Source organism: Equus asinus, chromosome 12 (assembly GCF_041296235.1).
Source record: "Equus asinus isolate D_3611 breed Donkey chromosome 12, EquAss-T2T_v2, whole genome shotgun sequence".
NCBI lineage: Eukaryota > Metazoa > Chordata > Mammalia > Perissodactyla > Equidae > Equus > Equus asinus.
Genome location: NC_091801.1, coordinates 28,519,550 through 29,070,889, shown reverse-complemented (window position 1 = coordinate 29,070,889; position 551,340 = coordinate 28,519,550). Strand labels below are relative to the sequence as shown.

Below are 551,340 nucleotides of genomic sequence, written 5' to 3'. Positions count from 1 at the left end.
GATCCTGTGGAGAAAAGAAGAAAATATTCTGCCTGAGCTGAATCTTTGAAAATCTTCCTCATGTAACAAAAGCGATCTAGAGGGAACCCGGTGTCCTTGCCCCTGTAGCCCGTACACATTGGGTGTGGTGTGCCAGCAAGGTCCTTATGGGGAATCAGGGAGGAGTTGCTGATGGAGGAAGTTGTTGCTGGGCCCCATGGAGCCCTTGTGTTCAAGGAAGGAAAACCATGAACTGGAGAATACAATAACCCAGCTCCTACTGGCGGTGTGCAGTACAGTACCAGGGAACCACCAGAAAGCAGGCCAGGTGAAAATGAGGGCCTAGAGCATTTTCGACACTTTGAGCCACTTTGTTTTCTTTTGTCTTCAATTCAGACATTTGTTCATCACCTCCCTTAAAAGATGAGTGTTCAAGATGCAGTTTCCATGTTTGTTGTTGGAAAGGCATAGCTTACACTTACATGAAGAATATTCTCTTATTAGAGCCCCCATTGTCAGATAGGGAGAATATTTAAAGTGATTTTAGAATACTTTTCCAGAAAATATTCTGGGCTGTACCTGCATTGATGGATGGCAAGCAGAGGGGTCCCCACAAACCCATCTTGTGACTGGTGAGAGGTGACCTTCCATTTTTGGGCAGCATGTGTCTAGAAGGGCCTTCCGTGTTTCCCTGTGGCTCTAGTGGAGCTCCAAAATGGGGAATGTGAATACATGCAAAGAGAAGTGCTTTGAGTATCAGCAGTGCCTGAAGGTCAGCACTGGGAGAAAAGGCCTCGACATTTATCTGCAAAGTCAGTGGATCAAATTAGATAAACTCCGCTGCCTTATCAGCTCTCTGATTCTAGTCAGTTTGGTTGATCCAGGCTGGGCCAGCATAAGAGCCAAACCCAAACCTGTTTTTTGGAGATTTTTATCCCTTTTCGTTTCTCTTGTATATTTGCCTTGTCCACTAACCTGTGAGCTTTTGGAGAGAAAGGATCATGTCTCTTCATCTTTGAAGCCCCTGGAAACTGCACAGTTCGTGGTAAAAAATACATGCTCAAGAAGTGTTCCTTGAATTTCAATTTTTCAAAAGATGATGAACTATGATTGGTTACATCTTCCAATTAGACACCAGACCCACAGAGTCAACTGTCTCTACCTATAATGTCCCCAGGCATCCCATCCCCACAGATGAGAGACCGAACTCATCACTGTCTCTCTCTAACCTGGCTTATTTTCTGATTTTACTTCAGGTGCCCCGAGCTGAATTATGATTAGCACCTTAGCGCCTCTGGCTCCTTCATCCTTTATTACCCCATTATCCCACCATCCCATATCCTACTGACTCAGTCCCTAAAGTCCCTGTTGTTTGCTACTGGATTCTTAGTGCCGAGTAGGACAGTGCCTGACACAGTAGGTACTCAGTGACTATTAGTTGAATAAAAGAATAACAATATTTTGGGTATTTGTGGAATCTCATATGCTGATCATCCTCAATAGTTTCACGAATTATCACCTGTTTGAAATGGTCTAAGTCTACGGCAGAAAGTAGGGAGGATGCATGACATAATTCTGCATATTTCTTTCCAGTCCTTGATTTGATTCCCAGTCCGTGTTTCTCTCAAGGTGTATGAAGACCGTCCAGGAGATGCTCAGCATGGATGGTTCCAGGGAAGCCATTTCCTATCTCAGTGTGCATATACGCTCTGACCTAAAGGTGCTCAACGTCCTTTCCCATCTCTGCCTTCGCTCGAACCCTGACCCCAATTGACAAGAGAATGGCATTCCACTATGATACGTTGTCTGGAGTTACAATAATCTCCTAGGCATCAAAAAAAGAAACCATTTGAAATACTGTCTCCTTTAACCAAGTTAACATCTCCACCTCTATATTTCCTGAAGAGATACTTCCAACAAAGTTTTATCTTCATATTTAATAATTATTTATCAAAATTGAGAAATGTGTTCTTAGGCTCAATTATACTAGCAGAAATTACATTGATTATTCCATCCAGGACACATTTTTAAACACTTAGAGCCAATTGGTTACAAGAAATATTGAGAATGTTAGGTTTTAATTTATGTGCATATTTTTTCCAGGAACATATGATGGACGATCAGTAAAATAAATTCTCAATCTTATAATGTATTACATTAGAATAAATTCTGAAAGGGATGTCAAATGGAAATATGGCTTTTGAGGAGAAAATAGATTGATGTCAAATTTCTGAAAATCTTATTCTAGGATTTTAAACAGATAATGGCAGTTAACAAATGACTGTGCTACTGGTATTGCACTGGATGCATTCGAGAATGAGATAAAGAGTTTGATTTACAAATTTAAACATTTCCAGTATACTGGAAGTCACATCCTTTGCAGCTATTTAAATTTAAGATAAAAAATTTTGGATGGCAATGCATCAATATGCAAGGGCAGGAGGGAATTTTTCAGAATTCTTGAAGGGGATGGGTGTTTTAATCACTTTATAGAATAAAACATAATATTAACTAAAGGAAATATTCCTGGCATTCAGTTTAACACAAAACTGTAGAAGGTTAGCATTGAAGAACTGAAAATAGAAGTGACCCTGCACTTCACATTGCCATAGCATAGGTGCTATTTAGAGCCAGGAAAAGTGAAGTTCGGTTGCCATACAAAAGACCTCCCCAATTGTGTATTGCTTATTTCCTCACATTGTGGGCCTCCAGGATCTGCTGGCAAATGTGGGGGTGAGTCAGGCCTGAGTGGCTGATTCCAGGGCCTAGATAAGGCATCTGGAAATCTCTCCATGAGCCCGAAGAAACGGTAAGGCAGCCACCCATTTTATCAAGGTTGCTTAGGGTGGTGCCAAGGGCGTGATCCCACCCGGTCCTGTGGTGCCTAAGTGAAAGCAGGTTTGGGCCATGCTACTGTGAATTTGCACAGTCTGAGACCCAGGCCACGTGCTGCAGGATGAAAGAACTCAGCCTCAGGAAGGAGATTCTATCCACAGAGGGAAAAACCCAGGGCAGTGCCCGGCACTTACAAGGAACCAATAAATTCTTCTGTGTATGATTCCTTCAAAGCAGCCTTAGAGATACATCCCCAAAGGTTACAACCCAGACAACATTTTAATAGCCTACTATTTCCCCTAGAAATTTGCAAGTAGTAGATAAACGGACTAAGCACCTCGCGTGCCTGTGCTATGAGTCTGTTGCCCGACTGATTCAGCCTGACTTCTCTGTGAATTCCTCCTTCCCAGGAGTTCTCCTCACCTGAGGGCCAGGCGATGGTGTCCAAGTGCCTGCTGGAGATTCAACTGGAATGTTCACAGGCACCTTCAAATCCACGTGTCCCAACAAACTCCTGCATCTCAGCTATTCTCCTGACCTCTCTTCAGCCATCTCCCATTTATTCAAGTCCAAAATGCAAAACCATCTTCCATCTCTCACTTTTCTCTGTCCCATATCTGATAGTTTATTTATGTATTTGTGTATTTTTATTGTGGTAAAATCTACGTAAAATAAAATTTACTAATTTAACCATTTTCTCTTTATTTAATTAAGGTTTAATTGGTTTAACACATGGTATAGATTTCAGGTGTACATCCTTATAATTTGACTTCTGTATATAGTATATTGTGTTCACCATCAAAATTGTAGTTTTCATTTCTCACTACACACGTGTGCCCCTTTGCCCCTTTTGCCCTCCTCTCACCCCCCTTCCCCTCTGGTAACCACCAGTCTGTTCTCATCTATGTGTTTGTTGATGTTGTTCTTTATCTTCAACATATAAGTGAAATCATACAGTATTCATCTTTCTTCATCTGACTTATTTCACTTAGCATGATACCCTCAAGGTCCATCCATGTTGCTGCAAAAGGCAAGATTTCATCTTTTCATGGCTGAGTAGTATTCCACTGTGTATATACCACATCTTCTTTGTTCATTCATCCTTCAATAGGCACTTATGTTGTTTCCATGTCTTGGCTATTGTAAATAATGCTGCAATGGACATTGGTCTGCATATAATTTTATGCATTCATGTTTTCACGTTCTTTGTATAAATACTCAGAAGTGGAATAGCTGGATCATAGGGTAGTTCTACTCTTAATTTTTTGAGGAATCTCCATAGTGTTTTCCATAGTGGCTGCACCAATTTACATTCCAACCAGCAGTGTAGATGAGTTTCATTCTCTCTGCATCCTTGCCAAAACTTGTTATTCATCTTTTTAATAATAGCTATTCTGACAGGCATGAGGTGATATCTCATTGTGGTTTTGATTTGCATTTCCCTAATAATTAGTGATAGTGAACATATTTTCATGTGCCTATTGGCCATCTTTCTATCTTCTTTGGAAAAATGTTCAGATCCTCTCTTCATTTTTAATCATGATTTTTGTTGTTGTTGCAATTTAACCATTTTATGTGTACAGATCTGTGGTATTAAGTAAATTCATATTATTGTGTAAACACAGCCACTATCCATCTCCAGAACTCTTTCTTTACCCCAAAAAGAAACTGTACCCATTAACAATAACTCCTCATTTCTCCCAAGTCCCTCCAGCCCCTGGCAATTTCTATTCCACTTTCTGTGTTTGTGAATATGGCTACTCTAGGTATCTCACATAAGCTGAATCACACAGTATTTGTCTTTTTGTTTCTGATTTATTTCACTTAGCAGAATGTCTTCCAGGTTCATCCATGTTGTAGCCTGTGTCAGAGTTTGCTTTTTTTTTTTACGGCTGAATACTACTATATAGTATGTATATGCAATATTTGTTCATCCGCTCATCTATTGATGGACATTTCTAATAGTTTATTAACCTTATTTGTTACATTTTATCATTACTCCTTACTCTAGTTGACACAAAAGTTCCTTAATTCCTAGTTTGTCTCTTTGTTTTAAAATTCTTCTCTTTCCAATCCATCCCGTGCAGCATCTGAATAATTTATCTAAAATTTCTAATAAGTGCTCTATTCTCCTATGTATCCCAGATCCTTGCCCCTCAATGGTCTGTGCTCAATTAGCCCTTCTTACCTCATCTCACTACTTTCACTAGTAGTCCCCATAGTCACTCTATTTATCAGGTCAAGAAACATTGGTTGGATGAGTATGTGTTTGGATGAGTACTGTGTTCACACAGGAGAAGAGAAAGTCAGGAAAGGCTCCAATGGACAAGTCCGCCCTGGAAAGCTGGAACATGATTTGAGAACTCTTCACCTCCGCCTCACCACACCCTTATCGTGACTGTACACCCACCACTTGCTCTCTGGACTATTCTTCACCCCCCACTCTCATGGCACGTCTCCCAGTGGGATTCTCACCTTGTTGGTGAAGAGATCGTACATGGTTCTAAGCATGGATTCTGGAGCTAGACAGCCTGTCCTCAGACCCCTGCTTTGCCACTCTCTAGCTTATGCCCTGGGACAACTAACTCCTTTGTGGGTTATGCTTTTAGTTCCACAACAGTAAATGGAGCTCATAGTCATTGTGCCCCTCATTGGGTTGTTGCGAGGATTAGTACAGTACTGTTTGCAATAACTTATAACAGGACCATGCTGTGTAGTTATTAGTGCACTGTTACTTTTTGTGATTACCCTCAACTGTAAATTTTAGCTCTTTCACTAAGTTTCCACTCTCTCTTAAATATTTTCAAATGCCTAGTTATGTGCTAGGCACAAGGAGTACACTGGTAACAGAAAGACATTGCCTCTGCTCTTCACGAGCTCACAGGATGTTTTTATGCTTCTATCTAGAGCCCCATGGTGATGGCATAGTGCATACTCTTCCTTTCTCCCTTCTTCCTTCCCTTTCATCTTTCCTTCTCTCCCTCCTTCCTTCCTTCTAACGAATATATTTTGAGTGCCTGCCTTCTGCTGGATATTGCCCCAAATGCTGGGGAACCTGCAACAGTCCCTCTTTCATGGAGCGCACCAACTACTGGAGAAGACAAATAGTAAGCGAATAAGTGAGTAAATAATACGATTCAAGAGAGAATACATACTCTGGAAAAATCAAGAAGTATGACAGGAATGGTGTATGCTGCTTGATGTAGCTCTGTCAGGGGCCGACTCTCTGAAGAGATGTGACCTGAGCAATACCCGAAGGAAGGGAAGGTGTTGGTCCTGCCCAGAATACAGGGAGTGCGGTCCAGGCAGAGGGAATAGACAAGACCCACAATCAGGACTTGGTTTTGGTGTGTTTGGGTGAAGTGAGCCAGAGTGGGTGGGGGAGGGGCGGCAGGAAGCAAAATTAGAAAGGTGGGCAGAAGGAGATGGTGGTCTTGTTGCTTCTCAAAGATGTCGTTAGAGGCTTGGATTTTTATCCCAAGTATGATAGGAAGCCACTTAGAGGACAAGTGACATGATTAACTTAGCATGTGACATGATTCAACGTGTACTTACAAACACCTCCTCTGCCTTCAAGAAGCACATGGAGAAACGTAAGAGAAAAGCTGGAGGACCAGGTGGGCAGCGCTGCAGAGCATGCAGATCAGGTATCACTAGATACGTGCTGGGCGGCACTGCCTGGTGCCCACTGGAACGGCAGCCGCTGGGTGTCTCCTCTAGCTTATACCTTTTAATTTTTTTAAGTAAAATAAGAGCTAAGTAGATACTGTGATCAGATGTCCAAAATTTTAATCTTCTACTAGTTAGAAAAGTGAATTTATTAAATTTCTAAGTTCCATAGGAAAATATGTTAAAAAAAAATTTAAAACATTTCCCACATGAAATTTTATATACCAGAGATGGAAGAGACAAGTTCAGTCCTTTCATGTCTATCTGATACAATATAAGTGTTGATGTAATTTTAAATGTCTCCTGGAGTGTTTTTATTGTTTCTTAAAGGCAATTGTTTTCATATTTCAAACATCCTTCCATTAAGAATTTAAATTGTAACTTTTTTTCTATTTTAAACTAACAAAGAGCCAGTGAGTGTATATTCAATATAAGAAGTAATAAAAGAGAGTGGACTCGGGGGCGAGGGACAAAAGGTTATGACATAAATACTTTTTGAATTAAATTCTTAGATCCATTCAATTATGTTGGCCAATTTGAAAGAAATTCCTGTCTTTCCTGTAAAATTATTTATTTCAGGTATTTGTGGGTTACTAATCTTAATCCTTTACTCATCTCCTGTCCCCTAATCCATGTCAAAAAGGAAAAAAGAATCATTGATGAGCCAAGCCAGACATCAAAGGAGTGATCTTCCCCATTAATCAATCCCTCCATTCTCTTAATTGCTTTGTTGATTTCTCCCAAACTTCCCCATTTATCTATTGAACTACTCATTCCTAAAGCCTTAGGTTTGTTGTCAGAAGTTCTTCCCTTTTATGTTTTTCTGCTACAAGTTATTGTCCAACTAGTGATGCTTGGAAAATTGAGTAATGCTGGCCCTGAGAACAACACAGAAAATATAATCTCAAAAACACGGCAGCATCTTCTCTTGGATGTTAAATTGGCTAAAACCCAAGACATTCCGTTCCTCACTTTTTTAGAAAGCACATTCATTTCCCAAAGAACCCGATGGTAATCGGTTTGCTTTTGTCGTTGTCTTCTTTTTAAGAAGTGAAATTAATGTGACGATAACCTCCTTCTCACCAGACCTGAGTATTGATTTCTGTCTGCTTCATTTTCTGCCCCACATTCCACGTTCCGAAGACACTACCAAAGGGGGATATTGATCAGTAGGCTGCCTGTCGCTTCCTTGGATGCAAAGGACACAAGCCCTGTCACCTCCATGCCCCAGAATAGACCTAAAGGTAAAGGGTCAGAGATGAAAGGCTTCTGATTAGTTCTTCTTTGTAATCAGCCTCCCAGGAAGCGCTGAGCCTCTGTTTACACCTGTCTTTGGAGTTTAAGATGGAAAACTTTTACTCCCCGGTCCCTGCATGGATGTAGGTGAAGCAGAACCCTTATCTTTCTGAGTTTCTTATTGGGAGAGATGGATTGTTTGTTGTTAAGCCAGTTTGTCTTTTTAGGTAAAAAGCTTTTGCTTCCTGGGTCTTTCATTTATTGCCTGCACTGCTGGGACTTCATCTGTTACAGGAATCTCAGTGCTTTTAGGCATTGACTAAAGAACACCCAAATTCATTTCCTCTGAGAAAAAGAACATGCAGACCCTGAGGGACTCCTTTTTCTTTCCTCAAGTTGCAGCAATGCCATCGATTTCATTGTTACATCAGAGCAGAGAGGGTCAAGGGAGTTTCACGAAGCTAAGAGAAAGAATGCAAGAAAAAAGTCACTACTTATCCACGTCAACAGAAAGCCCGATCAAATTCAGGAAGGCAACTCTGAACCGTCACCTGGAGAACAGAAGGTTTCTAAAGTGGCCTTGGCTTAACCCATCCCCCTGACGGTTACCTCAATGACTAACCTTTAAAAAACGAGGTCGGGTGATGAAATTCTGGTAATCTTTTGTGAGTATTTCATATATATTTTCTCCTTTCCAGTCCTAGATTATTGCATTTCTTATTTGAATTTCACCAACATTCTCCTTTACTCTTCCTGCTTGTGGTCATGCCCTAGTCACTTCTATTCTCACTGATCAAATAAAGGAAGTTATTTCCATGCATATCTCTAAGTTCTGTCTAGTTTCTAGAGCTTTGAACATATGACTAGGCGCTATGTTCAATGAGCTATCAAGAAGGAAGAAATGTGCAGTTTACTTTACTAATGAAAGCAACTCTTCGTGCTTCATGTAATTGTTGTGGTGCAGCGTGGCAGGTGGGCATGATGCCTCTGAGATCTGGGCAAAGAGCAGCCCTCTTCGCTTCTCCTTGAGCCCCGTCTCTGCCCTCCTCCCTGTGAGGAGGCAGAAGGAGAGGCATGTTTCTCTGGTCTCAGAGAAGCAGCTTTCAGTCGCCTTCTCTTTCCAGAACCTGAAAAGCTGTCTCTCAGATGGGCCCAATCTACTTCCTGACCCCATGAGGAGCTTCCTTTTCTTGTCCTCACACGTTCCAGCACAGAAGCCAGGGAGCAGATGTCTTCAGGGCTGTGTGTAGCCTTGCTTGCACCCAATTTAGTAGGGGAACGTTTTCTGCATTGCTTTGTACCCCAGTTAGAAGCCTGTGTGCAGGAAATATAGTTGGAAATTATTTCCACAACCAGCTGAGTATAACTAACTATAACTCCAAGGCTCCCCTTTTTGTCAAGGCTCAGATGTGATCAACTCTATGGACTAAGGTGTCCATCATCCAGCCCTGGTGGGGAATGAGAAGCACATTCGCTGTTTCCCTAAAAATATGAGTTCTTGTGTACATCCAACTTTCCTGAATATTGCAAACATTAATAAAATGTGACTCAGTGTTTTGAAAAGTCCATATAGAAAAATTGATTCTGTTTGTCCATATTTTAGATCATGACAATCAAACTTAGCCTAACATAGGGACAGCAAAAGTCCAAGGACACATGACTCACAGAGGCAATGTTTCCTTCTCTCTACTACTCCAGTGTCAATTTAACCCTATCATGAAAGAATTAGGGTCACTTTCAGGGCCTATCTGCAAATGCTAATCTTATTGTGATAAGCAAGAAATCTAAGTGCTGTTTGTTTTAGAGTATTTTCCATCAACATCAAGCCCAGTTGGTAACTCAACTTGTGTCATAAAACAATTCACATAGATACTGGGATTAGTAGACCTTTGAAGACAGTGTCAATCAAGATATGGTCACTTTGTACTCTACTTCTCCCAAATTCTGCTGAAGGTTGGCTCCTCCAAGTTGTCCGACAGCTCTAGATCACTAATTAACAACACTTGAGCATGTGAATGCTGCTTGCCCAATGAGTATATGATGAAATTTAAACTCACGCCCCTAAATCATGTCACCAGTCTGTAAAAGGTGCCCTTCAGAATCAACCTGCTGTGGTTGGGTTAAGTCAACGCAGTGTTTATTGTTTGCTTGTTTAATTCTTGTTTGATCTTCACTATGGATGAGATTTGGGCAGTTCCTTATGATTGTGTGACTAAGAACTGGAAACCCAGTGAGGACGACATCCTTGAGAAACTGAAGCAAGAAATAAAGAAACAGGTTTTAGAAGACATTGAAAGAAGATCACTTCCCACCTCCAATAACAATTTAGAGATAGTCCTACTCTCTCACTATTTATGTACCATAGACAAGTAGACTCCCTGGGCATGTTTACCTTCTTATATAATGGTGAGATTGAACTAGATATATTATTTAGGTCTCTTCCATTAATTAATCAGTACACTAATCAACTGGCCTCCTATCTGTTCCTCCAGCCTCCAGGCTGGTTCCTGCCCAGTAATACTGCATGTTCCATTCTCCCAGGCTGGCTGCTCACCCTAGCTCTTCCCACAGCTGGTTCTTTTCACCAGAGATTCATTCGAGATTTGCTCCAATGACATTGCTTCCCAGAGGTCTTCCCAACAGCCCAGCCCCTGCAAAGAGTCCTCCTCTGCTCATTCCAGATAGCACACAGCACCCTATGAACCCAGACTGTATGACATTGCAGATCTTGTAGATTTGTATTCATCTCTCCCTTTCTCCTGTGTTCACAGCCACGTCTCCAGCAACAGAGAAGCATCTGGCTCAGTAATTATTGGTTGAATAAATGTCCAAAGAACAAAGGTGTCACTTCTGTGTCATTCAGATTGTTTACCTGTGCTATGACTAGCTATCTAGCTGTCTTTGTTGTTTTTCAAAATCTGTGGGTGTGCTTTTTCTGAAGCATAGGCTTTTTTTTAAAAACTTTTTATTGCAAAATAATGTCAAACTTACAGAATATTTCTAAATATATATAGTACAAAGAACTCTTGTATATCCTTACCCAAATTCATCAAAAGTCATGTACTATAAGCTAACATTGTGATACCCTGAAAAGCATCATATGCCTGAAATGGGTGAGTACTGCCCTCTGATGTGCTGTAACTTCAGTTTGTAACTTACATTTGTATTTTGAGACTCTATTCACCCAAAAAGAAAGGGATAGTGGAACAGACATCTGGGTAGTTAACCAAGGAAACAGCACTGGTGTCCTTTTCCTTCAGTAGCAGATTCTCCCCTCCACCCCCATCTCAGACATACAATTTGGGGCCAGTTTCCTAAGCTTTGCATTGTACACTTCCAGCATTTGCCAGCAGTCTATCCTGCTTCTTCCTGAGCATATTCGCTTCTTTGTCCACTCATCTGAGCATATCTTCTCTCCCACCTCCTTTCTCTGCTTTTAGTAGAGAGTTATGAAACGGAGGTAACAAGACTCAGAATAACAGAAAGTAATCGACACATGTAATTCTTAAGCCCTTTGGGGACAATCGAACTGTCCCTGCAGTGAGCTCTAAGTTGAGCTCCTCTATGGGCAGAGGGCAGCATAATGAAGTAAAGAGCTGACTTACAGAGCAGAGAGCAGCCTGCTCTGAGCTGGTGGCTCCGAAAGGTGCTGGGATCGAGTCTGGAGGTCATGGCCATCAGTAGCTCCCTTCTCTGAACCTGAGAGATAGAGTGTCATCGTTGCACATCGCCATTGTTTGTTTCACACTATTGACACAGAGAGATGAGCTGCCTCATCACCTACCCTGTGCAGAAACCGCCATTTCCTCTCTCCTGCACAGGCAAATATTTACCGGCTCTGTGGACACCCAGGTGTGTCAGCATTAAGGAGGCAAACGTCGACATGCAGCCAAGTCAGCCCGGGGTCAGACACCAAGGGGGCACAGGGGCTGGGCTTCTCCTGCTGCAGTGGTGACAGTAGCAGAAAGGGACAGAAGGTTTAACTCTTTGGGATTCCAATTTTACGCAAAGCGGCATTGAAATACCATTGTCATTTTACTCCCTCTTCCCTCCCATAATCAGTCCTGAAAATAATCTTGGTCTCAGGTACAAATTTGTAGTCTCAGTGAATTTCCTCATTGTCAACATCAAGGCCTAGGAATGAGAAAAGAAGAAAAAAAGAAAAAAAAAAGAAAAAAAAAAAGAGGAAGAAAGGACATGAAGAATGTAGAGAGAATGGGAAGGCAGGTCCTCGCAGCGGACTGGCCGAGCGATGACGCACTTCCTCTCACTAATGTCCCGGGCTCAAGGCTGTGGCTTGTTTTCCCGATCCAAACTCAAATATGGAAATGACAGGGTCCCAGGGAGAGAATCAAACACCTAACAGAGTGAATTATGAGTCTGTTTTTGGAAGCATAAACATACTTTTCAATAAGGATCTAGGACCCAGATAAAGCCCAGAGCTGAAAAGAGTGTGAGATCAAAAGTTAAGAAGGAATAAAACACTTCTTGAACCACGCATCATAGCAGTCCCTGGTTTTTAACCCTCATCGTAATCAGGAAAGGATGGTATTTTGATCCCCTTTGGATAAGAGAATCTATCTCAGTCAGAAAGGGTCAGTGACCCACCTATGTCCACACAAGTAAATGACAGGGCCAGGCGTCCATTATTGTTCTGACTCCAAATCCTACCCCTCATTTCTCCACAGAATCTTTACTGCCACTTACACCCAGCAAACAACAGACACGGGCTGGAAACAGATCTGAAAGCAAACAGCACCAGGTGAGCCCACCTCGAGGAGAAGCAGCCCCAGCTGGCAGGTGGTTAAGGAGAAGGGACCTGGAACTGGCAAAGCCGTGGAGGAAGCCAGCCTGGGCCCTCACAGACTCCCGGCTCCCACGCATCCAGCCCCCGTCCTGGGAGCAGATGGTGGCACACGTTTCCTCAGACTTCACATCCATTGTTCTGCCTTTATTGCACGCTCTCACTGTCTATCACAGACGGAAATGAAATTCGTCTGGAATGTTTTCCTCTTCCCACAGTCTTCTTGGTTGTGTACTGATAGATGACTTTTAAAAATAATATCCTTACAGACGTGAAAATTAAGCTGATCTATTCACTTAATGGCCAGAACTATCAGGGATTTGTTTCCCGTTTTAACACGAGAGACAATACACTTGCCTTTTTCAGTCCTCTGAGATTTCTTTATCATCCTATAGTCTAAAAAAGTGCCTTAATTTCCCTGGGTCATCCGACAGTGTCAGGTGAAGACATGTAGCGTCAATGCTCAGCGATGTCGGAGCTTACCTTGCTCCCCCGTCCTGGGCCTTGGGCCAGGCGACCACAGGTTACAAAGGTGGGTGAGGAGGAGCAGGGCCGACTTTCCCCACACAAGCGCTTGCCTGCTGTGCCCTGCAGTTTCACCTGCTCATGCTGGTTTTCTACAATCTACGCATCTTCTCCCTGCTACTGTCTGTGTCTCCCAGGAGGCCCGTCTCCTTTTATGTTTTAGTTTTTTGATCACGACTTGGCAATCACATGCTATTTCTTTCTGTTTTCTTTATCTGCAGTCTGATGGGTCTTTCAGGCCCTGGACAGAGCCAGGCTGATCTTTCTGTCAGAATACATATCTGTCAGATGTGTATATATATATATATATATATATATATATACTGATATATCTGTCAGTATAATTAGTTATTTCTGTGGCCCTATAATTGTCTGGTAAAAGTTCATTCCATCTTCCTTGCAAAATTTTATCCCTAAGATTTTCTTTTCATCAGATTTTTTCTGCTCATCTCCAAAGTGTATTGAAATAAGCTTTCCCGATGCTCATGCTGACAATGCTTATTTTCCTTAACGTCACAAATACTATTATCTGGAGGACAGTTATTTTCACTAATGTTTATGGAGGAACTTTTAGAAGCACTTCTTACCCTAACATGCATTATCTCAATTAATGTCAAATAACCATGAGGTAGATGCTATGATCATCGTCCAGGTTATAGATGAGGAAATTGGGTCTTAGACACGCCAAAGAACTTGCTCTCTTCCCAAGGCCCGCAGCTGGCAGCGCTGGGATTGGAGCTGAGCCTGTCTCACTGTGGGGCCAGGCCACGGCCTGTGAGGGCTCTGCTTGGGCTGGTAGAACCTTTGAGAGTGAACTGACCCGAGTGACGCAGAAAAGTCCGCCATTGATGTCGTGTCCTCATTCCCACCTTGAGAACTGCTGATTTCATGGATAAATTCTGCCACTTTTTAATTTGCTTCCATCATTAAATATAATTCCTTTCCTTTTGTAAAAATTAAATTAAGAAGCCAACCCACCCGAAATGATTATATCACCTTCTATACTATGAAATCATTTAGAAAAATTATTGGACTGAAAGGTTATATTTGCTTCTTAAAAGGCTGCTCTGTCTTGCCCTGAAGCACCTTTTCACTAGAAGAGTCTGGCAACCTATGTCATATTTGGAATATTTGAATTGGAACAGAATTTTTACACTGTTTATCATCTGGTGAGGGTTTTAAGGGGAAAGTGTCAACATAAATTTGGAATTTCCTGACTTCTGCAGATTTGAGTTATAATCTTGACATGACTAGAAAGGAAATCTTAAAAAAATATTTTAGAGTGTTTTATTGTGGAAACGTCCCCAAACATTTTCATCCCATTTTCCCAGAGAAACCTGACAGCATGGGGAGGGGGGTGTGGGGTGGGGAAGAACAAAACCCAACGCCACATCCTTGAACTCTTTTGTGTGTCTAGAACAATGTCCAGTTAAAATCAAACAATATTGCTGCTAAATACGTCTAAAATAGTCCTTGGTGAGTGCTCTTGCCTGATGGAAGATGCTGAGGGAAGGGCGGTTTGTACGAGTGATGAGAGCCAGCGCCTCTCTGAAGAGCGAGGACCCAAGGCTGACCGCCGAGGTGCTAGGCAGGGCAAGATACACTATCTTTCCAATAACCCTGTCATCAGCTCTTTACCGCCTGGGACTTTAAATCCCCAACTGAGTGCAGAGTGAATACCACCACTGCACCCAAGTGGAAAACAAAAGCCCGGGCAAGGGCTGGGGGTGGGTAAGGCTCATAAAGGAGAAGTCATGAAGTCTGGCTTTCTGGCCAGATTTCCTCTGGAAGGTGAGGTGTGGCCGGCACTGTGTGTGTGGAGCGCCTGGGAGGGGACGCACACCCTGCCTTCAGACGGCAGGACCTCAGCCTGGCCTGCAGCCAAGGAGCCAGACGCCAGGCCCCGGCTCTCAGCAGTGGGAGCGGTCGCTGCTCCTGGTTATACAATGGTATTATCTCAAACCAACCACGGCTGCAGAAACTCGCAATGCTTCCTGTCCTTGCATTGCAGCACAAACTGTCCGATTTCCAACTGCTTTCGGACACACTCACTGGCACTTGGTCGCCAAGCTCGGTATATAAATGTCTAAAGCCACCTCTTCCTTGGGAATTGCAGACGCTGCCATGCTGTAATCCATTGTATTTTTATCCCCTCTGGAAGGACCTGCACGATCATGAGTCACATGGGGAAAGGGATTAACTCACAAAACGGTTTATGTAATGTGGGCGAATGCCTGGAGCTTCTTATAGCAGGGAAAACAGAAAAGTCTTTAAAGTAATGCTAACAGCACATACAACCCAATTTATTCGCGCTGGCCCATCATCTCATTCTTTTTCCTGAGTTTGAATCCCTGGGCTCTTTCTGTACAAGGAAAGCAAGTACACTGGGACAGAAGAGGAAAATCTGGGTGAACGTGATGGAGAGAGCTCGCTTTTAATATCGAGCCATTACTTTCAATATATTTTCACTGAGTTTGATCTAAACTATTATGATACTCTCAAATACAACCCATGGATTAAATTAAAAGTTTAAAAAGCCATTAAACCCTGATTTAATCAATGGGTTAGAAAGGACAAGAAAAACTAGGTTCTTTTTTTAAAATTTGGCGTTCTTGCCTTTGGAATATTGTGATTAGGTAATTAAACATCTGACTAAGTATTTCAAACTATGCGCCTATGCCAGAAAGTTTAAAACTTTTAGCAATCTGCTCCCAGAAATCAGGAGTTAAATCCAACAGTTACCAGAAATGCTCTTAAACCTTCTGCTTCCGGGTCAGGAAGTTTTTGGCAGGCCGTGGACTTAGCTGCAGGCCGTGCTACTGAAGGAGCGTTGGACCAGGCTGTTCCGAGCCCCCTTTGTGAATAACAGCAATCCCTGCTATTGCAGTGCCACTCAATCTCAGCAGAACAGGACAACAATGGTTCCAGATCATCTGGCTCTTGGTTTACCTCTAACATCCTAGATGGATTTTCTCCCTCATCATTATGCGTGCAGATCCCTCTGCTCCTTGCTTTTGTGGAAATGGGCAGGCTTTTTTGGCCTGGACTCAGCAGCATGCTGGCAACTGTTTAACAACCAGCAACAAAGAGCCTGATCAGAGGCATTTGTCATGACCTTTAATGAGACGGGCCTAGAAATGTAGAACTTTTTAAACTATGAAATGTTCAAGCACACAGAAAAATATGGGGAATCAGACAATAAATGTGTGTGTCCTCACCAACCAACTTTGATGAAATATGCACATTCTGTGATGTTTACTTCAGAGTTTTCTTTTAAAGAGGCAGTTGAGGACCGCTGGGTCTCCTCTCCACCCGCCTCCCCTCTGCCCCTGCCCAGAGCTGATTGTTCTCTGAACTTTGGGTCTATCTTTGCTGGGCCTGCCTGCGGGATGGATGTTCTTCAGGTCAGGCCGCCACTGCCGTGTGAAGGCTGGCATCTACTCTGATGAGTCATTTCGAGCTTTTCAATAATTTGAATTCCACCCTTGCCGCCATGTTTCCAAACATGTGTTTGTTTGTATGTACAATATGTAACATCGTTTTGCATGTTTTTAGATTTGAATGTTGTATTATAATGCACATAACCTTTTCAATAAGTTTTATTGAGATATAGTTCACATACTGCACAATTCATCTATTTAAAGTATACAATTTAATCATTTTTAATATATTCACAGAATTGTACAACCATTATTACAATTAATTTTATAAGATTTTCATTATCTGCTTCTAAAAAAACCCTGTTCCAATTAGCAGTCATTCCTCTCCCCCCTCCCACCCCCAACCTCCCAGACCCAGGAACCACTAACCTGCTTTCGATCTCCATGGATTTACCTGTTCTGGTCATTTTATATAAATGGAATCATACGATATGTGACCTTTTGTGGCTGGCTTCTTTCACTTAACATAGCCTTTTTATGGTTTATCCATGTTGTAGAGTGTATTGATACTTCATTCCTTTTTATTGATATTCGGTTGTATGAAAGTATCACTTTTTATTTATTTAATGGATATTTGATTGTTTCCACTTTTTAGCAAGTATGAATAATGCTGCTATGAACATTTCTGTACAAGTTTTTGTATGAAGACACATTTCTATTTTCGGAGGTATATACCAAGAGTGGAATTGCTGGGTCACATGGTAAATCTGTGTTCAATCTTTTGAGGAGCTGCTGGACTGTTTTCCAAAGAAGCTGCACCACATACGTTCCCACCAACAGTATGTGACAGTTCCCATTTTTCCACATCCTCGCCAACACTTGTTATTGTCTGCCTTTTTTGTAGACATTCTAGTAGGTGTGAACTGGTATCTCATTGTGGTTTTGATTTGCGTTTCCCTAATGCCCAAAGATGTTGAGCACATTTTCATGTGCTTGTTGGCTATTTTATATCTTTTTTGGAGAAATGTCTATTCAGATCTTTTGTCTATTTTTAAAATTGAGTTACTTGTCTTTTTATCATTGAGGTATAAGAACTCTTTATATATTCTAAATCTAAGTCCTTTATCAGATATATGATTTGCAAATATTTTCCTCTATTCTGTGGGCTGTCTTTGCACTTTTTTGATGGTGTTCTTTGCTGTACATAACCTTCTGAAACTTTTTAACTTAATAAACTTGGACCAAAGAATTATTCAATTAGAAATATGGAACACTAGTATATTAATTTTACCCTGTTTCAACCTCTGTTTAGTACTCAAAAGTATGAGTATTGTGGATTAACTTATTGATCCATTCTCTTGTCAATGGAAATTTGGGCCATTTCCAATATTTGGCTGTGACAAATGATCCCCACATGAACGTTCTTGTCCACATCTCCTGAGGCACGTTTTCAAGCATTTGCTGGGTAAATACCTAGGAGAGGAATCCCTAGGTCTTTCTCAGGTATTCCTGGGGTCTGAACTTATATCTTCAGGTTTATTGATATTGTCAAGTTATTTTTCTTTCCTACCAGCAATGTATTAGGGACCTCAATGTGTGACATCTTTGCTAACATTTGGGACTGTTTGATATTTAAGTTGTAGCTGTTTAGATGGGTATGAAATTGAATCTCCTCTCTGTTTTAAAATGCAGCCTGATCGACTGTCAAACTATGGCAGCCTATGAAGGACAGATAAGCTGCTGGGGCTGTTTTGTGATTTGTAACACACAGTTAAGAAATTGTAACAATAATATGTCCTTGTGTATTGATAGCTCTGGAGATCCTCATATAAATAGAACAATATGAATAACTGTATATAATGTTTCATGGTTCTTCTGCATAGTCTTAGTCGGCTGTGTTGACTATATTTAGTGTGGAGCATATTTTAAATCTGCAGTATGAACTTTTTGCTATTGATTGGCATAAAGTTCTAGGAATTTATTAGTATAAGAGGTTTGCAAATTCTTTAGCCCCTGGAAGTCCTGTAAAGCAGAATACATCCCCAGTCTTGATCCTAATCTTTACTTAGTCTTGTAGCTGATAATTCCAATTCCTTCAGCATTTTGTCATATAGTTAAACTCAACTCTTTGGCCTTTTAAAAGTTAATGGTATTAAAACATCATGGTACTACACATGTAATATATGTATAACTTTGTTGTAAAGCTTTCAAAATTAATCCCATTGTCAAGGCAAAGATTAAATAATTGAGACCACTATGGTGTTTTTGTTTTGACATTTTTAGTGGAGTGAAATTCACCAGACAGCCTGTATTCTAGATATCTCATTAAAGTCACACTTAAATCAATATAATATGTATGCAAAGAAGAAACTTTTAATGGTAAATAAGGGTTTCTTTTTTCCTGACTAGAATTTGTTTCAAAAGGATAGCAAGAAGTTTCTATCTGAATTGTGGAGTCTCTAAAATTTGAACAAAGTTTCTCAGCTGATGTTCTTGTATGAGTGTTGATCTGTTGTTTTAATATGGAGAGACAGAACCTACAGTGTAAAACAAGCACACAGAGAACTAATCACGGAGTCGGGATTCTAATGGGGGAAGCTTGGTAAATGCATTCCTTAACTTACATGAAATGCTTTTTTACGGCGATTTTTAATAGAAGATTCTCTTACAGAAAGTTTAGGGTCGCACTGTGCTCAGCCTTTCACATATAGTCATTACATCATTTACTCCTCACCAAAAACCTGGGAGGCAGGCACTACCTCACTTAGCCTGGCTTTCGTTATTTGCCAGAATCTTCCACAGATTTAGATGGTGATATTAGCTTAGGCTCTGGAAATAAACTAAGCTTTAGGGTCTGGATATTTTCCTCCAAAAAGTTTTCAAAAGCCAAGAAAAGTCAAAAATTAGTTAACAATGGTTGGTCCTTTTAGCTGTACCACGGAGCATTCTCCTTCAGAGTAAAGGGTACAGTCAGGAAATGCTGAAAGTTCTGTCTAAACTCTACTTTACTGAAGTGAACTGGTGAAAGATGAAAGTTCAGCTTCAAAAGTTATTTTTTGCTGAAAATTGGATAGATTCCAGGTTGCACCAGATTTTCTTGGCCAGACTCTCTCACGTCTCTGGGCGGAGCTCAGGGCTCTCTGTGCTGTTGGTGGGACCTTGCCCATGGAAACTCCTCAAACAGAGAGCTGTAAGGTGTGGAGAGGAGAAGTTCTGACCTCTGTCCCAAAGCCAGTGACCATCCAGTGGTTTCTGGGGGTTTGTATCAAAATGACTGTGGAGGTGCTGTTGACCAGACATGTCACACCACCCAGGAACGGGTTTAGAGTTGACTAAGTGTAAAAATGTCCTGCTTCGCAGGTCCTGCAGGTGTTCCACCTCAGCTGGTGTTGTCTGCCTCTTAAATGGCTATTACGAAATTACAGAGAGACCCGGATTAGATCTGGTGTATCATTTTAGCTTTGTCACACATTAGCTCTGTGTTACTTCTCTGTCCTTTGGTTCCCTCATCTGTAAATTGGGGATAATAATAGTGCTACCCCACAGGACTAACGTGAGGATTAAGTGAGATTATAAACACAAAGTGCAGGAATAGTGCCTGGAAAATAGGAAATGCTCAATAAATGTTAGACACATTATTAATGACACATCCAATGAAGTCAGGGGAAAATAAATTAATTCTAGATGTATTGGCTAAATACAATTGTTTGACTAAACCCATAAACTTTTTAGAGACCATTCAGGCACCTTCAATTAGGTGTAGAATCAGTGTGAGTCTTCTCAATGCATGGTCAAATTCAACTTAAAGAAGAGTAATTTCACATGCCATGTAAAAATGTAGCGTTAGCAGATGGTTTTGTAAATCTGAATTGTTTTTATGGTTTCAGGACTTACATGACACAGAAATAGTTGGTGAATTCATTTAAGATTAGAAATCAGAAAGCACATATGCTACTATATTAACATGGCAAATACTTTAAAATATCATAAAAATTAAGTTTGAAATAAAAAGACCCCAAAAATATTATTTTACTGAAAACATACTACAAAGGAGTTAATCTTTAAAAAGTCTGGATTTTTAATTTCCTGGCTATTTTTTGACTTAATTAAGAAATATGCAAGTCAATAGTTAAGTAAATAGGGTTTTAAACAGCTTACAATTAAATTTTTTTTCTATTTTTTATCAAGAAAGAGAATTAAGAACACACACACACAATCCTCTCAAATTAAAATCTGTTTGGATAGTACCATTTCAGATCATAATTGCAGCAAATCTAAATTTTATCTAGATAAATAATTCTCTATAATTAGAGTAACTGTTACATCATTATGAACCTTCAGCAAAACTTACATTGTTCAAGAGCAAGTCATTTTTCTTTTCAAGAAGAAGTGTCTCACGAATGTTTTCTTAAGTAAATTATGATAAATCAGCAGTAATATCTTAAATAAATATCTTCTAACATTTTCCCTTGATTTCCAGGCCCAAAGTGAACAATTTATTTCAGGAGGATTATTTCTGCTGACAGGGAAGTTAAAAAAAATCATTCAGCTGTGGAAGGTTTCCTGATAATTATGGAATCTTTGAAAGCTTGGCCCTGGCCATCACTAGATGCTGGTCTAACCCCAGGGTCCCCTCACTGAGAGGAAACCCGGGTGAGAACTGAGTCTCTTCATTACTGGAGGGCATGCCTGCCAGCACAGACCATTTTGGAAGAGAGAAATCTAAACAGAAGCATAAATAGCCACCGACAAATTTCAGGAAATAGCAGGGGGAGTTACCAAGGTTGTCAACTCTTGGGTTTTTTGATTTGGGAGGTGAGATGAAAAAGCAGGAACTATTCTGTAGTCCTTCATGAAATAGAAATATTTGCTAGTCCAACTAATGGAAAAACACCATGCACCAAAAATTTCCAGAGAGCAATGATGAAAACTATGATTTGGTTAGATTTTTAAAAAACTTTTACATTTAGAAAAGTGTACAAATCAGAAATATACAGTTTGTTAAATTTTCCTATGATAAAATTGTGATGAAAGTATACATAGCCCAGAATCTACCGTTTTTGGGTGTATATACTTCAATAGCATTGAGTACACTCGAGTTGTTATGCAACCACTACCACCATCCACCTCCAGAAGTTTTTCATCTTCCCAAAATGGAACCCCATACACATTAAACACTAATTCCCTATTCCACCACCCCTGAGGCCTGGGCAGCCGCCATTCTACTTTCCGTCTCTCTGAATTTGGCTGCTCTAGGCATAAGTCATTTAAATGGAATCATGCTTTTGTCCTTCTGTGCCTGGCTTATTTCACTCAGCATAACATCTTCTAGGTGCAGCTTGAACAATTTTATCAAATTGAACATACCTGTGTAACCAGCGCCCCAATCAAGAAACACAGCATTGCCAGCACCAAATAAGCCCCTTGTGCCCCCCTTCCCATCAGTATCCACTCCCCTTGTGTGATCACGAGGGTAAACATGTCCTTAGTCAACGAGAGGAGGGAGGCAGAAGAGGAAAGCCCGAGGTTTCTGTCTCTCTCCTCCCCAGTAGAAGAAACTGCACATTTGGTCTGTTTTATACACTAAACTTTAGCCTACCCACCAAGGAAAAGTTTGGAAACTGTGGGTTTAGGAAATGCTCACATCGCACTCCCAGATTGTCTGGATAAGTGCCTTGAGTCTGCTACTCTACTCACTCCCGTTTTTGTGACTGTTCAGGCAGCAGCTCCAAAAAGGAAGCCTTCTCTAAGTGCTCTTGGTACCTTCACGCCAAATTGTAGTCTAGCCACACCCTAGAATATTATGCAGCCTTTAGAAAAAGAGAAATTCTGTCACAGGCTACAGCATGGATGAATCTTGAGGACATTATGCCAGGTGAAGTAAGCCAGTCACAGAAGGGCAAATACTGTATGATTCCACTTGTACGAGGCATCTAAAGTAGTCAAACTCACAGAAACAAAAAGTTGCGTGGTGGTTGCCAGGGGCTGTGGGGCGGGGAAATGAGCATTTGTTGTTTAATGGGTATAGAGTTTCAGTTTTGCCAAATGAAAATATTCTAGAGATCTGTTGCACAACAATGTGGATATACTTAACACTACTGAGCTGTGCACTTAAAAATGGTTGAGATGATAACTTTTATATTATATGTTTTTTACTACAATAAAAAAAGTTTAAAAAAATGTTATACTTTCTAATTCTGGAACTGTTTGCCCCTGCAGAGCTCCTTTAACTTCTCTCCTTGGGACTCTGGTAAAATAAAGGAAGTGTCAATATTTACTTGCCTGAAAGAGTTCCTATAAATAAATGCCTAAGTAACTCTCCATCCAGTCTGACACAGAAGTGTCAGACTGTCATCATAAGAGTTAGTGTGCACCCTTTATCATTCACCTGAGACAGATGATTTGGAAATCTCTCACTTTCATAAAATCACATTTCCTGATCTAGATACAAAAGATCTCATAGTTTAATTAGACAAAAATATATATATATAATATTAGATGAAGCTTTACAAGGAAACCAGTCAATGGTTTTTTTCTTTTTAAAGCAAGAATAAGTAATAATAGGTAAAATTATATTTTTTTTATTCCTAACATGTCTGGCTTTTACTTGCATGCCATTCTCTGGCTTGTGAGGACTTAGTTACATGTTTTTTTCAGTCTAGGCTGCAAGGAAATCTTGAAACACAGAAGCCAGTAGTAGGTAGAGTCAGAAGAACTCCTTTGCTAATTCCCCAAACATCTAGATGTAGGTAATTCTTGGAGAGCGTCCTCATATCTAATGAAGTGAACATCTTTCACCCAGGAGCCACCCACACAGCCAAGGGAAGACCCCAGATCTGCCTTTTCTTTAACTTCAGATTGAGAATCAACAGAAAAGATATCAACTCAGGTAAATAGGCAAAAATACTGAACAGTCTATTCATAACTATACTCACAGCCACCATATAAATCAAAGAAATTCACAATTTGAGTAACATAATTAGATAGCTTTTTGAGGCCTATGAAATCACAAAATATTTTAAAGTTTAATTAGAATTATGAGTGTTTTTTGTTTTCCCATTTGTATTCGTCAGATTTTTTAAAAAACTAAATATGTGCTATTTTTATAACCACTCCACACTATTCGAGAGAATGCTATAAACAAATGAACCCAGTTCATTTTATTCACGTGCAGGAAGCTCAAGTCAAGCCAGTGGAAACAGCGGTGAGCCGGCTGTGCAGGGTTTTATTGGCACCTGCTTTCTACTTTGTAGATACCAGGGGGTGAGCAGGCATAACTCTTATTTTCTCGGATACAGGAAAACTGGGAAATGACACAGACTCACCTGGCTTCTAGGAAGTGACCAAACGCTGTGGTGAAAGGCAAATATAGGAGGGAAAACAAAAATAGCAACCAACAGATCAACATTCAAATCTGATCTTCACCACGTCTGAGGGCGGAGGAGAACAACAGTGGAGTGGATTACGGGTGGGAGGATTGTAGTTCCACACAGAGTGGCCGGTTCCAGAAAGGCACCTCACCCAGGCTAAGCTTGGAAAAGGGGAATAGAGAAATTTCGCTGGAAAAGGAGATCCCAATCTGAATGGAGAAAGGTGTTCTGGGTAGAGGAAACAGCACGTGAAATTCCCACAGGTAAGAGGGAGCAAGTTCAGGGAGTCAAGTCGTCCAGTATGACTGGAGGTGAGAATAGGGAGTGAGCTAAGTGGAAACATCCGAGATGAGAAGGATGATTATGGACATTGTCTACTGTGGTCAGGAGTCGGACTTTATCCCAAGGCTATAGAGAGTCCTTGAAACGCGTTAAGCAGAGAGAACATGCTCAGGACAACATTTAGAAAGAGCATCCTGGCGGTGATGAGGACAGAGGACCATGAGGCGGCATGTCCAGCAGAAGAGAAGCCAGTCAGAAGTCGGGTCATCCCCAGGAAATCAATCCTGATGAACTGTGCAACAGAGATGGATGCTCGCACCTTGCGGGGCAACCTCAAGGACATTGGACAACACTTCTCCAAGTTGCTCTTCCAAGGGGTGGCTGAGGCACCACCCCCCAACCTGGGAAGGAGTAGGTCTGGAGGGGCAGAATGTTGGGTCTGGTTTGCGTGTGTTGAATTCGATGTGTCGGTGGCGTGTCTGGCCACAGGAGAGATGGTCTAAAACCCCTGAGGAGGCTTTGAGAGGGAAAACAAAAATGGAGAAGCCCAAGCTGTGGGCAGTAAGGGAAACCCTGGCAGAGAAGGAGATCACTCAGAAATAGGCCATCAAGTGCGGAGTTAGCTGAGGACAGGACTCTTAGGAACAAGTGACATCGAAGGAGTGAGCTGAGGTGAAGTCGGGGCATGAAGCTGAGACAGAAAGCTCCTGTCCAAGAAGCAGGCGAACAAGGAGACAGTAGGGTCAAGGATGGCTGTGGGCGAGGAGCTTCCAGCCCTTCCCTGCCGTGCCATCTCTGGAACACGGGTTTGCACAAGCCTGGGCAGGGGCGAGGGAGTCCTGGGAGGGTGAGAGCTGTGGTCCAGAGGCCGGCAGCACACCCGCCTTTGAAGCCTGGTGCTGCCCACCTGCGGGAGCGAGGTTCACTGCTTGGTGCCTGCTGGAGGCTGGCTGGGAGGCTGCCAGGCCTTAATCCCTGCTTAGAGCAGGGCTGGCAGGCCACGCCTATTCAGGAAGCCGTAGCTGGCAATACTGATAGCACACAGGGTTCTGCTTGAGGAGAGTGCTTTGTAACATTGGGCCGGTAGTATAAACTCCTCATTCTATTTGGCTCTGAAAGTAATTACAATGCTTTATATTAGTTTATGAAACTGTATTAAAATTCAACAGGGAAATTCACAATCTATTTTCTTCTCAAACATCAGAGTTTGGTTTTTAAATTAAGAAATATGTCCATTTTTTAAAGTACCATAGACTTCTTTTACTCTGCTGTTCAGAAGTGAGAATCTAATCACCTCTTGTTTGACCAAGTGAAGTGAGAACATGTCCTATCAAGGTTATATTAAAATTCAGGGATTCTGAACTGAATAACTAAATTTTCTTCTTTTAGTGATTATATGATATCTTCTTTTCTGAGCAAGATAACTACTGAACTTTAAAATTAGCCACAGATACAATCCTATTTCTAAATAACACAGCACAGAATACAAGAGCTACCTCATTTTAAAGAAATGGACCATAAAATAACTTGGGAAATATCATTGTTATACACATATTGCCATTGTCACAGCATCTCTTTTAGCAGTCTGACCTAGAGAGATGCGTCTGCTATTAAAATAAGATTTAAAAAAATGAAAAGGATTAGTACCCCTGAAGTGACGACCAGTGACATATTTCCTCCAAGTTAACTTTTCCAGCAGTGTGAGGCGCTGATGGCTTTGGCAGAATTTGGGAGAGTCATCCTTCTTATATCACTGGACTCTCAGATGGCTCTATTGACAAAAAGTAGTTTTGTGTTTTCTTTTTCCTGAATGAATTAATAATGAAGACCCTTAGGCAGAACTAGATTCTTACACATGTAAGTAGGGAGGAGAAAAATCCAGATGTCTATAAGAGCCACGGCAGGAGACTGACAAAGTGTCAGCCCAGATGCACAACACCTTCCATTTCCACATGAAATCTGAGCTAAGAAAAACGTCAGGCGGATAATGAAGACAGACTGGGAGGAACTGTAATACAGGGGAGTCGAGCCTCCCTGAAGAGATTCCATAGGAGGGGAGAGATTGGCGGGCAGGGCAGTGGGAGGGACAAGTTTTATTGAGCCGCTTCTATGTCCTGTGCTGTGCTCGTGCATTACATCTATTGCCTCATGTCATCCCTACAAGGGCACTGAGCAGAGCTTTTCCATTGGAAAGAGGGCCGTAATCCAGCAGCTGATTAACAGATATCAACATACAACAAAACGTGGCGTTAAAATTATTTTCAGAAGATATCGTAAGACTGCTTTTCTTTGTCTCAGATTATCAGCAGGACCTTGAAGTTTAATGACTGAGGCCCGGATGCCTCATTTGTCCAGTTCGGTCCTGTGCCTGACTCACGGGACAGCCTTAGTGAAATCATTTTCCATCTGTGAGTGTGTTTCCTTGCTAACATGAAACTAAAAATACGTATTATCTTCATGAGTTATGGTAAGGACTAGCTGAGTAATCTTTGCTAAGAAATTGCAACGTTTCCAAGTAAAAAGGAGAGAAAAAGATGTATTTCATCATAGAGGAAATCTGTTTGGGAGTAACTTGATCTTAAAGTGATATAATATAAAATAAAAAGCTTTTCAAACTCCTCCTTTAGACCACAGGACAAAAACTGGCTTAATTCCAGTGCTGTTTGATGCTAGCCAAGAAATGGTACAGTTGCAATGAGCAGCTTAATCACTGAAGCCAGCTTCCAGAAGGTACCATGTGCTCAGGAGAGAGCAGTCTGTGCTTCTCTGTGCTGCTGTTCACACCATGCTGTGGTTCCCCAAGGAGCTGGGCCACTTGGGCCAGAGTCTGTCAACTCCCCGTGCTCCCAAAGCTCCCTCTTCCAGGGCTAAGTCCTTCATCAATTTTTCTTTGGAATTTATGTGACTCCAGTTTTTGGCTTCATGCAAATGTAGTTTTATAGGCAGTGGATTTTCTAATTTTAAACAGGAAAATTCTGGCCCACTTGCGTTATTTTTTTATAATTTTATTCCTCTCTTTAATTTGAGTGACCAATTCTCATAGCTAGGAAGGTGTCAAGGGGCAGCTCAGAATAGTAGAAGGGGCCTCAATGTGGAAGGCAAGCGATGAATCCGGGATTTGCTACTAACTCTCTTATAGCCTTGGACATGTTACTTACCTCTTTGGGCTTCAGAGTCTTTGACTGTACAAGGGGGAGAATGATATTAACCTCATAAGGTTGTTGTAAGAATTGGAGATCTTTTATTTATTCATTTCACAAAAGAAACATATGTTGAGTGCCAAGTTCCTTACCCGGTGATATGGCTGCAAACAAGGCCGACATCCTGCTCTTAAGGAGCAAATGCTCCAGTGGGGAGCTGCACCTAAGGTTCTTGGGTCTAGAACTTGTGTTAGACAGGTCAACAATCCATAGGCACAGTGGGCACCTCTTTACTGGCTGTTGATGAGCTCTTCCTTTAACGTCCAAGCACAGGATAAAGGAACGTTTTCAGGGCTCACTTGGTCTCATACTGCTTCCATTTTCACTAGTTATTCCAACAACAGTTACTGAACAGCTGGTTCCCATGTGCAGGGATTTATGCCAGGTACCAGGAATGAATGGGATGCCTTGTCCTCAAGGCTGACAGTCACGGGAAGAGACAGACACTTAGAGAATTACACTTCAGTGTACTGAGTACTATGGGGATCTTAGGGGGAACACTTCAGAGCTGGCTCTAGGAAACTGAATCCTGAAAGATGAAGAGAATTTTGTAAAACAAGGCAGGGGGTGACACGGTAAAAGGAAAAGGTGTTCAAGACAGAGAGGACCGAGGCACAGGCTTGGAGGGGACAGTCTTTGCTGTGTAAAAAAGCTCACTATGAAGTATGAAGTTTGGAGGGTGGGAGCGACAGATAAGAGGTGAGAGTGAAAACTGGGTAAGTGAGGAGGGGTCAACCTTGTATGAGTGCTAAGGAATTTAAAGCCTCTTAGGTGGGGGCCTGAGATTTGTGTTTTAGAGAGAACAACGATGGAGAAGAAGGCAGATGAGAGACTCAGAGTGAGAGACACTGGAGACTGGAGCAGGGCTGGTAACAGGAACAGTCAGGGAGCCATGTCTGAGGGAGGTGGACAAGACAGTGGTAACTGTTTGGGCTGAGGATCAGGAGAGGAAGAGAAGTTGAGGATGGGGCCTAGGTGCCCTGGGGAGGATGGTGCTGCCATTTCCTGGGAGGAGGGGCAGGCAGTACATTCTCTGGGCACAAATGCCCCCTCCAGCTCTTGCCAGCCCCATGACCCCAGGGAAAATTGCTTAACTCTCTATGCCTCAGGTTCCCCATCTAAAAATGAGGATGATAATAATATGACCTCACAGAGCATAGCTTTACTGTGTGGATTAAATAAAATAACACATGTAAAGCACTCGGAACAGTGCCTGGAGCATCCCAATCCCCAATAAAGGCTAGCTACTCTTAGAGAACGGAAGAAGAGGCAGTCTTGGAGGAGAAAGAAGGCTTACAAGGAGCAGAAGGTCTAATTCTGTTTCAAATTACAAGAGGCTGCCTCAAGACTAAGAACGCCACCTTTGTGAAAGAAGGTGAACATTGATGGAGTGTTACCTCACTGTCTACTGGCTCTGCAAATACAGAGGAACTCTCTTCTGAACAGATTTATGATATCTGGGACATGTAGGAGTGGGGACTCCACATTTGCTTTAGGCCTGGGGCAAGAGAAATGTGAATGAAAATGTTAATGCATCGATCTCTCTAGATTTTTCAGTCTATGATGTCAGAGACAAGGCTGGATGCCGATGAGACCGTGAAGTGGGTGCCATTTATTTCACTATGATGTTTTTATAAAGATACATTCCTTCTAAGTCTTTTCATGGCACCAATAAATAATAAACTTTTAGTGGATAATTTTAAAATCTATATGCACCCTAATAGGAAAACTGAGACCAAGGCATTTCAAGGTCAGGCTGCATCTCCTCTCACTCACCCAGCAACGGAGCTGTTAAAGTTAGAACAACAGAGAGCTTTGCTGAGGCCTCTCCTGGACACTCACCACCGTTCATTAAAGACTCTGGCACCTGATTCTTCCTCTTTCTCCTTACATTTGCCTTCATTCTGGACACATCCGATGCTGTGACCTCTTAGCTCTTTGACCCAATGACCTTATTCTCTGCTGGGCCACCGCTTCCCGTTCTCACGGTGCAGAATGTGAAGTCTGAACCATGTTATCTCTTGAAACTGCTCCACCTCCAAAATCGCAAATTCAAACATCCTCCTTGCTGGCCATAAACCCTGTCACTGCAGCTTCTTGCGCAAGGATTCCTACCTCGACCATCCTTCTACCTCTGGATGACTTCCACACCTCCCTACTTTTTCCCCGTTCATAGGCCCCTCCTCTATTAACCTTCTCAATATTTGAGTTGGAGTCTAGAGCCCACGAAGCCAGCCACTTTCTTGCAAGCTCTCTAAGCTCAGTGCCCTCCTTTTGTTGCACATACCTGGCAAACTCAAGCCTGAATGAACTCAAGTGTATTCACTACCTGTCCTTGCACCAGGCAGCTGAGCACCACTGAGCACTGCTGAGGAAAGCTGCCCAGCCAGGCAGATTGGTATCACTATGCACCCTGGATCGCCAACCACAGGAGAGGCTCCCTTTTCCTGGCAATCTCACTACGCCTCTCTGAGCCACTTATTCTCTTGCCTTCTGAAAAAACTTCCCAAACATTTTCTCTCTGCTTCAACCTCAAATATATCCGACCTCTCCCTCATTTACTTTGCCTCGTATTTTATAAAAAATAGAAATACAAGACAAGACTTCGCTCAGCTTTGTGCCACCCTATCTATATACCTCACTTGCATCCGCGCTGGTTTTCCTCTCCTCTGGATACAACGGAGTGACCGTTCCCCTCTAAACAAGATTTATTTCCCATCGTGCTCTGGACCTGAAGATACTGAGAAGAGGTTTATGGTTGCAGCACCGAATAAAAGCCATACTGAGGTGAGATGAGAAGGAACTAGAAGGTGAAGAAAGCAACAAGACAGCTTAGACAATTCATTTGAGAAATGTGATCACAAAGGTAGGCAATTCCTGCTGTCTCCCAAACCTTAGGCTATCAGTTATCACTTTCATCTTTGCCTTCTTCCTCTCTACCCCTTCCCTTATGCCCTTAAATATACAAAAACCTCTGTCAAACAAGAAACAAAAACTACCCTTCAACCTTGCAGCCCTCAGCTATTGGCCTATTACTTGCTTCCTTCATAATCAGATTTCTCCAAAGGGTTCTCCACAGCTGTCTTGTTGCTTTTTCCATCTTCCAGTTCCTTCAAATTTCACTTCATTATGGCTTTTATTAGAGTCATCAGTGACTTCCAGATTGCTGGAACTCAAAACCACTTCTCAGTCTCCTGAGGCATCTCCCTGAGGCGTCCTCTAGCAGAGTCCTGCAGGTTTGGGAAAGTAACTTCCAAAGACAATATAATCAGTTTAACAAATCAGCTCCACCTTTACTGACTCCATACTCTGCATGAGGCACTGGGTGAGGTAATGGGACTTCCCAGTTGCAAAAGACACAGCTCTGTTCTCAGGGGCCTATAGGCTGGCAGTGTAAAAAAGCAATGATGATACACTGAGTTACAGGCAGCAAGTGAAGCAGATGGAGCCCAGAGAGCACAAAGGAAGAAGGAAGGATAAACCTTCTCTGCACTTGCCAGGAAAGGTGATGCCTAAGCTGGAGTTTGAAAGGTGGCCTGGAGTAGGTGCACAGTGTGGGAGCACGGTCCAGGCAGAGAACAGGTGCGGCAGCGGGGATCAGATCGCAGCAGTGACATGCAGGGAACCTCATGTCATGTGGGACTGCAAAAACTTGGGCTGAAGTGGTGGTGGAGAGGGGTGGGCTGGGGGGGTCTGGATAGACAGTGATCTCTGACCAGGAACGCACAGGAGCTCGCACTGGGGATGCTGGCCTCTAGCCTATTTCTCCAGGAAAATGACATTAGAACCACTATATTTAATCTAGATACAGTCCTACGTGTTAGCAGGTGCTGAATAAATGAAGAATGATAGAATATTTTAGCTCATGAAACTTGCTACATTATTTGTGTTGTTTAAATCAAAAGTGCTAATACATCTAAACCGCTCAGAACCAGAGAGGCAGTGGAGCACAATGGTTAGGGCACCACCATATGGCCTAGATACCCAAGATTTATGTCCTGGCTTCACTACATACCATGACCTTAGCTGAGTTACTTAGCCTCTTTGTGTCATCTGTACATTGGGAATTCTGATAGTACCTAATTCACGAGGTTATCGTGGGGGTTAAATGAGTTTATTCGTGTAAGGCACCTAACCCAACGCTTTGTAACAATTCATGATAGTTGTTCATAATTACCATTAATAGTATGATTAACAATTATTTTTAGTAATTTAAATTGTGATTAAATGATTATTGACTGTTAGGATCAAATCCCCCCGAGCCCTGATTCCTGAACCCACCCTCACCACTGTATTCTTTTCCTAGCATATCAGTATCTTCTGCTAACTCAGGAGTCAGATCACTCATCAGGTGTACCTCTCAGCTGATGGAAGGGATGTACACGCTAGACACCAGCATGGGAAATTGGTAGCAACCATCCATAGACCTAAGTAAACATCAAGATATTCCAAAGTCAAGACAGCCCGTCTTCATCATTCAAAGCATGATTGAATAACTCATGTAAAAACCAGTATATCTGCATGGAATTATGCTCTAGAAGGCTAAAGAAAGAAAGAACTGCTCCAGGTGTGCACTCTGGAGTGTTCCCATTACATTCGCCCTAGATTTTTTGTTTATTGTCATGTCAGCTTTCAAATTTACTGTTCAACTAATCCAGAGAGCACGTGTTTTTATATTCTGAAAAACTTATCAAGCAACAGCGTAGAACAACAGAAACCAATCGCAAAGCTTTCACTTTTAAACAGTTTCCAAGCACCCTGCCCTTTTCCTAAAGGACTCTTTTCCCTTTTATGGATGAGCACCAGGCTCCAAGACAGTGTAAATAGAGCTTCCTGTTCCAGGGAAGTGCTGGCTCCTGCAGGAGCCCAGGGGTCCTTTGGGAAAAGTTGATAGGAACTATGAGCTGTATGTGACCTGAGGCCCAGGAGTCAGCTGAGCCAGCAGGGAGGGAAACACATTTAACAGCCCCTTTGTGCAGACTGAGGTCCCAGAAGCTCTTCTGGGAAAGTAAGTCTGGTGCCATACACACAGAATTCGCGAAGAATGGCAGGGAAGCTGGCCGAGCTGGAGAAGGACATTCCCAGATTAGACGCCCAAATGTTGGACCTAGCTACTTTGAAGAACCAAGAGATGTCTGGAATTCCCACAATTTGGGGATCCTGTGCTTCACAAGAGTGGAGATTTAAAAGTCAGAAAAAAGCAAATTGATTCTGCACAACTTAACTCCAGTCCAACAGCCAATATTTTTCAGAGTGCTTAGTGGTTACACACTAAGGACATGAAAATTAAAATCTTTTTTCCTTCTCTCTTGACCTTAATATTTTCCCATACTTTTAAATGATAGTAACAAAAACCTTATTTATTTGTGGTTGACTTGATGTGTCATTCATTCTGATAATTTTGATCTTTGACTTTCGTGTGCTTCATAATCTCATCAATGGTGGCAAGAAAATAAACCAAAAAAGTATAACTAATCCTTTTAAACTTACCCATAATGATATTATGACAATTACAAATATTGTTTTGACAATAGCTAATATTTACTGAACACTTACTATGTGTTAAGCAGTGAATTAAGCCAATAATATCCATCAGTAAGAAATTGTTGAAGCATGAACCAACAAATTGTGTTTGCTAATTTAACATAAAGTATGCAAATATATCACCACACTATTATATTATGTACACTTAGAAAGCATAAACAAAAATACAAATTAAAGGAGTGACATGAATAAATAAATAGAAGTTATATTTCCTTTTTGCATAATGGTGGTTTGTTTACTAATGGAGTATAGGCACCCCAGTTTGGATACCACTCTGCAAACTCTTTATAAACTATTATTATTTACACTTTAAAGATGAGAAAAACTGAGGCAAACAAGGGTGAAGCCTGTGCCCAAGGTCACCGGGGTATCATGGTGGGACAGGTTATTGGCTGCTGTGCCCTCCCTGTGACCTCTTGACCTCTCTCATTACTGTAGCTACTCAAGCTGCACTTCCAGGAAGCTGCAGCATCATGCTAGTGTGTTCATATTTCTGCCCTTTCTTAATCTAAATGTTAAATGCATGTACTTAAACAGGATGTCCAAATGTGTTCTAGTCTTATCGTCTGAGATCTTTAAAACAGATTGAATCAAATGTATAACTTTATCCTTGGGTCAAATGCAAGAATTTCAGAATGAATTGAGATTTCTCCATCTGAAGCTTTCTTTCTTAATCAAGAAATGAAGCCTAGATGTTAGGCTTGCTGTGGTTAAGAGTAAGTATGGAACCGAAAATGGAATTAAGAAAATGATTCCATTTAGAATAGCCTCAAAAAAGAATAAAATGTTTAGGAATAATGAAAGCAGGGCAAAACTTGTACTCTAAAAACTACAAAAGATTGTTGAAAGAAATTTTAAAAGTTTTAAATAAATGAAAAGATATCCCATGCTCGTGAATTGAAAGATTTACTATTGCTAAGATAGCAATACTCCTCACATTGATCTACAGATCCAACTCAATTCTTATCAAATCCCAGCAGGCTTATTAGAAGAAATTTACAAGCTGATCCTAAAATCACCTGGAAATTCAAAGGACCAAGAGCAGCCAAAACAATCTTAGTAAAGAAGAATGAAATCGGAGGAGTCACATTTCCCAATTTCCAAACTTACTACAGAACAAGGGTAATCAAGACAGTATGGTACTGGCATAAGGTTAGACATATAGATCAATAGAATAGAACTGAGAGTCCAGAAATAAGCCCTCACATTTATAGTCAATTGCTTTTTGACAAGGGTGCCAAGACAATTCAATAGGGAAAGTATAGTATTTTCAACAAATGGTGCTAGGACAACTGGATAATCACATGCCAAAGAATGAAGTTGGAGTTCTTACCTCATGCCATATAAAAAAATAATTCAAAATTGATAAAAGCCTAAACGTAAGAACTAAGACTATAAACACTTAGAAGAAAACGTAGATGTAAATCTTCATGACCTTGGATCATGCAATAGTTCTTATATATGGCACCAAAAGCACAAGCAACCAATGAAAAAAAGTATAAATTAGACTTCATAAAAATTAAAAACTTTTGTACTTTGAAGGGCACTATTGAGAGTAAAAAGGCAACCCAGAGAATGGAAGAAAATTTTTGCAAGTCACATATCTGAGAAGGAGCTTGACTCTAGAATATTTAAAGAACTCTTATAACTCAATAATAAAAAGACAACTCAACAACAAAAAACCCAAACAATCCAATTTAGAAAATGGACAAAGGATTTGAATAGACATTTCTCCAAACAAGACACACGAATGGCCAACAAGCACATGAAAAGGTGCTCACCATCACTAATCATTGGGGAAATGCAAATCAACACTACAATGACATGTCAATTCATACTCATCAGGATGACTATTATAAATCACAAGCAAGGGGGCCGGCCCGGTGGCGCAGTGGTTAAGTTTGCACGTTCTGCTTCTCAGAGGCCTGGCGTTTGCCGGTTCAGATCCCAGGTGCGGACATGGCACCACTTGCACGCCATGCTGTGGTAGGCATCCCACAGATAAAGTAGAGGAAGATGGGCACGGATGTGAACTCAGGGCCAGTCTTCCTCAACAAAAAGAGGAGGACTGGCAGTAGTTAGCTCAGGGCTAATCTTCCTCAAAAAAACCCCCAAAAAACCCGGGGCTGGCCCCGTGGCCGAGTGGTTAAGTTCGCGCACTCCGCTGCAGGAGGCCCAGTGTTTCGTTGGTTCGAATCCTGGGCGCGGACATGGCACTGCTCATCAAGCCACGCTGAGGCGGCGTCCCACATGCCACAACTAGAAGAACACACGACAAAGAATATACAACTATGTACCGGGGGGCTTTGGGGAGAAAAAGGAAAAAAATAAAATCTTTAAAAAAAAAAAAATCCACAAAATAAAACCAGAAAATAACAAGTGTTGGTGAGAACATGGAGAAATTGGAAGCTTTGTGCATTGTTGGTGGGAATATTAAGTCGTGCAGCCACTGTGGAAAATGGCATAGTGATTCCTCAAAAAATTAAACAAAGAATTACAATATGATCCTGCAAGTCTACTTCTGGGTATATTCCCCAAAGAAGTGAAAGCAGGGACACGAACAGCAGCCACATTCGTAGCAGCATTTTTCACAATAGCCAAAAGGTGGAAGCAACCCAAGTGTTCATCAATAGATTAGCGGATAAACAAAATGTGGTATACGCATATAATGGAATACTATTCAGCCTGAAAAAGAAAATTCTGGCACATGCTTCAACACGGATGAACCTTAAAGAAATATACTAAGTGAAATAAGCCAGTCACAAAAGGTCAAATACTGTAACATTCCACTTATATGAGGTAATTAGAGTAGTCAAATTCATAACAACATTATGTAGAATTGTGTTTCCCAGGGGCTGGTGAAGGGGCGAATGGGGAGTTATGGTATGATGGGTACAGAGTTTCAGTTGGGGAAGATGAAAAAGTTGTGGGATGGATAGGGGTGATGATTTACAATACTTTAAGCGTACTTAATACCACATAACTCTACACTTAAAATGGTAAATTTTATATTACATGTATTATACTACAAGTAAAAGAATAAATTTTAAAAAATAATAAAAAGACAACCCAATAAAAATGCGAGCAAAGAATTTGAATAGAAATTTCTCCAAAGAAGATATACAAATGACCAACAAGTACATAAAAAGACGTTTAGTAGCGTTAGTCATTAGGGAAATGCAAATCAAAACCACAATGAGCTACTGCTGCCTATCGCAGCCACGAGGATGGCCATAATCAAGAAGACAGAAGAGTTGAGGAGGACTGGAGAAACCGAAATCCTCATACACTGCTGGTGGGAATGTAAAATGGTGCAGCCACTTTAAAACACAGTTTGCAAGTTCCTCAAAGAGTTAAACATAGAGTTATTATATGATCCTGCAATGCCACTCCTAGGTATATATACCCAAGAAACAAAATGAAAACATACATCCACACAAAACTTGTGCATGAATGTTCATAGCAGCATTGTAACAGCCAAAAAGTGGAAACAACCCAAATGTCCATCAACTGATGAATGAATAAATAAAATATGGTATACAAAGAATGGAATATTATTTTGCAATAAAAAGAAATAAAGTACTAATATATGCTAAATCATGGATGAAACTTTGAAAACATTATGGTAACGGAAAAAAGTCAGCCACAAAGGACTACTTATTGTATGATTTCATTTATGTGAAATGTCTAGAATAAGCAAATCTGTGGAGACAGATAACAGATTAGTGGTTGCCTAGAGCTAGGGCTTGGGGTGGGGAAGAATAGGTCACTATACACCTACTATAATGGCTAAAATCAAATGGATTGACGCTACCAGGTGTTGACAAGGATGTGGAGAAACTGGCACCACCAGCTATGTATGAAGGAAATGCAAAATGGTATGGCCACTTTGGGAAACAGTTGATGGTTTTTTAAAAAGTTGAGCACATGCAGACCTGTAACCTAGCAATCCAACCCAAGAGAAATGAGAAACATACATCCATCCAGACTTGTACACAAATGTTCAGAGCAGTTTTATTCATAATAACCAAAAACTAGAAACACTGCAAATGCCCATCTACTAATGAATCAATAAATGAAATGTGTATATTCATTCAATGAAATATTACTCAGCAATTAAAATGAAAGAACTATTAATATATGTAACAACATGGATGAATCTCAAAAACGTTATGCTAAGTGAAAGAAGACAGACTCAAAATATCATATTGTATGGTAACATTTATAAGAAATTTTTTTAAAAGTAGAAGTATGGAGTCAAAAAGTAGATAAGTAGGTTTGGGGTAGGAGTAAGAATTGACTGCAAATGGGCACCAGTGAACATTTTGGGGTGATGAAAATGTTCTAAAACTGAATTGTAAGGTTTGGACCATTCTATAAAATTCTGAAAAACTGTTGAATTGTAGGCTTAAAATGGATGAATTTTATGGTATGTAAATCATACCTCAATGAACTTGTTTTTAAAAAGAGAGGGAAAAGGGTAATAAAATCCTAAACTATCATTTTATTTGTTCAGGAAAAGTAGGAAATCTCTCTTTTCCAAGTGGCCCACAATTAACCCCAAAGAGAAGTCTCAATTTTTTTGTTTGTATTTTTTGTTTATTTGAGAAGAGTGTAAGATTAGTAATTAATTTTACTAAAATTATTCCCAGTAAGCATTTACAACTTGGTACTTTAATCATCCCGTAAATGCATACTAAGCACCTTGTACTTACTATTTTGGTTTTTTTAACTATTTTATTGAAATATAATTCACATGCCGTGCAATTCACCCATTTGAAGTGCACAATTCAGTAGTCTTTAGTATATTCACAAAGTTGTGTTCATTACCACAATCCTTCTTAGTACCTCTTTGTTAACCACAAAAAAAACTCCTATGTTTTGGAAAACATAGTTATTTTTCACACACACAAAAAACTCTGGTATTTATGTTGCCTATAATAGGTTTGTTATTTTTAATGAATTAATAACTATTTCTCAATTTCTCAATTTTAATTTCTAATATGGTTACTCTTGGTAGATATAACCCACATAAACAAAAACTTTTTCCGGTTCTCAATAATTATAGAATGTAAAGGGTTCTCAAGACCAAAGGGTTTGAGAAATGCTGGTCTATACACCCATTATCTTGACTTCCTCAAGTCCCACACTTTCTCAGCCCTCTGGCAATACTGTATTGCTTTCTTCTTCTGCTACTTTTCTGAAGCTCTTCATGGCAAGATTACCTATAAATTCTGAATTTCAAAATCCAGTTCAATTTTCATTCCTTATCTTATTTGACAACTCTTAAGCCTCTGACATTGTTCTCCTTTCCCATCTTAAAAATCTTTCTCTCCTTGATGCTTGCGAGACCGACCCTTTCACTATCTCTCCCTACCTTTCTGTCTTTCGACTCCCTTTTGCTTGCTCCTTACCCTTACAGAGTGGTTATTCTCAGGGTTCCAACCTACACTATTTCTCTCACTGTTCTATGTATTTTCCCTGGGATGTCTCATTCAAATCTTTGGCTTCAGTTGCTGCTGCTGCATCAACGATTTCCAAATCTGCTTTGCTTTCTTGGGCTTGATGCCCTATTTCCAAATGCATATTAATGTCCCACGAGCATCTCAAAGTGAACATGTCCTACTGAAACTCATGAACTTCCCTTTCCCAAACTCATTCTTTTCTTTGGGTTAATATTATTATCCATTTATTTGAAAACAATAAAAAAGAAAACTCAAAACAATAATTTAAAAAACTATGAAGTTATCTTTGAGTCCTTCTCTTCTTAACACCCCCACCATATGCAGTAGATCCCCGAGTTCGATTCTAGCTCCAAAACAGCTCTAACGTCTATTCCTTGCTTTTCCTCCTCTTCATTCATGCTCCCATCATCCTTTTCCTGAACTACTGCGATTGTCCTATTGATCAATCTGCCCTGTCTTTCAAAGTAATCTTTCAAGCATGCACATGTGTCCATTGTCACTTTTGGTTTTAAAATTTCTTCCATGTTTCCTCATCACCTGTAGGATAATTTCATGCTCCTTAACCAGGACGTGGTACACGAACTCCTTCCTTATTTGGCCCTACTGACCTTTCCAGCTGTGTCTCTTGCCAGTCCCAGTTTATACCCTATTTCCTAGCCATGCCTTATGGTGCAACTGCGCCTCTGCTCAGGTGGTGCTTTCTGTCTAGAGTGTCCATACTCTCTCTGTTAGCAGAACTCAACCTGTGGATCTCTTATTCTTTGCTGTGTTTTCCAAGTCTCTTCTTAAAGGTCGTGTCCTCTCTGATCTTCCCTCTCTTTCAGCTCATGACACATTTGCTTACTTATCTTGCAAAGTCAGAAATCCATTTGAATCAGCCCTTATCATATCTCACTGCATTGTAGATATTTGTTTATATCTCTGTTTCCCCACTAGACTGTGAGTGTGGGGCAGCGGCTCCTCCTCACCTCGCAGCAGTCCCAGCTCACTAAGAGCTGGGCAGCTGGACTAGTTGGGCAGAGGGACATCAGAACAGTGCTCCCTTGCTGTCCTACTGAACCAACAGCAGAGAAATCCACTTTTCTTCATGGCTAAATCAAGATGTGAATATTGAATTGCTTCATCATGGAGAAACATAGGCGCAAAATAAATAAATCTGGTGATACAGATGAAATAAGTTACCCTCTCGCTGAGGGATCAGGATCATACCCTGTAGTTTTGTTGTTTGCTTCCTCCCATAGATTAGCAACGTGGAAAAGGGTTTAGAGAGAAAAGGAGATGCTGGGATGAAAGAACTCATGGGGAAAGAGAAGGAAAACCAGGTGAGTTACTTGGAAAAAAAGAGACTGAAAGGAGGATGAAGGAGATAGAAAAATAAAAAGAGAAAGCATTGTGGGAAAGAATGTACAGAAACAGTACTAAAGAATAGTCAATTCACTGCCAATAAGGAGCTACAGGGAAAAGAAATACAGGAATGAGAGGAAACTCTGACAGGATGCAGCTTCACAATTCTTTTCAGAGCTCAGGCTCATGCCGGCTTCTTTATATTGTCTCCGCAGTGTGTGTCCCCCCCCCAACTCTAACATCCATTTAGGTTTTCTCTGAAATGCACTTCTGGGTCAAAAGTCCAGAGCCCCCACATTAGAATAGGAAACTGTCTTTTCTGGATACATGTACCATTGTAGGAACAAAACCAGCTGACACTTCAACCATTTGAGAAAGTAGTTCCAAGGCTTGTGAGTTTTGTTTAAGATATTGATGAGCTGTCTATAGAACTTCGATTGTTATATTCAATTTCTTCCATCTGGTGTGTTTACATAGGATTTTAATAAGATCCTATGCCAAATTTTAATACTCTTTGATGTCAAGAATCAGAAATAACTCTTGTTCAGAAAACATATATGAGATCAAAGCTACAATAAGTAATTGCTTCAATTAAACAGCAATAGAGCTATAAATTTAATCATAATTTTAAAATTGGTAGTAGAACATAAGGGTTGAGCTTACATATCTCTTATTTTCTAAAATGAAGGTTTTCTCCAGAATTGGAACTTTTATTTGTTTAGTAATAAGCTACATATTGAATGAAATAGATCCAAAAATTGAGAAAAAGGTTATGTGATGACATTTTAAAAGTAAAATACACTTTCTTTATTAAAGCTACTAGCAATACTTGCCTAGTTTTGAAAGACAATACCATATCTAATTATTTTAAAGTCAGCAGAATATACAAGAAACTAAATGTTTTGCAAAGATATGAATTATAACAAGCTTCATTTTCAAAGCGCTCTCCCACTATTATTCAGGCCTCTAGAGAAATCTCCTTCATGTATATATCCTCAACTCAGAATTATTAGTCTCCATTTGTCTTTTTAGTCCTCTTCAAATACAAAACTATTAGCTAAGCATTTAGTATTTTCACAAATTCTATCACTCAAATAAGATTTCATCAATTCTGCGCAGTGATTGTCCATCAGAGGGGAGACGGATTTGTGGGCAGAAACACAATACTTCTGTCAAATTTAGTGTTTAGGTTAACATTCTTCATTCTTCCTTAACTGCCATCTGCTTTCTTTAACACTTTTTCTAAATCTCTCAAACCTTTTACCATGGAATTATAGAGTGTTTGAGCTGAAGGGAGTGGAGAGTTGGGCCAGCACCTCATTTGATGGACCAGGAAATTGAAGGCCAGAGAGGGGCAGCAACTCCCCTATGATCACTCAGCTGGTCTGAAGAAGAGCCAAGATTGGAACTTAGGTTTCCCAGCTCAAGCACACTCTCTGCCAGATCACGTCACCTCTTCTTGTGCTTCTCTGCCCACTGAAAAGCTACCTGTGGCATTTCCCAATGTCCAGGACATATTTTCAGATCCATGAGCCAATCTAGTTTAAAAGAATTGGTGTTGGCTTCCCATGATAGAATAGACTGCTCAACCATCTTTTGTGTATGTTTATAGATAATGAAAGAGAAGGAAGAAGGAAGATGGACGTAGAGGAGGACAGCGTAACACAGAAGCAGTTTAGCTTAGCGCTTAGAAGCAAAGGCTGGTCTCACACTGCCTCGGTTCCTCCTCCAGCTATGCCATTCACTAACTTCTGTGTGACCTGGGACCAGCTGTTGGGTCTCTTTGGCCTCTGTCCTAGGGCTTCTGTGAGGATTAAGCAAGCCAAAGCACTTACAACTAGGACAATCAGGCCTGGCACATGGTGAGCACTCCATGTGTCAGCTTTATAGGAAGTGCTAGATGGAGCTCCTTTTTATTTAGAGGAGCCCAAAACAATTTGGTGGCGTCTATCTTGTATAGTCATGTGGAGTCACTCATCTGCAAAGATACATGATCTTCTCCAAAGTTCTTCCCTCAATGGGGTTCTACTAAGCTGCCCACGTATAAGACCCCAGCTAGGCCACTCACGTGCTGCTCAGCTGTGTTTTTCAGTGTGATCCTAAAGAGATCCATGTAGGAGTAATATCTATGATCTTTTTAGGGCTGTAAACAAGCCAGCTCATCTAACCCACAGACTCTCTCCAGGGTAAGACATCATTATTCTCTAAAAAGCCAGAGGTCAGCTCATTCCTCATTTCACCTCATTCTAATTGGTATTTCACACGTTCATTAGTTGAACCTGAGAAGGAGATCCCAATCTTCAGATCAGTTTGAGACAGAATGACTCCAAAGTCAAGAAGAAAAACTCCCTAAATCATTCAAAGATCTTCCCTTTCTCTCCATTCCCTGGCGACAACACTTCAGGTTTATTAGACAGTTTGTCTGTTAACATTATTCATCTGAAACAAAACCTTGGGTGTGTGCTTTTGGAGAGCCACGTAAATCAACAAAGCTATACATAGAACAGAGCGATTTGCTTAGCAGTCAGGAGCTCCCCACAGATAGCAGTTACACAGATCTTGCCGAAGAAAGGAAGTGCTGCGCTTCCTTATTTTTCTAGCACTCTAGGCGTACAAGTCAATACACATCCTCCATACAGTTGACTATTCAAATATATATTGACAAACCATACTGATTATTACAGGGGCTTAGATTTGTATAATTTCAATATTGGTAATGGTGGAGCTCTTTTCTTTGAATTATCAATATCTACTTTTTTAGTCTTAATTTTAGAGGCAATTTAGAAATGGGATATTTAAGAGGAATCACATACTTTAATAGTGAATTAGTAAAAGTAAAATATCATGAATGCATACTTTCAAAAATTATACACGCAACTGTGGTTTAGTCCATTTGAATGACTCTCAAAAACAGACAGAATAGCAGGCATTTGTGCAATCCTAATGGCTTTCTCACATTTCCTTAATGATGTTATAATCACCTGTGGAAATACAGAAGCCATTTCCCATCTGCCCAACACAAACACGTTGCCTCCTGTTGTGCATTTCCTCCCAGTGACATGCAGCACTTCTCTGGTTTTCCGGACAGCTTTCAGTCCTCAAGGAAAAGATGTTTTGTTATTTCTCCTTAGGTTGCGTTAAGGAGCTCCTCATCAATCCCAAATGGCAGCTCTCTGGAGACTGAACACAACAAGGATTAACATGCGGCTCTGGAGCTAACTCGGTGCTCTGTGTACCTTTTCTAACCTCAGGCCTTTTCTAACGCCGTCCCGAGAGGCTCCTGCCAACGTGCTTCCACTGAGTCCTGACACCCGCTTGGCCTCCCTTCTCCACTGCTAATCAGGGAGCAGCTTTCGGATTTACTGATATCTCTTCCCTAGTCTTTATGGGAAAATCTGAGAAGAGAAAGCAGGGTTTACCTCCTAAGTGAGCCTCAGTGATGGCTCCTGTTTCAGAGTCTTTGGTCATACAAGCCCTTTTATCCAGAGATGTCCAGCGGCCTATTCCTAGAAGGGAGATGTCAGAGCATTTTCTGGCTCTTTAAGCAGAATTGGTAAAAACATGGCATTCACGAAGCCAAAACTTTCAGATATCACTGCCGCAAACTACGTTCCTAGCTGCAGTCTCCTCCGTGGCCTAGGACATCACAGCTCTGCATGGCTAGTCCTGTTTCCTGCCACCTATGAGAAAGGCCAGCTGCCAGTTAGACTTATTTTTATATAAAGGCCAATTTAATAGGGAAAATGAGGATTTCCATTATGACCTACCAAGTTAATTTATTCTCAGTCTCATCATCTCCTGAAGTATTTTGCCTCTGCCTAATCCTCAAGCTTTCATCCTGAGGAAACCCTTCCCTGGTTCCTGAGGTCGCTCCAAGGAGGGCAGGGAGTGTCTTGTGTGCATCCACACTCTGGCACTGTGGCTTCCTATCATTTGTGTAGACAGCCCTTGTCCTTCCTGACTCATGAGCTCCTTCAGAGCTGGAAATAGGTCTTCTTTCCCATTCCATCTCCTTGCTTAGCAGGGCTCCATCCTGAATGAATGCGTAGAAAGGGAGCTGCCCACACCCTGGGTCCTCCCTGAGCCTCAGGCTAGGAACTCTAGGTACCTACTAAGCCGCTGCACTTGGCTATTACACAGGGACACTAAAATCACTGAATTCACCCTCCCCTACCCCAGAGTTGCTTCACTTCTGGGCCCCTAGTCAACGGTCACTGTTCACTTAGTTGCCCAAGCCTTAAACCTGGGAGTCACACTCAGCTCCCGCCTCTCTCACTAGAACCTCCCACCCACAGAGCTTCCTCCTTTAGTCAGTTATCTTGTCATTCAAATTTGTCAAGTAGTCTTTGTTCGTAGTGACATTATCTTAATTTTAGCAACAATAAGGTATCCTGAATTATTACAACTGCTTCCAAGTCAGTGTCCTTGCCCTCAGCGCTGCTGCCTTCCATCATTGTCTCCACTTGGAATCATCTCTTGCACATAGTTCAGTGGCCCCATTGCCCATTGGAAGGAGCCTAGCAGCCTTAGGATGGTTCCACGGGCTGCTGCTGTTTTGCCCTGTCTCTCATCCATTCCTCCTGCCTCTGGTCACAGTGCCTGACTTTCCTTGGGGAACCCTCTCCACAACACTCCCGGCCCTGTGCTTTGATCCCAGGCCATTCCTCTCACCTCCTCCTGGTAAGCCAGCTCCAGGGCTTAGAGACAAGGGAATGTGGTCCCTCTGGCCTGGTGATTGATTCAGGTTTGGCCATTTGTGTCCATTAGCCCAGTGAAAAATCAACCTTTGTAACCATTGTTCAGGAAGAGCTTCTTCTGCTGGGTTTGCATCCCATGGAATCTGAGCCTCGAACTGCTGGTGGCCATCTCCACATGGGCTTTAGGCTTGCCAACAGAGATGGGCCAACAGAGCAGAGACTGAGTCACACAGACCTCCGATATGTCCGAGCACCCAGATTCAGTCTTGCTCAAACCACTTTACTCCCAGTCTTTTCAGTGACACAGGCCCTTTTTTGTTTAAATCCATCTGAGTTGATATTTTTCTTTTTCACAAAACAGGCTTGACTACCACACACAGCCATGTAAGACCCTTGGTGATAGACTTCTCCCTGTCTTTTGAAGACTCCATAAGGTCCACACTTTCTCTTGCCTCCAGAGTTTTGTACAAAGTACCTTCTTTTCTGGAATTTCATTTCCGTTTCTTTGCTTGAGTAATTCCTATTCATCCTCCAAGAATCAGCCAAGACTTCCCCACTCCTGAGAGGCCTCTCTTGACTGCCCCAAGTCCCCAGTCAAGGCCCTCTCACAGCACTTACCATATTACAGCCTAATTGCCTAATTTTGGGGGGATATAGTTTTGGGGCCTCCCTCTAGACCACAAGGTCCCTAAGGCTGGGATCACATCTTCTCACTGTTGTATCTCTAGAATCACAGTCACTCACAAATATGTCATTACTCACAAGAAAGCAAAATTAGAGCCTCAAAGGGAGATAAAAGAGAAATTATCATCTTGGTTTAATTTAAAATGTGATCATGTATACAGGCATATCTTGTTTCATTGTGCTTCTCTTTACTATGCTTCACAGATACCGTGTTTTTCACGAGATCCTCCACAAGCAAAAAGATTACAACTCACTGAAGGCTCAGATGATGGTTAGAATTTTTTAGTAAGCTATTTTTTAATTAAAGTACGTACATTATTTTTTTAGACATAATGCTATTGCACAGCTAATAGACTACAGCATAGTGTATCTATCATATATATGTAATACATATATTATATATGTATAAAAACTGTACAACTTTTATATGCACTGTAAAACCAAAAAATTCATGTGACTCACTTTATTGCAATGCTCACTTTATTGTAATACTCGCTTTATTGCCATGGTCTGGAACTAAATCTGCAATATCTCTGAGGTATGCCTGTCTTGGAAAGATCACTCCTTTTGGCTAAATCAAGAGAATGAACTAGGTAAGGGCAAGATTGGAGGCATGGAGAACAGCTGCAGCCATTAGGCAAGAATGATGGCATTATGAGTCATGATAGTGCGAATGGGAGTGCAAAGGATGTGATAGATTCAAGATATTCAAAAGATGTACAGTAGCCCCGCCTTATCTGCAGAGGATATATTCCAAGACCCCCAGTGGATGCCTGAAACCAAGGATAGTAACGAACCCTACATATACTATGTTTTTTCCTATACATACATACCTATGATAAAGTTTAGTTTATAAAGTAGTCACAATAAGAGATTAACAACAATAAATAATAATAAAATAGAACAATTATAACAATGTACTATAATAAAAGTTACCGTAGATCTTAGCACCTCAGCATATGATTATTTTTCTTTCCTTATTAAGTCGAGAACTCATACCTTCTCACTTAAAGGAAGCACTTTCTGGCTTCTCTTTGGCATATTCGAATTGCCAGCGTCACTACTCTTGGGCTTCGGAGCCATTATTGTAAGATAAAGGTTACTTGAATACAAGCTCTGCGATACCATGACAGTACACAACCGAGATAGTTACTAAGTGACCAGCTGGCGGGCAGCGTATGCTGGACAAACAGATGATTCATGGCCCTGGCAGGAGGGAGCAGAACGGCGTGAGATTTCATCATGCTACTAAGAATGGTGTACAATTTAAAACTTATACAGTGTTTATTTCTGGAATTTTCCATTTAATATTTTCGGACCAAGGTTGACTTCAGGTAATTGAAACCATGGAAAGCAAAATGGCAAATGAGGGGGGACTACCGTAAAGGCCAAAGGTTGAGGGGATGTGGTGTAAAGAGAAGAAAAAAGTCCAGATGATGAAAGGTTTCTTGAGACAGGGAAACACACAAGGAGAAGAGTTTTGGAGTCAGTAAAGTTAATTGTTCTTTCTTTTTTGAATTTTTAAATACCATAATATTCACCCTTTTAAAATATACAATTCAGTGCCTTTTAGTATATTCAAAAAGTTTTCTCACCATCGCCATTATCTAATTCCAGAACATCATCATTTCTCCAAAAAAAACCCTATCTCATTAATAGTCATTCTCCATTGCCCCATCCCTTTAGGCTCTAGCAATTATTAATCTACTTTCTATCTCTATATATTTGCCTATTCTGGATATTTCATATAAATAGATTCATATTTTCTACGGCCTTTTGTGTCTCACTTCTTTCACTTAGCATGTTTTCAAGGCTCATCTATGTTGTGACATTTATCAGTAGTTCATGCCTTTTTATGGCTGAATAATATTCCACTGTATGGATATACCACAATTTGCTTAACTATTCATTAGTTGATAGGCACATCAGTTGATGGATTAGGGTTCATCTAATGAATAGATGGACACTGGGTTGTTTCCACCTTTTGGCTATTGTGAATACTGCTCTTATGAACATAGTTTTTGTGTAGACATATATTTTCAATTCTCTTGGGTATATACCTAGGAGGGGAATTGTTGGATTACACAGTAACTTCATGTTTAACTTTTGCGTTTTTTGCAGGGAAAGATTCCCCCTGACTTAACATCTGTTGCCAATCTTCCTCTTTTTTTGCCCCCAAAGCCCCAGTACATGGTTGAATATGCTAGTTGTAAGTCACTCTAGTTATTCTATGTGAGCCACCACCACAGCACAGCAACTGACAGACAGGTGGTGTGGTTCTGCAACCAGGAAGTTAACCCAGGCTGTGGATGCGGTGAACACTGAACTTTAATGACTAGACTATCAGGGCTGGCTTGATGTTTAACTTTTTAGGGAACTGCCAGGCTGCATCATTTTAGATTTCTACCAGTAACATAGAAATGTTCCACTTTCTCCACATTCTCATCAACACTTGTTATTGCCCATCATTTTGATTATAGCCATCCTAGTAGTGTAAACTGGTATCTCATTGTGGTTTTGACTTGCATCTTCCTAATGACGAATGACATTGAGCATATTTTCACATGCTTTTTGGCCATTTGTATATCTTCTTTAGAGAAATATCTACTCAGGTAATATATCCATTTTATCTTTTTTAGATAGAGAACAAAATTTTATTCTAAAAACAGATTTCAGTAACAACAAAATATCAAGAGCTGGTAATTATAATAAAAGGGAGGGGAAGTTAAGAAGAATTTGCTTAAAATGTTTTTCTCAAATATACAAAATTGTCACTGTAATATACTGCCAACTGTCCTTTGTCAGTATTTGAATTATTCACTTTATAAATTAGCCAAGGTAATTTTAAAATTACAGGTTGGTTACTGCCCAATATTTAGTCATACATATGGATTGCTTTTAAGTTAAAGGAAATTCATTCTCAAGGAATACAAGCAAATTTAAACCCTCATATGCTTATTTTAAATGGGATTATTCGTCTTTTCGTTATTGAGTTGTAAAGTCTTTATATATTCTAGATACTAGACCCTTAACAGATATGTGATTTGCAAATATTTTCTCCCATTCTGTGGGTTGCCTATTTACTTTCTTTATAGTCTCCTTTCAAGCATAAAAGTTATTAATTTTGATGAAATTCAATTTAGCTATTTTTCTTTTGTTGTTTGTGCCTTTGGTGTCACGTCAAAGGAACCATTGCTTAATCCAAGATCATGAAGATTTAAGTCTATGTTTTGCCTAAGAGTTTTATAGATTTAGCTTTTACATTTAGGTTTTTGATCCATTTTGATTTAATTTTTATGTATGGTGTGAGGAAGAAGTTCAACTTCATTCTTCGGCACGTGTATGTTCACCACCATTTGCTGAAAAAAACTATTCTTTCCTCCACTGAATTGTCTAGCCATCCTTACCCAAATCAATTGACCACAAATATATGGTTTCATTTCTGGACTCTCAATTTTATTCTGTTGATCCATATATCTATGCTCATGCCAGTATCACATAGTCTTATTTACTGTAGCTTTTTAGAAAGTTTTGCAATTGGGAAGTGTTGAGTCTCCAACTTTGTTCATCTTTTCCAAGATTGCTTTGGCTATCTGGATTCCTCGAATTTCCATCTGAGTTTTATAATCAGCTTGGAAATTTGTGCAAATAAATCAGCTGGGATCTTGAGAGGGATTGTGTTGAATTTGTAGATCAGTTTGGAGAGTATTGTCATTTTAATAATATTAAGCTTTTCAATCCATGAACATGAAATATCTGTCCATTTGTTTAATTAATTTCCTTCAATAATGTTTTGTAGTTTTCAGTGTACTTGCACTTATTTTGTTAAATTTATTCCCAAATGTCTTATTATTATTGACGATATTGTAAATGGAATAGTTTTCTTAATTTCTCTTTGAGATTATTCATTACTATTGTATAAAAATACAACTGAGTTTTAAAAAAATTGACCGTGAAGGGCCAGCCCGGTGGCACAGAGGTTAAGTTTGCACATTCCGCTTCAGCGACCCAGGGTTCACCAATTCGGATCCAGGGTGCAGACCTACACACTGCTTATCAAGCCATGCTGTGATAGGCATCCCACATATAAAGTAGAGGAAGATGGGCATGGATGTTAGCTCAGGGCCAGTCTTCCTCAGCAACAAAAGAAAAAAAAAAGAGGTGGCTTTGTGGCAGATGTTAGCTCAGGGTTAATCTTCCCACCCCCCCCCCCCAAAAAAAAAATTGACCTTGATTGGGCCAGCCTCGGTGGCCTAGTGGTTAAGTTCTGCATGCTCCACTTTGGCAGCCCAGGTTTGGTTCCTGGGCACGGCCCTATGCTGCTCCTCTGTCAGTGGCAATGTTGTCATGGTGGCTCACATACAAAAAAAGAAGATTGGCAACAGATGAATCTTTCTCAGCAAAAAGTAAATAAATAAAAAATTGACCTTATATCCTACAATCTTGATGAACTTGTTTATTAGTTCTAGTAAATTTTGTGTGTGCATTAATTCTGTTTTCGAAATGGTAAGTGTCTCGAATGCTGTTGAACACAATGGTCCAGGGCTCAGGAAAGGATCTGCGATGGATGTGGGAGTTCCCAGTACTCAGGTGGGTCGATGAGATGGAGCAGGGAGGTTGTGTAGACTAGGAAGAGAAGTCTGTGACAGACCCTCAGGAAACACAAACAGGCAGAGAAAGAGAACTCTGAAAAGCAAAACACTAGTTTTATTCTCATCTAACAATTGCTAGAAATTTAAGGGTTTTTTTCTCAGAAGTATTTTTGTATATTTCTCTGAATTCTAGTGAATTCAGATGAAGAGCCCTTATAAGGACTTTTATCTCAACACTTCCTTTTTCAAATAACATACAAAAATATTTAGATAAATACTGCTCAACATTTTGGAAATTGACTTTACTTCCTCACAATATCATTCATCATTGATGGTTACTATGGACATTCTAGGCCAAACTTGAGGGTTGAGGTCATATAGCTATTGATCTATTTAAATATCCATAACCAGATTTTTGTTTAAGGGAAGAGAAAACTAAAAATACCACCTTAGAACTGCTTTTGAGGACAAATTTTTAAAAATTAACCTAGTTAATGGCATATTTACAAGAGGGAGAAGAATTTGGAAGTTTCTGTCTCCATTTCCTCTTCATTTTTTTCATACTTGACATTCCTTTTCCCCCCGCAGAGCAGGCTCACATCTGCTGTGTGTTGCTGTTATTGATATGGATACTCCAAAATCAACAGGTGTTTTCTGATGTCAGAAGTCTCTCGTGTTTCCTTTGGATGCGTTCCAATGCTGGATAAAGACATGTTTGGCTTATCTCTTTCATAGCACCAACTGGCTAGAAGATGTTTGAGATCCTGTTGTCAGGGAATTCTCCACCAGAGTTTGTCCATACACTTCACCAAACTTCCAGGTCTGAGTTCCAGGTAGTGTGTGTTGTATGATGTACACTGTGGCCGCATCTACGTGGAAACTAACTGAAACATTTTGATTCAAAACTTTGGTCTCTAGCAATGTCTAAGAATTATTTTTAAAAGGAAATAGGTATAGCACATGGTGGCCCTTCTTCCTTGATTTCTTACTAAATTTTTGGTCAAGAGATCCACTGAGAATTTGAAGTTTGAATATATATTGCTATGTTTAAGCACATACTACAAAGCATGATATTTAGGTAGCTCATACTAGAAAGAGCCATCTTGCAGGCCAGCCAATTTATTTGTTTTTACTATGAGCCAGCCATATTAAAAGAAAAAAATCTTAGATCCATCATAAAAATAAATAATTAAATAACTTAACTGTAGGGCTGGCCCCCGGGGCCAAGTGGTTAAGTTCGAGCACTCAGCTTTGGCAGCCCAGGATTCATTGGTTCGGATCATGGGCGCAGACCTATGCACGGCTCATCAAGCCATGCTGTGGCAGCATCCCACATAGAAGAACTAGAATGACCTACAGTTAAGAGATATGTGTATTGGGGCTTTAGGGAGAAAAAAAAAAAAAGGAAGATTGGCAACAGATGTTAGCTCAGAGCCAATGTCCCAAAAAAAGAAAAACAAAACTTAACCGTATTAAGACCTGCATGTTCACTGAAATTTCATGTGCTTAATTATCTATCTATTTTAAAAACTTGTTTGGATCTTCACTAGATAAAGCTTAATTGCTCTAAATTTTTAATTTAAGTTGTCGATCATATTATTCTCCTTCACCAAAGTCATTAAAGAGGATCTTTCCAAAGCAGGAAAAGATTTTGGTATATTGTTAAAAGTAAAATATAGTCTAGCCACAAAACTGATTTGGGGAATTTAAGCATTTTTCTCATGCTGTAAGTGGCTGTTCCCTCTCAAGCTCAGAACCTTAAACTCCCCTTTTTCACATCAGAAATTATTTTATTGAATTACTCAATGACAATCAAATGGGTTTTCCTTTCATAAATAAAATCCAAGTCTTACACTATTATAATAAATATCAAAATTAGAATGTACTTAAAGGCCTACTTTCATAAACTCTGGCCAAGAGCTCTCCTGAGAGAGTGAAGAGAACTGGGCCCTTTTCTCAGGATATTTCAGCCAAACTGAGGTGGGTACACACACACATGTGAATTAGGGAGAACAAAACTAAGCAATTCAGGACATTAACACAGAGTGTGCACAGACCAAATCAAAGGACATTTATCAGGATAAGAGGTGACATAATTAATCTACAGAACAATTTGAAGAAAAGGAAATGCTCTCAGTTGGTTAGATTACCCTTATGAGAGAGTTTTAGTAATTTAGGATGCGTTTCAGCAAGAGGCAGGCCGTGCTTCCAGAGCTCTGGTTTATTTCTAGCTGTGCTCAGTATCCTTGTTTAGGACTGTCCCTGCCTGGGCTGCCTTTAGAACAAATCAGCAGAGAGAGAAAGCAGTCCCCATGCTCAGTGCTGCCCTCGGTGACCCGCCTCCTTCTCGTCTCACCTGGCTCTTCCTGAGCCATAGCACAGCCCACTCAACTCTGCATGTTTCCCTGCTCCCAGCTCATCTGCTCTCACCCCCACCCAACATTATCATCTCCCTACAGTGGGGCAGGCCAGCCCCTCTGGGGGGTATCCTTCCCCCCAAGGAATGTCAGGACTGTAGCCTCATCCACGGTCCCTCCAGCTCCCTCCCTCCCTGCCTGTGGCACCTACAACAGTCCTGTGGCCTTTTAAATGGAGTCTGGGCCTGTCATCTCTCGGTCTTAGTGACCTGCCCTGTCACCACCCGTGCCAAAGTCTGGCAGTTTATACCTCTTGGACCTTTAAACATTCCTCAGATTTACTTTGATTGTTCAGAAAAGGTCTGTTTTAGCTAATCTCTTATCATCCTATGGGGGATGAATAGTGCAATTTGGCTGGATTAGGTTGGGGATTATCTCTGATTGCTTATTTTAGAGAAAGTGGATCACAAAGTAGTAGAGAAACCCATCCTGTGGGGTAGAAGTTGACATGCTCAGATCCCACAGCTACCCCTAAATTCTTGTATGAAAACTGAAGGCTTTACCACTGAAAATAGTAAATACCATGATGAGGTTGCCAGTGTTCCTTAAGTATAACACAACTCCCGACCAGGGATATCTTTCTAGCACATTCACATCTCAGATCTCCATTCCGTGTTTTTAATTCACAGCCGTGGGCCAGCAGGCACATTCCGCACTTCTTCTCTGACCCTTCCAGGGTTAGGAAGCCCCACTGCCCTGTTCCACTCTATTTTCTGCACTCAGAACAGGAGATACTCTCATCTCCACAAGATCAGACAAAGTCAGGCAAGGAGAAAATGCAATCGGATTGTTCATCCATCCTCGGACACCTGGCAGGCAATGGGGACACTGGGAAGCAGAAGGAATTGCTGTTCTTTGAGAATTAAGCACTTTGCGACCACATTTACTTCCTTTCTTCTTCCAAACTCTTTTATCCACCAAACTTATCACATTTGATACTCTATAACTCCTGATTTGTATTGCCTTTTGAGAAATAAGAAAAGACTCTGGAGAGTCTACTGAGAAACTACTGGACTGAATCTCCTTATAGATAATTCTTATCAGTTCAAACACACCACTGCTCTTCTGATAGAATTTGCATGTTTTCAGAACATGCCTTTTCTTTTTCGTCTTGTGGTGCAGTGTTTTTTGTTGTCATTTTCTAATATATAAAAGCAGATTTTTAAATATAGTTCTTCTTTCCAGATTGTTTTATTTTAGTGAAATGATTAAATAACATTCAAAGGGAGGGAATCAATTAGCATTATTTTAAAATAAATCTGACACATATTTCTAAGCCCAAGTGTGCCCAGCATTGGTGAGCCAGCCCAGCATTTGTAAGTGGTATGAACTAAAAGAATGAAGGAAGGAAGGAAAAAAAATGAAATCTAACTGTGCCCTCAGCGAGCCTCTTGGTGACACTTTAACCAGTCCCTGTTGTAGACCCCTCCCTGGGAGCGGCTTTGATGTGGACCTATTCATTCTCCTGGTTGCTGTATTTACCTTTGTGAACGGCCTTCCCTCCCAGAGGGTATCTAAGGACACAGTGGAATGACTTGAAGATTTACCTGTTTGGTTTGAAATCTGCCACTGAGAACACTAGAGTTAGTCTAAGTGCAGAGAAAGTTCCAACACTGGTAAGCATGAGAAGGGCCTCACTTTGTTCCAAGCATTCTGCAACCACCATCAGACTGAATCTCACCACAACTCTGTGAAGCAAGCACCAGTATTACCTGTTTTAAAGATGAGAGGCTCAGAGCAATTTGCTCAACGTCACACACAATAAGCGCAGGGCCAAGATTTGAAATCAGACTTTTAAACATTATGTTACATAAATATGTATTCCTCTCTCACTGGCTCCTTTCCGCCTGAGTTTACAATGCATTATTGATTGAGAGTGGGAAGCACAGGAACTCAGTTGCTAGTTACAGGACATGGTCTTGGTACAGGAATTACGGGTAGAAAGATGGAAACCATCCCATCTCCACCTACAGTCTGGGTGCCGGCACCCCGTGGGGTGGGCAGCTGAAATCTGGTGTAGCTTTGCTCCTGCAGAGCCCCCATCTTGACTGGAATGAAAAACAAAGGGAATAACAGGAGCCAGTTCTCCCACACTAACCACTAACCGGCTTCCTTGGCTCCTCCAGCTCCCGTCCTTCCTGACGGTTCAGCTTGGCCTTCAGGTTTTTTCAGTCACCCACATTCCTCCAATCCATTCCCTTTTTGCTTAAATTAGCCAGATTTGACTGCTGTAGCTAGCACGCAAAGAACTCCCATCTTTGGAATACTTATAAAATTCATGGCATTGTGCATGACATCAGCTGGTTTAATGCTCTGGATAAAGCATTCCTCAATTTATAAATTACTATCTTGAGGCACCAACAAGTGACTCTCTCAAAATCACATAATTAACAAGTGGTAGAACCTATACAAGTCCATCATTCTTTATGCACAATTCTGTGATCCACGCAGCTCGAAAAACTACTGACAACACCTGGTCTGAATTGATGCGTGGTTACTTACAGTCTTTATATCACTTAACATAACATTGAACTTGATGTGACTGCAAAACTCATGCTCCTCCCCGCTTTAATGGGTTTGAAGGCTTCACCCCTTTGTGAAGAGCCTACTGACCTACACCCATATGGTTGTCCACCATTTGATGGCTCCTTTTAGCGAATGTTAGGAGCTTCCAATGATTGGCAGTAGTTGGGAGCTATACAGTCTCTCTCATGCAAACTTGCAAATCTGGGGCCAAATCCTGCCAAATGCATAAACATTTAGCAAGCAAATTTTTTAAAAATCATACTTTCTGGTGTTTTATGCCCAGAGAAACTGTCCCTCTCTGTTCTGAGTCACTCCAAGGAGCACTCTCATGACGGTTCGCTCTGTAGGGGGAGCAACTGTATTCTAATGTGAGGACCACCGGGCTGGATGGACCCTTCTGCTGGTTCATAGTCTCTCATCTGAAATTCTAAGATTAAAAAAAAACACACACAAAATCGAAATTATTTTTACAATTTATTTGGCAGAAAAAAATCAAATGTTGAGGGTTCCAGAAAATTTCATTTATCCACTAAATATGAATATTCACATGTTTTATGCCAAAATTTTAATGTTTGCTTATAGGGTGCTGTCCCAGATCTCTCCGGGTTATTAATTAATATAGGCATATATATTGTACTCCCTTTCTACTTGGCCCCAAAGGCTTTGAAGAAGGGATTAAAATCCTGTAACTTGTTCATGCAAGAGCAAAGGGCCCATGTGATCCTAGTCACTACATATCTTGAGCACCACAAATTTCACCAGTAAAAAATTATTTGGCAAGCACGCTTTATTCTAATTAGTGAATGTAGTTTTGGTATGGACATTAGTAATATACTGCCTGCTAGTTATTTCTACAGTGAAGTTTCTGATTCGAGTACTAGAAATGCTAGCTAACCACACCTGCTTTGTACATGAAATATAATTTGCATAATCCTCATACAGACACTATAATGTTGTAAATACTGAAATTTTAAGAAATGTCAATTATTTGATATGGAATTACTTTAAAATTTATTATAAACCTGCCCATATTTTAAAATGGAACTTTCAAACAATCTAAGCCTTATCTAAACATCATTTAAATTTTATTTGAAAATCTAAAGGAGGGTGATTTCAACTAGCAAAAAAGTGTTACTAATAGGGCGCTCCAACCTGCACCTTAGTTTCTTTTGCTCCTAATTATTCAAATGGTATTCTTTGGTGCAACTGTGTGTAAATACAAATCCAGGCCTGAGCACTGAAACTGAAATTGAATGTCAGTGATGGGTTATGAGGTGGTTATCCTCACAAACTAGGGGGGGAAATATACATATATAGTTGTTATTGCTCATTATATATAAATATTATAAACCAATGAAAAAACCAAAACTATAAATTGTGTAGAAAATCCATAGTTCCCCAAGAATGTCTGAGGTTTCCTAAGGCCCATAAACCCTACTCTGAAAAACACTAGATAATTCCTCTGCCACTGTTTGTGAAATCCAAAAGGAGAATGGAAGACTCAAGCTGATCCCACAACACCATAGCACCTCAAAGTTATCCAAGCATTCGAATTTATTCGGTCTACCTACAGCTCTCCTGCCTTCAAGTAGCTCCCGGGATACGATAAAAATACAGTATACTGGGCATCCAATGAAGTCCTGCCAGAAAGGGCAATAGTTTCTTATAAATGCTAAATAAATGAACAAGCCTAAATCCTAAAGATGACTGGAAGTCAACTTGACCCAATAAAATTTTTAAATGAACCAATAAAACCTCAGTGTATTTGAGGAATTGAATTCACTTGAAATTTTAAATACCTAGCTTTTACTGCTGGAAGGACAAAATCTGTGAAGAAACTTCATGTACTGCATTATTTGGAACTGTTAAAAAATATTTGGCTCATCTGTCCGTATATTTCCACTTAGTGGTAGTAAACATAGTGGATACTTTCTATTGCAGGATGATATGCCTGATATTATTCCAAATGGGCTGAGGCGGGAGGCAGGAATCTAGCTTGGTAATTAAGCTGCACTTCAGGAAAGACAAAATAAAGAATGCAGGAGTTTTTACCCTCATCAAGGATGCTGAAAAATAGATGAAGAAAGTTTGCTCTTTTTCAGCGAAGCCTAGAAAAGTTTAACCTTGTACTAGGTCATCTACAAAGCTAGACTAATCTAGGACTAGGGTGAGGTTCTAGGACTAAAGGTCACAGGCTCTTTAAATTCAGCATTTGGTTCAGGACTCTGGGACAATTCCCATATTATCCCAAATTTACCCAAAGCCAAAAAATCTACAAAAAGAGTTGAAAGCACTCTAGGGATGAGTTGGAGAGTACAGAGTGATCTGTTTTGTGGCTTTATCTTCCATGTTATATTTCTGTTTCCAAGGGTATATTAAATGGTAGAATGAAGCTTACTTGTTTAAAAAAAAGTACAATCCCTCAATGGCATAAGGCATCACAAACCAAAATGATCTAAAATACTACACTCAATATATAACATTGTTGTAATATATAGGTTTTAGATGTAAAAGGTCAGTTTTCAAATTGTTTCTATTTTTTAATATTAATGTTAACAGCAATCAATAAGGTATGTGTGATTGTGTATATATAGACATAGACATAGATATATGATATTAATCTACCAGCAATCAAATTGATAACTGTCGCAGTAATATAGGAAATGCGTACAAATGACTGAATTCTCTCCTGTTTTCAATCATTGGTTTGTTTGGTTCTTCAACAATCTACCTAGAGCCAAGTGTAGATCTTCTCTGCTATGATTGCATTTTTTCTCTCAAGATGTAAGAAATAAAGAAAAACACCTCCAAAGTCTTCCTGGCTACTTCTCGGTAGATTTCAGATGGCCTGATTGCATCTTTGACCTCAAGGGCCACCTGAACAGTAGTAAGAAAAACTTTTCTTACTAGATGTTGGGGCAATTCAAATCTGTAAACATGTCTCTGGTGCTATCAGTTTAATTGAAAGCTTCCTTAACTTATTGTCAATTTGAATGTGACTATGAGGAGGAGAACCCATTTCCTCTCAACGATTTTATATCTCCTCTAGAGATTTTCTTTTTTCCGGTGGGAGACTTTACAGTTGTGTATATTATGGGCAATGCAAAAATGAATGAAACCCTGACTAAATGTCTAGCGCCACCTATTGGTAGTCAAGTATACATTGATTCCTGGTGACTCGCATTCCCACTGAGGAAGCAGAAGTGATTTTGACCATTCTATTTTTCAATATATATGTCCATATGCACACTTTATGATGACTATTATATTTAAATATTGATGGTGATAATGATAATAAATATAGAATTCTTCTAAGTTACGGTTTGTATTATTCAATTTCACAATTCTGTTAAAGCAGCACACACAGTGACAGTCTCCTTTTCTTTTGTTCTTTTTTGTTGTTGTTGTTAAGATGAAGATGAGGGGGTGGTTAAATATGCCAGGCCCAGGGAAGAACCTGAGCAGGTGACTTGAGAAGGAAGACACAGAGGACCCTCTCTCCCCTCTCCCTCCTGTCTACCCCAATACTCCTTGGTTCCTCTGCCTGCTCAGGCATCCCTCTCCTTGCCAACACAATTTCAGCTCTTATCAGCTGGGCTCTTCTGGACTCTGCTTGGCAGGCTGCATCAGTATCGCCCACACCTGCCACTCAGCCCCAAGAGCTGGGGACACACTGTGTGCGAGGCACTACGGACAGCAGCATTACGGCAGAGCATGCCTCCCCACAAGAAGTTCAGAGACCCAGGGTCTCCCAGGACAGTCTCCTTTTCAACAGTAAAATGAAAAAGGTAGGAAGATTCTAGATACAAGGCACAAACAGTAAAATTACATCTTCACATTTTGTTTGTTAATCCTTGTCTCGAAATACACATCGTCAGCCACAACACAAGGTGTCCTGATTATGCACCACACCTTTTGAAACAGCCTTTGGATTTTTCCCTGACATTTAAGAGTTTGAAATGATAAAGTTATTTAAATTCAATTACTTATCTGTGCTAAGAATAAACGGGCCACAAATGATGGTGACACAACTGGATTTCCACATGCAAAAGAATAAAATTGAATTCTACTTCACACCATAAGCAACAGTAATCAACTCAAAATGGATCAAACACCCGTAAACAAAACGTGGGATATACATACAATAGAAAACTACTCAGCTTTAAAAAGGAAGGAAATTCTGACACATGTTACAACATGGATGAACCTTAAGAGCATTATGCTAAGTGAAATCAGCCAGCTAGAAAAAGACAAATATTCTACTTTAGGAGGTAGTCAAACTCATAGAACAGAAAGAGGAATGATGGTTGCCAGAGGCTGGGGTGTCGCGGGGGTGGGGTGGGGCGAGAGCTGTTTAATTGCTATGGAGTTTCAGTTCTGCAAGATGAAAAAAGTCCTGGATATTAGTTGCACAAAAATTTGAATGTACTTAAAACTACTGAACTGTACACTTAAAAATGGTTAAAATGGTAAATTTTATGTTATGTGTATTCTATTGCAATTTAAAAAAATAAAGTTCTAAGAAATGGATCAATCATACATGTAACAGCTAAAATTATAAAATGCATAAAATAAAACATAGGCATAAATCTCCATGATCTTGGATTAGGCAACAGTTTCTTAGATATAACACCAGAAGCACAAGCAACAAATGAAAAAATAGACAAAATGGACTTCATCGAAATTAACAACTTTTTGCTCCCAAGGACTCCATCAAGAGAGTAAAAAGGCAACCTGGGAGAAACTTGCAAATCATGTATCTGGTAAGAGACTTGTATCTAGAATATAAAAGGAACTCTTACTATTCAATAATAAAAAGACAAATAACCCAATTTCAAAATGAGCTCAAGAATCTGAATAGACATTTCTCTAAGGAGGATTTACGAGTCACCAATAAGCACATAAAATGATTCTCCATGTCATTAGTCATTAGGGAAATGCAACTCAAAACCACAACAGAGACACTGATTCATACCCACTAGGGTGGCCATAATCAAATAGACTGATAACAAGTATCGGTGAGGAGTAGAGAAGTTGGAACCCTCATATATTGCTGGTAGGATTTTAAAATGGTGCAGCCACTTTGGAAAACAGTCTGGCAGTTCCTCAAATGGTTAAAGATAAAGTTACCACGTGGTCCGGCAAATCCCCCCCAAGAGTACTGAAAACATGGGTCTGCACAAAAACTTGTATACAAATGTTCATAACAGTATTAGGAATAATAACCAAAAAGCAGAAAAAATCCACATGTCTATTAGCTGACGAAAGGATAAGTAAAATATGGCACATCCATGCAATGGAATACTATTCAGGCAGAGACAAGAATGAAGGACTGATACATGTCACAACACGGATGAGCCTTGAAAACATCTTGCTGAGTTAGAGAAGCCAGTCACAAAAGACCACATAATGTATGATCCCATTTCTATGCAATGTCCAAAATAGGTAAAACTATAGAGATGGAAAGTAGGTTAGTGATTTCCTAGGGTTAGGGAGGTTTGAGGGGAAATGAGGAGTGACGAAAACTTTAAAATTGATTGTGGTGATGGTTGCAGATATTTGAATGTACCAAAAGTCACTGAATTGTACATTTAAAAATGGTGAATTGTATGATATGTGAAATATATCTCAAAAAGAGCTGTTATTTCAGAAAAACAACAGAGTGGACAGGCCAATACTAGATTCACCATCATTAAATTTATGACACTGATTTTTAAAAACATTTAGAATGGGCAAGACCAGAAAGAGAAATGCTGAACATCCCTAATGGTATTAAGGCATATCAAATGATTAGAGTTTAGATTTAATGAATGTGAGGTTATTACAGTGCTTTATAGTTTGAATATTTATTTTGTTACAATAAGTAATTTCCACTAAAATTGAAAATAGAGACATTGTTCTTATCATTCTTTATCTTCCATACTCTTCTTTCCAGAAAGCAACATGAACAAGTGGCTTTAATCTAGAAATTGTCCTCCAGCTACGACTACTGCCCCTCTTCCTGGGATTATCTTTTATATATGTTAATTTCCTAAATTCAGAAGCAGTTATTTTCATTCAGAATGTTAAAGATACCCCTAGGTAAACTCGTTGAAAAAGTATTGATTTTCACCGCCTTCCTCTGCATTAGAAGCTTCAAGAATCCCTAGGGGCTAGGCTTCCCTAAACCTGGTCTTAAGAACCATCCGGGTGAGAATTTCCTCAGCTGCTTGGTAAAAAATGCAGATTCACAGAAGTTACTGCAAACCTACTACACCCTCAGGTGATTTTTATGCATACTAGAATGTGTAGGTTTAGAAATATTCTACTTCCTTACTCATCAGAGAGGTAGGAGTTTTGAAATCTCATTGCCATATGAAGAATTATGGAATCCTAGAATGTTAAAACTGAGAGGCCCCTGAGAGTCGTCTCGTGCAACCCTCTCATTTTATGTAAGAAAAAACCAGATGATTAGCCCAAAGTCACATAGCTAGTTAGGGGCCCAGCCGGGACAAGATGGTGCTTGGACCTTCTGATGTCCAGAGCGTCCTGGCTCAGGTGGGTTGGAATGAGGTTGACTGGGCATGACTGGAGTACCTGCTACATCCATCTACCGTTAGGTGGAACCTTGAAGCTGAGCTCTAAATCTAAACAGGAAAGAGGAGAGAAATAGCATGAGAAAGGGTTCACTGGAGAGATGGCATTTTTTATTTTTTTCTACTGCAGCTCTTTTATATTCACTGACATAAATTTACAGTTTAATATTTAGTCCCCAGAAAGCATTTCATACTCTCTTAAAATATTATGTAGCTATGGGGCTGGCCCTGTGGCCGAGTGGTTAAGTTCGCGCGCTCCACTGCAGGCGGCCCAGTGTTTCGTTGGTTCGAATCCTGGGCGCGGACATGACACTGCTCATCAAACCACGCTGAGGCAGCGTCCCACATGCCACAACTAGAAGGACCCACAACGAAGAATATACAACTATGTCCTGGGGGGCTTTGGGGAGAAAAAGGAAAAAATAAAATCTTAAAAAAAAAAAATATTATGTAGCTATGGAAGTAAGAAAGTGTACTTATGTATTTGTAGAGCTGACTATTTCCACTTTTCTTGTTGGGCACTTGTGACTCCCTATTAAGAATTTTCTAAATGTTTCGATTCTTCAACAAAACGATTTCGCAAAATAGTTTCATCTCCCTCTCCCTCTCTTTCTCCCTCTCTCTGTCTTTCCTTCCTTCCTCTGGTCCTGGAAATTGGCCAAGAAGATTATTTATGGCTCTTAGTTCGCATCACACCTTAATAATAAACAGGAGCAGTTTTCCTTTGTTTTCAAATTTCAACAGTACGGTAGTTAAAAATTGGCTCCCATCAGAAAACTCTTTCTCCAAGTCTAATGTGCTATGCTGGGTATATACATGATTAACCAGTACAATACGTACAGCAAAGAAACCAGGTGAGAGATTTATTGATTCTGGCTGAAACAAATTGAAAAGTAACCTTGAACACTTTGTGAAGTCCATAATGAGTTCCACAAATCAACTTTTGGAGCCAGTTGAGCATGTCCATTTAGTTGAGGCAAAGAGCCTGTGTTTGATCTAACTTAATAACGTAATTCCAGAGTAAAAAGTAGGTCAAAATGATGACATTCTAAAATTCAAAGTTGTTTTTTTTTTTTACTAAGAGAAATGCATTTATTTCAAATAGAATTAATGATATTTGGTAAAGGATGACATTTTGTTAGATAGTTTGGGGGTTCCTTCTACTAATGAATACTTGGTGACAGATATTCGGGAAGAATGAGTGTCCCCAAGTTCAGAGCTGATTCCAAGTAAAACTCAATGACTTGGCCCTTCTAGAAAATTTCCCTGACTCTGAGGAATCAAACTTCAAATTGAGATTATAAACTATAACATAAAATTATTTAGTATAGTCAATAATATAGAACAGAATTCTGTTCTACTGATATTCACCCTATTTGAGTTAAATATGTTATCTGACAGCATTAAGAGGCTATGTTTTCTGAAATTCAGTGTAAGCTTTAAAAAAAATTTGACTAATCAGGACAGTATAGAGCGCAATAATTATTAAGCCCTCAACAATTAACTTTCTGAAATCAGAAACGGAAAGACTGTGTCTACATGCTCACACATGAATAATTAGGATAGTAGAGACACAATTTCAAACTCAATTTCTTTGCTTTTTCGTTGTTGTTGTTATTAGTTTGTTTTTTTGGGGAACCATAAAAGGAATCTATCTTTCCATTGATATTAAATTTTATTAATAATGTTTTTCTTTTTATATGAGGAACTATCTGGTTCTATGGAAGTAGAGAATTCCATTTTTATGGGAAATCAGGAGTAAGTTACAGTGGGGAAAGGTACCGCATCCATTTGATTATCGAGAAATCTCATCCTTTTTTTCTAGGGCTGCAGCCCTTTTTTTCTGGCCAAAAACTAAAGAACTAAGTTCCCCAAAGTATAGGGTAATAAAAGAACCAAAAATGAGTAAAACTTCTTCCTTCTGACTATTTATTTTGGTAGGAAAAAAATAGATTTCAAAACTGGATAGCAAGCCCTTGGTTTATTGTTTACCAGTAGAAGAACTCATATTCTCTTCTAATAAATGTTTCCAAACAGATTACTTACCTCAGTCAATTTTAGGAAAACTATTTCTCTTTGAGGCAGGAAGGACAAATATGATGTTTCAAGAGCAGCTGGTAAAATAAAAGCATTTGCCACCCCTCGCTGTGGTAGAAAGATGCCGACACTAACCCACACCCGTGATCTCTCGCTTTACAATGAAATGGCAGTGTTCTCGTACCCAGGTAGAATTCTCCAGCAATTTCCACATTTTGGCATATTGCCACAGACACTCATGCTTAAATCTGAAAACACTGGTTAGCATAGCATTCAATTTATGGAGAAATAACTATTCTCTTGTCATTTTGAGTGCTCAGGCACCTAAAGGAAGCATTTTCATACAAAACATGGTGACAAGCCTTTTAAATCCATTTGTAAGATTATTTCGCTTCTTTTGTAAAAAGATGAAATAATGACTGCTGTTGAAAATTTCCTCCTAGACAAATATTTTCCAAGCTCATTCCACCCTCAACTTTACTTAGTATCACTAAATATTATGCCACATTTTTCTGGAACATTTCATCAAGTCCCAAAGGGAACAAGTGAGAGAAAACCTGGTAAAGTACACTAACGAACACATATCAGAGAAACAAAGGAGGGCTCTGTGTTAAGAAGATTTTCTTCCCATTCCTACAATCACTCGTCTCATTTTTAACTTGATTAACTTAAGGTAACTTATCTTTTTTCCTTTTTTTTTTTTCAGTTCTTCAGTATTCCAGCCACAAACCTTAATTGCCATTTAATGTTAATAAGCCTGAGAAAGAGAGGGTGAAAACTCATTTTACCCATTCGAGGCAGGAAGGTGGGAAGGGAGAAAAGATCACAATTAGGATTCCGAAGTAGATTTGCTTAATGTTTTAAGCAAAAGTGCTTTCAAAAGTTATCCATGAATTTAAGTTGAAAATAGGACATAAAATAGTAGATAAAGCTTAAACTCACACTTGTCAGATGTTAAAACTATCTTATGACTAATCATAAATCAATTAGTTTATGTACTAGAGTATTTTTCTATTAACTACCCTGGGGGAGAAGATAATCCATTTACTGCTAATGTGGAAATGTGCTTGCCTGGGGGCGGGTAAGAGGGCAGGAACAATATCCTGATTGGTGTTATCTAAAGTGGATGCATCTTTCAACTAGTTTTCAATTTCTAACAAAACTTTTAATATCTATGTCTTTTCCATATTGTCTTCGATTTCTAATTTTTTAAATAACAGCATCATTGAAATATAATTCACATACTATATAATTGGCCCATTTAAAGTATACAATTCAGTGGGTTTTAGTAAATTCAGAGTTGTGCAATCATCCTCACAATCAAGTGTATCAATTTTCATCACCCCATACAGAAACCCCATACATTTCATATAAATGGAATCATGCAATATGTGGTCCTTTGTGACTGACTTCTCTCACTTAGCATAATGTGTTTTCAAAGATTAATGTCTAATTAAAATCTTTTTTTAATTGGGAATAATTTCAAACTTACAAAAGAGTTACTAAAATAAAAATTGTACAAAAAAATCTATATATCCCTTATCCAGATTCATCTATTGTTAATCAAACATCTAAAGGTTTTTAATGTTTTGGTTACTGCAGCAATAAAACATTTTTTAAAAAATTATGTTATATTTATGTAATTAATGGTCTGCAGTAGCTTATAAATAATTTGGATTACCATTTTGAACCTTTCTCAAAATTACTCTGAAACCCAAGGGCTAATTCAGAGGCAGATGTGTACCTGATACAGTCCAATGGATTTTTTTGCACGTGCTCAGCAATACTTGAAAGTCACTGAAATGAACACACAGGAAACAGGATTTAAGAAGGCCAAGGGGAGACCAAGTCCTTTTCTACCGTTCTTATCAAATTGGAATTATGATCAACCAATATTGATTAAACACCTTACTTTGTGTCCCAAACTGCTATGAAGAGGTATAAAGAGGAGTAAGACAGGTGGTTAATTTTAACAAAAATAACCAACTGCGGTATACTGTGACCTGAACTCTGCTGGCAAAACTATGAAAAATGGCTATGGAAGGCATAAATACTTCATCTTTTCTGGGAGGAAGACACTACTGAAGTCATAGAAGGGGATGTACCTCAACAAAGCTTTGGGTAATAATTTCCCTTTGAGAAAAGTCATTAAAGATGACCCAGGCTACATGTGTTACGGAAAAAGTGATAAGATGAAATTAAGAAGATCCTTTCCTCTGAAGTTTTATTACTTTACAAACAATCGGGGGCTAAGAATCTAAGGTAGTTTTTCTTGTTTGTTGTTTAGAAATAATAGTACTCAGGATGCCCTAAGACTTAGCATACGTTATATAGTTTTCATCTATAATCTCACAATCCTATTGAATATCATTAAAAGTTTACTACTTTTAATATATGAGAGCAGTGTTTCCCAGCCTTGGAAACACAACCACTAGGGTACTTGTAAAGTAGACTCCGGGGGCCTCTCCAGAGGCGTAGAGTCTGGGGAACTGTTTGGAGTATGCTTCCCTAGGAGTTTATGAGGATAGGCTAAATTTAGGATACCACGTTACCATATCAGTTATTGACGCTTCGTCCATGGACATAGAAAGTATCACTGCAGAAATATTGAATAAAAAGTGTGTTGTCCTAAGTTTCCAAGCCAGACCAGAGGGCTCACAGTACAGTGATCTAAGAGAACTGAGTCCTTCAAGCAGTGCAGGAGCAATACAGCGGCTAAGGGAAGATACCTGGAAGATGGTAGGATTGGCCTTTTTGCATGTGTGAAGCTATGTTAACATTGTGGAACAGTAGAAAAAGCATTAACTATGGAATCAAAGGATCCAGTCCTTCCTAGATTTGTGATTCTGAGTGAGTCATTTTCTCTCTCTGAACTTCATTTTCCTTTTATGAAAAACAAATTGGAAGCAGTATGAATATCTAACTGGTAGGGTTGTTTTGAAGATTAAATTGAAGCATGTATATAAAAATTCTTTGCAAAGTACTGTATAAGTATTATTATATTTTGCAAAACTACAAATCCCTTTTCCACATTCATGTCCTTTAAAAAGCAACACCAACTTTTTAAAAAATAAAGTAACATATCATTTTAAATGTATTACACAAGTCCATTATATCTGAAAATAAATCTACAAAAGGAACCATTTTTTTTTCCTTTGTGTATTACTCCATGTTGTAGCAATTTTGATAGTGTCACAATTTTAGATCTCTTGCTTACAGGAAGTTCTTGCTCTGAAAGACTAGAAGACATTTGCTGATGTCCAGCTGAGAGAAAACCTACAGAAATGTGAAAAAGTAAAATAAGATACTTTCAAGATCATTTGAATTCAAGAAAGCTACTTGTAAAGAAATTTAAAACTGAGGGAATATGGCTGGGCAATTTAAGTACCTTTGAGAGTAGAGTTAATTGTAATTTAGAATGAAAGGAATGCAGGTAAACAGTTCAAGTGTCTGCCTGGAAAATATAATTTACATCAATTAACAATTTAAAACCCTCTGTCTGAATAAAGGCCTTTGTATGGTAATAAGATATAAGAGATAACAAAAAAATCAATATTTTATTATAGGGAAATATTTTCCATATATGGAAACTTGCGACCAGCTCTTTGTTGATGGCGATGGGAACAAATGGAAGACGGGAACTTGAAGGGATCTGCGACAGCCAGAACTCCAAGTATACTTATAAAATTAGAAGTTAGAATGAGTTGGGGGATGGTGTGAGGAGAGTTGGCCAAAAAGCCTAATCCCATGAGAAAGACCACGGGCGCCTCAGAAGTCGTGGAGCGAGCCTACACCAGCCGCAGGAGCAGCATGCTTAGGCAGGAGTGTTGTCAGAGCTCTCGCTTTAGGTAAAGGAACACATCCCTTAGCTTTAGCTTCTGGTACCAGATCCCCAAATTAACTATCAGAGACTTCACTTCCGTTTCTTCATCAGTAAAACAGAAAAAAAATTATTTTTATATATATGATGTATAGGAGTAGCTATGATTAATAATATACATTTACATATTTGGCAGCAGAAGAAAGAATTCAAATCTGTGACTTAGAAGCAGGTCACTGGGAGGTTAAGTTAACCTAAAAGGTCCGATTCCCACTCTCCTCTTGGCCACAGTCTGCTTCCCACTCCTCAAACTCCTCCTGCACCCACACGAAATCCCAGCAGAGAAGCTGAAAGCATTCACGTCTCCACTCGCCCCACGGAGGCCCTAGGATTGGACTGGCAAATGACCCTTTACGTCAACCCATAGCTTATTATTGATGTCGTGCTTATTACCGACAGAAATTTTCATCTAATATCACTTTCATAATCAGTTTGATATCTCCTTTAAAAAAAATCATAAGGCTGAGACAGCTAATATTGCAAAATGACAAAGGGGCTGCCGTTTTAAGGCCCCAGTCTTCCTGAGAGAGGCTGAGGCCCGGGGTCTGTGGGGTAGGACGGTGAACGGTCGGTGCCAGCCTGCAGGGGTAGTAGAGAAACTGCACGTAAGCAACTGGAACTTTGGTAGCAATTTGAGTGTAATTTGATGTCTGATGAAACTTACAACAAAAAGTGTGTTTGTATTTTGCATGACTTTGTTTTTTATTTTTCTAGCAATTGTCTTTTTATTATACTTTAAAAGTATCAATGTGTGATAGATTAGAAATAAAGGAAAACCCTGAAGCTTCTCCACAGATAGTTTGAGAAGGCTTGCTTTAAGGAACATTTCATTTTGATCAGTATTTCAACTATCTGGTCATTTTCTCCCTAGAACAGTGACCTGGGCACAGAGAGAGGGTGGGAAGGGGCGCCTGTCCTCAGATCTCCCTGTTGTTTGCCATGGGCGTAGGGGTCTTTCTTAGTCAACCTGCAGGTGGCTGGGCCAAGATTCCTTCTTCCCAGCTCCTGGCTCCAGGTGATAGCTGCGGTCTCATCCCCTGAGCAAACACCTTCAAAGAGCTCGCTGCAGATACAGAGTGGGCAGGGAGATTGGCTTTCTCCAAACATGGGGAGATTGTGGAGGGGGAGTAGGTGAAAATCATATTCTTAATCAAGAACAAACACAATTAACTGGCAACTGGATTAAGATACCTAATCAGTCAAAATTATTTAGAGGCTCTTATAACCATCACCCTTCTTTTGAAAGTTCTTAGTTACTCTGTGAGATAATACTCTGTTAATGAAATACATGTCTGTAGGGAACACTCCTCCTCTTAAAGTGACATAATGAGGCTTCTGTAAAAGCTCTGAAGGGGAAGAGTGTTTTAAGGAAAAAGACAAGACGTGAAAATGCAGAGTAAAACTAACCGCCAGTCAAATGCATCCCTGGTTTCAGTCCAACTGAGGGCATAGGGAAATCCTTTAATGAGCTTAGCCTCAGGCCATCTTTTATTCATTCAACCAATCTTGTTGCGTTCCCATGATGCACCAATTGCCAACTGTTCTGGACACGGGATACAGCAATGCACATCACAGGTAATGTCTCAGGGAGCTAGCATTTTAATGGGAGAGGGATAGACAATAAACAAATCAATATAAAATATGATGCCTGCTAATATTAAGTACTTTAAGAAATTATAATGCAGGTGAGAGAAAAGAGTGTGACAAGTTTGTGGGGGAGGTGGCAGATATTGGCTATTTTAGGAGCAGGTGTCATTGAATGAGGGAGGTAGCCATGGGAAAATATTGGGGACCTTGGTTCTAGCCAGAGGCAAGAGAACATAGGCTTTGAGGAAGAAAGAGTTCGGCATGTTTTAGGCACAGCCAGAGGCCACTTGGTTAGAAAAGAGCGATGGAGGCAGACAGTAGTGAGCAAGAAGGCAGTAGAGAGATAAGAAAGAACTAGTTCATGTGGGACCACATAGACTATCATAATGGAGAGGATATTTACATATGATTGAACTGAAATTGGTGATTATATGTTATGCATAAGCATCAGAGATGTTCGCTATTAAAATGTACCCCAATCAAACGCTAGGCAAAGTGTTGGAAGTATTTACATTCCTTTTATAAATATGCTATTATAATGCATTTGTTAAACAGAAGAAAATAAGTATTGGCAAAATCACATTAGCATGGGCCCTTCAACTAGAGAAGACTTAACCTGCTCAAGAATTAAAGCTTTAATTTGAACAACCAGGCTAAAACTGAACTGGTCTATTAGATCTGTTTTGTAAGTCTTGCTAACTACTATGACCAAACCAGTTAATACGTATATGTGTGATTAATGTTTGTTAAATCATTCATGCTTATAGTCTTTGCTTAACCAGAGGCTGCCCCTTTTAGCTCCGGGATGTTTTATCATCACCTTTTCTGTAGAAATGACCCGGTAAGATGTTCCTCGTTCAGTGTTGGAAAGGGAGAGAAGATTTGCCAAGGAGAGAGGAGCCTGTTCTGTGCCTTGGGTGTCCGCGGAAGCTGAACTTGCACCTGCTCACGGCCAGGGCTACAGGGGCTGCCGGGAGTGCAGCTCCTCAGCTACGCTGAGAGGAGGCAGCCCAGCCGTGGAAGACGCAGTTTAGGGAGGGGCTGAGCCTGATTTGGAGGCTCAGTACTTGGTCTTCATTTTAATATAGTTCCACTGAACTTTCTCTCTCACGCTGAAGATGGCAATGACTCACGAGAATTCAACCATGCATAGAAGCAGTGTAAATTAGATTGGCCAACCTCTGCACTTTGGGTAAGCCATGAAATTTGACTTGTTATGTATTAGTTTTTTCACTGAAGATCATGGAGAGTAATATGGATGGGGTTGCGGCTTACAGAGGGGAGAGGCAACATATTTATGAAGTATTTCCTCAAAACTTCTACAAATCCTATTAACACTTCTGGAAAACATTATTTAAGGCTTATTCCTCTTTCTTATAGTTTTTAGTAAAAGAAACCCTACTACGTCAAGCCCATTTCTGGTTTTGCTTTAGCCATGGCTGAAAGCCCAAGGAAGATATTTTGGTTTTAAAAGTACAGTCTTGTAGTTTCAAGAGTACAGGTGACTCCATTGAAAACAAACAAAAATAATGCCTTGTCATTTCGTTTTTAATTTATTCCTGAGGAATTTGCCAGAAAGTAACGGTAGTGAAGAAGTAAACTTTGATATTATAAGTTATGTGCCCATTTTATAATTAAAACAATTTTAAAATAAATTTAAACAAGTAATTATTTGTTCCCCTTGCTTCAGAGCATGTAAGAAGTGGAGTGCTAGGAGGATCAAGTGCTAGCCTGCCTGAAAGCCAAGAAAAGGGGGCCAAGAGCAGGCGGGCAGAGTAGTTGAGAGACTGACTACAGTGAGCAAATAGGCAGATATATGGAGGGTATTGGGAGGCAGGCTTCTCACTATCAGAAAAGGGATTTCTAAATATGAAACGGTACAGGCTAGCAAGAACTCTGAATGTAGGATGGAATTGGAGGTGTCCTCAACTAACTCATGGTTTTAATAGTTTTTTGAGGTAGATATAGAAATAGTTATAGCTCTATGTGTGTGTATATGTAAATGCACACATGTATGCATATGTTTCCTAGCTCTGTGTGCTGAAGGTGTCTAGAAGCAATGACACTCTAATATCGATGAGAACCCAGATCTTGGTTTCTAAATGACACCCTCAACTAAGAGATGCTCTTGACTCCTTGGAGAAATGACTGAATCAGGGCTGAGGAAAGAAAAGTATAAGATGAGCCTGGAATGTCTTGTTACATCAAAAAGAAAGGAAATGGTCAAAGAATGATAGGGACATATCAAAAGGATACAGGAGGCACCTTGAAACATGCCCTGATGGCCAAATCTGAGACAACTTGAGCACCCAAACAAATAATATTAGTTAAGGATAAGTCATTGAATAAAGAAGGAATCCATGAGTCCATACTGATATAAATAAATAAACAACTAAATAAAAGAAGGAGAAACTTCCTTACAGTAGAAGGAAAAAATAGAGAAGGAATGATGGGAATAGAAAACCACCAACTGTCACCCCCCTAAGTGGATGCTAGGCAGGTAAGTGGAGGTTTCATGAGGAGTGGGACATTAGCATAACGGCAGAGCTTCCCCTTCAAAAAATACTCATCAATGGCACTAGGAAAAATGGTGACTTGAAGATAGAGAAATTGGACAGATACTAACCTGATCAAGTCATCAAGGTTGATTCACTGGTAATGATACGGGCTGACATCTAGCCTCCCTTGTCCTGCCCTGAGAAGAGCACATCACCATTCTGCAGTTTCCCTGCCAAGAATGCCTAAGCCCATATCAGACAGACATACAAGAGACAGGGAAAGACTGAGGCACTGTTCCAGATGGAATCTGAAGAGACATGATAACGAAATGCAATGTGTGATCCTGGATTGAATATTGGATCAGAAAGTAAAAAGAGACTTTGTTGGAGCAGTTTGCCAAATTTGAATCGGGCATGTGCCTTAGATGGTAGTGAGGTATGGTGGTAATGTTAACCTACTGATTTGATTGGCTATTTGTTGGTTATAGGGGAAGAGTGTCCTATGGAGAATTAGAATTTAGAGTGAGCAAGACATCGTGTCACAGCTTGCTCTCAAATGGTTCAGAAAAAGGCTAATGACATACATACATATATATATATATATATATATGCTTTAATATGTGAGTACATATTAAATATGTAAAGATTACATATATTGATGTATTACATATTTACGTAGTATCTATAATGTATAGGTATATGTTAACATATTATATGATCATTAACATATGTATTATATATTAATGTATTATGTATTTATATTGTTTTATACATTTATATATTTTTAGAAATGGAGAGTGAGAGCAAATGTGGGGAAATGTTTTTGTTTATTTAGATAGAGATGGAGCATAGGAGATAAAATGCTAACAAATCAGAGAGTCTCAGTGAAGGTGATACAGTTCTATATGCTATTCTTGCAACTTCTTTGTAACTCTGAAATTATTTCAAAATAAATGATTTTAAAAGAACACCTGCATATTTATATAGCCATATATGTACAGGTGCTTTCATATATTAGTGAAATATGTGATTATTTCCTGTGTAAGACATTTCCATGTTTCCAAACTCTCTCTAGGATAAATTTCTAGAACTTGGAAAGCAGGGGAGGGGTCATGGAGTCCTTTTCAGCCCTAGGATTCCATAAATGTCAGGTCAGTTTCCGGGAAAATGTTACATAATAAGAAAGTGTCAAAAAGAAAGAGTTGTCCATTTGACTCCAAATTCCAGTTTTAAATTAGCCACTGAAAGAATCTGTTAGCTTTACTGAAATAGTGATTTTCCAGTAAATCCATAGTCTTAGTTCATAAAAATAGAATCTACTTTGCCCTAGATCAAAGATGGGACCCTCTGTGCAGTAATTAGTTAAAAAAAGAAAAAAAGCTTTTACTCTAAAGATAGCAGCATTCTATTATAATCCAAAGCAGTACAATATTCTAATATTCTTTACAATCTGTACTTCCATTTTATCTCAACTTGCTACTTTTCTCTGTACAAAAAACCTTCTCTAAATGCATGTACACCCAGACATCCACACATGCACATACTTACATGCACACACAATAGCATAATTTTTAATTTGCAAAAGTCTCTGTGATTATTTGTTCACTTCTGTATCTGGGAAAGTTGGGAAGAGATCAGGTATTTTCCCCTTCCTTTTTTCAGGAAATTGAGGATGAGGCAGGTTAAATGACCCACAGTTTGCCGGATTGTAAGTTATTGAACAACCAAGACTAGAATTTAGAATCTTTTCGTTATACTACACTGCAAGATCTAGGCAAGGCTTGTACATTTTTGGGTTATTCTTCCTTTAAATACATGTGTATCAGGCACAGTTATCAAAATTGAACTTACTCTCTATGCCTTTAGGAGAAGAATCTCATCCTACCCAAGTAAATGCTGATTATAAGGTGTCTATTTGCATTTCAAAGATTTTCTGATGGAATATTGAATGTTTTTTAATGCCATGTATTTTTTCCTTGCAGAGTTTTAGAAGGTTGACATACACAAAACAAGGATTTTTTTTTCCACCAAAGTAAAAATATTCACATTCAAATATAATTAGAAAATGCATGATAGCTTATAGACTTCTCTAAAACCTTTTGCCAATGTAATAAGACAATTGTGATTAAAGCATGACAGCATTAGTTATTATCAGTTATAATAGATGTTACAACACTATGAACTTCCACTATTTTTTTTAAACACTTGCTTAGTTGTTGCAGTGTATTTACCTTCATTACTATGGTAGCTTTTTATTGTTTATTCTCCCAGCATGTCTTCATATGCTAACATGCATTAATCCACATTTCATTTTACTATTAAACCCCTGTGCAGTACTTGGTACATGCCATGTCCTGTTCTAAGCAGTTTATGAACAGTTAACTCATTTCATCCTCATAAAACTCTCTGAAGTCATTACTATAATTATCCTCTACTTCACAGAGGAGGTACAGAGAGGTTAAATAATATGTCCAAGGACACACAGGTGGTAGACTGTAGAACTAGGATTCAATCCCAAGCAGTTCAACTCCCAAATTTGTGCTCATAGCAAATGCACCATGCTGCACGGACTTTCAGATGTACAGGTGCTGGATAAGTACTCATTGATTAAATTAATAGGTTCTTCTCTTGTCTCTTAGACTGATTTGGAAGCACTAAGCAAATTACCCAATTGCTCTGTGCCTTAATTTTCCACTTCGTAAAACAGAATTAGTATGTGCCTTCCATTTCTCTCCCAAACAACAAGAATGGAGAGAATTCGCCTTGCCTAGCTGCTTTGTGTATGTTTTTATGCCTTAAAGACTTAGCAGTAGGTTTAGAGGAGATCAATAGAATAGACCTTAAACATGCGGGGAGATCACAACAATTCAGTATAATTAACCAAGTCTCTCTCAGCGTGAATGAGCGTGAAGGACAGGGGCAGAGCTTCAGAGACCTCAGCTTTATATTTAAATTTATCCTCATATAACTTAGAACTGTTTGCATTTTTTCAGCTGAATTAGAATTTGTTTGTAGGAAATAATACTCAAATGAGCTATCATCTAGGGCTTTAACTATGTGATCTAATAAAAATACCCAATTATAGATCTTCCAAATGAAAATGCTTTCTTGTTACAGCCTTGTATCTCTGATATTAAAAAAGTACCATGCCCTAGTTAGGGACAAGACTCCAAGTTTCTGCACCAAGACTCCTCAATCCATCTCTACTTATCCACTGTCTTCATTTAGTCCCTACAAATCCCATCAGATCCTTCATTGGTAACAGACATGGCACAGAAAGAAATTCAAAACAAGATCCTATCCTTTCTCAGTCTCAACTTCCTCTTCTGAAAAATGGGCATAACAAAGACTTCCTACCTTCAGGGCTATTGTGAGAATCAGATGAAACCGCTTTGTAAACTATACTCTGCAAATATGAAGAAATTAATACTAAAGGTTTTGGTTTTGAAAAATCCCCAAAAGATAGAAATTTGCTTATGCATTATATCCACATGCAAAATTTTCCAGGTACATTCTTGACCTGCACTTCCATGTCAAATGAGTTCAGAAAAGCAATAGGACTTGAGTTAAACCTCAGAACAGATGGGATTTCAGGTGCTTAATGACTGGAGACTGAACTGCTAGTGGAGGAGAGAGTGAGAGAGAATAGTGCAGGCCTGAAGTCAAATGACCACATGGTCTACACAGGTGTGTCTGAGATGAGAACCGAGTCTTTGTTGAGGTTCATAGAGATAATTCTTAGTGCCTTGCCTTGAAGGGAGATGACCCCAAGACTGGATTAGGAAGGATGACTGTTATTGTATCCATAAGCATTTATTAAATACCAACGGACTGTGTGCTCTGAGGATATAAAGATGAATTGAACCAAAGATCCTGGTTGTAATTATAAAGTATTGACAAAGTTGTTGGCAAGGTCCAAGAAATGGACAGAGAAGAAAATTCAGGTGACAGAGGTCAACTGAATACTGCAAGAAAATCAAACCCCTAATATTTTCTCTTCTGTTGAGAAGCTTTGGAAGCCAACTCAGGTACCATTTCAAAATCTGATCTGCTATGGCTAAAGTTGCACAGAAGAGAGGATAATGAGTGTTGTCAGGAGTGGCCTGTCTTATGACCTATTTAACTTTGATCACTTCCATGATCACACAACTCACACCTTGCCCAAACCAACTACCTGGCAAAATCCAGCCTTGCTGACTAGGGAATCTTGGCAAGCCAGAGTTTTCAGGTTAGAAAGGCAACCTATTACCTCTACTAGAAAAAATACCTCAAAGCGCTTGGCGTACTGATGTCAGCACCACCTTACATGCCAGGAACAAATTATTACAGTAGAACAGGCCTAGAACACCCAGCTGGAAGTTAATAAATCAAAGAGGAAGACTAATGGTACTGCATTGTACATTCCTCGGAGGCAGGGGCCGTGTCCGCTCTCCTTCGGGTGGGAGTGCAAGTGTTCTTTCTGCTCACGGTGGACACGCCGCTGATAAGACTGTCTGGTCAGTTAAGGATATGACTCTACGAGGAACGCCCCGGCCTCTTCTAGGGTGTGAGCAAGGTGGGAGGAGGAGGTCAGCAGAAGTCGGTGCATAGAAGCAATGCCGCTATTGAAATTCCCTTTAAAATTGCGAGGCAGAGATGAAGGAGACAGCAAGACAGGGTGTGTACGTAATTTGTCCTGGCAAAGGCGCTGGGTTCTCTCTCCCTCACCCCCGACGCCGCCTCCCCCGGAGTCTCAGGTTCCCCACGCCAGGAATAAAGGGAAGGAGCCCACGCTTCAAGCCGGGACCACAGCTGGGGCTGGGGGGATCTAAGAAACACCCCCGGGGACGAGTTTCTGAGCAGGGAAGTGGACCGGGAACAGCGCATTTCCTGCTTCGCCAGTGCAAACCCCAGGCGGGGCCAAGCGGGAACAGGGTTACGGTCGAGGAGTCTCCCGCTGCTAAGGCGGGGTTCGGGGGCGGCCTCAAGGGGTCGCGGACTAGGGAGGAATGCGGGCAGAGGGAGGGGGAGAGGGCGTGAAAGCATAACGCACGCCTCCCATCCTTGTGCGGAACGAGTCCCCAAAGCCCTTCTGGCCGTCGCCCTTTTTCGGCCCCGGCGGGAGAGGCCTGCGCAGCCGAGGGCCAGAGTCGGGCTCCAGGTGCCGGGTCCGAACAGCTCCTACCGTGCGGGGGCCTCCCGGGCCGAGGGCGGGGTGAGGGGGTGCGGCGGAGGGCCGCTATCTTCTCTGTCACCCCTTCCTCCCCATCTCTCCTCTCCCGCTTACAACCTTCGACCTAGCATCCCGGACCTACGGGGGACTGGCCCGGGGACAGGGAGGAGACGCGAAAGGTATCAAGAGGCGCGGCGACACCGCCCAGTCGGCGCCGGGGCGCACGGTGCGAATCGGTGGCGTCGGGCTGCGGCCCTACCTGGAGGTGCGGAGCCCCGGCCGCGCTCCGCCGCCGCACGCCGCCTCCCGCTCGGCTCCCGGGGGCCGTCCGGGCGCGCGATTTATAAATGCAAAGGCCTTATTGTTGTTCTTTGTCCCAGGGATACCATTGTCTATTTGCCGCCAGGCCGCCCGGCCTTTTCCCTGGGCTTGCGGCGCGCACTCCCCTCCCCGCCCCCACGGACTTGGTCTCCAGAGCAAACCCGGATCTGTCACTGTCTGGGTGCCCACGGCCTTCCTCATCGACTTGAGTGTCCTTCGTCCGGCTCCCGCTTCCCGAGCATCGAAAACACAAAAGCCTGCAGGAAATCGCCAGACTTTGCCTGGTCATTCAGGGGCCTGGGGAAAAGCGAGGCTCTGACTCCTCCAGGCCTAAATCACATTTCGTCACCTACCCGGGTTAATTTCTGCGCCCGCTGGCCGAAAACCCCGAGTGGTAACAGGCACAGCTTCTTGCTGCGCTAGTCGCCTCCTCGCCCAGCCTTTCGAGCCTCGGGTCTGGCCTGGGAACCGCGAATGCAATTTGTAGCCAGGAGCCCAGAAATCCTGGACTGTGCAATGCGAATGCACGCGGCCGGCTACACGAGCGGGTGTACAAGGCTCTTACTCGCGAAACTTGTTAGGGCCCCCACCGCCCCCCCGCGCGTAAATCTCTCGTGTTGAGAAAAGCAAGGCTTGCAGGAAGTCACTCCGGATGTTTGCTGCTTTTCATCTGGCATTTGTGGCTGGCTCTGATAACGTCCTGATCTCGACTTCCAACACGGCGTTTAGTAAAGAGACCGAAATAGAAGAGTCCACACACTTCTATTGTATGTGGTCCCCAACACCCTCCCCCCAAAATATATGACAAGTGAATGATCAGAAGAAATTACATGTAGGTAATGGTATATAAAAGGGACTAGTCTTGGAAAGCCACAATAATTCCTTCCTGGTAAATATAAGTTAACTGCTACTTTATAACTCCCAGGGAGGGTGTTATGAGAAGCAGGAGGAGGGCAAATCTGAACCTCCAACTCCATCCTATGGATGCTGTGTTCTCACTTTATTTCTCAGTAATCATAACCAGCAAAGATCAGTCGTTAGTCTCCAGGAACAAGTGCAAATAATAATGGGGAACCTCAAGCTTTTCTTCTCCATCCGTTTCTAGACCCTCTTGGCACCTCTTCCTGTAATGAGGTGGTCAAGGAGGAACATGAGGATGAGGAAAGTGTACAAGGCTAAATCCATGCGTATACGTTTTTTGGACTCACACCTGGATTGCATTTCCTATATTTTATTTTTTATGGAATTAGTCAAATAGATTAATCTAGATAGACAAAATGGATTCTAGAATGGGCATCGTTCTTGTTTAGTTTTCAATCTCTAGTCTAAGAAAACTCCTATTAGTTCATAAAAACGTTTCCCCTAATAGAAAATTCTGCTTTGAGATCTTTGAAAATATATTTATTACTATTCGGAAAAGTTAGAGAAGATCGCCAAGGAAACATAGTGGAGCAAGGTGCTTCTGGATTAATTTGTTCTCCACACGCCTATAGTTTCCTTACTTATATAACCATTTGGAATGCAATTATGCTTAATTTTAAAGCCCATTTTTTTTTCAGAAAAAAATAAAGCTTAAAGGAAAAGTACATAGTTAAATTTGTTTAAGATCAACTGCTTCAAAACCAATTAAAAATAACACCTCTCTCTGATTTCCGATAGCAGATTAAGTTTTTTTTTCTTGTCTGCACTGCAGAGACCCAGGAACTAGAACTACTTTCTTAGTTTGTCCCAGTGTGTAAAGACTGGCCGCTAAAGGTGAGGGAGGGCAGCCAGTGTGCCACAGTCCCACAGAATTAAAGTTGGCTGAAAACTAGTGCGTGAGAGTTCTTTGGAGAAATAGCAATGCCAGAGAAACTGAAGGCCAGGGCTTTCCAAAGGCTCTGTGTTTCTTTGTCTTCATGGATGCCACGAATATGCAGACTTGATAGATTACTTTGTCGCTGCAATGTCACCCAAAACCCTGCAGCATTTACCTCCCAGATCCCGGGTGTAAGCCTGGTTTTTCATCACCCCTTCACTGTAAACAACGAAAATTGGTTCTGGAGATTGATGTAGCGATTTCTTTGCAAAGTTATCTAATTATGTAGAAATTGTGTTAGTTACCCTAGAAAACAACACAAATACACAAACACAATAGTTTGGTTTTGGCAGCTCCAAGCCCGAAAGCAGACAACTGGAGATGAATTCCACTCCCCAACGCTGTGATCTCGGTGAGTTCCTTAACCTCTCTGTGCCTGTTTCCTCTCCTGTAAGATAGAATAGTGTCCACCTCACAGGGCTACAAGAATAAACTAGTTTGCTAAGGTTTGGAGAGCTCTAAGAACAGTGTGTGGCGTGCTGTGCCATAAATAAGTGCAATATAAGGGCTTATTTAAAAATCCCACTGAAAAGGTTTCCCAGATTTAAATACAAGTTTAACAGTCACTCAGATTTTCATTCCAAACTAGAGAAATGTATAGGAATCCCCTATCTGTGAGGGTAATTATCCGCCCAGGAGATAGCGGGGCCTCGGCCCCTCTCGCTCCCCACCCCGTCGGAGAGGCGGCGTGGCCGGTGGAGGGGCGCGGGGCAGGGCTGGGTCGCCTTGAGCAGCCCGGAGGCGGGATACGCCGGTGAAGACCAGAGCCAGACCCACTTTAAACTGACCCTAAGACCTACAGTTATTTTGCTGCTCAAAAGGATTGCTCTCTTTCCTCCAACAGACGGGCATTTAGATAAATATTGCTGCTGTTTTTGCTACCTTTTAAAAGTAAAAACTGTTTTGCGTCTTTTAATGAATACATAGGAGAAAATTTTGTAATGTTTATTATTGACTTCATGTACGAAGTTTCAAGGGTTAGTTCATCCTTATGAATAAAGGCTTTAAATTCTTCAGGATGACAAGATATTGGTTACAGAAAATCATTTCGTATTTAATCATTTTAGAAATTAGAATTTACCCCCGTCACAGCAGTTTGAATATAATACAAGTAAGTTGAGTCCTCGGGGAAATAATTATTTTTTATTGATTATCAACAGCGTCTACTGCATTCGATGAAATGCATTTGAAGAAGACCCCCGTGGGGTTCCTTGGAAGAAAGCTAGGCCACCCACCACTGAAACAGCCTTAGCTTCTGTAATAAAGAGTGGAAGCTTAGTGTGTTGATCGAACCATCGTGGACAAATACTTCTATCCTTCGGTACAAGCAGCACGCCAGGTTTTTCAGGGGTCCCCCTTCTCCAGTCGGAGAGGACGTGGCGCCAGAGCCTGGCTCCAGCCAGTTTTCCCGGGGGCAAGTGTAGTTCTGGGCTTGGGGCCGGGGGAGGGGAAAAGGGCAGGCGTGGGGTTGCAGCCGGGACTTGGGACTCCGGCGGGTGGCTGGGCGTGGACCTCAGGACGCCCTCCCGGCCCGCCCCCGCCGCTCCATTGGCCACGTCGGTGCAGAAAAGGCCCAGCGGCCAGGGGGTGCCCGCAGTGTCACAGAGCCGGTGGGGCGCGCGCAGTGTGCCGGGGACTGGGGACTGGCCGGGGACACCAGCGGCGGGTTCGGGCCCGAGAGACTCGAGCAGCCCCCGGCCTCGGCCGCCCTCGCTCCCCGCCCCCTCCCCCACCCCCGTGTCGGGGGAGGCGGCGTGTCCGGCGGAGGGTTGTGGGGCGCGGGGCAGGGCTGGAGCGCCATGAGCAGCCCGGATGCGGGATACGCCAGTGACGACCAGAGCCAGACCCGGAGCGCGCTGCCCGCGGTGATGGCCGGGCTGGGCCCTTGCCCCTGGGCCGAGTCGCTGAGCCCCCTCGGGGACATGAAGGTGAAGGGCGAGGCGGCGGCGAGCAGCGGGGCGCCCGCCGGGGCCGCGGGTCGAGCCAAGGGCGAGTCTCGCATCCGGCGGCCGATGAATGCCTTCATGGTGTGGGCTAAGGACGAGCGCAAGCGCCTGGCGCAGCAGAACCCAGACCTGCACAACGCTGAGTTGAGCAAGATGCTGGGTGAGTCCGAGCTCGCGACCCAGGGTAGTGCGAATCGCGTTGCCGCTTCTTTAAGCGCAAAAGGGTGGGGGCCTCGCGTCCGAGGCCAGGGGTGTGCTGCCGCGACGTCTTTCCCTGGGGCCCTAGGTTCCTCTTCTGCCCTCCGCTCTCCTTACTCTGCAAAGGGGCTTTCGGCCTCAGTCATCGGTGCCCGGATTACTTTGGTGACCGGGGACACGGGCACAAGGGTTCTGGGGAGGCGGCTTCCTAGCGCGGCTGAGGGGCGGCGAGGGGCATCCCTGGCGCCGAGCTGGGTTGGTGGTGCCAGCTCCCTGACTCCTTTCCCGGATAGAGAGCGTTTTCATTTATTCAAACGACCCGGAGTGGGTGAGCGGGAAAGCCGCTTCCAGGTGGCTAAGAGAAGGTAGGGATGCCCTTAGAGGACCCTAGATCTCTTGTGTTGCCCCAGTGTTCGGACTCCCCCTAGGCCTCCGGAGTCCCATACTTTCACTCTTTAACTTGACCCCTTCCCCCATCTAGTTGCACAATTGAAGGTCGGAGGGGAGAGGTGTGGTCAGGTGTGGCCTGGGAGCTAGAGCTCAGATAGTAAGCCCCGCGCCCTTCTCCCCCTTCCCACGCCCACGCAGGCAAGTCGTGGAAAGCGCTGACCCTGGCGGAGAAGCGGCCCTTCGTGGAGGAGGCCGAGCGGCTGCGCGTGCAGCACATGCAGGACCATCCCAACTACAAATACCGGCCGCGGCGGCGCAAGCAGGTGAAGCGGCTGAAGCGGGTGGAGGGCGGATTCCTGCACGGCCTCGCCGAGCCGCAGGCGGCTGCGCTGGGCCCCGAGGGCGGCCGCGTGGCCATGGACGGCCTGGGCCTGCCCTTCCCGGAGCAGGGCTTCCCCGCGGGCCCGCCGTTGCTGCCCCCGCACATGGGCGGCCACTACCGTGACTGCCAGGGCCTGGGCGCACCCCCGCTCGACGGCTACCCTCTGCCCACGCCCGACACCTCCCCTCTGGACGGCGTGGAGCCGGATCCGGCCTTCTTCGCCGCGCCGCTGCCCGGGGACTGTCCAGCGGCCGGCCCCTACAGCTATGCGCAGGCCTCGGACTACGGGGTGCCCCCGGAGCCACCCGCCGGCCCCATGCACCCCCGGCTCGGCCCCGAGACGGCGGGCTCTGCAATGCCGGGCCTCCTGGCGCCCCCCAGCGCTCTGCACATGTACTATGGCGCGATGGGCTCGCCGGCGGCGGGGGGCGGGCGCAGCTTCCAGATGCAGCCGCAGCAGCACCCGCCGGGCCCGGGGCAGCCGTCGCCCCCTCCTGAGGCGCTGCCCTGCCGGGATGGCGCGGACCCGAGCCAGCCCGCTGAGCTCCTCGGGGAGGTGGACCGCACGGAATTTGAACAGTATCTGCACTTCGTGTGCAAGCCCGAGATGGGTCTCCCCTACCAAGGACATGACTCTAGTGTGAATCTCCCCGACAGCCACGGGGCCATTTCCTCGGTGGTGTCGGATGCCAGCTCTGCGGTATATTACTGCAACTATCCTGACGTTTGACAAGTCCCCGATAGACCAAGCCTGCAGGCCAGAAGCACAGTGTTACACACTTCCTGGAGGAGCTAAGGAAATCCTCAGCCTCATGTTGTTTTGTTTTTAAATTGCCTTGGCATATAATTTATGGTAATTTATTTTGTCTGCCACTTGAACAGTTGGGGGGAGAAAAATGTGAGGTTGTGTTTTAAGATTTGTTCAGATACTTGTTTTCCACTGTTGCATGTTAAACTCCGTTTCCAACTTCAAGTTTACCAGTTTTGAATGTGTCCCAGAACAACTTGCTCCATTTCCTGAAAGTTTATTAATCAAAGAAATCTTGTCCTGGGTGTGTTTTTTCACTCTAAAAAAATAAAATCTGGAATCTTTTTCAGTCTGTTAGTGCCTCTGTCACGCAACCAGTTTTTGAGATCAATGTTAAGTATTAATAGAATTAGGAATATTTTAATGGCGACGTTTAATATAGTTACTGTAAATTTCTCATTCTCTTGTAATAGCAGGCCTAAATGACTTTGAGGAGAAGCCCTAAAAATGAACATTAAGATATCCAAGTTTGATGTAATTTTTTTTTTCTGGGAAAAAAACCCCTCATGAAATGAGCCTATGTTATACATTTCAAGTGATATTAGTCTGTGAAAAGTAATAGTTAATTTTGACAGTCTAAATATTTTCAGTTTTAGTATATGACTTTCACCAGAGGGGAACATGTAAGTAGTTTTGGCTTTCCAGTTGTGAATCTTGAGACCTGCCTGAAGAGGCTTTTGGATTTTTTTTTTTTTGTCTGTATTTCACAAAGACTCTTTACACTCTCTCTCAACACTGAACTTCCCAATTCTCACATATCTACACCTTGGGCAGTTGTGTTGCTGGGTTAAAAATAATTTGAAGAAGTCACATAAATAAAATGTGCATTGTGACCTTAACTTTTAATCCATAATTTCAATAGGATGTTTTGCCATAAGTTGCATACATGACCCATTGCATTTCCTGACACCTGCACATCTTAAACTCTGGAGGGATTCAGGGATGATTTTTATGTGGTGTGCTTGCTTTATAAATGCAAAGAAAAAAAATAGACATAAGTTGGTACAGATGACCTGTAATGGGCATTTCTTGGGCCACGTGTTTTCGTCAATGCTATTTTGTCCCGAGTTTGAGCCTGATCAAGCCTACGAGCTTAGGTGCCATTGTCCCCATTTTGCAAGTGAGGAACGGAGGTACCGAGCCCTCCTGGCACATAGTATATATATGGTGAAAGCTTGGTGTGCACAAGTTCTTACAACATATTTGTTCACTGTTCTCTTTTGTGCCAGGATGTATCCATGGGCACTGGGAGAGCTTGCATCCCAGAGGTGAGGAACTACATAATTCTCCATAGCTGATAAATGCTGTTGAGAAAAGGGAGGGGAAGCTTAAAGCATTTCTCTTGAGGAGGGATGTCTGAACTGGAATGGTTTTTTGGATTCTCTTGAGAAATGGCAGGGTGTATGTTTTTTAGATGTATGTTTCCTGGATGCTAGGAATGTTCAGGATAGAGAGTTTCAGTGAGGAAAGGTAAGTACTTTGTTAAACATAACAGGTTACCTTAAAAACTTGAAATTATGAAGTTCATACCATCAAATCCAATTTATTTGCATCTACTGCTTTACCCTTTTCCACATTCTTTCATTCTCTGACCCCAGACAGTTTCTGCTTCCAGCCTGAGTTCCTTCCCCAGGATGTGCCAAGCCTTCCTAGTAGATAAAATGAGCAGAGGGGCCTCGCTGGCTCAGGTTCAAGGCTGTGCGGCCAGTTCAGATCAACAGGCATTTTAGTGCCTACTTGGTTGACCCAAGGAGACTCAGTTGTACACTCAGCTGCTGCCTCTTAACAAAATTAAGGAGATAAATAGGGCAAAGAGGAAAGGAGAGAAGAAAATGGCATACTTATGGGGAAGAATTGAAAGTCCTGTTGAGTTACATTCTTAACCACTCACCTGGTACAGGCGGGAAAATAATAAGAGCTAAGATTTAGGCATTTCTAATGCCTTTAACTCCACTGGAGGGTAATTAGTCCTCACAGTAATTCTTGGGGATGGAGGCATCTAGTCCATTCCTTCTCTTTCCTTCAGCAGATTCAGATGAAGTGACCTCAGGTACCAGCTAGTGATGGCTTTTTTGTTTTATTTGGAAACAGATAAAAGATACATTGCTTTCCCCCCATCCTGCTTCTGAGGTACTTCAGAAGTGCCTCAGGAGGTGAAAATCCAGGGCATCGCTCACTGAGTTCAAAGCCCTTTTAGATGTCTCTTGCTTGTTTGAGTTTACTTTAGATGAGTCTAAGGAAAGCTAGGAATCCCCTCCCGGGAACATGCACATATGCACAAGCATAATAATTTTGGTATAATTTTAGGCAATTTGTGACCTCTTATAACCCATCCAAAGGTTGTAGGAATCTGAAGCCCTCCGATTTAGAAGTCTTGCTGGTGAAGAAGTTCTGTTTGGGGGCTGGCCCCGTGGCCGAGTGGTTAAGTTCGCGCGCTCCGCTGCAGGCAGCCCAGTGTTTCGTCAGTTCGAATCCTGGGCGCTGACATGGCACTGCTCGTCAGACCACGCTGAGGCAGCGTCCCACATGCCACAACTAGAGGAACCCACAACGAAGAATACACAACTATGTACCGGGGGGCTTTGGGGAGAAAAAGGAAAAAATAAAATCTTTAAAAAAAAAAAAAAGAAAATTAAAAAAAAAAAAAAAAGAAGTTCTGTTGGGAAGCATGGCACCCAAGCATCAAAGCAGAGAGGCACTTTCCCCTATATTTGAAAACAGAGGGACATCTCAAGAACTCTCATGTTACTGATTTTGCCTTCTTATGACATGTGAATCAAGGAACACGGGAAGTAGTACGTCCCTCTGTCAAGGTGTAAAGGAACCCCATGATGCCCTGCTGAGATGAATGCATGATCTTTTCCTTTGTGCAGTTGTGGTGGTGGTGGTAGATGGTCTCCCAGGTTGGCCCTGTGAACCACACCTTGGGTGAGTACATCCTTGTATAAACTCCTCCCACATTTGACCTGGGTTGGACTTGCTACTCTAAGCCAATAGAATGAAGTAGAAGTGATGCTGTGCCAGCTCCAGGACCAACCCTTCAGAAGGCTTGGCAGATTCTGTTTCTTGTACTCCTGGGAACCCTGAGCTACTGTGTAGAAAGTCCAGTTACCAAGGTGGTGACACTGTGTGGAGAGACCATGTGAGGAGGAGAGGCCCTGTGACTCCTGGCAGAGGGAGAGGCTCAACCTTCCCTCCTGCTGATTCCTGCCTGCCCTCTTGCCACCATCTGCCTGGAACTGAAGAGAGGCCAGAAGAAGAAACGCCCAGATGAGCTCAGGCAATCCACAGGTGAGAGAGATTTTTAAAAAAAGGATGGTTGTTAAAAGCCACTAAGTTTTGGGAAGCTTTGTTACAGAGCAACAGATTATGGAAACAAGCGTTATCCTTAAATAACTCTACTTTTAAGCGTAGAAATGTGGGCTGTGGTGAAAAAAATCAGGAAAAGAGCTTTGGGGCCTGTCAGAGATACAAATACAGTTTTCAAGTGAAGGCCAGAATGTAAAACTTGGACTCAGGTTGGATGACTCTGCGATATCACCAGATGCATAGACCCTTGTTTTCTCAAGCAGACTCTGATGAAGTGACCACAGGTACCAGCTAGTGATTGTTTTTCTAAAAATATTAAATTTGTCTCAAAATTTTACAGTCTTATTTTGGAAACAAATATATAAGGGATACATTGCTCCCACCTGTACCCAACAAGTCTACTTCTGAGGTACTTTAGAAGTGTGTCAGGAGGTAGGAATCCAGCCCATTTCTGGGCTGAGACATCCTGACTCGATGCCAGCATAAAGGCTACACCCCTTTGTAGAACCCAGAATAAGAAATAAAAGGGTATTTTCTTCCCCACTGTGACGGTGACTACATCATTAAAGCTCCCAGAGTTGGCCTGATTAATTACAAGCAAACTTGTAAGTTACTTACACAACCAGCTAAGAGATGCTATCACAATGAAAGGATTTCTTTTACTTATTCTTATCTCAGAAGATTGTTGTACATTTAATTTGAATCACACTGCAAAAGACAACAGCTTGATCTTTAAATTTGTGCTGATGTCAGGAAAAGCACATACAAACTAAAGGAATTGAGAGAAAACGGAATGGGGTACTATGAACCAAAAGATATCATCGGTGTGTAACATTTTTAAATGTCGTATTTCACTTTGTTTTTAATACTTAGAACTGTGCCTGTCACAAAATAGCTGTTCAACATTCCCTTCCTCTCCCAGTCCTCTTTGGTTTGTTTTGACAATACCGGACAGGGAGAGAAATCTTATATCCATTATTTCAGCACAGATTTATTCTTCCTGCTTACAAGGTGCTTCCTTCTGAGTCCAGAATATTCATCTGAAGAAAAGTGGTATTGCTGTCCCTCCGGGTCCCCGTCTGGAGTAGGAAGAGAAGTGTTCCGCTCCTGTTCCTCCATGTGATGAGCCTGTGGCTGACAACATTTCTTCAGGTCTTCGGGCCTGGGATCCAGGGGCATCTCTTCCTTAATTTTTCACTATAGCACCCATCCCTACTTTCCTTTTAGTGAGAAAGTTGCCATGTGCTTTCTTCTGAATTATTAGGACGCTTTATGTGAATCAACAAGTCAGTTTGCACTGCCTCCCTTACACAAACACTGAACCCTCAGGACCGGCAATTCTCCAAGCTTTATTCCAGCTACTGGATGGTAAAAATTCTTAGTGCAGTACAAAATAGTATTTAAATAGTAAAATAGTGTTTCTTAGTGCAATATAAAATTTCTTAGCAAAGTATGCTGTAAGTGCTAAATAAGTTGTTGCTATGATAACAATGATTTTCTCAAATGTAAACTTTCTCTACAGCCTGGGTCCAAACAGTTTGGCTGAATAAAAGAAAATAAAATTTAAATTGCTGAAGACATTTTAGCTTTGAGGCTTTTGTTTCCACTTTAGTCAGTCTTAAACCCTTTGCCAAAGTCAAATTCATTACAAGTATTCCCCAAAGTGATGTTACTCAAAAACCTGATTTGTGAAGTTACACTCTGTGTGGAGATTGGGAAGAGCAGACGTAAACAGCAGAAGATGTGTGGTGGACCTGGTTTTTTCTAGGATCATGGCCAAGGCCCACTCGGCTGGCAGTCAGCGCCCTGCCATATACCTGATCTCTTGTTAGTCAAGGAAAAGAATTGTGGCAAGCTTGCAGCCAGCTGAGCAGTTTTCCGGTCTGTCTGATTCCTCTGGTTACGAGAAGAGCTCCCAGGGCAGGTGCTGTCTGCTTTCGCTTTGTATCTGCCCTGGCACCTCTTAAGTACTGGGAAAATTGACTGAGTAATTTGCTTGGTAGTTGGTATATCCCTCAGTTTTCCACTGGGGATTCCCAAAGGAATCGGGAGTTCCTGCTTTGTATCTCTTCTAGTCGACAATCACCAGTGGCTACAATCCCTCTCTCCGGAATAATGTGTCAGAACATAAAACTTAACAACACAAGAGAATAAACGATTGGAGCAAAGAGTAGAGAATGGCTGAATAACACCACAAGTGGCCGTGTTCCAAAAGAAGAAAAACCTGTATTTTGAGTCATAAGTTCCTCTAGCTCAGCAACTTAGATTTGTAAGTTTGGAGATGGCACTAATCTTTTTCTGAACTCCAGTCTGCTCATCTGTAAAAAGTAGGGATAATGATCCAAGCCCTGTCTCCAAATGAGCTTGTGCTTAAAGGACTCTTTCAGGGCCACAGAAAATGCTGTCTCCTGTGCCCCCCTTCTCTACCTTTTGAATCTCTGTCCATCCCAGCAGACGTGGGGGATGTGATTTTGTTAGTCCCTTGCTGAAGAGAAGACAGCAGTAACTGACTTTCCCTGGTGCTTTGATGAGTGGACTGAGAATTTTATAGCCATTGAGATTGACCATATCTGCTGGAAACAAAGATCATTCCTGTTTTACTCTGACCTTTGGACAGCTCAGCTTCTTTGACTAGAAAATTAGAATAGAAATAATTGTCACTTGAAGAACTTCATATAGAATGCCTCAATTCCTATGAACTCCCATTTTGCACGCAAATCTCAAAGCCTTTAAAAGAGACGGTTAATTGGGACACGTTGAACGCACCATCAAGTCTTCCAACACTCACCTTTCAGGCCAGCCCTTCCACCAATCATAGTTTCTCAAGTCCTCAATCATATTTCCATGTCACTTATGTTTTTAGGACTGAACAGAGTTGGAATTCTTGAGGCCGAATAAACAGAGTGGAATGAAGGAGGACAGCAAATTAAGAAATAAATTCCAGCTTCCAGTAGTTTCAAGTAATGTTGAAACTTGACAGTTGGTTTTTTGAATCATTCAGTCCTCAGAAGTTACTTCTTTCTCCTGGTAATGGTGGATGGGATGAAGAGAAGAAAATTGACAGTGGCAAAATGAAGGAACAATTTTATAGTTGTTTCCTATATAGTGGACTCTTGTGCTTATTTTAATAACTCTATCTGGACATTTGAAAACAATAGTAGGGGTTGCAAGTGCAAACACACACCAAAAATATTAAACTGAAAAGGGCTTTAGTGAGGTTACAGAAGGGAGAAATAAGAAAGTAAAAATTCAAGTTTGTAGTTTCAGTAAAGAGATTGTGGGTAAGGAAAACATACAGTGTTTGTTTATTCGTTTAACAATTATAAAAAATTTTAAATGATCTAGCTGCTTACAAAAAAAGCAACATTACAGGTGAGCTTGTGATATAAACTAAGAGTTGTAGGAAGATTCCATCCCCCTCAGCCTCAGTTCCACGTGTCAGTCAGTCCTTTTTGTTTTGGTTCTATTGGGCGTTATCTACATTAGTAACTGTCCTTCTGGTGGTTAATTAATTAATACGCCCGTGCTGCTAATTCTGTTTATCAGTTTTGGACACTGACTTCCTGCTATAATAGCTAAGCACTTCCTCCACTCCTCTATCCACCGAAAGTAGTTATATCCTTATTCTCATTTTTTCTATTGATTACCATTGCCTTTTAGAGTACTAGGATTACACACCCTTTTTCTTGTTCCATCACAAAGGCGCAAAGTCTTTACTCCCCGCTGGGAAACGTAAAAATATTGGTGCTCCCAGACTTCCCGGCGGTCTTGGGTGCCGCACTCTCTTCTGCGAAGGTGGATTTTTTTAAAGAATTTTTTGGGAGGTGGGGAGCAAAAGGAATATTGATGCACGCGTTATATGGAAAGGTAATCCAGTTTTATAGTATTTAAATCAATCCTAGACAATCGCGGCTGCTTACCTCCATCGCTGTGACTTTACATTGACTCACTTCTGAGACCCACCAGGAAGCAGAAGTGGCCTCTCTAAAGCTTTACCCAGAGAAATAATAAAATCATGTAAAGGGGCAACACTATGCTCGGTGGTCAGCTTCCACTCCCACTCCCCTCCTGCCCCGTGCCCTTCCAAGCCTGGGGGAGGCTGCGGCAATCCCCTCCCGCGCGCCTCCGAGCAGCAGAGGTGCTGCAAGCCCAGCGCGCCGCGCTCGCCTCGCCAGGAATCGGCACTCCGGCTCCATTAATTCAGAGGAACATTTTGACAGGACTCTGCAATGACTTTAACTTACAAAGTGAAAGATCATAGGTTTGGTGTAAAGAAAAGAGCCCCGGAGTGTGAGTCAAGGAGAGCACGGCCACTCCGGTACCGAGGAGAGGAGGAAGACCGCGACGTCGTGCGCCTGCTCAGAGGCGTTTGGAGTCCCGGTGCCGGCTCAGCGCGGGTATACAGGCCTGAAACGAATCGGACTCGTGGGTTAGAATAGGGCTGTTCAGGAGCCTGCCTGCCGCGCCAAGACTTCAGAAGGTCCAAACGTGACATCCGGGACTGACTTTCCTCGGAGGAGAGGAGGGGATTGATGTCGGCGCGTTATTTTCTGTTGAGGGGAAAATTAAGCACAACGACCCTCGGCTGTGCTTTAGTGAGCGAGCGGCTGCGCGTCGCGGTGCTTGGCGCCCGAGTTCTTGGCCGCACGAGTGGAGCTGGGCGGCTGGAGCAGGGCTTCTCTCTGGGCCACGTCGGTGCAGAAAAGGCCCGGCGGCCCCAGGGTGTCCCCCGGGGCCGGCGAGGACGCGCGCTGCGCCGGGGGCTGGGATTGGCCCCTGAGACTGGAGCAGCAGCGCGGCCTCGGCCGCCCTGGCTCCCCGCCCCCTCCGCCTCCGCCTCCCCCTCCCCCACCCCACCCCCATCCCCGTCCCGGCGTCGGGGGAGGCGGCGTGTCCGGCGGAGGGTTGTGGGGCGCGGGGCAGGGCTGGAGCGCCATGAGTAGCCCGGATGCGGGATACGCCATTGACGACCAGACCCATACCCGGAGCGCGCTGCCCGCGGTGATGGCCGGGCTGGGCCCTGGCCCCCGGGCCCAGTCGCTGAGGCCCCTCGGGGACATGAAGGTGAAGGGCGAGGCGGCGGCGAGCAGCGGGCGACTTCAAGGTGTGGCTAAGGCCGAGCACCAGCGGCTGGCGCGGGGACCCCTGTCCCGCAGGACGCGGAGCTGCGCCCGCCGCCTGGGGAGCGGAGCGCAGCGGGGAGAGGCGCTGAGAACCGAGGACAAGGGAGGAGTGGGCATCTGCAGTGGAGGACGCCGGGCTCCGGGAAAATCCGCCTTGGCGGGTCAATGGCTCTACCTCTGAGAACTCGCTGGCATAGTGAGTTTTACCTCTGGGAGAAACAATTGACTGGCAGGTGCAGAATCGTCTTGTGGGCGGGAGGTAAAATTAAAAAGGATCAGGGCCAAATTGTTAACCATCTCCAAGTGTAAATGATAAAGAACACGAAATTTTGCTGTCTTGGAAAAGGTTTTGAAGGTGTCCTCTAATCAGGCAAAGCTCTCTAAAAAAGAAAACTCGAATGCTCTTTTTCCAGGTTTTAAAAAAGAGCTTCATTTGTCAAGCAAGAAATTGAGACACTCAATACAGATAAAACTGCCTGTCATTAATGGAACTGGAAATGCATTCAACAGCACCTTTCAGAAACATGTGCAAAGCTTTAGAATTTCAAGCGAGATAGGTTGCAGTTTTGAGCTGTTTTTTTGATGCTGAAGTTTGTTAGAAAAGCCGAGGCTGTGGCCTTTAGTTGCGAAGAGTTCGAGCTCATTTTGCTTTCAGTTTTTTTAAGTTGAGGGAGAGCTGTTTTTTTTTTTAAAGAAGGAATAAAATGGCCAGACTATATTCGTCTTTCCAATGTCATTTTTCTTCGTAAATAGCTTTATTTAAAATATTTAAATTCCTGTTTTTTCCCCAAAAAACTGTAAGCAGCACACCAAGGGAAAACTAAGTTATCCTTGCCCCAGTCCGAACTTAGGAGCTGATGACTGCTTTCCTGTTTTCCCTAGCACACTTTCTCTGCATCTACACTTATATAAATATGTAGGATTTTCTCTCTCTTCTTTCCCCCGCATTAATGGGATCCGTTTTCCCTACTATTCTGCAGCTTACCTTTTCAGTTAACGGTACATATCTGGCGATCCTCTATTCCTAGAAGCTGAACCTCTACCTGGTTAGGGGTCCTCTCCTCTCTTCCATTTGTTCTGTCTCTGGTCCAATATAAGTTTGTATCCTGACTTAATCCTTTTTTTGTGTACATGAACGGAGAGTACCTGCACTTAAGATACAGGGGACTCAGTGGGCGGGCACATTTCACCCTAAAAGAAAAGGGGCAGAAGCTTCATGCCCTCAGTGCGATCTTTTACAGGACCGGTTCCTTCTGTGTCGGATCTCAGGGGTGTCGGCAGCCAAGCGGTGGATAGGAAACTCCGCTGGCAGTACTCGTTCCTGGAGATTGTCCCTCTGTTAGCAGCCTTTTCAGGGCAGGTGTTGGCCTGTCAGGCTGCCGCGTTGGCACTTCCAGGCTGAGACGGCGTCCCAGGGAGCTGATTCGGTCGAGGTGGTGAAGTCTGCCCTAATAATTATTGGCTGATGGGGTGCCTAGTGTTCCTTTTGTGGCACAATGGTTAATATTAACCTCCACTATTGGATTGTCTTGGTTTAGATGATAAAGTGGGGCGCCAATTTGCGGGCTGCCCGCCGGCTTATTAGATGTCCTTACTCTGCGAGTTGGGAAGCGACTCGGTCCCGAACAAGGCGGGCACGCGCGGAGGACTGGCCTTCCTGGGGGAGATGGCGCTGCGCTGGGGCCCTGTAGGACCAGCCGGGCGACCAGGACAGGCCCCCGCCGCCTTAGGCGGCCTCGTGACCATGGACGACCAGGGCTGGCCCAGCCCGGAGCAGGGCTTCCCAGCCGGCCCGCCGATGCCGCCCCTGTACATGGGCGGCCACTACCGCGACTACCAGCGCCTGGGCGCACCCCCGCTCGACGGCTACACCCGACACGTCCCCCCTGGACGGTGTACACCCAATCTGATCTTCTTCGCCGCGCCGCTGCCGGGGACTGTCCGGCGGCAAGCCCCTATACCCCTCGGACTACACGGAACCTCCGGAACCACTCGCTAGCCCTGTGCACCCCAACCTGGCCCCAGCCTGCGGGCCCCGCAATCCGGGCCTCCCAGCGCCCCCAGCGCCCCGCACGTGTACTACGGCGGCCTAGCGGGCGGCGGGGGCGGGAGCGGCTTCCAGGTGCAGTCGCAGCAGCACCTGCTGGGCGGGCATCCGTCGCCTGTCCCGAGGCGCTGCCCCGCTGGAATGGCGCGGACCGAGCCAGCCCGCTGAGCTTCTCTGGGCCCACTCAGCTGGGAGTGCTGGCTTGAACTCTTCTGCTCTGTCCTCTTGAGTTCCGTTGCCAGTATACTGTGTATTACTACAACGTCACGGTATTTGAACCTTTCCAGTCTTTCTTAGAACGAACATTCCAGTAAGAACAGCATTTAACATTGTTAACATCTGAAAGGTGGCAATGCAAAAATGTGCTTTGCTTAGATATATGTAAAGTCCATCTTTTTCCATTTTCTGTATGTGCACGTTATTTTTAAGTTAGATTATTTTTATAAAGTGGAAAATTAATGGACCATGGTAGAAAGCACTTTTCTCTGCAAAAATTATTTCGTTCCAGCTAGTTTTAAACATTTAACTAAGATTTATTGTGTATTGTCTACATTTCAAATCTATTTCTCAAGTTCTTGGTTATTGACATTTTTGTAAATTTGGAAATAAAGCTTGTAAAAAAAAAATCTGTGCATATGGAGATTTTATATTCTGTGAAATTAAGTGAGTTGTGTCTGTGTCAGTCAGGGTTTCCCGGGAAACAGATGGCATACTTAAAATGGGTGAATGAAGAAACATCAAGGGACAAACAGACTGTTTACCTGAGGGAACCTGTGGAGGGACTGGAAGCATCCTAAGTTGGGCAATAGCTCAGAGCATCATCCATTAGCGACCACTGGGAAAGGGGAGAGGCAGGCGTTTCCTGGGACCCAAGGTAATGATAGCTTTAGGGGTCCTGCCAGCCAGAGGTTGTGGCCTTGGGAAGAGGAATGAAGCTATGGCCAAGTGTCGCCCAGGAGGATGGGCCTAGAAAATAGATCCTGGAAATCCTGTTGCTCTCCTGACTTCCTGACAGTGCCTCTCATTGGCCAGAGCTAACCACAAAACTAGAGGACAAGGAGTCTGTGGATGCTGCCACATGAAGGAGGGTGGAGAGTGCATCTATTGGGGTAGAAAAAGTCCAGGCTTTTTTTTTAACAGCTCCGCGGAAGGGAGTTCAGCACAGCACTTAAAATTAATTGAGTAAAATTGACTACAATACTATGTGTGTGAAACATAACAGATGATAGGAAGGAAGCTTAGGTGCTGCTCTTCTCAACCTCAGAGATTTTATCAAGAGAGGAGAGCCTGGAGGACACCAGTAGAGCGTGGGCATGAAGCCGTGGTGGTGGGACATAGAGCAGGGGCACAGAGAACCTGGACTCCAGGTGACAGTATCTGAGTCCGTGAATCAAGGCTCCCAGCAGGGGAGGCACGCCTCTGAACTCCAGTTATGTGAGCAAATGCAAGTCATTTACTGTTTAAACCCCTTTGAGGTGGTTTTGTTCTCATTTGAAACACAGGGATTGATAAGAGAGAACTAAGGATAGAGCAGATTGTAGACATGACTGCTAATTCCTTTGGTATCAGAGGGAAATACCAAATGTGGGGTATCCTTGGACCAGCAGCCTTTGCATTGCTTGCGAGATTGTTAGAAACACTGAATCTCAGGCCGCTTGAGCATCAAATTCTGGTCTGGAACGGTGCTTCTCAAACTTGAATGTGCATGTGAGTCATCTGGGGATTCTCCTAAAATGCAAATTCTGATTGAGCAGGGCCAAGATTCTGCATTTCTAACAAATTCCCAGTTGAGGCCGATGGGCCACACTTTGAGTGCCAGACCCTAGATCCCTTATCCACACTGAACTCTTAGGGACTGTTCTTGACCTAAAACATGCCAAGTTCAGAAACAAACACCACAGAGTCATTTCAGAACTACTAGACTAGACGGTTTGGGGTCATTTTTGCCTGCTGGCCATGTCTGCCCTGCTTTCCCCCACCCTCACCCCCCACAGCCTGCCCTCCTAAGTCACTGGTTATCTTCCTTTTCGTCAAAGTCCTATAAATGCTCAAGTTAGAACCACAGGTGTGATAGCACTGGGAAATTATGGTGCCTGCTGAGAGGAAGAACCAGGGAGATGAACAGCAAGTATCTAGACCTCCAAAGCCGAGAACCTGATGGCCTTGAGCTGCCACAGCCCCAGTGTTGGTGCCAGGGAGAAGCCCATGGCCCCTACCCTCCACCCACTGGGCATTTTCACTGACCTGACCTCTCCCCAAGGTTTGGCCTGCAGTCAGGGCGGTTCAAATTTTAAAAGCTCTTGAGGTGATTCTAATTGCAGCCATTAAATAGATGAACATATTAATATCACAGAGCTACCTAAGAAGTCAGTTATTTATGTATTTATTTCATCAAATAGTTATCGAGCATCTATTATATGCCAGACACTATATGGTTTCCAAAGATAAACAAGGCACATTCCCCGTTCTCAAGGAGCTTGTGGTTGAACAGGATGGAAAGTCATGTAGATAAATAATCTTATTGTGTGATCAGGGCAATAAAGTAAAGCACAAAAGTTATTGTTCTGGCAGAAAGCAGAGCGATGGATTCCGTGTGAAGAGGGGTGGGACAAGAATAATAATAGCTGACATTTATTGACCAATTCATTATGGATCGAGAAGGCCCCGGGGAAATGTTGATGCTTACCTGAGTCTTTGAAGGAGGGGAGAGCCAAGTTGGGAAGGTGTGGGGGATATGGGGTGAGGGGGTGAGGAAACTGACGGAAGTCACTTCTGTTTCCTTTGTAAAATCAGAGTGGAGTCAGGACCAGAGAGGGGATGGTGGGTGGTGGGTGGTGGGTGGTGGTAGGGTTGGGGGCTAGGCAGGGGTGGAGCAGGGGACTTGAGAAGACTAGCTCCAGGCAGGAAGCCCAGAAGAAACTGGATTTCATAGATCGCTTTCCATCTTCAGGGTTGCAAGCTCAGCAGCTCCAGTGTAGAAATAGAGAGATGGCACTGCAGGATTTGTTCAAAGCCGGGCTTTTAGGAGTGGTGGGGAAGACAGACAGGAGGGCCAGGGAGTTGTTGGTGTGATTTTGGTTTGAGAATTTAATGGAGATGGGTATGGAGGTAATGAGGTCTGGAGAGAGCTGCTAGGCTTGGAAAAAAGGGAGGGAGAAAGCGAATGAAAGGACAATGCATCAAAGGGGGATTGCAGAGATGAAGTGGGATGTGCAGGGCATGGCCAAGGCGGGGCTGCTGAAGGGCGTGAAGGTGAAGGTCGCTAGCGTTGTGCAGCTAGAGGCCATGTGCATACGGAAAGCCCCACTGTGGGAGGAGCGGGGGGGAAGACGGTAATCCTCCCTGTGCGTATTTCCTGAGACACCCGACCAGTGGGAGCAGATTCAATCAAGTCATTTAGGATGTAAGGAGGGGCAGGTAGAAGAGAAAGCAAGAGAGCTCCCATTGAAATGCAAAGTAGAGCACTGGGGAAACAGGACAATCCACTCAGAGAGGAAAACATTCAGGAAGAAGTGGCAGAAATGCTTAGTGATGAAAGGAAGTTTTACACATCCTTCTGCAAACCTGGACATGGATTTTTTTTAGCTCAGGGGTAGAAGATCTAGAATTCAGAAATTTTGCTGGCTGCAAGAGAAGCTCAAGGCCAAGTAAGAGAGTCTCTTTTATCAACTTTGTAACCAGTGGTAGGGTTTACAGATAAGGGTTATTAGCAATGTCCTGCTTCTGAGAACTTCCTGTTTGAATTAATTGTTCTTGATCGCTAGGTGCTAAACTTTAAAAATCATTATTAAAAAACATTTTTTCCTTAAAGCAGCTCAATATTGATACCTTGAGGCAAAGCCCCATTCACCTGGCATGAGTTAGGGTCCTGTTCCACCTGGAAGGGTGCCTGACTCCCACAGTTGACCTTTTCCCCTCCCCTAGATCTAGAGAGCTCCTTTTATCCTGAGATTGAACAATACTGACCAGGCTCCTTATCAGGCTCAAGGACAACACCCTATGTCAAGAGGACACTATCTGACCCGAGGTAGAGCCGGAACTCCACAGGGTGACTGGCTTCCTCAGAATTTCCCACGAGGGGAGGAAAGCTGCTCCTGGACCTGGAAACGTGGGTGCTGGAGTCCTTCCGGGATCCTCCTTCTCCAGAGAAGTCTAACATCTCCCAAAGTATAACTCTAGAGACCCTGCAAGGTGCGCCCCCTACGGAGAGTGACAGAGCCATCTAAAGACCTTCAAAGACGGAAGCCATGTTTCATAAAGCCATGGACCCCGAGCATCCCCAAACCCTGCCGCGGGCGCCAGTGTGAAGGCAGGAGTACTCACTTAGGAGTTCATGACAGACGGCTGAGATGGCCCTGTTTGCAGCGGAAGGGAGGCCTTCCTCTTCCCAAGTGGGCCCTACATCCTGTTCCACTAACCGCTCAGGAGAATCAAGAAAGGAGAAGATGGAGTTCTCGGCTTTTCCCCGGCCGTCCTCTAGGCTGTATCACTGGGTGGGTTGCCCACCAATCGCCCCTAAGATTATTGAGGGGCACATGGACTCTTTTCCCTGGGAGGGAGACTCCTGGTCCGGCTATATATAGTGAGGTCCCGCACACCCTCTCTCATTACTCATTTAGTTTGGCCCGGGTTTAAAGCATGAACAATCTCTTCCAGGCACTCCCTGTTTTCACTTCCCTCTGACCAGAGGGCCTCTCCGTCTGACCCGTGGGGGTCAACATCCTTTCTAGCTGATCCGCCCCACTTCCTCCCTCAGGCTGAGCTCCAGGCTGTTTTTCAGCTTCAGGGGTTCCTGGAGAAGTATTTCCTCTGCCCCCCTCCATTATCACATCAAACATACTGAAATCAGGGTCTTGGGTTATTGGAGATTTGAAAGCAGAAAGATCAGTGTGAACCGTGGGAAGAAACCTTACTGGAGAGGCGGACTTGAAAATCCATCTATGAAGGTGCGCAAAGGGGGGCGCCAAATGTAGGGAGCCAGACTGGATCTCTCTGTGTCCTGGGTGCGGTGGAGAGCCCAGCCCGAGGGGTTTTGGAGGGGTTTCTGAGAGGCTCCGAGGAGAGGGAGTTAAGCAAGCAGCATGCTGTGGTGAGCAGGCTGTGGGCCTCACAGGCAGAAAGACCTGAGTTCACATTCCAGAGAGATCACTAGCAGGCTCTGGGATCTTGGGTCGTCCATTACCCAACCATTCAGAACGTCTGTTTTCTCGTCTGTAAAGTGTGGGTAATAATAACTACCTGCAGAGTCATTGCAAGGATTAAAAATATTTGTACAGTGCCCAGCTGAGTGATGGTGTTGGGGGGAATCTCTGTTCCTTGGACCTGTATTCCACAGGTTGGTGTGGGAGGCAGAGCCCCTCCTCCACCAACCCCGTTCTGTTCTGACACTGCAGTCTGGGCTGGTAGAGTATGCGGGTTACTGAGCAGTCTTAATTCACCGGGACATAAACAGAATGGTCTTGTGTTTCTGAGTGTGGCTTTAACTATGCTGTCTTAAATCTCTCTGTGTTGCTCTTTAATGAACACTTGGGAAGAGTTTATTACGTTCTAGTTACTTTCAGTTGTTAAAATCTAACTCATTTTATTTATTTTGAAAACTAAGAATGTAAAAAGTCAAGTCACTGTAAAGCCTCAATCTTAGTTTAAATCTTACCGCTTCCATTCTCCTCCCTGAAGGCTTAAGCAGGGCCCCTGTTCACTGGTCCAGGAGGAGGAGGCCGCCGCTTTTCTGACAGCTCTCCCCTCTCCCCTGCCTCCTTAAGGCCAGCTTGCTGTGTGCTTGGGGGTCGGCGGTGTGGAGCAAGGGGAGGGAAAGGGACAAATGGCTTTTGACTTACCTGGCCACTGTTGTAGTTCTATCTCAGGGCCACCTCTGGAAATCATTTACTGGCTTAAAAGCCCCTATGTGATAGGGTCTGACTCTCTTGTGGGCCACATGTGGGTGCCTAAGAGGGCGCTGTGGGGCCGCCACACTGCCTCCTTCCCTGAGTGGGAGAAGGATTGTGGCTGGACTCGTCCACATCCACTTCTCCTCTCAACAACCCCCCCACCCCCTCCCTGTACACCCCCACCCCTCTCTGGGCAGTAAATTCGCTGTGGCTGTGCTGGGGTGCCCGTGCCTGGAAGGCAGCTTTCTTTGCGGTGCATCAGCAAGATGGCTGAGGCCTGGCTGCTTTGTGTGGTGTCCACTTGGCCCCAGGGAAATTCATGCATCCACAGAGGTAGTGAGATTACCCTGGACTGTCCCCTGCTGCCCCCTCTCCCAGCCCTGCCACTTCCCCTCAAATTCTCTCTCTCTGTTTAGGTAAGATCATCAAGTCTGATTCTAAGCCAGATCTCAAACTAGGGACCAGAATTCAACTCTCTTTTATTGTGTCCCTTGTAACCTCTGTCTTCCTTTTTAAAATGTATTTCACTTAAAATTATTTATTATCTAATATGTAAGACATTCAAAATTGCCTAATATAATAGCTTACATCAGATAACAGACACTTGTTCACCACCATGCATCATAAGAAACAAAACAAGACAAGTCGGTGCTTTTTGAACCTGTACTTGCATAACACTGGACATCACTTTGCTCAGTTCAAAAACAATTGGAATTCAAATTGGAATTATAGTACATTTGTATGTTACTCTTGGGAAGATTTATATTTTTGTGATATACTTCCATCCATATTGCCCAAATTGATCTACAGATTCAATGTAATCGCTATCAGAATTCCAACTTTCTTGCAGAAATGGACGACTTGATCTTAAAATTCATATAGAAGTGCAAAGGTTCTCAAATAGCCAATGCAATCTTGAAAAAGAAAAACAAAGTTGGATGAAGTACATTTTCTGACTTCAAAACTTACTACAAGGCTACAGTCTGGCACTGGTATAAGGATAGACCTATGGATCGATGGAATAGAATTGGAAGTCTAGAGATAAACCCCTACATCTATTGTCAGTTGATTTTTGACAAGAGTGCCAAGACTACTCAATGAGGAAAGAATAGTCTCTTCAGTACATGGTGCCAGGACAGGAGGTTATCTACATGCAAAAGAATGAAGTTGGCCCTTACACCATTGTTTCAAAATGGACTAAAAGTATAAAACTTTTAAAAGGAAATATAGGTGTAAGTCTGTACGACCTTAGAATAGGTAATAGTTTCTTAGATATGACATGAAAAGCACAGCAACAAAGAAAAAATAGATAAATTGGCCTTTATCAAAATTAAAAACTTTTGCTCATCAAAACACACCATCCAGAAAGTGAAAAGAGAATCTGGGACAAAATATTTGCAAATCATATATCTGATAAGGGTCTACCATAAAAAATATATAAAGGACTCTTAGAACTCAGTAATAAAAAGACAACCCAGTTTAAAAATGGGCCAAGCATTTGGAGAGACATATTTGAATATCTGAATAGACTTTTTTTTTTGTATTGCCTTTGTCTGGTTTTGGTATCAGAGTAATACTTGTTTCATGAAATGAATTGGAAAGCCTTCTCTCCTCTTCTATTTTCTGGAAGAGGTGTAAAATTGCTGTTAATTCTCTTTAATTATTTGGGAGAATTTTCTAGGGAAACCATCGGTGCTTGGAAATTTCTTTTTTGGGGGAGGTTTTTAATTATAAGTTCAATTTCTTCAACAGTTATAGGGCTATTCAAATCATCTGTTTCATATGGGGTGACAGTATGTTTTTTGAGAAAGTGATCCGTTTAATTTAAATTGTCAAATTTATATGTAAAAAGTTGTTCCTAGTATTCCCTCATTATCCTTTTGATATCTGCAGGGTCTGTAGTGATATCTCAGTTTTTTTTCCCCAAAGATTGGCACCTAGGCTAACAACTGTTGCCAATCTTCTTTTTTTTCTTTTTAAGGATTGGCACCTGGGCTAACAACTGTTGCCAATGTTTTTTTTTTTTTTTTCTGCTTTATCTCCCCAACCCCCCCCTGTACACAGTTGTATATCTTAGTTGCAGGTCCTTCTAGTTGTGGGATGTGGGACACCACCTCAACGTGGCCTGACGAGTGGTGCCATGTCCACGCCCAGGATCTGAACCCTGGGCCACCGCAGTGGAGCTCGAGAACTTAAACACTCGGCCACGGAGCCGGCACCTGATATCTCATTTTTGATATTGCTAATTTGTGTCTTCTTTCTTTCTTTGTCAGTCTTGCTACAAGCTTGTTAATTTTATTGATCTTTCAAAGAACCAGCTCTTTGCTTCATTGATTTTCTTTATTGTTTTTCTGGTTTCAATTTCTTTGATTTCTTGTTTTTTCCCTGTCAGTAAGGTATTATTTTTCTCTGCTTTCTAGAGTTTTTCTTTGTCTTAGTTATTTTTTTAATTACAATGTGTCTTGGCTTGAATTTCTTTGAGTTTATCCTGTTTTGGATTTTCCCAGCTTTTTTAATCTGTAGATTTATGTTCTTGACAAATTCGGGAAGTTTCAGTTACTATTTCTTCAAGTTATTTTTCAGCACTGTTTTCCATCTTTCTGGGACTCTCTTTATATGAATGTTAGCTCTTATCTTATAGTCCCACATGTCCCTAAGACTCTGATCATTTTATTTTTTTTAGTCTATTTTCTCTCTGTTGTTCAGATTGGGTAATTTCTGTTTTTCTATTTTCCAGTTAGTGATTATTTCCTCTATCCTTCCATTCTGCTGTTGACCCTGTTTTGTTATTGTATTATTCGGTTCAAAATCTCCCTTTGGTTCTTCTTTATATTTTCTATTTCTTTGCAGCAACTATTTACTTATTTTCTGAGGCTTTATATTTTTTCATTTGTTTCAAGCATGTTTGTATGGAGATTAACCCTTTGTCGGATAAGTGGCTTGTAAATATTTTTTCCCCAATTAGTGAGCTGTTTTTTTGTTTCAATCCTGTTTTCCCTTGCCTTGAAGAAGCTCTTTAGTCTGATGAAGTCCCATTTGTTTATTCTTTCTATTATTTCCCTCAACTGAGGAGTTATAGTGTCCGAAAAGATTCTTTTGAAACTGATGTCAAAGAGTGTACTGCCTATATTCTCTTCCAAAAGACTTATTGTCTCAGGCCTAATCTTTAGGTCTTTGATCCATTTTGAGTTTATTTTGGTGTGTGGTGAAAAAGAATGGTCAATTTTCAATCTTTTGCATGTGGCTGTCCAGTTTTCCCAGCACCATTCGTTGAAGAGACTTTCTTTTCTCCATTGTAGGCCCTCTGCTCCTTTGTCGAAGATTAGCTGTCCATAGATGTGTGGTTTTATCTCTGGGCTTTCAATTCTGTTCCATTGATCTGTGGACCTGTTTTTGTACCAGTACCATGCTGTTTTGATCACTGTAGCTTTGTAGTATGTTTTGAAATCGGGGATTGTGATTCCGCCGGCTTTGTTTTTCTTGCTCAGGATTGCTTTAGCAATTCGCTGTCTTTTGTTGCCCCATATAAATTTCAGGATTGTTTGTTCAATTTCTGTGAAGAATGTTCTTGGGATTCTGATTGGGATAGCATTGAATCTGTATATTGCTTTAGGTAGTATGGACATTTTAACTATGTTTATTCTTCCAATCCATGTGCATGGAATGTCTTTCCATCTCTTTATGTCATCGTCAATTTCTTTCAAGAAAGTCTTGTAGTTTTCATTGTATAGATCCTTCACTTCCTTGGTTAAGTTTATCCCAAGGTATTTTATTCTTTTCGTTGCGATTGTCAATGGGATTGAGTTCTTTTTCTGTTAGTTCATTGTTAGTATATAGAAATGCTACTGATTTATGCACGTTAATTTTATACCCTGCTACTTTGCTGTAGTTGTTGATTATTTCTAATAGTTTTTCTATGGATTCTTTGGGGTTTTCTATATATAAGATCATGTCGTCTGCAAACAGCAAGAGTTTTACTTCTTCGTTACCTATTTGGATTCCTTTTATTTCTTTTTCCTGCCGAATTGCTCTGGCCAGCACCTCCAGTACTATGTTGAATAGGAGTGGTGAAAGTGGGCACCCTTGTCTTGTTCCTGTCCTCAGAGGGATGGCTTTCAGTTTTTGTCCATTGAGTATGATGTTGGCTGTGGGAAAATACAGTTGCTTTTAACAAATTAATCTTGTATCTTTTGATTTTGCCAACTCACTTATTAGTTCTAGTAGGTTTTTTTGGTAAATTATTTGAAATTTCTTCATAGACAGTTATGTCCTCTGTGAATAAAGACAGATTTATTTCTTCTTTTCAAATTTGTATGGCTTTTGTTTCTTTTTCTTGCCTTATTGGACTGTTTAGAACTTTCTGTACAATGCTGAAAAAGGAATTGAGTCTTTCTTGAGTCTCCTGAGTCTCCTGAGTCTTTCTTCTTTCTTTTGTGACATGTCTCTTTGGCAAGTCACCTCCCAAGAGGGTAAATGGACATTTTGTGTTTCTAGGATCTGCAACCATAACAGCCTACTTTTAAAGATTTTATTTTTTCTTGTTCTCCCAAAGACCCCCAGTACATAGTTGTGTATTTTTAGTTGTGAGTCTTTCTAGTTGTGGCATGTGGGATGCCACCTCATAATGGCTTGATGAGCGATGCCATGGCCATGCCCAGGATTAGAACCAGCGAAATCTGGGCCGCCGAAGCGAAGCGAACGAACTTAACCTCTCAGCCACTGGGCCGGCCCCATTATGGCCTAGTTTTAGAGGCAATCAAACATCTTAGTTTCAGAAGGGAGTAGAATGAATTTTGGTGGTTTGGGAGCTGAAAAGGAGAGTGACTCAACAATTGTGGCAGCTCTTCACCCTGAAATGGACTTCCAGTCATTATGGGTCCCTAATAGGTAGACCCTAAACATGCCTTTGGACCAGCTGGGCTCAGAAGAGAATGACCATTGTGGTAACTATGAGGACTGAATGCTTAGGCTGTAACGTGGTAAACGCAGTAGGAAACTCTTTGAATCAAGTGTGGCTTTGAGGAAATGGAGGCATGCCGGGGCAGCATTTACCTTCACAAGTTTCTGCCAGCTTGGGCTAGGAAATACTGGAAGTCAGCCTTTGCTTGAGAGGGAGGACAGCATTTGAGGCCAGTCTTAGGTGGCAGAGATATGACAAACCCAGTGGCAGTGGTCTAACAGACCCTAGGCTCTTGTCAACTTGATAGTGGATGTCTAAGGGATCTTCTTTTTGGGACTGTGTAAGAGCCTGAAGTTCTTGAATGATCTAGAAAAGGATCAGAGAGAGCTCCTAAGAGGGTGAAATTGTACTTCCTGCAACTTACACACTGAGGGAGTTAAGTCAGTTTTAATTTAATTGTGGAAATAAGATAAATGAAAATTACCTAGATTCCGAGTGTTAAGGGTTTGTTTATATTGATTACAATAAGTTGAGGTCAGATTATAGAAGCTTTTGAAAATCAGGCTGAAGTGTTTGAACTTTGATTCTATAGCCAAGGCAGAATCATTAAATGTTTTTGAGAAAGGAAACAATGGACACATAAAATACCCCATGAGCAACTGGTGGTATAGTATTCTTATAGGTAAGGAGCTTATAGTGAATGCAGAGGCATGGAGGCTAAAGCAGGTAAGTCCAATGCTGGAATGACAGGTCAATTCACCTGTGTGGAGTGGAAGAGAATGTAGGATATAAAGCACTGGGAAAGAAAAAGCCCTGAGTGACACTTGTTAAAAAGAACTTTCCCATAATGAGTTAAAAACAATTCAAAGATGTGAACATATTTCCACTCTTTTTCTTATCAGGCTAAAATGCATTTCAGTGGATATTTCTTGGAGTTATCAAGGGAATAGACTTATTGTTCATGTACAGGGTGGCAGCACCATTTACCAGGGAGAACCTATTTAAGAACCCACAGTCTTGGGCTCTTTCCAAGGCATTGTAAAATTACTTTACAGTGTCTGATTTACTTTAAAGCTTCTTGTTATTGCAGTTTAGAAACAAAATTTATCCTGCACACATCCTGTTTAAAACAGAATTTTCTCCTCTGTTAAGCATAGATAAAGAATGCAAGAGTATGCATTTCACAGCGTTAGTTCCCCTTTATATTAGATGAAAATGGGACCTGGCACTTTTAATGATCAGATTCACGGAAGAACGGGGCACAAATCAAATATACATTTGAAACTGTAATTTGGTTATGTCTTGAATAATTTAATAAGCGTGATAATCAGTTCTCAAAAACATAAAGTGGAGGAAAGTCCATTTCTTTTCCTCCTCTTCCCCCTTCACCATCTCCTTCTTCTTCTTTAGACTTGCTGTACATACAAGTATTTGTGTATAACATCATGGCACTACTTAGACATTTGGAAACTGTTTTCCCTCAGAAGACACACGTTCACTCCTCAGGCTGCACGCGCGTATTGGGGATGGCACCCTTCCCTGTCCGGCATAGAGACATCAGCAGGTAGATCAGTGTCTGCCTTGAGGAGCAGCTCAGGTGCGATTGGGAGCTTCATGGGCAGCACAAGCTTTTCTTTCGCCAACCTGCAGCAGATTTACCTCTTTCTGAAAAAATGCATACACAACATGCACTCGTGAGGCCCTTCATGAGCTTTGTACGTGTTACCATGATGTTATGAGAAGACCCAGGCAGGAGGGTTACTGCGCTGTGCGTGGCCGTCTCTCTGCCAGGGCCCGGGGCATTTGGCCCCCACCTTTACAGTTCCCAGACAGCTTGTGGCATAGGAGTCAGCTTTTCCAGTTAATGGCCTCGGAGAGAAGCCTATTCATATATGCTCACTTTGGAGATGGAGCTAGTTAACAGTGGTTAACATTGACAAAAAGTAAAAAACCTAAGGGAATATATTTTATTGGGAATCTCAAGGAGTTTTAACATAGCCTTGGCTACTAAAGCGTAATGGGAACTAGACTTGCTTGCTTTTCAGGTCCTTCCCTGATGTTCTTTCTTAGATAACCCTGAGGGCAATTCTAATCTTGTGGTGAGAATCAGCATATTTCTCCGTCTGGGAATAGGACTTCTGCATGAGAGAGTGACACCGATTTCTCCCTGGTGTTTTATGAGGTCTCTTCCTAAACTCACTCTCATCCCTTCACTTCTCTGGGAGGTCTCTATGACTTTGACCTGGGAGTGTCTTTCCTCCGCCCTGTGCGTTTGCCTACACCAGTCATCCTAAACACTGGTCAGTTGTTAAAAAATGTTCTATTCTTAAGGAAACCTTGGAACTGGTCTTGTTTTGTGCTAACTGTGGTTTCAAGACAGAGGCTGCCTGTCCCACATCAGTTTCCTTTAAAACCATCAACCAGAATTGTGTCACTTGCTGTTTCAAAGTTAATGCTCCTTGTGGGACCTATGACTAAGTTTTGGTCTGGATGCTTCTATACTCAGATAATTTGTAAAGCAAGATCATTGACACGCTTTACTGATCAAGTCTTCCTAGGCAGACCATGGTCCTGCTCATCTTCTCGACTCTGACTCATTTCCTTCATCAGTCAACCACTCTTCTTCCCTTCTTCTTTATCACCCCCGACCTCCACCACCCCAGCTATGATCTTCTACAGTATTTAAATGTTCTAATTTATACTTTGGTGACGCTTCTTGTTCCCCATAACATAAAACCCATCCTAAATTTGCCTAAGTAACAGTGATATTATTGACTCAAACAACTAGTATGTTTAGGAGTAAGACTTGTTTTAGGCATGGCTGGATCTGGGGACCCAACAGTGTTCTCAGGAACAAATTTTTCTCCTTCAATTTTTTTGGAGGGAGGGGCTGCATTTCCATGGAGATGGACCTATGTTTAGATTCCACATGGAGGCAAAATCACGGAGGCAGCTCCAGTACCTCCACTGTCTGAGGTACTTACAAGTCCAGGAGAAAGACAACCTACCTTTCTCCTTGAGGCCCCAGTAAAGTTCTTAATGCATTTTATGGACTCTGTTTGGGTCACATGCTGGCCACTGAACCAAACACTGAGCTGGAAAATGGTTTCTCTGTTCAAGTGTGAGTCTCATGGAGAAGAACATGGACTGATAATTGGAAGAGAAGACGGTCTTCCTGAGAGAAATCAATACAATCACCAGAAGAAGAGTGAATGAATATTGGGTGATGCTATAGACTGAATGTTTGTGTTCCCCCAAAATTCATATGTTGAAACCTAATTCCCAATGTGATGGTATTTGGAAGTTGAGCTTTCAGGAGGTGATTAGGTCATGAGGTGGAGCCCTCATAAATGAGATTAGTGTCCTTACAAAGAGACCCCAGAGAGCTCCCTCATCCCTTCCCCCTTCTGTCATGTGAGGGCACAGCAAGATGATGGCCGTTGGTCACTGAAGCAGAAAGCAAGTCCTCACCAGAAACAGAATCTGCCAGAGGCTTTATCTTGGAATTTCCAGGCTCCAGAAATATGAGAAATAAATTTATGTTGTTTATAAGCCACCAAGTCTATAGTAGTTTGTTACAGCAGCCTGAATGGACTAAGAAGGTGGAAAAACAAGAAAATAAGAAAAAAAACAAAACAGACATTCACTTGAAAGACATAATTTCCAAGAAGAGAGGTTAAGTTTTAATAATGAAGTTCTAAATAGAGAAATTTTAATAGCGAAGTTTTAATAGTATAATTTAAATGTCACACAGTAAGTGTGTGAGCTGGGACTTGACATCTGTTCTATTCTGGATCTGATGTATTTACAAACTACACTATGCTGCCTTCCCTGTAGACTGATAAGAGATAGAAAGGATAGATGTACAGGCTCTAACTCAGTGTTTGGCACATTATAGGCACTCAATGCTTTTATCATTTTTATGTGTCCTCATCTGTATAAATGGGGAAAATAGTATCTACCTTAGGGTTGATAGGAGATTAAATGTGGTAACAGAGATAAAATAGTATGGTATCCAAAACATAAAAATCTTATGTGTTAGGTACTGTATTACTTGCTATAGGTATTATTATCTGAGTTATATAGATGAGGAAAGCAACGCTCAAGTAATAAATGGTAGATCCACAATCAGAACTGAACTCTGTCCAACTACAAAACCTCCCTTTATTCAATTTACCATTCCATGGCCATTACTGTATATTATCCAGAAATTACAACTGAAAAGATATGTAAGCTCACGCTAATGAAAACCTTTGGTATTTATTGTTAGTTAAAGTTGTCTAAATCTTGACAAACTCTGTGTGGAGAAATACCGAGACTTAGCGACTGTATTTCAATGTGGATTCTTCTTCCTAAAATTTTTCTGAATCTTAGAAAGTGATCTTTACATGATTTGATGCAGTATTGTAGAATATAACGGAATCCTTGGTTATCCTCAATAATTCCTTTCACTCCTATGGTTACCAGGTAAAGTATCAGTATTAACTTTCAAACTTCTTGGTAAATGAATTTTCTAAATTGGAATTTTGGTTTTATGTCCAATAGCCCTAGAACTCTTCCACAAATCCATGGTCATTTCACTGCTTAACATTTTAAGTCTTATAACTCTTCTTCATTTCTCTGGAACAGATTTACCATTTCACAGCTCACACCACTCAGTTATGTAGAAATGTAATGTTTGTTTCTCCATGACTGAACTTAACTCTTATAGTCCCTGTTTCCTCTGCTGACATCTTCATGACTTAGTTGCTTCTTGTGTAAAACCCCAGTCTCTTGGGTAAATATGGTCAGCTCGAGCTTTCCTCCTCCTCTTCTCCCTGAGGGCTCTGGACGTCATGGTCCATTGTGGGAAGGGTGGTTTCTCTGCTGGCACCTTTATGGGATTCTCTCCCCATTACAGTTTCTGCTAAAGCATTTGTCCCCCTTTCTGCTCTCCAGAGGATGTCTGTGTTCTTTTTGTCCCAACTTCATGGTGCTTACCATGTCCCCTCACCCTCATTCAGTTACTTTTATCCTCTTCTCTGCAGCACAAGAAATTTTGGTCATCCTGCTGTAATCTCTGGAGACTGTCTGAGACTTTTTTAAAAAAAATTATTTTATTGAGGTAAAATTGGTTTATAACATTATGTAAATTTCAGGTGTACATTATTATATTTCAGCTTCTGTATAGACTGCATTATATTCACCACCAAAAGTCTAGATTCCATCCGGCACCATACATACGTGCCCCTTTAACCCTTTTGCCCTCCCATTACCCTCTCTGGTAACCAACACTCTGTTCTCCTTATCTACGTGTTTGTGTGTTTGTTTATCTTCCACATATGATTGACATCATATGTATTTGTCCTTCTCTTTCTGACTTATTTCGCTTAGCCTAATACCCTCAACGTCCAACCATGTTGTTACAAATGGCATGATTTTGTCTTTTTTTGGGCTGAGTAGAATTCCATTGTGAATATATACCACATCTTCTTTATCCATTCATCCATTGATGGGCATTTGGGTTGCTTCCAAGTCTTGGCTATTGTGAATAATGCTGCGATGAACATAAGGGTGCATATATCTTTTTGAATTAGTGTTTCCACATTCTTTGGATAAGTACTCAGAAGTGGAATAGCTGGATCATACAGCATTTCTATTGTTAATTTTTTGAGAAATCTCCATACTGTTTTCCATAGAGGTTGCACCAGTTTGCAATCCCACCAGCAGTATATGAGGGTTCCCTTCTCTCCACATCCTCGCCAACACTTGTTATTTCTTGTCTTTTTAATAATTGCCATTCTGACGAGTGTGAGATATCACATTGTAGTTTTTATTCGCATTTCCCTAATAATTAGTGATGTTGAACATCTTTTCATGTGCCTTTGGCTAGCTGTATTTTTTGACTATCTGTATATCTTCTTTGGAAAAATGTTCATATCCTCTGTCCATTTTTTGATCAGGTTGTTCATTTTTTGTTGTTGAGTTGTATGATTCTTTTATATATTTTGAAAATTAACCCCTTGTCAGATATATGGTTTGCAAATCTTTTCTCTCAGTTGGTGTGTTTTTTCATTTTGTTGATGGTTTCCTTTGCTGTGCAGAAGCTTTTTAGTCTGATGTAGTCCCATTTGTTTATTTTTTCTTTTATTTCCCTTGCCTGAGTAGACATGGTATTCAAAAAGATACTGGTAAAACCAATCAAAGTCAAAGAATGTACAGCTTATGTTTTCTTCTAGGAGGTTTGAACTATTAGAAAGAGATATCAAGAATACAATCCTATTTACAATTGCAAAAAAAGAATAAAATACCTAGGAATAAATTTCACCAAGGAGGTGAAAGACTTATACACTGAAAAGTATAATACATTATTGAAAGAAATTGAAGAAGACATAACAAATGGAAAGGTATTCCATGCTCATGGATTGGAAGAATAAACATAGTTAATATGTCCATATTACCTAAAGCAATCTACAGATTCAATGCAGTCTCAACTAACATTCCAGTGACGTTTTTCATGGACATAGAACAAAGAATCTTAACACATGGAACAACAAAAGACCCCAAATAGCCAAAGCAATCCTGAAAAAAAAAGAACAAAGCTAGGGGAATCATAATCCCTGAATTCAAAATATGCTACAAAGCTACAGTAATCAAAAAAGCATGGTATGGAAGAAAAATAGACACACAGATTAGCAGAACAGAATAGAGAGCCCAGAAAATAAAACCACACATCTATGGACAGCTAATCTTTGACAAAGGATCCAAGAATAGATAATGGAGAAAGGAAAGTCTCTCCAATAAATGGTGCTGGGAAAACTGGACAGCCACATGCAAAAGAACGAAAGTAGACCATTATCTTACACCGTACACAGAAATTAACTCAAAATGGATTAAAGACTTGAGCATAAGACCTGAAACTATAAAACTCCTAGAGGCTTTTTTTTTAAACCCTAAATTCACTTGCTACCATTTTTAGCCTAATGTTTTGACTGTGAATTGAATCTCAAGTCTGCTTTACTTATGTATCTCCAGTCCTATTTTGGTGTTTCTAACTCCTCCTCACAAGGGTTTTGATGAGGTTGGAGGCTGGGGGCAAGGAGTAAACTTCAGTCGTACCTATTTTAAATCTTTTCCTCCCATTAGCTGGTCAAATTTTTTAAAATTACCTTTTGCTGGGAAAAAAGCTGTATTTCTCCCTGCATCCTTTCGAACTCTACAAAGCATATTCTATGCTTTAGTTACCTAGGGCTCCCTCTTGCTAGTTACAGCCAAAAGTTCTGAATTCTAGTACAAACACATAGCAAACAACAACAACAAAAGTTACAAAATAGTTTCTGTCTTAAATCTCTTGTAATTTCTGGTTTTCAAGACTGTTGTCTGTGTTATAGCCTTGAAAAAGTCCACTTAGAAACTGAGAAGCCAAGAATGGGAGGTTCCCTTGGCTCAGAGGCCCCTGCTGGATGGTGAAGAGATTGAACGCTGGGAAATGGGGCGAGAGGTTGGGGAAGGACACATCTTTGTTTAATTTGTCCACATTTTATCCTAGTCCTTTTACACCTAACAGCTTTTGTATTCTGAAACCAAATGTAATGAAATGCTGTAATGATCATTCAGGGATGATCTCTTTCTTACAGAGGGTATAACCAGTAGAGTTCAGGTGCTGGTATTGGTGGGAAAGAGGGAGGAAACACACATATTCTCCTGACATGTCAGAGTAGATTAGGAGGAAAAGAAGGTAGTGAGAGATATGTCCAGGATGTGATATGTTGAGACCACAGTGAAGGTACTTGAGGAGCTCAGCTTAATGGTGTCAGTTCTGTGTGTGAAGCAGGAAGGAGGCTTCTGTTGAGAGTGAAGGTAGTTTGTGAGAAATATACGGGTTTCAGAAGATTGCTCTGGAATGATGCATAAATGTACAAATGCACTAGAGCAGTGGCTCCAAACCCTGGTAAATCACTTGGGAGTGCTTAAAAAAAAATACAGATTCTTGGGCCTCTTGAGTATGGCCTTTTGAGCCAGAATCTTTCAGAATCTCTTAGGTGATAAGCCCCCAGATGATTTTATTGTAACTAGCCTAGTACTGGTGTGGTATGTTTGGGGAAGTACGGTGCTAGAGGGTCAGGACGGAATCAATAAGATACAAAATGGCACCAGTGTGGTGGACTGTTTTTTTTTTTAAAAGACTTTATTTTTTTTCCTTTTTCTCCCCAAAGCCCCCTGGTACATAGTTGTATATTCTTAGTTGTGGGTCCTTCTAGTTGTGGCATGTGGGACACCGCCTCAGTGTAGTTTGATGAGCAGTGCCATGTCCCCACCCAGGATTCGAACTGATGAAATACTGGGCCGCCTGCAGCGGAGCATGCGAACTTAACCACTCGGTCACGGGGCCAGCCCCGGTGGACTGGTCTTTAAAAGACTTTATTGTTGCAGTGGCTCTGACATGAAAGGCTTAGACGAAAGAAAACACTGAGCTGAAAATTATTTTTAATGATTTGCATGTGGAGAAGGAGACGTTTTCTTTACAAGTCAAAGCTACCATATTTGGAACTCTCTAGAAATAGGTTGGCTGATTACTAGACACCGATGTGGAGAAAAAAAACATTCCGGAAAGATGCTAAGCTGGTTTCCTCCTGTTTAATGAACCTAACTTAAGTAATATCTTAATATTAAGATTTATTCCTCTAGATAAACTACGAATAGGTTTATCAGCCTTGCTCTCTTCTAAACAGGCTAAAGTTAAGAGAGGTCAGTATTTAAAGTTGTTGCTTCGTTAAAAATTCTCTCTAGTTTGGAGAGAACTCTGGAGCAAGCCCAGTTGATAACAACCCCTGTGCTCTGTTTCTGTGTGGTAGGATAGAACAAGGAGAGCCCGGCGCGCATCATTTCGCACGGATTTTAGGACTCCCTTAGCAGTGGTATTCAAACACCCAGGAAATAAGCCTTCGGTAAGACAGGCTAGAAACGCAGGTGCTTCCGCGGAATTGAGCAAACTATAAGGGCGGACACGGCTTTAGCTCATATTCCTTCCCTTTCATTCTCTAAGGTAGTGCTTTTATTCCTTTTATCTAAAAGCGTTTTTACAGTCTCCTGTTGTGATCTCAGGGATAGATTCATAGAGCGTGGGTTTTAGGATTTATGTAATCGCAGCATTGCTGAACATTGAGGTGCTTTCAACCCAGGAATTTTTAACCTGGAGTGTAGGGATCGCTGTCTGACAGCAAGTGAAATTCGTAAAGTTGAATGCCAAGATTTTGTGTATGAGGTTTTCTGGGGAGAAGATTCAAATACTTCTTTAGAATTTCAAAGGGACTTTGGGCCTCAAAATGATAAAGAACTAAGCAAAAGTTTTGGTGTCAAGTACCAGTTCTTTGCAGGAATGTGAAGGTGCTAATTGGTAGCTACAGTGGATTCCAAGATGTCTCAAACCTAAATAATAGGAAAGAATAGGTCATCAGATGAGACCCTTGAGGTTGGACTTTCTCCATTGGGTCTGAGGGCTCCACTGACTAGCTCCCTCTCTCTTAATAATGCTTCTGTTGCTTATTTTGAAATGTGAGCTTCTAAAGGGATTGAAGAAAGAACTGGAGTGGGAAGGATTGTCACAGATGTTGCAATGCAGAGAGTGGTCATAACTCAGATAGTCCTTCAGTAATATCTGTTGGTTTGAGCCACGCTTGGGCATCACATCACTTGGTCTTGTGATGAGGGCATATAGACTCAGATGTGACAAACATTAATCTGTAAGACTGATATTGTTTTTGTGTTGGGTTGTGTTGCAGCCTCAGGGAGCCTGCCCAGAGGGGTTGTCCTGGTAGTGATGTAATAACTGACTTTATAAGAGACTATATATTTTTCCCTCAATGATTAAAAATTACTTTAGAATACTCCCCTATGCCGCTCTTTAATATACATGAATGTGATTAGTTATTTCATAGAGAAGAAAAGGACAAAAGTAAATGCTTCTTGAGCATTTTGAGATGTCTTGAGATAATTCTTGAGTATATCTGAAATATTATTTTAGAAGCTTTCATATCATAATGTATTTAATCCACAAACAGCTCTGTAGTGTCATGCCCATTTTATAGATGAGAAGGTGAGTTCCAGACTTTCCTAAGGCCGCCGGCTCATAAACGGCAACTGGGGACTTAAGACCAGATCTCTGATGTGATTTCCATAAGGCACTTGTGTTTCTGAGCAGAAGATGACATGGGGCTAATGCTGTGAGGCTTCATCTCTATTAATTATCCCTTCTGTGTTGTTTCTCTGATCCCTTTCATGCTACTGTTCCTTCCTCTTGCCTTCACATCCCTCATGTCTTCTTCAATCTAAAACCAATTTATTCCTTTAAGCCTAACTCCTTCCTCGTTTAGTGAGTGGGCTATTTCTCTTCCCTTTATGATCAGCTATAAAGCGTTGGCTCGACTTTTTGTCTCTCAGCAGGGATGAGGCCATCAGGAAAGTTCTCCATTAAGACCTCTGTTTTGCTTATTGACAACCGAGTTGCTGTACTTACTCCTTAATTCTTGTTATCCTTTTTTACTCTCTTTTTCCTTGTCTGTAAAAATATTTTTCTTATGCTAATTTGTCTAGTTAATACATCGTAGTATTTCAGTATTTGAAAGTTCTCAGTAAAATATCTTAAACCACAAGAAGAAGCAGCCAAATAAAGAATATTTTACTATGGGTGCCATCAGCAAGGTGGCGGAATAGGAAGCCCTAGACTCTCCTCCCCCCATAAACTGATTCAACAATACGTGGACCAATTTCTTTTGTGAGAAATCCAGACACCAGTCCCGAATCCAAGGAGAGCATGAAACCAGCTGTACCCAAGCCAGTAGGAAAACTGGACACACTTTCTCACTATAATCTGCAGCCCACCTCCCCGGCACCATGTGATTGGAAGGAAACACCTAGCTCTCCCTGGGGAGGGAAAAAACAGACTGGACTGTGTGTCCAATATTCTGATTTTTCTGGGGGCTTCCCAAGGGACTGGTTTCTGTCTTGCCTTAATCTGAGTGCTGATAGGAAAGAACCCTAGATTGAAAGAACAAAGATGGTGGTTTGGACTAGCATACAAGCACTCACATAGCCTCTCCCACCAGCTTAGTGCAGAGTGAGCAGGACAAAACCCTAAATCTCAGCTTCTCCTTGGGGAGGAAAAGAGTGGGACCATGTGTCCAATGTTCCAACTTTTCTGGGAGCTGACTGAGGGACTGGCTTCTTTTCTGTCTTGGAGAACTGATGGGCCCAGTATACTTTAGATGCCTGAGGGCCACCAGGAACAAAGGCAAAGATTTGGACTAGTAGGCAATCACCTGTCAGAGCCTCTGCCCTGGCTCAGTACAACACCATTGGCAAGGCTCCCAGCCCCTGGCTTATCCCTGGTGAAGGAAAAAGAAGACTGAAACTAACACCCAACATTCAGACTTTTGAGGTACCTTCCTGAGGCTAGCTTCATTCTTCACAGTCTTAGAAGGTGAATGGAACCTGGCATACTATGGATGCATGGGCTACTGAGAACAAAAAAAGCTCGAAGTTTGCCACTGCTTCAGCAGATGCGTTGTATGGCAGACAGACACCAGAGGGAGCAAGAGATTATGAACTCCTGGGAAAAAAGAAGAAACTGGCAAATTCCTCTAATTTTGAATTTAAAAACACAAGTCCAGAGAAGATGTGTACACAGAAACACCGTGAGAGGCTTCCAGAATCTCTGGCAAAGTTGATTGGTGAGGGTCTTCTGTATGAGGTCAGTCTGTGAAGACAGGGAGAGGTGGCTGTTTTTTCTAATGATCTGACGCAAAGAGTCAAGGAAAATGAAGAAACAAATGAGACATGCTCCAAACAAAGAATAAAATAAAGTTTCAGAAATTGACCTAATGGAATGGAGATATATGAATTATCTGACAGAGAATTGAAAATAACTGTCATAAAGAATTCAGGAGGAAAATGCATGAACAAAATTAGAATTTCAACAAAGATATAGAAAATATAAAAAAGAACGAAATAGAAACCTTGAATCTGAAGGATATAAAAACTTAATTGAAAATTCACTCAAGGAGTTCAACAACAGACTAAATCAAGCAGAAGAACCAGTGAACTTGAAAACAAGTCATTTGAAATTATCCAGTCACAGAAGCAAAAAGAAAAAAGAATGAAAAAGAGAGAGGACGGCTTAAGGGACTTATGGCACAACACCCAGCAGAACAACGTATATGGTGTAGGGGTTCTGGAAGGATGAGACAGAGAGAAAGGGTGAAGGAAATGGACGTCCAGATCCAGGAATCCTAGTGGATCTCCAAAAAAGATGAACCTAAAGAAATCCACACCAAGACATGTTATAATCAAATTGCCAAAAAATAGACTAAGAGAGATTTTGAAAGCAGCCAGAGAAAAGTGATTTGTCACATACAGGGGAACCCCGCCCCCCCCCATAAGATTGTCATCGTATTTCTCGGCAGAAACATTGCAGGCCAGAAGGAAGTAGGGCAATATTTTCAGTGTTGAAAGAAACTGCCAGCCAAGAACAAAATACCTGGAAAAATGTCCTTCAAATACAAATAAGAAATGACTTTCCAAGACTAAAGCTGAGAGAGTTCATCACCACTAGATCTGCCTTACAAGAAATGCTAAAAAGGGTTCCTCAGGTTGAAATAAAACAATGCTAAAGAGCAACACAAAAGCATAAGGAGGTATAAAACTCAATGGTAAGGGTAAATAGGTAGAAAAATACACAATACAATAATGCTGTAATGGTGGTGTAGAAATCACTTTTAATTCTAGTATAAGCAATAAAAGACAAAAGTATTAAAAAATATCTATAACTCGAAAAAATGTTAATGAGTACACTGTATAAAAATATGTAAATTGTGACATCAGTAACATAAAGTGTATGTGGGAGAATTAAAATTATAGAATTGTATGCAATGAAGTTAGGTTGTTATCAGCTTAAAAATAGGCTGTTACAAGGTGTTTTATGTAAGGTACATTGTAATCTCAAAGAAAATACACAAAGAAGATACACAAAAGAAAAAGAAAGGAATCAAAGCACATTACTACAGAAAAAAAATTGAATGAAAAGAGGACAGCAAGAAAGGAAGAGAGGAACCAAAGATCTACAAGACAGACAGAAAATAATTAACAAACTGGTAATAGTAAGTCCTTCCTTATCAATAATTACTTTAAATGTAAATGGATTGAACACTCTAATTGGAAGACACAGAGTGACTGAATGGATTAAAAAACCCAACAACAGCAAGATCCAACACTATATTGTCTACAAGAGACTCACTTTAGATTTAAGGACACACACGGGCTGAAAGTGAAAGGATAGATAAAGATATTCCATGCAAGTGTAACCAAAAGAGAGAAGGAGTGGCTATACTTATATCAGACAAAATAGACTTTAACTCAAAAACTGTCACAAGAGACAAAGGACATCATATAATGATAAAAGGGTCAAATCACCAAGAAGATATGGTAATTATATATCCAGCTAACATCAGACTCCCTAAATATAGAAAGCAAACATTGACATAAGTGAGGGAGAAATATTCAGCAATACAATAGTAATAGGAGACTTCAATACCCACTTTCAATGATGAATAGAACATCCAGACAGAAAATCAGTAAAGCAATAGCAGACTTGAACAACACTTTATACCAAATGGACCTAATAGACACGTACAGAACATTCCACCCAATAGCAGCAGAATACACATTCTTCTCAAGAACACACCAAACGATCTCAAGGACAGACCATAAGTTAGGTCACAAGACAAGTCTTAACAAATTTAAGAAGACTGAAATCATACCTAATATCTTTTCCAACCATAATAGAATGAAACTAGAAATAGTAGCAGAAAGAAAACTGGAAAATTTACAGATCTGTGGAAATCAACACACTCTTGAACAATCAATACATTAAAGAATAAATGAAAAGGAAATTAGAACATTTCTTGAGACAAAAAAAAATTAAAAACACAACATGCTAAAATTTATGGGATGCAGCAAAAGCAGTACAAAGAGTAAAGTTTATAGCAATAAACACTCACATTAAAAAAGAAGAAAGGGGCCAGCCCAGTGGCACAGCAGTTAAGTTTGCATGTTCCACTTCGGCAGCCTGGGTTTCTCCAGTTCATGTCCCAAGTGCAGACCTATGCACTGCTTGTCAAGCCATGCTGTGGCAGGTGTCACACATATAAAGTAGAGGAAGAGGGGCACAAGTGTTAGCTCATGGCCAGTCTTCCTCAGCAGAGAGAGAGAGACAGAGAGAGACAGAGAGAGAGAGAGAGAGAGAAGATTGGCAGCAGATGTTAGCTCAGGGCTAATGTTACTCAAAAAAATAAAAAGAAGAAGAAGAAAGATCTCAAATAAATAACGTAAATTTTCACCTCAAGGAATCAGAGAAAGAACAACCTAAGACCAAAGTTAGCAGAAGGAAGGAAATAATAAAGATTACAGCAGATAAACAAAATAGAAAAACAATTCAAAAAAAAAATCAATGAAACTAAGAGTTTGTTTTTGAAAAGATTAACAAAATTTAAAAACTTATCTAGACTACAAAAAAAGAGAGAAGACTAAAATAAATAACATTAGAAATGAGAGGAGACATTACAACTGCCACAGAAATAAAAAGGATTATAAGAGATTATCGTGAACAATTATACACTGAAAAACTGAATAACAATTCAAAAATGAGCAAATGACTTAGACATTTCTCCAAAGAAGATATATAAATGACCAAATTGAATAACCAAGAAGAAATGGATAAATTCCTGGAAGATTACAATTCCTGTCTTTATGATTTTGCCTACTCTAAGTACCTCTTATAAGTGGAATCATATGGTATTTGTCTTTTTGTGCCTGGCTTATTTCACTTAGCATAATGTCTTCAACGTTCATCCATGTTATAGGATATTGCAGAATTTCCTTCCTTTTTAAGGCTAAATAATATTCCATGTATGTGTATACCACATTTTGCTTATTGATCCAGTGGTCAATGGGCACTTGTGTTGCTTCCACATTTTAGCTATTGTGAATAATGCTGCTATGAACATGGGTGTACAAATATCTCTTTAAGACCCCAGTTTCACTTCTTTAGGGAACTCAGAATTGAAATTACTAGGCCATGTGGTAATTCTAGTTTTAATTTTTTGAAAAACTTCCACATTGTTTTCCACAGTGGCTGTACCACTTTACATTCCTACCAACAGTGCACAAGGGTTGCAATTTCTCAACATCCTCACCAACACTTATTTTCTGTTTTTTGGATAGTAGCCATCCTAATGGATGTGCAGTGCTATCTCATTATAGTTTTGATTTGCATTTCCCTAATGATTAGTGATTTTGAACATCTCTTCACTTGCTCTTTGGTCATTTGTATATCTTCTTTGGAGAAATGTCTAGTCATTTGCTCATTTTTGAATTGTTGTTGTTGAGTTTTACGACTTCTCTGTATATTCTGTGTAGTAATCCTTTATCAGATATATGACTTGAAAATATTTTCTTCCATTCTGTGGTTGCCTCCTTACTTTATGGATAGTGTCTTTTGATGCACAAAATTTTTATGAAGTCCAATTTCCCTATTTTTTCTTTTTTTATCGGTGCTTTTGGTGTCATATCCAAGAAGTCATTGCCAAATCCAGTGCTATGAAGCTTTTGCCCAATGTTTTCTTCTAAGGGTTTTATTGTTTGAAGTCTTACATTTAGGTCCTCGATCTATTTTGAGTAAGTCTCTGTATATGGTGGTAGGTAAGAGTCCTACTTTGTTCTTTTGCATGTGGATATCCAGTTTTTGCAGCACCATTTGTTGAAAAGACTATCTTTTCCCCATTGAATGGTCGTGGCACCCCTGTCAAAAATCATGCAACCATGAATGTGAGGGTTTATTTCTGGGCTCTCTATTCTATTTCATTGATCTATATGTCTATCTTTATATCAATACCATGGTGTTTTGTTTACAGTAGGTTTGCAGTAAGTTTTGAAATCAGGAAGTGTGAATCCTCCAGTTTTGTTTTTCTTTTTCAAGATTGTTTTGGCTATTTGGGGTCCCTTGAAATTCCATATGAATTTTAGGATACGTTTTTCTATTTTTGCAGAAATCATCATTGCTATTTTGATAGGGGTTGCATTGAATCTGTAGGTTACTTTGAGTAGTATTGACATTTTAACAATATTAATTCTTCCAGTCCATGAACATGGGATGTGTTTTCATTTACTTTTTCCTCTTATTTATTATGTGTATTCTATTTATTATCTTTATTTTTTTTTAGGATTGTTTTGTAGTTTTCATTGTATGAGTCTTTCACCTCCTTGTTTAGTTAATTCCTAAGTATTTTATTCTTTTTGATGCTATTGCAAATGGAATTGTTTTTGTAGTTACCTTTTTGGAATGCTCATTGCTCATGTATAGAAATCCAATTGCTATTTGTGTATTGACTTTGCAACCTGCTATTTTGCTGAATTTATTAGTTCTAACAGCTTTTTTGTGGAGTCTTTAGGGTTTTCTACATGTAAGATTATGTCACTTGCAAGCAGAGACATTTTTAATTCTTTTTTTCCAATTGGATGCCTTGTATTTCTTTTTCTTGCCTAATTGCTCTGGCTAGAATGTCCAGTACTATGCTGAAGAGAAGTGGTGGAAGTGAGCATCTTTGCCTTGTTCCTGGTCTTAGAGGAAAAGCTCTCAGTCTTTCACCATTGCTGTGAGTTTCTTGTCTGTGATTTTTATTATATTATGTTCAGGTAATTTCCTTTTTTCTCCTATCTTGTTGAGCATTTTTATCATGAAGATGGGTTGAATTTTGTCAAATGTAGAGTTTTTCTGCATCATTTGAGAGGATCATGTGGTTTTTTCCCTTTCATTTTGTTGATGTGGCATATTACATTGATCAATTTTCATGTGTTGAACCATCCTTGCATTCCAGGACTAAATCTCTCTTGGTCATGGTGTATAAACTTTTTAATATGCTGCTGAATTTTGTTTGCTAGTATTTTGTTGATGATTTTTCTGTCAATGTTCATAAAGAATATTGGTCTGTAGTTTCTTTTCTTGTAGTGTCTTTGGCTTTGGTATCACTATTATACTGGCCTAATGAAATAAGTTAGGAAGAGTTCCCTCCACTTCAACTTTTGGAAAAGATTGAGGATTGGTATGAGTTCTTTAAATGTTTGGTAGAATTCACCAGCAAAGCTGTCAGGTCCAGGACTTCATTTTGTTGGGAAATTTTTGATTACTGATTCAACCTCCTTGCTAGTTATAAGTCTATTCATATTTTCTACTTCATCATTTAGTCTTGGTAGGTTTTATGTTTCTAGAAATTTGTCCATTTCATCTAGGTTATTAATTTTTTTGGTGTACGGTTATACATAATACTCTTATAATACTTCTTATTTCTGTACAATTGGTAATAATGTCATCAATTTCATTTCTGATTTTAGTATTTTGAGTCTCCTCTCTTTTGTTTCTTAATCCGTCTAGCTAAAGGTTTGTTGATTTTGATGATCTTTTTGAAGAACCAACTTTTTGTTTCATTGATTTTCTCTCTTGTTTTTCTATTTTTCATTTTATTTATCTCTGCTCTAATCTTTCTTATTTCCTTCCCTCTGCTAGCTTTGAGTTTAGTTTGTTCTTCTTTTTCTAGTTCCTTAAGTTGTAAAGTTCAGTTGTTGATTTGAGATGTTTCTTGTTTTTTAATGTAAGCATTTATGGCTATAAATTTCCCCTTTAGCACTGCTTTTGCTGTGTCCTATGAGTTTTGATATGTTGTGCTTTTATTTTTATTCATCTCTAAGTATTCTTTAATGTTTCCTCTGATTTTTTTGATTCATTGGTGGTTTAAAAGCATATTGCTTAATTTATATAATTTTGTGAATTTTCCTGTCCTACTTTTGTATTGATTTCTAACTTCATTCTGTTGTGATCAGAGAAGATACTTTGTATGAGATCTATCTTTTAAATTTAAATCTATTGAGGTTTAATTTGTAGCCTAACATATGATCTATCCTGGAAAATGTCATATGTGCACTTGAGAAGAATATGTATGCTGTTGTTGTTGGGTAGAGTGCTGTGTATGTCTGCTATGTCTAGTTGGTGTATCATGTTGTTTAAATCCTGTATTTCCTTACTTATTTTCTGTCTGGTTGTTCTAGACATTATTTTGAGAGGGACATTGAAGTCTCCACCTATTATTACAGAACTATTTCTCCCTTTAATTCTGTCGTTTTTTTTTTTTTTTCATATTTTGATAGTCTGTCATTAGGTATGTAAATGTTTATAATTACCATATTGAATTATTGTATTGAGACTTTTATTAATATATAATGTCCTTTTTGTCTCTTATAATCTTTTTTGATTTACAGTCTATTTTACCTGATATTAGTATAGTCACTCCTGCTCTCTTTTGGTTACTCTTTGCATGAAATACTTTTTCCCCCTTCCTTTAATTTTTAACCTGTTTGTATCTTTGGATCTCAGGTGAGTCTCTTATAGATAGAAACTAGTGTCATGTATTTTTATCCATTCTACCAATCCTGTCTTTTTATTGGATAGTTTAATCTATTTACCTTTAAAGTAAGGAGGGACTTACATCTGCCCTTGTGCTATTTGTTTTCTATATGCCCTATAGCTTTTGTGTTCCTTATTTCACATTACTGTTTTGTGTTTAGCTATTTTTTTGTAGTATTTTTTCTCATTACTTTTTATGTATATTCTATAGCTATTTTCTTTGTGGTTAATCTTTTAGGATTTAACATCCTACAGTCATAACACTCTCATGTAATAACATACAAAAACTCTGCTCCTTTGCAGCTCTGTTCCCACTCCTTTCAGTTGTTGATATCACAAGATTATATTTTTATGAATCGTGTGCCCCAAAGCATAAATTAATAGTTCTTTTAAATGCATTAGTCTCCTAAATTATGTTGAAAACAAGAATTGGAATTACAAATCAATGTTACTGTAATAGTAGCTTTTACACTAAAAATTAGGTTTTTTCTTTTACATGTATTAGTCTCAAATCATAGAGAAAACAACATGGTTATAATAAGACTAGTTTTTATAATTACTCATGTATTTAACTTTATTGAGATCTTTATTTCTCTATATGACTTTGAGTTAGTCTCCAGTGTCCTTTCCTTCCTTCTTGCTGGACTCTCTTGAGCATTTCTTGCAGAAGAGGTCTAGAGCTCATAAATTCCCTTGACTTTTGTTTATCTGAGAATGTCTTAATTTCTCTCTCACTTTTGCAGGACAGTTTTGCTGCATATAGGAGTCCTGGCTGACAGTTTTATCTTTTAGCATTTTGACATTAGCCTCCAAATTTTCTAATGAGAAATATACACATAATCTTATTGAGAATCCCTCATATGTAATTATTTGCTTCTCTCTTGCTACTTTCAAGATTCTCTCATTCTTTCCAGCTTTTAAAATTTGACTGTATTGTGTCTTGTGTGGGTCTCTTTGAGTTAATCTTAATTGGAGTTGAGCTTCTTGTGGGTTTATATTCATGTCTTTCATCAAATTTGAGAAGTTTTCAGCCATTATTTCTTCAAATATTCTCTCTGCCCCTTTCTCTCTCTCTTTTCCTTCTGAGACTCCCACAATGCATATGTTGGTCTACTTTGTGAGGGTCTCACAGGTCCCTAATGCTCTGTTCACTTTTCTTTAATCTTTTTTCTTTCTGTTCCTCAGCCTTATAATTTCCATTGTCCTATTTTCAAGTTCACTGATTCTTTCTTCTGCCTGCTCAAATCTGCCTTTGAATACATCTAGTGAATTTTTCATTTCTATTATTGTACTTTTCAGCTCTGGAATTGTTTCTTTTGGTTTCTTTTTGGGTTTTATATCTCTTTATTGATATTTCCATTTTATTCACACATCATTTTCTTGACTTTCTCCATATCTTCCTTTAGTTCTTTGAACATCTTTAAGACAGTTGTTTTATAGTTTTTGTCTAGTGTATTTGTCAATGGGCTTTTTTGAGGGATAGTTTCTGTTTATATTTTTTCCTTTGAATGGTCTTACTTTCCTGTTTCTTTGCACGCCTTGTGATTTTTTTGTTGAACACTGGACATTTGAATCTAATGATGTGGTAACTCCAGAAATCAGATTCTCCTCTTTCCTCAGGGTTTGCTATTTTTTGTTTATTGTTTTCATTTTATTAATTGTTTTTGGCTTCCTCTGTGCTGAGGATCAGCCTGAGGTGTAAACTTAATGTCTTATAAGGTCTTTTCTGAGTATTTCCCTGGGAAAACATGGTCACCTTATAATTTTCTGAATATATGTAGTTGACTTTGAATCTCCTAGTCTTTAATATATGGCTCTCAAAAGGAGATAAAGCAAAAAATTAAGAGGGGGTGGGGAAAGGGGACACTGGCACTTTAAATTCCCTGGAAGTCATTTCAGCCAGAGGAGGAGGGGCTTGCAAAAAAAACCGAGGGAGATGCAGCAACAATGGTTGCCAGCTTCTTTGTCTCCACCTCTGTGATCAGAAGTAGCAATCAGTGATCAGAGCACAGATCCCTAATATTTGGAGAACAGAGTCCTTTTTGCCCACCCTAGCTTCCACAGGCTGTGTGTAAGCTGCTTCATGAACACATCCACAGCTGTCTGCCATGAGGTTGGGAAATAGGTAGCTGCTACCATGATAAGAAGTGAAATTTACTGAAATTAACCAGAATTTACTGTCCAAGTCTTCCCCTGTAAGTAGCAGGCTTTCAATAGACTCCAGAGTTCCGAATAGTTATATCAGATAGATTCTCCCAGTGCAATTATTGTCTAGGTGGGGAGACGAATTCCTGACACTTCCTACCATGCCCTCTCCGTCAGTTTGATATTTTTATGGATTGTGCTTTTAATGTTGTATTAAGAAATCTTTGACCCAAGTCATGCAAATTTTCTCCTATGTTTTCTTCTAGAAGTTTTATAGTTTTAGGTGTTACATTTAGGTATATGATCCATTTTGTGTTATTTTTTTTGTATATGATGTGAACTAAGGATCAAGATTCATTTTTTTTTGCGTGTGGATATCAAATTGTTCCAGTATCATTAGATGAAAATACTCTTCTTCCTCCATTGCATTGGTTTTGCCCATTTTTCAAAAATTGGCTTTCTATATACGTGTGGGTTTATTCCTGGAATCTCTATTTTTTCCATTGATATAATTACAACAATACCATCTGTTTTGGGGCTGGCCCCATGACCAAGTGGTTAAGTTTGTGCACTCTGCCTCAGTGGCCCAGGGTTTTGCCAGTTCAGATCCTGGGCACAGACCTAGCATCACTTATCAAGCCATGCTGAGGTGGCGTCCCACATAGCAGAACCAGAAGGATCTAGAACTAGAGTATACAACTATGTCCTGGGGGGCTTTAGGAAGAAAAAGAAAAAAAAAGATTGGCAACAGAGCTTAGCTCAGGTGCCAATCTTTCAAAAGAAAACCCGTATGTTTTGATTAATGTAGCTTTGTATTAAATCTTGAAATTAGACCATGTTAATCTTCAAACTTTGTCCTTTTTCAAAAGTGCTTTAGCTATTCCAGGTCCTTTGCATTTCCATATGAATTTTAGAATGAGCTTGCAAATTTCTACAAAGAGCCATCTAGGCTAGGCTAGTTGATTTAATTGAGATTGCATTGAATCTGTGGATCAATTTGGGGAGAATCAATACTTTAACAATTTTGAGTCTTCCAAACCATGAACAAGATGTTTCCCCCAACTCATTTGTCTTTTTAAATTTCTGTCAGCAATATTTTCTAGTGTGCAGAATACGGGGCTTTCAAATATTTCATATTTTTGATGCTATTGTAAATGATATTATTCTTTAAATTTAATTTTTTAATTTTCCATTGATAGTATGTAGGAATACAATTGATTTTTTCATATTTGTTTTTTAACCTGAAATCCTGCCAAACTCACCTATTAATTCTCTTAGCTTTTCTGTAGATTCTGTCAGATTTTCTACATAGATAATTATGTCGCCTGTGAATAAAGGAAATTGTATTTCTTTTTTTTCTAATCTGGATGATGTTTATTTCTTTTTCTTGCCTGATTGCACTGGCTAGAACTTCAAATATAGTGTTGAATGGAAGTAGTGAGAGCAAACATTCCTGTTTCTGATCTTACGGGAAAAACATTTGGATTTTTACCAATTAAGTATGATGTTAGTTGTAGGTTTTTTTATATGTCCTTAATTGCATTAAGAATGTTTCCTGGTAGCCTTACTTTGCTGAGAGTTTATATCATGAACGGATACTGAATTTTGTCAAATGCTTCTTTTTGGTACCTGTTGAGATGACCATATGATTTTTTTTTTTTAGAATGATATCATGAATTACATGAATTGATTAGTAAATGTTAAGCCAGGTCTATATAGCTAGGATAAACTCCATTAGCTCATAATGTATGATGCATTTACTATATTATTGGATTCAATTAGCTAAAATTTTGTTTAGAATATTTGCATCTATGTTCATGAAGGCTACTCATTGTGGTGTCACTTTCTTATAACGTCTTTGTCTGATTTTGGTATTGGGCAATGGTGGCTTCAAAGAATGCATTCAGAAGAATTCCTTCTTCAATATTTGGAGGACTTTGTTTAGAATTTGTATTATTATTATTATTTTTTTGAGGAAGATTAGTCCTGAGCTAATATCTGCTGCCAGTCCTCCTCTTTTTGCTCAGGAAGACTGGCCCTGAGCTGTTGCAGGAGAGCATAGCAACATTATTGCAAGGCTTTAAGCTTAGCAAGAACAAATTACAAAATGGGTGACTGAGAAATATGCAACTAGCTGATTCTCATAAATTACTGTGTTAGATTGTGCTTTGGAATCAAAGGCCAGAAGGTAGTATCTTATCAAACATGAAGGCAAGGGGCTTAAGAACACTGGGCCCTTGCAGGAACAGAATGCCGTCTGCATAACTTGCCAGATTGTTTGTTCCCAGGATACTCCCTCGGAGAATGGCCTTGCGTAGGGCCGGGGTACATTGAAGGGGGGAAGATTAGAACTGCTGAGCTTTGACTTGCATATTCCTGCTGGCATAAGTTCCCGCTATGCTTGTACTTTGTGGCCTGCAAATAAATATGTGGTGATCAGAGGGATGTCACCACAGTCCTAGAGGCTGATGGTCCCCTGTCCCATTAAATAATATAGATTGTATTGTGTCTATTATATAGACGTGTTCTGTATATTAATTCCGTCTGCCCCTTCAGCTACCTGCCTAGCTGGTCTCAGCAGCACTGAGCCAACATCCGTACCCATTTTCCTCTACTTTATATGTGGGATGCCTACCATACCATGGCTTGCCAAGTGGTGCCATGTCCACACTCGGGATCCGAACTGGTGAACCAAGGGCGGCCAAAGTGGAATGTGAGAACTTAACTGCTGTGCCACCAGGCTGGCCCCAGAATTTGTATTATTTATCTTTAAATTTTTGGTAGGATTCACCAATAAAGCCATTTGATTACACAGTTTTCTCTGTGGCAAGGTTTTTAACCATAATTTCAATTACTATGAAACATTTAGAGATATTAAGGTAATCTATATCTTCTTGAGTGAGCTTTGGTAATTTGTGTCTTTCAGGAAATTCGTATATTTCATCGAAGTTTCAAATGCATTAGCATAAAGTTGTTTCTATTTCCTTATTATCTTTTCACTGAAATCTATAGTGATGTCACCTCTCTCAATAGTATTGGTAATTTGTGTTATCTCTTTTTGTTTTTTCTGAACAGTCTGGCTAAAAGTTTATCAATTTTATTGATCTGAAAGAACTAGTTTTTGATTTCATTGCTTTTTTCCATTTCCTGTTTTGCTATTTCACTAGTATCCACTTTATTCTTTATTATTTCCCTTCTTCTCCTTACTTTAGGTTTAAATACCTCTTCTTTTCCTAGTTTCCTAAGGCAAGAGCTGAGGCCATTGGGTTGAGACCTTTCTTCTTTTCTAATATAAGATTTTAGTACTATAAATTTTCCTCTAAATACTGATTTAATGGTTTTTCTACAAATACTGATATGATGTGTTTTTATTTTTATTCAATTAAAATACTTTCTTTTTTGATCCATGCCTTATTTGTAAATGTGTTATATAATTTCCAAATATTTGGAGGATTTTCCAAGGATATCTCTGTTATTGAAAGAGTGATATTGAAGTCTCTGACTACAATTGTGGATTTATCTTTTTCTCCTTGCTGTTCTGTAAGTTTTTGCTTCATGTATTTGAAGAAGTCTGTTATTTGGTGCATTTGCATTTGGGGTTGTTATGTTTTCTTGATGAATAACCCATTTGTCATTATGAAGTAACCTTTCTTAGCCTTGATAATATTTTTTCCTCTGAAATCTACTTTGTCTGATATTCATGTAGCCATTGCAGACTTCTTCTTCTCAGTTCTTCTAATGATACATATTTTTCCATATTTTTATTCTTAACCTATTTGTGACTTTATATTTAAAGTGAGTTTGCTATTGGCAGCATGTAGTTAGTGTTGCTTTCATATTCAACCTGAAAGCATCTGCCTTTTAATTAGTGATGTTTAGATCATTTACATTTATTGTGATTATTAATAAGATTAGGTATGAGTCTATTATCTAATTATTTGTATTCTATTTGTCTTATCCTTTTTTTCTGGCTTCTTTTGGTTAAATTGATTTGTTTTTATGATTCTATTTTATCTCCTTTTCTTATTAGCTATAACTCTTGGCTCTTTCTTTGCCAGATTATTGTATATTGTGTGCACAACATTGTACCATATTTGCAAGTAGTTTGTAGAAACAGTTTGAGGCTTAAATAATTTTTTTTCTCTTATAAACAATTTATTTTGCTTCCAAGTCCCCCAGGGGAACTAGCTCTTTGGGATCATTTAAAACCTATTTCAGACATTAAGATGATTTGAATATAAGTTTTTCAGGCCCTCTAGTTTACCCTTATCCAGAGCATAACCCTCTGAAGTTCAAACCCAGTGCATGGTGATGATATTGAAGGGATAATCACTAGGACCCAAGGAGGCCTGGACTCTATTGCTTTTCTGTGTATGCCACGGGCCTTTCAAAATTGCACCTCAGCACTTCAGCTTCTCAGTCTCTCTCTCTGGAACTGACAACTTTCTCCAGGGAAGAGAGGTGCCCCAATTCAAGATTCAAGTCTCTGGTCCTCCAAACTGGCTTGGTTTTGACTTGAAAATTGTCTACGATCTTAGCACTCTGTTGGCTTAAAGTAGAAATGCTATTTTTAGCAAAACTAGTCTATAATTATTAGAAATGGATACCCTAACTGTTCTCTTTCCATATGTAGGAGTTCATGTATTTGAGGAGAAAGGCCTTCAGGTTTCTGTGTCTGGGATAGAGCATCAGAATGAAATTTCCAGATGATACAGAGTGACGGAATTGCTTGCTTAAGACACAAATGGAGATAAAAGAGAAAGTTCTGTTATTGTTGATGACCAGAAGCTCTGGCAGCCCTGCCCTGCTGCCAGGGAGGAAGCAGGGGAAAGAAGGGCCACTCCCTGCCTGTTCCTGGCTGGAGCCAGGCCTCTTTTAGGCGTACATTCTCACATTCACGTAGCTGTTTGTGGGTATTTCTTTAAATGGGCTGATAGTTATAGAAGAGAATTTGAGTGAAAAAAATATTCTGAAAGCTGCTGCTTGCCAAATTTTATCAACAATGAGAGAACCTTGCAGAAAATTTCTAACATAAGTTCATTGTTCAAATCACCTGCCTTTCTGGTTCTGAATCCTCAAGTCATATGTAAGAGGTGATCCCTCCTGAACCCTGACTGAGGACAGGTAGATAGGGTAAGAGAGTGACTACATAGGTCTGCAGACCTTTGAGATTCATTCTGGTCCTCAGATTTTATGCTTCTGGGTACTAGGAACCGCAGTGGGAGCTGTGTCTGCTGGGATCTAACAGTGTTCTGCCATTGACTGGCCTTAAGATAGGAAGGAGAAAGCAGGTAATCTCATTTTAAGAACAAGAGTTTAGGAGACTTGGCTTTAATTCAAAATACCCGATGATCTTGTAAAAATCACAGATGCTAGAGACATACCCTCCACCCTGAGCTCCTGAATGAAACCAGGAATATACGTATGTGTGTAAGTGTGTGTGTGTATGTGTGTGTGCATATATTTATATTAGTGGCATGTAATAATTATTTATTATTATTATTGTTATTTTTCATAGTTCTAGGGGTGGACTGGGCCTAGTTAGGTAGTTACTGCTCTGGGTCTGTCATGTGGGGCAGTAGAAGGTGGCTGAGGCTGGAGTCATTAAGAAAGTTTCCTCCTTCCCATGTCTGGGCTATGGTTCAGAACACCTACAATTGGCCTCTCAATATGAGTGGCAAGGAACCTACATTTTTACCAAGCCCCCAGCATGATTCTTAGTAAGCAAGGCAGTGATTTATTATTATTTGGACAACATGAGTGTTTTGGTCCCTTAAAGTTATAAAATTCTAGAATTCAAGCCATCACTTTTCTTTTGAAATAAAAAAAAATCTTCTAAGTTAAGAGAAGAGAGGTATTTCTCCAAGCCAAATGTTATGTTAAGACAAAATTTCCAAATAAACAATTATCAGAAATTCTAACAAAAAGCTAATAGAATGCCGACAAATATAATTCGATTTCTAAATTGGACATGCCTTTATTGAGGTGTTTCCATGTACAAGATACTGTTCTAAGAGAGGGTATAGACTTGTATTTATTTTCATCTGCTAACAAAGGTCATACATTACCTAGGGTAGTAATAGATTTAAGCTGGTTCTGCATTTCTTTGAGACTCAAATTCCTCTTGCCGCCTGTGGGAACTGTGAGTCTGGGGCAGGAGAAGAAGCAGCAGCTTTTGTAGAGAGTGGAACTCCCTGTGGAAGCTACTTGCTGTGTTTGGCTCACGGACTGCCTTGTATATTGGGCCAAGACTGTAGATAGCTCTAAAATCATGAAGTCTCAGGGATGATTTACCTTCCAGCATTGTAGGGTAGGGTGCATAAGATCATTGCATTGGCAACTTTGTGTCACCAACCTAACAGGCCTCTGTTTCACTATGACATGATTCTAACTGCTTTTAGCATTTGGATCCAGTTGATATTATCACTGGAAAGACATTTTGTGCCTTTCTAGAAAACATCTTTAACCAGTCCTTAATTAATATATTACAAGGCAAAACTTTGTCCTTCATTGTGTCATCTGAACATTCAAAGCATTAAAAAGAAAATTTAGTTAAGAGAAGCATAGTAGTCAATCGTTACTTCTCATCTCATTATACCTTCTCAAGTTAATGGCAGATGTCACAACTTTTTTTTAAAACATAGACAGCCCCCAAATGGATTCTTACTGAAATGAGTTTTTCAAAAGAGAAACTAGAAGCTTTCTTATATTAAATGGAAATAGGACAACTTAGTAAAACCTAAGTAAGGCCAAGTGATGAATAACAATATTGTAGTATTTCACGTAAACAAACCACTCTGCTGTTTAATGTTTCTTATTTCCTAATTTAGAATTGTGACAATATCCAGGAATTCTCACTTTTTGGTATAGAATGAGAAATTTTTATGGGTTTTCATGATTCAGTTTAAAGCAAAAGGAAATGTATTTCAGACATTTTTCTTGAACATTCTCCTTCTGAGCAGGAAGTGGCCAGTATCAGCTGAAAACATGGGCATCACATGGGAGGAAAACCTGCCAGTGTGACAAAATTTTCCTCCCCTACTTGAGGAGTGTTCTTCTTATTTAGTGTATCTTACTTAGAAGTAAACCAAAGTTCAGTGACGCTTCAATATTAGGGAGAAAGCAGGTCAAACTACAGCTGAAAATGATTAGGGAGTAAATTGTAAGCAAAGAGCGAGCTAAGGCCTTCTTACTGAGATAAGAGCTTCAGGAATTGCATTCCTTTGCAGAAATGATAGACAGTCCCATCTTGAGAAGCAAAGTTTAGATAACAGTCAAGCTCTGTTGCTCACTTGTCGGTTGCTTTTAGGTAAATTTCATCTGAATTTTTTCATCTTTATTTTATTTTTTTTTAAAGATTGGCACCTGAGCTAACATTTGTTGCCAATCTTTCTTTTTCTTCTTCTTCTCCCCAAAGGCCGCCCCCCCCCCCCCCACAAACCCGGTACATAGTTGTATATTCTAGTTGGGAGTGCCTCTGGTTGTGCTTTCCATCTTTATAATGGAGATAATAACATTGAAATTTCTGTAACACTAAAATGAGATAATTTATTGCAAATTATCTTAAATTCTCAAAAAATACTGTACATGTCTAAGACAGTGGTACTAAAACCATCCTAATAAAAGTACATTTCTATTTTATTTGGTGACAATATCCATATCTGCAAATAGTTACATATAAATTCAGGTCTCTGAAGGCAATACAATATCTGAGGAGCCCCCTTTAAGTGTTTTAATTGCACTTCCTTGCATTCTTAATTCTGTGATTTTTCCTAAATTCCTTTTTCTTTTATTGTTAAGAGTACAAATATTCACTAAATATAATTATTGATTACTTACTAAGTGCAAGGCACTGTAGAGTTCTTATGGGGCACACAAAAATGATAAAACGCTGTTCCCATCCTCCCAGAACTTAGGCTGTTAACATTATCTTTGAAATTTACATTTTGGTATCATTAGACTGATTTGTGGCCTTTCTAGTGTGCTTCCTGAAATCAGTCCTTGTGCAATGAACAAAATTGATCGCCACTTGAGTGGCAGCAGAGATTTTCAGTGTAACAGCTTTCATCAGATAACATAATGTGTTTCTTAGAAAGGAAGTTCAAAAAGACCAATTCTGTTAGATTGCTGACCTTGACCTCCTGTGGCCAAAAATCCTGTTTCCCTGTGTTTTTAAAGGAAACACGTTTGAGAAAAGCTCCCAATCCCAGATTCAGTGGTTTTCCTTAAAGCCTGTTTGGAGAGACAACAATGGAATTCTGGGAGAGATCTGACATAAGCGGATTCATCTGATCCCTCTCAGGAGAGAGAAGTGTTTGTTTACTCTGCTCAGAGTGCTATATTTCTATGCATGTGCTATTATTAGAGTCCTTTGAAGTAGAAAAGTCATATGTCATAGACCTCCTTGTGATTAAAAACTTTAAGGCTGTTTATCTTATGTGTACATAGAATACATAGAAAAGGAGAAACACCTGTTTGTTGAAAATGGACTCTGAGGAATTAGGGAGCAGAAGTTTCTAAGTTTTGATTCTCTATACAGTGTCAAATTTGTTTATCTTACATCATAGGCTGCTTTTCAAGTGTTTTCAGATAGATAGTTTTAAAGAGGAAAATATGATTGCATCTGGAGCCCAAGAAATTTATAGAAAGTTGTGTGGTGTCTAGAAACCATATTGGACTAGAAGTTTACTGGGAATGCACCTGCCTGAACCATATACATTGTAAACATCAAAGGAGATAAGCCATATGAAATTGCTTTCAGAACATAGCCATTGAAAAATGAAAACGTTTTTTATTTCTTTGTCTCAACTATCACTTATTTGTTTTTAAAAGTTTTTTAAAAATTAAAAACAGAAAAGTACAAAATACATTTTTAAATGAAATACAAGTTAATTGTTTTACCCCACAGCAATATATCCTAGACTTTTTTTACACATAAATTTATGTTTCATCTTTAAGTGTCTACATAGTATTTCCTTGTGTGAATGTAAAATACATGTCCTGTACTGATAATATTTATATAATTGCATTGGAGTATTAAAAAGTAAAAGCCACAATGAGCGTTCATGTTACATATACTTTTATCCATTCTCAAACATTTCTTATTGAAGGCAAACTGTGAGAAAAGAGAAAAAGACTCACACAACATGATATGCTATTGAAGATATGAGCTAACTACATTTGTAGTTATTATGGAATAAAATTTTATATCAGACAATGAGAGAATCGACTGTAAGGGAAAGTCACTTAAAAATTGTAAAAGACAATCAATCTTGACTTCTGTCTTCAGGATGATGGAGTAGACATTTTTGCTATTTGTCTTGCTAACTAAAAGCACCAGATATTTTACATAAAATAAATAGTAGAAGACTCTGAAAGATGGAGAACAGGAGGTAGACTAGCTAGGGACCTTGAGACCTAGGTTTTGTTTTGTCTCATGTATCCCAGATGGGACATTAGAGAAACTAGCAACCTGGAAATGCCGATGGAACAGGCTAAAAAAGCCCCAAGAAAAATCTGCAATCTCTATCCAAAGGATCAAGAAAAGGGCACCTAGCAAGAAAAATTTTAGATAATATTCAGCCAAACACACACAAAAAACTGCAATCCAATTTCCCCACTATTGCCCTGCCAGCAAAGACCTAGACTTCTATCATTGCCATAATATAACAAGGTACTCCCACCCCAGTGATGTGGTTTCAGTGAGGCCTGAGTGGGGAGTTGGGACTTGCACCATCCCCTGTCCCCCTACTCTTCAATGTACGTGGAGACATCACGGAATGACTGGACTTCCACCTCCCTCTCCTGCTAGGGTAGTGTCAGAGGAAGCCAAGTGAACGCCAAGGCTTTCACTCCTGCTAAGTAGTAATGAGGCCACTCTCCACAGTGTGAATGTACACCACACAGGGAGCAGTGATGAAGAGCCCTTTCCCCTGGATGTCCACAGAGGCCAAGTGGAAAAGCTGGTATTAATGAGCGGCACCTTCTTTCCTCCACCAGAATGGTGTCAGAGGAGACCTGCTAAAACGTAAGATTTAAATAAGATCCAGACTATAATATAATACCCAAAATATTCAAAGTTCAACTGAATATTACTTATCACAGCAAGAACCAGGAAAATCTCAGCTAGAATTAAAAAAAGAAGTCAATAGTAGTCAAAACTGACATGATATAGATATTAGAATTATCTAAGAAAACTTTTAAAGCAGCCATCATAAATATGTTTCAATGAGCAATTAAAACACATTTGAAACAAATAAAAAAAAGAAAGTCTCAGCAAAGAAATAAAAAATCTCAGAAAAGAAATAGATGATATATAGAAGAACCAACTGGAGATTTTCAAACTGAGGAATATAATAATCTCCCACCTCAAAATCCCCAAAAAACCCAAACTTAATGGGTGGGCTCAACAGCAGAATGGGGAATATAGATGAAGGAGTATATGAATTTGAAGACAGAATAATAGAAATTATTTAATCTGAATAACAAAGAGAAATTTTACAAAAAAAATGAACAGGGCCTCGGTGATATGTGGGACTACAATAAAGATATAACATGTGAATCACCAAAGTCCCAAGGGAGAGGAGAAAACCAAGGGAAGTTGAAAAATGTTCAAAGAAATAATTGCTGAAAAGTCCCCAAATTTGGCAAGAGACGTAAACCTACACATTACAGCAGCTGAGAAATGTACAAATAGGATAAACTAAAATATTTCTGTGCCAAGACACATCATAGACAACCTTCTGAAAACTAAAGACAAGGAAAAAACTTGAAAGCAAGCAGAGAGAAATGCTGCATTACCTAGAGGGGAAAAGTAATCCAAATGACAGTGGATTTCTCATCAGCAACAACAGGGATCAAAAGAAAGTGCCACAACATTTTCAAGAGCTGAAAGAAAAGAATTACTAACCCAGAGTTCTGTATCCAGTGAAAATATCCTTCAAGAATGAAGGGGAGGACACAGGGCAAACCACTGCACCCAAGATTGGAGAGACAGACAGACAGACACAGGATGTCATGGCTGCCTGGAGCAGAGACTTCACTGCTGGGTAGGAAAACCTGAAATGTAATGGGCAAATTGCTAGAGGCTCAGTGTGGAAAAATCTGAGAGTTAAAAACTCCAGGGAGACCCACAGTTTTGTGAGATTTCCTCCAGGAGCTTGACCAGATTCCTACAGTATCAAAGAAAAAATCCTTTGTGTTTCTGGCAGGGGAAGGGGGAAAAGAATCATCTTGAAATACACCAGAGCACTCTGTTCTTCTGAACAAGGCCTACTCTCAGGGAAAACTAGTTAGCTACAGCCTAACCTGCTGGGGTACTATCAGATGCTAACTGCCCAGGAGAAAGGGTATACCCAACACCAGTCTACGCTAGCCTTCCTGCCCCACCTAAGGGGGAAGAAAAACAAATGAGAGACTCTTGTGAAGTTCACAGTCCAGAGCCACAGGTTCACTAAAAGACTAAAACCTAATCATAAAACTATAGAACGCTTCTCCTCCCATACCTCACCACCACATTACTAAAGGTCTACTTACAGCAGTTACTTTTACCCAGTATATCATATCCAGCTATGCAGAAAAAATTACAAGACATACTAAAAGGCAAAAAACATAATTTGAAGAGACAGAGCAAGCATCAGAAACAGACATAGCAGGGATGTTGGAATTATCAGACTGAAAAGTTAAAACAGCTATGATTAATATGCTAATGAATCCATTGAATAAAGTAGACAAATGCAAAAACAGGTGTACAATGTAAGCAAAGAGAAGAAAACCCTAAAAAAGAACCAAAAAGAAATGCTAGAGATAAAAAACACTGTAATTGAGGGGCTGGCCCCGTGGCCGAGTGGTTAAGTTTGCGCGCTCCGCTGCAGGCGGCCCAGTGTTTCGTTAGTTCGAATCCTGGGCGTGGACATGGCACTGCTCATCAGACCATGCTGAGGCAGCGTCCCACATGCCACAACTAGAAGGACCCACAACTAAGAATCTACAACTATGTACCGGGGGGCTTTGGGGAGAAAAAGGAAAAAATAAAATCTTTAAAAAAAAAACAACAACACTGTAATTGAAATGAAGAATGACTTTGATGGGCTTATTAGCAGATTGGATAAGGCTGAGGGCAGAATCTCTGAGCTAGAGCATCTATCAATAGAATCCTTGAAAACCAAAAAGGAAAGAAGACAAAGATTGAAGAAAACAGAACAGAATATCCAAGGACTGTGGGAAAACTACAAAAGGTGTAACATATATGTAATGGTAGTACCAAAAGGAGAAGAAAGACAGAAAGAAACAGAAGAAATATGTGAAACAATAATGGCTAAGAATTTCCCCCAAATTAATGTCAGACACTGAACCACAGATCCAGGAAGATCAGAAAACACCAAGCAGGAGAAATATCAAAACAAAACAAAAAACACACAAAAACTATTATCAGGCATGTCATTTTTAAACTACAGAAAATCAAAGATCAGGGAAAGAATTCAGAGGGGCTGGCCTCATGGCGCAGTGGTTACGTTCACATGTTCCACTTCAGCAGCCTGGGGTTCGCTGGTTTGGATCCCGAGTGTGGACCTACACACCGCTTAGCACGCCATGCTGTGGCAGGCATCTCACATATAAAGTGGAGGAAGATGGGTATGAATGTTAGCTCAGGGCAAATCTTCCTCAAAAAAACAAAAAAAAGAAAAAAGAAAAGAATCCAGAGAGGACAAAACCCCTCATCTATAGAGGAACAAAGATAAGAATTATATCAAACTTCTCCTCAGAAACCATGCAAGCAAGAAGAGAATGAAGACAAATTTAAAGTATTGAGAGATAAAAAAAAAAAAACCCTGCCACCCTAGAATTCTGTACCTTGTGAAATTATCCTTCAGAAATGAAGGAGAAATAAAGACTTTTTCAAATAATATATAGGTCATAAACTTGGACCTACCTAAAGAACAGAAGAGAATTGAAGAAGCAATATGTGAAGGGAAAATAAAAAATTATATTTTTCTTATTCTTTTTTGTTCCTTTATTTTAGGAAGATTAGCCCTAAGCTAACATCTGCTGCCAATCCTCCTCTTTTTGCTGAGGAAGACATCTGTGCCCGTCTTCCTCTACTTTATATGTGGGATACCTACCACAGCATGGCTTGCCAAGTGGTGCCATGTCAGCACCCGGGATCCGAGCCTGCGAACCCCGGGCCACTAAGCAGAACTTGTGAACTTAACCGCTGTGTCACTGGGTGGACCCCTCTTATTCTTCATTTATCTAAGAGATGACAGTATGTTCAAAATAGTAACACCAACAATGTATTTAATTATGTAAGGTTATGTATATATCTTATATATATCCTTATATATAAGTGAAATGAATGACAGCAATGATACAAGGAGTGGAAGGGAGGAAATAAGATTATTTTGTTATTATAAGGTACTCACACTACCTGTGAAGTGGTATAGTATTATGTGAAAGTGGACTTGGATTAGCTGTAAATGTGTAATGCAAACTCTAGGGTAATCACTGATAAGAGTATAAGAAGAAGTATAACCATTATACTAAGAAAGCAAAGAAAATAGAATCATGTAAAATTCTTAATTAAAACCACAAAAGACAGAAAAAGAATGCAAGACAAAAATAGGAACAAAGAACAAGGCAACAAACAGAAAACTAACAAATATGGTAAATATTAATTCAGCTACGTTAACAAACACTTTGAACGTCAATGGTCTAAGTGCACCAATTGAAAGACAAAGATTATCAGAGTAGATCAACTTTATGTAGTCTACAACTATATGTTGTCTACAAGAAACTCACTTTAAATATAAAAACGTATATAGATTAAAAGTAAGTGGATAGAGAAAAATATATAATGCTAACACGAATCAAAAGAAAGCAGGAGTAGCTATATTAATTTCAGTCAGAGCAGACTTCAAAGCAAAGAGTTATCAGGTTATAAAGAAGGGCATTTATAGTAATAGAGTGGTCAATTCTCTAAGAAGACATAACAATCCTCAACATGTATGCGTTAACAGAGTGTCAAACTATGTGAGACAAAAACAAATAGAATTGTGAAGAGAAATAGATGAATACACTACCATTGCTGAAGACTTCAACACCCCTCTATCAGAAACAGATCCAGCAGGCAGAAAGTTAGTAAGGACATAGTTGAATTCAACACCATCAATCAATTGAATATAATTGACATCTATAGAGTACGTCATCCAACAATAGCCAAATACACATTCCTCCCAAACTCACATGGAACATTCACCAAGATATACCACATTCTGGGTCATAAAATGCACTTAACAAATTTCAAAGAATAGAAATCATTCAATGTCTGCCCTCAGATCACAATGGAATTAAACTAGAAATCAATAACAGAAAGATAAACTGGAAAGTCCCCAAATAAGTGGAGATCAAAAAACACACTTCAAAATAACATGTAGGTCAAAGAAGAAATCTCAATAGAAATTTAAAAACATTTTGAACTAAATTAAAATAAAAACACAAGATATCAAAATTTGTGAGACGGAGCAAAAGCAGTGCTTAGAGGGAAATTTTTAGCACTGAATGCACCTGTTTGAAAAGAAGAAAGGTCCAAATCAATCATCTAAGCTTCCACCTAGGAAACTAGAAAAGGAGAGCAAATTAAATCCAAAGTAAGCAGAAGATAAGAAATAATAAGGCTAGAGGAGAAGTCAAGGAAATTGAAAACAAGAAATCAATAGAGATAATTTAATGAAACCAAAAACTGGCTATTTGAAAAGATCAATAAAATTGATAAGCCTTTAGACAGGTTCATTAAGGGAAAAAAAGAGAGGACACAAATTACTAATATCAGAAATGAAAGAGGGAACATCATTACAGATCCCATGGAAATTAAACTATAATAAAGGAATACTATGAACAACTCTATGCCCACAAATTTGATAATCTAGATGAAATGGACAAAATCCTTTCAAGACAAAATCTGCTGAAACTCACACAAGAAGAAATACACAATATGAATAGGCCTATATCTATTAAATAAATTTAATCAATAGGTAATAACATTTCAAAACAGAAAACACAAGGCCCAGATAAGTTTGCTGGTGAATTTCATACCAAACCTTTAAGAAAGAAATTATACCAATTCTATACAATCTCTTTCATAGGATAGAAGCAGAGGGAATATTTCCTAACTCATTCTATGGGGCCAGTATTACCCTGTTACCAAAGCCAGATAAAGACATCACAAGAATAGAAAACAACAGACCAATATTTCTGATGAACATAGATGCAAAAATTCTCAACAAAATATTAGTAAATAAAATCCAACAATCTATAAAAAGATTTATACACTACAACCACGTGGAATTTATTCCCAGTATGCAAGTCTGGTTTAACATTCAAAAATCAATTAATGTAATCTGTCACATCAATAGGCTAAAAGTGAAAAATCACAAGATCATATCAATAGGTGCAAAAAGAGCATTTGACAAAATCCAACATTCATTCATGTTAAAAACTTGGTAAACTAGGAATAGAGGGGAATTTCCTCAACTTGATTAAGAATATCTACAAAAAAACCAAAGTTAATATACTTAATGGTGAAGAACTTGAAGCTTTCCCACTAAGATCAGGTACAAGGAAAGGAAGTCTCCTTTTGCCACTTTTTTTAAGCATCATACCAGAAATCTTTGCTAATGCAATAAGGCAAGAAAAGGAAAGAAAACATATACAGATTGGAAGGAAGAAGTAAAATTGTCTTTGTTTGCAGTTGACATGATCATCTATGTAGAAAAATCTGAAAGAATTTGCAAAAACGAACAAACAAACTCCTGGAACTAATAAGTGATTAAAGCAAGGTTGCAGAATATAAGATTAATATACAAAAGTCAATTTCTTTCCTACATATCAGCAATGAACAAGTGGAATTTGAAATTAAAAACACAATACCATTTACATTAGCACCCCAAAAACTAAAGTATAAATCTAAAAAATATGTGCAAGATCTACATGAGGAAAACTATAAAATGCTAATGAAAAAATCCAAGAAGAACTAGATAAATGGAGAGATATTCCTCACGCATGGATAGGAAGACTCAATATTGTCAAGATGTCAGTTTTTCCAAACTAGATCCACAGATTTAATGTAGTCCCAATCAAAATCCCAGCAAGTTATTCTGTGAACATCAACAAACTGATTCTAAAATTTACATGGAGAGGCAAAAGACCCAGAATAGCCAACACAGCATAGAAGAAGAATAAAGTTAGAAGATTGACAGTACTTGATTTCAAGACTTGCTACAAAGTATAGTAATCAAGAGTGTGATATTGGTGAAAGAATAGACAACTAGATAAATGGAACAGAATAGAGAGCCCAGAAATAGACCCCCATAAATATAGTCAACTGATCTTTGACAAATGAGCAAGGACAATACAATGGAGCAAAGATAGTCCTTTAAACAAAAGGTGCTGGAACAAGTGGGCATTCATACAATAAAAATAAAATAAATAAATAAATTAGAAAGAATTTAGACATACACTTTTCACCCTTCACAAAAATTAACTCAAAGTGGATCACTGACCTAAACATAAAACACAAAACTATAAAACTCCAAGAAGGTGACACAGGAGAAAACCTGGATGACTTTCAGTAAGGTCATGACTTTTTAGATACAACGCTAAAGGCATGATCCATGAAAAAAAGAATTGATAAACTGGTCTTCATTAAAATTAAAAACTTCTGCTCTGCAAAAGACAAAATCAAGAGAATTAGAAGACAAGCCTAGGAGAAAATATTTGCAAAAGACACATTTGATAAAGCACTGTTATCCTAAATATACAGAGAACACAAACTCAACAGTAAGAAAATAAACACTCCAATTAAAAACTAGGCCAAAGACCTTAACTTCACCAAGGAAGATATACAGATGGAAAATAAGCATAGATAAAGATTCTCCGTATGATATATCTCCAGGGAAATGCAAACTAAAACAACAAGATACCACTACACATCTATTAAAATGGCCTAAATATGGAACACTGACAACATCAAATGCTGTGAAGGATGTGGAGAAACAAGGACTCTTGTTTATTTGCAGGTGGGAATGCAAAATGGTCCATCCACTGTAGAAGACAGTTTCTTACAAAACTAGACATACTCTTACCACACAATCAACAATTGAGCTCCTCGATATTTACCCAAAGGAGGTGAAAAGATGTGTCCACACAAAAACCTGCACGTGGGTGTTTATAGGAGCTTTATTCATAATTGCCAAAACTTGGAAGCAAGCAAGATGTCCCTTAATAAATGACTAGATAAATAAACTGTGGTACATACAGACAATGGAATATTATTCAGCACTAAAAAAAATTGAGCCATTAAGCTATGAAAAGACATGGAGGAACCTTAAATGCATATTACTAAGTGAAAGAAACTAATGTAAAAAGGCTACAAACTATATGATTCCAACTATATGACACTCTGGAAAAGGCAATTATATGGACAGTGAAAAAGATCCGCGGTTGCCAGGGTTTTAGTAGGGCAGAGCGGGTTGTGGGGATAGGTGAACAGGCAGGACACAGAATATTCTTAGGGCAGTGAAATACTCTGTAGATGCCACAGCGATGGATACATGCCATTGCACATTTGTCGAAACCCATAGAATGTGCAACACCAAGAGTGACTCCTAATGTAAACTATGGACTTTGGGCGATTATGAGAAGTCAATGTAGGTTCATCTCTTGTAACAAATGTACCACTCTGGGGGCAGTTGTTGATAACAGAGGAGGCTATGCATGTGTGCCAGCAGGGTGCACATGGGAAATCGCTGTACCTCCCTTTCAACTTTGCTGTGAACATAAAATTGCTCTAAAAAATTAAAGTCTTAAGAAAAACACCTGAGTTACCTTTTAAAACTCCAAGGATTTCAAATAAATATTCAGATTTTCAGTTTCGCTTCCTAAACTGGAAAAGTCTGATAGTGTGGGGCCAGCCTCGGTCATAGCTACATCAGCTTAGCTGAGTAGTAAGTGCCCCCCTTAGAAAGATCTGCTCTTTTCTGTTCAGGCAGTCCTCTATTGGCTTTACTCAGTTCCATTTCCTTCTTGGTTCCTATAGGATTAAGAGGGAGAACCATCCCCTAAGGATTCTTGAACATGTTACCCCAACAAGAACTTGGTCAGAAGGAGCACAGAAGGAACTGTGTTGTCAGAAGTAAGTAAAAGGGAGAGACTGGGTGGAAGCAACTGAAGCGTCCATCAACAGATGAATAAATAAACAAAATGTTGTAGAAACATACAATGGAATATTATTCAGCCTTTAAAAGGAGGGAAATTCTGACACAACCTGGATAAACTTTGAGAGCATTATGTTAAGTGAAATAAACCAGTTACAAAAAAACCAAATGCCAAATAATTCTGCTTATATGAGGTACCTAGAGTAGTCAAAATCATGAGACAGAAAGTAGAATGGTGGCCAGGGGCGGGGAATGAGGGCAATGGGAAGTTAGTGCTTAATGGCTATGGAGTTTCCAAGAAGCGTTGTTTGTTTTTCAGTCTGTTCAGCTTTTTACTTGTTGTTTGCACAGAGTGGCGACTTCCAAGCTCCTTATGTGCAGAACCAGAAACTGGAAATTGGAACCTCCAAGCTCAGGTTTTGAAAGCACTGACCAAATAAAATGAGTTTGCAAGCCTCATTTGGCCCTCAGGCCTTCAATTTGCTCCACAGATAGATGTCCAGTCTTGCTCTCACAGGCTCAGTTACAGGGATACTTCTGAAACCTAGGCCTGATGTGGGGGTGGACGGATCTGCCCAGTTCCCTCCTGGTTGGAGTTCAGAAGTTGAGCCCAGTGCCCGCTCCTGTGTTCCCCATTGCCATGCTCTGACTGTGGGAATGAAGCCCAGGGTGGTTGAAACATGGACTTGGGGTTATCCCTCAGCTCTGGCGTCACTATCTAGGGTCCTGAGGGGGCACTGTGGAAAATGGAATGAGTGTGGACTTTGGAGTCACATAGAAGAAGAATCTTCTGAAGGTGATGTTCTTAAAATTATGTGTGAAAATGCTTAGCTCAAAGCCAGGTACCTGGGGAGTGCCACTTATAAAGGGACTGTGGTAGTCATCTTTCAGGCTGGGATGGAGATTATATGAGGTCCTATGACAGAGAGCCTCACACACCAGGCATGCGACATAATGCACAAGATCAAGGAAAAGATCCGTTGTTTAATTTTCCCTTTATTATTACTTACCTACCCAAAGTTCTACAGGTGGGTAAGCCTATCCCTAAATAGATGCTGGCACATGAGAGCCTGAATGAATACATTGTATGAATTAGATACATCACTGAATAGAAAACGAATGTAATAATAAATAGTTGACAGTTATTTTTTGTTAACAATTTATGTTCTTAGAAAGGAGGGATGACTTCAATGAATTCATACATATTTATTGAATGCTTACTATATCCTCACAACTATAATGATGTGAGGAATAATAAGATGCTAATACACAGTTGAAAGTTTAGGTGGGGAGAAAAAAGTGATACATATAAAATACTGATAAACAACTAAGGAAATATATAGTGAATCTTCCTATCATATGATATTTTATGGATTTTGTATGCTTTTTGTATATTATGAGTATTTTAGAAATTGTAACAATTGACAACAACCTTTTTTCTGACATAAAAGCAGAATCATTCTTCCAAATCGTATGTTGGGTTACGATAGGACTGTTCAGAAGTGGCACTTTCGATATGATCAGCATTATTATCTATATTTGAGAGAAGAAAATTTCATTATTCTTGAGCTCTTAGGTTACATACAACATGAAATCTAATAAAATATTTAAACTTTTCACTCAGAATTAGGTGTGTACCTTATCCTTATGGTGAGTATCTTTTTTAGTTGCCGGTCTAGTGGTTAAGATTTGGCACTCTCACTGCTGTGGCCTGGGTTCATTTCTAGTCAGGGAACCACACAGTATGTCGGTTGTCATACTGTCGTGGCTGCATGTTGCTGTGACACTGAAAGCTATGCTACCAGTGTTTCAAATATGAGAAGCGTCACCCACGGTGGACAGGTTTCAGCAGAGCTTCCAGACTAGACAGACTAGGAAGAAGGACCTGGCCACCCACTTACGAATAAATTGGGCATGAAAACCTATGAATAGCAGTGGAGCATTGTCTGATACAGCGCTGGAAGGAGAGAGGATGGTGCAAAACAGTGGGCAGGTTCTGCTCTACTGTGCACGGGGTCTGTAGGAGTTGGAATTGACTAGATCATTAAAGTCTTTTTTAATGGACACAGAATATTTCATAATGTTGCTATCCCATTAATTTATTAAATCATTCCTCAATTCCTGACTTAGAGTCGTTTCTAGTTGCTCAGAGTTAAATTTTTATACTATTCCAGTTAAAACGTGGCTATTTAAATACTGTAAAACTAGGTACAGTTTATGAAAGAAACATAAATGGCTCATCATTAGAAAATGTATCAACCTTATTATATTAAAAAACTTAAAGAGAAAAATTATATCAACAGAAGGCAAGGAAAGCAAATTATTACATTTTCGAAGCAATTCTAACTCCTTTTTTAAAGAAAAGCTTAAAGTAAAATAGAATCAAAGAAAATTACCTTAGAAAGAAAGAAACAGTTATTAGTTGCAGATGACATGACAATATTCCTAAAATTCAGTAAATTCAATGAAATTGTTAAACTATCAAGAGAATAAGGTGGCTATGTGTAAGAAAAAACACAAAAATAAGTATTACTTTCCTTTTTATTAGCATTGAACCGTTAGAAAGTGAAATGAGAAAAATTGTATTTAAGATGTGTCAAAATTAGTCTCTAAAACATCTAAGAATTACTTAAGAGAATTATATATTTTTATTAAAAATATAAAATAAGACTAAAATAAATGGACATGTCATACTTCCTCATGGAAAGACTAAATCACACATAGATGCTGCTGCTTCTCAGATTAATGTACAACTTTAAGGCAAATCAGGTTAGTATCCCAAGGTATTGTTTTGGGAAATAAGTTGATTCTAAAATTTATTTGGAAGAAAAAAGTAAGAATTTGAAAAAGAATAATTATGAAGGAGAATTTGCTCTTTAAGATACTAAAATATATAGTTATTTAAATCAAAATAGTTGGGTTATGGTACAAAAATAGATAAACAGTTCAGTGGTACATTATGGACAATGCAGAAACAGACATATGTGTATATGTGGGTTTAATATTATGATGATAAAGGTATGATGAAGAAAACAAAGTTACTCACATATTGCACACTGTTATAAAAATTGTAGATGAATTGAGCACCTAAATGTAGGGAAAAAAACTATACTGTATTGTTATTTAGGGTAACTATGTTTAATAGAAAAATATCGTAGGATCACAGTGGCTTAACATAGGAAAGCATCTTGATTATGCAAAGTCTGAAGTGAGTATGGAGACTCTCCAGGGTGGCTCTTTCCAGGTGGTGATTCAGGTATTGAGGCTGCTTCCACCTTGTTCCTACGCAATTTGGAATATTTGGTTTTGTGGTGTGCTACTGAAGGGGAAGAGAGAGCTGGAGGGTCACACAGGAGCATTCGTGGTCACGGGTAGAAATGACATAGATTGTATGTGTCACTTCTGTCCACATCCTATTGGCTAGAACTCATCATATACTTATAACCTATTTCCGAAAGAGGCTGGAAAATGTGGTAGAGAACATGGAAATTCAGTCAGCATTAAATCTCTCCTTCAGTAGGTATTATGGTCAAATACAGATAGACAGTTTTATAAAATCAAGGTTGGAGAGGATTTCATATAATTGTCTAGAAAAGAAAAAGCAATAAAAGGAAAAATAGATTTGACTACAATAAAGTTTAAAGACTTTAAACAGTGAAAGATGCCAAAAACAAAAGGCAAGTGACAGATTAAGAGAAGATATTTGCCACACATATAAATGGCAAAATGTTAAAATTCCTAATGTGCAGAGTTTCTATAAAGAAAAAATAACAAACAAACCAATAGAGAACATAGCAAAGGATATTAAAAATTCAAAGATACAGCTGGTCAGTTACATATGCACAAGGAAATATGTTGCAGTATTGTTGGTAATGGCATAAAAATTGAAGACAATTTAATTTTCAATAGGAGTCTGACTGAATCATGTATGGTGTATCTATACAAGAGAATATCATGTAGTCATTAAAAGAGAACAAAATAGATTGCTACAGGGACATGAACAGTTGTCCTTGATGTATAAGTGGAAAAAATAGGTGTAAGTCACTATGGACAACACAACTATAATTTGGGGAAAAAATTAAAATTGACTTTAAAGATTAATGACATAGATAGATAGATGATAAATAAATAATATAATATGACAAAATAGGGACGAATATTGACAAAACTGTTAACATTGTTTTTCTCTGAAAAGTAGAAGAGGGGAGATTCACTTTGTAATTTATATAGTTTTCTAAGTGGTAACTTTTCTCTTTGAGTTTTTCTGCATTGTTTAACTTAAAAACCATCAATAATATTAATTAATTCATTCATTTATTCATCCACTCATCTAACGACCCATCTATCCATCATTTCATCCATTCAGTCATATCCAAGCAACATTTAATAAGTACCTATTCTCAGACATTGTGTTTGCCGTGCATATTACAATTAACATTTAGTTTAGCTCAGCTTGGAATAAGAAGGATGCTCAAATGTTTTTTCCTTCCTGGTTGACCATTTATTTAAAAACAAACCAACAAAACATAGAGTCTGGTCTTGGGCTTCTTGAACATACCATCTGGCTTGGCTTCCCTAGCCGCTGGCCTTTGTCTGCCCTGTAGATGACAGATTAGTGGGGGACATCCTTTATAGTAGGAAATGGAGGTCAATAAAATTTGCACCAGGCTTTCCAATTTAGTATCATCCCAGTCAGGACATCCCAAAATAAAATTTGGTTCAAAAATAGATCTAGGAGGAGAAAAAGTCAGGATTGAAAACAAACAATTAATCCTCTTATGTCATTGATTCTGTGAGAAAACAAGATTTAAAAAAAAATCAGTTTCTTGTTCAGGTGCAATGATTTTGCTGTGAGAAGAAAAGCAGAGCAAAAATAGTGCAAAGAGTCCAGTGTGATAAACGACACTTTAGAGCAAAACAGGAAGTTGTTTAAAGGAAGAGAATAATTGACCTCAGAGCCTGAGACATGAATAGATCCTTGGATGGAAAGGTTTTTGCATTTGCAAAATATTGTATTGATGTAATATTGATCAGAACTGAATTGTACACCATGTATTCTTTTGTGGCAATCCATTGGCTTATCTACTGGGTGAAGAGATAAGAGCGTCCACAATGTTGAATGATAGAGCATTCCAAGGTTGCTACATAGGAAAGAGAAACACATGAGTTTCTATTCTAAGACATGCACTTCCATCTACACATATTCATGTGTGTGCATGTATGTGTGCATGCACATGCGCATGAGGTTTTGTACTATAGGGCTTTTAATTGGTTTTATGTGCAATTGCACAGATATCCCAAAGCAATCTGAGTTTTTTTCTTGCCATAGTATCAAAAACATAATAGCTTCATCATAGAAATATATATATTTTCCTATTTTTTCCAAACTGTCAGAGAATGTATTTTCAAACATTGTATGTATGCTCTTCACATAGCAAAGAGAATTGGATATTTTAAATCTATACTCCGATAATTCAGACAAAATGTCTCCTTAAATGAAGTAAAGGAGAGTATACAGGAGGCTGCTATGAGAGGTTTTAGTTTTATCTCCATCCCATCTTACAGGGGAGGAAACTACTTCTCAATGAGATTCTGTAAGTTGTTGAAGAGAGAGCCAGTAAGTGGCAGAGCTGATCTCAAACCAGATAACACAACCCCAAACACTTGCAAAATGTGCTCTTTATGTAAGATCCAGAAAGCTTATTTATAAGAGTCTGTTGACTTGCTGCCCTCTGTGGTCTTAGATGTCTGTAGTGACCGACCACGTGCAGCTCAAACTCACACGGACAGCAAGGAAATGATTCCTGGATTGAGGACGTAGGGTCCTTGGAAGAGAAGGTTATTTTGTTTTGTTAGTTGTTGTTTTCCTGGCATAGGCCCTTGTCAACACTTTCGGATACATAGAGGCTGTTTCCTCGAAGTCGGTCCCTGAGAAGGCCTTGCCTTTCTAAGTGTGCTGGGGCTGGGAACAGAGCCTTTGCTGGAGGGGAAGGGGAATGGGCAGCTCTGAGGACCTGCTCCGTCCAAGGAGAGAAAGCTGAACAGATGGCAGCTGATACGCAGAGAGCGCTTTGTAGGAACGCTGGCCCGGAGCAGGCTTCCTGAGCTGCGATTCCGAGTCTCTCCCTTGCCAAGGCAGCCCGAGGGAGTCTGCTGACTTGGCCGGAGACCAGCGGGCTGGCCGCCAAAGGGCAGTAAATCAAAGTGAAAAAGAGGTGATATTTTAAAAGCAAACAACATTTTGTTTGTTTGTTTTAGAGGGCAGGGAGAAATAAGTTATTGTAATGGTAAAAGGGTAGGATATATAAAACAAAACTGCCATAGAGTTATTTGTTTGTAAAAGCGGTTTCTTTAATGAGTATGTTCTAAGCCAGATTCCCAATATTTCTCTAGATTAAGATGGGGAGTGTGTAATTCTGGTTTTACCTGGAAATTGGTGATCCAGTGTTAGTGAGGTTCTTACCAATTTAAAATGAAGCGAATGCTCTAGTTCATACAGGGGTATTAAAATGTTTTCTGTGTAAAATTTTTGGCTCCAAAGTCTTTCTCTCTTATCCTAATTCAAGTTCTGTTTCTCCTATCCTTGATGAGCTTTTTCACCCGGACACTCAAACATGGGAAAATGTTTCTAAATTCTCACCCTCTGCAGTCAGGCGAGAACGGCGCTGCAGCCCCAGGGAAAGACTCGCGGGAAGTCAGACGTGCGGCTCAGGAAGCAACATCGCAAGAACATGGATCTGGGGGTGCATTTCCACAGAACCCAGGGGACACTTACACATTCACTTGTTTAATATGATTGTACCTTTAATTGTTTTTACTTATAAGTATAAAATGTTTCAGTAATATAAAAAAATCTATAAAGAATAATATCTTGAACACCCAGGTACTCACCACCTAATTAAGTAACAAAGTGGTACACTTTAACTATAAGGGAAAAATACTAAGTCATCAAAGCATAAACTGAAAGCAATTTGTGCTAGAGGTGAAAGAATGCTAGCTTTATTGTTCCTTTAAACTTACTAGCAACCTTTATTGAGCTCCTGTTTGTGCCAGGCACAGAGGTTGCAGAGATGAAAGATACCCTTGCTGACCCAGACGTGATGGGAGACTCATAAGAAAAAAAAGGAAAAAACACAACATAATACATTCCAGGAAGTGCAATGGCAGATAGAAGCTCTGGGAACTAAAGGACCACAGAGAAGGAGAACCTAATTTGGCGCGGAAGGTGGGAATGGGGATGAGTGGGGCAGTAAGTTTTTCTCAAGGTGATCTGTGAGCTGAATCTGGAAGGAGAGGGCTGAGCCAGGCAGCCAGGAAAGGAAGAGGGTGTCAGGCAGGGGAAGCAGCATCTGCAAAGACTCTGAGCAGGGCACAGAGGGCACCTGCTAAGAGTTTGGCTTGCTGGAGTAGGCTGTGCTAAGAGCTGGACTTTCAGGAGGGGATTCAAATGACCACATCACATTTTAGAATGAGCACTCTGCTTAGAGACTAAGGTGGGATTCTTACCTGGAAGTGTCTGCGGTTGGCTGCAGGGGTTCTGTGAAGCTTTCAAAAGTGTATGCAATATGGTAGGAGCACGTGAGTGTGTGAGAGGGTGTGTGCTTGTGTGTTTCCCCCAGGAAGGCCCACCTCTTTCCTTCCACCTGAAAATGTTTCATAACTCTCAAGAAAGGTAAAGATCTCTATTAGGGTAGAAGAAGGTTGCTAGATTGGAAGGTTATTGTAATAACTGAGATGACAAGTCCTGCATAGAGAAAGTTACCCTAGGGATAGAAGGCAAGGAAAATTTCAGAGATAATTACGAGCTGGCGTTGACAGGATTTCTTGTCTGATTGGATGTGCAGGGGAAGGGAAAGCAGCAGTCCAGCAGAAGGCTTCTCAAACTATAAAGTGTGTATGAATCACCTGGCATCCTGTTAAAATATAGATTCAGATTCAGACTAGTAGGTCTGGGGAGGAGCTAGAGAGCCCATATTGCTAACCAGTTCCTGGTGATGATGCAGTGCTGCCTCAGGGACGACATTTTGAGTCGCAAGATGAGTAACATACTCCAGGTCCGTGTTTCTCAACCTCAGTTGTTGACATTTCGAGCTACGTAATTCTTTCTTATGGGGGGCAGGGAGGAGACCTCCTGTGCATTGAAGGATGTTTAGCAGTATCCCTGGCTTCTGGCTACTAGATGACAGTATCAATCCCCCAGTGGAACAACCACCACTGGAACAACCAAAAATATCTCCAGGCATCACCAAGAGGTGCCAGTTGGGGGTAGGATCATGGGAGTAGGGGAGGGAGGCACTCCTTTAGTGGTTCACAGCCCTGCTAAATATTAAAATCATCTGGTTGCTTTAGGACTATCAATTCCTGGCCTCACCCAGACTGATTATAGTCTAAACTCTGGTGAGGGCGGAGGAGGACGCCCAGGCTCTTCAATGGGAAGCTCAGTGGGCAACCAGCTCTTCGGTTTACTGCTGCAGCCAGTGCCTGGTCAGGTGGCAGAGCTGTTCCCTGTGCTGGGGACCTCTCAGAGAGAGGAGCAGTGTGGGTGGGGAGGTGAAGTGAGGGCTAAAGATAAGATTCCAGATTTAAATGTCGATGAACTTGATATGCCTGGGGTCATTTAGAAGGAGATATTCACGTTGATTTTCTTGGTCCCTGACAAGCTGTGTGTCCTTGGGCCAATAAAATATGTTTCTAAGTTTTTATTTTCCTCATCTGTCAACTCTGATAATGGCTACTCTATCTCGAGAGTTGATGAAAAACTAAAATACATTAATGGATGTGGAAGAGGAAAGTAAAAGCCATCTCACACTACTACACACACACACACACACACACTCAGCTCAAGGTAGATCTTCAGAATTTTATTTGAAAAATCCTATTTTGAAAGTTTTGGGGAAAAAAATGGGACATTTTATAATACCAGGGCAAGGAATGATTTTTGGGAAGAAAAGAACAACACATGCAAAAAAGCACAAATTATAATTGACAATTTCAAGTAAATTAAAAATTAAAAATTTAGTATATCAAAAGGCACCATCAGCAAAGTGAAAAGACAAACTAAAAATTGGAAAAAAACATTTGCATTGTGTAAATGGACAAATCTTTACTACAGAAATATGCAATAAACTCCTAAAAGTCAAGAAGACAAAGACAAACGACCCAAGAATTAGGCAAAACATATAATTAGCCAAGCCACTGAAAAGGGAGTTGGAATGGCTGATAAACATAAAATTCTCAACCTCCCCAGTTATCAGGCAAACAAATGCCAGTTGGAGGTGCAGTGTATACTATTTCTCACTCACTAGATAGGCAAAAATCTACTGAAATTGTCAGGCAAAAGAAACTCATGCTGCTGTGGGCATACGTTGGTACTACTACTTTCTGAACAACTTGATAATATTGAATAAAAGTGAAAATGCCCAATAATTTATAACACCATAATTCCATTCTTGGGTGAGGTAATACATGCAAAGATGATCATTGCAGCACTATTTCCAAAAGTGAAAAATTGGAAATGTCCAAAAATTTCCTCAATAGGAGAATGGACAAATAAATTATACTTTTTTATGTGATGGAATATTGTGCCTTTATGAAAATTAAACTAGAGCTCTAAAGATTAATGTAGATAAATATCAAAGGTGATGGGCAAAATGGTAAGTTATAGAAGTATGCAGAGTATTCTCTGTTTATTTAAAATGTAAAAATCACAAAACAGTACTATATTTTATTTACAGTTATATGCATCCTTACTTAAAAAATGCATGCGTGGAAATATTAAACACCAAATTCAAGATATTGATTCTCTGCAGGGGAACTAGAGAAGAGATTGGGGGCGATTACACAGGGAGGAGAAGTTGAATAATTTGCCCCCTGCCAACAGCTAGAGAAAGGCAAAGCCCTGATTCCACCCCCGCATCTAGTCCCAGTACCAACCTCAGCTCAGCATCTCTTTGCTTTGTGATGCATCTTGAATTTAAACTATCATCTCCATATTTGAAAGAAGAAGTTTTTCTGGATGAGCTGTTGTGCTCAATCCATTTATGATGATTTAATTGGGAGAAATTACTGGGTTTTGCCAAAGTCTTTTAAATTTTGTGACAAGTTAAAAAATTTAAAATATTTTTAGTGCAGCATATCAGTATTAGCACATGGTGTAATTGTGTGACTACTACATTTTTTAAACCTATATTTGAAGTATAATATATTGATAAAAATATAATTTCTTCTCATTGATGGTCAAAGATTCAGTACAGTTATGTTTCATAATTTTTAAAAAATTAGCTATTTATTTAAAAAATAGTTTTATAATCTTAAAAAATTTCTCTTTAATGAGATTACATTTTGTGAGCTATATAAAAAAATTTCTTTATGCTGGAGGGAAGAAAGGGATCCATAATTCTTGAGTTTGAGTCCATGATATGGATGTTTGGACCCTAGAAGTGTTTAAAATAGGAGCCAACATTTAAATGGAGCTTCACTATTTTGAAAGTTCTTTTGCATACTTTCTAGCCTTTGAACCCAAGGACCGTGAGGTTGGTAGGCACATATTCTTACTCTCATCAATTTGCAGTTGAGACTAAAGCGCAGCGGTTTTAAGTGATTTGCTCTGATACCCATTGACCTTGCGGGGACTGGAGCCAGAATTCCGATGTAAATGTGTACTTGGGCTCGGTCCACTAGGACTGGCTACTTCCCCTGTACATAAATCAACAGAGAAGTGAATTACAGTCATCTCTTGGCATCCGCGGAGGACTGGTTCCAGGAACCCCCTTGGATACCAAAGTCTGAGGGTGCTCAAGTCACTTTTATAAAATGGCGGAGTACAATGAATACAGTTGGCCTTCCTCATCCATGAGTTTCGCATGCTCAGATACAGAGGGCCGTCTGTACATACATGAAAGAGCTTGGCTTTTCATCTGTGTACCTTACCACTACCATAATGTTGAGTGCTAAATTATTCTCAAAGAATAATTAATGACTCATTTTTTTATTATGCTTTGGGTGATGACAATACCAGAAGTGGCAGTACAAGAACTAGACTTATACAGCAAAGGCTTCGGAAAACCATTTTTTCCCTCGAACTGATCCCAGTCTCAAGTTATGGGGCACATTAGAGGCAGAGGAATAGTAGGCAGAGTTCAAAGCAGTGGAATTCAGCAATTTTGCCTACAAGTTAAGGGTAGGGGAGGAAGCAGAGTATTAAATGAGGCCTTTTCTAAATCTTTGGGATATTGTGTCTTAACCCTCAAGTCAAGCAGCACATAAGAGGCCTGAAAAATATTAAGCAGTATTCTAGAGGCTGGAGATACATAGGTAATAAGGTAGATAAAGTTGGAAGAGACAGACTGCAAAATAAATAAATTTATATCAGTTAATGATAAGTGCTAAGAAAAAGAAATTAATCATGTGATAGAGCATGATTGTACAAAGTGCTATTTTTTATATAGTGCTCAGGGAAGGTCTAAAGATGATATTTGACAAAAGACTTGAATGAAAAGAAGTCAAGCTAGGTTTGAAATGCTCATTAGATAGCCACACTGAGATTCAGTAGGCAGTTTGACATTCACATCTGGTTGGCAGAGAGGGATCTGAGTTGGAGATACAGATTTAGGAGTTGTTGGTAGATAGCAGGTATTGGAAGCTGTGGGACAAGATGAAGTCACCTAGTGAGTGCACAGAGGCCGAGAAAATAACAAGGCCTCCAAGAGAACATGGATCATCTCAAAGGAAGTGCCCCAAAGCTGACTATGTTGGAGGGACCAAGCAGGGAGGTGGGAAATACAAGTGGGATGTCAAAGGATGCAAAAGAAAAGCAGTGTCTCAACAAAGAGGGCCTAATTACTGTGTCTTGGCTGCTGTGAAGTCAAGCTAGGTAAGAATTGTGGACTAGCCATTAAGGTAGATAGCTTCAAAGATGGCCCCCACCAATTTCTTCTTCCCCATGTACACATGCTTCTTCTTATATCAGTAGGTAGAGTTTAATTTTCCTCACTTTGAATCAGGGGTGGCCTTATTGACTTACCTTAACAACAGACTGCATGAAAATGAGATTGAGACTTCTGACGTCAGATCATAAGAAGCCTTGCAGTGTCAGCCTGGATTTCCTGGAGCACTTGCGCTTGGGAAGCCCCTTGTGGAAGCCAGCTGCCCTACCATGAGAAGCTGAGGTCACATGCAGAGGCCACATGTAAGCACTCTCATGCACAGTCCCAACTGACCTTCTAGACAATAGCCAGCATCAACTGCCAACCTGGTGAGGGGTCATCTTGGTCATCCAACCTTGTTGAGCCTTCAGATGCTTGCAGCTGATAATGCAACTTCACATGAGAAGGTCTTACATGAGAGCCACCGGATGAGCCCATCAAACCCATGGAGATCATATTGAATTGTTATTTTAAGCCACTAAGTTTTGGAGTATTTTGTTACACAGAGATAGATAACTGGCAAAATATGGCGACCTACAGGTTGCTGACTAGAGCAATCTCAATGGACGAGTAGAGGCCTGAGAGGAGTGGTGGAGACAATAATTATGGACAGCTCTCTCAAGAAACTCTGCTATGAAGGGGACAAAGAAATAGCGTGAGACCTGAAGCAGGATTTGGGGAGTAAGGAGGGGTTTTTGTTTTTTTTAAAGATAGGACACTCCAGAGCATGTTTGATATGATAGAGAAGGAGAAATAGGTGGTTGTAAATGGAATTCAGAAGTGAAAAAGTACAAGGCCTTTGATGGAGTATTTCATTGATAGCAATAGAATAGAGTGAACAGTATGGGTACAGAAGGGAGTGGATTGTTCGTTGGTAGATGGAAGATGAAGGCTGTCCTATCTGATGGTTCCTTTTTTCTCCATGAGGCACTGTTAACATCTGATGGAGAAGGGAGTGTGTATTTTTATAAGAGGTCTGAGCTAAGAGGAAAAAACAAAAAGAAGGAAAAACCCCACTCATGCCCCCCGCCATTTTATTTTCATTATATGAGCTGCTCAGGCATCTAAAATATTAGTGATCATTTTTATGTCAAGAAAAAATATTAGAATTTGAATCAGAGCTAAAATATTTTTTTGAGGAAGATTCGCCCTGAGCTAACACCTGCCACCAATCCTCCTCCTTTTTTTTGCTGAGCAAGATTGGCCCTGAGCTAATATCTGTGCCCATCTTCCTCTACTTTATATGTGGGACACCTGCCGCAGCATGTCTTGATAAGCGGTGCCATGTCCCCACCCGGGATCCAAACTGGCAAACCCTGGGCCGCCAAAGCAGATTGTGCAGACTTAACCGCTGTGCCACTGGGCTGGCCCCAGAGCTCAAATATTTTTTTCTTACAGTTTCACTAAGCTGGGTGTTTAAATTTACTTCCCTATTCTTAAGACTCATTTATTTTCAAATTTCTATGTTCAATGAAAAACATGTAAATACATTGTGAAAATGTGAATGCATGTGAAAACGTGTAAATACAAATTATGTTGTTATTAATTTCTAAAAATGAAGTTTATTAATAAATTGTCACGTGGACGTGCTTGACATTTATGTTCAGTAACCATAATCCCAGTCCCTACTACTCTTCATTTTGGGAAGAGACGTGAAAACTATTATAATGAGTTTTAGAATGAGATTTTCATGAGAGTCAATGTGGTGTCCATACTCGTTTACAGACGTGTTTGAAGTGTGTAAAGGAAATATGCATGGATTATCAGTATTTAAAAATTCACGTGTTGGAATGCCACTACTGAGTCAGCTAAAATATGCTAAAGGTCATTATGTCTTGAGTATTATTTTCTCCTTTTTTGTGGGATTTGAGATGTAGAGTTCTGTTTGATCACTTGTAAGACCTGACCAGAGTATAAAATCATCATGGTAAATAAGAAAATGTTTATGAAACAGAATATATTCATGTCCTTGCAACTTTTTTTTTAGAAAAGTTTGTTAATAGTAATGAGGAATTTAATATGCTTTATTGGGGAAAGAGGACAAAGAGAACAAGTCAATTTTAGATTTCAATTAGTATTCAGAGCGAGGAAGAGTTTTCTGTTTGCAATTCTAGTTAGGGTCAGCAAATAAGGTACGGAGCGAAGGGCTGCAGCTGTGTCCGATCCTAGAGCCCAGTATCCCAGCGGGCATCCTGTTGTGGTTTTTCTTCATTTGGACATATCCACACGGAGGAGGTTTGAGGAAATCAGATTGGACACAAGTGTTCTGAACAGTTTTTACTGCTAGAAGTTCTCAATGTTCTAAAATGTGTTTTTTCTAGAGTTAATGTTTTAGGGGAAATGGGTAGGGTTCTAGTTTTTACCCTGTATGTGATATTGCACAAGACACTGTAAAATGAGGGAGCGGAACTAATCTCCCGTGTCTCTTCCAGTTCTGTGATTGCAATTCTGCATAAATTAAATTCCATATATCATCCAAGTACAAAAACTAACTGCCAAAATTATTCTGGATTTGCCAATATGACTTTAATAAAGTCACACTAAAATATTAAAAACCTAAAGTTGTTCAGCGAATAAAGTATTTGAAATAAAAAAGACAATACCTAGAATGAAGGGAAAAGATATCTTGAAACTTTCATTAGGGTAGCTCCAGTGTTCCATTTTTGAAGGGCATAAAATAATCTCATTTTAGTCTCTCACATTATTTTGAATTAGCAAGGTCAAGGAGGGGCCCATTGTGTCTGACAGTCTATGTGCCCGAAAGAGGCATTTAATAAGGTTTCTCTCTGTAAAAAGCAAAGGCCATCGAGGCCCAGCTCTCACCAGACACATGAGTCAATTGTTCAGAATTTAAATTTTACAGACTCAAAAACCTGAGGAAAACACTGATCCTTGTATTGTTCCTGTCTTAACATATGCAACTAGGAGGATTTCCTAGTATGTTACTTAATTATATTTCAGTTTTCTCATCTGAAAAATTATAATAATAGTACCTATTTCATAGGACTATTTTGAAGATAAAGTAAATATGTTTATACTGTAGGTAAAGTTTTTAGTATTAATATTACTTATTATTATTGACCTTTCTCCAATATTTTTTCCTTCCTCTGTAATGTGTATCATTGCACCATTCTTATACAGGCTTTTGTGTACTCATAAATGATAGTATGTGTGTGCTTTAAAAATTTATATAATTGTTATAATACATATTTTTATAACTTGTTTTCAGTCTGCAAAATGTTTTTAAGATTTACTTATTTTGATATATTTATATCTAGTTTATTGATTTTCACTGATGTGTAACTGAATTTATTACTCATTGCCATATTGATGCACATTTAGACACTTCATTTGTTTTAATTCAGAGAATAATTATCCTATACATTTTTCATTGTACTCTCTAAGGTGTCTGTCTAGAAGAGGATTTGTTGGGTCACAGGAATTGTGCATTATCAAACATAACAGATATTGCCACATTGCTCTCACGTTCACCAAAGTTACAATTCCACCAACAATGCATGTGTGAGCGTTCTATTTTCTCTACCTCTTTGACAGCATTAGTATTGTGCTTGTGCTAATTTGACATGTGTAAATAGACATCCTATGGTTTAAGTTTTGCATTTTCCTTATGAATAGAGAAGCTGTGCATCTTTTCATGTTTATTGGCTCTTCATGTTTCTTCTGTGTCTTGCCTTCTTGTATACTTTGCCATTTTTCTCTTAGGTTGTCTTTTCCTTTTGATTGGTAGATCTTTATAGACTCATGATAGACAGTTGATTCTCCCTATTCTCAGTGGTTGTGTTCTATGCAGTCATTGTGAACGCTGAGTTAGCAACTACTAAACCACTGCTCCTAGCGGAAATACAGGGTTAAGTTCCTGTGAGCCTTTGGCCACTACATTTTCGTCAAATGATCACTACATAATTTTGTTTTATGGGTGTTTCTGTTAAAGATACCTTATTTAATATATATTGTTGATTCATCGACACTGAGCTCACTACTAACAGCATTACAACTCATGTGTGAATGAAGCTTCTCAACCACACGGATTTTCTCCATAAAGCACATCACAGCCTTCTTGCACTTAGGAACACTAGACAGCACTTTAGCACTATGCTCAGGGGGGCATTTTAAACAATGAAATCACCAACAAAAATCACAAAAATGGGAAAATGGTGCACTAAATAGACCTCAAAAATGACACATTTACAGTACAAGAGTTGAAACAAGAAGGCACAACGTAGCCTCGTTTGACCTTTGCTGGGAATGTGTGTGTTGGGTGATTCAAAATTTTCTCTTCTCTGTGCATGTCTGTGAATGACTATGAAAGCAGTGCAAGTATTGATTTTGGGGTCACAAATAAACTTTAGCAGGTGGGCAAACTCACAATTAAGGCATCTACAAATAATGAGGATTGACTGTAATTCTTTGTCCATTGTGCACAATTTAAGTATTTTTCCCCAGTCTGTAATTTGTCTTTCAACAATGTTTTTGGTGTCTTTTATTTTAACCTTGTCAATTTTACTAATCTTTCTTTTTTATGGTTTATGGGTTTCATTTTGTTTTAGACATCTTTTCCTACCCTGATGTGAAGGAAATATTCTCATATATTACCTTCTAAAAGTTTCATAATTTTCCTTTCCCATTTAGATCTTTAATCTATTAGGATTTTTTGAGTAAAAGATGAGGTAGGAACTGGATAAACCGTTTCTCAGAACCATTCATTAAATGGAGCTTTGGATTTGGTTCACAGAGCGACTTCTGTTTCATACCAAGTGCCCATATATGTAAAGGCTCTGTTTCTAGGCTGTCAATTCTTTTGTAAGTTTATTTGTGTATTCTTTCATCAGCTCTACACTTTTAAAAATTACTATTGCTTTATAATAAGTTTTAATATTTGGTAGGAAATGTTCCTTCTTCCTTCTCCCACCTTACTCTTCTTCAAAAGTGCATCTTACTTCTTCAAGTGAATTATAATCAACTTCTTTGAAAAGTATGGTTAGTATCGTGATTAGAATAGCATTAGATTTACAGGTCTATTTTGGGGAAATGACCTTTGTTAGGATATTGAGTTTTCCTGACCGTAAACATAGTATTTTTCTTCTTTACTTAAGTCTTCTGCAGTCTGTAGACTATGTTTTTCCATCAAAAAAGCAATTATAACTTTTCTCAATATAGATCTAACACATTCTTTGTTAGCTTTATTTCTAGGTATCTTGTAGGTTGGGTTGTACTTTGAATGAGATTTTAAAAGATGACATTTCTAATAGATTTGTGCAGGTAGGTAGTAAATCACTAACTTTTATCCAGCAATCTTGCTGAAGAACTCATCAGTTCTAATACAGTAGTCAGCCACTTATCCGTGGTTAGCCTTTCCACAGTTTCAGTTACCCATGGTCAACTGCGTCAGAAAATACAAGATGGAAAATTTCAGGTATACACAATTTATAAGTTTGAAATGGCATGCCGTTCTGAGTAGTGTGATGAATTCTTGAGCTAGCCTGCTCCATCCTGCATGAGATGTGAATTATTCCTTTGTCCAAATATCCATGCTATATATGCTACCCACCCATTAATCACTTAGGAGCTGTCTTGGTTATCAGATCGACTGTTGTGGTATCAGTATCACAGTGCTTGTGTCCAAGTCACCCTTGTTTTACTTAATAACGGCCCTAAAGCGCAAGAGTAGTGATGCTGCCAATGTGGATATGCCAAAGAGAGGCTGCAAAGTGCTTCCTTTAGGTGAAAAGGTGCAAGTATTCAACTTAACAAGGAAGGAAAAAAGACCTATAGTAACTTTTATTACACTACATCATTACAATTGTTCTACTTTATTATTAGTTGTTGTTAATCTCTTACTGTGCCTAATATATAAATTAAACTTTATCATAGGTATCTATGTATAGGAAAAAACATAGTATATTTAGGGTTGGGTACTATCTGTGGCTTCAGGTGTCCACTGAGGGTCTTGGAACACATCCTCCAGAGATAAGGGGGAACTACTGTAGTTTGTATATTCTCTTGGATTTTTATGTAGATAATTATATTACCTATTAATAAAAATAATTTTGTTTCTTCTTCAGCACATAAAATTATTTTTTTCTTGTTTTATTTTATTGGCTAGTTTTGTTTTTTTTTTACCTTGTTGCAGCTGTGCCCCTGCACTCTATCAGTTCTGTGCCCTCAAATGACCAGTTGGAACCATGTTTATCCTCCATTCATAGTCTGCACTAGGCCTCACTCTTGACTATCACAGCACTCTGGAGGATTGCCTGGGTTCATATTATGGGCAAATTATTCAACTACCTGTGCTTAGTATCCTGACTGATAAAATAGGCATAATAATAGCATCCTATTGATAAGGCTGTTTTGAAGACTAAATAAGTTAGTACTTATAATACTCTTATAGTGGGGGAAATGGGGAATTGTTATTCTATGGGTAAGTTTCAGTTACGCTGGATGAGTAAGTTCTAGAGATCTTCTGTACAACATAGGGCCTAGTTAACAATATGGTGTTGTGTGCTTCAAAATTTGTTAAGAGGGCAGATCTCGTGTTAAGTATTCTTACCACACATACACACACACAATAAAAAACAGAGACACAAGAAAACTGGGACATGTTGGATATGTCTGTTACCTTGAGGGTGGAGATGGTATCATAGGTGTTTGCATATGTCCAAACTCATCAAATTTTATACATTAAATATGTGCAGCTCTTTGTATATCAACTATATCTCAATAAAGCTATTAGAAAACAGCAACAACGAAACCCTTCTAGTGGTGCCTGACATGTATAAAGAGCTCAGTAGATCTTATCATTTAGTACCACTGCTACTACTACTACGTAGAAATGAGATTGGCCGATGAGCTTCCTTTCTCAGGCTATTCCATTTGTTTTGATATCAAGATTTACAAACTTCAAAAATGGGTTGTTTAGTTTTCATTCTCTTTCTATTTTCTTGAATGGATTAGCATAAAAATAGAATTTATCTGTTCCTTAAAGTTTGGCAAAACTCACCTTTAAATCTGTTTAGGCCTAGAGATTTTCTGATAGTGATGACTGATTCAATTTTTGTAGTGTTTATGTCTACTCGTATTTTCAATTTCTTTTTGAATTAATTTTGGTACTTCATATTTTCCACTCCATTTAAGTTTTCAAGTTTATTGGCATAAAGTTGTTCAGATTTTTATGATTAAAGTTTTACTGTAGCTTTTATGACCTGTTTTTTCACGGAAAGAGTAAAATCTGTTTTATTTGTTTATTTCAAAGATTCAGCTTTTGCTTTTATCTATCCCTCTTTTATTTCTTTAATTTCCTCTCCTTTCCTCATTTTTTGTTATTTATTTCCTTTTACTTTCTTTGGGTTAACTGTGTTCTTTTATTAAATCTTAGCGTTGTATGCTTAGCTCGTTAATTTCCATTTTTTCCTAATATGAACACTGAAGCATATACCTTCTTTCTAAATATTAATTTTGTGGCAGCCCATAGAGTACTACATGTATTGAGCTTAAAGAGTCACCAAGGATGATCATAAAAGAAGCATCCTCTTCCCACCATTCCCATCCCTAATTCGCACTCCTCAAACACAACTAGTTTTTAACTTTTTTAAGTTTCTTTTGTTTATCTCTTTATTTCTAATTAACATGGTATATTTTTATTTCTTGATATTTCAGTTTAAATATTATATACTAACTTCCTACTATGAAAGATAAGATTTGCTCCCTCATCCTTCTTCTCTCTCCATCCTCTTAATAGAGTCAATGTTACCGTTTTGCATTAAATCAACATTAACTGTTTGCCTACTATGTTGATATATAAGTATTAGTCACAGAAAAGCTATGTGGTATACTGTGATTACATTTCCTGCTTTGCAATCTTTTCCCTTCCTAAAGTTAATAACAGACTTTTGGTTTCTGTTTTCCTTAGTTTTCCATTTTCTTATCATTGTTTCATTCCCAAGGTCTCCTCGATAAGTTTAAATCTCTTCTCACTTTTGTCATCCACATCAAGTATTTGATTGATTTTATCTCTTTCTCAGAGATAACCCTCCTAGAATTCTCTGACTGCTCCTTCCAATCTAGACTTCTTGTGCTCTAGGCCTGCTATGGGGCTCTTGTCCAGGGATTTCTCTTCACTGTCATCCTGGGGAGTCCCTCTGCCTTTCATCCTCCAGTGTTTAAACCACAGATTTCCTTCATCCTGTATTTTCCACTTTGAAGTAAATTCTTCTGTAGCTTCCTGAGAATGGGTGCATTTTTATTCCTGATTACTTTATGTAATTCTTAAATGTTTCTGAAATATATAAAATTTCTATCTGTCTCTATTATTCTGGATATTCACCATAATGTGCCTTGGTGTGGGTCTTTTTCTTTCATTGTCGTGGGACAATAATAAGACTATTCAATTTGGAAACTCATGTTGTTCAGTAGTAGGAAAATTTCTACAATTATTTCTATGATAAAACTGTTACTTTTACTTTCTCCTGAATTTATCTTCTTTTTTCCCCACATTTTTATCCTTTCTCTCTTATTTTCCATCATCGTGGAAAATATATACATCTACATATATACATACATACATGTATATATGTACACACACAAATATAGCTTTATATTTATGTATGACATATATGTATTTGTGTGTATATATCACTGTCATCCTTACTTAAATCTAAATATTTAGTAATTTTTCTTATGATTTCTCCTTTGATCCATGAATTTTTTAGAAGTGTGTTGCATATTTTCTAAAGTACATGTGTGTGTTTGGGGGAGGCATTGGCAATCTTTTTATTATCGATATCAATATTACTGAATTTTGATCAGATAATGTGATCAGTATGTAATTTTTAAAATATTTATTAAATTTCCTTTTGACCTAATGTGGTTTAAGTTTCCTAATATCTCATGTGTACTTGAAACAGAGAAATATTTTCTATTTGTTGGGTGCAGTGTTTTGTATATATTTCCAATAGATCAAGCCTATTCATGGGAAAAAAACACTTACTAATATTTTGTCATGTTGATGTACCATTGTCTGGGAGAGTTGTGTTCATTTATCCCACCCGAATATTCCCTTGTACAGCTCTTTTATCGTCAACCACTCCTTTCACCCTTAACTCCTGATCTGTTTTCTGTCTGTACCATTGTGTCTGTTCCAGAATTTCGTATAAATGGAATCTTACAATATGAAGTCTTTGGATCTGGCTTCTTTAACTTAGAAAAATTCATTTAAGATTTATCCATGTTGTTGCATGAACAAATAGTTTGTTCCTTTTTATTGCTGAGTAGTAGTCTATTGTGTGATGTACCACAGTCTGTTTATCCAGCCACCTATTAAAGCATATTTGGATTGTTTCCAGTTTTGGGATATGAATAAAGCTGGTACAAATATTTGCAGAGAGGTTTTCAGGTGAACATACGTCTTCAATTCACCTGGGTGACTATCTAGCAGTGGGTTTTCTGGGTCATACAGTAAGCATACACTTAATTTTATAGGAAATTGTTAAACTGTTTTCCAAAATGGGTATCATTTACTTTCCCACTAATAATGAATGAGAGTTCCTGTTGCTTTGCATCCTCACCAGTCTTGGCATTGTTCACTTTTAAATTTTAGCCATTCTAGGTATGTGGTGGTACCTCTTTATGGTTTTAATTTACTCTCTTAATGACCATTCATGTTGAACATCTTTTCATATGCTTATCTTCCATATGTATATTTTCTTTGGAGAAGTATCCTTTCATAAATTTTGCTCATTTTTTAAAGGGGGTTTATTTGTTTCTTATTGTTGAGCTTTAAAGGTTCTTTATATATTCTACAAGTCCATTATCAGATATGAGATATATGAATATTTTTCTCCAAGTCTGCAGCTTGTCTTTTCATTCTCTTAACAGTGTTTTTTACAGAGCAAAGGTTTTTAACTTTTTAAAAGTCCATTTTATCAACTTTTCTTTTCTAGGCCATGTTTTTAGTATTACATCCAAAACTTATCACCATACCCAAGGTCACATAGATTTTCTTTTCTGTTTCTTGTAGAAGTTTTAAAGTTCCAGATTTATAACTAGGTAAATAATTTCTTCTGAGTTAATTTTTGTATATGATATGAAGTATGTGTCAGTGTGCTTTTTCTTCCTTTTTGCACATAGATATGCAATTATTCCAACAACATTTGTTGAAAAGACAAAACTTTCTCCATTGAATTGCCTTTATCTCTTTGCCAAAAATCAGTTGATTATATTTGTTTGGGTCTATTGCTGGGCTCTTTGTTCTGTTTCATTGTTATATGCATATACCCTTTCACCAATATCATACTGTCTAGATGACTGGCTTTATAATAAATTTGAAATCAGATAGAGTGATCCTTCAACTTTGTTCTTCTTTTTCAGAATTCTTCTGGCTTTTCTTATTTGCATTTCCATATAAATTTTAGAATGAATTTGTCTATGTCTACAAAAAAGCTTGCTGGAGTTTTGATTTGGATCGCACTAAATCTATGTATCAATTGGCAAGATGGATATCTTAAAATATTGAGTCTTCCAATCTGTGAACATGGTATATCTCTTTATTTAGATCTTCTTTGATTTCTTTCATCAGTGTTTTGTACTTTTCAGCATACAGACCTTGTGTATATTTTGCTAGACCTAAGTATTTCATTTTTAGTACTATTGCAAATGGTGTTGTTTTTTGAATTTTATATTCCAGTTTTTCATTGTGAAATATAAGAATAAAATTGACTTTTATATATTGGTCATGTATCCTCTGACCTTGTTAAACTCACTTTTTAGTTCTAAAGGATGATTTTTTGTAGATTCTTTGGGATTTTTTTCATAGACAATCATGTGTTCTGAGAATAGAGGCAGTTTTATTTCTTCCTTTCCTATTTGTATGCCTTTATTTCTTTTTCTTGTCTATTTCAAAAGCTGGAACTTCTAGTATGATATTGAAAAGGAGTAGGAAGAGAAGATATCCTGTGTCTTCCCATCTTAGGGGGAAACATTCAGTCTTTTATCATTGAGGTTAGTTGTATGTTTTATGAAGATACATACATATCCTTCATAAGATTAAGGAAGTTCCTTTCTATTCCTAGTTTGCTGAGAGTTTGCTGAATAGATGTTGAATTTTGTCAAATGCTGTTTTTGGAATCTATTGAGATATTTATAAGTTTTTGTTTTCTTTAGTCTTGTAATATCATAAATTACATTAATTGGTTTTTGAATGTTAAACTAGCCTTGCATTCCTGGGATGAATCCTGCTTGATTCGAATGTATAATCTTTTTTATATATTGCTGGATTCAATTGGCTGATGTTTTGTTGAAGAAATTTACATCTGTGTTCACAAAGAACATTGGCTTGCAATTTTCTTTTTTTGCAACGTTTTTGATTTTTATAGTATGCTAATTTTGGCCTCATAAAATGACATGAAAAGTGTTTCCTATTCTTTTATTTTATGGAGGAGATTGTGTAGATTTGGTATTATTTTTTTCCCTAAACATTGGTGGAATTCACCAAGAAAGCTATCTATGCCTGGAGTTTCCTGTGTAGGAAGATTTTCAATTACAAATTCAACTTCTTTAATAAATATAGTACTATCCAAGTTTTATATTTCTTCTTCAGTAAAGTTTGGTAGTTTATGTCTTTCTGGGAATTGGCCTATTTAATCTAAGTGGGTATACAGTTGTTTATTGTATTTCCCCGTTATCTTTTGAATGTCAGTGAGGTCAAGAGTGAAGGTCCTCTCTTTCATTCCTGGTACTATTATTTGTGTCCTCCTTTTTTCTTGGTCAAATTCTCTAGAGGTTTACCAATTTTATTTTCATTCAGTTCAAAATACTTTTCAATTCTGGTTGAAACTTCCTCTTAGACTCATTTGTTATTTAATTTCCAAATATTTGGAGTTTCTCCCCAATTTGTTTCTATTATTGATTTTTGATTTAATTTTATTATGATCTGAGAACATACTTTCTATGATTTCTATTTTTTTGTTAATGTGTCAGGCTTTATTTTATGGCCCAGAATATGATCTATCTTGGTGAATGTTCCATGTGCTCTTGTGAAGAATGTTTCTGCTGTTGGATTGAGTGTCTCCTAAATGTCAATTAGGTCAGGTTGTTGATAGATTGTTCAGGTCATCTATACTCTTAGTGATTTCCTGTCTATTTGTTTTATCAGTTACTGATAGAGAAATCATAATTTCTCCAACTACAATTTGGATTTGTTTATTTCTGTTTTCAGAACTATCAGGTTTTGCCTCTTGTTTTGAAGCTCTGTTGTTAGATACATAGTCATTTAGGATTGCTATTTGTCTTGGAAAATTTTCTTGAAAAATTCATACCTTTATCATTAATTCATTTTCCACTTACTCACTGAAAATATTCCTTGTTCTGAAGTCTACTTTGTCTGAAATCAGTACAGCTACCCCCTCTTTGTTTTGATTAGTGTTTGCATGATATATTTTTCATCATACTTTTACTTCTAACTTATCTACTTCTAAATATTTAAAGTAGGATTCTTGTAGACAACATATATTTGGGTCTTAATTCTTTACCCAATATGATAATGTTTCTTTAAACCGGTTTGTTTGATCAGTTACACATTTAAAGCAATTATTAATAATGCTGGATTGAAATTACCACTTATCATCTTGCTATCTGTTTTCTATTTGTTCCACTTATTCGTTTTTAATTTTTTATGCCTTCTCTAGGTTTATTTGAGAATTTTTATTATTCTCTATCTTTTTTGTTGAAGTTACTTATACTTCTTCAAATTGCATTTAGCTGTTACTCTAGGGTTTATAATATACATTTTAAAATGAACTGAGTCTGTCACATGTTGTGTAAGGAAATTTTAAGAGTATATTCTCAATTCTTCCTTCACATCATTTGTTCTCTTGTTATCGTATATTTTACTTTTATGTAAGCTATCAATGCAGAATATGTTGTTACTATTTTCTTGAACACTGAATTATCTTTTTCTTTATAAGGAATATTGGTTTTTTAATAAATTATTTTATTGGAGTCATACTGACTTACAACATTATGTAAATTTCAGGTGTACATCACTATATTTCATTTTCTGTGAACACTGCATCAATTATATTTTAGAGCAATTAAAATAAGAAAAAATAAATTTTATTTAAACTTCATATTTTTTATTTCTACTAGTCTTTATTTCTTTGTGTAGATCCAAGTTTCTGACCTATACTATCTTCCTTCTGACTGAAGAACTTTTAACATTTCTTGTAGAAGGGACTGCTGCCAACCTCCCTCTGTCTACAGCCCACAGGGCTTCCAACTCTCATTCTCCCCAACACTTTGCCTTTACAAAATCGTTAAAAATTTCTTGCTGAATCTTCTGATTGGCTGTGTGGGATCTCATGACATCTGCCTTTGATAAGAAAAAGCCCGGGCCCTGTTTCTCCCTGCATGCAACTGTCTCTGAAGATTTCCAGTTAGTTGTTTGCTTTTGTGATGTGAGTTTTCTAAGGGGTTCAAGAAAAGCAAATAATTTTCAGTTTGTCCAGCATTTTTCTTTTTATAAGGGTGACACTTTCCAGCTGTCTACATCGCCAAGATGAATCTGGAAATTCAAAGAATCTATTTTTAAAATTCCTACATTTCATATTTGTTTTTTTCAAATATTCTTGATCTTTTAAAATGCTGGTCTGCCTTTCAAGATTGTTTATATTACTTCTTTAATCTCTATAATAAATTTAAATGTATGTTTTTAATGATGTCTTTCAGATTTTTCTGTTTACCCTCACCTTGAGTGCTAATTCTCCTGTGCTGATTCTGCCCATCTCACTTTCATGCTGGTTCCTCATGTAGTTTTGATGGTGTTAGCATGTGGAGTTGTGATTATGTCCCTTTGAATTGTGATGTATTGACAGCAAGGACTGTCCTTTCTATGGGGGAGCTATTTGCCCTGTGTTGTGCAAGTTTTTCTATGGAGCAGTTTTATGTATGCTTCTACCAGCATCTCAACTAACCTGGATCAATCTTCATGTTCAATTCTCAGGTTGGGTTCCCACACCCTCTAGGTGGTACAAATTCACATCTGCACACGCTATAGTCTGAGGTTTTGATTTCTTGCAAGTAATTTCTTTAACACAAGGCAGCTATAGACTGAAAGTTCTCTTGCTGCTTCTGAGGAGAGGTGCACAGAATTTTCTTGTCTACTCTTCAGTCCTTTAACACATCTGGGACCTAGGCAAGTGGCTCAGTCTCAGCTCCCTCTTTCTTTCTTCTCAGGTCCTCCTCTGGGCATGAAAATCCCAGTTTTTGCATCAAATCTGAAATTCTTTTGGATTCCCATAGCAACAACTTCTGCACATAGTCTTCTCTTAACTTTCGGAGCCTAGCAATTTCCATCACCCAGGTACATTGTTAACAAAAAATGATATTATACCTACAATTCTATTAGTTTGTTGCCGGAAGGTCCCTCCTTGCATCATCCCTAAATACTCCTTCTGGCAGCTCAAGCCGTCGCCTTGCTGGAAATGAATTAAGCATAACTTTCATGTGACCAGAATTTTGGTGGCAGCCAAAATGCAGAGTGTCTGCTTCCAGTTTCCCTAAGACAGAAAGATTCAGGTGAAACCCAATTTGAACCCTCACCCTCCTTAGTTACTTGGATTAAAGATACAGAATTTAGTGATATTTTATTTCTCTTCTTGACCACTTCAATGATTTGTAAATACTATGGTTACACCTGATTTTCATTCTCCATATGACAGTGAAGCCAAGGCATTTTGCTTTATATCCAAGGAGCTGAGATTAGATCCTTAGTTTATTTGAATGCACACTTAAGCACTACACAAGCTTACCGAAGTAAACTAGCTTACTACTTATGTTAAGAAGAATGTATGAAAAAATATCACTTTCCCAAAATCACCAGCAATTCTAAGGTGACACTTTTTCAAATTCCCAGATAATCATCAGTAGAGGAGCATTCTGAATTAAACATCTCAAATTCCTCCACTTTGTCTGGGTATCACAAAGAAGTTGCTTTTCATGAAGAAGCTGCTTTTCAGGACTTCAGGCATCCTTCCACCCCTCGATTATGTCCTCAATAAGGTCATGGCCAACGGGAGATGAAGTATAGGAGTGACTTAAGATATTCTTAGACTATTAAATCCTTAAGTTATGCCAATGAAATAAAAACAACAATGTTAAGTGAAAACATTTTTCTTGATAAGAGATTGAATTTCTTGGTATTTCACTAATGACTAACATACTGACTGTATATTTTTCACTTTAACAACTTTCCTCCAGTAAAAGGCTGACCTCCAAAAGGAACTTGACTGAGTAAAGTAACTTGTCTTTAATCTGTAAGTTGTGTTTTTTTAGGACTTCATATTGTATTTCTGCAACCCCTCAAAGCTGTCTCATAGAGCAAAAAGCTTGGAGATGGCGGCCGGCCCGGTGGCGCAGCGGTTAAGTTCGCACGTTCCACTTCTCGGCGGCCCGGGGTTCGCTGGTTCGGATCCCGGGTGCGGACATGGCACTGCTTGGCAGCCATGCTGTGGTAGGCGTCCCACGTATAAACTAGAGGAAGATGGGCACGGATGTTAGCTCAGAGCCAGGCTTCCTCAGCAAAAAGAGGAGGACTGGCAGTAGTTAGCTGAGGGCTAATCTTCCTCCAAAAAAAAAAAAACAAAAAAAAACAAAAAAAAAAAGCTTGGAGATGAATGTCGTAGCCAGCTAGTATAAGAAGTGGAGATGAATGTTGTAGCCAGCTAGTATAAGAAGTGGAAAGTATAAGAATAAGAAGTGGAAAACAAACGAAGACACTGTTTGTTTTCTTGGCCAGTTCTTTTCTCATCTGTAAAATTAAGATGCTCTATTAAAGAACTCTAAGGTTTTCCAAGCTTAAGAAAGAACTATAATCCGAAATCGAAATTCCAGAGACATTGTGGTGTTGAGCTGCTACACTTTTGGAGTTTATAAATTGATACTAAAGAGGGTTGTCAGATAAAATGTTTCGTTCCTGAAAGGAAGTGACTCCATAGAGAACTTGCCAGATCTCATCTTTTCTGGCTCTTCTTTCAAAGACTCTGTAGCAAGACTTTTAGGAATGTGTATTATTACTTATTTACATATCAGCTGTCCTCCAAGACAGTGAACTTCTGAGTAGGATTTGGCTCTCACTGTTTTCTTGATTCTCAAAATTATCGCTGAATGACATCAGCAACATGGTGGAGTGAGCTGTTCCCTTTGTCTCTCCCCCTTTTGAATTACAACTAAATGGACATTCACTGACCAATGGAAGTAGCCCACACAGCGTGACAGGATGTCTGAGAGACACATGCAGCTGTACATCTGAGGGTGGATAGACTGGCCCTGCAGGAAGTGGTGGACATAGGTGAGCACTCCGTGCCCTCCCCTGGTAGCCCTGTGCATGCACATGAATGCTTTCCAGGCTGGAATGAGCATCACCAAAGTGGGAATGTGCTGCAGGCTGACTGTAGGAAGAAGCAGTGGCAGTCCTTAGCCCATTCATGATAGCTTTCCTAGTGGTAGGGGAGCCCACCATGTTCCTGCAACACCAAGGAGTGGCCATAGCTCAGTCCCTGTGAGGGAGCCCCACCTACCAAGCACAGAGGCCAGCAGGACCACAAGCAATGGCAGCAGATCTACACACAGGGGCGAGCACACTCCAGGCCCATGTCAGCGCCCACAGTACCACTGAGCCCCGAAAGTGGGAAAGCACCCCAGTGTGACTGTGGGAAGAGGCAACAGCTGCCCTTAGCCTGCTCATGATCACTTTCCTGGTGATGGGGGAGCCTACCATGCCCCTGTGGTTCCAAGAAGCAGCTCTGCCTCAATCCCCATGAGGAAGCCCCCCCAACCAAGTATGGTCCACACAAGCACCTGAATGCTCTCCAGGCTGGCATAAGTGCCGGAGTACCCCCATAACTTCCAGCAGAAGGTATGGGACTAGAAACTCTGCTCCTGCATCCCCCTAGCAGTAGCAGGTGAAATCTGGAAACAGAGACTACCACAAATGTGCCAACAAATGATTAGTTCATAAAACAACATAAGAAACTGCAGCAACAATTCAGACCAGAAGGAAAATGACAATTCTCCTGAAACCAACCCTGAACGCACAGAAATTTCCAATCTAAATAACAGAGAATTTAAAATAGCTGTCATAAAGAAACTCAACAAGTTACAAGAGAACACAGAAAAACAGTTCAGTGAACTCAAGAATAAAATGAATCTCTTCACCAGTGAGATTGAAACTATAAAAAAGAAAATCAAGCAGAAATTCTGGATGTGAAAAAACACAATTAATGAAATAAAAAATAATCTAGAATCTTTAAGAATTAGAGCTGAAGCTATGGAGGGAAGAATTAGTGATTTAGAGGATAAAAACATAGAAATGCTACAAGTGGAGGAGGAGCTAGAACTAGGATTTTGAAAGAGTGAAGAGGGGGCTGGCCCTGTGGCCAAGTGGTTAAGTTTGCGCGCTCCACTGCAGGCAGCCCAATGTTTCATTGGTTTGAATCCTGGGTGCGGACATGGCACTGCTCATCAAACCATGCTGAGGCAGCGTCCCACATGCCACACCTAGAAGGACCCACAACGAAGAGTATACAACTATGTACCGGGGGGCTTTGGGGAGAAAAAGGAAAAAATGAAATCTTTAAAAAAAAAAAGAGTGAAGAAACTCTTCAAGAAATATCTAACTCCAATAGGAAATGCAACATAAGGATTATAGGTGTCAAGAGGAAGAAGAGAGGGAGAAAGGAGCAGAGAGCTTGTTCAAGGAAATAATAGCTGAGAAATTCCAAAACCTGGGAAAGGAACTGGATTTATAAATACCCAAAGCTAATAGAATGCCTAATTACATGAATTCTAAAAGACTTTCTGCAAGGCATATGATAGTAAAACTGGCGAAAGTCAATGGCAAAGAAAAAATATTAAGGGAAGCAAGGCAGAAGAAAATAAGCTACAAAGGAACCCCTATCAGGCTTTCAGCAAATTTCTCAGAAAAACCCTACAGGCTGGGAGAGGATGGAATGATATATTCAAAATACTGAAAGACAAAAACTTTCAGCCAGGAATACTCTCTCCAGCAAAACTATCCTTCAGATACAATGGAGAAATAAAAGCTTTCCCAGATAAACAAAAGCTGAGGGAGTTCATTGCCACTAGACCTCCCCTACAACATAGAACAACCAGAAAACAGTAAGTAAAATGGCATTTTTAAGCCCACAAATATTAATAATCACTCTAAATGTAAATGGATTGAATTCTCTAATCAAAAGGCACAGAGTAGCTGGATGGATTAAAAAACAAGAGCCAACAGTGTTTTGCCTCAAGGAAACACATCTCAGCTCTAAAGACAGACATAGGCTCAGAGTAAAGGGATGGAAGATGATACTCCAAGCTAACGGCAAACCAAAGAAAGCAGGTGTTGCCATACTTATATCTGACAAAGCAGACTTCAAGTTGAAAAAGACAATGAAAGACAAAGAGGGGCATTATATAATGATCAAAAGGACATTCCACCAAGAGGACATAACACTTATTAATATATTTGCACCTAACATAGGGGCACCAAAGTATGTAAAGCAACTATTAATGGACCTAAATGGAGAAATTAACAGCAACACAATAACAGTAGTGACCTCAACACCCCACTTACATCAATGGACAGATCATCTAGACAAAAAGTCAACTAGGAAACAGTAGATTTAAATGAAACCCTTGATCAGATGGATTTAATAGATATACAGAGAGAATGTTCCATCCAGAAATGGCAGAATACACATTCTTCTCAAGTGCACACAGATCACTCTCAAAGATATACCATGTGTTGGGAAATAAGGCAAGCCTCAATAAATTTAAAAAGATTGAAATAATCTCAAGCATCTTTTCTGATCACAATGCTATGAAACTAGAAATCAACTAAAAGAAAATAACTGAGAAAGTCAGAAATATGTGGTGACTAAACAACATGCTACTGAATAACCATTGAATCAATGAAGAAATCAAAGGAGAAATTAGAAAACATCTGGAGATGAGCTAGAATGAAACTACAATATACTGACTCAGTCAAAAGAAGGAAATTCATAGTAATACAGGCCCACCTCAACAAACAAGAATAATCTTAAACAAGTAATCTTAAACTACCTAAAAAAACTAGAAAAAGAACAAACAAAGCCCAAAGTCAGTAGAAGGAGGAAAATAATAAAAATCAGAGAAGAAATAAATGAAATAGAGACTAACAAACAGTAGAAAGTATCAATGAAACTAAGAGCCAATTCTTTGAGAAATTAAACAAAATTACAAAGCCTTAGACAGACTCACCAAGAAAAAAAGAGCAAAGCCTCAAATAAATAAAATTAGAAATGAAAGAGGAGAAATTACAACAGAGACTGCAGAAATACAAAGGATTATAAGAGAATACTATGAAAAACTACATGCCCACAAATTGGACAACCTAGAAGAAATGGATAAATTCTTAGACTAATACAACCTTCCAAAGCTGAATCAAGAAGAGGAAATCTGAATGGACCATTCACAAGTAAATAGATTGAAACAGTAACCCAGTACCTCCCCCAAAACAAATGTCCAGGACCAGATGGCTTCTCTGGAGAATTCTACCAAACATTCAAAGAAGATGTAATACCCATTCTTATAAACTATTTCTAAAAATTGAAGAAGACAGAATGCTTCCTAACTCATTCTCTGAGGCCAACATCACCTTGATCCCAAAGCCAGAAAAGGACAACACAAGGAAGGAAAATACAAGCCAATATTGCTGATGAACAAAGATATAAAATTGTTCAACAAAATATTGACAAACCAAATACAGCCATACCTTAAAAGGATCATACACTGTGATCAAGTGGGATTTTTTCCAGGGATGCAGGGATGGTTCAACATATGCAAATAAACCAATGTATACACCACATTAGCAAAATGAGGAATAAGAATCACATGGTCATCTCAATAGATGCAGAGAAAGCATTTGACAAGATCCAACATCCATTTGTGATAAAAACTCTCAATAAAATGGGTATAGAAAGAAAGTACCTCAACATACTAAAGCCCATATCAGACAAACCCTCAGCCAAAATCATACTTAATGATGAAAACTGAAAGCCATCCCTCTGAGAACAGGAACGAGACAAGTGTACCCACTCTCACCACTCCTATTCAACATAGCACCGGAGGTTTTAGCCACAGCAATTAGGCAAGAAAAAGAAATAAAAGGAATCCAAATCAGAAAGGAAGAAGTGGAACTCTTGCTATTTGCAGATGACATGATTCTCCATACAGGAAACCCTAAAGAATCCATCAGAAAACTATTAGAAATAATCAACAACTATAGCAAAGTTGCAGGATACAAAATCAGTTGCATTTCTATACACTAACAATGAACTAGCAGAAAGAGAAATCAAGAATACAATCCCATTTACAATTGCAACATAAAGAATAAAATATCTAGGAATAAACTTAACCAAAAGGTGAAAGACCTATTCACTGAAAACTATAAGATATTATTGAAAGAAACTGAAGAAGGCATAAAGAAATGGAAATATATTCCGTGCTCATGGACAGGAAGAATTAACACAGTTATATTGTCCATAATACCTAAAACAATTTACAGATTCAATGCAATCTGAATCATAAGCCTAGTGAAATTTTTTTACAGAAAAAGAACAAATAATCTTAAAATTTATATGGAACAAGAAAAGATGCCAAATAGCCAAAGCAATCCTCAGAAGAAAGAACAAACCTGGAGGCATCATAATCCCTGACTTCAAAATATGCTACAAAGCTATAGTAATCAAAACAGCATGGTGCTGGCACAAAAACAAACACACAGATCAATGGAACAGAATTGAAGGCCCAGAAATAAAACCACACATCTATGAGCAGTTAACCTTGGACAAAGGAGCCAAGAACGTACAATGGAGAAAGGAAAGTCTCTTCAATAAATGGTGTTGGGAAAAGTGGACAGCCAAATCCAAAAGAATGAAAGTAGACCATTATCTTACACCATACACAAAAATTAACTCAAAATTGATTGAAGACTTGAATGTAAGACCTGAAACCATAAAACTCCTAGAAGAAAATATAGGCAGTACACTATTTGACATTGGTCCTAGCAGCATCTTTTCAAATACCATGTCTACTTGGGCAAGGGAAATGAAAGAAAAAGTTAACAAATGGGACTACATCAGACTGAAATGCTTCTGCAAAGCAAAGGAAACCATGAACAAAACAAAAATAAAACCCACCAACTGGAAGAAAATATTGTCAAATCTTATATCTGACAATGGGCTGATCTCCAAAATATATAAAGAACTCATATAACTCAACAATAGAAAAACAAACAACCCAATCAAAAATGGGCAGAGGATATGAACAGACATGTTTGCAAAGAATATATACAGATGGCCAACAGACACATGAAACTATGTTCAACATCACTAATTATTTGGGAAATGCAAACCAAAACTACAATGAAATTTCACCTTACACCGGTCAGAATGACTCTAATTACCAAGTCAAAAAACAGCAAATGTTGGAGAGGATGAGGAGAAAAGGGAACCCTCATACACTGCTGGTGGGAATGCAAACTGGTACTGCCTCTATGGAAAACAGTATGGAGATTTCTTAAAAAATTAAAAATAGGAATACTATATGATCCAGCTATCCCACTACTGGGTATTTATCCAAAGAACTTCAAGTCAATGATCCAAAGAGATTTATGTATCCCTATGTTCATTGCAGCATTACTCACAATAACCCAGAGGTGGAAGCAATACAAGTACCCTTCTATGGATGAATGGATAAAGAAGATGTGATATACATACAATGGAATACTGCTCAGTCATAAAAGACAAAATCATCCCACTTGCAACAACATGGATGGAACTGGAGGGTATGATGTTAAGTGAAATAAGCCAGAGAGAGAAAGACAAATACTACATGATTTCACTCATGTGTGGAAAATAACAAATACATGGATAGAGAACAGATTAGTGTTTACCAGAAGGGAAGGGGGTTCAGGGGTGGGTGAAAGGGGTAAAGGGGCACATATGTATAGTGATGGACAAAAATTAGAGTACTGGTGGTGAGCATGATGAAGTCTATTCATAAGTTGATAAATAACAATGTACACCCAAAATTACACAATGTTATAAACCATTTTGATCTCAATAAAATTACTGAAAAAGAAAAACAACAAAAAACACTTACCACTGATGCATGTGTGTTGACTGAATAAATGACAAAGCTACTTTTCCTCACATTTTCCCCTTCAGATCATGAATTCTGAGTTTGGTTTGGGAAACACAGTCATACTCCTGATACTGGTATCCCAGATGTATATTGCTCCTCATTTTTCTTATTGTAATTTTTAGCTCTCTCTTACCTTCCACATCCCCAACAGGCCCTACGTGTGCATACTTGGCTGACTCCTGCCCTCCAACTCATATTATCAAGCCATGATCATTTACACTCACTTTGAAGACCCCTGCCTGATCGTGTGTTTGAAATGTCTCCTTGGCCCCAGCCACCTTGCATCCTAGAAGGAAATAGAGATCTGAGTAGCTTGGGGAAGGCAGCAGCACCTCACATCTGGAGGCGGTAGGACACAGGTGTGGGAGAAGCAGACCAGAGTGAGCAGGGTGTCATGTTGGCAATAGTGCTTTAGGATTACAAGGAAGCTGCTTGGCCAGTGTGGCATTGTCCCCCTCTTTACAGATGCCGTATTAAATCCAGGATTCTTTAAAGATAATATCCAAATCATGAGTGGAAGAAAAATAATTTTCATTTCAATTTTAGAACTATGGATGGAAGAAAGTATTAAGAAAATTTTCTTTTTACCTCTGTAGCTCATTAAAAAATATTTTTTTCCTGGACCATTAATTGAATAGGTGTGGTATTACATTTATTTAATTCACGGTGGTGAACAAAAGGAATAGGGCCAGTGTGATTTTACTTTGAGACATTATGAGAAAAAAGGATTCAGTCTGCAGATCACATGGGTGATGCACATACTCTCTAAGCTCCTGCAGGCTGTTATGATCTCCTTCTTTGTAAATCCTCCTGCGTTTTATTTCAGTCATCGAAGTGCACTGATGCTTGTGCACCACAAGATGGAGCCCTCAAAGCAGCTTATTTGCTTCCTCTCCATTTTCCTCTTAGAAAGCGGAGGTCTGGGTTTGTGAGTGTTTGGGAAAGCAAAGGAAACACCGCAATGGGGATGTGTGCAGATCTTGAGGGGACTGAGAGTATTGTTCTGGTCATTGTCTTACTGAAAGCTGATCTTTCCTCGGCCCTAGCTGATTAACATTGTTCTCAGCGTCTTTCATGAAGAGAGAAAAGACATGCTTAGCAGGTGTGTGGATGACACAAAGCCAGGGAGGATAATTGGTGCATTGAGATGATATTGTAAAGACTCTAAAGCTTTCCACGGGCTGAAATCTACAAGACAAAAGTGCACAGGAATAAATGCACAAGTGTATGTTGATGGAGCAGTAAAAGGAGCTTTGGACAGTGAGAGACGAGATCTGAATATGTGTCCCAGATAATGCTAACAATAATCATGATAACTGTGACGATTATAACAATGTCGTTTAACACAGTGCTACTCACAGTGTGGTATGTGGACCACGAGTTGGCAAACTGTTGCCGCTCCTCAGCAACATGAGCACATTGTTCATCAGAGGGAAACAAGCAAAACATCCCTGCTAAGGGAATTGGGACATCAACCTGCATTTCACCATGAACCCTTAATTTCGTGGAGGGCTGCCCTTTGAGTGGCACTCAATTTCAAAGGCTCCTTGGTGTGGGTAATAAGTGTTTAGTACTAATTGTGCTAAGTACTTCAAATGCATCATCACATTTGTATAGAGGCATAGTGTGCTCAGAGCCAGTGTAATGTAATGTGTAAGTACGTACACCTAGACAAACTGCCTCAATTTCTTCATCTGATGAATGATAACAATGATATCTAACATAAAGTGTTGTCGTGGTGAAGGTCAGAAGTATAATGCAGGTAAAGTTCATGTTATGTTTCCCAGCACACAGTAAGGGCTCAGTTCATGGAAATAAGTATTACTGTGTTTCTCCTTAATCCCTCTTTGAGGACAGTACTGTTGTTGTCCCCATTTTATAGGTGAGAAACTGAGCAGAGTTTCAGTGATGCTTAACAGCGTCCTGTGGTCATGCAATTCCTAAATGCCAGAGTCAAGACTTGAAACCAGCGATTTTCAAACAAATGCTTATCCATTATAGCACACTGCTAGTTCCTGGTTGGACTAGACCAGTGGCTTTTAAATTTTTTCACCACAACTCAATTATCACAAGTGTCATAATCTAGTACACACACATACACACATGTATATAAATCTGAAACAAAAGTTACATAAGATAATTCATTCCTGTCAGACGTGCAATGTACTCTAATATTTCACACTCTATTTTATTTCATTTTTAAAGAAAAAACTGGTGGTGAGCTATTCAGTTGATTTCATGGCCCATGGATGGGTTGTAACCCACAACTTGAAAACACTGTACAAGCAATTTCTGTGGACTCTTCAGTTCTAAAGTTCTCTGATTCTCCTAGGGAAAAAAACACAAACAAAAGCCTTCAAACCCAATTCCCTTAGTCCAGAAAAGAAGACCAGGACTTTGGAGCAGTTTATGTGAAAAAGGAGTAAGGATTTTAGCCTAGGTCAATATGTGGAAACACTCTAATGTGGGGGCAAAAGGCTCACTCTGGACTCCTGCATTCCCTCTTGGGTGCCGTATTTTAAGGGAAATCAACAACCTGAAATGTTCACAGAAGGACAGTCAAGGTGGGGAAGAGACTAAAATTATTTAAGGAACTAGGAATGTTTAATCTGATTTTGAAGGAAAGAGTCTCCAAACAGTATTTTTTTAAGTAAGCATATTATGACGATAGCTCTCTAAGGTAGTACAATTATCCTTCAAAATTATCCTTCAGGACTAAATAGGTCTTGGCCTGTCCGAAGCATGCTCTCACGTGAAGCTTAATTCTATTGGGTTTTTAGATTTTGTCTAAAGTGAGAATCACGCAAAATGATTGTTACTTTATTCTCTCATATGAGAGGCCATGAAAGGCAGGCAGGAAACTGCCCCTCCCAGGGTAAGCGGAGGAGCTCTCAAGCTTGGCGTCGGCAGAACTTTTGCCCAGCTTCAAAGGGGTTTCAAGGGGTGGTGACAAACTCCAGCCCAGGCTGTGCCTTGGAACACGAACTTTCCTTTGCCTAGAGCCTGGCCCGGCCTTGTGGGAAAGCCCCTGGTTCCTGATGCTCTGAACTGGTAGGAAGCACTTGCCCAGTTGTTTCCCTCTCTCTTCGCCTGAGAGTCGATTCTCCTTGTGAGTCAGGAAAGGAGGGAGAGAGGCTTAGCAGGCCCTCCCCAGGTTTCCACTGGGGCTGCAGGGAATGCCTGCAGCTGGAATTCCCCCTGGAAGATGGTTACAACAATAGAGGTTTGCACTATTGTTGCTGGGGTAGGGCATCATATTGGAACAAGCAGCAGTAGATTTGTTGGTAGTTTATTAAATTCAGGAAGGAAAGGAGAGAGAGGAGTCAAGAATGACTCAAAGGTTATGTGGTTGGGAAATCTTGGAGCAAAATAGGGCCACCAAATCAAGTGGAAAAGCTGAAGTGCTATAAATTGTGGGGAGAAAGGATGGATACTTTTGATGTTACTGTGTTTATGGCTTAGAGTCAGAGCCATGTTTGTAAAAGTTTGAAATGGAATGGAGTGGTTTAAATATGTTAATCTTGCTGCTCAATTGTCTGCTATCCACTGTTAAATCTAGATACTTAGAGTGAAATTTGGTCATATTTGAGAGTGAAGTGGCTCTTAAGGATGTTGAAACTGTGCTGTACTTCTGAGAACATGTTCATTCATTCACTATCTGTTGGCATCTCAGCTTGGGTTTAACTTTTTTCTTCCTTTTTTCTTTCTTGATGAGGAAGATTGGCCCTGAGCTAACATTCATGCCAGTCTTCCTCTATTTTGCATGTGGAACGCCACCACAGTGTAGCTTGATGAACGGTGTGCTAGGTCTGAACCTGCGAACCCTGGGCCACTGAAGTGGAGTAGGTGAACTTTACTACCCTGGGTGGCCCCTTAACTTTTAGAATATAATTAGCATATTCATGTTTGGTGGTTCTTTCAGTAAACTTAAAATAAGCAGGTTAAGGAGGTACTTTCTGAAAATGACTGTGCCTACCTTTTATTTCTGATCTCTCAGATGTGTTGAGTCCAATGGGACCTCGGTTACTTTAGATATCTAGTTGTTTGAGGTGATATGAGGGAGGTGCTGCTGAAGCCAAGGAAGTTTTGCGCATGTGTGCCTGGAGCGCGGAGAGGGAAGAGAGGAACTGATGAATGTGAGGATGATAAAAGCAGCAGGTAACATCTATCAGGTGCTCACTATGCACTGAGCAGTATTCTAAGCACTATATATAATTATCTTATTTGATCTTCAGCAACCCAATTAAATAATTACTATTTGTACCCTCCTTTTATAATTAAGAGAACTAAAGCACAGAGAGGCAGGTGGATTTGCCCAACGTTGTAGAGTTGGAGTGGTCTGACCACGGAGTAACACCACAAGTACTTCTTAGCGAGGTATTGTCATTGCCTGGCTTGATAAACAGTCACAAGGCAGCCAGGAATCCAAGCATTAGAGTCAGAAGCTGAAGAAACTGCTTTCTAGGAGCCAGTGTTGCCTTGAGTGCCCAAGTGGTAATGTGCGATCCAACACTGGGTGCAGAGCCATTCTCCTCCCGACGTCACAGGTTTTGGGTGGCATCCCACAGGGAAGGCTACAGCCCTTTGAGAAGCTCCATACCCACAGAGTGCCAGCAAGCCTGTGGTCGAGAGGAGCCTCTCTCAAGTGCTCGTGTGTGGTGGATCTCCATGAGGAGATGGATGGATTGATTCAGCCTACGTGGCCTTACCCTGGACCCACCCCCACCTCAGTAAGCCTCAGGGGACTGTGGACAAGGGCACTTAGAAACTTGACAAAGGACTAAGGTTCTGTAGCAACTCAAGGAGGCCTCATGAGCTAGAAATGTTGAGGGAAATGCAACTTAATCGTACACACAGGCAGGTGAGGCCTGGAGATGTGCTGTAGGAAGGAAGACTATCCATTCTAAAAATAAAGCTTTATTCAGTTTTACTCTATTTTTCTAAGTTCCCAAAATTTGTTCAAAAGAACAAATGATGGGACATTTTCTATCAGGAAAATAAACTCATCTTAAAGGTCAAGTGTTCTTGGAGGGGCAAGGACTCTTTATAGCCCATTTCCCTACCATGTTTGTATCCCCAGAGTCTAATATACCACAGTCAATGGCCCACAATGGATCCTCAACAAATGTCCATCAGTCTGAACACTCCATGAATGAGTGGAACATGAAATGTAGAGTTTTTAGGGGATAAATGTAGGGTTCTTCCCTGAAGCTTCTTAGATGCTACATGAGGAAATACAAATAGGAAACATCTGGGCAGTAACATAACAAGCGGTTATTATATAAAGATGAGAAATTCAGTCCCTGTAATAAAACAGCAAATAGAGACAAGGAGACACAAAACTTAAAGCCATGAGAAGGGAAAGAGAAGGCAACAGCACATTCCGATTCTGCAGGGAAATGTCTTTGAGAGACAATTCAGGTTTTAAAGTTTTCACCAAAAATTCCAATCCTCAGGCTCTCATCACGCCAACACATCAGCTAAATTTCATCATGTTTTGTTACTGGACAGGTACCCAGTGAGTGTTTGCATGGAACCTCTGGCTGCAAAGGCTTGCTCACCCTCTAAGCCACTCCTGAAACCTGGGCTTCTTCCTGAAGACAGCAGAGCATCTTCAGAAGGTATGGTGGGTGGGAGGAGCCCCTCCTGTCTGAGGGCTCCTGTGCAGCTGCCAGAGGAGAAATGCCAGGACCTCACTCCTCTCACTTCCCATTACTGGCAACTGTCCATGGCCCCATTTGAGGGAGTGGAGAAGGGAAGCTATTGATTTAACTAGCTGGAAAAGATTCTGTCCTTGAGATCAGATTAAATTAGTCCAAAAATGACCCAAGGGAGCCCTTTTTTTGTATAGTGGTAAAATATACATGGCGTAAAATTTACTGTGTTAACCATTTTTAAGTGTACAGTGCAGTGGCATTAAGTACATTCACATTGTCATGCCACCATCCCCACCACCAGTCCCCAGAACTGTTTTCATCTTGCAAAACTGAAACTCTGCCCAAGAGAGCCTTTGGTACCACTGTCTCTTAAACTTTTTTTTTAAACAAACTTTCCTTTCTTGTTGCTTACAAAGTTTTAGAGAGATAAGAAGGTAGCAATATGAAATATACCAATTTTCCTAGATGTGGTCGTCAGCTTTGGAACAAATGTATTTGTTAAGATCCATTTTAAGCCTGCACACTTAGAGATGAAGCACGACCTCTAAAAAGTCTCCAGAATGCCTTTACTAAGAGCCATTCAAAATCAACCAAAGTCTCCATGGGTAACGGAGTGCCCTGCTAGTACAAATGCAGCAGTTCCTGTGAAATGAACTGTGGTGTAATAAAGAATTTGTCTGGTCTTTGTCCTGCGTTTCTGATCTACAGGGACGTCTTTGTTACACTAATGAGGTGACTCATGGTGGGTGACCAGATAGCTTCCATATGGGTGCTGGTCACCAAAGAGACCAACCATGTGATTAGAGGGTTAAGACTTTCAGCTGCCTGACTCCCTGGGAGGGGAGAAGGGCTGGAGATTGAGTTCAATCACATGGCCAATAATTTCATCAATCATGCCTACTAATGAAACTCCAATAAAGATTCTGGACGCAAAGCTAAGTGGAGCTTTCTGTTTGGTGACCATCGATGTGCAGGGAAATTGACGCACTCTAACCCCACAGGGAGAAGGCAGGGAAGCTCTGTGCTTCCTCCCAGACATTGTCCTGTGTGTCTCTTCATTTGGCTGGTCCTCCTGATTTGTATCCTTTTATAATAAAACTGCAGTTGTAACAAAGAGCTTTCCTGACTTCTGTGAGTTGTTCTAGCAAATTACTGAACCTGAGCAGATCTTGGGAACCCCTCGGTTTACTGCCAGTTGGTCAGAAGTGCGGGTGGCCTAGGAACCCCTGAAGTGCAGCTGGCATCAAGTGAGGGCAGTCTTCTTGGGGACTGCTCCCCTTAACTAGTGGGATCTGTGCTAACTCCAGGTGCTTAGTGCCAGAACTGAATTGCAGTAGAGCACAGAAGAAGAGTGCTGCTGGAGAAAGGCAAGAACAGCTTTCAATCCTGCCTGTGCCTACCAGGAGATGATTCTCTATGAATCTCTTGCATTGCTGTGCATCTTGCTATTGAGGCATTGACTGCCTTTTGTTCTGACTCTTTTCAAGGATGTTTGTATAGTGAACAGCCTGGGAAGGCAGAGCTGTGTCTCCCTACAGAGTAAAAGGCAGGCGTGTTTACTGTCCACTATAAAAGACTTGGGCTTCCTAAACTCAGGGTTTCTTTTCCATAATACGATACACTGCATGTGCAGCCATCATCTGGCTCTCGGCATCGCTCAGTGGATTGGGGCCCAGGGAACTGGCACAAAAATGCTAATACTCTGGCTACTGCCATTGCTGTGAGTGATAAGCTATTCTTCGTCTCCGACCCAGGAGTGTCATGATTTCTACCAGCATCCGTGAAACTGAGGCAGGCTAATGCATTTTCTGTTATTTCCTGTTTAGGAAAAGCTCAGATCCTTCACAGTTTTGGATGGTGCCACTAGTTCGTTTTATGACCTTGAAAAAGTGAACAAATTAACATTTTTGGACCTGACTTTTAACACTTGTAACATGATAGATTTTTTCTAGCTGTTCTCTAAGATTCAAAGATTCACTTTAGTTTACCATTTCCTTTAGTTTACAGTGCTTAATACATCTCCAGTATCAAGTTTTCCTTTCTGCGGGTGACTGATGGAAGTCGGTAGAGGAAGGAGAATAAGCCCGGGAGGAAGGGGGAGAGGCGAAATGAGAAGACAGAACAATGGAGGGAAAATGAGAAAACTCACACTCTTTATATAAGGGTTTGAGATTATTCCAGAGCAATAAGCCATGTATGTGTCTAGTGTCTGGGCATTTTGCTCTAGGGTATTTCCCTTGAGGCAGGAGAAGAATCCTACAGACAAAATTTATCTTTAGCAGTCGACAAAGCAAGTAGTTAAAGGCTAGATAAGTTTTTAAAAATTTTACAAATTATGTAAATTATTTTGACTAGTCAAATCTACATAATAAACTAGTAAATTGTTTGCCTTTTTAAATTGAGCTAGCGGTCCCACCATCCATCTGCACGTTCAAGGTAGAAGGCGGGAGGGGTGTCCCTAGGGTCTCCTCATCCACTCAGTAGACCTGCTCTGTTGATTATACTTGCACAGCCTCTCCCAGTTTAGTCCCCTGTCTCCATTCCCACCGCCCTCCTTAGTTCAAGCCTTTGTTACTTCTGATCCAATGCTTGGCAAAATGCTTTACATGTGGTAGGTGTATTAGTCTGGGTTTTGCAGAGAAACAGAACCAATAATGAAGAGATTTACTAGAAGGCATTGGCTCACATGATTATGCAGGCTGAGAAGTCCTAAGATCTGTAGTTGGCAAGCTGGAGACCCAGGAAAGCCAATGGTATAGTTCCAGTCTGAGACCAAGGAGAAGACCAATGTCCCGGGTTGAAGACAGTCAGGCAGAAACAGCGAATTCTACCTTTCTCAGCCTTTTTGTTCTATTCAGGCCTTCAAATGATTGGTTGAGGCCCACTCACATGGGAGAGGGCCATCTGCTTTACTCAGTCTACTGATTCAAATGATAGGCTTTTCCAGAAACACCCTGACAGACAACCCAGAATAATGTTTAACCATATATCTGGGCACTCTGTGGCCCAGTCAAGTTGACACATAAAATTAACCACCACCCAGGCAACTGTATTAATTTTCTATTGCTGCTGTAACAAATTATCACAAATTTAGTGACTCAGAACAACACAAACTTATCTTACACTTCTGGAGGTCAGTAGTCCAAAATGGTCTCAGTGGCTAAAATCAGGGTGTCCCATAACTGTATTCCTTCTGGAAGCTTTAGGGGAGAATTGGTTCCTTGCCTTTTCTAGTTTCTAGGGTCTGCCTGCATTCCTTGAATTGTGGCCCCTTCCTCCATCTTCAGAGCATAGCATCTTCCAATCTCTGGCTGACTCTGACCTTCCTGCTTCTCTCTTGTAAGAATCCTTGTGATTACCTTGGGCCCACCTAGATGACCTGGGATAATCTTCTCTCTCAAGATTCTTGACTTACTCACATTTGCAAAGTCCCTTTTGCTATGTAACATAACATATACACAGTCCCAGGTATTAGGACATGGACATCTTTGGGGGACCATTATTCTGCCCCCTAATCAACAAATACTGCCATAAATACTACAACAAATAAATACTGTTGAGTTAAGGAACTATTAGTTTAATCAGTTAACTGGTTTCTTTAAATCCAGTTTCATTGCCTTCAAGGTCAACCACATTATCAGAATGGTAATTATAAAATAAATATCATGTCACTCCTCTGTTTAAACTTCTATAGAGATTTCCCACAGGCTGTAGTATAAATCCAAACTCCCATCATGGGGTGGTCCCTGCCCACCTTTCTAGCAGCCTCTTGCATGACCTCAATATATATATTAGGTTAAATGATATGAAATTACTGGTAATTAACCACTTTTAATTTACAAAAATAGCAATTTATACAGTTCAGCCTAACGTCACCATTAACCACATTGATATACTGATCTTAATTGTCTCCAGGCACCAAGGTTTCTCCCGCTTCCATGTATTCACATGTGATCTTCTTCCCTCCTTTATATAAATATATCCCAAATTTTTGCACAAATTGTGAAGTACTTAAAGTAACAAGATTGTGAGTGTTTTTTTATTTGATCCTCAGGACAAAAAACAGTCTGAGCATCGCTTTATTTCTGCTGACTATCTCCCTCTCAATATCATGATTTTGCATCCTATGTCACATCGAGACCTTTCCCGCCAGTGAAGGCTGAGGCCAGGCTGGCATGTAGTATCCATGCAAAGAGAGGATGAGGCCGACAAATTTTCTTCAATCAGCTATACATTTGTTTGGGGGCTCATTGATTTTGTAATCCTCACGATGTTTGTACCCAAACAGGCCCTCAACAACAGTTTGCTGAAATGAAAATAATTCCCTTTGCTGCATTGTTTACTTAGACCTTGAACTTTATTGTGACCATGTGTATATCGCAGCTGCCTCTCAGCCGATTAAAGAGTCAAGACGCCAAGTCTGAGATCAGCCTCTGCTACTAAAGGGGCATTTGATCTCAGGAAAAAGCTCGCTCTCTGTGGACCCAATGTCCCTACCCACGAGACCAAGTTCCCTCTCGCTCCGCCCCTCTGTCCTGTGTTATTCTTCAGTCGGCCAGCTCCTCGGTGATATTGCCACTGCCTAGAGCTGTGCCGGGGCTGTTGTGTGACTTAACTCTGAGGAGGGTGGAGGGAGCGACACGTTCTTGGTAACTGTGCGGTCTCTTCGATTGATGGGGTTGAAGAGTAGACTGGAGTGCTTTCTGTTTACATTGCACATTGCGTCATTCTCTGTTGTGACATGCCAGTGAGAATCTGACTTTATGATCTGGTGATGTTGCTATTCTTTAAAGTAAGAAGTTATGCTTTATATAAGAGCATATCGAAGCGTTTTACTGGAACCTTTTTCAAATAGTCACTAAAGTAACTCTGATTCAGTGAAGATCTTGTAGACATACCCTCCTTATGACTGATACTCTGCTGGGAGCTTTCAATTGTATTGTTTAAGAATCAGAAAAAATTCTGCAGGGAGGGATTGTTAGCCCCATTTTAAAACTGGGGCTTAGAGAAATTAAGGGCATTGTCTAAATTCCTTTACTGAAAAAGACAAAGTCCTAGTTCATATATGTAATTTCTTTAATGAGATGTAAAATAGATAAATAGATGAATAAATAAATACATAAATAAAAGTATGTTCAGTACCTAACACTCATTAAAATATTCTTCAGAACATCTCTGGAAGATAGGTCAGAAGTATTTTCTTCATTCTATGGTTTGTGGGACATTTTAGATGAGGTAGAAATGAAATCATTTGCCTACCTGCATATCAGTAGAAAAACTGGCCATTTGGAGATTACATTCCTGTAAGTAATTAGTAATATTCTTTTAGACAGAGCTAATTGCTCCAAATGAAAGAACAGGGTGACATGCTCTACAGTGACTGGGGTAGGGTGAGCTGAGGTCAGCCAGGCCAGCCTCGGAAGACCTTAGGAGTGACCTCAGTAAGGAGGAGGAAATAGCCATGTGCATGTCTAGGGAAAAAGCAGCCCACGGTGTGCAAAGCCCTTGAAGGGGTTAAGACACTAAAGGAGAGGACAGGAACCTCAGCGGTTGTTTACTTGTAGCACTGGGCACTGTCTGCAACAGTGTTACTGGTGAGATTACTTGTGAATTGCCTACCATCCCTCTAGGAATATAAACTCCAAGTGGCCAGGGACTCTGCTGACCCATTACTGCTCTGTTCAAGCACCAGTGTTGGAACAGCACAGCGTCTGGCATATAGCAGCTACACAGAAATATCAAAAAAAAATGCTAAGTGTAGGAGGGTGGAGAGTGGGCGAATTGGGTGAAACTGGTTAAAAGTACGAACTTCCAGTTATAAGATAGATAAGTCCTGGGGATAAAGCACAGCATGGCGACTATATATTTGAAAGTTGCCAAGAGAGTAGATCCTAAAAGTTCTCACCATGGGAAAAAAACTGCAACTACATGAGTTGATGGATGTTAACTAAGCTTATTGTGGTAATCATTTCACAATACATACATATATCAAATCATTATGTTGTATTCCTTAAACTAATACAATATGGATGTCAATTATATCTCGTTAAAGCTGGGGGAGAAAATCCTAGGTGTAGAAAAGTCTATCCAACCCAGCTGCTCACTTTGCGGACGAGTTGACAGACGCCCAGCAGAGGCAGAAAGACTTCCAGTAGGCGTGGGACCGGATCTAGGTTTCTGGCTGGCTGGCCTCCGATTTTTCCACTGCACCATCCTGCCCCCTGCTGCTTAGCTTTACAAGAAATGGTGTTTCACAAGGTACAGGTCATTCCAGATAGAACTTCTTGCTCTCTGAAATTTTCATTCTAAGGTCACATTTAAAAGAATTTTGCTTCTTGTGTGTTCCACCTCAAAAAAAGACATTTTCTACATAGAGGAGAAAGCCAAACAGATTGTGCCTTTGCTGTAAGCATTAAAACTAATATGAGACTACAGCTCAAGAGTAAAAAAACTCCAAACAACCTGATTAAAAAATGGGCAAAGGACTTGAACAGACATTTCTCCAAAGAAGATATACAAATGGCTAGTAGGTATATGAAAAGATGTTCAAAACCATTAATTATCAGGGAAATGAAAGTCAAAACTACAATGAGACTCACATCACACATGTAGGATGACTATCATTAAAAAAAAAAGAGTTAAGTGTTTGGTGGGTGAGGTTGTGGGGAAATTACAGCCCTGGTACACCATTGGTGTGACTGGAAAATAGTGCAGCAGCGATGGAAAACAGTTTGGAGATTCCTCAAAAAATTAAAAGTAGAACTACCATACGATCCAGCAATCCTGCTTCTGGGTATATATCCAAAAGTATCGAAACCAGGACCTCAAAGAGATATCTACACTCCGGTGTTCATTGCAGTATTATTCACGGTAGCTGAGATATGGCAACATCCCAAATGTTCATTGACAAATGAATGGATAAAGAAAATGAGGTACGTACATACAGTGGAAACCTATTCAACCTTAAAAAAGAAGGAAATCCTGCCATTTGCAAGAACATGGGTGAACCTGCAGGACATTATGCTAAGTGAAGTAAGCCAGACACAGAATGACAAATACTGTATGATTCCACTTATATGAGATATCTAAAATAGTCAAACTCATAAAAGCAGAGAATACAGTAGTGATTGTTAGGGGCTGGAGGTGGAGGAATGGACAACTGTTTAAATGGTTATAAAAGTTTCTGTTATGCTAAATGAATAAGTTCTAGAAATCTACTGTACAGCATAGTGCCTATAGTTAACATTGTGGTAGGGTGTACTTGTTGAAAGCATAGATATCATGTTAAGTATTTTTACCAGGAATAAAAGGGACACAAGGAGACTCTGGGAGGTGATGGATCTGTCTGTTCCCTCGATTGTGGTGATAGTATCACTGGTGTTTGCATATATCCAAACTTATCAAATTGTATACATTAAATATATGCAGTTCCTTTTATTTCAATTTATACCTCAATAAAGTTGTTTAAAAAACCCACAAAACACTCTGAGACCTTCAACCAGGAGTTCTGGTGACCAAAATGAAGGTAATGATGATGACAAGTGACTTGATACACTTCTCACCCTCCAAGGCCCCCACCTTCTAGGAGGCCTGCATTGCTGTATTCTAAGGTCACATTTGAAAGAACTTTGCTTCTATCTCTGTGTGGCCTGAATAGGTATTTATATGGATGTTGAGAAAAAACGTGAAAAGTAGAGGTAATACGTGCATATTTATAGTCATGCAGTATAAAAGATGACTGGCTTGTGAACTCGTGGAAGTCACACAGGTTTTCTTGGCAGGCCATGTCTTAAATGGAGCAGGCTCTTAATAAATGTCTGTTGGGTCCCACACCATGGCATAGTGGTTCAGTTTGGTGCACTCCACTTCAGTGGCCTGGGTTCACGGGTTTGGATACCAGGCGTGGACCTACACCACTCATCAGCCATCCTGTGGTGGTGACCCACATATCAAGTGGAGGGGGATTGGCATGGATGTTAGCTCAGGGTTAATCTTCCTCAGCAAAAACAAGTCTGTTGATTTAACCAATTTGCCTGTTAGAGGGACTTGAACTCCACTTCATGGTGTCTACTAAACTAAAACAGACACACTTTTCAAGATAAATATTCAAAATATCAACATCAAAATAAGGTAAAAACCTCACCTGTTCACATGCTACATTATATTTATATGCCACAAAAGACCTATTGACTAGAAAATGAAAAAAATAGGTTCTTTTGTTGGTCACTTAAGAAAATTTAATTGCATTTAGACTAGGCTATTTTGTTGGATGTTATAGGCAACTGAAAAGACAAGAAAAACAGTTGTATGTGCTGTCGTCTGTACATTTCTGTATCAGAATAAGAGGAATCTACTCACTGATACCTAATAACAGTCATGAATCTCAGGCCAGCTCTATTCTCTGCCCGTGTGTGTTTGGGGAGTTGTGTGAAGTGTTTGCTGTCACTACAGGCAACCTGGGTGACAGTGCAAACATCACTGTTCCCTTTGCCCAGCACAAACAGAACCTAGGTTGTCTTCTAAACAGCATCTGAGCAACAGGCCCCCAGGGACGCCAGACCCATTCTCTGATTGCTCCAAACTGTAGCTGTCTTATTAAGACATTCTGGAAGGAACTGAGGAATTTCTACATACATTTTGGAAACAGGTGAAATATGTACCTTTTTTCTCCTTGTCTTTTTTGTAGTGAATGGTAATTAAAATTTTAAGTTTTATAGTTAGGTTTTCAAAAAGGAGGATATCTTTCATTTTTATTTAAATATGGAAGATTGCTTAATGGTATGGAAAATATGCCAAAGACGATAAAGAAAGCAGGAAAGGCCTGAGCTAAATAATTTTTAGTCTTGGTTGCTGTGGGGAAGGTGAGTGAACTTATTTTCCTTGCGGGGGCATTTCTGCCGATGTTTCTAAGATATTCTAGCTTTCAGAGGTTGTGTGGACAACTTCCTCAAGTTCGAGAGCCTGTGGGCCATGCACAGGTCCTGGGACTTCATCTTTAAAGCACTGGGGCACCACTGGAGGGTGTTTGGCAGAGGAATATTATGAACAGTCTTAGTCTTTAGAAATAATAGCTGACATGTATTAACTATGGAGGCAAACAGGAGACTGGTTCACAGGGGGCCGGGCCAGAAGGGTGCCTGAAGGCTAGTTAGGAGGCTATCGAGACACTGTGATATGGGATGACTCCTATGGACCAAGAAGAGCTAGATCAAAGAACAGGAAAAGAATATGCAGAGCATGAGATGGAGCGGGGATGTATTTAGGGACTTAGCCCCCTAATGGGAGAAGGAGGAGTTTAACATGGCTCCGTGGTTTCAAACTTGAGTGACATTAATTTCTCATATTCTTGTGACTGTAATTTTTCATGTTCAATTCAATTAGTAGCATTCAAGTGCAAACATATTCTTAGTCTGCAGAACAGGTAAATTGAGAGGCGAAGCTTCGGGGGCATCATGGCAAGAACACAGGATGTGGAATCAGAGAGGGTGGGTCTGAGCTGGAAGCCAGCTCTTCCCGGGTGTGTACCTACAGATAAGTGCCTCAGAGCTCCTCACACAGTAAACTGAAGTGCCGCATGAATGTTAGTTATTACCTTAGATTTTTTCCTCACAGGTTGAAGCAAAAGTTTGTTTTTATTTCAACTTAGTCACTACCTGTCTGACTGCTGTGGACCTGGAAGGAGCATTAGGGATCCACCGAGTCTGTCTGGCTCATTACAGATGTGAGACGGGCCAGGAGTCTTAGAGTAGGTGCTGGAAGAGTGCTGGCAGGAAGCCCCTCTCCTAACTCACTCTGCTGTGTTCACTGTGCACACTCCCCAAATGGGAAGAACGTCGCTGGTCCCCAAGGTTTCTGCGTGGAGGCAGTATTGCATAGTGGTTCAGAATGCCTGCACCAAATCCTTCACCCTGTGCGAGTTCTTTCACCTCTTCCCTCCTGTTTCCACGTCTGTAAATTGCGAATGAGAATGGTAGGACTGTGGAAAGCCACCACATACAGTGCTCAGCACCCAATATATAAACAAATAGATATTATTTGCTTGGGTCTGACATGCTGACGTTGTCCAATTGAGGAGCCCCATACAGCCTTTGGCACATTTGGTGACATCTCTACGTAGGTGGCATTCAGTGGCTTCACATGGGGCTAGAAGTGGAGCCTCCATGTGGGGATGTAGGCATGTGGCTGGCTCTAGTACTCCTCTCAGCATTGGAGGGCTACATGGGGGCCTCAGGAGGTGTGACAAAGACTTTGGATGCTAAACATACCACAGCTGAGTAGGGGAGCACATTGCAGCGAAACTGTTTGAGTGGTGGGTTGTGTCATTGGATGAGCCACGTTACGCTAGAGACGTGGTTCTTGAGAAGAGGGGTCTGTCAGTCTGGCCAAACAGACTGAAAACTGAATCTAGCAAAAGCTTCCACTATTAAAGCTTCTTAATAAATCACCAACCTCCTTATCTCATTTGGTATCTTTGAAATTAATGGTATACTTTCCTAAGAAGATGCTATGAAATCACTTTCTTCCTTATGGCCAGCCAGAATTTATATACTTAAAATTTTTAATGTAGATTCTGAGTAAACTCAGTGATTGTTTTAATTACTTGCCATCAGCACCATAGCAAGAGGTGTTTAGTTTCTGTTTATATTTACTTTATTTAGTATCTTAGAATCATTTAATGGCAACACAACATAAAAGCCAAACAGCACCTTAGAAACTTGTAAACACGATGAAGACCTGAGCACTACCACAGATGAAGGATTCCTTCAGTACAAGGAAATGCTAGAGAAGTTGGCAGGCAAGACTCAGCTCAAGTTGTATAGAGAGTAAAAGTACAGATGGTCAGCTTATAAAGAAACAGGTTGTGGCATTTCAGGTGATTAAATGACAGAGTGTGTAAACTCTGGCCATTGGATTGTTTTGTTCCAAGTTGACTGACTTTGTCACAAAAGAATTTCTGTAACATCAAACAGAAAAAAGATCAATAACAAATATCATTGCTAGAACATTCTATGAATAAAGTTCTGCTTTCTAGGCATGGTCGGTGAATACCATATTCCAACGAATTATTTCTCCTGATAACAAATGAATTAATACCATGATATCATACATACAAGAACTATACTCAGATAATGGAAATACACTCAAATATAAATGAAAATAATTTTTGTTTTTCTTTGAGAAGGTATTTCAAATCTTTATAGCATTTAGGGACGTTAATATAAATATCACTTATCACAACAAAGTACCGTAGCTACAGAAGCTATATGAGATTGGCTGTCGAATGAATGGATGGTCCCCAACTTGCCTAGAGAAAGATGAGGTCCTAATAGTTAATATTAAGTAATTTAAAATGAATCTTCCTGAAAAACTCAGCAGGTTTTCTATTACTCAAATGATTCAAAACTCAGAATTTCAAATTTCTTGTCTTAGGTATGTTCATATGTGAAACTAGTAAATATGGGTATAACATTTTTCATTAAGAAAATGAATACTGATTGATGATTGCTTTTTATTAAAAAATTGCTTATTCACATTTGAAGTTACCTGATGTTTCAGAGAAGGCACCTGTGATGAGTATATTGAAATGATAACATTTGTCTTTGCTATATAAACTAGTCTCTGGGATAAAAGAAATATTTTTAGTAACATTAGGGTTGATGATGTAGTACTATAAATTTATGATTATCTGATTTCAATATTAATTCATCAAAAAAGAATTTTCATAGATGCTTTTTCAGATGGCATCGTCTTCAACATAGAAGAAAGAAGCAGTTTTCCAAAAGTCTTTGAAGGTCCCCAAGGAAGTTCTGTGTAAAGAACACGGGTCCAGGCAAACACCTTCTATTTCTCCAGGTTTTGTCCTGAATGAGTGATGCAGGTACTGGTCAACCAGGCAGGCCATGGAGGCACCCTTTATTGAGGTCCCTGGTGGGCCCAAGTCCTGTAACACTCAAGATGTCACAGTAGCAACTGTGGTCTTTTCCCTTAAGTCCACACCCTCTTATCTGCCCCTTAAGTTTTACCACTCCAGTAGGGAGGAAAACAGTATTCCCTGAAAGCCCAGAGCAGAAGGGGCAGTGCTCGGAGTTGGCTCTGACTGCTACGTGGCTTCCTAAGGAGACTGGAAGTTGGGAACAGGCTGAGAGGGCCTCTTGTCCCCTCAGTCATACTGGAAAGCTGGATTTCTGAGTGTGCTGGCTTGTTAGCATGGGCGTCTCAAAGAGAACCATAGTGCAAGGGAGTGTCATTTATCTCCCTGGGTTGGTTCTCCATTTTCATCTGTGTGATACAGATAAAATACCTCTCTTGGAGGGTTTTTTGATATTTAAGAGCCCAGCACATTTTAAATGCCTTACAACTGTTATCTGTTATTACTATTATGTTGATACCCAAATCTTCAAACTTGGCCCCAAGGCCCATACATTTATCTAACAAATGGAAATAGCAGAAAGGACTAACCTGTAAGCAGCAATATCAGCTATTTCATTAGAAATGTGAGTAAACTCATCCCAGAAGGAGCTACCTCAAGGTATATTGATGAGTTAGACTTGGTGGCCCACGGCTTTTCCTCACAGAAATAAGGACTCTCCCTAGAATACCCCAGGGCAGGTCTCCTGTGGGTGGGGCTGGGCAGCTTCCCTCCCTGTTCTGGTATTGGACATCAGGAATGTCAAGGCTGGTGAGCACAGGGAACAAGACCTATTGGAGGGATTTATGGCAGTGGTCTTCAAACTCTGGAGGCCTGTTTTCTTAATGTAGACTTTTTTACTAGAAGGAATTCCCTACTTTGGTCATTATAGGGTCTGATGATGACACTAAAGTGAATGTCATCATTTCTGGAGTGCCTGGCGGTGTCAGGCACCTGGCATGTTTTATGGCAGAAGGGTGGGACATGGACTCTGGAGCCAGGCCCAGCCTGGGTTTGAAACCTAGATCTATTCCTTCATAGCACAAACATGGGCAAGTTACCTAAGCTCTCTAAGATATAGTTTCCTTCTTGAGAAAACAGGGAGAGTAGTAGCACTGACCTTGGAAGGTTGGTGTGAAAATAATAAGGATTGCTCAGTAAGTGTTGCTGTCACTATCTCATGTCACTGTCATGAAATCTTGGTGGTCATTGTGTTAGCTCCCCTTCACAGACCATGAAACCAGGCTCAGAGACTTAGCTAAACTCAGTAGCACTCGTTGAGTAAGTGGAGGGGTTTGCTTTGGGTTAAAGGAAAATTGCAGCCACTTCCACTTTGAACCTTACAATTCTGTTTTTCTCTAGTTACCAACACCATCAGTTTTGAGCAAGCCAATTTTATTTGACTTGAGGCCCAAAAGAGCTGACCAATTCCTTGTGATGTGAGGTGCTGTGCATTTTCTAGTCCAGCCTCTTTGAGGAGGCAAAGAACTCTGAGAAGCCAGCAGAGCTTGCAAGGTTGTTGATTCCTCTAACGTGTGGGTTATTATCTGCAGGACCAGCAGGAAGGGGACATGGGGAAATCTCCAGCTCCTCAAGAGGAAGCTGTTAACAGACATTAGTATGTCAGTTGGATGGGATTTGCAGGTGGCAGAGAATTTCTATAGACTATGAGTTGTTAGGTGTGTCTTGGAAAGAAGAGTGAGTACTGATCCACTCAGCGTGTGAGGTCCTAGGAAGACTGCAGTGTACAAAACAGATGGGCCTGCTCATAGAGCTGATCTGCAAGCAGCTAAAATCCGAACAGGCCCAAAGCCCTTATACGGATCCATTAGCTTGTAGGGACTCTGCCCAGATGTCAGGGTTGCTTCATTCTTCCCTGATACGGGCATGATGAGAGAGAATTCACAAAGTCCACAGTCCAAAAACAGGCTGTGTTTGAGAGAAACACAGCCCTTAACTCTTATTCTCTGGGGCCACGGACCTGGGTTTAGAGGGCTCTGGGTTGTTCAAGACCTTGTGTCTTGTCAGGTGGACACTTTGTTTATTAGTGTCCTAGAGCTGTCTTAACTAAGCACCATAGACTGGGTGATGTAAGCAACAGAAATTTATTGTCTCATAGTTCTAGAGACTAGAAGTCCAAGATCAAGGTGTCAGCAGGGTGGGTTCCTTCTGCGGGCTGTGAGGGAGAATGTGTTTCACGCCTGGGGTTTGCCGGCAGTATTTGGTGTTCCTTGGCTTGTAGAAGTATCACCCTAATCTCTGCCACTACCTTTGCATGGCAGTCTTCCTGTGTGTGTCTTTATCCAAGTTTCTCCTTTTTATCAGGAAACCAGTCAAATTGGCCTAGGGCCCCCAACCCCCTCACTCCAGTATGACCTCTTCTTGACTAATTACATCTGCAGCAACCCTTTTTCCAAATAAGGTCACGTTCTGAGGAACTGTGAAGGTTAGGCCTTCAATGTATAAATTTGGGGATGGGACACAATTCAACACTTCATGCAATCCCTTTTCCTAACAATAGTCTTTACCTCCTCTCAAACTTAATCAATGTGTTCTCCAGATAGAGAGGGAGCCGGGAACACTTAAATCCCTGCTTCAGAAAGCAGTGAGCTCACCCTAAGCTCTCCTAGAGGTAGGTCAGGATGCTAAAGTTTAATAGACCCTATGCGTTCCTCCTTCCAAATCACCCAAAGGAAAGCTCACATTTTTAGCGTGTGCTCTCTGAGGAGTGAAGGATCTGGCAAGGCAAAGCCCCACCCCTCTCTTTCCTTCTCGGCCTTGGGGAAAGACTGGCCAGAGCAGGTGATAGTCAGATCAAAGCTGTTCAATTTGAGAATCTCCACCTGGTGGCTGTCTATTAGAGCCTTTCTTCTTAAGAGCTGTCTTAATTCAGTTAGTTACTTTGCTCCTATTTGAACTGTGGTTTTGTAACCTGAAACGGTCCCAAGAGAGCTGTGGTGGGTTGGCCGTAAAAAGAGCCACAGCTGAGCTCAGAGCTGCTTCAGTCTCTCCAGACCCTGGGCCTCCACTCCACTTATTTCAAAGTGAAATAAAGGGAAGAGAGAAGAGATTTAATGCTGGCAAATTGTATACAAAGGGCTCAAACCAGCAACTATTACAAGCCACAGAAACAAAACAACCTTACAGGGCAGGTAAAGTGTGCTGAATTAGATATAACTAACGGAGTAGGAGGGTTCTCAGAGCCTGAGGTGCACTGTGGGGAGCGTCGGCTGAGGTAAGTGTTGGAGGGGAGACACTTAGAGGCTTGCTCCCACCCTAGCAGGAGGCCAGGGGAAAATGGAGCTTACCAGTCCGCATGCAAGTCCTGGCTGCAGCTCCGGGTTCCCCCTCAGCCCTGGAGGTTCCCTGAATTTCTTACAGTGGATCTGAATACTTAAATTATATCTCAAAAGGCAATCTGACTTTTGCTTCTCCAAAGACAAATCTTAAAGGAAAAACTCTTCATTATAGGCAATTATTTTGTCTCTTACATCTAATGACTATTTGACATATTTTGTCAAACTTTTGTAAGTCGCAGAATGTACTATTGTTACTCATCAGTTAAGGTCTTTAGACATAGAGGGATGCCTACGCTTGGCAAAATGAGTAGAGAACTGCCATTATATTTTGGTAAAAGGGCCAATTTAACAGGGCATCAATATCTAAGCAATTTTTTATAGATCCAAATGCCTTTCAGGAAACTACAAAAGGCTTCATTTTTTACCACATAATTCACAGCTTATCAAGGTCATAGGCACTTCACTTATTATCAAGAGACTTCCTGAGGAAAACTAAAAATATAGGCATGCAGGCTTCCAGAACTTTACTTTTTAATAGGTGGGATGGAGAAGGAAAAATGTTCCTACTGGTTTTGAGGTAATTATTTTCAGCGTAATGGTCTTTGAATGCAGTAAGCAATGGGAGGCTAGACCTCACTTTGTAGATTCAGGAAAAAAAATCACTCTGTGTGGGAGAAGAATCTATTATAAGGTCATGGATTTGAAAATGTTTCACAAAATTGTGGGGTCCTCTGAGGCATTTCTGTAAACTATTTAGAAGAAATGTTTGTGGTTTGTGTTATCTACTTGTGGTTGCTTCATTAAATCAGGCATTGCCCAAATACCTAAACTATTGATTTTCTTGTCTGTATGTGTGTGCTGGTGGTGGGGAGGCAGAGGGAGATTTGTCTCTAGCCTAATGCCTGGCACATAGTAGCTGCTTCTCTCAGATAATTCTGGCTGCACAAAATTGAAACATAAAAAAATAGACAAATATATTTCATATTAAAAAATGTGAATATACACTCCAGGACTGGTATGGTGGATCTACAATGCTGAGATCCAGAATTATGCCATCTTTTCACTCTGCTGTGACTGGCTACCATTCCCAAGGTCCCCTTGAGTCTCAGCTTACTGCTGGCGCTCCAGCCATTGAACCATATTCTAGGATGGAGAGGGGAAAGGTGGGAAAAAAAGAACCTCTCCCTATTCAGGAGTCTTCATGAAAGAAGCATACAACACTACCGCTTCCAGCACAGTGGATGGATCAATGACATGGTCACAGGTGGCTGCAGCCAAGACTGGGAAATGTGCTTGGCTAAAAAACAGCTAGAATCCTCTTATTAAAAAGAAAGGAAGGGGCTGTCCCCGTGGCCGAGTGGTTGAGTTCACGTGCTCCGCTGTGGCAGCCTGGGGTTTCACTTGTTCGGATCCTGGGTGCGGACATGGCACTGCTCATCAGGCCATGTTGAGGTGGTGTCCCATATGCCACAACTAGAAGGACCTGCAGCTAGGATATACAACTATGTACTGGGGGGGATGTGGGGAGATAAAGCAGGAAAAAAAAAAAAAAGAAAGAAAGGAAGGGGCTGGCTCAGTGGTACAGTGGTTAAGTTCACATGTTCTGCTTCAGTGGCCCTGGGTTCACCAGTTTGGATCCTGGGTGTGGACCTAGCACTGCTCATCAAGCCATGCTGAGGCGATGTCCCACATAGCAGAACTAGAAGGACCTACAACTAGAATATACAACCATGTGCTGAGACTTTGGCGAGAAGAAGAAAACAGATAAAAAGATTGGCAACAGATGTTAGCTCAGGGCCAATCTTAAAAAAAAAAAAGAAGGAAAGAATGGATTTTGAGATAATAGCTAGCAATCCCTGCTAGACAGCTCAAAAAATACTTGTTGATTGATTTGGATCAATTGGCCAGAAGTGGTGTACATAAGATATTTTGGCGATTGATATTCTCTTATGAAAAACTGGGTAGGAAGCTTCCGTACCTCACAGTGTAATAAGCATGGGACTTTGGAGAGAGAATGCTTGGGCTGAACACATCTTGGGCTGACCTTGACTTACTGTGGGCAAGCACGTTAAAACCCTTGTATGCTTTATCCTTCAGGAAGGTGAGTGTGAACACGAATAGTGTGAGACAAATGCTTTCAAGTTCCCTAAGATGAAAATCAAGTACTCTGATGAAGAATGAGAGCATCTGAGGACCACTCCAGTTTCCTCCACAGAGTCAATACATGGGACGAAATCTAGGGAAGACTCCCATTTCCTCATGAATTCGGAAATCACTGACATCATATGTAGCTCTACCACTTAGTCTCTGTGTGACTGAGGATAAGTTATTTAATAGCGCTAAGCCCTGGTTTCTTCATGTTTAAAATAGGAATAATAAAAGTCTCTATTTTCCAGGGCTGCTGGGAGGATTAAGAAAAAAATGAATGTAGAGAGCTTTGCTCAGTGCCTGGCACATACTAACTACTCAATAAGTATTAATTGTAATTATTAATAATGCAAAGAGCAGAACAAAATCTTAAAAGTTATGTGGAAAATCCAGTATTGGAAATGCCTTTATTCCTGAGTTGTCTTAAGGGCAGGAAGAGGAAAACTGGTGTCACCATATTAATCCCCGCAGAATGTTGTCATCATTTTTCAGAAACTGATTTAATGAGTCTTTAGTGTTCTGTGTGTCTTTCCTTTTGTACAGTTTGAAGTATTTGTCAAACTGTTCTTAGCTGTTTTCAAACAAATAAGCAAGCACACAGAACACACTTTCTCACAGGAACCCAATGACCAAAACGTGTTGCAAAGGAAAGCTGGTTTTGCAGTCTAGATTAAATACCACATACTTATTCATAATTTCTGTTTTCAGCTTGCTAGACTCCATTTTTACATAGAAAACAGAAAGAATGCCATTCCCAACAGAAATCTAAATATAACTAAAGTTTGGAAGTGACTCATAATGTGAGTCAAAGCATAGGATTCCTTTGAAACTTGTGTTACTGCTGCTGCTATAAGCATTACCTCTTCAGCTCCACGTGACCTTGACAGGTTGTGACTGGCAGCTGTCACCATATCACATGGGACATGTTTGGTCCTTCATTTGCCAACCCTCCATTCTCCCCTTTCTGCCTGTCTTCTTCCCTTAGAGCAGGCGCAGACTATGTAAGCTCTGTGCTGGTCCTGTCTGGAACATGCACACGGCCCCCTCCCCCTCACCTTTCTTCGTTGGGATGCGAATGCCTCACCCTCATTCCTGTCTCCCTGTAAACCTCGTTTGCTCATGGAAGGCTCCTCTGGCCCACAGACTAGTCTAATTTTCCCAGGGCAGGCTCTGCATTTCCACAGCACACATGACACTTGTAATTTCTTGTTTAGAGCTGATTTTCCCTGGGAGACTTGCATTCTGAGTCACAGGGATTGTGTCTTCCTTTCAGGGCTGTGTCCCATGCCCAGTCTGGTGCCTGACACATAATAGGCACTTAATGAATATTTGTTCATTGTCTGACAGATGTGGCCCTTTCCCTCCCATTACTGTGGACAGGTTCCCAGTGCCAGGCGTGCCTCGGCCTCTGTGCAGTCCACACCCACAGGGACCCGCACGTGTTGGTCCAGCAGGGCCAGTGAGATCACTTAGTTCACCCCTCCTTTTTCAGATAAGGCAACGGTACTAGTTTGCTAGATCCACCAAATAAAGTGCCACAAACTGAGTGGTTTAGACAACAGAAATTTATTGTCTTACAGCTCGAGAGACTAGAATTTCAAGATCAAGGTGTCTGTAGGACTGGTTCCTTCTGAGGGCTGTGAGGGAAAGATCTGTTCCCCGCCTCTTGTGTGTGCTGGCAGTCTTCAGTGTTCCTCGGCTTGTAGAAGCATCACCCAGATCTCTGCCTTCATCTTCAGCTGGTGTCCTCCCTGAGGGCACATCAGTGTCCAAATTTCCCTTTTTATAAGAATACCAGTTATACTGGGATAGGGCCCACCCTAATGACCTCATTTTAACATGATCATCTGCAAAGAGCCTGCTTCCAAGTAAGGTCACATTCACAGGTACTGAGGGTTAGGATTTCAACATTTTAGGGGGGACACAATTCAGCCCTTAACAATGACTGAGTTAATAACACATTGCCCTCTCTGTTGAAAGTGATGCTACTTACCCACCAGTTTTAGAACATGGAGGTGGTGGTATTTTTCCAGGTCTAGTCTCATTTGTTGTCTTTTATGAGCAAGAACCATAAGACAGAAGAAAACCTGGGTTATAAATTGGGAGGTTGGTTTGCTCAGGGAATGGAGTTTGTTTGCTAAGTCTGGAAAATTGTCCTCACATGGTGTTTTCGAGTGACTGACTTTAGACCCACTTGGCTGCATATCCACCAAGAAGCACAGTCGCAGGAGTTCATTTATTCTTATGGATCAATAAACAATTATTTAGAGAAAGTGACTTTGTCAACAATTTAATTAAAGTCACCCAACCTTTGAAATTAGAAGTAATTCAAGTTTTGCCATATATTAGTTGTGTGGCCCTTGGCAAGTCACTTAATTGTCGGGACATCAGCGCACTATCTGTAAAATTCTGGCAGATTAGGTAACCTCTGAGGACTCTTCTGGCTAGAACCTTCTTTGGATCATGTGGTTCTTTTATTGTTGAAAGCAGAAAAATTCTCTAAGGAACTGGGCTGTGTAAGTAGACAAAGGAATCAATTGTTGAAGCACTTTTCCTATTCATTATCATCAGTAGATCCTAGGGGGTTCTAGCCTCACCACAGAAGAAAAAAAACAGGTTTGGTCCTTCATCTGCTTTTATGTGCTCAGTGTCTACTCCTTGCAAGTGATGGACAGGCATGAGGACACATGCCTTATACCAACAGGGTACTGTTCCCCCAGCTCATCCTGGTGGTCACGCTCTGGCAGGTTTGCAGTGTCAGAATTCACGTGGGTTGAATGTGTCATTTTCATCCTCAAAATCCCAATTTTCCAAAGCGTTATTTATATAAGTGTCTGATAACATATTTAAGAACCAGATCAGAGTTCTTGTTACTTGTTACTTGTACAGCTGAGTCTTTGGGGTGTACACACTCATTCTTTATAATCTTGGCATAAAAACTCCTGCTAATAATAGCATCTTTACTATAAATAGAGATTTTTAGATGCCCTCTCCTTCTATTGTAATGCCTCCTACAATGCTCAATGTATCTTAGCCCTTTTTCTTTATTTTCTCATAAAACTGTGACCCTTGATTGTGGGGAGGATACAAAATAAACCAGATGTCTTAACCATGTTTAGATAAATCAGTCATCACCTTTTTTCCAAGAAAAATGAGGCATAGTGGCTTGAGTGGGGTGTAGACTCTACTTTCCATTCAGTCTCTCCAAAGCAAACAGAAAAAAGATGTAAACGTCTGCTAACTGTGCTGCGTCAGTTGTGTGGGCATTCAGTTTTAAGGACATGACCATCATTATTGTGAAAAGAGAGGGAGGTCAAACTGTCAGTGTTTTGTCTCATTTATTATTAAGACCAAAAATAACCACCTCAGGAGAAAGAGAGTTGACTAATGAACTTACTTCTAGCTTAATGTTTGAGAGGACCAAACATTTTGATATGAATTTAGGGAGACAAGCTCTTAATACAGTAGCCGTTCCCTCAAATTTAAGAATGCTTACATTTACAGTTAAATAGTATGTGGTTCCAGAAGTCCCACTCAACATTATAATGAGGCAAGGAGTGGATTTGCAGCAACATAACAATCGAGTCAGTCATCAAAGTGTTTTATCCCAACATTTTATATTCTGCATTACATATCAGTCGGTAGGTTAAGTGTTGAGCGTACGTATCATTTAAAACAAAACAACCTTATGAGATCGAAACTCCAACTTATACATGAAAAAAACATAACATGGGGAGGAGGGTTAAATAGTCTGCTCAGATTCATCCAAATAGGAAATAGTATACTCAGAATTCAAGCATGGAGCGGGACCATTTGACTCAAGCGCTGAGCTCTTTCTGAAATCTCTGGTGTCCTATTAATAGGGGCCTGATTTGTGCAAAATGCTGCTGCCACACAGCTTTCCAGGTGTGAGAGTCAGATGAATACACTGGCTTTGTTCTGACAGTGATTGCTATGGCATCATTAATCTAAGCCAGGCAGGAAATGGTGGAGTTAGGAGAAGGACTAGAAATAGGCATTAAAGGACATGCAGAGATGAGAGAAACAGTTCCTCAGAGTACTTTTAGGAGGATCCTGAAAGTACACACATTGTTATGATAAAAGGGAGAATAAAAATGCCATGAAAAAACCATGAAATAATGCTATTGGGAACCTAAGGAGGGAGAGATCCTGGTGTGCAAAAGCTGTTCCGAACTCAAATCCACATATGACTATTGAGGGTGGTGGGCTGTATCACTGGGTGAGAGGATGAAGAAAGACTCTACTAGAGGAAGGGGTATGTGCGATGGGCCTGAAGGATGGTTAGGGTTTTGGTAAGAAGAAATTAGGGTGGGAGATGACATTCCAAGCAGAGGGAATGATAAAAGAGGCATAAAAGTGGGAACTCCTTCTGTAGAGTAGCATTGCTTGGGACAAATATTGGGCAACAGCCCTAAGTTTGTAAGATTGAGATTTCAAACTTGGTCTCATGGCTCTCTGAGGAGTCTAGGAATGGGCTTCAATTGGTCTACAATTTTTATTTGAAACTTTGAGTATATGCCCATGTTTTAGTTATCTGTTGCTGCATAACAAACCACTCCAAAACTAATTAAAAAACTGACTTAAAAAAACAATTTATTGTTTCTCATGATTTTACAATCTGGGCTGGCTCAGCCAGAAGCTAGAAATTTGCCCTAGAACTCCCTGGTGTTTGGGGCCCTGTGGCCTATTGTCAGGCCTGCTTCATGCTCAGTGCCTGCCCTCTTGTCAAGAATTCGAAGTAACAGGCAATCCCATCAAGCGTTCCCTATCAAAGGACACCTTTGAGGACACTTGTGCAATTTACATTGAAATTTCCAATGCTGTCAAGTAAAGAACTTACACAAAAGAATGGACATCTTGAGGACCAGTTTGACTCAATGTAAGTAGGAACTTTCTTATATCTGCAGCTGTCTACCTAGGGCTTTGTCCCAAGCCAGTGAGTCCTCCACTTTTAGATGAACTGAAGTAGTGGATGCAGAACCATGACTCAGGGATTCTGCAAAGGCAGTTCCTTCACTCCAAGATTCTAGTAGACTAGACGATGGTCTTATGATGATTTGGAATCTAAGAGTCCTTAATTCGTTGTCCCCTAATGTAACAAAGCTATTGAGATGGAGAAAAGCTGATGAGGTATCAGGAAAGAGCAGTGTACTCGAGAATTGGAAGCATAGAAAATGTCCATTTCCATAGTACCACGATGAACTGGTGAGAGAGGAGTTCTTTCACGCTCCAGGGGTGTGAGCAGAGAGAAGGAAGACACCACTTTCTCAATCACTCTTTGGTGCTTTAGAAAGTTCCCAGCCTATGTGCTATTTACATGTCCTAAGGAGAAAAAGAATGATTGAATATGTCAGACTCTTACCATTGATTAATGCTAATAGTCGGCCTTACAACAGCTGCTTGCTCAACAACTTCATTAGTAGCACAGAAGTGTATGTTTCTACCTATTTTGCATTTCTTAATGGCAACCTAATTTACATCAGGCCTCTTCTCATGCTTTAAAGACATTCTTCAAAGGTATGTTAGATATCATAAAAGTCGTTGCCAGTTATGTTAAAAAAAATGATGCCACATAGGTCACAATGAAGAGATTCTACCCTACAGGTTCCCATTTGAATTTGGGATCAGAATGTAATTGATCATCTTTGTTACAAACATGTAACAGTTCTGGTCATATCCAACTGCAGGGAAAATGTTAGAAGTCTGGAAGTGAAAACACTGGGAAATGATTTATTTCAGAGCAAAACTTAATCTCTTTCCACTTTTGGTCCAGAAATTCATGGGCTTTGTTTCCTAGATAAGACTCCCTTATAGCACTGGCCCACAGGAATGTGGTGGTGAGGCAATCCTAGGTGTGGACAGTGTTATCAAGGGCCCAAGGTTAAATTTGATAGACATTTCTGAAAACTTGTCTTGATTAAATTGACTGATCAGAATATGTTTTAGATTTCTGTGTAGATTTCTTTCTAGTTGCTTTATTATTCTATAATTTTAAAAATGAAATGAAAAATTTTTTAAATAAGAGAAAACTATCTGAGTAAATGGGAAAAAATGGCCTATTTTTAGTGTAAAAATGTCAATCATTTTTATGTGACTTCCATGTAAGGGGGAAAATGTTACTCTCATTGTATTAAATAAAGAATAAATGCTAGAAAAAATGAATCTGCATTCAAAGTTTATAGTCTATTGGTTTTCTTTATATGAATAAATACTGTTTTGCGTATGCAATTTTGAGAATAACGTATTAAATTCACATTCCTTTCTTACATAGTATGTTATGGATCTGTCACGTGTTATGAATTGCTTATTAATAATTACAGCTAATATGATTTCTTACTTGGTGCTATGCTGCTTTATCTCATTTAATCCTCAACATAATACTATAAGATATATACTATGATAACCTTCCCATATTGCAGATGGGGAAATGGAGGCTTAGACTGTATAATTACCCAGGACGCACAGCTGGAAAGTATACAGGTGGGGCTCAAATCCAGGTGTGTCCATTGTCAAACCATGCATTTAATCAGTGTGCTCCACTGGCCTTTCACACAGTGCCTTGATAACCTCAGACTTGGATAAATTCCAGTGATGAGAAGTTTGGTAGACATTTTCATAAAGGAGAGGATGAAAGCATTATAAATATTTTCTAATTATAGAATGAGAAATGGCTCAGAGGAATCAACTTATTTCTTAAATAATTTAGGTGACAGAAGTTAGTCAAAATTTTACAAAAACAATTCTGTATTTCATTTCTTTTACTTTTGATTTTTGCTCTAGAAGTGAAATATTTTAGAATTTCTCACAAGGGTTCCAGGATGATGTGGTACCTTTCAAATAAAAAGGTATTGTGGCTTCACAAAGTGAACTGCTGTGTTCCCTTGACCAATTAATCAAAGGAAGGAGTCCTGCATTTGTTAAGGACAAGATGCTGTGCTAAGCAAGTTACTTCTTGTAATTCTCATAAGCACTGTGTGAGCTGAGTATTAGTGTAGCTGTTCTTTTTTTTTTTTTTTTGAGGAAGATTAGCCCTGAGCTAACATCTACAGCCAATTCTCCTCTTTTTTTTTTTTTTTTTCTGCTGAGGAAGCCTAGCCTTGAGCTAACATCTGTGCCCACCTTCCTCTATTTTTTATATGTGGGACGCCTGCCACAGCATGGCTTGATGAGTGGTACATAGGTTCTGCACCTGAACCGGTGAACCCTCAGCCGGCAAAGCGGAACATGCGAATTTAACCACTGTGCCACTGGGCTGGCCCATAGTGCAGCCATTTTTTTCAGCTGAGGAAACAGTCTCAGGAAAGTGAAGTCCCTTAACAGAAGCTGTACATACTGTAAGCTGCAGGGCTGGGATTCCAACTCATGTCTGCCTCATGCTCTTAGAAACAGATTTATTGTCCCTTGAAAAGTGAGGGAGATAAAATCATTTCCCAAAATAAGTAGATTCTTAATTAACCTTCCAATTCTCTTTGTTGCAATGCTTCATTCCTAAGGCTGGATATATAGTCAATATGAGTTCAATCCAAAATCTGCTGTAAGTTTGAAAAGCTCCATCGGTGTGTTGTTTCAAGAATTGCCGATCTAATCAACATAGCTTTTGTCTAGGAAACTGAAATCAGGGGCCTGAAACATCCAGATTTCCACTTTGTGTTATCTCAGTAGACACACAGCTGCAAATCAGTAGCTAGAGCCAGGCTCCTTTGATGATTCTCAACATTTCCCTCCAAATGAGGGAGAAAACTAAGCAAACTGATGATGAGTCTAGTCAGCACATTTTACCCACAAAGATTCAAGAAGCTGAAATGTAGGGTCAATTCTGAAGGCCAAATGGCAGGAGGTATTAATGACTCACCTTCTTGGGTAGATCTGGTCCTCATTTGTCATTTTGGTTAATGAAGCCTTTTAGTATCTTGTGGCATTTCTCCACCCTTTGTGAGTCTGGGGCATTCGAGATTATTCAGTCAGCTGTAGGAATGAGTCCTAATATTCCTCTTAGCATCTGGGTCAGGGAGAAGATCTGGGTCAGGTCCTTTAAAACACCTGCTTCCATAGGTCTGGTCAGGCCCTGATTAAAAGCCTCAGATGACTCCAGGATCCCTGAAGCTGCTGTAGAATGGTCATCATTCTCAATACGGTTGCTGAGCACCCGGAAATGCTGCTCCCTTGTCCCGCTTATTTCTCAGTCAGGGAAGCAAGATCTTTCCACTCCATTCTCTGGTCTTCCCCTGGCCTCTGACTCTAGGTTCCTCACTCCTGCGACTTAACTCCATTCATCAATCCCTTCCTCAAAATCAACTGCATACATTGACCTGCAATGCTCACCTACTTCTCTCTGAGCTTGTCTCCAGAACTCTTAGAGGCAGCTTATCTCCTGGGAAGTGTAGTGCTCTGCTTCATCCTTATCCTCACATTCTGCCTGGACAGGAGACACCTTCTCTTTGGACTTGGAGAGCCCCAGACCAATTACTAACACTCTCTGACAAAGATGCTATAGTAATGGCACAGGGCAGCAGAAACAGCAAGGGTTCAAGCCAGATGGACTTGATGGAAATATTGGCTCCAACACACATTTAACTGGCCATGGGACCCTAGACAAGTCTCAGTTTCCTCATATGTAGAACAGGGTGAATAACTGCTGAGCAGGATTACTGTAAGGTCAGAGACAATGTTTATAAAGCATCTGGAGTGATGGCTGGCATGCATTAGCCATTAATAACTGGCAATGTTTATTATGTGTTCCAATGAACTATTTGGACAGTGGGAAACAAAATGTAAGTTAGACATTCATAAGCCCCGGGATAGTTTATAATATTGAAAACAAAGAAATCAGGACTCAAATTCTCCTGTACCAGCCCAGTGATCTTTAGAAAATGTCTATCTTGGTTTTGATGATGTCTCACCTTTCTTAGGTATTTTACAGATAGGTCTGACAAGGGAGAGAAAATTCTCCCTCTAGTACTATATCTGGATGTTGCAGCCAGGGAAGACCAAAGAAACCTTTGGAACCTATTGGAAAGTTGAAAATGTAGGCTGGGGAGCTGGAAGAGTTGACAAGTTATTAAAAAATTCATTAGACAGCAGAGTGGCTTTACAAACGAAGTGCCTGAAGTCAAGACTCTTGGCTCATCTAAAATTAGACTGGACGCACAATGAGGATGAGCGGTGCTGGCAGGGAAATGAACAAGGTGGCCTAAGGACTTTTTCCACTTCTAATTTCTGTGAGTCTATGGGAAGGTCCCTTTCCATTTTATATTTTCTAATGTATTTTTTTTCTTTAGCCTTCTTGGCATTTTTTTTTCTCAGATATATTTATAGATGCTACTTACAAAGCTTAAAATGACAACAAAAGTGCCATTTCATACACTGTTTAGTCCATTTTAAATCCTGTCTTACAAATTTCTCCTCCTACAAAGCAAAGCTGCCCCATCATGTTGCCTACGTCTGCTGCTATTTTTGAATTACATTTACAGTAGAGTTAATCTACCTTTGATAAGGAATTTAATATCCGTTGGCAGCTCAACTTGTGACTTTACGCGGTGAATGCAGCTACAAATTATGGAGCATCTTTCAATATAAGTTATCCCCTGGGGTAGAAAGCCAGTCCAAATGGAGAAGAATACTTTGTGCTATAAAGATTAAGGAAAGAATCTTACAAAACAATGCTTCCATGGTGGACAATGCTTTTAGGATGTAAGGTCATGGAAGAATTCAATCGTTTGTGAACATATGGATGGGAGTTGGGTGTGAAAGAGCAAAAGTGAGATTGGAGAAGCAGTAGGAGACACCAGGATGGGACTGAGAGGGCCCCAGGGAATGTGAATCAGGGCGCTGAGGTTCAGAGTTAGGCTCAGGATCCGGACTGGTGCCGGAAGCACGTTTATTAGAACAAGCAGTTGGGATGGAGTTTAGGAAAGTAGCTGCAGTGTTAGGATCTCCCCATAGCAGGAAGCAGGGCCCAAGAAGGGACTGGTTAAGAGGCTTTGGCAACAGAAAAGGCTTTGGACATTAAGCTGACATTTCAGTTTAGCCTAAAGTTTTATAATCGTCATATTAGGTCAGAAGCTGATGTCAGAAGCCTGAAGGGGTAGGTGTAGGTAATTGAGACTGCTGGAGAGAAATGTTATTGCGTGAGATTGACAGGAACAAAGGCAGTTGCTGACTTTACAACATCTCCAGACATAGGTCTACCTTGATTTCAATATCCCTTAATTTTCAGCTTTTATTCAGATACTAGATCTTCTATCTGAGAAGTAAAATGAAAGAAAATTAACCACGTCTAGAAAGTCTACCATTTAAAGTACTTGGCTTGGTGCTTTACATATGCTGCTCATTGAACTGTTGCAGCAGCCTATAAGATGGTTCTTTTCTTTTTTTTTTTTTTTTAAAGATTTTATTTTTCCTTTTTCTCCCCAAAGCCCCCCGGTACATAGTTGTGTATTCTTCGTTGTGGGTCCTTCTAGTTGTGGTATGTGGGACGCTGCCTCAGCGTGGTTTGATGAGCAGTGCCATGTCCGCGCCCAGGATTCGAACCAACGAAGCACTGGGCCGCCTGCAGCGGAGCGCGCGCACTTAACCACTCGGCCACGGGGCCAGCCCCCAAGATGGTTATTTTCATCTCTATTTCACAAAATATGGAGGCTCAGATAGGTCAGTAACTCACCCTTGTGCACACAAGTAATAAGTGGTGGCCTTTAGATTCACTCCCAGGTCTGCGTGATTCTGAAGTCCCCACTCTTTTCCCTTCACCATGCTGCTTCGTTCAGATGCCCAGGGGCTCCAGGGACTGGGTCCGGGATACAGCAGCTTTCAGTAAGTATTAGGTGTTGTTGACATCCTCCCTCTCCGCATCTCTTTCTCTCTCTCTTTTTCCTACTAATCTCTTAAAAATCCATTCTTTTTTTCCCACAATTTTTAAAAATAGATTTTATTTTTTAGAGCAGTTTTAGGTTTACAGAAAAATTGAGCAGAAGGTACAAAGATTTCCCACTACTACTAACAAAGCTCCAGCCTCTACTTCTGCTGTTCTAACATCCATCCTCCTCCCAGCGGAGTGAGCTCTCTAAAATGTAAATCAGATTACCTCATCAGGATAAAACCCAAACTCCTTGGCTTAAAGGGCCCTAAACAATCCAGTCTCTTCCTATTTCTCTGATGTTATCTTTCTTTACTCTCCAATTTGTTCATATTTTTCGCCACTCTGGCCTCATTCCTGTCTCAAAGCCTTTTCACATGCTGTTCCTTTTGTTTGGAATACATTTCTTCCATATCTTTGAATATGGAATATTCTCCCAGGTCTTTGAATATGAATAGTTTTTTCTACTTCAGATATATATAAGTTTCACCTTAAATGTCTCCTCAGAGAGGACTTCCCTGAGAAATTGAGTGGTCCCCACTACTTTCTACTAAATTACCCAACTTTATATTTTTCAAGTCACCTCTGTACCTGAATGTCTTTTTACTAATTTTCTTTTTTTTTGGCTGTCTGTAGTTCTATAAGTTAGCTTTTACAGCATTAAAAAAAAATCACCCCATGTCCAGCCTTGGTGGTCTAGCATATTCCACTTCGGCAGCCTGGGTTCAGTTTCCAGGAGAGGACCTACACCATTCATCTGTCAGTGGCCATGCTGTGGTGGTGGCTCACAAACAAAAAGAGGAAGGTTGGCAGTGGGAGTTAGCTCAAGGTGACTCTTCCTCAGCAAAAATAAATAAATAAATAAATAAATAAATCACCCCAAACAGTGGCTAAAACAACCATTTATCGAATGCACAATTCTTTGGGTGAGCCAATTCAACTGGACTCAGATGGATAATCTGCTGGGTTAGACTGTGCTTGCTCAGGTGAGTGTGGTCAGGTAGATGGCTCTGCATCTGAGGGTTGGCTGGTTGTTGGCTGGGGTAACTGGGGCACCTGGACTAGGTTTCTCTCATCACCTAGCAGGCCAGCCCAGCTTATTCACTTGGTGGATGACAGAGGATTCTTAGGAGAACAGAGTGTATCCATTCCCTTGATTTAGTTTTGGTGCTGGCATAATGTCCCTTCTGCCTCATTCTCTCGGTCAAAGTAGCCAAAATTCAAGGAGTGGGGAAACAGACACCATTTCTTGATGGGAGGAGCTACAGATTACATTTTAAAGGGATGTGGATATAGGGAAGGGATAATTGTAATCATTTTTGCAAACAACCCACCACAACAGTGTATATTTGCAATTCCTTTTAGATTCTCATTATCTGGATCCTTTTATGAGTTTGGGAAATTACCCCCTTTAAAAGTCTTTGTAGGGCAAAGACTGTTTTTTCCTGTAGGAGCTGAATGAGCTACATAGTTTCTTTCCATTTTTTTTCACAGGAAGGCACAGGGTACTTGTGCAGGCTGGAAGTGAACAAGGTGAGATGGTGGGAATTGATTTTCTGGTTAGGGTGACAGCAAAGGTGACTGTGCTAGGATGGTCTTATTTGCAGTGCAGTTGTGTTCCTGGGGAAAAGTGGCAAGGGTGCAAGCTGGAGACCTCAAGCTCTGTGGCATCAGGGGATTTCCTTATCAGGCCAGTTCTATGAAAGGCTTTGTATGTTGTTCCTGGAACCTTTGAGCCTCATTCTACAGCCCTCTCAAAGATTCTGTGAACCACTCAATATTCTTTTAATAGACTCCTTTTCTGTGTAATCCCCCAGGTCAGATTTGGTTGCTTTCCATGAAGGGTTCTCTCCCAGCAGCTGGTGTCAGGAATAGGGTTAATTTTTCTCAATAACAAGAAGAGTTAGCTGGTTGTCAGATTGGTCCAGCTGCTCACACAGCTATCGGGATGCTCCTTCTGTCTTCCTACTCGGCCATCCTTAGTGTGTTAATGTTTATCTTCATGCTTGTTACCTCCTAGTAGCTCCAGGTATCACTTCCATGTAAGGGGGAAATGCAGTGGCACCAGCTGTGTCTGTTTCTTTTAACAAGAAAACAAAAGTCTCTAAAAGCGCTCCCTTAGATCTTCCCTTGCACTCTCTTGGCCTAAACAAGATCACCTAGATTACCAACACAAGGGGTCGGGAGAGGAGTATCTGGCTTTCTAACCCCCCTGAGGAAGGTGTGAGCGGAGAAAGCTTGAGGATGTGTGGTGAATAAGGTGATGACCACTGTCTCCCATTATTAGTTTCTCCCTTTAGAATAATGGTTCTTGGAGGGTAGGGTTGTGCTTCATTCATTGCCTAGAACAGCACTTGCAAATACGTGGGCTCAGAATTCAATGACTGACTGACTGACTGATTGATCTTTAATCCTCTAGCAATAGCTGGAAATTCTTCCTTCAAAATGTTCTTATCTTTGCTTTCATTACAGAACCACCATTTTATTCCAGGCTAATTATTAAAGATATATTTTCATGTTATATTTCTCTCCCCAGTCTTTTTCATCCTGAGTCTACATTACATTCTGCTACTAGAATATCATCTTGAATACCATTTTTGCCTTGTCCTTTTCTTTACCAAAAATTGGTATTAGTTCTGTTGTAGTAAATCTCAATCTCTTCAGCCTGGGATTCAACTCCTTGCCTTAGCTGGTCTGTTACCTCCTCTACATCAGCAACTTAATTCATAATCACTCACAAATCCAGCTAATCTCTTAGCCATCTGGTATACACTACCATATGCAGTGTACACAGAGGGACAGGCTGCAGGACTCACAGGGACAAAGGCGGCAGGCTGTGCTGTGAAGGAAATAAGTGAGACCAGATATAGGGAAGACTCTCAATGTAGGTGAGAGGCTGCCATGCTGCTCCGTTGAAAGGGGTAAGGGCACTCACCACTCACTCTGAAGTTGTGTTCAGTCTGCTGTCTCACTGATAGAGCTCCTATCAGGCAGGGGCTCTGACTGGGTTGAAGTAGTATTGGGCTAGCTCAGTCCAATCAGCGGAGAGTCACTGCAGTCTTTTCACCCCAATGAAGTGGAGCATGAACCAGGATCATGAACAGCAGACTGGCCCATAGGGCAGAGGATTCAGGGGAAGCTGAAGTTCAGGGGCATGCAGGTGTACAGAGAAGATGGGACCATGGACAGTCAGCCTTGGCTTTCATGGTCTGATACTGGGGAGGCTCAGTCTATACTTTGTAGAACTTCAGTGTTGGCAGCCAGACCATACTGGATCAGGCAGGGACTGGCAGCATCATTCATATGCCTTCATTTCTCTACCTTTACAAGTGTTCCACTTATTGTCAGAAACATATTCTTTCCTGGTGTGATGAGAGAGATTTTGAAAAGCCATGGGGGACAATTATGATACATCTCTATTTGATGAAAAATAATGTAAACCATTTTTACAATAAAACAGTAAAGTATATGTAAAGCTTGCATGTTATTTTTTTTTTCAGGCAAAATTAAGACTTAATTTCAAACTTTGATTAAAACTCCACTCTGTGATTATGTATTCATTCTTCTCTTTCATTAGAGGTACTAAGATGTAAAGAATTGAGAAACACAGGATTCTAAGACAAGGGTCACTAGAGACACTATAATTATTATGGAAGTTGTTCATTAAAGATATGTGTACTAAGAATTTAAACTAGAATTCAGAAATTTTCATTTTAGAATGAATTAAAAAGACTGTGTTTGAGATTTTTAAAAATGTTCTTTAACAGGAAAGGAAAGTTCTTGATCACAGCATTTAGTGGTAAGGATTAGACTAACACTGCTATTTGGAGAGAATATCCAAATGTCTTCTTTCTTAAAGTAAATATGTCGTCAGTCTAAAAGAATTTCAAGATGTTTTTCTCACTCAAAAAATAACCTAGATCTATCTTAAAATAAATAAATCCTTCTGAATAGTGCACTTTTATTCAAGAATGTCTTTTTCCTCTAAGCAAGAAGGATCCTCCAAGCATTTTAATCTAATAGCATGGATAGAATGAAACTTCTGTGTCATTTCTTCATAGCAAATTGAGATCTTTGAGCACCTAAATATTTCCCTGCAGCAGTGTGCTAAGAACATACCAGGGGAGATTTACCCCAAATCACTCTTATCACTGGCTGCTTCCAATAATTGATTTGAAATCCCAAGAACTGCTTATCAATTGCGAGAGAAAAGTATACTAGGGTCTACTTACCTGATTAAGCAGAAACCTTGCTTTATTGTTCTGCCAAGATATTTAAGAATAATTTTGTGGATCGACTTGTCTCTTAAACTTAGCTTGGCTACATATACTTTGAGGATAATTGCATTTTCTTTCACTAAGAGTCAAGTTATTCTTTTTAATGGTAAAATAAAATACACTCCTTTGCAGTATTTTGAATAATCTGGAAGACTTTAAGGACAACGCAATTTATCTCAGACAAATTTTTTAGGGAAACCTATTTTTTTCATTCTTTCATTTAGTAAATACCTATCAAATTCTGACCAAGCAATTATAACTCAGTAGTTTGTCCTGAATTAAAAATAAGCATTAGTTAAACAACAGAAATGATAAATTTTAACTTAGTATAGTTAAGAAATCCTTGGGATATATAGAATAGTACTTCAATAATATTATTTCTCCATAAGGCTGTAATAGATGTAAAAGTGTTTTAATCAGAATCATTTTGAATTTTAATTTAGAGTACACTTGGATCAGTTTCATCTGATCAGTCACTGATGGAAATGTGAAATTCCCCTGTGATTTTGGGGCCTTTTTGTTATCTCAACATAACCTAGACTATTATAATCTTTTCCACTATAGGCTTTATCAATTATACAACTGTAAATATATAATATCTAGAGTTTTCTTATTTCATTATGTGAATAATAATATTCACCTCTTTTATAATTCTTCCTCTCAGCAATCCCAAGACACAAATTACATCCTTCACTTGAATGCCTCTAAAATCTCTCTCTTATTCTGATTTCTCTCCCAATATATTAATAACTGCTTTTTTGGACATCACTACCTGGATGTCTTTCTATGACTAAGTATGTTAGAAATGGAATGGATTTATACAATTCTTAACTTAACGTTCTCTCCTTTTATGTAGTCTGTTATTGTTAATGACACTACAATTTTGCCAGGCTTGAAAAACTTGAGTTGCCCATTTAAATGAGGACATAGCAAGTACTCAACAAAAGTCAACTCTTGTTGTCATCTTTGTTTCACCCATTTCATGCAACTTTTCCTGAACTATGCTCTGTGCTGGATTCTTTAGTTACAATATATTATTCATTTAAAGGATTAAATAAATTACCCATCTCCTTGCCTTTTATAGTCAACCTATTGTTATGTTATTTTGGGTCTACCTCTGAAATTTTGGGGGAATAATTTCCTTCCTTTCTATTCCTGAGGTCTTTCTATTCTGGCCCTGAGCTAACATGTGTGCCCATCTTCCTCTACTTTACATGTGGGACGCCTACCACAGCATGGCGTGCCACGTGGTGCCATGTCTGCACCTGGGATCCGAACCGGCGAACCCCGGGCTGCCGAGAAGCGGAACGTGTGAACTTAACCGCTGCGCCACCGGGCTGGCCCCTTGACTGGATCATTTTTATCAGCTGTCCACACACACCATACTATATCTGATATAGAACAGGAAAAATAAACCAAAACTAGCAAAGAAAATTATCTCCACATTCTAGCTCCAATCCTTCTCCTTCCAGTTTTCTCTTTCTCCTGTCCCAGTGAGGCTTTTACCCCCACTGTTCCACCAAAACAGCTTTGGTCAAGGTGACTGATAAACTCCACACTGCTAAAGCCCATGCCTAATTCTCAGTATTCCTCTTCCTTGACATAGAAATACCATTTCACCCAGGTTATCACTATCTCCTGTTTGAAGCACTTGTTTCCCTTGGCTCCCAAGACACCAGTCCGCTGATGCACCTTATCCTCACCAACTCCTCTGTGGGTTGCTCCCCATCTCCCTGTCTGTTATACTTCGGAGTGCCCTCGGCTGTTGCAGTGGATCATCCTCTTCTCTATTTACGCTCACTTAGAAGTTCTTGTCCAGACTCATCCAGGCTTTAAATACCATCAGTAGTGTGTCAGTGATTCCCAAATTTATACCATCAGCTTGAACTCCTGTTGTATGTATGTCCTACTTGATATTTCTACTTGGATGTCTAACATGCTTCTTGAGATGATGCTCACCACCATCTCCCACCTCCAGGACTGCGAACTCTGAGGTCTGCTTCATCTGAATAATTAGCACTTTCACTCTTCCTGTGGCACTGGCCAAAATCTTACTTGTCCTAGACAATTCTTTTGTTCTCATCCCTCACAGCCAATCTATATTGAATCTACATCTAATCCATCAGCAAATGCTGTCAGTACTACAGTGAAAATGTCCAGAATCTGACCATTCCCACCACCTCCACAGCACCCATTTAGGCCTGAGTCATCCTCACCTCTTGCTTGGGTTATAACAAACTCTTGTAATCTCTCTACCTGTATTTCTTTTTAACAATATAATTTGAATTTATACCAACTTAATTTCAATAGCATTCAAAATCTCTGTTCCTATACAGTTATGTGTTCCCCTTTCTGTTATTGAGATCACAGATTAATTCTGCATACATTGGGTGCTCAGTGACATTGATTAATAATTGTTCTTACGTATTTTTCTTTTAAATTATGTAGAAAATCAAAAGTAGAGTTATAAACCAAAATTACAGTACTAGTTTTTATAAATTGTCCATTTACTTTTATCTAAAGGTATTTAACTTTACTAGAGATCTTTATTTCTTCATACTGATTTGAATTACTATCTAGTGCTCTTTCATTTCAACTCGAAGGATTGCTTTTAGCAATTCTTGCAAGGCAGGTCTAGTGATAAAAACTCCCTGAATTTCTATTTGTCTGGGAATGTCTTAATTTCTCCTTCATTTTTGAAGTGCAGTTTTGCTGGATATAGAAGTCTCAGCTGAATTTTCTTTTTCTTTCAGAACTTTGAATATATCAACCACTGCTTTCTGGACTCTAAGGTTTTGGATGAGAAATCAATTTTTAATTTTATTGAGGATCCACTGTATGTGAAAAATGGCTTCTTTCTTATTGCTTTCAAAATTTTCTCTTTGTCTTTGACTTTTGACTTTGATTATGTATTTGGTGGGCATGTCTTTGAGTTTATCTTACACGGAGCTCACTGAGTTTCCTGAATTTATAGATTTATGTCTTTCATCAAATTTGGGAAGTTTTCAGTGATTATTTCTTTAAAAAATTTCTCTGTTTCTTTCAGTCTTTCTCTTTCTTCTATTTCTGGGACTCCCACAATGCATATATTTGTCTGCTTGATATCTCACAGGTCCCTTAGGCTCTGTTCATTGTTCTTCAATTTTTTTCTTTCTGTTCCTCAGACTTAATAATTTCAATCATCCTATATTCAGGTTCTACCAATTCTTTCTTTTGTCTGCTAAAATTTGCTTTTGAACCACACTAGTGAATTTTTCATGTCAGTTATTTTGTTTCTCAGCTCCAGAATTTCTTTTTAGTTCCTTTTTATATTTTCTGTCTTTTTATTGATATTCTCATTTTGCTCATACACCAATTTCCTATCTTTGTTAATGTTTTCCTTTAGCTCTTTGAGCATCTTTAAGACAGTTGCTTTAAAGTCTTTGTCTAGTACCAGGGCTTCCTCAGGGATAGTTTCTGTTGATTTATTTTGTTCCTTTGAATAGGCTATACTTTTTTTTTGTGCACCTTGTGATTTTTTTCCTTGTTGATGAAAACTGAACATTTGAGTCTTATAATGTGGTAACTCTGGAAATCAAGTTCTCCCCCTTCTCCAGGGTTTGTGGGTTTCCTTTTTAAATTGTTGTACAGTGTCTCTGTCAAAGATCAGCCTGAGACAAAAGCTTGAGGTCTTTTCAGTTCTTTTCAAAGGCTGTGTCTTTCCCAGGGCATGCAAGGTGACTTCCTAAATTATCCCATATACACAGTTGCTTTTGAATATCATAGTCTTTAAATGTCTGCTCCCAAAAGAGGAAAAAGGGAAGAAAGAAGGAACCACTCCCCCTAAAGGTGCTGCCACTTTAGTCACTGGGGGCTGCAACAATGACTGCCTACCTCTGTATGTACCTCCATGATCAGAAGCAGTAATCAGAACACAGAACCCCAATATTTGGAGGACAGGGGTCATTACTGCCCACTCTGGCTCCACAAGCTGCTCCAGGAATGCAGGCTATTGTTCTCAGCTGCCTGCTAAGGGCTGGGGGATGAGAGATGGGCAGCCACTACTATGTTAATGGCTGAAATATACCAAAATTAACTACAATTTACCAGCCAAGCCTCCTCTGGAAGCTGCAAGCATTCAAATTGACTCCATAATTCCAAAATAGTTACTTCAGAGAGTTTCTGCCAGCATAATTGTTGCCCAGGTGTTCAGATTCCTAGTACTTTTTACTCTACCATCTTCTCTCTTTTCTACTCCTATTTTTAACTTTAATTTTTAACACAATATCCAAAGTGATCCTTTGAAATGTAAATCAGATCATTACTCCTCTTCTCAAAACCTTTCTTCTGTTTCTCATCTCACTTAAAGTGAGTCTTTACCAAAGGAGTACAAGACCCTATATAATTTGGTGCTACCACTCTAGCCATACTGGCTTTCTTAACCTTTCCCAAATACTTCAGATACTTCCTACACACCCTTGACTCGGGACCTTCGCACTTACTTTCTTTCTACAAACACTCTTCTGTCAGATAGCTGAAGGTCTTTTTCCCTCACTGCTTTGTGATATCTTCTTACACGTAACCTTCTCAAGGAGGTCTTCTCTGACCTCCATCACTACTGCTCCTACTTTGCTTTATTTTTTGTCCACAGCACCTAGCATTGTGTAACATATTGTGGACTGATTTATTTGTATTTGCCTCTGCTGGATAAGGTAAGTTCCATAAAAGAAATTTTTCTGTTGTGTTCATTGCTGTGTGTGCTTGGTACACAATGCATACATTAAATATCTGTAGAATGAATGAATGAATGAATGAAGAAATGAATGAATAAGGAAAGTTATGTGTAAAACTCCAAGTCTATAGGGCAGTGTTGCTATGCACTGAATTGTGGAGCCTTTGGGAGGTAATTAGGTTGTGAGAGTAGATTCTCATAAAGGCATTAGTGCCCTTATAAGAAGAGACACCAGAGAGATCTCTCTCTCTCTAACATGAGGGGACACAGCAAGAAGCCGGCTGTCTGCAAGCTAGGGAGAGGGCTCTCACCCGGAATCAAATTGGCTAGCACCTTGATCTTGGACTTCCTAGCCTCCAGAACTGTGAGAAAAAAGTGTCTGTTGTTTAAGCCACTCAGTTTATGCTATTCTGTTATAGCAGCCTGAGCAGACTAAGGCAGACAACAATTTTAAAGTCCAGGAAATCTGCAACATGAGGAATGGTTTCCAAGGTAGAGAACATCCAGGTTTAACATCTAATAATTTCACTTCATCAGAATGGACCATACACAGAATTCCATGTCAGTCGGATAGAAAAGACAAATGACATGTTCCATATTAACTGCACAAAATGATTATGCTTCCTGCTATAGTGTGATCTCTGCCCTAGGTTCCTAGGGCCTGTTGGAGAGGTAAATTCTAGCAGTTACAATGAGGCATGGTTCTTCACGCATGCATATCTCTATAACATACTATATTAAACACAAGCAGAGGATTATTTTTTAATAGATATGTATGCAGTGTCTGCTGTGTACAAGGCACTGAGCTGTTTCTGGAAATTCTGAGGTGATAAATAAGTTACACTTTTAGTACTTAAAGAGCTTATTGACTAAGAAGCTGCCAATTGTAGTGCAGTGTGAAATGTGCGAGAGGATTTATTTATACAGATAGATAAGAGAGGAGAGTATCTCATTCAGGAGTGTGTGTGGAGCAATGGGAAAGCAAGGGTTCAAGAAAGGTTTCTGAGATGAATTCAGTATTGAAGGAACAGATGGAAAGGTGGATGACAATGGAGGACAGGGTGTTTGGGCTAGGAGAAGGCATTCCAAGTAAAAGAGACAATATATGTAAAAGTCCAGAGCCACATTTAAGAAAATGTAAAGTAATTCAAACTACAGAGTAAAACACATGGGTTGAGATGCAATTGGAAAAGTAAGCTGTAGTCAGATCACAAATGGTATGGCATAATAGGGTGTGGGGATGTTTACTAAATGCTGTGAGGGTTATGGATGTGTTTTAAAAGAAGATTAACAGGGAAAAAACAACAAGTTTACTGAACACTTATTATGACATTTAGGTACTTTGACAAACATAGGATATTTAATCTTCACAATGAGCCCATTAAGGTAGGTACTTTCCCACATTTTTATGGCCAGAGAAACAGACAAGTAAATGGTCTGAGACCACACGGTTAAGTGGAAGGAAGAGACAGGATTTGAACTGAGGTCTGACTGACTTCAAAGAATTTACGCTTAACCACTGTGCACTGGCTCCTGATGATCTGGCTACTCTGTCAGTGGTGACCAGGTAGAATTTAACAAGTTCAGACATGATGGGTAGGTTATCTCAGAGGTCACAGCTTATTGAAGCCATTAGCAGGGAAGAACCCTAAAATGAATCCTGCCACGGAGCCCTCTGGCATTTCTTAGACTCATTAATCCAACTGTGGTCCAGGGCTGGCAGCATCTGCACCAGCTTATTGAAAAGCAGACACTCAGGGCCCCCCCAGACCTACTGAGTCAGATGCTGCAGTTTAACAAGATCCCCAGGTGATTCATGTGCATGTCCAAACTTGAGAAGCAGTGGTTTAGACTTTCCACAACGGCATCTGTCACAGACAAGGGAGACAGCATGGTGGCACGATTGGACAACAGGTATACTTGGTCCCTGTTCCTGACTGGAAATGTGGGAGTGGAGTGTGTGTTATGGGAGATGCTTAGAAAAGGAGAGGCCCTTTGTGCTGACTTTACATGTATAAAATTTTACTTTTCCTTAAAGTGCCCCAAAAGAATTCCTTTAGCTCAAATTCCTTCAGTATTGAAATAGAACTGATGGATGTGAATTGTTTATCAGATCTTCGCTTATAGCATTCAAGATAAAATCAACAGTAATGCCTCATTGGTCCTTAGCTATTTAAGGGAAGGTTATATCTAACTCTAAATTTGCTCTGGTAATGATGCCATTCATGCCCATTGCTACCCTATGAACATAAATTTCTTTATTGATTCAATAGCCATGCCTTTGTGCAGTGATAATTATAAATGGAGGTTTGTATCAAAGTTAAACACTCTTGTTTCTTTCATCTACCCCTTCCTCCCCTCCCTCCTTTCCTCCTTCCTTCCTGTCCTGCCTACCTCCTCCTTCCTTCCTTCCTTCCTTTCTCTTTTTTACTTTTAACAGGTGACTTGTTACAAAGTCAGTATTTACGAGGCAAAGTGTGCAATTTCATAATCTTTCCTTTTGTTATCTGTTTGGAGACAACATTTGGGAGCACATGCTTGAAACTGATCCTTCTTTCCTGAAGGACCCTTACCTTGTTTTTGTGATTTAGAGCTGGTAAGAAATCTGATTAGGTGAGGTATCTTCAATCAGATTAGACTGCAGGCAGCCATTAGAGTCAGCAGGTGTCATCTGGGGACTTCTTGTGTGACAAAGTCTGAAACATTCAAATTCCATCAAGATTAAGCAAAGCAGTGGAAGAGTGCTGTGTATGCAGAAGCATAAAATAACTTCATCTTGCAAGTGCCTCTCTTATTTGTCTTGTGTTATGCTGAGTAGCCAAATTGTGTACACTTACAGCCATTTTCATTAGAACTACATCAATGTAGGAGTGCTTAAATTAAAAATAAAAAGGCTTAAGGCTTTTGTTTTTAATGACTACCATGAGCAGAGTGACTCAGAATTACTTATCAAAGAATAATAAAATGTCAAACTATTTCATTTTTAGCAGCATGATAACAACTTTTTTCTTTTAACATAAATATATGAGGATTTAAGGTTGTCAGAGAGAGAAATGCTTATGAAGTGGCAAAGTATTTTCTCCTGAGAATGATACTAGGTAAGCAAGATAATGCAAGGGAAACTCTAATTAGGAAGATTTCAGAACTGTTGAGCAAGCTAGGAACTGCTTTGTTTCTGGAAGTGGTCCCCTTAAGGTGATTTCTGTCTGGTGATTAGCATCACCTTGGATTAAATTAATTGGCTATACTCAATCCCTGAGTGGATACACTAAGAATAAATCCAAAGACATTAGTTTCTTTGCACGAAATGAGCAGGTTACATATCCAGTGACATTTATGTGAATTATTCAAACAACCTAAAATATCTTTTTCTTTATAAGGGAAGTTTCTATTTCTGGTAAGTACAAAACTATTTGAAATCTTTGTTTTGCAAATAATCTTTTTAGCTAGTTGTACTTTATTTTTCATTTTATATCTAGATTACATATTTCTGTTCAATCTTTAAATATTAGAAAAAGAATATTGCTAATAATTATATTTTACCCAAATGTGCCATAAACATATGCTGAAATTGAAGTAGGAGGGAACTTCAGCACAGGAAATCAAGAAATTCTAGTTTATTCAAATACGACTAAGTTTATTTTTTTTCTTATTATAAAGGCACTATTTATTCCTTAGAGAAATCTGTGCAATATACTGAAGAAGAAGGAAGCTGCTTGTGATTCAACAATGCTGTGATGACCATGGGGCATAACTGCTGTATTTCCTTCCTGAATGCCACCCCTCACCAATCCCAGCCCATGCAGTTACGATAACCTGTGAAATTAACTAATTTTTCTTGCAATATCAAATCTCTGAATTGCCACAGAATCAACATCATGAATATACCAATTTTCTTGTTTTGTTTTCTACTTCATTCTTCTTTCTGAATTGCCTGAATTCCTCCTAGTTGGGAGAAAATTAAATTTAAAATATAACTTGTAAAATGACTACATATCAAAGTGATAAATTAGTGAAATGATTACTTATTAAAGAATGATAAAATGTCAAACTATTTCATTTTTAGCAGCATGATAACAACTTTTTTCCTTTAACATAAATATGCGTGGATTTAAGGTTGTCTAGGCGAGAAATGCTTATGAATTGGTGTGCATCTTGTAAATCTCTTATCTGTTTTGTCAAGCGAGTGGTGGACGGAAGGTACAGACCTCTCGGTAGAGGCAGCTATTTAGCTCTGAGCAGCACAGACTCAAATGTACTGGTGATTGAGACCAATGATGGCACAGATAAGTATAATCATGGCTGAACCTAGTGAACCATAGGATGTTAAAAAAAAAATCTGCTTAATCGTAAAAGGCAATACAAATATTCATGATAGTTCCATGGTCTAACTTTGGGCAATGAAGAGAAGGCAGAGAAGACGGGAAGGTATCTGTAGCAAGCTGTCAAGTCATTAGAGTCAGGTTTCAATACAATTTGGGCTGGAGGCAAAGAGAGTTTGTTAACCAGGTCCTTTGCTAGTCAGTGGTGAGGAAAGTAGAGGGCCTTAAGATTCTACAGTTTCCTCTTGTTTCCTCTTTCTACCTCCATTTCTCCTCCGCTAGCCTAACCTGCTGGGAGAAGAATCAGACCATTTTAGGCTACTTTGTTTGTTTCCTAGATAGTTCTTAAGTATATTACTGCTTTAATCCATCTTCAGAGAGCATAGAATAAACTTTATTTAAAATGTATGTAAAGAAACACTAATTTCCATCCAAATTCTGATTATTTTTTAAAGCTTATTAAAAAGGTGCACAATTAAAGACAGGGTAACTAAAAATTGTGGAGCGCTGGTAGCTCTTTCACAAAATGGTACACTCTACTGTCAAGACTTACTGGTCTTGCTCGTGTGCACTAGCAGATACTGCTCTATTTATGTCAAAGAAGAAGCTGTACCACTTCCTCTGGAAGGAATCTGGCTTGCGCTCTCTTCCCTAATGACGATATTGTGCACTGTATGCACATAGATCCTTTTATTCAATGATAAAACTGAATCTTCATCAGGTTCTGTGTTATACACACACAATGCTCACCTCACCATAGGCTCTTAAACCTCAACTGAATGTATGCAAAATCTCAACACTCTCTCTAAAACTTCCCCCAGTGACTTCTAGGAGTTCCCAGAGATCCTCTCACATGCATATGAAGGACCATATGAACTTGTATTTTTGCGACAGCTTCCTCATCAAGGTGCCTGGCAACCACCCTGCTGCAGGTACTTTCTGTGCAAATGCTGGGTATCTCCACTGCTGGGCATACAGCATCTTCCTAGCGCCTGGCACCTTCAGCTGATTCTCTTCATGCACCAGGCTCAAAACCAGTGCTCAGGCCTGGCGGCAGAAAGACAGGGACAATGAGGGCCACCTCTTCCCTCCAATTATCCTTATCTTCCATGTTCTTCCTCTTGGTCCCAACACAAAATTTCCTTTCTCTTATTTTAGCCAAAAAAACTCAAAAAACAAAACTCCAAAACAAAACCTTTAGCATATCAGCTCACATAACTGTGTTCCCAACATAATCACCAGGTCAACAGCTCTTCAAATAGTGAGGTCCAGGCAGAAAACTACTGAAATTAAAAGCCTCTCCATGTACTTACATAGAGATAAATATAATTTTCCAAAATTAGGTGAAAAATGTATCTCAAACACTGTTCATGTAAAATATTTTCAAATAAATATATAAGTAAAGCAACCTAAAAATTAATTGGAGGCAAAGAGTTCTGAAACCTTTTATTTAACTGAAGGAATTCATCATTCCTCTTATAGTTGGTGAGGGCACAGAGATTAAGCAGCATGCCCAAGGTCAGACCAGTTTATCAGCCAAGGATGAGAAGAGGTTGCAGTTTTGCTGACTTCATTGCAAAGCTGGATTCCCCAGCTCCTGATGCGCATGCCTGCTATAGCTTCCTTTATTGTCTTAAGTACTATAATTACTTTAAATAGCTTGTGGAGGGAGAAGGGGCGACATATCAAATTTCTAGGCCAATCTTTGAATGCATTTTCCTAAATTACTTATAAATAAGATTTGCAAATCATAAATGAATCTTACTCCACAGCTTGTGAACATTTAAGTAGGTGATTTGGGCCAGATTTATAATGACAAACATGCCTTTTTCCTCTCCGTAATACTGATCACATTTATTTGTTCAATTTGTCTTCAAGGCTGCAGGGCATTCTTATTCTGTCAAAAGACGCTAATAATTACATTGATTTAAAAATGATAGAAAATAGCCACAATATGCCACAAAGGAAAACAAGTCCAGAACCAGATAAGCCCTTCCACAAGCTGCTCACTTGTCAGTCAGACTCTGGCTTTACTGGAAGTGGAAGAGGAAAACCTTAGTGATTGGCTGAAAATGGCTCTTAAATTCCCTCCTGAAGTTTTCACGCTAGAACCACTAGCGGGAACAGTACCCAGATTGCATCATTTTTAGCAGTGCATAGCAATGCTGTCAATCGTTCAAAAAATATTAGTTAGTGCAGTGTTTCCCAAAGTAGGATTAGTGGCATATTATATAATTTATCTGCATTTTATACAATCTGTAATGGAAACATTTTACACTATCTTAATATGGCCCTTATTTAAAGGATTTATGTGATACATTCCTTCTAGAATTTAATGTTAGAAAACACCTTCCTCTAGATGAACTCATTTGGTTCCAACCAAAAGACAATTTGAACTTTATAAACTTTTCCTGTTTACCCCCTTTTCCTTGACTGCCAGGAAATGCAGAACTAAATCAATAAATTGCAAAATTCCCTTATTTTTCTCATGGAAGTTTTCTTATTTGTAACTTTTATTTTTTAATTGTTCAATAATACCTGTTAATTTTAAAGATTCACAAAATTTAGCAAAGTATTAAAAAAACAAATATTATCCATAGCTCTGCCATCTAGAGATAATCATCATCAACATTGGGCTGTATATACTTCTGGAATTTTTTTCTGCTAGTATAATATGTGCATACATATAAATCAATGGTATAGCATATATATTTTACAAACTGCTTTTCGACTTAGTAATAGGTCATGACCATTCTTCTATCCAATAAACAAAGATCTATAAAACCATGTTTAACGGTTGCATAGTTTTCCGTTGCATGGGTGTATATATCATAATTTATTTAGATAGGCCCTTACGAGTGTTTTTAGGTTGTTTTATCTTTAAATTATAAATACCTTTATTTAACTGTTCAATTTGTCTTTTTATTGTAAGCTCCTTAAAATTATTTTCCAAAATAGCAGGTATAATGAATGAATAAATGAAAGAATGAAATCCTAGGAATAGCCCGGATGTCTACAACTTTAATTAGCTCGCATTAGCATTATCACGTATTCTTCATAGTGCCATTATTCTGGAGATGAATTCTTTTCTTCTCTTTCCAGGTCTCAGGCAAAATGAGTGAAACTCCTTCCACGAGTTTTTCCATGATTTATCCGACTTCTTCTGAAGGTCAACTTCCTTCTTCTCACCATTTGAGCATCACTCATCCTGTTGTAGCCAAAAGGATCAGCTTTTACAAGAGCGGAGACCCACAATTTGGTGGAGTCAGGGTGGTGGTCAACCCTCGTTCCTTTAAGACATTTGATGCTTTGCTGGATAATTTGTCAAGAAAGGTGCCACTACCTTTCGGGGTGAGGAACATCAGCACCCCTCGAGGAAGGCACAGCATCACTAGCCTGGAGGACCTGGAGGATGGTGAGTCTTACCTTTGCTCTCATGGCAGGAAGGTACAGCCGGTGGACTTGGACAAAGCCCGCCGGCGCCGGCGGCCCTGGCACAGCAGCCTGGCCATCACTGCGCACGCGCACCACTCCCCCGCCCCCGCCGCCGCTCCCGGAATGCTGCGCGCCCCACGGAGGCTCGTGGTCTTCCGGAATGGGGACCCGAAGACTCGGCGTGTGGTCGTTCTCACCAAGAGGGTCACCCAGAGCTTCGAGGCCTTTCTCCGGCACCTCACAGAGGTCATGCAGCGCCCGGTTACCAGGCTGTACGCCACGGATGGAAGGAAGGTGAGCATTAGGAGGTTCCCCATGTCTCAGTTCACGTCGTGTTGGACGTGGACGGCGCCCCCGAGAAGACAGGCTTTGAGCGCATGCTTGCCAGTGTTTTCCCACCCTCGTGGGAGGGCGCCGTCTCACTTGTGTGGGTGACGTCTTGGGTCTCTACCTAGAACCTAAGGCAGCGGCCGCGAGGATTTCTTTTTGCTCCTAACACTCCGACCCTTTTTCTGCCTTCCCTGAGCTCCAAGTTATGTAATGTGTTGGCACAGAATTTAGTCTTGACGATATTTCTTGAAAAGGAGTGACCAAGAGTGATATTGTTAGGTAGAGAAAGCATTTTCCTGGGATTCCTGTTGAGGGGTCTGGGGAGAGCTTCCCCTGCAGCTGGCAGCGTGGCCACAAGAGCTCACCTTCCCGGCCTTGGCGTGCCCACCAGGCCCTCTCTCAGCTGGCTCAGGGTAGACAGTTGGCTACAGCTGGATTCTTTGGTGGGGAAGACCGAGGCAGTACTGCATACCTTTTAAAGATTGCTTTAGTTATTACGGAAGACCCATCTGTCTCCCTCCAGTTAGTATGCGGGCTCAATAAGGATGTTGGTCTTACCCCCACCCTCCCGCACACACATTTTAGTATTTCTAGTTATTTTGTATACATTATTGGTGCCTGACAAATGCTTGGTGATTATCTCTTTCAAGCTGGAGAGATTGTTGAATTGATTCAATGAGTTATAAAATTACCACATGGAAGGAACAAAACTTCATGTCGCTCATGTAAGGACCATAACTCTTTGGTTTCTTCTAGGTTCCTAGTCTCCAGGCCGTGATCCTGAGTTCTGGAGCTGTGGTGGCAGCGGGAAGGGAGCCATTTAAACCAGGAAATTATGACATCCAGAAGTACTTGCTTCCTGCTAGATTACCAGGGATCTCTCATCGTGTGCACCCCAAGGGAAATGCTAGGTCAGAAAGCAGAAAGAGTAAGTCACTTAAATATATAGCCTTTATTTTTAGACTTGAGATTTTTTTTACCTCAACAACAACATGCTTAAATGACCGGTTTCCTTCATCACAGCAGAGAAAATGAGGAGATTAAAAACATTCTAAACAAAAATTGGTTATATTTATAGTTGGAAAGAGTCATAATTTTCTTTAGACTTTTCCAGATCAATCAGTGACATATCTGTGTAAATTGATGAAGTATCCTTTTTTTTTTTTGGCATATAATACCTAGTTAAAAAATCAAAATGCTAGCATTTCTTGATTTGGAGAGGAATTTTATGGAATATATGTAAGTGACATCTCTTGTAGTTGCAGTTTTCCCTGAATAGTACTGTCTAGTGTCACAGCTGAGTTTAGCAGGTTAGTTGAGTGACTATATTTTTTATAATCTCTAACTACATACATATTGCACTTTATGAAATTTTCCAGTAAAAATCACAGGTCCTTAGATCCACGTTTTATTTATTAAAACAAGGTTCATGTAGCCAATTCATGCCAGTTAACAATAATCTAGGTTGATAATTCCTTAGGAAATGCTGCACAGCATGGCATTATCCTTTGGATGGAGGAGAAGGCGAGGGCCTCTTGGCCAAGAGTGTGGGATATGCCGTAAATTCCCCGTGCAGCATGGCTAATCTCATTAGTCATTGTGCTCAATAAATTAGCTCTATGCTGAAGTATTGATTGCCATTTATACTTAAATTTTAGTTTTTGTTCTATCTAGACATGGAATAATATACATTTTAAGTATGCATAATATGCATTTTAATCTCTATATTACTAGAGTGGGTGGAGCTCATCTTTTATTTATTGTCATTTGTTTAATGGATATGCTCAATAGATAATTATTAATGTTTCTATTTCATAGGTATTAGCTGCCAGACGTCTGTTAAGCATATGGTAGTACTGTTTCACCTTGGTCATTTTACCAAAATGATTTTATTATTTTGTTTCTGATATAGGCTGCTAAGTATGATTTTTGATGACTGCAGGGAATCTGAGGGCTATATTAAGTTTTACTTTAAAAAATTATGAGAGACATTTTCATTTATAATTTTGGTAAAAAGTGTACCAAAAATAAAAGAATATATGGCTAGGTTTATACTCTGGAACATTAATGGCATTTAATTGATGGCGAGCTTGTGCAAATCTGTATAAACTAACAGGAGTTTGATTGACTTTAAGAGGCATGAGTGCCAAGGTTGTCTCCAGAGACACAGATTAAAAAGATAACTAGATATCTGGGCCTAGGTCTAGCCCTGTTCTCTTTTGTGCCCTATTAATAATCAACTGCACTGACTATGCAAAGTGAATATTAACAATTATTTCTTGATTAGTCTTTTATATGAATTCTAAAAAAGTTTCAGTTTTCGTATGCTTTAGATGTCTCTCGGATATGCCCATATAGGAAAATGAATACCACCATAAATTATTACTTGCTTTGTTTGAATAGGTAAGCCACACTTGGTTAGACTCCAGTTTCCATACTGGTAAACAAAATCCCACAAAAATCTTTTTATTTTTTCTAGAATCCTTAGCAATTTCTAATATATACTTTCCTTATTAAACTCATTAAAATTAAAATTCTGTGAACTCCTCACTGAAGTAGATTTATAAGTTCTCTTTTTAACTGTAGTTTATAGAAATTACATTGAACTCAAGTAACCAATGAATACATAGAGATGAGAAACATATTAACAATATGTTACCATGAAATTTAGAAAATTTAGTATTTTATTATACTAATTCTTTGCTTTTTCTTCTTTTTTTGCTGCCTGTTCTATTGGATATTTATAACTTCTCTACCATCCACTTTATATTTTGATGTGGGGCATCTTTTACTCTTAAAATCTTGAAAGTGAGCACACATATGCCTTCAAGCCCAACGTCCCAGAATTATTCTGTTTCTTCTGACAAAATACATAATAACGATTGCTATTCAGACCATTCTTTTGCTCCTGAAAATTACTTGGCCTTAGAAAAAAATGATTCTCAGAATTTATTGATATATCCGTCTGAAGATGATATTGAGAAATCAATTATTTTTAATCAAGATGGTACTCTGACAGTTGAGATGAAAGTTCAATTCAAGATAAAAGAGGAGGAAACTATAAGATGGACAACCACTGTCAGTAGAGCTGGTCTTTCTAATAATAATGAAAAGGATGAGATAAGCAGTTTTCCAGGAAGAACAGATGATCGATCATCTGGTTTAAAGATTGCAGCAGCATTGTCTGCAGATGTCTCACCTCTGAAGAAAGGCAATAATCAAGAGGGCAGTTTGGCAGAGGAAATAAACACTCAAATGACAGATCAAGAGGCTGAAACTTTTAGTTCTGCTAGTTGGGAGAATGCTAATATGGACACAGATGCTATCCAGGGAACTCAGGATCAAGTGAAGCGTCATTTTTATAGGCCACCTACACCTGGACCAAGGAGAGTGAGACAAAAGAAGTCTGTGATAGGGAGTGTGACCTTAGTATCTGAAACTGAAGTTCAAGAGAAAACGATTAGACAGTTTTCCTGTAGTAAAGAAAGGGAAGGTGGGGAAAACAAATCTGAATATCGCATGTTCACACATTCTTGCAGTAAAATGTCATCGGTATCTAACAAACCAGTACTTGTTCAGATCAATAGCAATGAGCAGATGGAGTCATCTTTAGAAAGAAAAAGGGAAAGCAAACTACTCAAGTCAAGTGGAGTAAGTGCTGGTGTTGTAGAAATTACAACTCAGATGTTAGAGATGTCCGATAATAATGGCTTGCCACAGGCTATATCAGAAAACTCAATTGTGGAGAAAGGTGTAGTTCATAGTGTAACATCAGACAACAAAACTAATATCAAAAATTTCAAAACTTATGGTGACACCAATGATAGGTTCAGTCCTATTGTAGAAGATGCAACTCATGCTTCAGGTAACAACTCTGGGACTGGCAAAACTGTTTCTGAGGCCCCAAAACTATTTGACACCCCAGCTTCAGTAGGCTCCTCTACTGTCACCACAAGAATTGACAGACTAGTTAGTGAGTTTTCCCAGTGTGGTTTAACAAAACTTCCAGAAAATGAAAAGCAGATTTCATCATCTCTTACCAGCAAAAAGAAAATGAAATCTCAGCACCAAGTGACAGTTTCTAGGCATCCGAATGGGGAGATTGCAGCCAAAGGAATCTCTAGCAAAAGTGAGAGAAAAAACACAGGAGGGAGAATTGCACAGGAAACCATGTTGCAACATACACACAATCCCCTTAAAGGAGGAGTACTTTGTGAGGGAGACCTCCATACAAGTGATATGGTAATTGAATCAAGTTATTTTTGTTCCAAAAGTAATCTCAATCCTGTGAATTCCAAGAATTTCCATAGAAATAAATTAAATACTATTCAGAATCCTAACGTTCAAGGACTTTTAGCCAAAAGAAAATCCAGACCATCCAACAAAGTAAGCTTAGGAGGACCTACAAAAAGAGAAATTGGTCAAGGAGATAAGGTATTTTCCCATAATGAATTTAAATATTGCAAAAAGAGTTTTGAAAATAAAAAATTATTTCATGTGTTTAACCTCCTTGAGGAGAAACCTAGTGCTTTTTGTGGACCACAGGCTCAAGCAGAAATGGCATCATGGTATTTGAGAGGAATGGCAAAGAAGAATTTAGTTTCAAAAGTTGATGGTTCACATACAACTTTAAAAAGCCAGAAAAAGCAAAAAGGGGATAAGTTGAAATTAGGTACTCTTGTAAGTAAACAACATGCTACAACCAGGGCGAATTCCTTAGCATCTTTGAAAAAAGTGTTTTTTCCTGAGGATATTGCCCATCATTCAGTTCAAAATTATATACAGAGATGGTTGCAGAACATAAATTCACATTCAACCTTGCAACCTAGAAAATCAGCTCCAATATGCAAAAGGGAAAGGAGTACGCTAAATCTTAGCAACAATAGTTTTCCAGGAAATAATTCCCACACAAGTTCTGGAAAAGGAAGTAATTTTGCCGTGGAAGGTAATAAGCACCTAACTAAAAATGCCAGTTTGATAGGAGATAATCTAGGTGAAGAGAAAGGTAAATCTGTTGATAAAGATAACAGTGAAGAACTTACCAAAGATCTCTGTGATAGCCAAGTTGGCTCTCTGAATGATGCATATTTGCTTTCTATGCATAAATATTGTAGTTTGTCACAGTCAGCTATCGATGATCATAATAGCAAAAGTCAGATATCAGCTGAAAAGTCAGGACCAGAGGTAAGCCTTGTTTACCAAGAAATAAACCTAGCTACAAAAGGGCGAAGTGTAGAAGCTGCCATTCAAGTAGATCCTGTGGAAGAGGACATTTCAAAAAACCTCTTACCAGTCATGTTGCTTCACCAAATGCATGCTTTAGTTTCTAGTATTCGCAAGACTCAGAATGGAGTTGTTCAAATTCCAGGTTCACTTGCAGATGTTCCCTTTCCTTCCCCAATAGGTAATTCATCCACTAATATTCTCCTAGCTTGGCTCCTGGTGCTAAACCTAAAGGGAAGTATGCATAGCTTCTGTCAAGGTGATGCTCACAAGACTACCAGCAGAACTTCAGAATTACTTGTGGTGTTGGAGGTTCTGAAGCATATTGCCATCACAGAAAAGGCTGATGACTTGAAGGCTGCTGTTGCCAATTTAGTGGAGTCAATCACGAATCACTTTGGACTCACTGAGAAAGAACAAGATGTGGTTCCACTAGATCTTTCTGCAAATTGTTCCACACCCAACGTTCAGAGAGTTCCTAAGTGCATTGAAAATGAAAAAATGCAAAAAGTATATTCTTTAGATGGAGGCAACTTTGCCAGTGAGGATTGTGCCCCTGAAGTATGTGTTTCAGAGGTGACTTGCTCTCCATGTGAGATGTGCATTGTGAATAAGACTTACCCTCCAAAAGAGACTTGTAACCCCATTGACACTTTTTTCCCTAGTGATGGCTGTGCCATGGATCAGAGCTCCATGAATAAGGCTTGTTTCCTAGGAGAGGTTTGTTCGCTTAGTGATGATGTATCATCCCATAAAACTTGTGCTCATGAGGAAAACCATCTCTGTGAAGCAGCTTGCCCAATTGATGAGGCCTACATTCCCATCAAAGTCTGCAATAACAATAACTTTTTAAATTCCGAAGAAAGCACATATACTGATAATTTAGAATTGACTGGAGAGTTAGAAAGAGTTGATGAAGTTCAGAAAGACTTAAATATTTTGGTGTCACATCAAAATACCAGTAGTTTAAGCCATTGTGACTTTTTCCTAAACGCAAGTGAATCAGAATTTGATAAGGAACATAGTTCTCCAGATGAATTTCAAAATTGTTCATTAAAGAAATTTCAGGATAAAAATGCATATACATCTTCTGAGAAGGAAGAATCAAAGACTTCTGAAGAACCAGACTCAATAACCAACAGCATGACATCAAGTGAAAGAAATGTTTCAGACTTGGAATCTTTTGAAGAATTAGAAAACCAGGGCACTGATATCTTTAATACAAAGGTAAATACAGGAGAGCAAGCCACTGAAGAATCAATCCAAAAAGAGTTAGAGGCTAGTAAAAGTTTGGAATTGGTAGACGTCTCTAGCAGGAACATTATAGAAGAAGAGAGAAAGAATGGTGTGATTTGTGAGACAATAAGTAGGAGCCTGGCAACACCACCATCTTTAGTGTTTTGCTATGATTCTAAGCAAAATATTGAAAAGGAACTCAATGAAGGAGAAGCTAAAATAAGAGTAAAAATGATGGCAAAAAGCATGGAAATTGGAAGTTATTCAGAGTCCTCTCTCGATTTTAAAAACTGCTTTAAAAGTCCAGTGACTTCTGATTGGTCAGACTATAGACAAGATAGTGAGAATGAGCAGTCATATAAAACATCCAGTGATAGCCCCAATGACAGTGGTGAGGTGATTGCTCAAGAGAAAGAATACAATAAAGGAGTTGTTAAAAGGACAATAGAAAAACTTTATGGTAAAGCAGAGATTATTAAACCCTCTTTTTTTCCTGGGTCTTCACATAGATCTCAGGTTTGTCCTTACAATTCTATGGAATTTCAGTGTGCTACGAAAGCAGGTCTTCATGATTCTGAAGCTCGGTCATTTGGCTCTTCTGTACAGGTATCTAATAGTTCATCTGTGTTGCAAGAATTTCAGCAGGAAAGACAAGATAAATGTGACTTTAATGATGTGAGGGCCCATTATGATGGGCGAGACATTGTAGAACATGGTACAAAACAAAATGATCATAACAGAGTCCTCAGAGACATAGAGGAAGGAGTACTGATTGACAAAGGCAAATGGCTGCTGAAAGAAAATCATTTGCTGAGAGTATCATCTGAAAATTTTGGCATATATGGCACTGCAGACACCACATCAGTGGATACTCTACCTGATAATAACAGCAATGAGGTACCATATTCACATTTTGGAAATTTGGCTCCAGGCCCAAACATGGCTGAATTATCCTCTTCAGAATTGGAGGAACTGACTCAACCCCTTGAACTGAAATGCAATTATTTTAACATGCCTCATTGTAGTGATTCTGAGCCTTTTCATGAGGATTTGCTAGATGTTCAAAATAAAACTTCTGCCGAGGAGAGAATGCCAAATCACCATGCAGAGGATAAGGGTAATCATCGGTCAGAAAGAGTATGCACATCTGTCGCTCATGTCTTTACGACTGCTGGTAACAAAGTCCATCCTGTCTCTGATGATACTATCAAAAACCAACCATTGCCCGGTAATAATGTGAGTCATGGTGGTGCACTTCAGGAAGGTGACTCTTTGGATAAACTCTATTTTATTTGTGGCCAACATTGCCCAATACTAACTGTTATTATCCAGCCTATAAATGAGAAAGACCGAGGATTTGCATATTGTAAAGATTCTGATATTGAAAATTACTTGAGTTTCCATTTATGGATGAAAATACACCCATATTTACGAAAGTCAAACAAGAACATGTTCAGAGATGAGAACAATAAAGCAAGTAGGAGAAACGCATTTATTGATAATGCCATTAGCAATACATTTCATTGGCTTTATTTCAATAACATGAAAAAAGAAAAGTTAAAAAGAATTAACATCTCAGACTTAGAAGAAGAAAATAATTTAAAGAAATTTCAATCATATGTGAAGAAAAGGTTTTGTGTGAATTTGTTGCACACATTGTTGTTAGCTGTGGGTGATGTAAATTCAAATACTCAAGACCTTAGGAATCAGACAAATGAAATCTTTGAAGTAGTTGATGAGAATAACAACTTATTAAATAATAGATTCCAGAACACAAGAACGAATCTCAACCAAGCAGTAAGAGAAAATAACTATCATTTCTCCTATGAAATGCTTGGTCAAGCCTGCCTATTTTGCCAAGTTGAGACATCCTTAAATACTAGCAACAGAAATACTTTAGAAATATTTTATGTTTTTGAGGGTGAAAATCTTTTCATTTGGGAAGAGGAAAACCAATTAAATTTAACTGATCTTGAAAGCAGTGATGAACAAGATTTATAATTTCAAAATCAGAGCAGCCTTTCTTCATCAATGTGTTTTTTCCTCATACTAAAGTGAAGCACGTGGGACGGATATGGACTAGATAACTTCTAAGTATTTCCCACTTCTTCAAAACGAGTTTATCCTGGAAAGCTTGCCCTTAGATAATCCGATTTGACTTTCATCATTCTTCTTTTCTTCATTTTTCTGACAATTTCAGACTCAGTTTCTGTTCTGTTTGGAAGTTTCTATTTTTTTTCCCTGAACTTATACAATTTCCTGTATCTATTATTTTTCTCCTGGGACAGCATAAATGCCCTAAGGACAAGAATTATATATGTATATTTTGTCTGTTTTATGTTATCAGTTCAGTGCAAAATGTATGTTGAATGTATTGATAAATAAGTGGAATAGACATAGCCTCAAAGTACTTCATTAATTAATTTTAAATACTAATTTGAAAGAAGTATGATTGTAAGATCTTCACAACAATCTCTTAAGGTTCTTGTGCCAAATGTGTTGAGTTTAGTTTCCTCAGAACATCTGTCTAAGAAACTTGCAAAAATTTCCATGGGACAGATTAACCATTTTCTCTCATGATTAGAAAAGTATGCTCTCCTAGTAAGTTGCCTCTCCAGTACTTTGTCTAGAAATTATAATCTTTTAAACATTAGTACAATGTCATGAAATCCAAATTGGTCAGAAAAATATAGGGGAAAAATTTAAGGCAAGCTCTGTGAGGAAAATGAAAGGAGCTGGAATGATCCAACTTGGAAAAGAAAAGAGAAAGGTGACCTTAAAATTCTCAAATTGAAAAAGAACTGCTGTGAAGAGGAACTTGACATTTCTTTCTGTGTTCACCTACATTAATGAAAAATTTAATTGGATATAAATAAAAACATGTTGCCTATAAGGATAAATAAATTTTATTAGACTATGAACCGTAAATGGTCCGTTTTTAATACTTGTGTCATTTTGCCTGGGACTTAACCAGGGAGCCTTTTAAAATTTCTTTTGCTTCATGACTATATGATGGTATAGAAACAAGTCTTATAAGCATTGAAATCTATGTCTCTTGTCTGGAACTGACTAAAAGTAGAATGACTAATGTTTTTGGAGCCACAATGTTTTGGAGGTGCTAAAAAACATAAACTTGGCATTGAGGAACTAAAGGTAATTACATAAAGAATATGTTTGGTTTCAGTTTAGCATGAGTCCTAAGTTCATAAAAAATTGAGTTGCTGTTTATTTCACCAAATGAAGACTATCTCTACATAGAGTATGTTTTTCCTACATTAACAGATGTACTTTTTTCATTGAAATATGGAAATTGTAAGGTTTTGTAAGCTGTAATGAGCAATGAGAAATTTTGGTGAAATTAAAGGGCTGAAAGGGAGAAAGAAAGGGGGGAAAGAATTAATGTTAATTTTGTGCTTACTGGATACCAAGGACTCTGATAGTCTTACAGGTTTATTGTATGTAATCCTTCTTCATGAAGGCAGTGTGAGTTTGACTGTTACTCTCTTTATAGACAAGAGAACCTAGAAGCAGGAAGGTAAAGTACTTTCACCAGTTGTGCACAGTAGACATCATGTCAGGATTCGAACCCAATCCTTCATGCTTGAAAATCAGTGCTCTTTTTAATGCATCTTTATTATTATTTTCAAGTGAGGAAGAAGGGGTAAAATGTTTTAAAGATTATCAGAGAAACAAAGAAATTATTATTCTTTTATTAATTTGAAAAGCATGATATTTAGATAAACTGAGGAGATTGGGGAAATCACGCATAACAACCTGGACTTTTAGAAAAATATGGCATGCAGCGTATGGTTTTTGGCAATAATACTGCATCAAACAATGTCCTGGGTGGCCCAGGTGATATTGGGAAAGAGAAATTGGGAGTTACATACATGAATTAGTAGTGCATGACTGTGTAATGTACTTCTTATTTAAAATGAACGTGATCATATGCATTGAATTGTAAGATTTGGAACCACATCTTATTTATCTTTATATCTCAGATTTAGCATATTAATTGGGACTTGGTAAGCACCTAGTAAATGTGTGTTGAATGGCTAAGAAGTGCTTGAAGTTATTTGTTTAGCTCTGATTAACTTCAGATCCATATATAGAAGGATATGCAAAGATGCTGAGGGATAGAACTAATTTCTTGTATTTTATGAAGGAGTACTTCAGTCATCTTTAAAAATGTCAGTGGAAATGATGGTTTTTTTCTTTTGAACATTCAAAGGATATTATTTATTTTCACAAAGTTTACATTAAAAACCATCTTCTGTGAGATTTGGAAGACTAAATGGAACTTTAGAGGAAATTTAAGATTGTTATGCAAACCTGGCTTTTGCTTCAGAGATAAAGTGCCTGATGGCTGAGGAAAGGATTCCAGTTTATTGTGTTCAGGAGAGTATACCCAAGTTGAGGATGTGGAGTCCCAGGCGGGAGTGGTGCAATTACTAGTTCTGCCCACCAGATGTCAGCCGTGCTTTGTGCTGCCAGAAGCTCAAGCACTCTCAGGAGGAGGCTTGCATGGCTAAAGGAAGTGCCTGAAGCTTTGGGACAATCTCTGGGCTGCTTATTTCTGCTTCAAAGAAAGTTGAGGACTCAGTTGTGCAGGTACCCCCTAAGTCTTATACCCGGAAGGTGTAGCAGTGTTCAAATTTAAAGGAAAATACTGTTAGTAGCAAAGAGCTGAGGTTCAAAAATAGAGGAATACAAAGTAAAATGCCAGCTGTCAACAATCATCAGAATTGATCCTAAGAAAAGCTCCATTTGCGGAGGGTGAAAGCAATCAAAACTCCCAACTCAAATTGAAACTATGTTAATGAACCATAGGCTCAGTGGGTAAGGGTGATTTTTACATGAAGCTTTCAGATGTTTTACCTCTTAACCTTTCAGTACAGAAAACACATGTCCCATTTTCAAGGTTTAAATTGAGGTATTGAAGCCATGTTCCATGTTTGTGATACTCATTTTATTAGTTTCCTCATTGACAAAATGGGGCCACCACTTTAAAGTTCTTAGGATGTACCTTGTAAGATTGTTGTGAGATGATCATATGAGGGAATGATTGTAAAGCTCTCAGCACAGAGGTTGGCGCACAGTGCTGAATACATTTTAGCTATTTCTTTAAATTAGCCATAAGTGTTAATGCCTTTGATATGCTTTTTTTTTCTTTTCTTTCTTTTTTTTTTTTATTAATGTTATGATAGATTACAACCTTGTGAGATTTCAGTTGTACATTTTTGTTAGTCATGTTGTGGGTACACCACTTCCCCCTCTGTGCCCTCCCCCCACCCCCCTTTTCCCTGGTAACCACCGATCAGATCTCCTTATCAATATGCTAACTTCCACCTATGAGTGGAGTCATATAGAGTTCGTCTTTCTCTGACTGGCTTATTTCGCTTAACATAATACCCTCGAGGTCCATCCACGTTGTTGTGAATGGGCCAATTTTGTCTTTTTTATGGCTGAGTAGTATTCCATTGTGTATATATACCACATCTTCTTTATCCAATCATCAGTTTCTGGGCATGTAGGCTGGTTCCACGTCTTGGCTATTGTAAATAATGCTGCGATGAACATAGGGGTGCAACGGACTCTTGAGATTTCTGATATCAGGTTCTTAGGATAGATACCCAGTAATGGGATGGCTGGGTCATAAGGTATTTCTATTTTTAACTTTTTGAGAAATATCCATACTGTTTTCCATAGTGGCTGTACCAGTTTGCATTCCCACCAACAGTGTATGAGGGTTCCTTTTTCTCCACATCCTCTCCAACATTTGTCACTCTTGGTTTTGGATGTTTTTGCCAATCTAACGGGTGTAAGGTGATATCTTAGTGTAGTTTTGATTTGCATTTCCCTGATGATTAGCGATGATGAACATATTTTCATGTGTCTATTGGCCATATTCATATCTTCTTTTGAGAAATGTCTGTTCATGTCCTCTGCCCATTTTTTGATCGGGTTGTTTGTTTTTTTGTTGCTAAGCAGTGTGAGTTCTTTGTATATAATGGAGATTAACCCTTTGTCAGATAAGTGGCTTGTAAATATTTTTTCCCAATTAGTGAGCTGTTTTTTTGTTTCAATCCTGTTTTCCCTTGCCTTGAAGAAGCTCTTTAGTCTGATGAAGTCCCATTTGTTTATTCTTTCTATTGTTTACCTCAACTGAGGAGTTACAGTGTCCAAAAAGATTCTTTTGAAACTGATGTCAAAGAGTGTACTGCCTATATTCTCTTCCAAAAGACTTATTGTCTCAGGCCTAATCTTTAGGTCTTTGATCCATTTTGAGTTTATTTTGGTGTGTGGTGAAAAAGAATGGTCAATTTTCAATCTTTTGCATGTGGCTGTCCAGTTTTCCCAGCACCATTCGTTGAAGAGACTTTCTTTTCTCCATTGTAGGCCCTCTGCTCCTTTGTTGAAGATTAGCTGTCCATAGATGTGTGGTTTTATCTCTGGGCTTTCAATTCTGTTCCATTGATCTGTGGACCTGTTTTTGTACCAGTACCATGCTGTTTTGATCACTGTAGCTTTGTAGTATGTTTTGAAATCGGGGATTGTGATTCCTCCGGCTTTGTTTTTGCTCAGGATTGCTTTAGCAATTCGCGGTCTTTTGTTGCCCCATATGAATTTTAGGATTGTTTGTTCAATTTCTGTGAAGAATGTTCTTGGGATTCTGATTGGGATAGCATTGAATCTGTATATTGCTTTAGGTAGTATGGACATTTTAACTATGTTTATTCTTCCAATCCATGTGCAAGGAATGTCTTTCCATCTCTTTATGTCATCGTCAATTTCTTTCAAGAAAGTCTTGTAGTTTTCATTGTATAGATCCTTCACTTCCTTGGTTAAGTTTATCCCAAGGTATTTTATTCTTTTTGTTGCGATTGTGAATGGGATTGAGTTCTTGAGTTCTTTTTCTGTTAGTTCATTGTTAGTGTATAGAAATGCTACTGATTTATGCACATTAATTTTATACCCTGCTACTTTGCTGTAGTTGTTGATTATTTCTAATAGTTTTTCTATGGATTCTTTGGGGTTTTCTATATATAAGATCATGTCGTCTGCAAACAGCGAGAGTTTTACTTCTTTGTTACCTATTTGGATTCCTTTTATTTGTTTTTCCTGCCGAATTGCTCTGGCCAGCACCTCCAGTACTATGTTGAATAGGAGTGGTGAAAGTGGGCACCCTTGTCTTGTTCCTGTCCTCAGAGGGATGGCTTTCAGTTTTTGTCCATTGAGTATGATGTTGGCTGTGGGTCTATCATATATGGCCTTTATTATGTTGAGGTACTTTCCTTCTATACCCATTTTACTGAGGGTTTTTATCATAAATGGGTGTTGGATCTTGTCGAATGCTTTCTCTGCATCTATTGAGATGATCATGTGGTTTTTGTTTTTCATTTTGTTGATGTAGTGTATCACGTTGATTGACTTGCGGATGTTGAACCATCCCTGTGTCCCTGGTATAAATCCCACTTGATCATGGTGTATAATCTTTTTGATGTATTGCTGTATTCGGTTTGCCAAAATTTTGTTGAGGATTTTTGCATCTATGTTCATCAGTGATATCGGCCTGTAGTTCTTCTTTGTGTTGTCCTTGTCAGGTTTGGGGATCAGAGTGATGTTGGCTTCATAGAATGTGTTAGGGAGTTCTCCATCTTTCTCAATTTTCTGGAACAGTTTGAGGAGAATAGGTATTAAGTCTTCTTTGAATGTTTGGTAGAATTCTCCAGAGAAGCCGTCTGGTCCTGGACTCTTATTTTTGGGGAGGTTTTTGATTACCATTTCTATTTCCTTACTTGTGATTGGCCTATTCAGATTCTCCATTTCTTCCTGACTCAGTTTGGGGAGATTGTAGGAGTCTAGGAATTTGTCCATTTCTTCCAGGTTGTTCAATTTGTTGGCGTATAGTTTTTCATAGTATTCTCTTATGATCTCTTGTATTTCATTGGTATCTGTTGTGATTTCTCCTCTGTCATTCCTAATTTTATTAATTTGCGATTTCTCTCTTTTCTTGGTGAGTCTGGCTAGGGGTTTGCCAATTTTGTTAATTCTTTCGAAGAACCAACTCTTTGTTTCATTGATCCTTTCTCTTGTCTTTTTTGTTTCAATATCGTTTATTTCTGCTCTTATTTTTATTATTTCCCTCCTTCTACTGACTCTGGGCTTTGTTTGTTCTTCTTTTTCTAGTTCTGTTAGGTGTCATTTGAGGTTGCTTATGTGAGCTTTTTCTTGTTTAGTGAGGTGAGCCTGTATTGCGATGAATTTCCCTCTTAGGACTGCTTTTGCTGCATCCCAAATGATTTGGTATGTCGTGTTCTCATTTTCATTAGTCTCCAGATAAAATTTGATTTCTTCTTTAATTTCTTCAATGATCCATTGTTTGTTGAGAAGCGTGTTGTTTAGTCTCCACATTTTTGCACCTTTCTCTGCTTTTTTCTTGTAGTTGATTTCTAGTTTCATAGCATTATGATCAGAAAAGATGCTTGATATTATTTCAACTCTCTTGTATTTATTGATGTTTGTTTTGGTTCCCAAAATATGGTCAATCCTTGAGAATGTTCCATGTGCACTTGAGAAGAATGTGTAACCTGCTGTTTTTGGATGAAGTGTTCTATATATATCTATTAAGTCCATCTGGTCTAATTTTTCATTTAATTCTATTATTTCCTTGTTGATTTTCTGTCTGGATGTTCTGTCCATTGGTGTTAATGGTGTGTTGAGGTCCCCTACTATTATTGTATTGTTGTTGATGTCTTCTTTTAGTTCTATTAAGAGTTGCTTTACAAATTTTGGTGCTCCTGTGTTGGGTGTGTATATATTTATAAGTGTTATGTCTTCTTGGTGGAGAGTCCCTTTTATCATTATATACTGTCCCTCTTTATCTTTCTTTATCTGTTTTGCTTTGAAATCTACCTTGTCTGATATTAGTATAGCGACACCTGCTTTCTTTTGTTCATTATTAGCTTGGAGTATTGTTCTCCATCCCTTCACTCTGAGTCTGTGTTTGTCTTTGGAGCTGAGTGTGTTTCCTGGAGGCAGCATATTGTTGGATCTTGTTCTTTGATCCATCCTGCCACTCTGTGTGTTTTGATTGGGGAGTTCAATCCATTTACATTTAGAGTGATTATTGAGATGTGGGGGCCTACCACTAACATTTTGTGTCTTGTTTTCCAGTTTTCTTCAGTTTCCTTTGTTTCTCGTCCCATGGTTTAATCTGTTCTGATGTAGATCTGCTACTCTCTGTTGTTGTCCTTCTACTTATCTCCTCTGCTGTTGGTTTTGTAGCCCCTTTCCTTTTTTGGATTTTTCAGGAATGAGGGTTTTCCTGAGGATTTCCTGTAGAGGAGGTTTTGTGGCAATGAACTCCCTTAATTTTTGTTTATCTTGGAAAGTTTTTATTTCTCCATCGTATTTGAAGGATATTTTCACTGGGTAGAGAATTCTCGGCTGTAGATTTTTGTCCTTCAGATTTTTGAATATATCATTCCACTCTCTTCTAGCCTGTAAAGTTTCTGCTGAGAAATCTGCTGATAGCCTGATGGGGGTTGCTTTGTAGGTTAGTTTCTTTTGCCTGGCTGTCCTTAGTATTTTCTCCTTGTCGTTGACTTTTGCTAGCTTCACTACTATATGCTGTGGAGTTGGTCTTCTTGCATTGATAAAGTTTGGAGATCTATTGGCTTCTGTCACCTGAAGATCCATCTCTCTTACCAGATTTGGGAAGTTCTCAGCCATTATTTCTTTGAATAGGCTTTCTGCCCCTTTCTCCTTCTCTTCTCCTCTGGTATACCTATAATCCTTACGTTGCATCTCCTAATTGTGTCTGATAATTCTCGGAGAGTTTCTTCATTTCTTTTTAGTCTTGCTTTTCTCTCCTCCTCTGCCTGCAGCAATTCTATATTGCCATCTTCCAAATTGGTAATTCTTTCCTCCATATTATTGGCCGTACTGTTCAGAGCATCTAGATTTTTCTTAATCTCCTCTATTGTGTTTTCATTTCCAATATTTCTGTTTGGTTCTTCTTTATCGTATCAAACTCTTTTGTGACATAGCTCCTGAACTTGTTGAGTTGTCGGTCAGAATTCTCTCTTAACTCATTGAGTATTTTAATGATGGCTGTTTTGAAGTCATCGTCATTTAGGTTATATATCTCATTTTCTTTGGGATTGTTTTCTGTGTATTTGTTACTTTCTTTCTGTTCTGGAGATTTAATGTATTTTTTCATATTGCTTGATGTTGATTTGTGCCTCCGCATGGAGATAGAGTTTAGTTGCTCCTTTCACTTGTTTCAGCTGCTGCGGTGGGGGAGCAGCTGTTTATACTGCACCAACCAGGAACCCTGTCTGCAGTTGCTAACTGGGCCTGGGCCCCTCCTTGTAGCCACAGTGGTCCTTTGGATTCCCTCCTCTGCCGTGGGGGCCGTCACAGGGGGGCTTCAGGCTGCTGGTGCCTACTGTTGCAGCCCACCTAGATGTGCTCCCTCCTTGGGGTCTGCAACGGTGTTATGGGCTTTTCCAGCGGCCATGGGTGGGATCACTTATATTTGTCGCTCCGTTGCTGTCGGCACCCACAAAATCTCACTTGTCCTCTATGGGTCGCAGGAGAGCTATTGGCATCTTCTACAGTCTGTGGTTAGTTCACCTAGCTATGCTGCTTTGCCCTGGGGTCTTCCAGCCTTGTGGCTGCTGGCTGGGTGCCTTCTACTGGTGCTGTGCAGAGGCTTTCCCTAAGGCTGCTGTGAGCCTGTAGGGTTTCCCCCTAGGCTACGGAGCTGGGTCTCTGGAACTCCCCCCAGCCCCAGTCCTCTCCGAGATCTCCGGCTATCCCTAGTCCCACGGGGCGGGCAACGGCAGCTGGGAGTTGCCCCGCCCTCTGGGATTCTCTCGGGGCCTCTCCTGGAGCTGTGAATGCTGGGCGTGGCCCCTCTGCTAATGGCAGACAGAGAGTTTTGTCTGCTGCCCGGGCGGAACTCTGGCGCTTCCCCTCCGGGTGGCAGAGCTGGCCTTTGAAACTTCCCCCAGCCCCAGTCCTCTCCGAGATCTCCGGCAATCCCTAGTCCCACGGGGCGGGCAATGGCAGCTGGGAAACCTCCGTACCCTCAGCGACTCTCTCTGGGACCCTCCGGGCGCCACGAACACCAGGCGGGGTCTCCCTGCCAATGGCGGGGAGAGACTCTCCCCGCGGGCTCAGGTGTGCAACTCCAAAGTTTCCCTCTGCGTTTAGGAGTAATTGCGGGGGGTTTAGGTAGGGTTCTGGTCACCTGTTTGCACCGTCGCTCCTCTGTTGTGTGCTCGCTCCTGCCCTAGATGTGTGTAGATCCTCTGGGGGCGTCCGTTGGAAGAAAGCCGCTTGCGGGTCCTAGGCTGCTCGTCGGGGTTGGAGAGTTTTCACCTATTTCCACATCTTCCCGGAGGAAAGTCCATCCGCCTTCCGATGTATAGTCACGTGGGTATCTCAGACGTCCTGAGATGCTGTCTGGATATCCTTTGTCAAGCGATAAGTGTCCAAATAATTGTAGACTCGAAGGGGGAGAGACAAAGAGGACTACTCACGGCGCCATCTTGGATCTTCCTCCCCTTTGATATGCTTTTTAAAAGGTGGTGTTTTTCTAATCAGGAAGTATTAGCTCTATTGGGTGCTAAAATATATGAAAGAAACATGATTTCAACATTTATTCATACGATTCTTTACAAAGGTGAAAGTAATTAACATTTTGAATCTTGCTTGGTGCCAAATTATGCTAGGTGCTTTATGTATACTTATCTTAGTCAGACTTCATAATAACTGCCTCAGATGAGTAATAGTATCTTAAATGTACCAGGAGGAGAGGAGACTCAAGGGAGCCAGGGAAGAAGCGTTTTACTTTCCTGTCTGGATTTGATCTTCACAAATGGCCCTGAATTTTGTGGATACTCTGTAAACAGATCTACCCTGAAAACATAAAGTGACATTATATTCCATTTATTGAGGCTAAATGGGGTTCTGTAACTGTTCTGACTGTAACATAGTAAGTCAAAATTATTTTAATCCAAGGAGAAATACTTTTTCCATACAAACATGATATGAACATGTAGCAAATATTTATTTAACTCATTAACTAACTAGGGAACCAGTAACATGTTACAGTGGGTTCAAAGGAGAATTTAAAGTATTACACAAAAATGGTGAGATAAGGAATGCTTAAATGAATATCATTTGTCCAGGACAATAATTAATTGCATTGCATTTCGTTGGACTCAACTAATTTATATTTCTATGGAGCAGAATAATTTGCATTATTCTTTTTTGTTTGTTTGTTTTTACAATTAACAGGATTATAAGATAATTTAAAGATAATGAAAAGCAGAAATAACTCCTAAGACTGCGCTTGATGAGGCATTCAGTAATTTTTTTGGTCCATTTCAAGGTGCTTTACAACTTTTCCATATGAAGACTTTATTTCCCAACGAGTTAAGTGCTAAGTTATTAAGGAAATATTCCCAAGTAGCAAATAATATATGACTCAAAAAGCTTTCTAAAATCAAACAGCAAAACAACAAACCGTCTGAGAGCAATAAGTCTTAATATGCTTGATGGTTTAAGGCAGATCTGTTTGTCCTGTAGTTCTGGACATAAGCAGTAAACAATCCTCAACATAGATTTTAAATGTAATATACAGTAACTGATTTTAACAATTGGAATTCTTCCTAAAGGATGTACACATCAGCCTTTTCTCTATGCATACGTATTTTCAATATGTTATCAATTTTTACTTTCTGATTCATGCACAGAGATTATCATAACAATGACAACAACAACAAGCACAACAAAAGGTAATGGACTAAAAAGTCATTTAACTGCTTTCCCTCTTGAGAATAGTTCTTTTGCAAGACCAGTGTTTTTGGGTTTTTCCTCCCAGCTTTATTGAGATATAAATGGTATATAACATTGTGTAAGTTTAAGCGTACAATGTGGTGATTTGATACGAGTATATATTGATGACTGTTTACCACAATAAGTTTAGTTAACACATCCTTCACCTCACATATTTACTATTTTGTTGTGTTATGATGAGAATATTAAAGCTTTACTCTCATAGCAACTTGCAAGTATACAATATGGTATTAACTATAGTCAGCCATGCTGTATGTTAGATCCCAGGAACTTAGTTATCTTATAACTGCAAGTTTGTACCCTTTGAGCAACATCTCCCCATTTTGCTCATCCCTTGGCCCCTGGCAACCACCATTCTACTCTCTGTTTCTATGAGTTTGATGTTTTTAGATTCCACATATAAGTGAGATCATACAGTGTTTGTCTTTCTCTGACTTATTTCACTTAGCATAATGCCTTCAAGGTCCATCTAAGGATTTCCTTCCTTCTTTATGGCTTAATAATTATGTATTTACACACTGTATATATACACACATACATACCACATTTTCTTTATGGATTAATTTGTTAATGGGCACAAGTTATTTCCTTGTTTTGGCCATTGTGAATGAATATGCTGCAATGAACATGGCAGTGCAGATATCTCTTTAAGATAATGATTTCGTCTCTTTTGGTTATACATCCAGAAGTGAGATTTCTGGACTATGGCAGTTCTGTTTAAATTTTTTGAGAAACCTCCATAATGTTTGTCGTAGTGGCTATACCGATTTACATTAGAAATGTAACACTGTGCTAAGGTTCCCTTTTCTCCACATCCTTTCCAGCATTTGATACTTCTTGTCTTTGACAATAGCCATTCTAATAGGTGTGAGGTGGTATCTCATTGTGGTTTTCATTTGTATTTCACTGATGATTAGTGATGTTGAGCACGTTTTTGTGTACTTGTTGCCCATTTGTATATCTTCTTTGGAAAATGTCTGTTCAAGTGCTCTGCCCATTTTTTAATTGGATTTTTTTTTTTTGTTATTGAGTTGTATGAGTTCTTTTTATATTTTGGAAATACACCTCTCATCAAATACAGGATTTACAAATATTTTCTCCTATTCTATAGGTTGCCCTATTTGTTGATTGTTTCTTTTGCTTTGTAGAAGTTTTTAGTTTAATTTAGTCTCTCTTGTTGATTTTTGCTTCTGTTGCTTGTGCTTTTGGACTCATATTTAAAAAGTTAATGGCCAAGACCAATGTCAAGGAGGTTTTCTCCTATGTGTTCTTTGAGTAGTTTTATGGTTTCAGATCTTACATATAAGTACCTGATCCATTTTGAGTTAATTTTTGTGAGTGGTGTAAGCTAGAGGTGCAGTTTCATTCTTTTGCTTGTGGATACCCAGTTTCCCAGCACCGTTTATTGAAGAGACTGTCCTTTCACCATTGAGTGTTCTTGGCTCCCTTGTCAAAAATTAGTTGACTATATATGGATGGATTTATTTCTGGGCTCTTGATTATGTTCCATTCGTCTGTGTGTCTGCTTTTACCTTAGTACCATACTGTTTTGATTACTATAGCTTTGTAATATAGTTTGAAATCAGGGAGCTTTGTTTTCTCTCAAGATTGCTTTGATTATTCGGGGTCTTTTGTAGTTCCATACAAATTTTAAGATTGTTTTTTCTTCTCTCTCTCCCTTTTTTTTTTGATTGAAGCAATTTCTTTTTCTGTTTGTTTTGTGTGTGTGTGTGTGTGTATGAGGTATAATTGACATATAACATTATATTAGTTTCAGGTATACAGCATAGTGATTCAATATTTGTATATATTGTGAAACGATCACCACAATAACTCTAGTTAATATCTGTCAACATTCATAGTTACAAATTTTTTTCTTGTGATGAGAACTTTTAAGATCTACTCTTAGTAACTTTCCAGTATGCCATACAGTATTGTTAAGCATAGTTACCATGCTGAACATTACATCCCCATGACTCATTTATTTGTATCTGGTAGTTTGTACCTTTTGACCTCTATCACCCATTTCGCCCACCCCCCTCCCCACCTCTGGCATCCACCAATCTGTGTCTGTGAGCTTGGTTTTATTTTTATTTTTCAGATTCCACATATAGCTAAGATCATGCAATATTTATCTTTCTCTGTCTGACTTATTTAACTTATCATAATGCCCTTAAGGTCCACCGTGTTGTTGCACATGTAATACTTCTTTCTTTTTTGGCTGAATAATATTCCATTGTATGTATGAATTCATTGTCTGTATGTATGAATGCATTCCACTGTATTTTCTTTATCCATTCATCCACTGATGGACACAAATTATTTCCATATCTTGCTTATTGTAACTAATGCTGCACTGAACATGGAGGTGCATGTACCTTTTTGAGTTGTGTTTTCATTTTCTTTGGATAAATACCCAGAAGTAGAATTGCTGGATCATATGGTAGTCCTATTATCAGATATTTGCAAATACTTGTAAATATTTTCTCCCATTTGGTAGGTTGCCTTTTCATTTTGTTGATGGTTTCTTTTGCTGGGCAGAAGCTTTTTAAAATTTAATTAAAAAATATTTTATTGAGGTCACACTGGTTTATAACATTATATAAATTTCAGGTGTACATAATTATATTTCAACTTCTGTATGGGTTGCATCCTGTTCACCACTAAAAGTCTAGTTGCCATCTGTCACCATATCCATGTGCCCTTTTACTCCTTTTGCCCTATCCCCACTTCCTTCCCCTCTGATAACCAGCAATTTGTTCTCTGTATCTATTGTGTTTGTTTATCTTCCACATGAATGAAGTCATACAGTAATTGTCTTTCTCCACCTGACTTATTTTGCTTAGGATAATACCCTCAAGGCCCATCCATGTTGTCAAAAATGGCATGATTTCATCTTTTTTATGGCTGAGTAGTATTCCATTGTGTATATATACCATCTTCTTTATCCATTCATCTGTTGATGGGCTCTTGGTTTGCTTCCACATCTTGGCTATTATGAATAATGCTGCAATGAATATAAGGGTCCATAAGTCTTTTTGAATTATTGATTTCATGTTCTTTGGATAAATACAGGGGAATAGCTGGATCATATGGTATTTCTACTTTTAATTCTTTGAGAAATCGCCATACTTTTTCCAAAGTGGCTGCAGCTGTTTGCATTCCCAGCAGCAGTGTATGAAGGTTCCCTTTTCTCCACATCCTCTCCAACACTTATTTCTTGTCTTAATTATAGCCATTCTGACAGGTGTGAGGTGATATCTCACTATAGTTTTGATTTGCATTTCCCTAATAATTAATGATGTTGAACATCTTTTCATGTACCTATTGGCCATCTGTATATCTTCTTTGGAAAAATGTCTGTACAGTCCTGTTGCCTATGTTTTGATTGGGTTGTTTGGTTTCTTTTGTTCAGCTGTATTAATTCTTTATATATTTTGGATATTAACCTTTATTGGATATATGATTTGCAAATATTATCTCCCAGTTGGTTGGTTGTCTTTTCATCTTGTGATGGTTTCCTTTGCTGAGCAGAAGCTTTTTAGTTTCATGTAGTTCCACTTGTTGATTTTTGCTTTTGTTGCCTTTGGTTTGGTGTCAAATCCAAAAAATCATCACCAAGACCAATGTCAAGGAGTTTAATGCTTATGTTTTCTTCTAGGAGCTTTATGGTTTCAGATCTTACATTCAAGTCTTTAATCAATTTTGAGTTAAGTTTTGTGTATGGTGTAGGATAGTGATTTAGTTTCATTCTTTTGCATGTGGCTGTCCAGTTTTTCCAGCACCATTTCTTGAGACAATCTTTTCGCCATTATATTTTCTTGGCTTCTTTGTCATAAGTTAGTTGATCACATATGTGTGAGTTTATTTCTGGGCTCTCTATTCTATTCCATTGATCCATATGTCTGTTTTTATGCCAGTACCATACTGTTTTGATTACTACAGGTTTGTAATATAGTTTGAAATCAGGGAGCATGATACCTTCAGCTTTGTTCTTCTTTCTCAAGATTGCTTTGGATATTTGGGGTCTTTTTTAGTTCTATACAAATTTTAGGATTGTTCTGTTTCTGTGAAAAATGCCATTGGAATTTTGATAGGGATTGTATTGAATATGTAGATTGCTTTGGATAGTATGGACATTTTAACAATATTAATTCTTCCAATCCATGAGCATGGACTATCTTTCCATTTATTTGTATTTTCTTCAATTTCTTTCATCATTGTCTTATAGTTTTCATTGTACAGACTTTTCATCTCTTTGGTTAAATTTATTCCTAGGTGTTTAATTTTTTTTGATGCAATTGTAAATGGGATTGTTTTCTTAATTTCTCTTGCTGATAGTTCATTATTAATGTATGGAAACACAACAGATTTTTATATATTGATTTTGTATCCTGCAACTTTACTGAATTCATTTATTAGTCCTAACAGTTTTTTTTTTGGTGTAGTCTTTAGAGTTTCCTGTATGTAATACCATGTTATCTGCAGGTAGTGACAGTTTTACTTCTTCCTTTCCAATTTGATGCCTTTTATTTCTTTTTCTTGCCTAATTGCTATGGTTAGGACTTCCAGTACTATGTTAAATAAAGTGACAAGAGTGGGCATCCTTGTTTTGTTCCTCATTTTAAAGGAAAAGATTTTAGCTTTTAACTGTTCAGTATGATCCTAACTTTGGGCTTGTCCTATATGGCTTTTATTATGTTGAGGTACTTTTCCTCTATACCCACTTTGTTGAGAATTTTTATCATAAATTTATGTTGAATTTTGTCAGATGTTTTTTTCTGCATCTATAAAGATGATTTTTTGATATTTATCCTTCATTTTGTTAGTGGGTGTGTCACATTGATTGATTTTCAGATGTTGAACCATCCTTGCATTCCTAGAATAAGTCTCACTTGATCATGGTTCCTTTTAATATATTGTTGAATTCAGATGCTAATATTTTGTTGAGGATTTTTGCATCTATGTTCAGTTGTGGATATTTGCCTGAAATTGTCTTTTCCTGTGGAGTTCTTGTCCACTTTTGGTATCAGGATAATGCTGGCCTTGTAAAATGAGTTTGGAAGTGTTCCTTCCTCTTTTATTTTTTGGGGGAATGTTTTTTCTACTTCTGAAAAAATTTCTGTTGGAATTTTGATAGAAATTGCTTCGACTCTAGATGACTTTGGGCAGTAATGACATTTTTAATGATATTAGCTTTTAAAAGCTATGAACATGGGATATCTTTCCATTGGTTTGTGTCTTCAATTTCTTTTACCACTGTCTTATAGTTTCTGATGTACAGATCTTTCATGTCCTTGGTTAAATTTATTCTTAAGTATTTTATTGTTTTTGATGTATTGTAAATGAGGTTGTTTTATTTCTTTTTCAGATAGTTCACTGTTAGTGTTTAGAAGCTCAACTGATTTCAGTATGTTGTATTTGTATTCTGAAACTTTACTGAATTTCTTTATTATCTTTAACAATTTTAGGTGGAGACTTTAGGATTTTCTATTTATAAAATCCAATCATCTGCATACACAGAAAATTTTACTTCTTCCTTTCTGATTTGGATGCATTTTATTTCTTTTTTTCTCCTTCCCAGTTGCTCTGGCTAGGATTGCCAGTACTATGCTGAATAGGAATGGTGATAGTGGGCACTCTTGTCTTGCTCCTATCTTTCAGGGAAAGCTATCAACCTTTCCCCATTAAGTGTAATGTTAACTGTAGGTTTGTCATATATGACCTGTATTATATTGTGGTATGACCCTTCTATACCCAATTTGTTGAGAGCTTTTATCATGAACAGATACTGAGTTTTGTCAAATTCTTTTTCTGAATCTATTGAGATGATCATGTGATTTTTGCCTTTCATTCTATTAATGTGGTATATTACATTTATTGATTTGTGTATATTGAAGTATCCTTGCTTCCCAGGGATAAATCCCACTTGATCATGGTGTATGATCCTTTTAATCTGCTGTTGTAGTTGGTGTAATGATGTGACAGCCTTGCCAGACAAGTGGTTTGTTACTGTGTAAACCAGTCTTCTTCATCGGGTGTGGTATATTTGTTTGACTGCTATGTCTTTTTATGACTTTTTGGAAATTGGTAGATAAGCAAGTATATTTTTATTTTTTAAAAAGTAATATTTTGTTGAGAATTTTTGTATCCATATTCATCCGGGATACCAGATGAATTTATTTTTCACATATTGGTGAATTTTCCAGTTTTACTCATGTGATTGATTTCTGGTTTCATTCCATGTGATCAGAAAAGATAGATGGTATGATTTCAATCTTTGTAAATTTGCTGAGATTTGTTTAGAGGCTCAACGTATGATTTATTCTGGAGAATGTTCTGTGTGTGCTTGAGAAGAATGTGCATTCTACTGCTGTTGGATGGAATGTTGTATATCCATTTAGTATAAAGTATAGTTCAAATCTGTGTTTTCTTATTGATTGTCTGGATGATCTATCTTTTGTTGGAATTGGGATATTGATGTTCCCATGATTATTGTATTGTTTTCCCTTTCTCTCTTCAGATCTGTTAGTATTTGCTTAGTATATTTAGATGCTTCAATTTTGGTTGCATATATATTTACAAATGTTATACCCACTAGGTTAGTTGCCCCTTATATCACTATATAATGATCTTCTTTGTCTCTTCTGATGATTTTGACTTAAAGTCTACATTGTCTGATATAAGTATAGCTGACTCTGCTCTCTTTTGGTTTCTGTTTCCATGGAATATCTTTTTCCATCTGTTCACTTTGAGCCTACATGTGTCCTTAAATTTGAAGTTAGTCTCTTATAGGCAGCATATTGTTGGATCTTGTTTGTTTTACCCATTCACTCACTCTGATATTTTTTATTAGAAAATTTAATCTATTTATATTTAAAGTAATTATTGATAGCTAAGGACTTACAAATGCCTTCTTGTTAATTGTTTTCTGGCTATTTTGTAGTTCCTTTCTTCCTTTCCTCCTCTCTTGCTGTTGTCCTTTATGATTTGGTGATTTTCTGTAGTGGCATAATTTGATTCCCCTTCTCTTTATCTTATGTATATCTACTATAGATTTTCATTTTGTGTTTACCTTGAGGCTTATTTTGAACTTTTTATAGATATAACAGTCTACTTTAAGCTGATTACAGCATAACTTCAATCACATACAAAACCTCTACCCTTTTATTCCCTCATCTCCATTTAACTTTTTTGATATTACAATTTATAACTTTTTGTGTTGTGTATCCATTTACAAATTACTATAGTTATAGCTATTTTAAATACTTTTGTCCTTTAACCTTTGTACTGGAATTAAGTCATTAATGCACCACCATATTAAAGTATTAGAATCTTCTGAATCTGACTGTATACTTTACTAGTATGCTGTATGTATTCATATGATTTTAAGTTAGTAGTTACTGTCCTTTCATATTAGCCTGAAGAACTGCTTTTATCATTTCTTATAAGGCAGGTGTAGTTGTGATGAACTCCCTCAGCTTTTGTTTATTTTGGAAAGTGTTTATCCCACCTTCATTTCTGAAAGACAGCTTTGCTGGGTAAAACATTCTTGGTCGGTAGCTTTTTTTTTCTTTCAGCACTTTGAATATGTCATCACATTCTTTCCTGGCCTGCAAGGTTTCTGTTTGGAAATCTACTGATAGCCTTATGGGGATTCCTTTATATAAGATAATTTTTTTCCCTTACTCCTTTTAAAATTCTCTTTGTCTTTGATTTTAGACTGTTTTGTTATAATGTGTCTTAGAGAAGATTGTTTTGGATTGGAAATTTGGTGTGACCTATTAGTTTGATGAACTTGCATGTACAAATCTCTCCCTGGGTTTTGGAAGTTCTCAGCTGTCATTTCTTTATAAATAAGCTCTCTACCCCTTTCTTCCTCTCTTTTCCTTCTAGGACTCCAGTGATGCATATATTGTACTTCTTTATGATATTCCATACATCCTGTAGTCTTTCTTTATTCCTTTTCATTTTTTTCCCTTTTTGCTCCTCTGACTGGATAATTTCAAATGATCTTTTCTTCTGTCTTACTGATTCTTACTGCTGCTTGATCCATTCTGATGTTGAAGCTCTGTATTGAATTCTTCAGTTCAGTCATTTTATTCTTCAACTCCAAAATTTCTATGTTTCTTTTTTATGTTTTCTATCTCTTTGTAGAACTTCTTATTTTGTTCTTGTACTGTTTTCCTGATTTCGTTAATTTGTTTATCTGTGTTCTCTTGAAGCTCACTGAGCATCTTTAAGAGAATTGTTTTGAATTCTGTTCCAGGCACTTCCTTTATCTCCATTACTTTGAGGTCAGTTATTGAAAGTTTGCTGTGTTCCTTTGGTGAAGTCGTGTTTCTCTGATTCTTCATGATTCCTGTAGTCTTCCATAGGTGTCTGTATATTTGAAGAAGTGGTCATTTCTTTCAGAGTTTATGGACTGACTTTGTTAAGGAAAGATCTTCATCTGTGGGTGGAGGCATGCTGGAACATGTTGTTGTGACCCTGGATCTAGTGGTGTAGGGTGCCAAGTGTTGGGGTGTGTGGTGGTTCTGAGTTTGGTGGGGCATGGTGACTCATCAGCGCAGGCCCCTGGAGTCCACAGCATCAACAACTGCATGGTCCTTGGCTACCACTGAGGGGCATCTACAGAGGCCGCAAGGGCTTTTAGGATACTCAGTGCTGCCTCCAGGTCCAGTGCCTAGGAATCAGGGCATGCAGTAGTGGTGGCCAGAGCCAGTGGTGTGCACACACTTGGCTGTAGGGCCAGCTGCAGGTGCCTGTGTAGTGACAGGGATCAGTTGCAAAAATAAACATAGTGATGGGGATCAGGGCAATCAGCAAGGACCAGGGCCAACTGTGTGTACACCAGCAGCTGAGGGGATGGCCCTAGCATGCGCTACTGTGGCTGGTGGGTCTGACCATGGGTGCATGGAGTAGAGGCCAAAGTCTGGAGTTGGGCTAGAAGCATACAGGTGCAGAGGAGGAATGGTTTGCTGCAAATGAGCCCAGCGATGTAGCCCACTGACAGGAAACCAGGCTGGAATTGGACCCATAAGCAGCTGTGTGGTCTTGTCTGTTGGTGTGGACCATTATGGCTGTAGGGTTTCCCTATGGGTATGCACATGACAGTGGAGGCCAGTGATGAGAGTTTGGCTAGTAGCATGTGGGTGTACAGCTGGTGGGGCTAGCTGCAGGTGAGCCCAATGGTATAGGCCAGTGACTGGAGATTGGTCTGAATCTGGGCCTACAACAGCTGTGGGGGCCTTGGCTGTCAGTGTGCACTTTCATGGCTCTAGAATCTCACTATGAGTGCACACATGGCAGTAGAGGCTGGGGATGAGAGTAAGGCCACTGGAGTGCAAGTGCACATCTGGAGAGGGTGTCCCTGAGTGCACAGTGGTGAGGGTCAGCTGCAGGGATCTAGGCTGGCATCTTGCACTCACGCAGCCTCAGAGGCCTGGGCTTGAGCTGCCAGTGTGGATCACAGGCTGTAGCAGGGGCAGGGAGGAGAGAGTGGAGTGGGACTCAGGTGGCTGGTGTCTTTGAGCGTGAATAGCTGTGGGGCAAAAACCAGTGAAATATGCAGGGGCCCTCTGGTGGCTGTGCGGCACATTGGTTTCTTCCTCTGCAGCTCAGGTCTCTTGGAACCATGGTTGCTCCTACTGCATGGCTTATCCTGGGTACCCCTGCTCTTCTTCCTTGTTCCTAGTCATCTCTATATGTCTCAGCTTTCCATGTCTCTGGGTGAGATGAAACCAAAGTGAGTCCTTCATAAGGTGCCCTGAAAGGCTGGGGAAGGGCTAGGGAAGCTATTCGCTTACCCCTCTCTCCCTTTCCCAGTGATGGGAACTCTTTCTAGCTGGGGTATTCCCTCTTGGTGCTGAGCTGTGTCAGCCTGGGGCATAGGGTGATACAGGCAAAATGAAGTTGTTTTTCCTTCCCTTTTTGTGTGGTTATTCTCAGATTTTTGTTCCACTGTGAGGTTGAAGTTTCTTAAGTGGACTCCTGAGCTATCCCAGAGCTATTTTTGTTTGTGGATAGCTTTCTAATTGTTGATCTTTGTTGGGGTGTGGAATCTGGGGTCTCCCACTACACCATCCTGGTGACGTCACTCCTATAAGACTGTTAGAACTTATATTCCCTCTCTCACCCTTCCAGAAGGCATGGTAGAGTATAGCATTGTGGGGATTCAGGTTGGTGCTCTGTTCCTTCAGGAGGTTAATACAGAGGTGAGTGGTGAGCCTGACATGCTCTGTGTGGTAGTCTGCCAGGCATCATTATAACGTAGACCTTCGCCTGGGTCCACAAGTTGGGTTACCATGAAGCATCTGATTGACATGAAGTATGTGGGGTGATATGAGACATCTTGGTAGGACTGACTTAATCCTTGAGTGGTCTTGAGTGGGATAGGAGTAGGGTCCACAGTGACTGCCTGATTGACAGACAGCAGCAGACGTCTGCAGACAGCTGGCCCACTAATTTCTATAGAGCATTAAGAGCTAAAACCAGAGAGTGGGTCTGCACTGGCAGGTTGTCCAGCTCAGATGCTTTACTTCTTTGGATGGCAGATCCTTTTGCATTTTTATTTGTTATCCAAATTATACATGTGTAACTAGTTTTAAAAAAATCAGGTAGAAGTGCAAGACTCAAAAAATAGTAGACCACTTTCTGACCTTTTAACATGCCTAATTCCCACTCCACAGAGGCCTTTAAAACTCTACCTTTAAAACTTTTAGCTCTTTCTTCTTCTATTTACTTCTGTATTTCTAAAAATATTGGTATTTGTTTCAATTTTAGATTTTGTCTACTGATATATTCCACCTCCCACCTTCTACTTCCTGTCCCTGTTCCTCCCAATAATGTTAGAACTTTTTAAAATCACTATTCAGAGTTTTTAATTATCATGTAAATATTATTCCTAATTTGAACCTCTTAGCATATTCTAACCACATTTCCTTTCTTTCTTTTTTTTTTTTTTAGGAAGATTAGCCCTGAGCTAACTGCTGGTGATCCTCCTCATTTTTCTGAGGAAGTGACCACATTTCCTTTCTTGAACTACTTTTGTTTTCCATGAAGTTAAGAATTGACTATCACTTATTCATTACCAAACCCTCCCCCAGGGCTGTGAATCTCTGTCAGGATAGAAGTACAGATTATTTCTTCTGTTAGACCTAATTTTTTTCCTTGGAGACATTAATTGTCTTAGAGGCATTCTTCATAAATCTCTCTCCCACCCCACCCCGCCTTACCTCATCTCATTCATTCTCATCCAAAATGGACTGTTTGCTCTCCAGGCCCACTGCACAACTGTCATCCTGGAGCTTTCCTTCAGCAACATCCTGGGAATCTCCTGTCTTTAGTGGATATCCTGTTTCTTGAAACCCATATCTTACTATTAGTTTAGGCCTCAGTTTTGATGGAACAAAATTCTCTGATAGTTTATAAGGAGGAGTACATGAGAGGTAAACTTTTGAGATCTTAAATGTATGAAATTACCTTTATTCTACTCCCATGCTTAACTGATAAAAATGATATAACATTTTTGGTTGGAAATAACAGTTTGAAAGCTTTCTTTATTTATCTTCTCTCTTCCAATCCCCATATGGGAAGTGCTAAGCTATTCTTATTTCTGCTCCTAGATGTGTGACTCCTCCACCTTTCTTTTCCCCCAGATTTTTAGGACCTTCTTTTTATTCTGATATCCTGAAATTTCACAAAGATGTACATTGGTATAAGTATTTTTTTCATTTGTTATACTAAGCATTCAATACCCATATTCTTCAGTTCTGGAAATTCTTAAAATATCATTTCTTTGATTTTTTCCCACCCTTTGCTTTCTTTGTTCTTTCATTTTAGAATTCCTACTATGAATATCATCTGAAGATGATGAACCTCTGGATTAATCCCTTAATTTTAATTTCTGTTTCCTTTTTTCTCTCTTTTAAAAAATAAACCTTATTTCGGTATAATTCACATTCAATAAAAAAACCCCAATTTGAAGTGTACAATTTAACGGGTTTTGACAAATAAATACAGTCATGTGGCAGCCACTACAGTCAAGATATAGAATATGTCCATTACTCTAGAAAGTTCTTTTGTGCCCTTTTACAGACAGTCTCCTTGCCCCTTTGCCAAGCCCTTGGAAACCAGTGATTTGCTTTGTGTAGCTATATTATTTTTTTCTAGAATTTCATGTGAATAGAATCATATGGTACGTAATCTTTGTCTGCTTCTATCACTTAGCAAAATTCTTTCGAGGTTCATTAATGTTGTTACCTGAATCGGCAGTTTGTTTCTCTTCATTGCTGAGTGGTATGTCATTGTATGGATATACTACAATTTGTTTATACATTCACCAGTTAAAGGACATTTGAGTTATTTCCAGTTTTTGGCTATTATGAATGTAGTTACATAAACATTCCTCTGTAGGTCTTTTTACAGGACATATGTTTTTATTTCATACCTACCTAGGAATGAAATTGCTAGGTGGTATAGAAATTGTATGCTTAACTATATCAGAAATTACCAACTGTTTTCATAAGTTCCTCTACCATTTCCCATCCCTACCAGCAATGTATGAAAATTCTTTATTCTTGCTTGCATTTGGTATTATCAGTTTTCTAAATTTTAGTCATTCTAGTGTGCTTTTAGTGATAACTTCTTTGTGGTTTTAATCTGTATTTCCATAATGGATATTTTTTTCATTCTTCCTGTGGAGACATTATTTTATATTTTTTGTATTCTGTTTATGCTCTTTTTTTAAAAAAATTTGGGTGACATTGGTTTATAACATTATATAATTTCAAGTGTATATCATAATTTGACTTCTGTATACATTAATTGTGTTCACCAGCAAAAGTCTGGTTTCTATCCGCCATCGTACAAATGACTTCATTTACTTGTTTTGCCCTCCCGCCACCCGCTTTCCCCTCTGGTAACAACTAGTCTATTCTCTATATCTTTGTGTTTGTTTGTTGTTGTTGTTTTTATCTTCCACATATAAGTGAGATTATATTGTATTTATCTTTCTCTGTCTGACTTATTTCGCTTTGCATAATACCCTGAAGCTCCATCTATATTGTTGCAAATGGCAAGATTTCATCTTTTTTAAGGCTTAGTAGTATTCCACTGTGTGTATGTATATATACATACACCACACCACATCCTCTTTGCCTATTCATTCATCCATGCGCACTCAGGTTGTTTCTATGTCTTGGCGACTGTAAATAAGGCTGCAATGAATATAGGGGAGGAGATATTTTTTCAAATTAGTGTTTTTATATTCTTTGGATAAATACCAAGAAGTAGAATAGCTGGATCATATGGTAGTTCTAGTCTCAATTTTTTGAGGAATTTCAATACTTTTTCCATGGAGGCTGCATCAATTTACATTCCCACCAACAGTGACGAGTGTTCCCTTTTCTCCACATCTTCACTAACATTTGTTATTTCTTGTCTTTGTAATAATAGATATTCTGATGCTCATGAGATGATATCTCATTGAGGTTTGGATTTGCATTTCCCTAATAGTGTTGTTGAACATCTTTTCATGTACCTCTTGGCCGTCGGTTTATCTTCTTTGGAAAAATGTCTGTTCAGATCCTCTCCCCATTTTTAATTCAGATATTTTATTGTTGTGTGAGTTCTTTATATCTTTTGGATTTGACCCCTTATCAGATGTATGCTTTGCAAAATCTTCTCCAAATTGGTAGATAGTCTTTTCATTTTGTTGATGATTTCCTTTGCTATGCAGAAGCTTTTTAGTTTGATGTAGTTCCATTTGTTTATTTTTACTTTTGTTTCCCTTGCTTGAGGATACATATTTAAAAAGATAATGGTAAGACTCATGTAAAAGAGTGTACTGCCTATGTTTTCTTCTAGCAGTTTGATAGTTTCAGGTCTTTCATTTAAGTTTTTAATTCATTTTGAGTTAATTTTTGTGTATTGTATAAGGTAGTGATCCAGTTTCCTTCTTTTGCATTGGCTGTTGGTTTTCCCAACACCATTTATTGAAGAGACTTTCTTTTCTCCATTGTATGTTCTTAGTTTCTTTGTCAAAAATTAGCTGTCCATTTTATTTGGACTTTCAATTCTGTTTCATTGATCTGTGTGTTGTTTTTTTGCCAATACTATGCTGTTTTGATTACTATAGCTTTGTAGTATACTTTGAAATCAGGGAGTGTGATACCTCCAGCTTTGCTCTTAATTTTTTCAAGATGTCTTTGGCTCTTCATGTTATATTGTTGTTCCACATAAGTTTTAGGATTCTTTGTTCTATTTTTGTGAAAAGTGTCTTTGGGATTTTGTCAAGATTGCATTGAATCTGTAGATTGCTCTAGGTAATATGGACATTTTAACTATGTTAATTCTTCCAGTCCATGAGCATAGCATATCTTTCTATTTCTTTGTGTCTTCTTAGATTCCTTTTAATAATGTCTTATAGTTTTCAGTATATAGGTCTTTCACCTCCTTGGTTAAATTTATTCCTAGGTATTTTATTTTCTTGTTGCAATTATAAATGGGATTGTTTTCTTGATTTCTCTTTTCACTGGTTTGTTGTTAGTGTATAGCAACACAGCTGATTTTTCTACGTTGATTTTGCATCCTGCAACTTTACTGTATTAGTTTATTATTTCTAATAGTTTTTTTTGGTGAATTCTTTAGGTTTTTCTGTATATAGAATCATGTTATCTGCAAATAGTGACAGTTTCACTTCTTTCTTTCCAATTTGGACGCCTTTTATTTTTTTTCCTTGCCTAATTCCTCAGGCTGGGACTTCTAATACTATGTTGAATAAAAGTGGGGATAGCGGGCATTCTTGTCTTGTACCTGTTCTCAGAGGAGTAGCTTTCAGTTTTTCACTGTTGAGTATGATGTTGGCTGTGGGTTTGTCATATATGGCCTTTATTGTGTTGATGTATGTGCCCTATATATCCACTTTGTTGAGTGTTTTTATCATAAATGGATGTTGAATCTTGTCAAATGCTTTCTCTGCATCTATTGAGATGATCATATGATTTCCTTTCTTTTAGGCTGAGTAAGATTTGCCCTGAGCTAACATCTGTCACCAATCTTCCTCATTTTGCTTGAGGAAGAGTAGCCCTGAGCTAACATCTGTTGCCAGTTTTCCTCTAATTTGTATGTACATCACTGCCACAACATGGCTGCTGACAAGTGGTGTAGGTCTGTGCCTGGGAACCGAACCCAGGCCGCCAAAGTGGCTGGACTTAAACACTAGGCTATAGGGCCTGTCCTGAGATGATCATATGATTTTTATTCTTCATTTTGTTAAAGTAGTGTATCATGTTAATTGATTTGTGGGTGTTGAACCATGCTTGCATCCCTGGGATAAATCCCACTTGACTGTGGTGCATGATCCTTTTAATGTATTTGGTTTGCTAATATTTTGTTGAGGATTGTTGCTGGATACAGGATGATCTGTGTTCATCAGCAATATTGGCCTGTAAATTTTCTTTTTTTGTGTTGTCCTTGTCTGGTTTTGGTATCAAGGTAATGTTGGCCTTGTAAAATGAGTTAGGAAGCCTTTCCTCCTCTTCAATTTTTTGCAAGAGTTTGAGAAGGATAGGTATTAAGTCTTATTTTAATGCTTGCTGGAATTCACCAGAGGCTGTCTGGTCTTGGGCTTTTGTTTTTTGGGAGGTTTGTGACTATGATTTCGTCTTCTTATTAGTAGTCAGTCTGTTCAGATTCTCTGTTTCCTCTTGATTCAGTTTTAGAAGGTTGTATGATTCTAAGAATTTATCTATTTCCTCTAGATTATCCAATTTGTTGGCATATAGCCTTTCATAGTATTCTTTTATAATTGTTTGTATTTCTCTAGTATCCATTGTAATTTCTCTTCTTTTGTTTGTGATTTTATTTATTTGAGCATTCTCTCTTTTCTTTTTAGTTAGTCTAGCTAATAGTTTGTCAATTTTGTTTGTCTTTTCAAAGAATCAGCTCTTAGTGTCATTGATCTTTTCTATTGTCTTTTAAGTCTCTATTTCATTTATTTCTGCTCTGATTTTTATTGCTTACTTCCTTCTGCTGACTTTGGGGTTTGTTTATTCTTTTCTAGTTCCTTTAAGTGTAATGTTAGTTTTTTTAAAAAAAAAAATTTGTTTCTTGACGTAGGCTTGTATCACTATGAACTCCCTCTTAGTACCACTGTAACTGCATTCATAGATTTTGGTATGTCATATTTCTATTTTCATTTGTTTCCAGGTATTTTTTGATTTCTCCTTTGATTTCTTTGTTGATCCAATAGTTGTTTAGTAGCATGTTGTTTAGTCTCCTCGTATTTGTGACTTCCAGCTTTCTTCTTGTAGTTGGTTTTTATTTTCATATTGTTGTGGTTGCAAAAGATGCTTAATATGATTTCAGCCTTCTTAAATTTATTGAGACTTATTTAGTGGCCTAACATATGATCTATCGGGGAGAATGTTCCATGTGAACTTCAAAGTAATGTGTTTTGCATTTTTTGGATGGAATGTTCAGTATATATCTATCTATTCAGTCCATCTGGTTTAATGAGTCATTTAAGGCCATTGTTCCCTTGTTGGTTTTTTTGTCTGGATGATCTATCCATTGATGTAAGTGGACTATTAAAGTCCTCCACGATTATTGTGTTATTGTCAATTTCTCCCTTTCGGTCTGTTAATATTTGCTTTATATATTTAGGTGCTCCTATGTTAGGTGCATAAATATTCATGAATGTTATATTCTCTTCTTGGATTGACCCCTTTTATCATTATGTTATAGCTTATAGCCTTCTTTGTCTTTTGTTATGGTCTTTGTTTTAAAGTCTGTTTTGTCTAATGTGAGTATTGCTACTCCAGCTTTCTGTTTGTTTTCATTTGCATGGAATGTCTTTTTCTATCCCTTCACTTTCAGTCTGGATGTGTCTATAGATCTGAAGCAAGTCTCTTGAAGGCAGCATATAGATGGGTCTTGTTTTTTTTTTTTAATCCTTTTATCCACCCTCAGTTTTTGATTGAAGCATTTAATCCACTTACATTTAAAGTAATTATTTATACATATGTACTTACTGCCATTTGTCAGTTTTCCATTTTCTTTTTTTTTCAATAGTTCTTTTCTGTTCCTTTCTTCTTTTGGTCTCGTCCCTTGTAGTTTAATGGTTTTCCTTAGTGTTATGTTTTGTTTCCTTTCTCATTATGGTTTTGTGTACCTGTTGTTGGTTTTTGGCTTGTGGTGACCATAAGATTTTTATATGTTGACTTTTATAGATGGGAATCTATTTTAAGGTGATAATTGCTTAAGATTGAATGCATTCTAAAAGAACTACACTTTTACTCCCCCTGCCACATTTTATATTTTTCCCCTTGTATTTTACATCTTGTTATTTTGTGTATCGCTTAACTACTTATTGTGATTATAGTTGATTTTTACTACTTTTGTCTTTTAACCTTCATACTAACTTAAGTGCCTGAACCACTGCCTTTACTAAATGTTTGCCTTTACCAGTGAGATTTTTCCTTTCATATATTCTCTTTTTTCTAGTTATGGCCTTTTCTTTTCCACTTCTTGTAAGGCTGGTTTAGTGGTGATGAACTCCTTTAGTTGTTGCTTGTCTGGAAAACTCTTTATCTCTCCTCCAATTCTGAATGATAACCTTGCTGGATAGAATATCCTGGTTATAAGTTTTCTTCCTTTCAGCACTTTAAATATATCATGCCATTCCCTTCTTAGCTTCAGAATTTCTCCTGAAAAATCAGCTGATAGTCTTATGGAGGTTCCCTAGTTTGTGACTTGTTGTTCTTCTCTTACTATCTTTAAGATTCTCTTGTTAGCTTTAACTTTGATCATTTTAATTATGATATATATTGGTGTGTATCTCTTTGGCTTTATCTTGTTTGGGACTCTGTGGTTTCTTGGCCTGGATGTCTGTTTCCTTCCCAATTTAGGGAAGTTTTAAGCCATTTTTTCTTCAAATAAATTTCCTCCCCCTTTCTCTTCTCCTTTTGGGAACCCTATAATGTGAATCAGTGTGCTTGATGTCCCAGAGTTCCCTTAAGTTATCTTCATTTTTTTAAACTGTTTTTTCTTTCTGCTGTTCTGATTGAGTGATTTCCACTACCCTGTCTTTCAGATCACGGATCCATTCTTCTGAATCATCTAATCTGCTGTTATTTTCTCTAGTCTGTTTCTCATTTAAGTTATTATATTCTTCTGCTGTGATTGGTTCTTTCTTATATTTTTTAATTCTTTGTACAAGTTCTCACTGTGTTACTCCATTCTACTCCATCAGTCAGTAAGCATTTTTATGACCATTACTTTGACCTTTTTACTTATCTTTGTTCCGCTAGGGTTTTTCTCTAGGGTCTTATCTTGTTCTTTCATTTGGAACATATTGCTTTGTCTCTTCATTTTGTTTGGCTTTCTGTGTTTCTTTCTATGAATTAGGTGAAACAGCTACCTCTCTGGCTCTTGAAGGAGTGGCCTTGTGTAGGAGTATTCCTCGTGTAAACTGTGTATGCTGGGTGGCTTTAACAGGACAGCTGGAGTAGGCATGAGCTGAGGAGTCCCCAGCCACTTGGTGCTTGGGGACACCTTGCTGGGGCAGCTGGAGCAAGGTGCCAGCAGGTTCTAGACTGCCCTGTGGCCGGGGCCTGATAGTGCCTTGGCAGGGGAACTGGAGATGGAGCAGGCCAGGGAGCCCTGGGCTGCTCTGTGCCTGGGGGAGTGCTGGGACAGTCTTAGCAGACTGGTGGCATCTGGACTGTACTCACACCAGTGCTATCAAGATGGAAGGGGAATGCAAAGAATGGTGCCTGCTGATGCTTCTGACCCTGGAGAGAATTTCCAGTAGTTCTCACCTGTTTGGCTGATGATCTAGGAATCATAAATGGATTTCTTCCCATATAGTCTAGGTGTCCTTTAAACCACTGTCTTTTCTTCTGTGCCCCAGGGTGGGGAAGCCTGTATGTAGGCCTCTCAGTGCTATCCCTCCCTGCAGCATGGGTTGCCATGTTGGATGTGGGGTTCTGTCAAATGGTGTCTTTGTCTCTCTTCCCTGTTTCTTTGTGGTCCCTTTGTACAGAAGCTGTTCAATCAACCTTCAGTTCTTCTTCAGGAAGAATTGCTCTAAATGTAAGTGTGGATTCAGTGTGTCATGAGAGGAGGTGGGTTCAGAGTTTTCCTACACTGCCATCTTTGACCCCCTCCTCCCCTAATGACTAATGACATTTGTCATTCTTATGTCTTTGTGGTACAGTGTGTTTTCAAGTCTTATTTTCTCTTCAGTATTTGTAGTTTGTAGCTCTAGGGTGGTAAGAGTTCTTTATATATTTTGGGCATAATGTATTCAGATGTATGTTTTACACATATTTTTACCTGTCTATAGCTCCACAGCCAATTAAGTCGCCTTGAGCTTTATATTCCTGAGTGAAAATAGAGACCATAGAAAGATGCAGAAGTCAAGTCAGCTTAGTGCTTAGAGGCAGCATGTGGAAGAGTGCTACAGAGAACCATATTCAATGACCCTGCCCAGTTACAGAGCAGTCTATCATTGTCTTAGAGCCTCAGATTGGCGTTTTGCTACTTCAGGAGGAAGAAAACAAAAAGGAAGGCTTCTCTGGCATGATTAGAGAAATAGTTCTCTTCCATTAGTTCTGTACCCCCTCTTCTCAGAAGTTTGTTTATTTATGGCTACTACTGATTTCACACAATCCATCTTCTTCAAATAGTAGTAGCTGAAATAAAACACTTTTTTCTTGTTGCCTTGCTTGGAATAAGATTTCCAATGATTTAATCTTAAGTATTTGCGACTTATATTTGGCTAACACCCATCAATGTAAATTTCCTTGTAGATGCCACTGTCATCCAGCGCCTATGTAACTGTCCTGGAGATTGATCCCCTTTCTTTCATGTTTATTTTTATTGCTGCATATATAAATTGCAGTCATTCAGGTGTGTAGACAGGGATAGATACTCTCTCTCTAATTTTGTACTTCAGGAATTTCATTTTCATTTATGTAAGCATTTTATCTTTTTTTTTAAATTTACAAAGTTTATAACAGTATTTATATGTATTTCTTAAGTGAACTATTAGCCTAATTCATTCTTTCTCAACTTTTTGTTTTATTATTTCCTTCTACTAATGAGAGAAATAAAATACTAAGGAATAATATTCTGTTTGCTAGGGTTGAGTTTAGGAGAGCCATGAAACCTTATAATATTTAAGCATTTTGCCCTCCAAGAACCAATTTTCCTCTTTTGGGAGTGATATTGCCCCTGTTGAGAATGCAGTTACATTGATAGAAAACAGGTAATTCTATAGCAGTTACATTGATAATAATAGCTTTCCTTTATTAAGTGACTCTAATGTACTAGACACTGTACTATGTGACTAATAAATGTTATCAGATATAGCTCTTATAAAAACCACATGAGGAGTATATAATTTCTATTTTCTGTTTGAAGAAACTACGACAAAGATGTTAGGTTGTTATCTTATCTAAAACCAAGTTTCAAAGTATAAATCTCAAGATACTTCTGTGTGACCTCAAAGATCTCCTATTATTCTCCACTCCTCACAATGATACTATTCAAATTAATTGAAAAGTGATGCCATTTTGTGGCCAAGATATACAATTTATTGTGGTGCTTCAAGTCCAAACATATTGACTTCTAGAAATGGTTCTTGTAGGTCATCAATGATTTTTTTGATCTGTGAGTAGCTTATAGTTTACTGGGAAGAACAGCTGGCAAGTGATTATAAGGAACTGTGAAAATATAGAAGTATAATTATAGAGGGGATTTTTTTATAACCATGATGTGAAAACTTTATTTTGTTCTAGAAGAATTCAGACACAAGTTTCCTATATTCTGGTACTCCTAAAGAGCTCTTCATCTATAATATGCAATTCATCATCTAAAATTATATCTATTTTTCCTTTTACATGTTTGCCTATTTAAAGAGGTAAAAGTAATGTAGCACATGGTAAAAGTCAAATAGTGTAGATAAATACAAAATGAAAAGTTAACCTTTCCCTAACTCTAACTTTTAAACTGTACTCATAAAGATATCTTCATTTTTCTCTCGAAATTTAAATGCATATGTCAGCACATATACATATATCTATGGATATCCTTTTTCTTAGCAAAATTGAGATAATGGTATCCAAATTGTGCTGTATTTTGCTTTAGTCATTCTTTTAAAATTGTTGTGTTATGTAGCATATCATTGTGGCTGTTTTGTAATTTCTCTGACTCATTCTGTATTAAAAGATATATAGTTGCATCCAAATATTCACTATTACAAGGAGTCTTGAAGAATGTCCTTAGTACACATAGTTTGGCATCTTTGTGAAGATATTTGTTCAGTGAATTATAAGAGTAAGACTGTTATCAAAGGAGACATGCATTGTAAATTTTCATAGATATTGCCAAATTGCCCTTCAAAAAAGATACAGGAAACTACACTGATGCCAATGTGTATGAGAAAGTCCATTCTCACAGCACTAGATATTCTAAAACTAAAGATTTTTGCCAATCTGATAGATGGAAAACAATGTCTTCTTTTGATTTGCTTTTCTTTGGTTTTAAGGAAGGTTGAGCATATTTTCTGTTTCTTTGATATTTGTGTTTTGTATTTTAATGAATTGCTTATTCATATCCTCGCCCATATTTCTATTGTGAAATCCATGTTTTGTTTTTTGATTATGTGAGCTGTTTGCAAATGGAAAACTTTAGTCTTTTTTCATTTGTGTGGCAATTTTTTATCAACTTTACCATTCCAGTTATGGCTTTTAGAAGTTTTTGTTTATTTAATGATTAAAACAATCAATTGTGTTGAGGGGTAATTTACATAAATAAAATGCACATATTTTACATCTACAATGCGATGAGTTTTGACAGTTGAGTTCACCACTTCAGTCAAGACATAGAATAATTCTGTCATCCCAAATAGTTTCTTCATGCTCTTTGCAGATAATTCCACCACCCCTGGCACTAGGAAAGAACTCATTTTCTTTTTGTTACTGTAAATAAGGTTGCCTTTCCTAGAAGTTTTTATGTGGAATCATACAATATATACTTTTTTGTGACTAGAATTTTAATCAGCATAAAGCTTGAGATTCATCCAAATTTTTGTATGTATCAGGTTATGCCTTTTAATTGCTAAATTGTATTTATTTATGTAACACAATTTGCTTATATTGTCACTTTTTGTATTAGTTTCCTAGGGTTTCTGTAACAAATTATCAGAGGCAAGATGGCTTGAAAAAAACAGGAATTTATTCTTTCATAGTTCTGGAGACGAGAAGTCCAAAATCCAGATGTTGGCAGTGTCATGCTCTCTTTGAAGGCTCTAAGGGAAGAGCCTTCCTTGCCTCTTCCTAGCTTCTGGTGGTTGCAGGCAGTCCTTGGCATTCTTTGGCTTGCAGCTAGATATTTCCAATCTCTGTGTACTAAGGGCATTCTTCCCTTGTCTCTGTCTCTGTGTCTCTTCTCCTTTTCTTATAAAGATACCACTCATAATTGACTAAGCCCACCCTACTCAAGTATGACTTCATCTAAACTAATTACATCTGCAACGACCCTGTTTCTAAATAAGATTTCATTCACAGGTACCAGGAGTAAGGACTTGAACATATTTTTTAGGGGACACATTTCACATTATAGTTCTTCTGGCCCTGGAAAATTCATGTCCTTTTCATATGCAAAATGCATTTACCACATTCCAGCATTCCCCAAAGTTTTAACTATTGCAGCATCAACTTTGTCTATAACATCATCTAAATGTAACCTTCTGAAATGTTCAAAATCTCATCTTTGATATCATTTGAATTAGGTATAGGCAAGCCACTTGTATAATCCATCCTTGGCCAAAATTCCTCTCCATTCACAGACCTGTGAAACTAGAAAACAAGTTATCTGCTTTTAAAATACAACGGTGGGGCAGGCATAGAATAGACATTCCCAACCCAAAAGGGAGAAATTAGAAGGAAAAAAGGGGGGTCACATGTCCCAAGCAAGGCTGAAGTCCAGCAGGGCAAATTTCGTTAGATTTCAAGGCCTGGGAATAATCCTCCATGGCTTACTGCTTTGTTCTCTGGGCCCTGCTAAGGCAGCGGCCTCATCCTTTTGGCCCTCCATGGTGGTGGCCCTGCCGTCTCAGCCCACCAGGGCCCTTGGCCCTTGGTGTCATTCTTCCTTCATTTCATCCCATCTCTGTCCCTTTCATCTGGAATAAATTTCTTGAATGCCTTGTTGGTATTCTGTGGATATCATGAGGACTCACATCATTAGACACAAGGGTTCTCTACAGATCCTTCCTGGATAACTCCATCTCTAATCCTGGCTTCTGCTGAGATGGTTGATTGGATGCATAAATCATATGCCTAATCTCTCTAGCAAACAGTATTTCTGCCATGCCCTTGGCTCTGTTTGCAGAACATCATATCTGGATAGGTTGAAAATTTTCCAAATCTTCAAGTGCTGCTTCCTTTTTCCTTAACATTCCTTTCTCAATTTATCTCTTTCCTCTTTCATTTTACCGTAAGCAGCAAGGAGAAACCAGGCCACACCTTTCACACTTTGATTGGAAGTCTCCTTGGCTAAATATGTAGGTTCCTTACTTACCAGTTCTATTTCCACCCCTGAATAATAGAGCACAATTCAGCCAGGTTCTCTGCCACTTTATAGAAGCATGGCCTTTGCTCTAGTTTCCGATAATGTGTTTCTCATTTCCATCATTTCCAATAGTGAGTTTCTATCATGAATGAGTATGTAATTTTGCCAAATGCTGTTTTTGTATTTTCTGAGGTGATCAGATACATGTTCTCCTGTTCTGTTAATATGATGCATTACATTTCCATATGTTAAAAAGCTTTGCATTCCTGGGATAAACCTGAAGACTGTGGTTGACTTGATTTCCTAATATTTGTTGAGAATATTTTCATTTACTTCATAAGGGTTAGTACTCTTTAGTTTTCTTATTATATCTTTGTCTGGTTTTGGTATTAGAGTAATACTCATCTCACACTATGAGTTGCAAACTATTCCGAAGGGTTTGTGTAGGATTCATATTATTTATTTCTTAAAGGTTTGATAGAAAATTCAACCTCTGGGCCTGCTTTCTTCATGAAATAAATTTAATTGTAAATTTATTACGATTTTTTAGAAGATAGAGGGCAATTCAAATTTTCTACTTATTTTGTATCTGTTATGGTAATTTGAGTCTTTCATCAAGCTATTTGTCCAATCCCTGCATCCTAGTTTTCTCCAGTCCATTTATTCACCCCTTCAACCCATTCTTTTTCAAATTGGGGCCTAACAGGATATGAACATTAAGAAGGTTTTTAGAATTTTATCTGTTCATCCTCTTTCTCCTGTAATGTTGCTGAGCAAGCTGGGGTAAGTACCCTACAAATTCCTGAAATCTTCTGTCTCACTCTTCTCTTGGCTTCAGCTTTACAAAGATTATGGCATAAGGTTTTGTACCTTCTTTTTTTAATTTCTACTGGGTTTTTTTTTGCCAGTTCTTTTTTTTAATTACATTTTTTTTGCTTATTTATTTTGTTAGTTTTCCTTTGACCTGTCATCACTTCACCAAAATCTTACATTAAACATTTTCTGATTTTTTTCATTTTTGGTGTGTTGGCCTTACTACCTCATATAGATTCCAAGCTAACAGAGGATAAAGACTTCATTTTATGTTTTTCATATACTCCTCCCCATGACACTGGATACCTAGTAATGACTCAATGACTTGTTGGCTATTGATTGATCGAAGTGTAAGTTATGAACTAAAGGATGAATCTTAGTTCATGATCGTTAGATTCTACTCCAGTTTTTACAACACTCCCTTCCAAGGTTAAGGTTTTAATGATTTAAAGAAGTGTAAACACCTATGGTAAACAGACATCATATTTCATTATTTTCATTTTTATTTCTATTCCTATACTTTTCATCTTAGTTGTTAGAAAATGCAATTTCTTTCTCTATTGATTTAGTCCGTGTACATTTAGCAAGTATTGATTCTCCCCTGAACTCTTTTGCTGCATTTCTAAGAGAGCAGAAGCTGAAGAGCTTTATTTCATTTTATTCAAACAAGCACTAAATATGATAATTATTCTACAGAAAACAGCTAGAATTTTCCCATCTCCATAGTTTGTGATTGCAATTTAACTGCTTCTGCCACTATTAAAGATAGCCTATCATCCTTCTACAATTTTTTAAAATGACGTTTTTCTTTGCTAACTGATTGTCTGCCAAGATGGTTTGGTAGCCTAACGTGGCTTTTTACCATGTGTTGGAAAAATAAAGTAGAATTTCCTGTTTTAAAGTAGATTTTTAAAAACATACGTTAATTTAACATGTATTTATTGTTCCATGTAAGTAAAATTTAAATCTGGAACTTGATTACTATTTGAATGATCAAGATGGGAAATACACTTATGTTGCCTAATTTCTCATTACTACAATTTTCTTATTGATCAACTCTTGGTGTTTACTCCAAACCTGGCAAAATTAGATTGAAATCCTAGGAAATAATATCATACCACTGTCAATATGCTATAATGTTTAGTTAATCTTAGTTTTATTCACAATTAACCACATATTTTCTACCACTGTTTTTATTTGTTGCTGAGTGATACAGAATTTACTTTGTGGAACTCAGTTAATTCATCTATTAATTAGGGATACCTAAAAGAGTAAGTGAAGAAATTGTACCAGATGACTTCTCAAATTCCTTCTAACTTATCTGATTCCAATTTTTATCCTTATATAAATTACTATGTAATTTTTTTATTTTGGAAAATATCTAAACTCAAAAAATCTTAAAAGATATAATTCTGAATGCACATATTACATGTCAAAACTAAGACTATTGGAGGTATTTTGTCAAAATGCTGAGCACTTAAGAGATGTTATATGGTGACTGTCTCAGAGTCCAGGCATGACCAACTGTGACAGGATAATGGTATCTCTCTAATGTTATTATTAAAGATCTTCTAGGAAATATTCTCATGGTTGTATTGTAGGAAATAGTAATTTTATTGAGTATTTTAAAAACTGAGTCTAAATCCTGTGTTATAGCACTTTTCTAGAGGGGATAGAGAAGAGTATGTTGTGTCTATGCTGAACTCTTGTAGCTTCGTGACGACCTGCTGTTCTGAGTCTTCCATTTTTATCAGCTGCTGTAATGCTGTGTATTGCTTGTGCTTCTATAGGTGGTAACTGGAAAGTTTCCATAATCACCAGTGACTTGCCAAATGCAGGGACCAGCTCACAGATTTATATTATACTATATGGACAACATAGAAGTTCAGCCCCCATATATCTTTATGGAACAGATGGAGCTCGATTTCAGGATGGCTGTGAAGACATCTTTACTGTAAGTGATAAAATGGAGTAAAACCTGTTAATATAAGTTAATGTAAGTTAATATAAGTTAAAATAAGCTACTAGACACTTTGAAATTAATGCAGTCTATCGAATTGGGTGCTTCCTGTTGTAACACCATGTGTCCTGCAGAAGAACAATCAAAAGTAATTGATTGCAGTTTTTGTTCAAGCAGATTAAACACAAGTAAAACTGCAATATGGTAAGAGATAACAGCCAGAGAGAAATACTAGATGGCCAAGATTGATGGTTTCTATTCTTGTGGCTGTCAGGAGCAAGGACTTATGCCTTTCTGGGTGAGGCTCTAACAGATAAGTCTTAAAGTCAAGGTCAAAAAGGGAAAAATAAAATTATCAAATAATGGAGGACAAAGAAGTTGTCATCAAATTATTAGGTCATGGCTAGACACATTGAGATCAAGATCTAGGGAGAAAAAGAGGTAGCAAGGAAGAAGTAGGGGAGACCAGTGTCATGTTGTTACAGTCAGAAAGATTAGCAATCAAAGGCAAGACTTGAAATGAGTTTAAGCACCTTCACTTATAGGTGTCTTATAATGTCTGTTGAATGAATGACTGAATGCATAGATTGTTTTGAACTGGGTAGCAACAGAGAATAAAATCAGAATCAGAAAATGAGGGTCCTTAAATATCTTAAATCTTTGCAGGATATCCACTTCCGTGTGATCCTGGGTGTTTAGTTTACTACAACCTGGGCACTCAGCACACATATGTTACAGGGAAGGCTGAGCCATTTGGAATCAAGCTAATAGTTTAATTTGATCCATCCTTTCCATACTTTCTATATGAGTCAGTATTTAAAGAAACTCTTTCTTGTATTGATGGTCACTACAAATAAAAGTAAAAAATGAAGACTTTTTTATTATTTTGCAAATGTAAGAAATAGTTTTAGAAGTGACTACACCAAAAGAGTCTAAGCTGTTTTTATTATTGTTGTTTTACTATTTTATTGTTTCAAGTTTACTTTTAAATCAAATTATACCTTCACACGTGTATAGGATTAAATCATTCTGAATTCTGCAGTAAGAAAGGAGCACCCTTTACCTCCTCATTTCCATTTCCTTCTCCCTCAGGAAACCATTTTCATAGTTTGATGCTCCTTTTTTTCTGAGCACTGTGGCCTACCTTTCAGCTCTTTCAGTTGTCTTGCTCTCTCTTCCTTGAACCCTGAGGTTGCCACATTTCTATCTTGTTTGTAGAGGTGATGGCTTCATTAAGTTTAGTAGTTTAATGCCTATTTTGATTGTAGTTTTCATTCATTCTGATCAATTGTTTTCTTGTAAGGGTTCTTAGGTAAATTTTCGCTTTCCCCTCTTTCCTTTTTCCTTATAGTTTTTTCATATAGATCTTTTCTTTTCCTTTTTATTGTGGTAAAATCCACAAAATTAAACTTACCAGTTTAACCATTTTAAAGTGTACAATTCTCTGGCATGTAGAATATTCACAGTATTGTTCAACTGTTAACCACTATCTAATTCCTGAATATTTTAGTCACTCCAAAAGGAAACGTCATTATGCAGTCACTCCCCATTCCTTTTCTCCCAACTCCTAGCCAAGTCTAATCTGCTTTCTGTCTTTAACGATTTGCCAATTCTGGGTATTTCATATAAATGGAATCATATAAAATGTGGCCTTTTGTGTATGACTTCTTTCACTTAGCATAATGTTTTCAAGGTTCATCCATGTTATAGAAGGTATCAGTACATCATTCCTTTTTATGGCTGAATAATATTTCATTGTATGGAAATACCACACTTTGTTTATCCATTCATCTGTTGATGAAAATTTGAGTTGTCTCTACCCTTTGGCTGTTGTGAATAGTGTTTGTATGAACATTTGTGTACAAGTGGGTTTTTTCTTTTTAACACCTGTTTTCATTTCTTTTGAGTATGTACCCAGAAGTGGAATTTCAGGGTCATGTGGTAATTCTGTCTTTAACTTTTTGAGGAACCACCAAACTGTTTCCACAGTGGCTATCCATTTTACATTTCCACCAGCAATGTGTGAGGGTTCCAGTTTCTCCACATCCTCACCAACATCTGTTATTGTCAATTTAAAAAAAAAATTCTAGTCTAACCTCGTGAATGTGAGATGGGGTTTCATTGTTATTTTGATTTACATTTCCCTAATGATTAATGATATTGAGTATCTTTTCATGTGCTTGTTGGCCATTTGTATATCTTCTTTGAAGAAATATCAATTCAAATCCTTGTCCTATATTTTAATTGGGTTGTTTTTCCTTTTGTTGTTGAGTTGTAAGAGTTCTTTATATATTGTGAATATTAGACTCATCAGAAATATGATTTGCAAATATTTTCTTCTATTTTTGGATTTTCTTTTCACTCTTTTGTTAGTATCCTTTGATGGACAAGATTTTTTTTTTTTTTTTTGCGGAAGGTTAGCCCTGAGCTAACTACCACCAATCTTCCTGTTTTTGCTGAGGAAGACTGGCCCAGAGCTAACATCCGTGCCCATCTTCCTCTATTTTATATGTGGGATGCCTACCACAGCATGGCTTTTGCCAAGCAGTGCCATATCTGCACCCAGGATCTGAACTAACAAAAACTGGGCCGCTGAGAAGCAGAACGTGTGAACTTAACCACTGCGCCACTGGGTTGGCCCCTGATGCACAAGAATTTTTAATTTTGATGATGTCTAATTTATCTACTTTTTTCTTTTGTTGCTTGTGTTTTTGGTGTCATATGTAAGAAACCATTGCCAAATCCAAGATCTTGAAGGCTTACCCCTAAATTTTATTTTGTATTAATTCTTGATCCATTTTGAGTTAAATTTTGTATATGGTGTGAGGTAAAAGTCCAATTCCATTATTTTGTATGTGCATACCTAGTAGTCCTGGCACTGTTCGTTAAAGAGACTATTCTTTCCCCATAGCATTGGCTTATCCTCTTGTTGAAAATCAACTGACCATAGATGGTCATAGGATTTATTTCTGGACTCTCAGTTCTATTCCATTGATCTATATGTCTGTTTTTATGCCTGTACCACACAGGTTTTATTACCTTAACTTTGTAATAAATTTTGAAATAAGAAAGTATGAGTTCTTCAACCTTGTTCTTATTCTTTAAGATTGCTTTGGCTATTTGTGGACCCTTGCAATTCCATATGAATTTTAGGATCAGCTTTTCCATTTCTGCAAAACAGGCCGTGTGGATTTTGACAGGGATTACATCGAATCTGTAGATTTCTTTGGGTAGTATTGACTTGTTATCAATATTAAGCCTTCCAATCCATGAACATGATATCTTTACAATTATTTAGGTCTTTAATTTCTTTCAGCAATGTTTTGTAGTTTTTCTTGTATAAGTCTTAAACTTCCTTTGTTAAGTTTATTCCTAAGAATTTTATTCTTTTTGATGCTATTGTAAATAGAATTGTTTTCTTAATTTCTTTTTTGTATCGTTCATTACTAATGAAAGGAATTGCAACAGATTTTTGTGTGGTGATCTAGTATCCTGTAACTTTGCGGAATTCCTTTATTAGCTTTAATAGGTTTTTGTGGAATCTTTAGGATTTTCTATATATTAGATCGTATCATCTGTGATACAGATAGTTTTATATAGTTTTATATCTATATATAGTTTTATATCCATAGTTTTATATCTTTCCTTTCCAAAATCTGATGTGTTAGATTTTGTCAAATGCTTTTTTTGCATCAATTTAGATAACTGTGTTTTTTTCCTCTTCATTCTGTTTACGTGGTAAATTACATTGATATTTGTATGTTGAACCACTCTCTATTCCTGGGATAAATCCCAGTTGGTCCTGGTGTATAATCCTCTTAAAACGCTTCTGGATTCAGTTAGCTAGTGTCTGTTGAAGATTTTTGCCTTTATATTTAGAAAGGGTATTTGTTTATAGTTTTCTTTGCTTGTCATGTCTTTGTCTGGCTTTGGTATCAACCCTGCTTACCTTCTAGAAAGAGTTAGGAAGTGTTCCCACTGCTATATTTTTGGGAGAGTTTGAGATGAATTGGTGTTAATTCTTCTTTAAATATTTGGTAGATTCACCAGTGAAGCCATCTGTCCTAGGCCTTTCTTTGTTGGGAGGTTTTTTATTACTGCTTCAATCTCTTTACTTATTATAGGCCTATTCAGACTTTCTGTTTTTTCTTGAGTCTGCTTTGACAGTTTGTGTTTTTCTAAGGATTTGTCTATTTCATCTAGGTTGTCTAATTTTTTGGCATACAATTGTTCATGATATTCTTTTATAATACTTTTTATTTCTGTAAGGTCAGTAGTAATGTCCCTTTTTTCATATATGATTTTAGTAATTTGACTTTTCTTCTTTCCTTAGGCTAGCTGTTTGTCAGTTTATTCTTTTTGAAGCCCTAATTTTTGGTTTTGTTGATTCCATTATTTTTGTATTCTCTATTTTATCTCCATTTTAATTTTTATTATTTGCTTTCTTCTTCCAGCTTTGCATTTAGTTTGCTCTCCTTTTTCTAGATCCTTAAATTGTAAAGCTAAGTTATTTATTTGAGATCTTCTTTCTTCTCCTTCTACTTCCTCTTTTTCTTCCACCTCCTGACCGTCCCATCCTCCTCTTGCCTCCTCCTACTTCTTTTTGCGTAAAGTCTCTGGATTTATTAGATTGGAATCTTCAAGAAAGTTTTCTCTCACGGCAAGCTTGACAATCTAGTTGATGGGCACCCATCTGAAATGATTTCTTCCTTTAAGCACATTCAGATTTTATGGAATTACAGCTAATATTTCCCTCTGAGCTCTGCTTTCACTGTATCTCCTGTGTTTTCTGTATGTTATTTTTTTTCATTCCTCTCAAGGTGTTTCTTAATTTCCCTTGCAATTTCTTTGACTTATTGGTTGCTTAAGAGTATGTCGTTTCATTTACATATTAGTGTATTTTTCAGGTTTTTTTCCCCTGTATTGATTTCTAGTTTCATTCCATTGTGGTTTGAAAAGATACTTTGTATGATTTCAGTCTTATTTAATTTTCAAAAGGTTTTTGTGACATAACATATGGTCTATCCTGGAGAAAATTCCATGTGCACTTGAGAAAATTATATTCTGCTGTTGTTGAGTGGAATGTTCTATAAATGTCTGTTAGATCTAGTTGGTGTATAATGTTCAAGTCCTCTCTTTCCTTATTGATTTTCTGTCTAGTTCTTCTGTCATTTATTCAAAGTGGAGTATTGAAGTCTCCAACTGTTATTGTAGACTATTTCTCCATTCAGTTCTGTTAATTTTTGCTTCATATATTTTGACACTCTGTTATTAGGTGTATGCTTGTTTATAAGCCTTATATCTTCTCGATAGATTGACCCCTTTATCTTAATATCAGCTGTTTTTAAATGGATTTTGTGAAAGTACATTGGAAGACAGTCTCTTGGTTCCTTTATAGATCACAGTTGGAGACATTGGAACACTCTTTAAGATTCGTATTGGTCATACCAACTCTGGACTCTCCCCTTCCTGGCACTGTAAAGAGGTAAAGACATATCAACGTTCCCATGCTTTCCAAAATACTCTGCAAATTCTGTTTAGGAATCAAACCCCAAGGGGGCAATTTATTCCTCTTATGAGTTGGTGGAGTCAAATCTGGACTTTTTTTGTCAATGTATTCCTCAGGGCAGCAGTATCATGTGCTGTTGTCGATAATTTAATCCCTCATTAATTGAGGGAAGCACTTCAACCAAACAGTCCTTTCACCTCTTCGAAAAGACAGGAAAATACTTGGGGCTCTCGATAAACTCATACTGCTTCTTGAGATGGTTGCACTAATGATGAAAAAGTGACTAGGTGGACGTTATCTGCTTCATGAGGGTTGTAAAACTAGACCATTTGTGCTGATGAAATAATAATCTAATAGACTTGAATGCCACCTCTCAAATTTAGTCTATTCATGCTAAGCAAGATAATGCCTCTGTGAGTACTTTTAGGAGGAAAAAAGGGGCTCAAGTTTTCTACGTTGTTCAGAATTAAAAATTGTACTTGTTACCATGATTACCAATAACTGCAGATTTTCAACACTGGAAATTGTACAGCTTGTCATCCATTTTTGTGTATGGTGTATTTCCATCTTTTGTCATTTCACAATAAATGATCTTTAAACAAGTTCTCAAAATGAAAAGAATATCTAGTTCCATTCCTGATATTTTTTGCAAACTTGTTCAACAGTTTTATAATATGTGAGAAAATTAATGAAAAAGTCATTGAAGATGAATAGTCCCTTAAAAACATACTTTTTATTCCATTAGCAGAAACACATAGTTGTTAATAATGCCATAGTCTTTACATAAAAGTCACAAAAGATCCTGAAGCAGAATGAAAAAATAAAACTCACTATATAAAAATACAGAATGTAGAAGATTTCAAAATTCAAAATTATTGGGTCTGGCCCAGTGGCGCAGCGGTTAGGTTCCCACATTCCACTTCTCGGCGGCCTGGGGTTTGCCGGTTCAGATCCCGGGTGTGGACATGGCACCGCTTGGCAAAAGCCCTGATGTGGTAGGCGTCCCACATATAAAATAGAGGAACATGGGCATGGATGTTAGCTCAGGACCAGTCTTCCTCAGCAAACAGAGGAAGATTGGCAGTAGTTAGCTCAGGGCTAATCTCCCTAAAAAAAAAAAAAATTCAAAATTATTGCCTGGCCTCTATGTGAAATAATTCTCTCTTTTATGCCATATAGAACTTTTGAAGTATGATATTCAGGTTGATATTTAATTGATCATATATAATAATACCTCTTACTCTTTTCTCTTTTAGTAAGCTAAACTAACTTATGAAAATTATCATTAATCCTCCTTCCATATCATTTGATTGATAATCAATAAGCAATATTATATTCATTATTAACCTGGGATGTTAAGACAGTGGTTAAGTAATCTGGAAAGATTATATAATACTGCAGAGGAAAGACATAAAATCAAGCTGAAAATTCTTACTGTCTTTCTCCCCATGGCAAATACTCTCTTCATTGCAAGGCAACTTGTTTGCCTGAGGTTTACCTCACCTGTCTTTGAGAACCAGTGAAGAAGAGAGATGGTCTTCATTCAAAGTTTTATTCTGAATATGCAAAGCTCTTATATAATTTACCCATTTGGCCAAATTGGGAGTTTCCTGTTCAATTTTTATAATACAGTTCAGAAGTTTGAAATTTAAAATTTTAGGTAAATTAGTGCCAATAACTTGAGGGGATTAGAATTAAGGCACTGAGTCCATTATAGCAATAATGGTATAGTATTTCTATAGTTCATAAAATGATCACATTGCTTTAAGGAACTTAATCTTGATTCTTTCAAGTTTAGTTAAGGAAGATTACAAAATAAAAACTTTCAAATAGTGATTTATTTTGTATTTCTCAAATGATCTGCCTTACTCTTTAATTAAAATAACCAAGTCAAATAGTTATGGCAGCAGTAGCAGCCTTGCAAACCAAGGGTAACCGTGTGTGGTTCTCAGGGAGCTTTTCTAAAAGTGTGATTGCACCAGAATCACACTTGATATGAATTTATGAATGCACATTTCTGGGCCTTACCAAGACCCACAGAATTAGTAAGTTTAGGAACTGAAAATCTACCTTTATGATGGTATGACTTCTTAAACAATCAAGGTTGAAAATCTCTGATGTAAGACATTTTAAAGACAAAAAGATTAACAGATAAAGTAACACTTCACTGAAACTTTTAAAAGAATAATAGTACCCTACTCATGAAAGCCTAGATTTTGGAATCAGAAAACATAATTTCTACTTTTTGATGATTTTTGACATTCGTCTGATCTTATCAGAATTTAACATCTTTATCAACTCCAGGATAAATGGATTAGATAGCGTATGGTATCATAGGTACCCAGATAAACAATTACTGCTTGAATTTCATTCATTGCTAAGGACCCAAGGAGGAAAATATATCAGTTTGAATCTGTAGTGCATGAAATTTAGCTCATGCTAATATTTTATAAAATCACTTTAAAATTTAAAAAACCTCATTACTAAGGGGTTGGAACAGGGGAATAACAGATTTTTAAAAATTGTAAACATCTCTTTCGAAATAGGAAAATATTGATGGCACTTAGAAAATTTGGGAGGTAATTGGTATGTTTAGCATTTCAATATAGAGACATTAGAAGTAGAAAAAGTTCAAAATAGAGAAAAGAAATGCCATTGTGCTTGAGATGGCAATAAAAGAAGAAATTAGCACTTTTCTTGTCAAATATTCAACAGCTTCCTTTATTAGAGAAAAGCAAAATGATCTTCCCTAAGCTAAGTGTCAGATTTGGACAAAAACTTTTATTTGATTTTTTGATAAAGTATTCTTATATTTTTTCAGAAGTAATATTGTTGCTATTGCAGATACAATTGTGGAACATGAATTCTAGGAAACAGTTTTACATACCTGTTCAACGATGGTTGGCACGAGATCAAGAGGATGGGGAAATCTGTCGAGAATTTCCTGTTTTAAACAAAGGACAACCCATCTTTCCAGGTAGGGAAGATACAGCTCCAGGCAGCACAGATAAAACTTGTTTGCCTAAAAGCTGAAGGACAGGAAATTTGATAAATACATGTTAAGTAAATGAATGAATGATTAAAGAACTGCTCTTTTCTTACCAATTACCTCTGCTGGTGTAACAGCTATATTTAAACATTTTTTAGTTGGTTCATGTACTGACATTCAGGAATATGTTCTTGTCAACAGCCCTGTAGGAAGGTCAGCTGAAATTCCTCTTAATCAAAACAAGAAAGTTAGTTCTTAGAAGGTTGTGAGAAAATTGAATATCCAATGAAGTTACTTCGGAGCTAAGAAATGCAAGTCAATGTATGCTTTTCTCTCTGGGCTCTGCCTTATTTTTGAAAATTTATCTGTTTGATCAGGAAATGAAAAAAGAATGGCTCAATGACTTTCTCAGCATTTGGTCAAAAACAGAAGTGTGTTCCAGCCTTGTATAAAAATGGCTGTGAAATAGGCTATACTTAGGGTTAGACAGTCACTACTCACTGCCACAAGAATTCAGGGTAATTCTGTGCATAAGAGCTGTTTGCTTATGTGTCTGCTGGCCTCTGTTTTGGAAGAGAATAAGAAAAGGATGTATGAGAATTATTAAATGGGCAATGATAAAAGTAGTCTTTTTTCCAATCCAAGATATTTTCTGCTAAAAATGTGGTATCTTAGTTTTCTAGAGAAATAAATGATAACATGTATTATCTGAAGATTAAGAAGAGTTCCAAAATGTCATATCATCTAACAGGCTTAGGCATATAATAACTTGTCTAACATTTCTAGGGAACGTAGGTTGGTAAAACATTTGCAGAGACTGACATTCCTTTGTGATTTTAAAATAAGATGTGATAAACTGTTAAGTTTCTGAAGTTAAAATATTTTTGAAAAGATAGGAATAGTTCTGTTTGCTGAAAAGTGAAGGATTGTATAAGCATTGTTCTCACCATTCATAAGCATTTTTCTCATCATTTATAAGTATTCTCCTCCTACTTCTCTAGTAATCACCAGTTTGTTTCCAATATCTATGAGTCTTTCTGTTTTTTATTTGTTTTGTTTTTTAGATTCTCCATGTAAGTGAAATCATACAATACGTATGTTTCTCTGTCTGACGTATTTCACTGAATATAGTACTCTCTAGGTCCATTCATGTTGTCACAAATGACAAGATTTCATTCTTTTTTATGCCTGAGTAATATTCCATTGTATGTATGATGTATTCTATTGTATGTATGTATGTGGATATATATGTATATGTGCCACATCTTCTTTATGCATCTATCGATGAACACTTAGGTTGCTTCCATATCTTGGCTGTTGTAAATAATGCTGCAATGGACATAGCGGTGCATATATCTTTTCAAGTTAGTGTTTTTGTTTTATTCAAATAAATACCCAGGAGCTGAGGTGCTGAATCGTGTGGGAGTTTTGGTTTTGGGGGGGGGGGGGAGTGAAACAGGTGAAATGGATTAAGTACAAACTTCCAGTTATAAAATGAATAAATCATGGGGATATAATAATGTACCACATAGGGAATATAGTGAATAATATTTTAGTAACTTTGTATGGTGACAGAAGGTAACTAGTCTTATTGTGGGTCATTTTGTAATGTATATAAATATCGAATCACTGTGATGTACACCTGAAACTAAGAGGATATTTTATGTCAATTATACTTCAATAAAAAAAATCATTATGTTGTATACCTTATACTAATGCAATGTCATATGTCAATTATATCTCAATAAAACTGGAAAAGAAATAATAAAATAAAATAACATCTACAATTATTATCAACCTTCTTCCTCATCTGCCCGTTTGCTTCACCCAGGAGGAGACATTTGCCAGATGCCCTCTTCCTACCCACTGTTAGTAATGATGCAGAGGTCACTTTTTGCCTCTTTGTCTCTCATTTTAATTGTAAAATTTTGTTCAAAGAAGTCATATTCTACAAATACATCCTGACTTTCCTGGGCTTTCTGTAGTACTTGGTACTTATGGATTTTTTTTTTTAATTGAGTTATTGATAGGTTACAATCTTGTGAAATTTCAATTGTACATTAATGTGTGTCAGTCATGTTGTAGGTGCACCACTTCACCCTTTGTGCCCACCCCCCACCCCACCTTTCCCCTGGTAGCCACTAAACTGTTCTTGGTCCATAGTTTTAAATTCCTCATATGAGTGGAGTCATACACAGATTATCTTTCTCTCGCTGGCTTATTTCACTTAACATAATTCTCTCAAGGTCCATCCATGTTATTGCAAATGGAATGATTTTGTTCTGTTTTGCAGCTGAGTAGTATTCCATTGTATATATGTACCACATCTTCTTTATCCATTCGTCTGTTGATGGGCACTTAGGTTGCTTCCAGGTCTTGGCTATTGTAAACAGTGCTGCAATAAACATTGGGGTGCACAGGACTTTTGGGATTGCTGACTTCAGGCTCTTTGGATAAATACCCAGTAGTGGGATGGCTGGATTGTATGGTAGTTCTATTTTTAGTTTTTTGAGGAATCTCCATACTGTTTTCCATAGTGGCTGCACCAGTTTGCATTCCCACCAGCAGTGTATGAGGTTCCTTTTTCTCCGCAACCTCTCCAACATTTGTTGCTATTAGATTTAGATATTTTTGTCATTCTAACAGGTGTAAGGTGATATCTTAGTGTAGTTTTGATTTGTATTTCCCTGATGATCAGCGATGATGAGCATCTTTTCATGTGCCTATTGGCCATCAGTATATCTTCTTTGGAGAAATGTCTGTTCATGTCTCCAGCCCATTTTTTGATTGGGTTGTTTGATGTTTTGTGGTTGAGTTGCGAGAGTTCTTTATATATTAAGGATATTAAGCCTTTGTCAGATATATGACTTGCAAATATTTTTTCCCAGTTAGTGGGTTGTTTTTTTGTTTCAATCCTGTTTTCATTTGCCTTGAAGAAGCTCTTTAATCTGATGAAGTCCCATTTGTTTATTCTTTCTATTGTTTCCCTTCTCTGAGAAGGCATGGTGTCCGAAAAGATCCTTTTAATACTGATGTCAAAGAGTATACTGCCTACATTTTCTTCCAGAAGCCTTATGGTTTCAGGTCTCACCTTTAGGTCTTTAATCCATTTTGAGTTTATTTTGGCGAATGGTGAAAAAGAATGGTCAATTTTCATTCTTTTACATGTGGCTTTCCAGTTTCCCCAGCACCATTTGTTGAAAAGACTTTCTTTTCTCCATTGTATGCCCTCAGCTCCTTTGTCGAAGATAAGCTGTCCATAGATGTGTGGTTTTATTTCTGGGCTTTCAATTCTGTTCCATTGATCTGTGCACCTGTTTTTGTACCAGTACCATGCTGTTTTGATCACTGTAGCTTTGTAGTATGTTTTGAAGTCAGGGATTGTGATGCCTCCCGTTTTGTTCTTTTTTCTCAGGATTGCTTTAGCAATTCGGCGTCTTTTGTTGCCCCATATGAATTTTAGGATTCTTTGTTCTAATTCTGTAAAGAATGTCATTGGGATTCTGATTGGGATGGCGTTGAATCTGTAGATTGCTTTAGGTAGAATGGACATTTTAACTATGTTTATTCTTCCAATCCATGTACATGGAATGTCTTTCCATCTCCTTATGTCGTCATCCAATTCTCTCAGAAAGGCCTTGTAATTTTCATTATATAGGTCCTTCACTTCCTTAGTTAAATTTACCCCAAGGTATTTTATTCTTTTTGTTGGGATTGTGAATGGTATTGTATTCTTGAATTCTTTTTCTGTTGGTTCATTACTGGAGTATAGAAATGCTACTGATTTATGCAAATTGATTTTATACCCTGCAACTTTGCTGTAGTTGTTGATTACTTCTAACAGTTTTCCAATGGATTCTTTGGGGTTTTCTATATATAAGATCATGTTGTCTGCAAACAGCGAGAGTTTCACTTCTTCCCTCCCTATTTGGATTCCTTTTATTCCTTTTTCTTGCCTGATTGCTCTGGCCAGGACCTCCAGTACTATGTTAAATAAGAGTGGTGATAGAGGGCATCCTTGTCTTGTTCCTGTTTTCAGGGGGATGGGGTTCAGTTTTTGCCCATTGAGTATGATGTTGGCTATGGGTTTGTCGTATATGGCCTTTATTATGTTGAGGTAGTTTCCTTCTATGCCCATTTTGTTCAGAGTTTTTATCATAAATGGCTGTTGGATCTTGTCAAATGCCTTCTCTGCATCTATTGAGATGATCATGTGGTTTTTATTCCTCAGTTTGTTGATGTGGTGTATCACGTTGATTGATTTGCGGATGTCAAACCATCCCTGTGTCCCTGGTATGAATCCCACCTGATCCTGATGTATGATTCTTTTGATGAATTGCTGAATTCTGGTGGCCAAAATTTTGTTTAGAATTTTTGCATCTATGTTCATCAGTGATATTGGCCTGTAGTTCTCTTTTTTCGTGGTGTCCTTGTCAGGTTTTGGTATCAGCATGATGTTGGCCTCATAGAATGTGTTAGGAAGTGTTCCATCTTCCCTAATTTTTTGGAATAACTTGAAAAGGATAGGTACTAAGTCCTCTCTGAAAGTTTGGTAGAATTCCCCAGGAAAGCCGTCTGGTCCTGGGGTTTTATTCTTTGGGATGTTTTTGATTGCTGTTTCAATCTCTTTCCTTGTGATTGGTCTGTTCAAATTGTCTGCCTCTTCCTGAGTGAGCTTTGGGAGATTGTAGGAGTCCAAGAATTTATCCATTTCCTCTAGGTTATCCATTCTGTTGGCATATAGTTTTTTGTAGTATTCTCTTATAATCTGTTGTATTTCTGCAGAGTCTGTTGTTATTTCTTCTCGCTCATTTCTGATTTTGTTTATTTGAGCTTTCTCCCTATTTTTCTTTGTAAGTCTGGCTAGTGGTTTGTCAATTTTATTTATCTTCTCAAAAAACCAGCTCTTTGTCTCATTGATCCTTTCTACTGCCTTTTTCGTTTCAATAGTATTTATTTCTGCTCTGATTTTTATTATTTCTCTCCTTCTGCTGACTTTGGGCTTCATTTGTTCTTTTTTCTCTAGTTCAGTTAGGTGTGCTTTAAGGTTGCTTATTTGGGATTTTTCTTGTTTGTTAAGATGTGCCTGTATTGCGATGAATTTTCCTCTTAATACAGCTTTTGCTGTATCCCATATGAGTTGGTATGGCATGCTATCATTTTCATTTGTTTCCAGGTATTTTTTTATTTCTTCTTTAATTTCTTCAATGATCCATTGCTTGTTCAGTAGTGTGTTGTTTAGTCTCCACATCTTTGTGCCTTTCTCAGCTTTTTTCTTGTAATTAATTTCTAGCCTTATAGCACTATGATCTGAGAAGATGCTTGTTATTATTTCAATTTTTTTAAATTTGTAGAGCCTTGCCTTGTTTCCCAACATATGGTCTATCCTAGAGAATGTTCCATGTGCACTTGAGAAGAATGTGTATTCAGCTCCTTCAGGGTGGAGTGATCTATATATGTCTATTAAGTCCAATTGTTTTAGTTTTTCATTCAGCTCCACTATTTCCTTGTTGATTTTCTGCCTGGATGATCTGTCCATTGATGTGAGTGGGGTGTTGAGGTCCCCTACTATTATTGTGTTGTTTTTAACATCTCCTTTAGGTCTGTTAATAGTTGCTTTATGAATCTTGGTGCTCCTGTGTTGGGTGCGTAGATATTTATAAGCGTTATTTCTTTTTGATGAAGTGTCCTTTTGATCATTATATATTGTCCCTCTGTGACTCTCTTTACCTGTCTTATTTTGAAATCCACTTGGTCTGATATGAGAATTGCAACACCTGCCTTTTTCTCCTTGCTATTTGCTTGAAGTATTGTCCTCCACCCCTTCACCCTGAGTCTGTGTTTGTCCTTGGGGCTGAGGTGTGTTTCCTGGAGGCAACAAATTGTTGGATCTTGTTCTTTAATCCATTTTGCCACTCTGTGTCTTTTTATTGGAGAGTTCAATCCATTCACATTGCGAGTGATTATTGATGCATGTGGACTTAATGCTGTCAATCTGTCGCTCATTATCTTGTTTTCCTGTGTTTCTTTTCCTGTGTGCTTTAGACTATCCATTTAATACTGCAATTTCTTATGCTGGGTTTCTTAGATTTTTCCTTATCTATGATTTGTGACTCTGTTCTGTACTTTATTTTAGTGTCTACCTTGAAGTTTGTATTTAGAATCTCGTGTATAATATAGTCTATTCTCTGGTGGTCTCTTACTTACTCGACCAATACTGATTTAGACCCTTTGCTCTTCCCTTCCTAAATAATTATTTTCATTTTTTATTCCAACTCGTCTTATTAATTTGTAGTTAGAGTGCTAAGATCGTCCTTGTTTTGGTAGTTTCCTTATTTTTACCCTAATGCTATAGTTGAATATTTGCTATCCTCTTCTGGTTCTATCCATCGGTCTCCCTAGTCTGTGGCTTGTGTCCCCTTTCTCCCTTTTTTCTTTTTTCAAGTATGAGAGCCTTCTTGAGGATTTCTTGTAATGGAGGGCTTTTAGTTACAAATTCCCTTAACTTTTGTTTGTCTGGAAAAGATTTAATTTCTCCCTCATATCTGAAGGAAATTCTTGCTGGATAGAGTATTCTTGTCTGAAGGTTTTTATCCTTTAAAGCTTTGAATATATCACTCCATTCTCTCCTAGCTTGTAGGGTTTCTGTAGAGAAATCCGCTGACAGTCTGATAGGGGCTCCTTTATAGGTTACTCTCTTTTTTTTTCTTACTTCCCTGAGTATTCTTTCCTTATCATTCCTATTTGCCAACTTTACTATTATGTGCCTTGCGGTGGGTCTTTTTACATTGACAAATCTAGGAGATCTAAAACCCTCCTCTACATACATTTCTCCGTTGATCCCTAGATTTGGGAAGCTCTCTTCAATAATTTCGTTAAGCACACTTTCTGCTCCATTTTCCTTTTCCATATTCTCGGGAATTCCTATGATCCTTATGTTCTTACTCCTCATTGAATCCATTATCTCTCGGAGATTTTCCTCATTTTTTTTAATTCTTAGTTCTCTTTCTTCCTCTGTCTGGCGCCATTCAGCCTGTCTGTCCTCGATTATGCTGATTTTCTCCTCTATGTTGTCTACATGGGCATTCAGGGAATCCGTATTCTGTTTTATCTGGTCCATTGTGTTTTTCATCTCAAGTAATTCTGTTTGATTCTTCTTTATGATTTCAATCTCTTTTGTGAAGTAATTCCAGAACTTGGCTTGTTTCTCTTTCTCTCTACCTCATTGAGTTTTTTGATTATAGCTGCTCTGAATTCATTATCACTTAGTTTACCTAATTCCAAGTCCTCAGGACTTAATTCTGTGTTTTTATTGTTTTCCTTCTGGTCTGGGGTTTTTATAAATTGCTGGATGGTAGAGGAGCGGTTTTTTCTCATGGTGGTAGAATTCAGTTGCAGTTACAGCCTGTTGCCACTAGATGGGGGTCGAGAGCGGTGTGTTAGCTCTCCGCCTTGGGGCAAGATGGCTGCGCCCACTGGCTTTGTTAGGGGGGAGGGCCTGTCACTCACACACGCCGGTCTGGGTTCAGATCAGTTCTGTTCTCTGGTCTCCTAAGGCCCTTGATTTATAGGGTCCTCGCGGACGGAAGCTTTCCCCCCGTCAGTGGGTCTCCACTGAATCAGCGGCAGGAGTCCTGGATGATCCCCCGGTCGCGTGGCCCCTCCCCAACTCCTTACCGACCCACGCGGCAGCGATAGCAGACTCTAGGGGAGGGAGCGATGTTCTCTCCTACCGTTCCAGCGCCTCCGAAGGGGTAAAGCTAGGTTTATGATCTCTGCCTTCTTGGTATTGTAGGTCTCTAACGAGCTGGCATTATGTTTATTCTCTGAAATTCAGTTCTTCCAATCTTTTGTTGTATTTTGGAGGGGAGAGAATCCCGGGTCAGCTCACCCCGCCATTTTGCTCCCGGTACTTATGGATTATTAATAAACATTTTTATTTTCAGTTTCTCCACATGACTTCATGAAACCTCTCATGTTTTTTCTCATGTGCTATCTGTACTCTCATGTGCTATTTATAAACTTGGTAAAGCTTTAGTTATCTAGATCAGTGGTATATATAGCAAATGTTAGCTGACCTCAGCTATATTTTTGCCTAATAGTCTAGCAAAGATTGTTGCTATGGATGAAATGATATTATAAGCAACAGCCTTCACTAGAGATAGAGACATCAGTTCTAGGTGGTATAAATAAGGAAAGATTGGATTAGTTTCTTTTTTGCTATATTGCATTCATTTGAGTACAAAAGAATGAGGGTAGTATTTGTCATTTAAGGTAAAAGGAAATCTAAAAGTGTTTGCCTGGCTAACCAGTATACTATCTTATATACCTGAAAGAACACGTTTTGTAATTACAGAAATATTTTCCTGCAGAGGATAAAGATTGCTAAGAAAACCAGAGCAAAAGTGGGCTATCTGAGGCTGTGTGAGGTACTTTTTAAAAATATTTATCTTTAATTGTGGTAGCAAACACATAGCATTAAATTTAACGTCTTAAACATTTTTAAGTGTACATTTCAGGAGTCTTAAGTATATTCCCTTTGTTTTATAACAGATCTCTAGAACTTTTTTCATCTTACAAAGCTGAAATTCTATTTCTTTTTGTGTGAGTTTTGGCAGATTGTGTCTTTCAAGGAATTGGTCCATTTCATCTAGATTATTGAATTTTCAGACATAGAATTTTTCATAGTATTCCTTTATAATTGTTTTAATTTTGCGTGGGATCTGTAGTGATGCTCCCTCTTTCATTTCTGATATTAGTAATTTGTGTCCTCTTTATTTCTTAGTTAGCCTTACTAGAGGCTTATTGATTTTATTGATCTTTTCAAAGAACCGGCTTGTGGTTTCACTAATTTTCTCTATTGATTTCCTGTTTTTTCATTTTCATCGGTTTCTGCTTTGTCTTATTTACTTTCTTCTTGCTTACTTTGGGTTTAATTTACTCTTCTTTTTCTAGTTTCCTAAGGTGGAAACAGATGATTGATTTTAGTGCTTTCTTCTTTTCTAATGTATGTATTCAATGCTGTAAATCCCTCTAAGCATTGCTTTTGCTGCGTTCCACAAATTTTGATAAGTTCTGTTTTCATTTTCATTTAGCTCAAAATATTTTTAAATTTTTCTTGAGATTTCTTCTTTGACCCATATATTGTTTAGAAGTGTCTTATTTAATCTCCATGTATTTTTGGGTTTTCCAGTTATCTTTCTGTTACTCATTTCTAGTTTAATTCCACTGTGGTTTTAAGAGCAGACATTGTATGATTTCTATTCTTTTAAATCTGTTAAGATGTGTTTTATGGCCCAGATTGTGGTCTATCTTGGTGAATATCCCATGTGAGCTTGGGAAGAATGTGTATTCTGCTGTTGTTGGATGAACTAATCTTTAGATATGAGTCATAAACAGTTGATTGATAGTGTTATTGAGTTCACCTATATCCTTATTGATTTTTTGCCTGGTGGATCTGCCCATTTCTGAGAAAGGGATGTTGGAGTCTCCAGCTATGATAGTGGATTTATTTATTTCTCTTTGCAATTCTGTCAGTTTTTGCCTCATGTAGTTTGGTGCTCTATCATTAGGCATGTTTATATGAAGGATTATCATGTCTTCTTGGAGAATTGACCCTTTCATCATTATGTCATGCCCTTTTATTGCCAGCCTTCGTGGTCTAGAAGTTAAGATTCCATGGTGGCCCGGGTTCATTTCCCCATCAGGGGACCACACCACCCATCTGTTGGTTGTCATACTGTAGTGGCTACATGTTGCTGTGATGCTGAAAACTATTCCACCAGTATTTCAAATACCAGCAGAGTTACCCATGGTGGACACATTTAAGCAGAGCTTCCAGACTAAGACAGACTAGGACAAAGGATCTGGCCACCCATTTCTGAAAAAACTTAGCTGTGAAAACACTATGAATAGCAGCAGAGCATTGTCTGATATAGTGCTGGAAGGTGAGAGGATGGCATAGAAAGACCAGGTAGAGTTCCACTCTACTGTGCACAGGGCACTAGGAGTCAGAATCGACTTGATAGCGCTAACAACAGCAATGTCCTTCTTTATCCCTGATAACTTTCCTTGCTTTGACATCTGCTGTGTCTGAAATTAATATAGTTACTCCTGCATTCTTTTAATTAGCATTAGCATGGTATATTTTTCTTTATCCATTTACTTTAATTTATTTGTGCCTTTATATTTAAAGTGGGTTTCTTGTAGACAACATATAATTGAGTCTTATTTTTTGATCCACTCTGACAATCTCTGTCTATCAGTTGGTACATTTAGACCATTGATGTTCAAAGTGATTATTGACATAATTGGATTAATATCTATCAGATTTGCTACTGTTTTCTATTTTCTGCCCTTATTTTTTGTTCCTATTTTGTTTTTCACTGTTTTTTTCTGCCTTTTGTGGTTTTAATTGATCATTTAATCAAGAAAATCATTCCATTTTTCTCTCCTTTCTTAGCATATCAGTTATAATTTATTTTGTACTTTAGTGATTTAGCTAGAATTTGCAAATACACTTTTACGACTAATGTAAGTCCACTTTCAAATAACAATATACTTCTTCACAGGTAGTGGGAATACCTTAGAATAACAAAATAATCTAATTTTTCCCTCCTATCCCTTGTATCGTTGCTATAATTCATTTCTCATATATATAAGCATACATAAACATATATATATGATATATGCATTGTTTCTATTATTATTTTGAACAGTTGTCTGTTTGATCAAGTAAGAATAAGAAAAAAGTTTTTGTTTTATTGCTTCTTTGATACATTTCTTTCTTTATGTAGATCTAAGTTTCTGACCTGTATTATTTTCCTTTTCTCTAAAGAACTTTTTCAGCATTTTCTGCAAGGTAGGTCTACTGGCAAGAAATTCTCTCAATTTTTGTTTGTCTGAGAAAGTCTATTTCTCCTTCACTTATGATGGATAATTTCTCAGGGTAAAGATTTCCAGGTTGATTTTTTTTCTCTCTCAACACTAAATATTTCACTCCATTCTCTTTCTTGCATTGTTTCTGAGAAGTTAAATGTAATTCTTATCTCTGTTGCTCTATAAGTAAGGTGGGTTTTTTTTCTGTAATTCCTTCAGGAGTTTTTCTTTATCTTTGATTTTTCTGTAGTTTGAAAACAATATGCCTAATGTAGTTTTTTAATTTTTTTAGCTTTTATCATGCTTGGTGTTCTCTGAGAACCTAGTTGAGTTCCTGGAGGAAAAACTCACAAAAGTATGGGGGGCCGTATGACTGAGCACCCCTCTAAGACTAGGTCCTCATGGAGTTTTAACTGTCAGACTTGTCTGCAATGAGCCTCCAACAGTTTGTTAGTGATAGTTCAGATTTTCCTGCCCTGGCACTGGTTCCCATGGCAGTTTCTGCTGAAGAGTCCCTGCTACTAGAAGCTATGACTCCCTGTGTTCATCTGTCTGTCCCTCTAATCTCAGGGGCCATAATATTTCCTGTGTCCTCACCTCTTTTATGGATCCAAGAAGAGTTGTTTTTTCAGTCAGTTCAGCTTTTTACTTGTTAGGATGGAGTGGGCTTTCAAGCTTCTTACATGTGGAACTGGAACCAAAGCTGAAACTCCATACCCGTTCCCTCTCCTCCATTCTCCCAGCACTTGGCAACCAATTTTCTGCTTAGTTCTATGATTTTGACTACTTTAGAGTCATATGAGTAGGGTCATACAATATTTATCCTTTTGTAATTGGCTTATTTCACTTAGCTAAATGTCCTTGAGGTTCATCCATATTGTAGTATGTAAGAGAATCTCCTTCTTTTTAAAGGCTACATCATGTTCTTTTTGCTCTTATGACTTGATAATTTTGAATCACCTGTCTGTCTTCAAGTTCACTGATTCTTTCTTCTGCTGGTCGTGTCTGCTGTTATAACTGCCTAATGAATTTTTCAATTGAGTTGTTGTATTTTTCAGGTCCAGAATTTCTGTTTCATTCTTATTCATAATTTCTATCTCTTTTTTGATATTCTCATTTTGTTTGTGCATAGTTTTTCTGATGTTGTTTAGTTGTCTTTCTGTATTCTCTTTTAGTTCATTGTTCATCTTTAAGTTTTTTTAACTCGTCAGATTATTCATAGATATCCATTTCTTTATGGTTAGTTTTTTTTTTTATGGTTAGTTTCTTGAAGTTGAATTTGTCCCTTTGATTGGGCCACATTTTCCTGTTTTTCTTTTTAGATATGCCTGTGATCTTTTGTTGCAATTTGGGCATTTGAAAAAACAGCCACTTCTCTAGTGTTTGTAGATTGGCATCGTATACAGGAAGATCTTTGCTAATCAGCCCAACAAGAGATTCTGGTGACCTCTCTATCTTTTTCCAGCTATGCATCTTATTTGACTGTGCGTGTAATCTCCTACTTGAAGAGGTTTGTGTAATTCTACTCAGGAGCTTCTCCTAGTGTATATCTGTAGTACTGCAATCTCTCTGGTGCTGGAAAAAGCTGTTGGTGTTCATCTTGATTATCAGCAGTCCATACCCTTGTGCCCATTCCTGTCAATGTTTTGATTCAGGCAAGAGAGCAATCAGTCCTTTAGCCCCTTGAAAAGCCAGAACATTGTACATATATTCCACTCTTCTCTTTACTTTCCTAAGGAGAAGGCACATGTTGAGCATTTATCCCAAGTGTATTGTGTTGTGCTGGGGAGGAGGGGTTTAGATGTGTACAATGCCATGAATTTTCCTAGTGGCTTTGATGTGGTTCATCTTGGCTTTGGGCTTGCCTGGGTACAGGAACCTCTTATGGTTTATGGAATTCTCACAAAGGTAGTTGGTCCATGTATTCTTAAGTTGGTGTCTCTGTGGGAGAAACTGGAACTGGGGCTTCGTATTCCAGTATCTTGCTGATGTCCTGTGCAAGCTATTTTAGTAAAACAACTATTTTGCATTTCAAGTTGCATAAGTGACCCCTGGGTGAATATGCCAATTAATTAAGAAGACTGAAGTTCACTTTTCTTTTTTTTCTATCAGTTTTTTTGAGACATAATGACATACAGCACTGTATAAGTTGAAGGTGCACAGCATAATGACTTGACTTACATATATTGTGAAATGATTACCACAATAAGTTTAGTTTACATCCAACATTGCCTACAAAAAAAGACAGAAAAAAATGTTTTTTTCCTTGTAATGAGAATTTTTAGGGTTTACTTTCTTAGCAACTTTCAGATATACCATACAACATTGTTAATTGTAGTCATCATGAAGTACATCTCCAGTACTTATTTATCTTATAACTGGAAGTTTGTACCTTCTGACGACCTTCATCCAATTCTCCCACCCACACCACTTCTAATAATTATACATCTGATCTCTTTTTCTATGACTGACTTTTTTTTTTAAAAGATTACACATATAAGTGAAGTCATACAGTATTTTTCTTTCTCTGTCTGACTTATTTCACTTAGCATAATGCCCTCAAGGTCCATCCATATTGTCACAAATGGCAGGATTCCCTTCTTTTTTATGGTTGAATAGTATTCCATTATTCCATTGTGTATATACCACAGTTCACTTTTCTTATATGTCTACTAAATTCTTATATAGAAAATAAAAAAAGAGGTCCTCTGATAGGAATAATAGAAAAGTAATATACCACTGTTACTCTGACCCTTCTCCTCCCACTATTCCCTTCCAAGGTTAGCAAAATTGGTCATTTGGTTTTTATAAAGGGAGAAAATGAAATTTTGGCTAAAAACATAATTGGAAGTGTTATTAATGTTTAGAGGATGATTGTCAAGTTAACAATTCTAGAAAAATAAATATCTTTCAGTGGTTACTACTTATAAACCCTTTTTCTGTATGAGCTGAGGAGAGAGTACAATATATAGAAATACCACTGATGTGAAAATCCAAAAGAATAGAGCTGGTGCAGGAGGGCAAAGCAGGGTTATGTTTAAGAGTATTCAGAACTCTGGAATCAGACTACTTAGATGCCTATCCTAGTTTATGTTAGTACAGTCATGTGCCACAGCACAATGTTCCAGTCAACGACAGACCACATATACGAGGGTAATCCTGTAAGATTATAATGGAGCTGAAAAATTTCTGTCACCTAGTGATGTCATAGCCATCATAACATCATAGTGCAATGCATTATTCACATTTTTGTGGTGATGCTGGTGTAAACAAACCTGTGCTGCCAGTAGTATAAAAGGATAGCACATATAATTATGTATGGTACATAATACTTGGTAATGATAATAAACGACTGTGTTACTAGTTTATGTATTTATTATAATATACTTTTTATTCTTATTTGGGAACGTACTCTTTGTACTTATAAAAAAAGTTTACTGTAAAACGGTATGCCCTGTCATGCCAACAATAGCCTCACACATCTCATGTTTACCACATCTCTTGATTGCATCATTTTCTCTCGTGCTTGATTTAATCTCATGTTGTTTTGTTCCTCATGGCCCCTAAGCATACAAAATCCACTACTAATGTTGCCAGTGAGAGGCCATGTTAAGTGACTGAGCTAGAAATGAAACTGAAAGTGATTAATGACTAGCAAGGTGAAAAATCAGTGATGGTTATTGCTCACCAGTCAGGTATGTCCCATTCCACTATAGCTGTGATCTTGAAGAACAAGAACAAAGTGATGGAAGCTGTTAAAGGATCTGCTTTGTTGAAGGCAGTGAGACTAACCCAGATCTGAGAAGGGTCTATATAAGATATGGAGAAACTTCTAATGACCTGGATTGAAGACCAGGCACAGACGGGTATCCCTCTCAGCACCCTCTCATGAAGGTATCCCTCATGACAGTCACGGCCAAAGCAAAAAGTTTGTTTGCGATGTTCAAAGGAAAGGCTGCACCTGACTACAATGTTGAATTTACCATTAGCTCTGGGTCGTTTAAACGATTCAAGAATCATCATTCATTACATAATGTGAAAGTGAGCCATGAGTCTGCAAGTGTTGATGTGAAGGCAGCTGAAGAATTTTTGGAAACTCTAGATAAGCTGATTGTGGAGGAAAATTACTTGCCAGAGCAATTATTCAATACTGATGAAACTCCCTGTTCTGGAAAGAGTTACCTGAAAGGACTTTTGTCCAGAAGGAGGCCAAGTCAGTGCTAGATTTGAAGGCTTTTAAGGACAGGGTAACAGTCTTCTTTGGGGGAAATGTTGACAAACTGAAACAAACTGAAACCCTTTGTGATCTGTCGCAGTGAGAACCCTAGGCCCTTCCAGCATATCAACAAGTACACACTGCCAATGTACTAAAGGAGCCATAAGAAGTCATGGATGACCTAGCTCCTCTTCCATCATGGCCTCTTGAATTGCTGTGCCAGTGAAATGGAGTACTGTTTGGAGAATAACATACCGTTCAAGATTTTGCTTGTTGTTAGTACTCCTGAACATACTTCTTTTATTCATGATCTTCATCCCAATATCAAAGTGGTGTTTCTCCCTCCAAACACGAGCTGTTTGATACATCCAAAGGATCAAGGAGTTTTATCAGTTTTTAAGACCTACTAATTGAGGAGGACCTTTGCTCAGGCTATTGCTGCAACTGAGGAAGACACTGAGAAAACACTGATGCAATTATGGAAGGATTGCAACATGTATAGACTGCATCAAGAACCTTGCTTGGGCTTGAGGTGATGTCGCTAAGGAATGTATGAATGGCATCTGGAAGAAGACACTCAAGAGGTTTGACTATGACTTCAGAGAATTTGCCAAGGTTGAGGAGGTTGCAAAAATCAACAAGGCTATGGTTGAGATGGCAAATAACTTTAACCTGGGTTTGGATGAGGATGACATTGAGGAGCGATTAGATGTGGTTCCTGAGGAATTGACAAATGAAGAGTTGTTGGAACTGGAACAGGAAGGTGCAGCTGAAGAAGAGGCAAGAGGAAAGGAAATTGCAGAAGAAAAAGAAGAACCACCCCTCCAAAAAAATTCATAATGAAGGGTTTAGCAGAAGCTTTTGCAGTTCTCACCAAGCTCCTTAAAAAGTTTGAAAACATGGACTCCAACACCAAGTGGTTTTCATTAATAGAGAGGAATGTTCATGGTGCCTTGTCTGCTTACAAGCAAATCTATGGCAAAAAATACAAACCAAGCAAACAACCATGGACATATTTCTGAAAAGAGTGACACCTCCTCTTTTCAGGAGAGCCTTCTTTTCAAGAAGTGCCTCAGGCAGGTCCTTCAGGACGTATTCCAGCAGAAGGCATTGTTATCATAGGAGATGACAGCGCCATGCATGTTATTGTCTTTGAAGACCTTTGAGTGGGGCAAGATATGGAGGTGGAAGACAGTAATATTGATCATCTTGACTCTGTGTAGGCCTAGGCTAATGTGTGTATTTATGTTTTTAACAAAAAAGTTTATGAAGTAAAAAAATAAATAAATAAAAGTAGGGGCCAGCCCCATGGCACAGTGGTTAAGTTTGCACATTCTGCTTTGGCGGCCCGAGGTTCACTGGTTTGGATCCGGGTGTGGACATGGCACCACTTGGCAAGCCATGCTGTGGTAGGTGTTCCACATATAAAGTAGAGGAGGTTGGGCACGGATGTTAGCTCAGGGCCAGTCTTCCTCAGCAAACAGAGGAGGATTGGCAGCAGTTAGTTCAGGGCTAATCTTCCTCAAAAAAAAAATAAATAAATAAAAATAGAAAAAAGCTTTTAGAATAAGGATATAAAGAAAGAAAATATTTTGTATACCTGTACAGTGTGTTTGTATTTTAAGCTGTGTTATTACAAAAGAGTCAAAAAGTTAAAAAATATTAAGCTTATAAAGTAAAGTTACAGTAAGCTAAGGTTAATTTATTATTGAAGAAAGAAAAAATATATATATATATTTTAAGATTGGCGCCTGAGCTAACATCTTTTGCCAATCTTTTTTTTTTTCCTTCTTCTCCCCTAAGCCCCCCCAGTACATAGTTGTGTATTCTAGTTGTGAGTGCCTCTAGTTGTGAGGTGTGGGACGCCACCTCAGCATGGCCTTATGAGTGGTGCTGTGTCCACGCCCGTGATCCGAACTGGCAAAACCCTGAGCCGCCGAAGTGGAGCGTGTGAACTTAACCACTTGACCATGGGGCCAGCCCCCAGAAAAATATTTTTTAATAAATTTAGTGTAGCCTAAGTATACTGAGATAATAATCCTTTTTCTGTATTACAAGGTTGTTTCAAGGAATAAGCTAAATAATGTATATGAAAGTGCTTTGTAACCTGCAATATACACAAATGTGAAGGATTATTTTTTTAAATTGTAAATTTAAATTGAGATATTTTACTTAAAAAAAGTTACTTCAAATGGTGCTGTAGGCCTAAGTATTGATTCATTTAATCTGATGTTTTTATTATTATGCCCTATTATGACAACCTAAGGGAAAAGATCCAAGTGAGTAAAGCAAAGTTTTACTTCACTGCATTTTCTGTCCTTTATGCTAAATAACTATATATGAATGGTAAGCTATGCAGTAGTTTCATTGTAACTTATGAGTGTAGATTATTGTTAGAATTATTTTGAGACATCTACTGTGTTTATTTTTCCAGCCTTTTGTCACATGAAACATCTTGGAGTAGTTACATTGACTTAAAATTTGTTTGAACTTTGGAAGTCGTTTCAACAGTGGATGGCATTTTCCCCTAAAGATACTGTAGCATGTTTGATTGAAAATATTTGTTTTTCCAAGTTCTGCCTTCTTGTGTGGGACCATCTATAGGTTGGAAAGGAAGTGTTGTCTGTCCAGAATTGCAATGAATCATATACTTGTCATTCAGTCTCTGCCTGGTATTCTGCCCTCCTCTCTATTGGGCACTGAAGAGCAAATTGAGGAAAGTCAGGGACCAGGCCTGCCCTTAAGTATTGCATGTTGTATCTGGTTGCTGAGAATGTCCCAGGACCCCCTTCTAGAGTGGTATGGGGTGTGAGCATTAGGTACTGAAAGACGTGAGGTGCATTGAAGGGCTGCAGTTATTTAGGAGGAGTAAGTGGGCAGTGAGGACTGGCATCTTGGAGGAGGCAGAACTAGCCTTAAAGAGTGGGGCAGAGTTTAGAAGCAGAGGGTGAGGGGATAGTTTCATGAGAGTTGGGAAGTATCCAGTGTAAATGCTGTTTGGTTTCTTTTTCTGCACAGAGACAGTTGGGCATGTTTGGTAGCCCCAGTGATGCGTTAATCTGATTATTATTATTTTTTTAAAGGTATGCTTTTTTTGTGTGTGTGAGGAAGATGGGAGTCCACTATTCAGAGTTAGCTTCTTATGTTGGCCTTGTTGTGCACTGGGGTTCTGTTGTACCCATCTAATGTGGAATCATCCCAGGACAAGTACTCTTTTTTTTTTTTTAATAATTTTTTTTAAAGATTGGCACCTGAGTTAACAACTGTGGCCAATCTTTCTTTTATTTTGCTTAAAGATTGGCACCTGAGCTAACAGTTGTTGCCAATTTTTTTTGTCTTTCTTTTCTGCTTTATCTCCCCAAATCCCCCCTGGTATATAGTTGTATGTCTTAGTTGCAGGTCCTTTTAGTTGTGGCATGTGGGACACCTCCTCAGCGTGGCCTGACGAGCAGTGCCATGTCGGCCCCCAGGATCCGAACCAGCGAAACCCTGGGCTGCTGCAGCGTAGTGTGTGAACTTAACCACTCGGCCATGGGGCCGGCCCCGACAAGTACTCTTTGGTAAAACCACTTGCTTGGTCTCAGAAGCTGCCTTTTTGATTTTGAAAGGTGTGCAGGATTTTATAAGGTGGCCTTGCTGACACTGTCTGGAAAATCCAGGAAATAGAGATATGTGCTATTAACACCAGTTTTTAATCATTGGCTTTGTGGAGAATTTGTATTAGAGTTTAAAAAAGGAGTCTCTCATTTTTTGTGCACAGGTGGCTGTAGAATGTTATCAATAGGATTTTGACCAAACTCAGGGGACTAAGGGTAGTTTGCTGGCATCATTCCTCCTCCTTTAGCATATCTGTGCCCCGTGAAGTGGCTAACCTCATGAACTCAGTTTCATGTTTATTCCATCTGTTTCTCTGCAAGTTCCTTTTTGTTGCTCTTCCTTCATTCCTGATGTTTCAGATTTCTTTCTGGTATCATTTTCCTTCTCTCTGAAGAATTTCCTTTAATAGTTCTTTTACAGCAAGTCTTCTGGCAAGGGATTCTTTTAGTTGTCATTCATCTGAGAATGTCTTTATGTCACCTTAATTCCTGAAGGATATTTTTGATGGATATAGAATTCTGTGTTGACAGTTCTTTGCTTTGAACCCTTAAAAAATATCATGCCATTTCCTTTAGGCCTTTATGGTTTCTGATGAGAAATCCACAATCATTAGAATCATTATTTCCATATAGTAATGTATCATTTTCTCTAGCTGCTTTCAAATTTTTTTCGTCATCTTTTATTTTCAGCAGTTTGCTTATGAAGTTTCTGGACATGGATTACTTTTGATTCATTGTGTTTGGGGTTTACTGAGCTTCTTGAATTTGTGGGTATATATCTTTTGCCAGATTTGGGAAGTTTTTAGCCATTATTTCTTCAAATATTCTTTCAGCTTAACATTCTTTTTCCTTTCCTTCAGATACTGTATGACATGAATATTAGATTTTTTCTTGTTGCCCCACCGGTCCCTGAGGCTCTGTTTGTTTTGTAAACAATATTTTTCTCTGTTGTTACATTGGATAATTTCTATTTAATCTGTCTTCAAGCTCACTGGTGCTTTCTTCTGTCCTTTTCATTCTGCTCTAGACCCTATTCTGTCAGTTTAAAAATTTGCTTATGGTGTTTTTTTCAGCTCTAAAATTTCCATTTGATTTTTCTTTAACTTTTCTATTTTGTTGCTTAGACTTTCTGTTTTTCCATTGGTTTCAAGAGTTTTCATGATTATTTATAGTAGCATTTGTATCATAGTTGTTCTAAAGTCTGTGTCAGATAATTCTAATACTGGTGTCATCTTGAAGTTGGTAACTCTTCATTGTCTTTTTCCACGTAAGTTGACATTTTCCTGATTTTTCATATGCTGAATAATTTTGAATTACATCCTAGATATTTTGCATATTATTGTTTGAGACACTGAGTGTTATTGAAATCCTATGAAGGATGTTCATATTTTTCTTCTAACAGTCAGTTGACCACTGGTTAGTTTCAGGCCACAGATTCCCACCTGTCATCTGTGGGCTGTGGTTCCAATGTCAGTTCAGTTTTAAAAGTTTTGCAGTGTTATTCAGATCTGTCCCACATGTTTACTATTCATTGGCGAATCTGGGGTCTGGGTGGAGGTTTATCTGTTAATATAGATCTCAAAGTCTTTAATATGCTGGGTAGGATCAGATTAATGTGTCTTCAGCTTAGAGGTGAGCTCAGGAGTTCATAAACAACTTTATGGGTTTGCTTTTCTTCCCTCTTCATAACGTCTTTGGTATTTTTCAGTTCCATGACTCCTATTTTTGGTCATTTTGCTGATTAGCTGGTGCTTTAGTTTTCCTGTTTTTCTGTGCACTTCTATAGTCTTCTTGTGTCTAGGGCTAAGCAGTGGTAGGACAGAGAAAGGAAAGAAAGCAATAGAGATTGGTCGCACCCTATTAAAGTCCAGCTCCTCTGAAGAGAGGTGAAGTTTTTCTCTCTCAGAGTGTTGGCTCCTGTATGCTTCTGTGCCCAGGTACTTGGATGTGAGAGAATGGAGAAATGAAAGAGAAGAAAAATGGTAGAATATCTGAACCTTTTCTCTGTGTTAGGAGTTCCTTCTCCTGTTTCTTGAGCCAGAGCAAGAGAGCTTCTCCTGAGCTCCCTGTGTCTGAACTCCAGTGCCCCCTTCCAGGTTTCTGGTGCACTAAGCCCAAGAGGGAGATACCAGAGGATGAAAAATGGTAAACTCACTGTTTATTTAAACTTTAAATTCTGGTCTTCTTCCTCAATCCTCCTGCTACTGTATACTTTTCAGAGTCTTCATATACCTGCTCCATGCATTCTGTCAAGATTTTATACATGTATTCGTGGGAGAGACTAGGTGGAGTGTGTTACTACATTTCACCTGGAACTGGAACTCTCGATTAGATACATGTAAATTTTCTATCATATGAGTAATGCTTGGCATATAAAGCTTATTTTTCTTTTGTTGTCAGTGACAATATATGAAGTACACGTGGCAACGGGTGAGCTTTGGAATGCTGGAACAGTAGCAAATGTCTACATGTCTATCTATGGGGAAAAGGGAGATACAGGATCCAGACAACTATTTAGATCGAAGACCTCCTTCAGTTTTTTAAGAGGACAAGTAAGTGAGCAAAAAACCCTTTGTCTGACTTTTTAAAAAATTTTGGTAAAAAATACATAAAACAAAATTTACCACCTTTAAATATCTTTAAATGCACAGTTCTGTAATGTTAAGTATATTCACTCTGTTGTGCAACAGATCTCCAGAAATTTTTCATCTTGCAAAACTGAAACTTCATACTCGTTAAACAACTCCTCATTTCCCCCTTCCCCAGCCCCTCGTAACCACCATTCTACTTTCTGTTTCTATGAATTTGACTACTTTGGATATCTCATATAATTAGAATCAGACAATAATTGTCTTTTTGTGACTGGCTAATTTCACTTAGCATAATGTCCTTAAGTTTCATCCATGTTGTAGAATGTGACAGGCTGAATAATATTCCATTATCACATTTTCTTTATCCATTGATGGGAAATTTGATTTTTTTGAACTCTTGGCTATTGTTCATAGTGCAGCTATGAACATGGATATGCAAATATTTCCTTGTACCTTCTATTCTTTTGGCTATATACTCAGAAGCAGAATTGCTAGATCATATGAAAGTTCCATATATAATTTTTGGGGAAACTGGCAGAACTGTTTGCATAGTGATTTCACCATTTTACATTCCTACCAGCGTTGTACAAGCATGCTAGTTTCTCACTATTCTCAACAACCCCTGTTATTTTCTGTTTTTTGACGGTAACCATCCTAATGGATGTGAGGTGATATCTCATTGTTTTGATTTGCATTTCTTTAATGTTAATTGGTTTTGACATCTTTTTATACATTTGTTGGTGATTTGTAAATCATTTTTGGAGAAATGTTTATTCAAGTACTTTGCCATTTTAAAATCAAGTTATTTGTTTATTTGTTGTTGAGTTGTAGGAGTCCTTTGTGTATTCTGGGTATTGACCCTTTGTCACATATTTGATTTGTAAATATTTTCTCCCATTGTGTAAGTTGCTTTTTCACTCTTTTAATTGTGTCCTTTGATGCACAGAAGGTTTTAAGTTTGATGTAGTCCCATTTGTCTATTTTGCCTTTTTTTTTTTTTTGGCATGTGCTTTTGGTGTCTTATTCAAGAAATCATTGCCAAATCCAATGTTCTCAAACTTTTCCCTATGTTTTTTTCTAGGAGTTTTTAGTTTGGGGTATTATATTTGATTTTTAATGCATTTTGGGTTAATTTTTGTATATGCCATAAGGTAAGGGTCCAACTTCATTCTTTTGCATGTGGATATCTAGTTTTCCCAACACTATTTTGAAGAGACTGTCCTTTTCCTGTTAAGTGGTCTTGGCACCCTTGTCAAAGATTGTTTGACTATCTATTTGAGAGTTTATGTCTAGGCTCCCTAGTCTATATTATTGATCTATATCTCTATCTTTGTGTCAGTACCACACCATTTTGAGTACTGTAGCTTTGTAACATGTTTTGAAGCCAGGAAGTATGAGACCTCCAAGTTTATTCTTATTTTTTAAGATTGTTTTGACTATTCAGGGTCCCTAGAGATGTCATATGAATTTTAGGATGGATTTTTCTATTTATGCAAAAACACCATTCAGATTTTGATAGAGATTGTATTGGATCTGTAGATTGCTTTGGTAGTGTTGATGTCTAAGCAAAATTAACTCTACTAGTCCATGAACACAGGATGTCTTTCTATTTATTTGTATCTGCTTTCATTTCTTTCAGCAATCTTTTGAAGTTTTCAACATGTAAGTCTTTCAATTCCTTGGTTAGGTTTATTCCTAAGGCTTTTTTTAAAAGATTTTATTTTTCCTTTTTATCCCCAAAGCCCCCTGGTACATAGTTGTGTATTTTTAGTTGTGGGTCCTTCTAGTTGTGGCATGCGGGATGCTGCCTCAGCGTGGCTTGATGAGCAGGGCCATGTCTGTGCCCAGGATCTGAACTGGCAAAACCCTGGGCCGCCAAAGCAGAGCTTGCGAACTTCACCACTCTGCCACGGGGCCAACACCTATTCCTAAGGTTTTTATTCTTTTTGATGCTATTGTAAATGGATTTGATTTCTTAATTCCTTTTGAAATGGGTGATTGTTAATGTATAGAAGCACAATTTTTTTAAGTGAATAAGTTTACTTCTCATTCTAATTTTTTGAGTGCATTTTTCATGAAAGGGTGCTGAAACTTGTCAGATGTGTTTTCCGCATGAATTGAGACAATCATCTCACTTTTGTACTTCATTCAGTTAATATGGCTTATCACATTGATTTTTCATATGTTGAACCATCCTTTCATTCCAGGAATTAATCGTACTAGGTCATAGTGTATAATCCTTTTAAGATACTTTTAAATTTCGTTTGCTAATATTTTATTGAGTATTTCTGCATAAATGTTTATCATGGTTATTGGTTTGTAGTTTTCTTGTGTCTGTCTGGCTTTGGTATCAGGCTAAGGCCAGCTTTATAGAATGAACTTGGAAGTATTCCCTTCTCTTCTGTTTTTTGGAAAAGTTTGAGGAGGGTTGGTGTTAATTCTTCTTTAAATGTTTGGGACTCAGGAGATTTTTGATTACCACTTCGATTTCCTTACTACTTATTGGTCTCTTCAGGTTTCCTATTTTTTCATGATTCTTTCTTGGTAGGTTGTGTGTTTCTAGGAATTCATCCATTTCTTCTAGGTTGTCCAATTTGTAGGCATGTAATTGTTAATAAAATTTTCTTTCAATCCTCTTTTATTTCTATGACATTGGTTGTAATGTTCCCTCTTTCATTTCTGATTTTACTTATTTGAGTCCTCTCATATTTCTTAGTTCATTTAGCTAAGGGTTTGTCAATTTTGTTGATCTATTCAAAAAACCAACTCTTTGTTTCCTTGATTTTTTATTTTCTATTCTCTGTTTTGTTTATTTCTGCTTAATCTTTATTATGTCCTTCCTTCTGCCAACTTTTGATTTAGTTTGTTCTTTTTTTAAATAGTTCCTTGATTTGTAAATTTAGTTTGTTTATTTGAAATCTTTCTTCTTTTTTTTTTTTTGAGGAAAATGGGCCCTGAGCTAACATCTGTTGCCAATCTTCCTCTTTTTGCTTGAGGAAGATGGTTGCTGAGTTTACATCTGTGCCAATCTTCCACTAGTTCACCTGGGACGCTTCCACAGCATGGCTTCACACGTGTTGCTAGGTCCTTGCCTGGGATCTGAACCCGTGAACCCCAGGCCGCTGAAACCAAGCATATGAACCTAACCACTATGCAACCCAACCAGCCCTCTTTCTTCTTTTTTAATGTAATCATTTAAGGGCATAACCTTACCTCTTAGCACTGCTTTTGCTGCATCCCATAAGTTTTGGTATATTGTGTTTTCATTTTCATTTGTCTCCATATATTTTCTAATTTCCCTTGTGATTTCTTTTTTAACCCACTGGTTGTTTAAGAGTGTGTTGTTTAATTTCCATGTGTTCGTAGATTTTTCTGTTTTCCTTCTGCTATTGATTTCTAGTTTCAGTCCGTTGTTATCAGAAAAATTACTTGATGTGATTTCAGTATTTGTAAATTTGTTAAGATTTGTTTTGTGACATAACATGTGATCTATCCTGGAGAATGTTCCATGTGTACTTGAGAAAAATGTATATTTTGCTTTTGCTATTGTTGAGTAGAGAGTTTTGTGTATGTGTGTTCTATCCAGTTGTTCTATAAGTGTTGTTCAAGTCCTCTGTTTCCTTATTGATCTTCTGTCTAGCTCTTGTATCTATTATTGAAAGTGGGGCATTGACATCTCCTACTATTATTGTCTTGCTGTCTGTTTCTCCCTTCAGGTCTGTTAATGTTTGCTTCCTATATTTGGGAAGACTGAAGTTAGTGCATATATGTTTATAATTGTTGTAGCTTCCTATTGAACTGACTCTTTATCATTATACAATATCTTTCTTTGTGACAATTTTTGACTTCAAGTCTATTTTGTCTTATAAAGTATGGATTCCTGCTCTCTTTTGGTTAGAATTTGCATGATGTATCTTCTCCCATTCTTTTATTTTCAGTCTGTGTGTATCCTTTTGTCCGAAGTAAGTCTATTTTTTAGTCAGTATATAGGTAATTTTTTTTAATCTATTCAGCCTATGTTTTTGATGTGAGAGTTAATCAGTTTTCATTTAAAGTAATTACTGATAGAGAAATATTTACTATTGCCATTTTTTTGGTTTTCTATATGTCTTTAGCTTTTTTGTCCCTCCTTTCCTCTCTTACAGTCTTTCTCTGTGTTTTGTTGATTTTTTGCAGTGAAATGCTTTGTTTGGTGTCTCTTCCTTTTGTGTATCTTCCATAGATATTATCTTTGTGGTTACCATTGCAGCTATGTAAAACATTTTAAAGTTGTAACAATCTGTTTTAAACTGATAACTTCAATCAAACTTCAATACCAAAACTACTCTTTTATAGTTCCACCTTCGTAGATTCATTATTGATGTCACAAATATGTCCTTTTATATTATATACTCATTAACATAGGTTTATAGTTTTTTATGTTTTTGTCTTTTAGTTCTATACAAGAATTAAAAGTAAACTTATGCACTGAAATTATAATAATAGAAGCTACTATATTTCTCCATGTATTTATTTTTACTGGGAGAATATATTTTTGTATGGCTTTATGTTGCTATCTAGTGTACTTTTCTTTCAATGTGAAAGACTGCCTGTACCTTTTCTTTTAGGGAAATCCAGTGGTAATGAACTCCCTCAGCTTTCATTTCTTTGGGAAGGTCTTAAATTTTCTTTATTTTTGAAGGATACAGAAATCTTGGTTGACAGATTTTTCTTTTAGCAGTTTAAATGTATTATTCCATTGCCTTCTAGCCTACATGATTTCTACTGAGGAATCCACTCATAACTTATAGAAGCTCAGTATTACGTGATCAATTGCTTTTTTCTTGCTACTTTCAGGATTTTTTCTTTAACTTTTGACAATTTGGTGATAATGTGTCTTGGTTTGGGTCTCTTTAAGTTTATCTTAGTTTTAATTCATTGATTTTCTTGAATTTGTATGTCCATTTCTCTCCTCAGATTTGACAAGTTTTTGGTCATTATTTCTTCAAATAAGCTCTTTGCCCTTTCTATCTCTTGTCATCTTCTGGGACTCTTATAATTCATATACTGTTTTGTTTGATGGTATCCCATGAGTTCCTTAGGCTCTCATCATTTTATTCATTTTTTTTCCAGTTTAGATGATTTCACATGACCTGTCTTTTAGTTCACTGACTCTTTCTCTTCTGCCTGATCAAGTCTACTATTGAAACTATCTAATGAATTTGTCAATTCAATTGTTGTGTTTATCATCTCCGGAATTTCTGTTTGGTGCTTTCATATTTTTTCTTTCCTTTTGTTGATATTCTTGTTTTGGTCATGCATCAGTTTCCTGATTTTTTTAGTTGACTTTCTGCATTATCTTTTAGCTTATTGAACTTAAGACAGTTGTTTTAATTTTTTTCTCAGGAAGTTCAGACATCTGCGTTTCTTTAGGGCCAGTTTCTGGAATTTTATTTCCTTCTTTTCATTGGGCCATGTTTCCCTCTTTCTTTATATGCATTGTGATGTTTTGCTGAGATTTGGGCATTTGAAAAAACAACTCTCCCTCCCAGTCTTAAAGGGCTAACTTTGTGTCAGTGAAGACCTTCACCAATGAGCCTGGTTAGTTTCTGGGACCTCTCAGACTTTTTCTGGCTATGTCTCTTCTCTGGGTTTGTATATGTGTTTTTGCTGTCTTAATTTCCCTAAGATGCTTGCTCCTGTTTCTTCTCCAGTGCCCATAATCTCCTGCCCCACCCCATGTCTGCCTGCTGTACTACAGAATCTCTGTAGCTCTACATGCTATGGTACTCTCCTCTGTTTTCCTTGGCTTCCAAACTATGCTGCCATTACTGTTAGTACTCCAGATTAAGTGAGTAAGAAACCAATCCCTTAGGTAGCCTCCAGAGAAGCCAGAATTTTGTATGCATTGTCCACTCTTTTGTTTCTTTCCCAAGAGAGAATCTAGAGTATTGAACATTTCCTCCCAGTCGTAATGCACTATGCCAAGTAGGGAGAGGCACATGGGTACATGAAAAGCCACAAGTAGTCTTTGAGTATCTCAGGATATTTCCATTGCATGTTTCCTCTCTTTCTGTCTTTTTTTTTTTTTTTTTTAGCTTTCTCTACATCAGTTAAGTATTGTAACTCATAATTTTTTCTGCCAATATTTTCTGTTTTTGCATAGCAAGTCTTCCTTTTCTAGCAGATCTATTTTGTGGATAAAGGATAACTGTATTACCCGTTAACCTGTACCATTCTTGGATAATATTTTTTTGCTAATGAATACTAATGGCTTTGTTATCTGTTATTTGTGTTATTTCTAGTTCACTTATATAAAGGCAGAGTGGTTGCAAAGGAAAGTAGTCTTATTACATACCAGAGGAACTGAGCTCTAATCTTGGTTCTGTGCCTCACTTTTCTTACAGAAAATGGATATGTTTTTTCTCACTGAGTCACTTTTAAAGATAAAATAAAATGTATGTGACAGTTTGCAAAATGCATAAGACACTATATAAATGCAAAGGTTATTTTTTGTTTCTGGATTATTTTTCAATTGATATGCTACATCATGTATGTTTTTGCATTTTAACCTGTAGCATTATCTTAAATATTACCAAAGGAACTCTGGGCTCCTCAATTTTACCCATATTCTGAATACATAAACCACTGGAGCCACAAACATTAATAGGTTTGATTGCAGCAGCACACTGGGACTTCAGAGCACTGTTATAAATTTCTAATAATTCTTGCATCAGCATCCTAAAATTACTTTAGGAACATTATATTTATGAATGGCCCAGAAACATTACTAAGAAAAATTCCATCCCAGGGGAGATAAGATTCGGTTGTATTCAAATTTTAGTATATTTTATAATTATTACATTTATGTTATCAATATTTGAAAAATATTATTGTAGAGAGTTCCAAAATTTGTGCTTTTATAATGAAAACTTGGCAACAAAGAGGAGCAGGGTATATTTCAAAACTTATTACTGTACTCTATCAGTTAATATTGTTTTATCTCTACTTTCTTAATTTAGACAGATTTGTGTATTTACTAAATCAACATAATTCTTCTCACCATCAATTTTTACTGTATCTTAATTTTTACTCTAGTTAGAAATGAGACTTGTAGTCTGGATCAAACTATACTTTTTTGATTTGTTACAGACTGACACCTTCTCCTTGGAAGCTGTGCACCTTGGGGATTTGTACAAGATTGTCATAGGCCATGATGGGCTTGGCCCTGGTAAGAGTCTTTCATAGGTAGATAATCAATGTCTGATTCTGCTCTATTCATGTGAAACCCTGTACAAGTCCAGAAAATAATTATGGAAAACTTGTAATAAAATAATCTCTAAGTATTGACTCTCTGAAATGAAAATATTGTCCATAGATAATCTTTAAATTTTAAGTAGGTATATTTTTCGTCAAAATGACATAGAATTGTCCAAATGAATGCTCTGCTTAGAATGCTAGAAAGGATGATGCATGAAAATTGGGGAAATGTCAAATTTATATGTGGCTGCATTCCAGCATGCTACTGGTGGATGTAGGAGCAGCGTCCTCTGGGAGTGATATTCCATGAAGTGCTAGCAGTAGTGCCAACAGTCACACATTAAGGGCACTGTTCTGGCAGCAAGGTCTCAGCTGTGTTTTGTGTTTTCTGCTGCAATTTTGTTTAGATTTCTTCTTCATTTTCCCATCAATTCTGTGAGATGACCCACATCTTCCCAATAAATTCATTTTCTGCCATAAGATAAACAAAATCCTTTCACAAAAGACAAAAGTACTAAAGTGCACCTACCACAAAAAGGATAAAAAAACAGAAAGCATCAAACAATATGAAAAACTCTAAAAAGTATCAATGTATAATTTTAAAAATGTTAAGAACAAAGTTCTCATATCAATATATAATGAATGTGTGTTTAAATAATGTGTTTAAATAGTTAATGAAAAAGTTAGCAGGATGACAAAGCTGGTTCAAAGGAGGTTCCCAAAACTGAAAAATATATACTTATAATCAGTGCAAAAAAGAATGATGAATAAGATTAATAAGTAAAAAATATGGCTACTGTCCTAAGATAAAAACAGAATCTTTGAGGTTGTCCTCTCACTTGGACAAAATTCATTTATATTTTGACCAGACACAAATCTTCTGCATTTTATTTTTCTGTCGGTAGACAGCTAATTTTAGAGAGTCTGAGCCCTAATCCATAGTAAATGCTAAGTCAAATAACCTTACCTTTCTGCAGGGAGTCAGATGACTCTCAGGCAGCCTTGTTAGACAGTGCTCAAGTAAAACATTAAAAGGATGTGTTAACGTGCCCAAGCTAACACCTACATGCTAACTAATTCAATTTTCTAAATTGTTTTGGTAGATCTGCTATGTATAAGGTGCTGTACCAAGTATTTTCTATAGTAAGTATAAAGATAACCAAATTGGAATGCTGTCCTTGAGTCCACCAAGAGATAGCAAGATGATTTTAAATCCTAAAAAGTTTGGCACAACATTTTGCTTCCTGATGCCGGTTGAGAGTTCAAGTCCTGTCTTTTTTTCCCTTCCACATTGTGATTTTCCCAGTTTATCCTCTACATGGAATTTCAGTAATTGAGTTATCATCACTGTGACATAGTGAAGAAAATACTAGAATCTAAGCCAGCGACAGGTTTGAATCCAGGCCCTGTCACTTGTTGACTTTTTGAACTTGAGTGAATCATTTAACGTCTCTGAGCTTCAGTCCATACTGTGTAAAGTGAGGTAGAGACCTCATGTGGTTATTGTGAGGATTATGTGACATTGTTTATGAATGGCAAAGCAGTATACATTTGTCAGTAAAAGATGAATAGATAGGCAGTAGAATTTTTTAAAAAATTACAATTTTCAATAACAATTGAATATGTTGTTTTATAAAATTCATCTCTTTTCTTCCATTTCCACATTTTTCCTACGTATATTCTAAGAAGGAAACTAAAAAATTTTTCTTATAATCTTGTTTCCTTTACCTCCTCTCTACTGCTTTATTTTAAAAATCAACATATTTATCTAAGAGTACTTTTGGGACTTGATGTTGGTGGAAATGGCAAGGGCAAGCAGGATTAAATTACAGGTTGTGTTTACCACTGGTGAAAATAGGAAAAGGGTAGAGGTAACCACCATTTACACCTGTACCTTATCCTGCTACTTCCCTTTGAGTCGTTCAGCCCACGGTCTTTGAATCTCTACTGTGTGCAACTTACTGTTCTTGTTTTAGGATTGGAAAAGTATCTCCTCCATATGTCCACTTCTGTTCCACCACTCTGGGTATTTGACTTCATAGTGTAGTGCTAATTCTGTAGGAAAATAGAACTGAGCTTCTGTGTCTCCTAAGTCCTTCCTTCCATGGATCAAAAGTGCTTAAGTTTTTGTTTGTTTAACTTAAAAGGAAGTACTGTTATTTGAAATACTTGAAAGTTTCTATGAGAATAGATTTTAAATGTTCTCCCAATAAGAAAAACAGCAACAAAAGAAGTAATTATGTGAGGCGAAGGATGTGTTAACCGACCTTATTGTGGTAATTATTTAGTAATATATACATGTGTCAACTCAATACATTCTATACTTTAAACTTACACATGTTATATGTCAGTTATATCTCAGTAAAGTTGAGGGAAGAAAAAGAAGTTGTGTAAGAAGCAAATAAAAATTGAGAAAAATGTGAGAAAGGAAATAATAAAGATAATAGAAATCAAAGACAGAAAATAGAAAAACAGAAAAATTGATGTCACTTATATGAATGTGTCCCTGAAGAAAAAAATAAAGCCCACGTAGTAAACCAAACATTGAAAAGTCTAATAAAAAAGAGAAAGAAAATAAATGCCAAAATAAAATAAAGTGAATATAGCTGTAAATACATACTAGAAAAAATTTTTGAGTGTACTGTACACAATTTAGAGCTAATAAATTTGAAGCTCTGCATGAAACAGATGATTATCTAAGAAAAATTGACCAAAGAAATTTGGCTTAAGAAATTTTGAATGACCCAAGAAAGGAAATTTGACTCAATACTGATCCAAGAAAAAGTAGAAAATAAGAATAGTCAGTAACAATAAGTTTTTTAGAAGGCTAATCTCCTTCTAAAACCTCTGGTTCTGTTTGGATTTATGAACATTTTCTCTGAAATGTCCAAAAAGCAGACATTTCTAATGCTATATAGAATGTTCCAGACTATGGAATTTGAAAGCTTTTAAATAGACTCAATGAGACCAAAACTTGAAAATGTACAAAAATATAGAACTATGATTTAGTGCTTTTTGCTTTGTCCTCTCATATGTTTCCAGTGTGAACAAGAACTACTATGGGCCTCAGACGACCTATTACAAAGGAGTTATCTTTCTGTTTAGCAACTCATAGTTTATATTGAAAAATTCAAGCAAACAATTTTATTTGATAATATTTCCACATTTGTTTAAAAATATTTGCTATGGTCTGAATGTTTGTGTCGCCCCCAAATTTACATAGTGAAATCCTAATGCTGAATGCAATGTTATGGGCTTAGTGCTCTTATAAAAGAGGCTCCAGAGAGATCCCTAATCCCTTCCATCTTGTGAGGACACAGCGAGGAGGTGCTGGCTATGAACCAGGAAGAGAGACCTCATCAGAAGGTGACCATGCTGGAGCCCTTCTCTTGGATTACCCAGCCCCCAGAACTATGAGAAGTAAATTTCTGTTGTTTATAAGCTACCTAGTCTGTGGTATTTTGTTATAGCAGCCCAAGAAGACTAAGACAACATTTTAACTTGACAGTAAAATTTCTCATTTTCTTCTACCCCAAATATTCAAATAAAATTGATGTTGTGTGACTCCTGAGGGTTCCCACGGTTGCTGGCATGATATTGTGTATCCCATAGTCTTCATTCTCCAGAAGAACAGCTGTAGATCAGCCTCACTGATAAATGTATGTACATTTATCCTAAGTTAAAGGTGTACAAAGTGAATCAAGAAGTATAATCAAGGAATAATATATAACAACTAAGTAGGGTTCATGCCAAGAAATTGAAGGATAGTTCAGTATTAGGAAATCTGTTAATAAAATACATCACCTCAGAAGGTTGAAGCAGAAAAATTGTTTGTTAGCAGTCAAATAACACTATTATTAAAAATTCTTTCAAAATTCTGAAACAGAAAAAGTATTTATTTAAAATTATTTTTAAATAATTTAACTCGACAACCACTTAATAAACAATGAAATTCATTAAAATTAGAACTACAAGAATTTTCTCATTATGAATATAGTCATTCTTTGGAAAGCATTATAAATGCTTTTTAAAACTGTTAAAAGTTTGGAAAGTAGAAGATAATGTTATTGCTTATGGGTGATATAAATGTCTATTCAAATGCAAGGAGGATTAACTGAAAAATGAATAGAAGAAATAAGAGAATTTATAAAGTGACAAGTTAAATCAATTTACAATAACTGGAGGCTGTTTTTCTTATATAGAAAATACGAGATGTAAAAGATCTTATTCAGAGTAGCAACAAAAAGTATAAGATATATAATTGGCATCAACAATAAAAAATACATACCCATGTGAATTATTAGACTGGCCTTGTCTGAAAGCCATATTGAGAAGTAATAGGAGGTTCTAGCAAAGAAAGTTTTGTTTACAGGTTCTGTCCCTCTTTCAGATTCAGTGAACATATTGTTCCCTAATGATTTATTTAGCAGTGATCTGGCTGTGTAATCCAGTTCTCGTTTGTGGTACTCCAACAACAGTACTGTTTTTTTTGGTGAGAGAGGTGAAAGCTTTGTGCTTCCACGTATTAGGTTTAGGTCCTAGCTGCCTATGCCTGTGGTGAATCAGCAGTAAATGGACTTTAGAATTTCGATTAACCAAATTGCACCCAGATCTGTCCATTTGGTTGAGCAAAACCAATCTACCGTGAGATTCATTTTACCTAAGATCTAAGACTATAGTGTAGTGAATCTGCTTCAGTGGTTTCTTTATAGAAAGATTGTTGGTCACTCTGAAATCATTTGAGTTATCACAAGTGAGGAAATGATAAGAGAATTGGAAAGAGGTGGTGGTAATAATGCATAGATGTACCTACTAATTTTGATAAGAGTCATCAGATACTCAGAGGAGAGAAAATCTGAAATATAGGGTAATGCAATTAACCTAAAGGTATGTCCTGAGACAGCTGACTTCCTTTTTCTATCACTAAGTGAAATAAACTAGTCACAAAAGACCACATATTGTGTGATTCCATTTATATGAAATCTCCAGAATAGGCAAATCTATCAAAATCAGGAAGTAGATTAGTGGTTGCCTAGATTTGGGAGAGAGGAGGGGGGTGGCGGTTGGGAATGAGTGTGAATAGGTACAAGGTTTCTGTTTGACATAGTGAAAATATACTGAATATGAGTTACGATGATAGTTGCAAATCTCTGGGAATGTGCTACAAACCACTGATCCCGTTTAAATAGGTGAACTTCGTCAACTATTATTTCACAATAAAGCTGTTAAAATTATGTTATTTATCTGGAAAAATTAAAAGGATAAAATAGGCTATAACATTTTGAAAAAGATTAACAAGGAAGACTCACATTAAAATGCATTAAGATGATAATTTTTAAATATAGTTTAGTTCACATCACAATGATAGCTAAATCTGGCACAGAATGTGATCTGAACCAGATTTTAAGTGGATTTAATAGAAAAATGAGCAATGGATATTAAAAAAGCAATTCAAAAAGACCAAAAATGAGTAATAAAAATTTAAAAACTTAATGATAAGCTATGTTTTAATTAATTTTTTTATTTGCAGATAATCGTAGATTCACATGCAGTTATACAAAGTAATTCAGATAGATTCTCTGTATCCTTTACCCACTTCTCCCCAATGTTAACCTCTTGCAAAGTGATACCACAATATCACTACCAGGATATTGATGTCTATACAATCAAGACACAAAAGAGTACCATCACTACAATGATCTATCATGTCCCCCTTTTATAGCCACATCCACTTCCTTTCCTTTATTCCTTCCTCAATCCCCTGTTCTTAACCCCTTGCAACCACTAATCTGTACTATGTACCTATAATTTTCTCATTTCAAGACAGTTTTATAAATGAAATCAAACATTATGTAATTTGTTGGGAATGTTTTTTTTCACTCTGTATAATTTCCTAGAGATTCATTCAAGTTGTAATGTGTGTCAGTAGTTTGTTCCTTTCTATTACTGAGTAATATTCCATGGTATGGATTCCCTCAGTTTGTTTAGCCATTCACCTATTGAAGGACATTTGGATCGTTCCCAGTTTGGGACTATGACAAATAAAGCTGCCATGAACATTTGTGTACAGAGTTTTATGTGAACATAAGTTTTCTTTTCTCTGGGAATAATGCCCAAGAATGCAATTGATGTGTCGTATGGTAGTTGCATGTTTAGCTTTACAAAAAATTGCCAAACTTTTTCACAGTGACAATACCGTTTTATATTCACACCAACAATGTATGTGTGATCCATTTTCTCAGCATCCATGTCAGCATTTGGTATTTTGTTACGCTTTTTTTGCCATTCTGATGGGTGTGTAGTGATTTCTCATTTTGATGTTAATTTGCATTTCTATAAAGATAATGATGTTGAACATATTTTCATGTGTTTATTTGCCATCTCTATATTTTCTCCAGGGAAATGTCTTTTTATGTTCTTTGCCTTTTTTATAATGGATTTTTTTTTAAATGTTAAGATTTAAGAATTCTTTTCATATTATAGATACTACTCTTTTGTTGGATATATGGCATGCAAATATTTCCTCCTGGTCTGTAGCTTCTCATTCCATCCTCTTAACAGGATCTTTTGCAGAGCAAAATTTTTAGTTTTTATTAATTTTTCTCTTTAGGGATTGTACTTTTGGGGTTAAGTCTAAGAACTCTTTTCCTAGCCCTAGATCGTAAAGATTCTTTTTCCTATCTTTTTTCTCAAAGTTTTATAGTTTTGCATTTAATTTTGTGATTTCTTTTGAGTTAGTTTTTGTATAAAGTGTGAGGTGTAGGTTGAAGTTAATTTTTTTAATCTATGAATGTCTGATTACTCCAACACCGTTTGTTGAAAAGTCTATTCTTCCTCCACTGAACTGCTTTTACCCCTTTTTCAGAAATCAGTTGGGTATATTTATGTGGGATTATTTCTGGGTTCTCTATTCTGTTCCACTGATCTATGTGTCTATCCTGCCAATAACAGACTGATTTGATAGCTATTTGGTAGTATTAACATCAGGTACACTGATTACTCCTATTTTAATATTTGTCAAGATTGTTTAAGCTATTTTAAGGCCTGTTTTTATCTATATAAATTTTAGAAAAGGTTGCCCATATCTATAATAAAACTTACTGTGATTTTGTTGGAATTGCATCACTATCAAACCTATTGGGGAGAATTGATGTCTTTACTATGTTGGGGCTTCCAATCCATAAACATAGTATGTCTCTCCATTTGTTTATGTCTTCTTTGATTTCTTTCCTTAGCATTTTATAATTTTCAGTATATAGATTCTGCACATTTTGTTACATTTATATGTAAATATTTAATCTCTAACATGATTGTAAGTGGCATTGTGGTTTAAATTTCAGTTTGCACATGTCCATTGTTAGCATATGGAAATGTGGTTTATTTTTGTGTAGTGATTTGTCTTGTATCTGAGACCTTACTCAACTCACTTTTTGGTTTTGGGAGGTTTTTTTGTAGATTCTTTGGGAGTTTCTCTGTAGACAATCATGTCATTTGCAAATAGGAAGAGTTTTATTTTTTTCTTTCCCATCTTTCTTGCCCTTTATTTATTTTTCTTCCCTTATCACAGTGGTTGGAACTTCTAGTACAGTCATGCACTGCATAATGATGTTTTCGTCAATGATGGACCACATGTACAATGATGGTCCCATAAGATTAGTACCATATAGCCTGGGTATATAGTAGGCTATGCCATCTAGGTTTGTGTAAGTACTGTAGGGGAGGAAGAAATTTTCCTCTGCCCTTCTAGGTTCTTCTGGCTGGTCTAAGAATTAAATTGGCATGAGACAGATTAACAGGAGAAAAAAAAGCAAAAGTTTGATAAAATGTATATGTGAGAGAAACCCAGGAAAACTGAGTAACTCACCAAAATGGCCAAAGCCCTCACCTTAAATACCAGTCTTAGCTAAAGACAAAGGAGATGTTGGGAGTGGGGAAAGTCAAAGACTTCCGAGGGAAGGAAGGCAATTCACAGGTAAGTGAAAAGGAGCAAACTTTTGGAAAACAAGTGTTTGTTTGGCCACCTGGAAACAAAGAACACAGAGGGGAGCCCAACAAACAGGCTTTTCTTGGTTCCTCCCTGTCTACCACCTCATTCATGTTATACTAAGGTGATAGCTTGCTTCCTGAGACTAGTTTTTTTTTTTATCTGAATTCTTTTAGGCAGTTAATGGGGAGGTAACAAAGAAAACTTTCTGACTCTTTTCTTTCTTAAAAATAATTAGCCTAAAATAATTCTTATCTTAAAGAGACACATTTTGGGGTGGCAGATTTTGTTTCTCTTTAGTACACCTGCTGATGTTCACACAAGGACAGAATTGCCTAATGATGCATTTCTCATAACGTGTCCTCATCATTAAGCAATGCATGACTGTACTATATTGAATAAGAATGGTGAGGGGGAAATATTTGCATTGTTCCTTATTATAGTGGAAAGTGTACAGTTTTTCACTGTTAAGTATAAAATTAGCTGTAGGTTTTTTGTAATTTCAACTTTATCAAGTTGAAATTTTCCTGTGTGGTAGGCTGGAAAATGGCCCCCAAAAGATATTCATGTACTGATCTCTGGAACTGTGAATGTTATCTTACATGGAAAAATTGACTTTGTAGCTGTCATTAAGTTAAGGATCTTGAGATGAGGAGATTATCCTAGGTTATCTAGGTAGGCTCAAGGTAATCACAAGGATCATTATAAGAGGGAGGTAAGAGAGTCAAAGTCAGAGAAGAGAATATGGCGATGGAAACAGAGGTGAGAGATTTAAAGGTGCTATCTCCTGGCTTTGAAGAAGAAAGGACCACAAGCCATTAGAAGCTGGAAAAGGCAAAGACGCTCTAGGCTTCACTTCACCACACCCATGTCAGCAGGACTCAGTGAGCAGCTGAGCACCTGTTACCAGCTGGCATCAAGGAGAATGAATAGAGCAATGCAAGCTGTGACTAGTCAGCACTCCACTATTTCGCCATCCCTGGTGTCAGTGAGTCCCATTGGAGGCTGAGTGTCCACCCCTACTTAGCATCAGAAGGTGGAACGAGGTGGGACAAGGTGTAGTAGTTGAGGTTATACTTCCCCTGTGCCTTGGTCATCAGTGAGGCCCAAGGGAAATCTGAGCTTCTACTCCTACCCAGCATCAACAAGGCTGAGTGAGTAGAGGAGGCGAGGCTAGTTGACACTCTATAGCCTTACTCCCTTCCCCTTTGTGACAGGGCCTACTAGGGCCCTCACCCTACAACAGAAAGGGGTGAGATTCAGTCCCTGCCTTCCCCATCTCTGGAAGCAGACGGCACACTAGGGAGTTGATTCCCTTGCTCTGAGACAGTCAGGCACTGTAAATACCTTAGTTTTGTGAGGAAGGTATCAGTGAGCAAGAGGATGAGGTGAACTCCCACTCAGCTATCTGCAGTGAGTGAGTGCCCCGCTTCTGCCTGGGTGGTGTCAGAAGTTGCTTGTGTACACACACACACAGCTTATGCTCCATCTAAAACATCTTCTTCTAAAAAGAAGATTAAATAGGACTCAGAGTCTCATAATATTATATCCAAAATGTGAAGGATATATTAAAAAAATCACTTGACATATAAAGAACTTGGGAAAAATGGCCAGAAAAGTAAATCTTTAGTATTATTCAAAGAAATACAGTATTTAAAATTGTTTTCTTCTTATCAAGTTTTGATTAGAAAATTCACAAGGCTACTATAATATATAGAAAAGAACCTCTAAATCTCAGTGAATTACAATATTTATTTCATGTCTACATCAACTTTTGGCTGATCTTGGCCTAACTTGACTATTCTTGGCTGGACTTTGCTGGGTTCCTGGCTCTGATGTGGGGTCATGTCTACACCACTCTATCCAGAATGAGCAATGCTACCTGAGGCACGCTCTTCTCATGGACAAAGACCTTAGTTAGAACAAGGCTTGTGGTCATTTTTATCCACGTTTCACTGGCTAGATCAAATCTAATGGCCAAGACCAAAGTCATTGGGGTAAGGGTAGGGGAGAAAGAATTATGGACAAATAATTCAGTATTCCATGACTAATGTTACTAAATATTGTTTGACAATAATACTTAATTTGACTCAGTAATCCATTTCTAGAAAGCTGTCCAAAAATATTGAGAAATATAAATAATGTGCTCAAAATTGCGACTATATTATATATAATAGCAAAATTCTATATCTTGCAATAGGAAATATATTTATATGGTACATCCATACACTGAAATATTATGCGACTTTAAAAATCATGTTGTCAAAGAATCTTTAAGAAAAATGGGGAAATGCTCATGAACAAAGCACATGCATGATTTGGGTAATTAATACTTACTAGCTTCTGTACTCACTAATACTCACAAACTAGCCCCCAATCCAAGGGCTTTACACAGCACATTTATTTGTTTTTCACACAATAGTCTGATGTGAGTTGAAAAGTCTTCCAGGCAGCTATTCTTCAAGCAGTGACTCAAGAGGCAGGCCCTGTCCAGTGTGTGGCCATGCTAGCTTCCAAGGGCACCACAGAAAGTGGAGTTGGCTAGAGGATTGTGGGGGACGTGTTTAAAGGCTGGGCCTGCAAGTGACTTATATCATTTTTGTTTACGTTCCATTGGCAAGAAATGAGTCATATGTCCCTCTGCTTAATTTCAGGAGAAGCTGAGAAATGTAGTCTTCTCGTGTAAGCGGAAAGAGGAAACAGTGTAGTGAGTGTATAGCCTTGTCTTTACTACAGCAGGACACCAACTCTTTACACAATAGGGCCCAGATTTGAATACATTTGGGCATTCTATGTATAGGCATAAAAAAAGATTGAAAATGTATAGACCAAGCTAACTGATTTCTTTTTTTTTTTGGTAGACGCTGGAATAATACATGGTTTCAATACCTTTTTTGTCCATTTGTTTAAATCCAGTCCAATAGAAAATGAATATTATTTTAAGTGGCAAATAATATTTTGAATAATACAAACTACTTATTACACGTATTACGTAAGAAAGCAGCACATTCCAATAGAACTTTATATAAACCCTTTAATTTCTATTCTTCCTGCCTAATTTCTCCAGGGACAGCCTGGCTTTGCCTTAGAACTTCATCTTTTCTAGTTCTAAATCCAGTCCTAGGTCTTGCAACTTATGAGAAAAGCAAGTTAAAAAATGTAGATAATATATTTTTTATATAAATACTTTTAAATGAATTACTAATTAAACCAATTGACTTACAAAGTATTTTTTGAAAGATTTTATTTTTTATTTTTTTCCTTTTTCTCTCCAAAGCTCCCCAGTACATAGCTGTATATTCTTTGTTGTGGGTCCTTCTAGTTGTGGCATGTGGGATGCTGCCTCAGCATGGCTTGATGAGCAGTGCCATGTCCGCGCCCAGGGTTCGAACCAACGAAACACTGGGCCGCCTGCAGCAGAGCACGCAAACTTAACCACGTGGCCAAGGGGCCAGCCCCACAAAGTATTTTTTAAATCAATATTCTCATTACCTCCAAAAGTTTTCTTTATAGACTCTTCAGTAGTTCTCAATCCATTTCAGAGTTCTGGTAATATTTTATTTTTCCTTAAATGAGTCAAGGAATTCTTTTTTTGTTGTTGTTGGTAGCACTTAAAAATGAAATGAAAGAAAGCATTTTGGAGGATGACATTCCAGGCATAGGGAACAGCATATGTAAAGGCATAGAATCATGAATTTTAATCATCTATGGCAGTGGTTTTCAAAATGTGGTTCCTGGATCATCAGCATTGCTTGGGATCTTGTTGAAAATTCAATTCTTGCAATCTTTTCTGGGATGACAAACCATTCTGGTTTGCCTAGGCCTGCCCTGGTGTTAGTACTGAAAATCTTGCCTTCTGAAAAACTCCTCTGTTTGTGGCAAACTGTGACAGTCGGTCACCTTAGATTGCCTATTATTCCAGGCCTACTGAATCAGAAACTCGGTGAAGGGTTCAGTGCTCTGTGTTTCATAATCCCTGCTGTGGTTCTGATACAAGCTAAAATCTGAGAACCACTGAACTAGGGATCTATGAGGAGTTTGGCACAGCTCAGTGATAGGAGTATGAGATGAGGGTTGAAGTTGGAGAGTAAGCAGAGACCAGGCAATGAAGACCCTTGTATGCTTTGTTAAAGAATTTTATCATATAGCTGATAAGTATTAACTCATCAACTGAGGGAATTTTAATTAGAAGAGGATATATTTTGAGCTGGCTCTTTGTGTAGATTATACTTCTGTGACGAGGTAAATATTCCATCTTATCTATAAATAACATTAAGTTGTATTTTAACCAATTCTACTTTGCAAATTAATATAAAATTAAACATTTAAAAACAGGTTACTATCTTCATGTGTATCAGCTCAGTCTGTGTGCTTGGACAGAGTTTCTGAATGACTTCATTTTTAGCTTATCAAAACATATATTTTGTTTATGTAGACTTCATCCAAATTTGAGCTTTAATAACTTTCTATGTATATGTTTTGGAAATAGAAAGTATTGTTAACTTATCAGATGTATTCTTTGGAAGATGTTAGGTCAAGGATTATAAGTGCAGTTTATGAAATCAAGACCAACTATGGAATTTTTCTATTTTCAGCTGTTTAGAAAATCATATTGAAGTAGATATCATGAAATATAAAGTCTTAAAATATGCTGTGCTTTTGTTGCATGTATAAGAAATATGTTTAAATGCTTCTTACAGCTTGCTTCCCTTATATCTTGCTTTAATTGAAGTATTAAAACTTAAAGGTGTACAAAGCCTTTATGTATGTTGGAAGCTAGAATGTCTTTCTCAAAACTTCAAGTAATACCTAGACCATACATATTCACACTACATTTTTCTTTCCCTAATTTGTGTTTAGGAAATGGATGGTTTCTTGAAGATGTTGTAGTCAAGGATCCCACAACAAACCGTGAATACGCCTTCTTTTGTCACAGGTTTGTAGGTGTGCTTTTACATTGAACAAAGTAATTTCATATTATTCAGTTTCTCAAGGTTCATGTATGTTAGAGACCTGGATAGCTTGTTCAGTTATTCCTGGTAATTTGTCCTTTGTTGGGAAACTTTTGTGAACATTGATTTTAGAGGCTGCCTCTTCTATTTAGACAGATATCCGTTATGTTTATGATCATTCCTGGTGAAACAAATTTAAGTCTTTCTCGATAAATTAAGGTAGATTTTTAAAATATGATTTCTCTTTACATATCAGTAAGGAGAATGAAAATTTCTGTCAAGAAAACTTATTCCCTTTGACCAGGTCCCAAATTAGGTTCACAAATAATAAATATACAAAATAAATGTTGCATGTGGCTTTTATACAACAATGACATTGCTGACCCACTGTCACTAGGTCTTGATTTTTGAGTTATTTTCTCAATAGTGGTGATAGATTTGTTCTTTCTTTCAACACTCTCTTTCCTCTTTCCCCATGGAACCGATAATAGCCATTTATGAAAAAACTCACTATAATTTGAATTGTAGTTAGTGGCCAATGAACAGGATAAAATAATTGGTCTAGTAGATGTAAGATCTATGAACTTGGTAGGCTAACTGATTGAGTAACTCACCTGTGGATTAGAGAAAAACATGTTTCATCCTTACTTGAGTGCAGCTTCTCCTACCTCCCTTGCACTCTAGTAGTCATTTTTTACATTTCCTTTTTTATTTTCTACTTCTCTGCTTTTACCAACTAGATAACCATGGCTTTTTCCAATTCCCATTATCCATTATTTCTGACGGCTAGATAATTGCCGGTGGTTAGTGTAAATATAAAGCCAGAATTTAATCAATACACTTTTCTTTCTGCAGATGGCTGGATCAAGGGGAAGATGACGGTAAAATTGTCAGAGAACTGTATGCCAGGGACTACAATATCATCTCTGCAAGTGAGTGTCATGTACACACCTGTCTTAGAAAATTCTGTTTTATGAATTTTCTGTTGAGGAAAGTATGACACTGTTGAAATTAACGGTCTTCTCTTTTCTATCCTCAGGGCAGAAGCTAGAATTTAATAGAAAAGAAACAGTAAGAATTTATTTTGGGGCTTAAATTATTTCGTACAAATGTTTAAATAGCAATTTGATGTATTAAAACAAAACAGTATATAGTGTTTAGTAAGGAGTATTTCTTAGTAATTTCTTCTCTTTATCTTCTCATGTTGGTGTTTTTTGTTTGCTTTGTTTGGTTTCTCTGTTTAGTGGGCTGCAGAAAGCTGGAAGTTTATGAAAGGAAACACTCTTCAATTCTACAACAGGCTTACTGGAGGATTTGTCCGTCTGCATCCAAATGGCACAGTTGACGCAGTTGGAAAGAAGGCAGACAAATATGGTAAAATCCTTGGCCAAAGCATGTGGTGGCTATGGCAGGTTTGGAAGCTGGAGAAGGGTGGGTTTCTAGAAGTAGTTTAATTTATAGTTTTGCTGCTTCTTTTTCAGATGGCTTTACACCAGTGTTAGGCTATTTAAATAATTCACTCTCTGCATTAATGCAGATGATCAGTAGATGACAAGCTTTAAATCTGGGCAGACAATGTCATTATGCAGAATAGTACTCCATGAAAAAACTCATATTTGTTATTACTTAATTGAAGAATAAGATTTAGGCAGTTAACACTGACAGTTCATAAAAAGCAACCTTTGTAGCTGTTGAATACAATGGCCATTTAAGGAATTAAGTTGGTTCTACTAAATATCAAATGCCTACTCTGTTCAAAACACCATGTTAAATCATTTGAAGGCCACAGAAATAACTAAGACATTATCCTGAATTCCAGAGATTCATAATCTATTGAGGAAGACAAGCATAGACAATTCTAATAATGGTTGTTTGTAGCTAATATCATAATAAAGTTATGAGGAAAAACTAGGCAAAGAAAAACTAACTTTGATGTTTAATATCAGCATGTCATGAAGCTATGACCATAGAATTGATGAAGAAGGAGTAAATTGATATGGTGGATCTTTGACTGTAAACCCAAAACCTCCAACTCTTCTTGAAATTAAGACCTTCACTATTTAAACAAAATTTGCCTGCTGAATCTTATGAATGTAACTTTGCTGTACGTTTAGAAATTGTGCTGTTCAAATACTCAGTAGATGTGCTGGGGATACTAACCTATAGCAGTTCCTCAAAATGTAACCTCCTCCACCTCATATTAGAGATCCTAGAAAATAATCCAATTTTCTCCTCTGTGAAAATATGTGGGAGTCTTAAGGATACTTCGTAGTAGCTTCTGTTTCCAAAATTGGTCTATTCCTCAGACATTTGTTTCACCTTGGGATCACTTATCCACTTAGATCAGTCAAGATGACCTTTCATATCCTGTTCCTTGGGGTCCCTGCTGCTGATGCTCTTTTTCCTTCTTGAATATAGTAGATTGTATTTCCAAGTGTGATTGGAAAAATATCTCCTACTGTTAAATCAGAAACTATGAAGGATCTAAGTTTTACCCTATTTGCAAAAAACGTGAGAGCACTGAGTCAAAGACCAAGACCATTTATTTCTCACAGCAAATGCAGCAGCCAGAGCAACATCTTGTGTCAGTTTTCCAGCCACAATCCCACAGTATCATGAGATGAGGGCTTGATGGTACCAACATATATGGTTGGGTGCATTAAAGGAGAGAAATTCCCAAATTAGGAGACTCTGATCCTATATAGGGTTGCTCATCCTTCCTTCCAGAGAGAGAGGAGAGACAGAATTTGTCTTTATTCCGGAATGTAGGCGAATCTTCTCTAGGGAAGAGAAGGAAAGGTCTTTGCCTTTACCCTCTGGGGCATCTCCAGAGAGAGAGAGAGAGAGCTCTAAGCTTTACTATGCTGGAATGTTTCTTCATGCAAATATTTTGTAAACACCTTCATTTAGAGGGACTGGACCATGCAGGAACACTACAGATGGAGGGACAACTGTCTTCGAATACTCATCCCACAAGTTAGTTATAAACTTGCCACTCCCACATCAAGAAGTGGAGTTGATTTCCTTACCCCTTGCTGGGTCAGCACTTTCTGTGTTTTGATTGACAGAATGCAGATAAAGCAATGCTGTAACTTTCCAGATTTGCATCTTCTACCTTCGCTTCTTGGATTAATCCTTCTTGGAAGCCAGCCCTCATGCTATGAGAAAACCCAAATAGCCCTGCAGTGAGGTCCCCAGGGAAAGAACTAATGGCACTGACAGCCCCAGCTGGATTCCCGACCTGCAGCCAATACCAACTGCCAGGCGTGTGGGTCCCTGTGTAGAGCAAACTAACTAGTAGATGATGAAAATAGAGAAACTTTTTACCCATTAGTGTTTCTAGCATCTTAATATGCTAGTCCTATAATATATCATGTAGAATGAGCAGTCCTAAAAAAAGGCAGGTGCAGGATAATATGAGTAATTTTCCTTGATGTAACTGACATTTTTGTAACAGGAGATCTTTTATGTGTGATAATTACTTGCAGCATTATTTCCTGGTGTTATGCTCAGTGTCCCGTAAATTCACACTCATGAATCAGTTTTCACTTGCCTGGAAAGTGTTGTGATGAACAATACTGACCCATGAACGTCTTTTCAGGAAAATATTTTAGGAACATGTCTCTGAGATATATTGGCTTATAATTTTCATTCCACAAAACAATGTTGTTTTTATCACCATGTACCAGTCTTTCTATTTAGTTATCAAACCGGTTGTGAATTTAGCTATTTCTGCACTCACACTGTACTCACTTCTCTGAGTGCTACTGAACCATTTTTTGGCAATCTGAACCTAAAAGCAGATACACAGCATGAGAATATCTTTGAAATACCAACCACAAGGAGCTTCGTTTTATGATCATAAATGCTTAGGTTTTTGTTTTTGTTTTTTAAAGATTGGCACCTAAGCTAACATCTGTTGTCAATCTTCCTTTTTTTTCTTCTTCTTCTCTCCAAAGCCCCCTGTACATAGTTGTGTAGTCTAGTTGTAGGTCTCTCTGGTTGTGCTATGTGGGACACCACCTCAGCATGGCTTGATGAGTGGTGCCATGTCCGTGCCCAGGATCCAAACCAGCAAAACCCTGGGCCACTGAAGTGGAGTGCGTGAACTTAACCACTTGGCCACAGAGCCAGCCCCAGGTCTTCGGTTTTAAAAATAATCCTGTACCAACATTGACAATGACTATCACAATCAAGTCTTCTTGTCTCCAGTGTGGGATCCTAGAACTAGAAGGAAGGACCAGACAACCAAAGCAATTCAGTTTTTAATACTACTTTTAAAACACTTAAACCATTGATGGCTACTTTGTGTCGAGACCACTTTCACGAACTTCTCATCCCCTGAAATTTCAAAAGATTTACCATAAAATATAGATGCACAGATTTCCCCATATATGGTAATCTTCTTTCAAGAAGAAAAATTTCATAATCTAAATTCAGATTTATTTCTTATATTCTTTTTTTTTTTTTTTTTTTAAAGATTTTATTTTTTCCTTTTTCTCCCCAAAGCCCCCCGGTACATAGTTGTATATTCTTCGTTGTGGGTCCTTCTAGTTGTGGCATGTGGGACGCCGCCTCAGCGTGGTCTGATGAGCAGTGCCATGTCCGCGCCCAGGATTCGAACCAACGAAACACTGGGCCGCCTGCAGCGGAGCGCACGAACTTAACCACTCGGCCACGGGGCCAGCCCCTATTTCTTATATTCTTAAAAGGATTAAGCATGCATTTAGAAATGTACAATATATCATATCATGAGAAGTTTCTAATATGTCATTATTGTCCTCTGTATTGTCTCTAATGATCTATGTAAATAGTTGTACCAGGTTTTGTTTTTTGTGTTTGGAGTGTTTGTTTGGTGCTGTGTCAGATTAGAGCATATGGAAGAGGTGACTGCATTCTTCTGTGTGGAGGTTTTAAAATATATCCACAAATTACTTGACACTGACCACTTCAAAAGGTGGGGGCTAGTCCTCTCTCCTTGAGTATGGACTGGATTAGGTGATTTTCTTCTAACAGATAGAATATGGTGGAAGTGTCTGTATGTGACTTTTGGGACTAGATCATAAAAGACATGACAGGTTTCTCCTTGTACTCTCTCTTGGATCACTCACTCTGGGGGAAGCCAACCATCATGTCATATGGGCATTCAAGCAGCCCTATGGAGAGGCCAGCATGGCAAGGAACTGAAGCCTCTTGCTGACAGCCATGTGAATGAGCCATCTTGTGAGAGGATCCTCCAGCCCCAATCAAGACTTCAGATGATGACAGCCCCAGCCAACAACTTGAGCACAAACTCACAAGAGACCTTGACCCAGAGTCATCTAGATAAGTTGTTCCCAAATTCCTGACCTACAGAAATTGTAAGGTAGTAAATGTTTTAAGCTACAAAAGTTTTGGAGTAATATTTTACACAGCAATAGATCACTAATATGGTAGTTTAGACACTGTTCTGTAAGACAGCTACTCTTAGTACTTTCTCATTCTGGACTGTATGATGACTCCCATCTTACCTTCACACTAAGTTATGGCCAGGAATGGAAATGGCAGTGTCTCTCCTATCTGTAATCTGAATCCTCATCTTTTGTCTTATATGGCTGATTCAATTCTACATTCTGCATTGATGCAATGGGTAGTCCTGAATATTCAGTGTAATTCTTCTATACTGAAAACTATAAAACATTTTTTGTGTGTGTGTGTGAGGAAGATTGTCCCTGAGCTAACGTCTGTGCCAATCTTCCTCCATTTTGTATGTGGGATGCTGGCACAGTGTGGCTTGATGAACAGTGTAAGGTCTGTGCCCAGGATCTGAACCTGTGGACACAGGACTGCCAAAGTGGATCATGCAGACTTAACTACCATGCAACCAGGCCAGCCTCTATAAAACATGTTTGAAAGAGATTAAAGAAGACCTGAATAAGTGGAAAAACATCCCCTGTTCATGGAATTGAAGACTTAGTATTGTTAATATGGTAGTACTCCTCAAAGTGATCTCTAGATTCAAATCAATCCTCATCAAAATCCCATAGCCTTTTCTGAAAAAGTGGAAAAATTAATCCTAATTTTCATATGGAATTCAGGGGACCCCCAAATAGCCAAAACAATAGTGAAAAAGGAGAACCAAGTTGGAAGACTCACATTTCCTAATTTTACAAATTACTACAAAGCTACAGTAATCAAAATACTACAGTACTGGCATAAAGACAGACAAATAGTTCAATGGGATAGTGTTTTATATTTTTTTATGAGATAGTCAGTCAGGTTCAGCCACAGAGGAGACACAGGAGAGCCTTGGGAAAACAACGTTCGTTATACTCACAGGTCCTAGAGCCAGGAGGCACAGCATGCCATGAAGGACTACATGGAAAAACACTGGGGTGGTTAGGCGACAGAAGACGGGAGGGAGGGAGCACTTAGACTATGGCCCCTATTGGAGTTTCCCGAGGAAAGACAAGTCAGGGCAGGGTAAACAGAATTGGCTACTTTGAGTAACTTCAGCAAGGTTGGGTCATAGTGGTGATCTCTAGTTTCCTGGTACTTCGCCCTGGGATGATTAAGGCAGAGGAATGTTGCCTCCTGGGATGCATGGGCCAGAAAGAGGAGGTATGGCTCTGGATCAGTTAGTTTGCCTATCAAAAATATGCTGTAGGCAGGGCCTTTTGCTATCTCTAAGAGTTGGCTAGCCCAGGAGGAACAGTCTCTCTCCCAACCTAAAAGAAAGGTCTTTTAAGATGTCAAATCATCATAATATGTAAAAAATTTTAAATATGTACAATGCAAATAGAATCAAGAGTCTAGAAATAAACCTGTATATCTATGGTCAATTGATTTTTGATGAAGGTGGCAAGACCATTCAATTTAGAAAGTATAGTCTCTTCAACAAATGGTGCTGGGACAACTGGATATTCAAATGCAAAAGAATGAAACTGGACCCTTACTTCATACCATATACACAATTTAACTCAAAGTGAACCAAAGACCTAAGTGTAAGAGCTAAAACTATAAAACTCTTAAAAAAAATATAGTTGTAAATTTGCACATCCTTGAAATAGTCAGTGATTTCTTAGATATGACATCAAAAGCACAGGCAACAAAGAAAAAAATAGATAAATTGGACATCATCAAATTAAAAACTTGTGCATCAAAGGATACTATTAAGAGATGACAGGGTAACCCACAAAATGGGAGAAAATATTTATAAATCATATATCTGATAAAGATCTAGAATCTCAATTACATAAAAAGCTCTTAAAAGTCCACAACAAAAAGAGAAACAACTCAATAAAAAAAATAGGCAGGGGCCGGCCCTGTGGCGAGTGGTTAAGTTCACGCGCTCTGCTGCAGGCAGCCCAGTGTTTTGTCGGTTCGGATCTTGGACGCGGACATGGCACTGCTCGTCAGGCCACGCTGAGGCGGCGTGCCACGTGCCTCAACTAGAAGGACCCACAGCTAAGAGTGTACAACTGTGTACTGGGGAGCTTTGGGGAGAAAAAGGGAAAAAGATAAAATCTTAAAAAAAAATAGGCAAAGAACTTAAATAGACATTTATCTAAAGATGATATACAAATGGCCAACAAATACATGAAAAAGTATTCAATGTCATTAGTATTAGGAAAGAGCAAATCAAAACCACAATGAGGTACCACTTCATACCCACTAGGATGGCAATAATCAAAATAACAGAAAATAGCAAGTGTTGGTGATAATGTGGAAAATTGGAACTTTCATACGTTGCTGGTGGAAGTGTAAAATGATTCAACTGCTTTGGAAAACGATTTGGCAGTTCATCAATAAGTTAAAGAGTTACCATGTGACCTAGAAATTACACTCCTAGGTACATATCCAAGAAAATCGAAAATAAAAACTTGTGCATGGATGTCATAGCACTATTTACAATAGCCAAAAGATGAAAACAACCCAAATTTCCATCAACTGATGAATGTATGAACAAATGTGATGTATCCATACAATGGAATATTATTCAGCCATAAAAAGGAATGAACAATGTGCTACAACATGGGTGGACCATGAAAACATTGTACTAAGTGAAAGAAGACAGACACAAAAGATCAAACATTATATGAGTTCATTTATATGAAATATTCAGAATAGGCAAATTCATAGAGACAGAAATTAGAGTAGCCGGTGCTGGAGGGGAGAGGAGGAGGGAATGGAGACTGACTGCTTAATGGGTACAGATTTTCTTTTGGGGTGATTAAAATGTTCTGGAACTAGATAGTGGTACTGGTTGCACAATATGAGTGCACTACATAACACTGAATTGTACACTTTAAAGTGGTTAAAATGGTGAATTTTATGTTATATTATTTTACCATGCTTTTTAAAAACAGCGGTAGCCATTGTACACCATACAACAGTGGAGATAAAATTCACATTTGTAATTCTTATGAATTTATATGTTTATTAAAAATTTTCTAACAGAAAGCCAGTAAAGTGTTTTGAGGAAGGAACAACTCTTTCCATTTCTCACGAAGGTATTATTTCATTTTGCAATCTGCTTGAATGGAGCTTATTACAAACAAAAGAATGTGTATAACAGGAAGATATAAAATGGTAAGCTAAACCCTTCCTGCCAGGAATCCACAATTCACATCATGACTTGAACAAGTTTTATATAAAGGGCATTAGGGCTGGAGTAGGTTTTAGGGAGCACAGAGCTCTAGCACTTCGTCCTTTCCCTTTTCCCTACTAGAGTGGGAGATAATGGCACTACTCGTGAAGTTTGGAGGTGTGTACCTGAAGAGAACATGTTGTTGGGAGAAAGTTCTCTCTGTACCTCTCGCATTTCTGCATGATCTGGGTCTCCTGTGCAAAGCTATCTACAGCCACTTTAACAATGTCTGTATAAGGAGATGTTCCAAGATAAAGCACGTCCTCCTTCCCTGAAGACTTTCGAGGATAGTAGTGTCTCCTTCCTAGAAAACATTTGTTTCCTGATTAAGATAATAAAGATAGTATCTCCCTGTGGGCAAAGATTGGGCAGGTTTGCTAGCAGCCCCTAATAAGATTGGGGGTTTCCAAAACTTACAGTTCCTCGGCTATGACCCAGAGCCACTTTGTATGCAGCATTTATCTAGTCCCTCTTTGCATAGGACTCAGGAGTCAGGGGAACCAATATGAACCTGCTGCTCCTGCTGTGCTGTGTCTAATAAACTGTCAAAATCCAGTTGGACCTGCTGTGTCCTTACTGTCTGAATTTATGGAAGATGGCTAGCTGTTTTGTGTGTTAGATTGGTGTCTTCTTCCAGGCTAGCTGTTTGTTGAATGGCAAGGAAGGAGAGTGGACCTGGAGACAGTAGATCATAGGGAAGGACTACAGGAAGGCAAGCAAAGCAGGAGGGTCCGAGATTGACTTGAGCCCCTAATTTCTATTGAATCTGAGGCGTGGATTCCTGAGTTTCCAGTGATTTTAGACCACGCACAGATAGAACATGTAAGTAGGTACCATCTGGCCACTGTAAATGACTGCCCAGTGCAAAAAGGCCTTGTCTTGATAGGATTCCCCAATATCAGGAGGCTGTTTATGGTATTACAAGAATGCTAATCTAGTGTGACACACACATGAGCCACTATTTTAATTTATGCATTGTTGGATGGAGAAATGACAATGACTAACAGAGGAGGGCTTGCAGTTTTGCCTCCATGGTAACTCACGTGAGCAATGAATCACCTACTAACCTTACCTGGTGGACGAAGGTGAAAGAGACAGGAAAGCCAGAAGAGAGAAAGCAGGCCATGCCCCTGTCCCTTCCAAGTCGTAGTTTCTAGCAGCCGCACCTGAGCGGGGGCAGTGGGGAGCTTTGAAATTTCAGACAGTGACAGGATTTTAAAGTTACACCACAGCACCAAATATTTATCAGAGAAATAATATTTATTTTTTTAAAAAATTGACTTTAAATTATTTCATCATTCCACAAGAAATCCTTAAGGAAATTTTGTTAAAATTACGTTAAATCTATATATTAACTTGGAAGAAATTGATGTCTTCTAGTATTCAGGCTTTTCCTTTAGGAATTTGTCCTATATCTGTTCATTCATGACTTTATATATATCTATAAATGAATATAGGCATATAGATATAAAGTATATATTATTTTAAATTTTTCTCCCTTCACATAGGTAGTACATTGTCTTGTTAGAGTTATTCTGAGGCTTTTGGTTGCTATTGTAAATACACCCTTTTCCATTATAAATATGACATCTATATAGAAATATATAGAAATTTATAGTTCTTAATGTATTTTATTTATTCCATATTTATTAAGTGCCTACTATATGTCAGGCACTGGTCTAGATACGTATTTATCTGTAATCTTACCACTCTACTGCACTCTAACTAATTTAAAGAGCTTTTTCAGGTTTTACAAATATAATAAATTTATCTACTACTTCCCAATAGTTACATCTGTTATTTTGATTTCAAACACTTTTCCACTGGAAAATATCCTTAAGAAGGTGATATAGTGGGGGTATTCTCATTTTGTAATTAATTTTAATGGAATGTCTTTATTGTGTATTAAGAGTTGTGTATTTGAAGAGAAGTTGATAAATAATATCACTTTCTTCCCCTCCTAAGCACAGAATCAATTAAGAAATAAGATACAAAACACAGAAAATGGAAATCAAAATCTCAGCTTTATTACTGATGGAATCAAGTGGAGATTTGGGGGATATCTCAGCTCAAAGGACTTGCAAACTCTCCCCAGAATGAGACAAAATTACTTACCCAGGCATAGGCAGTGTTGGGCAATGCCAGGCTCCCTTATGGAGGCTGTCCCTTACCAGTGACAGAGAGCACAGAGAAAAGACCTTCTGTAAAGGTGGCCCCACTGGGGCTAGGAAGAGCCTAAGTTGAAATACCTAGCTCCTTTCAAAGTCACCAGAGTTGCCCTCTATTCCCTGGTATGCAGTGAAAGGGAGCATGAGAGCTGGCATGGAGGAAGTTTCCCCCTTAATGTTATATATGATGTAGTTATTGATTTTTAAATATGTATCCTTTAGAGTGCTAAGAAGTAATCTATTTCTAATTTTACTATGAACTTTATTAAAAATGATTTAAAAGTTAAAAACTGTTAAGTGCTACTACGTTTCTGTTTGGCATCTACTGGATTCATAATACAATTTTTCATATTGGATTTAAAGTTAATTTATGTTACTTAAATATTTCTGTTTTAGAAATTATAAATCCTTTTCACAGGAGAGATTCATTAAATGTACATACACACACATTTAAGTATTTAATGTGTGCCAGATGCTAGTCTAGATGCTGGAGATATTACAGCAATCAAAAAGGTAAAAATCGGTGTGCCTGCTTAGAGTTTACATTCCAATGAGGTTAGTCTTTCTATTTTGAGGGGAGAGGGGAAGTATTTTCAGCTTCTTATTTTATTCTTTTTATGCCTCAGATTCATTGAGATATAATTGACATATAACATTGTGTAAGTTTAGGTATACAATGTGATGATTTGATAAGCATATATATTACAAAATGATTATCACAATAAGGTTAGTTAACACATCCATGACTTCGTATAATTACAATTTTTTTTGTTGTGATAACGTTTAAGATCTAATCTGTTAGCAACTTTCAAGTATATAATACAGTATTGTTAATAATTGTCACTATGCTGTATATTAGATCCTCAGAACTTATTCATCTTATACCTAGAAGTTTGTATACTTTGACCAGCATCTCCTCATTTCCCCTACCTCTCAGCCCTAGCAATCACCATTCTACTCTGTTTCTATGAGTTTGGCTCTTTTTTTGATTCCACATATAAATGAGATCATACAATATTTGGCTTTCTCTGACTGACTTAACTTAGCATAAGGTCCTCAAAATCCATTCATGTTTTCACAAATGGCAGGATTTTTTTCTCTTTTGTGATGGAATAATATTAATATATGTCTCAATATCTATATCTATATATCTGTGTCTATACCTATATATCCCATTTCTTGTCCATTCATCTGTCAATACACTTAGGTTGTTTCCATTTCCTGGCTGTTGTGAACAATGCTGCAATGAACATGGGAGTGCATATATTTCTTCAAGACAATGATTCATGTCCTTTGGATATATAGCCAGAAGTGGGACTGCTGGATCATATGGTAGTTCTATTTTTAATTTTTTGAGAAGCAATCCCCATAGTGTTTGCCGTAGTGGCTGTACTGATTTGCTTTCCCATGAATAGTGCACCAGGGTTCTCTTTCCTCTGTATTCTTGCCAGCATTTGTTATCTCTTGTCTTTTTGATGATAGCTATTCTAACAGGTGTGAGGTAGTATCTCATTGAGGTTTTGACTAGCATTTTCCTGACGACTAGTGATGTTGAGCACCTTTTCATTAACTTGTCATTAGCCATTTGTATGTCTTTGGAAAAATATCTCTTCAAGTGCTCTGCCTATTTTTTAATCAGATTTTTTGTTTCTTTCCTATTATGAGTTGCTTTTATATTTTGGAAATAAACTACTCATTAGATATATGGTTTGCAAATATTTTCTGCCATTCGATAGATTGACTTTTCATTTTGTTGGTTGTTTCCTTTGCTCTGCAAGAGCTTTTTAGTTTGATGTAGTCCCATTTGTTGATTTTTGCTTTTGTTGCGTGTGCTTTTGGTGTCATATCCAAATGATAATTGCCAAGACCGATGTCAAGGAGCTATGGTCCTAGTCTTCTTCAAGGAGTTTTATGGTTTCAGGTCTTATGTTTAAGTCCTTAATCCATTTCAAGTTACTTTTTGTGAGTAATGTAAGCTTGGGTTTCAGTTTTGTTTTTTGGCAGATGGATATCCAGTTTCCCAGCACTATTTACTGAAGAGTCTACCCTTTGCCCGTTGTGAAATATTAGTTGACTGTATATGCGTTGGTTTATTTCTTGGCTGTCTATTCTTTTCCATTGGTTTATGTGTCTGTTTTAATGCCAATACCATACTGTTTTGATTGCTATAGTTTTGTAGTGTAGTTTAAAATAAAGAACTGTGATATTCTTTCTCAAGATTACTTTCTTCTTTGTTCTTTCTCAAGATTACTTTGGCTATTCAGGGTCTTTTGTGGTTCTATACAAATTTTAGGATTTTTTTTCTATTTCTCTGAAAAATGTCATTGGAATTTTGATAGGGATTGTGTTGAATCTATTGATGGCTTTGGGTAGTATAGACATTTTAACAATGTTAACTCTTCCAATTCATGAACACAGGATATCTATTTATTTGTGTCTTTAATTACTTTCATCAAAGTCTTATAGTTTTTGGTGTATAGTTCTTTCACTTTCTTGATTAAATTTATTCTTAACTATTTTATTGTTTTTGATGCTATTATAAATGGGATTGTTTATTTCTTTTTTAGGCAGTTCACTGTTAGTGTATAGAAACTCGATTGATTTTTTTGTGTGTTGATTCTGTATCTTTCAGCTTTACTGAATTTCTTTATTAGGTCTAACAACTTTTGATAGATACTTTAGGATTTTCTATATATAAGATCATATCATCTGCAAATAGAGACAGTGTTACTTCTTTCTTTTCAATTTGGATGCCTTTTATTTCTTTTTCTTGCCTAATGGCTCAGACGAGGACTTCCATTACTGTGTTGAATAGGAGTGGTGATAGTGGACACCCTGTATTCTTCCTGATCTTAGAGGAAAGACTTTCAATCTTTCATCACTGAGGATGATGTTAGCTGTGGGCTTGTCATTTATGGCCTTTATTGTGTTAAGAAGTGTTTCTTTTATTCCCACTTTGTTGAGAGTTTTTTTCATGAAAGGATTTTGAATTTCGTCAAGTGCTTTTTCTGCATCTATGGAAATAATCATATGATTTTTGTCATTCATTCTATTAACATAATGTATCACATTTATTGATTTGTGTATTTTGAACCATCATTGAATCTCAGGAGTAAATCCCACTTCCTCATATGTATGATCCTCTTAATATGCCTTTAAATTTGGTTTAATAGTATTTTGTTGAGAATTTTTGCATCTGTATTCATGAGGGATACTATAGTGCCTGTAGTTTTCTATTCTTGCCATGTCCTTATCTGGCTTTGGTATCGGGGTAATGCTTGTCTAGTAAAATGAATTTAGGAGTGTTCCCTCCTCTTCAATTTTTTGGAAGACTTTGAGAAGGATTAGTCATAAATTTTTTTTTAAATGTTTGATAAATTTTACCTCTGAAGCCATCTGGTCCTGGGCTTTTCTTTTTTGAAAAGTTCTTGATTATTGATTCAATTTTCTTACTTGTTCTGTTGTTCCTAACTTGTTCAGATTGCCTGCTTCTTCATGATCCAGTCTTGGTAGGATGTATGTTTCTAGGACTTTATTCATTTCTTCTAGGTTTTTCAATTTATTGGTGTATAATTGTTCATAGTAGTCTTTTATGATCCTTTGTATATCTGTGGTTTCAATTGTAATGCCTCCTTCTTCATTTATAATTTTATTTGCGTCTTCTCTCTTGTTTCTTGGTTAATCTAGCCAAAGATTTGTCAATTTTGTTTATCTTTTCAAAAAACCAACTCTTAGTTTTGTTGATCTGTTCTATTGTTTTATTCTCTATTTCATTTATTTCTCCTCTGATCTTTATCTCCTTCCTTCTGATAACTTTGGGCTCAGTTCTTGTTTTTCTAGTTTTTTGAGGTATAAAGTTAGGTTGTGTATTTGATATATTTCTTTTTTCTTAATTTAGGCATTTATCACTGTAAACGTTCCTCTTAGAACTGCTTTTGCTGCATCCCATAAGTTTTGATGTGTTGTGTTTCCATTTTCATTTGTTTCAAGATATATTTTGATTTCCCTTTTGATTTCTTCTTTCACTTAGTTGTTAAGGAAGTGTTACTTAATTTTCACATATTTGTGAATTTTCCAGTTTCATTCCTGTGTTTGTTCTGGTTTCATTCCGTTTTGGTTGGAAAAGATACTTAGTATGATTTCAATCCTTTTAAATTTGCTAAAACTTCTTTTGTGACCTAATCTGTGATCTATCCTGGAGAATGTTCCATGTGCAATTGAGAAAAATGTGTGTTCTGCTGCTGATGGCTGGAATGTTCTGTATGTGTCTGTTAAGTCCATTTGGTCTTAAATATAGTTCAAATCCAATATTTGATAATTGATTTTTATCTGGATGATCTGCCCATCGTTGAAAGTAGGGTATCAGTGCCTCCTACTATTATTGTATTGTTGTCTATTTCTCCCTTCAAATGTTAGTATTTGCTTGATATATTTAGTTGCTCCGATATTGGGTGCGCATATGTATATTTATAATTAAGTTCTTTTGATGAATTGACCCCTTAATCATTATATAATGAAATTTTTTTTTTGGTAACATTTTTTGACTTCAGGTCCATTTTGTTTGATGTAAGTATGAATGGCCTTACTCCCTTTTGGTTTCCATTTGCATGGAATATCTTTTTCCATCTCTTCACTTTGAGCTTATGTGTGTCATTAAAGCTAAAGTGAGTCTCTTATAGGGAGCATATAGTAGGGTGTTGTTATTTATTCATTCAGACACTCTTGCCTTTTGATTGGAGAATGTAATCCATTTACATTTAAAGTAATTTTTCATACGTTAGGACTTACTAAGACCATCTTACTGTTTTGTAGCTTTTTGTTCCTTTTGTCCTCTTATTGTCTTATTTTGTTGTTAATTAATGATTTTTCATTTTTACTTATTTGATATTTGATATAACTCTTTCCCCTAATTGTAAAAAATTAATAATACTCATCATAAAATATTTCATAAATACATTTAAAGCATAAATATGAAAACTTAAATTGCCTGTAAATCTATTACCTAGTGATAAGCAGTGAATTTAGTTCATTTCCTTGTAGTTTTGCGTGTATATAAATATACACATATACAGCATTATGTGAAATATAACAAATATTATGAAATATTACATTTTATGTATATAATTTTAAATACACAATAGACTAAGTGTATTCAACATAGAATTTTAATTTTGCTCTTACTGTTATTACATGAGTATTTTTTACATGTTATCAAATAATCTCAAAGGCATTAAAATAATATATACTCCACTGTATAAATTTGCCACATGGATATGACATTCTGTATTTTGATAAATATACTAATGTTCTGTTATCTCTGATGTTTCTATTATATCTCATTATTTTCTTTCTTTTTTCTTTTTTGAGGAATATTAGCCCAGAGCTAACATCTGCTGCCAATCCTCCTCTTTTTTGCTGAGGAAGACTGGCCCTGAGCTAACATCCATGCCCATCTTCCTCTACTTTATATGTGGGATGCCTGACACAACATGGCTTGACAAGTGGTGCGTAGGTCTGCACCTGGAATCTGAACCGGTGAACCCTGGGCTGCCTAAGTGGAATGTGTGAATTTAACTGCTGTGCCACTGGGACAGCCCCCTGGTTATTTCCTTAATAAAGATTGCTGAAAAATAGGATTACTAGGCTAAATATAAAGAAAATTTTAAGGCATCTTATACATATTGTCTTATCTATTTCCAGAAGAGTTATATCAATTAACACTCTCATACATGGTGCATGAGTGTCTTATATTTTTTCTTTTTCTAAGCTTATCTGCTTTATTTTTTACTTTTTATTGATGTATCATTGGTTTGTAACATTATACAAATTTCAGGTGTATATCATTATGTTTCGGTTTCTGTGTAGACTACATCATGTTCACCTCCCAAAAACTAATTATCATCCAATTCCATGCATATGTGCCCAGTCACCCCATTCACCCTCCTCTCTCCCCACTTCCCCTTTGGTAACTACCAATCTAATCTGTGTATCTATGTGTGTGTTTGTTGTTTTTATCTTCTGTTTATGAGTGAGATCTTGCACTATTTGACTTTTCCCTCTGACTTATTTCTCTTAGCATAATACCCTCAAGGTTCATCCATGCTGTCACAAATGGCAAGATTTCATCTTTTTTTATAGCTGAATAGTGTTCCATTGTGTATATGTACCACAACTTCATTATCCATTCGTCCTTTGATGGGCACTTAGGCTGTTTCCATGTCTTGTCTATTGTGAATAATGCTGCAGTGAACATAGAGGTGCAGATATCTTTATGCATTTGTGTTTTCATGTTCTTTGGATAAATACCCAGCAGTGGAATAGCTCTATCATATGATAGTTTTATTCTTAATTTTTTGTGGACTCACCATACTGTTTTCCATAATGGCTGCAGCAGTTTGCATTCCCAACAGCAGTATGTGAGAGATCCCTTTTCTCCACATCCTCTCCGACACTTGTTATTCCTTGTCTTTTTAATTATAGCCATTCTCTTGGATGTAAGGTGATATCTCATTGTAGTTTTCATTTGCGTTTCCCTAATAATTAGCAATGTTGAACATCTTTTCATGTGGCTGTTGGCCATCTGTATATTTTCTTTGGAAAAATATCTGTTGAAATCTTTTGCCCATTTTTTAGTTGTGTTGTTTGTATTTTTGTTGTTGAGATGTATGAGTTCTTTGTATATTTTGGATATAAATCCCTTATTGGATATATTGTTTGCAAATATGTTCTCTAAGTTGTTAGGTTGTCTTTTCCTTTTGTTGATGGTTTCCTTTGCTGGAGAAGCTTTTTAGTTTGATGTAGTCCTATTTGTTTATTTTTTCTTTTGTTTCCCTTGCCTGTTCAGACATGGTATTTGAAAATATGCTGCTAAGACTGATGTCAAAGAGCACACTGCCTATGGTGTCTTCTAGAAGTTTTGTGATTTCGGGTCGGGTCTTACATTCAAGTCTTTAATCCATTTTGAGTTAAGTTTTGTGTATGGTGTAAGATAATGGTCTACTTTCATTTTTTTGCGTGTGGCTATCCAGTTTTCCCAGCACTATTTATTGAATAGACTTTCTTGTCTCCATTATGTGTTCTTGGCTCCCTTGTCGAAAATTAACTCTCCATTGATGTATGCGTTTATTTCTGGGCTCTTGGTTCTGTTCCATTGATCTATGTGTTTGTTTTTGTTCTGGTACCATGCTGTTTTGATTTCTGTAGGTTAGTAGTATTTTGAAATGAGGGAGTACGATACTGTCAGCTTTTTTCTTTTTCCTCAGAATTGCTTTTGTTATTCAGAGTCTTTTGTTGTTCCATTCTGTGAAGAATGTCAGTAGAACTTTGATAGAGATTGCATTGAATCTAGATTGCTTTAGGAAATACGGACATTTTAACTATGTTAATTCTTCACTCCAAGAGCATGGGATATCTTACCCTTTCTTTGTGTGTTTTCTTCAATGTCTTTCAACAGTATTTTTTAGTTTTCAATGTACAGGTCTTTCACCTCTTCGGTTAAATTTATTCCTAGGTATTTTATTCTTTTTGTTGTAATTGTAAATGGGTTTGTATTCTTGAGTTCTTTTTCTGCTAGTTCATTGTTAGTGTATAGAAATGCAACTGATTTTTGTATGCTGATTTTGCTTCATGCAACTTTACCATATTCATTTATTGTTTCTAATAGTTTTTGGTGGATTCTTTAGGGTTTCCAATATATAAAATCGTGTGATCTGCAAAAAGTGACAGTTCCACTTTTTCCTTTCCTATTTGGGTCCCTTTGTTTTCTTTTTCTTTCCTCATTGCTCTTGCTAGGACTTCCAGTGCTATGTTAAATGAGAGTGTGAAAGTGGGCATCCTTGTCTTCTTCCTGTTCTTAAAGAGATAGCTTTCAGATTTTCCCTGTCGAGTATGACATTGGCTGTGGGTTTGTCATATATGACCTTTATTATGTTGAGGTACTTTCCTTCAATACTCCTTTTATTGAGAGTTTTGATCATAAATGGATGCTGTATCTGGTCACATGCTTTCTCTGCCTCTCTAGAGACGATCACATGATTTTTATTCTTCATTTTGTTAAGGTGTTGTATCACATTGATTGATTTGTGGATAGTGAACCATCCCTGCATCCCTGGGGTAAATCCCACTTGATCATGTTGTATGATCTTTTTAATGTATTGTTGTATTCAATTTACTAGTACTTGGTCAAGGATTTTTGCATTGATGATCAGTAGTGATATTGGCCTGTAATTTTCTTTTTTTCTGTTGTCCTTGTGTGGTTTTGGTATCAGGGTAATATTTGCCTTGTAGAATGAGTTACAAAGCTTCCCCTCCTCTTCAATTTTATGGAAGAAATTTGAGAAGGACAGGTATTAAGTCTTTTTCAAATGTTTGGTAGAATTCAGGGAAGCCATCTGGCCTTGGACTTTAATTTTGGGGGAGGTTTTTGATTATTGTTTCAATCTCCTTACTGGTGATTGGTTTATTAAAGTTCTCTATTTCTTCTTTATTCAGTTTTGGAAGCTTGTGTGATTCTAAGAATTTATGTTTCTTCTAGGTTATCCAATTTGTTGGCATATAGCTTTTCATAGTATTGTCTTATAATCTTTTGTATTTGTGAGGTGTCCATTGTAATTTCTCTGCTTTTGTTTCTGATTTTCTTTGAGCCTTCTCTCTTTTTTTCTTGATGAGCCTAGCTACAGGTTTGTCAATTTTGTTTATGTTTTCAAAGAATGAGCTCTTAGTTTCATTGATGTTTTCTATTGATTTTTTAGTCTGCATATCATTTCCTCTCTGATTTTTATCATTTCCTTCCTTCTACTGATTTTGGACTTTGTTTGTTCTTCTTTTTCCAGTTCCTTTAGGTGCACTGTTAGATTGTTTATTTGAGATTTTTCTTGTTTGTCGAGGTAGGCCTATATTGCTATAAAGTTCCCTCCTGGTACCACTTTGCTGTATCCCGTAAGTTTTGGCATGTCGTATTTTCATTTTCATTTGTCTCCAAGTATTTTTTAATTTCTCTTTTGATTTCTTTGTTGACCCAATAGTTGTCCAACAGCATTCTGTTTAGTCTACACATATTTGTGGCTTTTCTAGTTTTCTTCTTGTAGTTGATTTCTAGTTTCATACCATTGTGGCCAGAAAAGATGCTTGGTATTATTTCAATCTTCTTAAATTTATTGAGACATTTTGTGGCCTAATATGTGACCCATCCTCGAGAATGTTCTATATGCATTTAAAAAGAATGTATATTCTGTGGTTTTTGGATGGAATGTTCTATATGTATCTACGAAGTCCATCTGGTCCAATGTGTCATTGAAGGCCAATGTTTCCTTATTGATCTTCTGTTTGGATGATCTATCCATTTATGTAAGTGCAGTGTTAAAGTCCTCTGCTATTGTTGTGTTACCATCTATTTCTCCTTTTATGTTTGTTAATAATTGCTTTATGTATTTAGGTGCTCCTATGTTGGGTGCATAAATATTTACAAGTATTATATCCTCTTGTTGGATTGTTCCCTTTATCATTTATGAAGTGCCCTTCTTTGTCCCTTGTTACAGTCATTGTTTTAAAGTTTATTTTGTCTGACATAAGTATTGCTGCCCCAGCTTTCTTTTCTTTTCCATTTGCATGGGGTATCTTTTTCCATCCCTTCACTTTCAGTTTGTGAGTGTCTTTAGGTCTGAAGTGTGTCTCTTGTATGCAGCCAATATATGGGCCTTGTTTTTTTTCATCCAGTTGGCCACCCTATGTATTTGACTGGAGCATTCAGCCCATTGACATTTAAAGTAGCTATTGCTAAGTATGTACTTAGTGCCTTTTTGCTACTTTTTTTCTGGGTGTTTTAGTAGTTCTTTTTTCCTTTTACTCTTCTCTTGTTCTCTTCCCTTGTGGTTTGATGGCTTTCTTTAGTATTAAGTTTTTGTTCCTTTCTCTTAATTTTTTGTGTATTTATTATAGATTTCTGATTGTGATTACAATGAGGTTCATATGTAGTCTACTTAAATAGCAATCTATATTAAGCTGATAGTCTCCTAAGTTTTACCTGCTGCTAAAAGCTCTACTCTTTTACTCCCCTCCTCTGACATTTTATGTTTTTGATATCATATTTACACTCTTTTTTGTATTTGTGCATCTGTTAACCTCTTAGTACTTTTGTTAACCTGTTAATACTTTTGTCTTACACCTTCTCATTAGCTTTATAGGTTTTTCAGCTGCTACCTTTACTGTATATTTGCTTTTCCCTGGGATTTTATTTATGTATTTCTTTTATCATTTTCTTCTTCCCATTTGTGCTCTTTTCCTTTCCACTTAGATAAGTCTGTTTAACATTTCTGGCAAGGCTGGTTTATTGGTGATAAACTCTTAGATTTTGCTTTTCTGGAAAACTCTTTCCATTTTGAATGATAACCTTGCCAAGTAGAGTATTCTTGGCTGTAGATTTTTTTCCTTTCAGCACCTTAAATATATTGCACCGCTCCCTTCTTGCCTGTAAGGTTTTTGCTGAGAAGTCAGCTGATAGCCTTAAGGGTTTTCCTTTGTATATAACTTGTTGCCTTTCTCTTGCAGCTTTTAGGATTCTCTCTTTATCTTTAATTATTGACATTTTAGTTATAATGTGTCTTGGTGTGGGCCACTTTGAGTTCCTCTTTTTTGGTGTTCTCTGTGCTTCCTATACCTGGAAGTCTGTTTCTTTCCTTAAGTTAGGAAAGTTTCCAGCTATTATTTCTTCAAATAGATTCTCTGCTCCTTGGTCTCTCTCTTCTCCTTCTGGGCCACCTGTAATACACATGTTAGTATGCTTGATGTTGTCCCAAACGTCCCTTAGACTTTCCTTATTGTTTTTAATTCTTTTTTCTTTTATCTGTTCAGTTTGGGTGATTTCCTCTAGTCTTTTGTCCAGTTTGCCGATCCATTCTTCTGTATCATCTACTCTGCTATTGATTCCCTCTGGTTAATTTTTCATTTCTGTTATTGTATTCTTCAGTCCTTTGTTGAAGTTCTCACTGTGCTCGTCTATTCTTCTCCTAAGATCACCAAGCATCCTTATGACTATTAGTTTGTATTCTTTATCAGGTAGGTTGTTTATCTCTGTTTCATTTAGTTCTTTTTCTGAGAATTTGTCTTGTTCCCTTATTTGGAACGTATTTCTTTGTCTCCTCATTTTGCATATTTCTCTGTGCTTATATCTATGTGTTAGGTAGGTCAGCTCTGTCTCCTGCTCTTGGAGAAGTGCCCTTAGGCAAGAGATGCCTTATGAGGCCCAGCAATTTCCTTCCCTCTCATCTCCATTTCCAAATGTTCCAGGAATGTCCTCTGTATGGGCTACATGTGTTCTTCTGTTGTGGCAGGGTTGCTTTTACTGCAGGTGCCTGGGGAGGCTAGGCTTTCTCCCAGGCCAGCCAGTTATAAGGCTCAACTGTGTGCAGCTGCTACATCCCTTCAGTCACTTTAGTGGGTGTGGGGAGCCCCAGTGCAGTTGGCTGCAAGGTATAATATCACATTCCTGCTGCAGTTTTGCTGTTAAGTGAGCAGGCCTCCAGCATGGCTTGTTGCTAGGCTCAGGGGCTCACAAGTACTATAGGTCTCTGGCCTTTGAGGCTGTTGTCAGTTCTCTCAGGAATGCAGCTGGGTGGGGCTGGCCTCAGGAGTGGCAGTACAAAATGTTTCAGGCTTTGGAAGGTAGGGACAATCTCCTGTGTGGTTGTTTGAGAAGCACAAGTCAGTGCACCCATCAGTGCAGTCCTGCCTGCGTGTATTCCCCTCCCTGCTAAAGTGGACCCACTTACCTTGCTGAATAGGCCCCACACATTCCACCGACACAGGCCTGGCCCTTGCACATGCCCTGACCCACAGAGGCAGACCCACTTGCCCCCGCTGCAAAGGTCCCACACACCCCACCTATGTGGGCCTACAAGTTGCCCAAGGGCTTGCTGTTGGGTGGGGTCAGTCCCTAGGGTGGGCTGCTTGCCCTAGCTAAGCTGGATTAAATCAGTGTGCTAGTGAGTGGTGCAGACCCCTGCACTAAGAGGCTAGGGTAAGAATTCCAATGGTGTCTGCCAGCATCTGTATCAGCACGTGTGTACTAGGTCACAATCATGGCTGCTATCAGTGTCTCAGTCCTTGGGGACGTCAGCTCAACCACCTCCTGCCTCTCTGGGATGTGTTTAGAGTATATTAACTGAGTCTCTTTCACCAAAGGACTGCACCTTTCTTTCTTGTGATTTTGTGTTGCTTTCTGAAACGAGTGAATTTGTACGTGGGCCCTTTAAGTGCAGGCTTTTCTTTCTCTTATGTTCGTTACCTTTTCTGGGGGTATGCCCCATTGTTTTTAATAGCCAGCAACGCTGTATAATGGCACTTATCTCAGTTGTGGTGAGTTCAAAAGCTGCTTATCATGGCAAAGCTCTCCTGCTCAGATCCCCCATTCCTCCAGGAAAAGCTTCATACCTCAAGATTGTTCCCAGTTGTGAATTGCCTCAGGTGGAATGCAGCTTTTTCCTCACCAGAAAGGTGTTTCTGCCTCTTCCACCTCAGTCAGTGCTGTAAATTGTTGTGGGGGTTGTTTTATCCAGTTTCTGGTTCTCTCTCAGGGGTAATTGTTTCAAGAGTAGTTGTAAATTTGTTCTGTCCATAGGAGGAGGTGAGTTCAGGGTCCCCCTACACTGCCATCTTTCCAGCAATTCTTCATTACACTTTTGTCATTCATTAAAGTAGAAGTAATAAAAAAATACATACTTTAAACTTTATATAAACCTCAAGTATATAAACCCATACTTATTCTCCAATTTTAAAATGTAAGGCTAAGGTCTTTTTCTTGTGTAGAACATAACAAGTTAAAGGACCATACACTCAGCGTTGCCTGCTTTTATTTATGCCTCAGTTTTCCATCTGGTTGATATCCCTGTTTAATCTCAAATGTGTTCTGGTCGGACAGTAAATTATATGGTCACTGTACCTCTAATGCAACCTTGATAATTTCCAGTTCCAGTTTCAATTAAATAGGAAGTGGGAATTTAAGGAGAATTGTTTCATATGAAATATAGCTTCTTGAATCTTCTTAAGACAAATTTTTCTGAATTTTTTCATTGTTTCTTTATTAAAAACAATTTACATGGTATGCCAAAGAGGGTAATGCCCCTTTCCATTCATGCTGCAAGTTAAAAACAAAAAAAAGTTCTTGTGCCGGTTATTCTCTACTTCCCTTTGAATAACAAAAAATTTAGCCATTCCCAGAACCTGTCACCTCTTTGGATTGTCCTTGTTCTCCTTACCTATCTCCTTAAGTACTGATAAATTCCTCTCTTAGATCATTGTTAATAGTTGGTCTACACAGTTTTAAGCCCTATTTCTAGTGAGTATCTGATGGTGATTAGCTACAATTATTTTCTCTGATTCTCTGGTACTAAGTTCTAATAAAGGATTTGAAAAAAGTTCATTGTTTAAAGTGTGTAGCACTGACTATACACTGGTCACTTTGTCTTCTGCCCTGGTTCTTACCATATCCTAACACACTTCTCTGAAATTAAGAGCCATTGGCTTTGCCCCTATATTTCATGTGAGTACTTGGAAGGACCTCCTTGGTTTTAGATTGAAAAAGGATGTGCATTAGATTGGATTTTGTCTTATTCAGCTCCCTTTACAGTGAACTTCAGTCTCTCAATTCTGAAAGACTGGGGAAAGGAGATGTAAAGGAAGAAGAGGACTCTGGATGCCTTGGAAATACACTTTCATTGTAGGGGTATGGCTGCTCACTTTTCTCTATGACCTCCTGTAACTCTCTCTGATTTGGTATATAGTGGGAAGACTAACACCTTTGCTAATCTTCAGCAGATCTGGGCTCTTTCATGTTGTGAATTGCTGGATTTCTCAACTCAGAATCTAGCAATAGATCCAACATTAGTTTCAAGTGTTGTACTGCATGTGGTTGCAACAGGGAGTTTCTAATCTGATGTTTTCCTCTAGAGACATGTTTTAAACACTTTACCCCACCACTATAATCATATCTCCTATGTTAAAGGTGGTCTGCTAGTAGTGAACAGCTGTCTTCTGCATAAGTTAAACCTTAATTTTTCCATTGGTACTCTGTGTCCCCTACAAAAGGATTTGGGAGAGAAGAACTAGTGTATGTCTGAAGGCAACTTCTTTGATTCCTTCCTATGAGTGAGAGATAGCCATTCAGGGATTTGAAGTACTGTAAAAATACTTTGGCAGCTAAGTGGAAGCCAGATTTGAGGGTTATGTGGGAAGATTAGAGAAAGAGATACCAGTTAGGAGCCTCTCATAATCGGTCAATCAGAAGATGACAAGAACTTCAGTGGGAGTATTGATAGAGAAGAGGATTTGAAGAATATCTAGGAAGTAAAATTGACAGGACTTGGTGGTTTATTGGTAAAGGTACATTAAGGGAAGGGGTTACCCTCAGTTTTCTGGTCTGGGTTATTAAGTTACTGATGGGGTCACCAATGGAGGTAGGAAATGCAGAAAAATGTAGCAGGACTAGATTTGGAAACTAAGAATATATGGAAAATTATCAGCTCTAGTTTGTCCATACTGAGTTTGAAGTGCCTGTGAGATATCCAGCTGTTTGTGTTTTTGTTTTTGTTTTGTGAGGAAGATTGGCCCTGAGCTAACACCTGTTGCCAATCTTCCTCTTTTTGCTTGAGGAAGATTGTCGCTGAGCTAACATCTGTGCCAGTCTTCCTCTATTTTATGTGGACTGCCACTACCGCATGGCTTAATGAGCAGTGCTGGGTCCACACTCAGGATCTGAACCTGCAGACCCTGGGCTGCCAAAGTGGAGGGCATGACTGTGCCACTGGGCTGGTCCGCAGGTTGTTTATGTTTAACAGTAAATTATATACATGAGCTGATGTTGAGAGAGAGATGAGTGGTGAAGATATTGATTTGGGATTTCTCAATTTATAGATTCTTAAAATAAACTTTCCAGGGAGCCTGTGAAGAGCCTGTGAAGAAAGTTAATCTCCTGAGGACAGAACCCTAGGAACCCTATGCATGAAGATGACAACAGAGAGTGAAGTAGGAAACTGAGAAGGAAGTTAGTGAAGTGGGAGATTGTAGCATTTTAAAAGGTGTCTGCAGGTTCAAATGTAGTAGAAAGGCAAAGTGAAATAAGGACTGAAATGCTTCTGTTGGATTTGGCTAATTAGAGTTTGTTTTGATGAAATTAGTGTGATTAAATGTTAGCATTAACCAGCAACTTTAAGATCATGTAGACTTGCCTCTAATTTTTAAAGATAAGGGTGTTTTAGAGATAAGAACATTTAGAATTTTTGTCTAGGTTACACTTGAGATTATTCCTTGCACATAGTAGGTGCTCAATAGACGGTGATTGAATGGATGATTGAACTCTTTACTGCAAAGCCAGAACTAGAAATCATATATCCAGATTATTTTGGGAGGAAAACTTGTCCTCTACCATCTTATGTTCCAATGATTGGAATCCTATAAATTAACTGACAATAGACAGATTAATGGGAAAGATAAGGTTTATTTATATGTGCATGCTACACAAATATGTAGGAGTATTCAGTAATGAGTTATACAATGAATAATTAGAGGTACAGGTTTATATACCAACTTAACAAAAAAAAGAGGGGAGAGAGAGGGAATTTTAGGGCTTCCATGGGAAAGCATAGAAGGTTCTATTGGGCTTCCAATAGAGGATGGTCAATTGCTGCTGTATTTTCAGGAGTATCTCCTTAGGTAATGTTTTTGTGGCTACTGCTTGTTCAGAAGTTTTCAGTTTAAAGGAATTTTAATCCCTTCATTCATATGGTAGTGCTCTTTTTCCTTACCATCTCTTTTCTCCAAACTGAGCTCCCTGAAACTCCAGAGGCCCATGAAAGTATTTTCAGTTCCTCCACAATAGTGTATTTTTGCTCTATTGAAAACATTGAAATTTCCTGAAGATCTCATTTATCACACTGATTTGATTATAATTTCACTGGAAAAGATTCTATTCCTAATATGTATTTTGTAATTAGAACTCACTATACTAAGCTTCCAAACCCAAGGACATTCTGTAAAGAGTCAAATTTCTCAAAATAGAAACCCTTAATTTTTTTCCCGCAGGAGTTTGTTTATTCAACAAATATTTATAAAATGCTTGCTGTGGATGAGACAATGTCTTAGGCATAAGATTGACAGCAATGAATAAACAGATGAATTGCCATCCCTTCATAGAACTTATATTTGATAAACTTTAAAAATAGAAATTTTTATAACAAAATATATGTAATTTTATGATTTTAGTCATTGAGTCTTTACCAAAAAACTGAAAAAAAATGCCTTTATAGTTTTATGGATTTCGAGTCTGGTATTTGTGAAATCTTTAGGTCACAGGGAAGATTGACTTAAACAATGAAAATTATTCTTAGCACATTTTCAGTAACCCTCCTCTAGTTTACACATTCTTCCATCATTAACTCATTAGTTCACACAATTAATGAATCATCTGAACAACAGTCCTTTAATAATTCTCAGGCTGATTTATTCATAAGGAAACTGAGACAGATTGATGCAAAGTGATTTGCCCAAAATTATCTAATGTGTCAATGTCAGAATGAAAGTCCAAATTCCGATGTCTTGGTTCTTTCTTCATTTCAATAACATTCAGCCCCCCATAATCTCCAGGATTATTTGTAAATGTTCATCAACATGGTTCAATTTTATGAAGATCCTTAATTTTTAACCATTAAGATGAATTTTATTAGGTAGACAAAAATAAATTAGAGATTAATTAAGAAGAAGAGTTTCTGTTTGGAGTGGTCTCTTGAACTAATATACATGTCTTTCACTTTTGGAAATATGACTTTAAGTGAATATAAGATTATTTAAATATACAGTGAAATCCTTTTAAAATTTGGAGTAGTACAGTTAACTTCTACATCAGACCTTGTTCTTAACTAAAAGCATTTGCCCATGTAGTTAATTGGAATAAAAATATAAAGGTAGAATTTGTGAATTACGTTTGTTAACTCTAGATAAATATACACAGACAAGAAGGTGGATAATTCAAGCTAATATCTGAACAATTACATGTTAAAAATTGAGATTTGGGGAACCTAAATTACCCAATAACTACCATAATCCTCCTTCATTTGGTGTATATTGACTAGGCTGAAAGTTTTGAGCTAATGCAAAACGGCCTATGTTGACAATGGTGAGATAGGAAAGATTGGTTCATTTTAGAAAATCTAACTTTGTTACCATGACATCATTTTATAGACAGTATATAATATACATTATGTATTTTATATTACATATATTTTATAAATGTTCTGTATTATGTATATATATGTATATGCACACACACGTAAGACGCATACAAACCTCAGCAACTCGTTAGGAAATGAAATAAGTCATGCCTCAAGAAATCACCTATTTTTAAAATTATTATATTCAAATATATTACAGAGGAAGAACAAAAGACCTTTTTCCTCTACTCTTTTAGATTAGAGAAGTAACAAGACAAAGAAAAAGCTTTGAGCTTCTACCCGCAGCAAATTGTGAGAAGGCAAATATATGGAGAAACTAATGGTAGCTAAGGGCTAATTAGAGAGGTTTGTTTGTGGAGACCCTTTCTCGTGCTACTTTGCCTTCCTTGATAAGATTGTTACCCCTTCCTGCTCAGGAAATGGGGTTGGGGGATACCTTCACAAGAGGAATTTATGTTCTGCTTTCAGATAGATAGGAGGAGGGCAGAGAATTGTCCTGTATTGTTTTCTCAGTTGCTTTCAGCTCAAAATAATCCTTATGCCAGAGTGGTATATTTTGAGGTACCATACTCTGAACCCCTTAAATATTATACCTAGGAGTTTTTTCAAACTGAACACACTTATGTAACTAGAACCCAAACCAAGAAATAGAACATTACCAGCACTCCACATGCAATCACATGCCCCTGTACAGTCACTGTCCCCCCAAAATAACCACTACCTTGACTCCTAAGACCCTGGAGTATTTTTACCTGTTTTTGTGCTTTATATAAAATAAAGCATACAATATGTGTTCTTTTATATTTGGCTTGACTCTTCATTGTTTGAGAATCACCTATTTGTAAAAGGAAAAATGGTCTTCATTTATTGTTACAAGAGTGGATTCCTGAAAATCTGATGGTTTTAAGTACTAATAGAAGGATTACTGGTAATGCAAAGAGCACTGGGCTAAGATCTGAAGTTCTGGCATCTATTTCCATTCTATGACTAGGTAGGGATCTTGGGAAAGTCCCTTATCTCTCTAAGTTTGTTCCTTCATTTGCAAAATGGGGATAAATGTGTGTGTGGAGGGGGGAGGGGATGTTTCGTAGGCTGTTTCATGCTATGAAGATCTAATTAACTTATCTAATGAATATTTCTTGAGCACCTATTGTCTTCTAGGCACTGTTCTAAATAATGGTATATAGCTATCAACAGAGTAGATAAAAGTTCATGCCCTCAGGAAGCTTGCATTTTAAGATAAAAAGGTATATAGAAGTGTATTGAAAACTAAAAAAATCAAATATATGTTGACATAATCTTTGTCATGATCATCATGCAAACCAGTCACTAATGCCCAAATCATATGTGTTTACTTTTATAATGCATTATTTTATTTTACCCCAAGTCTCTGAGATTTATACAGTGGAAGAAGGTTTTAACACTAGGATAATTTATTTTCCTTGAAACAGTTCCATCAGGTGTTATTTTAGGAGGATTTTCTCAGAGACTTACTGATTAGCATGGGAAGGCATTAGAGATTTTCCATGAAAATTCCACCAAAATGCCAAACAACATGTAAATAATCAAAGGTACTGGCGTTTTACCTTTTGACTAATTAAAAACCTTTATGTGAGAGATATCATAAGAAATATTATTAGGAGGTTTCAATATATAATTGAATAAGAAAAAAGCTTTAAAGGCATGAATTACTTGCTAATACTTAAAATGTTTTCCAGGTCTCTTTGATGTTATTTTCAACAAAGAAAATATATGCATTTTCCAAAGTCATAAAATTAGACATCTTTCTCTTGCTCTTGACAATGGCTCTGTCGCTGGAATGGTATGTAGTAATTTTTCTCTTTGCCATCTATCAATAGTACTGTATCCGTATATAATATATTTTTGCATAATGTACTGTTATAAGATTATCAAGTTGTATTTTCCGTTGGCTTTTGCTTTCACTTTTTTGATTATTCTGTTTTGTCTCACTAATTTTTGAGATTCTGATGCATAAATAGTGCTAAATTTCAGCAATTAGAATTTAGACAAGAAAAAGTAGACAACTTGTCTGATAACATTCAAAATTTTAATGGACCTCCAAAAGGAGACAATTTGACTTTTCAAAAGCACCTTCAGGGGCCATAATATTAGGAAAAAAACAATGATTTTACTTTATTATGCTTTATATTCCTTAATCTAGGTTTAAAAAGTAGCTTTTACTATATACAGCTGTTTTATTTTTAAATGCACACATTATTTATTTTGAAAAATAATTGCCACGCACTGTTCTAAGTGCTTAATATGCGTCATAATATTTAGTCTTTACATCTACCCTATGAGAGAATCTATTATTATCCCTATTTAGCAGAAGAGGAACATGAATGATAGAAGGATTGAGTTGTCCAAGGTCACATAACTAGTAAGTGTGAAAGCAGGAATTGAACAAAGGCAGTCTGATTCCAACTCTCATACTATAGCTTCCTCATTTAGCGTCATATAATGTTATATAATGATTCTTAACTCATAGCATGTTATTTAACTTAAGGGAAAATAATAATTAGTGAAATGAAAACACATTGTAATTTGTAGGACTGAAATTCAGGCTAAGTGATTAATTAGTCAAACTTCCTCCATGAAGTCTTTTTTCCTCTGCTCCAGACTTAGCAAGGTACCCTATGCTGTACTTCATAACACATTCTGCTCAGTACAGGTCCTGGTCATAGTAAGTGCTTAATAAATACGAATGTAGTGGGTATGGAATTTACTCAGTTAAATTAAGCGTTCAGGAAATGTCCGATTACTTTACTTTCTAAAATAAAATTAAATCTATCTCCAAGCCCCTGTCCCACTAGTTTGGTGAGACATTCTATCTTACTTATTATGAGACTCATCGTGTTATACACAAGATTTCACCTGGTGTAGAGTTTCAGAATATCTGGCGACAGCCCTCTTAGCTTCAGTCTACACTGTTCACTGCTGATGTACTCATCAAACATCAGATGGCTTCTTGAAGGCCAATAGCTCTGTTGCTTACCTGCCATACGTAGACAAGGGAACTTTGTTGAGGTGGTAGCCTTAGTGTCATGGATCAAGCCATTCAAGGGACATCAATGAGTCCTCCCTATTTAGGTCTAAATGCCTCCCTGGAGCACTGAGGGGAGATGGGATAAGACCTCAAGCAGTACCCTGAACCAGAAATGTCTCCCTATAGCATAAGCTCCTTGATTTATTTAGTCTTTTGAAAGTAAAACCTACTAATGCACATCTGTTCATTTCAGCTTTTGGTCCCAAATAGTCTTGAGTTAGGAAGACACAAATGAAGAAATGAAAAATAAGCTATAATAAAATACATATTAACATCTCATTAAATTATCCTGCCATTGGAATTATTTTTATTTTACCCAATACCCTACCATGGATTCTGAGAAACTGAGAGAAGAAAGTCCTTGGAGCAAGACACTAGAAATCAGGCTGAGGAATCCAAACAATTGAATTACAAAAGCGAGATTGTATGGATAGTTCAAGGGTCCTATAGAGGGGCGTAGACCTGTACATACATATAATCTCAAAATATTTTTAATGTAAATATGTTCTATTGCTAATTCAGAGGGCTTTCCCCCCCTTTTTCTTTTAGGCTAGTGGTGGAGCCTCCACTAAGCTGCGGGTGCTTTATCAGCCCAACCGCTGTGCACTTCTTGAGTCAGCACTGGTTCCTGGTCACACAGTTATTTTTGATCATCATGGCAAAATAGCTAATGAATCATCAGCAGGCTATGCAAACCTTTCAAAAGAATTTGTGGTTTTTGTCAAGGTAAAATAGAGGAAAGTTGTTGAAGTTTATATTGCTAAATACCCACTTTCTTTTGCTCTGTTGAGGAAAACTCTTGAATTGAGTCACCATGGAGTAATCAAATCTCTTCCCACTAGGTGGCATTGATACTATTGGTATTCTATTTACCCAGACTTTGAAAGGCAATAGGGATCATGGCTTCACCAGTCATGAAACTGATAGGAGTAACATCCTATATCCAATTGAATTTAGAGGTCAAACTGTGGATGCAGGGATTCTTAATAAAAAGCTAGAGAATCTTACATTTGGGAACAAACAAACATACATATTTAACTTTTCTAACAATTAGAATATTTATACCCTTTGAGTGTTGTATATGTGTGGTTATTTCACAATGCTTATGCTTCTTTCTTTATGGTTGTGAATTTGTCTTAAAAATAGTATCATATTAAAATAACAGCTATCATTTATGAGTTGCCTATTTTGTGCTGGACACTTTACTGAGAGCTTCACCACATACAACCTAAATTTAATCATCATAACAATACTGATAGATATTGTTATCTGTATTTTAAACATGAAGAAAAGATTTTCAGAGAAGCTAAGAATCTTGACTAGTATAGTGTAGCTACTAAATGGTGGGTCGTGAATCAAATCAAAGTCAATTTGTCTTCCAAACTTTTTATATAACACTTCATCACATTACTTTTCCCAAAACAAAATGATTTTTAGTGGTTGCATAATATTCAAACATAAAGGAAATACATACATTTGTTTATCACTGGACGTTTAATCTCTTCATTTTATCACCTTTATGTTACTGTGAAATATACTTTGACAAATGCCTTTGACCACATATTTTATTATTTTCTCTGCTTAGATAATTCAAAATTGAATTTAAATGTCAGAATATGAAACCTTTAAGATTCTGGGAACATACTGCCAAATTTCTTTCCAAAAAGGTACCAAGTTTTAATCTTGTGAAATTTAAGCCAATTATGAACTTGGAACAGTTCATATCACCATCCTCACTTCTGACTCAAACTTCAGAGTTCAGAGAACTCTGAAACTTCAGTGTTCTTTGAGAACACTACTGAGGTTTGATAATTCACTAGAACGACTCAGAACTCACTGGTTGCTGTTACACTCATGGCTATGGTTTATTTACAGAGTAAGGATTCAGATTAAAATCAGCTAAGGGAATAGACACCTAGAGCAGTTGAGGTAAAGTACCAAACACTGAACTTCTAGTTGTCCTCTCCACATGGATTCAGGACAGCATTACTTTCTCAGCAGTGATATGTAACAATATGCACGGAGTATTGCCAATCAGGGAAGCTCACCTGAGCCTTGGTGCCTGAAGTCAATGAAAAGCATTAGTCATTAAGTTGGTTCTTAAAAAAACTTTGGTAATTTTCTAGAGGAATAAACATCTAATTTTAGCGTTTTTGTTTGTTTTTTTTGCTAGCGTGGATTGCCTTTCCTTATCTTTAGTCACCATTTGTATTTGTCTTTTGTGACTTGTGTGTTTATGTCTTTTATCCATTTCTTTACAGTGTTAGTGTATTTCTAATTAACTTTCAAGAACTTTTTTTTGAAGATTTTATTTTTTCCTTTTTCTCCCCAAAGCCCCCCGTACGTAGTTGTATATTCTTCGTTGTGGGTCCTTCTAGTTGTGGCATGTGGGACGCTGCCTCAGCGTGGTCTGATGAGCAGTGCCATGTCCGTGCCCAGGATTCGAACCAACGAAACACTGGGCCATCTGTAGCGGAGCGCGTGAACTTAACCACTCGGCCACGGGGCCAGCACCTCAAGAACTTTTTATATCTTCCACTTAAGCTATCAATTACATAGAATTTACTTAAATATACGCTAGTTGTATTCAACATCTCTTTTCATTCATTCATTCATTTATTCCTACATGCATACTTTTAACTAATATCCATATAGTGCATTTCATAATTCAGGTGCTCTTACAGCACACTATTTTTATTCTGCTTTATATTAGTATTAAAATTGTTTATAGTGATTGTGAATTTCTTAAGAGGAGTGTTTGTGCTTTATATCTTTTTACAATCTCTGTAGCATGTGATGCTGACCTTTATACTCTCAATAAATAATGACTGATGTAAATTATAATCAGTCAACCAGACAACCTCCTTTAGTTTTGTTTAGCTTTGCATAGCAATTAAATTATTTATTTCCTTCTTCTGCTCATTTTTAACCACCAGACTTTTGGTAAGATTCTGATCAATGCAACTTCTGTAAGAGAATGGATCTTCCCCTACAAAACATGAGCTTGTTATTTATTGCCTTTCTGTTCTGTTTATTGCTCTGAAGGGTATGTTCCTCAACAGTGCTGTGGTTCTACTTGCTACAAGTCTATGCCAGGCCCTGTGTATCCAGCCCGATGGAAGCTGCACTGGAGTGGGGAACCAGTCTGAAAAATCCTACTGGAAAGTACATAAAATCAGCTCTGGGATTTGCATGTTTGAAAGTGTGAAAAATGCACAGATGTATCTGAGGATTAAGGATGGCCAGTGTGATGGAACAGTAAGCATCTGCTCGTATTTTTCTCAGCAAACGTTTAAGACATTTGCCAATAATAGATAGGAAAATGGCACTTTCTGAGTATTTCGTTTTTTACTTTTAATCTATGAACATTCCGGGAATCGGATATTATATATGGTGGTCCCCCTTGACTGGTGTTTTTAATAAGTGGGGAGGGCAGCTGCATGCTTGGTATGATTAGAGAGGGATCCTCATCCTTTAGACACAGCTTCTGAACTATAATGTGCATACAAATCACCCGGGAATTGTATTAGAAAGCAGATTCTAATTTATAGAGACTGCAGTGGGACCGGTGTGTCTGTTCCCAGCTGTTGTTGATGATGTTGGTCCACAAACCACACTTTGAGAACCAAGGCTCTAGAAAGTCCCAACTCAGCAATATTTCCTTACTGCTTCTTTTGGTGCCTGAATTTCCACCAGTTGAAACCCTGTACTTTAAGCAAGTAATTTTAAATTCTAAATATTAGGGGTTCTTCTTTAACACCTTAAGACTTAGGAGGGGATGTGGAAGGTAACTAACATAGCATCTTTTATATATTCATAGTTTTCTTAGGAGTTGAGAGGCATATAAGATCATACATTTAACTTGTCTATTACTGCGCTGTCCATCTGTTCTAACTGAAGCAGTTTAGTTTAAACTATATCTTTTGGATAAACTCCAAGGTGCTCCCTCTCCCTTTCTTCTTACCAGTATGGCATCTGGCTATATGGGAGCATTTGCATGAGCTTCTCTGGGAGGGAGAGCAAAGGTTTAGACCATTCATGGTCTCTGTGTCCCTTTCTTTGCTGTGGATCAGTGAGTGTGCCTGGTGAGCTGCACTGATGTTCACAATGCAAAGGGGAAAAGCACACACACACACACATTTAATTAGCATCCTTGATTGACTCACAAGAGCACTGTAAAGTGGGCCGTATTCCATTTCACAGAAGAGGACGCCATGCTTAAGAGACAGAGTGTCATGCTTATGGTCTTTAAACTGGTAAGTGGACTAGTTGATGTTGAAATCAGGGAGCATTATTAGTATGGCAAGACTAGTTGAAAGTATGATTTCATCTAATGCTCAGTCATCCTATGGGGGAACATCAGGAAGGAATTTTTCCTTCATTTCACCAACATCCACAAAGTATACAAACCTTTCTTTTCTGGAGTTCATAGGAGTGTTCAGAATTGTGAGGTAGATACTGTGTTACTACACGGCACATGTTTTGGGGTATGTGCGTTTCGAAGTTGTTAGGGAGAATTTTATGGGAGCGCAGATAACTGTCACTCCTAAGTGGGAATGGGCCAACACTGGAAATTTGTGTCTTCCCTAGATGACAACCAAAGGGACAGCTCACTGCTCAGTAACCTTCCATTTAGCTGGCTCATACACAAGTTGGATAGTGATTTTCATGGTTCTTCCATTTTTCCCTTTCCTGTCTCTGTAGACCTTCTCTGTCTCTTCCATTTCTTTCTCAGTGTGCTGTTTATCTTGTCCTTCCAAGTCAGTAAATTTCCTCTGAAGTGTATAGCAGAATCTTGACTCTTTCTGCCCTGCTCTGAATACTCATGCTTTTTTTCTTCTCCTTTTCCTGTTTGTGCTATGGGTGACTCTATCTGATTAGGCTGAAGGAATGGAAAAGGTCCTTGGTGTTCAATCAAGATAATTTGGTGAACACAGGAAGATGAGTGGAAACTTACGGATTAATACATAGAGGTGTTCTCCTGCCACAAAGGAGCTATTGGCATGCTCACTCTTCAGATGAAGCAGCTGAATGTGAGCCTGCTTAAGTAAGTTGTCCAGAGCTCCCCAGGCAGTGTCAGAGCTGAGAGTCTGTCCAGGTCAGTCTGTCTCCTAAGCCCCTGTGCTGGAGGATTCATTATAACAGGATAGAAACACTGGGTTGACACCCATGAGGGCACCCTCATGAGGAGACCAGGGTCAGGATACGTAGAAGGGAAGTGATTTCAAAGACGAAAGCAAAGTTTTCTTCTTCAGCAATTTTCTTAGAACTAGTCTTGTTGACAGCTTCTCAGGTGAATGATGGGGTGTGAAACTGTGTCCTCTCAACCTGTCCTGTGCTTTGCATGAACGCTAGGAATCCCCCTTTCTTTCCCCTCCCTGATGGACTTCTCAGGATGAAAAGCTAGGTTCCACATTTTCTGTGTACTTTGGAACTGAAGTGGGCAATTATATTGGAGTTTCAAATCCAAGTATCACTTCTTCTTAAAGATATTTAATAACTTGAAGAAAGCAGAGGCATTTGTTCTGTTTGCCTTTGGACAGAGATAGCCAAAATGGAGAACCCAGGGAGATCTGTTAATAGAGGTGAAGGAGCATAAATGGTTTGATTACATGGAATTTTATATTTAAAACATTAATAAGGAATTCATACCATTTCAGAGTATAATGCAGAGATTCTCTAGGCCTTTTGGAAATGAGCATTCCATATCTTGATTTCATATAATTTATCCAGAGGGTTAAGGTCATTCTCCTGAGGTCTTGTAAGGTAACACATATGTGTGAAGCAGGAGCTGAATGGAAAAGAGACTGGTAAGGGGAAGGGGAGGTTGTCTAAAAGGGCAAACCAGAAATAGGCCCACATAAGTCAAAATCTTGCATTTGTCGACAAAAATAATCCATAACCAATCTATAAATAAAAATTGGGGTGAGTTTATTATGAGCCAATTGTGAGGACCATATAGCCTGGGGCCTTCCTTCCCCAGGGAAGGAAAGGCACCACAGAAGTGGGGGAGTACAGAGTGGTTATATACTGTCAAAGAGCATGCATCACGTATGATTGAAATGTCCCTTTTACAATAGTCACAAGATTGCTCTGTCACCACAGTGATTGATGGACACAGCAGGAAGCAGGTCTACTGTCTTAGTGGACACAGCAGGAAGCAGGTCTGTTGTCTCCAGATGGGTGGTCACAGGGTAGGTGCAGTAATCAGTTGCTAGGCTAGGGAGAGATGCTTATCCTTAAGGAAATGTCAATGTAGGGGAAGTTGCATCTTTATCTTAAGGCCATTTGTTCTTGCCTTTGGGACATAGCAAATGCTTAAAGCAGATATACAATGTATGCTCAACAGCCATATTAGCCCCTTTTGGAAAAACAAGGTCAGGCTGAATTAGGTTTATACCAAATGGCTTCCTCATATACTCCAATATATCCTATTGCTTGTCATTTGTTTGTCACATTTAACAACCAGTTCGATACACTGCACCTTCCACAAGTCAAAATCTTGCATTTAACAACCCGTTCATAAACTGCAGTTCCTACAAGTGTAACTTTGGGGAAGAGCAAGGAGTAAAGGAGCCTTAGGCTCCAAGATGGGGATGAGGCATTGGCTGGCCACATTATCAGTATCCAGTTTTTCCTACTGAGATCCAGTACCTACCCCGCAACCCGAACAGTGGGCTGTGACTTCCAGAGGCTCTTCTATGCTGGAGCAGCTAGAGCACCAGGGAGGAACTAGCTGGCTCAGACTGCAGCTATTTACGTTCTAAAATGGATGTATTTCAATGTTTAAGAAATGGATATTTCTTTACTAATGCCTCCCAGTTCAATATCAACCCCCTACCACACACACACACACACACACAAAGGGTAAGGTGTGTGTAATCTTTGAGGCTGCAAAGGAAATCTTACTATTTTTTTTTAAATGTCAATAAAAATCTTCAGCTTGAGGTAAGGTTTTGGAGGTCTTCCTGGCCTATGACATACCTATTCGTGAGTTACTTTTGTCCATCTGCCTCCTAAAAATTGAGGGCTCAAACATTCTGTAGAGGTCTCTAGCTTCCTGGTGTTTCTGTTAAAAATTCCAAACCTGTTCTTGGAAAAATTATTGCATTGAAAAATTATTGCTAAAAGATTTGAAATTTTGCTAACCTGTTCTGATGTATAGCTACAACTTTCTGATTTTGTTTACCTACTTGTCTCTTTACTCCATGCTTTATAAGCCCTCTCTCCCTTTCTTTTTTTCAGGTATGAGGCCGTTCTTGAGGATTTCTTGTAGTGGGGGGTCTTGTGGCTACGAACTCCCTGAGCTTTTGTTTATCTGGGAAAGTTTTTATTTCTCCATCATATTTGAAGGATATTTTCACTGGATAGAGTATTTTTGTCTGAAATTTTTTGTCCTTCAAAGATTTGAATATGTCATTCCAGTCTCTCCTAGCCTTTAAGATTTCTGCAGAGAAATCCACTGAAAACCTGATAGGTGTTCTTTTGTAGGTTATTTTCTTCTGCCTTGCTGCCCCCCTTAGTATTCTTTCTTTGTCATTCACTTTTTCCAGTTTCACTACTATGTACTTTGCAGTAGGTCTTTTTACATTGACATATTTAGGAGATTTGGTAGCCTCTTTCACATGGATTTACATCTCCTTCCCTACGTTTGGGAAGGCCTCTGCTATAATTTCTTTGAAAAAGCTTTCTGCTGCATTCTCCTTCTCTTCTTCCACTGGAATACCTATAATTCCTATGTTGCATTTCCTAATTGAGTCAGATATTTCTTGGAGACTTTCTTCATTTCTTTTTAGTCTTAGTTCTCTCTCCTCCTCTGTCTGGAGCATTTCAATATGTCTATCCTTGATTATGCTGATTTGCTCCTCTATGATGCCTGCTGGAGCCTCAGGGAATCCATATTTTGTTTTACCTCATTGATTGTATCTTTCGTCTCCAATACTTCTGATTGATTCTTCTTTATAGTTTCAATCTCTTTTGTGAAATAGCTTCTGAACTCGAATTGTTTCTCTACCTTCTGTCTTAGTTCACTGAGTTTTTTGATGATGGCTATTTTGAATTCTCTGTCATTTAGATTACATATTTCTGTGTCTTCAGGACTGATTTCTGGGTACGTGTAATTTTCTCACTGGTCTGGAGATTTAATATAATTTTTGATACTGCTAGAAGGCGTGACTCTGTTCTTTCTCATCCTGGTGTTATTTGGTTGTAGTTACCACCTGTCACCACTGGGTGGGGGTCAAGAGCCCCATGTTCTGAGCACTCTGCATTCCACCAGGATCCCAGGTGCTGGAACCGGTGCTGGGTGGGTGGGGGAAGGGGTGCTTTCTTCTGTGTGCTCTCATGGGCTTACTTGCTCTGCTTTCACTATCAGCTCTCCTGGGGTATTGACTTGATGAGGTCACCCCCCACCCCCAATAGCTTTCACCCTGGTAGGGGGCTTCTCCCTAGGCTATGAAGGACCCCAGGGATATTTGATATTCCCATGATCCAGTGTCCCCTACCGCCTCACTTCCCTCTTGGAGGAGACTTCGCTCAGTCCTGGATCACAGTCTTTTGGTGAGGGTGTGAGGTTTTCTCTTACCTTGTTCCACCTCCTCCAAGGGGACTCCAGCCTCTCCACCCTCTGACATATGGCTGTGTGGGTCTCTCAGATGTCTTCTGTGTTGTGTGGATGTCCTTTCTTGGAGTATGAATGTCTTTTTTGTTGTATTGTGGAGGGGAGAGATCACTGGGCAAACTCTCTCCACCATGATGCTGATGTTGCTTTCCTAAAAGATTTGAAATTTTAAAGAGCCTTTCCATGAAGCCAGAGGCTCCTGAATACTCTGTAAATCCTAGGAAAATGTGCCTCTATTGTGGTCAAAGATGAATTTCCTGATATTGTAACAAGATCAGCAAGGAAAGCAAGGAGAGGGGATAGACTAATATTTTGAGGGTCTGTTGTATGGCAAAGGCTGAACTAGCTCTCTTACATTTGTAATGACATCCTTTAACACCTAAGCTAATACAACAAAACAAATAATTAGGCAGGAAAGCAATAGTAGCATGGCTTTACCTAAAACTGACCCATGTAAATGACATAATGACTCCTTTTGCATAGTTATTTAAAGATTGGCCAGAATTAATGGATTTCTATTCTAAATTTAATGCTTCTATCTATGAGACATAGTCTGGATCAGCCCTATCCTAGCTTTTCATTGGGATTGGCCTATTGGCTATGGCCTCCCACACATGCTCTCACAGGACATCAGGGTCAGTGTGGGCTCCTCCTGTGGGTCCCGTGTAGTCACTTGTTTGGTGCATAGAAGACCTGTGTAATTAACTGAGAGCTGGAGGACTCTGAGGCTGCTCCTGGTGGCATTTACCATTTAAACAACATTGATGTTTAACCTTTGCTTTGGTACTTTTGTAGAAAAGAGCCTTCTCAGAACTCTCATCATTTGTATTTTACTTCTGCTACTTCCATTGTAGTGTTTTCTTTATATTATACATTGTTTAGGTGACTCATTGATATGGTTGTCTGACTAAAATTCTCCATCTAAAATTTTGCTCTTAGGTCTTTTTTAGTCAAAATGCATATGCTTTTTTGTTCTTAATAAATGGTATTGCCATAACAATCAGGCATATTATTTTTCAGTTTCATTGTATCTGACCAGAAATCACTAGGCTGGAATGACATTACTCTTGAAAACAGAATGGTAATGATCATCTTAATTACTCTCATTTACATATGTTTAGAGGCTATGCTGAGGCATGCTTACAATCCCAAAGGGATTTAAGATGCATTCAAAGGTAAAGTATAATGTGTGCTCATATGACTATACCTTAAAAACGTAACAGTGCCTCAGTCCTGGTAGCTACTCGACAAATGCTTATTCTATAAATTGAATTGAATAAAAGCATTAATGTTTCCAGGATGTCTGCCATTGTATATTTGAAAACATTTCTTATAGGCAAACATACTTAGGTTTATTTAAGTCAAGCGATGCTGATCCTGTAACAAATGTTTCTATTTCCATTACTATAAAATTGTTATGCTGTAGGAGTAAATCACTTGAATAGATTTCGAAGTAGTAGAGATTCAACTTGGCAACGAATAGAATGCAGTTCACTAGAGACAATTGTAAGGTTGTTAATGTAAAGAAGAAAAACAAGCCCCAAAACAACATGAGTGGAACTCATCACTAAGCATGAGTGCAAAGGAAAAGAAGATGTAGGCGTTATAGGAAAAACAAACTAAAGAGTGGTAAATGTACCAAAGACACATAACACAGACACACCTCACACTAGAAGGATCCTTGTTTATGGGCAAGAGTTTAGTATGTAGAAACTAGCAAAAATTCTCTCATCTAATTTTGCCTTTTCACTCAAAATATATTTCCATACCTGCAAATCACTAAAAAGTTAGAGATAATTCATATTTTTAAGAAGATGTATATGAAGCATGTAGATGGGCTATGTATACACAATGCTAGATTAGAGGGTTGAAAAGTATAAAATTCAGTGGAAGTTTTATGTAAATGCTTAGTTTTATATAAATAATGATAAATCATGTTTTTAATGAACCTGTGCCTCTGAACTGTGAACTTCACAAGTGCTGCTTAGTTCCAGGATGGCTAGAGTGGGCTGGAGTTGGATATTTCCCTTCCCCTAAGTCAGGTAAGCCCTGATAAAGCCCCCAAAATTAGGCCCTGATTAACTAGTTTTTCCTGTGAGAAGTCTTTGTTAAGAAGAACAGAGTGCTCTGGTGTATTTCAAAATCATTCATTTTCCCCTCTGCCTGCCAGAAGCATGAGGGGATTCGTCTCTGATATTTACTTTGGGAACCTGGTTGAGCTCCTGGAGTTAAAAGTATGAGGGTCCCCCTATGACTGGACCCATGGAATTTTAACTCTCAAACTTGTCTACAGTGAGCCTCCAGCAATTCTTCAATTATAGTTCAAGTTTCATACCTGGGCACTGGTTCCCTCATTGGTTTCTGCTTATGACTCTCTGTGCTGGTGAGCTGTAACTCCCTGCATTTCCCTGTCTGTGTCTCCAGCTCTGGAGCAGTGGTTTGCCCTGTGTCCTCCCTTCTCTTGTGGATCCAAAAACGGTTGTTGATTTTTCGGTGTGTTTAGCTTTTTACTTGTTAAGATGAAGCGGTGACTTCCAAGCTCCTTACATGCAGAACTGGAAACTGGAAGTCTAAATCATGTTTTACTTAATCAAAAAATGTTAATAAAATTCTGAGATAAATTTTTTTTGTTTGAATTTTCTAGAAAATCATCTAGCATTTCACTGTTACCGTAGACCATAGTGTATGGATTAATTTTGATCTTTGCCACATGAAAGAGGCTTAAGGAATATACAAAGGGGCTTGAGGATAGAAATGAAGATTTTCACCCCCTCAGGAGCAAAGAGGCTTGAAGAGAGGAATAAATCACTGAGTGATTCATCCTGAAAAAGAGAAGGCTGATGAGTGGCATTAATAATACTCCAGCATAGAATGTATGTCACTAGGATTTGAGCATCATGGTGGAGAGATTTTTTGGTTTGTTTGTTAAAATCTCCCAGACTCTTCAACAAGGCCTGACATTTGGTAGATGCTCAACAAATATGGAATGAATGAGAAGATAAAATATTACTTGGTGATGGTGACTAGGAGGTGTCCTTCTGCAAAGAAGCCAGATAGAGGGAAATGGGCATTAGATGTTGTTTTAGCTTATACTGGTGTGAGCATGCATCAGATATTCCAACATGGCTTTGTCCAGTTGGTATTTGTTGTTAATGTGTAGGAGGACACACAAAGTATATGACCCTTTTGCATCCAAACCCCACTATTTTATTTTCCATTTCCATTTCATTCATCAGTTTATATTTTGATTAAGGATTAATCAGAGATTTTTTTTAAGGAAAGAAGGAAAGAGGAAATAAAGGAAACTCTAAAGGTTTATTGTTTTATTGTTTTTTTTTAAGATTGGCACCTGAGCTAACATCTATTGCCAATCTTTTTTTTTTTCTTCCCAAAGTGCCCCAGTACATAGTTGTATATTCTAGCTGTAGGTCCTCCTCGTTGTGCTATGCAGGGCACCGCCTCAGCTTGGCCTGATAGGTGGGGCCACGTCCACGCCCAGGACTTGAACCAGTGAAACCCTGGGCCGCTGAAGTGGAGCATGCGAACCTAACCACTTGGCCATGGGGCCGACCACAAGGTTTATTGTTTAAACATTTACTTATATTAAATTTTATTTTCATTATTTTCACTAATGGAAGGTTAAAAACTGGTGGCTAGTTCACGCACTCAGCTTCAGTGGCCTGGGGTTCACATGTTCGGATCCTGGGTGCAGACCTAGCCCTGCTTGTCGGGCCATGCTGAGGTGGCGTCCCACATAAAGTAGAGGAAGAGTGGCACAGATGTTAGCTCAGAGCCAATCTTCCTCACACACACACACACAGAAAAACTGATAGCATTCCTCAGGTGCTTACAGTCTATTGGAGGAAAAAAATATGCACACATCAGTGATCTAGAGAACAATAGCCAATTGTTAATCCAATTCAAGTTATGATTTAATGCTTATGTGAGGGCTTGGGAAAGACAGATTGATTTGAGCAGGTGAGTCAGGAGAAGTTTCTTTCATAGGGGAAGGAAAATGTCTTTTTCTTCCATCCTTCTGAATTCTCAACTGAGGCCCCTATAACAAAGGACAGATTAACAAGAGAAAAGCATACAAATTTGTTTAATATAAGTTTTACATGACACAGGAGCCTTCATAAGGAAATAAAGACTTGAGGGAGTGCTTAAACCTGGACATTTTTTGCTAGGTTTGGTGAAAAGTGAGAAGTTGTAGAAACATGTGATAGGACCAAAAAAGAGTATGAGCGAAGTGTCTTAAACTGAGGGAAACAGCAAGGCCTGCTCACTCAGATTCCTCTCAGCATCCCTCTGTTTTCAGAGATAAGGATGCTTCTTTCCTGCTGGTATGGGGAGGGGACCTCTCACATGAGGGTCTTATGACCTGCTTCAGAGGAAGATCAGAAAATCCTTCCTGCACCTTCTGTTTTACAGATTCCTTCATCTTGAAATATTCAATATACTAAGGTGCCATATTTTTGGAGTACTGTGTCCTGAACCCCATCACCTGGAATGGCAAATTTTAGATGGAATAATCTAATTTTTCATTATCAAAAAAAGAGAAGGGAAGACATTACATGAACAAATTATGAGGTTGGAAATTAGCAAAAAGTGAACTTCTTTTTTAGAGTTAACAAACATTTATTGAGTTTCTACTGAAAGGAAGAAAGTGTGCCCATTGTTAGTGCTACAGTAGATATATTCAGACATGCCCCCTGCCCTCAGGGAACTTGCAATCTAGAAGGGGAAAAAAAGAATGTAAACAGATAATTACATTAGTCTGAAAGTACATTGACAGAGGTTAGGTACAAAGTTCAGCATTGATAAGGAAAGAGATATGTCAGGGAAAGAGTTTTCAATTGTGTGAGTCATGGGCAGTTGCTTGAGGTCTTTAATGTAAATTGACATCCCTTTTTTTTTGCCGTGGAAAGATTTTACCTGAGGTAAGATCTGTTACCATTCTTCCTATTTTTCCTTTTTTTCCCTCCCCAAAGTCCCAGAGCATAGTTGTATTTTCTAGTTGTAAGTCCTCCTAGTTCTTCTATGTGAGTCACCACCACAGCATGGCTACTGACAGACAAGTGGTGTGGTTTCGCACCTGGGAATGGAACCCAGGCCACCGAAACAGAGTGTGCCAAATTTAACTACTAGGCCATCAGGGCTGGCTGAAGATGACATCTGTTTTTAGTAGGATATCTGTTTCAAGTTTGGGGAGATAGTAGACTGGTAAGATAAATCCGGCCTCTATATTGAAGACCAGGTAGTTTATGGAGAACCTAAAGTTTGCAAGAATAACTATGAGAATACTATAACAAAACACAGTTTGACTCAAAAGCGCACGGTTTGCCTAAAGTACACTAGTAGTTCTAGCATGTTCCAGTATGCTTAGCTCAGTTGATTGATTTTTTTGCAGCCAAAATGATGCTTACATATCTTGGTTTCTATCTAGTTCAAAGGTTAGTTCCTTACAGGTCAATAATAAGTCAGGGTTTCTTTTATTTTTTTTCTTTTCCTTCATCCTTGGTTGATACCTGGGTGTAAAATCTTGAAAAACAAGTCATGAGAAACAGCCACTGGACATATATTCTTCTTCAGGCCCACACTGGGTCTGCTGCAGTGTGTCTGATTTGGTTTGTCCCTGGACATCTCGATCTGATATAATTTCAAATGAGGCTGATATTGTAGCCTGAACATTTTGGGTAATGTTGAGCTTTAGATGCCTACCTAGCCTTTGTGTCTCAAAGTTTCCAACTCTGTGTCCAACTTGTAGCAAGTCCAGCCCTCTCCCAGGTCACTAGTTTTCTCAGTGCTTGAGCCTACCGCTGGGGCATGGGATAACTTCTGGATCCCCTGATGTCTTTATGTGGGTTATGGAGAAGCTAGGACGCTATATCAGTGTCATCTGCTCAGACTCCTCCCTTAGACATTTCTAATTCATCTTCTTGATGGCCCCATATTGTTCAGTACTATGCTGAATACTAGGATGCTATAAGGGAAATATTAAAATTTCTCAGAATAGCCCCTCAGTTTTTGAGATTCTCCCCTACAATATACATGAATGTTTCACTGCCCCTTAGTTTTCTGCTACACCAAGAATCAGCTTCAAGTGGGGTTTTAAAAAGGACATCCCGTCTCTCTTCCAGACCATTTACCCCAGGCCTCTCCTCTCAACACCAGATGGATTTATCTTCTTCCTGTGGGGTAGAAATTTCCTCTGTGTCATATATGGTATCTACCTTTTCAGGGCTTTATCATTGAAACTCTATGGTGTCCAGTCCTCCAGGCTCAGCTCTAAGTATATAAAGTCCAGTTCTGGAATTTCTTTTGGTAACCATTTTCTCTCACAATAAAGCTTGTTTTTGCAAAGGAAAAACACCTCCCTTCTGATTTCTTATTTGACATAGCTTTCTTAAAACTCTTCTATTTGGAAACTTCTATTTGAGCAAAGATTTATTTGTTCTAGGCTAGATTCTACTTACCCAAGACATAATGATTACTATTGATCCAGTAGGTTGGAGAGTCTTGTAACAATTAGCAGTGACAATATATTGGTTTAAGAATCCAAAAATATGATCCTCACTTCAGCTGGTGGTTGTAGTGATCTAGGCAAAAGGTGATGTGGGACTGAGATTTGGGAAGTAACAACTAAATTGAAGAGTTTGTCAAATTTGATAGATATTGTTGTGGAGTAGTCAGTGGGTCTTAATGGCTAATTAAATATTGGTGGTGAAAATAAAAAGAAAAACTCTCAGCAAACTAGGAATAGAGAACAACTTTCTCAACTTGATAAAGAATATCTACAAAATCTTGGGGCCAGCCTGGTGGTGCACCAGTTAAGTGTGCACATTCTGCTGCTGTGGCAGCCCGGGATTCACTGGTTTGGATCTCGGGTGCAGACATGGCACCGCTTGGCAAGCCATGCTGTGGTAGGTGTCCCACATAGAAAGTAGAGGAAGATGGGCATGGATGTTAACTCAGGGCCAGTCTTCCTCAGCAAAAACAGTAGTATTGGCAGCAGATGTTAGCTCAGGGCTAATCTTCCTCAAAAAAAAAAAAAACAATATCTACAAAGTCTTATAGCTAATACCATACTTACTGGTGAGAAACTGGATGCTTTTGCACTGAAATCAGGAACAAGGCAAGGATGTTCACTCTCACTGCTCCTATTCAAGATTGTATTGGAAGTCCTAGCTAAAGCAATACGATAAGACAAGGAAACAGACTTTATACAGATTGCAAGGAAGAAATAAAACTATCTTTGTTCACAGATGACTTTATTGTTTATGTAAAAAAATCCAAAGAATCAACACCAAAAAAACCCTAGAACTGATAACTGATTATAACAAACCTGCGGTATACAAGATTAACACACAAAAGTTGCTTTCTTATATACTAGCAATGAACAATTGGATTTTGAAATTAAAACCACAACACCAATTACATTAGCACACAAAAAAATACTTAGGTATAAATCTCACAAAATATAGACAGGATCTATATGTGGACAACTATAAAACTCTGATGAAAAATATCAAAGAAACTAAATAAATGGACAAATATTCTGTGTTCATGGATTGGAAGACTTAGTGTTGTTGGCAGTCCTTCCCAACTTGATCTGTAGATTCTCACAATCCCAATCAACATCTCAACAAGCTATTTTGTGGATAGCAACAAACTGATTCTGAAGTTTATATGGAGAGGAAAAAGACCCAGAATAGCCAACACAATGAAGAAGAATAAAGTTTAAGAACTGACACTACTCAACCTCAAGACTTACTATAAAGCTACAGTAATCAAGACAGTGTGGTATTGGTAAAAGAGTAGACAGATCAATGGAACAGAATAGAGAGCCCAGAAATAGAACCACATAAATATAGTCAACTTATCTTTGATAAAGGAACAAGTGCAATCCAATAGAGAAAGGATAGGCTTTTCAACAAATGATGCTGGAACAATTGGATATCCATATGTAAAAAACTGAATCTAGACACAGACCTTACACTTTTCACAAAATTGAACTTGTACATGAATGTTTATTGCAGCTTTAGTCATAATTAACAAAAACTGGAAGCAACCAAGATGTCCTTCAATAGGTGAATGGATAAATATTCCATCTGTACAATGGAATATTCTTTAACACTAAAAATAAATTAACCATCAAGCCATGAAAAGACATTGAGAAAACTTAAATACATATTGCTAGGTGTAATATACCAGTATAAAAAGGCTACAAATTATGTTTCTAATTATATGACATTCTGGAAAATGCTAAACTATAGAGACAGTATAATGATCAGTGCGTTCTAAGGGTTGAGGGGAGGGTAGAACGGATGAATAGGTGAAGCATAGGCAATCTTTAGGGCAGAAAAATTAATCCTGTATACTACTATAATGGTGGATACTGGGCATTATGCATTTATCAAAATTTATAGAACTGTATAGCACGAGTGAAACTTAATGTAGGCAAATTAAAAAAAAATCATTCAAGAGGTTTAGAAATCCCAAGAAGGAATGCAGACTATGACAAGAGAATTTAACTATTAAAAATGTGTGAAACAAATTCTATGAAGGGGATTTGGGGAAGAAATCCTGACCTAAGTATCTTTGGAAATGAATGGAGTCAGTAAGACTAAAAGCAAAAGGTAACTGCATGTAAGCACTGTACTCTAGTGATAAAGTTGTATCCCATGGGAATATGGGTTAACAATTCTGATACCACTACAAATGTATATTGGAATAGAACAACTATGTAAATGGGTGGCAGATGGTGAGAGCCCGGTTTCTTATTGTAGGAGTCGGAGTTTACAGATAAACAAGGGGAGGAAGCAAGAATGTGTGGTAATCCATTAGAATTGGAGACATCAGTATGAATTCATGTTTAGTGGAATACAAATGCAAATGGTTGCATATAGAAATATTTACAAATAATATATATACATGAGTTAGTATAAACACATATATTTTTCTCTGTTAGGTGAGAGGACCTAGAAGCAACAGCAGCCCAGTAGCAACATGCAGACCTAGTGCCCACATCTTGGTTTCTAATAACATTCTCCAATAAAAGGAACTAGGGCTTCTTGGAAAAGTGGCTGATCCTAGGTCTAGGGGGCAGGAAACATACAAGGTGAACTTGAAGCATCTTGTAATGCCAGGAAGTAAAGAAGTATTCAAAAACAGCCAACACAAACTTACTTATGGGAATATGTCAGAGGGACCTGGATGCCAACTGAAGGATCTCCCAGTGGCCAAAACTGAAACAATTTGAGCAACAAAGTAAATAAAGCAGTATTGGATTATAACCCAAAGGAAAAAGTAAATATTCATGAGTCTATAATGATACACACAAATGAGTAAATAAATGGAGAGAAGAGACAAATTTCCCGTGCAGATGAATTCCAGAAAAATTATGTGAAATATTCTGCCTTCAAGGAGGTGGAGCATAACTTATGCACCTTACGTATGGGCTGCACATAGTGACTTCCTTCCAAAGAGTACAGTATGGAAATGAGGGTAAAAATAGTGACTTTCTAGTAGGGAAATCTGACAAACACTACCTTAGCCATGTGATCAAGGTCAGCATCAATAGAGATAAGTCATGTTGGTAGAATGCACCCTTGATATGATATGATGAAAGCAGCACGTCACCTTTATGGTCTCCCTCCCAATATCTCATAACCCCAGTCTAATCATGAGGAAGAGATCAGAAGTATTCTAGTGGGGCATCCTACAAAATACCTTACCAGTATGCCTCAAAACTGTCAGGGTCATCAAAAACAAGGAAAGTCTGAGAAACCGCCACCGCCAAGAGGATTCTAAAGAGACATGAGGACTACAGGTAATGTATCCTGGATGGAATCCTGGACAGTAAAAGGATATTAGGTAAAAATTAAGGAAATTTCAATAAAGTATTAGTAATGGATCAGCATTGGCCTTAATTGTAACAAATGTATCATACTAATGTAATGTTAATAATAGGAGAAACTGGGTGTGAGTATATGGGAACTCTGTACTATCTCAGTTTTTCTGTAAGTCTAAAACTATTCTAAAAAATAGAATCTATTTGAAAAAATAATAATAATAAAAGGGAGCTTCAAGGCTACATACTCGAAGAACAGGAGAGAACTGAGATTCTGTTGATCATTGTTAGAAATCTGCAAAGGGGTGCATACTGATAGGGTAGATGAGTTTTTTCTTTTGTAAAGGTATTAGAGAGTCATTCAAGAAATTTCCTGAAGACAATTTGAGATCTGTCCATATCACTTTTCTGGTTAAAATGCTTCAGTGGCTCCCATGGGCTAAAATAAGGCTTAGACTCCCTATGTTGCATACAAACTGATCCTGCATTTCTGGATTCACTTCCTTCTCTCTGTCCAGCAACATCAGGAAGCTTGTTCATCCACACACTGTGCTGCCTGCTGCCTCTTAGCCTTGGTTCATGCTGCCCCTTTGCCTGAAATTCCCTACCTTCCATCCCTCACTTTCCTCTACTTAGCTGAGTTGTTATTTAACACTTCTCAGCTTCACCTTCCTCAGGAAGCCCTTCCTATTTTCCTGAGTTTAGTGCTTTTTTTCCTCCCCAAATCCAAGGAGTCCATCTCTATGCTATTTGCTTTACATATTATATTGTTATTATTTGTATGTGTGGTTGTGTCCTCTACTTGGCCGTGAACAAATCAAAGCCAAATTTTTATTGTATCCATACCACGAACAGAAGATAGGAGTTGCTTAATTCATATTTATATTATGAGAAAGAAACAGACAACACACATAGTTCTTACCTATAGGCAGCTCACATTTGAGGGTAGAGATCAAATTATAATCATCTTTTATAAATAATAGCTGCTATTGGAAATTTTAATTCATTCTCACAAAATTTGTTTTCTATAACTCCTCAATCTCATAAGAAAACTTTTTAAAGCAATATAGGTGAAAAATGTGAAATATTTTCTAATAAGAGATTATAAATGCCTTAAAAAAAGAAGTTATTTTGATGCTCTGAAAGGTATGTTGATCAGTCCTAGGCATCTAATTCTCGAATGTTTTGCTATACAGTCTTTGAGTAATTTATGTGAACTGTATTTACTGGTGAAAATTCAATCCAGAACATGTGGAATAGCACAGAAAATTGATATATATTTGTACCTATGATAAGAATTGCCCTCTTTTCCGTCATTATTTTAGAGTAATTTCCCAAAGGAAGATTTCACATTTTAGTATTATCTATTCATTGATAGAGATAGGCAACTCTGAAATGAAATATAGCATACATTGCACTCTCCTTAAGTTGAAGTTCTTCTGTGATTCAGAGCCCTTCATCTGGGGCATACACCCTTGCCTCAGCCAATTACGTGGTCTCTGTTTCTGGATCGTATGAAATGGGGTCAAGCACATGGTGCAATTTATGCAAAAAGGTTCTAGAATTGTCATGAGGCTTTGAAAATGAAGCAAAATAATATTCTTGTGAAATGACTGGTTTTAAATTCTGCCCTTCAGTGTTTGCTCATATTTATGAAATCATGTTATGTTGATCTTAGGGTACAGGAGATATTGACTGTCATTTTAAAATTAAGAAGAACTTGGAAAATGCATCTATAAGCCTGGAATCTGTGAAGAACCCAGGATTGTTTGTTGGACTTCAGTCAGATGGACAGGCAAAACCAGTTATTTATACCAAGAATGGAAGTGTTTTCTTCTATCCACAAGTTATCAAATGTATGTTTACTCTGAAATACTTCCATTATCATTTGTTTTTTGATGGTTTGTGTACAGTGTCTGATAATTTGATCACATTTTTACTCAGCAAATCTCTGCTGTTAGACTTTTTTGTCACTGTTATTCTAGAAGCAGTAAGACAAAACAAAATGAAGATCACTTACCTTAAATTCTCAGATATTTAATGTTGGTTATAGAGTTTTTTCCACATTAAACTCCTTTCAAGTTTTTGAAATTGGGTATGTGTGTTCATGTTTGTATGTGTGCGTGCACACGTGTATTTTGTTATTTAAGGGTATCTCCATATACACTAAGAGGAGATGGGGCTGTTAAAAACATTCTCAGCTTCATTGCTATTAATTTTTAATGTCACAGTATAAAATGAGGTAGAAAAAAGATCAACACAATGAAATTTGAATTAAAAATAGGGTTTGGAAAAAAAGTCTAAGGATAGGACAGAAATGTGAATATTTTGAAACTGATTTCTCATATCTTAAGTTCAGGTTCTCTAGCAAATTGAAATGAGGATCTGAGGACTTTATTTAAACAGTCTAAGCTTAGAATGTATTTACTTGAATACAGAGGCTAATGAGATACTCTATTGTGTTCTTAAATTATCTCAAAATTTAGTTTGCTATCTAATTTTGCCTGATGTAGTCCCATGGATTGTGGCTTAATTAAAATTTAGATGATTTTCTTAGTGAGTGTCTTATTTAACTTGCCTTTTCTTATCAAAGTCTACCTATACTTTATATGGCTATATAAATACTTGGATATTATATAGATATATATGTATATCCTATCTGTAGGGTATTTTATATATAATAATGGATAGATATATAAAATATTCTACAGAAGATAATTTAAAATAAGAACATAAAGAGCTTGATTTAACATGATGGTATATCTGGCCCTGTTCTTTGTGTTATCTGCATCAGTTCCTTTTCAGTCTTTAGTTGCCATATTTAAAAATTTTGCAAATTGTTGGGCTTGTACACCTTAACTTACTGCTGTCTGTACCAGCACTCCCCCCACCCTCTGTTTTTCCACAAGCTGGCACAGAGTGGTACTCCTACTCAACAAAATGGGTATGCCGTGTGTCTCCGGAGCTCTGAAGGGAACCAGATCACTTGAGAGGAAGCAGAAAGATAAGCGTGGAATAGAAGAAAAAGCAAGGAGAGACAGCTAGCAGGGGACAGCAACCATGCTGGAAGAGCACAGGAAGAAAGGAGAAATAATACAAAGGAAGGGCTAGTGAAGAAAAGATGAGAAAGAAGAGAGAGCAACAATTAGAAAAGGAGAGGAGGAATAGAAGAAAAAATAATTTGTGGCAATATGTAAGAGAGAGAGAACAAAAGTCATGTTTGACAACCTAGAATATCAGTATCAATAGAATCGATAGATATGAAGTCATTCTTTTTTACAGGCTCTACCATTTAGTTCTATTACTAGAGCATAGAGGTTTGCGTTTTCTTCTCTATTTGTCAGCTGTATGGTCCTAGTTTAGCTAACTAACTTCAAAGCTCTGGTTTCTGTGTCTGTGTAACTGACATAACAGGAGTACCTTCCCCCTCTACCCAGTAGAACTGTTGGGGATCAAGCAAATATACGTATATGAAAGCTCTTGTGTTAGTAATAACGGCTAACATTTGTGGGCAGTTATTTTATGCCAGACACTGAAAAGCAGGGGTTATATCATTTAATCTTACTTTGAAAAGTAGGTCTATCATTTTTTATTGTCTTTTGAAACCATACTCTTATTACTTGATAATGTTTTTGAAAAAAGAATTGAGTACCCTCAGCAATTGTGAGTTAACTTTAAAAGCTTATAGTCCATAGGGCTAGGGCTGATTCTTCTGATGATATATTGATTAAACCGGTGATAGGCATCTGTAGTCTGTTTATATAATTTATTTTTTCTTTTCTTTTTTTAATACAAATAGTACATGCATTTGTGCAAAATTTTGAAAATAGGTAGCAGTTTATCCATAGATAAAAACTATTTACATTTTGATGTATATCTTTTAATGACTTTTTTCTGTGAAAGTATGTATTGTATATATTTATCTACCTTTTTCTCTAAATATACTAAAAGTATATTTTCAAACAAAAAATGAGGCTTAAGTCTTGTGTCTATGTGTGAAACAAGTTTGTGTATATATGTGAAACAATTTTGTGTGTTCTATTATTTAAAAAAATAAATTATTTTCATCAATAGACATAAATTTACACCATATTTTCAAATGAGTTGCATTGATGCATTTACCACAAATTATTTAACCAATCCCCTGATGTTGGATATTTTATTGTTTAATTTTTTGTTACTATGAACAGTGTTGGGATGATCATTCATGTATATACATATTTTTGCACTTGTATGAAATTTTTTCTTAGCATAAATTACCAGAAGTGGAATTGTTCACTCAATTCTTAAATCTGAATGTCCCATAGTGATTCTAGCAGTCTCAGAGATAAAAAGTGCAGTTTGGGCACTAGTTGTCCATCCTGTGGGGGATTGATTGCCTAGAGGTTCCTGTTTGTCCTGGTTGCACAGAGACTTTCTCTTGCCCTGACTTTGAGCTATCAGGTATCATGCTTAGATCTTACAGGTTAGCCTTATGATTAGATGCAAATTCCTGTGATCAACAAGCTCTTACTATTTGGATTAACCCATGAGGATAATCATGGAATTTCATCTGTTAGTTGGATTAACCTTTATGAAAGTTCTAGTGGATACTAGACATTCATTGCAGGTATCTCTTTTCACTTAACAACAATGAATGGGAGGATTTTCAAACATACTATAAAGCTATAGACCTCAGGTATAGAAAGATTATTTTTCCTCAAGGACTTTCCAAAGAATTCTAGACTTTCAAATTAAAAGGAAACTTAAAATTCTTATAATCATACCATCTCAGTCATGATGATTTTCAATTTGTAAAGGTGACTACAGCACTGCTTTGTATTGATGTGATGTTTTAGCCCAATACATTATGTGTAGCTCATTATATATTTTGTCATCGTATGGGAATTCAAGAACCTAGATAGAGTCATGGACAAGGGAGGGGTAAAATTCTCTCTTTTATGGGTTCAGTAGGAAGAAGCAATTAATAGACTTAAAGGAAGAGAGCCCATTTTATAGGACGTGGTATAAATATTATATATGGAGACATTTGTTGACATGGCCTTCAGGCAAGAATCTTTGGAACATTACTATAAGTTAGCTGACCTTTGTGGCCTTGGATGACATTTTCAAGGTTTGGGCTGTCTTGAGGTAGTGTGTTCTGTATGTTACCTGTTAGTATTCTCAGAATTGGGAAAAACTGATAATGAATGTTTACAAAGTAGTTCTCTCTCTAATGTTGTGGACACCTGGATTGACCAAGAAGTTCTCGTTGATTTGGGGAATCTCACTACCAGTATCATAAATGTCAATGTTTGTACAGAAATAGACTGTTTTAAGAAATGTTAACCCTAAAGATGTCATTTCTAACTATACTGAGTCAACTTCCTGTTTTAATAAGGGCAAGAATGCTGGTAACATTGCTTTGGAAATTTTATTATAACATAGTGAATCCTAGGAATTCTGAGGAATGGTGTGGAAACACCAACATTTCTTCAAAATAGTTTCTAGTAATACTTTTCCATTTTCACAAGATGAGAACTACAGTGTTGAAGAAATCCGTATGTTGAACATGAGCCCTTTGGCTTTCACATCAAGTTTGTGTTTTCCCCACCTAGGACTGTAATGAAAAGCATACCTTTAGAATCAGTTGCTACAATTTCTCTAAGGGATTTATTTTGATTCTAATTAATCATTAGACTGCACACTTCAACAAAGGAAGCACAAACTATGGCTGCTGTACAGAGGCTTTTGTTTGCTGTATTGGTGTGCACCATTGGAAATTCTGTTTTGTGTAGATATTTATCTTCACTTTTACCTACATTTTTCCTTACTTTTCTAGGTAATGCTGAATTTCCTGCCAGATCAGGCAAACAAAGGTGTAACAAAAAATTTAGAGAAGAAGGATGTGAGATAATAGCAAATATGTATATTGGTGTCTGTCCCCCAGTTGCTGGTACAGAGCTCCAAAACCCTTGTGAATTCCTAAGTGATAAGAGCACTAGGACCATCTTTTGTTCTAATGAGGCAACTATGGGTGGGCTCATGAATGGCTCCTGGATGGGCACTAGCCATCAGAAGGACCAATGACTAGAAGCTTGGAATTTTCAGTCCCACCCCCATCCTTTAGAGAGGGGAGAGAGGCTGGAAATGGAGTTAATAACTGATTGTGCCTACTTGAGGAGGCCTCCATAAAACCCTAGTAGTATGGGATTTGGGGAGCTTCCACGTCAGTGAACATATCTACACTGGAAGGGTGATGCACCCCAGCTCCATGGGGAGACAAAAGCTCCTATGCTTGGGACCCTCCCGGACCTTGCCCTATGTATCTCTTCATCTGGCTGTTCATCTGTATCCTTTGTCATATCCTTTAATAAACTGGAAAATATAAGTAAGTGTTTCCCTGAATTCTGTGAGCTGCCCTAGCAAATTAACTAAACCCAAAGAGAGGGTCATGGGAACCTCTGATTTATAACTCATCAGTCAGAATGACAGTTAACAACCTGGACTTGTGATTGGCATCTGAAGTGGGGGACAGTCTCATGGGATGGAACCCTTAACCTGTGGGATCTAATGCTGTCTCCAGGTGGATAGTATCAGAGTTGAGTCAAATTGCAGGACTCTTAGCTGGTGTTGCACACTTGTTTGGTGTGGAAAAAGACCCACACATTTAATTACCAGAAGGGTCAGAAGTGTTGTGTTCGTGTGAAAGCAAAGGAAACACACAGGAGGAAAGATTAGGGTTTTTTTTACTAACACATAAAAATGTCTTGGTAAAATGGAATTTGCCTTTGAGCTATCTAAACTTGCTGCCAATTCCCATCCAAAACTTTCCATTTTAAGGTATGTGAAATTCTTGAACCAGATATTGAGCAGAGAATTACCAGATTTTTGGGTCCAGTTATTTCTCATAACAATGAAGAACAAGCCACCAAAATGGATTTTCAGTAAGTTTGGAGAACAAATCTGATGTTCAGTTGATAGAATATAGCTCAACCCATTTTGAAGCTCAGTCTGATAGCATTGACCTCTTGATGACTAGCATGGAAGTCAGATGCTCCCCTGAAGTCCTTTCTGTCTACTAAGTTAGAAGTTATCTTTTGGCATTTTGGGGGGCCTCTCTGACCATAGAATACCAAATGGTAACATTTGTTCCCATCAGATCCTAGGATGCAACACAGTGCCTGATTCAGAGTAGGTTGTTGAATGAATGAATGGTGTAGCATAAGGTGAGTGAGAGTTCATATCAGGAATGTTGGGTTTTATTTTCATATGCTAGCAGTATGTTCCTAATTAAGTTAATTAACATCTCTGAACCTCTGTTTTGTCATCTGTAAATGGGAATGATAACATTGTATTACAGTACGAAGTTTCAGTCTGAATCTGTGAACCTTTTGAAATTGTGAGTAAACATATTTTGAGTAAACAAATTGTGTTCAAACGTGCATAAGTGTACATTTGAGATGGGAAGAAGCTCATGATTTTCTTCAGATTTTTAAAGGGATCAATGACTCAGAAAATGATTTTATGAACAGGATTTATTTATTTACAGGATTTTATGAAGATTGACAGGATGTTTATTTAAAAGATTATAGAGTTCCCCAAACCATTTTATCTTTTTTCTTTCTTTCTTTTTTTTTTTTTTGCTGAGGAAGGTTCATCCTGAGCTAACATCCATGCCAATTATCCTATTTTTCAGTATGTGGACAGCCAGCACAGCATGGCTGCTAACAGCAGTGTTGGTTCATGCCCAGGAACTGAACCCTGGCCGCCGAAGCAGAGTGCGCTGAACCTATTTACCAGGCAACCAAGCCTGGCCCATCATTTTATCATTTTTAGAATTTTTTCTAACTAGATTATCTATATGCAATAGATTGAACCTAACCCCCCAAAAAATCCCCTTGAAACTGTTGAAAGTTTTGAGTTGTTTGTATTTCAATACGTACAGAGATCGAGCAGCCCAACTCCATGGCTTTTTTTTTTTTTTTTTTTACAGCATTAGCTTTTCGTCGTAGTTTTCAAGAAGGCAGAGTTGAAGTTGTCAGGCACCCTTAGCAGTAAAGGGACTTGGATAGGAGAAGAGATAGTGGTAGGAAGAGAATAGTAAGGTTCAAGAGACTCCAGTGGAGACCTTTCTATGGGGAAGGTACCTGTTGTTTCCAAGCACGCATCTCTGAATGTGTGGCCCTGGCCTCCTTAGAAGCACCTGCACCTCATGTAAGTGTCTCCCTATACTTCTTGGTCTGGCAAGGCTCATGATCACATGATGGGCACCTCTCTATCCTGCCTATGATGATGCAGTCCTGTTGACTAGTTTCACGCACCAGGTAGAGGCTTGCAAGTCCATCAGTGTAGAGAGGCAAGGGTGGTATTTCAGCTCTCAGTGTCTGAGAGCCAAACTGCCAGGGTTCACGTCCTGGTTGGCCTCTTGCTAGCTGTGTGCTCTCACAGCACCTGCACCAAATGCCTGTCCTCTATAAAGTGAGGATGAAGAGGACCTTGACTCAATGGTGGTGTGAGGTGACATGAGTTAACCTATCTAAGAGGCATAGAATAGTGCCTTGTACTCAGTAAATGCTATACAAATATTTGTGGTTATAATTATTAAAAACATGAAGAGCGCCTCATGTGAATTTTTTTTCAGCAAGCTTTTAAAAAAGCTTTAGTCTTTTTTTTAGAGCAGGTTAAGATTCACAGAAAAATTGAGGAGAAGATAACAAAGATTTCCCATATACCTCCTGCCCTACGCATGCATAACCTCCTCCATCAACATACCCCATTAGATGGTATGTTTGTTACAATTGATGAATCTAAGTTGACATATCATAATCACTCAAAGTCCGTAGTTAACTTTATGGTTCACTCTTGGTGTTGTACATTCTGTGGAGTTGGACAAGTGTATAATGCCATGTATCTATTATTGTGGTATCTACAGAATATTTTCACTGACTTAAAAATCCTTACATTAATTCATTTTTGAAATCTGAACCCGCCTTGCATAACCTAGGATAAATCTTGTTTGGTCTTGGTGTATTAATCTTTTTATAGATTGTTGGATTCAATTTGCTAATATTTTGTTAAGGATTTTTATGTTTATGTTCGTCAGAGGTATTGGTTTTTAGTTTTATTTTCTTGTGATGTCTTTATCTAGTTTTGGTATTAGGGTAATACTGACCTCATAGAATGAGTAAAGAAGTATTCCCTCTGCCTCTCTGCTCTGAAAGAGATTGTAGCAAATTGGTATAATTTCTCCCTTAAATGTTTGATAGAATTCTCCAGCGAACCATCTGGGCCTGGTGCTTTCTGTTTTGGAAGATTTTTAAGTCTTGATTCAATTTCTTTAATAGATATAGGCCTATTCAGATTGTCTACTTCTTCTTGTGTGAGTTTTGGCAAATTGTGTCTTTCAGGGAATTGTTTCATTGCATCTAGGTTATCAAATTTGTGGGAATAGAGTTGTTTATAGTATTCTTTTATTATGCTTTTAATATGCTTGGGGTCTGTAATGATGCCCTTTCTTTCATTTCTAATGTTAGTAATTTGTGTTTTGTCATTTTTTTCTTAGCCTGAGTAGATGCTTATTGATTTTATTGACCTTTCAAAGAACCAGGTTTTGGTCTCATTGATTTTTCTCTATTGATTTTCTGTTTTCAATTTCATTTGTTTCTGCTCTAGTTCATGATGCTGTATCTTTTACAACTTAAATAGAGTTGATAAATTCCTGGAAAATAAAAGATCCCTCTCATTCCCTCTTTTAATCAGTTTTGACAAATCACTTAACTTCTCTGTGCCTTGGTTTCTTCACCTACAATTTGGTTAGGCTTTGATTTAATTAATTTATTGTATATTGAGAATTTATAATAAAAGTCATTTATATTACTACCATTTAGCTGTGCCAACTAGCTTCTGCAGCAAAACCTCTTCATTCTCTCTTTGATGAATTTACAGTCACAGTACTGTAAACCTTATAGGTAGGAGAAAGTTTGAAGAGGTATGAATGTGCTTACATTATCAGTTATCATAATGAGCCCATGGAGAAGGTTCTTAATGGATTATTTGGAAGTATGGAGGATTTGGAAGTTCTGTTCATTCCCATTGTTCCAGATAATAAGCCCACCCTTATAATTCCATATAATAAGACCACTCTGCTACGTATTATTGAAAGAATATTGGATCAATATAACTTGTAACCTCTCATTAATTTCAGAGTACTATTGCTTTTTTAGAACATCTAGGTAACAGTGAATATATCCAAGTTTTATAAGTATCATAATGAAGACAAATTATGCACAATAATTATGCATAATTATCCTCTTGCTCTAATTCCAGCCTAGTTTGATGGTATTAGCCATCTTCTGTATACAAATCATGAGGCTTGGGGTATTGGTAACCTGAGAAAATGTAAGACTGAAGATATGGTAGAGACGTCACATTTTTATTACAATAAGAGGAGTTTATTTTAGATTCAAGTATTATGGAAGTTTTATTAAAATATGTTTGGAAAATTCATTTTCACTTTATACTAGTCTGCTAAGATCATTCAAGCTTCAAAATCTAAGTGAAATACTATCATATGCCCAATTAATCAGATCCTGAATATGTATATTATGATTTTATTTAGAAAAATATGACAAAATATGTTTCAGATAATAAAATAGACTTCATGGATTTAAAATGTGCTTGCCATGATAACGTGGCATATTGCTATTATGTAAATTTTAGCTTGTTTTACTTTTTAAATAGCTGATATTAAATAAAACAAAAGTTTTTTACTAGTTCACTTTGTAGAGTTGCAGCCTATATGTCTAGTCGATCTTCATAATACTAAATTTTTGTATATAATGAGACAGTAGCTGAAGTGAATAAATTAATCATTCAGTTCCAGCTATATGTGTAATACATATCTTTTGATGGTATTTCCACATAGACAATTCTTGTTCCTTCATCTTCATCACAGATTTTATTTTGTGTTGCGGTTGATAAATGTTCACATTCTTTTTTAAGTTGTTAAAGAGAGACAGAGAGAGCACACTGGTAAAAGACAGTCCAATTAGAAATAGGTGGTGAATGCATTGGAAGGCCATTTGGTACTTGGATTTTGGACCTCCATCTGTGACCCACCTGGCCCAAAGGCAAAGTCGGTAGCCTTCTGTACAGAAGGACAGGAACGTCCTGGATGAGCTTTCCGGAAAATGTCTTACAGGCCCTGAATTTCCTACCAGTAAGGCAACTATTGTGTTTATAAAAAAAGGTTGACATCGGTTTTGAGGATGAGCTGGAATCTTGAGAAGTCGGTGCAGGGAGGGTAGAGAGAGAAGAGATGCTTATTCCCATTTCACAGTTCTCCTTATGCTGCACCTGTTATACAACCCTTTCTATGCTTCTTTATAATTTCTAGACTGGCACTTTAATTGCTTTCTCCTTTGTCCTCCCCAGGCACTCCATGCATGTGTCTGTACAGCATTTATCAATATATACCAGAGGTCATTGTTTATGTGTTCTCCCTCTGGGCTGCAACCCCATCAGTATCAAAGCCATTTCTTACTCATTGACTTATTCTTATGCTTATGGCAATGACTGGAAGAGAGATTATCTTCTCTACGTAAATCCTGGATTTCTATGTTATTTGTAAATAATATAGAACCTTAATTAAACCGTAATAAAATGAACCCTAAATTATATTTAGGAATCTTTTGATTTTTTTCCTCTCCAAGAATTCATTTATCTTCAGTGGACATGTATCTAGTTATTTCTGATCTTCCATTTGATATTTTAAAGTTCCTTTATTAGCCTCAATCTCCAGTGTCTAAGCACTGCATTGTAAATAAACCATATGGAAAGACTTTATGTTTTATAGGGTTTGATGTTTAAAAGCTTATTATTGTCTGAAATTATATCTTATAATACATGAAGGATATAAATGACAACATGATCACGGGCAGTTATTCAGACACCAGTATTGCATAGTCTGTGCCATCACTCCATATGATTAAGTGCTGCTAATTTCCTGTTGGCCATGTTAATGAGGTTGTTATGCCTTCTTATGCTGACATATATTTTATGAGTCATCTTAAATTATTGACTGCAATTGTGGTATTAAGAAGTAGCTGCTATTATTTATTATTATGTAGAATCAGACATCTATATAATTTTTGTTGCTGATGAGGTTTCTAAAATCTGACAGTCATGAGATGAATTACAACCATTTAAAAGTGGCTGTACTACCCAGTGGTGTAGTGGTTAACTTCACGCACTCCGCCTTGGTGGCCCAGAGTTCACAGGTTTGGATCCTGGGCATAGGCCTACACACCACTCATTAAGCCGTGCTGCGGTGGTGACCCACATACAAAATAGAGGAAGATTGGCACAGATGTTAGCTTAATGACAATCTTCCTCTAGCAAAAAGAGGAAGATTGGCAACAGATGTTAGCTCAGGGCCACCCTTCCTCGCCAAAAGAAAAAAAGAAAAAAAAAAGGCCATACTATGCCTAATCCTTAAGAATGAAACACAAACAACTTAAAATTTGAAATCCTAAATACAAATGGCAATCATGAACATATACTGTCAAGTTGGAGTCATTATTCAGTTAGGTTGGAGATATCTATTCCTGAACAAGACGCCAAAACAACTTGCTTCTAAATAAAAGGCAGAAAAATAGCTAATGTTTTCTTCATTTATAGGTATATGTGTATTTCTTTGATTCTCATATTTCGTTAAAGTCACATGAAGTATTGTTTAAATGATGTTTTAGTTATTTCCCCTCTTGATGAAGGCAAAGTACCAGATTATCAAAGGAGTTCCCATTTAGAATCTAAATAAAAAACATCTTGAATAAGTCATTTGATTCATACTCTGGCATTAAATTATTGCTTGGATTTACAAAGCACTGAATAGATTTTATAGGAATACCATTCACGCCCACCCTACTGCTAAGAATAAAAATCATTTTCTGATAACTACGTAAGGCAGAGTAAACCTACCTGACTAGGCGTTGAAAAGGAAACAATAGCAAAACTTAAACTTGAATAACTGAACATATGGTGAGTTTTCTGAGAAGAAACAAGTGATTTTGAGAGGATGGCATCTTTTAAAATCTTAATTTCAGTTGGCAGAGAAGACCCAACGGGTATATCTGCAACACCCAGTAAAGAAGAGGAGAAGATCCGTGGGTCAAAAAAACGGCAAGAAACACCCCCAGAATCTGAGGCCAGAGGTCCCTTACTTTCTTCAACTGCAAGTAAGCAACAACTTCTTTTCTTCTTTTGGTTTGTTTGTCTGCATTGCTTCTTTGTGGCCGCCTCAGGAAGAACACCAAATTATTTTTATAATACAGGTTACATTATGCCACACATACTTGCTTTTAAGCTATCATCTTGCTTTTTTTATGCTTGGTTTTTGTATTCCAAAGAATACGTATATTTTAAAATGTGTTTATTTCTTTATCTCAACTTCAATGTTCATTCCAAAACATGACTTGAAAAGAAGATAGTTTAAATTATGACATTGTATTGGACTGTCACCTGCAAAATATTTAATGAATAACAGCAGATTCTCGCCAAAGTATAACTAACAACAAAACTAATCTCCTGCAGTGTTCTCATGTAGAACCTGAGGCATGAATACAGTACTCTAGGCCTCAGAGGTTTGACTCTTGAGTTTCTCCTAGTCTGTTTGATCATTTTTCTTGCTCTTAAATGTGTTCCTTTGTATCTGACTAGGAAGTAAAATGAATGGTATCTGACAAATTCTGTGCCTCAGAATCTAGTCATCTTTGGGTAAAATGAAATAGTGGACCACTGTCTGAACCGTTTTTTTTAAACCCATCTTAACAGACAGATAAATTGTAATGTTATCTTTAAAAAAGTGCCTTTTGCAAATTAGTTATCGGGTGTACTTTGTTCTCTTTCAGATAGTAATGGAAAATAAATGTCTCTTGCTGACAACCGCATGATACTATCTCATCAACCAGAGGGAAGAGAAATTAGCCTTTTGATTTTTGTTGCATTGGACTAGGCCCAGTTTTATATTTCCATGTCATATCATGAATCCATGGAGCAGTGTGACAAATCACGCTGCATGAGAAACATGTGCTTAAAATTTTTCACAGAAGGAGAATTAAATCTTGTGTCAGGAAGTAATGGCACCTAAATCTGGGATGGCCACCTCAAGTAAAATTTGACGGGGTTGAAAATAGCATGCTAGCTGAAATCTCTAGGAATAGACACTTTTTTATGAGTAGCAAAATGCTTAAGAGAAAAATCTTCTCTATATCTTCTGAAAATTTGTCTGTTCTGGCAAAAACATTTAAAAAATGTTACTGTGTTGATTTTTTTAAAGTTTAAGATGCACCACATGTTGATTGTATACATTTATATACTACAATTGTAGCATTAGCTACCACCTTTATCATGGCATGTAATTATCATTTCTTTTTTGTGATGGGAATAATTAAGATCTAGTCTCATGGTAAGTTTGATGTTTATAATACAATATTGTGGTTTATAATCACTATACTGTGCATTTGACCTCTAGGTCTTATTTATCTACTAGTTCCAAGTTTGTGCCCTTAAACATCTTTCCTGCTCCTCACACCCCCTCTTCCTCTTAGCCCTTGATAACCAACATTTTGCTTTCTGTTTTTATGAGTTCGGCTTTTTTTAGATTCCACGTATTAGTGATATAATACAGTGTTTGTCTTTGATTTATCTCACTTATCATAATGTTCTTAAGGTCCATGTTGCAAATGGCAGGATTTCCTTCTTTCTCATGGCTGAATAACATTCCATTGTACATATATACCGCATCTTTTTTATCCATTCATCTGTGGCAGGCATTTAGGTTGTTTCCATGTAATGGCTATTGTGAATAACACTGCAATAAACATGAGAGCTTATGTACCTCTTTGATATCCTGTTTTCATTTCCTTTGGGTGTATACCCAGAAGTGGAATTGCTAAATCATATGGTACTTCTATTTTTAATTTTTTGCGGGATGTCTGTGTTGTTTTCCATAGTGGCTGCACCAATTTACATTCTCACCAACAGGGTACAAGGATTCCCTTTATTCCGTATCCCCACCAACACTTGTTATCTTCTATCTTCTTGATGATAGACATTCTAACAAATGTGAGGTGATACCTCATTGATTTTGATTTGCATTTCCCTGATGATTAGTGCTGTTGAGCATCATTTCATGTACTTGTTGGCCATTTGGATGTCTTCTTTAGAAAATGTCTATTTAATTTCTTTGTCCAGTTTTTGGGTCTTTTTGGTGAGATAGATTGTCCCTGAGCTAACATCTGTGCCAATCTTTCTCCATTCTGCATGTGAGACACTACCACAGAGTGGTTTGACAAGTGGTGTGTATGTCTATGCCTATGCTCTGAACTCACGAACCCTGGGTCACTGAAGCTGAGCAAGTGAACCTAACCACTACACCACCAGGCTGGCCTCTATCTGTCCATTTTTTAATCAGATTTTTTTTTTATTGAGTTGTGTGAGTTCATTATATATTTTTGATATTAACCCCTTATCCAATATCTTTGTTACATTTTTAAGGATTGGAAGCTTTAAGTTTCGGATTGATGCTGGGTAGCCAAGTAATTTTCAAAAATGATAAAATTTGGCCTCGTGATAAATATAGACCTTTTCAAATCATTCTTTCATTTAATAAATCATCATATGTGCATTGTGTGCCTACTAAATGTCAGATATAAGGAAATACAGTGATGGGCAAAACAGATTTGGTCTCTACCTCTTGAAGTCTAGTGAGCCAGATAAACATTAAACAATCACACAAAAATATAAAGTTAAAAATGGATAATGAGATGAAGAAAACATCCAGGGCACACTAGACACAAAATAAAATTTAAGTCATTCATTCATTGTAAAAAGCCATAATTTCTTTATTATGATTAATGGCAATACAGTAGAAATGGAGAGTGGGCCTACAACTGAGAAAAGGGAGACTCAGCTTAATTTATTAATGAGCTATTTAAAACACTGACATAACACAGACTTTGCACTTTAAATCCTGGAAATCCAAATGACAAAGCTCTCTTGTGCAAATGCCATCTACAAAAAGCCCATGATTTGTTTAAATCTTGCCTTCTCTGATTACAATAGAAATGGTTTTTGTAAGCATCCATGACTTCAGGTGGAAAAAAATGTCTTCACATATGAACATACCTGGAAGACTGTTATTCATTACTAATTACATCATGACTCTCTTTCTACCTCTATCAATATTTTGTCTTCTTCCTACTTCTATCAAGTATCTGCAGTGGTTAAAAGTTGTTTCTTACAAGAAAGACCTTCCTCTTGGTTTTGCAACTTAGCTCTCATGCTAGATAGATTTGGGTTACATTAGCCATTCATGTTAAAATATGTGTTAGTCAAAAAGTACTTTAGAAGACATTTAATTATTTTAATGATATCAAAAACAACCATCATCTCCTGAAGAATGAGATTATGTTTGTCAGTCTATTTTCAGGATATAGTTCAAGATGTATATAGTTCAGGGGATGAGATATTATAGATAAAATAAACCTGTCCTCGGTATTCAAAATACTCATTTATTAAAAAGAAATATGGAAATTTTCTCATCTATATCAAAGGTTGACAAATGTTTGGAAGTTATGATACCACATATACAATAAATAGTGCTTTTGTAGTAGTGAATAGAGTCATAATGCCATTAAATTTGCAGGGCTTTCCTTTAGGGCCAAGTTGAATTTTGATACTAGTTTTATTAGAGTAGGGAGGCTTTGAGGAAGGAATCTTTCTTTTTTAGGTAAATTTTTATTTATGGAAAATTTCAAACATTTACTACAGTAGAGACGGAATAATGAATCCCCATGTACCCATTGTCCCACTTCAACAATTATCAACATATGCCTAATCTTACTTTAGTTATGGTCTTTCACATTGTGCCCTATAGTGCCTCCACTGGGTTAAAGCAAATCCAAGGCATCATATCATTTCATGCATAAATACTTTAGAAAATCATAATTTTTTTTTTGGTGAGAAATATTGGCCCTGAGCTAACATCTGTTGCCAATCTTCCTTTTTTTGCTTGAGGAAGATTGGCACTGAGCTAGAATCTATGCCAATCTTCCTCTATTTTTTGTATGAGGGATGCTGCCACAGCATGGGTTGATGAGCGGTGTGTAGGTCTGCACCTGCGATCCAAACCTGTGAACCCCAGGCTGCGAAAGTGGAGTACAAACGTAACCACTACACCACGAGGCCGGCCCCTGGAAACTCACATTTTGAAAACTATTAAAATATTTGAGAATATAAAATATTTGAGATTATAAATTTCTTCTGCATAATTTTAAGTTTGGAAACATTGCATCTAAAAACATTCAAACCAAATATAAAAATATAAGACATAACTTGATACCCTGAGCTGAAATTGTCCTTAGAAATTTTCACTGTAACCTATTAGTTTTATGAATGAAAAGACTGAGACCCAAGAGGATGGTGGTTGAAGTCTCACCTCTGTATCAAGATGAAGCTGTTCTGTGTGTGGGAACTTCAGCAGTGCGGTACGACAGCTACAGCAGTCCTTAATCTGTCTGTGGTGGTGTCTCATTGGTGTTACTGGGCAAGGCCTAGTCAGTGCCAAAGTCTCAGCCATAGGATATTCTTTCTTTAAATTTTTTAGATGACAGCACTAAGAACCAAACATACCTGGGCAAAAAAATATGAAATTCATTATCAAGTTGAAGTGTTCCTTAAAGGCAGTCACAATAAATTGTTCTGGAAAAAAAGTAAAACATACAAAGCGTAAAGGAAAAATTAAAATTATATCATCTTATTACCCTCCTAAAATACTTTAAATATTTATACTTATATATAAATATATGTATGCACATGTATAAGTTATGTTGGGGTATATAATTTTTAAATCCGTTTTTCAGTTAGTAGAAGATAACATAAGTATTTTTCATAACATTAAATAATTTTAGAAAATAATTTAATAGCTGCAAATAATCCATTGTATAGATGTACCATAACATATTACCTATCCTCTTACTATTGGCATTATTTTTTCAAATTTTTTCAAGTGTAATTTGTAATTGACACTCATCTGTATTTTGTATGTTTTTTAGAATAATTCTTATAAATGGAATTACCAGGTAATGGATTATGTTAATTATTCTTCAAATTGGGATCTAAGTGTTTGTTTCTTTCCAATATTAAGAAAAAAACAGCTGCCAGTATCCACAGTAAAATACGGGTTTATTTTTTGTGTGTGTGCTCATGCTTTAGTGGTAAATTGCAATGTAAAGGTGGTGTACATTTTCAGTAGAATGAAGATTTGAAGGGACCTTTGATCTGACGAAGGTAGTGTAATTCACGTGAAGAATGCAGCAGTAAGCCATTCCATTTCAAACAATCCTAATCACTTGAAAGTACCTCTCTATGTTGAGCAGAAACCTACTCACTATAAATTCTTTTTTTTTTTTAAGATTTTATTTTTTCCTTTTTCTCCCCAAAGCTCCCCAGTACATAGTTGTACATTCCTTGTTGTGGGTCCCTCCAGTTGTGGCATGTGGGACGCCGCCTCAGCATTGCCCGATGAGCAGTGCCATGTCCGCTCCCGGGATTCAAACCAACGAAACACTGGGCCGCCTGCAACGGAGCCCGTGAACCCAACCACTCGGCCACGGGGCCAGCCCCTATAAATTCTTTTGACCCACAAAGTCAACATCCACCTCTATAAAATAAACCTTGTTTTTTCTTAGTTATTCTCATTTCTTCTTGGTATATTCTTCTTATATTTGCATGTAAATATACTAAAAAATGGATTCTTAGTGTTTCTTTTTAGTATATTCTCTTCTATTTCAAATATGTTGTTTTAATAGTGCCTCCTAATGCATGTTTTCAAAATTCTTTACCTTTATGAATATTCATTTTAAAGTGTGAGTCTCCAAGTAGGAGCCTGCCTTCTCATGGTATTCCTTTAATGTGGACCCTATGCATCTGTTAATATAGTCCCGGCTTGTAATACATGTTTAGGTATCTCTATTGCACTCTTGGTATATATTAAGATCATTAGGATATTTTATTCATAATATCTTTTCCCTGAAAAATATGTAACTGATTGTTTGAACCAAATTGCAGACCTTTATCTTGATACCAGTTAGTTTTCATCTTCTTGGTATCAGTCCAACTTTCTAGCTTATTGGAATAGCTTTGATTTTTTGATCCTGTTTTCTATTTGTTAGCTATCCCTACTAGCTTTGTGCTTCCTGTGCTTTGTGTAAATGTCTACCATACCTTACATCAAGAAACTGATAAATCCATGAATAAAACAGGATTATTCGTGTTAATTTTGTAGAAATAGATATTTTTACATTGCAGGAGACCTATTGAGAGAATGTTTAACTTCTTATGTTTTCCAGATGATTTTACATTTTTTAAAATTAGGGTTAAATAATAACCATTTTTCTGATACTGTGCTATTACATATAAGGGACATTTGTTTTCAGTTTTTGCTCTACAGTTAGTATAAATCAGCTTTCTAAAACACTGTGTTGAAAAAGTACACAAAAGTTTACAAAACTTGTCTTTTTATGCCCACGCTCTATGATGGTGATTCATGCCTTTAGTTGACCTCAACTTTGATCCTTCCATGAAATATTAGAATCAGCTAATTTGCTATTTTTTTGTGTGAGTAATTTTTTCTTTCTCCAGAGCTTCAGGAGACCAGTAGCACAAAGGTAGCTTAGCTTTTCTTTTGTCTGACTCAAACTGATTGGTGTTTAATTAAAGAGTTCTGTCACCCCTACAAAGAACATTTTTAAGTCATCTGAATAAATTTTAGGTACTATAGAATTTATTCAGAGACCCTGAAGGAGTCTTGGTTAATCCTTATTAATTTGGTTAATTTTCCCAGTTTAGAATATATTAAACCTCTAGTCAAAAAAACAGCTGCTTTTATGGTTCTTAAATGGATAAATTTAGGATCTGAGACTAATGCACTTTGGTTCATTTCCAAAAGATTATGGCATTAGGTTGAATTCATATTCAATTGATGATAGCACAAACTTTAATCTACTGTTCTATATTAAAGATTATACCATATTGTCATAAATTTTGTAACGAGTGCACCCTGACAATGTGTTATGTTTGTACAAATGTTATTGTGAAAATGTTAGAACAGGAAGAAAAGGCTTTAGAGATTGTCACCTGATTTGCAGATTAAATCAAGCATGCATGTGAATGCACTTGTGTATGGACACCCCAAAAAACTAAAACCAAGTAACGGTGGCCTCCTGACCCCATTCCGGGGCTTTTCAGTTCACAGTTCAGTGTTCGTGTTCATTGTTTATTTACTGGCCTTCCTGCCTCAGTCTCTCTCTGCTAAATTTAGTTCATCTTCTTTCAGACTGATCTTTCTAATACTCAGATCATATCACCACCACACTTTGGAATCTTGGCTGGCTCCCTCTTGCCTGCACTAGAGTGTGCCAACTCCTTTCCACCTTGCCCAGTGCTTTTCATGATCTCACTGTTTCTCCTCTTCTCACATAGCATCTCATGTGATCTCATGTTCAACCACATGTTACCATGTGCAGTTCTTCCAGCATGACTGCTACTTCAAGCCTTTGTACATGCTGGGCATGCTGTTCCCTCTATGTAGAATGCCCTTCCCTTCCTCTTTGTTCAAAATTCTCATTCATCCTTCTACATCCAGCACCAAGGTTCCCTCCATAAAGTGTTTCCTGCACACCCTTCCACGCAGTTATTCACTCCCGGCTCTCTGCTACATCTGAACTTTGTAGTACTTCTTTCATTCTCTATGAATGTGTCTGAATGTTTAAAATCCAAATATTTATACATCTGTCTTCCCCACTAGATAGTGTGTATCTTCAGGGTGAGACTCTCATTGTTTATCTTTCAAACTTTTAATCTGTGCCACTAATATGTAGAGAGCAATGAACCTAACTCAGTGCCTAGCAAATAATAGGAACTAAATAAAACTTTCTTGACTTTAATAAAAATAATCCTTTTAGATGACTAAGATATTCATAAGAGATTAAGTAAATGATTAGCTTCCTAAAGAGTATCTTACTGACCTAAATCACTGATTAGTCTCTGAGTCTCATGGATGTGCTGTGGAGTTTTCATCAGTAGAGATCTGATTGCACTGTTGTCTATGGTCTGGAGAAATTCCAAGTGTGTTTTCCAGGTTCCTGATAGTGCTTGACTAGAAATGGCAGGCAGGACAGTCAAGTGTTCACGTACAATACATGAGTTTTGAAAATTAGATTGTGTCATAAAATTTTTGCACCAATTTTTATAATATTTTCCAGGTCAGCTACCTTTGATGTTGTATCCAGAATAGCATGGGACTCAAACTTTCTCTGCCTGGGATTGAAGTTTAAGTCTTTTTTGCTATTGCTTGTGTAACTCTGGGCAAATTACTTAACTTCTGAGTCCCAGTTTGTCCGTAATAAAGGAGAGTACCTCATAGGACTAGTGTGAGGACTGAGTGAGGTTGACACAATAATGAATATTAAGTGCCTAGAACAGTGCTTAGCATAGAATGAAATTGTGCATTCCGGTGAACTGTGTTTAAGTGAAAGTGGAACATCTAAACTCGTTTGTTTAAATGCAAGGCTTTGGAGTTAGACATTCCGTCATTTACTTGCTATATGATTTGGGCATATTATTTAACCTCTACCTCTTTTCTTCATCTTAAAATTGACATCATAATTTGACTGACTTTGTGGGATGAGAAGTGCATATGAGACATTCAACACAGAGCCTAGCATGTAGCAGGAGCTTAGTAAATGGTGATCATGATGATAATTGAAGGAAACATGCTTGCTGTTATAATGACAGAGATTACCCAAGACAGTAAAGAGAAGGCAGCCTTAAAAAAATGAATGCCAGTTATTTCTTAGTATTTGTTTCCATTTATAACTTTTTTTGTATAGTTTTTTGAAGGAATTTTGTTCATTATAGCAGAAAATTAGTTATTTGCTGGGTTTGTCATCATCTTTGTTGATACTGTACTGTAAGATTGTAGGTGCTATCTACGGTTGCCTATAGTTTCAAGTCACAGAATTAAAGATAGGAAGAATCTTGGTTTCCTTTTGATCATTTGACACGAGGAAATTTATCTCATTACCCAAGTCTGTAATATTTGTACCTGTAACATGCAGTTGTTGGGGCAATCCAGACAACCAATGCCGAGTAGCTTGGGAGATGTTCTTGCCACTGCATGCTCCCGGATCTCCTTAGATGAGGCAACAGGCTAAAGTGCATAAAGAAGAAAGTAGTTTTAGTTGGGGACTTCACTTCGTAAACATCTCTTGTAAGCAAGGAGGGGCTGTTTGGGAAGTGCTGAGTGATGGAGGCTTCCTTGTGCAACACTGCTGCTGTGCAGTCCCTGCCCTCACAGACTAACCTGCCCTAAGCACCTCAGAATCATTTGCATTTGGGAAAATTCTGTCTTTAGCTCCAAGCGCTTTCATTGCCCTCTCCAGTAGGATATTTTTTCCTGAAATGTTTTAGAAAAATTTTCTCTCTTCTCAATTTTGCCATTTTTACACCTCATTTGAAAATGTATTTTAGTTCCACTTTTCTTTTGTTACTTTGTATTGTAGTAATTCTACCTAAAAATCTGTAAGCCAGGCAGGCAGCTTTATGAAAAATCTATGGACACAGAACTACAAATTCCAGCATGCGTCTGTGTTGTAGTGTTGAGGACAAGTGAAAGATTGCCAGGCAATTCAGATCTTTATTGTTCTAATTTAATTTACTTCAGTAGTTCAGTTTCAGTTGCCTAGAACCTTGCTGTGAAGAGGCAAGCACAAATTAGCTCCCTAGAGTTGTAGCAGTTCACTGCCTCCCTACCCTGCCTCACTCATCCTCTACTCTGTTTTGATGTCCTTGGGCTCCATGTGACAAAGGATTCTGTCAGCCTGATGTTGCATTGGATCTGCTACTAATGCCTTTTTTTCCCCTATAGAAGAGATCAGTGAGACTCTTCTGTCAGAAGATGAATGGAAGGTGTTAGTGCTGACAGGAAATACAGGGACTCAAGCCAACGTCACACTATGGGTATATGGAGATGAAGGAGTCACTGGACCAATAAGTCTTAGCAAGGACAGCTCAGAGCAGCTCTTCCTTCCAAGACAGGAGGATGAGTTTCAGGTAAACAATATTGGCAGTAATTTTGTTCTTTGAACATTTTAAAGGTATTTCTGTAACACAGGAGAGTGTGATTGTGTGTGTATATATCCTGTATAAAATAAATCTCTGGTCTCTTAGAATCCCCATAAGTTATCCTAATGCCTATTGTAATCATCAAAGGAAACATTTTTTTCCTCACATATTCTCTACCAATCAGGAAAGTTGTGGAAGAAAATTGCTTTCTTTAAAGATAATTTGGTTTAGGCCGTTGGTTTGAAACTGGCCCCACAAACCATCAACCTCAACTCAAATTGTAACCAGATAATAAGCCATTTAGAGATTCTTCTGGTAATGAAAACCCTTCTTTTGTATAATTCCATATACTGTTACATGTTGCTCAGCTGAGCTGTATGGGTGTGAAATCATTTTTTTTTACATCCTCAGAGGCCGTGTTTTGAAGCTCTGCCCTTGCCCGTTCAAATCTCTCTCTCCTTTCCTTAGCATCAAAGAATGCTGGGCCGCATTACTTTGAGTACCGCTGGTTGCCTCTCCTAATTTCCTCAGGGCTTTGGAGAAATTTCACTTAAGACAATTACATTATACCTACTAATGTACCCCACCCCCACAGAGTGAAAGCACATGGTTCTTTGGTGCACTGTGAAAAAGCAGTTGATCTCCCTGGAGAGTATTCCTTTTGTATCCTAAGGCTGGATAAAGAATAGAGAATGATTAAGGCCAACTCGAGTCACCAGGAAGGCAAGGCTGTTTGGGGCTGCAGTACCTGGCAATCACTAATACCCAGATGGTTTCTAGATCTTCTACTTTGCAATCATTAGAATTTTAGAGAAGAAAAGCAGTTGTCTGAGGTCATGAAGGAGCAGTTTGGCTCAATGCACAGGCAGTCATACCTTCTACAACCCATGCCTTTCAAAAGATTATTTGAAGATGATTGTTCAGAACTCACAACACATATGTCATGATTAGATCCCTAGGCCACCCCACCAAAGTCTATTAGTACCCATAATATACCTTGCGGTATATTATGTGCTAAACTGCAAACTAAGTGAGCTGGATTAGCATCCTAGTTTTCCATATATTCACTCTGTGACCTTGAATATATTACTTATTTTCTCCAGGCCAGCTTTTGTTTTTAAATACAGAATGAAGGCAATGACATCAGGAATTTTCTAAATTCCAGAGTGGTCTGATGATAAAAAGAAAAAATATATGTACATTAAGAAAAGCTTATTGACATATGGGAAATATAATAAATTGGTTAAGAACAGAGGCCTTGGAGTCATGGAGACCAGGTTCAAAGATCAACCTTGCATTAGTCCTGTCACGTTGAACAGGTTGCTTATCCTCACTAATCTTTAATTTCTTTCTTAGTAAAGACAGGGAGGTGGGTATTAATGCTTACTTTGAAAGCTTGTTGTGAGGTTTAAAGTATGTTTGGGAATGTGTGTGATGTGCATTGTGCCTGGTAGATGGAAAGTATTCTACAAATGACAGATTATCTTTACAGTCACGGAGGATAATGGTCAGTGGCATCAGCATATGTTTTCTCCTAGCTTCTCCTGTTTACTGTGAAGTGAGAACAGGGAATTACCCAGCTCTAAGCTACTACCTTAATGGGAGAGATCAGGGATGGGTATGAAAGCCCCATAGGAGTCTAGGGCCTGTGGGCCCTAGGCCAGCAGCATGGGCATCACCTGGGAACTCGTTAGACATGCAGAATCTTAGGCCCCCCACCATGTCTACTGAATGAGAATCTGCATTTTAACAAGATCCCCAGGTAATCTGTGTATACACTAATGTTTGAGAAGCACTGATCTGGGGTTTAAGGGACAATAGGACTGGGGCCTCTTGACAGTCTGAGAACCCTAAATGAGGACTGGCCGGCTCATTCCTATTCACTGTCTTCTATGGGCATTGACGTCTTTGTTCTTTTTCACCGGTATCATTTGCCACTTCTAAATTAATCTTTCATTTACTTTTCCTTCCTTCCAATCCTGAAGTGAGCACATAGTCATTTTTGAGGACAGTGTGCTATTTCTGATCAAACAGGCTTTGGTTTGAATTTTACTTTTGGAACTTACTGTGTTTCCAGCTGTGTATCCCTAGACAAATTACTTAAGTGTTTTTAAATTTCTTTGTTCCTTAAAGTTGGCTTTTTAAAGAGCCCTGCTCTTCATGGGGCTGCTGTACAGACTGGAAGAGACCATGCTTGTCAAGCGCTTGCCCCCTGGCTGGCACATAGCTGAGCTCATTGCATGGTAGTTCCCTTCTCCAAAAGTAGCAAGTAGGCAGCCATGAAGTCACATATGTTTGGTAACCTGACCATTCAGTTAGCCCTTTATTTTTTTCATTTAGAATGTGTAGAAAGAGAAAGTTTACACTTAAGGGCTAATAGATTCTTGGGACAATCAAAGGATATCTAAAGATTGGCTTACCTTTCAGAGAAAAACCAAGGCCAGACTATGGGATAACTTCTTACGTCCTCTAGTGAGAAGAGCTAGCTTCTAAGTTCTGCCACTGACAGCAGCTCTTGGAGTAAGAAAGTTGGTGGAAGTTGGCTCTGAGGGATTAACAGTCCTCTTTTCCTTCCTCCTAGTCAATAGCATCATAGTCTTTGACTGGGTGTTGTAATAGCCCAGGACTGGTCTAGCCACTGCAGTCTATGGGGGAAAGTGGTTTTGGTGATGATGGGAAGTTAAAAAAGTGAATTTCTGATTATGGGAAGTGAATATGAAAGAGGAATTATTTTGATGGCTTGTTGGTCATCTGACTGTCCAGCTGTTTCAGGGTCTTGTTCATTGGTAGGCAATGATGTAAGTCAACATAATATGAAAGTGCCTACCTATTCATATCTAGTTTGTGGAAGTAGATGAGTATCTGTAGTAGAAATAATGATAATGACTATATTTAAACTAGTAAATGATACAGTGTATTGCCTTTTTTAATCCTCACAGTTTAGTGTCCTGGACATATCTTATTATACTAAAAATGTCTGTTTGTAAATCTGTCTCCCTCATTAGATTATAAATTTCTCTAACTTAGGGACTGTGCCATCACTTTCATCTTTGTATACTTGTGGACTTGCACAATGTCTATATTATTGTGTTAAATAAACATTTATTTAGTTGAACTGAAAATTGTATGCAAGAGACATTATGTCCATTCAACAGGTAAAGAAATCGAGGGCCAGAGATATAAAACACCATATTTTACTCAGATTACAACAGCCTGGATAGCAATTGAGCTCAAAGTGATTCCAAAGCCGATTCCCCACAATGCTACTTGGATTAATAAATATTCTTGAACCATGTCAAAAACTAACCAAGTATACGTATTCTGTAGGCAGATTTATTTCTCTTCCTTGAACTTTGAAAATCTATATCTTATCCTATAGTCAAACAAAAGAGGATTTTCAGAGTAAAAGGAAGTTCTAGACTCACTGGTACTTTTTCCTTAAGCTTATAGAATAGCTATATTTAGCTTTGATGAAAATTGCTTTTTTTTCTTCTTAAAATAAGAGCCCATCTTTCTGTCATTGGAACTCAGCTCAGAAGACATTGGCTTACAGTGAGAAATGTGTGCTAGTCAGAGAACTGAGCATATGTATGTTCCTTATCCTATTCTTTCATCTGACTCCTTCTGCATATTTTTAGTCGTCTCATGATATTTCTGTTTCATATTCTGTGTCTGTGTAGTCCACTGATAGCTTCTTGAGAGGGCTTAATCTCCAGACTCTGAAAGGGTCGCTGAGAGTTTTTCAACTCTTAGGAGTAAAAAAATGCATTTAGTAAGAAGAAGAGAAAGAATGATTTTTGCATTTTGATTATTTTATCGAGAGCACGTTGGTTTATAATATTATGTAAATTTCAGGTGTACATCATTATATTTCAGCTTCTGTATAGTCTGCATTGCATTTATCACCAGTAGTCTAGTTTTTATTTATCACCATACCTATATGCCCCTTTACCTCTTTCACTCTCCCCCTCCTTCCCCTCTGGTAAGCACTAATCTGTTTTCCTTATCTATGTGTGTGTTTCTTTATCTTCCACATACGACCGAAATCATATGAGAAAGAATTTTTTAATGTGCTTAATTAAAAACATTCTGCTAATTTTTTCTTCTTTGCATTTCATCCAGATTGAAATAAGGAACATTGGAATAATATATAAGATAAGGATTGGACATGATGGAACTAGCGAGCAACCTGAGTGGAACTTACAGAGGGTAATGTTTTTTATTTTGTGCTTCACAGTTATTGTTATTAAAAGAAATAAGCAGCCTTCTTAAAGCAATGAGAAAGATAACATATTTTCCTAGTTGTTGTAAATAATGTGAACAAAATTTTTGTGGCTATAACACTGTAAAGAAATATGGTTCCTCCCTGTGAGTTTTTTTAAAATAGCATTTTTATAGTTATATTTACAAAGGCGATCTGTGTTCATGGAAGAAGATCTGAAGAATATAGTAAAGTATAAGAATAAAAATGAGTTGTTATTCGTTAATCATTAGATGACCACTGGGGTGGTTCATTTCTTTCAAATCTTTTTTCTATGAATCTCTCTCATGAACTTCCTCACTCTATCTACATAGACACGTAAATATATAAATGTATATATTTTATATACATTTTGCCATTTTATATATTTATATTTTGCCCTTTTAATAAAATTGAATCATGTTATGTATGCACTTTGGGATCCTGTCCTTTTTTCCCCCGACTTAATCATAGCAATAAAAACAATAATAATAAGTGTTTGCTGAGTGCTTACCGTATACCAACTGCCTTGGAAATACTATCATATTTCTGTTGCTTAACAGCAACTCTTTGATTTAGCTACCACTGATATCCTTATTTTATAGATGAGAAAACTGAGGTTCAATAAAATGAAATGATTTGGATGTGGTTACTTAGTAAATTGTCTTATTGTATGCTGGACTCCAAGGACTGAGATCTTAAACACTATCATTGAGCCTTACGTTTGTTTTCAAAAATATATGTCAATTAAATTCTCAGAAGCCATGAGATTTCTGTGTGGAGGCAGTAATTATTGTGGAGTCAGATGACATGGTTTGAATCACTAGAACATCTCTGCTTTCTAGCTTTAAATACTGTCACTGATTTCTTTATAGTACATGATATGTTATTTTAAAATGTTTGAGGTTTAAGATTTTGAGTACCACTGATAGAATCTAGAAAATTTATCATTTTCCCATTTAAAATGCTTTTAAATCTTATCTGTGATTTTCATTATTGTATCTTTCATTGTATAATGAAAATAATGGAGAAAATATTAAATTTACTGAAAGGTTTATTGCAGCATTTCTTAGCACATAACTAATATAATGAAAACTGGCATTTTTATAGTACAAGAGCAGGTAAATTTGTTGTAGTCAGCTAGGCAAGAAGTATTTTCTGGGCACCTAATACATGTCCTGCATTGTGCTAAATGTGACTGAGAATGGGAGGAAACCATATGTTGGCTTTAAAGTTTTTCTGTTCAGAAGTATTGAAAGATTTCAGAAGAGAGACAAAAAAGTGACCTTTTAAGAAGAAGAAACAAAACCGATGGAAACTGCAATGATTAGCAAAATTACAAATTCTGTATTTGTGAATTACTGGGAAAGACAAGTCAACATTTCAGGAAAGATCTACCCCTGAGCTAAGTTGGCCTGTAGTCACTAGCATGGCCTGTGCTTTCTCTGGAGCCTTTGAGTGAGAAGAGTGGTCAGGGGCATAGCAATATCACTGTGCAGTGATTCTTCAACAGGATGGGAAAACAACCCCAAGCAGAGGCACTCAGAGGAGGGAGTGCTTTGTCTCAGAACCGAGAGAGGCGTCTTCCATCCTCTGGTTGGTGGTAAAGGTTTCTGTGAAGAGCAAAGTAGGTAGAACATGAATTAGTTAACTCAACAAATGAATTGAGCAATTAGAACTGTAATTAAACGACCAAAATAATGTGAAATAAGGAACTTTTCCTACAGCTTTTTTTTTTTTTACTTTTTGTTTAAAGTAATTTCAAATTTATTTTAAAAATAACAAGAAAAAAAGACTTGAAAGATGTTTGGTTTCTAAAAAGTCATTTAATCGCTTTTTTCTGTTTTCCCTACTGTAAAATAGGGCTCAGCAATACTTGCCCTGACTATCTCACAAACTGTGACTGTCTAGTGAAAACGTTAAATAAGGCTTAATCAGAGCTCTTCCTTCCCTCACTGAACCTGCTTCTTCCTCAGTCTTACTCGTCTGAGTAGTTGGTGTCACCATCCCCCTAGTTATGTAAGCCAGAACTCTGCAGATTTTTCTGGATTGTTTCGTTTCCTTAGCCTTCAAAATCTAACCCCTCAAAAATCGTCTCTGTTGCTCTGTTGAGTTTGTCTATTTTTCTCCATCTGATTACCATCACTTTAGTCCATGCTGCCATATTTTCTCTCCTGTTTACTGCAAAATCTGCTAAAATAGCCTTCTATCTTCTTCTCTTTTTCCCCTAATATCTAGTCTCAAAAGAGGAGCCAGAGTGATCCTTTAAAAACATCAATCAGATCACATCTACCCCATGTTTAATCTGTCCCCTACCTACCTCTGTGACCTCTTTTCAAACCACTCCGCCCTTGCTCATTGTACTTAAGCCACACTGGACTTCTCTTGCCTCAGAGTGGCCTTTGCCACAATCTAAAGTGAGCCCCCAGTTGCTCTCGATCACATCAGCCTGTTTTGTTTTGTTTTGTTTTATATAGCACATCACTTACCTGATATTTTTTAATTTGTTTGTTTACTCTCTGTGTACTAGAAACTGAGCAATATGAGAACAGGAACTTTGTGTTATTCAGTGTTATAACCCCAACTCCTAGAATAGTACCTACCATGTAGTAGATATTGGATAAATATTTGTGGAATGAATGAATTAATAAAACAAATGTTTATAATACATGTGAAATACTTTGCAAATTGTAAGTGCAAAATGAAAATAAATCATACAGTCAAATCTTGCTTGGTGTTTAGGGAATGGGATATAATCTCGTATGGCTGAGGCTCGGCATGTGTGAGGGGCAGGTGAAGGAACAAAGCCTGGAGAGTTTCGGAGGCTTGGCTGCGTCCCTGCAGAGTTAGTAGCCAGAGCCCCTACTCCCGCCTCTCGGGCCACCGCTCTCTCCCGTGTCTGGGCTGCCTCTGCCGTATGCGCCACACGTGACTTGGATAAATTGACTCACTAGAATAGGAACTCTCTTGAAATTTGATTCTTCTGAGCCTTGGAATTGAAGTGAGTCATAGCTTATGGCACATTTGTTATTATGTTTAGGCTACCACTTCTTGATATGATATGATAACCTACTTGATATGACCTCCAGGAATACTTGAGATTAGCTAAACTAGGCAAGAAGTGGCTTTATTTATTTGAGTTTTAAAGTGCCTTGTAAATATTTCCAGTTCCTTTTCATTTTTAGTTACTTCTTCACTTCTGGGTTCTAGAAAAAACCACAGAAGAGGAAGAGCAAGTTCTGAAACACAGTAAGAAAAATAGTTGTTTTTGAGGATTTTCTAGTTCAGTGAACAGCAGGAAGCACTAGCTTCCTCTTCTCACACAATCTCCAGTCAAATGTTTAATCTCAGAAGACTCCAGCAGTTTATAGAAACATCCTAAAAGTTGTGCCAGCTTATTTGAACCAAAGATAAATTCATGCATTTGATAGTCCCTCAGTCAATTGTAAATTCCGTAGATGATCCTCCTTGTATAGTCCTTGTGACAAATAGGGTGTTATCAAGGAATGGTACCAGAACTAAGAAAACCTAGAGGCAAGTTTTGACTTTGTATGTGATTTGCAAGAATGCTTAGAGTGTTTTCTGAGAACACATTTAAACCTTATTCTGTTTTCATATTTCCAAATTTCCAACTCCAAAAAGAAAATACTAATGACTGACATTAGTACTTGCTCCCCGATCCCCAGTACCAGGTCTAGTAAAATACTGTAAACACTCTAAGTGCCCAACAAATGTGTTGGTGATTATTTGTCTTTATTTTTTTTTTAAGAAATGTTATCTAAATTGAATACATATAATAAGAGTAGAAGTATTACACATTTTTTTGTTCTTTTGAACAAAAGTTTATATTTCAGAGTAGGGTTTTTTAAAATCATTTTTCTCAACTTTTCTCATCCTAGTACATTCTTTATTTTATATCCAGTGTCCAGCAGACAATTAGACACAAGTTTAGTTCTCAGAAAGTGTTGACTTTGATTGTATATCATTTCTCCTCCAAGAAAAGATAAGATTAAATTTAGGATTAAATAACATATGCAGAGAGTTTTTCATAAAACAAAGTAGAATATAAATATAGGTGGTGGTAATTACTGTTGGTCATTAATTGTATTTAGTCTCAGTCCTAATAGGCAGGAAAGAAAGATGGAGCTTGGGCCAGCAAGGAGGGCAGCTGGCTTACTCTGCACTCATGATCTGGTGTGCTCCAGCAACACTGCTGGCCCTCCCTCCACCCCACCTGGACTTGATCCTTACTCCATTGGGTGTCCTGGTTGGCATTAGAGATAGGCACTAAGGACAGGTGGGGAAAGGACTACAGGGCCATCTCCGAAGGGCTAAATAGGTGGGACATTAGCAGAAGAGGTAAACCCTGGAGAGGAGTTAGGGCAGTGCCAGTCCTTGCAGTTTAGAGAAATGGACATCCTTTTTCTTGTGTGTTCCTACCTGATGTTACAAAGGGTCAGAATGGGAACCACCTAAGAGGAAGCATGCAATGATTGTACAAGTAGGAATCTAGAGACTAGAAGTACCAGAGAGCTTTGTCAGGAAGATTAGATGAGTGAAAGAGAGGCATTAAAGGATAGATTTGGATATAAACCTCTTAACTGATGAGCTAGAAAGTTCAGGATGGGACCCAGAAGAAAGGAAGCAGGAGAGGCTACTTCAGATTGGCTTAGTGGGAGAGAGCCAAGGAGTCCTTTATCTGTCTTTCCAAATACTCCTGGTCAGCTCATCCAAGTAGAGTAGGAGTCAGGGATTTAGACAAGAATTTCTCTTTCTGATAATAAAGAAGTGAGCATTTGGCTGATCTTTTCCTTGTGCAGTCTCTAGGAGGATGTTGGAGAGTAAGGAACCACAAACAATCCCAAAAAACAGTTAAGAATTCTGATCTCTGATTTCTGTGATTAATTGTGATACTACTACTATTACTACTACTACCACCACCACCAATATACATTCTTTGAGCATTCAGGGTATAGATCATCGCTTTTAATTGTTTATGCCACAACAAAGTAGAAAATATTATTCCAGTCCAAGATATTGAGGTTTTTGAATTGACGATAAACAGTTCCCAATATCACACAGGTAGCACATGGATTTGAAGCGATCTGACTCTTAGGCACATGCACCACCATCTTACTGCCAACTGGGGAAAACAGATGTTCTAGAATGAATCTCTGTTTTAATATTCCTGGATATTGCAACCCATACTTGAGAAAGTTTTACTTTGGGAAATAACTTCCTATTTCTCTTTTCTATAAGGTGCTTTAATATTATTTTATTACGTAAAACACTCCTACTCTAACACATTAAATCTTCAACCTAGCAAACAGGTATGATGCCAGTTTTGCAAATGAGGACCTGAAGATCACAGGTCATCATGTAAAACTTTTACCCAAGGCCATACACCTAGTAAATGGCAGGTTAGAACATAAATCAAAGTCTTTTGATCCAAGTCCAGGTTTGTTCCACTTGCCACCTCTCCTTCATTGAGTCCTGCCGTTAGCTACTGTATGAGTGGGCTTATGCATTGTGGTCTTCCAGGACTTAACCTCCTTTATTACTTTAATAATTGAAAAAAAAATTGTGAAAATAAAAACAGAAATAAACACAACTGGAGATAAGATCTATGGATGTATGTCTCTCTCTTTATCTGTCTATATCATTCTATTTAATTATCGAGTTATCTATTATCTAACTATTTATCTTTGTACACCAAGATTTTTCTTTTTTCCTCTTTGTGTGTTTTTTAAAGATTGGCACCTGAGCTAATATCTGTTGCCAATCTTCTTTTTTTCTTCTTCTTCTCCCCAAAGCCCCCCAAGTACAGAGTTGTGTATTCTAGTTGCAGGTCCTTCTGGTTGTGCTCCCAAGATTTTTCAACCTTAGCGCTATTGACATTTGGGGCTGGATAATTCTTTGTTGTCGGGCGGGGGGGACAGTCTGTCTTGTGCACAGTAGAATGTTTAACAAGATCCCTGGCCTCTACCCACTAGATACCAGTAGCACCCTCTCCTTCCTCCTCAATTGTGACAACCAAAAATGCCACATGTCTCTTGGGGGCAAAATCCCACCCAGTTGAGAACCACTGCTATGTCTCTTTATTGATTAAAAAACAAATGAACACACAAATTCACTTTGATTTATTGGTTTTTTATTTTGAGGCATCATGGCTTTGAAGGTAAATGGAATTCATTCAGAGCTCTCACCCAGAAAGCTTTACAGTTGAGTTAGTAGGATTGCACTCAAGTAAAATGATGAAGATTTTCTCATCAGTGGGTACTTCTAAGCATGAGGGATGGTGGTGCCTCAGAAACCAGAGGCTTCTTGCCAATTTTCATAGAGAGTTTAGTGTAGAGGAAGGACCTCTCAGAGTTTTAGGTAGAATGACTTTGTAAAAACCTTATGCTTCATGGGAAAGGCTTCAAGTCTAGAATCTAGAAGACTCCCATTCACCTGTTTATGACCCTTATTTATCTGAAACATCTACTAAGTTCCATCTGAAATTAGTCTTATTGTATCCTAAACTTTGCATTATCCTGAATCGCCACGGAACAGTCTGTATTAATGTGTTTACTAATATGCTGCTGTAATATAGTCTTGTGTTATTTAAATATTTTAAGTCTATCTTTCACAGACAGTTTGTAAAATCTCCTTGATGGTAGAGGCAATTTCTTTTTGTTAAACTCTCAATCATACCCAGTGCAGTGCTTGAACATCCACTGTAAGAAATGTCACTGCAAGGGGGCCAAGGGTCTGTATGCCACTTCTCGGGGTCATCTGCATGCAGCGTTTCAGAAAGATGGAAACTCCCCTTCACCTTTGGTTAGCTCTTTTTGTTTAAGAATTCTTTTTACTTGCTCTTTTGAGGAGTATGCCCCTCTATATAGTTTAGGGTGTAACTTATCTCCTTGTGTCCCAAGTAAAGGAAAATAACAGACTCATAATGGGCTCCAGGAATGGAAATAAAAAGATTAAACTCCTTCTCTCACTGCTGAAACTTTAACAAGATAGCCCATAATATAGAGCCTCAACTGTAGAATGTGCATCACCCTTCTTTCATTCAACCACCACTTCCGTCTCTCCAATTGCCAAGTAAGCAACCCCAGCACTGAGTTTCAGGACCATTGGGCAACTAGGGTTTCAAAACTTTGGGCAGAGGGCTGAAAATAATTTTATTTGAGAATTGTATCTGCTCGGGATTAAAAAGCTTATGAATCTTTATAATCAGTCTCTATCTCTTAGTATTCCTAAAGTTTCCATCTAATTGCTATAAAAATAAAGCATGTTATAGTCCAGAGAAAGGGACATTTTCAAATTTAGTAGAATATATTATATTAATCTCTTTTATATTTATGAATATATTCATATATAAATTTGGATAAGTTAATAGGAGTTGTTTATGCAATTTATATAAAGTTTTGCACATTTCTTACATATAGTCTCATCTAATCTCCACAGCAACCATGTGAGATAGGCATCATTCCTAATTTAAGGACCAAAAAACTGATAGTCACAGTGGTTATGTGAACTTCTCATGGTAAAACAGTTGTAAAATGATAGATCTAGATTTTGGTCCTAGTTTTTCTGACTCCAAATCCAATGCTCTTTTCCTTGTGTCTTGCCTGGAGCAAGTAAAGACACAATCAGGCATTAGTGAGCAGGTGTACTGATTTAGTTTAATTACCTGTGTTGACAGATAGCCATTTCATTTAGTTATGTAATCATTCATTCAACAAACAACCTAAGGACTGCCTTGTGAAAGCTTATGGAAGTACCAAGATGAGTAGGACAAGGAGAACAAGGTCCCTTCCATGAAATCAGTCGAATATTAGGTGTTAAGTCAAAGTCATAATTGGATAGGGTGCCATGGCTCACAAAGTAGGTTTGCCTAGTCCAGATTGGAGACTCACAAAAGGCTTCTTAGAAGAGGTTGTGTATGAGGTACGTAACGAAGGATGGGAGATTCAGCAATAGTAACGAGTCAGATGGAAGCTGTTTTAGGCAGAGATACAAGTGTGTGTGAAAACTGAGGTGAGAAGGAATGTGGCCGAGTTGTGGAACCATAAACAGGTCAGTATGACTGGAATATAGAATGTGAGGAAGTATCTATCAAGGTAGGTAGGGCCTGATTATGAACTGCTCAATGTCTTGAGGATTTTGGATCTTATGCTATAGGTAGGACTATTGAAAAAGTTGTGAGTAGTGTACAAAATGATCTGATTTCTGATTTGGAATAATTTCTCTTGCTAGCCTAAAAGCCGGCTTCGAGGGGAGCAAGAATAGCAGTCAGTGCCTTATGGCAGTTAGTTCTGAGACTAAGCCACCTGAGAAATGATGGGACCTGCTCCTAAAGCCAGGAAGAAGAGGAAGTTAAAGAGGACCAGAGACTAATTTAGAAGATGATCCAGTATCTTAAAAGGAGAGGGCACTTCATCCATTGTGGTTGAAGGAAAGGCAGGCAATTGTGAAATTCCTTCTGGAAGTCCTCTGCTGGGATGTGAAACAGAAGACAAAGGAAGGGGAGCCTTCTTGTGAAAGACCTACGAAAGGATCAGGAGCTAATGAAGGGTCTGTTAAGGGTTCATTGGGCAGAGAGGCAAAGGCAACTTACCGTGTGCTGAGAAGTGCAGGCACATTGGCTGTAGAACTGAGGACTATTCCACAACCTAAAGATATTGTAAATATATGTAAAAGGCATTCAAAATTTAAAAAATTCTGCTGTATGCCTGCTTTGGTCATTAATATGAACACAAAATCTCTTTTTTAGTTCCTCCTATAGATTGCTTTTTTAGCAACTGCTGTAGGTGAAATTGAGAGTTTTGAATCAGACAGAGTCCACTTCAAATCTCCAAGCCTCCGTTTTCTTATCTATAAATTATAAGGATTTTACCAATCTAATTGGTAAAAGTTAAAAGAGATAATTAAAATAAGTCACTTAACATAATAGTTGGTAAATAATAATTACCTAATAAGCAACAGCCATTACTACTATACTACTGATAATAACAACCATCAGAGTGTGCAGTACGTTTTAGCAGTCCCTGGGTGCATTTTGAATTCTGAGTTCTATGAGGAATTAAAAAATCACCAATTTGATCATTGTTTCTTTTAATCTCAGGTCACCATGCAACATATAAAGAGCAAGAAGACCCTAGATTTTGCAGTAAATGTGTGGTTATCTCGAATCCAAGGAGATGGGGACCTTGTCTGTGAGCTTCCTGTAGTAGAAGGAGGACAAGCTATTTTTCCATGTGTGTTATTAATCTTCAGTAGGATATATTACATATCCAAATTGTTTTATAGTTGCTTAAATTTGCTTCTGAACTATTTAGTTACAGAATTTTTTTTTTACTTCTGAGAAAATTGTTTACCCATTGAGAAGTGACTTTTTCAGCTTCATAGCATGAGTCATTGGTAGATCTGGGATTAAACATAATCTCAAAAAGATTCCTTTAGTTCAGCTACAGTCACAGGGGCTGAGGCTATGAGACAGAGAAAATGTCATGTCTATGCCTCATCTGGCTTAGCCTGAGGCCAGTCGGCCATCTCATGTCATCATTTCAATTTTGATATATTTCCTCATCAAACCTTATATCTTTTTAAACTTTAAGCATCTTGTACAATAGCTTTGTCACCCTTGCCACTAAAATACTAAGCATGAAATATCCTCCTATGTCATACACAGAAGCATAAAAAATCTCCTATGTAATCTCCTCCTTTTTAAAAAATCTTTATTTCTCTTTCTGAAAAAGCTCTAACCCTCAGGGAAATTGTTCATGGTGTAAAAATGCCCATTTATAACTAAAATTAGTAATTGAAAGATCAAAAATCCCTCAGTAGATACAGACAGTCTAGGTTAGAGGAATTCTCATGTAATGTTTTTTACTGTAGCCTGACCCATGGGTCTGGATTCTATTTGTATGAATTCCCAGGTAATAGCTTTCCTCTTGTTTCTCTCCCCTTTGCTTTGCTAGTAGTGAGATACCATGTTGATGTTCATACTGGACAATTGAAGCAAGCAGAAACGGAGTCTGAAGTTTCCCTATGTCTCTTTGGGGAGAGGGGAGACTCTGGTCTTAGACTGCTGTACAAATCTAACATGCCAGTAAAATTTCAAAGAGGACAGGTGAGGCTGCACAAACAACTTTGCCACGTTCTTTAGCAATCTCTCTGAAGGTGACCATGTATGATTGAAAATTGAAAAGTGCTTGACACCCTTCAAGTGTTCCTTTTAGGTTGTTTTTAACACAAGTTTTCCTGACCTGACTTCCTAATGTGCTTGGTTTTAGAAGCTGTTCTTGACAGAAAAATGGGGCACACTATACTAGCAATGAATAATAAAACAAAGAAAAAGTCATTAAAAATTAGTGATAGTGTAAGAAAAAGAAAAAAATGAGTTGAAATGATATCAGGGAAAAATATATATGAATATGCTCTGTTGGGACTGAAAGGTACAAAGCATTACTGTTTTAAAAGGAGAGGTCATAGAAAGGACATTATAGTGTACCTCACATAATAACACAGTAACCTTTCTTTAAAACATCTTGAATGGAGCCAACTGTATTATTTTCACACCTTAAATCCCTTCACTGTTCCCTTTTGTCCTTTACATGTAGGCATGACTCTTTCTATATATTAGATGTTTGAGGAGTTACAGTGAGATATGTAATCAACCCAGTTAATTTTTAATGTTATTTTGTTGTATATGGAAAGTACTATTTGGGGGTTTGAAATTAAGAATAGAGATTATGTAACCCATGGATATATTTTTAAAAAAGAAGACTCCCAAACCAGTTTGAGAGTGCTATTTCTTAAATTTTTCTGTAGTTGTAGATCATGAAATACTTTGAAACATCAGAGCTCTTAAATCTCACCTAAGCCTTTTTTTGGTCACTGTGGATTACGCAGAAGTTTTCATCACAGTGAATAGGAAAGCTAGATCTGCTTTGGATGAGAGAAAAAACAAAATTAGGCCTAATTTTTCCTGCCATAGTGAATTATTAATTTTGGACAAAAACAAACTTTAGGATACTATGATATTATTCTTAATATTATCCAAGTTATCAGTGAAGTTATCCTTTAAAGAATCTACGTAGGTTTCCATCAGTCCTAGACTCCTTCACCTTACCACTTTGTGATATGTGGTAAAGGCTCCATCTCTCCTGGCCTCCTGCTAGTTGGTCTGCCAGTGTGCAACATCATGTGATGTTACAGGCTAAGATTTTGCAAGTCATCTTCATGATTAATATTCTTCAGTTCATCACTGTGTATAGCGTTTACCAGAGAGTGGGGAGGATGTATTATGGATTGAAATTAAAATTGAATAGGAAGTATAATTGCAATCAGTGTATAAATAAGAGTAAAAATATGGGTTTGGTGGTATGTTTTGAAGTTTAGAATCAGAGATATAAAAGTGTCTCTGTTCCTTGGTTTATTTTAGATTTCACATTTTTCTGTTATCTTCCTCAATGCATAGAATGTAATGGAAATGCTGAATGATTTCAAGAGTTTGCAGTTGAGAAACTGTGGGAACAATCTTTTTATTTTATTACAGAATGATTTCACAGCAGCCACAACTCACATCATTAGCCACTGATTGGGCTGGTTGTTGTTATTTTCTCTACAAAGTGTCCAGAGGTGTAATCAAAAGGCAGCAACATACATAATAGACCTAGTTTAATTCTATCTTCAAAACTAAAGTTACTTTAAGAAACAAGAAGAAATCGGAAAGCTGATCCAGGCAATCGTTCTGGACCTTGAAGTATCGTAGTTTAGATTTGCTCCAAAGCAAACCATAAGACAAAGACTAGGGTATAGGAAATTTATCCGGGAGGTGATCCCAGTGAGTTCCTTTGAAGTGAAGGAGAGGGGAAAGTGAGGCAGCAAAGGGAGAAAAGCCAATATTGTGACATTAATGAGCTGGTTACTAGTGGGACTCCTTCTTGCTAGAGACCTTCAGAACAGCCCTCAAAACTGTCCCACAAGGGGAAGCCCTCAGGCAAAGAAGCAGTGAGACAGAGAGGACTGAGAAAGAAAGCTGTTAGCATGCCTAAACTATCTACCAAAGCAGCACATATACTCAGAAATGGAGCTAGAGGACAGGGGGTGATGTGTATCATGAAATGTCCCGTGTAAAGTCACACTGGGAATGCAAGATAGTGACAATGAGACTAACCAGGCACTCCTGAGAACATGCGCAATCATAAGCTGGTTTACAGAAATATCATCATTGGATTACTGATGATTTCGGTTTTGTCTAAACAAGAGAAGATTTCTATCCACAAAGTGGAACCAACAGTTGTCACACAGGTACCAAATGTCAAACTGAAGTTTAACCTGGTAACAATGTAGTCAGCCATTAAGACAACCTATCCCATATGGGAAATACAAACAATACTGGATTTGCATTTTTATGGCAAAGTAGGGTAACAGTGGCTAACAGTCAACTGTCATTTCTGGGAATGTCTCAGACTTAATCAAATTTATGATGCTTTCCTCAGATGATTTTGGGGTGGTTATTCTCAACAACAATCTATGAGGAGGTAATGTATGAAGGAATTCTTTTTATTCCAACCAGTATAGCGTTATCTTTCGGTCCTACATCTCTTGGGAAATGTCAGTGAGTTTTTGACATGACAAAGTGACTCTTTAGAAATGAAGATTCTAGGATGCTCTTTCACAACAAACCCAAGAGTGTGCTCTATGTTATTTACAGAGGAAGGTATAGGAGAGAGTTTATTGAAGAAACAACGGAAGGAAGGGAGAGAGGGAGGGAGGGAGGAAGGAGAGTAGGAGAGAAGGAGAGAGAGAAAGAGAAAATTTGTTCCTATATGCCTTAAACTATATCAGCATTCATGGAAACTAAGTGTGCTGCGTATTAGGCCACACGGTTGTCAACCAACCACCTAATAAACTGCATCACAGGGGCAGGAATCTAAGCAAGAGAAAAACCACAAACTGGAAGCCTTTGTATTAGGGTTTTTTATTTGTTACACTGAATACTACTCCAATGGAGAAAATAAAACTGCAAGAGAGGAAGAAACACAGCCAGAAATATATTTTTAATAGATAAAAAAATAATTTGATTATTTTTCTTTCCTTATTATACTTTTTGATGCTAATTGTAGTAACATTATCTGTTTTAAAGTATTGTGCTGCTTCTGGTAGTCCTTGGGCTATTATGATTGCCTGTATTTGTCATGTGCTGGACTCAAGTTATTTCTGTGGGGTTTTTCTCTGTCTCCTGCCCCAGATTGATACATTTCAAGTAGAAGCAGTGTCGCTTGGAAAACTGCAGAAGGTGCTGTTGCGCTGCGAGGCCAGTGACAAATCACAGTACTGGTATTGTGAAAAGGTTGTGGTCAGAGAATCTGGTACTACATCTGAGTCCACCTTCACCTGTGAAAGGTAGTGCTGGTCTCTATGGTACTTCTAGAGTGTGTGGTGCAATGTGGATGATGCTGTGTGTGTATGAATGTGTGCATATGTGTTTTAAGTGCATGGATTTCCACATCATGCATCATTCATTGATTGTTTAAGTAAAAAATCTATTGCTAAACATTGTTAGGAAATCTTATCTTATAATTTCTTATTATTGAAATGTGCTTTATGTCACAAAAAGACTAAAAGTTTAAAACTTGAAATTATTATTTACATTGTGAGAATATTTGTTTAAATGTTGGTTTCTTTACATTACTAAAATTGTAGTGTCATAACAATTTTATAAGGGAATTAAGGAAGGAGAATTTTAGAGTGATCTCCGAATAGAACATAAAAAAGACAAGATTGAAATCTAGATAACTTGGGCCTTCCCTTGAGCTCCATAAGGATAAATCTGGGAAGCAACTTCTTCCATTTCTAACCTGGCCCTATTGCCTTAGGTTTAAGCCTTGCTCCTTGCTGAGTCCTGCTGTCTCATGAAAACTTCTAGCTTCAGCTAGCTAGGCATTGATGCTTATTGTTGCTTGGTCTCCCTGTCACAGGGAAGAAGATAGTTCCCAGACTCATGAATGAAATTGAATATAAACAGGTTTCTGCAAGAAAACCCAATCTATCGCAGACATGGAGTGATAAAATTTGGGGTCTAGTTTGAAATTTTGAATCTTCAATATAGGGGTTGCCCTATAGCCTTCTTTCCAAATTGAAAATCAACAGGAAATAAGGCAAAAAATACAGGCAAAAACAAGGGCATTGGAAAATTCAAGGGTACAGATTTGGAGGTGCCAAAACAATTGCAACTTTAATTACTAAGCCAAAAGTGGAGCAAAAAATAATAAGTCAATTCAACAAAAAGTGCTAAAAGTATGCCACTAATAGCTGTGAACACCAAAGGTGGCTGGAGGGGACTGTAGCTGAAAAGGAGCAATGAGAGCCACCGTAGGCTCGCCTTCTTTTTTGCCTTTTTAGTCATAGCATTCAGTCAATTCCTTTACCAGAGTGCCTGTTTAATTCATCCCTTCTTTTCTGTTATCATTGTCCTTGTTTCATCAAGCCTTGATTATTGCAGTAGTCTTCTAATTGTCTTGATTCTTCTCCAGTCTACCCTGCCTACCACTTCCAACTAATGAAACTCTGATAGTTACTAGCATCATTCTGACTTTAGCTTTTCTTCCATCATTTTTCCTTTGCTCTATTTTGAATTTTATTCTTTAGTACTTTATTATATGGTTTTGTCCCAAAAATTTTCAATTATGTGGGGGTGAGGGGAAATAATGTTCCTAAGGCAGTATTTTAATTATATCATCCTTCTGTTCAAAAATCTTCCTTAATCTCCGTTGCCTACCAAAAAACAAAACAAAACAAAAAACTTCATCTTTCCATTCAAGGCTTTATACCACCTGACTCCATTTTTTAAAAATAACTGTCCTCTTTCAAGATCTTAGTGAAATTAGACCGCCTATCATGACCTGAACAAGTTCTGTTCCATTTGCTTCTGGCCCTGGGAGTGTTCTATTCTTCATGTAGGAATGCCCTTTACTCTACTCTCCCTGTCACAGTCCTGTCCGTCCTTTAAGTTCCCATTCAAATTCTCCTGAAGTAATCAGCAAATGGTGCTGAAGAAGACTGGGCATCACTTCCCAGCCTGCTCCCACCCACACTACACGGGCATCTTAGGGACTGAGGGGTAGCTGTATTTTATACCCCACATCAGAAGAGCTAGGGAGTGATTCATCTAGGATTTTCTTCTTATGTTCTGATTTTCTTTGTCACATTAATTCAGTTGATTTCTTTTAAATGTGAAGTCTCCTGGGGATCATTTAGGTTTATTCATCACCCAGTTCATGCCAGCACACACATACCATGCCATTGGTGCTGCCCTCACCACCATTACCCCCACTGCCTCCACCAGTCACCTCCTGCATTACCATAGCTCATGTCTGTACTATGCTAACATGGCCTTGTCTGGAAGGAAGACACATAAGTGATAGCTTAATTTAGTTTCAATGGATTGTAGCTAAAAAAATTTTAATTACATAATTTGTTAAACAACCAAAAGTAATACAATAGATATACACCATGCTGATGTAACAAGCTGATATTTGATCTTCTACACATAGTAGTTCCCGAAGAAATAGTAGCCAATGCTCATTCACACAGTACCCTGATGAAGAAAGTAAGCTGTAAAAATCATTCCTCCCTCTCTGTGGATATAGAGCGATGAGGCAGACCCTACTTCCTTAATTCTGAAAGAAGCAGAAGAGTAGTGGCACCAGGAATAGAACTCAGGCAGAGCAGATTCCTTTCTACAACAGAAAAAGACTGCTCTGAAGCCACTTGTATTTGCTTCCGTGCTATCAGAGCCTTCTCTCTGCATGTGAAAGGTCAAGGACAACTTACGCTAAAGCAGGTGAGTTTGGGAAAGGAGGCCTGTGGCTGCACACAGGAGCCGAACAGACCTCTTTCTGAATTGCTTAGTCTCCTCTCAGACCCGGTGGGAGAACTAGCCAAGGTGGGGTGCTGGGTGCACTCATGGGTACTGAGTTCTGGGGTGCAGGCGGCAGAAATGCTCAGGTGCATACATCACAGAGGGGAAAAAGAAAGATAATCTCGGCCGTGCTCCTTGATGTTTCCTCATGGGACAGGAATTTACAGCACAGCTGAATTAGGACAGAGAGAAAGAGACCTCCAAGTGTTCCTTGCTTTTATAAGTTAAGGGGGAAAAATGCTTAGCTGAAATACAAAGCTTAGCTACAGAAGAGAATGCTTTTGTGCATCACAGATGCTTCCTGCAAGGATTCGCATCTCTTTTTCTTTTCTCTTGTTTCCCCTCTTCAGTTGAACACCCACATCCTTATGGTTTTATTTTATTTCTATACCTGAAGATTTTATTTTTCTGCCTTTTGTACATTTAATATAGATAAAGCATACAGCACTGAACTTCTACCATTTACACATAAGGTTTGGCTATTTAGGGTTTGGAGCAAAAAAAATTCTTTATTTGAATCAGGAAAACATTCAACTGACTGTGAAATGAAGTAAATATTCTTATTTACTATTTGCATTGGTTTCCTATGACTGCCGAAACAAATTAAGACAAACTTGGTGGGTTAACACAATAGCCATTTATTCTCCCACAGCTCTGGAGGCCAGCAGGCTGAAATTCAGGTATCAGGAGGGCCATGCTCCCTCTGGAACTCTGCGGAAGCATCTCTTATTGCCTCTTCTAGTGCTTCTGGGCTTTGGGGGTTACTGACAGTCCTGGATGTTCTTTGGTGAACAGCTGCATCATTCCAGTATCTGCCTCTGTTGTCACATGGCTGTTTTCCTTTTTATGTATGTGTCTTTGTACCACTTGTCCTCTTTATAAGGACACTAGTCATTAGCTATGGCTACCCTGCTCCAATATGACCTCGATTTAGTTAATTACATCTGCAAAGAGCTTGTTTCCAAATCAAAAGTCACGTTCTGAGGTTGTGAGTGGACATAAATTTTGGGGGACACTGTTTAATCCAGTATATTATTTGAGTGGATCCTACAATGTACTATCCACTGCAAAGTTTATTAGCATTACATTAGAGATCTCTAGACCTTTCTCTATGTTACCAAACTTGTTGTAGTATTGTGTATGTGTGTGTGTGTGACTTTAATAATGAAATCATTAAAAAGAAGTTAGTACCTACCTTTTAATAGAAACAATGCCATTTATGAATTTATTTGTTAACTCACTTGACCTAAGAGGGCCTAGGTTCACAGACAGTTAATAGCAGAGGTCTACAGCTTGAAGACAGGGAGGGCCAGGAACCTCTTGGTGTCGCATTCCCTTACTCTTGACTGGCTTAGGAAATGACATTGATGTGAGCTTGCAGGGGTAGGTTATTTGAAATAAAGGCCTACCTAGGGCAATTCTAAATAGAAGATTTGTGGATACAGGAATCAAAAAGTTAAATACAAATAAGTGATATTTTAAAAAACCATCTAACTTGACTTGACAAGGCAGAGCAGCATGACCAGCTTTATCCTCTCAACACCAAATCATGGGCAGATAGGTAAAGTGACCCTGAGGCATATTGCCCTAAGGAATAAGGACAAGATGCTGCACAGTGTTCCTGAGAGTTGATATTGCAGCTAACACTTTAAGTGTTCCAGCCTCATTTCTATTCAGGATTCTTTACTTTTTTTTTTTTTTTTTTGAGAAAAGTTGAGATCATTTCCTCTGTGTAAAAATAGAAGAAAAGAAGCCTTAAAAAAGGTCTCCACTATGGATAGAACAGACTATTAGTAAATCCTGGATTCTTTTTGTAGGTGGAATGCTATCTCCACTCCAGGCCTACGCTCACCATTTCATAAAGCTCAACAACTTCTTACTAATTGTTGAAAAGAGGGCCTGTTGCTCCGTTAAAATAATTGTGAGCCCTGCAGGCAGGTGAGGCAAGCATTGGAGCAGAGGAGAAGAAGGCCTTCCTCACACCCTTGGCATCATACCCTATGAAAATCATTGCAGCTGAAACTGGCCTTGGCCACACACTGGGGCTGTGGCCAGGCCAGGAGTCTGGCAGACTCAGTTCTTCTGTGCTCCTGGTCAGTCTTGTGTGCCATTCTCAACTGGTGCTGTCTAATCTGAGTTCACCTAACTCCTGATCCTCCTCTGGTACCTGGAGTCTAGTGGGCTTTCACTGGTATATTCACTGGTGAATTGACAAAAAGTGTGTCACCTCTGCCAGGGAGTCTTTTCTGAAGACTTCCTTAGGTTGGGCCAAATGTTGTCTCTGTATACCTTTACCAAATCACGTAATGTTAACTCGGCACTTACTATATTCAGTTATATGTGTGTGTTTATGTCTGTCCTACCTTTCCCAACTCTCAGAAGACTTTTCTCAAGGTCAAGCCGATGTCTTATATTTTTACTTTCAGCCCCTACCATGTTTCCTGGAATAGAATAGGTTAAAATTTCATGTGCATTCAGTTGAACCAAAGGGCATGTATTAATCAAGACACCATAAGCCCTAAGAGAAATCACGATAAATGAAAGATTTAAAATTACAACATGGACTCTAAAAGGTTTAAATATGTCTTAATCTCCCTAAGACATATATAAACCAAATTATCACTTAACATTCATTTTTAAGTATTAATACAATACCAAAGAGTGATTCTTAGAATTAGCACAGGAGTTTGAAAAAAAAGCCAAATGTCCCACTGGTATAGATTGTTAAGCAAAAGATGGTTTATTTGTCTCAGGATATATCAGTCTTGAAAAACTAAAGTTACTGGTTGATCAAGCACACTGGGGACTTCTCTATCTTCACTCTCTGGCAGAGAAAGGTACGTTTTCTACAGCTCCTGCTCTGTGGCTTCAAGCACCAGCAGGACTGCATCTTGATACAGAGATTCTTAAACAGAAGCAAGGCTGATAATCACCTCTCCACCGTTCTGTCATTATTATTCACAAAGCATTTTCCTTGCTTAACTGTTTTGTGCCAGCTCTGGTTGTTGTTCCAAGGAAATCACACAGGAAGGTCCATGCCATTAGAAGGTTGTAATCAAAGACCTTCAGTGTCCACAGGGCAAACCTACAGCAGAATGCAGTAGGTGCTTAGGAAGTGTGTGCTAAATTGGTGAATTTGTAAATAAATCATAAACTAAGCCATATACAGAGCAGGACTGAATATATCATTTGTGGAGAGGGTCAGGAAAAGAACCAGGGGCAGCCAGTTTTAACTGCGTCTTTCTTTTGCATAACTACAGTTGACAAGGGAACTTTTACACCTAAGCCAGCTATGTGTGAAGGTATTAGTTTGTGGTGCCAGGTTTAAAATGAATTTACCCCTCTTTCCTGACAATCAACTTTTCTAGGCCTCTCTTCCAATTCTCCCCAATGAAGTATGTCTTGCTCCCTTCTCTAGACATTCTCCAGGGACATTAATACTCTCTTACTTCATGTCACATTTTATTCTTTCCTCTGCTTATTGAAATCCTTATTGAAATGTCATTGTTTTAGAACATGTTTGTCTCATGTACTAAATGGTAAGCTTCTTAGGGATAGGGTCTTATACATTTGTTTTTATCATCCAGCATGGTTTCTTGTACCATGTAAGGACTTGGCTAGTATTACAAAAAAGGAAGGGAGGGAGAGAGGAAGGAACTAATAAAAAACACAATGGAATCCCAGGTTAGAAGAAACCTTAGAGGTCATACATGAGTTCCCTCCATAACATCCTCAGATGTGTCATTAAAAATTGTTTATGTGTGTGTTTATTTTCAAAATAATTCAGCCTATGTCCCAATGGTTTTATTTTCCCTTTCTGAGAAATAGGGAAAAATGATGAATAACATAGATAAGAAAGGATGTTGAAATTTTGATAAAGTACGGAAATGTAAAATACTATTTTTATAGGGAGAAGAGAATAATAAAAATTATCATGAGACAGTGAGCAATCATTTAACTTTACTGATTTTTTTTCCTGAAAGAGGCCACTATTAATCATTTCTTGCTATTCTGAGCATGTATTTGTGCTACTGCAGGTTTCTGTGCTTTTCTTTGTCAGTTTGAACCATTCCTTGGTGCGAAAGTGACAAGTAGTGATGGTGGGAAACTGACAGAATGAGGCGCAGGGATGAGTCTTGCTCATTTTTCGGGATGGGGGTGGAGACACAGAACCTTCTTATAAGCATTTAGTATTTCTTCTGCCATTCTCAATGTGAATGAGTGGTTGCCATATCTAAAATGTATCTCAGACAAAATCTAATCTATGTCATCTTTTTATGCCTCTTCCCCACCAAAAACAGCCCACATCTTTTAGGGCAAGATCACTCAAACACATTCCTTGATTGTCTACTTTAATCTTAAAAGACTAGAGAAAAATTTTTGTTGTTTCTGTATTTGTGTTTCCTGTTTAGCCTAGTGAAAGGGTGGTAATCTGGGGGTATTTAAGCTTGCTTTTGCTGGTGTGCGTAGTGTGTATGGTATTTTTGGGCAAGCAGGTTCCTCCTGCTTGCTTTTTGTTCCATTCCTTTAATGTCATCATGCTTCTCTCAAGCCATACTGCTCCAATACCCCCATCTGTTCACTGGCTTGGGGGAAATTTTCCTGTGCTGATGCAAAAACAAAGTTCACAATCCTCAACAACTAGCCCTGTCTAGTTCTCTCAGCTTCTTTTGCAGCACGTTATGGGACAGAAATTAAAGGATGGGTGTGGACACATGCCTAGGCAGATAGATATAGGCATATATACAGACAAAAACATGGGTGTGCTGCAAATAACTGTCACCTAGAGCAACTAAAATCTGTCTGGTTCTAGTCATTAGAAATGGCTCATGAGTAAAGATCTGATGGCTGTATAAAACTATTTTTTAAAAATTCCATAGAAATGTTGGCCACTGAAGGGAATTAAAAGCTAATAGACTCGATGATTTCAAGTTTTTAAGAAATCTGAACCTAGAGCAATCAATAGGGAACTATTTTTAATAGGTATCCACTACTCAAAAGTCTCTGACTTTCATGATCATAGCTTTGCTTTACTCCAGTATTTTCTGAAAAAAGAGAAATCATAGAAGAGACTTTCCATAAATGGACTAAACAAAGACAAGGCTAGAGTATGATATTTATATCAATCAATCTGTCGATAAAGCCTCGTTTGGTTGTAAGGATGAGAGATTCACTAAAGCTAATTTAGGAAAGGCATTTTCGAAGGTGACTCTTATGGAACCCAGCTTTAAGGCATAAAACTAGACATTATAAGTTAGAAAGTCATCAGAGAGCCAGTTACTCTCTGGATTTTCAAGGTGTCTCTTCATTGAAAATCTTCCTCCTTCTCTCTATAGACCAGCTTCTTCTGGAGGCTCTTCTCTCTCATATCTTTGGTTTGCAGCTAGCTTTGGGTTCCAGAGTACCAGCTGGCCTCAGCAATGCAGGTACTGCGACACCTCCATGTGCAGTGCCATCTGATCACAGTTTGTGTATCTCTTAGGTCAAAATATTAAGAGAGAACATCTGATTGACTAAGCCTGGGTTAGGTGTGCATCTCTGCTCCCATCAGCTAGGATAAGAGACAGATCTTCTGACACAAACATCACTATCCAAGGCCTACCTCTTCATGTCACATTTGAAAAGATGGGAGGACGGCAATCACCTCAAATATATTTGCTATAATGCCAACTATGTACGAAATAATGTGTGGGCAATGAGAAAATACAATAGTAACTGATATTTATTGACCGTTTGTCACAGGTAAGATGCCATGATAAACTTATATGTATTTAATCCGGTATCCTTATTGTGTAGGTACTGTTATCATCTATACTTTACAAATGAGGAAATCAAGGCTTAGAGAGATCAAGAACATGGGTCACTAACCAGTGTTGAAGCCAGACAGTCTGACTCCATGTGAAATCTAGGGCCTAGTTCTTAAACATAAAGCTGACCTCCTTTGTTCTGGCATGTAAAGAAAATTATAGAGATAACTGTCTAGCTTCAAAGATGGGATACATAAACGAAAAGAAAGCAAGATTGTATAATTAAGGGCTAAATAAATGCATAAAATAAATTACAGGTATTATTAGATTCCAGAGGAAGAAGGGAAAGAACACTGTGAGCTGAAGTAGTCAGAAGGAAATGGGATCTCTCATAGCTTTTGAAAAATGGAGAAATGAGTGGTCCTGGCAGAACAGTGTGAGCTCACAGTTCACCTTTATAGCCTACCTGTTAGCATCATCTGGTGATTTCAAGGCCAATGTGGTAGAGCGTGTCCCACAGCTCAATCTCTGAAGTCCTTGACATTCTCAGATCCAACGACTTCCCCTTCAGTAACCTCACGTGGGGCCCATTCTTCTGTGTCTTTTCCAGCAGCCTCCTGTACTTCAGCCAAGCTGAATCTCATCTCTGTATCTTTGCCAGTGCTATTCTCTTTCCCTACGGTGCCCTTCCTGACCTCTTGTTTGCCTGTCAAACATCTACTTACTGTCCAACCTTCAGCCCAAGTATTACCTCTTTGTTGAAATTTGTTTGTTCTTCATTCCTTTGTACTTCCCTATTCTTGTCATTCAGAGTTGGTCAGTCTCCTTTTCTACTCCCATGATATCTGTAAGTGTTTCTTACATCACCTGCAACACTTTCTACATTTATACCTTTACACATCTATTTCATTCTTTTGCACTGAAAGAATACTCCTTCAGCTCAGCTCCTTCTCTCTGTTGTTCTTCATGTATCCCTAATATCTACCAAAGTGCCTGGCACACAGAGGCACTTTCTAAATGCTTATTGAATGGATGGATGGACGGAAGGAGTGGAAATATGTTTGAATATGGGAAAACAATAGCTGTGGTCATTGTGGTATAATGATAACATTTATGTACTACTCAGTAGTTCATAGAATATTTTTATATGACTATTCATTTCAGCTTCACAACTGCTCGGTGAGGCAGGTAAATTAGTCAAAGAAACCAAGCTTCAAGAGGGTAATATCACAAAGCCAGTAAGTGGTAAAGTTGGTTTTCTGAGTTCTGCCTTGGCTTTTTCTGCAACAAGGAGCTTCTAACACAGACGTTTGGCTGGTTTTGACGAAAGCTGCTAGGATGAGCTATTACTCACCCTAAGCACATTTTCCAAAGTGTTAATATTTTCACCAAATTTTAAGGTAATATGATTCCTTTTGGAGACACTGAGGAAAAGACATTAAAGGAAGCTATGTGAAAGCAAAGCAGAGACCCTCATGGAGGATGTATTAAAATGGTGGAACTTATTTTTCTGTGCCAAATTTCCCTCAAAACCATGGGCAAACAGACTTTCTAGCTTAGCCCTGGTATCAGGCTCAAAGTCTTAGACATGTCCTGGCCTTTCTTACATCTTGGTGGGGGGGCGTGCTCTGCTGGAGCCCCAGTTATGTTTGCAGGTGTTAGTGGCTGAGGACTTATGTACCTGGAGAGGTGGATGGTTAGCAGGTTTAGCAATTTATATATTTTATTCCTAAAGCCACAGTTATGATAGCATTTTTACCGCAATGATGAGTACACAGTAGATTTGATTGCGTTTGACTTTATAAAAAGCTATTTTTATAGTTACCTTTTAAAGTCCAAAATTAATGCAGAGTCAAACTTACTGTAAAAATTAAGAAAAACAAAAATTAATTTTCTCTTCTTTTCTTCTCTCTTTTTTTTCTTTCTTTTTCTCAGATGGCTTCCCTTTATGTCTCAGGGAATAATTCATTCAGAAATCGAACTTTTTCTTCAAGGTGAGAATTAATGAAACCTCTAGTAGAAGAAAGTACAAGTTGATTTTGATACAACTGGACATCACGGAATATTCCTCAGTTTCCCCCAGAATGTCCCCTTTGATAGTTTACGCTTCACATCAGATTTATAGTTATTCCTCACAGTGAAAATAAAAGCATATGTAAAGATATGTCTTGGCAATGTTGTATGACCTACTGTAAGTTAAAAATCAACCTAAGGATTTGCTGCCATTGAAGAGTTAACACATACTTCTTTTTCTCCCAGTTATAATGTCATCAGACAGATCTATTATTAACTGCACTTCACTTTTATTTTTACAGAAATGCAAATAAATCATCAACCTAAAATACAAGAGGGAGCAAATGGTAAATGCTGTCACCACTTTTCATCTTTTAGTTATCTGAAATAATCTATTTCTGTTTCAAGATTACCTGCCTTGTACAATTTTTAGTATATTCTTATTGTGTTTAAACTATTGATTGAAAAATATTTAATGTGAATATAGAAACAGGCATTAAATTATTGTTTGATTTATGAAGAAACTAACAAGCAACTTTAGTCCCAAATGCTTTTTCCCTTCAATAGTTTAAATATATGGGGGAAATAAATATTTTCAAATGATTGATTTCTATTAATTGCACTATTTTGAAACTAATTTTGCATATTGGTTTCTCAGTTTTCTTTTTAAGTCTTTTGAAATTAGCTTTTTCTGTTAGATCCTCTTCAAATCAACCTGCAATTGTGTTGACCTCGAAAGGCTGTATCTTACAATAAGCCCTTAAGTAATAAAGCTTGAAATGACATTCTAAGTAGAAAAATTATCCACTAATTCCAGAAGTTGGTGGGGTATATATGAATAATATAGGCTAATAGTTTTTAAATGAAGGTTCTACTTAAGGATGAAAATGTTGAAAGTCCTTTGTTAATAATGTTAGCCATGTAATCAACATCAGTGACACCGAATATAATAAAGTTACATTATACAGCAGAGGAGTTTGCCTAGGATTTTGTTAGATATGTTTTATCAGTGTAATTTTGATTAAAATAAACTATTGTAAAATGTTTTCTTACAGTTAATTATTTCTGTGGTTTTAGTTTATTTTATTACCTCATTAAAATGTCACTTTTTTTATAGTATAAAATGTGGATTAATCACAGGCTTTAGTGTATGAGATAGTATCATTTGTCTGTGAATGGTCCTCTTACTGTATTTCATTTTTAAATTCTGAAGAAGGTGATCTTTACTATTTCTTGGGATATGATTCCAGAAATCCATTAGTAGTCTTATAGTTATATGAATAAGATAATTTATGGTATGGAAAGAACCTTGAGAAGTTAAGTAGTTTACTCTGATGAGGGAATGTTACATTGTGGTTAAAAGTGTTGAAGAGCAAATACAATTTGAAAGTATATGAAGCATGTTTATATAATTCATGCCTTTTTATGTAACTACAGTAGGAAGAAAGTAGACCAAGACGCTACTTCAGTTTAATGGTAGAAGGGGAAAAAAGGGTATCAACTGTGTTGATTTCATTTCATTTTGAGGTAATTAACAATAAATACAATTATGCGTCATCACTCACTTTGTGCCATTTTTAGTGAATTCCCACAATTATCTAAGATGTGTTTCTCAAACTTTGACACCTTATAAACATAAATATTGATAATTCATGCAGGTAAAAACATTTCTCATAGTAAAACTGCATTTCTGAGTTAAATTGAACTCAGTCATAAGAAAGTGTTTTTAATATACTTTGCTGAATTGAATTTCCTAACCATGATCAGTGCCTTTTGTATAATGCTCTTATAGCTAGCCACTATGCTAAACCTTCTTACTAATTCTAATAAATTTATATTAATTCCATAATAATAAATTCTGTAATAATAAATGCATTCAAATTAATTCTAATTCTGACAAATTTTCTCAAGATGCTTTTTGAATGATCTTGTGGAGTCAGCCATCATGTGTGAATAATGACACTCCTTTCTTGTCTGAGGATGCAGTCTAGGTCCTTGGTACAATGTTGAATAGAGGCAACAATGGTAATCTTAACAGTGAACACATAAGTATTTGCTCTGTAGAATCTAAGTGTTTTAGATATATTGGTTTGTTTAGTCCTCACAATAACCCATGAGGTAGATGGTATCACTATTCCATTTTACAGGTGAGGAAACTAAAGGACACAGAAGTTTTTTTTTTTAACTTGCCTGAAGTCATACAAGTGGATAATAGCAAATTTAAAATTTGAATCCAAATGGTTTGATTCCAAGAGTCTTTACCATTCTTGTTTTTTTTTTTTTTTTAAAGATTTTATTTTTTTCCTTTTTCTCCCCAAAGCCCCCCCGGTACGTAGTTGTGTATTCTTCGTTGTGGGTTCTTCTAGTTGTGGCATGTGGGACGCTGCCTCAGCGTGGTCTGATGAGCAGTGCCATGTCCGCACCCAGGATTCGAACTAACGAAACACTGGGCCGCCTGCAGCGGAACGCGCAAACTTAGCCACTCGGCCACGGGGCCAGCCCCTTTACCATTCTTGTTTTAAAGGAACTTCTTCCAAATGCCCCCAGTCATTAAGAATATGTGTGTTTATGTGTGTGTATATATCATCTATGTCTTTGGATTTATTTTGTGTTATCTTTTAAAATTTTTTGTGAGGAAGATTGGCCCTGAGCTAACATTTGTTGCTAATATTCCTCTTTTTGCTTGAGGAAGATTGTCGCTGAGCTAATATCTGTGCCAGTCTTTCTCTATTCTATATGGGATGCCACCACAGTGTGGCTTGAGAAGTGGTGCTAGGTCCATGCCAGGGGTCTGAACCTACGAACCCCCGGCCATCAAATCAGAGCATGGGAACTTAACCACTGTGCCACCAGGATGACCCCTGTGGGGTTATTTTTTTGATTTATTAGGCTATATTTTTAGATCTTTAGCTTTCAACCTAATTCCAGACCTAAGTGAAAGGGTATTTTTAACTGTCGAGGGAGATTACTATTGTTATCGTTATTATCTTTATTAATCTTGTTTCATCCAGAACCTTTGTGGAGACAGGTGGGTTTCTGCTAAGCTTCATTTGCTGACAATTTTTTGGATCCCAATTTTTTACTAAGGGTATAGCCCCTTTTGGCTTACTTCAAAAGTCTTGAGTCCAGCCTGTGTGGGCCATAGCCTCCCATTCTCCTGGCCTGGGGCATTGACATTTACCACAAACACAACTCTGGTCTTCTTGACTGCTGACCACTTACCACTCAGTTTCTGCTGATGGCTACTTCGTTATTATTATTATCACTGTTATTATTATTATTTGGCAGTGGGGGATTTTTCTTAACTTTCTTGGGAATGAAATAATATGCTAAAAAGATTTGGATTTTTTTTTTATTTGCAATTTATCCAAAATCTAGTGGTGTTATACTGAGAGGGCTTTAAAAATAATATCCCAGGAAACTGGCTCAGAAGTATCAGAAACTTGTCTTAAGTCAAGCAGTTACTAAATGAAAGAACTGGTACTGGAATTCAGCTCTTAACTATTATACAAACTGCTTCAGGTTAAATGACTCAGTCTCCTACATGCTCTCAAGGGTTTCTGACTTCAGGAACTGTAAAATTCTTGAAATACTTAGTCGTTTATTTACAGGCAATGCCCACTCTTTGTAGCATGATTATTAGAAAGTTGATGAATTATCTGTAGTAAAGATAATTAAAATACTTTCTCTCTCCTCTCAATTCTGTTTTCCATACATGTTCACTGGCCTCACTACCCAAATAGTGTCTGCTCTAGGAAAGAAACTGAAGTTTAATTATTATTAGTCTCAGCTAAACATAATTAAGAACATAAACTATGCTGTAACATCATCATGCATTTGGAGTCAAATGTAGATGGTTTTGGATTGCCCCCTGCTCTGATCATTTATGGCACAATTTTTTGTGGTTGTGTAGGTAATAATGACGTGACCACCTGAGCTCCCGTGTCAGAACCTTCTCTCTGTTTGTAGTCTCATTTCCTGGATAGGAAGACTCACTGTTGGTGCCTGTGAACCTGAGTGGGCTTTAAGGGGTCAGTCTCTCAGATAAGTTCCCATAATGTGTGCAGCTAAGATGCTAGAGAAACTGTGTCTGGGATTACCTCATCAGATCCAACAGAGGTAGCCTGAAACTGGATTAACAAATTCCAGTGGGGCTAAATGGGAAGAGAGAAGTCAATGTGTGGACAAGTTTGGAATCAAAAGGTAGAAGGTGAGCCTAGAGGAATTCTCAGCAGAGGCCAGATGTTGGCTGTAACTGAGTATTTGGTGCCCCAAATCTTTAGCATGTGTCTTCCAGGAGCAGTTAATTGAGCAACCAGGGAGACAATGCAGTACTCCCTGTGCCCTCTGCTTGTCTTTGCCTCATTTTCTCCCGACATTAACTACTCAGTGTTTGGATAGTCATTCTTGTTACAATGATTCTAGAACATTGGTTTACACCTTTTCCTGACTGAGACAAAATACCCATAATTCAACATAGTAATTGAATGGAATGGATTTGACACTAAAACAGTAATACTATGATCTCAGCATCTGCAGAATATCCAGCAGCTATGCAGAAACATTACCACAAAGAGCCTACTCTCAACCAACTTGAATTTAGAGATAATTTACAGAAAGCATAGTATGGTTTGGGGTGAAATAGGATTAATCAAGTGGTTCTTACTTAATCTGAGGCAAGGTTTCTCAATCTTGAGACTGTTGACATTTTGGGCTGGATAATTCTTTGTGGTTTGGGACTGTCAAATATATCAGGATGTTTAACAGCATCCCTGGTCTCTACCTACTAGATGCTAATAACACTCACCCCCCAGTCGTGACCACAAAAAAATGTCTCCAGGCATCACCAAATGTCCCCTGGTGGCAAAATCATTCCCAGTTGAGAACCACTAGAGAATAGTTGTTCTGTTGGAAAATGGGCTAAGAAATGTTGGGATGAGCAAGTCTGGAAAGACAGATATGACAGACTGTATTTGCTAAAAATGTCTGTAACTGCAACATTTCCTGTCCCATGTGCTCTTCCAGAATCTTGCCAATCCCCCATCAAAAGGCGAAATCAACCTGGGCAGAACTTTAAGACTGCCTGAATTAATACTATGCAGCAGAAGTTATGCTATATGACATTTCTGCTATATGCTAATAGGTCATAAAAAGTGATACTTACTGAAACAGGTTCATTTTTGCCTGTCACCCAGAAAGCCAAACACTGAGATGACAAGATTGCAGCAGAGAGAGTGTTTAAGCACAAGGCAGCCAACTGAGGAGAATGAGTCTCAAATCTGCCTCCCAAAAATGGGGACTCAGGGATATTTATGGGATAGAGGGGTAAGATGGTCTGAAATGTGGAGATAGATGATTGGAGGTGAGGAGAGGTGAGGTAATTGATGATCTGCACAAGCATAGTCAGACTTTATGCCTCTTCATAGGGCGCATGTTCACAAAATGGTGACATTAGCATGAGGTGAGGGTGGAGTTTTAGTCTCCTGACGTCAAAGATCACTTATGGGCATCTCCATGGGCCCAGTTGCTGGGTTGGTGGTCTTAACTAGCCTGAAGTGGATGAGGGGTTCTAATTCCTGAAAAATAGCTCAAACATGCATTACCATGTGACCCAGGTACCAGGGAGATGTTATCTATAGGAACCTCGTGGGAGTCAGAGAACATATTGCCTAAACAGCACAGTAACAATGGGTGGGTTAAACAGCTAAAAGCTATAATCAGTAATTATAAAAAGGGAAAAAAAAACTTTATTTACTAGCTACTTAATCATCAATGGCTAATTGTTTGCTCATTTCAATCCCCCCTATTCTTTGATCATTCTTTGTTCTTGAGGGATTCAGGGCGACAACCCATCTAGCTATTTCCTGCTGAATTGAGTCATAGATCTGGGTTATAGGAATGAAACTATTTAAACTATTTAGCACTCATTTGGAAATATTCTCTTGTTCCCAGCTTCAGATTGACATTTTTCATTATTAGAATTTTTGTACCTTGCTCAATAGTTTTGGGACAACATCTAAAGGCACATTTTATAATCAAGTATCCAACCAGAAGGATAAGAAGTATAGACAACCCAAATTTTAACAGTCCCTGAAAAATAGACCTAATCCCTTGAGGAATCCAAGAAAACCGTCCTGAAAACCAGCCTGGACCTGGTACCCCTGGGGATATGTGCTGTAGCGAGGTAGCTTGTTGTCTGATTTTCTCTATGTGAGTCTCAACCTCTGCTGAGGTGTTGATGTACATGCAACGTGATGAGTTAGCTATTGCCAACTCCTCCTTGTTTGGCTAGGGTATAGTCTAAAGCTATCCAATTGTCCAGAACAACCCTTGCCAATGAATCTAATGCTCTCTGTTGGGCTGCTATTGCCTATGCCGTTTCATTGGCAAGTATCCCCAAGGTGAGAGAGAGATTCCTTATCATGTGCTCATGGGCTGCAACACCCCACCAAGGCAACGAAATTCACCCAAAGAAATATTTGGCACCATTCTCTTGGAAGCCAGGCAGGTAATTGTTATCATCACCTGACATGGACCTCTTAGTTCCAGAAAAAAGTTTAAAAGAACTGGTCCAATGTTGGGGCTCTCCTGCTCTGTATATAGATAAAGGTGTCGTTAGGTAACCCAAAAGACAGTACCCCTGTATTAGCCAAGTAGCCAAGCAATTGTAGGTCCAACTCTGATGATCAAACTCACATACAAAAACATAGCCAGAAGGGACACATACTGTCTGGATTCCTGGCATAAGCATTTGGACTTTTGTGTTATTTAGCCATAAGGCTCTTACTTCTTTAGAGCACTCACAGAAACTTTCCCTTGAAATTATGGAAAGATTTGAATTCATTCATACCATTTGAAGGATGTTTAGCCATGTAAAATAAGCTGTCACCATGGATTTTTACATATAGGTTATGCGGGAGTGAGGACGCAGTGGCTTCACTCTATATCTTAGTTTTTTGGTGGGCCTGAATAATTATGGTTAGTGTTTGGATGCCAGTAAAGTTTGTTACAGGGATTACTAAAGGGTCCTGATGTTCATGTACTGAGTGAACTTTCTAATGATATATCCAATATTTAGTAAGGTTCCCAGCTTTTGCCAAAGATTGTGAGATTCCCACAAGTGAATTGTCCTTCCAACAATAAACAAGGATGAAATAATTGATCAGGGAAAAGATGAAGCCATATCTTAATGAGACCATGATTGTCAGAGGAGTACTTCTAAAAGATTAGCAACAGGCTGTACAGTTACTTAACTGGCACTTGCAAAGAAAATGGTTCAACCCTCGTAGCATGCCAGTGAATGCACAGCTGGTCTATGAGACATAGAAAAGTATCACAAAGAGAACAGTTATCAAAACAAGTGTGGCTAGGATGTAAGAACCCCAGTTGGCTGTGGATGTCTCTCTCATGACTTCTTCCTTTTCCTGAAAAGTAACTTTAGGTCACTTAGAGGTTCACAAGAATAGAGGCAGGTAGTAAGGAGAAGTCAGTATCTGAAGTATAGAATGAGCCAAGGTCAGGACGATCTTGGCTACGATGTTTTTCCAGGCTATGATTCCCATTTCCCATGATGTTCTGGTAGATGGGACGTGGTGGGTCTGATGATTCTCTTGGGACCAGCTTGATTCGAGTGTGGTGGATCCACAGCTTAATTCTATTCAGTGTTCTTGAGGAATGGGTTACCAGCAGCACTTCAAAGTGCCCAGTCCAGTGCAGGTGGAGTTGGTGCTCTGGATGCTTGTTTCTCCAGAACTTTAATAAGACCCAGTCTCCAGGACATAGGTGATTTACAAGAACATCTGTGGGATACGTTAACCTGCTAGAGGCAAACTGCAGTTAGAGTAGCTCCCAAAGACTATACATACCTGACAGTGTCTAGTTTTTCAATCTGAGTTCCCTCCGGATCGCCCAAGCCATATTTAAAATATAGGAAGGGTCTCCCATGTAACATTTCATAGGGTCTCAATTGGAGCTTGCTTCTACTGGCTACCCTCACCCAGAAGAGGGCAACTGGCAAGACCTCGTCCCAAGTTAAATTAGTCTCTTGGCAAATTTCAGCTAAAGTCTTTTTAAGGGTGAGATTCATCTTTTCTGTTTTGCTAGTAGACGGCGGCCACCAAGAAGCATGTAGTTTCTAGTGAATATTCAGGGCACCGGATACCTCCTGTGTAATCCTTGCTATGAAAGCCCCACTGTTGTCACTCTGAATAGACATTGGTAATCTAAACCTCAGAATTACTTCTTTTAATAAGGCTTTAACCACTTCAGAAGCCTTTTCAGATCAGCAGGGAAAGGCTTCTACCCAGCCAGCAAACATGTCCATGAACACCAGTAAATACGTGAAATTCCCGGCAGGCTCTTGGCATTATTGTGAAGTCAATCTGCCAATCTTCCCCAGCTCTGGTGCCTCTGAATTGGACTCGCTTTAATACTGGTGGTGGGGGGGTCCCATCTTCAGGTTATCTTTGGCACATGTCATACATTTTTGAACCATCTTTTGAATGGTCCTTTGCCTATTTGGTCCTGTAATAAATTTGCCTATAATAAATTTCTGCATCCATTGGAGGATGGCATGCCTCCCATAGTGGGTGCTCTGATGTATACGACTTATTACATCTTCCATAAGATGTTCAGGGACAAGGATTATTCCTTGCCTATTATAAATCCACCCTTCTTTGCTGTACCTATAATCCACATCCTGAGAATAGGCAGGACCAAGTTAAATCCCCATTCATTGGCCCTTTCTAAGTCTTCAGGAGAGTATTGGGAGTGGCATTTTTTAATCCACTTCAGGAATCAGGGCCATCATCAGGGACCTGGGTACTTTTGTTCTGGTGGCTAGTTTCACAGCCTGATCTGCCCGATTACTCCCTTGGGTAGTTAGACAGTCCAATTCCTGGTGTCCTGGACAGTAGACAATGGACACTGCTTTTGGTTCCAGGACAGCTTCTAGTAAGCCTAAAATTTCCTTAGCATATTTAATCTCCCTTTTCCCTGAAGTCAATAATCCTCTTTCAAGATGGCTTCATGGGCATAGATCACTGAAAAAGCAAACTTGGAATCGGTAAAAGTGGTTGTGCTCTTGTCCTTACCTGAATGGAGGGCTCTCATCAGAGCTATATAAGTTCTGCTTTTTGCACAGAGGTATCTGGTGGCAGGGCTTCTGCTTCCAGAGTCTTTTGATGGGTTACTACCACATATTCAGCTCAGCGTTGTCCTTGTTCCATGAAGCTCCTCCTATCTGTGAACATCTCAAGGTTTGGGTTTTCCAGGGGCAGGTCTGTCAGATCAGGATGGCTGAAATAAACTTGTTCCATTGTCTGAATACAATCATATACACATTCTTCAGCACTAGTGGGAAGAAGAGTGGCTGGATTTAAGAAGAGACTGCTTGCAGAATGATGTTAGGATTGTTGAGCAGTATGGCTTGATACTTGCCTAGGCTCCCGGAGTTGAGTGAGTATCCCTCCTTTTGTTCCAAAAGAGCAAGTACATTGGGGCCTGCCTGGTGGCACAGCGGTTAGGTTCATGTGCTCCGCTTTGGCGGCCAGGGCTCTCCTGCTCGGATCCTGAGCGTAGACCTATGCACCGTTTACCAAGCCATGCTGTGGTAGGCGTCCCACATATTAAATAGAGGAAGATGGGCACAGATGTTAGCTCAGGGCCAGTCTTCCTCAGCAAAATGGGGAGGATTGGAGGAGGATGTTAGCTCAGGGCTAATCTTCCTCAGAAAAATAACAACAAACAAAAGAGGAAGTACACTGTGAGGAGTGTGCACAACGGTAGGCTGATCCAAAGTAAACTTTTCTCCCTACTGTAAGAAGTCACAGATGGCTGCTACCCCTCTCAGGCAGACAGGCCATCCTTTAGTCACCATATCCAACTGTTTCAAGAAATAGTTAATAGGCCTTCTTATGTTACTCAAATTCTGGGTTAGTACCCCGAGGCTAACTCCTTGCCTTTCATTTACAAACAGGTCAAATGGCTTTCTTTCTAATGTCTGGGAGGCCTACAGCAGGTGCAGTAAACAGCTTCTCTTTAATAGTTTGGAAGGCTTTATGAAAGTCTCCAGTCCAATTAGGGGGTTCATTGTTTCCACCCTTGAGAGCCTTATAGAGGGGCTTGGCTAGCAGTCCAAAATTAGGGATCCAGATACTGCAGAATCCCACGATGCCCAGGAGTCCTTGTGATTGTCTCCTAGTAGTGGGCACTGCCACCCTAGTCAGTGCTTCTCTCCTGTCAGGGAGTAGGTTTCTTTGCACCTGTGACAGTTCAAAACCCAGATACTTAACAGACAGCTGTGAGATCTGGGCCTTTTTCTTGGAGAACTTGTAGCCTCACTTGGCTAAGAAATTTAGAGTCAGAATCATGTTCTGGTCTGAAGTCTCTTTGGTCTTACCAGCAGTCAGGATATCATCCACTTATTGGAGAAGAGCTCCTTCTTTTAATTGAAGACTTCTCAAATCTCTGGTTAAGATTTCTCCAAAGATAGTGGGAGTGTTTTCAAAGCCCTGAGGAAGGACAGTCCAACAATACTGTTGTTTGGCTCCAGTCTCGGGATCCTCCCATTGGAAAGCAAATAGCTCCTAAGAGTCAGAACTCAAGGGTATACAAAGAAATGCATCTTTGAGGTCCAGAACTGTAAACTAACTGAAGTCTCCAGACAAGGTGGTAAGCAAGGACTAAAGGTTGGGCACCACCAGATGGATATCTTCCGTGATCTGGTTAATTGCCCTTTAAGTCTTGCACAAAGCGATATTCCTGTGTGCCAGGCTTTTGCACTGGTAAAACTGGTGTTATATGGGGACTGGCAAGGGTGGATGAGGTCATATTTGAGAGAAAGTCAGTCAATAGAGGTTGAATACCTCACCTAGCATGTTCCTTTAATGGGTACTGCCTCAAATTTGGAATTTTTGACTTGGGATGAATTTTAACATGTATAGGCACCACAGTCTTTGCCTGTCCCGGCCTCCCATCTGCCCATACATCCGATCTTACCTCTTGTAAGATTTCTTCTGGGATCTCTATTGGAGGCTCCCCAGTTTGTTCTAAGTGCCCCTTGGAGGGCACAAGCCTCTTCAGGTGGTACCTTTAATGTCCATTCATCCAGGTGCAAAGGTTACTCTGGTGCTTAATTTGCTCAGCAAATCTCATCCCAGCAATGGAACAGGACACTCAGACGTGTACAAGAAACTATGTTTTAAGTACATTTTTCCACTGTAGAGGTTCTAGAAATTACATTTTCAAGGTTTCTCCTGAGACCCCCATCACTACCATTGTTTTTTCAGAGTTTAGAAAGCTGAACATTCAAAACTGAGTAAGTAGCCCCCATATAATCAGAAAGTCCAAAAGTTGGGGGCTGGCCCCATGGCCAAGTGGTTAACTTTGTGTACTCTGCTGCGGCAGCCGAGGGTTTTGCTGGTTTGGATCCTGGGTGTGGACATGGCACCTCTCATAAGGCCATGCTGAGGCGGCATCCCACATACCACAACTAGAAGGACCCACAACTAAAAATACACAACTATGTACTGGGGGGCTTTGAGGAGAAAAAGGAAAAGTAAAATCTTCAAAAAAATAAAAAGAAAGTCCAAAAGTCTGTTTCCCACTGTCATAGTCAGCCGGAGCTCCACAAGGGAAATTGTGGCAGTCAGTGAGGTCAGAATGAGCCCCTGTGCCCTGTGATTCTTCATCACTATCAGTGACCTGAGGCATTTGGGGCACTACATGTTGCCCATCCTCTTCAAGAGTTTCATTTAGTCTGGAGCATTCCTCTTTCCAATGACCCTCCTTCTTACATTGGGCACATTGGTGGGGTCCTGCAATAGGGTGTCCCTTGCAAATTGAAGCTAGGGGCCCAGGAATACCTACCTTAGATTGGGTTCTTCTTTGTGGCAGAGCATGAAACAGTCCTTGAGTTAGTGCAGCTGCTAGCAGGGTAGCTTGTTTCATCCTCCATTGCTCCTTTCTTTCTTGAACCTGGTCTCTGTTATTGAAAACTTTGAAGGTAATCTCAACTAATTGTGACATCTGCATCCCTAGGGTCCCTTCTAATTTTTGCAGTTTTTTTTGTAAATATCTGGGGCACTCTAGTTGATAAAAGTCATATTTCCCATTTTTAAATTCTCTATTGCTTCTGGATCTATAGCTGTATATTGCCTTTATGCCTCAAAAATTCTTTCTAAAAATTCTGTGGGGTCTTCGTTAGGCTTTTGCTTTACTTCCTGTACTTGATTTAGGCTCCTTTGTTATGGGACTTCCTTTTCAAAACCCTGCTAAAATGCAGTCCCGATAATGTTCAAGTCTGGTTCTATCCCCTGCATTTACATTCCAGTTGGGGTCAGTTGTTGGCGCTGCTACAGCTGCCTCATCCCTCACAGGGTTGCCCAGGGTTTCTGTGTGTAGCTGATTTGCTTTCTCCCTAGTTTTTTCTAAAACCATCCGGCACTCAAGTGAGGAGTGTATTCAATAGGTTTTTTACATCTGCCCAACTCAGATTATGGGTAGCAAAAATTGATGAAAAAAGATTTTCCATTCTTTTTGGGCCATCTCTATAGGTAGGCATGTTATTCTTCCAGTTAAACAAGTACGAAGTTGAAAAGGGAGATGGACCCAAATAGTCCCATTAGCTGCCCAGTTGCAGAGTCTATACCTCCCATGAGGACTTGCCTTAACAGATACTGCCCTACCTGGGTTTGGGCAGCTCTCTGGCCAAATTGGGTACCCCTGGTGGGTATGAGAGGGGGAGACCATTCCTACATTTTGACCCTCAGAGACCAGGGGAGCCTAAGCCTGGGATTGTGGCTCAGGTGGTGGTGGCAGAGAAGGGACAGCACCACCATATGGGGGTGGAGGAGGAGCAGCTGGAGTATTCGATTGAATTATAAGTAAATCATCTTCCTTTTCATTAGAATCACTAGAATTAAGCAAAACAGGTTTATTTTAATCTGTCCCTCTTGTTGAACCAAAATCTTGCATCTCTACTATGTACATTTATGCTGGTATAACAATATCAAAAGACTGAACATAAAGTATTTCATCCCATTTCTCTTCCTGTTTATAAAACAGGTCTAATTGCAAGATTTTACTATAATTTAAGGATCCATTTTTCTCCAGAGTCTAAAGAATATTGTAGCCATGCAGGGTTACAAAAAAAAAAAAAAACCATCTTTTTCCTTTTCATGGACTCATAACTGAAAGTTGTCCAATTTTGAAGAATGCTGCCTAGGGGGCTGCAGGTGGGAATGAAATTAGTGTTACTCATTGTTTCAGAATTTAGACATGGCCAGTCAGAGTATACTTCTGCTGCAGCTAGATCTCAAAACCAAACCAAGCCAAGAGAACTTCTGTGAGCAGATCTCCTCATTCTTCCTTAATATTGGGCATCCCCAAAACCAAGACCATCACAATGAAGGCCAGACCAAAGCTTCGTTTTTTAGGAGTCACAGAGGTGTGTCCCCTGCCAGACCAAGGTTTCCTTTTTGGAAGTCAGACCAAAAGGAGGAAGAAATAAGAATCACTTCTACCGAAGTTTACTCACCAAAAAGACGTCTTCCAAACCCAGAAAGCGTCTCTCTACCGCAAAATGAAAATACGCACCAAGGAGTTGGCAGTACCAAGCCAGGAAAGAAATCCCAGAATAGTCCCAGGAGAAATGCTCCCAGCAGCTGCTGGACTTGTCCACAGGTTCTCCACACTGGCAAGGGACTGACTAATCTTGGGCAAAAAGGTCCATCTGGACTTACCTCCTGGCTGGCTCACCAAAATGTTTCTAAACCGGGTTCGTTTTTGCCTGTTGCCCCAAAAGCTAAACACTGAGATGGTGAGACTGCAGCAGAGAGAGTTTAATCACAAGCAGCCAAGTGAGGAAATGGGAGAACAAGTCTCAAATCTGCCTCCCAAAAATGAGGACTCAGGGATATTTATGGGGTGGGAGGCAAGGTGGTCTGAAGTGTGGAGATAGACGATCGGAGGGGAAGAGAGGTGAGGTAATTGATGATCTTCACAGGCGTAGTCAGACTTCATGCCTGAACATGTCATAGGACGCATGTTCACAAAATGGTGACATTAGCATGATGTGAGGGTGGAGTTTTTAGCCTCTTGACATCAAAGATCACTTATGGGCATCTCCGTGGGCCCAGTTGCTGGGTTGGTGGTCTCAAATGGCCTAAAGTGGATGAGGGGTTCTAATTCCTGAAAAATAGCTCAAACAAGCATTACCATATGACCAAAGTGCTTGGGAGATGTTATCTATAAGAACCTAGTGGGAGTCAGATAGCATATTGCCTAAGCAGCACAGTTAACAATGGGTGGGGGAACAACTAAAAGTTCTAATCAGTATTTGCAAAAAGGAAAAAAATAACTTTATTTACTAGCTACTTAATCATCAATGGCTAACTATTTTCCAGTTTCAATACTGCTTCTGCCTGGCTCATTCTCTCTCTCTGGGAATGTTTTTCCTTGGAACCCAGCTACCATGCTATGAGAAAGCCAAGAGCACATGGAAAGGTCTACATGGAGGCACAAAGGCTGCTGCCCTGAGACCTGGCTGAACTTCCAGCCAGTGGCCAGTAACAACTTGCCAGTCACGTGAGAGAGCCATCTTGGGAGAAGATCCTGTCTTCAGTTGAGCCACCCCAAATGGCACTGCATGGAGCAGAGATGATCCTTCTCTACCAAGTCTGGCCCAAATTTCAGATTCATTGGCAAAAGAAATAATTATTGTTGTTTTAAGCCGTTAAGTTTTAGGGTAGTTTGTTATAGCAATAGATAACTACAGCAGTAGGATGGGTAAGGGGTAGTTGATATAGAACTGCTTGCGTAGGTCAAGACTAAATGTATTGAGGATCATGAGTTGTTATCCTAGCGACTGGCACACGGTGATGTGGTTCTGACGGTAGGTTTGGACCTTGTAGATTGCCTCGAGGTTGGAGCATGAAGTACTTGAGAATTGTTAGCAAATACTCAAAGAGAGACAAGTTAAGCTTTCTTAGCCAAGGTAAGGTGGGCAATCAATAGAGGCAAAGGACATGAGGCATGGGAAAGGTTTAGCAGCAAGAATGAAGAATAAACTTGAGGGGAATTTGGGATAAGGACAAGGAGGAAATACCATTGATGAGAAGCTGGAATCTGGGTGGAGAATGGTCACAGGGAACCTGAAGCATCTGATAGGAACTTGACATTTAGCTATCGTGCTATCCTCCTTGCCACGGATCAAGGTTTAAAAGGAGTCGAATATACTAAACAGTCAGGTAGGGGATTCATGGTAAACTGCAGTAAAGAATAGTTATCCCACCTTAATAGTGATATATAACAAGTTCCAACATGCACGGAGGCTACTGAACATCCTGGTTAATGATGCAGATTCTAAATCTTGACTGCACCACTTACTCACTGCATGGCTTAGAGAAATCACTTGTGTTTCTCTGTGCCTCATTTCTTTTTTAGAAAATGGAGACAATAATAGAAACTATCGGTTGCTTTGAGGATTAGATAAAATAGTACCCATGAAACACTTAAATGAACCTGGTACATCTCATGTACACAATAAATGTTGACCTTTAAACTTTATTTTCCCTTGTGATAAAATGTGTCACTGGTGTTAAGCATCCAGTGGCATTCCCACTGTACAAGCATTTGGGGAGCAAGCAACACACCCCACCACCTTCAACTGTCTCTATTGCTAATTCTTTTCCATTCAGCCCTATAAACTGTGTTGTCCTTTACCATGTCACACAACAACAAATAATAAATAGAATCATGGGAATGACAAAAGATTTGCCCTAAGGTCAATATAAAATATATAATAGATTCATTTTTGATAGTGTTTTATGCTTGTTTTCCAGACTTAAGGGGAGAAAATTGGGCATTGTTTGAGACCATTTTATTCTAGGAAGCATAACTGTTTCTAATTCTGCATCAAATTTATCCTAACTCTTGTGGTAGTCAATGCATAATTTCTCTATTGGTTTACATGATAATAGGATTAATGATATTTGTCTCTGGGAAGAATAAAAATATTTGTTAAGTCCTTAAAAAAATTCAAAAAATCTCATGATCCTCTTATGAGGTTGTATTTTGAAGGACTTATGAGTTTATACACATAGAATTGTTTGGAGATAAAATTATCAAAAATTAGAATAAAGTAATAATTTGTCTTGTTTACAGTATCTCTGCCAAATCTCATTGAAATATATTTACATGCCCTTCCAATTTTGAATGATACAAGGTCAACATTGTTTCTATTATCTTTGTGCTAATAATAAGACCAATTATGAGGCAAATAACAATGTCCTTGTCCTCTGTAGAAAAATGACACTAATGACACATCATCATCAGGACTGGTTCTTTATTGATTGAGAAATAGTTATATATTCTACTAAAACATTCTTAATAATACCTTGAATATCCTTCGTCACACATATAGTCTTTACTTTTCAAAATACTTCTTAATACATCCCAAAATGTTTTATGAAACATTCACTCATTCTTTTTTGAGAGGCTACTATGCCCCAAGTATTGTACTAGGCACTGGGGAAAGAGAATCATTGAAGACCACAACTTGCCCTTCAAGGGGCTTGAAGTCTGGCTGAGTGGATAGGGGTGGGAGGACAGAGACAGACAGCTCTTATTTACATATTTAATGGTTGAAGTATAGAGAGAAAGGTTCTTTCTAGTTACTGGGAGGGGCGTCTGGAAATGCTTCTTAGAGGAGGCAACCTTCGAGTTGGGCCTAGAGACACAGGTGTTTACCGGATGGGAGGAGGAAAAGAGAGGTAGAGGAGAAACATTCTGGCAGAGGGATTTCAGGAAAAGTCCTGAAGGTGGGAAGGAGCCCTGTAGGGTATCTGAAAGGTGCAAGGGAAAGTGGCTGTGTAAGAGGAAGTTTCAGAGGGGCAAGAGGCTACTTGGTGGGGAAGCTGTGGGTATCACTATTATGAAGAGAGGTGAGGGGGCCAGTCCGGTGACGCAGCGGTTAAGTGCGCACGTTCCGCTTCGGCACCCCAGGGTTTGCCGGTTCGATCCTGGCTGCGGACATGGCACTGCTTGGCAAGCCATGCTGTGGTAGGCATCCCACATATAAAGTAGAGGAAGATGGGCACAGATGTTAGCTCAGGGTAGGTCTTCCTCAGCAAAAAGAGGGAAATTGGCAGCAGTTATCTCAGGGCTAATCTTCCTCAAAAAAAAAAAAAAGGGTTGAATTAGGCATTTGACAGGCACATCAATCTATAGTAATGTTAAGATATAATTATGGATGTCAAGATGGAGAAAGTTTTATTTATTCTGATCTCTCTCAAGAAGCAAAGGGAATATGGGTGAAAGGAATTCTTGGATTCATCACCTAGAGTGTGGGGGACCTTCACGGAGCTTTGGGAGAGGAGGTGGATCTGGTTAACTTTAGGGTTTTGGTTCCCCTGAGTCACCTGTAGTTTTCCTCCGTCTTCCCCTGCCACGATGCTCAACCTTTGCACCAAGTAAGAGTCAAACAAGCATTTCATACATAGTGATATTGGTCTTAGGCTGTCCTAGTCTACCCCTGATTGTAATCAGGGCAGGGGAGGGTTGCAATCTGCAGAGGTACATTGGGTTCTGTGACTGTCAGTGTATCTTACTGTGCCTTGCTCCATTAAGGGAAATACCTTGGGAATGTGCTTGCTGTCGCGTGGGTCATCAGGCAAAGAAGCCCTGTCCCATAGTCTTTACTGTGCATTGTCATGACTTAAGGCATGCAGCTTTGAGGAGTTTTTTCCTCAGTATGCTGAACTAACAATTACATGATAAGAGCTTAATTTACATGCATCCTCCCTACATTTCTCTGAGTGTTCAGTGGGTAGTTGCCAAGTAACTGAGAATGTGTCTAGACACAGACGTTTCTATATTCAACCACAAGGTCAATTTTCTGAGCTACGAAGTGAAGTGCATGTAACCCCTGCAACAGAACGCACAGAATAAAGACAAGATAAAATGTTCAGATCTAAGAAAGGGCTATTGCACTTTGCTATCTATAGGGACTTTGTTCACCAAAATAACTCACTCGTGCCTTCCTCAAAATAAACCTCCAATTAATAAGAAAACTTTGCAAAGGAAAATGTTAACAGCAGGCCAGCAATTTATTTTTTTCCTTTACCTGGGAAATGAAAGAGTTGCCTCAGTCAAATCCCCTTGCTTTTATGCTAATAATCAGACCTCCTGGTAAAAACGCTCATGGTATTTATAAGTAAAAAGATAATAGAGAGCTCTTATCTGTGAAATGCTTTCAGCAACTGTTCCAGTTTTCTGTTGCTACACAAGATATCACCCCAAAACTTAATGCCTCAAAACAATATTATTATCTTTCACCTTTCAGTGGGTTGCCATGGCGCAGCTGGGTGACTTTTGCTTGGAACTTCTCCTGTGATTTTAATCAGACAAGGCTAGCTGGACTTCAGGGTGGCTCACCATGCTGCCAGTTGATGAGACTGGGAGCTCAGCTTGGGCTACCTACCTATTTGGGGCCTCTTCATATGACTTTGGTTATCACAGCTTGACTCCTGGGGTCCGAGAGGGAAAGTCCTGAGAGAATGTTCTAACAAACCCAGGTGGACTTAGACTCTGAAGTCCCAGAATGTCTCTTTGGTTCCATTGTATTGCCCAAGGGCAATGCAGACTCAAAGGGAGAGGAAATAGACTCCACCTCTTAACAGAGCAGTAAAATAGTCACATTGCAAAAGAGCAGGTAGGTTGGGAGATGTCAGTGAGGGCTTCTTTAAATAACGCAATCTGACACAGCAAGATATGCCTAGTTTGTCTAGTTGCCTCCTGTAAATAAACCTGGTATCTATGGATCGGTGGGGGCATGATGAGATTGTTACATAACCTAGGAAATCAGTGGGGTTTAATAGTTCTGCATGCGTTGTTTAAATCTCTCATGTTAAATCTGAAGCAGCACATGTTCTAATGCAGGCTGGAGAGGACATTTCTTAGTTATATTGGTCATGTAGGGCAGGAGTCAGCAAATATCTTGATAAAAGGCCAGATAATATGCATCTTAGGCTTTGCAGGACATATGGTCTCTGTCATAGCTACTTAACTCTGTCGTTGTAGCACAAGAGCACCCATGGACCATACATAAACAAATTGGTGTGGCTGTGTCCCCGTGAAACTCTCATTACAAAAATGGGTGCAGGCTGGATTTGGACAGTGGGCTGTAATTTGCCAACCCCTGATCCCTGATCTCTCCAAAGAAAGAACGCTTAGCCTGTGGCTTGCTGGTGAATCATTAGTAAATGTGATAGTAGGTAATATCTATAAACTCTGTCAAGTCCGATTTAATAATTTGACTCACATGGTCCATTAGAGAGCCTCTTTAATATCTATCACAATGTTTGTACATAATATGGACACTTAGTATCTGTAAATCAGCCAGTAAACAAATATTAATTGAATTCCAATTGTTAGCACAGCATTATATGCTGAGGTTCAGGATTTCCTAATTCAATTGTATCTATACTAATTGCACTTAGCTACATGAGAATGGCAAATGACAGAGCACATATTTTTCATTGTTAAAGCAGAAATTCGTCTTAAACCTTACTTCGTTATTGACAAGAAATCCAAATTTATTATGGGCTATTTAGAGGTCATAGAGTATATCTAGACTACTTTTAAAACATTTTTAACACAAAAGAAAAATAAGCCTCCTAGGAAATAGTCTCCATTAAAAGTTTTCTTTTTTCTATAGCAGAATTTCTTCAAATGGAGGCCACTGCTATAATATCTTCCCAAATTTAAGCTTGAGAGCCAAGAAAAAGAGGATAAACTGGGACATGAGGTAGATCGTCAACAACAGATTATTGCATAGTCAACAAACTTTTGTTTTAAACCTTTCAAAACACTGGTGTATAAAATAAATATTTTGACTCTTTCTTCCTTTGGGAGCTTTGAGTTAATAGCAGTGATTTTCTAAAGGGGTTAACAGACGGCAGTATTTTTTGGTATGACTCTTGGGGGTCGAAAAGACAGCAACTGTAAGGAAAGAAAAAAAGGAGAAACTTGTGTAAACAGAATATGTGAACTCATAGTCTTTTGATTTTGGGGAGTGAAGAAAGGTTCACAATAGAAAGTTACAGAGAAGAACTTGTAGTTGTGACAGATACAATAAGCAATACGAAAACTATAGACATATTTTTAGCTCTGATAAAAATAAACTGTTTCTGGGGCTGGCCCAGTGGCGTAGTGGTTAGGTTCTCAGGCTCTGTTTGCCAGCTTGGGTTCGCGGGTTTAGATCCCAGATGAGGACATACACACTGCTCATCAAGTCACATTGTGGCGGTGTCCCATATACAGGGTGGAGGAAGACTGGCAGAGATTGTTAGCTCAGGGACAATCCTCCTCAAGCAAAATGAGGAAGATTGACAACAGATGTTAGCTCAGAACCAATCTTCCTCACCAATAAATAAATAAATAAATAAATAAATAAATAAATAAATAAACCATTTCTCAAGATAGTGAAATTTTAATTTAAATATGGACTCAGAATGTTCCTCTGTGTTATTTTCAACAGAACTTCCTATATTGTATTTTAGATAGAGACATTCTTAAAGAAAGTTGTGATCATATTTTAAAAGTATACCACAGAAAATATTGGAAAATATTTTTTTCCAGTGGTAGAAAAGAGAATTATGCCCAGCAAAACTCAAAAATCAACAAAAATCACCACAGAAAACATTTCATTAGTTGTTCCACCTTTAAAACTCATGTTGTGGTGACATGCTGATTCCCAAAGGGAAGAACACAGGAATATTATATTTTATAAATCAATGGCTCATTGCTATTTGTCCCTATTTTAGTAAACAAGATATCCAAGCCAATGTGCAAACTCACTCCTGTCCTCTCCCCATGAAAGCATGATACAAAAATCCCAGGGCAGGCCCAGATGCAAGGGAAGGAGATAAGGACAAGACAGGAAAGAAGATCTAAAAAAAAAAGACAGAGATTCTTTAACTTCTTGAATTGTGCATCAAAGCACAGATGGAAGGCTTTCTGTAAGAATTAATACCGTGATAGGATTCTCAGTGGGATTATTGTTTGAAATTTGCATGTTTCCTATTTTCCCACATGAATTGCAATTCCTCGAAGCAAACTTGCTGGGGGGTAGAAGTAGACCGCATGCCTTTGCGTTCTGCCCCTCCTTCGGCATTTTGGTACCAAGGCTTAAGTTCCATCTTTATTATCAAATGTAACATTATGTAAAATTTACTTGATACAAGTTTTGTTGAGCCAACTAGAGATAGTCAGATGATCTTTGTGGATATATTGGAGAGAGAGTGGTGAGCAGCATTAAGTACTAAAAAGAAAAATAATGTCTTAGTGGAGGAGTTACTGAGAACTCAGGTGTCCAGAATGGTGATAGATCTTAATCACAATTTGAAAATGTAGAAAATACTCACAAGGCAGTATGTGTTTATGTAGCCTTTGAAAATAACAATAAAGACATCTTTAATTGCCTCTGCAACCCAAGGACAGCCAGTGATGAGTGGAGATGCGTGCCCTGCATAGAGTTCTAGCAGACAGGACTTTATCCTTTTTTGTGCTTGACTTTGTGGGGTGAGTTCAGTGCAAGAGGGTTTTACCGCACCACGGTTAATGGTGTAGTTTTCCAAAGTGCACAAAGTAGTTAAATACTGTCTCAATTTGTCTTTCCAACCAACCTATTATAGAGCAACTTGTAGATCTTTATAAGATGTTTTCTGTCATGCTCTGCTTGTCCCAAATTTTCCTGTGCTGCCAGCATCACCACGGCAGGAAGCTCGATGATCCATTCTGCTTAATGACACATTGTCTTCTCTATTTCAAGTGCATCTTTTCTTCATCTTCCCTCTCCCAAACACAACTCCTTTTGCTAGGCCTTACATACAGTATTTTGCACCTTACTTCTCATTTCATTCTAACCCTTAGGAGACTCTAGCAACTTTTTCCTGAAAAAAATTTTAGCACCTTTTGTTTTGTTTTTAGGTCTTATGTATCTTCACCATGATTCTGCTGGAATTCGTGAACTGTGTTACTAGCCCCAGCTTGACAGGGCATTCCCTAATAAAGATAATGCCTAAACATCAGGTTATCAGTTTGTATGTCAATCCATTTCCACTCAAAGTTTTGACAGTGATGCCTAAATAGACTCTGAATCTTCCAGTTGAACACCGAGTACTAAATGCCTCTAACTGAGTGTTTTTGCCCAAAATATCTCCTGTCCTGAAAAGCCTACTATTTACTTGCTTTCTGGTGAAAATGCTATAATATTTCCCAAACTTTTCCACGCAGTAGCTTCCAAAAAGAAAGTCCATGATCAGCAATCATTTTAATACTTCTTAATTTCATGTTATTTATTTAATAACTAAGTAGATTAACTAGAATTCCTCACTTCCTAATATTAATATGGTTTTGCTCCACAATTTCATATTGATTTCCTTTTTCCTTTGCAGAAGGAGATTGGAAGGTGACTGTTATCACTGGGGATCTTGAAGATGCCGGCACCACGGCAACAGTATCCCTTTCTGTCTATGGAGAAACAAGATGTTCAGGTCCTATTATTTTGGGATCTGGGAAACACCAACTGTTTAACTCCAACAGTGCAGATATATTCAAGGTAAAATGGATAGGCTGTAACTTTCTTACTAAGATAATTAAAATATACATTCCATAATATGAAATAGAATGTTTTTTGTTGGTTGGTTTGTTTTGGTATTGCATTTGCATTACATTTTCCTAATAAATGTGAAATCTTCTATCCTAAGGGAGTTGAGAAACAGGAGTAATAACAGGAATGTAAGATTTCGTTTATTCCCCACTTTTTACTTGTATAAAGGCAATAAAGTATATGAACTTAAGACAGTTTAAAATTACAGTGGAAAAATTTACTTCTAATCCTGACATCAAATCAAATATTTCCATATTTGAATGTGTTTTCTAATCCTTGTCCATATCCATGGAGTATGATGCTATGATGGAAAGGTGGTGCAGCCTACTGGCTACGACGTGGTCTGAGGAGTCAGATGGCCAGGATTCAAATGCTGACTTTGCCACTTACCAGCATCGTGCCCTGGACAAGTTACTTAGCCTCTCTGTGCTCAATAACCCATACCTTAACAGGTTATCATGAGGATTAAATGAATTAACCCATGTCAAGTGTTTAGTGCAGTGCCCGAAATGCTCAATAAATGTTTGCTATTAATATTGTTTTATATAAACAATTTTATAGCCTCATTTATATAAGGAGCTACATAGTCTTCTCAATTATAATTTTTATTGATTACATATTGAGTATATGAAATTCACCATTTCATATACTATAGGTAAAATGAAACACTTTGCTACTGTTGGACATTTAAATGGCTTCTAGGTTTTTGCTATTATAAATAATGCTGCAATGAACATATTTTTGACCTTAGTTTCTTCTTTTTTCTAACCAAAGCTATCTTATTTCCTTATGAAAAATTCTGAGAAATGGGATTACTCTTGATTCATTCTGAGAAAGTACTTTGTAAAAGTTTCTAATTTACAGCACAGTGCTTGGAAGGACATAGTAAGCAATTGGTAAATTTTAATTGTTATTAAATCATTACTACACACCCCAAATCATGGTATCTATTTCTGCCATACATAGTGCTTGTTGGGCATTTGTATATCTTCACTGGGGAAATGTCTATTCAAATTCTTTCCTCATTTTTAATTGGATTATTTATCTCTTTACTAATGAGTTTGAGTTCTTTATATATTCTGAATGTGAGTGTCTTATCACATATATGACTTATAAATGTTTTCTCCTCTTTTGTGGGTTGTCTTTTAACTTTCTTGATGCTATGGCTTTGAATTACTTCTGGTATCCTTTCAATTCAGCCTGAAGGATTCCCTTTAGTATTTCTTGTAGGGCAGTTCTGCTAATGATGAATTCTCTCAGTTTTTCCTTATCTGGGAATGTCTTAATTTGCATATATAATTCTTGGTTGACAATTTTTTTCAGCTCTTTGAAGATGTCAACCTACTGCTTTTTGGCCTTCATGATTTCTGATGAAAAGTCAGCTGTTAATTTTATTGAGGATCCCTTGTATGTAATGAGTTGTTTTCTTTTGCTGCTTTCAAGATTCTCTCCTAGCTTTTGGCTTTAAGTTATTTGACTGTGTTGTGTCTGGTTGTAGACTGTCTTCCCGTTGGTTTTATCATCTACCATAGTTACAAAGTTGCTGGTTTTTAAGGATATTGCAGAGAGAGAAATGGAAGTAGATCAAGTTACAATGCACGAACCATCCTATTCTTACCAGCATTTATACTCTTCTCTGAATAAGTGCTCCTCAGATTGTTCTACCTTTGATTAATTTCCAGAGTTCTTGAAGATTTGATTTCAATAATTTTTGCCATTGCTTTTATGGAGGAGTAGATTTGTGGAGTGCTTCAATATGCCGTTCCAAGTCTTTCTCTACCCCTTTTTATTCATATTGTATTTTGTTCTGTTTTATTGAAATTTCTATTCCTCTTTGAAATCTTCTATTTGTGGCTATGATTTCTATAATCTGCTAAAGATAAGTAAGAACTGGCCTAATGTAAATGTGACTTTGAACCTACAATGTGTCAGGTGACCAAATCCATGAAATTTAAGAGTCACTGGCCAAGTGGTATTGAAACATTGACAATCTCATTACTGTCAGAACAGCAAAAATTTTCCTTTTATATAACTGGTTGTTGTATTTGGCCGTGTGAATTGACTGTAATGTTCTCCTGACCCAGTCATAGGTCTTTAAGGGGAACTTGATTGTAGAATGGTGTAGAGAATAGAGAAGGATTCTAGCTTCAAAAAAGGGCTGCAAAATGGTGTCAGGCTTTGTAGTAATTTTGGTAGCTACCCTCCATAGACTATAGAGTCAGACCTCTAGGAGCACCTAAAATGTCACTGAGAACCAGGCTGAAGGAAATGAGATATCCTCGGAAAAATGACCAAGACAAAAATCAGAGCAAGAGTCCGTTGTAGCAGAAAGTTTGAAGAGAGTGGCAGAGAGGAGTTCCTAGACCACAGGGACTGGATCTCATTCAGTTGCTAACTATTGAATCTTATCCATTGACTGGCATAGACTAGACACTCATGAATATCTGTTGAAAGCATGAAAGTTTAACGAAAATGACTTTGCTGAAATTTGTTTAATATTTGCTGCTTTCTCTTGGGGCATTCACTGTTGAATTTCCCTTGTGATCATTCTCACCTTGAGGGTATCATAAAGGCATTCCATGTATCTTATGTGTTTATTATTTACTTATAAAGCCTCCTGGAGATTTAGCTGAGCTTCTTATTGTATTTCTCAAATTGAAACACTAAATACTATTCTCTGTTGCTTGGGAAAAGTTAGTGGCTAAGCCATTCACTCCTAGAAAGTAGTTTCCTGCTTCTTGTTTACTCTTGTATGAAGTCAATTAATTTTGTAGATGAATAGGTTTAATATTTATTGTGAGCTCATAGGGTACTTGCACAATCATTTGAATATCCTTTATGTTCCTGGAATAGGATGCATGGCACATTTTTGCCTTTTTAAAGACAATGTATATCAGTAGAATTTGAAGACCTATAGTTGAGTTCCATCTCTGACCTTTACTATCTAAGAAGATATGAAAAAACCACTTAACATTACTAAGCTTTAGTTTCCTCCTTTGTAATATGAGTATAATAATACCTTATAATGTTATTGTACAGATTGAAAGAGTTAAAAATTAAAACACTATATAAAGTATAAAACATTCTTGCCTTCATACTCCTGAGGCTGACTTTTACGATCCTGCCCACAAAATGGAGTAGCCTTCCTGATGGGGTGGGATTTAATATCATTTTCTAGATGAATGAGGGCAGAAAGGCAGCTTGGCAGATGGTTGATAGGTAGCTATTGCTGGCATGTAGGGTCTTTGTAAAAACATGTCTGGAGGCTGGAGTAGGAGAAAGGAAGAGAGGAAGCCAAGACTAGGCTGGCTGGGTTAGAGAAAGGCAGTGAGCGCATAAGTAATATCAGGAACATTTATCTAGGGCCTTTTCAATGTTTAAAGGTTAGATGTCCATATGGGTCTACAAATTATTAACCATTAGCTAAATGAATGCCAGCATGTCATTTTGATTTTGGTGCAATTCTGTATGACTTCTTTTTTTAATATATATTTCCTTTCTTTTCTCTCTATCCTCCTTCTTTATCTTTTTCTTCTCCATTGATTGATTGATTGATTGACTTGAAACCTGGAGTTTGGTAATATTTCACACTGACTCCATTTGGCAGTTTAGGAATTGCAGCACTAAGTGATGCCATGTTGACACAACTGACTTGCCTGTGGATGTCAGATCCTAGGGACACTTTAACTTGATCTTTTTCCTCAGTCACAAAAGTTGAAGTATTTTTCAATGACATCTACATTTGCATCACCAAATTTTCACACATGAATTCTTTCAAGAAAAGCCAGTAGAATTACTCTGCTTAAATATAGACTATGCTATAGAAACCAGAACCCTAATACAGAATAAATTACAGAAAGCAGATAACCACTTTTCAGAAGGACTAAATTTTCTCAGAAAGGCCAGATATTAAAACAAAAAGATTATTGACCTCAGATGGTAATCATTTCTAATTTATTGGAGTATAGCATGGCCTACTTCTTAAGAAGCCAAAACCTTTGTGGGGAGAAAAGAAAAAAAGTGTTTACTGATATCTACTCTAAGCTGGATGTTAGATACTTAGGAAAGCTGAAACATGAAAGCAAAAATGTCTTTCTCTAACCTCTCTCTCTTGATCTGGTGAAATGATTCTCTTTTTTTTCAAAGGCCAACATCTTTATTTGTAGTTTGATCACATCCTCTCTTATCTTTCAGGATTGTGTTCCCTTAGCCACCCTTATTCTTTCTCACAACCTTAGGATGATTCTTTTTAACCCTTGCCTTCAGTCTACCAACACGTTTATGTCTTCCCCATTCTAAAAATGACCTTCATTTGCTCTTAAATTACTGACCATTCTCTTTCCCTTCTTTGAAAACTTTTAAAATACTAATTTACCCTGTTGTTTCACCTGTTTCTCTTCTCATTCTCTCCTAAATTTCTTGCAGTTTGGGATTTTCACCCATTACTCTATTTGAACCATGTTTCCTAGGATCAGCAGTGAAATCCTCATTATCCCATCAGCTGTTATCCAGGGTTGTTGGTGAAGTAACTTTTGGGCAAGTGGCTAGTGCAATGATAGATGTGGGTGCTGAAGTCAGATCTCCTAGGTTCAAATTCTAGCTTCTTGACCAGCTATGTGTTTGTGGGTAGTTATTTAAAATTTCGTGCTCTGAGCAGGGAGACATCATCCTTGCATACCCCCTTGACCTCACTATAGCTCAATGAGACTCTGGGAGAAAAGAGCTCCTCAAGAGCAGTGATATTTGAAACTATTACCCAGGAGACACCTCAAGATCTCCTTGTCTAGAGGCCAGCAGGGATTATGACTGTGGCCCCACAGGACTGGATATATTTGCATCCTTTAAAAGCTGCTGCCTGAGAGTCTGGCTTCCAGGCAGTCTGAATACTAGCCTAGGTACTAAACGCAATTCCTCTTCTTGGAGCACTGACAGATGTTTGTACACCCTCAACAACAGGGACATATCAGGAATAAATCAGGAGGTATAGACAACCATAAAGGTTCTAGAGACAGCCAAGAAGAGCTAGGGCAAGGTTGAATGGGAAGGATCATCACTGACAAAGTTTATGTATATTCTAAATCTTTTTTGTCATTTCAACAATATTCACATCATCTTCACCAGGAATGAGTTCTATCACAAGAAACCAGTTTGCTCATCCATAAGGAGCAACTCCTCATTCATTAAAGTTTTATCATGAGATTGCATCAATTCAGTCATATCTTCAGACTCCACTTCTATTCTAGTTGTCTTGCTATTTCTACCACACCTGCAGTTACTTCCTCCCCTGAGGTTTTGAATCCCTCAAAGTCATCCATGAAGGTTGGAATTAACTTCTTCCAAACGCCTGTTAACCTCTTGATATTTTGACCTCTTCCCAGGAATCATGAATGTTCCTAATGGCATCTAGAATGGTGAATCCTTTTCAGAAGGTTTTCAATTTACTTTGCCCAGATCCATCACTATCTGTGACAGCTATAACCTTACAAAAGGTATTTCTTAAATAATAAGACTTGAAAGTTGAAATTACTCCTTGATCCATGGGTTGCAGAATGAGTGTTTTGTTAGCAGGCATGAAAACAACATTAATCTCATTGTACCTCTCCATCAGAGCTCTTGGGTGACCAGGCGCATTGTCAGTAACATTTTGAAACGAATCTTTTTTTCTGAGCAGTAGCTTTCAACAGTGGGTTTAAAATAGTCAGCAATCCATATTGTAAACAGACGTGCTGACATGCAGGCTTTGTTGTTCAATTTATAGAGCACAGGCAGAGGAGATTTAGTATAATTCTTAAGGGCCTTAGGATTTTTGGAATGGTAAGTGAGCATTGGTTTCAAGTGAAAGTCACCAGATGCATCAGCCCCTAGCAAGAGAGTCAGTCTGTCCTTTGAAGCTTTAAAGCCAGTCATTGACTTCTCTTCTCTAGCTATGAAAGTCCTAGATATCATCTTCTTCCAATATAATTCTCTTTTGTCAACACTGAAAATCTGTTGTTCAGTGAAGCCACCTTCATTAATGATCTTAGCTAGATCTTCTGGATAACTTGCTGAAGCTTCTACATCAGCGCTTGCTGCTTCACCTTGCAATTTTATGTTATGGAGACAGCTTCTTTCCTTAAATCTCATGAACCAACATCTGCTAGCTTCAAACTTTTCTTCTGAAGTGTCTTCGCCTATCTGAGCCTTATGGAATTGAAGAGAGTTAGGGCCTTTGTCTCAATGAGGATTTAGCTTACGGGAATGTTGTGGGTGGTTCTTCTGTCCAGACTGCTAAAACTTTATCCTATAAGGCTGTTTCACTTTCTTATCATTTGTGTCTTCACTTAAGTAGCTCTTTTAATTACCTTCAAGAACTTTTACTTTGCCTTCCTGACTTGGCTAACTGTTTGGTGCAAGAGGCCCAGTTTTCAGCCTGTTTTGGCTTTTGACATGTCTTCCTCACTAAGCTTAATCATTTCTAGTTTTTGTTTTAAAGTGATAAATGTATGACTCTTCCTTCCACTTGAACACTTAGAGGTCATTGTAGGGTAATTAATTGGCCTAATTTCAGTATTGTTATGTCTTAGTGAATATGGAGGCCAGAGGAGAGAGAGAGAGATGGGGAAACAGTGGTGCTGTCCGAACACACACAACATTTATCAATCAAGTTTGCCATCTTATATGAGCATGGTTTGTGGCACCCCAAAACAATTGCAATAGTAACATCAAATATCACTGATCACAGATCACCATAACAAATATAATAATAATGAGAAAGTTTGAAATATTGCAAAAATTACCAAAATGTGACACAGAGACATGAAATGAGAAAATGCTCTTGGAAAAATGGCACTGATAGACTGATTCAACGCAGGGTTGCCACAAAACTTCAATTTTTGAAAAATGTAATATCTACAAAGTTCAATAAAACAAGGTATTGCTGTACATAGAAACAAACACAGAGAGCCAAGCAAAATGAAAAAACAAATAAATATGATCTAAATGTATTTGGAGGACAAGACTTCAGAAAAAGACCTTAATGATATGGAGATAATTAGTCTACTTGATAAAGAATTCAAAGTAATACTCATAAGGATGCTCACATACTTGGGAGAAGAATGGATAAACACAGTGAGCACTTCGACAAGAGTTGGAAAATATAAGAAAGAACCAATCAGGGCTAAGAATATAATAACTGAAATGAAAAATGCACTAGAGGGAATCAACAGCAGATTAGATGATACAGAAGAATGGATCAGTGAATTTGAAGACAGTGTAGTGGAAATCACCCAATCAGAATAGCAAAAATAAAAAAGAATTTTTAAAAAATGGGATAGTTTTAGTGGCCACTGGGACAATATCAAGTGTACTAACATTTGTATTACAGGGGTCCCAGAAGAAGAAAAAAGAGACAGGGACCAGCCCAGTGGCACAGAAGTTAAGTTCATGTACTCCACTTTGGCGGCCTGGGGTTCACCAGTTCAAATCCTGGGCATAGACTTGTGCACCGTGTATCAAGCCATGCTGTGGCAGGCATCCCACGTATAAAATAGAGGAATATGGGGACTGATATTAGCTCAGAGCCAATCTTCCTCAGCACAATGAGGAGGTTTGGTGGCAGATGTTAGCTCAGGGCTAATCTACCTTAAAAAAAAAAAGAAAAAAGAGATAAAGAGGTAGAAAACCTATTTTAAGAAATAATGACTGAAAATTTCTTTAACCTGGGAGAGCACACAGACGTGTACGTCCAGGAAGCACAGAGAGTCCAAAACAAGATGGACCTGAGGAGATCCACACCAAGACACATTATAACTAAAATGTCAACAGTTAAAGATAAAGAGAGAGGGGGCCAGCCCCATGGCCGAGTGGTTAAGTTCGTGTATTCTGCTTCCGCGGCCCAGGGTTTTGCTGGTTCAGATCCTGGGTGTGGACATGGCACCACTCATCAGGCCATGTTGAGGTGGCATCCCACATGCCACAAGTAGAAGGACCCACAACTAGAATATACAACTGTGTGCTGAGGGGATTTGGGGCAAAAAAGAAATTAAAAAAAAGGATTGGCAACAGTTTTTAGCTCACATGCCAATCTTTAAAAAAAATAAAATAAAGAGAGAATCTTAAAAGCACCAAGAGAAAAACAACTAGTCACATATAAGGGGGCCCCCTGCCATAAGACTATCAGCTGATTTTTCAGCAGAAACTTTACAGGCCAGAAGGGAGTGGCATGATGTAGTCAAAGTACTGAAAGGAAAAAAACTCATAACCAAGAATACTCTACCTGGCAAGGTTATCATTCGGAATTTAAAGAGAGATAAAGAGTTTCCCAGACAAGCAAAAACTAAAGGAGTTCACCACCACTAATCCAGCATTACAAGAAATGTTAAAGGGATTTTTTAAAGGAGAAAACAAAAGACTACAGCTAGAAATAAGAAAATATATGGAAGATAAATCCTCACTGGTAAGGGCAACTATATAAAACTAGTGTGAAGGTTTAAAGATAAATGTAGTAAAATCCACTGTAACTACAATAAGTAATTAAGGGATATATTGAATAAAAATATGTAAAATATTATGTCAAAAAACAAATTTTGGGTGAGGGGGAGTAAAAATGTAGACCTTTTAGAATGCATTCAAACTTAAGTGACTTTCAACTTAAAATAGACTGCTATATATATGAACCTCATGGTAACCACAAATCAAAAACCTATATAGTCATGCATTGCTTATGACAGGAATGCATCCTAAGAAATGTAACATTAGGCAATTTTGTCATTGTGCAAACATCAAAGAGTATATTTATATAAACCTTGATGGTATAGCCTACTACACACCTAGGTACTAATCTCATGGGACCTCTGTTGTATGTGTAGTCTGTTGTTGACCAAAGTGTCATTTTTTGGTGCATGACTATAATAGATACACAAAAAGTAAACAGAAAGGAACCCAAAGATAACACTAAAGAAAGTCATGAAACAACAAGGAAGAGAGCAAGAGAGGAAGAAAGGAACAAAGAAGAACTACAAAAACAACCAGAAAGCAATTAATAAAATGGCACTAAGTACATACCTATCAATAATTACTTTAAATGTAAATTGACTCAATTCTCCAATCAAAGGACATAGGGTGGCTGAATAGAAAAATAAGACCCATCTATATGCTGCCTACTAGAGACTCACTTCAGATCTAAAGACACACACAGACTGAAAATGAAGTGATAGAAAAACGTATTCTATGCAAATGGAAATGAAAAGTAAGCTGGGGTAGCTATACTAGTATTGGACAAAATAGACTTTAACAAAAGACAAAGAAGGACATTACATAATGATAAAGGAATCAATCCAACAGGAGAATATAACATCTGTAATATTTATGTACACAACATAGGAGCACCTACAAATATGAGGTAAATATTTACAGACATAAAGGGAGATATTGATAGTCATACAATAATAGTGAGGGACTTTAATACCTTATTTACATTAAAGGATAGGTCATCCAGACAGAAAATCAACAAGGAAACATTGCCCTTAAACAATACACTAGACTAGATGGACTTAATACATATATAAGAAACATTCCATCCGAAAACTGCAGAGTACACACTCTTTTCAAGTGCATGTAGAACATTCTTGAGGATTAATCACGTTAGGTCACAAAACAAATTTCAACAAATTCAACAAGATTTAAATATATCAAGCATCTTTTGTGACCACAAAAGTATGGAACTAGAAATCAATTACAGGAAGGAGACTGGAAAAAACACAAATATGTGGAGACAAAACAACATGCTATTAAAAAAACCAATGTGTCAATGAAGAAATCAAAAAATACCTTGAGACAAATGAAAATGGAAACACAACTTTCCAAAATCTATAAGACACAGCAAAAGCAGTTCTAAGAAGGAAATTCATAGTGCTACAGGTCTACCTCAAGAAACAAGAAAAATCTCAAGTAAACAATCTAACTTTACATGTAGAGGAATGAGAAAAAGAACAAAGCCTAAAGTTAGTAGAAGGAAGAAAATAATCGCGATCAGAGCAGAAATAAATGAAACAGAGACTAAAAAGAAAGAAAGAAAGAAAGAAAAATTCAATAAAACTAAGAGCTAGTTCCTTGAAAAGATAAATGAGATTAATCAACCTTTAGCGAGACTCATCAAGAAAAACAGAGAGAGGACCCAAATAAGTAAAATCAGAAATGAAAGAGGAGATTGTATAACTGGTATCACAGAAACACGAAGACTTGTAAGAGAATACTATGAACAATTATTTGTCAACAAATTGCACAACCTAGAAGAAATGGATAAATTCCTAGAAACACACAATCTTCCAAGACTGAATCATAAAGGAATATAAAATCTGAACAGACTGATTAGTAGTAATGAAACTGAATCAGTAATTTTAAAACTTCCAATAAATAAAAAGTCCCAGACCAGATGGTTTCACAGGTGACTTCTACCAAACATTTAAGGAAGAGGTAATACTTATTCTTCTCAAATTATTCCAAAAACTTGAAGAGGAAGAAATGCTCCTGAACTCATTGCACAAGGCCAGCTTACTCTGATACTGAAATTGGACAAAGACACCACAAAAAAGAAAATTAAGGGGCAATATCCCTGATGAACATAGATGCAAAAATTCTTAACAAAACCTTAGCATACTGAATTCAACAATACATTAAAAGAATTATACACTGTGATCAAGTGGGATTTATCTTGGGGATGCAAGGATGGTTCAACATCTGCAAATCAATCAACATGATACACTACATTAACAAAATGAAGGATAAAAATCATATGACCATCTAAATAGATGCAAAAAAGCATTTGACAAAATTCAATATCTACTTATGATAAAAACTCTCAACAAAGTGGGTATAGAGTGAATGTTCCTCAACATAATAAAGGCCATATATGACAAACCCAAAGCTAGCATCATAATTGATGGTAAAAAGCTGAAAGCTTTTCCTCTGAGATGAGGAACAAGATAAGGATGCCCACTATCCCCACTTTTATTCAACATAGTATTAGAAGTCCTAGTTACAGTAATTAGGCAAGAAAAATAAATAAAAGGCATCCAAACTGGAAAGGTAAAAGTAAAACTGTCACTATTTGCAGAAGACATGATACTATATATAGAAAACCCTAAACAATCCACAAAAAACTATTAGAGCTTATAAATGAACTCAGTAAATTTGCAGGATATAAAATTAACTTATAGAAATCAGTTGCATCTCTATATAACGAATTATCAGACAGAAAAATTAAGAAAGCAATCCCATTTACGACTCCATCAAAAAGAATAAAATACCTAGGAATAGATTTAGCTAAGGAGGTAAAAGACTTGTGCTCTGAAAACTATAATAAATTGATGAAAGAAATTGAAGACAACACAAATAACTGGAAAGACATACCATGCTCATGGCTTGGGAGAATTAATATTGTTAAAATGTCCATGCTACCCAAAGCAATCTACAGATTCAGTGCAATACCTATCAAAATGCCAATACCATTTTTCACAGAACTAGAACAAGGAATCCTAAAATTTGTATGGAACCACAAAAGTCCCCAAATAACCAAAGCAACCTTGATAAAGAACAAAGAAGGTATCATGCTCCTTGATTTCATACTATATTACAAAGCTATAGTAAACAAAACAGTTTGGTACTGGCGTGAAAACAGACACATAGATCAATAGAACAGAATAGAGAGCCCAGAAATAAACTGAAATTTATACAGTCATTTAAATTATGACAAAAAGGCAAGAATATACAATGGAGGAAAGACAGTCTTTTCAATAAATGGTGTTGGGAAAAGTGGATGGCTACAGGCAAAAAAAAAAAAAAAAATGAAACTGGACCAATATCTTACACCATGTACAAAAATAAATTCACAATGAGTTAAAGACTTGAATTTAAGACCTGAAACCATAAAAATCCTGGAAGAAAACATGGGCAGTATGCTCTTTGACAGCAGTCTTAGCAATATTTCTTTCGACCTGTCTCCTCAGGCAATGACAACAAAAGCAAAAATAAACAAATGGACTACGTCAAACTAAAAAGCTTTTGCACAGTGAAGCAAAGCATCACAAAAAAACAAAAAGGCAACCTACTGAATGGGAAAAGATAATTGCAAATAAGTAACTGATAAGAGGTTAATATCTAAAATATATAAAGAACTTATACAACTTAATATCAAAAAATCACAAACAACCCAATTAATAAATGGGCAGAGGACTTGAATAGGCATTTTTCCATAAAAGACATGTAAATAGCCAACAGACACATGAAAAGATTCTCAACATCAGTAATCATCAGGGAAATGCAAATCTAAACCACAATGAGATATCACCTCAGACCATTTAAAAATGGCTATTATCAGAAAGACAAATAACCAGTGTTGGCAAGGATATGTAGAAAAGGAAACCTTTGTGCACTATTAGTGGGAATGTAAATTGGTGCAGCCACTATGGAAAACAGTATGGAGGTTCCTCAAAACATTAAAAATAGAACGACCATATGATCTAGCAATTCCACTTCTGGCTATTTATCTGAAGGAAATGAAAACACTAATTTAAAAAGATATATGCACTCCTATATTCATTGCAGCAATATTTACAATAGCCAAGATATAGAAGCAACCTGTGTTTATTGACAGATGAATGGGTAAAGAAGATGTGGTATATGTATATATACAATGGAATATTATTCAGCCATAAAAAGAATGAATTATTGCCAATGAATTATTTGCAACAACATGAGTGGACCTAAAGATCCATTATGCTATTATGCTAAGTGAAAATAAGTGAGACAGAGACATACAATTACTGTGGGACTTTCCTTATACGTGGAATCTTAGAAACAAATGAACAAAGAAAACAAGACAGAAAAAGTCTCATAGATACAGAAAACAAACTCGTGATTGCCAGAGGGGGAGGGGGTTGGGAGGTGGGTGAAATAGCTGAGGGGGATTTAGAGGTATAAACTTCTAGTTATAAAATAAATGTCGTGGAGATATAATGTACAGCATAGGGAATATAGTCAATAACATTGTAATAACTTTGTATGGTGACAGATGATAGCTAGACTTATCTTGGTGATCATTTTGTAACGTATATAAATAGCAAATCACTATGATGTAACCCTGAAACTAATATAATATTGTATGACAATTATATTTCAATAAAAAATAAAATAAAATTTTATGCTCTGTAAAATGGGCAAAAATAACTGTACCTATCTAAGAGAGTTATGAGGCTTGTATGGAATACATAAAATCAATGTAAGATATTCAGCACAGAGGAGGGCACATAGTAAAACCTCAGAAAATTTTAAATATTTTTATTGTATTTGGAAATCAAATGAGCAAAGAGTTTCAAGAAAGAATAGGTGACTGTTATGGATGTGTCCCACCCAAGGGAAGTTGAAATCCTAACCATTGGTACCTGTGAATATGATCTTATTTGGAAAGAGAGTCTTTGCAGATATAATTAATATGTAAATTAGCATGAGGTCATACTGGAGTATGGCAGGCCCTTGGTCCCATATGACTGGTGTCCTAATAAGAGGGGAGAAGAGAGACACATAAGGAGAACATCATTTGATGACAAAGGCAGAGATTGGAGTGATGCAGCTGTGAGCCAAGGGATGCCAAGGATCGATGGCCACTACCAAAACTAGAAAGAGGTGAGGAAGGATTCTATCCAGAAGCAGAGGGAGCATGGTCTTACTGATGCTTTGATTTCAGAATTATAACCTCCACAGTGGTGAGAGAGTACATTTCTGTTCTTTTAAACCATCCAGTTGTGGTGCTTTGTTCTGGCAGCCCTAAGGAAATAAAACAATGATTAACAGTCAATCAGATGCTTTACAGTAATGGAGAATGAAAGTGAAAAGAAGATGGATGAATTTTCCAATGAGAAGGATGTTAGTGGTTTTCAAGAGAGCTGTTTTACTAATCTTACTGAGAGAGATGATAGGGAATTAAAGAGTCTATCATGGTGTAAAGAGAAATGGTGGCTCTAGATATGGAGGCACTTTCCCCTTAAGTTTATTAGTTAAAGAGAGGAACAGGTGGTTAGAAAGAGGTCACAACAGGGTAGAGTAGGGCTCTCAAAGAACAGAAAATTGTCCATTTTTTTAGTGGGGAGGAGAAGATGGCAGTGGAGAGACATTTTTGTATATAAGATTGTTGAAGAGAGATGAAGTGTTAGAGTCAGATCCCTTAAAAGACAAAGAGATCCACTGATTTAACCACTACCAAGAGTACGATTAGAGGAAGAGTTTTTATAAAGCAGGAGGGAACCTCTTCATACTCTTTGAGACTAGAAATTAGGATAAGAAATAGATATAATAACAGAAGTTAAGATAGAAATAGAGTATAATCAGTTTGGCTAAAACACTTGTTTTGAAAATGTGAATTTGTTCTAACACAATGATATATTCAGGGACAATTTGAGCATAACTGGAATTTCACATTTGCTTATTATGCACATTTCACCCACAGGAAGCATTTGGTGAATGCATAAAACTCCACCCAGCTGAACCTGGTCACATAGGACTATAGAAACCACACACACACACCTCAAACAGCTACCAGCTGCATAGATGTTTGAGGTGTAAAATGCTACATTTCTTTGAGATTAATTGATTAAAGTTTTTTTAATGATTAAATCCAGGAAGACCTTGGTGATGTTATTTGCTACTGTAATATAAAAGTAATACGATAGCAATGAAATCATAGATTTTAATGCTATACAAATTTGGTAATTATCTTTAATTTTAATTAAAAAAGAAATAAATCTCATACTATCCCAAAAATATTCATTCAAAATCATTTATTGAGATGTTCTTTGCCAGACACTATGCCAAAAATTTTAAATTTTTCTTTAAGATTTATATATATTTATAATATATTTATATATTTATAATTAAAGTGGGTTTCTTGTAGACAGCATATAGTTGAGTCTTGCTTTTCTGCTCTACATGGTAATCTCTGTCATTTAACTGTGTTTAGACCATTCATATTTAAAGTAATTATTTGTATGATTGGAATAAAATCTGCCATCTTGCTACTTGTTTTCTATTTCTTCCATTTGTTCTTTCTTTCCTTTTTTTATTTTTCTGCTTTCTCTGGGTTTAATTGAGCTTTTTAAATGAATCAATTTTAACTCCTCTATCAACATTATTCATACATTTTTTCTTTTTCTTTCTTTTTTTTTTTAACTTTTTAGAAGTTGTCCCATGGTTTACAATATCCACTTTGAAATAATCTGAGTCTCATTTCAAATATTATACTATTTCATGTGGAGTGTGATTATCTTAGAACAGTGTTAATTTTACTTCCCATCTCTTGTATCATTATCATCATACATTTCACTTTTACTTATGTAGAAATATGCAACATATAATTCCACATTTTGCTATAAATAGCAAGTTATCTTTTAGAGAATTAAAAATGAGAAAAAAGAATATTTTATTTTACTTTTATTCATTTTCTGACACTCTTCATTTCTCTGTGTAGATCAAAGTTTATGACCTATACCATAATTCTTCTGTCTGAACAATTCCCTTCAATATTGTTTGTTGAGTATGTCTGTTAGAAAGGAATTCTCTCAGTTTTCGTTTGTCTGAGAAAGGATTTTTTACTCTCTCGTTTTATTTTCACTGGGTAAAGAATTCTTGATTACCAGGGGATTTTCTTTCAGTATTTGAAGATGCTACTCCACTGTCTTCTTGCCTGCATAGATTCTGACAAGAAGTCTGCTATAATTCTTATCCTTTCCACTGTTCATAATGTATCTTTTTTCTCTGGTTGCCTTTAAGATTTTTTCTTTGTTTTTGGATTACAGCACCTTGTGCTTAGGCGTGGTGTATGTATGTGTTTTAGTGTTTATCCTGCTTAATGAATTTCTTGGGTTTGTGGCTTGATTTCTGCATCTAATTTTTTAAAAATTTAGCTATTATCTTTTTCAAATATTTCTCAGGCCCTGTTCCCCTTCTGGGATTCCAATTGTGCATATATAAGAACATTTTCCTATAGCTCTTGGATGCTCTGTTCTATTTTTTTTTTTCCATTTTTTTTCTCTTTGTGTCTCATTGGCCTGCCTAAAAATTCATTGATTTTTTTCCTTGGCCATGTTGAATCTGCTGATGAACCTGTCAAAGGAATTTTTCATCTCTTGTTACTGTGTTTTTGATTTCTAGAATTTTCTTTAGTTCTTTTTTATAGTTTCTAATTGTTGTATCTAATCTTGTATGTCGTCCACATCTTCCATTAGATACTTAAGCATGTTAATTATAATTATATTAAATTCCTTGTCTGATAGTTTCAACATCTGTGCCATATCTAGGTCTGATTTTAATAATAGCTTTGCCTCTTTGGATTGTGGTTTCCTCGTCTTTTTCCATGCCTTGTAATTTTTTGTTGAAAGCTGGATGTGTTGTATAGAACGTTGGATACTGAGGTGCATTGTTTATGCTTGGAGATAAGCACACCTTCCTCTGCTGAGCATTTAGTGCAGGACTTTGTTCTGGTGTAATTAGTAGTTGGATGGAGATTAAAGTCTGCTGTTGCTATAGTTATCCTCAGTGTATCATAGTCTTTATATTCCTTTTATAATACCTTGTGTTTAGGAGGTAGCCTAATTTGCCAGAGAGTTTTTCTCAATGTTTACTTCCCAATTGGCTTGAGTCTCCCTACTTGGATTTGGCCCTTCTGCTCTGTCTGTTGTAGCTCTTGCAACTGTACTGCAGTTATTTTACTAAACGCTTGTCAATGTGGTGATGAGAGGGTAGGGGAGGCATGTTCTCTGATGTCTGATTAAGCCTCAGTCTTGGTCAGGTGCTGTGAACCTTCACAAACCTTCCTGCCACTCTCCACATAGAGTAAGTCTAGCCCATATTTATTCCCCTCCCCCAGGGTCAGAGGTTTTGTTTTCTTCATGTTTCAGCTGCAGTGGGTTTCCCCCAGTGCCCTAGGTGACTGTTTTCATTGCTCTTCTCTCTTCAGATTAAATCTTCTGTTCTGAAGGGGTGATACGAGAAATAGGTCTGGGAAGACTTTCAGTGACTGCTGTTCCTCCTCCTAGCCAGCACCAGGAAGGAATCTTCCTTAGTGTTCTCCCTAATCTTTCCTGATAAACGGCTGGTGGAGTTTCTGTAGGAAAAGTCTGTAGGAAGGTACAAACTCTTATGATAGTTCACACCTAGCCTTCAGCAATTTGTTGAAAATTTCTAGGTGAATTATTTTACTGACTTACATGAAATCTGTAGGCATCTGCCCCAAATAAGCAAATATTGGGTCTTTTTTCTCCCTGCAGAAACTTGTCTTTCTCTAGATTTTGTGTTCATCTTTTATTCTAGAACGCAGTTCTCAAGAAAAGTCATTAATTTATAGTTTGTCCAGGATTTTATTTCTTGAAAAGATGAGAGAGACACTCTTTCCACCTCTCTACCTCTCTAAGCTCAAACTAGGAGTATATATATGTGGAGGCAGATTTATTTAGTACCTTTTTATTAGATTTTTTTAGAAACATAGTCACGAAAGAGCTAAAGATAATATATAAAATTTAAAAATATATAAAGCCTCAATAACTGGTTGGGCAAATAAGATGTTATTCAGAAACATAAGTCCACAATGCTCCATTTTCTCTGAGAAGAGAATAAATGACATAGACTGTAACAAGATAAATTAAAGTCATATTAAAGAAAGAATATCTAAATAATAAAAATAAAATAGACTTGGACTAATCTTTATTTTGTTTTCTTCTTCTCTGACATTATACAATAACTGGGGCATTTTTAGTATGTCTTGATTTAGATGAAACCAACCTATACATAAGAGAATTTACCTTTTAAATTATAAATAGACTGTTTAATCATAATGTTCAGTAAAAAAGTATTAAACATTTAAGAATATAGGTTTTTTAGTAAGAAAAAAAGAGAAATACCTTTGAATGTCAATTTGGAGGAGGGAGACAAGGAAACCCCTATCAAAGTTCTTAGAAAAGGTAGAATAAAATCTAAACAAAATTTTCCATCCGGTTTCTTAAAAAGCATTTCAGCAAGACCAAATTGTTTCTTCTCTCTAAAGATAGGGTCTTCAAAGCATGTTATTTATTTCAATATAACTCAGCAAGTGTTTATAGAGTACACACAATATTTTCAATACTGTGCTAAGATCTCCGAAAGGTACAGAACTGTGAAATAAGAAACAGTCACATTGAAGAGAAAGGACATGCACATGAAACAGATAAGATGCCAGAAATTTTATGAGTTGGTGCCTCATTAAGCAGCTTAGATAAAAAATACTTTAGGTGCTCAGAGAAAGAATCTCCAGTTCTCTTGGGACTGGCTAAAGCAAAATCTTTTATAGCTGTTGACTACTGGACCTTTTAGCTGGGATGAGGGTGTGCTGGAAATGTCGTTCTATAATAGCAAGGTAGCTTACTAAGCTCAAGGGAGAAAAGAACTTAGTCTCTCTTTGGATTCCTGGCTCAATTTTTCTCTGTGCTTCTTTTTGCTTCCCAAATATAAAATTATCAACCCCAAACTCAGCAGCAATTATCCCTTTCTGGAGTATTCCCAACATCTTTTTAAACATGCCAGGCAACCAAGAATACAAAATATTATTTTAAAAAAATCTCACTGAACACTTTGGCTTATTTTTTAGTCTAATCAGAGTTGAGTTATCAAATTAGTTTCATAGCTACTTTGAAGATCAGTGTGATACATGAACTGGGGCTCTATATGAATATGTTACTCATTGTCTCATGGAGAGGATTGGAGAGAGACACATGGATAGAATCTTGGGTTGTTGATAAAACAATTAGATATCATAGGTGAATATAGGAAAAGAAGATGATTAATAATACCAGGGGTTATGAAGTCTCTCCTAAGGACCATAAAAATTATCCTGACCCTAGTAACAGTTAATGGATTTGATATAACTATAAGGACTCACATAAGAAAACTAAGGGCCCAGAAAAACATGTGACAAATAATGGAATTACACAGTATCATCCCCCAAATGATATTTGGGAAAGGATGTTGTCAAATAAATTCCTTTAAAGAATTGCTTATTGTATAAATAAGAGATATTTATTTCCATATACTATTATGAAATGATTTCTAGGATATATTATATAAAGAAAAAAAGTAGAGAACATTTTTTTTTAAGGAAAGGGATGTTATATGTATATATCCACATATGTACATATATGTACACACATACATATTTTTAAATTAAAAAATAAACGTTTAAAAGATATATTATAAGATAATAAGTGATTACATATGTGGGAGGGAGGGCTGGGTCAGAAGGGTCAGGAAGAGAAACTTGACTTCTTTGAATAAACTGTGTTTTGTGGCTTTGATTTGGAAACACAAATTTATGTGTGTGTTTTTTTAAAGTAACCCTTAAAGAGAAAGGAAAGTGAAATAAATGAAGCTGTGTATCTAGATGATGTAACCACATAGCAAGGAACTAGTCCAAGTGATTTTAAAACCTAGTGATTTGACTGTATAACCCTAGTATGATATACAGTAATTGTTTAGTTGGTGGTAGTTTTGATACTGATAATCTGAGACTGTTGTATGTATAATGTGGGATACAGCATATAAATAATTATGTTAGTGTCATCGAGAACCACTTAAAATTCACTGGTTCAGAAAGGCTAACAAAACGGGTATGGACAAAGATTTACCAAGCTAAAAGAAATAGTAAGAAAACAATGGCTGCATTTCTGACAACAAAAAGGTTAAACCCAAAACGCATTAAACGAGATAAAAGAGGAAACTTTGTAATGTTAAAAGCTTTATTCCACAAGGGAGATAAGACAGTTATGAATACCAACACATCAAACAACACAGCAAACACCCATATTAAGCAAAAACTGCAAGGAGATACGAGAATTTAAATAGAAACCCACTAATAATAGGAGACTTTAATATACACTCTTATTTCAAGACAGATCAAGTAGATCAAAATCAAGCAATTACACACAAAAAAATCTAAACAACATAATAAATAAGGTAGATCTTTTGTTTATATACCAAACACTACACCTTGATAGTAAAGGATATTTCCTCTTTTCAAATGCTCATGGAATTGTTAACAAAATTTGGGTGCCAGTAGAAATATTTGTGGAACTTTTTTATAAAGATGCTTGGGTTTCACCCTTGGAGTATCAGTTCCGGGGCCTGAAAAACTGCTCACATTGTTCTGATCTTCATCAACATCTGAAGAGCGCTGACAAAGGAGACAAAATCAACAAAGTACATTGGCAATGTTTTGTATTTGAGAGAAAACTGAACAAAATATTTGATTCTGAGAATGTTTCAGATCATCCTGGATACAGAGTTTTTATAAGCATCTTTGATTTTTTTCTCCCAAGACCTTTTAACCATCTTCTGAATATGGTTTCAGTAAATGTATTCATATATTAATTATACCTAGCTGGTTATTTATTCCTAATGCTAAACTATCTTTCATAGGAAATATCTATATTACACCAGGATTATTTCCTTGAATATTGGGCTCTAGAATAGGAGTAATCAACTTTTCCACTAAACTAGAAGTCCAAAAATAAAATAAAACAAATGATGGATCAAGATGAAATGAACCAATTCCATGAAAGATACAATTTGCCAAAACTCACACAAAAAGAAATAGACAATCTGAATAGCTTACGTCTATTAAAGAAATTTAATCATTAATTAATAACCTTCCAAAACAGAAAGCACCATTTCAAGATAGAGTCACTGGTGAATTCTACAAAACATTTAAGGAAAAAACTATATCAATTCTCAACCATTTCTTTCAGAGAAGAGAAGCAGAAGGAATGCTTCCTAACTCATTCTATGAGGTCAGCATTATTGTAGTACCAAAACCAGACAAAGACATTACAAGAAAAGAAGTCTATAGGCCAATATTTCTGATGAACATAGATGCAAAAATCCTCAGTAAAATATTGGCAAGTTCAACAATCTATAAAAAGATTTATACACCATGACCAAGTGGACTTTATCCTATGTATTCAAAAATCAAATAAGGTAATCCGTCACATCAGCAGATTAAAAAAGAAAAACCACATGATCATATCAATAGATGCAGAAAAAGCATTCAATAAAATCCAATACACATTCATGATATTCTCAGTAAACTAGGAATAGAGGGGACTTTCTCAACTTGATAAATAATATCTGCAAAAACAATTCAGCTAACACCATACTTAATGGTGAGAAACTTGAAATTTTCCACTAGTATCAGGTACAAGGCAAGGATGTTCCCTATAGTACTGATCTTCAACATTTTACTGGAAGTCCTAGCTAATACAAATAGAAAAGAAAATGAAATGAAAAGTATACAGATTGTGAAGGGAGAAATAAAACTATCTCTGTTCATGGAGGACATGATTGTCTATGTAGAAAATTCAAGACAATCAGCAAAAAACCTCTTGAAACTAATAAGCAATTATAGCAAGTTTGCAAGATACAACGTTAATATACAAAAGTCAATTGCTTTCCTACATGTTAGAAATGAACAAATGGAATTTGAAGTAAAGCCTACAATACCATTTACATTAGCACTCCCCAAAAATGAAATACTTAGGTATAAATCTAACAAAATATGTACAACACTTACATGAGGAAAACTGCAAAACTCTGATGAATGAAATCAAAGAACTAAATAAATGGAGAGATACTGCATGTTCATGGATAGAAAGGCTTAACATTGTCAAGATGTCAGATCTTTCGACCTTGATCTATAGATTCAATGTAATCCCAGTCAAAAATCCCAGTGAGTTATTTTGTGGAGATTGACAAACTAATTCTTAAGCTTATATGGAGAGGCAAAGGGCCGAGAATAGCCAACACAGTATTGAAGGGGAATAACAAAGTTAGAGGACTGACATTACTTGACTTCAAGACTTACTGTAAAGCTACAGTAATCAAGACAGTGTGATATTAGTGAAAGATTAGACAAATAGATCAGTGGAAGAGAAAAGAGAGCCCAGAAATAAATCCATATAAATATGATCAATTGATACTTGACAAAGGAGCAAAGGCAATATAATAGAGCAATGATAATCTTTTCAGTAAATGGTGCTAGAACAGCTGGACATCCATATGCAAAAAAAAAAAAAAAATGAATCTAGATCCAGCCCTGATGGCCTAGTGGTTAAAATTTGGCATGCTCTGCTTTGGTGGCCTGGGTTCAATTCCTGGGCATGGAACCATACCACTTGTCTGTCAGTAGCCATGCTGTGGCAGCAGCTCACATAAAAGAACTGGAAGGACTTACAACTAGAATATAGAACTATATACTGGGGCTTTGGGGAGGAAAAAATATATATATATTTTAAAAAAATGAATCTAGACACACACACTTTTCACAAAATTTAACTCAAAATAGATCATAGTCCTCAATATAAGACACAAAACTATAAAAGTCCTAGAAGATAATATAGGAAAAACCCTAGATGACATTGGGTATGGAGACTTTGTAGATACAACACCAAAGGCATGATCCCTGAAAGAAAAAATGGATAAGCTGCACTTTGTTAAAATTAAAAACTTCTGCGCTGCAAAAGACAATGTCAAGAGAATGAGATGAAAAGCCACAGACTAGGAGAAAATATCTGCAAAAGATACATCTGATAAAGGACTGTTGTCCAAAGTGTACAAAGAACACTTAAATCTTGACAATAAGAAAACAAACAACCTGATTAAAAAATGGGCAAAATCCTTAATGGAGACCTTACCAAAAAAGATAAACGGATGGCAAAGTAGCATAAGAAAAGATGTTCTATATCATATGTCATCAAGGAAATGCAAATTAAAATGAGATATCGCTACATACCTATTAGAATGGCCAAAATTCAGAACAGTGATAACTCCAAATGCTGGTGAGGATGTGGAGCAACAGGAACTCTTATTCATTGCTGATGGAAATGCAAAATGGTACAGCCATTTTGGAAGACAGCTTAGCAATTTCTTACAAAACTAAACATACTCTTTCCATATGCTCCAGCATTTGCACCCTTTGATATTTACCCAAAGGGGTTGAAAACTTATGTGCGCAAAAACCCTGCACGTGGATGTTTATAGCAGCTTTATTTGTAGTTGCTCAAACTTAAAAGCAACCTAGATGCTCTTCAGTAGTTGAATGGGTAAATAAACTGTGGTACATCCAGACAATGGAATATTATTCAGTACTAAAAATGAATGAGCTATTAAGCCATGAAAAGACATGGAGGAAACGTAAGTATATATTATTGAGTGAAAGAAGCCAATCTGTTAAGGCTACTTACTGTTTGGTTCCAAATGTGTGACATTCTGGAAACAACAAAACTATGGAGACAGTAAAAGATCCGTGCTTGCCAGGGGTTGAGTGGTGAGAAGGGATGAGTAGGCAGAGCACAGAGGATTTTAGGGTGGTGAAAATACTCTGATATTATAATGATAGATACATGTCATTGTTTTGTACAAACCCATAGAATATACAACACCAGGAGTGGACTGTAATGTAAACTATGGATTTGGGGTGAGTATGAAGAGTCAATGTAGGTGCACTGATTGTAACAAATGTACCGCTCTGGTGGGGACTATTGACAATGAGGGAGGCTCTGCATGTGTACGGGAAGAGGGTATATGGGAAATCTCTGTGCCTTCCCTTCAACTTTGCTGTGAACCTTACTTTCTCTAAAAAAAAACAAGAAAAAACAATGGTATCTTTCACACTCATGATTTGAATATTTTTATGCTGAATGGCATTACCTGTTGTATATTTTCTCCTATGAAACTGCACTGAGTTGATTGAACTTGGTCAGAAAAAGTGACCGCGTTTATACAATTGGAAAATACAAGCAAGCTGGTTGGACCCTCTGTGTTTTGTCAATACATTAGTTATGACATCCCTGGCAATGACCCCAGCTGCGTGCTCAGGTAGTAGAAATGTTTTCCATTCCCCTAGATTTCTTTCATGTCCGCAGGTGCCACACAAGGCAAATGAATGTTGTCAATGATTTTCAGGCTGTTAGAGAATTCAGCCATTACATAACGCATCTGAAACTTTGTTAATGATGGGTCCTTATGTGTACCTCACCAAGTGTTGTTTCCCAGCAGCCTCCAGGATATATGTTAGGTGCTAAAAGACAAACGCTGATTTTTCTGAGTGGAAACCATCTTGCTCTTGTGCAGAATGTTTGTGTCTAATACAAAAATAGAAGAAGGAAAAGAATACACTGTCTTTGTTTTGTTTTTTGTTAACGTAGTGTCAATTAGAGAGCTTAAAGATGAACATCCTCTCAATGTAAGATTATAGACATTTATGTTAGGTATGGCTGATTTAAAAATACAAAAAGCCATCTTCTCTTTATGAGGTTTCGCTGGCTACATCCTAGCAAAGAAGTGTAACTGTTTTTTGGCGAGCAGTATGGCACTGGTTTAAAATTTCAAGAAGAGTTCTCATTTTTTTTCACCCCCACATCTGTCTCATGAACACAATTCCTAAAGTTCTAAACCTTGTTTTTTGTGAACATATGTGCTTTAAGAGCTCATAACTTATATAATCAGTCTTACAAGTTATTTGGTGATAGTTTTGAAGATAGAATTAGAATATTAGCCATCATAGAAACCTAAGCAATGGCTCATGTATTCCCCTCCATTTCCTTCCCTGTATTTTTATTAAAAATATTTGTTCTTAAGAAATTGTTGCTAGCAATGGGTGAGGAAGAACATTCAGTGCCTTGAGGGGAGATGGATAGTTCTCCTCACCTTGAGACAGTACCGTTGTTAAGGTTACTGAATGCTGACTATGTGGTGCCGAAAATAAGTTGGAGTGTATCAATTTAAGTTGCCTTTGGCTTTAAAGTCTGATTTGCCACAGAATTATGTTTTTGAGAGAAAAAAAGAATACAATAAGCAAGTTCTTGGTGGCAGAGATGTCTCATTCTTACTTGCATGATAGAGTGTCAAAATTAGTATTTATTGACCATCTGCAAAGGGCCAGATTTGTTTGAGGTATTCTACATATGTCACCTAATTAAGTTTTATCCACCTGCTATGATATAGGCTGCAAAAGAGCAGGTAACTTGAAAAAGAGCAATGGGCACATATATTTGTGGGTCCAGGTCTGTCAAACTCTGTCAGTCTTTCATTATACTATGTTGCCCATTGGGTGTTAGAGACTGAGGTATTCAAACAAGTCTCCAATAACACGTCAGAAGGATATCATTTTTCTTCAAAGAGCAAACTCTTATGAACCTGGAATGGTATTTTCCTCTTTTTAGTCAGAAGTAGCCGTGGTAGTTACATGGCTAGAGACTTACCTTGCTAAAATGAGGCACAACCATCTCACTAAATCCATTCACTCCTTTGACTGCATGAGTATAAATGTGTGATTATTGAATATGCCATGTTTCTGATACTTGTCTGCTCATTCATTGGGGTTTGAGTTTATCTCTTAACTTAGAGAGGTCCCTGGGTGTAGCGCACTTGTATTAGTCAGGATTTTCCAAAGAAACAGAACCAACAGGATGCACATTCATTAGACAGAGAGAGAGAATGATTTATTTTAAGGAATTGGTTCATGCAATTGTAGAGATGCAAGTCCAAAATACGCAAGATAAGCCAGCAAGCTAGAGAGCCAGGAAAGAGCTGATGTTGCAGTCTAAGTCCAAAGGCAGTCTGGGGAGGTCAACCTTTCGACGGATTGGATGAGGCCCACCCAAATTATGGAGGACAGTCTGCTTTACTCAGTCCACTGATTTAAATTTTAATCTCATTCAAAAAATACCTTCACAGATACATCCAGAATAATGTTTGACCAAGTATCTGAGTATCATGACCTGCCATGTTGATACATAAAATTAACCATCATAGCCCTGAAATTTCATCTTCAACAACCAAATGAAGAGGAGCTTATAGGATGTAGAGTTTATTGTACCTCCTCTCTCAGAATCAGGAGTAGCAAAATGTTAGCCACTTGATAATCCTTCCAGAAGCCCTTGCCCTCATTAAACTGAGGTCTACTGCATGGACGTTTTCTTCATTCCACTAACTAGCCTGACTTGCCCATAGCTCTGTGCAAGTTTCTCTTAGGATGCTTAGTGTGAATGGAAGAAGATGCCAGTGCTTTTTCTTCTTATCCAGCATCACTCAACTGCTAGAGTGTGAAGGTGGACATATTTACATCCCCTCACATCTTACACTGATTTGTCATCAGTCTAAGCTTTGAATGGTTTTGATTTAATACTGAGGTTCATAACTTGTGGATGGTCTTAATCCAGATCTTCTGAGAATGTCAGGTTATATCATGGATTAAGATATCTAGTTAGTCATTACAGATCATGTTTCCATCGTTAAGATCCTTAATAAATCAAGAAGATGTGAGTAAAGCTCTCCTTCCTATTCTTTACTTTTCACTTGGATTCATTCTTTTACCATTTCCTTCTCAAAAATCTTACTCCTGCATGTGTATAACCCTCTAGAATTTGGGAGGATCTGATACACAAACATTGAGGTACACTTGTTTATATATTTGTTCTTCTTGTCTACCTGAAATCGCTGTTCTAGTGTTATTAGAATAGTCCTTGACGGTCACACCCCATTCAACCTAAATCAACTTCACAGAGTCCACTAAAGTTTGTAAATTCTTTCCATCTGCCAATGTTCTCTGTCTTATGGTACAAATAATTAATAAATATCATTACATAATACTAATGAAGAAGACGAGCTATCCGTGAAGCTAAAAACTCTAGTTCTAGCAAATGTTTGAGTAGTTTTAAATTTATCCAAATGCTTTCCCTTGGCACTTCAACCTTCATTACTTAAGAGTTTACCTACATCTTCTTGTCTATTTCTAAACTCTGGGCAATCACATTTGTTTCCTTCATTGCTTTACCTGGAAAGGAAGATGGGTCTATATAAGATGAAATTTGTTTTTATTAACTTGGAGAGCTTTCTGAAGTTTAGAAGGACATACAGCTTGTTAACACCGTATGCTATCATAAATAAACAACTCATATTCTTACTCATACGTTCTCTTTCTTCATTCTGCAATGCAAAACCTGGATCAGGATCAGTGGGAGTTATGTATATGCTTCCAAAAGAGGTCTAATTCTTACAGGACATCAAAATAGCCTGGGAAGACAGTATCAGCAAAAGAGGTTCAATGGAAGGGATGGAGTCTACTGCTGGCACTCAAATTATGTAAAAAACAGATTCATGCAGTATGTAAGTAGTAGGGGACTGTGTTGTTCATAAAAGCCTTAAATTCAAACATATTCCCTGTATTTATTTCAACCTTGTGCCAAAAAGACATACTGTACATAGAGATGACTGTTTCTTTCACAGCCATTGTACTGTAAAAGAAATAACAATCCATTTTGTTTGGTGGCTTTGCTAGGGAAAAAATAGCACTCCCTCCTAGAGCAAACTGTGCAACATACCTTGATGCTGAGAACGGCATGCATGACATTTGAAGTGATTAGGTCGATGCTGAAAATTAAGTAGCAACTTCAGCTATATTACTTAAGGTGGGAATAGGAAAGTCATTTGTGATGCAGTGTGATAGAGCATTTTCTTCTGTATTGCAGTGTGAAAGAGAAAGCTGAAACGTTTGACAGTATTCCAGTTGGCAAACGATAGCATCTTAATAAGTCAATACCGCTGAGAGTTCAATGTGAAAGCTCATCTGAAAGTGAAATATATTGATGAAAGCTCAGACCAATGAACACTATCACCATGCTAAACAGAGTGTACATATGTGCTTGGAGCACGTATATGAATAACCTTTCAAAATAACGTACACATCTGACCATATGCTCTAGTGAATGCTGTTAAAATCTTTGCCATGGTTTTCAGAAGGAAATAAACATAATTTACATTTGGCGCCAGCATGAACTTATAATTATCTTGGGATAAAAAAGATACTGAGCAATATTTTTAAATGACTTGTATGCTAGAATGCCCTGCTTCTCATAAGGCAATCAGTGAGAGGGGAGCGGAACTCAGGTGTTGCTTTGATATCAGTATAAAGATTTTTTAGGAAGAGCATTTTCTGAACATTTATCATACTTAGTCCTATTCTTTGGGCAATTATTTCCTTTTATATAGTAGCTGATCACTTTTTAAATGGATTTTCAAAAGTCCCACCATTCTATCTTTAGCTTTTTGCCATTATTATTATTAAATTTGGTTGTCAAAGTGTTCTTCCTAGAAACACTCAAATCCCTTTCATAAGCATGAAGCCTCTTAAAACTCAGCATATATTGAATTATTTTTCCCTTCTATTGGAAAACAGTTGGAAATAAATCAACTGTTAACTATTGCTCCCAAGTAAGTCCCACAAAGATCTGTGTGCTCCTTTCTCAGAAAGATGAATTTCACATTATGGCAACAAATGAAACTTGTAATGCCTGCACTGTTTCTGTGGAAAATCTCTGTTCAAACACTGTGCTGGCTTCCTGTTTAATGTTTCTACTAGAGAAGAGAGAAGGATGTGTCCAGCATGACGTGGAAGGTTCACAATTGTGTATCACCACTGCCAATCATAGAAAAGAGTGTGAAAGGTGGCAGCGTCCCATGCCTCTGGTTTTGAAGTAGATCCTGTTAGCAGGCCAAATCTCTATTTCTGCCACCCCAAATGATAAGAGGTTCAAGTGTGCACAAATGCAGGAAAAAAATGATAAAACCCACATGCAGAGGGCCAAACCCAGCGTGGTTGTCTTAGTCCATTTGGTCTGCTATAAAAAACTACCACAGACTGCGTGGCTTATAAACAACAGAAATGTACTTCTTACAGTTCTGGAGGCTGGAAGTCTGAGATCAGCGTGCCAGCCTGGTCAGGTTCTGGTGAGGACCCTCTTCCGGATTGTAAACTGCCAGCTTCTCATTTTATCCTCACGTGGCAGAAAGAGGACGAGAGAGCTCTCTGGGGTCTCTTTTATGAGGGCACTAATACCACCCTCATGACCTTCTGACCTCCCAAAGGCCCCACCTCCCAAAACCACCACATCAGAGGGTTAGGATTTCAACATATGAATCCTAGGGGACATAACAGTGGCAAACTTTGAATGCTGTGAAATGTAGTTTTGTATAGAGAATGAAGAGATTGTAAAAGAAACCCTTGCTGAACGGTCTCTGGGTTTCTTGCTACCCTAAAATGCCCACCTCTTGCTTATTTTAAAAGAACCAAAATAAGGCCTAGCTTAGGGCAGGGACAGTCCCCTGATTGTGACGAGCACGTAACATCGGGTTCTGTCCATTTGGCTTTGTTGTGACATGCAGATGGGCAGCCTGCCTTGCAGTTGTCACTGCTTCCAACCTAAGCCAGGCTCGCATTCTCACGTCTGCGCTTCTGCAACATCCATGTCACAGGGCTCTCCTGCCAGAGTTTTTCCTGTAATCGATCATTCCCAAACCCACCTTCAGCATATCATCATCAACACTATTTGTAAGTTTAATAATAAAGTGTGCTATTCCCTGACACCCTAGACTAGCTTCAGTCAACATTTGATCTCCACAGCCCCTCTTGCAGTACCCATTGCATCTGTAACTACCTTTTTAAGATCTGAGTCCATGTCTGAGCTGTATGCTTCCTGAGGGAAGGGGTCATATGTGGCATATGTATTATATTGTCAGTTCCTCAGTAATCAGCACGGGCCAGGCACAGGCCCTCAAATATCTGTGAAGTCGGTAAACTTGAGAGTGACAGTGACGTCTAAACACAGGTTTCAAAGTTTAGATAGTCCCAGCCATGTTTTTTTCTGGAGGAATCCAGGCAGCGGTTCAAAGGTTTCGTGGTGGGGAACACTCTCCAAAGTTTCCATGTTTTAATTCATTCAAGTTAATGCTTGATCTTGACATTTTTCATTGAACTCAGGATTGCATAAATAAACCCAAATGGAAAGCTCACTTACAACACATGTCCTCCCTTTACAATATCCAGCAAGGCTCAGCTTCTGGTTATTCCTCACCAACGACCTGAATTGGAATCTTAGGGAGGGAGCTCAGTTATAATTGAATAAAAACGTTTAAAAAAACAATATTTGTAGAGTCAGTTTCAAGAACAGTTTGTATCCTCTTCTCTGAAACTAGTCTATAAATTACAGTGGGCACAACTGTGTTATATCAAGACCAAGAGAAAAACTTACAGATATCATCAATACCATGAGAAATAGGTACATTTGTCAGATTTTTTTCCCTTATAAAATGCCCATATTTCCTGTCAGCTATATTGGTTCCAATCATCTGATAATACACAGATTAATGTTCAAACATCTCATCCTCATGCATGGCTTCTCAAAAATCAACCTTAGAAATATCTATAAGGCTTTTTAATTTTATTTTGTGTTTGCTTCCATTTGTCTTGCTTTGTCTCATAAGTACATGTTAATTTTACATCTCAAGAATAAGAATAGATTCTCATTTACATGACTCTAGGTACTTCTGTCTCTCCCTCCCTCCCTCCCTTTCTTTTTTACATCTACCTACCTACCTATCTATATCTATCATTTATCTATTGAATTAGAAAGTAAAGGATGTAGGAATGATATTCTCAATAATTTTCCAAAGATTCAAGCTATAGTTATTTCAGTTTCTTAAATGCCTGTGGTAACTCATTCTTACTAATCCATCTGGCCAACAGATTTTATTGGTATCGACGCTTCTGTGTCACAAGTCAAAATTTAGTTTTAGCTCTCATTTTTTGTGAGAATCTTATTGTGGGTAATGGTGAGTAGGTGTTAAGGGGAAACCCAGTCCAACTTTTATGGCTTGCAAGCCAGGAAAATGAATCACAGTTCAAGCATGAAAGTGAAGCCTTAGGCATTGAACTCTAATTACACCTATATTGTCTCTAGCAGTTTCCTAAGTCTAGTAACAGTGGGAAATCAAATCACTATCTACATGGTTCCCATGGAATAGTCTTCATTCTTCTTGAGCTGGACTCAGAGACTGAGTTAATTGACAGCAACCTAGCATGCTAAGAAAAGAACTCCAGACCTCAAGTTTGTCACACTGCTTTGGGAGACTGAGTTTTGTGAATGGCCTTCCTGGACACCCCAGGGATGTATCTACTCAGTGGCTCACTGTGCCCTTTCCTCTGTAGACTTCTCTGCCTTCAGCTCTTGGACAAGGTCAATTTCTGGCCCAGGACAGAGTGACTTCTACTCCATTCATTTGGTCTATTTTTTGTGTCATCATGCCTGCACTTTACCATAGTGTAGCATCAGCATTTACAAAAGTGGTTAACCTTTGCCCCAAATGCAAATAGAAATGCAGTGCCATTGAAAAACCAGGCCCCTGCTGGGATTGCACAGGAGCAGTTGAGCGGATGCTGTCAGCCCACTTAAACTTAGAGCAAGACGGGAAAACTTTGCCACTCAACAAATGTAAAGACATTTTGATTTATTCAGTTTTAACATCATTTAATCATTTATTCTTGCAAACAAATTACTTAATTCCCTGGAAAATACTGTAGAATATTGGAGATCTGGTCCTTATAGGTACAGTCATGCATGCATACTCATGCACATGGCATTCACACATTCACTCAGTAAGCACAGACCATGTCAACACGGGGGGTGATTGATTATGTAGGAAGCGAAGGGTGGGAAGGAAAAAACAAGGAGCTATTTCATTTACGCATTCATACACCAAGTGTGTGTGCTGTCTCTGCTTAGTTTTATTTTGTCTTGTTTTCTTATGTGGACCAGGTTGACCTCCCCTGGGAGAATTGTCCGAATGTTTCAGTGTGCTGTGGGGTGGAAAGGACATACATTAAGAAGTCCAGTCATCTTCAGTCAAATCCCTGCTCTGAAATTTAGGGGCCACAGGGCTTTGGGAAAGATCACCTTCCTCTTTTGCAAAATAGAGAGAATTATGTATATCTCATAGGGTTGCTGTAAGGATTTAAAATAACATATAAAGTGTTTGTAAGAGAATCTCCTTCCCTCAACAAACAGTAGTCTGTGTACTTGTCACTATTGTTTCACCAGATAAACCTCTTGAATCTTGACTTGATTTTGGTTGTAAGACCAGGTTAGTTTTAAGTGAAAAATCCAAAATTCTTCTTATTGTAATTCTGAAAGTGGATTTATGAAAGTCTCCGAGATACTCATGGAAAACTAAGAATGAAGAGAGTCTTAAAGTGACATCCATTTAGAATGAATGAGCACTCAAAATAACTCCAAAGTAAAAAGCAAAGCCCAAACAAATCTCAAAAAGTAACTGTACTGTCCCTTGGAAATATTTCAAACTGTAGTCCCATGTAGCATGGGATGGATGGTAGTTTCTCTGTCTGTTGAGAATAAGGTGCATGATGGGTCACCATGAGAAAATATAAAACCTGTTGTATTTTCTCAGAGTTCACCAAGTAACTTCTGGAGTGAGTAGGCCCTGTAATGGGACGCTGTGTGTTAGCAGGAGGCGACATGGAGGTTAGTTTCATGATTTGCCCCATGAAGTAAGGGCCCTGGTTCTTGTGCTTTCAGAGCTCTCTCTCAGGGGTGCTGGTTACTCATCACTCTTTCACTTGGCAGAATTTTAACTGTTAAGTTGACATTTGATGCATTTCAAATTACTTCAGCTACTTTGTTCCTCTCTTTGGAGAGGTTTTCTGTTGATCACAAAATGATGGTGCCCGTGGGCCCATTGAAAATAGTGGAAATTCTGCCCAAGGAGAGAACCTCAGCATATGGTCTAGCATTTCTTTTGTAGTTTAGGTAATTTGACAGACCCCCCATACCTCTCCCCTCCTCCAACTCCACCACAGAATTCTATCCTTTGTGACTGAATTGTTGTTACATAAGGCAGGCAGTTTACAGCAGAACTATTTTCAAAATATTTTATGACATGTTTGTTGAATGACGCTAAGACTTAGAAAAGCTTGTTGTCTAGGTCTCAAGTTCAAATCAAGCTTTAAAACTCTCTTCTTCAGAGGGACATGAGGAAACCTTTGGAGGTGTTAGACATGTTTATTACTTTGATTTTGGTGATGGTTTCGTGGGTATATACATACGTCCAAACTCATCAAATTGCATATATTAAAAATGTACAGTTTTTTGTATATCAATTATATCTCAATAGAGCTGTTAAAAAATAAATTAATTTGAAACTCTTCTTATACTTTTATTAAATTAAAGAAACAGCCTATTAACCATTACTTAATATTTGCACCAACCCAAGGAGAATGTTCACTTTCAATATTACAGCCTATGAGTATGTCCAGTATTGATTTCTTGTACTCCAGACAATGTAGATTGATAAAAATACTCCTGATGTGAGATGTGAATATTGAAGTGGTTATGAGAGAAGTCTGGAATTTTCTTCATGGTCTGGGATGGTCCATTTGTAGACCTCTTAATGGCAGACAGATGGACTAGACAGCAGTGCAAGCTGCTTTCCAGCCCTTTAACGCTTGCAGCATTTTTACAACACCAAAAATATGTGTGTGTGTGTGAGAGAGAGAGAGTAAAGAATATCAGTTCTAATATTTTAAATTTTAAAAATAGATGCCTGCCTTGAAGTTCTATTTGCTAATGTTAATATTTTTCAGACCAATAGTACCTGTTTGACTCAGTTATAGCTAATTATTATAATGGGGATTCACTTATGTCTAGACACGAACATTTTGCCTTTTTCTTATGGTATTATTACTTCAAAAATTTTAATACAACATGAATATCAACCTGTAGCAAACTGACATATCCCAATTTGACCATAACACTGAGTGTTATAGATCTCCTTCTTGTCTGCTAGCTTTGTGACGGCTGCTGAGTCTTAACTCTGTCTTTCACAGGTGTAAATGTGAAACCCGGGGGGATCTGGCTTACAAGGAAAGGTAGTTTCTTAAAAACAAAACCCTTACTCTCCAATTATAAACAACCTCAATGAGAGAAAGGGGAAAAGTATTTGATAAAGTCACTGTGACTACCTAGAGATCTCTTTGGTGAACTAAAATTTTGAAAGAAAATTTTGTTCTAAAATGCATAAAGGAGCAAAAATAAAAACACGTAAAAACAAATAGCATGAGTTTTAAAAATAGGTCTCCATAAAGCTAAAGCATTGTACAGCTGGAGACCTGATAGAAAATGCTAATGGCCATTAAACACAAAGATGAAGAAAGGAAGGGACAGATTCCCTGCTTGGGTCAAATGAATAATGTGAACCAGAAACAGAAAAATGTAGAATTGCTGAACTCTGCCGGGACTGCAGTAAGAATAACCTCCAACCTGGAAATATAAAGGCAAATAAGGTGGACCTTCAGCTCAAGAAATCGAGGATGTAGTCAGATACTATGTGGCATAGAACATACCTCCAGGGGGCCGGCCCCATGGCTGAGTGGTTAAGTTCACATGCTCTGCTTTGGCAGCCCCGGGTTCGCTGGTTCGGATCCTGGATGCGGACCTACACACTGCTCATCAAGCCATGCTGTGGTAGCATCCCACATAGAAGAACCAGAAGGACCTACAACTAGGATTTACAACTATGTCCTGGGACTTAGAGGAGGAAAAAAAAAAAAAAGAGGAAGATTGGCAACAGATGTTAGCTCAGGGCCAATCTTCCTCATCAAAAAAAAAACTTTAAAAATTCCAGCTACTGATGGAATTATACCTTAAAAAAAAAAGAACATACCTCCAAGTATATTTGGAATCCTCCTTCCCTCCATTTCTATTTTCAGCACCCTAGTCAAGGTCACCACGTTCTCTCACCCAGAGTAATCTACCAGTCTCTTAAATAGTCTCCTTGCTTTTGCTTTTACTCCCTTGCAATCCCTCTTTTGCAAAGCAGTCAAGAAAATATTTTTTTTTAATATTTATTTATTTATTTATTTTTTATTATTTTTGGATGTACATCATATTTCAAATTCTGTGTACATTATGTTCACCACCTGAAAACTAATTATAGTCCATCCCCTCACGTGTGAGCCTAATCACCCCTTTTGCCCTCCCCCCTCCTCCCTTCCCCTATGGTAACCACCAATCCAATCTCCAATGCTATGTGTTTTTTTGTCATTGTTTTTATCTTGTACTTATGATTGAGATCATATTGTATCTGACTTTCTCCCTCTGACTTATTTCACTCAGCATAATACCCTCAAGGTCCATCCATGCTGTCACAAATGGCCGGATTTTGTCATTTCTTATGGCTGAGTAGTAGTCCATCGTGTATAAATACCACATCTTCTTTATCCATTCGTCGCTTGATGGGCACCTAGGTTGCTTCCATGTCTTGGCTATTGTGTATAATGCTGCAATGACCATAGGGGTACAAGTGTCTTTATGCATTTGTGTTTCCAAGTTCTATGGATAAATACCCAGCAGTGGAATAGCTGGATCATATGGTAGATCTATCCTTAATTTTCTGAGGATACTCCATACTGCTTTCCTTAGTGGCTACACCAGTTTGCACTCCCACCAGCAGTGTACCGGGGTCCCCTTTTCTCCACATCCTCTCCAACATTTGTTGTTTCCTGTCTTGTTAATTATAGCCATTCTGACCTGAGTGAGGTGATACCTCATTGTAGTTTTTATCTGCATTTCCCTGATAGCTAATGATGTTGAGGATATTTTCATATGCCTGTTGGCCATCCATATATCTTCTTTGGAGAAATCTCTGGTTGTGTTTCTATATACTAACAATGAAGTAGCAGAAAGAGAAATTAAGAATACAATCCCATTTACAACTGCAACAAAAAGAATAAAATACCTACCAATAAACTTAACCAAAGAGGTGAACCATCTGTACACCAAAAACTATAAAACATTGTTGAAAGAAATCGAAGAAGACACAAAGAAATGGAAAGATATTCTGTGCTCTTGGATTGGAAGAATTAACATCGTTAAAATGTCCATACTTCCTAAAGCAATCTATAGATTCAACGCAATCCCTACCAAAGTTCCAACAACAGTTTTTACAGAAATAGAACAAAGAATCCTAAAATTTATATGGAACAACAAAAGACCCCGAATAGCCAAAGGATTCCTGAGAAAAAAGAACAAAGCTGGAGGTATCACACTCCCTGATTTCAAATTATACTACAAAGCCATAGTAACCAAAACAGCATGGTACTGGCACAAAAACAGACACACAGATCGATGGAACAGAATTGAGAGCCCAGAAGTAAACCCACAAGTTTATGGAGAGCTAATATTCGACAAGGGAGCCAAGGGCATACGATGGAGAAAGGAGAGTCTCTTCAATAAATGGTGTTGGGAAAACTGGACAGCCACATGCAAAAGAATGAAAGTAGACCATTCCCTTACACCATGCACAAAAATCAACTCAAAATGGATTAAAGACTTGAATGTAAGACCCGAAACCATGAGACTTCTAGAAGTAAACATAGGTAGTACACTCTTTGACATCGGTCTGAGTAGCGTATTTTCAAGTCCCATGTCTGACCGGGCAAGGGAAACAAAAGAAAAAATGAACAAATGGGACTACATCAAACTAAAAAGCTTCTGCACAGCAAAGGAAACCATCAATAAAACGAAAAGACAACCCAACAATTGGGAGAAGATATTTGCAAACCATATATCAGATAAGGGGTTAATATCCAAAATATACAAAGAACTAATACAGCTCAACAACAAAAAAACCAACAATCCAATTATAAAATGGGCAAAAGATCTGAAAAGAAAATCTTTTAAAAACATAAACCAGATCACATTATCTCCTGCTTACAGTGCCACCCCTGACGGATGGCACCTGCCTACCTCTTTGTCCTTCACCCATTCTGCACTTCTCCTGGCCACAACAGCCCAGGGAACTCTTTCTTCTTCAAACTTGAACAATCCAAACTCATTCCCACTTGAGGGCCTTTAAAAGATTATGGTAGCCATTCCCTCTGCATGCAACACTTTCTCTCCTAATATCCACCAGCTGAATATCTTTTTGTCATTCTGATCTTAGCCTGAACATCACCTCAGAGGGGCCTTCTCTCGAAATGCTATGTAGAATGGCCACCCCTTCAGTCTCTGTAGATGATTGAGCATGTCCTTGCTTTCTTCTCATTTGTGTTTATTGTCTCTCTCACCTCATTAGAAGGTATGCTCTACATCTGTCTATTTTACTCATTGCCATCTCTCCCGAGGGCCTAGAGCAGTGCCTGGTATATAAGAGGCTCTCAGAAGTTCTTGCATGACTGAATGAATGAATAATTAAGAGCTGGGGAAATTCAAAGACAAAGGAAATCAATGCAGTTGGTGTTGGTGTCTCGAGGATGTTTTTGGAGGAGGTGGGACCAGGCTGGAACTTTGCTTGGAATGGTGGAGCAGACACCTGGGCACAAACTGTGGACCAAGAGATTGGTCGGAGAGACGATACTGATGGGGAAGCCCTAGAGCCAGGGGGAGCTGGTGAGGAATGAGACAGCCTAGAAAGGAACCTGCATGGCAGGGAGACATGGGGAGTGAGACTAAACGTAGTGGGCTCCGAGTAGCGGCAGGAGTGTGTGAAAGCTATACAGAAACGGTTGGTGACTTTGTGGAAAATAGAGTATATGTTTTTTGTGTGTGTGCAAAACAAAACTATGTTTAATACAGAAGGAATTTTGTCACAATTAATGTTCCAAACAATTTCCTCACTGATATAGGAAAATTTTTTTATTGTTAAATGACTCTAGAAACTCTTATTATTCCATCTGTTAATTCTACTGATGTTCACACAGACATAAAGTAAAACATTTTTCTGTAAAAATAATATACGCTCTTCATTTTAATTTGTTAGACTTTGGTTGTAGTATTACAAAATTCCATTTACTGGGATTAATATGTGGCCTATTTTTATTTTCACAAAAGATCTATGAAAGACATTTCATGATTGGGAAATGTGAGAGTTCCTTATAGAGCTTGTATTTCCTATCATAAAGCTTGGCCAACCTAAATGCTTACAACCAGAATTTTTCTATAAAATAAGAAAAAACAAAAACGTACAAATAAAAACTTCCATCGTTTTTAACATTGCAAAAATGCAATATGTTAACAATTGCTTAGGTCATTTTCTCACACCAAGGTCATCTTAAGCTGCTTTGGTTAAGAATGAATTTGACAGTTTTGAACCAAATGTGCGCTGGAGGCCGACATTCTTAATTTGAGTGCTTCCTATGCAACGTTGAACTGGCTACTTGAGCTCAATTTCCTCAACTGTGAAATGGATTCAATAAACAGTATCTTTACAAAACTGCAAACTGTAGCTGAAATAAGTCTTATGCTAATGGTCTGTTCTGACAGATCTCCTGTCCTTTCACTTCTATCAACCCTAAGAAATGCTATTTTATAAAAATCTGTCAGATTTATTTGGGCTGAGACTTTTTGTTCAGAATAGCATCTATCTCGCAAACAAACACATTAAAATTCACTAACAGTAAAAAATCTCAACATGGAAAATGAAGACTAACAACAGACTTCTTGATGCAGAACGACGTCTAAGTGGAGCTGAGTCAGAATGTCAGGGTCTGCTTTCCTTAAGCAGAGCGCCTGCCTGAGGACAGGCAGTAAGGCGTGGGGTGGTGTCCCTGCCTTGGTTCTCTGAACTGGAGTCTTAGGGTGCATGTTCACTGGAAAAAGCCGACTACCTGCCTTCCACCCCATGAAACTACTTTAGGAGGCAAATTACTCTTTGCTCTGCTTTTTCTTCAACCAAGAGGACCTTTCCTGCTAGGATCTCAGAACAAGGCAGATACTGCAAATATCAGACACCCGGGAGCAAAAAGTAGGAGGAAACAGGCAGTGACAGAGTGCCTTCTGTGAGGTGGAGTCTTTAGGAGTGAAGCCCTGGAAATCCGGCAGAGAGAACTCAGGGAACCATCAGTGCTTACTGCGCCCCCCCCCCCCCCCCACCCCTAGCTTACAGAGAAAGGGCAGCCTGGGGAGTGCGGCAGGATGGGGAGAAGGGAAACGCCCTACTGCAGGACCAGAACGCATTGAGGAGATTGGTGTCCTCACAAGAGTGACAGATGCCATGGTCTCCGGGAATCCACAAGAGCATCCGTATAAGGAGCATATCCTGAGAAAAAGCAGCAAGATGAGGGGCAAAGCTGGAAATGGCTTAGAAACAAAAATGCAGGAGCAGAATGAAAATTCTTATTTAAATTAGACAAGTGCAAAATAGAACAGCCAAAGAATTCAGTCAGTGGTGTAGGGCATGCCAGAAATGATCTCCCAGAACGAAAAAAGAGAAAAATAGAGAGGATCAGGCAGGGGTAGAGGATCAAGAACAGAAAGTAAATCAAGGTGTTTTGGAAAAAGAAAGAGAGCCATAAAATAGCCATAAAATATGATGGAACAAACTTTCTAAAGTTCCAGAAAGATTATTATACATAAATGAAAGGATTCATCAAGTTCTACAGAAAACCAGTGGAAGAGGGATCCACATCCACATACACCTCTGCAGCTTTTTGGAATGCTAAAGATAATCCTATAGGTGTCCGTTCAAAAACACAGATGCTGCTGAATCATACAAATAACTTACATGGACACATTTATGCCAATTTCAAAAGGCTTCTATTGTCTAAAAGAAATCCTGATACTTGTGGGTTTGGTTGCGTATTCTGCTTTACTGTGCAATGGTGGCCAATTTGCTGCTTTCCATAACCCTGGAGGCCAAGCTGTGGTGTAGTGGTGAAGTTTGGCAGCTGAGGTTCATGGGTTTAGATCCCAGGTGTGGACCTACACCACTCATCAGCCATGCTGTGGCAGCAATCCACATACAAAATAGAGGAAGAGTGGCACAGATGTTAGCTCAGGTGAACTTTCCTCATCGAAAACTCTGCCTTCTGATCAGTAGAAGTTGGATGCACATATTTACCTTGTGTTTTGGTTGTGAGCATGAAACTATCAGCATAGGTGGCCTCAGTGGTTGTTCTCATACTCTACAAAAGGTAGGGAGAAGAACTTAATGTGTTAACCTGGAAAACTTAGTGTAAACTCATGACCTTAAAGAGATGCATATTTTCTAATCTATCACCAGTAATTGTCCCAACAGCAGCAGCTCTCTCACCCACCTGCAGCTCTCTTGTGTCCTCCAGGGCCTATATTTTGTCTCTAATAATACACACCACTAAAATGAAGTAGGATACCTGGGTAAGAAATTGAGGCCATGTATTTGAGCAAGAAAAAGCAGAATTGGTCTGGAATATCCTTTTGTTGTCTGGAATCAATGATAGTTTCAAAAATGTCAAGGGCAGTGCTGAAGGACAGAAGAGCAAATTTAAAGGGGCTTGCACTGGCTAAGCTGGAAACACCGCCTTCATAATAGTGATAATAATCATAATAGTTCATTGAAACAGTGGAGACTGGGAAAAGCCATGAATTAGTAATTATATTCAAAAGAGAAAAGTGAATATAAAATGTACAAAATGTAGTTGTGATATAAAGATGGGTATAAATAATAATATATTTAATAATTTATTGATTTTAATCAATAAAGAAGTGTTAACAAATGGGATTCCTGTAAAGCTCTGTGACATTTGAAATTTTAATAAATTCATTTCTATAAAATATGTAAACAATCTGCAAAATGCAATAGAAAAAATTACCCAGAGAGTAGCATATTCGATTGCAGGAATCATCCTTCGATGTATCCATCATGATTTTGGATGATTTTGATGTCATTCAATGTAGCACAGTTTTTATTACCTGGAATATAAAAGAAGGAAATTAGAAAAAAATGAAACAGTTTAATTTAAATGATGAGTAAATTCCATTTTGCCTACATTTTGCAAATCATTTATATCTTCTATAGATGCAAATGTATTAAAATTAAAAACTGTGCTTTTATTTTATGGATGTCTTGAATATAGCAGTATTTTGTTTCTTATTTTAATTCTTTATCTGTTTATAAGTACAAAAATGTATTTATTTCTATCTGTGTGAGAAGGAAGGAAAAAAATATAGGGAATTGTGAGTAATTCAAGTAGTCCAGGGACAAGTAGGTATTAGACCAAGGCGGGGAAGGACTGCGCTGGCCCCATGGACATCGCAATAACCAACTGAGGGGTGACCCCTAGATGGTCTTGCTACTTATAACAAAATGCTGGTAAGTACCTGTTTTTCCAACTTTTTATTTTTAAATAATTGTAGATTCACAGGAAGTTGCAGATAGTGCAGAGAGACCTTATGTACCCTTCACCCAACTTTCTTCCTATGATTTCATCTTACATAGTTATAGTTCAATATCAAATCAAGACGTTGGCACTAGGCAATCTGTGTGTATAGTTATGCGCCATTTTATCAGGTGTACAGATTCGTAGAACCGCCACCACAATCCAGATACAGAAAAGATCTCTCTTGAGCTATCCCTTTACAGTCACGGCCTCACCCATGCACCACATGCACCACAACCATCCCTGGCAAACACTGTTCTGTTTTTAATCTCTGTGATTTTGTCATCTTGAGAATTTTACATAATTGGAATCACACAGCATGTGACATTTTGAGATTAGCTTTTTTTTTTGTTCATTTAGCGTAATGCCCTTGAGATCCACCCAAGTTGTTGCATGCATCAATGGTTCATTCCTTTTCATGGCTAAGTAGTAGTTCATGGTATGGATGTACCAAGTTTGCTTAACGATTCATCTATTGAGGATCATTTTGTTTGTTTCCAGTTTTGAGCTTTTATAAATAAAGATGTTAGAATAATTGTATACAGGCTTTTGTGTGGACATAAGTTTTCATTTCTCTGGGATAAATGCCACGAGCGCAATTGCTGAGTGGTGTGGTAGTATATGTTTAGTTTTTTAAAGAAACTGCCTAACTGTTTTCCAGACTGACTATCATTTTACACTCCCATCAGGAGTGTGGAAGATGTATAAGACGTGGTTTTTTTGCATCCTTGCAAACATTTGATGGTGTTATTGATTTGTGGCTGTCCTAATAGTTGTACAATAATATCTCATTGTGGTCTTAATTTGCATCTCCCTAATAAAAACAACTTTTCGGGTGCTTAATTTGCTGTCCACATATCCTCTTTGGTGAAATATCTCTTCATTTCATTTGCCTATTTCTAACTGAATTGTTTTTTTAATGTTGAGTTTTGAGGTTTGTTTTATATACATATTTTTCTTTTTCTAGATTTAAATGTTTACATATTCTAGATTTAAGTATCTATTCTATTTTTAAATATATGTACATTCTATATTTAGATATATATTCTATGTTTAAATAGATGTATTCTGGATTTTATATATATAATATTCTAGGTGTGAGTTCTTTATCAGATAGGTGGTTGAAAATATTTTCTCTCAATCTGTAGCTTATCTTTTCATCCTCTTAATAGAGTTTTTCACAGAGCACAAGTTTTTAATTTTGATGAAATTCAATTTATCAGATTTTTCTCTTGTGGATCATCCTTTTTTGTGTCATGTCTAAAAATTCTGATCTGTATGCCTTTTATTTCCTTTTATAATGTCATTGTACTGATTAGAACTTTCAGCATGATGTTGTATAAGAATGCTAAAAGCAGACATCCTTGCCTTGTTCTCATCTTAGGGGAAAAGAATTCAGTTTTTATCCATTAAGTATAGTGTTAGCTACAGTTTTGTGGGTTTTTTTTGGTAAATGCTTCCATCAAGCTGATATTCCTATTTTTCTAAGAGAGTTTTTTAAAAATCATGAATGGGTGCTAATTTTGTTAAATGCTATTTCTGCATCAATTAATATGAGCATGCAATTTTTCTTCTTTAACCTGTCAATACAGTGGATTACACTGATTTTCATATGTCTAATCAGATTTCCATGTCTGGATAAACCATTCTTGGTCATGATGTATAACTCTTGTGTATATTGCTGAATTCGATATGCTAACATTTTTTAAAGGATTTTTGTGTCCTTATTCTTGACTGATTTTGCTCTGTAGTTTTTGTGTGTGTCTGTGATGTCTTTATCTGATCTTAGTTATAGAATGAGTTAGGAAGTGTTCTTTCCATTTTTTGGAAAAGATTGTGTAGAATTGATATTAATTCTTCTTTAAACATATGGTAGAACTCTCCAGTGAGACTATCTCTGGGTGTGGAGATTCCTGTGTTGGGAATTCTAAAATTCAATTTCCTTACTAGGCATAAGGCTATTCAGATGATCTATTGAATTGTGCATGAGTTGTGCTAGTTTGTGGTTTTTTTTGATGAAGTGGTCTATTTAATCTAACTGGTAAATTTATGTGTGTAGAATTGTTTGTTGTATTCCCTTATTACCCTTTTGTTGTCTACAGGACACACAGTAGTCCTCCCTTATCTGAGGTTTCACTTTCTATGGTTTCAGTTACCCACGGTTAACCGTAGTCCAAAAAGATTAATTGGACAATTCTAGAAATATACAATTCACAATGTTGCAATTGCATGCTATTCTGAGTAGCTTGATGAAATCTCTTGTTTTCCTCCCTGGGATGTGAAATCCCTTTGTCCAGTGTACCCACACTGTATATGCTACTTACCCACTTCTTAGTCACTTAGTCACCATCTCGGTTATCAGGTTGATTGTTGCTGTATCACAATGCTTGTATTCAGTTAACTCTTATTTTCCTTAATAATGACTCCAAAGCGCAAGAGTAGTGATTCTGGCAATTCTGATATACCAAAGAGAAGCCATAAAATGCTTCCTTTAAGTGAAAATGTGAAAGTTCTTGACTTAATAAGGAAAGAAAAGAAATCATATGCTGAGGTTGCTAAGATCTATGGTAACTTTTCTTACAGTATATTGTTCTAATTGTTCTATTTTATTGTTAGTTATTGTTGTCAATTTCTTATTGTGCCTAATTTATAAGTTAAATTTTATCATAGGTATGTATTTATAGAAAAAAACATAGTGTATATAGGCTTCAGTACTATCCGCGGTTTCAGAGATCCCCTGGGGGTCTTGGGACACAGACCCCTTGGTAAGGGGAGACTACTGTATTGTAAGATCTCCTGTTTTATTTCTAATATTTGCAATTTGTTTTCTGTCTTTATTTTATTACCAATTTTACTGGAGGTTGTCAAATTTATTGATCACCTCAAAGAACCAGCTTTCTGTTTCACTGATTTCTCTATTGTTTCTGTTTCAATTTCATTGGTTTCTGACATCTTTATTATTTCTTTGTTCTACTTGTTTGGATTCATTTTGATCTTCTATTTCTAATTTCTTGAGGTAAACATTTGGATTATTCATTTAAGTCTTTTCTTTTCTAGTATATATGGATAGTGCTATTAATTTCCCTCCCAGAACAGCTTTAGCTGTGTCCCACAAAGTTTGATATCTTGCATTTTCCTTTTCATTCATGTCAATGCACTTTTTATATTTCCCTGAGACATCTTCTTTTACCCATGGATTATTTAGTTTCTATGTGTTGAGAGATTTTTTTCTGTTATGTTTTTATTATTGGTTTCTAGTTTGATTCTCTTGTGGGCAGAGAACATACTCTATGATTGCAATTTTTTAAATTTGTTGAAATTTGTTTTATGGCCCAAGATGTGATCTTTCTTGATATATATTCTGTGGACATTTGAAATAAATGTGTATTCTATTGTTGTTGGATGGAATGTTCTGTGAATGTTGATTGGATCCTGTTGGTTCATATGTTCTTCTGTAGTCTTGCTGATTTCCTGTCTAGTTGTTCTATCACTTTTTGAGAGAGGGATGTTAAGTCTCCATCTATACTTGCAGAAGTGCCTAGTTCTCTTTTCACTTCTATCAATTTTCGCCTTACTTATTTGGCTATAGCTATGTGGAAGATATAATAAGAGATATTTGACTAAAATTGCAGCTTAGCCGGACAGTGATTGACTTGGGTTTGAAACACCTGGAATAAATAAATGTATTTGAAAAAATGGCATTTGAACAAAACCTTAAAGAGTGAGAAAGTTTGGGGAAGGCAAAAGACAGAAGGGCATCATGGGCAGAGAGACAGTCCTCACTGTGGTACTTGGAGAATACTTTACCTTTGTGTACACTCCACATACTCTGCATTTTCATTGCCTACCTCATGGAGGAATGCTTTTGCTATACAGCATTGATTTACCTTCTTTCTAAACATATCATTGAAATCTTTATATCCTTTAATTTTGGAAATCTGTACAGCTGGATTTTTCTTTTAAATACAAAACTTAAAAAGAATATGTATTCTGTAGTTGTGGATATAATGCTCTCTAAAAGTCAATTAGGGCCAGTTTGTTGATAGTGTTGATAAAGTCTCCTATATTCTTACTGATTTAGTATCGATATATCAATTATTGAGAGGGGGTATTAAAATCTCTAACTATGATTGTGGATTTTTCTACTTCTCCCTTTTGTTATATCAAGTCTTCTCGTGTTTTCAAACTTTGTTATTGATGAGTTCACACTTAGGATTGTTATATCTTCTTGTTGAATTGACCATTTTGTCATTATAAAGAGGTCCTCTTTATCTTTGGTAATACTCCTTGAAGTCAGATTTACCTAATATTAACATAGCCACCCAGCTTTCTTATGCTTAGTGTTTGCTTGTTATCTCATTTTTCCATCCTTTGCCTTTCAAATTGTGTATGTCTTTATATAGTATGTCACTTGTATATAACATGTAGTTGCATGTTGCTTTTTTTAATCCAATCTGATGATCTTTGCTATTTAATTGAAATTTTTAGTCTGTTTATCTTTTGGTGTTGATATGAAATTCACATAATATAAAATTAACCATATTAAAATATATAATTCAATGACACTTAGTACATTTACAGTTTGTGCAACCACTACTTGTATCTAGAGCCAAAACATCTTCATCATCCCTAAAGAAAACCCTGTACCCACTAAGAAGTTACTCCCCCTCACTCCACACACAGCTTCTGGCAACCACTAATTTACTTTCTGTGTCTTTGGATAGTTCTTGATATTTCGTATAAATGGACTTGTACCATTTATGATCTTTTGTGTCTGACTTCTTTCACTTAAGCACAATGTTTATGAGGTTCATCCTTGTTGAAGCATATATCAATACTTCATTTCTTTTTACAGAAGAATGATACTCCATTGTATATATATGCCAAAATCTGTTTATCTATTCATCCAGTGATGCACATTTGGGTTATTTCCATCTTTTGCTTATGTGAATAGTGCTGGTATGAGCATTTGTTTACAAATATTCATTTGAACACTTGTTTCCAATTCTTTTGAGTATATGCCCAGAATTAGAATTACAGAGTTATTTGGTAATAGTATATTTAAACTCCTGAGGATCTACCAAATTGTTTTCTACAATGACTGTAGATTGTAGAAATTATATATAAGAAATATATATTTTTATATAACAAAAACAATATATGTTGTTTTGTTAAAATAAATAAATTAAATAAATAAATAAATAAAATAAAATAAATAAATAAAATAAAATAAATAAAATAAAAGAAGTGCTTTAACTGTATTCTGCATACTACAGTCTTATCACATATATAATTTGCAACCAATAATTTGTTCTTCCTTTTCCTACCTTCTTATGGGTTAAACAATTATATATATATAAAATTATATATATATTTACTATTCAATTCTAGCTCCTCATTTGGCTTTTTTATTGTGCTTCTTGTCTATTTTTACTTTTTAATATTTATGTGTGTATTACAATATGCATTCTTAATGCATCACATATAATATAATAAACTTAAAAAGTACCATTTCATTTATGTCTCTTCTATCCTTTGTGCAATTATTGCCATATATTTTATTTCTACGTATGTTACAAACTCCCCAGAACATTGTTATATTTACTTTAAACAATCAACTAATTTGTTTATAATTTAATAACAGTAGAAAAAACTGTCTTATATGTACTCACATATTTAGTATTCCCATGCTCTTCCTTTCTTACTGTTAATTTACATGGCCATATGATATCATTCCTCTTAAGCTTGAAGAGCTTTCCTTTGCATTTCTTGTAGTACAAGTTGGCTAGTTATGAATTTCTTTAGCTTTTGTTTGAATGAAATATATTCATTTGCCTTCATTTTGAAGGTTTTTTTTTTTTTAATGGACATAAAATTCTAGGTTGACAGTTTTTTATTTCACTTAGCATTTTAAAGACATTTCATTGTATTCTGGTTTGTTTTATTTCTAAAGAGAAGTTAACCGTTATTTTAATTTTTATTCCCTTATATACATTGTGTCTTTTTTCTTTGGCTGCTTTTAAGAAATTTTCTTCCTGTTTTATCAGTTGGACTATGATCTTTCTGGGTGTGGATTTCTTTACACATGTCCTGCTTGGGATTCACTATGATTTCTGAATCTATGGGTTGCTGTTTTTGATCAAACTTGGAAACATTTTAATGAATAATTCTTTAACTATTTTCCCTGCCTCATTCTCTCTCTCCTTTCCTACTAAGACTCTAATTACATATATGTTAATTTACCTGATAGTGTAGTGTCTCACAGGTCACTGAGGCTCTGTTCAACTTTTTTATTCATTTCTCTTTGTGTATTTCAGTGTGGATAATTTCTGTTAATCTGTTTTCAAGTTTACCGATACTTTGTTCTTTTGTGTCTGATCTGTTATTAATCTCATCCAATTAATTTTTATTTCAGTTATTGTAATTTTTAGACCTAGAATTTCCATTTATTTCTTTTCATAATTTCCAGGTATCTCCTGAAAACTTGCATCTCTTTACGCATTATATCCATATTTTCCTGTAGATTCTTTGGCATATTCATTATAGCTATTTTAAAGTTCCTGTTTCCTAATTTCAGCAATTGAGTTGTTTGTGAGGCTATTTTTATTAACTGTTGACCATGGCTCACGTTTTCCAGTTTCTTCATATGTCTAGTGATTTTTCTTACATACTAGACTTTGTAGACAATAGTTTGGAGATTCTGGATCCTGTTATACACCTCTGAAGAATGTTGAGTTTTGTTAAATTTGTTAAATCACCTGGAACTTGTGGAGGTTTGGTTTTATACCTTGTTAGGGCATTTGTATTCCAGTTGTATCCTAGCCTTGGGGGAATCTTTTTAGTAAAGAGAGAAAGTCTTCATTTCTAATACATGACACTTTTAGGGATTAAATGGAAAGCCCCAGATGTTTACCATGCTCTTATAACTTGGTGGGACTCAAACTCTAACGTCTCTCACTTGTAGCAAACAATAGCTGAAATTACCAGCTTGTTCTTTAAACTTTCTGACTGTTCTTTTCTCTCTCAGCTCCTTGGAGCCTTAACTACATATGCATAGCTCAGTAGTTGGTCTAGGATTTGACTGGCATTTATATGCAGATTTGGGGGCTCACCTACTTTTATTTCCTCCTTTCTAGGATTTCTCTTCCTAATTTCCAGCTACAATGGCAGTCCCAATTTCAATCTTCTCACTCTTCAACAGGTTATACTGTGGCTTTCTGCTTGAGTTATGTCCTCTTTGTGCCATATAGACTTGGGAATGCCCTCAGGGGAAAAGCCATGCAAATATAGATCTCACCCATTTTTTAGGGCAGATTTTTTTGCCCCATTATTTCAAATCTCCTCTTTTCCTGCCTTCTTTGATTGTTTTCTAGTGCCTTCATGTAGTTCTTTATATTTTATCCAGAGTTTATTATTATTATTGCTAGAGAATTAGGTCAATATAAGCTGCCATTAATGAAACTGGAACCCAAATACAAAATTGCTCACAATCTATTTACGTTTGTTCAAGTATAAAGATTTATGAGAAAATACAGAAAAATATCTCTTCTATGTTGGAATAAGTCAAATATCTATACTATGGGATATTGACTTTAATCTTAATGATATAACTCTTTTATAAAGGTATCAGAGTTTATTTCCAAACAGAGTTCATTTACTGTCAAAAATAAGATGACATAGTAAGGTAAAAAGCCATTTTTTCATTCATTTGGACAGCATTAATTGAATTGCAAATTATTATTGAATTTTTTTTAAAGCAACAAATATTTCAAAGTAAGATCTGTTTTGTAGTTACTGAGGCTCAGATACCTACTAGGAATATGTCATAACAAATCATCATAATTTTGCAAGTTATCATCAAATTTTTCATCCACTGAGATTTTAATAGAAAGGAAAGAGAATGAAGGCAATGTATGAAAGTGAAAAAAAATCAACAATTGAATTATTTATTCAACAAATGTTTATATCCATCTATTACTTGCCAAATGCTGTAGAAATACTACGGATACAGAAAGAAGGCAGAGCTCAGGTCCTCAAAGAGTTAAGAGTTCAGTGAGGGAGATAGTAAAGTAAGTCAACAACTAAACAGACCACAGACTGAAGTTTACTGTTTTCTCAAGAAAGTGAGACTTAGGTGTAATGTACCCAGAATTAGTTTAGAGCTAGTAGCTACCAAATCTTTAGAGACAGGTAATCTCTGGGTAATCTAATCTCTGGGCAATCAGGTGAGTGAGAAACTCACACTGTGAAAGTTAAGATCAGGGATGGGGGCTGGGAAATCACCTTATTCTAAATGAGGGGAAAACCTAGTAGACACTGAGATTACTGGGTTCTTTAAGCTTTTAAGATTGATGAGAAAAGGGCTTTTGAACTTAGCTTGTGACTGGCACTAAGAATAAAAAATAAGGCATTCTTTGGGCCCAGCCCCATGGCTGAGTGGTTAAAGTTCCTCATACTCTGCTCTGGAGCCCAGGTTCAAAGTTTCAGATCCTGGCCACAGACCTACTCCACTCACCAGCCATGCTGTGGAGGTGTCCCACATACAAAAAAATAGAAGAGGACTGACACAGATGTTAGCTCAGGGCTAATCTTCCTCAAGCAAAAGGAGGAAGATTGGCAGCAGATGTGAGCTCAGGGCAAATCTTCCTCAGCAAAAAATAAAAATTAAAAAGAATAAGACATTCTTCAATTCAGAGATTCTTGTCTCATTTCAGAAGGAAATCTGAATTCTAGGACATAAGCTTCCCCCTTTAAAAAAATCTAAATATCGTTTACTCATTAAGCTAAGAAAGGTTTCTTTTCCAGTTCTTTCAAGAGAACTAATACTATTGGTATAGGCCAGAGGGCAGTGCCACTGGAAAAGTGCACACCAGTGGCAGCCAGTGAAAAGTTATGAAGAGTATCCTGCTTTCTCTCTTTGAAGGGTACACTTGGGCTGATTAACATCAAGAAGTTTTACCCAGGATGCATGTAGGAGAAAAACACCTTATTCTCGTTTTTATGTTGCACAATTTAACAAATTGTCTATGTTTATGGTTGTTTTTCCTTTTTTTTTTCTTTTTGGTGGTGTCACTTATTTCCTCTTAAAAATTTACCCTAATAGTTTTCAATGTTTCTAACATATTAGGACTCAAGTTTCCAGTCTATACTTCCACGTTCCTGTCCTAAGCTTTCAAGCATAATATTCTTTTGAAAGGCAATGAATGTAAAATGGGCTATCCTGTATGAATTGAGATACTGAGTTAAGGTTAAACATCCCAGATGAGATTTCAGTGATCACAAAGCTAATTTGTGTTACAATGTGTTTTTCCAAACTATGAAAGCATTCTAGAGAACATAGGCTTTACACAACATGAAATTTGCTTCTAGAATAGAATTAAAGTTTTAAAAAATAACTTATTTGCCATTTTTTAGAAAATACTGAAGTTTTACATGAGGAGATTTAGTGTCTCCAGCTTAGAAAAATCCAACTGGGAAGTAGTTACAAATGCAAAAATGTCTGGGTTAGGAGCTACATCTGAAGATAGATACCTGAACAGGGAATATTTTGCCCATAAACTTTTTGTATGAATATTCACAGATCCACTAGTCATGTTTTCCCTGAAAATGCAAGTTATTCCTTCATAGTTCTGTATCTGAACTAATATGCTATGCAACTTTTAGTGTAAAAAACGCCTCCATCTTTGAAAATGTAGGATATACATTTTGTTGTGGAATTTGAAAAGGGACTGTATTTTGTTCAAGTTCATTTTTCAACTTTGAGAGTCTTTTCTGCTATTTCTTGCAAGAATATTTCCATTTTCGTTGACAAATGAAAATGTTCCTTCTTGCAAGAATTCTCAAATTATTTCTTGAGTAAGCTTCAAATTACTACCTAATTTTCCCAACCATTTCCATCAAGTGAGCTCCAAAAAAGGATCATGGTAGTCTGAACACAAGATACCAGTACAAATCCTTCTGGTTATTCTTTAGAGGCCTCTCCACACCTCTCCACCCTTCTCTCTGTCCTGAGACCTGTATGAGCTATAAGTCTATAAATTACAAAGTATTTTCACAAGATTATCTAATTTGGTCCTTACGAAACTCTCTTTTTACAAACAGGAACTTGAGGCTCAGGAACATGAAATGAAGTGAGAGGACCCAGCTTCCAGCCTGGTTTTCATATGATAAGCCTTGTGTTTTTCCTCTCATGCCCTGCTTCCCAGAACTGTACTCTGATCCAGTTGGGCTACCCCATCATCAGGAATTCCACATTGGAGACACATTTCTCTTTGGAGCCCCTGGTGATGCTGCTGGGTAGTGAGGATATGGATGGATGGCGAGAACTCGTCTCCCTTGACTTATCTTCTCCTCCCATCTGAACATCCAGTTCAGTGCTGGAGAGTCAAAGCCATTGAAAACAAAAGTGCCTGTAGAATTCAAGTAAATGTTCTTTAGTTTCCTTCTCCCCACCATATTCATCACCTACTTCATTCTGATCCCCCTTTAGTAATAATAATAATAATAGTAATAATAATAATAATAATATCACCACTATTTACTGAGGACCTATTATGTGTTTATTTGCCCCTTTTTTTTTTGCTAATTAATGTGTCACTTATCCTCACAACCTCCCAGCAAAGTGATTCTTAATACCCCACTTTGCAAATGAGGAAACTGGAGTTTTCAGAGAAGACACTGCCACCCCCAGGTAGTTGCAACAACACCTGCTCCAGGTTCATTTCCTGGCAGCAGCATGTACATTTGTTAAGTACTTATTATACCTGAAAGTATACTAGATTCTGTTCAAGTGGAAAAAATTTTAGAATTTTAAAATTTCAGGAACAATCAACTCAGACTTAGGAAGCACTTTCATTCTTCTCGGTTTTGCTCATGCCATTTCCTGTCTTCTCCTCTCCTTCTGGACATGCTGCTTCTTCCTCAAAGTCCAGGTCCCTGACCACCTGCCCTGCTTACACTGCATCATCGCCCCATACTTTTGTTGTACTTTGCTCCGCTTGTTTCTCACTTGGAATGTATTGGATTACTGTTTCGCATCTCTGTCCTCACATATGGATTGTGAGAGCTGCTTTTTTCATGTTTGTCTGTTGCTTAGAGCAGTGTTTGTATGTAATAAGAACTTGTTAAAAGTTCACTTGGTTTAATTTGCTTAGTACACATTTAAAATGTTCCTGGAGTAGTATATACAGCGAGCAGAATTATCCAAAAATGGGTATATACAAAGTGCTTTATTTCCTTCCTTAAATTCAGTGTAAACTTACCTCTTTTTTCAAGTATTCAATAATTTCAAGTACATAAATCAGACATTCTCAGGCAACACTTCTTTCTAATCTTCATGTTCTGGGTATGTAGTGGGAGCTTACTGATATTATTACAATTTTCAGTATATGACATTAGAGCAGTGGGAATAGACTCTATTTCCACATTTTTTCTGCCTTTCTCTTTCTGACCTTATATCTCTCAATCCTTTGGTCCTCAAATTGAAAACAATTTTATTTTTAATTTGAGACTGTATACTACTTTAAGCATAATTCTCTTTCTGGAGAAAAACTGAGCCATGATGTGGTCCATCTGTATAATGAAAAGCCATCCTACATTGTGGAATCTCTGGGTTTTTCTTGTATTTTCAAATGTAGGAAGTTGAATGCAGAAAACTAAAAAAAAATTATGTGCAAGAATAATTTCTTGGCATATTGCATTTTCATTTGACTGAAGCTGAGGTGACCCAGGTTGCCTATATTAAATCAGAACTAACATTTAGAAATCAATTTGGCTAACATGTTAGAAGTAATTTGGGAGCAATTTATAGCACCAGCCAGGCTATGGTACAATCATTTTAGCTCTGATTTTAATTGGCTAACCCACGTGCACATGGTATGAGTAACCATTTAGTTTCTGTGCCATGGCACCATTTAGTCATTGTTAATAAATATCTATTTTTACGAGCAGGATTAGACATGGGGTTTATCAATTTCAACTTCACTTACTATGGCCAAATACTAGTTTTAATTTCCTTCTGTGAGTGTTGGACCCTGTCTTTAGATTAATCTTATCTTTAAGTTACATAGATTTAGGCATTTTCTAATTAGCACGCAATTTTGATTGCTATAACAATACCTGCTAATGCTTATTGAGTGCTATGGTACTTTATGATATTGGTACTGTGACAGTGCTCAGATGGAGACCCTGAAGCTTAGAGGAGTGGAGAAACTTCCTGCAGTTTATACAACCAGCAAGGGCAGAGGAACTTTCAAACCCAGATCTGATTTCAAAACCTGGGGTTTTAGCCACCACACAGTTTTGCCTCAGGGTGTGTGTTGGAGTGTGGTTGCTGTTTCCTATCATGTGTCCCACTCTCTGCAACTATGGGGAGGATTGTAGGAGGCCACTCATCTGGACTAAACACCAATATTAAGATTCTCTACATAGTAGTATTTTTATAACCACTTTGTTCTAGAAATAACAGGAGGGGCCCAACTATTTACCTCAACTCTGTTGAATTCTGTCTGTATGCACCCTGACCAAATTATTCAGAACAATTATCACCAATAGAGCAACCCAAAATTATATTATCAATAAAAATATTTTAGTAGAAAAAGTGGCAGATCTGCATAAACTAAAGAACTAACTTTCTTTGGTGATGTGAATGTTCATGGTAATACCAAAGGGCAAAGAGGAGCTGGGGCAAGAGAAACAAAATACAAGAAGGCACATAAAATTGTTTCTAATTCTATTATCACATACTATGTAATTTAAGTACCTTAAAATAAGGAGATTAGCCTGATTTATCCAGGTGGGCCTGATCTAAATTGTATGAGCCTCTAAAAAAGGCAAACATCTTTCTCCTCCTGGTAGCAGAGAGAAAGCCAGAGATTCCAAGCATGAGAAGTGATCCACGTACAGTTTTTGACTTGGAGATGAAGGGGCCACATGTCAAGGAAACAGGGGCCTCAGTTCTACAACCACAAGGAACTGTATTCTGCCGACAGCCTGAATGAATGTGGAAGCAGAATTCTCCTCAGGGCCTCCAGAGGAGAGCTTGGCCCAGCCCATACTTTGCGTTCAGCTTGTGAGGCCAGGAGCAGAGGACCCAGTTGAGCCTTGCAGTGGCCAGATTTCTGATTGACAGAATTGGGAGGCAATAAATGGGGTTTGTTTTAAGGTCTTAAGTTTGTGATAATTTATTATGGCAGCAATAGAAAAATAATGTAGCATATAATTGATAAATTTTTTTATATGACCCCTGTAGGAATTTTCAAGAGAAAAATATAACTTATTCTGAATAGTGAATGATACTTTATAACATTTAGCATGCCAGGTAACTAGGTGTTTGGTGAGTTGCAAAGGGGTATAAGGCAGAATTACTTGTTAATCACATTAAACACTGTTGCAAACTCAGTTTTTTAATACAAAGTCACTCTGTTTCAGGGCTATCTGGTTAGCCCTAGTTTAAATCCAGAAGTGTATATGGCTTCTTTTCCTCAGGATCCCACTTTAATGGGAAAATCCAATCTATTATAGACACTAGAGAATTTGATTGTCTTCTTCAGGTCTAACCACCAAATAAATAGTGTATATCAACAATTACAATACAGCATTTATTTTGCAAGGTAATGAAAGTGAGTTGCTGAAAAAAGATATAGTGAAGACTAGCTGGATTTAATATGTTGGTTTGTCCATGGTCAATGGATTTGTGCTTCATCATATGTAACAGCATTTCATGGTGTTACAGATGACTAATTCTGAGGGAAATTAGTAAGGAGTATGTAGGGGGAAGTAGATACTGAGTTCAAAATTGAATATGAATTTGCAATTTGAAAAATCAAATCAGAGATGTGGAAAGTTTTATTTCCCCTTTTCCTTTGTGTTGCAGATTAATCTTAAAGATATTGGTGAAATCTATAAAATACGTATTGGACATGACAACAGAGGAAAGGATCCCAGGTGGTATCTGGAAGAAATTAGACTTGAAAATATAGCCACACGTGAGCTGTTTTGTCTAACTGTTGATTCCTGGATAGCTGAGAATGAAAATGGTGGAGATACATGGAAAGAAATGCCTGTCGTGAGAACTAATAAAGCACCTTTGCCAGGTACATAATTGCATTTCCTTTGTGATGTGTATTAAAAATAAAAATAATTGAGATGATTTAGAATAGAGGTCAGCAACCTTTGTCTGTAAAGGACCACACACCAAATATCTTATGCTTGTGGCCCATAAAGTCTCTTGAAACTGCTCAACTTTGCCAGCGTCGTGAGAAAGCTACTATGGACAATGTACAATCTATGGCATGTTTGTGTCTCAGTAAAACTTTATTTGTGGACAGTGAAACTGGAATTTCATCTGTCAAGAGACAATATTCTGCTTTTGGATTTTTTTAACTGTTAAAAGTAAAATGCATTCTCAGCTCCTGGACTGTACAAAAACAGGTGCTGGCAGATTTGACTCACAGCCGTGGTTTGCTTACTCCTGATTTAGCATATCAGGCTTTAGGACTAACACTTGTATAGCTGTTCAAAAGTGAAAATTAGGGGCCGACTCCGTGGCTGAGTGGTTAAGTTCGCACGCTCCACTGCGGCGGCCCAGGGTTCGGATCCTGGGCGTGGACATGGCACTGCTCGTCAGGCCACGTTGAGGCGGCGTCCCACATCCCGCAACTAGAAGGACCTGCAACTAAGACATACAACTGTGTACGGGGGCGGTTGGGGAGATAAAGCAGGAAAAAAAAAAAAAAAAGGTTGGCAACAGTTGTTAGCCCAGGTGCCAATCCTTAAAAAAAAAAAGGAAGATTGGCAACAGTTGTTAGCCCAGGTGCCAATCGTAAAAAAAAAAAGGTGAAAATTATATACAGAGATGTATGTATGTGTCGATTCATCTTTCTGTAAACCTTTTTGCTAGCCATTTAAATGTGACTTTCTTCTTGGCTCTACTGTGTTAACAAATATCAGCAATCAGGAACTTAGGTGCACCTAAATCCCCTTAAGTTTTTGGTTTTGATTTTTGCTGAAAATTGAACTTACATGTTGCCTTAATTTCCTCTCCATCCATTTCCTGTATCTCTGATAACCACCTTGTTTTTGCCTCCATCACTGTAGTGAAAATGATCTCTCTCAATGAATACCAGTGGCCTCTTTCTTCCAAATTAAATAACTGAGTGTGTGTGTGTGTGTGTGTGTGTGTGTGGTCTCAGTGTCCTAGCTCTCCCTACTGTGACTGGCACTGCTGATCCCTCATTTGAAAAGGCAAAGATTTCTAGAGCCAGACACACTGGGTTAGTCTTGGCTTGGTGATGTGTTTAGCTGGTGTCCCCCACGGCAAGCTATGTAGCCTCCCTTAACCAACATTGCCTCATCTACAAAATGGGGATAAAAATAGTGCCAATGTCATAAGATTGTTTTGAGAACATGAGATAATGCACTTTGTCTTTAGGATAATGTACTCACAGTACTTTGTTCCTGGCACATAGTAATCATGCAATAAGTGCAGGCTATCCCAAACAATTTTATTAAATATTTCCCCAACCCTGGCCTCAGCACATGATACCAACCTAGTTCTTCACTGTTTCCTCCACTTTTTGTATCTCTATCACTGGCTCCATGTGGTCCTCTTCCCTTGAGCATGAGGGTATAAATGCTTGACCCTTCCCTGCTCTTCTGTACTCCTCCGTAACTTCTATTGTTAACTCTACACAGAGGAGGAGCACTTCTTCATCTTCAGCCCTGTCCTCTTTCTTGCCTAGAGCCACAGTATTCCATTAGATGATTCACCACCTTGTCGTCTTTAATATCCAGTCATTGGTCTATTCATTCAACCATTCCACTTAAATAAGGATAAACACATATCTACAAATAGGTATTTGGTGCCTACGGTGTCCAGGAGTAAGCAACACCAGAAGAAATAAAGGAGATTCAGACAGGGCTCCTGTTCTCCAGCAGTTGTTCAGTTTGCACAGCTTCAGTTATCTCCAATGTCAGGACTCCCCTCTTTCTGCCCTCTCTTCAGTTCTCTTCAAGCTCTTTTCGAAGGCTTCGCTCCACAGCTCTTTGATGCTCTGATGCTTTGAACCCACCACATCCCAAATTGAAGTCATCATCCCTGCCCCTCCACTTCAGCCCGTTTCCTTTAAACATCCATGGAGAGTCTAGTCTTTCTACAATGACTTAGTATTGATTAGCCTAATCTCTCGGCAGGGGCTCCATTTTATATATTCTCAATTCCTGTTAGAATGACACATGGCACAGAACACATGGGCTGTGTGCCACAGAAATATTTGTTGATTAATTCAGATGTGGCGAGAAAGACTTAGGATAAGACCAGCTTAATGAATGAAGAAATATTTTATAATACTAATTCTTTATATTTGTATGTATTTCTATAGTTTGCAAAAGAAATTTATTAGATAAAATCTCATTAAATACATAAAATTCCAGATCCTAAGAATTTTAGTAGTCCTACAGTCATGTGAGGGTAGCAATAGTGTCCACAGATGTCCAGAAGACTTTGAAGTGGAAAAGACAGAAGAGTCCTAAGAAATTTAGAAGCTTGGTTTGTACCCTGCATGTCCTGGGACCTATCTGTGTTATTCACCCAGTTGCCAACATCTGTGCAGAATCCATTCTTCTCTTTAAAAATGATATATAAAAGAGTTTTGAAATCCATGGTACCAATAACAAACAGAAGAAATCTTATTCACCTGCTGTATTAGTTATTTCTCAACTTGTAGTATTTCAGAAGGCTGCATTATTTTAAAATGAACTTTATTTAAACTCTGTTCGACAACTATTTTGTGTTTCTTCCAATTGCCTCCTACTTGACATATGAACAATTTGTTACATGCAAAAAAAAAATGTGGAAGGTAGTTGTGTGGGTTTTTAAAAAATCCAAGATACAAAAGAAACTCCATTGTACTTTAAATGAACTATTGATTCTGAGTTCACTTAACTTGAGGAGCAGTAAAGGCTTAGCGTGTCTCCTTTGCATTTCTCTGTTCATCATTTTCCCAAACTAGCTCATCAAATTCTATCCATTAGCATTTCTTATTTAAAGTGCTAATTTCTTAGCTGAAGCACACCAACCATTTCTTAAGGCATTTTTCTCCTACAAAACAATATAATGTGACACATGATATCTAGAGCTAATCTGATCCAGTCTTCTCATTTTTCTCAGCTGGATGAAAATCAATCCAGCTGCCCCTTTCCCAGATTGGATACTTGCTCATTTAGGAGAAAATCATTAAAATAAGAAAATGAAAAAATAATGATATCTCAATGTTTAAGCATTAACTAGGGATCAAAACTTACTGGTGAGCAGTTTGGATCTGATGCGTATGACTCTGAAAGTCATTCTTGGTGCCACCAAGAGGTTCATTTACTATTCCTGTGACATCAAGGGAAGCCATAGCAGATGCACACCACTGAATTATTGCTTCTCCGGTTTGAGTTTGAGAGGAGAAGTAAGGAAGAGTTGATCTTCAATATTTTGGGATTGTCTGTCCATCTGTCAAAACACTCTAAAGCCAACCCAGGAAAGAACACAGAGAATGATGTGAAGGAATTTTTTTAAATGGAGCAATTAATGCTTAGTGTTGCCCCGCTGGACAGAGACCTAGAGACACACTGGAGAGTAATATATTTTTTTAATTTAGTAGCACAAAAAGAATGCATTTCCTTGCAGTTGGCACTTACACTCTGAGCCAATTAATTTTGTGACTTTGCCTCTTCTTTTCAAAAGATTACTGGAAAGGTTTAAAAAGAAAAGGATTTTTAAGACTATTAGTCTATAAATCATTACTCTTTGGGGGCTGAGCTAGATTTCTGGTGGGATCAGAGCAATCTCCTCCAGAGACTAGCACTGACAAGTCAAGCTTGCTCACACACACAACCTCCACACCTCCTCCTATTTGTTCACTGTCTGCCATGTTCGTGGGGAGAGGCACCAGGAGCTGCTGATTGCCCTTGGTTGGTTGTCCTTAGGAAGCTTTAGTTAATGGTCTGGCAGGGATGCCCAGAGCTGATAAGAATGCTGACTCAGCTCACAGTGGCTCACAACTTCTGGCTCCAGGCTTTCTTCAGGAGAGATGAATGATAACAGGAGGTGAGGTTTGGGGCTACATCTGTGGCTGAAGAAATGTATGATGCTAGGTTTTGGCAAGCACACGGGAGGTGTGCTGAGTGGTTTCCTTCAAATTAAGAAATAACTATATGAGAATGGAAGCCAGTACCATCATATTAAAAATGTTTCTGCTTCAAAGTATTTGTATTTATCAGACTTTAGCCACAAAAGTGTCTTTCTAAACACTTATTGACAACCTACAGCAAGTTTTAGATAATAGCTGGGCTAAGATAAGTTTAAAAAGAACAAGCAAACTTTCTTTAATGCTTTATCCTTTATCATAATACCCATGTTTGATGGGAAAATGTGGTCTTTGATGAGACAACTGAAACTCAGAGAAGCAGAGTCTGGCTTCAAATCCTGGTCTCAGGCACCAGCTTTGTGAATTGGGGCAAGTGGCATAGGTTTTCTCAGTCTCAGTTAGTTTGTCTGTGAAATGGGGCATTTAATACCTGTTTCTCGAGTGATCACCATATAATTCACCATCTGAACCGGGACATTTTTGAGAGAGGAGAAAACTCTGTTAATACAGACACAAGAACAACAGATGTCAATCAGGACGATGCCAGGAAAACCAGAAATAGATCACCCCATGGGGTGTCAGGAGATCATGAGAAGGTGTGGAATACAGTATATGTCACATTGAAGGCACTCAGCATGCACTAAATTAATTCCTTTGTCCTCTCCCTTCAATTTGCCTTTCCCTCCTGCTTCCTTTATAGCATTTAGCTGGTGTTATGATGGAAGGGCAAACACAAACCTCAGGCTAGGACAGGCTATTCTCAACCGCACAGCCTGAATGACCCTCTCTAATCAGATTATGTCACTCCTTTGCTTACAAGCCTTCAGAGTTCTCCCACCTTACTAAAAGTAAAATTCATCACAACCTCCTACAAGGCTGCTCACTCTCCCTCAGCTCCAGCCTCAGTGCTCCATGATGACACCCAGTGAGCTTTCCCCTCAGCCCTCAGGCCGCTGCCCTCTGTCCTCTCTGCTGTCCGATGCCTCCCCTAGGCCTCTGCGTGGCCAGCTCCTTCACCTTTGGTCGGGACTCTGGTCCAAGGGACCTTCTCAGTGAGGCCTTCCTCATGACCTTCTACAAAATACCAAGAAATTCCACTTCCTTCCCTACCAGGCACTTCCTTTTGTAGCTCAAAGGTACTTCTTTTTCAGCAATAAGGTAAACATTTTCAACTAAGGGACGTATGAAGATTCCACCTCAAACCACCAACATATATGGTCTTGGATCACAAACCTTCAGTGCAGACTGAAGTGTCTGCACATGTTTAATGCTGAATCTCATTTACCATCTGTTTCTGAGATCTGATTTCTTGAGGCAGTTTATATCAACATAATCACACCACAATGAGTGCTGAGGAAGCTTAATTCTTGGTGACCTGAGAGAAAGCACTAAAACAGTCCATTAGTTAAGTCAAATTAAAGATTCAACTGAGGGGTTTGTCTCGGGGAAGTTCAGTTGTGCTGCCCGTCGAGCTCCCCAGGTTCTGGCACCAATACTTGCACTCCTGACGAGGTAGGGCAGCCCTCAGTGCTTGCCAGCGTCTCAGGCACCGTGTGTGGGGAGGAGCTGGCTTACCTGCGGCTGGCTGCATAAGGCCTTGGCAGGGAAGAGTCTTCCCATATTACCCAGGAACATTTGAGCATCAGGACTGAAAACATGGCGTTAGGGAAGTCCCCCAAACATAAGCAATTACATTTCTTTTTTCTATTGGGCAAGTATTCAGGAAAAAACAAAATAAAAACAAAAAACTTACATTTGCTAAAAATGTTGTGTGTACTTTGACAGGGTTGGGGGCACAAATGCAAATTTCATGGCCTTCTAGCCTTTTCCTTAGACTTTCTGATTATTTGTTTATGCCACCCAAGGTTGGTAGGACCTGAGATGTTTTGAGAGTTTGTCTCCCAGGATGGAGGAAAGGGAACTGAGAGATCATGGTGCCAGGGTCGTTTTCCAGCTGGAGAGAGTTTGGAGACTGGCTGGCCCAGAGACCCTTTGGTACCACCATGTCTATATTAGAGAGCCAAATATTTGGAAGGGCTGGATGGAGAATCCATCCACTATGCATAATTTAAGGTTGCATGAGTCTCACTGGAGTATTAATGTGTTTGCCCCCAACTAGGGGCATGGAGTTGTGTGTATGTGTACATGTGTGTGTCCACTTAAACACATTTGCAGGGGGCACATCTCTGTAGGGTAAGTCTCATAGGCCATTTCCCAATGACAATTTGAACAATGTACCCTGGGAAGAGAATGGAGGTCCGCAACATTAGAGATACAGCTGGAAGAATGATATTTTTATGTGACTCTATTTATTTGGTAAGTGGAGAATTTTTTTGCAGCAGATTGAGAATTCTTGGATGCATTGGACCAAAGGAGAACAATACCACTGACCATACTGCGTAAAGAAGATGAGGAGGCATTTAAAATAAGCTCACTTTGGAGGAGCTCCTAGCACATCTGGCATGAAAGGCTTAACAATGCTAGCTCCCTTGACCTCTTCCTTTCTTTAGTCACTCCTCAAGACTGGTGAATGGTGCTCCATAGAGAGCGCAAAGTCTGGGAAGCCAGATTCTATTGTCGACTCCTTCTGGCATATATAGATCTAAGATTAGGAGACAAAGCCAATAGGGCCAGAAGTCAGGTGGACCCTGAAATAAACTGAAGCATAAGAGCAAAGTTGGGAACAGGAAGAACCTGGGAACATAGTCTTGGTTTCAGGCACAGTTCTGGGTGAAGAGCAGCCACAGCATGTTTTATATGATTCACACGTCAGCAATTCTTTGGGCGACCAGCAGAGAGCAGTACACAACACTTTTTGATTGATAGGTGGCTTGATAATCATTCATTTATTCAGTATTGTTCAGTAAACATTCGCATGTGCCAAGAGCTAGGGGTTGGAAACTGAAAGACATGAGCCAGACACTCATAACACGTGAGGTTTAGGAGAGGGGGACCAAGATGTCCCCAACAAAGATAAGTGCACTCCTGCAGGAGTATGCTCAGATTGAGGGTGAACGATGGCTTGGACTACAGACAATCCTGCAAACACAGCCATTGCTTCATGTATCATAGATAGTTTCCGGTGAATTGAATAAAAGAATTATGAAATAATTTTTCATGATTTCTTCAAAATTATCCTAAATTGAGAAGATTGCTTCCCTTTAGGGTGTTTCTCTGGCAATAGCTTCCTAAAAGTAGGAGGAACATTTTCTGGTTGCTAATTTATTATAACGTTCTAATACTGACGAATGGCAGACTGTGGGATAAGGCAGCAGCCTGCTCCTTTCCATATCTACTTCTTGGGCTGACTTTATTTGGCCATTGGTACTTCTTAAGTTCAATCTTCACTTCTTAGACTCAGTTAGTGGTGGTCCTTTCCTCCTGAAATGTACACTTGCCCTTCCTCATTTGAATGTATAGAAACACGTATAAGTCTGATGGTGAAGGACTCAATTCAGTTCTGCAAATAAACTTCTGATGGCTAAATATTTAAAACACTCTATTCCAGCCAGCTTTGTGAAAAGGCCCTCATCATCACATATCTGATACTTTGGGAAATCAAGAAATGGGCCACCAAAGGAAGGAGAAACTTCTCGGCACAAGAAGATATTTGGAGGCAATCCTTCAAAGGGAATTCAGATGAAAATCACAGAACTGTACTAAATTTGATATATTTTATAAACAGTTAATTGAATTCACTTCCTTTATATGTTCATTCAAAAATCAGGCAGGTAATATGTATGAGACAATCTTTCTAGATGTCATTGAGGTTATTACTACATTTGCATTGATTTTATCATTATGTGATGGATTTGAATCTTCACAATCGTAACTTTGAGGGGTGCAGAAATATAACTTTTTAAAAATTCTCTATAAGTGATTAAAATCACAGCCCTCAAGAGGAAACTTTTTGGGGTGATGGAATTATTCTCTATCTTGATTGTAGTGGTAATTATAGGACGTGTAAACACTTGTCAAAACTCATCAAAACCTTATAACTTAAATGAGTGAATTTTGCTACATGTAAATCATGTTTCGACAAACTTGACTTAAAAATAATCCAAGCTCCAGGCCGGCCCTGTGGCCGACTGGTTTGGTTCGCGCACTCTGCTGCGGTGGCCCAGGGTTTCACCGGGTCGATTCCTGGGCGCAGACATGGCACCGCCCATCAGGCCACACTGAGGCAGTGTCCCACATGCCACAACTAGAAGGACCCACAACTAAAATATACAACTATGTACCGGGGGGCTTTGGGGAGAAAAGGGAAAAATAAAACCTTAAAAAATAATAAATAAATAATCCAAGCCCCTATTTCCACTGATGATAGAAATCTTAATCATTTTAACTCAAAATAAGCTCAGTCACTTCCAATATAAGACAGTTTCTTTTGGTCAAAAACTGGTCAATTCAGAATTATTCTTATTCTGCTCCTTTTCCTATTCCACATGGATACCTTAGTTCCTGGATGTCACCCTCATACGTGGAGAGGATGCCCGGTGCGAGGGCCACCATCTGCTCTGTTTGGCCATTCTGAGGTGGCTCATTCTACTTCGTCTCTAGGTATCGCTTCCTCCTTAACTTCTGCTGAAGGAAACACACATCCTACCATGGCTTTGGTTTCCTTCTCCTAAATTTCCAGAGAAAAAGCATATTTGAGGAATTTATTTAGGCCCCCTCCCCAGCCATGTGACATTTTTAATATATCCTTGTGACTGAGGGATTATATATGTCCACACAAAGAACAAATATGTGTATTTTAACTCTATGCTTGCTGCAGTAAGCAGAGGCTGAAGAATCCATGATTTCTTGAAAGGAAATCTTAAGGCTACTGTTTATGGAGATGTTAATGCTTGGAGTTGATGTTGATAAATCATCATTAAGAAACTCTTGGCACAGTCTCTGGCCTAAAATGATGTTTGAAAAAAAAACCCTGCAGGTGAAAATTTGAAAGATTTTTGTGTCACTAATAAGATGATGTTAAACCTTACGAAGGTCACAAGTTTATAAGCCCAAAGAATGCTGAGCCTTGACAATGATGCATGTGTTATGCATTCTTTGAGAGACTGGGAAATTGTTGAAATGACAATAAATATAGGTAAATATAAGGATGAGAGTGTTTAAGATGATGACATTGAGAACAGAAGAGAAAAAAAATGCCCCCCAAATGATGAAAATATATAGTTTAGCTATCAAATGAATTGGATGACAATTGTGGCAAATAGGAAGACAAACATTTTATTCTGTGCTTGTGGCCGACTTTGTCAGAGTGAATAAGGCTTTCATAAGCAGCTGAGGCTACTGACTAATTCTCAGAAAGAAAAATTTAGCATCACCTATGGTAAGGAAAACATTTTAAAAATGTTGGCAAAAAAGTCCAACATATATGGATAATCTAAACCAAGTTAACTCTTTCAGATACTTTTAGCTAAATCACATGATAAATATATTAATAACTACTTAAAATCTGGTGCTGTAGAGTGGATATTTGTAGTCAGAATGATTGATTAGTTATACTTGTCTTTGATACGTTCAAATAAAATGATCTCTTCTATTCTGTACAACATCAATATCTAGAAACCTAGCCCTGTATTTTTCAAGTATTCGAGCTAGTTGTAAGCTGTTTTCTAACTCACTTTTAAATTTACTATTGGATTCCCTCAGGAGTTCACCTCCTTGTGTGTGTGGGGGTCCCTTTCTTGTAGTAAAGATAATTTGTTAGCCTTCTACATTTTTACAACAGAATGCATGTCTGTTAGCTAGAACATGTGGCCCTGCCTTTAAATCACAACAGCGCTGAGCCCTGACTTTCCTGCCTGAGAAGACTGAGCAAAGGATTCGCTGAGACCTTGGCCTCCTAAGTCGCCTTTAAAACACGTGGTATTTTAGGATGCGTCTAAGCAACAAGTTAACTAAGTATTCTTTCAATTCTCCCTTTGTGTTGCTAGAGAAGGAAAAAATTTATATTGCCTTGGGGATTATGAAAAATTCTGGAGTTAGAATCTATTGTTATGACTTTAGCATTTTAAAAAAGAATCTGCGTGCTTTTGTTGCAGAGCTACAGCAAATGCTTAGTGAATTGTGTGATCTCACACTATTAAAGTGGAGTCAGTGTCACAGATCTCAGCAAAATGGCTGTTTCTTCTGGAAGGATATGTTTTCTTTCAACTTCCAATTTAAATTATGTGACTTTTTGATGTGGTTTGAGAATAAAATTTAGTGCTCAACTATGATAACCATTTGTTCTAAATTTCTGGTATATTCACTTCTCTTTCTTTGAATTTTAGGTGAGAAGTAAGTTTTTTTTTTTTGGTTTTTGGCGTGTGTGTATAAAACTTAATTTATAGCAGCTTCTGGAAACACAATGTTGAGAAGCATTTGAAGTGAGTGCAGGTGGCAGGCAGGGTGCATGCCTTGATCATAGGGCGTGTACAGTGATTGGGGGATCCCTGAATGCTGTTCTTTGTGCTATAAATATATAGTCTCTGTTCTAAATAATTTTTGATATGTACTTCTTAAAATTTTTAACAATCTTTTTTTTACTTTATATGTGTTTTAATACTTTAAATGTCCTAATTTTTTTAAAAAAAACTTGTACACAAGTTTACTCCATCTGAAATTAAGAAAATATTTTCAGTAAACAGAAGCATGATTTCCCTATACAGACTTCCAATCATGCTTGTCCACATACTTATTTTCATGAAGAATTCTAGCATAAGTTTTGGCTTAATCCATTTAGACAGTTACGCAGGTTGTAAAGGTTAGCCAAATCTTCTTTATAGGTAGTTTGAAAGATCTCTTTGGTTGTCCTAAATACATGAGAAGTCCTCTAATTTTCTGCTTAAGTTCAGCTGGGTCTCATTCTAGAGTATTTTGGAATATGTAAGACTGTACGAAGAAACTGATTTATCTTTTCTGCTTACACCATTTCCCAGTATACCACATTTGTCTTTTTAAAGGTCAGGCATGATGGAAACAGGCAATGTTTCTCACTTACCTTGTTTTCTTACTTGTTGGATTTTCATGTCTGAGTTCTTTGGAAAATGTTAATGTGAATTTCTATAAATACACCATTCAATTGCACAGAGTATGATTTGTAAAGAGTTCTAGGACTGGAAATAAAAGGTACTCCTTGTATCCAAGATATTATTCATATTAGTAGTATCAGCAAGAGTAATCTCTTTTCTAATTAGTGGCTTCTACCAATGTCTCAGAAATTGCCTTAATTCTAAGGTCAAATATAGTGGATTATCATTTGCTGGTATCTCACTGGGCTCTTTTTTAAAAATTATATTTAAATTTTCATCTTTCTAGGATCTTTGTATTTTTTCTCTCTCAAAAGGGCTATTAAAAATCTCCATTATTGGAATAGTAATCTCCATGAAGTAGCAGCATGAGTGACCAGTTGTGATTAGAACAGCCAAACTTCAGGGGGAAAAATTACCACTTTCATCTAATTAAGAGAGAGGAAAGTTTTTTTTTTTTTAATACTTCTCATAATAACTGTGAAAGTGTAGTGGTTAATGAAAGTGCATACTTGTTAACAATAATTATTTTGAGACAGGAGTTCTGGGAATAGCCGAGAGTCTGTATGTATGAGGTAAACATGAAAGAACTCAGAGAATGTCTGAGTAGGGGTCAGATAAGAAAAAGAGCTGAGGCCAAGTAACATAGAGATACTCATGTCAACTAGATTGAAGAATATTCTGATTTCCTTCCAGGGTATCTAATACTTTTAAAGAGAAAGTAAAAATGAGAAAGATAATATCAGATTTCTGACATTTCAGTGGTGGCTTATGAGATCTACGTATACACTGGCAGGAAGCCTGGTGCAGAGACAGAATCTAACGTATTTATCAACCTCATTGGCACCAGAGGAGATTCGGGGAATCGAAGACTTCATCAATCCAAAAATAACAAAGTCAAGTTCCAGCGTGGACAGGTAATAGAAAAATCCTTATCAATTCTTACGTACCATGTTTCCTCTAATTTCTTTAGCTAAAAAGACACCAACAGAAAATCCTCATTTGATACCAGTTAGGAAGTACAGGGAGGTATGGTCGCTTCTTGGTGTGCATCTCATTATTCTGGAGTTGAATCGAGGTGGGACTTAACCAGGAACAATGCAGCCATGAGTAACTCCCAGTTTCTTCTTCTATTAAAAACAGAAACAGAAACAAAACAACAAAGATTCTGCTTCCAATTAGGGCAGTCTAGCCTGTAACGAAATGACCATCTTGAAGACAACCAGAAACGTTTGATAAATATCTTTTAAAATTGGTTTTAAAAGCATTGGAGAGCTGCTAAGGCAGGTGGAGTTGGAGAATCCCAAGATCCTGGAGAGCAAGGAAGTGCAGAAGAGAACCTGATGTTCAGTATAGCTTTCTGCCCTTTGTAAGTGGAAGCTTGGAAGCAAGGAGCCAGAAGTGGCAGTGGAGAGCCTAAGACGCTGTGCAGAGATTTAGGAGGTCTCATGGGACTGGGTTCAATCTGGGCCCAGCAGTAAAGACAGGCCTCCCACTCAGAAAGTATGACCTTCCTGTGAGTTCTCCCAAGGCAGAAGCTGTGGCTGTCCTGCAAGTGGTTAATGATGATCCCAGGAAGCACAGTGAAGGAATGTAGAGAAGGACAGAAGGAAAGAAGAAAGGCCAATATAAGTGTGTATTCTAGAGGTCATTGCTGTTGGCAGCAGGGACTGGACCCCTCCAGGACCTCAGCTGACAGACTGGGCACCAAAAGCAGAAGCTGCTGAGGCTGCCTAGGGGGAGGGACCACATGTTCTAGGGCCATGTGCAGAGTCACCATCCCTGCCATCATGCTTATTCCATCCATGGGCCCATTCCACAACAGGCACCATGGTAGCCAAAGCAAGACCTCTACATGGAAAATTACAAAATATTACTGGAAAAATTTAAAAAGACATAAATTAATAGAGATATACTATGTTCCTGGATTGGAAGACAGAGTATTATAAAATTCTCACTTCTTTCCTCATTGATCTGCAGTTTCAATGCAATACCAATCAAAATCCCATAAACATTTTTTTATGGAAATTGGCAATCTAATTCTAAAATGTATGTAGAAATGCAGAGTCAAATACACCCAAAATAATCTTGAAAATTATTAATCTTGAGAAAAACAAGTTGGAGGGTTTATACTACCAGTTAGCGAGATTTATTGTGAAGTCAAGGTAATTAAGACAGCATTAATTGGTACAAGGCAAGACAAATACAGCAAAGAAACATAGTAAAGCCAGATAAAGAGCCACATATTCTGATGTGCAGCATCAGGGAAAGGAGAGTCTTTTTAATAAATTCTGAGAATAAATTGGATATCACTATAGAAAATAAGAAATCATAAGTCCTATTTTACACTAAACCCAAAAATCAATTCCATGCAAATTTAGGTCTAAATGTGAAAGGTAAAAGAATAAAATACCTAGAAGATAACATAACAGAAAATCTTCATGACCTTGAAAGTAGCCTAAAATTTAAAAACAATTTTAATTGTCATCAACATGACCTGAAATTCACCATCTTAACCATTTTTACATGTACGATTCATTAATTCATTAGCATTGAGTACATTCACATTGTTGTACAACCATCACCACCATCCATCTCCCGAACTCTTTTCATCTTGCCGAACTGAAACTCTGTACTCATTAAACAATAACTCCCATTCTCCTCTCTCTTTTCCTCCACCTCAGCCTCTGGCAACCACCATTCTACTTTCTGTCTCATGAATTTAACTCCCTTAGGTACCTCATCTAAGTGGAATCATATAGTATTTGTCTTTTTGTGATTGGCTTATTTTACTTAGCACAATGTCTCGAAGTTTCATTTGTGTTGTAGCATACAGAATTTCCCTATTTTTAAGGCTGAATAATGTTTCATGTGTATATATATCACATTTGTTTATCCATTCATCCATTGGTTGCTTCCATCTTTTGGCTATTGTGAATAATGCTGTTATAAACATAGGAATACACATATAGACTAATATTTTAAAGACAAAACATAGAAAGTATTAAGCATAAAGAAAAAAGATAAATTATACTATTTTAATATTAAAGACTTCTGTTCCTCAAGACACCATTAAGAGAGTAAAAATGCAAATCGGAAAATGGGAGAAGATATTGTAAAATATATACTAGCAAAGGACTTGTTTCCAAACTGTATACAGAACGTCCATAAGTCAACAAGAAAAAGACAGATAACCCAATTTAAATCGTGAGCATATTTGAATATGTACTTTCTAAAAGAGGATATCCAAATTGCCAATAAACATGAAAAAAGTACTCAACTTTATTGATAATCAGGAAAATACAATGAAAACCATAATGAAATGTCACTGTGCACAATCAAATGAGTTAAACTTTAAAAGAATAACAATACCAAGTATTGATCAGCCTGTGGAGCTCATTGACCTCTCATACGCTAAGCATCCAGAGTGCACATTGGTATAAGCATTTTGGGAAATTGAGACTATTTACTAACACTCTATAAACCATCATTTCACCAACAGAAATGTACATAAATTACATAAAAAGACATGTATAAGAATGTTCTGAGCAGCATTATTTGTAATACCCCAAACCCAGAAATAATTTTTTTTCATAAGTAGAAGAACGGATGAATAATATGGAATAATATTCAGTAATGAAAGTGAACAAAATTCTGTTAAACAAAGCAACATGGATAAATTTCATAAAGGGTGAGTGAAACAAGCCAGGCAGAAAGAGAACATACTGTATGATTCTATTTATGGTCCCAGACCTGGCAAAACTAATTAAAAGTGTTAAATGTTAAGATAATGGTTATCATTGTGGGAGATAATGACTGGGATGGGCCATGGAGGGGTCTTGGGGTACTGTTAAGGTTTTATTACTTGCATAGACATGTGCGCTGAGCATTTGTAATTTGTATACTTTGTATATAGTTAATAAATAGTTTATTTAAAAGTTCATATGTCTGTGTATGTACATATACATATCTCAATACATAGTTTATTTAGAAACAAAAGCTACTGAGAGGAAAACAACAATGATGGAAAACATGCATCCTGGAGGCAGACTGCCTGGTCTGATCCTGGCTTGGTTACTCACTAGATGTTGACCTTGGGAGAGTAATTTTACTCTCTATCTCTTGGTCTCTCCAACGGTAAAATAAGAGAATGAGTAGTATTTACTTAATGGATTGTTCTGAGAATTAAATGAGTTAATATGTGAAAAACTCTTGGAAGAGTTTGCATATGGTAAGGACTATATGAGCTATTATCATTAGTAGTAGACAAGTATTATGATTAAATTTTTAAAATCTTTTTTATTAGACTGTATTTGAGGAGGGCAAGAATTATGTGTTACTTGTTTGTGTATGTCCCACAAGGCATAGTGTAGGACTTTGCTTATAAAATGGCAGATGGTAATTTTTATGGTACTAGTAACAGTAATAATCTAGTAGTAGCATATAGCACTGTTGTACCGTAGTAATATAGTACGAATAGTAATGCATTTTTCTAGAGAAAGGAAGTGTCCTAATGGTCATTCACTTTATTTTTGTATTGTGCAGGTTGATATTTTTTCCATCGAGGCGGTGTCTCTTGGAAAATTGAAGAAAGTTCTGATTAGTCACAATGGGATAGGTCCAGGTAAGATTAGCTTTCTTGGTAAGAAATTTGTTTTGAAAATCTATTAAAAGTAGCATAAGAGACAAGTGAAAGAAAAGATAAATGTACAGGTTATTTAAAAGTGAGATCAGAAAATAATTTTCTTTTGAGAAATTTTAGTTAAATGAAGTTTTGTCAGATTGGGTTTACGATTTAAAAAGCTTACTGCTGTGTTATTATGAAGGAAATTTCCTAGGAAGACAAAAGCTTTATTGTGTGTTTGTGTGTGTGTGTGTGTGTGTCTGTGTGTGTGCGTAAAATCTCTGCACCTGCGAGGCAGTTTCAAAATTGTATCTATTATGTCTTCACGCAGTGGGTATTGAGTCCTCAGAATTACGGTTTTTTTTTCACAAGCACCTTAGGGGATTCTGACTCATTTGGTCCTCAGACTGTTCCTTAAAAATCACTGCTTTCTGATGTAAGAGTTCTTTGTTGAGGGCCTGCTATATGCTAGGCACTTTGTCAGAGGCTGGGCATTCAAATGTGAACAGGATGCCCGGGGCTCTCTGCCCTCGGGGGCAGGGCCTAGTGGGGCAGACACATGTGAAATACGCAAGTATAATGAGTATGACACACAGTCTGAAAGTGACCCTCAGAGTGCTATTGCACCTACGGCAGGGACCTGGAGAAGTCCAGAAGAACATGAAGATCTCCCCCAAGAAAAGAGAACGTGACAGGCAATCTGAGGGGGAGGTTTAGATTTCGGCAGGATACTTGGGCATTTTGATGAGCTTCTCTGACTGATGGGATTAAGCTATTTGAAACCTCGTTAAGGAAGGTTGAAAGTAATTACTATAACATGATTTTTAAATTCTTTGAACCATCCTTCCTATGTTGTGCACACTCTTTTCATTAAAAGAAAAAATTACCATGATAGAGTATCTATGTTTTTCTTTTCTTTTCATTTTCAAAATTTGTATAGTCTGATAACCTACCACTCAATTTGAACCTAGAACATCCTTGACAGCAGCAATTCTTCCTGTATTCACTGCTTCTATTCCTCTCCCCCAGAGTAGCCATCCTGAATCTTTTTTTTCTCCCCAAAGCCCCAGTACATAGTTGTGTATCCTATTTGCAAGTCATTCTAATTCTTCTATGTGGGATGCCGCCACAGCAAGACTTGATGAGTGGTATGTAGGTCCACCCCCAGGATCTGAACCAGCGAACCCTGGGCCGCTGAAACAGAGCACGCAACTTAACCACTCAGCCATGGGGCCAGCCCCTGCCATCCAGAATCTTTTGTTTATTATTTCTTGATTTTTTTAAGCCTTACTCCAAAAAGGAAATCTTTATTAGTTCTTTAGGCATCCTTGAAAATACTTTTGATAGTTTTGTACTTTGTAAAAATTGTGACATATTGTGTGAAGTGTTTTGTGAATTGATTTTTTTCACTCAAGATTGTGTGTCTAAGATTCATTCACTTTATTGTGTGATAGTGTTATTTTTTCATAACTGTGTAATATTCTACAGCACGATTACACATAATTAACTTATTTATCTCTTGTTAATGGGTAGTTCTGTTGTATCCAGTCCAACTGTCACAAACGGTCTGAAGTGAATGTCCTTGTGCATGTCTCCTACTACATAGAAGCAAGAGTTCCTCTAGGGTGGTGGTTCCCAAATGGGGATTGTTTTGCCTCCCCCAGGGACATTTGGCAATGTGTGGGGATTATTTTTTATTGCAACACTGGGAAGGAGGTACTACTGGTACCTAGTAGGTAGAGGCCTGGGGTGCTGCTAAACATCTTACAATGCACAGGACAGCCCCCACAACAAGGAATTGCTGGGCCCAAAATCTTACTGGTGCTGAAGCTAAGAACTCTGCTCCAGGGTGAATCCACAGAAGTCAGTTGCTGGGTCAAAGAATATGATCATATCAGCTTTATAAGACAAATCCCTTCTTTCAAAAGTGATTCTACTAAGTCTTACTCTTACCTACAGTGTATAAGAATTTCTATTGTGTCATATTCTCACAAACACCTGGTACGCTTAATTTTGGGGTATAAAATGGTACCCCATTGTAGACTTAATTTGTATTCCTCGGATTTCTAAGAAGAATGAGCATTCTTTCATTTTTTTGTCTATTGAATTTCCTCTTCTGTGAAAATACATGTTCTTGTCTGTAATATTTAGGATAAAGGCAAAGGACATTTAATTAAAAAATGCTCTAAAAAGGATTTTAAAAAGATACAAGCTTATTTCACAGTCAGGTAACAGTCCCAAAGTGAGCAGTTGTGATGGCTCTGCTCCAGCCGCCCTCAGGGACCCAGGGTCCCTTCATCTTGTTCTTCTATCATCATCTAGATCTTGCCTTCCTCTGAGTGGTGGAGCTGGTCACAGCACATAAAAAAGAGAGAAAACAACGGCAACAATGGCTTTTAAGCAAGTGAGGTAGAAACTGCACATACTACTTCGAGTCCTGTTTCATTACTGAGAAATTAGTACTACAGTTATCTGTAGCTGCAAAGACACCTGGGAGACGTGGGTGCTAGCATTGCAGTGGTTGAAGAAGGGAGAGCAGCTGGAAGTTACCACCACAATATCTTCTCCAGTTTGTGGTGTATTTTAATGCACAGAAGCTCTTAATTTTAATGTAGTTGAATTTAACAATATGTTATTTCTTCCAATGATCGGCACATTTTGTATCTTAAGAAAGCCTTCCCTCCCCCTAGGGTATTCCATATATGTATAGATGGATAGCTATTCATATGTTTGCATGTATGTTTATACACACACACACACACACACATATATATGAAGTCTTGTCTTTCAGATTTAGATATGTACTCATCTGTAGTTGGTTTTTGTGTATGACATGAAGATGGAATCTGCTTTCACTTTTTCCATGTAGATAACCATTGTACTCCCTATTTATCACCTACCCCATCTTTTCCTGAGTGCTCTACAAAGGCACCTTTATCAGATACAAGCCGTCTTTGTTTTGCATGGTTTCTGTATGCACCAATTTCAGTTACAATGATTTAGTTAAATAACGTTTCAAATTTCAGTTACCATGGTCTGCTAATTGTAACTGCACCAAGTACACACTTCACTGCTAGCTCTTCTTCGGTCCACGGATCACGACACGAATAACAGATGCACATCCAGATCAGCGACCAATCACTTTACCTCTTTCAAAGTCTGTCAGTGAGGCGTCACTGCCCATCTGTTACACAGTTCATGCACAGACAGCAGAGCATGTCGTTGTATTGACTCCTTGTCTCCCAGTGATAAATCCGTGTGACATTTTACAAAAATGTGTACTTCAAAGACGAAAGCACATCAAAGAAACAAAAAGTGATAATGCTAGAAGTGAAATTCAAGTCAAACATAAATGGAGTTACAGAAGAAATATCTGCCTACGGGAATGTTGACACTGTCAGTGTTTGAGAGACTTTAGATAAGCAGTCAGAGGAATTACATGAAGGGGACTTATGGCCATATGTGAGGAAAATGATTGTGACCAAAAGGATGAACATGTCCCAGAGGAAGTGATGTTGGTAAAAAAGTCATATTAAAGGGACTGTCGGAGATATTTTATGACATTAAAAGCACAGAGGATAAAATATCGGAAGCTGATTGAAACTTAGGAGTTTGACAATTTGCTAGGGCGTAGAAAAGGTGCTTTCTCTTTCCAAAAATTTTTAAACTATTTTTTTTATTGTGGTAACATTGGTTTATAACATTATGTAAATTTCAGGTGTACATCATTATATTTCGAATTCTGTGTAGATTACATCATGTTCACCACCCAAAGACTGATTACAATCCATCACCATGCACATGTGCCTAATCACCCCGTTTCTCCTTCTCTCTCCCGCCTTTCCCTCTGATAACCACCAATCCAATATCTGTCTCTATGTGTTTGTTTGTTGTTATTGTTATCTTCTATTTATGAGTGACATCATACAGTATTTGAAACTTAGGAGTTTGACAATTTGCTAGGGCGTAGAAAAGGTGCTTTCTCTTTCCAAAAATTTTTAAACTATTTTTTTTATTGTGGTAACATTGGTTTATAACATTATGTAAATTTCAGGTGTTTATGTAAATTTCAGGGAAGTATTTGACTTTCTCCCTCTAACTTATTTCATTTAGCATAACATCCTCAACGTTGATCCATGTTGCCACAAATGGCAAGATTTCATCCTTTTTTATGCCTGAGTAGTATTCCATTGTGTATATATACCACATCTTCTTTATCCCTTTGTCCCTTGATGTGCATTTAGGTTGCTTCCAAGTCTTGGCTATTGTGAATAATGCGATGAACATTGGGGTGCATATGCCTTTGTGCCTTCACGGTTTTGTGTTCTTTGGATAAATACCCAGCAGTAGAATAGCTGGTTCGTATGGTAGTTCTATTCTTAATTTTTTTGAGGACTCTTCATACTGTTTTCTGTAGTGGCTGCACCAGTGTGAATTCCTACCAGCAGTGTAGGAGAGTTCCCTTTCCTCCACATCCTCTCCAATACTTATTTCTTGTCTTGTTAATTATAGCCGTTCTGACAGGTGTGACATGATATCTCATTGTAGTTTTGATTGGCATTTCTGTGATAGTGATGTTGAGCATCGTTTCATATGCCTGTTGGCCATCTGTATATGCTTGCTCTTTATTATAAGTTATATGATGAGGAAAATAAGCCAAGCACCATTCAAGCTACTCTTGATAAGTTTTTTGTTTTTACAAAGAAATAGACCTTTTAATTTTCAATTTATCTAATGTTTTAAATTACAGTATATTAATATTAGTGTTGATATTTTTTCATTTTCATATGCATTTATAATTATCAATAAGAGAGTTTTTAATGTTTTGGCAAAAATGTTTAACAATTGAACAATCGTAATTTTTCTCACTGATTGTTAAGATTGCTTGCCACGGTTTCAGCATGCAGTCCTATTTATGGTTCCATTCTACTGCGCAAAGCAAGGACTGCCTGTATCAAGTTTGTATAAATGTGTAGGTCAATTATGAGTCCTTTTTCCTGTTCTATCAGTCAATTTATCTATGCCAGCACCAATTCTGTCTTGTCTTAATTAGTATTGATTTATAATAAATTTTGATAACTGATAGGATGAATCTCCTACCTTTCTCTAATTCAGGATTGCCTATGATATTCTTGGGCTTTACTCATCCATGTACATTTTATCATCTGCTTGTCAATTTTCTTGTAAAATTGATTTAATTACATTGAAAATTTAGACTTGTTTGAGGGAAACTGACATCTCTGTAATTTCTTCATACTCAGGAATATGGGATAGTTCTCTATTTGTTTATGTCTTCTTTGCTGTCATTCCTTAAATTTAGATAATTTCTCTATAAATTATACTACATCTATTTTTAGATTTGCCCGTACATTCTTAAATTTTTATAGCAATTCAACATTGTAACTTTCATTGAATTATACTTCTTACCTATTCTTTTCTGGTCAATAGAAATGTAATGGATTTTTATATGTTTATTATATACCTAACCATTTTTCTCATCTCTCTTAATTTCACTATTTCTGTAAGTTTCTTGAGTTTTTAATTTAGACAGTCACATTATCTGTGAATAATGACAGTTCTGTTTCTTCTTTTCCAACACCTATTAATTTCATTCTCCTTCCTTCCTTCCTTCTTTCCTTCTTTCTTCTTTTTTTCCTTAATTGTATTGACAAGTACCATAATCTGTGATAATTTCTAAATTTTCGCCATTAAGAGTGATAATTGTGACTTTACATTATTGTTTAAACATATCAATCTTCTGTAAATAATGCACTGAAATGCATTCACGTGAATATACTTCTTTGTTCTTGGCTTTTAAACACTTGTAGAATTTCATAGAGGGTTTGTATCCTTGGTAGAGAATCTTCTCTTCCTCTGCTTCTACTGCTCTGAGTAATTAGGTCGCTCGCTCATGCTTTGGTTTCTCTGCTGGTGTAATTTGGATGTGCATATTTTTGTGCCCAAATTGCCTGACAAGTGTGCTTAAAAAAGAACCTTTGGAGAGTCTATGAATAAAATCACAATCCTACTATATTTTATGCTAAGAGTCAAAGTGATCTCCTTTGTCAATTTACACAGGTAATGGATGGTTTCTTGAGAGTATTGTTGTTAAATCCGAAGAGGAAGATGGCAATCAAGAGGTGCTGTTTCCGTGCAACAGGTGTGCTGTTACTTAATAATGCATTATGCAAAATTATGTGCCCCTTGTCCAGTTAATTCCAGCTGTGTCCTCAGCACGCCTCCTCCCATATTTCTGGCCCCATCATTCCCTCCTTTAAAGCCAGAGCTGAAGGCTCTTTCTCCTAGGATGCTGTTCCTTATCAGCACCAGTAATTCTCTCATTTGTAATGTTTAATATTCTTCTCTCCTGGACTAAGCATTCTGAAATGGGGAAAAAAGTTGTATTAGGATTTAGAAAACAGGTTCTTGATTCTGTTTCTTCAACACTTGCGCTGCTCCCCACTAGTTCTGTGAGTGTAGGTGCTACTCTCAACTTCGCGGAGTTTCAGTTTCCTCATATGTAAAACAGAAAGAATACCTGTTCCTCCTACTTCATTTGAATCGTTTAAAAACAAATGAAGTTATGTGTATGAACTGTGAACTCTACAGCATTATTCTAATATGGTGTAGATATAATATGTTAGGAGAATCAAGTTGCAAGGGCAGCTCTGTAATTCGTTGGCCATTCATAGTTGAATTACTTAAACTTTCTGATCCCCAGCTTTCAAAATTTATGATGACAATGATTAAATCAGATCTACCTACTTTATAGGCTTGTTATGAATAGAATATCAAATACACCTTAAAACAAAGCGTACTACAAATAGAAATTATAAAACTAATTTCCCTCTGTTATTAATCTATAGAATATCTTGATTCATTCATTTAGTCATTGTACCAATAGTAATTGACCGCCTACCATATCAAGAAGTGGAATAGACAAGAAGATCCAAAGATAAGGCAGTACGGTCTCTGCCTACAAGTACTCAGTGGATGTCCATGTGAGAACAAACGTTAACGTCTTAGGGCTATGACAGAGACCTATGCGAGAGCTCGGGGGCCAATGTGGATGTCTATATGATTGCATGTTCCTTGAATCTAGAGAACTCATGCATTGTGTCTATTCATCTACTCATCCATTTATTAAAGCAGAAACATCACATGCCTCCGAGGTGTCAGGTACTGTACCAAGTCCTGGATATATGGAGATAAAAAAATAAAGCACCCCTGTCTTCAAGGAGCTCCCATTTGACGATAGCATAAGAGAGAAGGAAGGTGCTATTAAAGGAAGCCAGAGAGCTGGGAGTGCTCTGAGTTTAGCAGGTGTTTTGGCATCACTGTCTCCTGAAGTGTTGTACACACCTTCAGACATCTAGAGAAGCGCATCCGTTGACTGAGGGAATTTTCTCTTATAATAGTTTTGATTCTAGGAAATATCCATTCTTTTGAAACTTAATAAGAGTTGCATTCTGTATGAACAAAATGTGTTTCACTTCTCTGATCATCTGTTTGTTTGTTTGTTTAATACAAATCCATTTAGAATGCGTGGGCATCATAGTAGTTATCGCCATTTTATAACATTCAAGCTCTGAAAAGAGACATTATATTTTATTTTTTTCGAGAAATCTTTTTATTTCTTACTGGAGAGTGAAAAGATCAAAGATTGAAGTTTTTCAGAAGTGGATTTAAATTACAACTCCGTCACTGACTAGCTGTGGGAGCCTCAGTTTATTCTTATGTAAAATAGCTATAATGACTCATTTTGCAAGGTTATTTGAGGATTTCACACAATATACATAAAGTAACTACAAAAATATCTTGCAATTATTAGAAGATCCATGATGATAAATGTTATTGTTATAGAAGCTATTTTAGATTAATGAAATCTTTACATACAATGTCACTTATGCAAAGGAAGTAGAAAAACTCTCTTTTATTTCTAGATCATATGTCAAGTATTTAGAACTCTCCAAATAATAGACTAACTTTTGTTTTTAAAAAACTAGATTTGCACAGTCCAATATGGTAGCCACTAGCTACATATGGCTAATAAATTTAAGTTAATCACAATCAAATAAAATTAAAAATTCAGTTCCTGGGTTATACTAACTACATTTCAAGTGCTCAATAGCCACAGACGGTTATTGGCTACTATTTTGGCCAGCGTATATACAACATTTGATTCTGTATCACGTCTAGATATTTGGTATCATATGAAGCTATGTTTAATATTCTACAACATAGTTTTATTGCTCTGAATATGATGGTAACTATTAAATAATGTAAGGAGTAAATAAAAGATTACTATTTTGATAAAAGTGTCACATTTAAGAAATTATAAATATCTCACATTTAAAAAAATCAAGAATCATCCAGAACAGGTAATAATAGTAGTCATCTTCTCTTCAGAGCTAAAATTAATTTTGCTGGTATGCAAAGGAATAGAAGTCAAGATCTGCAAACATTTTAGAATAATTACAAACAAAAATTACAAATTTAGAATAATTACAAACCTTAGAAATTACTTTTGTAAGGAACAATATGAGACCAATGAAAATATTTAAATGTTTTGCTGTTTTATACTCTATCACATTAAATACTACACACAGGCGTATCATTGCTCTATTAACACTAACCGAACTGTAGCAATTTTAAACAGTTTTCCTTGCTCCTCTCTGAGGGCCCAGGGTTACATAAAGAGAAACAAGGGAAATTTTCTTGCTATTCCATTAGAGGTGGAAGAATAGATACCATTTAGTCTTGTGTTTCATTTGACAGGTGAGAAAACTGACAGCTAAAGAGATTAAATGACATGCACAAATCATAGACGAGTAGAGAGCAGAGTCTCTTGGTCCCTTGGGCACTCTTGGGAGTTTGAGTTTAGTGCCTATCAATCTATTGTTTCCGTTACATCACTATGATTTTGTGAATTACCTCTAAGGAAGAGATCCCTGCACAAATTACTGAGTTCACTAGAAAATTGATTTGTCAGAAAACTCTACTGAGATTTTGGAGAGTTTAGAAGACACAGGTTTTACTAGTTTCCCCAGCATACCATAATGGCCATTTAAACTCAAGTCCTCTTCTAATTATTAGATAGGTAAAGGTCTCTGAAAAAGAAATTATTTAGGACTTTATTGTGGAGTTAAAAAAAAAACAGACATAGAAGGGTCTATTGCGTTGTGGGACCCTTTTTGGTTTACACATTTGTCTTCTGTATGGTTGGGGAGGAAATCAGAAGCATGTCCATAGCTAGAGTTTATTGCACTCTGATCATGAGATGGGCTCTGTGGTGAGGCTGGAACTTCACACATGAACTCATCTGGTCCTCACAGCAGACCGCTAGGTAGCTCTGTGATTCTTCCATTTCACAGATGAGGAAGCTGAGCACACAGAGGTTAAGTTTCTTACCTAAATATGATTGGTGGAGTCAGGATTAAGATTAAGGTGGTCTAACTCTGGAACTGCACTGTCCCTTCCAGGAGCCACTACAGCATATCTATTGCACTCTGCAACTGTGCCTATTCTAAATTCAGATGTGTTGTAAGTGTAAGGTACATACCAGATTTCAAAGATGTAGAATAAAAAAGAATGCAATTGTCTTATTCGGTTCAGGCTGCTATAACAAAATATCATAGACTGGGTGGCTTATAAACAACAGAAATTTATTTCTCACAATTCTGAAGCCTGGAAGTCCAAAATCAGGGTGCCAGCATGGTCAGGTTCTGGCGAAGGCCCTCTTGCAGGTTGCAACTGCCAATTTCTTGCTGTGTCCTCACAGGGTGGCAGGAGCAAGGGATTTATCTGGAGCCATTTTTTTCCCCTCGAGGAAGATTAACCCAACCCTGAGCTAACATCTGCCAATCCTCCTTTTTTTTCTGAGGAAGACTGGCCTTGAGCTAACATCCGTGCCCATCTTCCTCCACTTTATATGTGGGACGCTTACTACAGCATGGCTTGCCACGCTGTGCCATGTCCACACCCATGATCCGAACCAGCAAACCCCGGGCGGCTGAAGCTGAACATGCCACCCGTTGTGCCACCGGGTTGGCCCCTGGAGGCTTTTTTATAAAGGCGCTAATCCCATTCTTGAGGGCTCTACTCTCGTGATGGAAGCACCTCCCAAAGGATTTCGACATAGGACCCTTGGGGAGACACAAACATTCAGACCATCACAGTAATATGATTCAATAAATTTTTATATTGATTACGTGTTTAGATGATCATCTTTGGAATTTATTAAAATGAAAAATATTCAAATTCATTTCATTTTTTTCATTTAACTTTACTTACATGCTTGTGTTATATTTCTCTTGAAAAGTGCTATTCTAGAGTCTGAAGTTGTAGCCACTGTATACACCTACCAGTCATATGAAAGGAGAGAAACAAAAGATTCCAGCAAGGAAACTCCAAATGAAACATTTTTCTGATTTTAAGATATACTAGAATATTTTTAATGTTACCATAGGACATTTCTAAAAACCAACACTTTAGAATGAATCAATGTGACTTTGCAATTTGAGTATAGTATGAAGTTTTGCTGAAGTTGCAGTCCTAAAGATAATTGGATGTGGCTTGAAATCTTAAATGTTTCTTAAAATTTCTGAGCTTATCCCTGACGGCCTTTTTAAGTCTTTTCTGTATTTTATTTTCTCTTCTAAGTAATGTGCCTTCTTTGAATACTCTCTCATATTAATTATCTTCCCTGTTTCCCAGCAGATGGCTAGATGAGTACCAAGATGACGGCAAGACGGAGAGGGAACTGCTGGCAGAGAGAAGCTTCAGTGCAGCAGGAGACACTGGATCTGTGGCCTCCTGAAGGGGCCCACTGGGTCTGTGTCTCCACTGAGCCTTCCAAGGCAGTTGATCTGATCGTGATAGTGTGCTTACCCTTTCCTTGTCCTGGAGCCCACACTCGGGGAGGATCAGTTTGTGCTGGACACATTCATTGCTTTTGAGAAGCATCAGCCAACAACTGACCAAGATCAACCTTTGATGACTGGGGAGCACATATTGTTTCTTCTTTCAGAAACTCTTACACCTGCTAAGTTCACTGAAATTTTAGGTAGCCTTAGTAGAATATAGTCAAAGAGCTACATAGTAACATTTGATTAATATAAAAATACTTTTATAAAACATATGTTAATTTTAAGGTGGAAATCTTATTCTTGGATAATGGTATGTCTCTCTTAGATTGGTGGTAATATAAAGAAGAAAAGGTGAAAAAAATGATTGGATTGAATTGTGTTCCCACTCTACTTCACACTGGTCCTTGTTGACTCAGTTTTTGGGGAGCTGGTCACTGAGGCTGCAGTGGACAACAGCAAGGCATTGTACAGGGAACACATGTCGAAGGGACATCTTCCATCTATGAGTCACTTTCCTTGGTTAGGCTCAAAAACTTACCAACTTGATGCCACAGGCTGCTTGTTCCAATCCTTCAAAGTGGCACATGAGATAAAACACACTTGCCAGCCTAGGTGAGGCATGGCATGACTTTGACAGTAAAGAGACCTGTTTGAATCGCGATTCTGCCACCCTGAGGTAAACACTAAAATCATCCATATTTTGCAGATGAGGAAACCAAGAGTAGGAAAGGCTCACCTAAGCTCTTCTCCCTTCTTCCTCTTGCCCAAGCTTACCTACTGCCTTCCTCTACACGGTTTTAGGTACCCCGTGAAATCACACAGATGGTTCCAAATCCTGCACACCACCTTCACGGTTCTTGTCATACGCAGGTACCACCTGTACCATTGTATACTTAACGTTTTTTTCTTTAAATTAACTTTAAATTGGGCTATTTGCAGATGGAAGGAACTTAGCCTTGTCCTAAATTATATTCATAATATCGATGAAGTCAGTAATGTCATTACATTTTTTCCTAAAACGCATTAAAATGAATCTATACCTAACAAAAATTTTAGTTAGTCTACGTGCTACCTAAAATTGTCGTATAAACATCCAGTGGGCTTGGCATATAGTGATCAATAAACAATGTTTCAATAAATAGAACCATGTTATCATGGTTCACCTTTTACCAATCCATGGCTAAGGACTAATCCAGTCCTTAGAAATGGTACATTTTACCGCTGAGTCTGAAAACACCTCAAGAATAGAGCTTCAGAGAATTGAAGTTGAAAACAGTTTTTGCTAAAGTGGTCAACAGACAACGTTAGGGGTAAGAATAACCAGTATATTTCCTGCAGGCTGTGGGAAATCATGATGAATCACCTCTAACCCTTCACGATGCTCATTGCATAGTGCCCGGCACAAAGCAGATGCTGAATAAACACACTCATTTACTAAGTGGAAGTTTGTTAAGCACCTTCTGTGTGCCTGACACAAAGTCAGGCACTGAAGGCAAACTGGCAAACAGCACAGTTATTTCCCTGCCTTCAGAGGGGCTTCTGCCGCAGCGGGGAACTGAGTGGATAATGCCCTATTGAACACAGACCAAGGCCACTCACTGCTGAATTGCAAGCTCTCTGGAGGTAAAGATCACCTGGGCTCCTCTGTATTTTTAGTTCTTGGCATGTCGCCTGGCTCATAGTAAGTGCTTTGTGTCTATTAATGCATGAATCCATCCCGGCCTTAAAATGCAATACGCCTTGTAAATGATTCCAATATTAAATTATACCTGATTCAGCTCACATTTGTATGGAATAAGTACTCACAAATAATTACGCTCAATTCCTCTATTTCTACAAATTTTCCTACAACAACATGTTTCAATTCTGAACATCATCCTGCTCCTTTCCCCCACCACACAAGTTGGAGTTGAATGTGTCCTGGTTCTTTCCAGCAACATATTTACAATCCTTCCCATGAGTGGGGAGGTGGTGTCAACACTGAGTTGATCCATTTTGTGTTGATTCTTGTTTATTTTGTTGTCATAGTACTCATTTTCTTAGACATTGACTGGATTCTGGGACAATCTCAGTCTAACTCCTTTATATAATGGCTATGACCTGAAAATTGGAAAAAGAACAGAGAAGCCATATTTATTTCTGGATTTGCTCAGAAGGTGAAAATTGTTAACAGCGTACACAATACAAAGAAGGCAAACAGATTCTTAAAGTAAAGCCTGGGTGGAAAGAAGTATCTTTCTTGTGGAGAGAATGATGGAAACTCCTAATCCAGAAGGCTACCATGTGTATCCCTTGGCAATGCTGAGGAATGGGAGACAAGTGCACATACAAGGGCCAAAACAGAATGTGGCTCATTTCTGACACACAGTTGTCTGGCACAATCCTGGCATCTCCTCCCGTTTTCTTGTATCTTGGGTGAGGTCAAGAGGAAATGAAGAGCACTTTGATCTGATGGGATAAATCCTTTATTTTAAGTAGCAAATTAGAGTAATGGTGCAATGATGATGTTGATGGCCTTCAGGTTCTAATGTGTTTCATATAAACCTCTCAAGCAGACCTGGGTAGATATTTAAGTGATGCATTTGTTATATCAAAGGATGATGAAACTTCTTTGTGACTCTAGGTAATACAGTATCTTGGAGAGCTAAGCTCATTATTCTTTGGTAGAGAGAGAGGCATTCCAGAAAGCCCACCAGAGTTGAGTTTATCCTACAGTTATCAGGGCTGATAATACTTCTGAATAGTTACATTTTAAATTACTTTTAGAAGCAAAGAAACACTGCAAAGTAGACCCTTCTTCATGCTGATGGTTTTTAAATGGAGGTTAATTTTAATTCTTTCAGGCAGTGGAATAGAGCATACTATGCAAAGGCTTTCGAGTTTAGAAATTCATCTTGATTCTCTACCACAGAAAGTCTGAAGTTCTAGAAATAGACTTCCTTGGGCTATTTCCATGCATCTATGACAACAACTGGAGAATACCAATTAAATTTATTACTAAGTTTATAAATATGCACAAACATGATTATAAGGCCAAAATTAATAATTGCAAGGTCAGCCATATCAATTGATTGAAATGTTGCAAACACATCATTCTCTAGGCCTTTACCCATGTGGTTTTGTTTGCTTGGAAGGTTCCTTCCCCTATTGCCTGCAAAACGCCTCTTGTTTTCTAAGACGAAGCTTGGTGTTCTCAGCATCAGTCAAAATCAAGTCATCCCATCATTTATGTTTCCGTATCACTCTGTCCTTCCTCCCTAATAGTAATTATCATTTCCATAGTGGGCATGTGTCTTAATTTACAAACTCAGAAGTGTGACAAATACTATACTTTTCATTTTCTATACATCAACTTAATGTCTGGCTCCAAGTCTGGAAGAAAATTCCCCCATAAGCATAATCATGGCACGTCTTCCTTCCTGAGGGACAACAGAATCCTACAGGCTTATGCTCTGTTTGGAAAGGAAGGAAAACGCTTCTCCTCGCCAGTGTATCGTTGTCCCTGCTGAAGTATGTCCTCTCTCTACTTCTGAGCCACTCTGAAATGCTGCTTTTTTTGGCAAAGTTGGAAACCTGACTACCTTGTATCCCTCCTTTTGGCCTTCTCCTGGGAAGTTTGCATCTCCTCAGGGTCTCTCCTTACACAAAGATGGCAAATGTCACAGGGATCCCACTGCTCTGGGGCCCACAGACTTTCTTTCTGGTAAAAGAAAATCTCTCTCGTTACACTGTTGATTCTGAAAGCCCTTCTCCTTCTCCTACTACATCAGCAGGACCAGCATAAGCTCTTTTGTACATTTTGGCTTTTATAGAAGACGAGACTTTGTTCCCAATATGAACATGACGATGGCAGAAAAAAGAATCTCTCCCCTCTGTTCTTACTCAAATTAACAAAGAGAATGAAATGTATGATCTCCAAGTGCAGTGAGAGCATGAGGTAGTGAAAATCTCCCAGATACAGATATAGCCTGCCAAAAGTAGATAAAACAGAAGCTTGAGGGACGAGGCAGTGGGAAATCTCAGAAAGTGCCAACAAAAATCCACTTACAAAGAGTGCATACCTTACCAGGAAGTAAGAAAGCTACATTTTTTATTTATAGCAGCTGGAGCGGGCACCTACCTCGAGCCTGGCAGACAAAGAGGAGGGTTGAGATGAGGCAGAAGCTGTGTAGAGGAAGGTTGGGTAGGGATTGTCCCTTTTGTTAAGCCTGAAAGCATCCACACAAATAATTTGCTGAAGAAAATGGATGGCGAACAGTAAAATCAAAGCCAAGCCCTAAATAAAAGTAAAGAAGCCTTAATGAGTATCAACAGAAATCACATAAAGCAGATGTAGAGCTACAAAGCCTTTGGATATTGGAATTGTCAACACAGATTATAAAAACATCTACAGTATTGTATTCAAAAAAACAAGCAACAGGTTGGAAAATATCTGCTCGAGTGGAGAACTATAAAATTAATCTAACATATTGAAAAACCCAACCAAATAGAACCTTTAGAAATTAAAAAATACAATGCTTAAAATTTAAATGTAGGTGTGTGGGTTTAACAGCAAATTGGGCTCAGTTGAAAAGAGAATGTGTTAACTGGATTATAGGTCAGAGGAAATTTTCTAGAATGTAGCAGAGAAAGACAAAGAGATGATATGTATGAATGAGAGGTCAAGAGACTTTGAGAATAAAATAAATTCTAATACGTCTAATCAAATTTCTAGAGAGAAAAAAATATCATAGAGACAACTTTTGAAGAGATAATGGTTGAGAATTTTCCAGAAGAGTTGAAAGATAGCATTTCACAGATACCTCAATTTCCAGAGAACTGATAAATCTTAAACAGGATACTTTAAAAGAAATCCATATCTTAGCACCAACATAGTAAAAACTGTCTAGTACCAAAACCAAAAAGAACATTTAACAAGCAGCCTGGGAGAAAAGTTAGTTTACCTTCAAAGAAACAGAACGTAAACTCATGGTTGGTGTCTCAAGAGCAACAAAGCAAAGCAGACAATTGAGTGATAGCTTCAGAATTCTGAAAAATTATAACAATAATCTAAAATTCTCCAGTGAGGAAAAATACATTTCTAGAATGAGGCCAAAATGAAGATATTTTCAAACATAAGATACTTCAAACATAAGAAACACACACACAAAAATTCTTTATTGTTTTTAAGATTGGCCCTGAGCTAACATCTGTTGCCAATCTTCCCCGCTCTCTTTTATTTCCCCTCCCCAAAGCCCCAGTACATAGTTGTATATCCTAGTTGTAGGTCATTCTAGTTCTTCTGTGTGGGATGCTGCCCCAGTATGGTTTGATGAGTGGTGTGTATGTCCGCATGCAGGGTTCAAACTGGCAAACCCTGGGCCATTGAAGTGAAGCATGCAAACTTAACCACTCCGCCATGGGTCCAGCCTCACACACACGAAAACTCTAAGCGAGTTTGCCACTAGTGCCCTCACTAAAGGAGATTCTAAAACAGGTACTCAGGCAGAAGGGAAGTGATTCTAGATGGAAAGACTGAGATGTAAGAAGGAACGAAGATCAGAGAAAGTGGCAAATACGCAGGCAAATCTAAAATAACAGCGTGCATACATACAATAATATTAGATTAAAAATAAAATGAGGTAGAATTAAAATAGGAAACAACAAATAACACATACGTCTATACATTGGGAGGGGGAAAGCAAAGCACTGTATTCTATAGCCCTTATATTATCTAGAAGGGGGATAAACGTATTAGATTAAGTGTGTGTGCTTGAATTTCTAGTGTAACTGCTGAAAGGAAGGATAAAATTCCCAAACAAGTATATGTGAGATTAAAAGTTTTAATACATCAGGAAGATATTATAATTTTAGACTAACACGTCACTAGTAATATAGGCTCAAATTATATGAAGCAAAAATAAACATAAGCGCTAGTAAAAATAGATATATAATAACACTGAGAGATTTTTAACATGTACTTCTCTTGGTAATTGAGAGAATAAGTAGGGAAAAAAAGGATATAGAGGATTTAAAAGACACGATTAACAAAGAACTAATAGACAAATATAAAACACCGAGTGCGACAAATGCCAAAGGCACACTCTCTTCAGATATACATGGAGCACCATAAATATGATGCACGTGTTGGACCATAAAAAAGAAATAAAACTGCATAAACTACAGATACATCAATCACATGAATGAATCTCATTAACATAATGTTCAGCAAAACAAGCAAGAAACACAAATGTATAAATGTAATTCCATTTATATAAATTTCAAAAATAGGCAAAACATTTCATATGTAATGTTTAGTTATAGACATGGGTCGAACTGTTTTTTGGGAAGTCTGGAAATCGTTACTAAAAATGTCAGGGAAATGGTGACCTGTGAGAGCAGAGGCTCAGTCCAGGAGGCGCTTTTGGACAACCAGCAACGTTCTTTTGTGGACCTTTTTATGATGGTTATGTGGATGTTGATTTTATAATTATTCTTTGCACTGTTCATATGTGTCGTTGTTGTAAAATATATGTAAAATAAAATTTACCATGTTAACAATTTTTAGGTGTACAATTCAGTGGCGTTAACTACCTTCCCAATCTTGTTCAACCATCACTGTTGTTTCCAGAACTTTTTCATCATCCCAAACAAAAACTCTGTACCCATTAAATAATATCCCCATTTCCCCTCCCAGCAGCTCCTGGTAACCTCTAGTCTACTTTCTGTCTCTATGAATTTATCTCTCTGGACATACAAAAGACTAGTAAAAAATTTTAGAAAGGTTACCAGCGGCAGGGCAGAGATGGGAATGGGGAGCATGGAAGATGAGGGCAGGAATAAGTATTTTCGCACCATTTGTTTTGAATCACTGAATTTATAGTCTATTTTTAAAACTAAGAATGAATTGTTGAACGAACGATTAAAAATAAATGAGGATGGTCTTAACTACCAACATACATAAGGGTAGATTCTTGGGGAACTTCAATCTTCCTCTCTACCAAAATTCTGGGAGCAGACGTCTACCTACTCTGACCCCTGCTTGAAAGGAGGGGAGAGAGAAGAAGCAAACAAAGGGAGAGGTCAGGAATTAACAGCTCAGAAATGCTCCTGTCATATAGTCTATTTCTCCCGCTTGACAATGAATTCCTTGAGAGTAGGCATTTTGGTCTTATTCATCTTTGTATCCTCAGACACAGTGCCTGGGTCAGTGCAGGCAGAAAAATTCTTTATGTTTCCCTATTAGAAATTAAATATAGTTAGGAATAATGGGGACTAATAAGGAGACTGAGAAAATGGAACTATTTTGGGAAATTCATCTTGTTTTCTTTTTGTCCAAAAGTCTTTGTGATTCTGTTTCAGCTCAGTAAGATATTCGTAGAAAACAGAGTTGAGAAATATCTTGTTTAGCCAACTGTCACTGTTAGTTAATAGAAAGGGCAGTTTCCTCAGAAAGACTTAGGAGGCTAAAAATCTATCATTAAGTGACAGTCCCAGAAGTTGTGGATTGAGTGCACTGAGAACACTCAAGGATTTCCTGAGAATGCTCAGAAATTTTAAATTGGTTGATGAAGCTCAATGTTCTATCTTTCCTGAGGCATTGGCTAACAGAATTCAGGAAAATGCAGCCTAACTCGTTGAAATTATGCACATATGAGTAATATTACACAGAATACCCTATTGAGAAAAAAGCACTTAGGGTGAGCTCATAAAGTGTCCCTTTTTGTAAACTTCCTGGCTCTCTCTAAGTTATTTTACCACCAATCTCCCATTGTCATAACTTTTGTGACTTTATTTTGCTGCTAATCTGCATATCAGAATTGAAAATTACTGGCTTCTTTAATTTTAATAACAAAATTGGTGGTCATTGAGGGGAGGTCAAATTTAAGCATGACACAGTCATTTAAATGTTTCACAGACATAAAAGAATTTCAGCAGATTGCCTAATACTTAAAAATTCTTCTTTCCTTGGAGTTTAGCAGTATAACTAAAGGATAATGTGTTAAATTAAATTCCAGGAGCCCTTCGTTAATGCTTACTGTGTTTTAGCTGCCCAGCACCCATTTCCTCGTTCTAAGAACACCTACTTTCCTTCTGAGGAATTAGATCTTCCTAATGCCAGTGGACTGTATTCCTGTTGCTCCTTTTCTTCCCTCAGCTGGGGACAGGCTTGTGACTCAAGCAAAGCCAATGATTGGACCTTGAGTCTCCACTTGGCAAAGAGACAAAAAACAATGTTGGCGTTTCAGCCCAAGTCAGCAAAGGGCCCTGACCAGAGCGTTGTTGCAGCTTCTGCACTTGGGCCAAGCCAGCTGCCTGAGTCCCTCCTACCTGTCAGGCTGGCTCCCCGGCCCAGGAGCTTCTCCCCTCAAACACATTCCCACGGCCATTGAAGTTATCTGGCATCGATTCCTTTTTCCTGCAACTGAAGTGTTCTGATGAATTCAAGGACTTTACTCAGCCAACTTTTATCCTCTCTTCCTTTTTCGTCTGCCTTGAGGTGTTGTCTGCATTCCAGCTCGTCTGTCTCTCACAGACCTCCAATTGCTGACACCCCTTCCCACCTCCACTCCTCACTCCTTTAGCTTCAGTCTTTAATGAGTATGCTGGCGTAGATATTGTTTTAGAATGGAAGCCTTAAACAATAGGGTAACGGTTTTTTGCTTGTTATTTTATATTACTTTATTCAATGATTATGTAGACGTAAACAAAGACCATCCAAAGGAGGAAAACAAAGGCTTTTCAGAGCTCACCATCAGTTGCCTTTGGCAGAGACTCAACTGCAGTAAGAAAACTAAGAAAGCTTTATAGTGGAAGAAAGAGAAGCGTCAGGTGGGCCCTGGGTGGAGGCTGATGGCCTGGGGAAGCCGTAGGCAGGCTGACTAGAAGCCAGCATTCTATGGGGTTGGTTAGGGGTGTATATCAGCTTTTTCTGTTTGATCCTAAGTTGCAAACAGGGACAGAAATTAGGGAAGCTGGCAGTTATTGATTAAGTCCTGGCCCTTTGGGGCCGTTGCTACTAAGGCTGTGGTTTGCCTTCCCAGGCTGGTTGCTGCAGAGGCTGTGGGTCAGAGTTCTGTTGTCATTTTGGTCTGCCTATTGTCTGCTTGTTGATTCAGTCTCTCAATTAGCACCTGAGTTTGTGGTTTAGGTTTTATTTATATTTAAGACACTTTCTCTTTCCTTTCATTCCCAAGCTTTTGTTTCCATTTCCAATGCAAAGGAAAGGAAATACTAAGAAATAAAATTCTTGGCCCAAGGTCACTTGTTGAAACCCGGAAATTCTAGTTTCTAATCACGTGGTATTTTTTGTTTTGTTTTAATACGTCATGATTGTCTTTGTTTCTCTTTGTAGCTTCTAAACGCAGGTGGTCAGGGCCTGCATATGAAGCGACTTCTAAATTCCCTTTGAATCACGTCTTCTGCCTCTGAATACATTTTAAAAAGAGTCTGCAAGAATGCCCCAGTAAGAATTTTCTTCCCTGTGTGATTCTGATCAAGATATTATTCCCAATCGTCATTATACATCAGAATAAGCTGGGAAAGTTGATTAAAATGCAGACCCCAGGGCCCTCTGCAGACTTCATGCACCAAATTGTGTGGAGGGGGATCTGGAGCTTTTTTGTTGGTTCGCTTGTTTGTGTACAAGAAGCGCCCAGAGTGATTCTTATGCCCTCTGGCAGGTACTGGTCCTTGGGCTGGCATTTGGCATCCACTGCTACATGTTGGTGAGACTGAGGCTGTCACATCATTCATCCTTTTTATAAATGTTGCCTTTGACATTGTGCACACATTTGCATTTGTGCTTCCTGAGGTTTGGAAATTGTGCCGCCCAGGGGATTTCCAACTGACCACTCTTATAACCTTTTCACTACACGTGGAAGTGGGGACAGGTTAAGGCAGGCCATGTTTGTCAGAATGTGTTGCTTTTGGCCTTAAACTCCTTACCAGATTTCCCGACCCCAGAACAAACGTGAAGACCAAGTCCTTCCAAGGTTACAAAGTTCAAGAGAGAGCAGCGTTGCAGAACGCTTAAGCGTGAATATATGTAACATTTCACAGTCAATTTAATGAAAGGAGTCACTCTATTAGTTTAACCATAGTGCCTAAAATAGCTTTTGCTCTAAATTCTTTGAAGCCTGGCAGTGCAAAAGAGACAGAAAAAGTTCCACACTGTGTCAGACAATAAGTCATCTGCTTCTTCCAGAGTTGTTCCTGGCTGAATCTTAATTAGGATTCCTTTCCAGATATTCCTGACACAGCTCCACACACGCAGAGCAGAAGGAAACCCAGCGGGCAGGGGCTCTGTCCCTGGTGCAGGTTTGCCCCCAGTGCTCTCTGCTCCTGGGTCATCTGGACCTTCCAAAAGATTGCCATCAATGAAGAAATGCACATCCTGTGGGTGTCAGCTCTTCTGCAGCTTCCCTGGCTCTTGCAGGTTCCTGGAAATGCTGTAAGTCTCCGCAGGACCCCGTGATATTAGGGCCTTCAGGGAAGGTGTCAGCGAAGGATGTTCCTCAGCCATCCAGCCAGCTGAGACTCCTTTGATGTGGCTTCAGGTATTCATCCAATCCCTCACTCATGCAACAAGCACCACAAAGTATGTTCCAAGGGCTTGCTTCTGGGCTAGATCCAGAAACACGAGTGAGGCCTGGTCCTGCCCCAGAGAGCTCTGAGTGTACAGTGGAATTAGCACATACACCCTGGGGCCGTGATGTACGTGCTCTGATAGGAGGTGGCACCAAGCTGTGTGCAGAGGGTTAGATCTAACGGGCCTGAAATCGAGGACTAAGGAGCTAAAGTTTCCCTGGATTAGGATGAAACTCTGCCTGTGCCCACAAGGTTAACGTGGGAAACAAGGTAACCAGTTTCTGAGTTTGCCTTGCAGAGCAGCAGGAGGACTGCTTGTCAGAGAATAACATGCTGACGACCTTCCGCCTGACGAAGCATCACACAGGAGCATTGAGAAGCTAAAATGACCGATTGTAAGCTTCACACATCATAAGAAATATGAAAGACAGTCACCCCAATGCAGAGGACTCTTACAACTTCAGCCTCCAAGATCATATGCTCTCCATCTTATTCTCACAATGTGCTTTGGAAAAATGCTTAGAACTGCATGTAGGCAAGCTAATCTGTAACCAGGAGAAAGGATAACTTGTTAGCAGAAAATTTATATCCTCTGTCCAAACTGTTCCTTCTGCCCCAGATAAAGAAGTAACTGAGGTTTTCTTAGATTTCTCAGGAATGTTGCATTCAGCAGAGCCGCCATGGAGAGGCGCCCAACGTTCTGTGGTCATCCATCACCTGACACTCCTAAGCCCCCTCCCCAACCGTGTTTGCCTTATATAAGTCAATTCCAAACCAGTGCCCTTTAAGATGGGTTTTTTAGGAGTACAGTCCACCATCTCCCAATATGCTAGCTTATCACTTCAGTTCTTTCTGTACCACCGCCTGCTTGGCCTTTTATCTTGCGGCGAGCAGATCAAGCCCTTGCTTGATATCAGGTCTAGCTTGGGCCTGCACTTGTGATTGCAAAGGGTTTTGAGTTGAGGAACCCTCTCTAGAAGGGCGCAGGATTCTCAATCACAGTGTGACACATGCTCCATCAACCTGGGCTCTGAGGTGTGCTGCAAAGACCTTTTACTAAACATAGACACAAATAGCAGAGTGAGAAAATGGTTACTTGTTCTTTATAAACTGGAGCGGACTCAGTCACTTTTTGGCATTTAGATTACTATACTCGAGGTCCCGTTCTAAGACTTTTGCCTGAATTGTCTCATTTGGTACATAATCCAAGAGCCGTATACTGGTGCCTGTCGTAAAGATGAGGATGCTGAAGCCCAGGGAGAGTAAGTACTACCTTGGCTGTCCCAGCTGTGAGGTTCAAAGTTTCCTGTGCCCAGGCTCTTGACCAGAGGGATGCGGTTCTCATGGGATACACGCTCAGTTGCTTAATCTTTTATTAGAAGCACCCCAAGATCTTGCCCCATCTCCCTCTTTGGTCATCTCAAACCAGCTTCCTACATGTTTTTTCCTGAAGCCCAACCCTTCTGGAATGCTCTGTGTGCTTCCCTTCTTGTGTTAGGTATGTTCCTCTAGTCTGCACATGGAATTCCCTCTTCCATCTTTAATCTTTCTATTTTCAAATCACATGTCTTGCAAAATCTGACTTTCTGTCTTAATAGCCCTTTAACAGGTCTGATGTCCCTGAATTTATCTTCAGTCTTTAAAATACTGGCCTTAGGCTTTCCCTGTAAAACTTCAGATAAATCATATTATATAAAGTAGGGTGACTGAGAAGGACTTATTTTCTATAAAGCTGACACAACAAAGAACTGTCACATAGAGTTAAAAAGAAAAATCTCAATCAAATGTTTCAGAAAAGTAACTTAAGCCATTTCAACTTACACTCTACTGTGATGTCATCTTTAGTATAAGGTGTTAAACGTCATCTTTTTAAGCAATAGTTTTTATTTAGTTTTTATCCCCAGTGCATGTTAGTATAGGTGGTACAAGACAATTGACATTTCTAAAAAACTATATAAAAGAATCTGAAACTCTCAGTGTAACAATAGAAATAATGTATTTTGGGAAATTACCTTTTAACATGTCCCCTAAGATCTTTGCACTTTTTAAGATTGTGATTCTTCTCTTGGGATTTTAAATGTCTTTAATATTTTAGCCTGGTTTTGCAACTTGAATTATTTCAGTATTTTTAAGATGATGATGAGTTAAAACACCTATATTTCTGCTTCTGTTGCTTATATTTTATTAATCTTAACAAATCTGATTGATTTTGATTAATTATTTTAAAGGCTACTCTTAAGATAGCATTTTGTAGTCACTGTTAGATGACAGGGAAAGGTATTTTGAGTTTGACAGGTCAAAAAATAATCTTGGTAATTAAGTATCTTTTTTTCTTCTTATGAATTATTCAAATGAATTAAATCATGGCCAGTTACTAGTCACATTGTTAACAATTTTTAATGACAATGTATGCCTCTAACTACTCAAAATCCTAGCCTCTGTCCAGCTATGTGACTTCTGTGGGCAGTGAGGACAATGGTTAGGGCTTAACTACCAGTTGACCCCTTACCATTTGCGTGACATGAACCAAGTTATCTTTCTGCCTCAGTTTCCTCATCGGCAGAGTGAAGATGATAATCACACTGATTATGTAGAACAGTGACTGCCATGCAGCAAGCACTCAATAAATGGTAACTATTACAACTGTCTTTATATGTTACCCATGGGATCTTTTTTCTGATAGGATGTTTTTCTCTATTGTAATTAATTGGACAATTATCAAAATGAGATGAATGTATTAATTTTTCTTAAGTCTTCTTAACCATCTACTGTTTCATTCTTCCATAGTCTTGAATCACTTCATTGTATTGAGCAGGAACACAGAGAGCCTTGCATCAGCTCCCTCTGTTCCTCAAAGTGGCAAGAAATGTGTGGATTTGTTTGTTTCACTTATTTGAGGGGACTTGAGGTGACCAGGGATTGTGCTCACTCTCCTCTCTTGATCCAGGCTCTCTAGTATTCCAGACAGAAGCCTACCTGATGCACAGCACGTTCACCTATTCAGAAAGTTCTTGAGATCTGCAAATATTTTCATTTGTGGGGAAATAAATTCCAAACGTTGTCAGTTATGGAGTTAAAATAAGATAAGAAGCAGCTACCCAGGCCTGTTCTATTTGGATCATGCTGCTTTCCCTCATTTCACTTTATCCTTCTCGTGGTTTTGGGGGTTCTAACAATGTGCTTGCCTCATATAGACAGGGAAGTCTTGTGACTGGATTGACCACACAATCAAAGAGCCACAACCTCAAACAACCAGGGTGTCATTGACCCCAAAAGATGCAAAACCTCTGCAAAATGCCCTCAGTGAGATGCTCTAAGTTCTATTGCCATTAAAATAGTGATTTAAAGCAGGGGTGGGCATAGTTTAAACCATGGTCTGCAGCCTGTTTTGTGTGGCCCAAAAGCTAAGAATGGTACTTAGATTTTTAAAGAGTAAAATAAAAAATAAACAGATAAACAAAAAAAAAAAAAAAAGACTATGTGACAGAAACCATATGTGGCCTTCAAAAGCTAAAACATTTACTTTTTGGGCCTCCACAGCAAAAGCTTGCTGACTCCTGATTTGAAGTTTCTAAGAGAAGTTAAAAATCAGTACATTATTGGGGCTGACCCCGTGGCCGAGTGGTTAAGTTCACGCGCTCCGCTGCAGGCAGCCCAGTGTTTCGTTGGTTCGAATCCTGGGCGCGGACATGGCACTGCTCATCAGACCACGCTGAGGCGGCGTCCCACATGCCACAACTAGAAGAACCCACAATGAAGAATATACAACTATGTACCGGGGGGCTTTGGGGAGAAAAAGGAAATAATAAAATCTTTAAAAAAAAAAAATCAGTACATTATTTTGATTTACAATATTCTTAAGAAAAGTAATTTAAAAATTAATAAGGAGAAGCTACAATACAGTAGAAGAGCTGGGAGTCCCCGGAGTGACCTCATCCTGGTCCTGCCATGAAATCGCTCCAGGTCTTAGACCAGGCAGGTCACTTTTCCAGCTGCAACCAAAAATATCTTCTGTCAATTCATCATTCTTTCCCCTTTACAACATCTTAAAACAGCTGGAAACAATCTATTTTCAAATGTACACACATGCATTGTTCCTATTTCCTTTTCAGTTTCCTGAGCTTCATCTAACCTGCTTTGCCCAGGTTTCCTGAAATATGTAACCACTCATCCTGTCATATTCACCTGGAAACAACACAATGAAAATGATCCATCAATGATATTACTTCTGGCCATTTGTGAATATTATCCCACTGGAGAGGAATCTCTGTGAATACTCTGTGACTTTTGAGAATAAATGTTTTCTGGTAGATCACCTATAGGGTAGACCAGCAACCAAATTATATCCTTCTCTTCTCCAAATATTCCAAATTATGCAAAGTTTCCACCTTTTATTAAATGAATTTAATTAGCATGGCACTGAATTAATTGAATGCCAAGAATGAAATAGGGAAATACTTATTCTTTTCAAAAGTTGTCCTTTCACAAAGAGCATTTTCTATACTTTGCACTAAAAACGAATTCTAATGACAAAAGGCTGCATTCTGTGACAACTGGGGACAGATTCATCAAACTATGCAGACTCTGACCATATTGCTGCCAGCTGTTGTGTATTTACAGAAGGACCAGGGAATTTTGAAAGGATATAGAAAATCTTCAGAGAGAATGATAAATGAGGAATTGAACTATGAATTAATCAACAAAATCTATAGTTATAATAGGACAGTTAAAGTTAAGAAATATAGGGAGGTGATGTCAGCATCATAGCAGAGTGAGCTCGCCTGGGACTCTCTCCCCTCCAAATTACAACCAAAAGGAGCAACTTCATTCTAGCAAAAAAAATCCTAATGGCATAGAAATCGTCAGAGACCTACAGCAGCCAAATGACGGAGGGCGGAGAGGTTGGAGACCCACTCAGAGGAGATGGAATGGAGTAAGAGAGAACTTCACTCCCTCCCCTATAGACTGGGATCACTGCCATGGGTGAGGGAAGGAGCAGGGGAGGTGCCATGCAGCCAAAGGATCATCCAGGACTCCCCCAGACCTGTGCAGTGGGAACCCTCTAATGGGGGAAAGATTTTGTGTGGGGGGGACCCCATCAAGCTAAGGCCCCAGGAAACCAGAGATCAAGAGCTGATCGGAATCCAGGTCTGTGCATGAGAGAAAGTACCCCACCTCCCCCAACCTGCACTGTGTGCCACCATCAAAGCTGAAGGCAGAGGGCTCAGAATACACTGCTCTTGACCCCCTTCTAGTGGCAACAGTGGTAACTGCAACCAAATAATAGCATTATGTGTAAAAATCATTCCTCTACCATCCAGCAATTTATAAAAGCTCCAGACCAGAAGGAAAACAATAAAAACACAGTAGTATGTCCTGAGGGCTTGGAAATAGGTAAACTAAGTGGCAATGAATTCAGAATAGCTATCATCAAAAAACTCAGTGAGGTAAAGGGAAATATAGAGAAGCAAGTCAACAACTTCTAGAGTTACTTCACAAAAGAGATAGAAACTATAAAGAAGAACCAATCAGAAATACTAGAGATGAAAAATACAATGGATCAGATGAAACAGAATACAGATTCCCTGAATGCCCATGTAGACCACATGGAGGAGAAAATTAGCATAATTGAAGATAGACAGGTTGAATGGCTCCAGACAGAGGAAGAGAGAGAACTAAGAATAAAAAAAAACTGAAGAAAATCTCCGAGAGATAACTGACTCAGTGAGAAAATGCAACTTAAGAATAACCAGAATTCCTGAGGGTGTGGAAAAGGAAAATGGAGCAGAAAGTGTGCTCAATGAAATAATAGCAGAGAACTTCCCAAATCTAGGGATTGAGAGAGAAATGTGTGTGGAGGAATCTTTCAGATCTCCTAGATTCATCAATGTAAAAAAACCTATGGCAAGGCATATAGTAGTAAAAATAGCTAAAATGAATGACAAAGAAAGAATACTCAGGGAAGCAAGGTAGAAGAAAATAACCTACAAAGGGACCCCATCAGACTTTCAGTGGATTTCTCTACAGAAACCTTACAAGTTAGGAGAGATTGGAATAACATATTCAAAATCTTAAAGGATAAAAATCTTCAGCTAAGAATACTCTATCCAGCAAAAATATCCTTCAGATATGAGGGAGAAATTAAATCTTTTCCAGACAAACAAAAGATAAGGGACTTCGTAGCCACAAGGACCCCCCACAAGAAATCCTCAAGAAGGCCCTCATACCTGAAAAAAGAAAAAAAGGGAGAAAGGGATCACAAAACACAGAGGAGGGAGACAGATAAAATCCGAATAGGATAGCAAATATTCAACTACAACATTAGGATAAAGGGAAGGGAAAATCACCAAAGTAAAGACGATCTTATCACTCTAACCACAAACTCAAAACACAAGTTGGAATAAGAGATGAAAATAATAATTTAGGAGGGTGGAGGAAAGGGACTGAATCAGTTTAGGCTAAGGAAGTAAGAGACCGCCAGACAATGGACTATGTTATGCACCAGATTCTAAACACAAAATTCAGGGTAGCCACTAAACTAAAAAACAGAACAGACACACAAAACATAAATAAGGAAAAAGCTAAGAAACCCAGCATAAGAAATTGCAGATGTCAATGGGTAGGCTAAAACACACAGGACGAGAAACAAAGGAAATGCAGGAAAACCGGAAAACGAGTGACAGAATGACAGCATAAACCTTCACGCATCAATAATCACCCTCAATGTAAACGGATTGAACTCTCCAATAAAAAGACACAGTGGCAAGATGGATTAAAGAACAAGATCCAAGAATTTGTTGCCTCCAGGAAACACACCTCATCTCCAAGGACAAACACAGGATCAGAGAGAAGGGTTGGAAGACAATACTCCAAGCTAATAGCAAACAAAAGAAAGCAGATGTTGCAATACTTATATCAGACAAAACAGATTTCAAGATAAGGCAGGTAAACAGAGACATAGAGGGAGAATATATAATGATCAAAGGGAGACTTCATCAAGAAGAAATAACGTTTATAAATATCTATGCACCTAACACAGGAGCATCAAAGTTCATAAAGCAACTATTAACAAACCTAAAAGAAGATATCAAAAATAACACAATAATAGTAGGGGACCTCAACACCCCACTCACATCAATGGACAGTTCATCCAGACAGAAAATCAACAAGCAAACAGTTGAGCTAAAGGAAAAGCTAAAACAGTTGGACTTAATAGGTATATATAGAACACTTCATCCAAAAACAGCAGAATACACATTCTCTCAAGTGCACATGGAACCTTCTCAAGGATAGACCATATGTTGGGAAACAAGGCAAGGCTCTACAAATTTAAAAAAATTGAAATAATAACAAGCATCTTCTCCAATCATAGTGCTATAAAGCTAGAAATTAATTACAAGAAAAAAGCTGAGAAAGGCACAAAGATGTGGAGACTAAACAATATGCTGTTGAACAAGAAATGGATCATTGAGGAAATTAAAGAAGAAATCAGAAAATACCTGGAGACAAGTGAAAATGATAACATGCCATACCAACTCACAGGGGATACGGCAAAAGCTGTATTAAGAGGGAAGTTCATCGCAATACAGGCACATCTTGACAAACAAGAAAAATCCCACATAAGCAATCTTATACTACACCTAACTGAACTAGAGAAAGAAGAAACAAAGCCCAAAGTCAACAGAAGGAGAGAAATAATAAAAATCAGAGCAGAAATAAATGCTATTGAAACAAAAAAGGCAGTAGAAGGGATCAGTGAAACAAAGAGCTGGTTCTTTGACAAGATAAACAAAATTGACAAACCCCTAGCCAGACTTACAAAGAAAAAAAGAGAGAAAGCTCAAATAAACAAAATCAGAAATTAAAGAGGAGAAATAACAACAGACGCTGCAGAAATACAATGGATTATTAGAGAATACTATGAAAAACTATATGCCAACAAAATGGATAACCCAGAGGAAATGGATAAATTCTTGGACTCCTACAGTCTCCCAAAGCTCACTCAAGAAGAATCAGACAATTTGAATAGACCAATCACAGGGAAAGAGATTGAAACAGCAATCAAAAGCATCCCAAAGAATAAAACCCCAGGACCAGATGGCTTTCCTGGGAAATTCTACCAAACTTTCAGAGAGCATTTAATACCTATCCTTTTCAAGCAATTCCAAAAAGTTAGGGAGGATGGAACACTTCCTAACACATTTTACAAGGCCAAAATCACTGTGATACCAAAGCCTGACAAGGACAGTATGAAAAAGGAGAACTACAGGGCAATATCACTGATAAACATAGATGCAAAAATTCTCAACAAAATTTTGACAACCCGAATTCAGCAATTCATCAAAAGGATCATAAATCATGATCAAGTGGGATTCATACCAGGGACACAGGGATGGCTCAACATCTGCAAATCAATCAACGTGATACACCACATCAACAAACTGAGAAATAAAAACCACATGATCATCTCAATAGATGCAGAGAAAGCATTTGACAAGGTCCAACAGCCATTTATAATAAAAACTCTGAACAAAATGGGGATAGAAGGGAACTACCTCAACATAATAAAGGCCGTATATGACAAACCCACAGCCAACATCATATTCAATGGACAAAAACTGAGCGCCATCCCCCTGAAAACAGGAATGAGATAAGGATGTCCTCTATCACCACTCTTATTTAACATAGTACTGGAAGTTTTGGCCAGAGCAATTAGGCAAGAAAAAGGAATAAAAGGAATCCAAATAGGGAGGGAAGAAGTGAAACTCTCACTGTTTGCAGATGACATGATCTTATATATAGAAAACCCCAAAAAATCCATTGGAAAACTTTTAGAAATAATAAACAAATATAGCAAAGTTGCAGGGTATAAAATCAATTTACATAAATCAGTAGCATTTCTATACTCTAATAACGAGCTAACAGAAAAAGAAGTCAAGAACACAATACCATTCACAATCACAACAAAAAGAATAAAATACCTCAGGGTTAATTTAACTAAGGAAGGGAAAGACCTATACAATGAAAACTACAGGACTTTCCTGAAAGAAATTGATAATGACATTAAGAGATGGAAAGACATCCCATGCACATGGATTGGAAGAATAAACATAGTTAAAATGTCCATTCTACCTAAAGCAATCTACAGATTTAATGCAATCCCAATCAGAATCCCAAGGACATTCTTTACAGAAATAGAACAAACAATCCTAAAATTCATATGGGGTGCCAAAAGACCCCAAATTGCTAAAGCAATCCTGAGAAAAAAGAACAAAGCTGGCAGCATCACAATCCCTGACTTCAAAACATACCACAAAGCTACAGTAATCAAAACATCATGGTACTGGTACAAAAACAGGTGCACAGATCAATGGAACAGAATTGAAAGCCCACAAATAAAACCACACATCTATGGACTGCTAATCTTCAGCAAAGGAGCTGAGGGCATACAATGGAAAAAAGAAAGTCTTTTCAACAAATGGTGCTGGGAAAACTGGACAGCCACATGTAAAGGAATGAAAATTGACCATTCTTTTTCACCATTCACAAAAACAAACTCAAAATGGATCAAAGGCCTAAAGGTAAGACCAGAAACCATAAGGTTTCTAGAAGAAAATGTAGGCAGTACACTCTTTGACATTAGTATTAAAAGGATCTTTTTGGACACCATGTCTTCTCAGACAAGGGAAAAATAGAAAGAATAAACAAATGGGACTTCATCAGACTAAAGAGCTTCTTCAAGGCAAAGGAAAACAGGATTGAAACAAAACAACAAACCACTAACTGGGAAAAAATATTTGCAAGTCATACATCTGACAAAGGGTTAATATCCGTAATATATAAAGAACTCACACAACTCAACAACAAAAAAATTGAACAACCCTATCAAAAAATGGGCAGGAGACGTGAACAGACATTTCTCCAAAGAAGATATACTAATGGCCAATAGGCATATGAAAAGATATTCATCATTACTTATCATCAGGGAAACGGAAATCAAAACTACACTAAGATATCACCTTACACCCATTAGAATGACAAAAATAACCGAAACAAATAGTAACAAATGTTGGAGAGGTTGTGGAGAAAAAGGAACCCCCATACGCTGCTGGTAGGAATGCAAACTGGTGCAGCCACTATTGAAAACAGTATGGAGATTCCTCAAAAAATTAAAAATATAACTACCATATGATCCAGCTATCCCACTACTGGGTATCTATCCAAAGACCTAGAAGTCAGCAATTCCAAAAGTCCCATGCACCCCAATGTTTATTGAAGCATTATTTACAATAGCCAAGATGTGGAAGCAACCTAAGTGCCCATCAACTGATGACTGGATAAGGAAGATGTGGTATATATTCACAATGGAATACTACTCAGCCGTAGAAAAGAACAAAGTTGTCCCATTTGCAACAACATGGATGGACCTTGAGGGAATTATGTTATGTGAAATAATACAGATAGAGAAGGACAATCTCTGTATGACTCCACTCATATGAGGAATTTAAAAATGTAGACAAAGAGAACAGATTAGTGCTACCAGGGGAAAGGTGGGGTGGAGGGTGGGCAGAAAGGGTGAAGGGGTGCACCTACAAGGTGATTGACAAACAATAATGTGCAACTGAAATTTCACAAGATTGTAACCTATCATTAACTCAATAAAAATTAAAGTAAAAAAAATTTAAGAAATATAAGTTTGGAATACAATTTATTTTTAAAATTTCACATGAAAAACCTACTTCAAGACCAATAAACTCTGTGTCGTATTCCTATGTGTAAAGTACAGACTATTTTTCCTATATTTATCAAAATAAGTACTCTAGTTTTATCAACATTTGAGATATAGAATGATAATGTCTATTTGCTTGTTTGTTTTTGTAAACTCACTTCCTATTTACTCTACTGTCTCTTCTGTCCTCATGACCACAAGCTATAGTGTCTCATCTGATGAGGCCAAGGTATTTTCTCAATCAACTCAAAATTCCAGTTCATTTTAAAAGATGGTTTGGTTCATTTGAACGATATTGCCGCAGACACTGAAGACTCATTTTTTAAAGTCAGATTTATTAAGGTGTAACTTACATACAGTAAAATTCACTTAATTTTTTAAAATAGCCTTTATTTTTTAGAGTAGTGTAGAGAGTTCTCACGTACCCCTTATCTCTTGTCCCCCACAGCCTCCTGCATTATCAATAACCCCCACCAGAGTGGTATATTTGTTACAATTGAACCTACATTGACGCATCATTATCACCCAAAGTCCATAGTTTACATTAGGGATCATTCTTGATTTTGTACATTCTATGAGTTTGGACAAATGTATAATGACATGTACCCATCATTATAATATCATACAGAATATTTTCACTACCCTAAAAATTTTCTATGCTTCACTTATTCATTCCTCTCTCCCCACTAACCTCTGGCAACCACTGATCTTTCTACTGTCTCCTTAGTTTTGCCTTTCCTAGAATGTCAGATAGCTGAAATCATATAGTATGTAGCCTTTTCCGATTTCTTTCACTTTGTAATATGCATTAAGATTCTTTCATGTCTTTTCATGACTCGATAGTTCATTTTTTTATCACTAAATAATATTCAATTATCTAGATGTACCACATTTTTTTTATCTACTAAAGGAAATTTTAGCTGCTCTCAAGTTTTGACAATTACAAATAAAGCTTCTATAAACATCTATGTGCAGGTTTTTGCACAGACATAAGTCAAAACTCATTTGTGAAAATACCGAGGAGCTCAATTGTTGGCTTGTATAGTAAGAGTAAGAAATTGCCAAAGTCTCTTCCAAAGTGGCTGCACCATTTTGCATTCTCACCAGCAATGAATGAGAGTTCCTGTTGCTCCACAACCTCACCAGCATTTGGTGTTGTCAGTGTTTTGGATTTTGTCCATTCTAATAGGTGTGTAGTGATATCTTGTTGTTTTAATTTGTCCTGATGACATATGATGTGAAGTGTCTTTTCATATGCTTATTTGACATTTCTGTATCTTCTTTGGTGAAGTCTCTGTTAGGTTTTTGGTCTATTTTTTGATTAGGTTGTTTGTTTTCTGATTATTGACTTTCAAGAGTTCTTTGTATATTTTGGATAATAGTCCATCATCAGATATGTCTCTTTGCAAATTTTTTCTCCTAGTCTATGGCTTTTGTTCTTAATCTCTTGACATTGTCTTTTGCAGAGTAGAAATTTTTAATTTTAACAAAATCCAACTTATCAGCTTTCATGGATTGTGACTTTGGTGTTGTATCTAAAAAGTCATTATCAAACCCAAAGTCATCTAGATTTTCTCCTGTTATCTTCAAGGAGTTTTATATTTTTGCACTTAAATTTAGGTCTATGATCCATTTTGAGTTAATTTTTCTGTAAGATGTAAGGTCTGTATTTAGATTCATTTCCTGTACCATTTGTTGAAAAGACTATCTTCTCTAAATTTACACTTTTTGGGTGTAGGGTTTGATGAATTTTTTTTTTTTTTTGGTCAGGAAGATTGGCCCTGAGCTAACATCTGTTGCCAGTCTTCCTCTATGTTTTAAATGGGCTGCTGCCATAGCATGGTTTGAAGAGAAGTTTGTAGGTCTGAGCCCTGGATCCAAACCCGTGAACCCTAGGCTTCCAAAGCAGAGCACACA

The 551,340-nt window shown here is 38.2% G+C and overlaps 2 protein-coding genes across 19 annotated transcripts; both read left to right on the top strand.

Annotated features, from left to right (window-relative positions):
* The first annotated feature begins 69,805 nt into the window (after nt 1–69,805).
* On the top strand, nt 69,806–82,465 carry SOX17 (SRY-box transcription factor 17). The gene is made up of 4 exons (XM_014857748.3): nt 69,806–69,820; nt 78,751–78,809; nt 79,618–80,563; nt 81,190–82,465. Exons 3-4 carry the CDS (start codon nt 80,257–80,259, stop codon nt 82,101–82,103), a joined length of 1,221 nt encoding a protein of 406 aa, XP_014713234.1. The 5' UTR covers nt 69,806–69,820; nt 78,751–78,809; nt 79,618–80,256; the 3' UTR covers nt 82,104–82,465.
* Nucleotides 82,466–84,857: 2,392 nt separating this feature from the next.
* RP1 (RP1 axonemal microtubule associated) lies at nt 84,858–534,652 on the top strand. Of its 18 annotated transcripts, none has more exons than XM_070481257.1 (32): nt 84,867–85,472; nt 142,172–142,267; nt 181,982–182,091; nt 226,768–227,394; nt 228,187–228,358; nt 272,949–273,112; nt 278,517–278,603; nt 281,472–281,604; nt 302,707–302,858; nt 310,029–310,107; nt 322,981–323,056; nt 323,928–324,004; nt 324,112–324,143; nt 324,317–324,446; nt 352,804–352,907; nt 354,702–354,878; nt 357,198–357,410; nt 374,304–374,481; nt 385,711–385,842; nt 395,595–395,779; nt 399,914–400,000; nt 409,150–409,282; nt 410,006–410,157; nt 413,284–413,438; nt 423,639–423,697; nt 424,019–424,063; nt 446,174–446,337; nt 501,351–501,570; nt 513,396–513,550; nt 517,179–517,257; nt 523,336–523,417; nt 527,974–534,652. In XM_070481257.1, exons 4-32 carry the CDS (start codon nt 226,780–226,782, stop codon nt 528,074–528,076), a joined length of 4,140 nt encoding a protein of 1,379 aa, XP_070337358.1. In that variant the 5' UTR covers nt 84,867–85,472; nt 142,172–142,267; nt 181,982–182,091; nt 226,768–226,779; the 3' UTR covers nt 528,077–534,652. The 18 variants fall into 18 exon arrangements, with proteins under 18 accessions (XP_070337373.1, XP_070337372.1, XP_070337369.1 ...); XM_070481260.1 differs by lacking the exon at nt 84,867–85,472 and adding an exon at nt 97,453–97,606; XM_070481262.1 differs by lacking the exon at nt 181,982–182,091 and having other exon boundaries at nt 84,866–85,472.
* Nucleotides 534,653–551,340: the final 16,688 nt, after the last annotated feature.

What these genes read in the sequence shown, in the direction of transcription:
- SOX17 (XM_014857748.3), top strand. Translation starts at nt 80,257, where the DNA reads ATGAGCAGCCCGGATGCGGGATACGCCAGTGACGACCAGAGCCAGACC. An exon ending in TGAGTTGAGCAAGATGCTGG is followed by an intron (nt 80,564 to 81,189) that starts GTGAGTCCGAGC and finishes ACGCCCACGCAG; the next exon opens with GCAAGTCGTGGAAAGCGCTG.
- RP1 (XM_070481255.1), top strand. Translation starts at nt 85,452, where the DNA reads ATGAGCTCAGGCAATCCACAG. An exon ending in TCAGTTTTTTAAGAGGACAA is followed by an intron (nt 302,859 to 310,028) that starts GTAAGTGAGCAA and finishes GATTTGTTACAG; the next exon opens with ACTGACACCTTCTCCTTGGA. An exon ending in TACGCCTTCTTTTGTCACAG is followed by an intron (nt 323,057 to 323,927) that starts GTTTGTAGGTGT and finishes TTCTTTCTGCAG; the next exon opens with ATGGCTGGATCAAGGGGAAG.